Source organism: Mesoplodon densirostris, chromosome 13 (assembly GCF_025265405.1).
Source record: "Mesoplodon densirostris isolate mMesDen1 chromosome 13, mMesDen1 primary haplotype, whole genome shotgun sequence".
In the NCBI taxonomy this organism is placed as follows: domain Eukaryota; kingdom Metazoa; phylum Chordata; class Mammalia; order Artiodactyla; family Ziphiidae; genus Mesoplodon; species Mesoplodon densirostris.
The window spans coordinates 64,984,119-65,560,834 of record NC_082673.1 but is presented as its reverse complement, the minus strand read 5'-3'; the positions used below and the strand labels follow the sequence as shown (position 1 = coordinate 65,560,834).

Below are 576,716 nucleotides of genomic sequence, written 5' to 3'. Positions count from 1 at the left end.
GCATCCCACTTCTACATAACCCTGCTTCTTCTAGGGAGAGCCCCATGCATCAGTTTTAAAAACTGAACTTGCTGAAAATAACAACTAACTTGTATGGTTTGCTGAAATCCCTGTCCCCCTTCTACTACACTATGATGATCTAGTGCTTGGCTGGTGTTTTCCCAACTCAGGCCTTAGCTCACAATTTACATGGCCAGAAGCCACCAGAAATGAATCACAGGTTGGCTAGCCTGTTCTCTGCAATGATTTTGGATCTTCTCATTTTCCTTCTGCCTGTTCTCATTCTCTACTTGGTCCTGGTGTCTACCAGACTCCTGGTATTTTAGATTTTAATTTATGGTGACTAAATTTCATTCTTGGAAGCCTAAAAGTGATAGACTTTAGAATTCTCCAAGGATGTGTTTTTGTTGTTTTGTTTTTGTTTTCTTATTTATCAACTAGTTCCACCCACTCCTGGATATTTCAGAGCAATTACTAACCCAAGGTGCAGCTTTCAGGTACCCAGACCTAGCCCTAATTCATTTGGCCAAAACCCAGGCTGGCTATCCTGGTGCCTCAGAAGACAAGTAGACAGTCAATAGGTTGAATTCACATCTGTTTCTCCCATTTATGAGTTAGAATCTCAGGGAAAACGACCAGGTCCAGTTAATCTTTGGAGTCCCCAGTTTCTAATCCCATGCTTCATACATGGTAGTTTACTCTGTAAATCATTGCTAGATTAAGCTGATTAGACCTCATACATCTCAGGGTTATAACCTCAGAGTTTCAGTTATTAACTGTGCCAGGCCTTCTCCCTCTAACCTGGAATGACTCAAGGTTTCCCTTACATATAAATTTGGGAGGCTGATTGAAACTGTGTATAAAAGGCTGTAACATTTTAATACCTTCAAGTGAATACTGTAAAATGCATTTTATGACTATTATATAGCAGAAAAAAACCAAAAGAAAAAAGCTTTCATTTGTCATGGATTCTGAGCTTAATTTCAAAGTTTATCTTTTATATAACAATGGTTGCAGAAAAAAAATTCTAGAGTGTGGAGAAAATTGGTTTTCATTCAGATTGGTTGTAAGAAAATCCTAGAAAACTGGAGAGCTATATGGTATTACACAATATATAATTTTCCAATGAAGAAGGCAGGATTTCTCTTGCACCTGTTTCTAGTACTTTCCTATTTTGTTGGGTGGTATAATCTTCTTTGTTTTGTTAGCTACATGACAAAAATAGGGAACAAAAATATGTGACAACAAGAATTCTGCTGAATCCATTATTGTGAGATGGATATTATGAACATATCAAAGAGAGATGTATTTTGGTCTCTTTGAGATGATTAAATCATCCTAAGAGTAGTTATGTCTTGCATTAAGAAAATCATAGAAATATTTCTATCTGTATCTACTGCCAGGTAGAACAATATGTCTGTGAAATGATCATTTTCTCTGATGCATGCTATTACAAAGTGGTGAGTAACTCACTATGAAAGTTAATATTGGACTTTGAGGGAACTAGTAAATAACTCCCCTGTTTTCCTCTCCTGAATTCTGAATCAATGAGATGGACAAAAGAATGAGGCAGATGGAGACCAAAATAGGGCTCTTGGAGAACATGTGGCCAGAACGGACTTCCTGATTCTGAATCCTAGAATTAAGCAAATGTTATCACCCACTCACTCTGAATAAAAAGCAAGTTTGAGACCTTTACCACTAAGCTTTCCACATGATCCACCAGGGCAGAGTCTCTGCAGGCAGGCAGATCCTAAAAACTAAAGGGACAGGAAGGAACTACACATGCCAGGTCCTCCTCCAAACTCACCAAGCTTTAAATCACTCTACTCTGCCAAAGAAACAGAAAGTAAAAAAAGCTGAGAGGAAAAAAAGCCTTTCTGAAGGAAAAGAGGAGAGGAGAATAAGAGCAGTCCCTACCCCTACCAGTACCACCAGATGATGTACAATTGGTGCACTCCTGAAAGTATCTGCTCTTCAGAAAAGCGTTTGTGGGAGCAAAGGAGAATGAAAGAGAACTTCTGTGGAGGTTAGTTCTCTAAGAACTGATTAAAAATTTTTTATAGTGAGGTTTTGGCTTTGTAAGGTCACTTTTTAAGTGTTCTTTTTAATTTTACCTCTGTACACCAAAATAATTGTTGTTTAACTTTCTCACAGAAATTTTTCCCACAACTTTGGGTGCTCAAAACCATGTTATTATCTCAATAACGATCTTTTCCCTGGAATGTATTATTTGATATGTTACATTATTCTACAATGTTTAAATTCTTAATAATATTCCCCAATAAATATGACATTAACCCTCCTTACCATCCAATTTCTAATATTTATGTTAACCAGCTGTGGAATGAAAGGTCTGCAAAAGGTCTTCTTACATACTGATGCCTATGAAGAAGACTGAGAGAAGGAATGATCAGAGGTGAGGGGTGAGCTGGGAAGGACTTTTCTGGAATCCAACAGAGAAGATTCCAGAAGTTTTAAGAGGATTCAAAGTTCAAGAAGTGGTCAAGATGTTGATGTTGAAGGGTTAAGCAAAACAAGGACTGAAATAGATAATTGCCCCTGGCAACTAAGAAGTCAGTGCACACCTCAGTGAGAGTAGTTTGAGCAGAGTAGAGGGATTCAAGAAACTTGTAGAGGGTTAAGGAGTAAATGAGCTATGGAAATGGAAACCACACTACTATAAATGCAGGTTTCCATTTCTAAAGGTTTGGTTATAAAAAGAAGAAAGTATGAGGTCTTACAGGAGGAAAGGTTAGGTCAAGGGAAAATCAATGTTCTTTCATAAAAATTGCTACAATAAATAAACATACTCTATAATCCTATAGTAATTAGTAAAATATATTCTGCTTAATGGTATCATATAATAAAGAACTAATATCTGTCCCTATAATTAAGACTATACAGTATAAAATGGGGCTAAATGCAATGAACAACTAACATATGCAAGAGATAAAGAGACTTCTGGGCTTCCCCGGTGGCACAGTGGTTGAGAGTCCGCCTGCCGATGCAGGGGACACGGGGTAGTGCCCTGGTCTGGGAAGATCCCACATGCCATGGAGCGGCTGGGCCCGTGAGCCATGGCCGCTGACCCTGTGCGTCCGGAGCCTGTGTTCCGCAATGGGAGAGGCCACAACAGGGAGAGGCCCTCATACCGCACAAAGAGAGATAAAGAGACTTCTGAGTGGGCCAGGAATTTTACAAAAGTCTCTGTGGAGGGAGTAAGTCTTGTTTTTTCCTTAAAGTTAGTTACGATACCAAGAAATGGATAAAAGGGACAAAAGGAATATTGATCAAGGCATGTTACAAGTTGCATTTTTTAAACATCCAGTCAAATTAAAATTTCCCCCATTCTCTGCTCCTCCTTCGGAAATCCCAAACAATTGCTCAGACTCAACCCTTATTCTTCTCCCTCAACAGACCACCAAACCCAGTTATTAGTATAATGAGACATGGGCCAATTTAGAGTAAATAAAACAGACTGAACTGGATCATGATTTCTTTTTTCTTTTTCCTTTCCCAGGCACATAATTATAATATATCACATATATAAGACACTGGTTCAAGTACTTTATCTACATTAACTAATTTCATACTCACAGCAACCCAATAAGGAAAACACCTCTATTATGTCCTTTTTCCAATAGGAAAACTGAGGCACAGACAAACTAAGTAAATTACCCGAGGTTATCCAGCTAGTAAGTAGCACGTCTGGGATTCAAACTCAGGCAGTCTGGTGCCTGGGCTGATGCTCTCAAGTGCTACTCTACCCTGTCTTTTTCTCTGCTGCCTTTAATCATTTTTCCATCTTTATTTTCTTTAGACCTAAGTCAAAATAATATATACTCATGATCTGAAACATGCCACACTATGTCTTGGCATACTCACTGGCTCTGCAGTGAACAGCTGTGTGTATAACAGTGGGGAGAGGATATGGGTGAACAGATCGATGCAGCTTTCCATAAACACATGTCAAAAAATTTCTTCCTTTTGGCTTCACTTCTCATCCTGCCCTTGCTCTGTCAGTTAGGGTTCCATATTTTCTCTGGGGATCACCAAGATTAGCTGACAGTGCCCCAACCACACACACACACACACACACACACACACACACACACACACACACACACACACGTACTAAACCTCTTTCCTCCATGTTTTCTGGGCTACAGCTGCCCTCAGATTCTATTTCATCTTTCAACTTGCTCCCATTTTCTTTCCTATTTCTAGGTATATGAAATTCACTTTTGACTTCTAGCCCAACCCTCATTTCTTATAATTTGTTTATTCCATTTTGCGTTCCTTGCATTTTTCACAAAATCTCAGCCTGAAATTGAAAACACAGGAAAGGTTTTTTAAAAAATATTAGTGATGTTTAACTGTATTTACTGGCTATAAACATTAATTTAGATGAGAAGGGGAGAGGAAAAATACAGGAAAATTTGAGAATAGCTGAAGAAACAATTTCTAAACATGCAGTAGAGATTGGATTCAGTGTATAAACAAAGAAGTTACTGAGGAAGAAGAAAACATCATTCATTCATTCATTCAACAAACATTTATTGAACTTGAACCGTGTACCAGGGAATGTCATAAGCACTAGCAGATATAGCAGTAAAGAAAACAAACAAAAAAACATCTCTTTTTTTTATGCATCTTACATTCTGGTGGGAGGAGACAGACAATGAAAAAAAGAGGTGAATATACAAAATGTTTGATTGTGGTAGGCACTACAGAGAAAAATAAGACACGAAAGGGAGATAGATAGTGGTCACTAGGATTAGGTGGGTGGAAATTTTAATTAAGGTGATCAGAAGGGACCCACAGAGAAGAAAATGTTAGAACAACCTGGAATAAGTAAACGGAAAGGCAGGCAAATAACCTGGGGAAAACTGTTGCAGGCAGAGAACAACAATGCAGAGGGCTAAGGCCAAAGCAAGTCCATCATATTCAAGGAAGAGCAAGGAGGCAGATGAGTGAGAAGAGCAGTCAACCATAAGGGCAATAGTGAGCCTGTTGGTATAGAGCCTTATAGGCCATTGCAGAGACTTAAGCTTTTCTTTGGGGTGAAATAGGAAGACAATGGAAAGGTTGGGGCAGAGAATGTGATCTGATTTACAATTTTGGCAGAGTAACTCCAGATGTTGTGCTGAGAATAGATTGTAGGGCTACAAGAGCAGAAGAAAAAAGGAAAAATTAGGAGATTATTACAATAATCCAAACAAGAGATGATAATGACTTAGCTGGCAAGGATGACTCCAAAATTTGGGGCCTGAACAACTAGAAGGATGGAGTCATCATTAACTGGCAAGGGGCATAGCCTGGAGCAGCAGAACTTGGCAGGGAAGATCAGGAGTTTTGTTTTCAACATCTTAAGTTTGAGAAGCTTAGCGGAGATGTTCCGCAGGCAATAAGCAATGTGAGTCTGGAGTATAGGAGGGAGGTTTGTCTGGAGATACACAGCACATCGCTGATGAATATCAACTCATTTTCCCTTAATACAAAAAAGAAGGATAGACACTACTATGGACAGTTTTATAATGTAGGGAAGAGGAATTATTAGCATCTGAAGGCCTCTATTTTCCTCTGTCAAGGCTGAGGCAAAGTGATGTACTAAAAGAGAAAGAGCTTATGCCATTAACCAGCATCAAATAAAGGTTTGCCAAGTGGCACTGGGAGACCAGCTGGACTTGAAAATCCTAAATTTGTAGTAGTTTCAGTTTGTGGTCATATAATTTTACTTCCACAATGTTCAGTAAGTAGCCTATTGGTAAAGCACGGAAGATATGTCTTGAATCCATTCAGGGTTAGGGAATGATTGGTGGGTGTGGAGGAAGGAATTAATGATTCTGGTGACGGTGTCATAGAACCGATGACCATAGAACCCAAACTGAGCAAGAGGCATACATAACAGTGGTGGTGAAAAAATATATATACATAATGCAAGAAATTGATATAATACTGGGACTCAAAGGAGCTAGATGCCATGTAACAGAAGTTATGTTTTACTACAACTAGATCCTTATTCACCCTCTAAAAAGTACAACACTCTATATACAATTTATAGGACATTTAAGGAAGGAAAATTTTGCAGTAAAACTGGCACTTTTAATAGTTGTGAAATTTCTTTTACTGCTCAAATTATCTTTGCTTTTTCATTCCAAACTGGTTTCATTTGATTCAAGCCAAAATCCCATGTGATTCTTTCTAACTTTCCCTGGAATTTTTCAACAGACATAGGCATAATAATATAATTGCAGTCAGTCAGTCCCTTAACAAAGGATAGAATGTCTTCTCATGGCATTCCAAAGAGATGACTTAGTTTAAGCTGAGTAAAGAGCAAGACAAGTAATGGTCTTAGGCATGGAGGCTCTCTTTAAGTAGCTTTAGGCTTACGTTGACATGTTTCAATGAAATAATAATCAATATAGAAGCTTTCCTTTAAGAGTCTTCAAAACTCCAAAATTTAAAAGATAAATCTAGAAATGAGTGAATATCTTTCCTATCATGCTTCTAAAATATCAGGGTATCTAACAGATTTATAACAGCTGGGTAATGAGAAGAAATTCTCAAATTACATCACGGAGCTCACAGTCTAACAGTAACAGAAATCAGCTCTGGCTAGTTTAAGTCAAAAGGGGACTGTATTTGAAGGAGGTCCAGGGAAATTAGAAATCCAAAGAAGAGGTGAACAACCAATCTTGGGGAGGTTAAGAACCAGCGTTGGCTGGGGACTAGGAGCCAGGAATTCATGAGTCTTTGCTTTAGAGAGCTGCCATTGACATGGCTCAGTTCCAGTTCCCCTGAGGCTCTACATCTCTTTGTTCAAAATTCCAAATTCTTGGCAGAATGAAACCAAATTGTCAGCCTAAGTTAGATGCTCACCCCTGGATCAAGGGCAGGATGAAGGGGTATAATTAAGTTTAGAAATAGACACATGGTTCTGAGAGACCATTCCTATGTCCTGGGGACAGTTCCCAGAGAAAGGGAACTCTTGGACCAAAGAGCCACCAGAGATTTCTACTACCAAGAAAGACAGGCAATAATTCAAGGAATTTCAAAGATGAAGGACAGGAAAGGAAAGAAGAAAATTTTAAAGAAAAATAGATAAAAAGAGCAATGTAAGTATCAGAGAAGAAGATGGTACCTAAGCTGAGATGAGAAGGATATGGGAGAGCTGAGTCCAAGAGGAAAGAGCGTTCCAGGAAGGACATAAGTGTGTGTGAAGAGTCTGGAAGTAGGAGGGAGCAGGACACTTTTACCTGCTGGTGGATGTCAGTATAACCAGAGCGCAGGGAAGCAATATGAAGTGAGAAAGTTAGATTTGGATCATGTTAAGGATTTTGGACTTGATTCTATAAGCAATGGGGAGCTGTAAGAGTAGCTGACAGGATCAGATACACTTTTTAAAAAGATAACCTTAGCTGCAGCTGATTTAGTTACAACCACCTGTGGGCCACCAGGCACAAAATGATGAAGGGCTTTAGAATCAGATAGTGTGGGGTTACATAATGAATGGACTTGAGGACACGGGGAAGGGGAAGGGGAAGCTGGGATGAAGTGAGAGAGTGGCATGGACATACATACACTACCAAATGTAAATTAGATAGCTAGTGGGAAGCAGCTGCATAACACAGGGAGATCAGCTGGGCCCTTTGTGTTCACACAAAGAGGGGTGAGATAGGGGTGGGATAGGGAGGGTGGGAGGGAGATGCAACAGGGAGGGGATATGGGGATATATGTATATGTATAGCTGATTCACTTTGTTATACAGCAGAAACTAACACACCATTGTAAAGCAATTATACTCCAATAAAAATGTTTTTAAAAAAAAGTGTTGGGTTAGAGGCCTGGTGCTGCTGGCTGCTTATATGATGTTAAACAAGATACTTAACCTTCTGAATCTTAATTTTGTCATATGGAAAATGCAAATACCAACCTCTACCTCACAGGGTTAGGTATAAAGTTTCCAGAACATATAAGCAATAAGTAGTATTCTCATATTGTCTTTCCTTTTTATTGCCACTTAGTTTTCCCCCGTCTTCTGATTTGGCTGACATTTATTGCATACTTACTGTATGTCATGCAAAGCTGAAAGCTTTACAAGCATTTTCTCATCTAATCCTCAAACACCCCTCTAGGCCAAGTATTATTGTTATCCCTTTTTTGAAGATACAGATACTAAAATTTACAGACATGAACAACCTGCTCAAGATCAGACTTCTAGGAAAAGAACTGTATGTTCCTTGAGGGCAGAAACAAGTTTCTAATGTCTACCATACAGTCTAGCCTAGTACTATATAGGCAGTGGATAATCATTTTGTATTGTATTAAAGAGTGGATGAAATTCTCATTTAGAATTGCAGACAATGTAAAGAACCCACATAAAAGTCCATAAGAGAGTTAGAGAAATAACTTTTAAAAAAATTTTTTATTGGAGTATAGTTGATTTACAGTTGATTTATAGTTGATTTATAGTTAGTTTCAGGTATACAGCAAGAAATAACTTTTGAAGTAATTTAATATAAATATATTTTGCTTTATTTTTTTCATTTTGAATATATGGACCAGTGTATCAGTTAGCTGTTCCTGTGTAAGATATCACTCCAAAATTTAGTAACTTAAAACAACAACTGTTTATAATCATTCATGATCCTGTGGTAGTCCTGGTGGTTCTTTTTTTTTTTTTTTTTTTTTTTTTTTTTGCGGTACGCGGGCCTCTCACTGTTGTGGCCTCTCCCATTGCGGAGCACAGGCTCCGGACGCGCAGGCTCAGTGGCCATGGCTCATGGGCCCAGCCGCTCCGCGGCATGTGGGATCCTCCCGGACCGGGGCACGAACCCGCGTCCCCTCCATCGGCAGGCGGACTCTCAACCACTGCGCCACCAGGGAAGCCCCTGGTGGTTCTTCTGGTCAATACCAGCTTGACTGATCTCTGCTGGCCTCTGCCATGCAGTTGTGGTCAGCTGGCAGGTTGGCTGGCAGTTAGATAATCAAGCACAGTGTATTAGTTTCCTTTGCTGCTCTAAATATTGCCACAAACTTAGCAGTTTAAAACAAAACAAATATACTCTCTTGTAGTTCTGAAGTCAGAAGTTTTGACTGGATTAAAATCAAGGTATCAGCAGGACTGTGTTCCTTCTGGAGGCTTTAGAGGGGAATCTGTTTCCTTGCCTTTTCTAGATTCTAGAGGCCACCTGCATTCCTTTTTGCATGGCCAGCAGGAAAGTATCTTCAGTCTCTCTCTGACTTTCACCCTTGTTCTACTTTCGAGTCCCCTCTCTAGCTGTGACCTTCCTGTTTCTCTCCTAGAAGGACCTTTGTGATTACAATGAGCCCACCAGAGATAATTCACGATAATCTCTTCACTTCAAAATCCTTAATTTAATCACATCTTCAAAGTCTCTTTTTCCTTGTAAAGTAACATGTCCCGTAGGTTCTGGGGATTAGGATGTGGATATCTTTGTGGGGAGGGGGCTTATTTTGCTTCCCACAGATGGCTTTCCTCACATTTCTGGCAGTTCTTGGCCTGTCAGTCAGGATGCCTTGGTTCTCTTCCCCACCCCGCAGGGTAGCTCAGGCTCATAATACATGATGGCTCAGGGCTCTAGCTCAGCAAGATGTCAGGCTCTAACATACAAGCACTTGTCAGGTCTCTGCTAGTATCATATTTGCTTATGTCCCTTTGGCCAAAGCAAGTCACACGGCCTACCCAGATTCAAAAGGTAGAGAAATATACTCCAACTCTTTATTGAGGGGATCTGTAATGTCACATTCAAAAGACTTGGATGCAAAAAGGGGAAGAATTTGTGGCAATTGTTACAATCTACCAAAACTAGCATAATATGTGAGAGAGACCTTCTAAGACAAGTCCATCACTAGTTAGAAATATCCAAATCTTTGTACAGTTGTTTCCTCTGCCTAGAATGCTCAAAATGCTTTCCTCTCTTCGTGGACAAATTATTCTCCTCCTTGTTATCATAGCTGAGATATAACCTCCTCCAGGAGCCCTTCTCTTTGTGCTCTCATCATACTCAATACTTACCCCTGATATAGCACTTAACACACTGTACTGAAATTACCCATTTATTTTTCTGCCCTTCAACCTAGACTGTAAGCTCCTTGAGGACAGCAAATGGGTCTCAGTAGCTCTTGCTTTCCCAGTGACTTAGTAATGTACCTGACTTAGTACTAATGTACATGACTTAGTAATGTACTTAGTAATGCATGAAGTAGGTTAATAAGAATTTATTGAAAAAATGTATGAACAAATAATCTATAAACTCCAGCCCTCAAATACTACTAATGTTTCCTTAAAATATATTTATATTTAATGAATCTTTAATCCTTTATTTTTTTTCTACTATGGAATCCAGACTTTCATTGATAAACTAAGTAGGAAAGAAAGGAATTAGTAGTACTAAATATTGTTTGCAGAAAAAGTTTTCCTTGGCATAAAAAGTTAAATTATGATTTTCGAAGCTTGGTATCACAAATTGATTGTGTGACATTTAGGAAATCCACAGATTCTCACCAAGGGTACTGATTTGCCAAATAAGAGATCTCTGAAGCTGTCTTCAGTTGGATGGCCAGTCAAAATTAGGAGCCCAAGGCTAACCTAACTGGAATTCCTTCAAACTAAATACAAAATAAAAACCGAGGTATTTTGGAATATTTCCAGAAAGGTCTTAAGGGGCTGCCTGATTGCTGTTAATACATAAGGCAGAAAGCAAAGATTTCCGAAATTATATGACTCAAGGGCTAAGATTCCAGAGCTGCAGGCGCAACATGAATAAGCAGGCTGCTCCAAATTGCCAGTGGAATTAAGAAATCAAAAAGAAGATGAAGAGTTACAAGAAACAGAGCTTGTTTTGGGGAAAAGGTATTCTGTATGCCTGTAATCAAGAGTGCCAGCTGTAATATAAGTTAAAGTAAAATGTACAGATGTTTAATATGATGAAATAACCAAGAAGAACCCATCCCTACGTTATTCTCCAATGTAATGTTACAATGGACCACACCTGGAATATGTGTGGATGCCCTGTATTTTTTTATCTCAGGTAATGAATATTTTTATAACCTGAGTTATAAAGGACAAAAATGAATAAAAACAACATTGAAGTCCAAAGACAATCAAGTTAATGTTTAAATATCTTGAAAGTGTTTCTATCCCAATGTTAAAACTGTCATTGTTAATCCACTGAATATTTTACAAAAGCTCAGTTAACCATGCCTTAAAATAGATAACGGTTTAACAACAGTAACAATGAACTCTAGGCTTTTTGAGTTTCTTAATACTAAGTCTCCAAAGAGACTATACCCTAAAAGGCACATTCATGTTTATTTGAAACTCATTAGTGAAATACAACCCATGCAAACTGATACAGCCAATAAATTATCATTAATATTGAATTCTTATATCTAAAAACCCAAAGACTTAGTTCATTTAATCCCCATAACAACCATGAGAGGTTTATTATTATACTCATCTTTCAAATGCAAAACTCAGAACAGAACATTTAGCTAACTTGTCCAAGGTCATATAATTATCATACAGTTATACCTAAATCTAAGCAGGTGATTGCTGAACCTATTTTCCTAACCACAGCACTAACCATATAGTAGAGGTGCTATGTCCCGCATCCTAAACTGAATATTTAGCATGGATACACTTGGATGATTTAGAAACATCCTAATAGCCTCATTTCAACCTAACAAATATTTCTTGGGATTATGTTAAGTACGAAGTATTTTATTAGACTTTTCCCTGAAAACTCATGGAAAATGTATATAAAGTGGTGGTTTTCTGGTTTCACAATTTCTCTTAAAATAATTTTACAATTGTCATATTAACCAAAAGAGGCAAGTATAAATCTGAGCCCACAAACTCAGATGTGTAAGGAATATCATTTATTCATTGTCATTATTTTTATTTAAATCCTTGTTCAAGCCTCTCTTGTGTTTAGCTGTCAAGAGATCCATTCTGTTATTATGGTACTTCCCTCCTCCTGGGTTGTTAGAGGACCAAAGTCTTACATAGTACCAGATTATTGGGGGTGGAAGTGATGGGAGTCCTTTAGTCATTACTCAGAATCTCCCTATTCCATTTCCAAAGCTGCATGTAAGTCTGATCGCTCTGCTGCTTCTATGGCACATGTGAGGGTATGAGAATAATGAGCAAGGTTGGGAGGCCCCATACCAGGATGATTCTTGCCTGGTGCTTCAATTTTGTAGATTTTGCCATATCTCCAGGACATGGTTATAAAATGGGCAAGGTTCCTCTCTGATCACACACCTCTAATCATAGCCTTCAGACTTCTCTCCAGCGTAACCAAACTATCTCTTTTCTTCTAGATCTCAAAGGAACATCTTTCCCCCCGCCACCTCTTTCAAGGACACCTGACATGAACTCTTTAAAATTGAGTATAGGTGTTTATAAAAGGCTCCTGAATTTGAAGAACTTTTTCCTTACACTTTGAAAAAAATCCATGTGGCAAGAAATTGCTAAAGGTCAAGCTCCTTCTTCAAAAAGGCAGGAGGGAATAAATGTATCTATGCAAATTAATATTTCAATGAATTATCCTTCCCTCAAGTTATAATTGAAATGATGAGGTCACAGAGTTTCCCCACGCTTGGCAGTGGCTCACTAGGAGCGTTCAAACCATTAAAGAAGAGTAGGTAATGTGTCACTCAGCTAGTTAAACACTTTTATATTTTTTAAAATCTGTTCATTTATTTCCAACTGTATAGTGAACACAGTCACTTGGATGACACATGGATCTTCCAACTTAAAATTTCTACTCCTAATTGTTGTATTTGCTAACATTCATTGAGTTTGAGTTCTCACTGTGCCAGGCACAGTGTCAAGTACAAACTATTCATTATCCTCATAACATATCATATCATAACAGTATTCCCTGAGAGCAGCTGAATTCTCCTTCAAAGACCTAGGAAGCTAAGAGGTCCCATGGAAACTAAAGATGAAGCGAAGTTTATGAAATCCCTTAATGATCAGATCTTCCCCAACTAGAAGTAAAAGAGAAGGCGTGCAAAGAAGACTATTGGCTTGGGCTGCAGATTAATTGGTTTAGTGCTATTTAACATCCTAATTGACCATCCAGACTGGTGGGCCCAAGGAACCACCTGTCACACAAGACTGCTCACTTTGGAGAAATGCTCACTGTAGTCTAAAGATCTCAGGGAGGGATACACAGAGGAGGACAGAAGACAAGTCCCATGCAGGATTATGAACAAAACCAAATTGTGGATGAGTTCACATAATGGATGAGCCCTCACAGTCATCAACCTTGAGTACAGTGGCAGCTGAAATACAGGAGAGCAGGAGAGAGGAAAACACACCAGTTCAGACTGGCAGCAGTATTGACACAGGACTAACAGAACAGTATTTGGACAGTGGCAGTAGCATGTTATCCCTGAAAATGACAATTAAACAAATAGCCTTAAAATAAAAATTAGGAGAGTGGACTCATTCTCTAATTTTTACTATTTTTCTTTGTACTTTGTGTTTTCTCCCAAAGTCTTCTATAATGATTATGCATTGCTATTATAATCAGAAAATGAATTTTGTTCATTTTGAATAGCACTCAGATTTCCAGGCAATCAACTTACCTGCCGACCTCGAAAGGATAAGTAGCTTCATACCTTCCCTATTATTCTGTAAACTGATATTCTAAAATCATCCTGACTTGAAGTACAGAATAAAGAAAAAAGCATCCTAATCTGTAGCATCATGATCCCATGTGATGACTAGGCTTTGATTTTTTCCTAATTTTGGAGGAAAAGGTCATGAAACAGCAACTGGACAGAGAGAAAGTATTTAAGCAAAAGCATTTCTACATCATTCTTGATTGAAAAAGTACTATATAAATGGTTAAAGTGATGATACCATTCTTGAGCAGGTATGGGTGGAATAGAACTACTGTTAATAGCTTCCCTGGAAGCAGTCAAGGCCTATTGTTTGAGAAATAATTATTAGCCTCACTGGTTAACATAATATTTTCCTTGGCCATGATGCTAACTGAAGAAAGCAGTGGGGTCATTATCTCAAGACACAACTGTGCTGAAATGACAATATGTTTCTGAACCATTGCACAGTAGTGACAGACTGAATAAACTGTACAAAGGTTGATTATATAAATGATATTACCATAGTTTTTTCCAAACAAAAAGTGTGTTCATCTCACATATTTACTGCCTCAGGGCTGAAATAATTAAAGATCCAAGGTTCTTCAACAAATAAATTACAAGAAAAAGAAAGTGATGGAGAAGATACGTTTAGAGACTGACAAGGCATATTTAGAAAAAAAGCATGGTCAAAACAAAACAATAGTGACCAGGGACACACATCTGGGTGATGAAACTACAAAAAAAGATAAATTTAAGGAGTGATTATTATAAAATCCAGGAAAATAGTTACTTTGGAGGGGATAGAAGGGGTTGCAGTTGAGACAAGGAACATAGGAGGGATGTCTGCAATGACTAACAAAATACTTCTTCTTTACCTAAGTGGTGATGTCAGGATGTTTGTCTTATAATAACTTATTTATCCTTAATGACTAAATTATTTCTTAAAATTAGTACATCTACACCAAAAACCACATATATTTAGTATTAAATCTAGTGTTTTGTAAATTCCAACAGTGGTTCTCAACTAGAACCACTTTTCCCAGCCCTTTTCCCCATCTAGGGAGGGTTAGAAATTTGGGGTAATGGATATATGCCATAGGCAGAATTACTATGAGGTCATTTTTAGTGGTCATTGTTACTGGAGCAAAGGGGAAGGGGCATTAGTAACATTATAGGGGCAGGGTCCATAAACATGTTGCAGCCCAAAAAAGTCCCATACGATAGGAAACTTATCCTCCCAGAATGTCAAGAGTGTCATCTATGTGAAATTAAAAGATCAACAATGATCACCTACTGCCCCATTATATCACATCTATTTCAGAATGCTTGTTTCTGTCCTTTAAGAATGGAAACACCATGTGTGTGTGTATGTGTGTGTGTAAAAGAATTACTCTAACCATTTTTAGGCTGAAGAATTCACAGTTTTACAAATTGTGGTTTGATTGTATATGGGCTTTATGGGCTTTAGAATCAGTCTTGAGCAAGTTACTCAATCCTTCTAGAATTCAGTTTACCCATATATAAAATGAGAATATTAGTATCTACATGTATCAATAGTTAGTTATTGATAAATAGCCAGCCACCTCAAAACTTATAGCTTAAACCAATCAGCACTTATTATTGCTCAAAATTTGGGCTGGGCTGGGCTGTGCTGACCTTAACTAGGCTCACTCAGGCTTCTACAGTCACCTGGCTGGGGCTGGATAGGTTAGGAAGGCTTTGCTTGGGATATCTTGGCTCTTCTCCAATATATCTCTTTTCCCTCCAGAAAGCTTAGGCCAGCCTGTTCACTGGTGGTGGCAGAAGTCCAAGAGACAAGAGGCGTGCAAGCAGTTTTTCAAGTCTTTGTTTGCAGCAGGTTTGCCTTAGCCTAGTTGGACCAGAGCAAGTCAAATGGTCAAACCCTGAGTCAGTGCTGAAAGAAATCATTAAAGGGTATGGATTCAGGGATGCTCTAGTTAGGAATGTGTCCCCCCAAAAAATTCATACCCAAAGATGATGGTATTAAGGTACGGCCTTTGGAAACCCTCATGAATGGGATTAATGCCTTATAAATGAGGGTCCAGAGATATCCCTAGCCCCTTCCACCACATGAGAAGACAGAGAGAAAGTATCAGCTATGAATCAGGAAGAGAGCCCTCAGCAGACAATGTGACTATGTCTGCCAGAGCCTTGATCTCGGACTTCCAATCTCTAGAACTAGGAGAAATTTCTGTTGTTTATAACCTACTCAGTCTGTGGCATTTTGTTAGCAGCCCAAATGGACTAAGAGAAGGGATATGTGAAAAAAATGTACCTATTAATACAATCAACCCACCACACTATATCACAGAGCTGTTTTGAGAATCACACATGCCAATAAATGTAAAACACTTAGTTTAGAGCCTGACATGACACTTACATTAAGTAAGTGCTTAATAATTGTTAGCAATTATGAGTGGTAAGAGGCTACACATAACATTTCAAACTTCCTACCTGGTATAGTTGAATATAACATGTTATGGAATTATGGCAATGTCTGAATTCAAGACTGCTTATTTCTTGAGAAATTTTTTTAATCGTAGAAACTTTGGAAACTTCACCAAGTTACTGAAAGTTTATTACTTATATTTGGGTTGACTTAGTTTGAACCTCTTAAAAAACTGCAAAACAAACAATGAGGAAAACAGTATGAAGAACATGAGTTTTCCTAGAATCTTATTAACAATGAAATAGGCTCTTAGTAAAAAAAAATTAGAGTGAAGGTTATTTCTCTCCAATGAAGTTCAACAGACAACCCTGAAAACTTTGAACTTGAACCCCTGGAAGTTGAAAAGTATGTAGAAGTTTCTGAGTAGAGTTCTCCATTTGGTCATAAAAGCATATTCTCATTTTTAATTAAAAATTGTGAAATGACATGATATTACTGGACCTTGAAAATAGCTTGAAAAGGCTTTAAGGAAGCACTGACCCTTCAGAACATGCACTGGCCCTACCCACAGTTCGTCTGCAAAGAGAGAAGTTGGTGATACATGGACACTAGGAATACAATGATCCGCTCAGGTTAAATGAACACCAAATAACTCCCTTCCCATTAATTATTTTACAAACTTTGCTTTCCAGCAAGAAATACATAGGCACTAAAATAGATTACATTATCAGTTCTGTTGCTAAACTAATTGTGTCTTAACAAATTATGACAAATGTTTAAAACAACATGAAAGTATTATCTTACAATTCTGATGTCTGAAGTCCTAAAATGAAGGTGTCTGCAGGACTGCCTTCCTTCTGGAGGCTTAGAAGAGAATGTTTCCTTGCCTTCTCTCAGCTTCTAGATACCACCTTCATTCCTTGGCTCATGGCCCCTTCCTCCATTTTCAAAGCCAGTAGCATAGCATTTTCAAATCCCACCCCCCTTCTCTTTTCCTCTCTCTCCATCTGCTTCTGTGATCACATCTCCTCTCTGACTCTGACCTTCCTCTCACAAGGATCTTTGTGATTATATTGTGCTCAACCAGATAATCCAGGATAATCTCCCCATCTCAAGATATTTAATCACATCTGCAAAGTCTCTTTGAAATGTAAAATAACATATTCACAGTTTCCAAGGATTAGGAAGTAGATATTTCCGAGGGCCATTATTCTGCCTACCACTCCTGGTTAAGAAGGAGATTAGATATTTTAGATTATACAATCAATAAGCATTTCTTGACTACCAGATACAAAGGGCTGACATTTCAAATGGGGAAAATAATATTTGGCCTTTCTAATTTACAAGTTTATTGTAAAGATTAAAATAATATGGAACCCTCTTTACACTCTGCACGCATGTAGAATGAAGAATATGCCTCAATCAAATTCCAAAATATAATTATGCTTGAACTTTCACTTGTCAGGAGTAGCAAGAGGTTTGGTCTTTATTTCTTCAAGGCCTTAACCCTCTCCAAATATTCATTCCAAGGAAGCTCTTGTGCTTAATAGTATCCAGAAAAGAAAAGTATTTACTGTGGTGGAGGGCTACTGAGTAGAAGCTGGGTTTGACTTTGGTCATGGACAAAGCACAGAAGCTGAGACAAATTTTCTTTTGCTTTCATTTCCATTCTTTGTGGAAGGGCAGGTCCACTACTCAGTGGAATAGTCATTAAAGAGGGCTGGGGCTCCCAAGATCAAAGCAGTTTCACTTCTCTCACTCAGCCACTTCCATAGGATATACTGTATCAGGCATGAGGCCTGAGTGAAATTCGGGCAGTGTTGGTCCTAGGCAAAGAGGTTTCCAATCATTTTACCCAGAGATGTAATGGGGAATAAAATCCCCCATACAGATGCTGCCCACTGCTGTCTTCAGGGTTTCTTTACAGAAGTATTATGCTGAGCCTCAGTGTAGGCCTGACCCCCAAGTGTTACGGCCTTGGTCTTCAGATCTTTTGGGTCTTTTGTTCCCCCAGACAGGTCATCCTCAAGAAGTGCTCAATTAAAGCTGATTCCAGTGTTTGCTGCCTCAGACACAGAAAACAGTGCTCACTCTTTTCCTCCTTCTAAGTGTCATCTTTCTTTGAACTTGTGTTAACTTTACTTAAAGGCTCTTGTTGCCCTCTCTAAGCAGTGGCGTTGGGTCAGGACCACCCTCAAATAAGCAAGACTCCCCGCTTCTGAATCTCAGGGAGTGAGAGCTGAGGGAAATAAGTTGCTTCTCTCCCATACAACTCTCTGGACTCTTCATGCAGGCGAACCCACTCCCATTAAAAGTTCTTCATGTTGAAAGAAGGTGTGATGAATAAAACAGAAGCTCTCCTTGCAACTTTTTGTCACTGGAGTGCTCTATCTGGCATATATATTTGCTCACTCAAATATGTACCAAGGCCTTTTCCAGGATGACCTTGCAACTCTACAGAGTGTGGTTGGCAGCTATGTTCTCTGATTGAAAATACAAATTAATTAAATTCTGGTAGGCTTTCTGGTTTAATGATAATGTACATGAAAGGACTCCACAGATTTCAAACGGCTATTTAAGTAGGAATGGTAGAAAATTTTATCTTTTATCAAGGAATGAGGGATGGACATCACAAAAATTAGCCTCTAATCCTTGATGAGTTTATACTTTAATTAGGAATAGGAGGCTAATTATTATTAAAGTATTCAAGAAAAATAACAAGACAATATTCAGTCAGAAGAGGGAGACTAACAGAAATTCAGGGAAGTAAAAAAATCAGTCAAGGTGGCAGGCCAGAGTGGCCAGAAAAAGCTTCATGAAGAAGAGATTTGAATTTTAATGAGTAGGACTTGTACAAACAGAAAGTATTTCAAAAAACCTTCTAAGTGAGGAGAGATATGAAAGTTAAAAATAAACCCAGTGCTGGCAAGGTGAATGAGAACTGTCTTTAATATAGAGATGTGCTTAGGGGAGTAGTGGGAAATGAGGTTTTGGTAAATTTGGAGAAGTTTCTACAGCGTCTTAAAAATTAGCAAAGCATTTAGGGCCAATTCGTGGGATCCTGGATCCTGCTTCAGGCTTCTGAAGAGAGGAGACATCCAAGGACAACACTGTCTTGAGAAAAGTGTAACTATATGATAAGCAGAAAAGATTGGAGGGAAAAAAAGACTACAGACTAGAGCTGTATTAACTAGGACATGATTACAGTTTCTTGGGTGTAAAGGCTAGGAGAGCATCAGTGGCAAAACAAACAAACAAAACCCTGATATGAGATATACTATGGAGGGTGAAGCAATAAATTTTGTCTTTTTTTTTTTTTCAATTCAGTTGATATTGAGAAGAGAGAGAGGGCAAGGAATTTGAAGGAGAAATCAAAGATTACTCTTTTGCGGTACGTGGGCCTCTCGCTGTTGTGGCCTCTCCTGTTGCAGAGCACAGGCTCCGGATGCGCAAGCTCAGCGGCCATGGCTCACGGGCCCAGCTGCTCCGCGGTATGTGGGATCTTCCCGGACCGGGGCATGAACCTCATCCCCTGAATCGGCAGGCGGACTCTCAACCACTGCGCCACCAGGGAAGCCCAAATATTACTCTTTTTTAAAAAAACAGACATGGGAGAGATTCAGCAAGAGGCCAGCCAGTTGAGTGGGAAAGGTGAAGGACTTGCTTTGGCCATGATATATTTGCAACTGTGAAGTGACATAACAGGGGTTAGCAATACAGGACTGCAAGCCTATAGAATCAGGGCTGAAGGTAAAGATGAATATGTACAAAAGACCAGCTGCAATGGTGACTGAGAATAAGAAGGAAGGGAATCTTCTGATATATCCTCAGGTCAGACTGAAAAGACATACTTTGGGGCAGGCAGAACTCCCAGATCACCTCTACTGCTCAGACTCTAAGGCTAGTTCATCCTGGGGACCCTTGGTGCTATGAATATACTGTGAATATACTATGCAGACCCACTGACATCACCAAGATTCTAGGGCTTGAGCTAGGTGTCCAGGTCAGCTGCAATGTCAAGTTGAGAGAAATTCTCTCCCTGTATGCTTTAAGAAGAGCAGCAGCCCTGGTTTTCTTAGAATGGAGAATCCCCTGAAAATCAGCCGTATTGTCAAAATAAAGGAGGAAAACAGAATGGCTGACCATAAAAAAGGAACAGGTTTGGTGAAGCTAAATATTATTTCAACTGGTGTGGGTAGCCTTATCCTGCAGAACATCTTCAAAAGTTACAACAAACCCACAAGACAGATGCTTCTTTCCAAAACAGTTAATGGATTTTAGGCTAATGTACAATATTGAGAGAGGGGAGGGACAATTTACAAGTGGAAAATAAGAGGAATATTTGGCTGAACATAGCTAACTGATGCTACAGCATGCTAAGCAACTCATTCTACAAGTGCCAAAACGTGATTTTCTCTTGTTTTTAGGCTTGTTTCATCAGCTGTCATTTGTTAAATACTATTTTGTTTGGAGTGGGGGCAGGGAGGAGAGCTTATTCTTGTGGTCTCTCCAGTTATTTTGTTTCTATTCTGATTCCTCCACCAGAATGTTAAGTCATATGGCCATGAAAATTCTCCTGGCTGACTGCTGTGTTCTGTGCCCACACACTTCCTTTTCTCTCAATGGCCATGTGAAATGTCAATGAGGAGCCTCACCTTATCACTGTTTTTTTGTCATCTTCTACTTGGTAAATTCTTTTTCTCCCTTTGGCTTACAGTCACTTCCCATAAAGAAAGATACTTGTCTTCAAGATTTATGCAAAGTAATCCTCCTATTAAAACCAAATAAAATAAAATACCACTCACTCACTCAATCTAAATAATGTTTAATTGCTTCAAAACTGCACATGTTGGAAGGTTTATGCCTAAGGTTATGGCAGAAAAAAAAAGAGGTTTAGTTCCCCCAAACTAACATGTGACTGTGGTAAACACTGAAGCAGGGTAAGGAGCGTGCCCACCCTCCATGAGAGAGCATGAACTATTGTTTAGAAAGCAGTATTGATACAACTACCAAACTGATACCTACAACAAGCATGCTCATTGAGGACCAGCTAACTATTCCAGAGGGAGGGAGGGAGTGCAGGAGAAAAGGTGGTAGGGGGAAGAGAGAGAGAGAGAATGAAAAAGAATAAGAACCAGTGGGAAACCAGACCTGGGTTCCAATCCTAGCTCTAGCACTTACTAGTTATGTAATCTTGGGAAAGTTGTATCTCAGAGTCTGTTTCCTTACCTGTGAAAAGGGGATAGTGCTATCTTCTTCATGGATGATTATAAGGAATACAAGAGATCATTTTCTTAAGCACATAATTAGTGGCTGATAAGCATCAGTCATTCATTAGTTACTAATCTAAATGAAAAGACAGGTCGAGATGAGGGTAGAGGAATAATGGAGGGGTACTTAGCATGGTCAGGGAGGGAAAGGGATACCAGCACATATTCTACTTGCTTGAGCTATTTCTCCAGGACCAGCCATGTTTCTCTCCTCTCAACACTTAATATTTTCACAATGGAGTCATAATTGCTCATGAACTAAGATGTAAAAATCCCATTGTTTCTTGGAGAAAGAACGAGTATAAAAAAAAGTCTACGATTATTACAGTAACCCTCTGAGTGATAAAAACCAGTTTCCACGGAGACATGACAGATTTTTCACAGAAACAACAAAAGCTCACGGTTTTTATTTCATACAAGTCATAAACGTGTGACTTTTATTACTCTGGGAGAAGGGGATTGCTGCCTAATGGGACTGTTATTTGAACAATCTGCTTCCCAAAATGGAATTACTAAGTCAGTATACTCGGGCTCGAGGATGGTGGGGAAATGAACCAATCCTACCCATGTCAACTAGGAGAACACGTTCTTCTTACTGTTCATGGCAGAATCATTTTGGAACTAAGAACAACCTTGGTCCAGCTCTCTTACTTTGCCAGCAAGGGAATTAAGTACAGAGTCTCTCAATCTAGTTTGGTGACTTGTTCAGAACCCACGCAAAAAGGAAATGACATGGCCAAGAAGCAAACATAGGTCTTTTCCATGAGGTCAAAATGACTATTCCATCCCTTAATCCTAACACATTTAGAACTTTGATAAATACTTAATGAATGGGTGAATGAACTCTAACTTTCAAATTAGGTCATTTTCCACTTCATGTGGCTACTGTGCCTCTTCTTTCTTAAGGATAACCTTTCTTCTATCCTACCCAACCCTCTAGTAACTGCCCATCCTTCCTCCTTCCCTCTGCACCTAACCCCTTCTTGAAAAAAATCATTTGCACTTACGGTAGATATGCCATGTTCTCTCAATCCTCTATGACACGCCTTTGTTATGCCCACTATCTGAATTGTCTCTCTTTTTGCTCCACCTCTATTCATCTAGTGAGGAGGGCCTATTTGGTTTGAGCATCATCTATTCCTGGAAACTTTTCATAGACTCCCTAATCACCTCCAGGCTGAGATAATGCCCTTCCTATGTGCTCTCATAGCATCCCTGAGTTACTCAGTTACAGTCTGCTGCAGCCTTCTGTTTACTGAACTGCATTCCTCTCTAGACTGTAAGTCTAGGACAGGAACCAAGTGTTATCTGCCACTGAAGCCCTAATGTCAGTGGAGCCCAGCATATAGTAAGAGCTCAATAAATGTCTGACAAAAGACTAGATGAGGGCTTCCCTGGTGGCGCAGTGGTTGAGAGTCCGCCTGCTGATGCAGGGGACACGGGTTCGTGCCCGGGTCCGCGAAGATCCCACATGCTGTGGAGCGGCTGGGCCCGTGAGCCATGGCCGCTGAGCCTGCGCTCCGCAACGGGAGAGGCCACAACAGTGAGAGGCCGACGTACCGCAAAAAAAAAAAAAAGACCAGATGAATGCTACTAATTAATTTCATACATCTATCTATAACTCCAGTAGCCTGTATTACTCAAAACAAAAGTAGAAATATTTCTATTTGATGTTTCCTATCATCTGAGTTTGATTTATAAAAGCGGAGGAGTTAAGAAGTAAGGTTCACACCTTCCCTTTCCCAGTGGTCTCAAACCAAATACAAGTCCCTACCTAAATGTGTTGAGTTCTTTGAGCATGCTTTTAACACCAAGTAGAAAGCAAATGGGAGGGTTATTCCCACTGTGGTCTAAAAACCTTTGGAAAACTAAAGGTGGGGAAGGTCCCGGCATCCTATTTTTCCCAACTGATTTAACAGGATTAAACCATATCCAAACTCGCAACTCCCTTAAGATGCCTTTCCTGGTGTGGTATCTGTGACCATGGCTTTGTAACCTAGGAGGCCTAGCTTTTTTCATATGCCACTACCTGTACCTCTAATATCCTCACCAACTCCACTTTGGGACATTTTATTAAGTATCCATGCTAGTTCTCTAGGACTGCCATAAAAAATACCACAAACAGGGAGGCTTAAATAACAGAAAATTTATTGTCTCACATTCCAAAATCCAAGGCATCAGCAGGACTGGTTACTTGTGAGGGCTGTAAGGGAAAGATCTGTTCTAGGCCTCTCTCCTTGGCTTATATATAGCTGTCTTCTCCCTATGACTCTCCACATGGCATTCTCCCTCTATTCATATCTCTATGTCCAAATTTCTCCTTTCTATAAGGATACCAGTCATATTGGAGAAGGGCCCACACTAATGACATCATATTAACTTGATTACTTCTGTAAAGACCCTATCTCCAAATAAAGTCACATTCTGAGGTATTGAGGGGACACAATTCTTCCTGTAACAGTACTCAATGTCATAGACAAAGGGGTTTTGCTGGGCTGACAATGTCTCATCACTGTACTGAGAATTCAAGGTACCTACACATTAAGTTTGATTTGCTGGTTTTCTTAGACACTATAACCTATTGCCACTACTCTTTCAGCCCAAAGTGCTGGCTAGGGTATGCTCTTCCATGTTCTTAGTTCTCTGGTTCCCTAAGGATCCCACTGCTACTATATTTAATTCAAAGAAAATTTTATCTCACTAGATTAGCTTTCTGATATGGACCCAAGAGTGCCCCAAACAAAAACCCTAATTTGTTGAGCACTTAATGTTCCAATAAATGTGCTAAGTTCTTTACTTTCATTATCTGATTCTATCCACAAAAAACCCTATGAGGTAGGTATCATTTTGGAGATAAAGAAATTAGAGTTGAGGCTAAAAGATTTTCCAAGGTCACCAGGCATAAACATGGCTGAGGTAGACTTTAAATCCAGGAAGTCTGACTTCAGATAGAGAATGCTTAACCAACTTACCAGGCTATACTACTTCCCTGATTATTTTCTTTGATGCTGTAGGAACTAACCCCAAAGAGGAATTTCTAAGTCGAAAGTGATAGAATCTGGAAATGCCAAGTTCTTTCCCAGGCATCATTCTCCTCATACATGGAAGGTCCTTCACTGTGATAGTCTCTCCCTTTGCCCAACCTCTCCAATAGGCTTGCTAAGAGTAACTAGTCTAATGGACACTACATGGCAGTCTGCTAGTAGAAGCACACCTGTCTGTACGTTCCTAATCAAATCTGGGAAAGTGGAAAGGATTCTATTACACAAGTTCTCCTAAAGACACCCCACTATTCCCATTATGCCAACCTCCCATGGTGAATGTGGAAGAGGTTTAGACAAACCTCTTCATCATGCCTGTTGCGCTTAAGCATAGTTAGGAGGATAAAAATTCCCAGCTTTTATGGACTGCAATAGATGGTATCTTCAAAAGGTCCTTTTGCTGTGTTTATAACTCTAAATGATGACAAATTGGTTTGAATTAGCTCTACAGTTTTGAAATAGGGGTGTTGCAACTTTGGAGTTTACTGGAGGCAGAAATTTCCACTTTTGACCAGACTGTCTGCTAATGTACCAAGTTATACTGAGCATAACTCAAAAAACAAAACTGCAAAGCACTCTAATGAGCCTTTATTTGCATAGTTGCTTGTGACCCCAATCAACAGCACCATTCCCCACCCTGTGGGCCTTGATGAAAATTCTGATCTCTCATTTTGGGAATTTGTTTTTCACTTTTTTGCTGTATTCCTATAGTGACCGTATCTCACAGGGCTCCTCCCCTTTGAGTGTGAGAAGTATTTTTCAGTGTACTTCCTTGGGCACAGAAGTAAGAATAAGAGTAACGATTAACCTTATAGAGTACTGACTGACTAACAGGAACTGTGCTAGGAGTTTTTACTCATTATCCATTAATTCTTTAACAACCATATAAAGTCAGTATTAGCATCCATCCTACTTTACAGGAGTTTTGCCCAAAGCACACAGCTAGGATATGGTGGAGCCAGGATTTGAACTACATCTGAATTATACTAAATCCCCTGTTTATGGGTAATATTGTATCCCACAAAATTATAGTTCATTCCTCAGATGGCACAGGTGCCCACAGGAGCTGGAAACCATATCTCAACTCAGTATTACTAAGCGTTTTGTCTATAGCTGCTGTTACTCAAGGAACCAACAGAAGTGTGTGTGGAGAGGGGTTGAGGGAGAAAAATCAGAAGGATTCCTGACCTTCTTTGTAAATTATGGAAGTTTTGGAACTTCCTTATTTTAGCATCCAACATATTGTAATAATGGAGAGTGAAAATGGAATTTGCCCATTTATTATACTGGTTTTACTAAGTGGTAAAAATTTTGAATCATTTTTAGATACTGAAAAGGGAAATGATAGTATTAAAAAGAGAATAAGAGAATTCACATATTAAATTTTTTTAAAGTCTCCATACAATAACTTCTAGCCCGTCCAAGGTTGCTTAATACCGATTAGTAATGACAATGAAAAATCATTTATGGATTTTTTTGTGAGTGTTCAGAGATACTAATGGGTTTTAGAGTTACTTGGGAATCTTCCTGAGGTCAAAGGAAGAAAATAAAGTATGAAGTGATAATAAAATGTATAAAGTGACTAATGGACAGGTTGTATACATATAATGGTTCCAGCAAAGAAAAAACATTCAATTTTTACAGCATATATTTAAACAAATGGAAATCTCACTGTCATAGCCTCTTGTCTTCACTCAAGAGCTAGGAAGGATGATAACATTGTGTATCACCACTGTCCATATCAGATTCTCAACAATTTCTCAGCCATCAGGTCACTGGCCTCAACCACCTCCACAGCCACTCCCACCCTCAGCTGCCAAAAATCTTTAAAAAAGTAGTGGGAAAATAATGCCACATTTAATGAGGCACCAATAAAATGACTTGATCTTACACAGCACAAATAACTAACTAACTCAAGTATGGCTTTTACATGGCAAACATTAATGCTGAAAACAGCTCCCCACAGCCCACGGAGGGATCACGTATCTCTCCAAGCTTTTGTTATACGTGTAAGCCAACAAAATGACAATAAATCCAATGAAATAAAAAGGTGTATGATATCATAAAATTTTGAATTGTAGGAGGGAAATTCAGAGTAAAATTTAATTTGAGGATTTCATTTTAAATCACACAATAGCACTCTTGATTTCCCCAATATAGAGACAAACACAAATAATGTTTTATCAAAAATAAAAGTATTAGAGATATGTAATAATGTAAATAATGTAGAAAAATGATGTAAACAGATATACTAGAATAATGGATGCTATCATTTCAAAAGAATTTTGTCTGAAGTCATCAGTGGAGCTAATGAAGGAGGATGGATGAGATGTTTAATTGTTGTCCAATAAAACCATCTTGATTCTGGCTCACAGTAAAGTAGGTCTTAATATCTAAGGTCATCAAGTCAACTGGCTACATTATTGAGTGATTCCATTATATGCTGATTATTCTTCTGGGGTTTAGAGTGTACATAAAGTTTATATTAAGTATGCTTGACCTATTACATAACTCTTACATACTATTCCTGTATTTGAAGAATGCATTTGTTTGAAGTAGGATGTAATTGGTATTTTCCAAATATAAAATCTCTCTTTTAGATGTATCAGACTTCATAACTACAACATCCCTATAGTAAAGTTAAGCTTGTTTCCAGGTTAATATTGAGCAGGGAGTCTTAAAAATGAATAGATTTCCTCATGAGCAAAATAATTCAACAAGAATTATTTTGTATAGTGGGCAACAGACTAAGCACATTGGGAATATTAAGTGATATATAATTGATAAAGTATACCCTACAAACATTCAACTGCTATACCTTATCTTTAAACCTTAAACTGTGATCCTATTTTTAATCTGAAGAATTCACATCTGCAATATATACTTTTATGTTTTGTTTGGAAAAGAAAATTTGAACAGTCCAAAAGAATTTTTAGTACTGAGAAGGGAAGAGTAAAGCTACTTGTGAACTGGAAAGCAACAGAAGAAAACACTTTCAAGGGAATACTGGAAAGAAATATGTTAGTATTTAACCATGATCTCATCGCATAACTATATAGAATATCTACCTCATCATATTTTGATTTGTTCTTTATGGTACGAACATAGTTAGGGAAAATTTTTAAAACACAAATGCAGAATTACAAAACTTGGTTCCCTGCTTTCACATTTCATTGCTACTTTCTCACATATGTGGTTTTTGTTGCAGTTAACAGTTTAAAATCTGTGTGCTCCCTCTTACAAATGATTCACAAGTATGTAAGATAAGCTCTAGGCATCCAAGTCAAAGTCACACCACTTGCCGCCCTGTGAGAAACACACATCTAAATTCTTATCTGTCCTCACCTCTCACCCTCCACCTCTCTGCCTCCAGAGTTTTCACTAACAAGAAAGAACATTCTGTGGGAAATGTTTGTAGAAACTCTAAATGCTTTAAAATATACCAAATTAAACAGGATAATTCATGTTAGTGTGGCTCTCTGTCTTTCCAGCATTAGCTGATAAATTATCTTTTTTCTGGTACTTTAAACATTGTAAAATAAATCTGGATGAGAGTATTTGAGAGATAACCAAAGTAAGGAGGAATAATAAGTAATTTCCTTTAGCATGTTATAGACACACAGTCCCTCCACAATAAGAAATGCTATTTTGGTAATACCTTTATCTTTACTATGGTTTACAACTCCAGGGTTTTCAAATGCAAATATTCACCAATCAATCCAAATCTTTGAATGCCAATTAAGTGCATGTTCAGTAGACAGATATTATGAGAGAAATGAAAGATATAAAATAGAGTGCTTTATCTTTAAAGTATAAAATATTTAAAATTCAGTTGACAATGCTATATATTTTTTAATAAGATACACAGATTTATAAATATATATGTATAAGTTTTTTGACAGAGGACCACAGAAAGAGTGCTGGAATCCATGAAATTCATATAAGAAAGAAGCAATCACTTTTTTGTGGGCTGGTCCAGAAAGGTTTTACAGAGAGTTGGACCTTGAAGTATGGATAGAATTTTAATAGTTAGGAAAGAGTGGAATAGTGTGAGCAAAGGTCTAAAAGTTAGAAAACCCTAAGCAGATTCTGGAAAAAGTGAAAGTATTTCACAATGGTCACCCAAATTCTGGTGCTTTAACAAGAGATGGTTTCATTAATTATTCTTCACCTTTCTTCCTGACTAGAGATTTTAGACACTGAAAAGATTATGGTGGTGTTCCCATTCATACACACACATATATATTTAAAATAAAAGGAAGAGAGCCTTTAAAATGAGTCAAAGGAAGTCAAAATTCTGATTTGTTTCATTTTGGAATAATAAAATCTATTGGGTGTGGTGTTGTTGGTTCCCCTACTTTGCTGATGAATTAAGTTTACAAGGTTGTGTTTATCCTGCCACTGGGAAATCCAAGACTATGGCTGGCAGAATTAACCTTAAAGAATGCAGTTATATCTCCCAAAGTTTTTAGTTTTTATATAAGGAAAAGATTAGACTCAGAATTCTTCAACCTCAGCACTATAGATATTTGGGGTCAGGTGATTCTTTGTTGTAGGGGACTGCCCAGTGCTTTGTAGGGTAGTGAGCAGCATCCCTGAGGTCTCTACCTACTCGATGGCAGCAGCAGTTGTAACAACCAAAAATGTGTCCAGATATTGCCAAAAGTCCTCTGGGGGCAAAATCACTCCTTAAGAACCAGGGGTTAGAGGAAGGCATTAAAACTAGTGAATTAACAGGAAAACCCACCAAGTTTCCCCAGAAAATTCAGAAATACCTTTCCAAGCTCTATTTGTACTTATATATTAATTGACTATTTAGGAGTGAGAAGACACTTATTGTGTGTATTGTCTGTAACCGTCAGTATTGGGCCAAGAGATGAGTAGGTAGATAACTAATTATATACAAGCTGAAAGATTAACACAAATCAGGAAACCATTAATGGCTATTCACAGCCAACATAGAAACACTGTTATCTGCACCTGTGAGATACATTTGATACAAAACAATCAGAAGCCATCAGAAAACTATCAGTTTGGGGGATAAGTTGCTTTTTGAAATTTGTGGCTTCCTTGAACTTCAAAACCAATAAAGGCAATAAAACTAGATCCCACTTGGAAAGGTATTTGTTTATTCTGCTTATCTGCAGCCAAAGCTAACAATCTTAATGGTTTTAAACACCTTAATATTTCACAGCATTGGGAAGGCCTAATTTTCAGATAGACATATCTATCTATAAATGAGCACGTCTTCATGAGAGCCTTGACATACAGTCAAAACTAACTTAAAAGCATTTAGACTTAACTATTTCTAAACAATGAGTCGAGGGCAAACAAAATGGTGAGCTGGTTGTCTTTTTTTTTTTCTCAGTTAAGATATAAAGTAGAATTTAAAAAAGAAGAAAAGAAAAGGAAAGGAAAGGGAAGGGAAGGGAAGGGGAAAAGAAAAGAAAACAAAAGAGAAGAAGAGGGTAAGCAAAACAAAATCTCATCACCATAATCTCCCTGCCACTATTCTGAGAACAAATCTGAAAGATATTTTTTATGCTCCTAGACTTTTAAGCAACCTGAATGTAGGTACCATGTTATTTTCATCTTTATATTCCCAGCTCATAAAACATGGCTTATATAGTAAGTATTTAATACAGATTTGTGATGTGAATTAATAAGATGAAAGAAGGAAAAGAATATCAACTAAAAACTCTGAAATATATGAGTATAAAGTTGACTATAAAATAATTTTTAATATGAACTCCCTTGTTATTATTTTTATTCACAGAGACTCTCAGCCTCTCATTCCAAAATTTGATCCTTTTACATGATCAAATTACACATTACTGAATTATAAAGTACTTATATAATTTCATGGGATTCCCAAAACAATCCTATGAGGTAAATACCATTATTCCTCTCATATAGAAAACACAATATTACAAGCTCAGAAAGGTTAAGTGATGCCCAAGGCAGTAAGTAATAGAGCAGGACTCAACACAAGTTTCAATTCTAAGCCACTCTGAGTATATAGTATCTCAAGTGATGTCAGTGGAGAATAACATTTAGCTTGTTGCGGTGTTTCAATTGCACATAGTGGTTAAAAAAAACATGCACTGGTGTCAGGATCCCAGCCCCACGAATTACTAGTTTCGGATCTTGAGCAACTTACTTCAACTCTGAGTCTGTCTCTTCATCTGAAGAACTGAGTGATAATATCTACCCCATAGATTTGATATAAAGATTAAATGAGATAATGTGTTTAGCACACTTAGCACTTATCCCCTCAGTAGTAACCACTGCCATATTTCATCCCCAATACAAAGGAATCTATGTCATAGTGGGTACTGTTTATGTGGAGTTCTGAAGGTATCCAGTCTGTTTATGGCAACACCAGCACTTTCTGGTTTTCAGAACCTCTTGTCACTATGCCCTTTTATAAACTTTTACCCCTTAAAAGTTGAATTCTCTGATTACTCAAAATTTGAATAGATTACATGTTAAGATATATGTGAAGTCCTGGGTCTGGGTAAGTAGAATTTGATGGTGGAACGTAAAAGAAAGATTTCTAGTTAAAGAATTCACTAGGAAGATTTTTGAAAGTTCAGTTCTACATTTGTAAAATTTAGGAGGCAATATAGGTCTCTTGCATGAATAAAAATAAAGAGTGCTTCTCTGCTTATTTTGGGATTGACACTGTTGTAAATGCTATACATATATTAGCTCATTTCAACCTGACACCAACATACATGAGGTAGGATTTATCATCACCATCCTCATTATATACAGATGAGGGAACAAGTACTGAGAAGTTAAATAACTTGACCAAGTCAACCCAGCTAGTAAGTAACAGAGATGATTTGGATCCAGAGTTGCTGCCAGAGTCCATGCTCATATGCACTGTACTGTACTGCCCCTCTCCAGAGTATCCTATCACTAATCAATCACACATTCACAAGGAGTCTACAGAATGGTGCAATCACCCCTGTACATTTCACATCAAACCTTCTGTCAGTTCATAGAGACGTCTGTAGCAGATGCTGTTGATATCCTGCTCCACACTTTGACTCCCCAGTTCACTTACAGCTACAGTAAAATTCATGACAAATGGACAACTTCTTACCTGGGTTTCTCTTGACCCTGCCTGTCTAAAGGCTTTTTCAGGGACTATGGAAGCAGGACCTACCAAAGACAGGCACAACCTAGAAGTACAGGAGAATTAAAGACCTTAGGGCAAACTTCAATTAATGCAAAATAGGAATTAATAAATGCCCAGCTTCCCCATCCCATTCACTTTGTCAAAGGGCCCCTAGTGGAACTGAGTCCAGTTGGCCCACAGCAGTAAACTGGTCATTAAAACACCTGGTATTGGCTCTCTCCACCTCCTTGTCTCACTTTCCACACACCCTCACTTATGTTTTCTGGGATCATCTTTTAAATAGGCTACCTGCACCCATGGCCTTTTCTCAAGTTCTGCTTTGGAACAACCCAAATCAAAGTAAATCAGCTGGGCATCCAGAAGTTGCCTGCTGTCTACAATCCCACGATCCCCTTGACGCCAGGTCCATCTACATCAGCTTGCCAAGGACCAGGCTTCATGGGAGGAGCATAGTGGAATGACAAGGGGCTTCAGAAGGAGGCTTTGATTCTTTGGATTCTTCAAATTGAAACAAAAACACTTCCTCTTGCTGATGTCAACCATTCTCATAATATTGCTTCAATAGGTTGTGATGCTAACCAAATTTCTTTCTCTCTACTTTTACTAAGGACTTCCTACCAAGAAGAAAGAGTAGGGGTACACAGAAGGGGTAAGAAGGGAAGAAAACACCATACCACCAGACAAGGATTACAAAAATCAAAAAAGTTATTAGTGTATCTAAAAAGATTGCTATGAACGTGCTGTGTGTGTCATTAGGAAGCTGAATGATCCTACGAAGTGATATCCTTCTGAGATATGGGATTCAGTGGAAAGAGTATGCACAAACCTTGAGACATACATACCTGGGTTTGAACTTCAACTTTATCAAAAAGAGCATGAAATTAGCCAAATTAACTTCCTGAAGCCCTATTTTTCATACATATACAATGGTGTGGAAATATTTACCTCTCAAAATTGTTAAAGATTTAAATGAGATAAGGTATGTGGAACTTGCTGGCAAGTGTTTAATAAAATTGGTTTCCTTTCCCTGTCTAGCCATGCCCCATCCCAATCTGCCACCCCACAGAGAAGATACCATGGAAAATTTTCTTAATGATCTTCAATCTTACACATGTAGGGATCTCTGCTGCTCTACTGTATTAAGTTCCTAGAAATTCTTCTAAATTTTTATGGTTAAAAAAACTAATTCAGCGAGCATTTCTTTTGTGGGCATTATGTGCCAGATTCTGCAGGCTAACTAAGGAAAAGTAAAGAATCAGGGAAAGTCAGGAAAGGTGAAAATAAACATCAGATATTGAAACTACAATGTGTCCACACTAACAGAGCCAAAGATATGGGAAGTAAATTTAAGACAAGTGAATAATAGCTTCTATTATGTGCCACTGAAATAGCAAGGAAAATAGATAAGCCTCCCTATCCCTATGACAAATGGACTAGTTTTCAACAAACTACTTTTTTTAAAAGAAGCAGCAGCAGCAGCAGCAACAAAGGGCATAGACTACCCTTTTTTTTTTTTTAACATCTTTATTGGAATATAATTGCTTTACAATGGTGTGTTAGTTTCTGCTTTGTAACAAAGTGAATCAGCTATACATATACATATATCTCCATATCTCCCCCCTCTTGCATCTCCCTCCCACCCTCCCTATCCCACCCCTCTAGGCGGTCACAGAGCACCGAGCTGATCTCCCTGTGCTATGTGGCTGCTTCCCACTAGCTATCTATTTTACATTTGGTAGTGTATATGTGGCCATGTCACTCTCTCACTTCGTCCCAGCTTACCCTTCCCCTCCCCGTGTCCTCAAGTCCATTCTCTACGTCTGTGTCTTTATTCCTGTCCTGCTCCTAGGTTCTTCAGAACCATGTTTTGTTTTCTTTTTTTTACATTTCATATATATGTGTTAGCATATGGTATTTGTTTTTCTCTTTCTGACTTACTTCACTCTGTATGACAGACTCTAGGTCCATCCACGTCACTACAAATAACTAAATTTTGTTTCTTTAGATGGCTAATATTCCATTGTATATATGTGCCACATCTTCTTTATCCATTCATCTGTCGATGGACACTTAGGTTGCTTCAGTGATAGACTACCTTTTATCTCTGATTCCAGCATAGACTCTTCTACCTTTCACATTTCTCCCATGGAGTTATGTGGCCCCTAATTAAGAGGATCAACAAAAGCAAGTTTTGTACATAAGTGTACTTCATAATGTTTTGAATAACTTTGCAAAATAATCTAACTTTAAATCAGAGGAGCATGCATGTATGTGAATAACTGCTCTTCCAGAACCTGAAACCTCCTTTAACTCTTAGAGCTTAAGCCTTCTCAGGGCAGGACCCACATTTAAGATCCGACTAGAAAGCTGGAGAGGATGCCTACCCACAGTTACACCCATTCCATAGAGACAGAGAAAAAGCACAGGGAGCTGTGGCCTGGGGTCACCCAAGATCCAGCTTGCACTAAAATTTATTACATATATTGCGGTGGCCCATTCACTTCTTTGGTGACTGGAAATTGTGGATGGTGGACAGGTCTCAGCCCTCATGCTGAGTCACAGGATCAATACAACATCTGTACATGCATGTGGGATTCAGAGAAGTCCAGAACCTTCAGCAGGCCAATACTCCTATATATCCAAACTTCAATAACTACTTATTTTTTAAATTACTCTGCTTATTTTTGGAAGTTTTTTTTTTATTATTACTCAGAGTTCCTAATTTCTCTTCCTAGTTTCTAATCCTGGGAAGAAGTATTTCATAGAGGTAACAATATTTCTTAACTAGAAATATAACTTCTTGACTTGAATACTTACTCTGCCACTTAATAGCCATATAAGCTCTCTGTGCCTCAATTTCCTCACCAACAGAATTAGGATTGATAATAACACTTATATGATAAAGTTGTTCTTGGGATTAAATAAAGGTTTAAAACTGTGCTGTAAGCTATTATGTCTGGTACAAATATATAATAATTTTCTTTCTTAGAAATGAATACTTACAGAAAGGAGACAATGATTTACCAGGTTCTTTGATATGGCCCTGGGCTGCCCATAGCATTATCATCCTTATAAATACTGGACAATGGTGTCAACAACGATGATCCATTATCATGGCTTATATTTTGCTGCCTGGGTGAAACTGTTCGGGTAGTTACTAAAACTTCTCTATTATGTCTGTTTTGTCACATTAATCCATCTAAAAATCAAACCAGTGCATAAGGTCACTGAACCATTCTTTTCTATTTCAACAAAAAATAGTAAATGTAAGTAACTCCTCTCAGAGCTGAGAAGGTGAGTGGCATTTCAATTACCACACTTCCTAGGCTGTCTGCTTCAGTGAATATGTAGTATTTTCAGTGCATTTTCAGCCTGTAGGGACAGGCTTCATGGTAGTGGAAAAAATTCATTGAGCAACTTCAAACAGAATCAGACCTTTACCAAAGCACTCCAACAAGCACTGATAACCAGTGACAGAACAACCATGGTACAGTATGAAGAGCCATGATACGTTCAAGCTAGAATAGAAGAGACCTCATGATTTTATCCTTTGGTTATTTAGGTCACAGATGATGAAACTTAGGATCAGAGAGACCAAGCTGTAGTGAAATTGACTTCCCATTAACAAAGTTGAGTTTCAAAACCATGATCAAGCAAAGATCTAAAAGGGGAATTATGTCCATAAGAATATATAAAATCTAGCAACTGGTCTAGAACTCCACCATCAAATCCTTTTCACCCGTTACAACTGTTCCAAAGTATTCAAACAATGAAAGGCATCATATGTATTATAAACAATATATGACTTACTTTAAAAATACAGACTCTACAGTTGATGAAAGAATCATGGAACATATGAAGGACAAAAGGCACAAGAGACTTGAGGTTGTTGTGAGTTAGGCAGTGGGGGAGAGTAAAGTGAGTGCCTTGCATCAATTCTGGAAGCTCAAGTACAGAGGACAGAGCTTGCTGTTTGATGCAGGTTCCTCTTTAGCTTTTTTCGAGGCAATAAAGACAGGAATGGAGTGGGCATTCCTTTCACTGCACTATAAATCTTGGCATCACGACACATACAATGATATGCCTGCAGTCTCTCCCAGGAACATGACTGTGAAGTTCCCTCATAAAGACTGCATATTCCTGAGACTCTCTCTCCCGCCCCTCCGTACTAGTGCTCCCAATGCCGTTTGGGAGAACCAGGGCAGGAAAGGCTTTAGGAATCAGCAGTGAAATTTTCCTTGTAATTAAGGGAGTCCTGAGGCTGAATTATCAAGTAAGTAAAATTTTTCTTTTACACCTTTTCATTCTCTCCCTGAGGCTTTGGTTCCCCCCCTCCTCTTCCTCCCTCCCTCCAGGGCTCCTTGTATCTATTTTCATGAGATCCAGGCTCTTTCTGTTAGATCATCTGTAAGAAAATTAAATTCCTGCTAAATTATTATGTCCCTTAGGATACCTGCTTTTTAAGTGATGACTCCCTATAAAACCAAGAGGTCATCAAAAGCCAACCAGCTGAATTTTAGGCAATCTAATAAATGGATAGCAGGTCTCTTTCAGACAGTATCGGGTAGGGGGCTTTACTACACTCCCTAATCAAAATCACATGTGGAAGCAACTGCTTCTATGTTGGCTTCCCCATTTGCAGGACGCATTTTAAAACAAAAAGGACCTCAATAATATCAATATTAGCACTGAATCCATCAAAATTAAAGGACATACTGAAGATAATCCATAGGCCTTGGTGCCATTTATGCTCTGAAGTAGTTAAGCTGCATGAGACCAAAGGGCCAGACTAAAGAAAGAAGAAAATAAACCTCACCTTCATCTGCTCCTTCCTATCTCAGGTCCTTTACATATGCCTGCCTTTGCCTGGAATGCTCTTCTAAAGGCTCCCTATTAGTCGCTACACTTGCCTGATTGATTCCTTCTTTTCTTTCAGTGCTCAGGTGATACTGAATCAGGGAAGAGTTCCCAGACACCCAGAAGAGATCATCTCCTCCTTCTACTCTAAATCACTCGATTCTATCACTCTATATAAATATATATAGTCAGATGAATTTACAATAGTCATTTGAGGGGGATCATTAACTCAGGACCCAAATTCACTCTTATATACCAAGTCCCAGGATTACTGAGGAGCTATCGTTCTCCTTAGGGTCACCTGCAAAATGCTGACAGCCTGGTTGCTACTAAAGCTCTGTTCTGCATTTCTAACAAAAACCTCCATAATTATACAACTCATATATCAGCAGGAGCCATGTGAATTCTACTAAAACTTTGGCACCTAGTTTACTAGCACTCAGGTGTTAGGTAAATTTGATACCTCCTCCCTCTTTCTTACAAGAATTTTTATAATTGGACTTTCTAGCTCATTCTTTTTGGCATCTCTGGACCTATTCTTCCTTCTTTCCTCTTGCCTTCTTATCTTTGCAAACTGCATTCCTATTTACTTTTAATCTCTGGCCATTATTAGTGGACTTTGTCCAGAAAATATTCTTAAAATCAAACTAAGATAATGCCAAATGCACTTGGTATATACTCAGGGGTATGGAGACCAAGGAAAATAAGAGGGCAATATTGATTTGGGTTTAGTGAAAATGAGAAAAGACTTTGTTTTGGGCTTAAGCATTAAAGAGAAAGAGAGGAAAATAATGGTACCAGTATTGCAATATGTTGGACAGAAATTGTTATATAAGTAATACCCATTTAAGATATTTAAAAATTATTTTTTAAAACTAACAGTCTGGGGCTTCCATGGTGGCGCAGTGGTTGAGAGTCCGCCTGCCGATGCAGGGGACACGGGTTCGTGCCCCGATCCCGGAAGATCCCACATGCCGCGGAGCGGCTGGGCCCGCGAGCCATGGCCGCGGAGCCTGTGTGTCCGGAGCCTGTGCTCCGCAACGGGAGAGGCCACAGCAGTGAGAGGCCCACGTACAGCAAAAAAAAAAAAAAAAAAAAAAAAAAAAACTAACAGTCTGTAACATTGTATAATTCATTATTTAGTTTCCTTTATTAATAAGGAATTCATTTTAATTTATTTATTTTTAAATAAATTTATTTATTTATTTTTGGCTGTGTTGGGTCTTTGTTGTTGCGCGTAGGCTTTCTCTAGTTGTGGTGAGCGGGGGCTACTCTTTGTTGTGGTGCATGGGCTTCTCACTGTGGTGGCTTCTCTTGTTGTGGAGCACAGGCTCTAGGCACGCAGGCTTCAGTAGTTGTGGCACTTGGGCTCAGTAGTTGCGTCTCACGGGCTCTAGAGCACAGTCTCGGTAGTTGTGGTGTGTGGGCTCAGTAGTTGTGGTTCGCAGGCTCTAGAGCACAGTCTCAGTAGTTGCGGTGTGTGGCCTCAGGAGCTGTGGCGCACGGGCTTAGTTGCTCCGCAGCATGTGGGATCTTCCCGGACCAGGGCTTGAACCCATGTCCCCTGAGTTGGCAGGCGGATTCTTAACCACTGCGCCACGAGGGAAGCCCTCATTTCAATTTATTTACATGAAAAGGAAATGCCCAAATGTAAATAAGCCTTACCAAAAAGTTAGTTCTCCCCAATCTTCTCATAAATTACTTATTGTGTCTCAGGTTCCCAAATGCTCAGTGTACAGTATTACAAGGAAGTCGGTACTTTTACTACCCCATTGGAAGATGAAGTAAACAGGCTAAGTAAGATGAGGCAATTTCCTTGAAGATACATTCAAGGGACTTGAATTCAGGTAATCTGCTCCACAGTATGCACTCTTCATTATGACATCATCCTGTCCCATTTGATGTAAGGTCTGGAGGATAATCTGGCCAAGTATAGAAGCCAGTGAGTGTGGGTTTGGACTTTCAAAGTGAACTCAGACCTTTTGGCATTTGCATTCTCTATGTGGTAGACAAAATGAAAACTTCTATTTGAGAAGGGAGAAAGAACATGGTCTAAATGACTTCAAAGTCATGAACATCAAATAGTTTTTACCAAAAAACAGTACAATCACTGAAGTGTATCTGAATCAAAAAATACATGGATTTGACAGCAATCTGATTCACAAAACACCAAGAGCCATTTCGCGGTTATCATGGTTCCAAGTTAAACACAAAGCTCTGTCTTGCCTTCTACTCCCCATTAATTAATTCCTGATTGGGCATTCCTGCTCTTCCAAGGGCATGTTGGGGGACACACTTTGGGGAGCTTCATCATTCAGGAAATGATGTTGGCAAGACAGAGAGTTTTGGCAGGGTGGGTGGCTTTGGGGCAGGCCTGGCTGGCGCTGTCTCCTCATACGGCCCAAATCATCAGCAGCAACAACTATAGGCACTTTTAGCCTGGATGTTTCACAATGGGTGTTTTTTCCGTGTCCTTCAAAGTCTGTGGATGGAGGGATGGGCAAGTAATTGTGCCTACAACTTGGTAGTGTGGGCAGCTAAGATCAAAGCAAGGGAAATTGTACAAATTGTCCACTTGAATACTAAAGAAGCAAAGAAAGCCAAGCCAACTCAACCAAGTATTGCTTCTTTTTCTTTGAATTCCTTATTTTTCTGATCCAAAAGTTTATATTCTAAATGGCTGGTTAGCAAAGCAGCAGAAGTGGCACGCAGTCAAGATTTTGAGATTGCTACCAGAAAGCCTGACTTAAAGAAAAAAAAAAAGAAGACCTGGACTTTTAAATTTTGCTGCCAATGAAGATAATAAGCTGGCATAATTCAAATAATCATGTCAGGCAAATCTAAGCTGTAATGATTTACAGAAGAGCACTGAAGTAGAAAATAGTATCAGCTTGAAGAAGAAATGAACTAGAGCCAGGATGCAGCTGGAGCATGCAAATCTCACAGAACACATTTCTTATCTAAAAAATGAGAGAGTTGGACTATCTTCTCCACTGTGCCTTCCCATTCTAACATTCCATGACCCTATTTTATGTTAAATGCATACATAGAGCTGGACAGATCACTTTATCTTGAGTAGCAGCTTTCAGTAATGAATCATAGATAGCATCCACCAATTCTTAGACAATTCTTGTTAGAATTAACTCTAATCTTGTAGAACATTCCAGAGCCTAATGCTGAGAGTGAGATAAAATGGGATTGACCTAGCTCTAACATTGGTTAGCTATGTGAAATTGGGTGAGCCAACTAGCTTCATTTCCTCATCTGGAAAATGAGACTAATCCTTATACTTCTAATATTTGATTCCCAAATATTCACTATTCATTATTCTTGTGACCCTTTGTAAAATTTTGTTAAATATTTTTTAAATTATTTTAATATTTCTTGAGCTAGAATAATGTTAAGTAGGTCCAGTATCTTTAACATCCAGGAAGCTATGAAATATGGACTGTATCCTTAATCCCATTTTCTTTAACACAGAAATAGTATCAACTTAAAGATTCTAAGATTCAGTGCCCAGGAAATAATATCTATCAGTCATGAACAAATATTTGAAGACATGTCTTTCTGGTAATAGATGACAGAAAAATTTGGTCATACTGGTTACTTGGCATTGCTAATTAATTAGAAGGCAGAAGAGATCAAAGACGTTGCCGAGGAAGAATGAAATCAGGCAACTACATACACAAGAACCCTCACATAGCCAAACTCTGTCGCCCGTTCTTATTTGAATATTGAGTCTCACTCCAACAGGAGCACTATCTATTCATTTGAAGCATCAGCATGTTTCCTATGAGCCCAGCTTCGTCTTAGTAACCTGGAAAATAAACACCCCTTGCCTCTATAATCTGAAATATCAACTATAATTTACTAGTGACTGAACAGTCATTATGTTGAAGAGGTCAGGACCAATTTGTTATTCCCAGATATTCTACATGACTTGTTTGCATCTTCATGGGTTCCCTAACTTAGGAAATTTAGTGATTCTGATTTATTTTTCTAATGTTCTCTCTTAGTTATTAAGTTTATTTAAAGCCCTAGGTCCTTGGAAATGGAAATGAAAGATTTCACTAACCACAGATATATACACTCTACTTTAATCCACGGATTTCAAATAACTTTCAAATGTGATCAAATTCTCATTTACTTCATGTTTAAATGAAAATACTCCATATTTTATGTGCTGAAAAGAATCCTAAAAATTGAGGCAAATATTCACTAGTTTGGACAATAATTGTTCAGGGACTAAGTGATTTTATATAATCCCCATGTATACTGTAATATAATTTAAGGACGGGGTCAGGTTTTTCACATTTTACGTAGTCTTTTCCAACCTCCAACAACCATCCATCCAAACATCCCCACAACACAAATACTGCACACTATTACCTCCATAAGTACTACAGAGTGAATAAGTAAATTGGCACTTTATTTCCACTTCATTTAGAGTGGAAACATTTTGTGTTGGTTTTGCCTTTGCTCAAACCCTTTAATGTCATCCCATACTACTCAGAGGAGAAGCCAAAGTCTTCTTTAAACCCTCTTCCCATTTACATCCTCTCACTTCTTTGCTTTCTACTCTCCTGGACCATTCCATTCCAGCTACACCAGCCAGGCTTCCCCTTCAAGGCCTTTGCAATTGCTATTCCCTTAGCATGGAAGCTTTCCTTGTAGGGTATTCCAGAGACTGTTCCCTGTTCCCTTGCCTCCTTTAAGTTTCACTCAAATATCACCTTCTTAACAAGAACTTTTCTCTCCATTCTTCCTAAAATTTCAACCCCCACCCCACTTTTTATTCTCCTTGACACTTATCACTACCTGATATACAAGCTATTTTATTTATTTCATTTTTATAGAATGTGTCCCCCAAATAGAATGTAAAATTCATGAAGGCACGGATTTGTGTTTTTATTTTTTAAAGAACTTATCTGTCCATTTAATAAATATTTATTAAACAAACAGATGCATTTCTGGAAATTCATAATTATAGTCTAAAAATAACATCTACTCAACTGGTACTGATTAAGTGATATAACTGTCCTTGTCTTCATGTGTCTTGAGGTAGAATTTCCTTAGTGCTTCTTCCCAATAGCAACCTCAAGTTTTCTCTTCTTCTAAATGCGTGTTTGTACTACTTGGATAATCTTCATTAGAATCAACTTGGATCCTTGATGAAAATGAAGATTCCTGACCCTTGATTCAGTCAAAACCTCTGGGCCAGGGAGGAGACCTTTGCAACCTGTATTTTTAATAATCTCTCCAGGTGATAATTATTCATACTTAAGTGTGAGGGCCATTGACAGAAATATTTTGTGTACCATTTATTTCTTAATGTCTATCTTCTGCTGTACTAAGGTATACATATCCATGTCTATCTAATCACCAGAGACTATATCCACGTGGTTCTCCTTAAATTGTGCTGGGTACAGGGACATAGATGCTTAACGAATTATTTGATGGCTTTTGATGAAGAGGATGGAAGAATGATAAGGACCATTACAATGAAATTTATTTTGAACCTAACACACTTCTTTTTACTAAGTAGGATTTGGAAACTAAACTAGTTTCAGATTTCTTGTTTGAATGATAATGGCATATTTTCTTTTCACATATGTCATGTCAAAATTTTTGAACAGTTTCAGTTGAACAAGTCAGCTGCTTCTCTTATGAAGTAATCTATTCTAGATAAAATCTTCAGTTGACATGCAGAAATCAAATCTTACAACTGCATCTTAACATCACTCAATCCACTGAAATATATTGAGAAACATCAGCATTGCTTACTTGCTTTCTCAGGAACATTCACCTATATAGCTGTTTGCCTCGAATGATGAGGCAAAGTAGAAAACCAGACTTTTCAAAAACCTTTATAAAACCTGGCTGAAAGCTGACCTGAGATTTTTACAGTGAGTGTGATATTTTACAAGGCAAGGGGGAAATAAAACTTGTTTGTTTGTTTATCTAACCAGCACACACATTTTTCAAACAATGTGGGTTTGGCATCACCCACAATGCATCTGGCCAAACACTTTTTCCCCTTGATTTTTATAATCAAAGAAATTTTCAGGGAAATTTAATCCACATGTTTCTGATTCATTCCATATCCAGTAATTTTTCAGTAAAGGGTATTTAATTTCAAGAATTTTGGAAAAGATTCTATTATCAGCAGTTCCTAAGACTGCAGGTAAGTCAGTATAAATAATAGGGAAGCTCAAGTGGGTAGTTCTCTACGTAGCCTATATCAGCAAACTCACTCAAATCCTAAAACACATAAATATAAACAGACACACAGGACTGTAAACCTAAAAATCAGAAATTAAGATCTTATTCCATTCAATTTAACCAAAATTCATCTTTTATCCTGCATGGTACACAAAGCATTTTAAACATAGTACATGTTTAAAACATATTTTAAAAAAAATAATAAGTTAATAAATAAATACAATTTTTTTCTTGCTTGTTTTATATGTTAATCTGAAGAACCAAAAAGAATACTGTAAGATTGGAATTGATGACACTTGAGACTGGAGAGCTAAGCTGGAAAAGCCATGAATGCCATTTTAATAAGTTGGACTTCAAACTAAATTCCAGCCCATTTACAGAGAAAATACCATGGCCATGCCATTACTACACTTGACACAGCAAGAGCTGCTGTGATAAAAGTAGTGATTACTACATTCAGCCTAATCAAAGAGCAGAGTTTACCACATCACCAACAGCACATGATCTCCTAGTCATGAGTTAGGTCACAGCACCTCAGAGCAGAACCTAATTGTGCACATCCTCTTAATAAAATTTTGGTCTATATGTTTGTTTTTTATTGATTGGTTGACCTAAAATAGCATTCATTTGACATTCTAACTTTTGACTTTTCAATTCATATATTATACATTTTACTCAAATGCATTTCCACAATAAAACCACTGAATTTACTCTGCAGAGTCAGATAACTCCCATCCTGCATACACTCCTGCAATGTTACCTTGTCACATTCCCATCAGGAACTGCAGTCCATTTCTCCAGCCCTCTTGAATCTGGAAGGCCTTGTGACTGCTTTGACCAATAGAAGAATAGGGCTAAAGTGTCACTGTGCCAGTTCTAGGCACATCTCTTAAGTGGCCTGACAGCTTCTGACTTCTTCCTCTTGGAAACCAACCATGATGCAAGAAGTGTGATTACCTCAGAACAACAGTGCCTTGAGAAGCCCAAGCCACATGGAGAGGCCTTGGATGAGACACCATGCAGAGAGAGCCAGGGCAAGGAACACCAAGGTACCTAACAATATGTGAATGAAGAAGTCGTCATGGAAGTAGGTTTCCAGTCCCAGCTTTCCCACCTGACATCAGAGGGATGCGAGACAAACCACTAGCCAAGCCATTCCAACTTCTTTATGCCCCAAACCATGAGTAAAATAAAATGGTTGTTTTAAGCACAGAGTTTTGGAGCTGTTTGTTATGAAGCAATAGACAACTGACACACATACTATAAGGGAGCTTCCTTCTCACCACCCAAACCTGTACTAATATGTGAAAAGAAAGGTCTAAAGGATCTAGAAAACAAATCAGTACCCTCAAGAAGTATGCAATCCAGTGAGTGCTAAAAAGTATATTATTACAGGAGAAGGACTAGAAAAGGAACCATCGAGAACTACAAATAATAAATTATTAATGGTAATAAACAGGATTATCTGGAATCACAGAGGAAATTAGTGTTCTGACTGAAAGATAGCAGCCAAAGAAGGTTTCTCATAGGTAAACTGCATCTTTAATGACGATGAGTTAGAATTGTTAGAAAGAAGGAGAAAGGCCTTTTTTTAAGAAAAATAATCTGAGCCAAAGTGATTAGGAGAAAGTAAGCCGAAAGAGAGAAAGAGGGGGAGAAAGAAAAAGAAAGAAAGAAAGAAAGGGAAAAAGGGAGGGATGGAAGGGGGAAGGAGGAAGGAAGGAAGGAAGGAAGGAAGGAAGGACGGAAGGAAGGAAGGGAGGGAGGAAGACACAAATGAAAAGTCTCAAGAAAAGAAAAAGGGAGATTAAAGATATTGTAGGAAACCTGTCTTGGCTGGAATAAAGGGCTGCCTGGGGTTGGGAAAGTGTATTTTGAGACAAAAACTTGTATTTGAGGTAAAGGAATAAACACAAATACTTGCACAAATATATATATACAGTGAGCTCTAATGCAATGAGCTAGAAAAACCACACAAAGGCTTGTTATAAACTTTAAGGCATCACACCACTAATTTGGATGTGGGTTTGATTTCAAATACATAAAATAAATACATACTGGGTGTCACACTCAGTTTTACCCAAACAATACACATTTGCATACATCACCACTGAGAGTGCCAACTGAGCCAAATGTCACCGATTAGCAACCAGCCCTGGGAAACTGTCCCACTTAACGAGGTTACTAGATCTGGCTGTCCTTGGAAATCTAAGCATCAGATTAGCATATCTGGTAGGTTCTCTTGCCCTGCTGATACCCTCAAGTTGCTTTTTAGTTGAATGGATGTTGAAAAATGGGAAACTTCTGCAGTGTCACTGGACTTATTTGGCTCTAAAATGGACCTTAGGAATTATCTAGTTCAACTGCCTTCTGCAAGCCAAAAAAGTCATACTCAGATTCTGCCTGCTTAGCAGCAGAATCAGGATTTGAACTCAGACTCCTACTAGTACAACACTCTTCCTCAGAAAAACCCTGATATCCACCGTGAGGATTCTATCAACATGTCTAGGAGGAGGGAGAGAATAGTGAAAAGAACATTAGTGCAGAGTTCAAATACCTGGGTTAAATTCCACTACTCTGATATTGAGAAAGTAAGTTACTTTCTCTAAGGATAGTATTCTCTTCTAAGAATGGGTGTTCATGTGTTCAGTCACAAGCACAGAATATATACCAGGCACTGCTCTAGGAGCTTTCAGAAATATAATACGATAATAATAAAGCGTGACATGATTTGACTTCCATGTTAAAGGATTACTCTGGTTGTTGTGTTGTAAAGGGGGCAAGGGTGGCAGCAGGGAGACAAGGGCTATTGCAATTATCCAGTGGGAGATAAGTGTGGCTTGGACCAGGGTAGTGATAGACGAAAGTGGTTAAATTCTGGACATATTTTGAATGTAAAGCCAAAAGGTTTCCTGATGAATTAAATATAATAAGGAGTAAAGAGACTCCTAACTTTGGGATGTGAGTAACTGGAAAGATGCAATTATCAACTAAGATAAGGAAGGTTCTGGATGAAAGAGGTGTGGGAGCAAGATCTAGAGATCATTTTTGACACTTTGAAATTAGAATGTCTAAAAGACAGCCAAGTGTGGAGATGGTGAGTAGAAAATTGGATATACAAATTTAGAGTTTTTATCTGGCTGAAGATGTTAATGTGGGAGTTGTCAGCAGATAGATGGCAGAATCTATTTGTTTGCTGAAATTATGTTGTGTAGCATCTACAGAGGGAGAGAAAAGCCTTGTTAAAATATTTTCTGAGGAGTACAAATGACCTGATTTTATTCCATTTTAGATTCAAGAATCCTGCTTTAAGAGAGGGAAGTATCCTTCAGTTTTTTACTTAATGAATGGTAACAATAACAACAAAAAATAATTTTAAATGACTAAAAGCATGTTATATACTGAATATTACATACATTTTACTACAATGTTGACTCAAACATAGATTTCAAAGCTAATTTTACATTATTTACAGGGGGTTTCTGATGTCAGTTTCTAGTTTCTCCTTACAACGTTTGTGAAAACTTTTATCTAGTTATGTCTAAGAAGGTAGATTACAATGTGTATTTCTCCTTGTTTCAGTTTCTGAAAACCTGCTTCTTTATCTCCTCAATCTTCTTTTCCCTACTAATATGGACTTGGAATTGTCATATCATGGCCCTTGAAATTCAGATACATCTTAGGTTTTGTCTGGGCTCTGGACCCAAGTTCACTCTTACATACCAAGTCCCAGGATTACGAGGAGCTTTCCTTCTCTTTAGGGTCCTCTGCAAAATGCTGACAGCCTGGCTGCTGCTAAACCTCTGTTCTACATTTCTATAATCTTGGCACTCCTCTGGTGTCCTCCACTTCTCTGCTTTTAATCAATTATCTGATGATTTAGTTTTTTATTTCCTGCCTCCTTCCACAAAGATTTTAAGGTTGATTTCAATCATTCATACAATTTGAAAGGATATCATATAACTGTATGCTACAGAACAGAGATTTCTCAATGGCATGCCATGAATGGTTTTCTGGTGTGCAAACATACTGAACTCTGGGCCCTCAGGGAAGCCAGGGGTGGGTGGATGACCCAACCCTAGGCTGGCTACTTCTGGCCATTAGCAGCCTCCTCTCTTTTCCTCAGCATGCCATACAAATTTTAGCATTTGTTGTTTGTGTACGACCTGACAAAGGTTTAGAAAGATAGTACCTTAAAAGTTGCTAGAAACAACGAGATTCCTAGTGACCAAAGCAAATAAGGACCCAGAATAAGATTTTTTTAAAAAGATTTGTTATAATGGAGGAATCATAATTTTCTCTGTGAAACCTGAGAATAATTTTTCTTGTGCTCTCCTTTATGGAGTGTATAATGTCTTTAGCAATGCACCTACAGTAGACATATGATGAATTTAGTGAAACACTTTTCAATAAAATCAGTTTTATAATGACACCAAACAATACAGTGTTAGTGATCTTCTTGGTGTTATTGCTTGATCTAAGAGGAAAATGTGGCATATCTTGAAGACTTCATGTCCTTTGGCTAAATTTTCATAAATATTATCACAAAGGACTTTTTCTGAATAATAGTTGTTCATCAAAAAGTTCAAAGAACACTCCCCAGAGGAAGCGTTCAGTGAAAATATTCTGTTACATATTTAACAACCAACGAGGTAGAAAGTAAGATTAACATTTTCTTATGAAAAATCTAATCAAGACACATATCTGAATGAAGGGCCACTTGACTTAGATGGCCAAGAGTTTACTTACATGCAATGCCAACATTTTCCTCTGATAGCAGGCCTGGTTGCAAGCCACAGATGGATGAATGGCCAATAAAAGCCTCAAACCTCTAGATCTATATGGCATACCATAAGAATTTTAGCTTGGAAATTTTTAGGTAGGAATTGCCAATCATCTCCCAAAACAATAGAGTCAATTCTAATGACTCATTATAAAGATGGTATCTAATTTTGGGAAATACAGTATATGCATGTAGTTTTTGAGATAAGGTTTCTGTACCCTAAAGGTAAATAAATGACTTATCTTGCTGTACTGAACTACTGGATATAAACCAATTAAATATCACTTGACATATCTTAATTTAGATGATTTGGATATAAGAATGCTGAACTTAAACTATCTTTTCTGGCAATAATATACAGCAAGACTAACTGAATATGGGGGTTATTTCTAGGACACGATAATAAAATCCAACCATCAGTAATTAGTCAAAATAACTGGCTTTGCTGAGGGCTTACAATGTGCCAAGCTCTGTTCTGATTGCTTTACATATTTTAACTCATTCCTCACAACTCTTTGAGGTAAATACATTACTATACCCATGTTACACATAAGGAAACTCAAGTATTATGAGATTGTTTCACTTGCTTAAGGTCACATCATTAAAAAGAACAGGAACTGGATTCCAGCCATTGCAGTCAGTCTTTAGAGCTCATATTTTCATTATTCTCTTACACTTCCTCTCAGTATGGAGAATTATCTTTCTATTCTCATTACTAGGAAACACTTGTCCATCTCATCTAAGCAGTATCATATCATTAACCTACAATTTCAAAGGCAGAAAGAGTAAAAACAAACAAAGAAACCCCACTAAAAATTACCATTATTTCTACCACCTCTGTAGTCTACACTTATGTTTTCTGCAAACTACAGTGGTTTTGTCATTTTTTGGATTTTTCTTGTTGTTGTTGTTTTGTTTTGTTTGACAAAGAAGTGCAACTTCCTGAATGAAATCTAACCTATTTAGCCTTTTTCCTAACTGGGCAAAAACCTGAATACCAGGGCATTCCTGCATAGCTCTATTAAATTTTCTCTGAATGAAGAAATTCCAGGTAATTAATGTTTAATCAAATTTCATGCTCAAAATTATGCAAGCTATACTTTAAAAAATAAATTCTGCAGGAAAGCTTTTAGTAAACCTAGGTAATGCTTCGGAAACATTCTTTGGTGGCTTAGGTTTTTGAAGATCCTTCTCACATTTGATAAAAAGCAAAAAACTGTCCTTGAATTTACCACTCCTGCTTCTAAATGAAGTCTTGGTTTTCTAAAAATTACACTTAGAATTAAGCACTTTAAGTAGGAAACTATTACTTAACAAGATATCTTATCACAGGTTGATGTGGAATTCTGTCCCCTGCCCAGTTGTTTCCATTCTTTCTATCAGAAAAGAGATAACGGAGGTGAAAGAGAAATCACTAATAAGTGGCACTGAAAAATGGTTTACTGACATGGCAGGAAAGTTTTGTTGACTGTGCAGAAACATCTAGGAGAGATTCATCTTCTATATGCGGAAACTATTTCCTAATCCATAGTCTTTTAAGTCTTTATTAAATTTGTTACAATATTGCTTCTGTTTTATGTTTTGGTTTTGGGATCTTACTTCCCTGACCAGAGATCAAACCTGTACCCCCTGCATTGGAAGGCAAAGTCTTAACCACTGGACTGCCAGGGAAGTCCCACAAACACGTTTTTATGAGAGCCTTTATTTACAACACTGAATTATTATATTTACTGTACTTTCCTTTTGTCAGAGCCCTTTTTCTAGTATGTGTTTTTTTCTTTTGACTCCTTTTCCAGATCTGCATTTCTCTGTTAAGTTTGTATAAAAAGAGAGAGGGATGAGCCATGGACATGACTCTCACCTGCAAATAATAGACTGGCAAAGATACAGGGTGAAAAAAAAAAAAGAAGTATCAGAGAAATTATCACAGAAGCTCACTTGCTATCATGAAAAGTGAGGCTAGACCCACTCTCAGATGAAAAGGAACTGGAAAGCTGAAAATTTCATTAAGTGGTAGCAATTTTATTTACTAGGATAGAGGACAACAAACCAATTCACAAATTAAGAGTTTTATTTCTTTCATATTAATCTAATACAATACCTGCTTCCTCAATTTTTACCCTGTTTCAGGCAATTTATTAGGTCCGAGGGATAAAATCATCCATTGAAATTGGGTTCTGCCCTCAAATTGTTCTCTGTTTAGTGGGCAAGTATACATGTATAAATGGATTTTAATTTCACAGTCATAGACTCAGTTGTGCAAAACTGGATCCATTTCAGCAGTAGAAAGCTTAATCTTGCCCATTTGAGATATTTCTATTTTAGAACTTAGTATCGTTGTTGTTAACAAGTCGTTTAATTCAGGAATCTTACTCTCTGCTTATCCTTCCCTTTTTCCTGGGTGGTGACTGGTTTTGAAGGAGGCTCAGAACACCTTGGTATCCTAGAAGTTGAGGGGTTCAGGGGGCAGAGGGAGTAGCCCATGTCCAGTCCGTAGTAATCACCTGACCTCTCTGTGGAGATTTAATGTTTCCTGCTTGATCTTGGCCACTGGCCCCTGGACCCACTGTTTCTGAAAGCTGCTGATACTTATGGGCCTGCATGGCATCCAGTATTCAGGGCCACAGAGTCTATGTTCTACAAGGCCTCTTCTGGACCATTTGCCACTCTTCCCTCTCATGACCATGGGAAAATGTTGAATGTTGTCCCATTTCACTAGAGTTCAGGGGCTAAAAACAGGTCTTATTTCTGACATCTCCTGCCTTTTTGCTTTACTATTCCAACCTCTGCTCTATCCTGGATATGGGATCTCTGAAAGGTAGACAGCATTTCCTGTCATCATCCTGTAGAGCAAGACACAAATCTCTGCTTTTGGGTCTCCAAAGCCTACCTATAGTTTCTCTCCTAACCCAGATTTGGATAGAGGGAGTCATGTGATCCCCTCACCTTCTCCCAAACCTCCATTTTTATGTCTCCCTTTCTTATGTAGTTTCTCTCCCTTGCCTCTCTGCATGGTAGGAAAATCATTTTATATCAACAGGCATTTACCCACAATTTGGTAAATGATATAAAAGGCTGAAACCTTCAAAAGGCTTTTGAAACTCAAAGCAGAGCAATGACTCTTTCTTTCTCTCTTCATTTCTATAGTAACATCGAATCCTGAGGACAATGCAGGCAGAAAGTCCTCACTGATGGGGCCATTAGAATTAAAAATACTTGGTAAAGAATCTAACCAGTACTGTTGTATGTATACAATGAGTCTGCCTCTCTGCTAAGTCACCAGCTACATTTGATGCAAGATTTATCTTCTTCCAGCTAATATATGCTATCAGTCATATAAAGATCAAAAGGATTATTTATACATGTAATAGGGGGTTACAAAGGGACTCCTCCTCTCTTGGTTTTGGTTAGGCCACCTACTCACATTCCAGAGTAAGTTGCTACACTATACTAAAGACTTGTATAGTGGTAGAAAACCACTTTGAGACCTTCCCATTAACCTCCACCCCATAAAATAGGCTGAGGAGTCTGGGACAAGTTAGTAGAAAATTATAGTCATTCTTTGGAGGGAATTGTTGATGTGCTATGAGACCCACCAGGTGTGAAGTTAATCCAGAAGGACTCAAGAATATTTGAATAGTTTAGGGAATATGGTAGACTGTGGTGTGACTCACACCCAAGAGATTTAAAGGGCAAGAAGCAGCAGTGTAGAGGGCTATGCTTTGGGAAAGCAAGTGATTTTCCTGTGGACTGTATGTATATGTGAAGAGAGAGAGAGGAAGAGGGTGAGGGAGAATGAGAGAGAGAGAGAGAGTGAGAGAGAGAGAAAATGCCCTGGCCTACAATAATCTTAAATGAATTTTGCCCCCCAAAAGCCACTGGGACATGTGTTGGAAGCCCAACACTGAGAGTTTATGTGGAGGTTTTGTATCATCAGTGTCATGGAACTGTTGGTGAGTATCTGAAAACCCTACAAATGAGAAAGGTCAGTTTAGCTTTAAATATTTGTTAAGTCTAGGGCCAATGTCAACTCACAACAGTGCCAGCCAAGTTGATACTTTTCCTGACCCTTAGCTCTTCTCCACATTTCCAACTCTACCCTTCAGTCCTGTGGAAGTCAAAGGTGTCTAGTTAGTGGAGGAAAAAAAGAAGTGCCAGTAGGTAAAATGGAGAAAATGACAACTCTGTTTCCTTGCTCCTATAGGACCCTGGTCTGGAGCAGCCCCAGGGGAAAAGATTCAACTTTAAAATAAGGCTAAAGTTCTAATTATTATGTGGGGACATATATAATAATTCTTGAATTGAAATGATTTGACATAATAAAATGACTGGAGGACTATTTTTTTAATCTAAGAGGAACCAGATAACAAAGGAGGCCTGCCCAAGGTTTGATTGCAAGACAAGGAAAGAATTAGCCACTCTGAGTGTGTCTGTTTGGCATTAAGTGGTAAGAAGAGAAAGATATTTTACACCTGTATCCTATAATCTCACTTGTCTTAAATATTGAGGTATAAAACATAAAGCCCTACCCTTCAACAAACACACAGAGAAAGGAATACAAAGGGGACAAAAAATTTTCCAAAGTACTCTATTTTACTTTAAAACATTAAAACATTTTCCCCCTAAAATTCCTGTAAAAATTATTCCCAAAACTTGAAGGGAAAAAGCATGTCTAGAAACAGAAAAAGAATCTCTTATTTTTAAAAACATAAAATGGTTCTGGTTCCAGGACAGCACACTCTATCCTGTCTCTTCCACTGAATGCGGCTATAAAACCTGGAGAGCACACTTGGAACTATTTGAGAACTCGGAAAAGAATACAGGAGTTTGGGGAAAAACACCAGAATTCAAAGTATCATGAAACTAGTGGTGAGTTCACAATTTTATTTTCTTCTGCTATCACCTTTCTTGGACACATGGCAGTTACCTTGCCTGGAAGTAGCATTACAGTGGAAAGAGAGAGCTAGAAGAGAAGCCCTCTAGTTCTGTATCAAGGAGCAGGAAAGGGGTTCCCTAACACTCAGAATAGGGAAGACTCCCTCATAAGACTGGAAACAAGACAAGGATGTCAACTCTCACCACTCTTATTCAACATCACACTGGAAGTCCTAGCTAGTACAATAAGGTAAGACTATGTAAAAGCATACAGATTGGAAAGTAAAAAAAAGCATCCCTATTTACTGACAACATGTTTTTCTACATAGAAAATCCCAAGAAGTCTACCAAAAAAAAAAAAAAAACTTCTTGAACTCGTGAGTTTAGCAAGTTCACAGCATAAAAAGTCAACAAATCAATGGTATTCCAATATAGTGTACAAGAAATAAACAACTGGAAACCAAAATTAAAACACAAGATCATTTACAATAGCTCCCCAAATGAAATACTTTGGTATAAATTTCACAAAATATACAAGATGTTTTCCAAAATTACAAACACTGATTAAAGAAATAAAAAATAATTTTAAAACAAATGACTAAAGACCTAATAAATAGAGATTCCATATTAATGGATTATAGGACTCAACAGTAGTAAACGTGTTAATTCTTCCCAAATTGATCTACAGATTTAGTGCAATTCTAATTAAATCCCAGCAATTTTCTGTAGCTATAGACAAATTTATTTTAAAACTTATATTGAAACAAAGAACTGAAATAGGAATAAAATGAAAGTTATCTCACCACTCAATCTTAAAATTTCTGTAAAGCTACCATAATCAAGACAGTGTGGTACTGATAACAAGATAGACACATATGTCAATGTACAGAAAGAAGTCCAGAAATAGACCTTCACAAATACAACCAGTTGATTTTTGCAAAGATGCAAAGATAGTCATTTCAATAAGTGGTGTTAGGAAATTTGGAAATACATATGCAAAAATAAAAATGAACTTTGCCCTAAACTTCACTCCTTATACAAAAATTACCTCTAAATGGATCATTGATATGAATGTAAAACATAAAACTATAAATGTCCTAGACAAAAACAGACAAGAAAGGCTTTTTGATCTTGGGTTAAATGGAGTTCTTAGATTTAACACCAAAAGCCCAGTTCATAAAATAAAAATTAATAAATTGGCCTTTATCAATATTAAAAACTTTTTCTCTGTAAAAGACACTCTTAAGAAAGTGAAAAGAGAAACTACAGACTGGAGAAAACATTTAAAATATTTGTAAATCACATATTTAACAAATGACTTGTATCCAGAATATATAAAGAACTCTCAAGTACCGAAAAATCAAATAGCTCAATTTGAAAAATATGCAAAAGATTTGAACAAAAACTTCACCAAAGAGAATATAAGGAAGGCAAATAAGCATATAAAAATATGTTCAACATCATTAGCCATTAAGGAAATGTGAATTAAAATCAAAATGAGATACCACTACATACCTATTCGAATGACTAAAATTAGAAATATGGATATATATACAAAGTGCTGACCAGATTACAGGACAGATGGACTCACACATAGGAATGTAAATAACACACACTTACTACATGACCCAGCAAACCCACTCCTCACTATTTATCCTAGTGAAATGAAATTTATATTAACACAAAAGGCTATATATTAATGTTTACAGCAAATTAATAACTGCCAAAAACTGGAAGGAAATTAAGTGTCCTTCAATGGATAAACATCCTGTGGCACATCTATACAACGGAATACTACTCAGTAATAAAAAGAAATAAACTACTGCTACATACAACTTGAATGAATCTCAGAGGCATTACACTAAGTGAAAGGAGACAATCTGAAAAGGTAGCATATTATATGATTCCATTTATAAGACATTCTTGAAAAGATAAAACTATAATGATAGAGAACAGATCAGTGGCTGCCAGGAGTTAGGGAGGAGGTGAAAGTGAATATGGGGGGATATAGTACAAAGGAGTTTGGGGGACAATGGAACAATTCTGTATCCTGATTGCAGTGGTGGTTATAGAAATTTATGCATACATTAAAATTCACAGAATTGCTCACCAAAAGGTCAATTTTACTTTGTTAATTCAAAAATTAAAATAAATTAGATGGAGATGCAGTGGGAGGAACTAGTTGGGAAATTTCTTGTTCACTCCCTTTATTTTCTCGTAATAGACAATAGTTTGCCAACAACTTCTAGCCAGGCTGGATTGTCCTACCAGACATGCATTAAATTGTCTAGCCGCGATGTGTCTCTTAATCACACAGGAACATTACTGAAGGTGTTCTCCAAGAATTACAAAAGAACTTCCAAAACATTTGCCAGAATAAGAACTGCCAAAAAAAAAAAAAAAAAAAACCACTCAGGGAAGCCAGATTCTGTTACTCTTGGCAAGCTTAATTGCCAAACCAAACCCCGTCAATTACAAGATAGCATTTACGTGGGATTGGGACGATTTCCCTTCCTACCAAGGGACTGGGACACTTACCTATTGCTGATTTAAATACGTGAAGCTGAACATTTTTTCTGTTGGGAAATAAAGACCTCAATTTATTGCTCAATTCTGATTTCAAAGTTAACTTCACCATTATAAAGACCATAAAACCGAGACTCTTTTAAGATACATCATGATCACATAAAGGGCAAATTTCGGGGGAGGAATGCTCAGAAAACCTATATTTTGGTCATGTATATGGGTTGGTGATACTATATCATTTCTTTGCTAAAATAATACATAAAGTTTCAGCAAAAATATAAATATATATGTTAATTTGTTCTTAAAATGAAAATACTCAACAATCCTAGGAAAATTTGTTGTTTATTAAAGTAAAAATAATTAAAGAACAAGACTATTTCTCCAACGGCAGGTAGAAACGCACACCCTCACAAAAGCTGGGTCTTTAGGAGTGGTTTGGCATTAAGAAAAAATGTCAATGAGTAGGTCAAAGACTGGAGGACCCCATGCAGCCCACATGGTTCTTTCTAATTACAAATGTAGTCTCATTTCAGTAACTATTCAGAGTCAAATTTGTATCCACTAAAGCAATTAAAACACTCCAGATTTGAACCTCCTCTTTTGCTTTGCTAGTAAAGATACAACAAAAGTGAACACACATTCTTATAACAACGGTCACACATGACAGAATATTCAACCCCTCCCCGCACCCCCCACCCCTTATTTTACAACTGATGCGTTTCAGCAGGGTGATGTCTGAGGACATGACACTTATACTGAGCAGGTATTTGGATACCTATTCAAGGCTTAGCAGTCTCAACAAACGCTGTCTTTTAAAAGTGAGGCCTGGGTGGTTTGAAAGAATGAATCAATAGTAAGTATTTGTGAACATAAATATTAATATGCTTAAGAAAAGAATACGGAAAATGAGCTTGAATTTTTAAACGTGAGATAAAATCAACTAAAGAATAAAAATAGCATGTATAATGCTTAAACATTTGTCTATCCAATAACAAAAAATGGAAAAAATTGGAATAAAATTTCAAATTAAAAAAAGTACCTGTGTATGTATATGTGTGCTTATTTATCTATAAATGTAAAGCTTTCTTCCTACTGGTATGAGAGATGGGCAAAGGAGGGGATTGCTACTCTCCTCCTTAACAGGAAGCTCCAGAACCTGCATGGCCATTTATATCCATGCCTTCTAGAGAAAGGGAAGCAATTAATCCCAAATTTTTACAGTTGAGCTCTCCTAACCTGTGAAAATTCACTGTCAGCACCCCACACATGGGGCAATCGTTCTTCCCCCAAACACATCTCTTCTCTCTTGATCCCTGATGTATCCATAGTTTTTTTAGATTAGTATGTTATTAATTAGATTAAAAAACAATATAACCAGCAAAATACTTAATAAGGTTGCTTAACAAAGTCCAAAATTAACAGCAACCAGCATAAGATGCTGGTAAATATCCTTCTCTCTCCCACGTCCCATGTTCCAAGTTTTGTAATGGTGAAGTCATGGAAAGGGGAGATTCCCTTTGGGAGATTTACCTGTATTCTCAGGTCCTTTCCATGCAGGCTTTCTGTATGCCTTATGCACTTAAAATAACAATCCCTATTTTCTGTACACCAGCTTGTACCAAGTACTTTAGATGTATGACTTTGATCCTTAGTACAGCCCTTAGGCATAGCTTTCATTAACCCTCTTTCATGAATAAATAAGTTGAGGCTCAGGGAGGCATAACTGATCACGGTATGTCTAACCACCCACGGGGATTCTGGCTGAGGTGTGTGTGACACCACACTGCTTGAAGTCCATGGGACTCCTATAGACAAGGAGACCATAGATCCTGGTTTGCTCTGGACAGTCCACATGTATGTCTGTTCTCGAAGCATCCCATCTGATACGGGATTTTTCCCCTGTCCTTTTTCACATTCAAAAGCATCCCGCTTTTATCAATAAAAGATAGGATGGCCCTGCCTTTGGAACACTGACTGATATCACAAAGGAGAACTATGTGTGTCTTGGTTTCTTTCTCTCTCTCTGCAACGCTGCCCTTGATTGATTTTCTTTTTGTTCTCAGATGAGACCTATAGCCTTTCTTGGGGCTTCCCTTCCAAGTTGGTCCTCTGACAGCTTCTCTCTGTTAGAAGTTTATAATAAATTTGAGATATGCCCACCAAGGGACCCAGCTATAAGACAGCAATTTATTGGGTATGGAAAAAAAAAAAAAGGATAGTTAATGAGAGCTTCCAAAATCATGTCCCCACTGTTTTTTTTGACAGGAATTAAGAAGCAAAACTGGACCAACATTTACAGAGTGCCCATAATGCAACAAGTGCTATGGCAAGACTTTTACATGAGCAAATTTCTCCTTTTGCCAATGAGAAAACTGAGATTCAAAAAGATTAAATAACCTTTCCAGGGCCTGAATAAGGATCCTAACCTTAATGGGTCTGACTCACATGTCTTACTTTCCTTTCAACATGCTGCCTCCTAAATAAATGTAAATATAACACATTCATACATTAATAGAAAAATGCTGCTGACTGGATTAAGTAAGAACTACATATTCTATATTTAAAGAATCTGTATTTTTCCAAAGCATTTTGACCTATATGCTGATTTCTATATCACAAAGCCATGTGTTGACATAAGATGAACTTGTGCTACCCAGACCTATATTTATTCCTCCTTTTGCTTCCTATAAAGAATTACCAGTGATGTATGTGCCTTTGTGATCAGCTTTGGTTGTCTTGGTTTGGGGTGAGAGCTCTTTCATTGTTAGAGACAATTCTATGAATTGGTATGTTTTTAAAATGAAGTTATATAGAATGAACAAAGTAAAGCTTCCCTTTAAAATATAACAACACCAATATTTACTTACCACCTATTTATAATCAAACATGTAGGTTATTTAAAATCAGTTCTTGAATGGTTTCTTTCACATATACATTCTACCTGAAAAGTCCATGAAAGAAGAACTTTTAGTTTGCTGTATATACTAAAATAACCTACAAAAGGCACTGAGCTGAAGTAGAGAATTACAAGCCAGAAAAGTCATATTTCTGTCAATTGTCCAAATTGCTCAGTGCCAGCTCAAATGTAGCCTGGGCTACTTTTCTTCACAGTTTACTGTCACCAGCCTTGAGGCTGACTGGGGACCCCTGCCAGAAACAAAAGGCATTTTTTTTTCTTCTTATATTGTGTTTGAGAACACAACTCCCATGTGAATTTGGTGGTAGCCCTCAATACAACCCTCTTCATTCTTCCCAACCCTCCATATACACAAAGGTTATTTTTCGTAGTCCCTGTGGCACTTTTGTGAATCTGAGGACACTCCAAGTAGTGACGCAGAATGTTTCAACAGTCAAAATCAGGGCATTGAGCATCTCTGGCCCAGATGCAGTGACAGCCTGCCATTAGACAGGTTACCTCTTTTGCCCCCAGACAAACAAAAAGGAAAAATAAAAATTTCACATCAGAACTTGTGACCAAGGAAAATTGTGAAATAGATCAAGTCTCCCCCTGTAACTCCTTCAACAGAAGAATTCCAATCTCCTTGACCTCAGGATGGAGAAAGAACTTAGGAAAGAGTCTGATATAGTAGGAAGAACACTGGTCAAGAGACAAGGCTCTGTTGCTAGTTCTGCCACCACCTTGCCCTGTGACCTTTGGGAAACCACTGTGACTCTTAGAGGTTCAGCAGTTTCATTTGTCAAAGTAAGAGGGACTCAATGTTTTCTGAGTTTCCTCTAGCTCAAGAATTAGAGACTTTTCTAGTTTTGTGATTAACCAGTGCTTGCTAATGTACCAGTGAGATAGGAATAAGTGTGGTGTGGCTTTTATCACTATTTCCCACTTCTAATGACCTCTTTCCCACCACTGATCACATGTGAACACCAAGCACAGCTATTTGTTGTGTCTGTCTCCCATGAAATGGAAAGCTCCTTGAGGACAATGTGTGCCTTATCCATTTCTACATTCTCTTTAGATAAGGCATGATGTCTGACACATAGCAGGTACTCAGCAAAAGGGGCACACCTATTTCTTGGCTAGCCAATGGTTGTAACTGAAGAGCATTTAAGAAGGTAAGATGGCCCCACGGGATCAAGATGGTGGAGTAGGAAGATCCTGAGCATATCTTCTCCCAGGAACATGCCAAAACTACAACTACATATAGAACAACTCTCTGAGAATGACCTGAAGACTAGCAGAACAGCTCCTCTACAATTAAGTCTGGTTTTTAAAACCACACTGAGATGAGTAGCAGGGGCAGAGAAGTGATCTGGACTGGACCCACACCCCTAGCACAGTGACCCACAAACAGGAAGGGATATCACAAACTTAAAGGTCTTCCCTCAGAAGCAAAGGGTTCTGCCTCATACTGGGCACCCCATCCCTAGGTCTGGTACCAGGAAGATGAGGCCCATAACTGACTTTGAAACCAGCAGGGCTTAAGTCCCAAAGAGCTGTAGGAAACCAAGATTCTGCTCTTAAATGGGTCGAATGCAAACTCACTTGCTCCAAGGTCTAGTACAGGAGCAGCATATTGAATAGCACCTGACACTCTAGCCATCCTGCCAAGACTGCATCAGCAGCCCCCTGGCCCACACCTGGGTCTGGCTCCAGCAAACCCACCAAGGCAGCAGCCCCATCACATCCTAGAAAATCCCCAGCCCATGACAAGCTACAGCTCCAGCCCGCCCACAAAGATGCAGTCCCTGCTGTGCCCTAGCCTGCGCTCACTTCAGCCCTCCCACTAAAGCACATACAGTATGCATACATAGGCACATATGAATGTGCCTATACAAAGCCACACCTTCAAGACCAGTAGAGATAACTGTATTACCCAACTCATTGAAACAAACAGAAAAATCAAACAAAATAAGAAGACAACGAAGTTAGTTTCAAATGAAAGAACAAGATAAAACCTAAGAAAAAATCCTAATGAAAGGGAGATAAGTAATATACCCGATAAAGAGTTCAAAGTTATGGTCCTAAAGATGCACACTAAACTCAGCAAAAGAGAAAGACAGTGAGAACTTCAACAGATTTAGAAAATATAAAAAAAGAACCAATCAGAGTAGAAGAATAGAATAACTGAATGAGAAATACATTAGAGGGAGTCAACAGCAGATTAGATGATACTGCAGAATGTATACGTGACCTGGAAGACAGAAGAGTGGAAATGACCCAATCAGAAAAGCATAAAGAAAAAAATACTTTTAAAAAATGAGGATAGTTTAAGGGACCTCTGGAACAACACCAAGTATACTAACATTTGCATTATAGGGGTCCCAGAAGGAGAAGAGAGAGAGAGAAAGGGCCAGAAAATGCATTTGATGAAATAATGGCTGAAAACCTCCCTAACCTGGGAAAGGAAAGAGATATCCAGGTCCAGGATATCAAGGTCCAAAAGTTAAAAATAAAGAAAGAATTTTTAAAGGCAGCCAGAGAAAAACAAGTCACATGCAAGGGAATCCCCATAAGGCTATCAGCTGATTTTTTGGCAGAAACTTTGCAGGCCAGAAGGAAGTGGCATGATATATTTAAAGTGCTGAAAGGAAAAAGCCTACAACCAAGGATACTCTACCAAGCAGGTTTATCATTCAGAATTGAAGGAGAGATAAAGAGTTTCCCAGACAAGCAAAATCTAAGAGTTCATCACCACTAAACCAGACTTACAAGAAATGTTAAAGGGTCTTCATTAAAAAAAAAGAAAATGACATAACTGGAAATAAGAAATATATGGGTAAAAAATAAAGACCTCAGTGGTAAAGTCAAATGTATATAGAGGCAGTGGATCAACCACTTAAAAAGCCAGTATGGAAAAAAAAAGTTTAAAGGACAAAAAACATAAAACCAACTACAACTACAATAAATAGTTAAGGGATACACAAAATAAAAAGATGTAAAATATGCTGTCAAAAACATAAAATGTTGACCAGGGGAGAAGGGGGGAGGGATAAATTGGGAGATTGGGATTGACATATACACACTACTATATATAAAATAGGTAACTATTCAATAATAAGGACCTACTGTATAGCCCAGAGAACTCTACTCAGTACTCTGTAATGACCTATATGGGAAAAGAATCTAAAAAACAGTGGATATATGTATATGTATAACTGATTCACTTTGCTGTACACCTGAAACTAACACAACATTGTAAATCAACCATACACCAATAAAAATTTATAAAACATTGAAGGGGAGGATTTAAAAAATGTAGAGCTTTTAGAACGTGTTTGAACTTAAGTGACCAACAATTTAAAACAAATCGCTATATATAATTCAACATATATGAACTTCATGAAAACCACAAACCAAAAACCTACATGAGACACACAAAAAATAAAGACAAAGGAAATGAAACACAACACTAAAGGAAATCATCAAATAACAAGGGAATAGACTAAAAGAAGAAGTAAGGAACAGGCAAGAACTGCAAAAAAAAAAAACCCCAGAAAACAAGTAACAAAATGGCAATAAGTACATCCCTATCAATAATCACTTTAAATGGAAATGGATGAAATGCTCCAATCAAAAGACAAAGAGTGGCTGAATGGATAAAAAAACAAGACATATATTAATATATATGCTGCCTACAAGAGACTCACTTCAGAGCTAAAGACACACAATGACTGAAAGTGAAAAGATGGAAAAAGATATTTATGCAAATGGAACAAACAAACAAAAAAGCTTGGGTAGAAATACTTGTATTAGAAAAAATAGACTTGAAACAAAGGCTATTAACAACAACAAAAGAGGGCATTACATAACGATAAAGAGGTCAATCCAGGAAGACAATAAAATATTTGTAAATATATATGCACCCAACATAGAAGCACCTAAATATATAAAGCGAATAAAAATAGACATAAAGAGAGAAGTTGATGGTGATACAATAATAATAAGGGACTTTAATACCCCCCCACTTACATCAATGGACAGATCATCTAGAAAGAAAATCAACAAGGAAACAGTGGCTTTAAATGACACATTAAAGCAGATGAACCTCCTACAGAACAATCCAATCAAAAACAGCAGAATACACATTTTTTTTCAAGTGCACATGGAACATTCTCCAGGATAGACCACATGCTAAATCATAAAACAAGTCTCAATAAATTTAAGAAGATTGAAATCATAGCAAACATCTTTACCAAGCACAATGTATAAAACTAGAAATCAATTCCAGGAAGAAAAATTTTAGGAAAAAACACAAACACATGGAGTGTAAACAACATCCATACCATCCAACAATTCCACTTTTGGATATTTATCCAAAGAAAAGGAAAACACTAATTTGAAAAGACAGCCCTCCAGGAATTCCCTGGAGGCACAGTGGTTAAGACTCTGTGCTTTCACTGCCGAGGGCCTGGGTGCAATCCTTGGTCAGGGAACTAAGATCTCACAAGCCAGGCAGCACAGCCAAAAAAAAAAAAAAAAAAGAAAAGATACATGCACTCCGATATTCACTGCAACATTATTTACAATAGCCAAGATATGGAAGCAACCTAAGTGTCCATAAATAAATGAATGGATAAAGAAAGTAAAGAAGATTGTGTGTGTGTGTATGTACGTGTGTGTGTGCACACGCATGTGTGTGTGGAATGGAATATACTCAGCCAAAAAAAGAATGAAATCTTGCCATTTTCAACAACATGGATGGACCTAGAGGGTACTATGGTTAGTGAAATAAGTCAGACAGAGAAAGACACATGCTGTATATTTTCACTTACATGTGGAATATGAAAAACGAAACAAGTGAATAAACACAACAGGGCTTCCCTGGTGGCGCAGTGGTTGAGAGTCCGCCTGCCGATGCAGGGGACATGGGTTCGTGCCCCGGTCCGGGAAGATCCCACATGCCGCGGAGCGGCTGGGCCTGTGAGCCATGGCCGCTGAGCCTGCGAGTCCGGAGCCTCTGCTCCGCAATGGGAGAGGCCACGACAGTGAGAGGCCCTCGTAATGTAAATAGATAAATAAATGAATGAATAAACAAATGAATAAACAAACAAACAAACGAATGAATAAACGAATGAATAAACAAATGAATAAATGAATGAATGAATGAATAAATAAATAAATAAATAAAACAAAAGAGAAACAGACTCATGGATACAGAGAACAAACTAGTGGCTGCCAAAGGGGAGGGGGATGGAAGGATGAGTGAAATAACTGAAGGTGATTAAGAGGTACAAACTACCAGTTAGAAAATAAGTAAGTCATGGTGATGCAATGTACAGCAGAGAAAATAGCCAATAATATTGTGATAACTTTGTATGGTGTGTAATGTATAAAAATATCAAATCACTATATCGTATACCTGAAACTAAAATTGTAAGTCAACTTATACTTCAATAAAGTATAGGATGGCACAACTGACTGTCAGCAGGAAAGTTACTACAGAATAGGAAGTACCTTGAATTGCCTTTCAAATCTATCCCAGTGCCACCTTCTGTACCGTTTTAAGGACAACTTTTATTCATCACATAACAGTCTAATCAATGTAGTCATAGGCTGTTTGTTTTATTTTTAATTTACCCAACACACTGTGTGTGTGTGTGTGTTTGTGTCCATATGGAGAGAGAGAATGCACTTTCCCTAATCTGTTAACATTTCAACTTGGTAATACTTTTCTTGCTGAGTCATTCATATAGGTTTCACCCCCACAGAATTAAAACTGGTGACAGACCTTATTCTCAATTCCCTAGCTCTTCACTACTACCCATGACTACAGTTATCAAATGAGCTCATTAATTTGTTAATAAACAATGGAAGAATTCAAATTTCAAAGGATAAGACTTCAGAAAGTGAGGGAAAGTATTGAATCAATAACATGGGTGGGTCACTAAATAATATTCTGTTCAAATTTGATTATAACTGCCCAAACTTCTTATGAGTAAACTGTGACAGTCAACATACCAGATTCCCCAAATTAAGCATACTTCTCTATAATTAAATATCACAGCTTCATTGTTCCGATAACAAAATTGAAATATTTTCCACCATCATAATATCCTTAGCAGATAATGTCATTGGAATAGAATGATGTTACCACATGATAATAGGCTCTCAATGCCAAAGTCAAGTTATACTGTTTATTTTCAAAGCAGATCATTACACTGACTTTTTTTCCCATTACCAAGATTGATGCAGCTTTAAAGGTGACCAACAAAAATTTCAAAAAAGAAAAAAATATGACCTAACAGTGAGGTTATGTGCTGAATAATTCAAATACTGAGGGAGATGCCACATATAGCAGCATAGAATCCATTTAAAAATTAACCTTTGCCAAACCTTCAGCAGCAGTTTACTCTGAAAAATGAGAGCAGCTGTCAGAGGCCCCAAAGTGCCTCAAAACACAATAAAACTTTGTGTTAACATAGTCCATTTCTCGATAACTATGGAATTCTGGAATAGAACACTCGCCAACAGAAGAACCTGGTGTGCAGCTAACAGACACGAGCCAGCTCATCTTGAAAAGCAGCCTGAAGAAAGGTTGTGCTACAAATACCAGGCCCTGCAAACAGGCTCTCACCACAAACCAAAGAAAAACCTTCCCACACGCCTCTGAGACCACAGCCATTTCAGTCACTTGGAGATACAACCCTATCGGTGAGGTCATCTTCAAATACTAGAGACGAACAATGACTACCTTTCTCTGAGACTCAAAACACCTACACAAAGGCCTTTCAGCTGGAACATGCTCAGTACAAATGACTGCATTATCACATTTCATCTCTCCCCTCCGGAAGAAGGCAAAGGGACAGGGGTACTATCTCTAAAATAAAAAAAGCTAGGTGATTCAACTTTCAAAATCAGATATGGCATTGGAAAGATATACCAAGTTCCATATACTTTTCATTTTTAAAAATATGACTAAGGCACTCATAAGTAAGGCACCGTGCTAAGGGCTGCTGGAGGTAGAAAAAGAAAAAACAAAAAAGTCTACTCTACTTAGATCAAGCTGCCTGCTCACTGGTATTTATTTTCTCTGCATGAAATCATTTGAACTGGGTGGGTTCCAGTTGAAAGTACTTTGCACAGTCAGTGCTTACTGCTTGCATGAGATGTGTGACATGCACAATATTTTTGATGATGATGTTAATTGGTGTTGAAAATAACTTATTTATAATCCTAGAGAATTATGCATGTGTTAGGGATGCCTGAGGCTGCAAGGGCCTGAGTTAAATATTAAAGATTAAAAAGGACAGATTTCTCGACTGGATAGTCCAATAGGTTGACACTAACTGATTATTTGCAAGGATGGTAGCCACAGTATCTGAGAGGAAGTGTTAGTAAAAGAGAAAAAATTTTAATGATAGCTCGTTCATGAGAGAAAGCACAGTAATCCAGAGCTCCTCAAACATATTCCAAGAAAGCATTTCTCAGTGTCACATACTGTCCTAGGAAAGATCTTGTCCAGGCAGGGCTAACCAAGAGCTCTTCAGACCTGGTTGATGTAGCAGTCCCACAAAATCCATAGCCATGCCCCCAAGCATGCTTGTTCTACATTTGATTTTTCTCTAATGCCCTGTCTCAGTCTCTTGCTCCCAGTCTTTGTGGTAGTTTCTTAGCACCCTGTACATCTTCTTAGTAACACTTATCACATTCGTTTTAGGTTTAATGTCGGTCTCTCTCATTAGACATTAAACACTGTGGTCTAGAAATCAGCATCCAATTGTTTGCTACTGTATTCCCAGTACTTAGCACAGTCCCTGGTGCACAGTATGTACCTACTAAATATATGTTGACTGTCTTGATCCCCACAGGCTCTGGAACCTGTTTTTGATCAAAGGGGAAACTGAATTCTGGCTTAAAACTCACGGGACTCATAAATAAGTAAAATTTGCTACCAAGGCCAGCTTTTATTGTGTGCTAGCTTGTACTAATTCAGCATCTGACTTACTGATCAGAAAAAAGCCCTGATCCTAAACCCCCGTTTTAGTTCTCTAGGGCTACGGCCATGACTTGCTTTTGCCAGTTCTCTCATGGTGTGGGAGGAAAGCTGACTGCTTGTTGACAACCTTCCTTGGAGGCTAATATTGCCTAGTCTCCACCCCTACACTCTACCTATCTTTTAGACCTCTCAGAGGCTTTCTCTTGAACTTCCCTAATGCTGTTTTTTTTTTTTTCCATCTTTATTGGAGTATAATTGCTTTACAATGTTGGGTTAGTCTCTGCTGTACAACAAAGTGAATCAGCTATATGTATACATATATCCCCATATCCCCTCCCTCTTGAGCCTCCCTCCCACCGTCCCTATCCCACCCCTCTAAGTCATCACAAAGCACTAAGCTGATGTCCCTGTGCTATGCAGCTGCTTCCCACTAGCTATCTATTTTACATTTGGTAGTGTATATATGTCAATGCTACTCTCTCACTTTGTCCCAGCTTCCCTTTCCCCCCGTGTGTCCTCAAGTCCATTCTCTACATCTGGATCTTTATTCCTGCCATGCCACTAGGTTCATGAGTACTGTTTTATTAGATTCCATATGTATGCATTAGCATACAGTATTTGTTTTTCTCTTTCTGACTAACTTCACTTTGTATGACAGACTCTAGGTCCATCCATCTCATTAAAATCACTCAATTTTGTTCCTTTTTATGGCTGAGTAATATTCCATTGTACATATATGCCACATCTTCTTTGTCCATTTATCTTTTGGTGGACATTTAGGTTGTTTCCATGTCCTGGCTATTGTAGATAGTGCTGCAATGAACATTATGGTACATGTATTTTTTTTTGAATTATGGTTTTCTCAGGGTAAGCACCCAGTAGTGGGATTGCTGGGTCATATGGTAATTCTATTTTTAGCTTTTTAAGGAACCTCCATACTGTTCTCCATAGTGGCTGGATCAATTTACATTCCCACCAACAGTGCTGGAGGGTTCCCTTTTCTCAACACCCTCTCCAGCATTTATTGTTTCTAGATTGTTTTAATGATGGCCATTCTAACTGGTGTGAGGTGATACCTCATTGTGGTTTTGATTTGCATTTCCCTAATAATTAGTGATGTTGAGCATCTTTTCATGTGTTTGTTGGCAATCTGTATGTCTACTTGGAGAAATGTCTATTTAGGTCTTCTGCCCATTTTTGGATTAGGTTGTTTGTTTTTTTGATATTGAGCTGCATGAGCTGCTTGTATATTTTAGATATTAATCATTTGTCACTTGCCTCGTTTGCAAATATTTTTCTCCCATTCTGCGGGTTGTATTTTCATCTTGTTTATGGTTTCCTCTGCTGTGCAAAAGCTTTTAAGTTTTATTAGGTCCCATTTGTTTATTTTTGTTTTCATTTTCAATACTCTAGGAAGTGGGTCAAGAAGGATCTTGTTGTGATTTGTGTCATAGAGTGTTCTGCCTACGTTTTCCTCTAAGAGTTTTATAGTGTCTGGTCTTACATTTAGGTCTTTAGTACATTTTATTTTTCTGTATGGTGTTAGGAAGTGTTCTAATTTCATTCTTTTACATGTAGCTGTCCAGTTTTCCCAGCACCAATTATTGAAGAGGCTGTCTTTTTCCATTGTATATTCTTGCCTCCTTTGTCAAAGATAAGGTGACCATATGTGTATGGGTTTATCTCTGGGCTCTCTATCCTGTTCCATTGATCTATATTTCTGTTTTTGTGCCACTACCATATTGTCTTGATTACTGTAGCTTTGTAGTAGAGTCTGAAGTCAGGGAGACTGATTCTTTCAGCTCCGTTTTTCTTTCTCAAGATTGTTTGGCTATTCAGCGTCTTTTGTGTTTCCATACAAATTGTAAAATTTCTTGTTCTACTTCTGTGAAAAATGCCATTGGTAATTTGATAGGGATTGTAGATTGATTTGGGTAGTATAGTCATTTTCACAATGTTGATTCTTCCAATCCAAGAACATGGTATATCTCTCCATCTGTTGGTATCACCTTTAATTTCTTTCATCAGTGTCTTATGGTTTTCTGCATACAGGTCTTTTATCTCCCTAGGTAGGTTTATTCTTAGGTATTTTATTTTTTTTGTTGCAATGGTAAATGGGAGTGTTTCCTTAATCTCTCTTTCAGATTTTTCATCTTTAGTGTATAGGAATGCAAGAGATTTCTGTGCATTAATTTTGTATCCTGCTAGTTTACCAAATTCATTGATTAGCTCTAGTAGTTTTCTGGTGGCATCTTTAGGATTTTCTATGTATAATGTCATGTCATCTGCAAACAGTGACAGTTTTACTTCTTCTTTTCCAGTTTGGATTCCTTTTATTTCTTTTTCTTCTCCGATTGCCATGGCTAGAATTTCCAAAACTATGTTGAAAACAGCAGCGAGAGTGGACATCTTTGTCTTGTTCCTGATCTTAGAGGACATGCTTTCAGTTTTTCACCATTGAGAATGATGTTTGCTGTGGGTTTGTCATATATGGCCTTTATTATGTTTAGGTAAGTTCCCTCTATGCCTACTTTCTGGAGAGTTTTTATCATAAATGTGTGTTGAATTTTGTCAAAAGCTTTTTCTGAATCTATTGAGATGATCATATGGTTTTCCTCATTCAATTTGTTAATACAGTGTATCACATTGATCGATTTGCATATATTTTCTTCTCTCGAATCCTTGCATTCCTGGGATAAATCACAGTTGATCATAGAGTATGATCCTTTTAATGTGCTGTTGGGTTCTGTTTGCTAGTATTTTGTTGAGGATTTTTGCATCGATGTTCATCCGTGATATTGGCCTGTAATTTTCTTTCTTCATGACATCTTTGTCTGGTTTTGGTATCAGGGTGATGGTGGCCTCATTCAGGAGTGGTCCTCCCTCTGCTATATTTTGGAAGGGTTTGAGAAGGAAAGGTGTTAGCTCTTCTCTAAATGTTTGATAGAATTCACCTGTGAAGCCATCTGGCCCTGGCTTTTGTTTGTTGGAAGATTCTTAATCATAGTTTCATTTCAGTGCTTGTTATTGGTCTGTTCATATTTTCTATTTCTTCCTGGTTCAGTTTTGGAAGATTTTACTTTTCTAAGAATTTGTCCATTTCTTCGAGGTTGTCCACTTTATTGGCATATAGTTGCTTGTAGTAGTCTCTCATGATTCTTTGTATTTCTGCAGTGTCAGTTGTTACTTCTCTTTCATTTCTAATTCTGTTGATTTGAGTCTTCTCACATTTTTTCCTGATGATTCTGGCTAATGGTTTATCAATTTTATTTATCTTCTCAAAGAACCAGCTTTTAGTTTTATTGACCTTTGCTATTGTTTCCTTCATTTCTTTTTCATTTATTTCTGAACTGATCTTTATGATTTCTTTCCTACTGCTAACTTTGAGGGTTTCTTGTTCCTCTTTCTCTGATTGCTTTAGGTGTAAGTTTAGGTTGTTTATTTGAGATGTTTCTTATTTCTTGAGTTAGTACTGTATTGTTATAAACTTCCCTCTTAGAACTGCTTTTGCTGTATCCCATAGCTTTTGGGTCATAGTGTTTTCCTTGTCATTTGTTTCTAGGTATTTTCTGATTTCCTCTTTGATTTCTTCAGTGATCTCTCGGTTGTTTAGTAGCATATTGTTTAGCCTCCATGTTATTTGTATTTTTTACAGTTTTTTCCCTGTAACGGATATCTAGTCTCGTAGCACTGTGGTGAGAAAAGATGCGTGATAAATTTCAATTTTCTTAAATTTACCGAGGCTTGATTTGTGACTGAAGAAGTGATCTATCCTGGAGAATGTTCCATGTGCACTTGAGAAGAAAGTGTATTCTGTTGTTTTTGCATGGAATGTCCTATAAATATAAATTAAGTCCATCTTGTTTAATGTGTCATTTAAAGCTTGTGTTTCCTTATTTATTTTCATTTTAGATGATCTGTCCATTGGTGTAAGTGTGGTGTTAAAGTCCCTTACTATGACTTGTGTTACTGTCGATTTCCCCTTTTATGCCTGTTAGCATTTTCCTTATCTACTGGGGTGCTCCTATGCTGGGTGCAGAGATATTTACAACTGTTATATCTTCTTCTTGGATTGATCTCTTGATCATTATGTAGTGTCCTTCCTTGTCTCTTGTCTTTACTTTAAAGTTGATTTTATCTGATATGAGTATTGCTATTCCAGCTCATTTGATTTCCATTTGCATGGAATATGTTTTTCTATCCCCTCACGTTCAGTCTGTATGTTTCCCTAGGTCTGAAATGGGTCTCTTGTAGACAGCATACATATGGGTCTTGTTTTTGGATCCATTCAGCTAGTCTGTGTCTTTTGGTTGGGGCATTTAATCCATTTATATTTAAGGCAATTATTGATATGTTTGTTCCTATTACCATTTTCTTAATTGTTTTGGGTTTGTTTGTGTAGGTCTTTTCCTTCTCTTGTGTTTCCTGCCTAGAGAAGTTCCTTTAGCATTTGTTGTAAAGCTGGTTTGGTGGTGATGGATTCTCTTAGCTTTTGCTTGTCTGTAAAGGTTTTAATTTTTCCATCGAATCTGAATGAGATCCTTGCTGGGTAGAGTAATCTTGGCTGTAGGTTTTTCCCTTTCATCACTTTAAATATGTCCTGCCACTCCCTTCGAGCTTGCAGAGTGTCTGCTGAAAGTTCAGCTGTTGACCTTATGGGGATTCCCTTGTATGTTATTTGTTGCTTTTCCCTTGCTGCATTTAATATTTTTTATTTGTGTCTAATTTTTGTTAGTTTGATTAATATATGTATCGGTGTGTTTCTCCTTGATTTTATCCTGTTTCCTGAAGCTGTTTACATGGACATCTTTTCTGTTGCTTATCATCAAATTTTAATTCAAGGTACTTTAGCCTTGGGCAATGATACTACTGTGTCAAATATATTAGAATTCTTCTATGGCCCTTGTTAGATATAATTAATATAACATTTTGCTGTAATATTTTTGAAAGAGCTTTATAATTTTGTTTTAGACATTATGTGGTACACATAAATTCTCTGTAGTCAACTTGAGAATTGTGACAAGGTAAAAAAATTCAATCTCCAAATTCTTTCCAAATAAAATCAACTTTTAATTAAGAAGAAATTTAACAAGTAATAGAATAAATGATGTTATACTTTGTACAGATTGAATTAAAATTTTATTTTAATTTTGCTGTTGTTTTTTCATATTTGAAGCCAACATTCTTTTTTCAGCCCTCAAATATTTTTATGGGCCCCTGAAAATCTCATAGTCCCTAGGCAATATTTACCATGCCAAAGGCACAAGGGTGCCTTATCCTAAGAAAGCTTCTATTCCTCATTTTCATGAACTGGTGCAGAGGCCTGGTCCTTGCCAACCTGCTAAGACCTACACAGTTGAACTCTTTAATGGGCAGCTATGTCATGGGCAATAAACTCCAATAAACTCTTAGGTTAGTGAAATCTCCAATATTTCCCTACTATTGTTAAACACTGTATAGTTTTCATAAAGACTTGGGAACCTAAATGATGATTTTCTCTGAAAACTTGTCTCTGCCTATAAAAGCCCCACTTATACACCATGTTGTCAAACAAGTGATTCCTGAGGCTGTATCACATACGTCTAGAACTCCTCCCCCAGACAGCTGGTTAAAACCCAGAAATAGGTTACTTTTGCCTCACATAGGACACATTCCATTCCCCAAACCAGCTTTAGTGCCAAGTTTGATCAAGTCACTTTCAAAAGTACTCTCAGAAGGGTGTCTAGTTCTTCTTCCCAGAATTGCTGCTCTCTCCCAACCTCCTTAAGAGTGGGGTTGAGTGACTGACTTTTTCATTCATTCAGTAAATAATTATTGGACATTTACTATGCACGAATGAGTTAGTGGATAATAAAGATGTGAGTTAGAGAGTCTGAGAGGTGCTGTGACCTACTAGGGGTCCCGCAGTCACTCAGTAATGCAAGCCTCCAAGAGGCTCAGACAAAGCACTGTCTCCTGCATAACACAGAGCCCAGGGAAGACTTTCTCCTGGTAACCAGGCAGACACACAAGGACAAACATGCCATAACAACTACAGTTGGATTTGGGTCCCAAAATAGACACTTCTGATTATAATCTTAATTTACTTCAAATTACATATGCATCTCTGAAGTATTACTAAATAATATGTTTTACAGATATTGTTGATAGGAAAACCTCATTAAATCATGCAATTCTCTTTTTTCCCCTGGTAAATAAATGAGTTCTCTAGTACCCTATGATTAGTGGGATTTGGTATGACCAAACTGTCAACCATTTGGAAGCACTTACTTAACCATGTTAGCAAGGGACAGGTAAATATGTAAACTTAACTGAGTCTGTAATGTTTGCTGTTCTTTGGGCTTTATTTCTACCCACTGTGTTATACCTGACAAACAGAGGTTACTTCATTCTGTTTCAATATATAATATACTGTTAATGAGTCTTTCTAATCCAGGTAAGTCTTCTAAATATCTGAACAAAACATGGTTGATTAATTTATAGTTTATTTTAACTCTCTGGGAAATTGCTCCTCCATTCTTCCAAGGAGCCATCTGCTCATCTGCAGATTTATCAGTGAAACACAAGTGAACTGAATTGGCCCACCAAAGGCTCACAGTTCCTTTGGACCAGACTGCTGGATTTCCATGTGGCTGGCTGCCATCTTCTTTGGGCAGGTGACTGATCAATAAGAGCAATTTTCTGAGTCTGAGAAACACAGAGGTTGAGAGTCTGGCATCTGCAGACTAGCTTGATTCAAATCCTGGACCTACTATTTACTATTTGTGAGACACTGGAATATTACTTAACCTCTCTCTGCCTCTCATCCTCATCTATAAAATAGGCCTGTAATAGAATGAGCCATAGGGTTGATTATAAGGATTAGATGAATTAGAGCAGAAAGCTGGTACATAACAAATGCTCAATAAGTGAAAACTGAATTTATAAAAAGGTAATGAGAATTTCTCAAGTTTACTTTTTTTGAAAATCCTTACTGAAATCCTAAGAGCAGAAGTTAGTATTTTCAATTTTTAGTGGAGGAAACCAAGCTTCACAATCATTAATCAATCATTTTTTCTAATATAATAACATTAGTAAGAACTAGAACCAGAATTTGACCTAAAGTCTCCTTGAAGGTAAAGTTTGAGTTCTTGACATTATACCAATAATAACAGTACAAACTAGAATATAGAAAACTCAATGTTCTTTTGTATTCCCTATCCATTCAGCATTACTTGGTACATTCCATGTGTCAAAAGTAAAAAGACATGTCTGTCCTTAAGGATGAAACAAAGTTAAAAAAAAATCACTTCTAGCTAAAAATGAGGGAAGACTTCATGAAGAAAATGTCATTAAGCTGAGCTGAGAAAATTAATAAGACTTCTCCAAATCAAACAATCCAGAGTTGGTTTGGATGGAGGCTGAGAGTTCATCTAGTTCAGGTCATAGCTAAGACTTAAATTCTCTCCATTTTTAGTCCTTCTTATTTGACACATGGCTTCTGCTTGGATAGCTCCAGAGAGGAGAAAGATGTTTCACTGGTGACCCCTAAAGAGTCTTTCAATTCTGGGATTCTATGGTTCTATCATTTAATACCTTTGTTGAATTTCTTTCCAAAAGGAGGATTGTATTATAAAGCAATATAAAGCTAGACTTTAGGTAAGAAAAAGTACACATCTAAAGAAGTCAATCATGGGGAATGATCAAAGCAAGATATTAATATGGTCAGATTTGCATTTTCAAAGATCTCTCCAGGGCTTCCCTGGTGGCGCAGTGGTTGAGAGTCCTCCTGCCGATGCAGGGGACACGGGTTCGTGCCCCGGTCCGGGAAGATCCCACATGCCGCGGAGCGGCTGGGCCCGTGAGCCATGGCCGCTGAGCCTGCGCGTCCGGAGCCTGTGCTCCGCAACGGGGAGAGGCCACAGCAGTGAGAGGCCCGCGTACCGCAAAAAAAAAAAAAAAAAAAAAAGATCTCTCCAGAAAAAATGTGGAAGATAGAAGGAGTTGGGGGAGAAATGAAGATGAGATAAGAATTAAGTTAGGGTAGAGCTATAGGAATGGAGAGAAGGAAACCCAAAATATTATTGGGACATAAAACTGGCAATATCAGGGACTGATTAATAATAAAAAGAGATTAGTCAAAGATGACCTGAGTATCTGGCTTGGGAGATGGGATGAATAATGAAATGGGGAATAAAAAGGATGAGCAAATTTTTTTAATAAATTTACTTATTTTATTTCTTTATTTTTGGCTGTGTTGGGTCTTCGTTGTTGCGCGGGCTTTCTCTAGTTGCGGCGAGTGGGGGTTACTCTTCTCTGTGGTGCATGGGCTTCTCATTGTAGTGGCTTCTGTTGTCATGGAGCATGGGCTCTAGGCACACGGGCTTCAGTAGTTGTGGCATGCAGGCTCAGTAGTTGTGGCTCGTGAGCTCTAGAGTGCAGGCTCAGTAGTTGTGGTGCATGGGCTTAGTTGCTCCACAGCATGTGGGATCTTCCCAGACCAGGGCTTGAACCCGTGTCCCCTGTGTTGGCAGGTGGATTCTTAACCACTGTGCCACCAGGGAAGCCCAAGGATGAGCAAATTTGTAGAGCAACAGTAGTTAGCTTATTTCCATAACTAAGGCATTTGAGGTGCCCATATGATGTACAAGTGAAATATTACTAGTCTAAGAGAAATGAAATAAGGTGTGGAAAGAGAGAGAGTGGGATGTCATCACCATTTAGGTGACAACGAAAGCCCTGTTAATGGGCAAGATTATCCAAGGAAGGGAGCTAGAGGAAGGAGAGCAGTAAACAAAGGAAAGAACCCTAAGTAACACCAACATGAAGGGCAGGGAGAGGGGACTTCCCTGGTGGCACAGTGGTTAAGAATCCACCTGCCAACGCAGGGGACGCAGGTTCAAGCTCTGGTCTGGGAAGATCCCACATGCCGCGGAGCAACTAAGACCATGAGCCACAACTACTGAGCCTGTGCTCTAGGGCCCACAAGCCACAACTACTGAGCCCGCGTGCCACAACTACTGAAGCCCGTGCATCTAGAGCCCATGCTCCACAACAAGAGAAGCCACCGCAATGAGAAGCCCACACACCACAATGAAAAGTAGCCCCAGCTTGCCGCAACTAGAGAAAGCCCACATGCAGCAACGAAGACCCAACGAGGCCAAAAATAAAGTATAAATAAATAAATAAATTTATTTTTTTAAAAAGAGCAGGGAGAGGAAGTGAATTGGGAAAGGAAAAAGAACTGTAGGAGAAGCAGGAAGAACACCAGGAAAATTTAACATATCTATTCCTCCCCAACTACAGTATGTATAAATAAACACAAGTTAAGAAAAATAATTGAGACATTATTTCCCTTATTTAATCATCCCCACCTAATTGAAGATTTTTTCCCCAGTTTGAAACAGTGTACCACTCACTGGATTAGGAAAAGCAGAGAAAACTGGTTAGTACTTACTTCTTTGTTTTCTCAGTCACCAGCACCAATTCCCTCTCCAGTTTTCCACAGTAAAGGGGTTTCCAAGCTGTTGTCCTCTCCTGTGAATGTCCAATACATGGATATGTGAGCTGAGGCCCTGGCGGCTAGAGACCCTTTCTGCATCTTACTTTTTCTCCTACACACAGCCTTGATTAAACACTTTTTTTGCCTCCTAGTAAGGAAATCGGTTCTTGAAAATAAAATGTGAACTCTAGATTTAAATGAACTAGTGATTGCCATGTCAATGGGTGAATTGTGCCTTTTTGATAAATGAGATTCTGGAAGAAAAATGAAGGTAATGAGGGTGGCAGCCAGGGCAAACTATCCTTCTTTATATTACCCTCTGCCACAGTTTTACACTGTTCACATCAGGAGGAAGAAAAAAACTTTGGAAGGATTATATTTGGTAATCCTTCTTCATTAACAAAAGTTAAGTCAACAAGGGCATCTGCGTCATTGATTCAGTTCCAGGACATTTAGTTTTCCTCACTTTCAAATCCTTGGTTTCACCACCCCAACACCCACCCCTGTCCCCCTCCCCCCACACACAGAAACTGTAACTGCCTACATTTCCTCTCCTCCCTTCCTGCTTGAATTTTTAGCACCAGCACAAACCATTATATATTTCACTTATGTATAAGTTTAGAATCTAGCTTCCACCACAGGAATGCAAAGTCCATGAAGGTTGGGATTTTTTTCTACTCTATGTACAGCTTAATTCCCAGTATTCAGAATAATTATTGGCACAGAGTATATGCTTAATAAATGTGTTCAATAAATGAATTAACATTGTCATCTCACTATCAGATTTATCTCTTCTGTTATTATATAAAGCCTTAATAATAAAAATAATTTAGGATATAAAGTATCATAAATAATAACAATGATATTAACAAATGTGAGAGGCATATGCAGTACAAGTTCTTCTAGTAATGTCCCTATATAGCTATGTAGCCTTGAACGTATCATTATATATTCTTCATTATATTCACCTATAAAAGAAGAGGGTGAGGTTAGATTCCTTATTGCTCCAGAATCTAATGGTTCTAGATTTAGGTTAAGTCAATGAAATCAAAGAGAAGGGAAAGGTCAATATCTAAGAGAGCTTTTTATAATGGAATTGTGACCTAAAAAGTGGGATGAGTAAGGGCTAATAGTGAGGACAGGGTGAGGGTAAGTAGAGAAAGTTGGCAGTCAACTCTAGTAAGAGTAGGTCCAAGCAGGACAGAAAATGTGAGCTCAAGAAGAGACAGTTCAGGACTTCCCTGGTGGGACAGTGGTTAAGAATCCACCTGCCAATGCAGGGGACACGGTTCAAGCCTTGGTCTGGGAAGATCCCACATGCTGCGGAGCAACTAAGCCCGTGCAGCATACCATGAAGCCTGTGCTCTAGAGCCCTTGTGCCACAACTACTGAAGCCTGTGCGCCTAGAGCCCATGCAACAAGAGAAGCCACCACAATGAGAAGCCCGCACACTGCAACAAAGAGTAGCCCCCGCGCACCACAACTAGTGAAAGCAGTGAAGACCTGATGCAACCAAATAAATAAATAAATAAAATAAGAGACAGTTCATGAGGTATTGCATATAGATTTATATTTATATATATTGATAATATGTATATATATAATTATATATATTATTATATACGTAATTAGAGAGAAAGAACTATGCCGGAACAAAGATTCTGTTGGAATCGGTATGGCCACCAACCACTGAGCACCCTCAGTTTCATGGCTGAGTCCATGCTGCTGATTAGCTTCTTTGGTTCTCAACTATGGAGGTAGATGAGCTGACAGTATGACCCAGATATATTCTTATACTTAACTGAAAAATCCAAAGGGAATTCTAAGTGGGCCCTTATGGAAAATCTTAGGAAATGGTTCATCTATTCCAAAGCCTTTCCCTTCTGTCTTGCCTCTGCTCACCACCACAAATAAAATAATGTTTTTCTGAATACTTACATTGTTTACTTAGAGTTTTGCAAGGCCCTAACCTCAAACTGATATGCAGTCAAAACATAGAAATTGGAGGGGTTTTTCCTAGAGAAATTCAACTTTCTCAATAAGCACACATTTGTGCAACATTAAAAATCCCTTTAAATAAATACTTAGTTTCATTTTTACCATTCTTAAAAAAATCTCTCAACTAACACCATGACATCTTTAAAATTTTATTACAGAAAAAAATCACTAACATCCAGTATAATCAAATAAAACATACCCATTCCCCTAGTTTGTATAGCTATCCACAGTTCCAGTAAGTTTCCTAATTAAAACCAAAAAGGAAATAAACTCACTAAATCCCACTGGAATCCACTAACACAGCTATAAATTTAAAAAATACAAAACAATGTTATGAGGCATCTTTTTTGAATAAGTGTCTGCGTACTTTCCCTTGTTTATTTAAACTATAATTGCTGTGTTGAAATATTACTAAGAAAATAAACATACCCTTAATTGAAAAGAGTAAAAACAATAATTTTAAGTGACCTAATTAGCTCTATCAATACATTCAGCTACTGCTTTTTAGCCAGTACCAGTAGGAAACTATGACCTCCTGGATTTGAAATGATACACAACCTGAATGCACTTATACAATAATGCTGCCTACTGTTTCCTTCCAAATGAAACATTATCTTTATTCATTTTGTCTAAAACAAAATGTTGCATACCATCTCAATTTTTTTCAGTGATTTCTAGTAATATTTGAAAGAGTATTCCAGGCATGTTTTAGGGGGCAGGAGTAGAAGGTAGACCTACTGGTTTTATTTCCATGAGAACTTTATGGACCTTATGGTAAAAAACATGGCTGGGCCTCTTGGCACTGAGGAGTAGCCCCAGAACAGCCTGAGAATAATGGCTCCCGCTTAGCTTCCCAGGCAGTGTACTACATTGGAAAGGAATTTATTTGAAAGGAAAGAGAGTAAAGGCACTTCCTTGGTCCATTAGCTAGGGTGTTTGTGAAGGTGAATGGTTTTGAGTACAGTACAGTACAGTATCACTGAAATTGTAGTTTGTCCAAGTTGTACAATGAATGGGCCATGGAAGGGAGAGGAGGAACTGTAATTAAGATTTATTAAATGAAAACACACTTTACTAGACGTGCTGTAGAGTTCATAGAACACACTGCTACTCTAATAAAGAATTTTATTCAGAGACAAAGAGAGCAATTTTTGCCCCACTACTTCCCCTCACCTACCATCACCACCAGTGGAGGACAAGTCATGGTTTCTAAGCATTTCACAAGTGAGCCAATTCTTCCTTCCATAAAAGTGGCATATTATGCAGATATAAGACAGATCAAAGGAAACTTACTGTATTAGTTTCCTAGGACCACCACAACAAAATACCACAAATTGAGAAGCCTAAAACAGCAATTTATCCTTTCACAGTTCTGGAGACTAGAATTCCAAAATCCAGGTTGGCAGGTCATTCCTTTTGGAGCTCTGAGTGAGAATCTATTACATGCTGCTCTCCTAGCTTCTTGTGGTTGCCATTAGACCTTGGCATCCTTGGGTTGTAGACACATCACTTCAATCTCTGCCTCCACTTCAATCTCTGCTTACCATTTTCACATGGTATTCTCCCCCTGTGTGTCTCCTCTCTGTCTATGTTGAAGTTTTTCTCTTCTTATAAGAATCATAGGATTAGGGCCCACCCTAAATCAACTTGACCTCATTTTAACTTGATCACATCTACACAGATCCTATCTTCAAATAAAGTCACATTCACAGGTACCACGGGTTAGGAATTCAACATATCATTTTTTCGGGGGTGGAGGGCATCACAACTGAACCTACAACAGCTACTGTGGTTAAAAGGTTGTCTCAAGGAGGAGCAGGGTCCCACCCATTAGGTATCTGACATCCCTGAGGTGCATACTGAAGCATTTTCAAGGAATCCTAAAGTTCTGCAGAGAAGTGTGAAAGGAGAGAAGCATTAGAATAATGATAACTATGTATATTAATAGCAGGAATATCTCCAGGCAACCTCCAGAGTAGCTGTGACTATAAAGAATAATAGCATTATATCCAGAAAATGATGATTATAGACTCAGTAATTAAGGAGGGGATTTAGTAGGTCTGGGATGAGGCATGAGATCTTTCATTTCTAACAAGTTCCTTTCATGCTGCTGATACTACCAGAACTTATTAGGGTCAGGCTTTGAATAACATATGTTTAGGGGAAGATGACTATCCAGTATGAAGAAAACCAATAAGAAGGAGGTTGGCAAACACTCTGATATTATCCAAGGCTTGTTGGAGCCATAGGGACATGCGCGTGCACACACATACACACACACACACTTACTTGATATCACAGTTTCTGAACTAAAGAGTTATTGAACTGCTCTCCCATCATTACCAACTTCCTTTCATAGAAAGGTAGGAAAATGCTAAAAATGGATTTTATGTTTGCTATTGTTGTTCTTTTTTTTTCTTCTTTAATGTGAAAGGTGGTTGGGAGGGAAGGATATTAAGTAAACATTGCTAACACTGGGAAAAATCCACTGAATTAAGGGAAAAAGTATCAAAGTTAATTAGCGAACCTCTAGCCTAAGGAACCCAGAAGAGGGCAGAAATGGCCCAGACCTGGAGGCTATGTGTCCACTCACAGGGGAGTATTTGCCACTTTGCTGCATTCCCTAGACTGTCACCTGAAGGAGGCCTTGCAAGGAATGAGGGAGAAAGTCAGATAAGACCTGGTGAAAGAGAAGGCGTGTTCCCCAACTATGAGGACAAAATGACAGTCCCAGACAAGAGAGAGGAGGAGGTGGCTTCAGTGAGAAATTCTCAGAATGCCTTCCCCAAGGCAGATTGAAAGTGAACCCAAAATGTCCCATAATACCAGTAGTCCTTCATGAACTTGACAGCAAAATGACCTCAGGTTGGGTTTCTCCTGCTTACATGCAAGCATTAATGAGTCACACAAAGTTTCAACCTTTAGTATCACTGGTTCCCCAGAAAATTGTAAATCTGAAGAAGTTAAATTCCTGGGAATCCCTTAAACAGTTCATGAAGAATGAATTGCTGGCTCTGGATCCAACCAGTATAAGTAAGACATCCCAGAATCTGATCATCTGTTTGAATTTTGGCAAAAGCATTTCCCACATTTGGTGATTTTATTAGTTACTCTCCATCAAGTTACCCATACTAAAAGTGACTGTGTTTCATCTATGTGGTAATTATTCACAATACAAAATGGTGATAAAGACATGGCAATAATTTGAATATTTGCCCTAACTTTTTCTATAATTGATTCACACTAAATTTTCTGTTTTTGTTTTATATAGGAATAAAAAGATCTGAAGATAGTCCAAAGATGACAAGAAGTAACTTGTATATGGTTTGGATCTACCTAAATATATTTACAAATATAAAATTATACAGTATATAAGATATGTATATACTTATAAATATAAAATATAAAAGTATAAGTAAAATGTGTTATGATTCAAATGCACTGATTTTCTTTCTTTTACAAATTTATTCCTGTGGACCCCAGTCACTGTTGTGAATATATGAACCCATACAAATTTTTCCTCTTAAATATTGTGGATGAAGTTTTTAAAGTCTCTGGCATTTCTTATTTTTACTCTCATTAAATTATCTGACATATTTATTTGACTTTTAAAATTACAGACAAGTATCTGTATTTATCTAACTATTAAGAAAACGAATGCTTAACATTAAGTTTCCTACACTACAAGTAAATAAAGACACTGGTGCCCATAAATAAAGAATAAAAGAAATTTTGGCAAAAATCTCAAAAGAACGTATGTTTTGGTCTTTTAAACTAGCCCTTAATTATTTTAAAAAATAATTCATTTTTAGAAAAGACAGAGAAAATACAATTTCATGTTTGGGCAGAAAAAATCATAATAAACCTGGGACATTTTGTTACCAAAATACAAGATGCATTCAAAGATACCTGACAGTAATATACAAAATGATTAAAAAGTTCAACCTGTAGAGAAGACCACAAGTGAACAAGTAGTGACAACTTGAATATAAAAAAAAAATTACACATCACTATAACTAGATCATTTATTCATTCATGGATTCATGCATTCAACAAATGTTGAGTGTATACTGTGTCCCAGGAACTGCTTTATGTTGAAGATAAAACATAAATAAAGCAGATGAAAATTTGTGGTGGGGGAAGCTTACTTTTTAAAAAAATTTATTTATTTTATTTTTGGCTGTGTTGGGTCTTCATTGCTGCATGCGGGCTTACTCTAGTTGCTGTGAGCAGGGGCTACTCTTCCTTGTGAAGCTTATTTCTAGTCATAGGAGTTGGAAAATAAATACATAAACACATGAATAAATAATATATCAGGTTCTGACACGAAGAGCACAGGACAAAAAAACGAGTGACAGTGAGGGATGCTCTTTTATATTGAACTGTCAGGGAGGGCTTCTCTGAAGAGGTGGCACTGTAGTCACTTAAAGGGTAAAGGATTGCACCATAAATATCTGGAAGGAGCCTGACCCATGCAGAGGAGCCTGAAAGGTAAATCCCCAAGGTGGGAGGATGTTGGACAAGTTGGAGGAACATAGCCACTGTGGCTGCAGAAGAGAGGGAGGGAGAGATATGAGATGAACTCAAAGAGGTAGAGAGGGTCAGAACATGTGATGCCTGATAGGCCAAGGAAGGGATTTTGGAATTTCCTCTGAAAGGGTTAGAGGGTTTAACAAAAGGACTGACAAGTTCTGGCTCATGTTTTAGAAGGATCACTCTAGCTGCTGTGTTGAGAGCAGCAGGGAGACCAGTCAGGAGACTATCAGTACAGTTTAAGGCTAAGGTGGAAGTGGTAAAACTGGTAAGGAGTGACTGGGTTTAATATATATTTTGCAAGTAGAGTTGACATAATTTGCTGAAAAATTTCTATAAGAGAGGACTTCATTAGATGTTCATGTGGTAAAATATATATAACTATATATAGTTCTTTAGGTTGAATCATTGAATCATTTAAAATTACCATCTTTATATATCAAAAAGAGGTTAAGTTTCAGAAATTTTATATGGTTAAACCAAAAAAAATATTCAGGAGTAATTACCATATAGATAGTATTTAAAATGATAGGACTTAATGACATTGTATAGGAAGTAGAGTAAATAGAGAATAATTACAAGAACTGAGCTCTGGGATACTAAAACATTTATAAGTCAGGAAGATGAGGAGGAAGCAACAAATGAAGGAGTATCTAAGAATGTAGGAGGAAAATAGGAAGAAAATTATCTCTTGGAAATCAATTGAAGACAGCATTCCAAGAAGGAGGGGTTATTCAACTTTGTCAAATTCTTTTGGTAGGTTAAGTGACATGAAGACTCAGAAATGACAACACAAGTGAAACCAGTTATGTCTATGAAAGGCTATTTACCAATACTGTTGTAATATATTTCAAACTGAATGACAAGGAAAGAACTAAATGTCAAAATTTGAGACTAAGGTTAAGCTGCACTTAGAAGAATATTTAGAGTTTTGAGTAAATCTATTTAAAATATGAAAGATATAAAAAAACTGAAGTAATCATCCAACCATAAATTAGAAAAATGGCAACATAATAAACCAGAGGGAAATGAAGGAGAAAAACAAGGATAAGGCCAGAAATTAATTATATATAGCTTATTTATAATAAAGATGGTTAATAAAGCCAAAAGACAACTCCTTGAATAGATGAGTAAAACAAAAAAGTCCCTGGAAATACTGCTTTTAAAAATGTAAAAAAAGATAGCCTCATCCACCAAGGGCAGACAGCAGAAGCAAGAAGAACTACAATCCTGCAGCCTGCAGAATGAAAACCACATTCAGATAGACAGACAAAATGAAAAGGCAGAGGGCTATGAACCAGATGAAGGAACAAGATAAAACCCCAGAAAAACAATTAAATGAGGTCGAGATAGGCAGCCTTCCAGAAAAAGAATTCAGAATAATGATAGTGAAGATGATCCAGGACCTCAGAAAAAGAATGGAGACAAAAATCGAGGAGATGCAAGAAATATGTAACAAACACCTAGAAGAATTAAAGAACAAACACCTAGAAGACTTAAAGAACAAACAGAGATGAACAATACAATAACTAAAATGAAAAATACACTAGAAGGAATCAATAGCAGAATATCTGATGCAGAAGAACGGATAAGTGACCTGGAAGAGAGCATGGTGGAATTCACTGCCACAGAACAGAATAAAGAGAAAAGAATGAAAAGAAATAAAGACAGCCTAAGAGACCTCTGGGACAACATTAAATACACGAATATTCTCATTATAGAGGTCCCAGAAGGAGAACAGAGAGAAAGGACCCGAGAAAATATTTGAAGTGATTATAGTCGAAAACTTCCCTAACATGGGAAAGGAAATAGCCAACCAAGAGGAAGGATAAACCAGAGGAGAAACACGCCGAGACACATAGTAATCAAATTGACAAAAATCAAAGACAAAGAAAAATTATTCAAAGCAACAAGGGAGGGCTTCCATGGTGGCGCAGTGGTTGAGAGTCCGCCTGCTGATGCAGGGGACACGGGTTCGTTCCCTGGTCCGGGAAGATCCCACATGCCGCAGAGCGGCTGGGCCCGTGAGCCATGGCCGCTGAGCCTGCATGTCCAGAGCCTGTGCTCCGCAACGGGAGAGGCCACAACAGTGCGAGGCCCGCGTACGGAAAAAAAAAAAAAAGCAACAAGGGAAAAACAACAAATAACATACAGGGGAACTCCAATAAGGTTGACGGCTGACTTCTCAGCAGAAACTCTACAAGCCAGAAGGAGTGGCAAGATATATTTAAAGTGATGAAAGGGAAGAACCTATAACCAAGATTACTCTACCTGCAAGGATCTCATTCAGATTCAACGGAGAAATCAAAAGCTTTAGAGTTAAGCAAAAACTAAGAGAATTCAACACCACCAAACCAGCTCTAAAACAAATGCTAAAGGAACTTCTCTAAGCAGGAAATACAAGAGAAGAAAGGGACCTAAAAAAACAAAACCAAAACAATTAAAAAATGGTCATAGGAACATACATATCAATAATTACCTTAAAGGTGAATGGATTAAATGTTCCAACCAAAAGACACAGACTGGCTGAATGGATACAAAAACAAGACCCATATATATGCTGTCTACAAGAAACCCACTTCAGACCTAGGGACACATACAGACTGAAAGTGAGGGGATGGAAAAACATATTCCATGCAAATGGAAATCAAATGAGCTGGAATAGCAATACTCATTCAGATAAAATCAACTTTAAATAAAGACTATTACAAGAGACAAGGAAGGTCACTACATAATGATTAAGGGATCAACCCAAGAGGAAGATATAACAATTATAAATATATATCCACCCAACATAGGAGCACCTCAATATATAAGGCAAATTCTATCAGCTATAAAAGACAAAATCAACAGTAACACAATAATAGTGGGGGATGTTAACACCTCACTTACCCCAATGGACAGATCATCAAGACAGAAAATTAATAAGGAAACACAAGCTTTAAATGACACAATAGACCTGATAGATTTAATTGATATTTATAGGACATTCCATTCCGAAACAGCAGATTACACATTCTTCTCAAGTGCACATGGAACATTCTCCAGCATAGATTACATCTTGGGTCATAAATGAAGCCTCGGTAAATTTAAGAAAATTGAAATCATATCAAGCATCTTTTCTGATGACACTCTATGAGATTAGAAATAAATTACAGGGGAAAAAACGTAAAACACACAGACACATGGAGGCTAAACAATATGTTACTAGATAACCAAGAGATCACTGAAGAAATCAAAGAGGAAATCAAAAAATACCTAAAGACAAATGACAATGAAAACACGACGATCCAAAACCTATGGGACACAGCAAAAGCAGTTCTAAGACGGAAGTTTATAGCAATACAATCCTATCTCAACAAACAAGAAAAATCTCAAATAAACAATCTAAACTTACACCTAATGGAACTAGAGAATGAAGAACACACAAAACCCAAAGTTAGTAGACGGACAGAAATCATAAGGATCAGAGTAGAAATAAATGAAACAGAAACAAAGAAAACAACAGCAAAGATCAATAAAACTAAAAGCTGGTTCTTTGAGAAGATAAATGAAATTGATAAACCTTTAGTCACACTCATCAAGAAAAAGAGGGAGAGGACTCAAATCAATAAAATTTGAGGGCTTCCATGGTGGCGCAGTGGTTGAGAGTCCACCTGCTGATGCCGGGGACACGGGTTCGTGCCCTGGTCCGGGAAGATCCCACATGGCACAGAGCAGCTGGGCCCATGAGCCATGGCCGCTGAGCCTGCGCGTCTGGAGCCTGTGCTCCGCAACGGGAGAGGCCACAACAGTGAGAGGCCCGCGTACCACAAAAATAAATAAGTAAAATAAAAAAAAAAGAATAAAATTTGAAATGAAAAAGAAGTTACAACGGACACTACAGAAATACAAAGCATCATAAGAGACTACTACAAGCAACTCTATGCCAATAAAATGGACAACTTGGAGGAAATGGACAAATTCTTAGAAAGGTATAACATTCCAAGACTGAACCAGGAAGAAATAGAAAATATGAACAGACCAATCACAAGTAATGAAATTGAAACTGTGATTAAAAATCTTCCAACAAACTAAAGTCTAGGACCAGATGGCTTCACAGGCGAATTCTATCAAACATTCAGAGAAGAGCTAACATGCATCCTTCTCAAACTCTTCCAAAAAATTTCACAGGAAAGAACACTCCCAAACTCATTCTACGAGGCCACCATCACCCTGATAGCAAAACCAGACAAGATACTACAGAAAAAGAAAATTACAGACCAATATCACTGATGAATACAGATGCAAAAATTCTCAACAAAATACAAGCAAACAGAATCCAACAACACATTAAAAGGATCATACACCATGATCAAGTAGGATTTATTCCAAGGACGCAAGGATTCTTCAATATATGCATATCAATCGATGTGATAGACTATATAAACAAACTGAAGAATAAAAACCATATGATGATCTCAGTAGATGCAGAAAATGCTTTTGACAAAATTCAACACCCAATTATGATAAAAACTTTCCAGAAAGTGGGCATAGAGGGAACCTGCGTCAACATAATAAAGGCGATATACAACAAACCCACAGCAAACATCATTCTCAATGGTGAAAATCTGAAAGCATTTCCTCTAAGATCAGGAAAAAGACAAGGATGTCCACTCTCACCACTATTATTCAACATAGCTGTGGAAGTCCTAGCCATGGGAATCAGAGAAGAAAAAGAAATAAAAGGAATACAAATTGGAAAAGAAGAAGTAAAACTTTCACTGTTTGCAGATACATGATACTATACATAGATAATCCTAAAGATCCCATCAGAAAACCTCTAGAGCTAATCAATGAATTTGGTGAAGTTGCAGGATACAAAATTAATGCACAGAAATCTTTTCATTCCTATACACTAACAACAAAAGATCAGAAAGAGAAAATTAAGGAAACAATCCCATTCACCATTGCAACAAGAAGAATAGAATATCTAGGAATAAATGTACCTAAGGAGACAAAAGACCTGTATGCAGAAAACTATAAGACACTGATGAAAGAAATCAAAGATGACACAAACAGATGGAGAGACATACCATGTTATTGGATTGGAAGAATCAATATTGTGAAAATGACTATACTACCCAAAACAATCTACAGATTCAATGCAATCCCTATCAAATTACCAATGCCATTGTTTACAGAACTAGAACAAAAAATCTTAAAATTTGTATGGAGACAAAAAAGACCCTGAATAACCAAAGCTATCCTGAGGGAATAAAAAGGAGCTGGAGGCATCAGATTCCCTGACTTCAGACTGTACTACAAAGCTATGGTAATCAAGACAATATGGTACTGGCACAAAAGCAGAAATATAGGTCAGTGGAACAGGAGAGAAAGCCCAGAGATAAACCCACACACCTATGGTCAACTAATCTATGACAAAGGAGACAAGGATATACAATGGAGAAAAGAAGTCTCTTCAATAAGTGGTGCTGGGACAACTGGACAGCTACATGTAAAAGAATGAAATTAGAACACTCCCAACACCATACACAAAAATATGCTCAAAATGGATTTAAGACCTAAATGTAAGACTGGACACTATAAAACTCTTACAGGAAAACATAGGAAGAACACTCTTTGACATAAATCACAGCAAGATCTTTTTTGATCCACCTCCTAGAGTAATGGAAATAAAAACAAAAATAAACAAATGAGACCTAATTAAACTTAAAAGCTTTTGCACAGCAAAGGAAACTATAAACAACACAAAAAGACAATACTCAGAATGGGATAAAATATTTGCAAATGAATCAATGGACAAAGGATTAATCTCCAAAATATATAAACAGTTCATGCAGCTCAATATTAAAAAAACAAAAAACCCAATCCAAAAATGGGCAGAAGATTTAAATAGACATTTCTCTGAAGAAGACATACCAATTGCCAACAAACAGATGAAAGGATGCTCAACATCACTAATCATTAGAGAAATGCACATCAAAACTACAATGAGGTATCACTTTACACCAGTTAGAATGGACATTATAAGAAAATCTACAGACATCAAATGCTGGAGAGGGTGTGGAGAAAAGGGAACCCTCTTGCACTGTTGGTGGAAATGTAAATTGATACAGCCACTATGAAGAACAGCATGGAGGTTCCATAAAAAACTAAAAATAGAATTACCATATGACCCAGCAATCCCACTACTGGGCATATACCCTGAGAAAACCATAATTCAAAAAGACATATGCACCCCAATGTTTACTGCAGCACTATTTACAATAGCCAGGTCATGGAAGCAACCTAAATGCCCAATGACAGATGAATGGATAAAGATGTGGTACATATATACAATGGAATATTACTCAACCATAAAACGTAACAAAATTGGGTCATTTGTAGAGACGTGGATGGACCTAGAGATTGTCATACAGAGTGAAGTAAGTCAGAAAGAGAAAAACAAATATTGTATTAACACATATGTGGAATCTAGGAAAATGATATAGATGAACCAGTTTGCATGGCAGAAATTTAGACATAGATGTAGAGAAAAAATGTATGGACAGCAAGGGGGGAAAGCAGGGGTGGTGGTGGTGGTGGTGGTGGGATGAACTGGGAGATTGGGATTGATACGTATACAGTAATATGTATAAAATAGATAACTAATAAGCACCTGCTGTATAAAAATAAATAGATAAAAATAAAATTCAAAATAATCCAAAAAAACACTAGTAATAAGCTATAGATGTTACAGAGACTTTTTAAATAATAGACTATTAACAACTATATGCCAAGACATTTGAAAACCTAGCTTAAATTGATACATTTCTAGAAAAATGTAAGATGCCAAGATAAACCCAAGAAGAAATATAATACTTGAACAGATGAATCACCATTGAAGACTGGATATCAGAATCAAGAACTCCACCCCCCAAAAATGAACAAACTTTGGTCCTACATGGTTTTTGCAGTTGAGTGCTACCAAGCATTCAAGAACAGATCATCTCTTTCTCATACAAATTATTTCAGAAAAATAGAAGAAAGGAGAAAGCTGCCCAATTCATTTTATGAATTTAATGTAACCTTGAGTTCAAAAATGGATGAACAGGGAATTCCCTGGGGGTCCAGTGGTTAGGACTCTGCACTTTCACTGCCAAGGGGTCTGGGTTTGATCCTTTGTTGGGGAACTAAAACCCCACAAGCTGTGTTAAAAAAAAAAACAAAAAAACAAAGATGAACAAAGCATGGAAAAAAGTATAGATATGTTTAATTTATGAACATTTTATATATGCTAAAATACCTAAATAATCAGACAACTGAAAATATCAATTTATTTAAAAATTAATATATCATGATTCAATGTTCAATTGTTACTAAAACAATCGAAGATAGATCAATATGAGAAAACTTATTAATGTAATTTACAACATTAACAAACTAAAAGAAAAAAATCACATGGTATTCTCAGTAAATGAAGAAAAACTATATTTGATAAAAGTCAGCACATATTTATGATGAAACTCCCAGAAAACGAAGAGTAAAAGAATTTCCTTGACTTAATAAAGATTATCTATTGAAAACACACAGTTAAGTACATTCCCTTTAAGAACTGGAAGAAAATAAAAACTTGTATTTTCTCTATTACTATTCAGCATAGTAATACTGAACATCCTAACTAATGCAGTAAGAATGATAAGAATGGGTTATGATAATTGCAAGAGAAGGTGCAAGACATTACTTCCTGATGGTATAGTCATTAAAACAAAAGAAAACAAAAAACTGGAATTAATAAAAGAATTCATCAAGTTTGTAAATACACTATCATGTTACAGAAATCAAAAGCTATAAAGCGATGGTAATTTAATGAAGAATGGACAACCCATTTATGAAAGAAATGTTCAATCACTTTTTATTTTTATTGGAGTATAATTGCTTTACAATGTTGTGTTAGTTTCTGTTGTACTCAAAACTTTTAACTAATAAAAGAGGACCTGAATAAACATGTCATGTTTAAATTCAATATAATACAACAGCAACAACAACAAAAGTCTGCAGAATTTTTTAGAGGAACTTCACAAACATTTTAACGTTTACATGGAACAATAAAATCTCCAAATAGCCATGATTCATTCTACTGGGTATTGAGACATACTAGAAAGCCATAGCAATAAGAGTAGTAGAATTGGTCTAAAACAGACAAAAAGAAAAACTAATGAAGCAGAATAAATCGTCCAGAAGCAATCTTATGGATCATCTTTATATAGGATATATAAAGTACAAACCTAAATTTTCCCTTACCATAGAGTGCTAGATTTCTCAAAAACATCTACAAAAAACGCTTGGCCTTTTTCTACAAACTTGTATTGTTGTAAGGGAATTATTGGAATCCCCAATAGGGATTTATTGGAAAAATAAAAGATTTTCATGTTTACACCCAACTCAATACACTGGTTACACTCGTTACAATGAAAACTAGGAAGACCCTGCATCTAGCAGTTTGAGAATAATAAACATGACAGTAAAGCCAAGGACACTCAAAGCTCAAACCAAGATGCCTCAGAAAAGAACAGTTTGGAATTTGCAAGAGAATTCAAATAGGGGCATGATGGGTAAAAAAGGAAATGATTGATTTCATGCTCTCAACATTAGTGAAAAGATCTTCTAAAATATTTTCTCTTAACATTATTTTGAGGCTATATAGTTTCTTCAACTTTACAGGGAGCACTGAAGTTCATGATAGAGGTGTTCTTTCATAACTAAGGAATGTGAGACTTTTGATGAGAAAATGTTCTGTCTTGTTATAATAGAGCCTTTGGAGGGACTTAAAAAGCCTTTGGAGGGACTTCCCCTTCCAAAAAGATGGAGTTGACATAACATTCCCTATTTTTCCATTTAAGTACAAATAAAAACCTTGGGCATTATATATAAAACAAACATAAGAAGACTCTGAAAGATGGAGAGAAGATGGCAGACTAAGAGGAGACCCAAGAATCAATATGATGGTGAGTACCCTGGGTTTGCTTTTTGTCTCATATACCCCAGACTTTGAGCAAAAAGTCTTTGAGCTGATAACCCAGAAATACCAATGGGCACAGACAAACAAAGAACAAAAAGCCTGCTCTCTTTAGCCAAAGGACAAGGAGAGGGAGGTTTAGCACCTCCCACTCAAAGAAACAAAGGCCCAATGGGTAATCCAGACTTCCACCCTTGACAGACTGTAATGAGGTACCTCAACTCTACCACCAAAGTGGAGTCAGAAAAGGCTTAGTAGAGGGCTGGGATATCCATCCCCATAGGTGGTAATAAGGTTCCTAATTTCTCACAGTGTCAGTGGAGACCACATGAGGAGCTAGATTTCCACCTCTACCCAGCGCTAAGGAAGTACCCCTCTCTCTCCCCATTGGAGTAACATCAGAGGAGGCCTAGTAGAGAGTCAAGATTTTAACTGCTACCCAGTAATAAAGAGGTAAATTCCATGCCATGGTGTTAGTAGAGGCTTGGTGTCAAGCTAAAACCCCAACTAGCAGTCACAAAAAGAATACCCCTAAGGTGACGAGAGGCCAAGTGGGGAGTCTGTAGTTTTACTCCCACCTGACAATGATAAAATAGTACTCCTCCTTCCTCTGTCATAGGAAGCCAGCTAAAAGAGAAGGTTTAACCTAAAGGGGAAAAAATTTGAAAAAGAATAGATACATGTATATGTAAAATAAATAAATAAATATAAGATCCAGGTTCTCATAACATAATATTCAAAATGTCCAGAATTCAATCAAAAATGCATACCAAGAACCAGGAAGATTTCAAACTGAATGAAGAAAGACAATCAATAAGTGCCAACACTGAGATGAAAGAGATATCAGAATTATCTAACAAAGATTATAAAGTAACCACCATGAAAATGCTTCAATAAGCAATTACAAACATATTTGAAAAAAATTAAAAAAAAATAGAATCTTGGGCTTCCCTGGTGGTGCAGTGGTTGAGAATCTGCCTGCCAATGCAGGGGACATGGGTTCGTGCCCTGGTCTGGGAAGATCCCACATGCCGCGGAGCAAGTAGGCCTGTGAACCACAACTACTGAGCCTGTGCGTCTGGAGCCTGTGCCCTGCAACAAGAGAGGCCACGACAGTGAAAGGCCCACGCACCATGATGAAGAGTGGCCCCCACTTGCCACAACCAGAGAAAGCCCTCACACAGAAACGAAGACCCAACACAGCCAAAAAGATAAATAAATAAATAAATGTTTTAAAATAAATAAAACAAATAAATAAAAAATAGAATCTTAGCAAAGAAACAGAGGTATAAAGGACTACCAAATGTAAATTTTAGAACTGAAAAATATAAGAATTGTAATTTTTTAAAAAGTCAATAACAGAAGCATGGGAGTGACAGAGGAAAGAATCAGCCAACTGGATGATCAAACAATAAAAATTATCCAATATGAACAACAAAAAGAAAAACACTAAAAAAAAAAAAAGCCTCAGGGACCTGTGGGACTATAACAAATGATCTAATATTCATGTCACTGGAGTTCCAGAAGGGAAGGACAGAGAAGACAGGAATAGAAAAGTACTCAAAGAAATAATGGCTGAAAACTTTTCAAGTTTAGCAGAAGACAAAAACTGACAGATTCAAGAGGCTACATGAACACCAAACAAAGAAATCCACACCAAGATTCATCATAGTCAAACTATGAAAGTGAAACTTAAAAGCAGAGAGAGGGAGAGAGGAATAATGAACAGGGAAAATATTCAAATAGCAGACTTCTCATCAGAAAACATAGAGGCCAGAGGAACTGGAACAATATTTTTCAAGTGCTGAAAGAACTGTCAATCCAGAATCTTACACCCAGTGAAAATATCCTTCAGGAATGAAGGGAAATCAGACATTCTCAGATGAAAGAAATCTAAGAGAATTGGTTACTGGAAGGCTTACCCTAAAAGAATAGCTAAAAATAGTACTCTAAACAGAAAGAAAAAGGGTTTTTTTTTTAATCAAGAAGGAAGAAAGAATATGGTAAGCAAAAATATGGGTAAATACAATAGGTCTTCCTTCTCCTCTTGAGTTTTCTGAATTGTCTTTGAGAGTTGAAGCAAAAGTAACACTGTCTGACGTAGTTCTAAATGTATGTAGAGGGAACATTTAAGATAATGGAGGAGAGTAAAGGGACACAAAGGGAAGGAACGTTTTTATACTTCACTCTCACAGGTCAAATGATGACATCAGTAGACTGTGTTAAGTTAGGTTAATGTAATACCTACAAACCCACTAAGAAATGTTATACAAAGACATATTCAAAAACACAAGAGATGCATCAAAATGGAATCCTAAAAAACACTCAATCATCGAGTACCCACAGAAGGTAGGAAAAGAGAAACACAGAGATAAAAACAGAGACAACAAAAACAAAATGATATTGTTTTCATACCCATGAGAGTAATTGATGGGGGCATCCACCTCTCCCGTAGATTTTGGATCTGACCTCTAAGATCAGTTTCAAATTATGTGACATTACACTCCCAGTGGTTGTGCACTATAACATCAGACTGCTACATAAAGGCAGGGATTTGGGCCAGCTTCTGGGCATTAAACACAACTCACTAAGGCCAGCTTCATTCATCCTGGACTGCCTCCTGCACATTTAGCACGGAAAGACGAAACTGCGCTGAACCAGGGTTCCTCTGCCCTCAAACAATTCATTATCCCTTGGACACACCCTGGAAGGTACTTTGTCCTGGATTCATTTCACAGTCTGGGGAGGGTCTGAAAAGTATCTCTTTTTCTCAAACTGTATAGCCGTGAAGGAGTAGACATACACTGATCACAGATAACATACTAAGTCCACACTGTGAAATACCTACAATAATAAGAAATGATCAACCATGTAGGAAAACCCAGAGTTTTAAGTATGGTGTTTCTAGAATCCGAATTCTCAAAATGGTTCAATATTTTCATTAAAAAAAACTTAAATAATAAATGCTTTTAGAATTTTGATACTGTAAATCTGGTTGACAGAAAACATGAGTGAAATAACCCCTAGTGACATTCATGCCGTTACCTAGGATTTGCAGTGATGACAGGCACAAATGCTTGGTTTTGTTGAGGAAGTTGGTAGATGGGATTTGGCAGGTTTACAGAGCACTTAACTATATAGATAATAGCCCAGGGCCCCTCTAAATCATAAAAACATGTTCAGAATCATAATCTCAGCTTGGGTGGTCTGGTAAGATTATCACATCATTATTTCTTAAGACTCCTTAAAACTAGTGGCTACTTACTCTCTTGGTCACCTATGATTTTGAGTATCTTGATAACTGGTTATTTATATCACTTATAGGTTATTAACATCACTATAATGGAACTTGAATTCTGTTCTTCAAGATGTCATACTGACTTTAAGCAGATATTTGCAATGTCACACTGAAATTCACATACTTTGCCTCTACAGTCCAAAGACATTGACAGGAGATTTGAAGTTAGGTTAAAAACACTTAAAACTGACTTTTTATAATCAGGCACACCAATTGTACAATTTGATCCTAATTTTTTTTAAATCTAAAGTTTTTCTGTTATTTCCTACAGTTCTAGTGAAACTAATTACAACTAAGCAGTATGGAAATATTAAAAATAAAAACGTGAGGTGAGTGGAGCTTGGGAACAGACATTTCCTTCCATCTAGTTGAGTTCCCAGACTCTTAATTCTCAGTATGATTTTTCAGGTAGGACATAGAGATCAGAAGCTAGACCTAAGATCTCAAAATGGGCTGTGATGCAGGACTAAATATTTCTAGTGTTTTACAGAAAGACAACTTTTAAAAAATGAAAGAACCCTGTTTCCCAAATGGCAAGTCAAAAATATTTGGGTTTCTTCTAAGGAATTTTAGGTGTTTCCATGCCCTACTTTTACTCCCTCTTCTTTGCGCCTCCCTTTTCTTTCACTTTTATCTAGGAAGGGGGTGGCAGAAATGTTAATTCTTTGGTAGACTGAGGAGAGTAGAATTCATGGACATCCATATGCCCACATAACCAACATATACAGATCCAGAGCTCCCACCTGCTGCACACCTGCTTTGTCTACTTATTTCCTTCTCTCCCTACTCCTCCAATACCATCCAAGGAAAAAGTGATATGAATGGATTGTTGAGAAAACATTCATTATGGAAGAAATGTTCCACTCCTCACAGCTACTGGTCATGACAGAGAAGACATAATCTGTTAGGAGCAAGACAGTGCATGACTTCACATTGTCCAGGACAGAATGGCATGGATAACAGCTGTTTGTTACAGATGAAGACAAGGCTCCCAGGATTTGAGGGATAACAGATACTAGAGAGGATACAATGTTTTAATATAACTGTGGTAGTTTATCTTCTTAGACTCCCATAAATTTTTGTGAGAGATGCAAGGAAAGATTGAATTTCCTGTTTATACTCTGTTTATTGAAACTCCAACCTTGCCCTTGGGGTGGAGGGAAAGGTTATATATAAGATACTGAGTGAAAGTCAATGGAGGTAACTGTGAAAGAGATGAAGAAATGCCAAAGCTCCAGAGAGTTTTGTTATGTCAGAGAGACATTTTAAATATATAATTTAATATAATGTAAACAAAATTAAACTTTTTAGATGTTTTTATTCACTGAAATTTTATCCATCTCTATGCTGGAATCTTGAATCCTCATGAGTACCTAGTTTATTCCAATTGCTTGAGAGGTAGAGAAGAATTTATGGATTTCTAGGTACTTTTCTTATTCTTAGACTCTGTGTCATTAGAGAGTACCTTATTGCTTCTTTCCAGAATTCATATTCAGGAAGCATCCTGACATTTAGCTAATATGCCTCAAGAGTTTCCATGGAGGTATGGCTCAATACTCTGTGTCAAAATTCTCTTTTTCAGCAGTCTTTCTCATCTGCTTCCAATAGTATACAGTGTTTTCAGATGGCAAGCTCTACTCTGATGTGGCATCAGGCAGTCCATCATTTCTTTCTTTACATTCTTCCTGTAATGTAATAGTTAACAATTCTTGGCAAAGCAAATTTGTTTCTCCTATCAGGCACTGAATACAGGAAATGGGAAAACTCAAATTAAAAATGAACATCCTGAAGTCAGTAAGAGAGTCCAAGAAATTTAGTTTTAGATTCATATTAGGAAGAGAGTCAGCACCCACCTGATACCAGTGACTAGAAATATTAGATTGTACTATAGGTTTTTTTAAAAAAAAAAAAAAAAACTAAAAAAGGAAACAATTCATCCAGAGGTTATTTTTTTACGTATGGTTTAAAGTAAGAACTTAATTTTATTTTTCTGCTTAGAATGAGCCAATGTAGCTCTGAGACAGCTGTGTAGGATAGTGGCTAAGATCATGGACACTGAATCCAAACTGCCTCGGTTGGAATCTCTGTTTGGGAATTGTCAAGTTATCTAATCTCTCTGTGCTTGTGCCTCAATTTTCTCATCTGTAAAGCAAAACTATTGCCAACTTCATATGGTTATGAGATTGAGTGTGTATGCCAACATTTGGAGTAGGGCTGGAACATAGTATGTGTCCAATAAATATTGATTGTTGTTGTTCTTATTATTATCTGTAAATATTACTTTCTAAATAATCCATTATTTCATAACTGATTTAAGTAGCTAATCTATCCTTATCAGTTTCTCTGTGCACATAGGAATGGTTTTGGAATCTCTATTCTATTATAACAGTTTATTTTTCTGTTCCTGGGCCAGTGCTAGAGTAATTTAATTATTACATATTTGTAATAAACCTTTATAACTTACGGGTAAGTCTCTCATCTTCGCTTTACTTTTCCAAAAACATAATGCTGAATGAAAAGAGTAACAATGTGTCAAATAAGACCATTTCTGTAAATTAAAAGCACATACGTAATACTTAATATTGCCTGTGGACACATATTTGCAAATATATATATATGATGGCTTGGAAGGGCTCACATTAAATACATTAATAATAGGGACTTCCCTGATGGTCCAGTGGTTAAGACTCCATGCTCCCAATGCAGAGGAACTGGGTTTGATCCCTTGTCAGGGAACTAGATACCTCATGCGGCAACTAAGAGCCCAAATGCCACAACTAAAGATCCCGCATGTCACAATTAAAGATCCTGCATGCAGCAATGAAGATCCCATGTACCGCAACTAAGACCTGGCACAGCTAAATAAATAAATAAAATAAAATATATATTTTTCTAAAATAAATTTAAAAATACATAAGAATAGGTGTCTACAGGAGGGAAAATGGATTTGGAAATGGGCAATACAGCAAATAATAAAATTAGATGAAGAAATTAAATATAAAAGGGAAGTTGAGCATGGATCAATGATGACACTTGACTATATACTGAGAATCATGACAAACCAATTCTATGAATGTAAGATCAAAAAACCTGAAAGGGAACAAGCGAGAAAGGAAGGAAAGAATAAGTGAAAAAAGAAATGAATAGCTATATTGAAGGCTCTGAATAATGCCAAGAAGCCAAAAAAAAAAAAAAAGAAAGAAAGAAAAGAAAACATGAGCTTCAGCTCTCAACCAGAGAGTGGGTTCTGTTAAGTAAACTTAAAGGATCTAATAGAATTGTCCACAGAAGATCTAAAGAAGAACTGTTGGAAACTTAGGCACATAAATCTCCTATCCCCTACTATAGCTAGCTTGCCAACTCTGAAAATATAGAGGTCTTCTGCCTAAGGAAACCTTTTGAGACTCTTTCAACTGTTTTTTTAAATGGATAAATAATACATGTAGTACTATACTTCAGACAATGATTCAAGTTTGCTGAATCACAGTGATTTTCTAATTTGTCATCAGTAGCATTGTTTAGTGGAATATGCACTAATGTGACTGATGTTTTCCCAGAAGGATGTTGTCCAACCCTATGGAAGCTCCCCTGAATCCTTCCTACTCTTGAAAAGAAAATCTGGTTAACTAAATTATCTTATTTCCCTACAGTCAGCTTTAGGCTCATAACAGGAAAAATATTTATGCAACTGTGGTTAAGCTTTTGGAAAACACACATATGTGCAGAGAAAAAAAAAAAAGGGCTGGGTGAAAGTACCCTTGGCTAGAGGGATAGGAAGAAGTTAAGCTGGCTTTGTTAGGAGTCATGAAAGACAAAATGCAGAGACTGGTAATGGCTTAATTTGATGCAGTCCTGAGAAATTAAAAGTTTTCAAGCCAGTAAGAGTGGCAGTCTCCCAAATGAGAAGCATTCATGTGATCTTGTTTGGCCTTTGTGAGACCTGAAATGATTATCTCTAAATGAGAAAGACTGAATAAAAGCCACAAAATGTTCTTGCCTGTCCTGACCCATGTCATGTCCATATAGTAGGAACTCATAAGGATGAAGAATCTGTATCATCTCTTTTGATACGACACAATGCAAAGGAAACCTTTCATTCACCAACATTTACTTCAAGGTCCAGTTCCAAAGCCAGAGCCTTGACTTATAGACTCTGTAACCTCCTCCCCTTCACTCCGCATGCACACAAACACTCAAATGGAAACAATTAAGGTTATATAAGGCAGTGTGTGCCCTAGACCTCAAGTGTCAGATATCCTATGGCTTTTAAAGGAACTGATAAGGACTGAGAAAGAAAGACCTAAAATTTTTTGAGAGAGCCTCTCAACTTTGCCATTTCCCAAGCTCCACATTATCTCAGTGGATCCTTACAACCACAACAATCCTGTATACTATGTGTCATCATTATTACCCCATGGTAGCATACGAGGAACCAAAGCTCAGAGAGGAAATGCTCACAATCAGAAAGCAAGTAGCCAGGCCCAGCACTTCCACCCTCTTTCTGGTTTCACATGCTGTGCTATTTCTGCTGTAAAACGCAAAAAAGATTCAATGGAGCAGCAGACACAAAAGTAAAATCCCTTCTCCAGAAGAAGTAAATTGAAATTATAGATTTCAAGTTAACAATCTCTGGCTATTCCTTTTTTGATGGGTCACCAAATGACACAAGTGTTCCTTAGGCAGTAGTGATCCTGAATTTGTATTTTGTTCACCAATAAAATGAGAAGGTTTTGCAGAAAATGTTTCAAGTTTTTCCAGATCTAATCCAATTTGTTGTGTTTCCTTCCCAAAGGACACCCTCTTTTCCCATTCTCAATTAAGACTTATGCATTGTGGCTGCTGAATAATGGCCTTTACAGGGTGGCTTATTAAACAACACAGACTTTGCCTTGTTTCAGGACCAAATAAAACAGCTGTCCACTGCCTTTACTCCCCAGGAAATCTTCCCCAAATTGCCTGGTTTAATTTACTTCATAGTTTCTGAAATGTCTCCAACTATTGATTCTTTGGGGGTAATCAGACTCTTCTTAAAATGCCAACATTCTAGAAGTAATAAGAAGTTATTAATTATTCATACTTAAATGTGAATTAGTTCAGCCAGCAGGCTGTTCTCTTAAAATTCACTTGAAATTTCTCCGTGAGGAAAGTAGGGGAGGCATGACTGGGGGGGAAGAGATACTATTTGGGAATAGTAGAAGGCAGAAATCATCAAAACTAGGGTTTTAAGTATCTGGAGAGCAATAAGAGGTATTACCCCACTAGAACTATAGTGGAAAGTATGCCAGTAGGTAGCAAAATAGAATGATAAACAGGTAGATGGAGAGATGCAAAAGACAGAGGGTAGTTTTTACCTCCATGCCAACTCTACCTATTGAAGTGAACCACCCAGATCTTGAGATTTTCCATGAAGGCCATGAAATCCATTCCCTACTTCTCAGGAGCTACTCCTTTGCAGAGGCACAGAATACAAACCAGGACACCATTCTTTGCCTGTTCCTGTCCAGCTGACCAGGGAGGGAATCTTCTCTACTCAAGTTACAAAGTAATTGTTCCAAAGGACTGTGGCTCCTATTCTCCCTATCTAATGATAAAACAAAAGACACTGGAATCAAACTGCAGCACATCTGAAATTGGTTAATGTAGGAATGAATTATCGATGACTAGACATTCACCTTTATAGCTCCATACCTCTAGTTTGAGTGGAGAGGTTTCTGCTTTGTGTCTTACAGGAAGCATATTATGGGAGGGGATCTTTTCCATGATTGTGGATTTAGGGTTGAATTTTTATCACTGTTAATTGCAATAGAGAGGAGAGGAGGAGAGGGGAGGGGAGGGGAGATCAAAATGTTTTTGATATGTCCTCACACGATATTTCTGTTCTAATAAATGAAAATGGGAAAAAGAGGTGAGTGTTCCCCCACCCTATTGAAGTCTTTGCAAATCCTTTCAGAGTCTTAGCAAGTGGGTAACAGCTTAATTCTTTCCTTTTACCCTCCCTTTGGTTACTAAGAATAATAGGCAATGGAAACGTATTACAGTGTTTGTGGAAACACTATGCAGGGTGTGTTCATTAGCATTCTGCTATAATCTTCTAATAAATGTGTGTGGTTACAGAGAGATGATATAATCAGTTTGTGGGGAGTGCTGCTCTGAATGCATCACAGCTGGATCACGCGCAGCAGTGCGTTATGCTACCTCTAAGAAGTATGAGACTCCAAATAGCCTAAGGATTTTTAACGATAGTGAGTTTGTTGGCACAAAGGAAAAATGCAGAATTTTGTCTCAGAATAAGATTTTTTTTTGTAATGCTCATTCCCTAGACAGAGATCAAACAAGTGCCTTGAACATAGATGATACTGGTAAAAATTATACTCTACAGGGTCTTATCACAATTAAATAAATGAGATCATTTTAGAGGGGTAGGAAGTATAGTTGCAATTCTGGGGAAGAAAATCCTACAAAATTCAGACCTTGACTCTTGTCACGGCAAACCCAACTATAATTTTTCTTTCATATTCAAAGTAAGCTGAACAGTCTGCCTCTTACTTGCATAGACCAAACAACAGTGGGGATTTTAAGAGAAGATAAGGTCCCAAACAGCTGTTCACATGTATGTGACAGGAGTTTTGGAAATATTCCTACTCCAGGTCCTCTTTGGAATCCGACGTTTCATGGGTTTGCGGAAATGTAAAACTTTTGTCATTGGTCCTACTTTGCTTTCTACTTCTGCCTACATTTTCAGTCATCCACACAGCAGCAGTGTTTGTTTGCAGGATCTGGAAATGGGAGAACTAGTAGGGAGCACATAAACTGTGGGATGGGTGACAGGAACAACCCATGGGATGATATCCAAACAGAATCTTCCAGCCCATGCTTCCTTCGATGATCCATTTGTGTAGGGACATTAGAGTTTGTGCAGGGCCAAACCCTTAGGAGGGACTCTTCCAGGAAATCTGGGTTTCACGCATAAGAATAAAACGTCAGGACACTCTATCTTCATTGCGAAAGATCTCCTTTTGGGTAAACTTTTCTTTTTTCACCAGGGTGGTCTTCTTGGCCTCATGCGTGCCTCTTCCTTATCCCATCTTTTTTTTTTAATTTAACAAATTTAATCAGTTATACATATACATATGTTCCCATATCCCCTCCCTTTTGCGTCTCCCTCCCGCCCTCCCTATCCCACCCCTCCAGGCAGTCACAAAGCACCGAGCTGATCTCCCTGTGCTATGCGGCTGCTTCCCACTAGCTATCTACCTTACATTTGGTAGTGTATATATGTCCATGCCGCTCTTTCGCTTTGTCACAGCTTACCCTTCCCCCTCCCCATATCCTCAAGTCCATTCTCTAGTAGATCTGTGTCTTTATTCCTATCATACCCCTATGTACTTCATGACATTTTTTTTCTTAAATTCCATATATATGTATCAGCATACAGTATTTGTCTTTCTCTTTCTGACTTACTTCACTCTGTATGACAGACTCTAGGTCCATCAACCTCATTACAAATAGCTCAATTTCGTTTCTTTTTATGGCTGAGTAATATTCCATTGTATATATGTGCCACATCTTCTTTATCCATTCATCCAGTGATGGACACTTAGGTTGTTTCCATCTCTGGGCTATTGTAAATAGGGCTGCTATGAACATTTTGCTACATGACTCTTTTTTAATTATGGTTTGCCCAGTAGTGGGATTGCTGGGTCATATGGTAGTTCTATTTGTAGTTTTTTAAGGAACCTCCATACCGTTCTCCATAGCGGCTGTACCAATTCACATTCCCACCAGCAGTGCAAGAGTGTTCCCTTTTTTCCACACCCTCTCCAGCATTTATTGTTTCTAGATTTTTTGATGATGGCCATTCTGACTGGTGTGAGATGATATCTCATTGTAGTTTTGATTTGCATTTCTCTAATGAGTAAAGATGTTGAGCATCCTTTCATGTGTTTGTTGGCAGTCTGTATATCTTCTGTGGAGAAATGTCTATTTAGGTCTTCTGCCCATTTCTGGATTGGGTTGTTTGTTTTTTTGTTATTGAGCTGCATGAGCTGCTTATAAATTTTGGAGATTAATCCTTTCTCAGTTCTTCATTTGTAAATATTTTCTCCCATTCTGAGGGTTGTCTTTTCGTCTTCTTTATGGTTTCCTTTGTTGTGCAAAAGCTTTTCAGTTTCATTAGGTCCCATGAGTTTATTTTTGTCTTTATTTCCATTACTCTAGGACGTGGCTGAAAAAGGATCTTGCTGTGATTGATGTCATAGAGTGTTCTGCCTATGTTTTCCTCTAAGAGTTTGATAGTGTCTGGCCTTACATTTAGGTCTTTAATTCATTTTGAGCTTATTTTTGTGTATGGTGTTAGGGAGTGATCTAATCTCATACGTTTACATGTCCCTGTCCAGTTTTCCCAGCACCACTTATTGAAGAGACTGTCCTTTCTCCACTGTACATTCCTGCCTCCTTTATCAAAGATAAGGTGACCATAGGTGCGTGGGTTTATCTCTGGGCTTTCTATCCTGTTCCATTGATCTATCTTTCTGTTTTTGTGCCAGTACCACACTGTCTTGATTACTGTAGCTTTGTAGTATAGTCTGAAGTCAGGGAGCCTGATTCCTCCAGCTCCATTTTTCGTTCTCAAGATTGCTTTGGCTATTCGGGGTCTTTTGTGTTTCCATAAAAATTGTGAATTTTTTTGTTCTAGTTCTGTGAAAAATGCCATTGGTAGTTTGATAGGGATTGCATTGAATCTGTAGATTGCTTTGGGTAGTAGAGTCATTTTCACAATGTTGATTCTTCCAATCCAAGAACATGGTACATCTCTCCATCTATTTGTATCATCTTTAATTTCTTTCATCAGTGTCTTATAATTTTCTGCATACAGGTCTTTTGTCTCCTTAGGTAGGCTTATTCCTAGATATTTTATTCTTTTTGTTGCAATGGTAAATGGGAGTGTTTCCTTGATTTCACTTTCAGATTTTTCATCATTAGTATATAGGAATGCCAGAGATTTCTGTGCATTAATTTTGTATCCTGCTACTTTACCAAATTCATTGATTAGCTCTAGTAGCTTTCTGGAAGCATCTTTAGGATTCTCAATGTATAGTATCATGTCATCTGCAAACAGTGACAGCTTTACTTCTTCTTTTCCGATTTGGATTCCTTTTATTTCCTTTTCTTCTCTGATTGCTGTGGCTAAAACTTCCAAAACTATGTTGAATAAGAGTGGTGAGAGTGGGCAACCTTGTCTTGTTCCTGCTCTTAGTGGAAATGCTTTCAGTTTTTCACCATTGAGGATGATGCTGGCTGTGGGTTTGTCATATATGGCCTTTATTATGTTGAGGAAAGTTCCCTCTATGCCTACTTTCTGCAGGGTTTTTATCATAAATGGGTGTTGAATTTTGTCGAAAGCTTTCTCTGCATCTATTGAGATGATCATATGGTTTTTCTCCTTCAATTTCTTGATATGGTGTATCACATTGATTGATTTGCGTATATTGAAGAATCCTTGGATTCCTGGAATAAACCCCACTTGATCATGGTGTATGATCCTTTGAATGTGCTGTTGGATTCTGTTTGCTAGTATTTGTTGAGGATTTTTGCATCTATGTTCATCAGTGATATTGGCCTGTAGTTTTCTTTCTTTGTGACATCCTTGTCTGGTTTTGGTATCAAGGTGATGGTGGCCTCGTAGAATGAGTTTGGGAGTGCTCCTCCCTCTGCTATATTTTGGAAGAGTTTGAGAAAGATAGGTGTTAGCTCTTCTCTAAATGCTTGATAGAATTCGCCTGTGAAGCCATCTGGTCCTGGGCTTTTGTTTGTTGGAAGATTTTTTATCACAGTTTCAATTTCAGTGCTTGTGATTGGTCTGTTCATATTTTCTATTTCTTCCTGATTCAGTCTTGGCAGGTTGTGCATTTCTAAGAATTTGTCCATTTCTTCCACGTTGTCCATTGTATTGGCATAGAGTTTCTTGTAGTAATCTCTCATGATCTTTTGTATTTCTGCAGTGTCAGTTGTTACTTCTCCTTTTTCATTTCTAATTCTATTGATTTGAGTCTTCTCCCTTTTTTTCTTGATGAGTCTGGCTAATGGTTTGTCAATTTTGTTTATCTTCTCCAAGAACCAGCTTTTAGTTTTATAGATCTTTGGTATCATTTCCTTCATTTCTTTTTCATTTATTTCTGATCTGATTTTTATGATTTGTTTCCTTCTGCTAACTTTGGGATGTTTTTGTTCTTCTTTCACTAATTACTTTAGGTGCAAGGTCAGGTTGTTTATTCGAGATGTTTCCTGTTTCTTAAGGTAGGATTGTATTGCTATAAACTTCCCTCTTAGAACTGCTTTTCCTGCATCCCATAGGTTTTGGGTCATCGTGTCTCCATTGTCATTTGTTTCTAGGTATTTTTAAATTTCCTTTTTGATTTCTTCAGTGATCACTTCGTTATTAAGTAGTGTATTGTTTAGCCTCCATGTGTTTGTACTTTTTACAGCTCTTTTCCTGTAATTGATATCTAGTCTCATAGCATTGTGGTCAGAAAACATACTTGATACAATCTCAATTTTCTTAAATTTACCAAGGCTTGATTTGTGACCCAATATATGATCTATCCTGGAGAATGTTCCATGAGCACTTGAAAAAAATGTGTATTCTGTTGTTTTTGGATGGAATGTCCTATAAATATCAATTAAGTCCATCTTGTTTATTGTATCATTTAAAGCTTGTGTTTCCTTATTTATTTTCATTTTGGATGATCTGTCCATTGGTGAAAGTGGGGTGTTAAAGTCCCCTACTATGATTGTGTTACTATTGATTTCTCCTTTTATGGCTGTTTGTATTTGCCTTATGTATTGAGGTGCTCCTATGTTGGGTGCATAAATATTTACGATTGTTATATCTTCTTCTTGGATCAATCCCTTGATCATTCGGTAGTGTCCTTCTTGTCTCTTCTAATAGTCTTTATTTTAAAGTCTATTTTGTCTGATATGAGAATTGCTACTCCAGCTTTCTTTTGGTTTCCATTTGCATGGAATATCTTTTTCCATCCCCTTACTTTCAGTCTGTATGTGTCTCTAGGTCTGAAGTGGGTCTCTTGTAGACAGCATATATATGGGTCTTGTTTTTGTATCCATTCAGCCAATCTGTGTCTTTTGGTGGGAGCATTTAGTCCATATACATTTAAGGTAATTATCGATATGTATGTTCCTATTCCCATTTCCTTAACTGTTTTGGGTTCGTTATTGTAGGTCTTTTCCTTCTGTTGTGTTTCTTGCCTAGAGAAGTTCCTTTAGCATTTGTTGTAAAGCTGGTTTGGTGGTGCTGAACTCTCTCAGCTTTTGCTTGTCTGTAAACGTTTTAATTTCTCCATCAAATCTGAATGAGATCCTTGCTGGGTAGAGTAATCTTAGTTGCAGGTTTTTCTCCTTCATCACTTTAATTATGTCCTGCCACTCCCTTCTGTCTTGTAGAGTTTCTGCTGAGAGATCAGCTGTTATCCTGATGGGGATTCCCTTGTGTGTTATTTGTTGTTTTTGCCTTGCTGCTTTTAATATGATTTCTTTGTGTTTTTGACAGTTTGATTAGTATGTGTCTTGGTGTATTTCTCCTTGGATTTACTCTGTATGGTACTCTCTGTGCCTCCTGGACTTGATTAACTATTTCCTTTCCTATATTAGGGAAGTTTTCAACTATAATCTCTTCAAATATTTTCTCAGTCCCTTTCTTTTTCTCTTCTTCTTCTGGAACCCCTATAATTCGAATGTTGCTGCGTTTAATGTTGTCCCAGAGGTCTCTGAGACTGTCCTCAGTTCTTTTCATTCTTTTTTCTTTATTTTGCTCTGCAGCAGTTATTTCCAATATTTTATCTTCCACCTCACTTATCCGTTCTTCTGCCTCAGTTATTCTGCTATTGATCCCATCTAGAGTATTTTTCATTTCATTTATTGTGTTTTTAATCGATGCTTGATTCATCTTTAGTTCTTCTAGGTCCTTGTTAACTGTTTCTTGCATTTTGTCTATTCTATTTCCAAGATTTTGGATCTGGGAAATAGAATCTTGGATCATCTTTACTATCATTATTCTGAATTCTTTTTCAGGTAGACTGCCTATTACCTCTTCATGTGTTAGGTCTGGTGGGTTTTTATCTTGCTCCTTCTCCTGCTGTGTGTTTTTCTGTCTTCTCATTTTGCTTATGTTATTGTGTTTGGGGTCTCCTTTTTGAAGGCTGCTGGTTCGTAGTTCCCGTTGTTTTTGGTGTCTGTCCCCAGTGGCTAAGGTTGGTTTAGTGGGTTGTGTAGGCTTCCTGGTGGAGGGGACTAGTGCCTGTGTTCTGGTGGATGAGGCTGGATCTTGTCTTTCTGGTGGGCAGGTCCATGTCTGGTGGTGTGTTTGGGGGTGTCTGCGGACTTTTTATGATTTTAGGCAGCCTCTCTGCTAATGGGTGGCGTTGTGTTCCTGTCTTGCTAGTTGTTTGGCATAGGGTGTCCAGCACTGTAGCTTGCTGGTCGTTGAGTGAAGCTGGGTGCTGGTGTTGAGATGGAGATATCTGTAAGATTTTCGCCGTTTGATATTATGTGGAGCTGGGAGGTCTCTTGTGGACCAGTATCCTGAAGTTGGCTCTCCCACCTCAGAGGCACAGCACTGACTCCTGGCTCCTCAATTTGGGATGATTTGTTGTCTATTCATGTATTCCACAGATGCAGGGTACATCTAGTTGATTGTGGAGCTTTAATCCGCTGCTTCTGAGGCTGCTGGGAGAGATTTCCCTTTCTCTTCTTTGTTCTCACAGCTCCAGGGTCTCAGCTTTGGATTTGGCCCCACCTCTGCATGTAGGTCGCCGGAGGGCATCTGATCTTCGCTCAGACAGGACAGGGTTAAAGGAGCAGCCGCTTCGGGGACTCTGGCTCACTCAGGCCGGGCGAGAGGGAGGGGCACGGAGTGCAGGGCGAGCCTGCAGCGGCAGAGGCCGGCGTGAGGTTTCACCAGCCTGAGGCGTGGCTTGCATTCTCCCAGGGAAGCCATCTCTGGATCCCGGGACCCCGGCAGCGACGGGCTTCACAGGCTCCCAGAAGGGCGGCGTGGACAGTGACCTGCGCTCGCACACAGGCTTCTTGGCGGCGGCGGCAGCAGCAGCCCCAGCGTCCCGCGCCCGTCTGTGGAGCTCCTTTAAGCAGCGCTCTTAATCCCCTCTCCTCGTGCACCAGGAAACCAAGAGGGAAGCAAAAGTCTCTTGCCTCTTCGGCAGCTCCAGAGTTTTCCCAGACTCCCTCCGGCTAGCTGTGGCGCATTAGCCTCCTTCAGGCTGAGTTCTCGCTGCCAGCCCCAGTCCTCTCCCTGCGCTCTGACCGAAGCCCGAGCCTCAGCTTTCAGCACCGCCCGCCCCGGCAGGCGAGCAGACAAGCCTCTTGGGCTGGTGAGTGCCGGTCGGCACCGATCCTCTGTGCGGGAATCTCTCCGCTTTGCCCTACCCAGGTACGTGGGGAGTTTCTTGCCTTTTGGGAGGTCTGGGGTCTTCTGCCAGCGTTCAGTAGGTGTTCTGTAGGAGTTGTTCCACGTGTAGCTGTATTTCTGGTGTATCTATGGGGAGGAAGGTGATCTCCGCGTCTTACTCTTCCTCCATCTTCCCCGGAAGTCCCACCCAAGTCTCTTTTATCCCATCTTGAGGAAGCAGTTCTCGTCATCCAATTGTTACATTCACTGAATTGTAGATTGTTATGAGATGAAAACTCTTCCAACTTGTACTGAGTTCCAATGAGTTAAACAATAGTTTGTGATTCTCATAAGAGAATACAGAAGAAGGAGGCAGATAATTAAGTAATTATGATAACAGAGTCCAGGGAACCTCTCAAGGTCCTCCAATTGACACTGAATATCTTTTTAGTAAACAGAAACTAAGCCCTCTATGTTTCCGAGTTAATGAAGTAAAGTAGCATTTTTGCTACTCACTCCAAGATGAAAATAATACCATACTACCAGCTGAAGATACACAAACCCCAGATTTCAAATACCAGCTCTGAGTTACAAAAATAATTAACAACTAACAAAGCATCTGCAGAATCATAGGTTTCACAAATTTCAATCACCCAAATATAATGAATAAACAAATAAATACTGAGATCCTATAACATATTCAGCACTGTGGGGACAGGGGAAAAGAGAGAATTACTTAATACTATGTACGCCTTTGAAGTGACAAGAACTTCTATGAAACCAGTACAAAGGATACCTCCAACACTTTGTGTAGAAGAGGTCATGGATACTTTAAAGAAAATAATCAACACTGTGGCAAAATTTTCCAGAAAGGAGACAGGAACTTAGCTGAACCTTGAAGAATAGACAGAAGAAGGGTCTCTTGTTTTTGATGAGAGGAAAAAAGGCAAGTGCAGGCAAAACCAAATTGAATTCAATTATTCAGAAAGTATGCATTGAGCACATTATTACCAAGAATTGTGGGAGTCTAAGTCATCAACCTATCTTTCCGTTGTCCTAGGGGTTTGTCAGAAGAAGCCAATGCTCAATCCTTTCTTTTTCTTCTTTTTCTTCTTTTTTTAATAGATACACTTTTTGCTTATCTATTTTTATTTATTTATTTATTTATTTATTTTTGGCTGCGTTGGGTCTTTGGTGCTGCACGCGGGCTTTCTCTAGTTGTGGCGAGTGGGGGCTACTCTTTGTAGCAGTGTGCAGGCTTCTCATTGCGATGGCTTCTCTTGCTGTGGAGCATGGGCTCTAGGCATGTGGGCTTCAGCAGTTGTGGCACATGGGCTCAATAGTTGTGGTTCATGGGCTCTAGAGTGCAGGCTCAGTATTTGTAGTGCACGGGCTTACTTGCTTCACGGCATGTGAGATCTTCCCAGAGCACGGCTCAAACCTGTGTCTCCTGCATTGGCAGGCAGATTCTTAACCACTGCACCACGAGGGAAATCCCTCAATCCTTTCTTGATGACTTTCACACTTAAACGTGGAACTCTTGTTTAAACTTCTCTTTCTGCCCCACTACCTTGGTGTACATAACAAAAATATAGCTGAAATGCTGATTGCCAGATTCAACAACACAAGTAGAAGTTAATTCAAAAGATTCAAACTTAATTCAAATATATTTTTATTTTAAGTCTTCCATCTGAGTGTATAATAGTCTCAGTGAAGTGAGATAAATATTCTGATTCTGGAGTAGGCAGTTAAATGGACTGGTACTAAATTTTCTATATGAATCTTTACTAAAGGGACAAAGGGTCAACATAATTCAGTGTTTTCAACCTGAGTTAAGAAACCCGAGAGTCCATGGTCATGTTTCCCAGTTTCTGTAAATGTATGAATAGAACTTAATTTTATAAATATAATTTAAATAACTTTTAAAATTATAGTAAAAATCCATTTATTATACACCAGGTTATGAAACATGAAAGACCAGCAATTCCAAACTTGCTGGACTAAACTGTATATCGAAGAATTCTTTCATAGGACATTTTTCATGGAAAGAGCTTTCACTGAGTTACTTGATTTGTTCTATAGAATTGCAATGTCATTGTAATAGCTAACATTTATGGAGCGCTTACTAAATGCTTATGCTAATATTATGCTAAGCATTTTATATGAGATGCAAAGTATTTTAATGTTCACATAAACCCTATGAAATAGACACTATTAATCTCATTTTGTGATGGGATAAACGAAGCTTAGGAGATAGCAAAAAATGGGCCTAAAGTCACAAACTAGAAAACAGTGAAGCCAGGAATGGCCCCTAGAGAGTCTGACAGCAGAGCCCAAACTCTTGGTAGGTAACACAATACTGCTCCTAAAGATAACTCTATGGCAAAATTTAGCAAATTTGGCACAAACTAAATAAATATCATAAATTATTACAGTCAGTGGTAATAGAACAATGTCTCCCACCAGCCCCCACCACACCAACTATGTATCTGTAACTAGATTGGCTACAAGTAGTTTTGTTATATTTCACATAACAAATTACTTTTTCATCCTCAGAGATGTTCAGAGCACTTTGCCTCTCACATACACTGCTTATCATGCACACTGATTATGAAGAAAGTAGAGGAATTAAGATGTACCTTGCTTATAATTCTCCATTCTTTACCTAAACATTATTAATTTTCATGTTATTTATGATCAAGTCATTTTTTTTCCACACTGCTGAAAAGATGAGCCATTTTGAGTGTGTACCAAACTTCAAGTTCCCCAATAAGGAAAATTCTTGATATAATAGCAATGTGGAAGTTATATTTTAAAAGATAAAATAAAAGAACCCCGTGTCAACAGCTTCTAGGTTGCCTAGACTAATAAAAATGCCTTGGTTTTAGTCCAGCCAGGATGTATCACTGGCAGCTTCCGAATTCGTTGAACTTTTTCCTCAGAATCTTTGACCTATCTTATCACCTTCCAAAATCTAGTCTGGAGAGTCAAGAATGCATACTGCATCTCATATCCCTTACACCTCAAGTTTACCTCCTCTGTTTAGATGATGTGATATTCTGCCAAAATTGTAAGACTAGCTAAATGCATTTGGCAGCCCAGGTTCAAGTAGTTAATCTTCTCTAAGAGTTTTTTTGTTTTTTCTTACATCATACATCAGTAGGACATCATTGCATAAACATAAACTGTTAAAGGAGTTTTCAGATTTCAATGACATCATTTTTATGCTCCACTTGGAAGGTTTTGTTTATTTTTGAAAATCATTTTATTTTTAGTCTGATAACCAGTCACATGGTTTGAAGTATCCAGTTCAGAGTAAAAAATTGGACAATATTTATTAAATGTTTCCCTCTTATAAAACTAGATCTTTAAAGGATTTATATGTCCTTGAATAGGATTCCTTTGTATCCTTACCTTGGGAAGGTGGTAAGAGTATGGCTGAAAGTCCTGGCTTTCATTTATTTTGAGTTTCACAGACCTCCCAGGAACATCAAAATGTAATCTTTGAATTATTAACCCACTGTGGGCAGAAATGTGGTTTTGAATAGACATAGGCCTATAAAAGGGAAGCCATTATAGAACTTGGAATTTATAACCTCAAAAGACCTAAGAGAGCTCAAAGATACATGAATCTACCTTTTTTTCAGGGATGGTGGTACAGGTTCAACTTCAACATTAGACCAGCATTGCAGAGCCAGTACCAAACTATTCACTTCTCTCTTGTATTCTTCTCTTTGCACTTCCTGTTGTCTAACCCTCATCTTATAGTTAATTTCAGATTTCTTATCCTACAAGGGATTCCCCTAGTACATGGTACTTACCTAAGACTATTGTACCCACAATGTGCCTCCTATGCTTGGTACCAGATAGAGTACAGGCTGTGATTCAAATGAGAAAAGTGTAAGCTTTTAACAAAATGACTTCTTTAAAATTCATTCATTCATTCAAAAAAAAACTTAAAACTTTGTTATGCTAGAGGGCAAATGTATTTTAGAGTCAAGGAGTAAGGAAAGTCAGACTTGGAGAGGGTGGGACAAAACCCCAATGTTTTTTTCTCTATAGCTCCTATAACCAGTGGGCCCCAGATGCAAGTACAGTCATGAGAAGTGAGGAGGGCAGCAAAGCAGGTTAAGTAAAGTCCCAGCTTTCTAGCCAGAAAATCAACAATGGGAACATCAGGAAACTGGAAAATTCTGAGGACAGGAAGGAGCTTGGGAAAGTAACACCATAAAAATTTTTTTTAATACCTGGGCTCACACCCTAAGTTGCACATGAATGGATCATATCTTAAACAGCATAACAAAGACTGTGAGAATTTAACTGAGAGATAAGTCTCAGACTGGACATTGAATGGTGTGTACATGGGACATATATGAATAATATGGCAAAGGCTTTGAAAATGGAACTGACATTGAAACCACAACCCACAGAAGACTGGACAGAACTTGTGACATACACTAATTGGGTTAGTTGCCTGCTAACACAAAAATATCAACATTCTCCATAGGATTTAAATGAGACAAAGAGTCTCATAACATTCAAAATATCCAGGACAAAATCTAAAATTATTTGGCATATAAAGAACTAGTAAAATCTCAACTTGCATGGAAAAAGACAAGCAATAGGCATGAACACTGAAATGACACAGATATTGGAATTATGTGACAAGGACTTTATATCAGCTATTATTAAAATGCTCCAACAAGAAAGGGAGGATATGCTAGAAATGAAGAGATTTAAAATAAAGAAAAGATATTCAAAATCTCAGCAAAAAAAAGAAGGTATAAAGAAGAGCTAAATGGAAATTTTAGCACTGCAAAAACCAATAACCAAAATTAAAAACTTACCATGGGGGCTTCCCTGGTGGTGCAGTGGTTGAGAGTCTGCCTGCCAATGCAGGGGACACGGGTTCGTGCCCCGGTCCGGGAAGATCCCACATGCCACGGAGCGGCTGGGCCCGTGTGCCATGGCCGCTGAGCCTGCGTGTCCGGAGCCTGTGCCCCACCACGGGAGAGGCCACAACAGTGAGAGGCCCACATACCACAAAAAAAAAAAAAAAAAAAAAACTTACCATGAAGGCTCAATAGCAGATTGGAGATAACAAAGAAAAGACTAAGTGTACTTGAAGACAGATCCATTGATATTTTCCTAACTCAAAAACAAGTTGGGGAAAAAAAAGTAACAAAGCCTCAAGGATTTATGGTCATATATCAAAAGATCTAACATTTTTGTCATTGGAGTCCCAGAAGAAGAGAAAGAGCCCAGTTACTCAAAAAGCTTTGAAGATGTAATGGCTGAAAATTACCAAAATATAGTAAAAAATATAAACCTACAGATTCAAGTAGCCCAGTGTACTCCAAACAGGAGAAACTCAAAGAAATCCATGCTTAGAAACATCATAATCAAACTGCTGAAAATTAAGACAAAGAAAAATTTTTAAAGTAACCAGAGTAAATAACAAATTATTTATAGGAAAACAACAATTCAAATTCATCAGAAAACATGTAAGCCAGAAGCAAATTGAACATTTTTAAAGAGCTGAAAGAAAAAAATTGTCAACCCAGCACACTGTACACAGTGAAAATACCCTTCAGGAATAAAAAAGTGAAATAAATACTTTCTTAGAAGAAGGGAGACTAAGAGAATACATAATCAGGAGATATGCTCTGAAATAATAAGATAAGGAATTTTTTCACAGAAGGAAAATGATAGCAGAAGGAAATTCAGAACATCAAGAATATAGGAAGAGCAATAGAAATGGTAAATATTTGTGCAAATATAATATTCTTCTCTGTAAATATGCTGCCCTTTCCTTTAAATTATTGATTTAGGCAGCACTCCAACGACTCCAAATGTGATCCCTCCTCCCTGATATTCATAGCCTTGTGGAATTCCCTGCCCTTGAGTGTGAGCTAGACTTAGTAACTTGATTCTAACAAACAGAATACAGCAAAGTGATGAAATGCCATTTCCATGATTAGATTATCAAAGAGTATGACCCTCCCCCCACCTTTTTTCATTCAGCTGTACTATTCTGCATTCCCACCAACGATGTATGAGAGTTCTACTTTCTCCACATCCTTGTCAGCATTTGAAATTGCCAGAATTTAAAATTTTAGTCATTCTAATACTAATGTGTATCTAATTTTGGTTTTAAAACCAAGATACAAAATGGTATGGCTAGAAGGCAATTTTCCAGTGTCTCTTAAAGTTAAATACACATTTATAATATGGCCCAGTAATGCTACTCCTGGCTAACTACGTTAGGGAAAGGAAATTTATGTTCACACAAAAACCTGTACACAAATGTTTATAGCAGCATTAGTCATAATTGCCAACAATTATAAACAACTGTTGTCATTGAACAGGTAAATGGATAAACACATTGTGGTATATTTATATAATGGAATATTACTCAGAAATAAAAAGCACGAATTATTGACATATGGAACAACTTGGATGAATTTCAAAGGCACTATTCTCAGGTAAAATACAGCAGCCTCAAAAAGTTACACACTTCATTTATACAGCACCCTCAAAAAAATAAAACTATAGGGACAGAGAACAGATCAGTAGTTTCCAGGGGCTAGGCAGGAAAAGTGTGCAAGTAGCAAGGAGGAGATTCTTGAGGTGATGAAATCACCTGACAGCAGTGGTAGTTACTGAATCTACACACGTGTTAAAATTCATATAACTGCATAGCAAAAGAAAGTCAATATTACTATATGTTAATTTTTAAAATAATTTTTTAATTAAAAGAATGTATAGTCCTTGTCTCAAAATGCTTATAAGCATACCTATCAATAATTACTTTGAACATCAATAGACTAAATACTCCAATCAAAAAATATACAGTGGCTGATTGGATTAAAAAAACAAGAACCTGCAGTATGCTGCTTACAAGAGACTCACTTCAGGGTGAAAGACACATACAGACTAAAAGTGAGGGGATGGAAAATATATATTTTGTACAAATGGAAATGACAAGAAAGCAGGGGTAGAAATACTGATACCAGAAAAAATAGACTTTAAAACAAAGGCCATAAAGAAAGACAAAGAAGGGCATTATATTATAAATTTCAGATCAATACAAGAAAAGGATATTATACTCATTAACATATACACAACAATACAGGAGCACCTAAATATATAAATACTAATAGACATAAAGGGAGGAAATGACAATCATACAACAGTAGGAGACTTTAACATCCCACTGACATCAACTGACAGATCTGCCGATAGAAAATCAATAAGGCAAGAGAGGTTCTAAATGACACAATAGACCAGTTGCACTTAATTGATATCTACAGGACAGTACATCCAAAGAAAGCAGAATACGCATTGTTTTCAACTGTGCATAGAACGTTCTCTAGGAAAGACCACAAACTAGGTCACAAAATAAGCCTCAACAAATGTAAGAGCCTAGAAATTCTATTAAGCATCTTTTCTGATGACAATGTTATGAAACTAGAAATCAACTACAGAAAGAAAATCAGGAAAAGGAACACGTGGAGAATGACCAACATGCTACTAAAAAACCAATGGGTCAACAATGAAATCAAAGAAGAAATCAGAAAATACCTCATACAAACAGAAATGAAAACACAACTTTACAAAATCTATGAGATGCAGCAAAAACAGTTCTAAGAGGGAAGTTCATAGCCATATAGGTCTTCCCCAAGAAACAAGAAAGATCTCAAATAAATAACTTAACCTACCACCTAAAAGAATTAGAAAAAGAAGAACAAAGTGCAAAGTCAGGAGAGGAAGGAAATAATAGAGATTAGAGAGGAAATAAATAAAAGAGATTAAAAAATAGAAAAAATTTAATAAATCAAAAAGCTGGTTTTTTGAAAAGATAAACAAAATTGACAAACCTTTAGCCAGGCTCACCAAGAGAAAAGAGAGAGGACTCAAACAAAATAAGAAAAGAAAGAGGAGAAATAACAACCAATACCACAGAAATACAAAAAAAATCATAAAAGAATACTATGAACAATTATATGCGAACAAATTGGACAACCTTGCAGAAATGGAAAACTTTCTAGAAACATACAGCCTGACAAGACTGAGGTAAAAAGAAACAGACAATTTGAACAGACTGATCACTAGACATGAAATAGAATTTTCAATTTAAAAAAATAACCAAAAAACTCCCTACTAACAAAAGTCCAGGACTGGATGGCTTCTCTGTGGAATTCTACCAAACATATAAAGAATTTATACCTATGCTTCACAAATTATTCCAAAAAACTGAGGATAAGGGAACACTCCCAAATTCATTCTATGAGGCCACCATTACTCTAATACCAAACCTTACAAAGATACTACAAAAAAAGAAAATTACAGGCCAATATCGTTGATGAATATAGATCCAATAATCCCCAACAAAATATTAGCAAACTGAATCCAACAATACATAAAAAGGATCATACACCATGATCAGGTTGGATTCAGTACAGGGTTGCAAAGATGGTTCAACATACACAAATCAATCAATGTGACACACCACATTAACAAAAGGAAAGATAAAAACCACATGATCATCTCAACAGACACAGAAAAGCATTTGACAAAATTCAACACCCATTCAAAATAAAAACGCTTATCAAAGTGGGTATAGAGGGAACACATCTCAACATAATAAAGTCCATTTACAATAAACCCACAGCCAACATAATACTCAACAGTGAAAAGCTGACAGCCTTGCCACTAAATTCAGGAACAAGACAAGGATGCCCACTCTCACTGCTTTTACTTAACATAGTATTGAAAGTCCCAGCCCCAGCAATCAGATAAGAAAAAGAAATAAAAGATATTCACATCAGAAGGGAACAGGTAAAACTCACTATTTTTTTTCACATCTTTATTGGAGTATAATTGCTTTACAATGGTGTGTTAGTTTCTGCTGTACAACAAAGTAAACTGGCTATATGTATACATATATCGCCATATCCCCTCCCTATAAAACTCACTATTTTTAGATGACTTAATACTTTGTATAGAGAACTCTAAAGTCTCCACACAAAACTATTAGAACTGATCAATGATTTCAGCAAGGTAGTAGGATACAAGATTAATATACAGAAGGCTGCTGTATTTCTATACACTAATAATAAAATATCAGAAAGTAAAAAGAACAATCCCATTTAAAATTGCATCAAAAAGAATAAAATACCTAGGAATAAACTTAACCAAGGAGGTAAAATACCTATACTCTGAAAACTATAAAACATGGATGAAGGAAACTGAAGATGATACAAAGAAGAGGAAAGCTATCCCATGCCCTTGGATTGGAAGAATTAATATTGTTAAAATGGCCATACTACCCAAAGCAATCTTCAGATTTAATGCACCTATCAAAATACCCATGACATTTTTCACAGAACTAGAACAAATAATCCTAAAATGTACATGGAACCACAAATGACCCAGAACTGCCACGGTAATTCTGAGAAAAAAGAACAAAGTAGGAGGTAAAACCCTTTCAGACTTCAGACTATACTACAAATCTACAGTAATCAAAACAGCATGGTATTGGTACAAAAACAGAAACATAGATCAATGGAACAAAACAAGAAACAAATCCATATACCTATGGTCAATTAATCTATGACAAAGGAGGTAAGAATATACAATGGAGAAAAGACAGTCTCTTCAACAAGTGGTGTTGGGAAAGGTGGATAGATACATACAAAACAATGACATCAGAACATTCCTTCACACCATATACAAAAATTAACTCAAAATACTTTAAAGACCTAAATGTAAGCCTTGACACCATAAAACTAGAAGAGAACATAAGTGAAATATCCTTTGACATAAATCATAGCAATATTTTTAGATCAGTCTTCCAAGGCAAAAGAAATAAAAGCAATAATAAACAAACGGGACCTATTCAAACTTAAAACCTTCTGCACAACAAAGGAAACCAGCAAAAAAATGAAAAGACAACCTATGGAAAGGGAGAAAATATTTGCAAACAATGCGAAAAAAAAGGGGTTAATATTCAAAATATATAAACAGCTCATACAACTCACTATCAAAAAAACAACTCAATCAAAACATAGGCAGAAGACCTAAATAGACATTTCTCCAAAGAGGACATACAGACGGCTAACAGGCACTTGAGAAGATGCTCAACATCGCTAATTATTAGAGAAATGTAAATCAAAACTACAATGAGGTATCACCTCAAACCAGTCAAAATGGCTATCACCAAAAAGTCTACAAATAATAAATGCTGAAGAGGAAGTGGAAAAAGGGAACCTTCTGATACTGTTGGTGGGAATGTAAATTGGTGCAGCCACTGTGGAAAAAAGTATGGAGGTTCCTCAGAAAACTAAAACTAGAACTACCATATGATCCAGCAATCCCGCTCCTGGGCATATACTTGGAAAAAACAAAAACTCTAATTTGAAAAGATATATGCACCCTAATGTTCATAGCAGCACTATTTACAATAGCCAAGACATGGAAGCAACCCAAGTGCTCATCAACAGATGACTGGCTTAAGAACATGTGAGATAGAGAGATATATATACATATAATGAAATATTGTCATTTGTAGCAACATGGATGGACCTAGACAGTATAATGCTTAGTGAAATAAGTCAGACAAATACTACATAATATCACATGTGGAATCTAAAAAATAATACAAATAAATATATATACAAAATAGAAACAGACTCACAGATACAGAAAACAAATTTGGGTTACTAAAGGGTAGAGGGAAGGAGGGAGGGATAAGTTAGAAATATGGGGTTAACAGATACAAGCTACTATACATAAAATAGGCAAGCAACAAGGATTTACTGTAAAGTACAGGGAACTATATCTAATATCTTTTAACAACCTATAATGGAATATAATCTGCAAAAAAAACTGAATTACTATGCTCTATATCTGAAACTAATATAATAGTATAAATCAACTATACTTCAATAAAAAAATAAAATACTTAAGAAAAAAACCAAACACTTATAGGCAGGTAGATTTTGAAGAGTACCCTGAACACTGATAGAATGCTTTCTACCAAGTTGGTGCTGAAAAACTAATCAAGTGGAATTACACATGCCTTTAACTTAAAATCACTTACCCTTACTTTGATATGACAGAGAAGTTTTATGCTGTCAGGGATCTTCCTCCCCTTACCCTCACTTCCTCTACATTCCTAAAACTAGACATTGGTCTCTATCGCCCCCAAAGAAAAGTGAAATTTCATCAGAAATACAAAGAAAAACAAAATAATATTGACTTGGGAACATCAAGAACTCAAGCTCATCAATGAGGACATTTCTGGGATAATTTAGCTTAATTGGATTTTTGCTTTACCCAACTAGAGTACCCAACCCCATCATAGCTACACTCCTGCCCCTTCTGATCCTTCCCCAAATAAGAAGATTCCTCTGTATTGGCCTGGAATAGTCTCTATGTTCCACATTCCAGCTCCCCATCTCTAGGTGGAAGAATTAGACTACCTCTAACATACTTATGAAGATTTCCCTTTGGCTTTAATTTGGTTCTCTTTCTTTTCTTTTATCTTCTTTTTTTTCTTTTTGGTTGGGGTATAAGAAAAAAAATGCCATAAAAATGGCAACATTTTGCTTTTCTTAAATAGGCAGAAAAAAGAAAAGAGAAAGCCTAACTGATTTTCACAGCTTCTAAAAACCTAACCAAACTCAGGTTTTATTTTTCCTCTACACTATACCAATTTCACACCTCTGCTCACTCTTCAACATCTGCAATTCGGTCCCTAAAAGAGATCTTAAGGTCACTAATTCATTCCATGTTACAAAATCTATGAATATGTTTCAGTCCTCATCTATGATCATATGTGTTAGTCTCTCCTTTTGAAATTCTTTCTTACAACAGCCACTTCTGTTTTACTCCTCGAGCTCTGGTCATTCCTGTATTTCCTTTTGCAGGCTCATCTTCATCCACCTACCCAACAGATGGTGGACTTCCAAAAGCCTGGGTAGTAGACAGCTTTTCAGTCTCACCCTCTGTATTTTTCTGAGAAAAATCACATCCACAGCTTTAATCATCATATATACTATGATCACCCCTTCCCCCATATTTATATCTCTCATCCAGGACTATTCTCTGAGATTTATTTATTTTCAACTTCTTATCCTATGTTTCCATTTGGAAGTCTCAAACTCAGCATATTCAAGTCCAGCATATACAAAAATCAAGGTTTTGATCTTTCCCCTAAAATATGATTCTACTTCTGTTTCCCTATTTTAGTGACCCTTACAGAACTAAGAGCTCTACTTGAACCTTTCTCACTTAACCACTCACATCCAGTCCATCACAAAGTCCCATTGATTTAAATTCTAACTCAAAGCCATTGACTTTTCACCCTCTAGATTATTACTAATCTACTCTAAGAATCACCATCTTTCACCTGGATTACTGCAGTAGCCTCCTAACTGATCTCCCTACATTCACCTTGCTTTTCTCTAACCTGTTCTCCATACTGCAGTCAGTGTGATATTTGCAAAATGCAAATGTAGTTATTTCCCACCTACCATTCCCAACCACCCTCATAGCATCTGAGTCCAAGATTGTCAACAGACACAAACTGATCCAGGCAAGTGTGAATGCATGTATGTGTGGGTGGAAATAAAAAAGAAAGATCTACAGAAGCAAGTCTGAGAATATGTCTGATTGTGTATGTCTAATTATGTTTCAAAGCCTCCCCAAAAATTTCTAGGCTTGTCCACCATTTGAATTCATTTATGCCTTTTCACAGGAAATGTGAAGTTTTCTGTATGGTAAAAATTTTCATCACTGTCCATTTTTATTTTTCTCTCTTCATGGCACACAGAAGTCATATAACATGGCTGAATTTCAGGGAGCTTTGCTTTTTGATAGGCAGCATGGTGAAGCAGTAAGAGCTTGGATTAGAAAGTTGAACAGATGTGGATTTAAATCACAGCTCTGCAACTTATTATAATTTGAGCTTACTTCCTTATTTTGAAATGAGAACCTCTCATAGGCTTTTTTTTTGTTTTTTGGGGGGTGGGTAAGAATTTGATGAGTTCATCTGTGCAAATATTCTAACATATTATCTGATGTGCAATAGGTGGCCAGTGAATGTTTGTTCCTTCCTACCAGGATGGGTGGTGCCAAAATATTCTCATCCAAAGAAAATCCCCAGATCATTTGCAAATTTCCACAGCGTAAGTTTGCTTCAGAGACACTTGGAAGTGAGTGTTGAGTTGAAATTTTATTTTTGTTGATTCATTTTAGCTAACATATTAAGCATTACCTACATGCTAAGCTTCATGCTATGCAATTTACATTCATTATTTAATATCCACAAATTCTCTGTGATGTATCATACTATCCAATTTTATGGCTAAAAAGTGCCAGAGCTCAAATTTGAACTCAGGTCAACTGACTCCAGAGCTTCTGATTTTATCTGTAGGATTCTGACATCTCTCACAGAGAGAACAAATCCAGAAAACTCAGAGGAGAAATAATGCCTTTATCTAAGTTTCGGCAAGGACCTATAGAACACTTCATTTTGCTAAAACCCAGAGCCAGAAACTCAAACATACGAACTTCTTTACATGAAGCAATTTTACTTCATTACATTACATGGCAATTCTAAGATTAGAGACCTAAAATGTACTTAATTTTTCCATGCTTGATATTACACAAATAATCTTTCTGGAGTTATCACATTTAATACCTCTTTCTGGCTGTATTAAATACAGATACCTTAAAGGATTATTCATGCAGCATTAAAGATAGGAATTTGGCAAGGAGAGAGAATTTTAACTGTGATCTTTATAGAATCAAGAATAGATTAGGAGCATGATTTTGACAGCACTGTGTATGAAAGAATGTAAGCCTCTATCTTTAAAAAGAAACTGGTATGTTTTCAAACAAACTTTCTCTGAAAGGAAAGTTCAAACCCTAGAAAGTATTCCAAATGTACAGGGCTGTGCACCCGAAATACTTATGCAACATGATATGTAATAAGTTCATATATAAGGAAATATTTTTTCCCAAGGCTGACTAAGGGTTGAAATCTATCCTATAAGGGAGTTTTATGGCAGTATCCAAAGAAAAACACATGTCTGTCCGACAGCCCGCAAAGAAATCCATAGGAAAATATGAGAGATGTGTCTGGAATATTAGTTCACAAATCTGACTGCATTCGTAGCATTTGTGGAAGTTTGGATTCAAGAACCAATGTGAAAACCACAGAGTACCTATAGCTAAATAGAGTCATTGCTTTACTTTGCTGGTTCCTGCTAACCCTGAACTGCTGTTCTGTAAAATCTAATAAATATGATGGACTCTACTAATGTTTTGTGTAAGTATATACTACATAGAGGAATCTAAGGGCAAAGACTTTGCTGGCTGACAAGTCTCAGCTTGCCTTTGTCCATGTCATTTTATCATTTGAAATAGTGAAGATGTACTAAGGTATACTTAATAATCTTGAACAATGCTCTGAGTATGTGATAGAATCGCAATGGTATACTGATCAATTGAACAATATCTCTAAGAGCACTAATGATTTTTGTTTGTTTTGTTTTGTTTACTCATTTCGCTATCTCTTAGGAGTCACAAAGGGCCTTTTTTTAAACATCTTTATTGGAGTATAATTGCTTTACAATGGTGTGTTAGTTTCTGCTGTATCACAAAGTGGATTAGCTATACGTATACATATGTCTCCATATCTCCTCCCTCTTTCTTCTCGCTCCCACACTCCCTACTCCACCCCTCTAGGTCGTCACAAAGCACAGAGCTGGTCTCCCTGTGCTATGCGGCGGCTTCCCACTAGCTATCTATTTTAAATTTGGTAGTGTATATATGTCAATGCCTCTCTCTCACTTCGTCCAGCTTACCATTTCCCGTCCCATGCCCTCAAGTCCATTCTCTACATCTGCTTCTTTATTCCTGTCCTGCCCCTAGATTCTTCAGAACCATTTTTTGTCTGTTTGTTTTTAGATTCCATATATATGTTAGCATACGGTATTTGTTTATCTCTTTCTGATTTACTTCACTCTGTATGAAAGTCTCTAGGTCCATCCACCTCACTAAAAGTAACTCAATTTCGTTTCTTTTTATGGTTGAGTAATATTCCATTGTATATATGTGCCACATCTTCTTTATCCATTCATCTGTCAATGGACACTTAGTTGATTCCAAGTCCTGGCTATGTAAATAGTGCCGCAATGAACGTTGTGGTACATGACTCTTTTCGAATTATGATTTTCTCAGGGTATATGCCCAGTAGTGGGATTGCTGGGTCGTATAATAGTTCTGTTTTTAGTTGTTTAAGGAAACTCCATACTGTTCTCCATAGTGGCTGTATCAATTTACATTCCCACCAACAGTGCAAGAGGGTTCCCTTTTTTCCACACCCTCTCCAGCATTTGATGTCTGTAGATTTTCTTATAATGTCCATTCTAACCGGTGTAAAGTGATACCTCATTGTAGTTTTGATGTGCATTTCTCTAATGATTAGTGATGTTGAGCATCCTTTCATCTGTTTGTTGGCAATTGGTATGTCTTCTTCAGAGAAATGTCTATTTAGGTCTTCTGCCATTTTTAGATTGTGTTGTTTGTTGTTTTGATATCGAGCTGCATGAACTGCTTGTATATTTTGGAGTTTAATCCTTTGTCAGGTGCTTCATTTGCAAATATTTTTTCCCATTCTGAGGGTTGGCTTTTCATCTTGTTTATGATTTCCTTTTCTGTGCAAAAGCTTTAAAGTTTCATTAGGTCCCATTTATTTCTTTGTGTTTTTATATCCATTTCTCTAGGAGGTGGGCCAAAAAGGATCTTGCTGTGATTTATGTCATGGAGTATTCTGTCTACATTTTCCTCTAAGTTTTATATTGTCTGACCTTACATTTAGGTCTTTAATCCATTTTGAGTTTATTTTTGTGTAGGGAGTTAGGGAGTGTTCTAATTTCATTCTTTTACATGTAGCTGTCCAGTTTTCCCAGCACCACTTACTGAAGTGGCTATCTTTGCTCCATTGCATACTCTTGCCTCCTTTATCAAAGATAAGGTGACCATATGTGCATGGGTTTATCTCTGGGCTTTCTATTCTGTTCCATTGATCTATATTCTGGTTTTGTGCCAGTACCATACTGTCTTGATTACTGTAACTCTGTAGTATAGTCTGAAGTCAGGGAGCCTGGTTCCTCCAACTCTGTTTTTATCAAGATTGCTTTGCTATTCTGAGTCTTTTGTGTTTCCGTATAATATGTGAAATTTTTTGTTCTACTTCTGTGAAAAATGTCATTGGTAGTTTGATAGGGATTGCATTGAATCTGTAGATTGCTTTCGGTAGTACAGTCATTTTCACAATGTTGATTATTCCAATACATGAATATGGTATATCTCTCCATCTGTTTGTATCCTCTTTGATTTCTTTCATCAGTGTCTTATAGTTTTCTGCATACAGAGGTATTTTGCCTCCTTAGGTAGGTTTATACCTAGGTATTTTATTCTTTTTGCTGAAATGGTAAAGGGGAGTGTTTCCTTAATTTCTCTTTCATATTTTTATTCATTAGTGTATAGGAATGCAAGAGATTTCTGTGCATTAATTTTGTAACCTCCTACTTTATCAAATTCATTTATTAGCTCTAGTAGTTTTCTGGTGGCATCTTTAGGATTTTCTATATATAATAAGAAGTCATCTGCAAACAGTGACAGTTTTACTTCTTTTCCAATTTGGATTCCTTTTATCTCTATTTCTTCTCTGACTGCTGTGGCTAAAACTTCCAAAAGTATGTTGAATAATAGTGGTGAGAGTGGGCAACGTTATCTTACTGGAAGTGGTTTCAGTTTTTCACCACTGAGAATGATGTTGGCCTTGGGTTTCTCATATATGGCCTTTATTATATTGAGATAAGTTCCCTTTATGCCTACTTCCTGGAGGGTGTTTATCATAAATGTGTGTTGAATTTTGTCAAAAGCTTTTTCTGCATCCATTGAGATGATCATATGTTTTTTCTCCTTCAATTTGTCAATATGGTTTATCACATTGATCGATGTGCATATACTGAAGAATCCTTGCATTCCTGGGATGAATCCCACTTGATCACGGTGTATGATCCTTGTAATGTGCTGTTGGATTCTGTTTGCTAGTATTTTGTTGAGGATTTTTGCATCATGTTCATCAGTGATATTGCCTGTAGTTTTCTTTTTTTGTGACATCTTTTTCTGCTTTTGGTATCAGGGTGATGGTGGTCTCGTTCAGGAGTGTTCCTCCGTCTGCTATATTTTAGAAGAGTTTGAGAAGGATAGGTTTTAGCTCTTCTCTAAATGTTTGATAGATTTTGCCTGTGAAGACATCTGGTCCTGGGCTTTTGATTGTTGGAAGATTTTTAATCACAGTTTCAATTTCAGTGCTTGAGATTCGTCTGTTCATATTTTCTATTTCTTCCTGGTTCAGTTTTGGAAGGTTGTACTTTTCTAATTTGTCCATTTCTTCCAGGTTTTTCATTTTATTGGCATATAGTTGCTTGTAGTACTCTCTCAAGATCCTTTGAATTTCTGCAGTGTCAGTTGTTACATCTTCTTTTCCTTTTCTAATTCTGTTGATTTGAGTCTTCTCGCATTTTTTCCTGATGATTCTGGCTAATGGTTTATCAATATTGTTTATCTTCTCAAAGAACGAGCTTTTAGTTTTATTGATCTTTGCTATTCCTCATTTTTTTTCATTTATTTCTGAACTGATCTTTATGATTTCTTTCCTTCTGCTAACTTTGGGGAATTTTTGTTGTTCTTTCTCTAATTGATTTAGGTGTATGGTTAGGATGTTTATTTGAGATGTTTCCTGTTTCTTGCAGTAGGATTGTATTGTTATAAACTTTCCTCTTAGAACTGCTTTTGTGGCACCCCATAGGTTTTGGGTCATCGTGTTTTCATTGTCATTTGTTTCTAGGTATTTTTTGATTTCTTCTTTGATTTCTTCAGTGATCTCTTAGTTATTTAGTAGTGTATTGTTTAGCTTCCATGTGTTTGTATTTTTTACAGACTTTTTTCTGTAATTGTTACCTAGTCTCACAGTGTTGTGGTCAGAAAAGATACTTGATATGATTTCAATTTTCTTAAATTTACCAAGGCTTCATTTGTGACCCAAGATATGATCTATCCTGGAGAATGTTCCATGAACACTTGAAAAGAAAGTGTATTCTGTTGTTTTTGCATGGAATGTCCTATAAATATCAATTAAGTCCATCTTGTTAAAGTACCATTAAAAACTTGTGTTTCCTTACTTATTTTCATTTTGGATGACCTGTCCATTGGTGAAAGTGGGGTGTTAAGGTTCCCCACTCTTATTGTGTTACTGTCAATTTCCCCTTTTATGCCCGTTAGCATTTGCCTTATGTATTGAGGTGTTCCTATGTTGGGTGCATAAATATTTACAATTGTTAAATCTTCTTCTTGGATCGATCCCTTGATCATTATGTAGTGTCCTCCTTTGTCTCTTTTAATAGCCTTTATTCTAAAGTCTATTTTGTCTGACATGAGAATTGCTACTTCACCTTTCTTTTGATTTTCATTTGCATGAAATATCTTTTTCTATCCCCTCACTTTCAGTCTGTATGTGTCCCTAGGTCTGAAGTGGGTCTCTTGTACACAGCATATATAGGGGTCTTGTTTTTGTATCCATTCAGCCAGCCTATGTCTTTTGGTTGGAGCATTTAATCCATTTACATTTAAGGTAATTGCCAATATGTGTGTTCCTATTACCATTTTCTTAATTGTTTTGGGTTTGTTTTTGTAGATCTTTTCCTTGTCTTGTGTTTCCTGCCTAGAGAAGTTCCTTTAGCATTTGTTGTAAAGCTGGTTTAGTAGTGCTGAATTCTCTTAGCTTTTCCTTGTCTGTAAAGATTTTAATTTCTCCATCAAATCTGAATGAGATCCTTGCTGGGTAATCTTGGTTGTAGGTTTTTCCCTTTCATCACTTTAAATATGTACTGCCACACCATTCTGGCTTGCAGAGTTTCTGCTGAGAAATCAGCTGTTAACCTTATAGGGATTCCCTTGTATGTTATTTGCTGCTTTTCCCTTGCTGCTTTTAATATTTTTTCTTTGTATTTAATTTTTGACAGTTTGATTAGTATGTGCCTTGGCATGTTTCTCCTTGGATTTATACTGTATGGGACTCTCTGCACTTCCAAAAGTTGATTGACTACTTCCTTTCCCATATTAGGGAAGTTCAACTGTGATCTATTCAAATATTTTCTCAGTCCCTTTCTTTTTCTCTTCTTCTTCTGGGACCCCTATATTTCAAATGTTGGTGCACTTAATGTTGTCCCAGAGGTGTCTGAGACTGTCCTATTCTTTTCATTCCTTTTTCTTTATTCTGCTCTGTGGTAGTTATTTCCACTATTTTATCTTCCAGGTTACTTATCCGTTCTTCTGCCTCAGTTATTCTGCTATTGACTCCTTCTAGAGAATTTTAAATTTCATTTACTGTTCATCATTGTTTGTTTGTGCTTTAGTTCTTCTAGGTCCTTGTTAAACACTTCTTGTATTTTCTCCATTCTATTCCCAAGATCCTGGAGCATCTTTACTATCATTATTGTGAATGATACTTTAAATCATTACTGTGAATTTTTTTTCAGGTAGGCTGCCTATTTCCTCTTCATTTGTTTGGTCTGGTGGGTTTTTACTTTGCTCCTTCATCTACTGCATATTTCTCTGTCTTCTCTTTTTGCTTAACTTACTGCACTTGGGGTCTCCTTTTTGCAGGCGACAGGTTCATAGTTCCCATTGTTTTTGGTGTCTGCCCCCAGTGGCTAAGTTTGGTTTAGTGGGTTGTGTAGGCTTTCTAGTGGACGGGACTGGTGCCTGTGTTCTGGTGGATGAGGCTGTATCTTGTCTTTCTGGTGTGCAGTACCATGTCTGGTGGTGTTTTGGGGTGTCTGTCAAGTTATTATGATTTTAGGCAGCCTCTCTGCTAATGGGTGTGGTTGTGTTCCTGTCTTGCTAGTTGTTTGGTATGGTGTGTCCAGCACTGTAGCTTGCTGGTCGTTGAGTGGAGCTGGGTCTTAGTGTTGAGATGGAGGTTTCTGGGAGAGCTTTCACTGTTTGATATTACGTGGGGCCGGGAGGTCTCTGGTGGACCAATGTTGTGAACTCAGCTCTTGCACCTAAGAGGCTCAGGCCTGACACCCGGCTGGAGTACCAAGACCCTGTCAGCCACATGGTTCAGAAGAAAAGGGAGGAGAAAAAAAGAAAGAAAGAAACAAAGAAAGAAAATTAAATTAAATTAAAATAAAGTTATTAAAATAAATTTTAAAATTATTAAAAATTAAAAAATAATAAAAAAAGAAGAGAGAAACCAAAGCAATATATAAATCCAACAATGATAACATGCACTAAAAACTATACTAAAAACTAACAAACAAACAAATAAAGAAAAAACCAGACAGACAGATCCCTAGGATAAATGGTTAAAGCAAAGCTCTACAGACAAAAATCACACAAAGAGTACACATACACACAAAAAGAGAAAAAGGAAAAAATATATATACATATTTTAAAAAAAGAAAGAGAGCAACCAAATCAATGATAAGAAGCTCTAAATTCTAAACTAAGATAAACTTAAACCAAAAATAAACTAGATACAGAAAGCAAACCCCAAGTCTACAGTTTCTCCCAAAGTCCACTGCCTCAATTTTGGGATGATTTGTTCTCTCTTCAGGTATTCCAGAGATGCAGGGTACATCAAGTTGATTGTGGAGATTTAATCTGCTGCTCCTGAGGCTGCTGGGAGAAATTTCCCTTTCTCTTCTTTGTTCACACAGCTCCTAGGGTTCACCTTTGGATTTGGCACCGCCTCTGCATGTAGGTCACCTGAGGATGTCTGTTCCACACCCATACAGGACGGGGTTAAAGTAGCAGCTGATTAGGTGGCTCTGGCTCACTCACGCCTGGTGGGGGAAGGAGCCTGCAGCAGGCGGAGGCTGGTGTGACGTTGTAACAGCCTGAGGCACGCCGTGTGTTTTCCCGAGGATGTTGTCCTTGGATCATGGGGCCCTGGCAGTGGCAGGTTGCACAGCCTCCCTGGAGGGGAGGTGTGGATAGTGACCTGTGCTTGCACACAGGTTTCTTGGTGGTTGCAGCAGCAGCCTTAGCGTTTCATGCCTGTCTCTGGTGTCTGCGCTGTTAGCCACAGCTTGACCCCATCTCTGGAGCTTGTTTAGGTGGTGCTCTGAATCCCCTCTCCTCACGCACCCCAAAACAATGGTCTCTTGCCTCTTAGGCAGGTCCAGACTTTTTCCCGGGCTCCCTCCAGGCTAGCTGTGGTGCACTAGCCCACTTCAGGCTGCATTCACACAGCCAACCCCAGTCCTCTCCCTGGGATCTGAACTCCAAAGCCCGAGCCTCAGCTCCCAGCCCCACCCCATCCCAGTGGTTGAGCAGACAAGCCTCTCAGGCTGGTGAGTGCTGGTCGGAACAGATCGTCTGTGCAGGAATCTCTCCACTTTGCCCTCTGCGCCCCTGTTGCTGCACTCTCCTCCGTGGCTCTGAAGCTTCCCCCACCCCCGCGCACCCCCTGTCTCCACCAGTGAAGGGGCTTCCTAGTGTGTGGAAACTTTTCCTCCTTCACAGCTCCCTCCCAGAGGTGCAGGTCCTATCTCTATTCTTTTTTCTTTTTTTTTTTTTTTCTTTTGCCCTACCCAGGTACATGGGGAGTTTCTTGTCTTTTGGGAAGTGTGAGGTCTTCTGCCAGTGTTCAGTAGGTGTTCTGTAGGAGTTGTTCCACGTGTGGATGTATTTTTGATGTATTTCTGGGGAGGAAGGTGATCTCCACATCTTACTCCTCTGCCATCTTGAAGGTCCTCCCCATTAATGATGTTTTTAAGAGGGCAGTGTTTAGCTAATAAATTTCTGTTTCTCTTTTTTATACTTTCAAAGGATTGACAAACTTTCATCTTCAGGGCAACTTGTAGCCAAAGTATCAACAAATCCATTTTAAAAAAACAATTAAGAGCATAGAAAATATTGAGTGGTAGACTTTGAAGAGCCATCATTCAAAAAAATATTAGTCACAATGAATCTTTTTATTAAAATATCTTTTCAGATAATTTTAAAATAATTAGAAATGGTAAAGAAAGTTAGATAGGGCTGCTTAATTCAATTCCTACATAATAGAAGGGTCTACTCTCACAAAATAAGATAAACTTGCATTGATGTGGCAGGTACATCCTAAGGTGATCCCAATGAGTTACCTTGTATAATCCTTTCCCCTTCAGTGTAGGAGGAATTTGTGACTTGCTTCCAACCAACAGAAACAGCAAAGATGATAGAATGTCAGTCACTTCCTTGATTTGGTTATGTTATATAGCAATGGTAATGGGATATTGTTATTCTTGTGATTACATCATATTATTGTATTAGTTTTCTAGGGCTGCCATAATAAAGTCCCACAAAGTTGGTGGCTCAGCAAATAGCAGAAATGTATTTTCTCACAGTTTTGGAGGCTAAAAGTCTGCAATCAAGGTTTCTGTAGGTCCATGACCTCTCTGAAGGCTCTAGGGGAGGACTCTTTCCTTGCCTCTTCTAGCTTCAGTGGTTACCAGAAATCCTTAGGGTTCCTTGGCTTATAGCAGCCAAACCCCAATCTTTGGCTCTGCTGCCATATGGCTGTCTTCCCTCTGTTTGTCTGTATGCCTCTATTTTCTTGCAAGGACAACAGTTATTAGCTTAGGACCTACTCTACTCCAGTATGACCTCATGTTAACTTGACTAATTACATCTGCAAAGACCCATTTCTAAATATGGTCACTTTGTAAGGTTTCAGGTAGGCATGAATTTGAGGGGACACTATTCAACCTAGTATGGTTATATAAGACTTAGTCTTAGCAGACAGGAGGGAGAGACTTCTTCCCATTGGCTTGAAGAAGTAAGCTTCCAGGTTTTGAAAGGGCTTATGAGGGAGCCACAGAGCAAGAAACTGCCAGCAACCTCTAGGGGCTGAGAGCTACCCCTGGCTGACAGCCAAAAAGAAAATGGGGACCTCCATTCTACAACCATAAGAAAAGGAATTCTGCCAACAACCAGAGCTTAGAAAAAGACCAAGCCCCAGAAATGAATTAGCCTTGATGGCAGCCTTGTGAGACCTTAAGCAGAAGATCCTGCTAAACCATGCTGAGACTCCTAACCCATGGAAACTGTGAGATAACAAATACGTATTATTCTAAGCCATAAAATCTGTTGTACTTCATTACACAGCAATAGAAAACTAATACAATTGGCATAGTGCTTTAAAGGTTTCATTCACTGTACCTCACTTATACCTCCCAAAGACAAATCCAAAGGCATTTCTTTCAGAAATCACATGGATCATTGTGAATGACCTATAAAACATGAGGATGCTTAGAATATCAGTACTCAGAAGAACCTCAGAGATTAGACATTTCATTCCTCTCATTATGCAAATGAAAAAACAGAGCCAGGACATAGAAATTGACTCTTGACCACAAAGGTACCAAGTAGAAAAACACACACGAATTCACAGTTCTCTTGGGATCAAGTCCAACATTTTTTCAATACTGTAGATAATCACCAACTCACTGGGATCCCCTGAGATCCCTAATGTCAAACAACAGAAGAGTTAAAAATAATTCAGACTTTTAGAAGATGCAAATAAGTTATACAACTTAATAAATGTCAATAATCACAATTAGCACAATTAACTCCTAGAAAACTACCAGTCATATTGCAGCACTCAATAAATATTTGATAAATTAAAAAATTAATATCATGTTTTCGTATTCTGAATCATAAAAGACACAAGCCCATCCCCACATATCTTGATCTAGAGGCAGCACACCTTTGTGGGCAAAAGCCATGTTGCAATGTTGATGTCAGACCCACCTGAGTTTGAACGTGAGATCTAAGTAATATTCATTTGTAAACTTAGGAGATTTCCTCGAAGTCTCAGCTTCTAGTTTCCTCATCTGCAAAATGAAGGTAATAACAATGACCTCCCACTGTTGTGTTCAGGTTCAAACAAAATAATAAATGAGAATGCCTGGCATTTACAGAGTACTCGATAAATGTCACTCTCTTTCCATTCACTGACGAATTTTGTTTTAAATGAAGAACAATTTTTCCACTTACCTTCAGATAATTATCTGAACTATAATCTGTGTCAGAGGCATTTAATACAAATGTACTTTTAATTCTATATTAGGAAACATTTGCTTTGGAGACAATTTTCTGTTGTATGGATTTACTCTTTTTGGTTCTAACCACCTATCTTTTGTCTCCTCAACAAACTCAGTAGAAAATAAAGGTCTAAAAAGTCTAGGGAAGAAAAAAATTTTATTTGACTAGGCCTGAATTTATTGATACTTAGGAACCACATAAAAAAAGAAAAAAGGCAGCAGCCTGAAGATTCTTAAATTAATCATTGATTAGTAGTTTACATAACTTAGAGGTAGTAATCCAAAACCTGTTTCAAATTAGATGACAGCAAAAAAGTGATGTGGAAGTAGTTACTGTTAAACTGGAATTCTTCTGATTGCACTATTTATCAGGTAGTATTTCAGATAATTAAGTAGAACTATGAGTAACATGAAAGATTATAGTTATGGTTCATTTTTGCACAGGTCTGTTGAGACTTAGAAATTATGTGCAGGCAGAGTTGGAAAAATTCCAAAATGGACCATATTAAATTAGGCAACAGCTGGTGAAGAAGGTTTAGTTTAGGGACTGTCCTGACAGCTGGAAAAAAAGTGATATGTGGTCCATACTGAATGTCATATTAAAAATTAGCAGTAAATAATTACAAGTTAATTAGAAATGTACTGTCTTGATTTCAAAGCTTAAACAATCTTCCTTGGGCTATATTAAGACCATTTTAAAGTTCTTTAATCTCTGCTCAAGAGAATTTATTTTCTAGCAGGTGTGCCTTAAAACTAAAAATGTAGACATGACTTAAAATCTTTCCATGAGCTTCAAGCACTTCCACGTGTTTAAAAAAATAGTCATTTCAATGTTGCTTGAAACTCAGGAAAGGTCATGGGGAGAGGAAGTTGTGAAAACCTTAATTCTGCAAATCCCATGACACATGGCATGATGCAATGGGGTCTGGAGCCAGAAGTCTTGGGTTCAAGCCTCTGCTCTGCTAATTACTAAGTAGGAGGTTTGGGGTAAATTCATGCCCTTTTCAGATCTTAGTTTTCTCATCCAACTTGGCAATAATAACATCTACCTTCCAACCTATTGTGAGGAGTAAGTGATCTCTATATAGTACCCAGGACAATAGGCCCATGTTTCCCAAACTGTGCACTGAGGCACCCCAGGGGACTGCAGCACATTTATAGAGGCAGCATGGGATATTTTAAATTTTCAAAGAAACTACAGCAATATTTGAAATCTGTCAGCCACTGTGTGAACTACTAGCTCCAGGTAGTTCACAGTTTCAACATTAGATCATACTACATTCCTTTTGGTGACATCATATCTTTGTGAAGCTGAGTTTTGTTGGTTGCTGGACAAAAAGCAAATAAGCATGAAAATCAATGTAGAACAGGAAATGAAGGTAGTGGTATCCAATCTGATTTCAATGTCTGAGAGGTACGCAGTGCCCAAGAGGCCCACACATGTTGTCGGTAAGTGACTTGGTTAAGACTAAAAATTTTTTTCCTTCAACTATGTGTATTATTTTTTTCTCAAAAAACTACTAAGTTGTTAGTATATAAATACATTTTAAGTTGTTTGGACCTAACCACTCAAATCGACAGTACAGTTATTTACTTTGGTCTAGGAATTCTGAGGATGTCATAAATAAGAAAAAATTGGGGGACTTCCTTCAGTAGGTACCTAGTTAATATTCATTTCCTCTCAAACTTGATGTACTTTCACATGATTGAACCCCTTCTCTCAAAATTTAGATAAATTTACTTCTGTTCTCATTAGTAATGATTACCAGTATTCTCTGCCTTTGTAGTTTGATGGGGCCCTGTGATTACCTCTGGCCAGTGGGATCTGAAGAAGTTATGAACTCTCCATTCACTCTTCCCCTGTTGAGACATCTACTAAGATGAGGAGAAAAGAGAGCCTCAAGATCTAAGTAGGTTCAAATGTCAAGTTACTGTATGGAAGATAAGTTTTCCTAGAGAGTCACCTGGACCCACTGAGTCAAGCCAGTGATATTTGGTGGTTTGTGTGCTATGAAGCATAGGCTTGTACTATCTTGACTAATACTCAAACTTGTTTCTTTCTATTGCCCTGTCCACCATTCTCCTACATATGGTTTTCTGACTCTTTTTATGGCAAATTCTAAAAGATAATTAGGCAAAAACCAGTACTGTAGAAAATGTTGCCTGAATAATAGAAGACTGGATGACTGTAGAAAAAGTTGCCTGAATAATAGAAGACTGGATGGTGGAAAACTCAGAGAATAGTTACTAACAGTATCAACTAAACAGCCTGATGACAATGTGATGCCCCAGATCAAGAATAAGAGGCAAGAAGACATTAAGTTAATGTCAAGCTGTGGTTTATAACATCTTAAGGGTTAAAAAGAAAAATGCAAACATTTTAACAAGAGAGGATCAATTAGGTACAAGGAAATATACAGTAAGATAAAGCCACTTCTATATAAAATATTGGAACCAAGGATGTTCAATAAGAAGTTATTTTCTGTATTCTTGGGAATTTGGCCTTATATCACAACTGGAGATGCAATTCAAACAAGCACACATTTCTAGAGTGGGGAAATTTCTAATTGGGCTAGAGGGTATACAAGTCATCTTTTCCAGTGGTTACATAATGACAGTAGGAGGATGTTGCTTTGAAAGGAAAATTTAAATAAGTTCCTCAATACCTCAGATATTAGAAAGAAGATGAGAATGACTAGGATGAAATCAGGAAAAGAAAGAAAATTATATCCATTGATTCATCAATATTCACTGAATATATTAATGTGCATTCCAGAGATGCAGGTAACTGGGACTTAGTATCTGATTCTAAAGGGCTATTAATCTAGCAAGGAGACAGACTTGGAAAGCATAGTCACACCATGGTGTGTCAATTACTCTAAAGGGCAACGCTCTGGAAAATCACAGATCTGCAAAAATGTTTTCCTGGAAGAATCAGAACAGTTTTCATCAAATAGGAAATATTTAAGCTGGATCTTGAAAGATGAATAGTGTCAAGAACTGTGAAGTGTTGAGATTTTATCCTATTAGCAAACTAACAAATTATCTTGCAACAGTTTCATAGAAGCTGGCAAAAAACATTAAGTTCTTTAATCAAACAGAAAGATCTTTACTACTCACAGCTATCATAGCCAGACTGTTAGCACATTCTTATACCAGTTCCTGGGTCCCAGTTCCCACGGGTAACCCAACAAGGGCCAGGTAACACTTGCACATACAGTGGGCTGCATTACAGGGGAGAAACCCTGAGCTTAGGGAGCCCAACTTTTTTTTTACAACAGGCAATAAACATGCCGGCCCTTTGCTCCAGAGGAAGACACTATCCAGTCTTCCAAGACTGCTTGCCATACAAACATCCTGGAAAAGATAATCCAGAACAAAGGCAGTGAGTGCCTCTGCTCAGAAGAAATGAAAAAATGTAAGTGATCCATGGAGAATTGTCCCTCAACAAGCAGAAGTCACCAGGATAATATAGCATGATATCTTAGCAGGATGTATAATATATCTGAATAGCTGGAGTACAGAATACCTTTTAAAGAATGAACCAGTGGGAGGTATAGACATGGGGGGAGGGTGTGTTGGGAAGAAAAAAATTAATCCATAGAGTTACATTAAAATTAGATTATTAAGTAGAGGAAAAACATAGAGAATATTATACTTCATTAACCAATATTTATTCAGTGTCAGCCTCATGGTAGGTATTCACTATATTAATTGAATGGCTAAATGAAAAACCTGCTTTGTCTCATAAGCATAGGAAGCCATCATAATTTTATTTTATTTTTTATTTTATTTATTTTATTTATTTTTTTTTGCGGTACGCGGGCCTCTCACTGTTGTGGCCTCTCTCGTTGCGGAGCACGGGCTCCGGATGCGCAGGCTCAGCAGCCATGGCTCACAGGCCCAGGCACTCCGCAGCATGTGGGATCTTCCCAGACCGGGGCACGAACCCGTGTCCCCTGCATCGGCAGGCGGACTCTCAACCACTGCGCCACCAGGGAAGCCCGCCATCATAATTTTAAATGAAGAAGCAAATGATCACATCTGGCAGCAGTGTGACAAAAGCATCATTGCTGAAAGAGAACAACGGAGGCACTCTGCCTATATAAAGTAGGTTTTTGCAATAAGATAGGTTAGGGGAGGTGAAGGTTTAAACTAAAAGATAACGTGTGGAAACAGTGGGGAAAGGGGAGGGTGGAATGAATTGGAGATTAGGTTTGACATAAGTACACTACCATGTGTAAAAGAGATAGCTAGTGGGAACCTGCTGTATAGCACAGGGAACTCAGTGCAGTGCTGTGTTGGTCTAGTTGGGTGGGATGGGGGGAGGTCCAAGAGGGAGGGGATGTGTGTATGCATATGGCTGATTCACTTCAATGTGTGGCAGAAACTAACACAACATTGTAAAGCAATTATACTCCATAATAAATAAATAAATAAATAAATAAATAAATAAATAAATGTGGCCCTTGGGGGAAAAAAAAGAAATGAGGATTGAGAGAAGTTGTTGAATTAATTTTAGGAGAACCAGCAACATCCAGTCAGCTGGATGTGGAAGTGAGAGTTCAAGGATAAATGAGTTATCAGGCAGGTTTAGGAGTGGAAGGTTGTTGAAGAAACGGTGTTGTCACTAAGTGAGATAGAAAATGCAAGAAAAGATTCAAGTAGGAAATAATGAGCTTGATGTTGGGCTTGTTTCATTTACATCTTAAGAAAATCCAAGTGGCAGTGTCCAGAAGGATTTCTGAAACTCTAGAGGATGAAATGGCAGGGAGTGGTAGGCATTGAGATAATAGCTAAAGACAAAAGAGTGGAGGAAATAAAAAGGAGAAACTCCATTAACTAATAGAAAAGAGGCTTGCTTATATATGAGAAGTATCAACATTACTGTGTGAGAAGAAGAGAAAAAGTTCGAGAAAATGGAAAAAAAAAAAAGGATTGGGAGAGGGGGAAAGGGAATCAAGAGAAGAACATGCTGAAACCAAAAGGGAAAGATTAGCAAGGAGGTGTCAAATTGGATGGGTGCTAACAAGTACCCATTGGATTCAGCTTTTGGATCATCACAGATTTTAAGATAATAATAGGCAGAGGCAGATTATACGAAGAAGCCTTAATTCAGAGAGGGGAGAGATTGGTTCAATTAAGTTGGCATCAACTTATCTGATGGATAAGCTGTGAAAAGAAAGTATTTTTTCAAATATACACCTTAAACAGAACTTTCCAAATGGCACCTATAGGTCTTCACCTAAAATGCCCTCCATTATACATTGCTACTTTGAGTTATAAAGATTTATTCCTTTTCAAACATCCCAATATAATGCAATTACTGCAGAAAATATTAATGTCTTAAACTCTTGCTTTGAAGTGTTAGTTGACAAGGCTTTAACAGAGAAAATGTTCTTGGCTAATGAGACATCAGAGTGGTCTTAGTATTCTAGAAGCAGAATGACAGAAGAAGGGGCCTATTAAAAGGGGAACTGTGAGATTAGTTCAGGATGGCGAAGAAGAAGGACGTGCTCTCACTCACTCCTATGAGAACACTGGAATTACAGCTACCTGCTGAACAATCATCAACAGGAAGACACTGGAATTCACCAACAAAGATACCCCACATCCAAAGACAAAAGAGAAGCCACAATTACACAGTAGGAGGGGTGCAGTCACAACAAAATCAAATACGATAACTGTTGGGTGGGTGACTCACAAACTGGAGAACCCTTATAGCACAGAAGTAAACCCACTGGAGTGAAGGTTCTGAGCCCCATGTCAGGCTTCCCAACCTGGGGGTCTGGCAACGGGAGGAGGAATACCAAGAGAATCAGACTTTGAAGGCGAGTGGGATTAGACTGCAGGATTTCAACAGGACTAGGGGAAACAGAAACTCCACTCTTGGAGGGCACACACAGAGTAGTGTGTGCATCGGGACCCAGGGGAAGGAGCAGTGACCGAACAGGAGACTGAACCAGACCTACCTGCTACTGTTGGAGGGTCTCCTGCAGAGGCAGGGGGTGGCTCTGTTTCACTGTGAGGATAAGGACACTGGCAGCAGAAGTTCTGGGAAGTACTCCTTGGTGTGAGCCCTCCCAAGTCAGCCATTAGCCCCAACAGTCAGGGTAGGCTCCAGTGTTGGGTCACCTCAGGCCAAACAACCAAAAGAGAGGGAACCCAGCCCCACCCATCAGCAGTCAAGTGGATTAAAGTTTTACTGAACTCTGCCGACCAGAGAAACAGCCAGCTCTACCCACCACCAGTCCCTCCAATCAGGAAACCTGCACAAGCCTCACGAATAGACTCATCTACAAGAGAGAAGACAGCAGAAGCAAGAAGAACTACTATCCTGCAGCCTGTGGAACAAAAACCACATTCACAGAAAGATAGACAAGATGAAAAGGCAGAGGGCTATGTACCAGACGAAGGAACAAGATAAAACCCCAGAAAAACAACTAAATGAAGTGGAGATAGGCAATCTTCCAGATAAAGAATTCAGAATAATGATAGTGAAGATGATCCAGGACCTCAGAAAAAGAATGGAGGCAAAGATTGAGAAGATGCAAGAAATGTTTAACAAAGACCTAGAAGAATTAAAGAACAAACAAACAGAAATGAACAATACAATAACTGAAATGAAAAATACACTAGAAGGAATCAATAGCAGAATAACTGAGGCAGAAGACCGGATAAATGACCTGTAAGACAGAATGGTGGAATTCACTGCTGCAGAACAGAATAAAGAAAAAAGAATGAAAAGAAATGAAGATATCCTAAGAAACCTCTGGGACAACATTAAAGGCAACAACATTCGCATTATAGGGGTCTCAGAAGGAGAAGAGAGAGAGAAAGGACCAGAGAAAATAATTGAAGAGATTGTAGTCGAAAACTTCCCTACCATGGGAAAGGAAATAGCCACCCAAGTCCAGGAAGCACAGAGTCCTTTACAGGATAAACCCAAGGAGAAATACACCGACACACATAGTAATCAAATTGGCAAAAATTAAAGACAAAGAAAAATTATTGAAAGCAGCAAGGGAAGACGACAAATAACATAAAAGGGAACTCCCATGAGGTTAACAGCTGATTTCTCAGCACAAACTCCACAAGCCAGAAGGGAGTGGCATGATATACTTAAAGTGATGAAAGGGAAGAACCTACAACCAAGATTACTCTATGAGGCAAGGATTTCATTCAGATTTGATGGAGAAGTCAAAAGCTTTACAGACAAGCAAAAGCTAAGAGAATTCAGCACCAACAAACCAGCTCTACAACAAATGCCAAAGGAACTTCTCTAAGTGGAAAACACAAGAGAAGAAAAGGACCTACAAAACGAACCAAAAACAGTTAGGAAAATGGTAATAGGAACATACATATCGATAATTACCTTAAACATGAATGGATTAGATGCTCCAACCAAAAGACACAGTCTTGCTGAATGGATAGAAAAACAAGACCCATATATATGCTGTGTACAAGTGAGCCACTTCAGACCTAGGGACACATACAGACTGAAAGTGAAGGACTGGAAAAAGATAATCCATGCAAATGGAACTCAAAAGAAAGCTGGAGAAGCAATACTCATTTCAGATAATAGACTTTAAAATAAAGAATGTTACAAGAGACAAGGAAGGACACTACATAATGATCAAGGGATCAATCCAAGAAGAAGATGCAACAATTATAAATGTATATGCACCCAACATAGGAGCACCGCAATACATAAGGCAACAGCTAACAGCTATAAAAGAGGAAATCGATAGTAACACAGTAATAGTGGGGGACTTTAACACCTCACGTACACCAATCGACAGATCATCCAAACAGAAAATTAATAAGGAAACACAAGTTTTAAATGACACAACAAACCAGATAGATTTAATTCACATTTATAACACATGCCATCCTAAAACAGTAGATTACACTTTCTTCTCAAATGCGCACGGAACGTTCTCCAGGATAGATCACGTCTTGGGTCACAAATCAAGCCTCAGTAAATTTAAGAAAACTGTAGTCATATCAAGCATCTTTTCTAACAACAATGCTATGAGATTAGAAATGAATTACGGGGAAAATAACATAAAAAACACAAACACATGGAGGCTAAACAACACGTTATTAAATAACCAAGAGATCACTGAAGAAATCAAAGAGGAAATCAAAAAATACATAAGACAAGTGACAATGAAAACATGATGATCCAAAACCTATGGGATGCAGCAAAAGCAGTTCTAAGAGGGAAGTTTATAGCTACACAAGCCTACCTCAAGAAACAAGAAATATCTCAAATAAACAATCTAAACTTACACCTAAAGGAACTAGAGAAAGAAGAACAAACAAAACCCAAAGTTAGCAAAAGGAAAGCAATCATAAAGATCAGAGTAGAAATAAATGAAATAGAAACAGAGAAAATAATAGCAAAGATCAATGAAGCTAAAAGCTGTTTCTTTGAGAAGATAAACAAAATTGATATACCATTAGCCAGACTCATCAACAGAAAGAAGGAGATGACTCAAATCAATAAAATTAGAAATGAAAAAGGAGAAGTCACAACAGACACTGCAGAAATACAAAGCATCTTAAGAGACTACTACAAGCAACTCTATGCCAATAAAATGGACAACCTGGAAGAAATGGACAAATTCTTAGAAAGGTATAACCTTCCAAGACTAAACCAGAAAGAATCAGAAAATATGAACAGACCAATAACAAGTAATGAAATTGAAACTGTGATTAAAAATCTTCCAACAAACAAAAGACCAGGACCAGATGGCTTCACAGTTGAATTCTGTCAAACATTTAGAGAAGAGCTAACACCCATCCTTCTCAAACTCTTCCAAAAATTTGCAAAGGAAGGAACATTCCTAAACTCATTTTAAAAGGCCACGATCACCCTGATAGCAAAACCAGACAAAGATACTACAAAAAAGGAAAATTACAGACCAATATAACTGATGAATACAGATGCAAAAATCCTTAACAAAATACTAGCAAACAGAATCCAACAACATAGTTAAAGGATCATACACCATGATCAAGTGGGATTTACCCCAGCAATGCAAGGATTCTTCAATATATGCAAATCAATCAATGTGATACACCATATTAACAAATTGAAGAAGAAAAACTATATGATCATCTCAGTAGATGCATAAAAAGCTTTTGAAAAAATTCAACACCCATTTATGATAAAAACTGCCCAGAAAGTGGGCACAGAGGGAACCAACCTCAACATAATAAAGGCCATATATGACAAACCCACAGCAAACATCATTCTCAATGGTGAAAAACTGAAAGCATTTCCTCTAAGATCAGGAAAAAGACAAGGATGTCCACTCTCACCACTATTATTCAACATAATTTTGGAAGTCCAAGCCACAGCAATCAGAGAAGAAAAAGAAATAAAAGGAATACAAATTGGAAAAGAAGAAGTAAAACTTTCACTCTCTGCAGATGACATGGTAATATACATAGAAAATCCTGAAGTTGCCACCAGAAAACTACTAGAGCTAATCAATGAATTTGGGAAAGTTGCAGGATACAAAATTAATGCACAGAAATCTTTGCATTCCTATATACTAATGATGAAAAATCTGAAAGAGAAATTAAGGAAACAATCCCATTTACCATTGCAAGAAAAAGAATAAAATGCCTAGGAATAAACCTACCTAGGGAGACAAAAGACCTGTATGTAGAAAATTAAAAGACACTGATGAAAGAAATTAAAGATGATACCAACAGTTGGAGAGATATACCATGTTCTTGGATTAGAAGAATTAATATTGTGAAAATGACTATACTGCCCAAAGCAATCTACAGATTCAATGCAATCGCTATCAAATTACCAATGGCATTTTTTACAGAACTAGAACAAAAAATCTTAAAAATCTGTATGGAGACACAAAAGACCCTGAATAGCCAAAGCAGTCTTGAGGGAAAAAAGAAGATCTGGAGGAATCAGACTCCCTGACTTCAGACTATACTATAAAGCTACAATCATCAAGACAATATGGTACTGGCACAAAAAGAGAAATATAGATCAATGGAAGAAGATAGAAAGCCCAGAGATAAATCCACGCACCTATGGTCAACCAGTCTATGACAAAGTAGGCAAGGATATACAATGGAGAAAAGATAGTCTCTTCAATAAGTGGTGCTGGGAAAACGCAACAGCTGCATGGAAAAGAATAAAACTAGAACACTCCCTAACACCATTCACAAAAATAAACTCAAAATGGATACGAGAGCTAAATGTAAGACCGGACACTATAAAACTCTTAGAGGAAAACATAGGAAGAACACTCTTTGACATAAATCACAGCAAGATCTTATCTGATCCACCTCCTACGGTAATGGAAATAAACACAAAAGTAAACAAGTGGGACCTAATGAAACTTCAAAGCTTTTGCCCAGCAAAGGAAACCATAAACAACATGAAAAGACAACCCTCAGAATGGGAGAAAATATTTGCAAACGAATCAATGGACAAAGGATTAATCTCCAAAATATATAAACAGCTCATGCAGCTCAATATTAAAGAAACAAACAACCCAATCCAAAAATGGGCAGAAGACCTAAATAGACATTTCTCCAAAGAACACATACAGATGGCCAAGACGCACATGAAAAGCTGCTCAACATCACTGATTATTAGAGAAATGCAAATCAAAACTACAATGAGGTATCACCTCACACCGGTTAGAATGGGCATCATCAGAAAATCTACAAACAACAAATGCTGGAGAGGGTGTGGAGAAAAGGGAACCCTCTTGCACTGTTGGTGGGAATGTAAATTGATACAGCCACTATGGAGAACAGTATGGAGTTTCCTTAAAAAACTAAAAATAGAACTACCATATGACCCAGCAATTCCACTACTGGATGGGCATATACTCAGAGAAAACCCTAATCCAAAAAGACACATGCACCCCAGTGTTCACTGCAGAATTATTTACAATAGCCAGGTCATGGTAGCAACCTAAATGCCCCTCGACAGTCGAATGGATAAAGAAGATGTGGTACATATATACAATGGAATATTACTCAGCCATAAAAAGGAACGAAATTGGGAAATTTGTAGAGACCTGGATGCATCTAGAGACTGTCATACAGAGTAAAGTAAGTCAGAAAGTGAAAAACAAATATCATATATTAATGAATATATGTGGAACCTAGAAAAATGGTACAGATGACTGGTTTGCAGGACAGAAATTGAGACACAGATGTAGAGAACAAACATATGGACACCAAGGGGGGAAAGTGGCAGGGAGTGGGGATGGTGGTGTGATGAATTGGGTGATTGGGATTGACATGTATACACTGATGTGTATAAAATGGATGACTAATAAGAACCTGCTGTATACAAAAATAAAATTAAGTTTAAAATTAAACAAAAATGGCGCAGGACCTGTGAGGTCCTAAAAAAACACAGCTTCTATTTGATGATTTGGTTAGAATCTGGCTAGGCTATTCTTTTTGCTGGCATGCTCTGCCAAACATTATTTTTCTTTTTTTTAAAAAACTATTTGAGAACACAGAGCAGTTGAGAAAATGTAAGTACAAGTAGATTACTGAAAGCACATAGTTAACTGGTGAAACATTACTGAGGTGTTAATAGTTGCTGTTGGGACCCAGAATATCAGTTAAGATTTCAAGCTATTGCACTCCCTTTGATTACATTAAATATGCTTTTCTGGTACCAACAAACAGTATTTTGCTACTAATCTTCACAGCAAGGAAGATCCCATAATAAGAATCTTCAACTTAATAACAGCTACTTTCCAGATTAATGAATTAATCAAGCATTTACTAAGCATCTACTATGTACCTAGCATTTATCAAGATAGTGTTTGAAGTAAGTAAAAAAAGAAGTGGAGTTGGGAATTATTTTAATTGAAAGGTAAGTTTGTGGCATGTAAACATGTAACAAGGAATAGTATTAAACAAAAATGAGAGTTCCAAGTAGGCCATAATGTTCATCTCATTAGAAACATAAATGCCACTGTGGGAATAAGAATTCTCTGGTAGCCAGTATGTTCAAGATCTCTTCCACTAAGCAAATTCTCATGAATATTTAATTCTCATGAAAGAAGAGATGGGGAGAAGAGAATAGAGGAGAGGGGAGGGAAGGGGAGGAAAGCTCGAAATAATAGAATAAATACATCACCTTTTCTACTTTGTCGCCTAGTTTCGTTTAAGTTTCAAAAGCAAATGAGAATATGCTTATGTTTTAGGCTATTGTGAAATGATAGATCCTTGATGTAAGCAGTCCCAAATGTTAACCAATTATAATATTACCTTCTAAAAGATTAAAAGGAAAAAAATAATAGCTCTCTTTCACTTCAAAAATATACATCTATTTATGTCCCGATTTTCCTTTTTCTTTTCTTCTTTCAATTTTGTTGTAATTATAAAATGTTTAAAGTTTTCTGTAAACCTAAAACTACCCCAAAAAATGAAGTCTATTAAAAATTTTTTAACTGCTTGACGACCAGGTATTATGTTTTTCATGTCTAATATGGATAAAATTTTGTCTGTTCTTTCACTTTATGAATTGGAAAATCAATAAATTTGGATCTACCAGTGATTTTAAAAATGGATTCTTAACACAAATTTCACAAGACTTTTCCAATTCCAAATTTTAACTCTAGAATAAGAGAGGTAACTGGTACATTGATTATTTACAAGGTACTTTTACACCATAAGGAAGAATCACAACTAACAAATTTGGGAAGAGGAGCACACCCAGTGTGGAGATCTTGCATACAACTCACATGCAGCTTCCTGAGTATCACCTGTACTGCAAAAGGAACTTGAATTGTGGCCATGTACAATTTAGCAATACCCTACAAAATTTAAGGCTTTTGAATACTCTATGTACCAAAGAGTTTCTAGGAAGTTATCCAAATGAAATAGTCATGGATGTGAGCAAAGATGTATTTACACAGATAGTCATAACAGTCATGGCTATTGAAAAACTGAAAACTCAAATATCCATCAATAGGGGATGATTCAGTAAACTACTATACTATTCCCCCATGAAGGAATATTATGTGGCCATTAAATTTTAAGTGAATGGTAAAAAATGTTCACAATAGATTGTGAAGTTAAAAAAAATCGGAGTTTAAACGGTATGTACGGTATAATCAATTTTATAAATATACATATTTATATACAGCTATAGTTATAGAGAGATACAGATATAAATGGAACAAAGACTTGAAGAACCATGCTAGTCAAAGTTATCATTCACCTGGTCTACTACAATAACCTCCTAACTGGTTTTCATCTACTCATGTCTTCTAATAATCCTACTTCTTCTTCTAGACTGCAGCCATATTGTTTCAAAATGCAAATACTATCATATCATTCCCAGTTAGAAATACTTAAAACTGTTCCTTCTACTTTTAGGATAAAGAACAATCTCCTCTTGCAATTTGCAATGATTCTTCCCGCCTGGTTCTCTGTCTCTGTCTCTGTCTTTCACCTCTTGCCACTCTCCTCGAGGTCCCTCTTAACTAAACTGTCTACAAGGACAACTGTACCCCAAATTTCAGTTCAAGCAGACACATGTGCGGTATTCTTACCTCCTGGAACTAAGCATTGTTTTCATCCTCCCTAATTTGTACAGTACAAGAAACTTCAGGTTGTTTGCACTGAGGTGACCCAACACTGGAACCTACCCTGACTCTTTGTTGAGGCTAATGGTGGACTCTGGGAGGGGTCACGCCAAGTAGTACTTCCCAGAACTTCTGCGGCCAGTGTCCTTGTCCTCATGGTGAGACAGAGCGACCCCCTGCCTCTACAGGAGACCTTCCAACACTAGCAGATACATCAGAAATACATCTACACATGGAACAACTCCTACAGAACACCTACTGAATGCTGGCAGACCTCAAACCTCCCAAAAGCCAAGAAATTCCCCACGTACCTGGGTAGGGCAAAAGAAAAAGAATAAACAGAGACAAAAGAATAGGGACGGGACCTGCACCAGTGGGAGGCAGCTGTGAAGGAGGAAAGATTTCCACACACTAGGAAGCCCCTTCGCGGGCGGAGACGGCGGGTGGCAGAAGGGGAAAGCTTCGGAGCCGCGGAGGAGAGCGCAGCAACAGGGGTGCGGAGGGCAAAGCAGAGATTCCAGCAGAGAATCGGTGCCGACCAGCACTCACCAGCCCGAGAGGCTTGTCCGCCCACCAGCCGGGGAGGGCGGAGCTGGGAGCTGAGGCTCGGGCTTCAGTTGGAGCAGAGGGAGAGGATTGGGGTTGGCAGCATGAACACAGCCTGCAGGGAGTTATGGCACCACGGCTAGCCGGGAGGGAGTCTGGGAAAAAGTCTGGACCTGCCAAAGACGCAAGAGATTTTTTCTTCCCTCTTTGTTTCCTGGTGCACGAGGAGAGGGGATTAAGAGCGCTGCTTAGAGAAAGCTTTCGACAAAATTCAACACCCATTTATGATAAAAACCCTGCAGAAAGTAGGCATAGAGGGAACTTTCCTCAACATAATAAAGGCCATATATGACAAACCCACAGCCAGCATCGTCCTCAATGGTGAAAAACTGAAACCATTTCCACTAAGAGCAGGAACAAGACAAGGTTGCCCACTCTCACCACTCTTATTCAACATAGTTTTGGAAGTTTTAGCCACAGCAATCAGAGAAGAAAAGGAAATAAAAGGAATCCAAATCGGAAAAGAAGAAGTAAAGCTGTCACTGTTTGCAGATGACATGATACTATACATAGAGAATCCTAAAGATGCTACCAGAAAACTACTAGAGCTAATCAATGAATTTGGTAAAGTAGCAGGATACAAAATTAATGCACAGAAATCTCTGGCATTCCTATATACTAATGATGAAAAATCTGAAAGTGAAATCAATGAAACACTCCCATTTACCACTGCAACAAAAAGAATAAAATATCTAGGAATAAACCTACCTAAGGAGACAAAAGACCTGTATGCAGAAAATTATAAGACACTGATGAATGAAATTAAAGATGATACAAATAGATGGAGAGATGTACCATGTTCTTGGATTGGAAGAATCAACATTGTGAAAATGACTCTACTACCCAAAGCAATCTACAGATTCAATGCAATCCCTATCAAACTACCACTGGCATTTTTCACAGAACTAGAACAAAAAATTTCACAATTTGTATGGAAACACAAAAGACCCCAGATAGCCAAAGCAATCTTGAGAACAAAAAACGGAGCTGGAGGAATCAGGATCCCTGACTTCAGACTATACTACAAAGCTACAGTAATCAAGACAGTATGGTACTGGCACAAAAACAGAAAGACAGATTAATGGAACAGGATAGAAAGCCGAGAGATAAACCCAAACACATATGGTCACCTTATCTTTGATAAAGGAGGTAGGAATGTACAGTGGAGAAAGGACAGCTTCTTCAATAAGTGGGGCTGGAAAAACTGGACAGGTACATATAAAAGTATGAGATTAGATCACTTCCTAACACCATACTCAAAAATAAGCTCAAAATGGATTAAAGACCTAAATGTAAGGCCAGCAACTATCAAACTCTTAAGAGGAAAACATAGGCAGAACACTCTATGACATAAATCACAGGAAGATCCTTTTGGACCCACCTCCTAGAGAAATGGAAATAAAAACAAAATAAACAAATGGGACCTAATGAAACTTAAAAGCTTTTGCACAGCAAAGGAAACCATAAACAAGACCAAAAGACAACCCTCAGAATGGGAGAAAATATTTGCAAATGAAGCAACTGACAAAGGATTAATCTCCAAAATTTATAAGCAGTTCATGCAGCTCAATAACAAAAAAACAAACAACCCAATCCAAAAATGGGCAGAAGACCTAAATAGACATTTCTCCAAAGAAGATAAACAGATTGCCAACAAACACATGAAAGAATGCTCAACATCATTAATCATTAGAGAAATGTAAATCAAAACTACAATGAGATATCATCTCACACCAGTCAGAATGGCCATCATCAAAAAATCTAGAAACAATAAATGCTGGACAGGGTGTGGAGAAAAGGTAACACTCTTGCACTACTGGTAGGAATGTGAATTGGTACAGCCACTATGGAAAACAGTATGGAAGTTCCTTAAAAAACTACAAATAGAACTACCATATGACCCAGCAACGCCACTACTGGGCATATACCCTGAGAAAACCATAATTCAAAAAGTGTCATGCACCAAAATGTTCATTGCAGCTCTATTTACAATAGCCAGGAGTTGGAAACAACCTAAGTGCCCATCATTGGATGAATGGATAAAGAATATGTGGCATATATATATACAATGGAATATTACTCAGCCATAAAAAGAAACGAAATTGAGCTATTTGTAATTAGGTGGATGGACCTAGAGTCTGTCATACAGAGTGATGTAAGTCAGAAAGAGAAAGATAAATACCGTATGCTAACACATATATATGGAATTTAAGAAAAATAAAATATCATGAAGAACCTAGGGGTAAGACAGGAATAAAGACACAGACCTACTAGAGAATGGCCTTGAGGATATGGGGAGGAGCAAGGGTAAGCTGTGACAAAGCGAGAGAGTGGCATGGATATATACACACTACCAAATGTAAAATAGATAGCTTGTGAGAAGCAGCCGCATAGCACAGGGAGATCAGCTTGGTGGTTTGTGACCACCTAGAGGGGTGGGATAGGGAGGGTGGGAGGGAGGGAGACGCAAGAGGGAAGAGATATGGGAACATATGTATATGTATAACTGATTCACTTTGTTATAAAGCAGAAACTAACACACCATTGTAAAGCAATTATACTCTAATAAAGATGTAAAAAAAAAGATGTGGCACATATATACAATGGAATATTACTCAGCCATAAAAAGAAATGAAATTGAGTTATTTGTAGTAAGGTGGATGGACGTAGAGTCTGTCATACAGAGTGAAGTAAGTCAGAAAGAGAAAGACAAATACTGTATGCTAACACATATATATGGAATCTAAGAAAAAATAAATGTCATGAAGCACCTAGGGGTAAGACAGGAATAAAGACACAGTCCTACTAGAGAATAGACTTGAGGATATGGGGAGGGGGAAGGATAAGCTGTGACAAAGTGAGAGAGTGGCTTGGACATATATACACTACCAAACGTAAAACAGATAGCTAGTGGGAAGCAGCCGCATAGTACAAGGAGATCAACTCGGTGCTTTGTGACCACCTAGAGGGGTGGGATAGGGAGGGTGGGAGATGCAAGAGGGAAGAGATATGGGAACATATGTATATGTATAACTGACTTTGTTATAAAGCAGATACTAACACACCATTGTAAAGTAATTATACTCCAATAAAGATGAAAAAAAGTACATAGACTAAAAGATGGAAGTCTTCCATATACACAAGAGTTTTTAAAAATTAAATAAATATATAAAAATAAATAAATAAATAAATAAATAAATAAATAATAAACTTCAAATACCCATTCCTAAAGAGGAATTCATATTACCTATCATACCGAAAAATAGGCAGAAGGGTTTTCAATCAGCCCTGAAGCAAGGTCTTGGCTAAAGAATAAACAAAAATGCACAAAGGCCGTTGGCCTCTCTCTGATGGGCTTCTCTGGCAAGCCATTCAGTTTACCAGAACAAGAGCAGGGCTGCCATCATTTGGGTATAGAAAGTGGAGGATCTACCTTTTTGTCTTTGTCTCTGAATCATGGTCATAGAAGAATATTGATACATTAGCAACACACACATCCTTCCTCATCACATCTACCTCTCACACCAACTGTGTGTCTTTAGGAAAATCCTTTAACATCTCAGCACCTCAGTTTCCTACACCACAAAATGGGAGCTGAACTCAGTCATAAGTCTATTTCTACAATTTTGTCCTGATAGCTGTAACTGTAAGATTTGCTGGCCTTGGTGTTCACCTTGTATACAAAATTAGACATGAAGAACATATATAGCTTTTCCTGGTCCTTTAAAGCCCTGGGAATCGATTTGGTCAATAGATGCCACAAAGGAAAGATTGCTGGAGATAGCACGTGGCATTGGAAGACAAGCCAAAGCTTTTAGCCGCATACATTCAAATCCATAGATCAAACCTGGGCAGCCCAAATGCTTCATGATTTTCAGCAGCTGGATGAACCTCTGAACTTGTACTGTGTGTGTGTGAGAGAGAGAGAGACTTTCTTGCAAAGGAAACCCCCAAAACTGAAAACAATCCTCCTTGTGTGCCTGAGGTCTAGATTGTTCATGGCTACACTGAGATAAATTCAACAACAGGTTGTGTAGTGGGGCAGGAGGCTGATAGGCTTATAGACCGTAATCATCACAATACTCCACATTAAAATTGCTTTGAAAAAGGCATTCATAAAAGGGAAATAGCACGTCCTGCAAGAAGAAACCAAGGTAGACAGTGAACTCTTTCCCTCATAATTTTTCTTACTAGTCTTTCTGATTTTACAGCATGATATGTTCTGAACCTTTTAGTAAAATGGAGGTTTCTCATTTCAGCCTAACTGCTGTTAATCTGTTCCAAATGTTAAAGTTGCAAGTAAGGTCTGGTAACCATCGCTGCGTTGAATTGATAATAGGAATAGAGCTGATCACCATCTGGTTTGGTTCAGAGTACAACTTGCTGCCTAATACTGCAGAATTTGAGCTGGAAGTCCCTTGTATTTCATGAATGCCACAAAAAAAGAATTTAAACAAACAGCACTCCCCAATAGTCATATGTCCTTATTTATTGCTCTATAGGTTTGCTAAATATGGAATATCACATTACTAATTTTGGCAAATTCCAGGGTATATAAACAGGCCAAAACCTCTTAACATAAATTATGCCAGAGCTGCCTAATGATAATTTGAAAAATTCATGGTGTTGGTTTTCCAGAGTTATGACAGAAAACCATTTCAGAAATAGGAAACAAAATTTGAAATTGGTTTCTTGTTGCATGCCTCCCTTACCAATCCTGCTGTTGCAGATCTATGAAAATATACTTCATTCTACCACTTTATGAATAAATTGGAAAATCTGATTTATATAGAACTACCAGTGATTTCTAAAATGGATTGTTGACTCAAAAGGAAACATTTTACAAGTCCTTTCCAATTTTAAAATTCTCTGTTGTAAATACTGCAATAATTCTGGCAACAATCTGGCTTTATAAAAAGGAAACGTTCTTCTAATTACATAAAATTATTACTGGGTATGATATTCTCTGAAGAGTCTGAGTGTCCAGACAATGAATATTTAATGGCAAGGACTACATCAAGCTACTCCCATTGTATTCCCAGTGTTTTGAATTACACCTGGCACAAAGAAGTCTACTTAATGAATGGAGCCCAAGAGACCAATATGGGAGGGAACAAGTCTTTGAATAACAACTTCCTATTCATTTCAAATTTCTACACTTTAATGAGGAGCTTTTGTAAAATATAATCAGAATGTAAAGTCTCCACAAACAATGCAATAGCATGCAATGCCCCTTTCAGGTATAACATCTATACTGGCAGGAGACCCCGATTTCCTAAAGGCTCATTGCTCATTTATTTAGGAATGCATGCCCAAAAATACAAAAGCAAGGCAGAGACACAGGAAGGGACATAGCCCTCCTTGACAGACTTTTTTCTTTATATGGTTGTTATAAATACAGAATATCTCAAGGCACTCCCTCTACTGCAAGGAAACAAGATTTATTTAGACATGACTTTCTCAATTAACAAAGGCTTTAGGAATTCCTTCTGAAACTTCTGCCCAATTTTTAAACTGTATTAATAATTGTGTCATTTCATTTTGATAAGATAGACCTTCTAATATGTCCCAGTTAAATACTTATAAATATCTAATGGCCAATGGCTAAATGACTTGAATGTAATCAAAGATTTGCAAGGCAGGAGTAGAGGTCATCTAGTCCAGCTGTGTACATCCATCTGTAGGCAGAATCATATGAAAAAGTATCAAAGAAGATATGAATGTGCCGCTCCTATTTTTAGAGACCTTCCAAGTAGATTTTAACATCTATTGAATGACCTTCCAAGAATCTTCCTAGAATCACGCAGTTCTTTAAACTTCACTTTCCTTCTACACCTTCTAGACTACCTGTATGCTAAAAGAATAGCTCTCATCTCCTTGCCAAAAGCTAATGTCTATGAACTATGGACTGTTTTGTTTGTTTTTCTAAAAGTATGATTTCCATAATAAGAGCAAGGTTGAGGTAAAAGAGAAAATATATCTCCCTGTTCCTTTTTTTCTCCTTACTTTCCAATCTCGAAACTCCTTTCTTTTCAGGTTCTGCACATCATACCTCTGAAGCCTACTGTGTATTTGCTTTGTCACCCATCAGACATAACTCTACAGAGAGAAAAAGTGCCTCTGTGGCACATTATAACTTGTGCCAATAAATCCCCACAATATCAAGAAAATTCCTTTGTACCGTGATAAAGGTGCCTTCTAACAGCCAAGAAAGGAAACACCAGTCCACATGTGACCTTAAAAGAAACTTCATGTACTTTGTTTTTCCTTTCCATCTGACAGCCCTGCAATCTGGGAAGCTAAGCAGAATTGGGTCTGCTTAGTACTTGGAAAGGAGACAGTTTGAGAATACCCAGTACTAGAGGCTTTCTCTCTTCCCACCCCCATTACCCATACCCTATCTGCCCGGAGCAGTGTGGTGGTGCAGAAAGCAAACTGAATCCCAGATAAGCAATAAAGTGATTCAATAACTTTCTGTGAATTACAAATCTTCACTGTGCCCAAATTCTCAGGACAAGTTTTTAAAATTTCTTTCAGCTCTAAAAGTCTAAAACTAATTTTCCTAGTAAAAGTCTATTTAGTTAGGAATGGGGTATGCTGATGGGGTACTAAACTTGAAGAAGAAATATAAGGTTAAATGTGTGCAACACTGAAAATATTCTGAACTTACACTCTGCTTTTCTCCCTGCATTAGTTTGCTCTGACTTTTCCTCCATGACTGAATTGCATTTTCCCTCCACTCTGCCTATGCAAGTTCCATTTCATCCTCAAGACCTAGTTCAAGTCTAACATTCTGCTTGAAGCCTAATTGCTAAAATCCTCGTTAAACTCTATCCTCTGAATGTTATACCCATAGTCTTGACCATATGGTTCTGGGTTTAATTATTCTCTATTTTTAAAAATATTTCTGGGCCTCCCTGGTGGCGCAGTGGTTGAGAGTCCGCCTGCCGATGGAGGGGATACGGGTTCGTGCCCCGGTCCGGGAGGATCCCATATGCCGCGGAGCGGCTGGGCCCGTGAGCCATGGCCACTGAGCCTGCGCATCCGGAGCCTGTGCTCCGCAACGGGAGAGGCCACAACAGTGAGAGGCCCGCATACCGCAAAAAAATATATATATATATTTTTTTTTTTTCTATTTTTTCTTATCTGCCCATCCAGATTGCCAACTCCTTGAGGAAAGTTAAACTACTGTGAGCTTTGGCACTACTTCTTCTTTCAACACTTTCTAAGCAAAACCTTGAGCAGGATCTTGAAACTCTGCCTGAGTTTCCTCATCTCTAAGAAAGAGCTAGCCATACTAAACATACTTGGTTGTTGGGACATAGTAATCAATAAATACTTGCTGATAATCAATAAATACTTTCTCATTAAGGAAATGAATGTTTCCTTAATGATTTGGAAAGTGTTTTTTTTTTTAAGTATTTCAGGATCATCATTATAAAAATCAGTTTCCATTGGACAGCATTTTAGACCTCATGATAGGATGGTCAGGTGACCTAGTACTGACATTGCTTTAGATGTTGATGTTTGAAAAAACATCCCTCTTAATAGTTATACTTGCTTTGTCTCTTCCTCTATCAAAAAATAAAAATAAAAATAGTAGGCCCAAGAGAAATCTGAACTTTGGTGAATGTTTCTATTCAAAATAAAGATCCTCAGCTTATTCACTGAATATGTCTGCTGAAAATCCATAAGAGGCAAGAAAAGCATGTTGAGAGAATCTGTTATAGGCAAGGGTTTAGATACTCCAAGTTTTTAATACACCACTCAAAGGAGGGGTGAGTGTAAATATCGCCAAATGAATATGATTCGTCCAGGCCAAATAAATCACTCATCTTAGCTGTCCTTTCCCCTGGTATAGTACAGAATAGCCTCTTGGGGATAACGGATTTAGCTCACTAGAAAATATATTATATTATATATATAAGAAGGAAGCTGATATACTACTGATAATATATTAAATAACATATCATCATAGCTGATATTATAATATCAGCTAATATCAGAAAATGTATTACGATGAAGCTGATAATATATGAAATAATATATTATTAGAAGGCCATCAGCTTCCTTTTTCAAGGAAGTCACCCAGAGTTGCATAAATTGTTCTCATATATCAGTGGCCAAAATTTAGTGACATGGACGCACTTAGTTGTGAGGGAGGCTGGAAAATGTAGTCTATAGCTGGGCAGTTTTGTGACCTCCTAAAAGTCCTGGGGTTCTCTAACCAAAAGAATGAAGAGGTAGATTTGGAGTAATTAGTTGGCTCTGCCACATTTCCTTAAAGACTGAGTACCATATTATGACTTATATCAAGCCTTTGACCATCTAGGAGATTAAGACTGTGTGTATAACCACTGCAACTGGTAAATTGACTACGAAAGATTAATGGTACAACATCAAAAAGGATCTCCCATTGTCTTTTTGTTCAGTTTGGAGTAATACTGCCCTTATCTGGATATAAATTTGGGTATTCCCTTCATTTTTATTTCTTCTGATCTCTTTTTGGAAGAGATCATTTATACTTACTTAGGTCACAAAAATGCCATCTTGATTTAGAAATTAAAAGAGCCAGTCCAAAATATTGACCAACCCGTGCTTTCATTCAAAGGTAAGAATTTCTGCCCATTTCCCCCATGTAGCCTTGACTGCAGATAGGATGTAGAGAGTGGGGTGTGGCTTGTTTCTTCTCCTGTTCTTGCTCATTCTCTACGCAACTCACTAGCTGCTATTCCTGAGTCCACCTCATGAATTCTCTCTCAATGTTTCACTTCATCGATACCCTCCTTGAGTCATAAAACAGATTTCCAAATATTTCATTTGAAATCTTTATATTTGTTTAAAAATTCACTTGGAATTTTAAATCTACTATAGCTATTTTTGAAATACATGTCAGTCTCTTCCACTAGATCAGAATCTCGAGTTTCAAGATTATATCTCTAGTGACTGGCACAGAATTTTTTTGAATGGATTCTCTTAACCTTCCAGTATGGCTTTAGCTGTTCTTTCTGTGTGTCCTTTAATACCTAGATGTAGTTACACCCCTTATAGTCCTTATTTCTGTGTATTTTAATTGCCTGTTTACATGTCTGTCTCTCCCAGACAACTGTAAGCTTTCTGAGAGCAGGCATTATGTTTTTGTATATGCTTAGACTAAGGGTACTCAATAAATAAGTGCTCAATAAATATTTAATAAATGAACATTCCTCATATGAGGAAATAGCAAAGAACTATAAGGCTGGGTAACTCTCCTTAAGGAGTATACAGTTTTATTGAAAAGATACTTACCTCTTCTCCCTTCCTTAATCTTCCACCCTAGCGTTTTCCAGTTCTACTATGGGCCTGGTTAAATACTGTAGTTATAGTCCTAGCACAGTATATGACTGAAGTGATTTATCATTAAAGCATTAATTTCACTTTGGGGAATGTATACCAAGAAATTAATTAAACATACACAAAAGGCTCCTGTCATGCAATTGTCTACTACAGCATAATTTATAAAAGCAAGAAAGGAGAGAAGGATAGACAGAAATATATAATAAAAAATTAAATACTCACTTGAAGAAGTAAGCAGGGTTTTAATGGTTATAGATGTTCTGATTATAATAGTATAAGAAGTACCTAAAATATAATGCTTTAAAAAAACAAACATAAAAATTGAATGTGCATTAGAATTACAACTATGCAAATAATGTTTATTTAAAAAACAAAAAAACCAATTAGAAGCAAAAGCACCAAAAGAATAACAGAAACCACACAACAACAAACTGATTATGTTTGGCTTTTTATTTTATCTTACAAACTGTCTGTAGCACTGTTAAATTAGTAATAAGTGTTTTCAATTTACTATTTTTAAAATTACCTTTGGGAACAATCTTCAGGTGTCTATTTTTTGAGGTAACTAGTTCAAGAGAAATAGAGCTTAAAACCAGGATACAAGTTGAAATGTTTGTGTCTTCTTGCATTCAACACTATGCTAGGCACTATGGATATAAAGATGAATTGGATATGATCTCTACCCTTGAAGATTTTCAAATATATAAGGGAAAAGACCTGTCAAAATATAGCTATGGGGACTTCTTTGGTGGTACAGTGGTTAAGAATCTGCCTGCCAGTGCGGGGGACACAGCTTTGAACCCTGGTCCTGGAGGATCCCACATGCCGCAGAGCAACTGGGCCCATGGGCCACAACTACTGAGGCTGCACTCTAGAACCTGTGAGTCACAACTACTGAGCCCGCATGCCACAACTACTGAAATCCGCATGCCTAGAGCCTGTGCTCCACAACAAGAGAAGCCACCACAATGAGAAGTCCACACGCTGCAACGAAGAGTAGCCCCCACTCACCACAACTAGAGAAAGCCTGTGCACAGCAATGAAGACCCAATGCAGCCAAAAATAAATAAATAAGTAAATTTGTTTTTACAAATATAGCTATGACACAATGTTATGAACCCAGTTATTAGTATGAATATGCAATGTGATTCTCAGAAGAGAGAGTGATTAATGCAGTTCACAAAAGAGGTGGCATTTAAGTAGGGCTTTGAATGGTGATTGCTCATCTAAAAAAATTGAAAGTAGTAAAGAACACGTAGGAGTTCATCAGCCAGAGAAAGGAAAACATAAGCAGATAGATGGACTATGAAAACTCACAGCATGGTAAATAATAGGCATGGTGGCTGAAATGAAGGGAAATAAAAATGAAAACTAACATACTGAATGCTTACCACACACTGAGCATTGAAAATAAGGTATAGCTAACTTAACCCTCACAAAAATTCTAGGAGTTCAAAACTATTATGGTTCTTATCATTACCAACTTATTGATATGGAAACTATTCTTAGTAAAGTTAGGAAACCTGCCTGAGGAAATCACATAGGAAGTGGTAAAGATGGAATTTGCATCCAGGTCTGTGTGACCTTAAAGTTCTACCTTTATTCACCAACAATAACAATCCTGAGGCAAGAAAGGGCGTTAATGGTCCTATCAAGAAAGTTAGACTTAATTCCATAAAAAAATGCAAAATCATCAAAGGTTCCTAAGGTACCTAGGGACGCTAGAGAGACTGGAAGACTAGTTAGGAGCATAATGCAGTAGCTTACTAAAGCTCTGAAACAAGGAAATGAAAAGTGAATGGAGAAGACAGTCAAGAGGCATTTCAGAAGCTAAACCACAGAACTTAATGACCATGAAGAGGAGGAAGGAGTTCAAAGTTTATACTTCAGTGACTAAAAAGACAGTAAATAAATTAACCAAAAAAGTGAATAAGAGGGCCTCCCTGGTGGCGCAAGTGGTTGAGAGTCCGCCTGCCGATGCAGGGGATACGGGTTCGTGCCCCGGTCTGGGAGGATCCCATATGCCGCGGAGCGGCTGGGCCCGTGAGCCATGGCCGCTGAGCCTGCGCGTCCGGAGCCTGCGCGTCCGGAGCCTGTGCTCCGCAACGGGGGAGGCCACAACAGTGAGAGGCCCGCATACCGCAAAAAAAAAAAAAAAAAAAAAGTGAATAAGAAAGGTATAAGAAAATAGTATAATGAATATGATTGGGGCAACTTGAGTTTAAGGTGTCAGTAGTGCATCCCAAGGAGTATATACAATAGGTGGTTATAAGCAGACAGAATTATCTTCTAGAGTTTCTTCTGATATTTTCACTCATCTGTTGAAATTCTACATTTTAGCTGAATTCCTTTTTACCTTGCTGGTTGGTACAATTAATAGTTTAAAAATAAATCATTTTGAAATAATGAAAATTCACTGTTAATGTTATTTTCTTAATAAGTTAAACTAAAAAAAAATTTCCACATTTAAAGCAATTATTTCAAATTTTAAAATACACTCCAATGTTTGATAATTTAAAAATAATCTCCTCATATTTTCCCAGCTATACCTGAAGTTTAAACAAACAAACTTGTGACCGCCTGGAGGGGTGGGATAGGGAGGGTGGGAGGGAGACGCAAAAGGGAGGGGATATGGGAACATATGTATATGTATAACTGATTAAATTTGTTATAAAGCAAAAATGAAAAATAAAAAATAAAGATGACAAACAAACAAACAAAATAGCTCAACTAGGAAAGGGAGAGATTTAGTTTAGCTCTTTGTGCAATGATGGTCATTTTTTTACTTGAGATTTCCAAAAAGTCTAATGTAATAGAGACATCTTTAATTGGACAACTTCAAATGCCTTCTGTGTATGTCAGGGAAATGAAAATGCCAAATGATCCATCAGAAATCCCTATATGTCAGGCACAATTAGGAATAAGAATAGCCTTATTAGGAATAAGAACAGCCTTGTTAGGAATTGTTGACTGGGGACCCCTCTGCTATTGGAGATTGTTCTTTGCTGACTGAAGGGCTCTTTTGTGGCAGCCCTGAGTCAACCTGCTTTAATACATTATTTCAAAAGCTAACATAAAGCAGAATTTCTAAAAAGTCTTCTTGGAGAAAAATCTTGAGGAGGAATGAAGGAATAATTGAAAAATAGTACAATCAGCTATGGAGCATTTAAGAATCAAGTCTATATGCTCCCCAAAATTTTGCACACCACTGGGAGACTTTCTTCCTTCTCTTTCTTACTTGCCTGAAACTTAGACCAATTAATATAATATCATTTAAGCATCTATAATTCATGATGCCAAATATCATTAAAAATGCAGAGAAAAAGTACAAAATATAGAAAGCAATTATCTCACATGGCATTTTAAAAGCCTATGAAATAAAGAGATGAGGATAATAAATATGAAATAGTTAAATAAAGTTAAGTATGTAATAAATTATTAAGTCTGGTAGTTATATGCTTTGATACAGAGTATTACCAAAACTGAGAGAGGACTTAAGTTGTCCCTGAGGCAAAGTATTTAGAGAAGAGGAAAGGCATCCCAAACCCCTCAAATAGTAGGCCAAGAAAAACAGTCAGAGGAATTCTCATGAAAGATTTTGAAATAGTGAAAACTTTTCTCCAACTCTTTCTTTTGATGAGAAATCACTGGAAATCCCTAAGGAAATTTATAACAAGGACCCATGTTTCATCATTAGTAGTAGAATAGTAGTAGTAGTAGTATAAAACCATTATTTTTACTCAGTACCTGCCACCCATTCAGTGCTTCATAAGTGCCAATTACTGTTTATAATTATTATATGATTAATCCTGACAACAACCTTAGAAGTAGAAATTCTTATTCCCACTTTGTAGATTAGGAAATTGAAGCTTCTCCAAATCGTGCAAAATCTGAATTGACCCACACTTTAGTTCTTCTCAGAAGAAATAAACTGTAGAAATATATTTATGTTGCTCAGTTTGTAGCACTTCAGTTAATTCACCAATAAATATTTATTGATAACCTAACATATAAAAGTACAATGCTAGGAATTTATGTTCTATGAAATACTTCTTCAGGATGATGGAACTGATCGAATGTAATGATGTATCGAAATGTCTTGAGATAAGAACTGGGCAACTGGGAAGAGTTTGGATTTGAATTAATAATAATGGCAAGAAAATAAAAGAGCAAGATAGAGAACACAAAATTTTTCCAGGAAAGTAAAATCAATTTAATATTTGGACCAGCTGTAATGGTATTTTCATAGTCAAAATTATGTAAAATACTAAATGTTAATATGATCAAAATTACAATGTTAACTGTAGTAGGAAGAGAGGGATGTGGGAAGGGTGTTCATATGTGGTAGGGATGGAGAAAGAGAGCTAAATCCTCATCTTCCATAAAGGAAAACCAATGCTTAAAATGGAAAAATCAAGAAGAAACAACACAAACCTGTTAAGTAAAGACATCAATATACTGACAAAAGTTAAATGGACGTAAGTTAAAAGGATGAAGAAGTGACCTTATAGAACTACTTGATTCTTTAAGCTATGTGTATGTATAATTTGATAAAAATGAAAATGAACATCCATGATTTATAGAGCATGGCGAATTTTTGAGTGAAAGAATAACAAAACTTTTTCTAAATGTATTAAGCAAACTTTTTGTTGGCATTGCAAAAGAAATGATTAAAGGGAGAGAGGGAAATCAGTTGGAAATCTATTCCCCTAGGTTAAAGGGAATGTAATAAAGACTTGAACCAAGTTATTGTCAGTGAAGCCAGAAGGAAAGGGGACTATTTACAAGACAGTTCAGACAAAATCACAAGGACTTGGGAGATATTGGATATAGATACGCAGGGGGGATGTTTAGGATAATTCAGAGGCATGTTTAAGATAATTTGGAAGTTTATAACCCAAATTACTAGACGGAGCTGCTCTCTGTGTAGTTTTCTGATTAATTCACAATAACATGTATTATTCTCTACTATATATATATAAACATATTATAATTTTTATTTTTATTATACATACTAGTATATACAATATATGTTATATATGTATTCTGGAGAGATACTAATCCCTTGTTGGTTATATGGATTGCAAGTATTGGCTCCCAGTAACTTATCTTTCTATTTCTTTATGGTGATTTTTTTTTTTTTTTCTTTTTCTTTTTGCGGTATGTGGGCCTCTCACTGTTGTGGCCTCTCCCGTTGCGGAGCACAGGCTCCGGATGCGCAGGCCCAGCGGCCATGGCTCACGGGCCCAGCCGCTCCGCGGCATATGGGATCCTCCCAGACCGGGGCACGAACCCGTATCCCCTGCATCGGCAGGCGGACTCTTAACCACTGCGCCACCAGGGAGGCCCTTTATGGTGATTTTTGATGAAGAGAAATTCTTAATTTAATCTTGGTATTCATTTGGTTTTCTTGATTTGAGTGAGGATTACTGCCTTTCAATAATTCTGAGGAATTCTTTTTGAATACTCTTTCCCATTGATTCTATAATCTCCTTCTAGAACTCTGATAAAAAGTATATTCTCCCTTCATTCTCCATAGCTATTAACTTCTCTATCATGTTTTTCACTTCTCTCTGGACTGTATTTTAGATAAGTTCTTCAGAAATTACTTCACCAATCCTCTTTTCTGCTGTGTCTAATCTGATGGTTAACCTTTTCACTGTTTTTAATTATTATGTTAATAATTTCTAGAATTTCTATTTAGTTATTTTTCAAATCTACTTGTTACCTATTTATGTTTTCAAGCTTCTATCTCTTTAATCATATTAACCATGATTGTACATTCTGTCTCATAATTCCAGTGTTTATAGTTTTGGGAGGTCTATTGTTTTGATTGTTTTGGTAGATTCTCATTTATGATGTCTTGTCTTCTTGGGTGCTTTATGATTTTTTTACCATGAAAGTTCATTTTCCTTGGTGGTTGAGGCCTAAACTGAAGTTGGAATTCCTCCAAATAATTTTCATTTGTTTCTGCCAGTCATCTGGGGGCATTACCAGCTGGAAACATTCTAAGCTAAGCTCTCCACTAAACTCCTTGAGGCTTTTCAGACCCATTGAGGGGCCAGTTTGTACTTATATATTCTCAAGGAAATTTTTACTTACTCTTCACTTACCTAGCATTACTGGAGAATTTCCTTGGTGTTTCCATCTTTATTTCACTCCTACACATCTCAGCTTTGTGTACGGGTATCCTATTAGGTAGGTTTCCTTCCATAGGTGGATCTTCAGTTTTAACTAGTATCCCACATGGCCCAAGAAGCTGTCAAATGGAAAACCAGTATTTCAGGATTCAGCAGAAATCCTCAGAACAAAACTAGGTTTGGCACTTATCTTTTATGGTTCCTGGTTTACTCTGTTTTTGGATCTGGCTGCTTGCCAGATCATCAATGCAAAAAAAAGTACATACATAATACACGTAATATATATAAAAATATACATAAGATTTTATTTTATCCAATTTTTAAAAATCTGTTCAAAGGGTGGTTTAGAGTAACTAATCTCCAGAAATATACATCCAGGTCTCCATCTTCCTTTAATGGTAAACTCAACTTCCTTGCTTTCCACGTTGTAGAATACATTCTGTTTTAACCCTGTTCCACTGCTTATAGATCTGTGATGTTGAGTCTGCAGTTCTCTACTGTGTATGACTATGCTCCTTTGCTACAGTGAAAGGCTAAACAGATTTAGACAGTACATGTAGCTAAACCAGGCCTACACTGCTAATCTGGCAGTACATTGGTACAGGTACATTGTCTCAATCTTCTGAAAACCAACAAACGAATAAACAAAACCAGTAAATGGTCCCTAATAAACCAAGGGTTGCTATATCTAGTGTAGAACAAAAGGACTGTCAGGGGATCACTGAAGTATACAATGCTTTTATTTATCTCCTCTGTCAGTGTTTTTTTAGATGTTGTTAGAAGGCTGATTTTTTTAGAGGTAAAGCTGTATTGTACATAAGAAGCAATTTCAATAACTAGGGTTCTGCTTAGTTATCATAACAAGTCTCATCTATTTGAAATCAAATGTATTGATTTAATAATAACTGATTTTATAAGTAAACACACATGTGAATGTCCAAAGGTGACTGTTTCTGATGACTGCTATTTCACTAAAGGAACAAAGTTCTGACAAAAAGCACATTGCTGATTCCTATGATTAAGGAAAGGTTAACGAATAGAAGAGATAAGCAGCTGGGAGAGAATTAAAATCAGAAAAAGGAAAAGTGAGGAGAGACCTGCCACTCGAGAGGAAAAATAGATTGTGGTTTTTCGTGCTACCAAAAGCAACAGTAATTCATCATGAGTGTGATAATAGATCTAGCATCATGGGTATGGAGAAGCTTTATTTTTTGTGCAGAGTAAAGTTGGATGATTTTCCCAGCTATAGGGTATTACAGTAAAGAATTACTTTAAACGTCACTAAGTAAAGGCCCCATATTGAGATATAATCATTGGCAAATTGAGAAAATCAAAATCAAATCAATAATTTGCATGCCAAACGTAAAATTTTATGTCACAAAAATGTGCCACTGAGGTCTACCCTTAGCACAGACTTTGGGTTGAGCCATAGCTTTTTTTCCCCTTAATCTATTTTTCTCCCTTAATCATAAGAAAAAAAGAAACTATAAGAGCTAGCCAGATGCTTCAATCCTGAACGAAATTGTTTTAGTGTAATCCAAAATGATGAAAAAAAGCCAGGAAATTTGGAAAGCTCAGGCCATTTTTTACCACACCCAGTCTGTTGCACGTAGGCTATGTGACTTGTCTGGCAACTTCCAAAACAGCTATATGTACCATAAAGGTTCAGCATTTAAGTCTTAAATACAGTATGTGTGGCCTGAATTGGCTTCCACCAGCTGACTATCTTATTTCATGCAATACAAATCAACCACAATGCTAAATATCCTTTTAACTAAATCATACTGTGCATAAAACTGTCAGGCAAGCAAGTGACAGGAGAACAGAACTCTTAGATTTGAAGATGCAAGAACCAGTTACTGACTCATCAAAGAAGAAGCTGTATTTGTAGTTAAGTCCTCAACTGATTAAAGTGAAACTAAATAATCCTAAAAATTCAGCTAACACCATAGCAAATCAGAGATGTGTTTAGAGATTTAGCAAGAGAAAAATAATTAGTGACACTTAAAACACCTGATAAGCTAAGGAGGCCATCTTCACCATAGGTACAATCAGATTCTACCTCTTACCTCAGGTTCAAAGGATTTTAGGACTGTTGAGTTCCTTTCCTACTAATATCTTTGTTCATTGGGAATTTAAACTATTAAAAAGATAGAGCTTTGTGGGGCAGAATGTTTTCTATAAGCAATATAATTTGTTACAAAACAAAATTTTACTTTTACCATATTAGGAAGTAAGGTTGTCCCTGAATGAGTTTTTTACTTTGTTCACTTTGTAGCCTTAACCTACAAAACTTTCCGCTCTGCTATTTCGAAACAATAATATGAAGTTTTTGGTGTATGTAAAAGTGGAAGATTACTACATTTGAAATATAATATGATAACACAGGTCCTAAATGACATCAGTCTGTTCCAGATTTCCCTTTGATGTAATTTGTTAGTTTAGGCTGGCCTACCCAAACTTTAAACGCAAAATTAAACAATCCTAGATTTTTTTTTTTTTTTTTTCTTTTTGCGGTATGCGGGCCTCTCACTGTTGTGGCCTCTCCCGTTGCGGAGCACAGGCTCCGGATGCGCAGGCCCAGCGGCCATGGCTCACGGGCCCAGCCGCTCCGCGGCATATGGGATCCTCCCAGACCGGGGCACGAACCCGTATCCCCTGCATCGGCAGGCGGACTCTTAACCACTGCGCCACCAGGGAGGCCCAATCCTAGATTATTGAGAGAAGACTTTCCAAACTTAAAATGGAAAGGGAGCAGTAGCTCCTATTCCCACTCTATAAAAATCCAGATCCTATTTTTGTCATTTGTTCTTTAGAAATGAAGGTCTAATAAGTATAACACTTAAATGGTAATATATTTACTTCTTTTATTCATTTTCAAAACCAAGACTCTGATGGAACATTTGTGTTTCTAATTGTTTTCCCTCCCTGGCATATCACCAGCTTGCTATTTTCCAAATGACATTTTGTTTCAGGGCTTCGTTACAATGCTAATAATTTTCTTTATTTCCTTGCTACCCAGATTCAATAACTTACTTTGAGCCATAGCAAAGTTTTAAGTGTACCAAAATCTAAAAGTAAATGAAGCTGTTTGTTAATCTTGTAATATAATGTCATCATTTATATTTGTGCCACAAATTGGTGTTCTTTTTCTTCTTTTATTCAGTCTCCTCTATTTTACAATATTCCATATCAAGTCAAATTTGAATGTGCACAAATAGAATTTCTATGAATTACCTTTCTATCAGACCTGGGTAAGTGGCAATGCCTAAGTAGAAGACACTGATCATAATTCAGTATATATTTTCATGTTAAATGAACTTTTCAAAATTTTTTACAGACTAAAAGCATTTCCATGTACCATAAAAACTGAATTTTAAAATTTCTTACGTAGGAAAATCTATATTAATCTGCAATGAGCTTCTTTATTATCTATGGTTAACATGAACTTCTACACAGAGGAAAGATACTATGCTACAATAAAGAACCTCTAACTCAAAAACTGCATTACCTGATACAAAAGGGAAATATTAAATGACAACTGACCCCTTCTAACCTTTTTATGTGAAATTAATAAAAGTATTTTTTTTATTTTAAACATCAACCAGAACTAAATCTAATGGCCAGAACCTTAACAACAACTGTATTTTCAATCACATTTGAGGGAAATATCTTTCCATATCTATTTCTGATATGACTATAGTATTAATAAACATGCAGTCTTACAAGCAATTTTAAAATTTTTATCCAAGTTTTATCTTATTTGTGATTCCAGTTTGGAGAATGGATGGCATTACATATACAACTAATTGACTAACATAAAAATTCATAAGTCCATGTACATCCAAATTAAAAAAAAAAACATTCTGGAAAAGGAAAAACAATGGAGACAAAAAATCAGTGGTTGCCAGGGGTCAAAGGAAGGGGGTGGTAAATAGGCAGAGCACAGGGGATTTTCAGGGCAGAGAAAATATTCTATATGATATTATAATGATGGATATATGTCATAATATTTTTGTATAAACCCATAGAATCTACAACACCAGGACTGAACCCTAAGGTAAACTATGGACTTTGGGTGATTATGATATGTCAATGTAGGTTCGTTCTTGGTAATGAATGTACCATTCTGGTGAGAGATGAGGGATGGCTATGCACATGTAGGGGCAACGGGCATATGGGAAATCTCTATACCTTCCTCTCAATTTTGCTGTAAACCTAAAAGTGCTCTAAAAACCTTTTTTAAAGTCCTTAATAAAAATACATTTAAAATTATATTTAAAAGAAGCTTTTCAAGTTCAATTTCAAAAATCTGTAATAAACACGTTATACCCTGTTTACTTCCTATCAAGCATTATATCATCAAGCTAGTCACACAAGTTATTGAGAAAAATAGAATTTTTCCTAGATTCCCTGTTATCTCTTACCTTCTACCATATTCATTTCATCAGGTCTTACTATGTTTAAAACAAACAAACATACTCAGAAAAAAGAGATCAAATTTGTGGTTACCAGAAGCAGTAGGAAGGGGGAATTGGATGAAGGTGGTCAAAAGGTACAAACGTCTAGTTGTAAGATAAATAAGTACTAGGGATATAATTTGCAACATGATAAATATAATGAACACAGCTGTATCTTATATATGAAAGTTGCTAAGAGAGTAAATCCTAAGAGCTCTCATCACAAGGAAAAAACATTTTTTCTATTTCTTTAATTTTGTAACTATATGAGATGATGGATATTCACTAAACTTACTGTGGTAACCATTTAATGATGCTTGTTAAGTCAAATCATTATGCAGTACAATTTAAACTTACACAGTGCTATATGTCAATTATAGCTCAATAAAACTGGAAGAAAAAAAGTTTATTTAGAAAACAAGTTTTAATATTTCTTAAATCTGTCCATTTTCTCTCATTCCTTTTATCCTTACCATAGTTTCATTTTTTTCTCACTTGAGCTACTCTGCCTACCTCCTTTCTCCACTAGCTCAAGTCTGTTTTGAGTACATTAACTACAGTGCTACTAAAATAGTTACTTCAATGTGGACACACTTTAGTAGACTCCAACCATCTACAGGATAAATTCCATGCTCCAAAGTATGGCATACAAAGCTCTTGGTAATCAAGCTACTTGTTGTTTCTCCTTCTTATGGTATAAATCTAATTCTACCATAGTCTACTTTTTATTCAATAAATATTTATTGAACTGTTTGCTAAGTATCTCCTTCTTTAAATTACCTGTTTATGTACTTTGCCCAATTTTCATTGATTTTTTAAATTCATAAATGTGTGTGTTATTTTATTTTATTTTTTTCTTTTTGCAGTATGCGGGCCTCTCACTGTTGTGGCCTCTCCCGTTGCGGAGCACAGGCTCCGGATGCGCAGGCCCAGCGGCCATGGCTCACGGGCCCAGCCGCTCCGCGGCATATGGGATCCTCCCAGACCGGGGCACGAACCCGTATCCCCTGCATCGGCAGGCGGACTCTTAACCACTGCGCCACCAGGGAGGCCCTGTGTATGTTATTATACTAAATGTTTTTTCTTCACCTATTGAAAAAACATTTATCATCGTTAGTACATTTTTATATAACAAGTTCTTTAAAAACTTAAGTTGTCATCAATTTAAAATAGACCAAAATTTCTGTGACACCTCCCCCAACTTCATCCAAACTTGTGGGTTTTGGTGGTATTACTGACTCACAGTGGCTAGGAAGAGAGTAAGGGAGAGGCACAACCTTCTTGGTCCCCAGAAGCAGGTCCCAATGATTCATATACCACCCATCTTTGTTTTTCACCATTTAAAATCATATTATGTTCATTTACCACCATCTTCAAATCATCAGTCCTTCTGTGGATCGCCCTTCAGAGTGCCATCACCCTTTGGATCTTCAATATCCACCAGACTGTTTCAAGACCTTTTAGACCTATAATCTACATCAGCCATACATTTGCAAGATCTTAGCCTGGTGCCTACTGTAGGCAAAACGCCATGCTAAGCCTTAGGGATACCAGGAAAAAATGAGCAAGATACCACACTAGTAGCATAAAGCACAAGTCTTGTGTTAACAGAGAAAACAAGTCCCCTTAACTCCACAGAATATGGCTTTGCCTTTTCTGGACGTTAGACCTGGCCCTTCAACGCCTCTGCCAGTTCCAGTGATCTTTTCTGAGATCTCTTTTTGCCTGACACGCCTGCCACATCTAATGCAGAATACTTTCTTGTTAAAATTCTTCCTTTAATTTTTATTATGTAATCCCTCTTCTGATTCTCTTCTGACATCTCTGAACGAGAGAGATGGAATGCTGAGGAGGATAAAGCATGAACTTTATTACAGATCTTGCTTTGAATCCTCATCGCTCTACCATTTATTGGGTGACTATGGGCAAATTATTCATCTTTCTTAGTTGTAACTTTCTCATTTAAACTGAGTATGAAATGAGATAAAGTATGTAATGTCATTCATTCAATGGTTATTCCTCAGTAATTGTATTTCCTTAGTTCTTTATCCTCTACTATTTTTTCTTCTTCCACTCCCCAAATTTTAGTAAGCCTTAAACTTCAATCCCTAACTTTCTACTCTCCTTTCTAAATTCTCTCTTTTCCTTAAGAATTACATGGAAGCCTATGCCTATATCAGTTTCTGTATGGCCATTTCCCAAATAGTAATCATCATGGGTGCACAAAGGTCTTATAAGGAATCATGATGTTGAATTAACAATGTTATCTGTTTCAGTATCTACTTCTTAATATGTTAATAACTTTTTAAAAATATCCATCTAAAATGAAATCTGGATAGCCTAGGAGTGCAAGTGCTGTAAGAATGTACAGTGATTACTGGAAATCAGAGGAAGGGCCTCCATACATAGACACTGTCAGTTTATAACTCAGCAAAGCATTACCAGTCATCATGAAGGTATTAATCATTGCTTAGTTTTAAATCATCTATTTTTAGTCCCTTATTACCTAGTTTATACCCATAATCAGTCATTGGTTGAAGAAAGATAACACAAGAAAATAATAAAATACACATTAATGAGTACAAACATGATAAATGTGCAAATTTGCCTCAAAATGATCTTCAGACCCATTAGTTCAATCTATCTGATCAAAATTCTTTAAAAGTGTACCAGTATTTGTTGTACCTCAAAAAGCACTGCTAATAAAATAAATGACTGTGATAATTATATCCAATTTGGCTTTATTTTAACTGGTAATAAAAACCACTATCATCGGGGCTTCCCTGGTGGCCCAGTGGTTGAGAGTCCGCCTGCCGATGCAGGGGACATGGGTTCGTGCCCCAGTCCGGGAAGATCCTACATGCCACGGAGCGGCTGGGCCCGTGGGCCATGGCCACTGGGCCTGCGCATCCGGAGCCTGTGCTCCACAGTGGGAGAGGCCACAACAGTGAGAGGCCCACATACCACAAAAAAAAAACAAAAAAAACACTATTATCAAATGCTATATTTGTGAAGACATACTCATAGGTAGCAATATTTTCTCTTATGTCATCATGAGAATAAAATAAAATAAAATAATTATGAAAACTTTTTGCTAAATTACTTTGTTACATGCCATAGGAAAATCAGAAAATAATTTTTTAAATTCCTGAGTTGGCAAAATCATATATTATTGTGAAAGAGATCATTCATTCAAAAAGGTTAGGAAATAATTATCTACATCAGTGATTCCCAAAGTATATTCCTCAAAACAGCACTTGTATGGAATTTTTAAATTTTAAGAATAATGCCTTTAATGTTTTAGGAAAAAAATGCATATTTGGTTAAGAAAGTACACTGAAAAGTGCCAGGAAGAAACTAAAAAATCTACTAATATTCCATCATCCCAAAATAATCATTGCCAACTTTTATTGAACATTCTTACGCATATGTACACCTTGCAAAGGAATACTTCAGAAGGGCAAATATAAATAACTTCAGGAAAAAATGGTGGAATCATGATTATTTTTAAATTTAAAAATTTTTTAGGGCTTCCCTGGTGGCGCAGTGGTTGAGAGTCCACCTGCCGAGGCAGGAGACACTGGTTTGTGCCCCGGTCTGCGAGGATCCCACATGCCGCAGAGCGGCTGGGCCCGTGAGCCATGGCCGCTGAGCTTGCGCGTCCGGAGCCTGTGCTCCACGGCGGAGGAGGCCACAGCGGTGAGAGGCCCGCGTACCACAAAAAAAAAAAAAAAAAAAAATTTAAATAAATGGAAGGCAATACTGAAATTCATAAAAATTTAATCTTCACAGAAGATATGGTTACGAAGTAAAAGATCTCTCTAAAGGTAAGAAAAAAATTATAAAAATCTTTGATGTCACTTTTGAAACTATATGTTTTACCTTTAAACCGTCTCCTTACAATGAAAGATTAAACAGATTATCAATTTTTTCCACTCTAACCTAATTTTTGTTATATTTTCTCTTTAGACTATCAAAGCTTACATTTATATTTGTTCATTTTTATTTTGTAACAATAATTCCCAGTTGCCTTAGTTCTAGATTTATTTTTAAAATAGAAGTAATAAAGATACTGCATCACAGGTATTTAAGAGTAAATGAGAATTACATAGAAGTCCCTTATAAATTGTAAAGTGCTAGAGAAATATTTTTTCTAATAATTAATACTTCCCCCCATTCTTTCTCTATACTTACTTTTCTAAACTCTCATCTTAGCAAAAGGCCTAGCCACTGTGCCTCTAGAAGGTGGTTTTCTCCTCTCTAATACTGATGCATAAATTGTTACCCCAACCTAGAATGCCAACACTCGATCTAAAACTATCCATCTTTCAGTATCAAGGCCAAGTCTCTCCCCTTCCCTCAAGTTTTTACAGAACCTTCTGAACTGCAGTGACATCTTCATCTGAAGCTGAACGGCACTAACATATTAAGTCACTAGGCAATAAGAATTACTCACATATTATTCTACTGGACAGTTATTTCCTGTGTACACTAATAGAATTTTCATTCTTATTCACTGTCTTTCAAACTAAATTGTAAGCATCTTGAGGGCAATATCTAAATATTAGATTTTTGTCACCATATTCACTTCCGTTTTACACATAATGGTACCACCAGTGTATCCATTTCATAAGCTTCCAGAGAACAGGGAATATAATTGTGCAACATAGTTGGGATAAACACAAAGTTAAAAGTTAACTTAGTAGATATTTAACTAAACTATGCCTCAGAGACTGCCAGTTTTTAAAAAATAAAATGAATTACATAAATTAAAATGAACACAATCCACAAATCTAGAAATTATAATGAATATAATTTCATATGTCAACATTAAGGAGTTAATTCTCGGTTGTGTATATTAAGAATCAGTGCTAAGAAGGTGTTTCTAGGTTCTTAATATTAAAAAGGTACTTCTTGGGATATCTGAAGATAACCTTTATGAACATCAAATATTACAGGTTAATGTGGTAGATGTATATGGGTTGGGAATATTGGCTTGAGATAAATGTACACTGACTCTAAAATATACTAGTTGTTTTTAAAAAGAAATCCTAGATATTAATAAGTTCACTTTTATTTTCTGTTCTGTTTCTCTCATAAAAGTTGAGGGAAATGTTTTTTAATTAGTTCATTTAGATTTTCACTTATCTTAAGTAAATGAAAGCTTACAAAATGATATTGATGATAATGACAATTTTTCTTTGACCAGGAAAAAATATGCATCATTCTAATAGCTAATTTCCCATATTAAAGTTCTGCTTGAAAAGTGCATGTCAACTGACAAGACATAACATTCTAGTTTTTAACTTTTTGGTTTTAATATTATTATATAAGTTTATTACAATGCAAATATAGTCAATTATAGGTAGAGTAATTATGGCACACAACTGCAGTTACGTTTGGTGTTCTTGGAATATATGGGTCCAAGTAACAAGAAGCTACTACTTCATTGCCAAGAAGTCAAGTTTAATTTACTTTCTTTTTCCCTCCTTCTTCAACTGGCTGAAATACAAGTTCCACTGCAAATGCAACAACCAGCAAACACAGATGCCATCATAAATACATAATGCTGCCAAGTAGGAAACCCTACATTGACGAATAACAGAACTCCCTATAGCAACTGGAAGATATTCTGGGCAGCATATTTAAAGTCTTGAAGCTATATTATAAATAAAATGCATGTGTCCCTTGTAACTAAAAAATAAGTTAGTTTTTTTTTTAAACACTGACATTTACTATTACTCAATGGGTAATTTTTCTGTCTGGTTTATATTTTTAGTGGGTTGAGGAATTTTATAAATCTTTCATTCTGAACTTCTATAATACATAACTGCTATCAAGGAGGCTTTGCTATGCCTTAAATAAAATTTGCCATACTAAATTAAAAAAAAAACCATGAAGAGTTTTCAAACTTTGCTAATTAAATTCATAGTCTGATAACCTAATTCGACTGTTAAAGTTTAGCAACTGAATGACTCCTCACTGACTTCAGTTAGCTTGGAGACAAAATATGATATCAACAAATATTTATAAGCATCCCTGTGGCAAAAGTATGTGTTAGATAATGTAAGGAAATGAAACTGAAGACAAGACCTCTACTCTGCAGGAATGTTTCCTCTGGATAAGTACAGAAATCACCTATACAAGGACACAAATAAATCAAAGCGATATTTCATTAGAAAATCTGATCCCTTGTGGGATGTTACAAGAAGCATCATTTGCCCACAACTGTTTCAAATTCTGAACTCCCAAAGCAAAAATTCCAAGCATTACCTATCAACAGACACAAAAACTAGAAAAGAAAATGATCTTTTAAAGCAGAGATAAGATAGAGTCTCAGAGATAAGATAGACCTCTCCAAATAGCTTTGGTTTCAAATCCAAAATATTTTGTACTCAATGTCATAAAATCTTCCCCCATCACATTCACTATGAAATGTCAATTCTGAGGAGTGACATCACCAAGATGGCAAAGTAGGAGACCTCAGACTCCATCTCCCCACAAGGATCAACAATTAGACCGCTATCCATGAACAAAGCCAGCTCTGGGAGAACTCAGGAGTCCACTTAAGAAACTTTAGCAACACAGTGGAACAAAAACCCTGAGAATAAACACACAAAAAGGATAGGAAGAACAGCTTCATTTTGCCTCCCTCATCTCCCTAGGCCAGGAAGGAACTCCCCAGCTAGAAACAGAGTTCCCCTCACTGGGAAAGAGAAAGCAGCATGAGTCATCAGCTTCCCCAGCCTTTCAGTTCACTGTAAGAAGAATCCACTTCAGTTTCAGCCCACCAAGAGACTGGCGAGGCTGAGACATATAGATACAGCTAGGAATAAGGAAGAAGGGCAAGGGCTACCAGTATCAGCCACACAGTGGAAGTGACTGTGATCCCCAGCAAACTCCTCTATAGAAAACCCGAGCAGATTTTGCTACTGAAGAAACCAGCACAACCACAACAGAACCCCTACAGATTTATCTGGCTTGTGCCCCACAGGTTTTCATGTTTACAGATGCCAAATGCCTGAGTATCTCTCCTCACTCCCCACTTCCCTCCCTATCAGAGCCTGGGATCTGCACTGGCATCCCAGCTCTGTGGCTGCATGAGTGCAAAACACAGCCTTAGACGCCCATGGCTGACCCCCAATGCCATGTGCATGCTTGGGGCTAGCTCCTCCAGCTGTGCACTTGTACACCTCCAGTTTGATTCCTGTCACCAACCTTTGCTACATTGAATGCACCCATGGCAAGACCCTGCAGTCACAGGAGTATATGCTGACAGCCAGGGCCCCACAACTGCCAGTATGCCCAGTTGACCTTGGCACGTGCTGCTTGCCCTGGCCGCTATCACTGCAGGTACACTGTGTGTACCTGCAACCAGCCCCTATCGTTACACAGGAACCTGCAGCTGGCCCCCAGATCCACATACCCCTGACTCCAGCCATCAGCACTGGCTTGGTCCCTAGCCACTGGATCTGGAAGCATGGCTGAAGAACCAATAACCCTTGCAGCCACTGAAGATCCCCCACAGTGCTCACCAAGGACCACATAATTTCTGATATTATGTACTCCAGTTGGCCAAGCCATTGAAACGGTACGCCCCTCCACAGGACCCAGAGCCACCACATGCACGCACACTTGGTGCCCTGAACCATTAGACCCAGGGTCACATAATGCGCCAGCATGCCCCACCACACAAGTGAAGGTCTTTTCTTACTGAAGTCAGTCCATAAAGTCTGGCAGAGGTAACTGCTTCTTCAAAAGTGCAGACACCTATGCAAGACTACGGGTATCATAAAGAATCAGGTAAATATGATACCACCAGAGGAACACAGAAAATTTTCAGTAAATGATGCCAAAGAAATGGAGATCCAGGAATTGCCCAATAAAGAATTCAAAATAATTGTTATAAAGATTCTCAGAGAGTTGTAAGAGAACACAAATAAACAATTATTGAAGTTAGGAAAACAATATAAGAACAAAATAAGAAGTTCAACAAACAGAAAACACGAAAAAGAGCCAAAGAAAAATTTTGGAACTGGAGAACACAATGACTGCACTGAAAAAGTCAATAAGAGCTTTAAGAGCAGATGGCACAAACAAGGCAGAAGAAAGAAATAGTGAATCCAAACACAGATCATTTGAAATTATCCAGTGAGAAGCAAAAATTTAAAAAAAAAAGAGACTGAAAAGGAATGAAGAAAACCTACAGGACTAATGGTAAAAGATTAAGAGAAACAACCTAGGCATAATTGAAGTCCCAGAGGGAGAAAAGAGGGAGAAAGGGGTAGAAAGCTTATTTAAAGAAATAATGTCTGAGAATTTCCTAAACCTGGGGACAGATTTGGACATCCAAATTCATTAGGTTAACAGGTCACCCCCAAATTTCAATCCAAAACAACCTTCTCCAAGACACACTGTAATAAAACTGTCTAAAATCAAAGAGGGAATTGCAAAAGCAGCCAGAAGGAAAAAATATTTTTCTCTCATAAAAGGGAACCCCCATAAGGTTATCAGTGGACTTCTCAAACCTTGCGGGTTGGGAGAGAGTGAGATGATATATTCAAAGTGCTGAAAGAAAAAAACTGCCAACCACAAATACTTTACCTGGCAAAGCTGTCCATCAGAAATGAAGGTGAGATAAACAATTTCCTAACAAACAACAGCTGAGGGAGTTGATCACCACTAGACGTGCCTTATAAGAAATGCTGAAAGGAGTTCTTCAACCTGAAATGAAAGCATGCTAATTAGTAACATGAAAACATATGAAAATATACAACATACTGGTGACGTTTAATATATAGTCAGATTCAAAATACTCTAATACTATGATATGGTTGTGTGCTAACCACTTAACTCTACAATAAAGGTTAAAGGAAAAAGTAGGAAATATAGCTATAGTTACTATAATTTGTTAATAGATACACAATATAAAAAGATATAAATTGTGACATCAAAAACATAAAATGTGGGGAGAGGAGTAAAAGGGTAGAGTTCTGTATACAATCAAACTTAAGTTGTTATCAGCTTAAAATAGACTGCTATATCCATTAAGATGCTCTATGGATAAATGCAAAACAAAAAATTATACTAGATACACACAACATAAAAAGAAAGGAATCAAAGTATACCACTATGGAAAATAATCAACTTACAAAGGAAGACAGTTAGAAAGGAAGAAATGAACAAAAAAACTACAAAAGAGCCAGAAAATAATTAAAAAGATGACAGTAGTAAGTCCCTACTATCAATAATTTCTTTAAATGTAAATGGATTAAATCTCCAATCAAAAGGCATAGAGTGACTAAATGAATTTTTAAAAACCCAGACCCAACTATATGATACCTAAAGGAGACACATTTCAACTTCAAGGACACACAGTCTCAAAGAGAAGGAATGAAAAAATATATATCATGTAATGAAACCCAAGAGAGAGCAGGGTAGCTATATTTATATCAGACAAAATAGACTTTAAGTCAAAAACTGTAACAGGAAACTAAGGTCATTATATAATGATAAAGGGGTCAATTCATCAAGAGGCTATAACAATTATAAATATATATGAACCCAACACAGAGTACCTAAATATATTAAGCAAATGTTAACATATGTGAAAGAAATAATAGCCAGCAATACAATAATAGGAGAAGACTTCAATACCTCACTTTCAACAATGGATATATCATGGAGACAGAATATCTATAAGGAAATGTGGAACTTAAACTGTACTCTAAACCAAAAGAACCTAAAAACATATATGGAACATTCCATTCAACAGCAGCAAAATATACATTCTCAAGTGCACGTGGAACATTTTTCAGAGTAGATCATACGTTAGGTCACAAAAGTTTCAGCAAATTTAAAACATTGAAACCACACTGAGTATCTTTTTTGATCACAATGATATAAAACTAGAAATCAATAACATAAGGAAAGCTGGAAATTTTACAAACACATGGAAATTAAACAATACACTCCTGAAAAACTAATGAGTCAAAGATGAAATCAAAGATAAATTAGAAAATGTATCAAAACATATGATATTGGAAACACCACATGCCAAAATGTATGGGATGCAGTAAAAGCTATGCAAAAGAAAAGTTCATAGCAATAAATGCTTACATTACAAAAAGAAAGATTTTAAATAAATATCCTAACTTTACACCTCAAGGAACTAGAAAAAGAAAAATAATTCAGCCCAAAGTTAGCAGAAGTAAGCAGATAATAAAGATCTGTGCAGAAAACAATGAAATAGAGAATAGGGAAACAATAAAAAAAAAATCAGTGAAACTAAGAGTTGGCTTTGTAAAAAGATAAAATTCACAAACTTTTAGCTAGGTTTTCCAAGAAAAAAGAAGAGTGGACTTAAATAAATAAAATTATAAATGAAAGCGGAGACATTTCTACTGATACCAAAGAAATACAAAGGGTCCTAAGAAACTACTATGAACAATCATACACCAACAATTGGACAACCTAAAATAAATGGACAAATTCCTAGAAACATATAACCTACCAAAACTAAATTGGGAAGAAACAGAAAATCTGAACAGACCAAATACTACTCAGGAGATTAAATCAGTAATCAAAAATCTCCTAACGAAGAAAAGCCCAGGAACTAATGGCTTTACTGGTGAATTCTACCAAACATTTAAAGAATAATTAATGCCAACTTTTCTCAAATTCTTCCCAAAAACGGAAGAAGAGAAAACACTCCCAAACTTATTTTAGAAGCCCAGCATTATCCTGATACCAAGTCAGATAAGAACAAATAAATTCAGTAAAATCTGCATATAAAAATCAGTTGTTTCTATACACTAACAATGAACTATCTTAATAAGAAATAAAGATAACAATCCCATTTACAATGGCATCAAAAATAATAAAATACTTCGGAATAAATTTAACCAAGAAAGTGAAAGATCTGTACACTGAAAATTATAAGACATTGATGAAAAAAATTAACGATACAAAAAAATGGGAGATATTCCTTGTTTATGGATCAGAAGAGTTAATATTGTTAAAATGTCTATATTACCCAAAGTCATCTATAGATTCAGTGTAATCCCTATGAAAATTCCAATGAAAATTTTTACAGAAACAAAAAACAATCCTAAAATTCCTATCGAACCATAAAAGACCCTGATTAATCAAATCAATCTTGAGAAAGAACAAAGCTGGAAGCATAACACGTCCTGATTCCAAACTATATCACAAAGCTGTAGTAATGAAAACAGTATGGCACTGGCATAAAAACAGACCCATAGACCAATAAATCAGAATAGAGAGCTCTCAGAAATAAATCCATGCACAAAAGCTCAACAAATATTTGACAAGGAACCAAGAATACTCAATGGGGAAAGAACAGTTTCTTCAATAAATGATGCGGGGGAAACTGGATATCCACATGCAAAGAATGAAACTGGACGCCTATCTTACACTTCTCACAAAAATTACCTTGAAATGGACTAAGGCCTTAAACACAGAAAATACCTAGAAGAAAACACTGAAAAAGCTCCTTGGCATCAGTCTTGGCAATAATTTTTTGGATATGACACCAAAAACACAAGCAACTAAAGCAAAAATCAACAAGACTATATTAAACTAAAAAACTTCTGCACAGCAAAAGAAACAATCAACAAAATGAAAAGGCAACCTAAGAAATATAAGGAACTCACACACCTCAATAGCAAAAAAAGCAAAAAAAAAAAAAAAAAAAAGGAAATCCAATTTAAAAATGGGCAAAAACTCTTTTTCCAAAGAAGACATACATACAGTGGCCACCAAGTATAAGAGTGCTCAATATCAATAGTCAACAGGGAAATGCAAATCAAAATCACAGTAAGATACCACCTCACACCTATTAGAATGGCTATCATTAAAAATACCAGAGATAACACATGCTGGAGAGGATGTGGAGAAATAGGAACCCTGGTACACTACTGGTGGGAAATGTAAATTGAAACAGTAAATGGAAAACAGTGTGGAGAGTCCTTTAAAAAATTAAAAACAGAACTACCATATGACCCAGCAATCCCACTTATGAATATATATCTAAAGGAAATGAAATTACTACCTTGAAAAGATATTTGCACTCCCATGTTCAGTGCAGCATTATTCATAATAGCCAGGACATGGAAACAATCCAAGTGTCCATCAATGGATGAATAAAGAAAATGTGATATATATATATATATATATATATATATATATATATATATATATATATATATGCAATGGAATTTAATTCAGCCATTAAAAAAGAAGGAAATCCTGCCATTTGTGACGATGGATGGCTTTTGAGGGCATTAAGCTAAGTGAAATAAGTCAGAGAAAGACAAATACCATATGATCTCACTATATGTAGAATCTAAAAACGTCAAACTCATAGAAACAGAGAATAGATTGATGTTTACCAGAGGCTGGAGATCAGAAGAAACGGTGAGATGCTGGAGAAAGGGCACAAACTTTTAATTCTAAAATGAATAATTTCTGGAGATCTAATGTATAGTATGATTAACAATACCATATTGCATGCTTGAAGGTTGCTGTGAGAGTAAGTCTTAAGTGTTCTCACTGTAACAACAACAAAATAGTAATTATATGAGGTTAAGGATGTGTTACTTAACCTTATTGTGGTAAATAATTTGCAATATATACGTGTATCTGATCATTAACTTTGTACACCTTAAACTTACAGAATGTTATATGTCAGTTATATTTCAATAAAGTTGGGGAAACAAAGAAAAAAAGTCAATGATTTTTAACATTGCCTAGTATACTGTGTGTGTACTATGTATATATCCAAAACTCATTATTTATATTATCTCTCAAATATTTCCATAGTTATTTTAGTTGGTAATAGCATGTTAAGATTACCTAATGTCATTGAATCAGGTTTCAAAAATTATAACTCCTGAACTTGATTTGTTAACCATCTCGAGAGGGATGTGTAAATTGCTTAATCTGGAACTATTGAAAAACAGTCTATTTTATATACAGTAATATTAAGAAAGTCACATCAAAACAGAAAATATATGAAAAATTCCACATTATAATATTTAGCTTGATTTTGATTAAAATGTGCCTACTTTTTGTAGTTTAGAGTAATAAAACCAGCCCAGCAGTTTTTATACTTTTAAAATTATAAAATTTACTCTAGGTGGCGTACTTCTATAAGCTTGTAGAAGGAAAAGAATACAATTGAAAATCATTTTTTGTTACTTCTAATCAATGACTGTTAATTCAAAAACTAGTCTAATGATATTTGAGATTTGTTAATAGAAAATTAAGTTTAAAGTTGCTAAGCTAAATTGGGATGTAATTAACAGAAAATACTGTATTATGATTCTCTTTAGACTAGTAAATATTGTCTTGTGGGAAAAACTTTAGAGAAATCACATGAGAGAAAGACGAAATATTTAGCAGTAACCCCCACCCCATGGAAAAAAAATATTGTATTTAACTATTTTTACATCTTTAAAACTTGGTTTTTAGAACTCCCTCCCATTCTAATATTAAGATTGCATTTGTGCAAGCATCAGCGTTCTGATTCTTGGGCGCCATTTGTGATGCAACAATTTGTGATGCAAACATTTGCACCATATCTATTTCCCAAAAGCCATTAGTTTTTTAAAATCAGCATATATATTATGTTACTTGAAGCTCTTTTTAGCAAGACAGTTTTCTTCAATTGTTTTTATCTGGAACCACACAACTTTGATTCCCTTCACAAGAACTGTAGTCATATTTATTTCCATATTTTTAAAAGTCAGACTAGGGGAGACATTGGGGAATTATCAACCAGTGGAGCTGTGTTGTCTCCAGTTCTCTCTGTCATACTGAGCATGACACATAGACCACTATAGTGAAACTGGATCCAAAATCAGCTGTCATTTGAGGCCAACTCTTGAAACCACTCTACAGTTACCACTCTGGAGAGCTTCAAATTGATTTTAAATTGATGTGATATTTTGGTACACATTGTTACCTAGAGTTTTTAAAGAACATGCTTTTTGATAAACTTCAACTTTTGGGGTCATTCATCTGATACAATCACATTTTCACATAATTCGTATCCATGTTTTCATGTAATATTTAAGTTGCCTAAAAAGGAACTGAATTTGCAATTAGGGATTCTTTAGTAGTGTATCTCTCAAGTTTGTTAGGCATAAACTCAGGTTTCCTCGAAGTTACTGTCCATTCACTGTTTGGAAATGTTCATGATTACTTGGACATCTGCAAGTACAGACGTCCTTATTAGTGACTTATTTGCCAAATTAATGTCTCTAAGTTTGTTTTGTTGGCATCAGTTTGTTGAGACAGAGGAATTTTTCCAGGACTTAGACTTGAAAATGAATTGTGCATTCTTATAATGTTTGTGTTTTTATATTAAATAGTAGAGATGCAATTGACCTTATTGGAATTCAGTCATTTGTGGATTAAATGGTCTGTTGCAATGTTTCTAATTTAACTTTGGGCATCAAGATCTAATTATTAATTATATTTTAAGCTAAGAAACAATAAGTATAGAAGACTTGATTTATTCTTGCTTTCTACTATGTCTACTGTAATGCAAAGTTCATACCTTCTATACCTCATTATGACTGTTACAACTGGGTGCAAAAATAAATACAAATATATAAATGGAGATGAGTATATGAACATCTGTGTGTGTGTGTGTGTAGCTTTCATGCTAAAAACTGGAATGACAATAGTGGGCAAAAACAGATATGGTCTCTGACCTCATGTAATTAAAGACTCTACGGCGGGGGGGTGGGGTGGGGGGATCACCTGAAAATGATTAAAATGATAAGTGCTTCAAATGAAAGGTATGTGATAATATAAAAGTATATGAAAAACCGTTTTCCAGAGAAGCTAAACATTTGACATTTCCAAGTTGTTTTGCATAATCATCAGCACAGTTATGTTTTATTTTAGCCATTCTAATAGGTTTTCAGTGGTATCTCATTATAGCTGCAATTTGCACTTCCCTAATAATAGCTAATTACGTTGAACATCTTTTCACGTGCCACCACTACAGCCTCTTTGTTGAAATGTCTGTTCAAGTCTTCTGCCTATTTTCTAGTTGGATTGTTTTCTATTAAATTTTGAAAGTTCTTTATATATTCTGGACACAAGTCCTTTATTGAATATGTTTGCAAGTATTTTCTGTCCATGGCTTGTCTTTCCACTTCTTTAACAGGGTCTTTCTCAGAACAAATTTATTTTTTACAGAGTTCAATTTATTCATATTTTTAAATAAGGATTACATCTTGTCACCTGAAGAATTCTGGCCTAACCCTAGGTCAAAGGGGTTTCTTCGTGTTTTTTTCCTAAAAATTTTAGTTTTACACAATGCATTTAGATCCATGACCATTCTGAATATTTTTTTAAGGTGTGAGGTCTAGGTTTAGGGGTTTTTTTGCTATAAATTCCCAACTGTTCCAACACCATTTGTTGAATATTCAATCGTCCCAGCACAATTCCTCCACTGAATAAATTAGTTTGCCAAACTGGTGTGAGTCTATTCTGGACTCTATATTCTGTTCCATGTTCTATGTGTCTATCACTCTGGCAAAACCACACAATCAGTAACAATACCATACTTTCCTGACTGCTGTAGTAGCTACATAGTAAGTCTTGATATCTTGCAGTCTAATTCCTTCAACTTTAACTTCATTTTCAAAATTGTGTATGCTACTCTTGTTCCTCTACCTTTTCACATAAATTTTAGAAAGTCTATCTACAAAGAATCCTTCAGTATAGAAATTGTATTAAATCCACAGATCATTTGGGGTACAACTGATGTCTTTACTATGTTGCCTCCCAATCCATGAATATGGTATGTCTCTCCATTTATTTAGCTCTTCTTAGCATTTGTAGTTTTCAGCAAACACATCCCACAGATTTTCTTAAATTTATACTTAATATTGTATTTTTTAGCAACTTGTAAATGAAAATGTCTTCATTGCTAGCATATAAAATTTTTGTTGACCTTGTATTATTCTGTGATCTTGCTAAACTCACTTATTTCAAGATGTTCTTGGAGATTTCCTGGGATTTTACAAGTTGACCATCAGGTTATCTGTAAATAGAGACAGTTTTACTTCTTCCTTTCCAATCTGTATGCTTTTTATTCCTTTATCTTACTGCACCAGCTAAGTCATCAAGTACTATAATAAACAGATGTGGTAAGTGCATATCCTTGTCTTCTTCCCAATCTGAATGTATTTAGTCTTTCATCAAGTACCATGCTAGGTGCAAGTTTTGTAGATGCTTTTTATCAAATTGAGGTAGTTTCCTTCTATTGCTGAGTTTTTTTCATCATAAATGGGTACTGAATTTTTTCAAATGCTTTTTTCATATCAGTTGACATGATCATGTACTTTTTCTTATCTTCTTCTTAATATGATAAATTACATTGACCAATTTTCAAATATTAAAGCAAGAGTCTTGCATATCTGGAATAAATCCCACTTCGTTGTGTAAACAACTCAAATGTCTTTCCATGGTGAATGCATTACCAGACTGTGATACCTCTATACAATGGATTATTTAGCAATACAAAGGAACAAATTATTGACACATACAACACTAATAGAGCTAAAGGGCAACATGTTGAGTTAAAGTCAGTCTCAAAAGGTTACAAATTGTATGACTCCACTGATATAACATTTTTACAGTGAGAAAATTATAGCAATAGAGAAAAAAATCAGTGGACAGCAGGCATTAGAGTTAGATGAGGATGTAACATGTAACCTATTAAGCAGCAGCAAGAAGAAGTTCCTTTGTGATATACATTCTATATCCTGATTGTGGTGATGGTAAAATGAATCTACATATGTAACCCTTCATAAACAGAAAAGAAAAAAAAGGCATGTAAAAATTGTGAAATCTGAATACAGTCTGTACCTGAGTTAATAGTATTGCTGAAATGTCAATTTCCTGGTTTAACAATGTACTAAGGTTACATAAGATAATAGGGAGAAGCTTACCAGTACATGGGAGTACAGTACAGCATTGCTTTTGCAACTTCTTGTGAGTCTTAAAATATTTTAAAATAAGACATTATCTTTAAAATACAGTAGGAAAAAAAAAGAGGGGTGTGACCTCTGAAAAATGAGTCAAGGAAGGCTTTGTTTTATAGAGAGGGAACAACAAGTACCAAGTTTGTAGAAGGAAGCATAACAAGGCCATTGAACTTAAGTGTAGCTAAATTCAGAAACAAAGGGGAAGAGTAGAGGACGACAGTTTAAAATTAAGAAAATATGAATCTTCCTTCCTGGTTCTGACAGCATACAGAACCTCAAAGGTCATGTTTAAGGCAACAAATGGGAAACAACTGAAGAGTTCTAAAGAGGGGGAGGGTAAAAAGGCATTATTAGTGATGTTTTATCACATTCTAATTGTAGTGAAGATGCTCTCTAGCCACTGTTGTAGTCTAGGAGTCATGTAATGGTAGCTTGGTCTAGGGTGGTGGTGGCAATAGAAATGGAGAAGAGTGGATAGATTTGAGGTGTATCATAGAGCATAAAATTAATGGAACATGGTCATGACTTGAAAGACTGAACAGGGCTTCCCTGGTGGCGCAGTGGTTGAGAGTCTGCCTGTTGATGCAGGGGAAATGGATTCGTGCCCCTGTCCGGGAAGATCCCACATGCCATGGAGCGGCTGGGCCCGTGAGCCATGGCCGCTGAGCCTGCACATCCGGAGGCTGTGCTCCGCAACGGGAGAGGCCACAACAGTGAGAGGCCCGCGTACAGCAAAAAAAAAAAAAAAAAAAAAAAAAAAAAGACTGAACATGTCCATTAGATTGGTGACATGGAACTAAAGGATTTCAAAGGAACAATGCAGGGGGTGAAGGGAATGCCAGACTGGAGCAATTTAAAGAATGGGAAAACAGACATGAGTTTAGACAAGTAAGGAAATTTGGCTGTAAAAAAAGAGAAAAATGGGTAGTGGCTGGAGTGGGACTGTGGAAATGAAGGAAGGCGTTTTAAAAAGTGGTAGCAAACTGAGCATATTTTAATGTTAATAGGAAGAATCTAGTTGAAATAAAAAAGAGAAGAGATAATGAAGAAAAAAATAGTTTAAGGACAAATGTGAAGAAAAGACGAAATTTTGGGAAGTCAGGAAGGGAGTGTGGCAAATTCATGAAGTTAAAGTATGGCTAAAGCATAAAAAATGAGGAAGACAGTGGTGGGAAATAGCTCAGGAAAGGATAGGGACAATTTCTTTTACTCTAAGAGGAAAAGAGGTGAATTTGGGCACAAGAATGTCATACTGGGTATGTGTTTATCTCATGACTTCTTTTTCTCTGTGAAATAGTAAGAGAGCTATATTAGTTAACTAGGGCTGCCTTAATAAAGTACACAGAGGACTGGGTGTCTTAAAACAACAGAAATTTATTTCATCACTGTTCTAAAGGCCAGAAGTCCAAGATCAAGGTGTCAGCAGGGTTGGTTTCTTCTGAGGAAACGCTCCTTGTCTTGTAGATGGACATCTTCTCTTCGTCTTCTCATGGTCCTTCCGCTGTATGTCTGTGTCCTAATCTCTCCTTATAAAGATATCAATCATATTGGATTAGGGCTCACCAATATGACCTAATTTTACTTAATGACCACTTTAAAGACTAAATCTCCAAATAAAGTCACATTCAGAGGCACCAGGGGTTAGAACTTCAAATATGAAATTGTGGGGAAGACACAATTCAGCCTGTAAAAGAGGTTACTTGCCAAGAATGAGAAGAGAGATAGGATAAATTAGAGGTTCAAAGTGAAAGAGGTTTGAAATAGTTCTAAATAGTTTGAAATACTTCTCACATTAACTATAAATGAAGTAACCTCTTTAATGGGTAATTCTGTTTAAATTCAATTTAATTAAAAATGAAATTCTGACTTCATTATTCCATTAAAAAATTCTTTTACAGGCCAGAAAATCTGAATTCTAGTCCTTGCTCTGCTAACAAGCAATGTCACCTAGATATATCTGGCTCTCATTTTGGTCAAGGAACAACATATCAGAGACTAGACACATGCCTTAGAATATGCTAGAAGGAGCACTGACTTGGGAACGCCTGACATCCTGGTCCAATTACCTGCTCTGTCACACAAGAGCTTAATTTCTCAGAACCTCACTTCCTCATCCTAAAATGCAGAACAACTAAATCTCTCTAAAGTCCCTCCTACACTCCTACTATAGTTCTTTGAATTTAAATAAGTTACTTTGAGAATAAAGGGATTATAGCATTAAAGAAAAAAATTCTTCTAAATATTTGATAATAAAAATTGTATGCTTCCAGCATATTGAAACATTGATTTTCCATTTCAATTTTTTCTACATCCTCCTCTGTTCCCAAGTCAACATTATCCTCATGATGAAAGACATTCTAAATATGCCTTTTTCTCACCTCTGCTGGCTTAAATACTAGATGCTGAGTTGGAACAAGATACTACTACTTTTGTTACATGTAATTATCTACTTAATTTTAAATCATTAATTCTAAAATAGCATCCCTAGCATGTCTAAGAGTTTTGCATCTTAAAAAAAAAAAAGCTGAATAATGGATATATTAGTCAGAAACATATATGGCTAAAGTAACAAAAAATAAAAACAATGGCTTAACAATCAAGAGTTTATTTTTCTCATGTAGTTAGTGCAGAAGCTGGCAATTGCTCTTGTTGGTTCAGGTGTTCAACCAATCAGGGACCCAGGCTCCCAGTAATCTTTCTACGGAACCATCTCTGAAATACAGCTTTAATTCTCATATTTGCTATTTCATGCTTGTAAGATGGCTATTATACCTCCAGGCTTGTTGTTGGCATTCATGGCCAGAAGAGGCAAAAAGCCTCAGCTCACAAAACTTTGACTTTTTAATTTGAAAGAAAGGCCCTTCCCCACAGATTCTGTTCATTTAATTAGCCCTAATTAGGCCACATGCCCAGATTTTGGATATTTGCACTTTCAAATATGGTGGCCATGAGTCACATGCAGCTATTAAAATTAAAATTAAATAAAAAATTCAATTTCTCGGTTGTCCTGGCTACATTTCAAGTACTTAATAGCCACATACAGCTAGTGGCTACAACATTAGGTCGCACAAATATGGAATATTTCCTTCAATGCAAAAAGTTCTGCCTTGGCATATCACGGACCATATGGAATGAAACCACTTCTCTTTCAGATCAATCATGGTACTTCCCTTGGGGCTGAGGGTAAGATCCAAACCTCCTGGAATAACAGGGATCTGTGCTCCTATCTGAACAATATAGGATACTGTTAACAAGGAAGAAGGAGGTAAAAGCAGTTGGGTGGGCAACTGTCTGCCACAATGAGATTACCACTATATACAATTGAAGTTTATAAATTATTACACATTAACAATGTACTTAATAAATAAAAAATTCCTGGCAAGGAGGTATTAAAATTAGAAAAAATAAAGTGAAACTAAAGGCTGACAGTTATAAGGGACAGTAAATTACTTATTATACACATATTGCTAAAGTAAACACTACTCTAGTGACTCATGGGAGGAGATTAAAGGGAAGAAAGGTAGTGGAATAATATGTGGGCACTATTTTCTTTATAGCAAACAAATCTGAAATGTCTGATTATGTTGAAAATGGTCAGTAAATTCATGGGCAAAAACAGTGTATCTTCTGCTAACAATTATTAATTTATAAGAATTATCTTCATATGGGAAGAGTTATTTCACATCTGCCCATTACTCAGGGCAAAATAAAATGAAAAAAACTGCAAAATGAAAGACTAGATGTGGAGAATAATTTACTAACAGAATAACTCAATAGGTTAAAAAGCTGATACTGACAATAGTTTTCTTCCTTAAGATTTCCAGGTTGTCAATTCTTCCATGATCTCCAATTTGTGCAAATAAAGCAGTAACAAGCATGCTGGAGTCTCTGTATTATGTTGGTAATTAATTAATTAATTAAAATTTATATATGTATTAAAATTAATTAAAATTTATATGTGTTAAAATTAATTAATATATATATACATATATATATTTCATATATATATGTATTTCTATATGTAATATATAGGTTATGTATATAAATTACAAACTAATACTAACAATATTTGCCCTGAATGAACAACTGCCTATTTTAAAAACTGTGTCTGAATAAAGTGGTTAACTCTCAAAGTTCCTTCTATTCTATTGTGAAACATGCAAAATACTGCTAAAGGTAGTGTAATGGTTGTTCACTATGAAAAGAGAAAAAAAGAAGAAATTCTAATTATTATTACTGAGGAGTAATGAGATATTAGAATTGTAAAAATTTTGCTTCTAAAGATAGTTTAGATATTCTTATTTTTACCTAAAGTAAAAATAACTAAGCCACTGAAACCCCTTTCATCCCTATTATCTATGCTCTCTAAAAAGTATGCCTTTTACATAGAGTTGAAAGTTGGATAAATATAACTTTCATAAGGGTTAAATTTGAATATCATAACATACATGAACCTTAAACCATTTTATAGGTTAAAAAAATCTCCGTTATGTCCCACAGCGAAACAAAATTTTATAAAAAGATAGTGCTGAACTTTGGAGAATGATATATTTTAATCAAGATTTATCAGAATAACATTACAGCATATAAAATAATAGCCCACTGGAATACACAGCGAAACCCAACCTGATGCTATAAAAAGAATGAAAATAATTTGCCAGCATTTTGCTTCTGTCACCTATTTATGCTATGTATTTCCTATCACAAATAAAAAGGAGTTAACTAGAAATTGAGTTCTAAAACAATATAGTCACTCACTATTTGAGTATAATAAAAAGAATCTAGAATTTTCATATGCAAGTTTAATCATCAGTTTATTTAACAAGGTTATTTCTATATCAGATTGTGATTTAAAAGCAGTTATATATGTATGATATGGAAAGAATGATGTATAATCAGTAAGAATCTTGTCAAATCTCTCTTCCATGGGCTTTCCCCATCTTCCTGCTTAGCAGTAAATGGCATTTTTAGGTTTATATAAACACATTCTTTACAACTGCCTTCTTAGCAGAAAATCAGTATATAAATAGCACTGGGCATCTAGTAAATAAGTCACAAACCAGTGAGCTCAATTTTACAGTTGTGAAATGTAATGTGAAAGAGTTTTTGAAACCTTAAGACTGGGTGATCTGCAGTGTTTCCAGCATGTCTTCGACTGCCTTGAGAGAGTATTTAGTTTCCTTCTTACTTCGACCTGCAAACTAATTTTTAGAAAATGCAATTAGGCTCAATTTCAGTGGCAGGTTCAAAATCACAGTCTTACTTTCAAATTGTTACAGAGTTAACATTATCTATTTTATCACTAGCATGAAATCAGATATGTTCTTTTTCTTCAATAAAAAACAAAATTTGGGTTTTAAGGACATTTTCATTAAGGTTTCATCTTCAACTGACGTATATAAAAATTTCCGTGTGAAATTGGCCAGTTTAAATGTTTAAGTAGTATGATAACCTATAAAAACATTAATATGAGTTTCAAACTGTACTCCCTCTTCAGACCAGAAAAGCTTTATGAAATAAAAAGCATAATTTAGAAATGAAATTTAGCTTATATTTATGTAGGAATGTGGTCTACTTGTGTGGCCTCTAATCAACTTTTTACAATTTCAAACAAAGGTAAAATACAAACGTAAAGAAGTTTTATCAAACATTTTAGAGTTGCAAGAATTCTCTAAAACTACTATAATGGGCTGCAATTTTTTAAAATTTCCCAGATTTATTAGTTGACTAGATAATATCATGTTTCTGCAGCAAAAACCTATCAAATAAAACTCTATGCTATATTAAAGTAAACGTTTTAAAATATGCATTTTTAGTTTATTAAGTCATAATTTATTTTATAATACCAAATTGGGATTGGATTTTACAATAAAAACAAAACATAGTCATTCAATACTATCTTTGTACATTTAAAAGCAAATTCATGCGTATTAAATTCAATATAGTGCATAAGTGGGGAAAACACTGTTGAATACCCCATGCTGATTTCAAAATGAGTTTTCTAACTAGACTGACAATTCCCATCATTTATCAGTTTGACTTAACACAACAGATTTACTAGATAAGTATGTATTCCTTGTAAAGGAAGGGGAAGGTTTATTATAACCTTATTATAAAAACAGGTAATAACCTGTTTTTCCCCTGGTTAAAGTATTAACATTTTCTATTAGCAACATACAGTATTTTCAAGTTAACATCTAAGCACTCAGTATACTTTCAAGTGACTGTTCTTTCCTTCAAATACCAATGCTGTCTTAGGTACTTAGTACTTGATTTATGATGTGTTCCTTCTCTTTTGTAATTAACTTAATTTGGCAAACTTCTTGTGACCTGTTGAGAAAGATTAAGTGATCAAGCACAGGTAACATCCTAGAAGCAATAGGCTTCAGGAATTGGTAACCTGCCTCTGACCTCTCTGGCTGCAGCTTAACATTATGATTCTCCTATTTCCTAAACCATTAGCTTCTGTGGTTGAATCTTGATTTGATAGAGTAACTAAAGGGGATTTCTAGAGGAAATGCCAGGGAAAGAGAAAAAGCTTCTTGTAAGAATCAAGATCACTTTGCCTTTCATAAGACATTATTAACTTAAGGAATTCAAATGCTGAATATACAGGCCATAATTTTAAAATATGGCAATAGCAACACCACATTTAAAACTCTGCCCTTTCATAATTTCCCTTGGTGAGTAAAGGATGTGGAGTGTGCTTATTACTCCTATTACCCAGTTGATAGAGTCACTTTCACAAGGACTTACCAAGAACAGAAAGCCTTTTCTTTTACCACTGCCTACCCAAAGTAAACAGGAATTGTCCTAATCAGATACTTAAAGGTCTAATTCTAAGAAAAAGCTTTTGATGGGTTGGGGGAAGGGGTACAAAATAGGACACCTAATTTTTTAAATGGAAAATAAAAATGAAAAATTTGTGTATCACTGAAGTCATAGTATTTTAAAATATAGCATTTTTCTTGATTTGTATTTAAATGTAATAAAATAATAAATACAAAATTTGTGATTTTTAAAATTAGCTAATTTTAGAAAACCACCTAAGATTGTGTATCAACACTACTGACAACCAGTGCAATTTAGAATAAACCAAACTAACTTGTGTCAGAACAAATAAAAAGAAAGTTGGAAATATAAATCTATCACTTCAAATTTTACCTGACATGCAATTATTTTGTCTATTCTAGAATTATATGGCAATTTAACTGATTAAGCCGGAATCCTATTTTTCCCTCAAATCATGATTTAATTTTCTATTTCCCAAAAGGATAGTAACAGAATCACCTCTGTAATCACAAATAACATATGGATCACTAGCACAGACGAATTTAACAGAGTACCAAAGAAGCATTTATCTGGAAAATTACTGTGAGTAGGTTCACATTAAAGTTTTTCATGAGCATTAATCAAACTTGCCTGCCTCTACTGAACATGCTAAACCAATTACCTAATTGAAGAGCAAGTAGTAGTCATATTTTGTTTCATTAAGTAGAAACAAAGACAGAAAGCAGTTCTTAAAATCTCATTTTCTCTAGTTTTTAAATGCCTAGAAAAACATTACAATAAGGAATACTTATTATATACTTTATACTTGTTTATATGCCTAGACATATCATAAAGTTCTCAATAAGATCCCAGATATTACTAAAATGTCTCTGAAAATTATACTTTTCCACATTAATCACAAATTCTGCATTTTTATTTTTCATACAGATTTTGCTTAAACTTTTTTCATAATTTCCTGATGGATCTTAAAGAAAACTAACCAGAAAATCACTCAAATAATAAAAAATTGCTTATTAAATCCAAAGGTCAATGATTTACCCATTGTGATAACTGGAGTAAGTTATCACATAAGTTATTTTAACTGAGTTAAAATTCACAAATTTACACAGTTTGTGGAAAATAATATGGGGGGACAAAGTAATAAGATAAATAAAATGGAGAAGTGGATTGATGAATCTCAGAAACATGCTGAGTGAAAGAAGCAATGCACAAAAGAGTACATAAGCTACGATCTCATTTATATATAAAGTTTTAGTACAGGCATAACTAATTTATAGTGATGAAAATCAAATCAGTGCTAGTCTGCAGTGTGGAATGGGGCTGACTACAAAGTGGCAGAGGGGACCTTTCTGGGGTGATGGAAACTGTATGTCTTGAATGGGGTAGTGGTGAGAGAAGAGTATACATTTGTCAAAACTCAACTGTACACTTAAAATGTGTGCATGTTATTGTATGTAAACTATACCTCAATAAAGTGGATAAAAAGAAAAAGGCAAAATAAACAAAAACAGAAGGATGGAACTATGGAGTTATACAAAAGTGTAATAAATTGCCAAATGACCACATATTTCTCTTCCAATTGAAAGGTGAAATATTATATCCCCTGTATCTGGGTTCACCATGTGACTTGTTTTGCTCAATGGAATATTAGCCATATGTGACACAACCAGAGGCTCAAAACACCCTTGGGCACTGGAGTTTGCCTGTTTCCTGCTCCTGGAACACTGAAACCATCATGTGAATAAGTCCAAGTTAGCTTGCCAAATGGGAAATACAAGGCCCAGCACCCCCAGCTGACAGACAGCCAACCGTCAGACATTTAAGTGAGGCCATCAACCACTAGCATAGAGTAGAAAAAAAATAAGTCCACTATAGACCTGTAGAATTACTCAACTGAGCTCAAGCCTACATGATACCTACAGATTCATAAGCAAATAAGTCGTTATTTTAAACCACTATGTTAGCAAAAGGCAATAGATACAAATATTTATGAAATTTGATTCACAAGAAGAAAACCACCAACTTCTGTAGAAAAAGCATAGAGATGAAAATTTCAAAAGCACCAAAAGATTTTATTTAAAATCCGTTACTGGGACTTCCCTGGTGGTCCAGTGGTTAAGACTCTGTGCTTCTACTGCAGGCGGCACAGGTTCGATCCCTGGTTAGGGAACTAAGATCCTGCATGCCGCTCAGCGCAGCCAAACAAAAACAAACAAAAAAAATGTTACTAGTGTCTAGAGGCAAAAATAAATTTTGCATGATGGGTGATTCCTAATTGAGAGGTATTTTAAGCTGCTATACAGAAACCTGACATTATCAACTGAGAGATGTTATCTTTTTGGAGTGGTATCCAAGATGACAGAAACTTACCAAAATTCCTTATACTACCCTTTCCGTTAGAGTCAAGAAAAGGCAAAGCATACCTTCAGGAAAGATGTGTAAAACATCACTGGGTACTATGGAGTTTATGGTGCCAAAGTCAAAGACTGAAGAGCACAGATGATATTCTCAGAGCTCTTTCCAAAAACACTGAGACTTTACAAAATAAGTCTATGAAAAGAGAATGGATCTAATAAGACCATTTTAAAAAATCTGTTTAAAGAGAAGGGGAGGGAGGGAAAATATTACTAACAAATAGGGTTTGGATATATGAACAATGACTTAAAATATTGAAATGATGGATTCATGTCTAATGGTAAAGTGCATCTCATATGTCAGGGAAGGGCATGCTTGCCTGGTCTTGCATTACTGAAGAGACAGTGAAAAAGAGGAAAAACAAACAAACAAACAAAATGAAACTCTAAATTTAGTTACTATGGAGAGCTTTGGGTCTGAAATGAAAAGGGAAACAAGTGAGGGTAGGATATCACTTGTTCACATGAGAAAATAACTAAGAAGGGAGTTGGAAACTATAAATACAGTTTTAGAAACATTTATACCTGACATCTCTTTATAAAGGCAGTATATTGTGGCCATTAAGAGCATCAAACTTGGAGTCAGGCTGCCTAGGTTTGAAAACCGCTCCTGTCAATAACCAGTTATATCACCTTGGAGAAAATTATTTAATCTTTCATGCCTTAATTTCCTCATTTGTAAAACAGGAAAAGTACCTACCTTATACTAAATTTTCTGTTTGCTATTATAACTGTTATTGTCGTTAGTGCTATCGTAATTGCAATAAAAATAGCAGACATAATAAAGTGAACTTACAGCATGCAATTAGTAAACACAATATAATGTGTATTACTGTGATATGGTAAAAAATATGTATCAACTCCTTTAATACTCAGAAAACTTTTATTACGTCCATCTTGCAAATGAAAAGCTAGGCCCAGAGATGGTATGTAATTTGTCCATGGCCACATGTCAGAGCCAAACTTGGAAGCCAGACGATACAGCTCGAGCATCTGTGTTCTCTCTCAACCATTATAAGGTAGCAGCTTCCACAGAATGGGACTCATGACAGAATACAGAGATAGAAACACTGGAAAGCTACGCAAGGGGGAAAAATTATTTTCACATAATACATAAAAATCAGTTCCAAATGGATTGTGGATCTAAATATGAAAAGTAGAAGGAAAAAAAACTCCAAAGACACACAAGATTATCTTTATGACCATCAGTAGCAAATGATTTCTTAGGCAGACATAAAAGCACAAACCATAAAGGAAATGAACGATTACGGTGAAGATAATCTTCAAAACTTTCTTCATCAAAATCATTTGAGAGTGATTGCAACTAAGGAGTTAAAAATATCTGCTACACATATAATGAACATAGGGCCCATAATCAAAAAATGAAAAAACAAAATAAAAAGTCATAAACCAATGAAAAACATACAGACTTCATGAAAGAAGATATCCAAACAGCCAATAAACATATGAAAAAGTGTTCAACCTCACTGGTCATCAGGGAGATACAAAATAAAACCATGAAGATACCACTACACATACACCAGAATGACTATAATTACAAAAACTGACAGAAGGACGTGTTGGTGAAAATGTGGAACTATGAGAACTCTCAAACACTGCTGGTGGGACTATAAACAAGTAATCTGGAAAACCAGCTTTATCTACTTCAGTTAGATATATGTACATCCTATGACCCAGTATTTCCACTCAAAGGTATACACCCCTAAGAAGTACATGTACATATACACCAAGAGACTTGTACAGCAATATCAGTGTAGTATTATTCATAATAGCCCCAAACAGGAAATAATCCAAACGCCTATCAACAACTGAATAAAGGGGCTTCCCTGGTCGTACAGTGATTGAGAATCCGCCTGCCAATGCAGGGGACACGGGTTCGAGCCCCGGTCCGGGAAGATCCCACATGCCGCGGAGCAACTAAGCCCATGCGCCACAACTACTGAGCCTGTGCTCTAAAGCCCGCGAGCCACAACTACTGAGTGTGCGTGCTGCAACTACTGAAGCCCGTGTGCCTGGAGCCCGTGCTCCACAACAAGAAAAGCCACCACAATGAGAAGCCCACGCACTGCAAAGAAGAGTAGCCCCCACTCGCCACAATTAGAGAGAGCCCGTGAGCAGCGACAAAGACGCAACACAGCCAAATATAAATAAGTAAATAAAATAAATTTTTAAAAAACTGAATAAATACTATGTTCATATAATAGACTACAGTACAATAAAAATGAATGAACTACAGACTTAAACAAAGGTAAAACTCATAAATCATGAAACAGGCCAGACAAAAATAAATACATACTGTATGATTCTATAAAGTTCAAAAAAAGGCCAAAACTATGGGATTATAAATTTGTACTTTTGAGGGGAATACAAGGAGTAGAATTTGAAAGAAGGTACCAGGAAGGTTTTGGTGTGCTGTAATGTTTCTATTTATTGACCTGGATACATTTACTTGTATAATTCATTGGAATGTATCTTTGTGACTTGGGTTCATTTTTCTATGTATGTTATAATTTAATAAAAATTGATTTTAGAAATACAGTCATGCCATGTCAAAAAAAGCACTCTCTGAGCTGCTAGCTGTTTCTCAAAAATATCTTAAAAACAATGATGTAGTTTGCATACTATTATTTTCATATTATCCAAGTCTTATTTTTAAATCACAAACTACCCCTCCCTCCCTCGCAACCCCCAACCGCCAAGCCTACTCTGTGTGGAACCCCTTGAGCCATCTCAAACTCCATTTGAAAAAGCACAGCCTAGCTAATATTTATAAATATTCTGACTTGCAATATGCCAACAGAACCAACATTCTCTATTATATATAATAAAACTATACAAAAGTGACTAAATGGTGTGATCACAGGGCACTGAATTGATTTAGTCTCCCCAACCAGGAGTACAAAAACAAAGAAACAAATAGCACCAAAACCAAGACCAAAATAAGAGGAAACAAACCCAACAAAGACATCTTTCAAAAAAAACTATATTGCAGGCAATCCTTCAAAACCCTAGAAGGTTGTTATACCACCAACAGTAGCAGGACCTACAAAAGCTCAACAGCTATGTGGTAGGCACTACAGGATGTAAAAGAGGACAACCTACTACTCTATAAGCCACCAAAGTAAAAAAAGTATGAACTGATGCATCTGCAAATGGCTTGCAAAACTAGGACAGTCTCATAGGCTTCAAATCAAAGTATAAAAAACTGCATGCAAACATGACATTAAACAAATCTAATAGTCTAAGACCTCAAAATCTCTGAATTATCCAGCAAACACCCTCTTCCAAAAAGAAGAAAACCTCACACTGAAAGAAAACTACAGAAACTGAAACCAAATTTAACAGGGCAGAAACTCTGGGGTTAAGAGGGAGAGATGGTTCAGATAAGGGGAGAAGGGGAGAGTGGGAGGTAGTGATGCCCAGAGGCAGAAAATCCCAGAAGAAACAACAACAACAACAAAATGTAACATTTAAAACTGAGAACACCACCTCAAAATTCAAGATCTGTAGACCCATAGGGGTAGAACACAGAGAGGCCTGCAGCCAGAAAGATCATTCTGAACCTGACCCAGTTCTAAGAAACACTAGATACATAGAGAGGTCATATTTGAGTTCTCTGTAGCAAAGAAGAGGAAACACATAAAGGTCAAGCTGGGAAAGTTATGCTGTTCTTCTATCTCTGACTCCCCTAAGATGGTAAAAACCATCTCCTAACAGCCCAGAAAAACTATCTTATTTAAATGCAGAGAACAGAAAAAAAAAGAATTAACTCCATAAAAAAAATTATTACCAGAAAAAAAAGAAGAGAATAACAGAAAATGACAGAAGGATTTGAAAAAAAAAAAGAATGATAAAAGGAAGTGCGAAAGGAGATCCAATAAACTTATAGTTGGAGATCTGATAAAGAAAACTTAAGGAATCAAGCAAAAAAAATTCAAAATCATAATTCTAAAAGCAACTTTTCTCAAATTAAAAGAGGACTGAATCCAAATATTAAAAAGGTCTGTAGTGTATTTGGGAAGACCGACCCAAAACATTATCATAGTGAAACTATTGGATTTTAAAGATAAAGAAAAAGTTCCTTTGGGCAACCACACAAAAAGTGCAAGTCACTTATTAGAGAAAGAAAATCAGGATGGCATGAAACTTGTTGACAGCAATATTTTATCCTAAAAAAAAACACAAAAAAACAAAAAAGGAACGATATGCTTAATACTTAGGTAAATGTATTTAATAGCAAAGGATGTATAAAAAGTCAAATTGTCCTTCAAATATAAAGACTATAGACGGATAAGTTACAAACATGAAAGATGTAAGAAGATGAGTTTTTCCATGCATCTTTCCTGAAGAATCTCCTAGGGATGAGCTTCAGTAAACTAAAAAATGAGGGGAGATGTTTCAGATAAGATCTGACTGTAAACAGAGTACATAAACTTTGTATATGGTCTTGTTAGTTTACTTTTAGGATTTTCTTCCTCTTTTTTTTATTATTTGAGATATCTCTGATTAATAATACACTCACATACCCAATCTGCCTCTGAAATACATCATGAAATTTATCCTTTCTGGATTTTTACAATTACTTTTTTTTATTTGCCAAATGTAGAACTACTGAGATGATAAGGCTCATTATGGGATCATAATAGTAACTGACTCCTTTTGAGGAAAAAAAAAAGGATCCTACAAGCTAATTCTACACAGTTAAAACATTTGATAAAGACCCAAAAGCACAAAAGTTCAATAATAGACATCTAGCTTTGCAGTTTGTAAAAACATAAACAACAACTAAGAAATACATTAACTGACCTATGTCATAATATACAATTATCAATACTAACCTGATAAGCTCTGTTTATTTGACTAGCTGCCCAACTAGCATATTTCATGTTGTCCTTTTTTGTTTTTGCACTTGCTTTTGGATTAGAAGCAATATGACTTGCAGACTAAGAACAAAAAAGAAACATCAAAAACAATACTCCTTTGATGTAGCCAAGACAATCAAAAACATGTAAGGGTCATAATTGCAACGGGCTGATAATAAAGAGTTTTTAAAAACTGTACCAACACAATTTTTAAAATAAAATAAAACTGAATGAAATTAGTGTTTACAAATGAAAATATATTTTAAAACGGAGAATAATCCAAGGTAGTAGGAAGAGAAAGGGTATTTTAAATAATATCCAAAATTATTTTATTAGTTATCTACCACAGCCCTTGAAGGTAAAATTCCATCATCACTTAAATACTGTAGGATATTACTGGTGCTATTTCTTATTACTGAATTACTTCAACTTTTCTATGTCAGAATTATAGAATTACTGAATATTAATATAAGGAACCTCAAAAATAATTTAGTCTAACTTCCTACATTAACAGGTGAAAAAAAAATTAACCTGGAATCCCAGCTCAATCATTTAGTAGCTCTGTGTCCATCCTTGGGCAAATCAATTAGAACTCTCTGTGTCTTAGTTTCATTTTCTGCGAAATGGTAGTAGTAATAATACCTTCTCAAATAGTTGATATAAAGATGTAATGATTTAAAATAAAAAAGAGAGCTCATAACAACATCTGACACATAAAGTGCTATGTATTTTTACTATTATTAATAATTTATTTATTTCAAAAAATAGTATTTATTTGGTAAAAGAGACACTGCTACCATATTGTACCTACAAGCTGCTACAACTGGCACTGGAGAATCCAGGAAAAATTTTTTGAAATCCCTTTAATCTGTTTTCTATTTTGCCATTTCTTTGCTGAAAATTATTTCATTTACGTTTCTTCCTGCCTCCATTTCTGCAATCAATTCTTTTCACTGAGCTCCAACAAAATATTCATCCAAAAGTCCATGAAAAGACTAGGATAAATTAAAATTTCAAAGGACTGGCCTATTAAAGAAGTTTATTTTTCTAGTCATTCTGACTGTAGAAAGGAGCTCATTTTATATAAATTTGAAGTTCATTAAATTCTTCCTCTATTTCCCATAGCTCTTGTTAACTGACTTTTTCTAAGCTCATCATTTAGCATACATAAACAAAAGAAATATTTAATTACATGCGTACCACAAACTGTTTTTCTATACCATTAAAAATGTTTTAATTTGGCATTAGAGATTTTATTTCTAATATGTCTTTTATAAACATAGTTTAAAAATATCTCATAAAATTATAATTTAAGGTAAGAAATAAAATGTTGGGCATGAACCCAAGAATAACAAAACAATTAAGAAATACATAATATAGCTTTGTATCTGTTCCTATTTAATTTCATAAAGGCAGATTTAAATTCTGATATATTAAAAGATAATTGACAATAAAATGTCAAATAGCTGGGATATATTAACATTCAAAAATATAACCACCTTACAACCTATTGCTCATAATTAACTAGAGGGAAAAAATCATATGCTTATCAATGAAATACAAAAAAAAAAAAAAAAGAGGGAAGTGATTAACTGGGACGGTTAATGGACTTTAAATGACATTTCATAAAATAACATTAAACATGCACCTCAACTCACCATGTAAAGTCCAAATAAAGCTCTCATATTTCTGTTGTTCAGTTTCAATGCCTGTGAAAAATACTTTCTTGAAAGTTCAAGATTTTCAAGTCCACCTTGGGTATATTTAACCTGTTAAAAATTACGGAGTGCTGAAACCTGTTTATTTTACTACTTTGAAATATAGCATGTTTCATCATACCATAGGCATTAGTAATTGAAACAGATATTCTGTAAACAAATGCAAGATGTTAAAAGAATTCATCTTAAAGTTGTTAAAGCTAATCTAAACTTTAAAGCATAAACTACCCTCCAGAATCATTATATTCTATGAACATTAAGATCACTGAGTTTTTAAAATTAAAAAATGCTGCCAATATAAAAAAGCCCATATAATTTCTATTTCAACTGCCTTCCAAATTCTTCACAACTTTATTTTCTATTACTAGCATTATAAATCTAGACTTCATACTGAATTGTCCTTTCCTAGTTGCACTGACATTCCTTAATAATGAAGTCCTTTTAACCTTATAGGATTCAATTGTATTGCTATTCTTAACAGTTAATCAAATAAGATAAATACATCCTACTTTCCAAAATACTGACCTTAATATGAATTTCCTAGAATATGGATGTAAAAATTGTAATCACTGTAAATGCCTTAAAGGCCATTAAATGGTGATAGCTGTGACATAATTCATAATTAGGAAAAAATACAGTATGCAATTAAAAAAACAGAAAGAATTTCACTATTTTAAATAAGTGCATTTAATTGAAAAGTCAGTATTTCCATTATAGTATTAAAAATTTAAAAATTTTACTCCCACAAATCAATTTTCATCACATCTTACATATTTATATACTTGCCTAACATTAAGGACATATTCTTAGTTCCATAATAATACCCAACATGAACAAAAATAAAATCACATACAATTGTTGTTTTTGAAAACACTTACTTCAGCATACTGCTGACAGTATAAGTGGTTGTGTGGATTAGTCATCATAAGCTCCTCTAAACAAAAGGCTGCTTTAGCATAGCTGAAAAACATCAAGGAGTTAATTTTAAAAATCATAAATTTTATGTCAGTTACACCTTAATTTAAAAACAATTTTAGTGATATTACACATTTTATTCCCAAAATACTTTAAATACCTTTATTAATAAAGTACTTATCTTGAATTCATAAATATGAATATCATTTTTTAATGAAATGAATAAACAGAAGCTTAAATCCTAAAGCAGCCTGTGAACTATCAAGAGATATTACATTTTTCTTTTTTTCTTATTTATTTATTTATTTATTTATGCATGTATGGCTGCGTTGGGTCTTCATTGCAGTGTGCGGGCTTTCTCTATTTGCACCAAGCAGGGGTTACGCAGTGCGCGGGCTTCTCATTGCCGTGGTTTCTCTTGTTGCGGAGCATGGGCTCTAGGCGCGCAGGCTTCAGTAGTTGTGCCACGTGGCCTCAGTAGTTGTGGCTTGCGGGCTCTAGAGCACAGGCTCAGTAGTTGTGACGCACAGGCTTAGTTGCTCCACGGCATGTGGGATCTTCCCAGTCCAGGGCTCGAACCCGTGTCCCCTGCATTGGCAGGCGGATTCTTAACCACTGTGCCACCAGGGAAGTCCCGAGATATTAAATTTTTAAAACTGGGTCACTAGGATGACATCCAAACATAACTAACAAGACAGGCTTCAAGATCTTGGATCAGGTTACATATAAAATAAGTTCTACAAGTCCACTGGTCATTTAATAAAATATTCAAACAGCTAAAGTGTAATGAGGAAATAAACATTAAATATTCTCTATTCACTAAAAGTCCTTTACAGACATATCCCACATATTCTATTACAAAGACTTTTCATTACTTAAGGTTACTGTCAAATACAAAATTATGAAGTTATGAATTTCTAAACCCATGAAAAACAGATCAAGTTAGTGGTTTTGATATGCACTCTACTACTATTTAATCATGTGGTAGAGAAACAAAATCTTTACTGAAAACCTAAGGAGAAAACTGCTGCAAAGGGCTCTGGAAAAATAGTTTTATACCACATGACTATAATTCCCCTTAATGTATTTTATATGTTTAAGCCATGTGTATATCCTTCCTATTTACAGGAAATCCTAAAGAACACAGGTGTTGTAAGATTTAGTCCCAGTGAGGAGGTTATGACATTACAACAGAAAAAGGCTACCTACAGTTATTTTTGACATTTGTCACCAATATACAAAGGTATCTATTTTACACTAATGTCTGATATACTTATAGTTTTCAAAATATATACGTTGCAGTTTCAAACATGTGAAATACTGACTAATAATAGCTAACTTTTATTAGGTACTCATTATGTATCCTGAACTTCTCAAGATGTGTTACAAATATTAATTTATTTAATCCCACCAAAACCCTAGGAAGTAGGCAGACAGCCTACACTCTTAACCACAATGCATACTACCTATATACACTACACATCAGGATGAAAAATCGAGGTGGTGATGGTAGTGATGAATATGTCAACGGTAACATAAAAACTGGTACAGCAATCAAACCCAAAGGGCCAGAGGAACCAAAAACACCCTGCAGATTAGCCCAAAATCACAGCATTTTAAATTTATTAAGGACCTTATATATAATTCTCATCGAAGATCATGCTGCTATTTAGCCCTTTTCATGTTTATGCCCCAAACCTAGTATTGGTTCTTGACATATGATAGCTATATAATGAATGACTGAACAAATGACTGAATAAATGTGTAGAAAATATTGTGACTACCTATCTGCTATTTATTCATCATTGTGTAGAAGGCGAAGTCGTCTCTACCTTAAACACCCAGCTTCATCAGAAAGATAGTTCCCTTCTAAATGTGCTCCTTTATGGTAATGCCAAAAATTCATATTAATGCTAAGAATAAATGTTCTTAGAGATTTAAATGGGTTGAGCAAAATAGTGACTCTGATTCTTATATAGCATAATGTAAGATAAAATGGGCAGAGAGAAGTTTCTAATGAAAAATGAATGCCAAGATATTTTTCTCAAAAATTATTTAGTATCACATACAAGGAGGGGATACCTTCCCCTAATTTTACAAAATATAAAATCAAATTAAGTTTGTGCATAAAGTATAGAATCAAATAAACTTAGAGCTGGAAGGAGTGAGAAATGGTCTAATCCAATTTTTCTCAGCCAGGGGTACACAAGAGTATTAAGCCATACAAAAGTGATTTGAGTGATGACTATTTTCTCATTCTCCCAAGATGGTACATAGCCAATACCACTGCAGATATATAAAGAAATTAATTCATTTATATACAACTCATGAGACTAAGATTTAGAGAAGTAAAAATAATTGGAATCCATTTAAAATAGAATAACCACTATTATTACTACATTAGAGTCAGTAACTAAAGTTTTTGAAGTTCTTCTGTTCCTCACAAAAGCATATGTATAGGTTACAGTATTTGTTCCTTGACTGCTTTATCAACACTGTGATTTTTCCTTACAGGATTCTGATAATTCCCTTTGTTATAGAATTTTATAGTAAGGCTGTACCTACAATAATCACAATCATAATCAATCTTTACTAACTGTTCCTTGCTGATATAACATCTAGTTTTAACTACAAATCAAGTAAAAAAAATTCAGTATCTTTGTTTAAAATACATATTTTTGTTTATAATATGTACTGTGGGGTTAAGGTATAAATCATGACAAATTTTTTATACTTAGAGCAAGTGTCTCAATGTGATCAACTGGTGTGACATATACCACTAGAATAACTGTATCTAGAATTTATAAATCAGAAGCAAATTTAAATAAAAATAACTTAAAGACATAAAAAAAGTATGTGGCAGAATTCTATATCCCCTTTTCTCTCTACAAAATCACTGAATAGACTTATATGAACAGTCTACTGTGGAAATTTATTTGGAGTAAAAAAGTCTACATCTAGATTAGCAATGCTTCCTGTGACTTACTATAACTATTAATATGAAGAAAAGAATGTCAAAACATTAAATATATCAAGCAGTTCCTAAATTGGTACATTTTTGCCACTGGCCACAAAACTGTGGTAAACTGACATTCCACAGTAACTTACTACTTGTACCAACAATACCCTACTGAAGACAATGACTTGCTCAAACAAGTTAAATGAATTAAGTGAACATTCTGATTTTCATACAGTTTCAAAAATTCTGAAGACATTTATTTCCACTCACCATAAATCTGAATATTCATTCTAAGTGTTCAATTAGAAAAATAAACGGACATTGTGTAAGTAACTAGCTTCAAGACCAGAAAGAGTTTTGTAATACAAGATAAAAGGGTAGGCAGAATGTAAGTATCATTTCCCATGAAAAGAAACTATTTTTCAGGTGCTTTTCTGTATTTGCATCTCTTGATTTCTTGGTATTCTTCAGTTCATTTCTCTTAAATGTACATCCAACTCTTATCTCAATAAACTCTTTAGAGACGCAAAACAAAGCAAAACTGAATGTGGCTATTACAAGGTGAGGCAAATAATAATAAATTTAATGATAGGTTAAAAATAAAGTATAACCGGGCCTCCCTGGTGGCGCAAGTGGTTGAGAGTCCGCCTGCCGATGCAGGGGATACGGGTTCGTGCCCCGGTCTGGGAGGATCCCATATGCCGCGGAGCGGCTGGGCCCGTGAGCCATGGCCGCTGAGTCTGCGCGTCCGGAGCCTGCGCGTCCGGAGCCTGTGCTCCGCAACGGGGGAGGCCACAACAGTGAGAGGCCCGCATACCGCAAAAAAAAAAAAATAAAAAAATAAAATAAAATAAATAAAGTATAACCTATTTGAGAACTAAATATAGAAATATTACAAATACATGCAAAAAAGTAAAATTGATAAAGAAGTAGAAGAAAAAAACAGAGGTGATATATTTATATAGTTCTTAGAGGACAGAAAACCTGAAAGCAATATAAATTGATATATCTGACCATCTAAAAATATAAAGTTTCTATAAGTTAAAAAAAATCAATATTAAAAAGACATAATAAACAAGGATATATTCTTGACAGGACAAAGGCTCATATCATTTACATAAAGAGCTCTTAAAAAAAGTGTAACCAATTTTCACTTATCAAAATTTGCAAAGATTAGAAAGAACAGTAGCACCCAGTGTTGTTAAGTGGACATTCTAATAATTGTTGATGTGAGAGTAAATTGACACTACCTTTCTAGTGCACATCTAGGAATGATTTATCAAAACCACTGAAAATGTGCATATCATTTAATCAAGTAATTCTACTTCTAAGAATTTAGCCCAAGGAAAAATTTAAATAAAGATAATCATTATATGTATGTGTAACTGAATCACTTTGCTGTATACCTGAAACTAACACAACATTGTAAATCAACTATACTTCAATAAAAACAAAAACAAAACCCTAAAAAACAAACAAACAAAACAATACTGAGCCTCCAATCTATGAATTTGGTACTATTTAGGTGTTCTTTAATTTCTTTAATTAATGTTTTATAGTTTCCAGCATACAAATAATTTACATTTAAAAAAATACTTTATAAATATTGACTTTAAAACAATAAAAAATAGAAACATTACCATTTAACCAAATACACTACCACTCTTACATACATAAGAGAAAGCTAAGTATATTCACATATATGATCATACAAGCATCCAAACATGATTCAGGAAATAACTTCCTAACAAAAAACAAAGAGAATCTGATAGCCAGCATATATAATAGAGAAATGAAAAATGGTTCCCAGAATATAGTACACATTCATTAAGTGACATTTTATTTTCGCCACTTTTATTAGAATTACACAGATAATACATTAACTCTATTTCACATACATATATACCCCTGAGCAAAGGCAAGAGACAAGTATCTTCATTCGATATTATTTCCTATGTCAGCTATTTGTACTGTGAGAATGAGGTTAAGTATTCTAAGTATTCATGCACAGTAAGAATATGTGCATGAGAATCTGATTCTGTTCTCTGAAAAGGAAGGAAAGAAACAATGTGATATACTTCAGACTCCTCACTAAGAAAAAAGGGGAAAAAAAGCCTGCCTCTAGATAGAGGTTAGCGTTAATGCTGCGATATTAGAAAACTTGCACTAAGACTGGGCTAATCCTCTCACACTGGGATTTCCTCCTGTCACTGCAATAAAAAAAAGCTAACAAAAACATTAAATATCCAATAAGCAAGTTCCTACAGCATTCAACATTCTTGATTATTCTTGGTTTTTTACCCAGGCAACAGAATGCTTCTACTTTGGAAGAGTTGATTCTCTTAGCACTAAGGCTAATAAATGCATACAATTGACAGAATTTTTAAACAGCAGGGAGTATAATACTCTTTGTATGTAAGAACAATTTAAATTCTAAAAATTCACAATTTTGATTCACTAAAAATAACCTTAGCTCAGCACATACATGCCTTTCTAACTCCAAAGAATACCATCTGTATTTGAAAGAAAACTCATTTCCCAAACAAAAATAATTTAGCAAAGCACAAATGACCTACTTAAAGCAATTCACATATTACAACCAACAAACTGTCGATTTGTTTTTCTTCATTTATTTATTTTGCTAATTTAAAATGATGTGATTCATACCTCTCACCAATCCTTTAGAAACTACTATGCCTTCTGAACTTATATAGTGATGAAAATTGCACTCCTTAATGAAATTTTATGTGTTAACGACTTACTCATGTTCATTGATATAAAGTTCTGCAAGTTCATGCCAGGCTTCTTGGTCTCCAACAAATCTGGTGAGAGGAAAGGGAAAAAAAGCAAGTGTGTAGATATTCTATAAATGAACAGCATGGAGGCAAAAAGGAAAATCAAATGCAAATTCCATTTTAATTAAAAAAGATTTATCAGAATAACAAAACACAATCCTCTTGTAAGACACTCACTGTTCCAGATACTCATTCAGTTCCCGAATGGCCTCCACATTTTTCCCCTGGGCTTTTCGAATGGCAATCTTACGCTTTCTTGCAGCCTGTGGGTTGACATTAATAAAGGATTAGACCCTCATGATTCCCTGGGTTTTTGTAAAGAGGTAATTTGACTGTGCAAATTATTATCTCAATGCCAGTGAAATTCCATTGTAGAACTACTGCTTAGTGGGAGTTTATAAACATACCCCATGACATCCCACTGGGGAGTTCAAACATTCCTCTAACAATCACATGTGCTTTACTTTTGATGTACACAATGTATGCATCATTTCATTCAAATAAATAACCATCCAGATTCTGATAATTACAAGCCAGCAGGGAATCCTAATCTTTATCCAGCCTAAAGTCCTTTACTCTGTCTCATTCATAAGATCTGTATCTTAAGAGATAGAGGGATAGTGGAGATTAGAAAATAATCTTACTGTGGCCACTTGAATGTCATTATACAAATATGGCTTCAAATAACTTTTTTCTCAATTTCAAGAGAAAAATCTACCTAAGAGTCTTTCAAAAGAATAATATAGGTCCTGAAAGAAATATTTTATAATAGACAAAACATTTAAAACCTGCAACTTAAAGCTTTTTAAATATAAATATAAAAATCAATGCCATTTATTTATACATTCATCAAATATGTAATAAACATCTGTTGTTTGCCAGGTACTGTGCTGGACACTGAAAATATATGGATTAAAAAAAAGGAACAGATAATTCCTTGCAGGAGCACAGTCTGATAAGAGAAAGAGACATCAAATAAAAAGACAATAATAGAGGTATCTAAGATGTTGTGGAAACACGGAGGTGATCCTAACAAGGCTGTGGCAGATGGGAGGAAGTGGAAGGACAGGAAGCAAAGAGCGTCCCAGATGTGATACCTGGACTGAAAGAGAAAGTGCAAGTAGACATTAAGAAAGCAGAAAAGAAAGTTGTGTGGAGGGACGATACTGCATAGTAGGAGAACACAGGAGCAAAGGCATAGGAGATGGCAGCATTGTGTATAATCAAGACTACATGTTTGGGGCTGAAGTGACTGGAGGGCTCTGTGTGAATTATTAAATTTACATCCCCTCCATCTCTGTTTAATTCAATGCAAAAGACTAAACAATAAAACACTATAATTAGGACTAGGCTAGGCTTATTAATTATGAACATGATTGTCATTGTTTCATGTAAAACACACTCCACAAGATACAGACAAGGGAAGTACTGTAAAATGAATGGGGCCTCTTTAGACCTAAGGAGCTATCTGTCCTGGGGTGGAAAAGGTGGGTTTTTGCTCTGAAAAACTGAAAGTCAAAAAATCAGAGCGAATCGAGAGACTCCCAATAAATATGACCAAAAGCAATATTTATAATTATAGTGATAACAATATTTCGGTAATGGAAGAATGACACATCTGTTAAAAATGTATACCCCTGAGGGCTTCCCTGGTGGCGCGGTGGTTGGGAGTCTGCCTGCCGATGCGGGGGACGCGGGTTTGTGCCCCGGTCTGGGGGGATCCCGCATGCCGCGGAGCGGCTGGGCCCGTGAGCCATGGCCGCTAGACCTGCGCGTCCAGAGACTGTGCTCCGCGGCGGGAGAGGCCACAGCAGTGAGAGGCCTGCGTACCGCAAAAAAAAAAAAAAAAAAAAAAAAAAAGTATACCCCTGATTATATGGCTCATGCTGAATGCCTACCAGAACACCTGCCACACAGCAGGAACTCAAATATTTTTGGAATAATTTCACTATGCACGACAATGAAAGCGCCATAATAAATGTAAAGTTTAAGTCTCAAGAATTCAGAAGGAAAGTAAAAGTAAAGTTCTAAAAGTAACTCAATCCTAAAGCCTTTAGGAAGAATATTAGACTTCAAATGTACACCTTATTCCAAGTCTTTCTGAAAACAGGTGAGGATTAAATTAACATAATTAAGAAACTAATTTCTTTGGGGCATATATTATCTAATTTCTCCAGTTCAACAGAATTTGAAACATTTTTGTTTATTCATTTCATTTTTGATGACACTACTTCTTCCACAGGCAATATGTTAGAGCAGAGAGTCTAGGTTTTGAAATAAAAAAAGACAAAGAACTGAATCCCAACTCTTGTCACTTACGAGCTTTCTAACCAAGAGCAAAACATCTGACCTGCCCAAACTTCAGTAATACCACCAATCTCCAAGCATCAAAGTGAAATATCTAACACAGTACATAGCATATAACAGTACTGAATAAATGTTATCTTCCTTCTTTTTTACCTTTGGTCTATGCTTTATATATATATATATGTGTTAAACCTTGCCAAAAGCTCTACCCATGAGATCTTTGAAGAACTGGCACAGGCTTGCTTAGTTTAATATTGATATATTGCCCCAATCCTTACAGGATTTGTATCAGCTGAAATGAGATATTGTATAGATGCAGTGAAACTTGTTGAAAATACTGCATTCAAATGCCACAAATAAGAGACAAAAAGTCAAAGTATAAACATGAATAGCAACTAATACCTCTACAGTCATAGTAAGAGATGTGGTATGAACACTGTAATGGACACCATTATTCACAAAATTAGTTTTGTTTTTTTAAAAACACCTGTCTAATATTAACTCATTTTCTCATTGATTTGACAAGAGAATCAATCAAGTCTCTACTGTTGAACAAACACCAAAATTTTTAGGTCAGCAGCATTTTGCAGAATACAGTTTATAAAGCACTGCTAGTGTTTCAAAGATAATCTTTAAAAATGCCTTTTTAAAAAACAATCCTTTTGTAAATAATGAAAAACAGAGGTTTAAACAACTTAAATGCATCAAAAGAGGTAGGATGAGAAGTAGGATCTCAAATTTCTGATTCCCATTCTAGATTTATTGATAAGAGTTCCTGAAACTGAAATATTACAAATTAATTTGTTACTATTATTTTGAATTATGTATATTTATAGTAGGTGGAATGCCATCATTTTACAAATTAATTTGTTACTATTATTTTGAATTATGTATATTTATAGTAGGTGGAATGCCATCATTTTATAATAATGTAAAACAGAAATTCAGTATTAACTTTGTAATAGCCTATTTTAAAAACTAAGAGTTTTCCACCTAACAAACACTTCAGTGAAGTATAAGCAAAGATTTTAAACATAAGGTTTTACTAATCAATTTGTGAAACATGCCTCAAAATCTCTACTATAATAAGCAATACATTGCTTAACCATGTAAGATCTAAGATAACAGTAACTTATCTCCTAATATTATAAGGTTTAAAACACACTTTTAAGAGGTAACTATTCAACTATGCAAAGCCAGTCTTCCTAATGAAACTATACATGACAGCTTGAAGAAAAACCTATATGGCAATCACTATCATACAGGCAACAATGTATCATTAAGTCACATACAACAGCCCTCTAAAGAAAAATACTACCACATTCTGGCACAAAAACTATGATCATTTAAAATAAGCATTAAGCAGGGATTTCATTTCCCGCCAAGATGGAGTAACAGGGAGCGGTTGTACCCTCTTGCCTGAGACCACGAAAGAACTGTACTATATATATAAAACAATCACTTTTAAGGCACAGGACAGGCAAAAAAGGAGAGTTGATTCCTGACAGGCAGAAACAAATGAGGTGGGCCCTATCTTTATCGCCCTGACTGACTGCTTTGAGAGTTTCAAGGGTGCTGTGCAAGAAAAGAAAACCAGGTTGAGCTGTGAGTTCATAAGGAGCTCAGAGTCCAAGAAGATCAAAGAGGCTACAGTTCATGGGACAGAGAACAGGAGAAGAGAGAAAAATACAGAATAAAGACTCTAAAGAGATTCCCCTTGAATCTCAAGGGTTTCCCTAGAGTACTCAGGTTCGCACTGATCAGTGCATGTGTATGTGGAAACCACTACAGCCAAGGAAAGATCTACCAGAAACATTTTGGGGAAAATGTGCCCAGAGCTCACACAGGGCTGGGAATAGTGCCCGTTCCTACCAGCCAGACTGGAAAATGCCATGATTCCTGGGGCAGTGAACAGACTACCCAGAAGAACATAATGCGGAATTAATTAGTCCCAGTATAAACACTGTTCTGGTCCTGTCTAACAAAGACCCAAAAGGATGAAATTGTTTGCAAGTAACTTAATTATATCCCACAAGAAAGCTCAAAGAATATATATAAGAATACAAAAATCAAAAGGAGCAAAGAGAACTTTAGAGCATGATGTTTTTGTTCATTATCTTGATTGTGGTGATGGTTTCACAAGTGTATACAAATGTCAAAACTTACCAAATTATACACCTTAAATATGTGCGGTCTATTCTACATCAATTATATGCCAAAACAGTTTTAAAAATAGCACTAATTAGACATTAAGTAGAGTCCTGACCATCAATTTCCATTTATATTTCTTTCTTATACTTTTTATCTTATAAAATATGCCAATATTCTGAATTTTTCTAAATTTCTTGTTTAGACCAACCTTTGTAAAAGTCAGTTTAAGTCAAAAATGAAAACTGTTACACATTTTACAAGCAATTTTAATAATGGAGTCAGAACTTCTATTATAAAATATGAAACTTCAAAACATTCTTATGACCATAAATTTGTTACATGCCTCTGTATATGTACAAGGAGCTAGCTATTTTTCCTGAAAGACATATCACATCTTAAAAAAAATGAGGCCACGTAGGGAGAGAACCTAGAAAATGATTAAAGGATTAAGGTCTACCAGCAAAATACAAACTAGAACGCCCCCTACCCCAGATGTTGGGACACAGAAACAGACCACTGGCCAACAAAGGGAAAGCAGAGTTCCAAGTTCTTCTGCCTCCGAGGCTTATGCCGTGACCCTGGGAAATATGGCATTCTAAAAGCATTTTCAGGGGCTTCCCTGGTGGCGCAGTGGTTGGAAATCCGCCTGCCAATGTGGGGGACACGGGTTCGAGCACGGGAAGATCCCACATGCCGCAGAGCAGCTGGGCCCACACATCACAGCTATTGAGCCTGTGCTCTGGAGCCCGCGGGCCACAACTACTGAGCCCGCGTGCCACGGCTGCTGAAGCTTGCGCACTTAGAGCCTGTGATCTGCACACAACAAGAGAAGCCACTGCAATGAGAGGTCCGTGCATCGCAACGAAGAGTGGTCCCCACTTGCCGCAACTGGAGAAAGCCCGCACACAGCAACGAAGGCCCAACACAGCCAAAAATAAATAAATAAAATAAATTTATTTTAAAAAAATAAAAATAAACCACCTTCACTCTTGCCACAGAGGCAATTACATCTAATTCCAAAATAAGACTTCAAATATTTGATATATTATAACAGGCAGTTCACAATTGGAGGCAAAATCTGATCTTTCTGAAATACGAAATTTAACTAAAAAGACAAGAATTATTGTACTTTCTTTCTGAAAGGCATTCATTCATTCAACAAGTATTTACTGAAGGCATATATGCTAGGCATTGTTGCATGCAATGGACATAATTTTTCCCTCAAAGAGCTTTCAAAGGATGAAAAGCCTACTTTTACTTTAAAAGCAGGCAAACAAAAAACTGACCGGTGTTGGGGTAATCTAAGAGATAAAAAGTTCACAGTGAGCCTAATTCAATACTTGATTTTGATGAGCTGGTGACGAAAATTTTCATACTTCAGAGTTATCCTTCTACAATAACATTCATATCTAAGTTTTCATCATTTGTGCGCTTTTATTGCAAAATATACTTTCATCCAACCCCATCCTCTTCAATTCTACTTATCCTAGGTTTAGATCCCCATAATCTCTAGCCTAAGACAGAACAGCCTCCAAATTACTATTTCATCTCTTTTCACCCCTTTCAAACCATCTCCCGTATTACTGACAAAGTTATCTCTAAAAAAAAATCTGGTGGAATTTCACTAATCAAAATTTGACTTCATTCTCCATTTTCTAAGAATAAAAATTAAAATTCTGTTACACCCAATATCTTGTAATAACTTATAATGGAATCTAATCTGCAAAAAGACTCAAATCATTATGTTGTATACCTGAAACTAACAGAATATTGTAAATCAACTATACTTCAATTAAAAAGAAAACAAAAAAAGAAATAAAACTGTATTGATAATGCAGAAAAAAATTAAAATTCTGAAGTGTAACATACCAGGTTGTTCACAAATGCAGACCCCTTCTGTATCACTAGTCACTCTGAACAATGAACCAACTAAAAGGTATAAAATAATGTTCCTTAGAGCCCTAGTTTTCCTCAGCAGTAATTCAGTCGGGAAGAAGGGGGAGGTTAAAAGTACACAGAGCACCAGAACCATGCCCTCTCTTCAACAAGAATAGACATGAAATTTCATGCGAAAATCGTGTTAAAGGAGGCAGTTCAAAAAGAGAAATACACCTGGCCCTTTAAGCATATTAGAAGATATTAAACATCACTCATAATGCAAATTAAAACCAGGTAACATTTTTAACTAATTAGACTGGCAAAGGTTAAACACAAAAAAAGCTGATAATATACCACGTGGGAGGATACAGGGCAAGAAGCACTCTCATATACCAAATAAATGAGTATAGACAGCTAAAAAGCTTCTGTGGAGGGAAATTTGGTAACAACTATCAAATTTTAAAATACATGGACCTCCTGACTCGGAGACTTCACTTCTAGGAGTCTATCCTACAAATGACATGTACTGCAACACTGCTTCTGGGAGGAATGTATCAGATACCAAGGGGACTTAATTAAAGAAAGTTTTCCATCAAGACAGGGATTATACATCCATGCAGTACAATGCTATGCAGGTACCTAAAAGATGAGGTGAAGGATGTGCTGACAGCGCATGAACTTTAAAAGATATTGCTAGGAGGAGTATGCCACCATTTGCACTTCCAACCGTTCTCCCTGTCGAAAGTGACACACATGCACACACACCTATTTGTGTATGCATGAGAAAAAATTTCTGGAAGAGTTCTTAAGAAATTGTTAACAACGTTTGCCTAAGTGAAGGAGGACTTGAGATCAAGGGTGGGAGGACTTATTTTTCACCATATACTCTGTACGGTTTGTAATTTTTTAACATGGGTACATGTTACTTTTTTCAAAAGAATATTTTACAGCTTTTTAAAAATAGATGAGATGTCCCATTTTAGCAACCTCCCAAAATTTGAAAACCTCCATTTTAATCACTTTATTCTTTTTTTCCCTAGGTAGGCCTTGTACTTTAATAATGCTAAGACTTACTCATGCCATTCATGGGATACAATGTCTTTCCCCAGCCTACCATCTTTGTCTCATTTAAGCCATACTCATCCTTCAAGGTCTACAAGGCTCAAAAGTAATGCAGCAAATCACCAGAGTCAGGATTCAATAAGTCTATTTCAAAGTCCATAATGTGTTCATTATATCATGCTATCTCTCTAAAAACAAAGTCAAGGATGGTGTCTAATTCATCCTGCTAGTCTCAACAACGCATGTTGCAAGTACTCAACAAACATTTTTTGAAAGAATAATGAATGCATGTGAAAGGGAAAGAGAGCTCCTTAAAGCTTTAATGAACAGCCTCATTTCTATACTGGATATATAGGAACACAGAAGCAGATGAAAGAGTCACATGATCAGTTTTAGACAATGCAAAGCTCTACAGTATAAAAGCTTGAATTATAACTATCGTGTCTTCTACATAGTAACTTTACTGTTTAATATAAGAAAAGTCTTCCCCTACTAGACTTTATTAGTTCTAGGTCTTACATGGCTTTGTTTTTCTCCCTTAATGTCTACCACAGTGCTTTCTATGGATACAGTAACAGAAATAGTGTCTTTATTCTTAGTAACACCAACATTTTTGTGGCTCTTGACAGGTACTCAATAAACATTTACAGAAGGACAGGAGGGACTGAGGGGAGACTATATAAAAATAATATTTGGTGAAAGAATAATACATCTAGCAAAGCTGAATTTAGTCACCTTGTTCTAAAATGTTTACCTAACAACTAAATAATTTAGTTATTACCCCCTCATACATAGTCTATGAGGGGAGCCAAACCATAAAACATGGAAAGTACTACAAAGATAGAGTAATAGTTACATACTATCTGAGACCCTGAAGTAGTGAAATAATTTATTTAAAATATGCCCAACTTAAACTGACACAGAAGTAAAATATGACTCCTAATTCAAAAAAATAAATTACAAACTATTAATCTTTTAAACTAGTATGAGAAAACTACATGAAACAAACTTTTTTCAGAAATCTGATGTCATATTTCATATTATACGGAAATATTGCTGTGTAAAAAATGAATACCTTTGAAACTGTGATAAAGTCTTAGAGCTGAAATAAGTACATGAGAAAATCTCCAGGAAAAGAAAAATGGGGCTTTTTATAAGGGACTGTTTTATTAAGACAGATGGCAAGCTATTAGGATAAATAAGATTTAAAGATTATTCAGAACTTCTCAATTTTAACTCTCTTTTTATTTGGGATATCTAAAATAACTGTTTCTTTTTAATAACAGGTAGGCTTGCAGCTCTGTCAAAACTTTTCCCTGAACTTTCTATATTTTGAGAATCCTCACAAAATGATGACTCCTCACCATTCAAATATCTACAAAACAAAACAAAACACCTAGAAACTTTCCAGAGAAAATATCCCTGGGGTGAGACTATATTAAAAGCAATAATCTAAACCATTTCACAATATGTATATACACATATCAAATCACCAAGTTGTGTAACTTACACAATGTTAATTATATCTCAATAAAGCTGGGAAAAAATATTATTTAAGCAAAAAAAAAAATACATATTACTATAGAGTAACAAAAGGGGCAAGGAGAGATCAGGGATTTATGACCAATAAATGCCTGGTATAAATGCTATCTAAAATTGCATACTTCAATATTAACTTCCAAACTTAGCATAAATAATTTAAAATGAACCAAGTTACCAATGTTCAATCAGTATTTCTGCATCTTTTAATCCACAATCATACATTATATGACTTTTTAAAATGTATATTTTTAATAAACTACTTGCCAAATAAGAGAAAACCTTCATGTAGTTGTATTATGTGTTAACATAACCATTTGTTTCTATAAAAGGAAAAAACAAACTCAAACTGATTATTATTTAAAAGCTCTAAAAATATTTACTTTACTTTAGCAGGCATACGTGTGCATGGATAGAATAATATGAAACACTGAAACGCCTGATACGTTATCTAATGTCTCTGACTTTTCATTTGGTAAAAGGTAAGTCTGAGGGAAGCCATTATGCCAATATAGTAAACTAAAATGTTCTCAATATTAAAAAAATTTTTTTCACCAGGGTGTTTTTAAAACAGATAAACTACATAAGTATATTTGAAACAAATCTTCTGCCCAATAAACTGAGATAAATATTTGTTCAAAATCAGAATAAATTGGGCTTCCCTGGTGGCTCAGTGGTTGAGAGTCCGCCTGCTGATGCAGGGGACACGGGTTCGTGCCCCGGTCTGGGAAGATCCCACGTGCCGTGGAGCAGCTAGGCCCCGAGCCATGGTCCTTGAGCCTGCGCGTCCGGAGCCTGTGCTCCGCAACAGGAGAGGCCACAACAGTGAGAGGCCCGCGTACCGCAAAAAAAAAAAAAAAAAAAAAAAATTCAGAATAAATTAAAGATGTTATCTTAAGGAAAACATATACATATATATATATATATATATATATATATATATATATATATTTCCCTATTCAGGTATAAGGATGAAAGCAAAACTGAAAAAAAAAAACCCTTCATTCATCAATTCCATATACTGATTACTGAGGTAACATCTTTCATTTTTCATGAAGACAACTAAAATATAACTACCCAAACCAGAGAAGTTAGTATTCCATAAACTTCAAAATATTACAAAAACAATAAGCTCTGCTAGGTGTTTTTTTTTGCAAGCACATAAAATTCATTCTTTCTAAATTTCAACTAGCTTCTTTCTAATAAGAGATATTGTAAATCAAATTTTACTGAAGAGTTTTAAACCTATTTTTTTTAAATGGCCCATGATGAAATATTTAAAGTAACAAAACAGAATATGGTTCCACGTATTTTTTTCATTATTTCCAAAATAAATTAATTTCACTTCTTAAAACAAACTGATCTTCAGCACAACCAGCTAACTTACAGTGTTAGTTGGATCTTCTTGTAAAATTCGATCATATAGCTGTATAGCATCATCATATCTATTTAAAAAGAAAAACAAATATCAAGAATCATTACCTTAAAATTTAGTGACAAATAGTAAATACAGAAAATGATTAAACTGGCAGGACTTTATATGCATTTACAATTGCTACCAAGCCTCTTCTGATCTTCACATGACAGCAAGTTTGCTACAATGTCATTTTCTAAGCAAAAAAAAAAAAAAAAATGTATAAAGTATTTATAGAAAAACTTACTTCAAAAACATACTGATTCAATTTGGCCTAAATAGAAAGGTAAAAACTAGCAGCTCAAAGAGACACCTTTGTGGTCCTAGTTATACATAGAATTACAGCTAATAAACCATGAAAGAAAGTTTAATTTTAACAAATATATTCACAAGGAAATGATCTAAGTATTAGTTCTCCTTTAATAAATATTTATGACAGCTTTTCTTAGTTGAGCTGGTGAAGTTCAATTCATTAAGTACCTATTAAGTATGCACACATAATACACTTGGCTGGGTTAGTCTCATATGGGAAATAGTTAACAAGTTTATCAAATGAAAAAATAATCAAATATGGCAGCATATAACTAAGAAGCCAAAATTAACATTATATGATAGTGAATCAAAGGGAGGGATACATCAGAAATCACATAAAAAACTTTACCTAACAATATACTCCTATATACTGTGATCTTATTTGGGATACAAGGAAATAGTCGAGTGATTCTGAAATTCCCTCCTAACCATATCCACAACCCCAACTCCCTTCCAATCAATTTCTCCACTTCCGGATATAGATCTTTAGAGAAAGCAAAAAACGATGTTTAAACACTTTTACAGCAGTATTTATAAAACTAGGGATGGCAGATATACTCTTGTGATCTATTCTTAAGTTCCCTATGATAATTTTTTAATTTTAAGTTTTTCTCTTAATGTTATTCAACACATGAATATTTTATATCATCATGGTGACACATCTTTTAATCAAACACCGGCCCACAACTGTAGTGACCAAGCCTGTATCTGTGGTGTGGTCATGCCAGTAGGTAAGAATATTTAACTACTGTAGCACACTACTGAGAAAAATAAAAGCAGACTTAATCTGTAAATATGTCCATACCATGCAAAGGCCAGATAACATCACTGCACACTAAGTTAATCAGAGTTAGCAATAGCTCAAAAAAAGAAAATTAGTTTGGACATCAAACACATGATTATATAGTAGGTGTATGCTAGCCTCATAAGAACCTGCAACTATATGGAGAAAGAGAAAATAATATCATTAAATAATTATAAAATGAAGTATATAAACAAGGGCAAAATTAATGCCATAGAGCACGGGTTCTCACAAGACATAGTACATGAGAATCACTTGGGGATCTTTTCCCAACTATATAACTTCTAGGAAATATACTGGAAATGACAGAGGAAACTATTCATTCACTTCATTAATAGAATGATAATTTGAATTTCAGTACTTTCTAGTTTTTTTGGTATTTTATTAGAAACCATACATTGTTTTCACAGTTATATGAAAATATACATGTAAGGCACTAATACTGGTTTTATATTTGAACATATTTAAGTTATATTATAATAAAAAAGTAATTTATGTAAAAACTGGGTGTGATGATTAATTTTATGTGTCAACCACAGGGTGCCGAGATCAAATATTATTTCCGGGTATGTCTCAGGGTGTTTCAGATGAGATTAGCATTTGAATCCATGGACTCAGTAAAACAGATTACCTTCCCCAATAAGGGTGGACACCATCCAATCCCTCAAGGGCCTGAATAGAACAAAGGTAGAAGGAAGAATTTACCTCTTTTTACTGCCTCACACTGCTGGAGCTGGGACATCTCATTTCACTTTCTCTTGCCTTCAGACTTCAAACTGAGATTTACACCACTGGCTCCCCTGGTCCTCAGGCCTTCAGACCTGGTCTCAGAATGAATTACAGCACCAGCTTTCCTGGGTCTCCAGGTCACAGAGAGCAGATCCTGGGACTTCTGAGCCTCCATAACTGCCTCATAATAAATCTCCATTTTATACATATATATATATATATATGTATATGTGTATATATATATACACACACACACACATACACACATAAATATATATATATCCCACTGGTTCTGTTTCTCTAGAGAGTCCTGACTAATACACTGAAGGTCCATAAATATTTACCTTTAGTCAGCAATGTTCTCAAATCTACCTGTCTATTCTCCTGCATTACACCCCTAACAGACTGATCTCAGTAGTGAGGACTAGGCAACTACATATTTTTTAAATGCCACAGATAATTCTAATTCACACAATCATGTATGAGAATCAATGGTTAAAGGTCCTATGTAACAAAAACATAACAGCCACTCTTTCAGAAAAAAACAGTAAAACCTTACTAGGTAAAATGATGATATGAGTTTCAATTAAAGAATAAAAGCTTAAAGAAATTAAAGTTCACTAGGTTTCTTAGAAACCTGAGTTAATACTTAAAAATAAATTATTGCTACCATATCAATTTTTTGTATGGCTGGAAAGAGGCTAGAGAAATGATAACTATTAAAATGTGTTAAAAAGATAATTTGAAAAATCATTCATCTTGGACTCTGGGATGTGCTTTGCTATTCACTTATTTTAAGTACGGGCTAGGAACTCATACTCCTTGAAGTAAAACAAAAAGTGGTATTAGAGTAGAATACTGATTCAGGAGCAATCCTTTGCAGATTTCTTCCATTCTGTCCTCTGATTCAAAATTATTTTCAGCTAACCTGTAATAATACAATTTTATTTATTTTTATTTATCCATGCCCTTTGCTAACTGAGAAGATCCAAAGATATTAAAATATACATATACATAAACACATAAGCCAAAAGCCAAGAAATAAAAGGGTTAAGAAAAACTATATCAATAGATCCTATGTGAAAAAAGCTACTACAACTGAGGTACAAGTTAACCCTGTCTCACCTAAAACACCAAGTTAAAAAGGTAAGAAACAACAATCTGACTCCAAAATGAATATAAAAATTTAAGAGACTCAGACAAAATAATCTTAAAAAAAAAAAAAAAACAAAGTTGAAGGACTCACACTTCCCAATTTTAGAACTTACTACAAAACTACAATATCAATATTGGGATTGATACAGTGTGGCATATAATAAACATATATATCGATGGAACAGAACTGAAAGCCCAGAAATAAAACATCGCATTTACATTCAACTGATTTAATTGCCCAAGACAATTAAATGGGGAAAGCAGTCTTTTCAACAAATGGTAATGGAACAACAGGATATCCACAAAAGAAAGAATAAAGTTGGACACCTTCTTCATACTATATTAACTCAAAAAGTGTCAATGACCTAAATGCAAAAACTGAAACTATAAAACTATTAGAAGAAAAGAGGTGTAATCATTGTGACCTTGAATTAGGCAATGGTTTCTAGAAATAACACCACAATGACAGGAAACAAAAGAAAAAATGAACTGAACTTCGTAAAAAAATCAAAATCCTTTGTAATCAAAGACACCATTAAGCAAGTGAAAGACAACCCACATAATGTAAGAAAATTTTTGCAAATCATATATATGATAAAAAACTTGTATCTAGACTATAAGGAACTCTTACAACTAAATAATAAAAAGATGTAAATAAATAAAGTAACCCAATTTAAAAACAGACAATGTGAACAAACATTTCTCCAAAAAACATATATAAAAGGCCAATTATTGCATGAAAAGATACTCAAGATTTCTGGTTCCTGGTCTGGCACATAAAGACCTTGGAAGTCATCACTCCCATCCTTGCAAGAAAAAAGCTGACCCAACAACTCTTCTTAGATCCATCAGACAATTAAAGTTACAGGGCAAACCACTGCATCCAAAACTGCGAGACAGGTGAATACAATCACAGCTTACTGGTGCAAAGGACTCCATCAAAAACTGTTACAACTAATAAATTCAGTTAAGTTGCAGATACAAAATTAATATACAAAAATCTGTTGTGTTTCAATACACTAATAAGAATCTATCAGAAAGAGAAATTAAGAAAACAACCCCATTTATAACTGCATCAAAAAGAATAAAATTCCTAGAAATAAATTTAATCAAAGAGCTGAAAGCCCTATATACTATAAGATACTAATAGATCTGTAAGATACTAATGAAAGAAACTGAAGACACAAATAAATGAGATGATTATCTCATGCTCAAGGACTGGAAAAATTAAGATTGGTCAAATGTCCATAGTACCCAAAGCAATCTACAGATACAGTGCAATTCTTAAAATTCCAATGCCATTTCCCACAGAAATAGAATAATCCTAAAATCTGTATGGAATCACAGAAGATCTTGAGTAGCCAAAGCAATCTTAAGCAAGAAAAACAAAGCTGGAGGGATCAGGCTCCCTGATTTCAGACTATATTACAAAACTATAGTAATCAAAACAGTATGGTACTGGCATAAAAACAGACCCATAGATCAATGGGACAGAACAGACAGCCCAGACATAAACCCACACATATATGGTCAATTAATTTAAGACAAAGGAGCTAAGAATATACCATGTAGGAGAAACAGTCTCTTCAATAAACAGTGTTGGGAAAACTAGACAGCCTGAATGAAACTGGACCTCTATCTTTACACCATACAGAAAAACAACTCAAATGGATTAAAGACCTGAACATAAGACCGGAAACCATAAAACCCCTAGAAGAAAACGTAGGTGGTAAGCTCCTTGACATCAATCTTGGTGATGACTTTTTGGATTCAACACAAAAAGCAAAGTCAACCAAAGCAAAAATAAACAAGTGGGACTACATCAAACTAAAAAGCTTCTGCACAGCAAAGAAAAACATCAACAGAATGAAAAAGCAACTTATGGAATTAGAGAAAATATTTGCAAATCATACCTGATAAGGGGCTAATAACCAAAATATTGTAAGAACTTATATAATTCAATAGCAAAAAAACAATCCAAGTAAAAGGGGTCAGAGCAACGGAACATACATTTTTCTAAAGAAGACACACAAATAGCCAACAAGTCCATGAAAAGGTGTTCAAGATCACTAATCATCAGGGAAATGAAAATCAAAACCAAAATGTGATATCACCTCATACTTATTAGAATGGCTATTATCAAACAGACGAAACATACCAAGTGTTGGAAGGATATGGAGAAAAGGGAACCCTTGTGCACTGTCAATGGGAATGTAAATTGGCACAGTCACTATGGAAAACAGTATAAAAGTTCAAAAAAATTAAACACAGAACTACCATTTGATCTAGTCAATTCTACTTCTGGGTATTTAACCAAAGGAAATAAAATCACTAACTTGAAAAGCTATTTGAACCCCCATGTTCATTGCAGCATTATTTATAATAGCCAAGACACGGAAACAACCTAAGTGTCCATCGACAGATAAATGGCTAAAACAGTTTGGTGTAAGTACAGCTGACCCTTGAACAACGTGGGGGTCAGAAGCACCAAACCTACGGCACAGTGGAAAATCCATACATAGGGGACTTCCCTAGTGGTCCAGTGGTTAAGAATCCGCCCTCCAATGCAGGGGACGAAGGTTCAATTCCTAGTTGGGGAACTAAGATCACACATGCCACAGGGGAACTAGGCCCACGCGCCGCAACTACTGAGACCACATGCTCTAGAGCCCACACGCCATAACTAGAGAGCCCACGCATCACAACTACTGAGCCCACATGCTCTAGAGCCCGCATGCCACAACTAGAGAGCCCACGCATCACAACTACTGAGCCCGTGCACCACAACTAGAGAAGCCCGCGTGCTGCAACTAGAGAAGCCTGCATGCTGCAACTAGAGAAGTCTGCATGCTGCAACTAGAGAAGCCCATGTGCCATAATGAAGAGCCTGCGTGCCATGAGGAAGACCCAGCACAGCCAAAAATTAAAATTAAAATTAAAAAAAGGAAAATCCATATATAACTTAAAATCAGCCCTTCCATATCCAAGGTTCTACATCCACAGATTCAACCAACTACAGACTGTGTAGCACTGTAGTATTTACTATTGAAAACAATCCACGTACTAAGTGCACCCACACAATTCAAACCCATGTTACTCAAGGGTCAATTGTATATACAATGTAATATTACTGAGCCATAAAAAAGGAAAGAAATTCTGCCATTTATGACAACCTGGATGGACCTTAAGGGCATTATGCTAAGTGTAATAAGTCAGACAGAGAAAGATAAATACTGTATGATCTCACTTACATGTGGAATCAAAGAGAACCTGAGCTCACAGATACACAGAACAGATTAGTGATTGCCAGATGAGGGGATGGGGAGTGGGAGAAGTGGGTGAAGGTGGTCAACAGGTACAAACACCCAGTTATAAGATAAATTAAGTCCTGGGGATATAATACAGCATGGTTTACTATAGTTAACAATATTGTGTTGTACATTTTAAAGTTGCTAACAGAGTAAACCTTAAACATTCTTATCATAAGAAAAAAGAAATTTGTAACTATGATGATGGATGTTAACTAAACTTATTGTGGTAATCATTTCACAATGTACACATTTAACAAATAATTATGTTATACACCTGAAACTAATACAATGTTATATATCAATTATATCTCAATTAGAAAAATAATAATAGGGCTTCCCTGGTGGCACAGTGGTTGAGAGTCCACCTGCCGATGCAGGGGACACAGGTTCGTGCCCTGGTCCGGGAAGATCCCACATGCCACGCAGCGGCTGGGCCCGTGAGCCATGGCCGCTGAGCCTGCGCGTCCGGAGCCTGTGCTCCACAATGGGAGAGGCCACAACAGTGAGAAGCCCGCATACCGCAAAAAAAATAATGATAGTAATAGCTTCTACACCTTGAGTGCCTGTGAGGGCACTACACATATATCATTATTAATTCCCAAAACAACCCTGACAAGTTGGTAATATTCTTGTTTTACAGAAGAGTAAGGCTGCAAATCTTAAATAATTTGCCAGGTCAATAGCTAATAAATCCTTAGAAACAGGACAGGAAGCCTGTTCTTACTCCAAAGCATAATCCGAATTCCACTAGGCCAAAGATGGTAAATGGATTACACTCTTATGTCAAATCCTATTTAAGGAGAGTAACTTGGCAGGATTTAGGCTGAGAAGCACTCTGACACTATTCTGAAGCTCAGTAGCTAAAGAAAGACCTTGCACAATTAATGATGTTGCCACGGGTATAGAAGGACCTAAATGTAAGACCCCATGTTTGCCATTTTAAAATAGGATCACACTATTTACAAGATTCAGTTACCTCTCCATGGCTTCAAATCTCATGCCAGTTAGTCGCTTGACTCTGTGACTGCCAGGGAACTGTCTTCTCAACTCTTGAAGACAAAACTAAAAAAAAATATGGGTAAAAAAGACTTGAAGAGTAGTAATTACATTACATATACTAAATGGGTTACAAGGAACGGCTTATATAGTCGTCAATGTTTCTTCTTAAATAATTTCATTACTGAAATCTAATGACATAAGTGAAATTAATCAGTAATGAATAATGGGGTGAAAGAAGAACTCTGAACTTACAGTGAGGACAACAATCAGTTCTCAGAAACTGATCAAGCTCTTAACTAAGAAAATGAGCAGAATATGAGATCCACTAATAACTCTTCAAATACTACTACCATATCACTTAAAAATTGCTTCCATTATGTGTCAGGCACCACTTAAATAACTACAACTGCTTCCTGGCCTTTTCTTCCTAACTATTGCACAAACATTCTCTTGATAAAAATTAAGTTTTTTGGTAGTAACCTCAAGTCCCTAGCAAATACTGTTAACACTTTGTTTAATTTTGCCCTGTTGAAGTCATATTCTAATCAATCACCTTGTCAGTACACATGTCGTGATTTGGGGTCATAAAATACAGACACTGTATCAATGGAGTACCAATCTCCTTTTGGCAGATATCCATAATTCACCCATCAACTCAACTACACAAATAATCAAATATTTATTGAGCACCTACTATGTTCTCAGCAACCTATAAGGGATTATGAGTCTTGGAAGTGCTAGAAATATTAAGCATGATAAAAATGGTCCACTCTAGTTCTCCCAAGCATAAGTGATTAAAAATGCCTTTAATTAATGAAGAAACTATTAACCAATAACAAAATAAATTTTAATATGATCTGGAAATATAGCTTCAAAGTCTGAGGCTATAAATTCTTTAATAAGAAAAATATTCAAGTTAGTCAAAACTGAAGATGATGGTCATTTATTTCTCTGACATCATGCAAAACTCATAGTACTTGTTCAATCAAGCTAACTGTGCTGAACTTCTGAACCATTAAAAAAAAATACTGTGTTACAAAAGAAGTTATTATCTATTCACTTAATCTCCTACTTTACCAAATGGCATTTTACTATACAAAAAACAATTTCAAAATTTCCCTCAAGATATAAGCTGCCACCTTTGTTGGTATTCAAAAGACTATGTCTCATAGGTTCTAAATGTAATACAACGGTTTCGTGGAATATTTTTTATCACTGGTAGCTCCACTGGAATTATGTGTATAGTCAACATAACTTAATTACCTTGAAAAGGACAAAGCTAATTAGACGCATATGTTCTCAGGTATTTCTACTTTCTGTTTTTTTTTGTATTTCTTTTGGGCTTAAATGAGGAAGCAGTGTGAAGAAGCACTTAAGAGCTCAGGATTACAGAACAAAAGAACAGAAACCACTGCTTCCTGATTTATATAATGAATAGTGATAGTACCAAACACAAATCAAATTAAGAAATAATTATAAAGATTAAATAAACCATGACGTAAAGCATTTAGCATAGCACCTAGCACATGAGTGTTTAAAAATATAGCTATCATTCTTTTATTTTAAAATTAAATTAAAATTAAAAATTACTTCCATAATATGTCAGGCCCCACTTAAATATCTAATATTAATATTTTAAGTCATGTTCTGTACATGTTAGGATTTTCTACTAATTTAACATATATATTTAAAACATTGTAAACAGTACTTAACATTATATATTACGTAAGTCATTTAACAACCCCCAAAATAAATGTTTTAAACTATATGCTTCTTATTTTTAACTCTATAATATGGCATAATTCACCTATTAAGTGGATAACCTTCACCAACTAATTTAACCTCTTCAGTGAAACTGGGATACTAAACATCTACTTCTAAGGATTGTTACAAAGATATAAAAACATACTGTGTCCCAAAGTACCTAGCTAGTCCCAGCTACTCAAGAGTAGCACTGAAAACCAGCTACAGAAAGCATTCAATACAGCCATATACTAACTGCTTACACATAATTTATGAAGCAAATTAAATATAAAATAAAATATAACAAGTTTAAATACCTACCAATGACAAGTCATCCCGACCATAGTCAAGGGCCGCAATCATCACCTGTTCATATATGATCCAAACTAGGTACACAGAGGAAAAAACTGAATTTAATATAAAAATCTCAGAACAGAAATTAGATAATGAATTCTTCCTGTTTCTGATATTTTAAAGAACATTACTCATAACTGAAAATTGATTTACTGTATTACATCTGGAATTAAGGAAAGAAAGCATCCTTATGTTTTCAGCAATGCAAAATATTTTAATATAAGGTAAAAAAAATCTCTAATTATTTAATACTTTTACTGTTTCAAAAGATCATTATGAAATACATTTTGACCTGACCAGGACTACAGCCTTGTGAGCTTTAAAACAAAAATGCCTATTTGATAGCTTCACTACTACCAACAATTATAAGTCCTTCTCAAAATAAAGTTGTCATTAAGACTTCCTAAGAAGTTTTTAAAAAAGTAACAAATCATAGAGAGACTGATATGAACAGCAGAAAAAAATAATAATATATATATTTTTTAAACTAAGAACTGTAAATGAAACATGTGTTGAGCATGAACACAATAAATTTAAAAACTTACTATCATCTCCAAGCTTAGAAGCATATTCATTAATTAATTCCTCTCCAACTTCCACAATTTGCTCACTGTTTCGTGAGTTTTCTTCTCTCCATTTTCTCATTTTATCTCGCATTTCTGAAAAAAAAAGCTTGCGATTACATATATATATATATATTTGATTAATGTCAAACAGTTGACAAGATGAAATCAACTTTTTAAGAAAATACACTCACACTAATGTAAAAGTCTATGGTATCTCAAATTTCATAAAGCAGAAAATCAATTTAGCAAGAGCAACAGATCCTTTAGAACAGCGCTCCCCAACCTCTTTGGCATCAGGGAGCGGTTTCGTGGAAGACAACTTTTCCACGGACGGGGGAGAGGGATGTTTCAGGCAGTAATGAGAGCAATGGTTCAGGCGGTAATGTGAGTGATGGGGAGCAGCAGATGAAGCTTTGCTCGCTCACCCACCATTCGCCTCCTGCTGTGTGGCCTGGTTCCTAACAGGCCGAGGACAGGGGGTTGGGGACCCCTGCTTTAGAAGACTGAAAATGCATTACAACTGATATTACAACTATCTTTAAAAGTAGTGTATGGCATGGGTCTGCTACAAAGATCCTCTATCCCTTTAAGCAACTATGGATCATAGCTTTTTTGGGTTACAATGTTCAGAATTTGATAAAAAGCTAAGGATTATTTTCTCAGAAAAACAAATAAAATTATACATTGAAATCTCAAATATTCAAGGTGCTCCTGAAGTTTACCCATTGACTCAAGAATATAAAATTTTCATAATCAGGGTATCATATTAGGCTATCAGCACTGAAGAAACATTCATCACAAAATTCTCTTAATAACAACATTAGTACAACAGTCCATATAACATATACAGATACACAATTACACAGGGAAATAAACAGAAGAAAAAATTAGGACAAAGCAAATCTTTTGATTATGTATAAAGAAAAAAATGAATAATGTAAAGTAAGGTCAAAGGCACTAGCAAACAACAAAAGTTGAGAGAATAACTTTGCATATTAATACATTAGGGAACTCTGGAGTTTCAAAGAACAGCATTTTGACAATAGCAGAAATAATAAGTGGGGTGGGGGAGTACCTAAACCAGAAAAAAGATCCCTTTTTTATATGGCTAAGGTAGAATTAACTGTACAGTTCACCAATTACATACATGCTTTCTTACTCTTACCGCTTGGAAATCTTACATATTCATCTGAAGTACTACCTTCTTCCTTCTATTGACATACATGTTGTACAGATTTAAATAGTTGAATTAAGTTGTTGTTGAACTCATGAGTTAAATAAACAATATGCTATGCTTCTATAGAATATATCTAAGAGAAGCATATGGAATTTTCACTACCTTTATATGCATTATCTGAGTCCCTACAGTTCGAAGTCTACAAAAGAAAACAAAAATCATCATAAGATGAAAATAGACCCCAAGTGAATTTACAAAAACAGTCTTAGAAAATCATTACAAATTAACATAGTTAATTCCTTCTACTGAAACCTAGAAATCACCTTGACTCTCACTCTGCACAGGAAGTAACTTGAACTGAATCTTAAAGGTTGAAAAGGAATTGAGCAGGCAAACAAAAAAGTAGGTTAGGGCTTCCCTGGTGGTGCAGTGGTTGAGAGTCCGCCTGCCGATGCAGGGGACAAGGGTTCCTGCCCCGGTCCAGGAGGATCCCACATGCCTCAGGGCCGCTGGGCCCGTGAGCCATGGCTGCTGAGCCTGCGCGTCCGGAGCCTGTGCTCCGCAACGGGAGAGGCCACAACGGTGAGAGGCCCGCGTACCGCAAAAAAAAAAAAAAAAAAAAGTAGGTTATTCATACCCCACAGGTTAAGGGCTCAGTCTCACAAGACTGCCCCCACTTCAGAAACCAACACAAGTCAGGGATACCCATACGTCTGAGCAACTCGTTACAAAATCAGGGGTTCCTTTCTACAACTCCCTCATCCAGTTTGATACTTGCTAGAGTGGCTGAAAGAACTCAGGAAAGTGCTTCACTTACTATTACTGGTTTTTTATAAAGGAAACAACCAAATGGAAGAGATACACAGAGCAAAGAGTTGGGGGTGGGAGGGGGTTTTCGGGGGCATAGGAGTACCCTCTCTGAGTGAGTCACCATCCCAGCATCTTGATGTATCCACCAACCTAGAAGTTCTACAAACCCTGAAGTTTAGGGGCTTTTATGAAGGTTTCAGTCTGTAGGCATGATTAATTAGATCCTTAGACACTGGTTATTAAGTCAATCTCCAGATCCTCTCCCCTCCCAGCAGGTTGAGGGGTAGGATTGAAAGTTCCAACCCTTTACTCAAGTCTTGGTCTTACCAGTGACCAGCCCCCATCCTGAAGCTATCCAGCCACCAGTTATTCAGTGGCATATAAAAAGACATGTATCACTATAAATCTTAGAAGATGTTATATGTGGAACCCAGGACTAAGACCAAATATTATAACAGAAGATATTCCTATCAACCTTATCACTAAGGAAATTACAAGGGTTTAGGAGCTCTGTGCCAGAAATTGGGGATGAAGACCAAATATACATTATACCTTATTACATCACAAAATAACATACATCCACAAGATAACATGCATATAACATATATCCACAAGGTCCACAACTTGGGTTCTCAGAACTCATTCAAACCACATCCCCTATACCATAGTTACACTGTCTGAAGTTGACATTCTCTGTCAACCTGGCAGACTATTTTAAAATAGGAAGAGCCTCGGGAATATAAATTTATTTAGTGTTTTACAGATTTGTTCCACAAAACTGCACCCCTTGCCTGTACCCTGACACCCAAATTAAGAAATGCTAGCCCAGGTGAATTAATAAAATATGCTGTTTGAATTTAATAATTATCTTTTAATCTATTAGATTATTTCTTAACTTGCTTTAGAATGCCCTTTAAGAAACTGTAGAATTCCTTCCTATAAACTAGAGACTAAAAGAGAAAAACTGGTCCCATCTCCTTTTTTGTCAAATTTCTCATTTACCAACAGTACTCGATTTTCCATCAGTCTCCTCCTACTTATTCATAATCAAAGTATATTACAGGAAAATCATTCCCTTTCACCCACTGTCATGTCCCCCATGACTTCTAATTAGTCATTCAAAAATATATTAATACATACTTTCTATAACATGCTATAAACGTAATGATGAAAAAGAATCATCCAGTGTGCCTAAGAAATTGACAAGTTAACAGAAAAACTGTAAACAACAGCAAAATAATGTGATAAAAGGTAAGATAGTGGTTATGTTCAGAGCACTAAGAAAACAAGGTGAGGGAAAGATTAATTTCACCTGGCAGGGAGAAAGGGTTAAAGAAGACATCTGTGATATGTGAATTAAGCCCTAAGGATCAAATGGAGTTCGTTAGATGAATTCTACAACAAAGAGCATAAACCATGGTAGAGGAACAAAAGTATCTCATTTGGTAAGGCAAGGGTCTCCAACCTCCAGGCCATGGACCAGTACCGCAAAAAAAATTTTTTTTTAAATAATAAAAAAATTAAGGAGCAAATGGATGTAGAGAACACAGCAAAGTTCTGAAAAGTAAAAAGAGAGCCTTACTGCTATTAAGAAACCAACGAAAGAATTTTTCATAGAGGGAATGACCTGCAATGACAAACGTAGTAAGATGTACAAAACAGATACATTAGACCCGGCATTAGATCTCCCTAGAAATCTTACTGGACTAATAGAGCATGGAAACCAAATTGTGGTTGTTTAAATGACTGAATAAAAAGAGAAGTAAAGAGAGTGAGCATATACAACTAAAATCCCCTCAAACATTTTTAATAAATATTTTTTCAACAAATATTCATTTAATGCCTATTATAGGCCAGGCACTGTGCGAGGCATCCTATCCATATTCTGCCCAAATACCCTATTCTCAACAAACTTGACTATACCCTCCTTCAACTCCTTCCCACCTCCAAACTCCTCTATATAATAAACATCAATAACTTTCAACTGGCTGATAAATAAACCATATACCTACTTTTTTACAGAGCCCAATAGAGACTAACAGAGTGTTAAACTTAGTATATACGTCTTTTATAAATATGTGATAAGTTTTCCTATCACAAGAATCACACTACTCTTTGAACTAACCATTTCCAGTACTTTAATTCATGATGCTATTCAATGGAATTCTTAAAGGACACAGGTCAACTGACACTCCCGCCCCCCAAAAATCTAAACAAAAAAACTACCCCGAGGGTCCTCCCATTACCCTCTTGTTACCAAAAGTCTCTGAAAGAAAAATCTACAATACTCTTTTCCTAAAAGTCTCCTAAAATAGAATTTTAATTCTACTTATTGATTACATTAAAATGAGCAAACTATATTCTATTTGCTAAGTGAGTTGCCTAAGTCTAAGATACTAAAAAAATCACTCCAACTCTAAGAAAATTACTTATAGTATTTTTTGTGATGATTTTTTAACTTTTTAATCCTACTAACAACTCATTTAGTCAACAGATTACTGAGTTCCTCCAACATGTCATGCACTAGAACAAGATAGGCCTGGTCCCTCTTCATTCGAGGAGAGACAAAATTTTTAAACTTAACACAATTGGGTAAGTACTTCAATACTATGAGGACACATAGTTAAAGGACCAGGGGTAAGTTTTGTTGCTTGTTTTTGTTGTCCTTTCTCTTTTATATTTTAGTGGCGGGATGGAGAATGGGCGGGGGCAGGGTGGTCAAGGAAGGCTCTCTGTAGTATGTGACCTTTGAGGGGAATTCTGAGAAATGATAAAAGTATAGTCGGTAGAGCAGAGTATAAGAGTAGAATAGAACCAGGAGGGAAGAACACTCCTATCAGAAGGAATAGCTTGTATCCAGTCTTAAGACTAGAGGAGCATCTAGAGGAGCTTTCAACAAAAGCCATCGTGGCCAGCTCACAGAGCAAGGGGAAGAGTAGCTTAAGATAAAGCTGGAGACACAGGCAGGAGCCAGATCATCTTTTTATATGTATTTAATAGTTTAAAAGCACTTCAACAAATGTTTTCCCTTTTGTTCCTCAACAAACTTGTGAAGTAGTTATTATTGATTAGTCTAAATCTAATTATGTCACTCATCTTTAGAATGTCCACCGGGTAAGGTCTAAGTTACTTAAATGACCTTGTCTGCTGGTAGTTACACACCTACTCATTCCCTACCATTCTACACAACACTATCATCTAAGAAACTTATATTGAACATACCTTCAAAATAGCACCTTTGAAAAACCATGAAATATTTGAAACATTTCTTAAAAGCATTAAAAATAACAGCCACGTATCTACTGAAGGAATATACCCTGACACAAGCCTTTTAAAACCATTTTACAAGTCTGTCTTTCTCCATTTGACTATGAACTCCCTGAAGGTAGGGACTGTGTTACTTAATTTGCTGTCTCCAAGCACTGAGAACTTAACACTTTTAATATAATTGATTCCCCAGTACAGATATAAACACTGCGGTTCAGTGTGCTAGAAGCCACAAAAACAATAATAAATCACTGAACTCACTTCCAGTATAAAAGAATGTTACCTTTTCCCATTATTGTTTTCAACTTTGTAATACTGGAAAGATTTACTCACCACTGAACAATCAATATAGTTTTCAGTCCACGTGTTATCAGGCCATTGTTTAAATATCCGAATAAATAAGCTACTTAAGTCTACTGTGAAATGCTGGGAATATAAATTTCGATTACACAAATTTCATGCCTTAGAGAAACTCAAGGCTCTTCTCTTAAGCATGCATGCCTCCCACGAAAGGTTTTTTTTTTTTTTGCGGGCCTCTCACTGTTGTGGCCTCTCCCGCTGCGGAGCACAGGCTCCGGACGTGCAGGCTCAGCGGCCATGGCTCACGGGCCCAGCCGCTCCGCGGCATGTGGGATCTTCCCGGACCGGGGCACGAACCTGCGTCCCCTGCATCGGCAGGCGGACTCTCAACCACTGCGCCACCGGGGAAGCCCCACGAAAGTTTTTAAGAAAGGAAAATCTCTTACAGAACCCGTCCAAAGTTTGGCTGCTTCCAAATTTAAAGACAAACTCCACCTCAGATTAAACCAGAGATACTTCCCCTTCAGAAAAGGAATTACCGGTAGGGAATAAGAAGGAAGTTGTGTGTGTAAATGTGTTTTGAGGGGGAGTGGGACAGGGAATAATTAACAAGGGGAGAAATCAGAAACCCAGTTTTGAAGAGAGAATGAAATGCAAACTGGCATGTAAAAGAATCAGGTATGTTCACGGGTTTGCCACACACCTTTACTACAGAGAATTGTAACCCTTACAGAGCACTTCAAAGGCCTGTACAGGCCGTGTATTTCTCGGCTGCAAAGACGCTTCTGCAGGCAACTATCCCGCCTCCTCCGCGCCGCCCAGCAGCCACAGGAAACGTATGACAACCCTAGCCCCAGGTCCCGGCCGCCTTACAATGGAAGCTACCCTGGGCCGTTGGACTGGCGCGGAGGTAGGACGGTCGGTCAGCCTACTGGCGCAATTAGTGGGGAACACCGCAGAGCCCAGTCGGTGGCCGGGCCAAGGAAGGGGTCAGCCTCAACCTCCACCTCAGCCACCACCACAGCTCTGCCGGTCCAATGCCGAAGAGAGACCGGAAAATCCAGCTCTCCGAGAGCAGCAGGTACTCCCGTACGGCTTCCCTCGGCTTCTGGTCCTTCCGCGCCCGCCCCGGCAGCAGTTACCTTCCCATGTGACATCGTAAAGCTCTGAGACCTTCGCCATCTTCTCAGAACCTGAAGGCGACCGGGCGAGAGGGCGGGGAGATGTAGTCACACGACCCGAGACCAGGCGGCGGCGAATTACGACACCATTTCTCATTGGCCAAGAGCGCGGAGGGGGCGGGATCCGCCGCACACGTGCACGCGGCTCTGCCGAGGGGCAGTCGGGAAAGGGGGCGGGACGAGGTGGGCGGTGCGCCTCGCGTAAGGTCTGTGAGGACGCGGGGGCGGAGCCGCTGGAGCCGGAGCCGCTGGAGCCTGAGTCGCTGAAGCCGGTTTGGGGTGAGATGTCTATTTTACCGTGGATTCTTAACAAATTCTGGGTCTTTAATGTGTGCCACTCCCGGCTTTTCACTTTTTTCTACATAGGTGTATTCATTCTCTTCCCACTCCCTAATCGGTGCCTTGTTCTCTTCATGACCTGCTGCAATGCAACGTTCTGCGCGAACCCGTTATCTGTCCCCAACTTTCCTCCTTCCGTGATGGGATTCGCCTTCGATTTCCTTTTTAATGTTCGGCTGAACTGATACACTTCAAAAATTTCTGGTTAAATCTCTTTGAGGAACTAAGCAGAATTCTGCTCTGCAAGTTATGTTCCTGTGGCCGAGGACTTCTTTATGTTCACATGAATGGCTTCGTGCCAATCCAAACCCTTAGTTAACGCTCCCCGTGGATCACTGTCTGCTTGCCACTCTATTTTTTAAACTCCATAAAAGCAGCCGATATGTAAATGATTATAAGTAGATGAATTATCACAGCCCCTAAACTTCGCTCCTCTTTATTCACACGGGGGAGCCTCCAAGCTAATTGCTTTCAGAAACCTTTGGACCTGGTTGGATAGAGCTAGGGAAAAAATGTCTGGAGCGGAAGCAAAAAATTTGAGGGTCATAAGGGAATATTTAGTATTTGAAGCAATGAGAACATAAAAATGTAAAGGGGGAATATGTAAAGTGAAGAAAGAAGGCTAAAAATTCCTGCATAACATGTAAACTTAAGGGTCAGTGAAGAAAAGAAAATCAACATATGAGGAAAAAGGAAAACAGAGAGTCATATCCCACATGCCAAAGGAGTAGAGTTAAAAAGGAAAAAAAAAAAAAAGGAACTATCAGTGGCACCTGCCCAAGGGAAGTTGCATAAGGATAGAAAAGACTACTGAATTTATAAACTTGGATTTGATTCTGAATGAAGTTCATTCTCTCTAGACTAGACAGACCTTTTAAAAAAAAAAAACCTTCATTCAAAAAAATTAAAAATCCTCCACACAGAAATTCACATATTCTAATACTTCAGTAAAACAACCTGGTGTAATGGAAAGAACAAGAACTCTGTCAGACAGATCTGAATCCAGGCTCCACCATTTAGTAGCTGCTTGACAGTTAGCCTATGTATCTCTGAGCATAGGAGTTGATCAGATATAGAAAGAAGCTAATCATATCGATATAAAAAGAAAATAACTCCCTTGAATTGTTATCAAGACTAAAAGAGACACTGCATGACACTCTTATGGAAGTAGCAGTCCTGTGACTATAAATACTGTTTATATGTTTATGATGCCCAAATACATAAAATTCAGCAGTCCTTACTTCTCCCATGAAACCCAGTTCTACTTTCTTGACATGTTCATTTAGATGCCTAAAATGTATCTCAAAGTTAACATCTCCCAAACAGAAGTCTGGATTCCTGCCACCATGCCCCCCAACTTGCTCTTCCCCATCACAACTAAAATTCTAGGAACTATCATTGATTCCCTTCTTTGCCAAGCCCCCTATATCCAGTCTATTAGCAAATTCTGTATTGTATGCTTCCAAAACTTTCCCCAAATCCATCTATTTTTTTTTCATCTCCACTGCTACTACCTTAATAGAAGCCACAACCATCTCTCACCTGAATGACTGTCATAGTCTTTTAACCTTCTTAGTTTCATTCTTGCTGTGTAAAAATCTATTTTCTATACAGCGATCCTACTGGTCTTAAAAAAAAAAAAGGCCACAGAAGTCCTCTGCTTACAGCTTTCAAATGGCTCCCCTGGCAGTAAAAATATACTCTAAACACTTTACCATGATTTACTTCATCTCCTACTATTCTGTCTCTTTTCACTAGATACCTACCATTCTCACCTATTTCTATTTCTCAAACATGGCAAACTCCTATCTGCCTTAGGTCTGGCATTTACCCAGAGTGTGTGAAAGCCCAAGAAGTTGTCTTTTAATGACTTACAATGGGTATAACGAGTACAACTAATTGAGGGAGTAAATATTTTTCACTCACTTTAACCCTTGTATTGGGTTGGCCAAAAGGTTCGCTCGGTTTTTTCCATAAGATGGCTCTAGTAGCACTTAGTTGTCTTTAACTTCATTGAAAGAATTTTATTAAATTGCACATGACAGCTGTCACATCAGCGTGCATTTTAAAAAAGACTTATCAAAATAGGTGAATTTTTTGTAGCCATTATAACATTGAAGATGGAAGGGAAAAAGCAACATTTTTGGCATATTATTTCAAAAAGGCAAAAACGCAACTGAAACTCAAAAAAAAGATTTGTGCAGTGTACAGAGAAGGTACTGTGAGTGATTGAACATGTCAAAAGTGGTTTGCAAAGTTTCATGCTGGAGATTTCTCACTGGATGAGGTTCCACGGGCAGGTAGACCCGTTGAAGTTGATAGCAATCAAACTGAGACATTAATTGAGAATAATCATTGTTATACCACGGCGGAGATAGCCAACATACTTAAAATATCCAAATCAAGCGTTGAAAATCATTTGCACCCACCTAGTTATGTTCATCGCTTTGATGGTTGGGTTCCATGTAAGTTAAGCAAAAAAAAGCTTCTTGACCATATTTCCGCATGTGATTCTCTACTTAAACGTAATGAAAACGTTCCATTTTAAGACAAATTGTGACAGGCAATGAAAAGTGGGTACTGTACAAGAGCGTGGAACAGAAGAGATTGTGAAGCAAGCAAAATGAACCACCACCAACCACACCAAAGGCTGGTCTTCATCCAACGAAGGTGATGTTGTGTATATGGTGGGATTGGAAGGGAGTCCTCTATTGTGAGCTCCTTCCAGAAAACCAAATGATTAATTCCAGAAAGTACTGCTCCCAGTTAGACCAACTGAAATCAGCACTAGAAAAAATCATTCGGAATTAGTCAACAGAAAACACATAACCTTCCATCAGGATAACACAAGACTGCATGTTTCTTTGATCACCAGGCAAAAGCTTAGCTTGGCTGGGAAGTTCTCATTCATCTGCCATATTCACCAGACATAGTACCTTCAGATTTCCATTTATTTTGATCTTTACAAAATTCTCTTAATGGAAAAAATTTCAATTCCCTGGAAGACCATAAAAGGCACCTGGAACTGTTCTTTGCTCAAAAAGATAAAAAGTATTGGGAAGATGAAATTATGAAGTTGCCTGAAAAATGGCAGTGGAACAAAAGGGTGAATACTTTGTTCAATAAAAGTCTTGGTGAAAATGAAAAATGTGTTTTTTATTTTTACTTAAAAATCGAAGGCACTTTTTGGCCAACCCAATAACTGGCTACTGTTGTCTGTCAGGCAATAAACCATATGACATAAGGTTAAAAGAGGTCAATATCACAGTTTTTGAGCTGGAAACTAGAATATAATTTCATTTTAGACTTAGAAGGAGCTTATGATTCTTTAGAACAGTATTTGTCAAACTTTTTTGCCTACATCTTATATTAAGGAATACACTTTATATCACACTGTGCACACAGATATTTAAAACTGAAACAAAATTTGCAAACAAGGCTTTTACTGTGTCTTCTCTATATTTTCTATTCAAATTGAGTCAATTCCATTTTATTTTATAAAAATATTAGTTGTGACCCACAAATGGAGTAATGACCCATATTTTGAAAAACATTAATGAACATTGTACTCATTTCCTAATATGAGGCCCTGAAATGAAATTATTTGCTCAAGTTCTTACTACTAGTAGGTAAAAAAGATGGGAAATTCATAGGGTGGAGATGAGATGTTTAGTTCATAGGTGAAAGATGAAATATTTACAGGAAAAATGCTTGTCACCAATAGTACTCTCTGAAGCGAGGACAGTGACTGTTCATATTTTATAACATTTCAGATGTCCAGTAAAACTTGCTTTCCTCAGACACACTCAGGAAAAAACTGGCATGTCAGTGACAAAACTTCTGTATTCTTCTTTAACATTTTATAATGTAATTATAAAGTAAATTTAAAAATACCTTCTATAGATAAAACCATAACCTTGGCAACATAAGCATCAAGCATACTTTCTGTAAATGCACCTTTACAAATGTTCTCAAAGTTTTACCTCTCACCTTCTCATTCCTTTGAAAAAGAGAGTTTTCATTCGTACACGTTAAAAATATTTAATCCACTTTATCTGATTGAACAACTGCCCAATATTGGTGACAAATATCAGGAAACTATCCCAGCAGCCAAATAGTAGATTATGCCATGTCCAACACCATGGGAATTACTGTTTCATTAATGATCTCAACAGCAGACTGAAAAAGGCACATGAATGTGATCTATTGTATGCTTTTTTTAAATGTGAAGCTATCTTATGATTTCCATTTTTTGTCCTACAAAATCATGTTTGAAAAGTTAGAATAATAATACATCAGAATGAGTTAGAGTCAAAAATGAATAACTTTGAATAATCCCAATTTTCTTTGAGATGGCATAAGCTTTGATTATTTATCAAGCCAGATTGGCCCACAAAGTCCTTTAGAATGCTTCTTTCTTATGCTCATGGTTTACTTAATTAATGTCTTCAGATATTATGAAAGACTAAAGCAATTTCTTAAATTTAATAAGCCTTATGGCTTTTATAAAATGGACATTATTTAACAGGACAAAGCATAATACCATGTTAATTGATTTTTGCAATATTCAACATAGTCATCAAATAATTTATTTAGAATCTACTGGCTGCTTTGTTCTGTCTTAATCATAGTGAATTCAAATATCCTACATTATGTAGCACAGTTTATAATCTCAATTTACTACTCTGACAATTATCCATCAAAATAAATTGGTCTACTACAACTCTCATTTAAAATTCATCATAGCTTTTAAATCATGTTATTGTTTCTAATTAGTGAATCATAACTATAATCCCTTCGTGTTTAAGGGAAAATATTACTTATTTCATCTTCATTACCTCCATGTCAATATATTTTTACTGTGACACGTTCACATTTGGAAGGAAGTTTTCCTTGGAGTTTTATTTACCAAAAGCCAGATTAATATAGAGTTGTTTTAGGAAGCTTATGAACATTGTTTTTTATTACAAGGTTATTTGTAAGAACCTTTTTATTTTTAAAAGTTTCTGTAATTTAATACATTCCCACAAAACCCAAGAGCCTATGCCTCCGTTACTGGCACAACCATAGCATTTAGGCACTTCTAGTTCTTTCAAATCTGCCATCATTTGCAATATATATGTTCTAAAATGTGCCAGCCATTCATTTCACATCCAATTATATTATTTTAAAAAGCAAAGGAAAGTCTCTGGGAAAGATTTCCAGTGAAATCACTTAGGTCCTTTCACAGTAGAATTCACAAACTGATAATTACTCCCCTGTGCCATAGTTGTAAGAATGAAGAGGAAAGTACATCCAGAAAGAGTACACCCAGAATTTCTCCTAGATGGGCAATAAATTAGAGCTATTTCTTTTTGAGATTTATAACCATACTTAAAAGTCCACTTTTTCAAACAATATTTATTTAATTTCCCCAAAGTGCATTTTCTGTTCTGATACACACATACATCTGTGCAAATGTAACAGTCCTTTTGCAAAAATGTGTTTTTGTAAACATCCCTTTTGGGTACCAAACATCTGGGAGTCTCTATGTACTATTACTGTGACTTGATGGTCTCTGGAGCTCATCTAGACTCCATTTTCTGCAATAGAACTATAACTGAATTCTTTACTTGAAAAACGTTCTTAAGAGTATTTATTCACAATAAATAAAACTCACACAAAAATATACTGAATGTTAACTTATGCATTTATTATTACATATTATTCTGTTGCAGATGTAATTTTCATTCTTCAACTATCCCTCTCTTTGGTGGTTTGATTTGCTCAGACCTGTAGTTCTGAGGTATATTACCTTTGCCACCAGTCCACAAGGTCATCTTTTTTTTTTTTTTTTTTTTTTTGTGGTGCTTGGGCCTCTCACTGTTGTGACCTCTCCCATTGCAGAGCACAGGCTCCGGGCGCGCAGGCTCAGCGGCCATGGCTCACAGGCCCAGCCGCTCCGCGGCATATGGGATCCTCCCGGACCGGGGCACGAACCCGTGTCCCCTGCATCGGCAGATGGACTCTCAACTACTGCGCCACCAGGGAAGCCCTGGTCATCTTTTTTTTGTAAGGTCATGCTGACCACTCTTGGCTAAAGTTGGCTTAAAGGCCAATAATATGGCCACACTGGGCATAACTTGGCCATATTATCCTTCAGATAGTAAATCATGTGCTTTTTTACATATAGGAGGGCTTATTTAATCAACCTCATGGATTTATTTGGGAAAGAGACTGGCTTCCTGGCAGAATGTCTCTAAAAAAACTGCCCACCCCCTAAATCCATTCCACCAACCACCTCCAGCACCACCTCATTCCTGAGGAAACAGCATAATATCAACTTTTTGAAAACTTTATGTACCATAATTTTTAAAATTGTACTTGGAATTTTTTATCTTAAAACTATGAAGTAAGGAATAATATAGGTATGCTGCAAAAGCTGCCATTTGGTTCAGATTGCTGCCACCTTACTAGAAATTCTTTCAGCATTATAATGTTTTACCTTCATCTGCTCATGATGTTTCTATTATTATTTCTTTTGCATCTTTTGATAATGGGCTTGAACATTGGTCATGTGGGTGGGGTGGGAGCAGGGACAGGCAGAGGGGGAGTGATTTCAGTTGATGTAATTTTTCTAACAATAGCAAGATTATGGAATATTAAACATAACCTCAATCTAATCATGAGAAAACATCAATAAAACCCAAATTGGGATCCATTCTACAAAAATAACTGATCAGAGTTCAGGCTTCACTAGCTCTCCTGAATTCCTCGCTTGGCTCCCTAAAATAAACACTGCACTTACCTTCACCACAGCTCACTGTCATTAGACTGGCTTTACTGCACGTGGCTGAGCAGACCCAAGTTTGGTTCAGTAACAAGAGGACTTAGTGATGCAATCAGTCAGCTTCCCAGTGTTGGGAGGAAAAGCATTGGCATCAGCAGTTGATAGTGATTCATTCAAGATGGCAGAGTAGAAGGATGTGCGCTCACTCCCTCTTCTGAGAGCACCAGAATCACAACTAACTGCTGAACAATCATCAACAGGAAGACACTGGAACTCACCAAAAAAGGGACCCCCACATCCAAAGACAATGGAGAAGCCGCAATGAGATGACACAAGGGGGCGCACTCACAATAAAACCAAATCCCATAACTGCTCTGTGGGTGACTGACAAACGGGAGAACAATTATACCACAGAAATCCACCCACTGGTGTGAAGGTTCTGAGCCCCATGTCAGGCTTCCCAACCTGTGGGTCCGGCAATGGGAGGAGGAATTCCCAGAGAATCAGACTTTGAAGGATAGCGGGAATTGATTGCAGGACTTCAACAGGACTGGGGGAAACAGAGACTCCACTCTTGGAGGGCACACACAAAGTAATGTGCACAACAGGACCCAGAGGGAAGGAGCAGGGACCCCATAGGAGATTGAACCAGACCTACCTGCTAGTGTTGGAGGGTTTCCTGCAGAGGCCCGGGGGGTGGGGGCGGGGTGCTGTGGCTCACCATGGGGACAAGGACACTGGCAGCAGAAGTTCTGGGAAGTACTCCTTGGCATGAGCCTTCCAAGAGTCTGCCACGAGTCCCACCAAAGAGCCTGTAGCCTGCAATACTGGGTCGCCTCAGGCCAAACAACCAATACAGAGGGAACTCAGCCCCACCCATCAGCAGACAAGTGGATTAAAGTTTTACTGAGCTCTGCCCACCAGAAAAACACCCAGCTTTACCCACCACCAGTCCCTCCCATCAGGAAGCTTGCACAAGCCTCTTAGATAGCCTCATCCACCAGAGGGCAGACAGCAGAAACAAGAAGAACTATAATTCTGCAGCCTGTGGAACGGAAACCACATTCACAGAAAGATAGACACAATGAAAAGGCAAAAGACTATGTACCAGATGAAGGAACAAGAAAAAACCCCAGAAAAAAAAACTAAGTGAAGTGGAGATAGGCAGTTTTCCAGAAAAAGAATTCAGAATAATAATAGTGAAGATGATCCAGGACCTCGGAAAAAGAATGAAGGCAAAGATCAAGAAGAAGTAAGAAATGTTTAACAAAGATCTTCAAAAATTAAAGAACAAACACCTAGAAGAAGTAAAGAACAAACAGATGAACAATACAATAACTGAAATGAAAAATACACTAGAAGGTATCAATAGCAGAGTAACTGAGGCAGAAGAATGGATAAGTGACCTGGAAAACAGAATGGTGGAATTCACTGCAGTGGAACAGAATAAAGAAAAAAGAATGAAAAGAAATGAAGACAGCCTAAGAGATCTCTGGGACAACATCAAATGCACCACAACTCACATTATAGGGGTCCCAGAAGAAGAAGAGAGAGAGGAAGGTCTAGAGAAAATATTTGAAGAGATTATAGTCAAAAACTTCACTAATATGGGAAAGAATATAACCACCCAAGTCCAAGAACCACAGAGAGTCCCAGGCAGGATAAACCCATGGAGAAACACACCAAGACTCATACTAATCAAATTGACAAAAATTAAAGACAAAGAAAAATTATTAAAAGCAACAAGGGAAAAATGACAAATAACATACAAGGAAACTCCCATAAGGTTAACAGCTGATTTCTCAGCAGAGAGTCTACAAGCCAGAAGGGAGTGGCACAATATATTTAAAGTAATGAAAAGGAAGAAGCTACAACCAATATTACTCTTCCCAGCAAGGATCTCACTCAGATTCGATGGAGAAATTAAAACATTTACAGACTAGCAAAAGCTAAGAGAATTCAGCACCACCAAATTAGCTCAGACCTAGGGACACATACAGAGTGAAAGTGAGGGGATGGAAAAAGATATTCCATGCAAATGGAAATCAAACGAAATCTGGAAGAGCAATACTCATAGCAGATAAAATAGACTTTAAAATAAAGAATGTTACAAGAGACAAGGAAGGACACTACATAATGATCAAGGGATCAATCCAAGAAGAAGATATAACAATTATAAATATATATGCACCCAACATAGGAGCACCTCAATACATAAGGGAAATGGTAACAGCTATATAAGAGGAAATCAGGGCTTCCCTGGTGGTGCAGTGGTTGAGAGTCTGCCTGCCGATGCAGGGGACATGGGTTCGTGCCCTGGTCTGGGAAGATCCCACATGTTGTGGAGCGGCTGGGCACATGAGCCATGGCCACTGAGCCTGCTCCTCCGGAGCCTGTGCTCCACAATGGGAGAGGCCACAACAGTGAGAGGCCTGCGTACCGAAAAAAAAAAAAAAAAAAAAGACATAAACAGATGGAGAGATATACCATGTTCTTGAATTAGAAGAAACAATATTGTGAAAATGACTATACTACCCAAAGAAATATACAGATTCAATGCAAACCCTATCAAATTAGCAATGGCATTTAAAAAATTTTTTTAATTTTATTTAATTTTTATACAGCAGGTTCTTATTAGTCATCAATTTTATACACTTCAGTATATACATGACAATCCCAATCACCCAATTCATCACACCACCATCCCCATCCCTCTGTGGTTTCCCCCCTTGGTGTCCATACGTTTGTTCTCTACATCTGTGTCTCAACTTCTGCCCTGCGAACCGGTTCATCTGTACCATTTCTCTAGGTTCCACATATATGTGTTAATATATGATATTTGTTTTTCTCTTTCTGACTTACTTCACTCTGTATGACACTCTCTAGATCCATCCGTGTCTCAACAAATGGACCAATTTCATTCTTTTTTATGGCTGAGTAATATTCCATTGTATATATGTACCACAACTTCTTTATCCATTAATCTGTCGATGGGCATTTAGGTAGCTTTGATGATGTGGTTATTGTAAACACTGCTGCAGTGCACATTGGGGTGCATGTGTCTTTTTGAATTATGATTTTCTCAGAGTATATGCCTAGTAGTGGGATTGCTGGAACATATGGTAATTCTATTTTTAGTTTTTTAAAAAAACTTCCATACTGTTCTCCATAGTGGCTGTATCAATTTACATTCCCACCAACAGTGCAAGAGGGTTCCCTTTTCTCCACAGCCTCTCCAGCATTTGTTGTTTGTAGATTTTCTGATGAATCCCCTTCTAACTGGTGTGAGGTGGTACCTCACTGTTGTTTTGATTTGCATTTCTCTAATAATTAGGGATGTTGAGCCGCTTTTCATGTCCTTCTTGGCCATCTGTGTGTCTTCCTTGGAGAAATGTCTATTTAGGTCTTTGGCCTATTTTTGGATTGGGTTGTTTGTTTATTTAATATTGAGCTGCATGAGCTGTTCGTATATTTTGGAGATAAATACTTTGTCCGTTGATTCATTTCCAAATATTTTATCCCATTCTAAGGGTTGTCTTTTCGCCTTGTTTATGGTTTCCTTTTCTGTGCAAAAGATTTGAAGTTTCATTAGGTCCCACTTGTTTACTTTTGTTTTTATTTCCATTACTCTAGGAGATGGGTCAAAAAAGATCTTGCTGTGATTTATGTCAAAGAGTGTTCTTCCTATGTTTTCCTCTAAGAGTTTTATACTGTCTGGTCTTACATTTAGGTATCAAATCCTTTTTGAGTTTAATTTTGTGTATAGTGTTAGGGAGTGTTATAATTTCATTCTTTTACATGTAGCTGTCCAGTTTTCCCAGCACCACTTTTGAAAAGACTGTCTTTTCTCCATTGTTTATCCTTGCCTCCTTTGTCATAGATTATTTGACCATAGCTGCATGGGTTTATCTTTGGGCTTTCTATGTTGTTCCATTGATCTATGTTTCTGTTTTTGTGCCAATACCATACTGTCTTAATGACTGTAGCTTTGTAGTATAGTCTGAAGTCAGGGTGTCTGATTCCTCCTGCTTCTTTTTTTTCCCTCAAGAATGCTTTGCTTATTCGGGGTCTTCTGTGTCTCCATATAAATTTTAAGATTTTTTGTTCTAGTTCTGTAAAAAATGCCATTGGTAATTTGATAAGGATGGCATTTAATCTGTAGATTGCTTTGGGTAGTATAGTCATTTTCACAATATTGATTCTTCCAATCCAAGAACATTGTATATCTCTCCATCTGTTTGTATCATCTTTAATTTCTTTTATCAGTGTCTTATAGTTTTCTGCATACAGGTCTTTTGTGTCCCTAGGTAGGTTTATTCCTAGGTATTTTATTCTTTTTGTTGCAATGGGAAATGGGAGTGTTTCCTTAATTTCTCTGTCAGATTTTTCATCATTAGTGTATAGGAATGCAAGAGATTTCTGTGCATTAATTTTGTATCCTGCAACTTTACCAAATTCGTTGATTAGCTCTAGTAGCTTTCTGGTGGCATCTTTAGGATTCTCTATGTATAATATTATGTCATCTGCAAACACTGACAGTTTTACTTCTTCTTTTCCAATTTGTACTCCTTTTATTTCTTTTTCATCTCTGATTGCCGTGGCTAGGACTTCCAAAACTATGTTGAATAATAGTGGTGAGAGTGGACATTCATGTCTTGTTCTTGACCTTAGAAGAAATGCTTTCAGTTTTTCACCATTGAGAATGATGTTTGCTGTGGGTTTGTCATATATGGCCTTTATTATGTTGAGATAAGTTCCCTCTATGCCCACTTTCTGGAGAGTTTTTATCATATGTGGGTGTTGAATTTTGTGAAAAGCTTTTTCTGCATCTATTGAGATGATCATATGGTTTTTCTTCTTCAGTTTGTTAAAGTGGTGTATCACATTGATTGATTTGTGTATATTGAAGAATCCTTGCATCCATTGGATAAACCCCACTTGATCATGTTGTATGACCCTTTTAATGTGCTGTTGGATTCTGTTTGCTAGTATTCTGTTGAGGATTTTTGCATCTATATTCATCAGTGATATTGGTCTGTAATTTTCTTTTTTTCTAGTACCTTTGTCTGGTTTGGGTATCAGGGTGATGGTGGCCTCATACAATGAGTTTCTGAGTTTTCCTTCCTCTGCAATTTTTTGGAAGAGTTTAAGAAGGATAGGTGTTATCTGTTCTCTAAATTTTTGATAGAATTCACCTGTGAAGCCAACTAGTCCTGGGCTTTTGTTTGTTGGAAGATTTTTAATCACAGTTTCAATTTCATTACTTGCACTTCATCTGTTCATATTTTCTATTTCTTACCGCTTCAGTCTTGGAAGGTTATACCTTTCTACGAATTTGTCCATTTCTTCCAGGTTGTCCATATTATTGGCATATAGTTGCTTGTAGTAGGCTCTTAGGATTCTTTGTATTTCTGCAGTGTCTGTTGTAACTTCTCCTTTTCCATTTCTAATTTTATTGATTTAAGTCCTCTCCCTCTTTTTCTTGATGAGTCTGTCTATCATCAAATTTTATCAATTTTGTTTATCTTCTCAAAGAAACAGCTTTTAGTTTTATTGATCTTTGCTATTGTTTTCTTTGTTTCTATTTCATTTATTTCTGCTGTGATATTTATGATTTCTTTCCTTCTGATAACTTTGGGTTTTATTTGTTCTTCTTTCCCTAGTTCCTTTAGGTGTAAGTTTAGATTGTTTATTTGAGATTTTTCTTGTTTCTTGAGGTAGGCTTGTATAGCCATAAACTTCCCTTTTAGAACTGCTTTTGCTGCATCCCATAGGTTTTGGATCATCGTGTTTTCATTGTCATTTGTCTCTAAGTATTTTTTGATTTCCTCTTTGATTTCTTCAGTGATCTCTTAGTTATTTAGTAACGTATTGTTTAGCCTCCATGTGTTTGTGTTTTTCCGTTGTTTTCCCTGTAATTGATTTCTAATCTCATAGTATTGTGGTCAGAGAAGATGCTTGATATGATTTCAATTTTCTTAAATTTACTGAGGCTTGATTTGTGACACAAGATGTGATCTATCCTGGAGAATGTTCCGTGCGCACTTGTGAAGAAAGTGTAATCTGCTGTTTTTGGATGGAATGTCCTATAAATATCAATTAAATCTATCTGATCTATTGTGTCATTTAAAGCTTCTGTTTCCTTATTTATTTTCATTTTGGATGATCTGTCCATTGTTGTAAGTGAGGTGTTAAAGTCCCCCACTATTATTGTGTTACTGTCGATTTCCTCTTTTATGGCTGTTAGCAGTTGCCTTATGTACTGAGGTTCTCCTATGTTGGGTGCATATATATTTATAATTGTTATATCTTCTTCTTGGTTTGATCCCTTGATCATTATGTATTGTCCTTCCTTGTCTCTTGTAACATCCTTTATTTTAAAATCTATTTTATGAGTAGCAATATGAGTATTGCTACTCCAACTTTCTTTTTATTTCCATTTGCATGGAATATCTTTTTCCATCCCCTCACTTTCAGTCTGTATGTGTCCCTAGGTCTGAAGTGGGTCTCTTGTAGACAGCATATATGTGGGTCTTTGTATCCATTCAGCAAGCCTGTGTCTTTTGTTTGGAGCATTTAATCCATTCACATTTAAGGTAATTATCAATATGCATGTTCCTATTACCATTTTCTTAACTGTTTTCGGTTTGTTTTTGTAGGTCCTTTTCTCCTCTTGTGTTTCCCACTTAGAGAAGTTCCTTTAGCATTTGTTGTAGAGCTGGTTTGGTGGTGCTGAATTCTGTTAGCTTTTGCTTGTCTGTAAAGCTTTTGATTTATCCATCGAATCTGAATGAGATCCTTTCTGGGTAGAGTAATCTTGGTTGTAGGTTCTTCCCTTTCATCACATTAAGTATATCATGCCACTCCCTCTTGCCTTGTAGAGTTTTTGCTGAGAAATCAGCTGTTAACCTTATGGGAGTTGCCTTGTATGTTATTTGTCATTTTTCCCTTGCTGCTTTCAATATTTTTCTTTGTCTTTAATTTTTGCCAATTTGATTACTGTGTGTCTTGGCATGTTTCTCCTTGGGTTTATCCTGTATGGGACTCACTGCACTTCCTGGACTTGGGTGCCTATTTCCTTTCTCACGTTAGGGAAGTTTTCGACTATAATCTCTTCAAATATTTTCTCTGGTCCTTTCTCTGTCTCTTCTCCTTCTGGGACCCCTATAATGCGAATGTTTTTGCGTTTAATATTGTCCCAGAGGTCTCTTAGGCTGTCTTCATTTCTTTTCATTTTTTTTTCTTTATTCAGTTCCACAGCAGTGAATTCCACAATTCTGTCTTGCAGGTCACTTATCCGTTCTTCTGCCTCAGTTACTCTGCTGTTGATTCCTTCTAGTGTAGTTTTCATTTTAGTTATTGTATTGTTCATCTCTGTTTCTTTGTTCTTTAATTCTTCTAGGTCTTTATTAAACATTTCTTGCATCTGCTCGATCTTTGCCTGCATTCTTTTTCCGAGGTCCTGGATCATCTTCACTATCATTATTCTGAATTCTTTTTCTGGAAGGTTGCCTATCTCCACTTCATTTAGTTGTTTTTCTGGAGTTTTATCTTGTTCCTTGATGTGGTATGTCGCCTCTGCCTTTTCATCTTGTCTATCTTTCTGTGAATGTGGTTGTTGTTCCACAAGCTGCAGGATTGTAGTTCTTCTTGCCTCTGTTGTCTGCCCTATGGTGGATGAGGCTATGTAAGAGGCTTTTGCAAGCTTCCTGATGGGAGGGACTGGTGGTGCATTGAGCTGACTCCCCAATGGCATTTTTTACAGAACTAGAACAAAAAAATGTAAAAACTTGTATAGAGACAGAAAAGACCCCGATTAGCCAAACCAATCTTGAGAGAAAAAAACGGAGCTGGCGGAATCAGACTCCCTGACTTCAGAGTATACTACAAAGCTACAGGCATCAAGACAATATGGTACTGGCACCAAAGCAGAAATATAGATCAGTGGAGCAGGATAGAAAGCCCAGAGATAAACCCATGCACCTATGGTCAACTAATCTGTAACAAAGAAGGCAAGGATATACAATGGAGAAAAGGCAGTCTCTTCAGTAAGTGGTGCTGGGAAGACTGCACAGCTACATGTAAAAGAATGAAAGTAGAACACTCGTTAACACCAGGCACAAAAATAAGTTCAAAATGGATTAAAGACCTAAATGTAAGGCCAGACACTATAAAACTATTAGAGGAAAACCTAGGAAGAGCACTCTTTGACATAAATCACAGGAAGATCTTTTTTGACCCATCTCCTGGAGTAATGGAAATAAAACCAAATGGGACCTAATGAAATTTAATAGCTTTTGCCCAGCAATGGAAGCTATAAACAAGATGAAAACCCAACCCTCAGAATGGGAGAGAGTATTTGCAAATGAATCAACTGACAAAGAATTAATCTCCAAAATATATAAACAGCTCCTGCACCTCAATATTAAAAAATTAAACAAGCCAATGAAAAAATGGGCAGCAGACCTAAATAGATGTTTCTCCAAAGAAGACATACAGATGGCCAAGAGGAACATGCAAAGATGTTCAACATCACTAATTATTAGAGAAATGCAAATTGAAACTGCAATGAGGTATCACCTCACACCGGTTAGAATGGGCATTATCTAGAACATCTGCAAACAACAAATGCTGGAGAGGGTGTGGAGAAAGGGGAACCCTCTTGCACTGTTGGTGGGAATGTAAATTGATACAGCCACTATGGAGAACAGTATGGAGGTTTTTTTAAAAAACTAAAAGTAGAATTACCATATGACCCAGCAGTCCCACGACTGGGCACATACCCTGAGAAAACCATAATTCAAAAAGACGCATACACCCCAATGTTCATTGCAGCACTATTTACAATAGCCAGGTCATGGAAGCAACCTAAATGCCCATCGACAGATTAATGGATAAAGAAGTTGTGGTACATATATACAATGGAATATTACTCGGCCATAAAAAGGAACTTAATTGGGTCATTTGTAGAGCCGTGGATGGACCTAGAGATTGTCATACAGAGTGAAGTAAGTCAGAAGGAGAAAAATAAATATTGTATATTAATGCATATATGTGTAACTTAGAAAAATGGTACATATGAACAGGTTTGCAAGGCAGAAATAGTAGAAGCACAGATGTAGAGAACAAACGTATGGACACCAAGGGGGGAAAGCAGGCACAGGGAGGATGAATTGGGAGATTGGGATTGACATATATACACTAATATGTATTAAATAGATAACTAATAAGAACCTTCTGTATAAAAAATAAAATAAAATTCAAAAAATTAAAACTAAAATTAAATGCAAAAAATAAAATAAAATAACTTATCATTATTCATCAGGCACTGGCAGTGGCATTATATATTGCTGTTTTGAACTTTTTCACAAATTCTTGGTTTAAGCTCCCATTGATAGATTCTAATGTCATATACATGGTGGAATTAAGAGTAGACTTAGGGCTTCCCTGGTGGCGCAGTGGTTGAGAGTCCGCCTGCCGATGCAGGGGACACGGGTTCGTGCCCCGGTCCGGGAAGATCCCACGTGCCGCGGAGCGGCTGAGCCCGTGAGCCATGGCTGCTGAGCCTGCACGTCTGGAGCCTGTGCTCTGCAACGGGAGAGGCCACAACAGTGAGAGGCCCACGTACCACAAAAAAAAAAAAAAAAAAAGAGTAGACTTAAAGTTATGAATGAATCCCCAAAGTAGTTTTTATTAATTACAGATTGTACATACTATGCCGTAGAGGGTGTGGAGCTCCTTTACATTCTAGGTAACAGCAGTGGATTCTTTGCTAGTATACGTATGCATTGCTGTCTTCTACAGAACTTGCTGAGTTTGAATCCCAGGTTGAAATATATAAAGTAATTTGAACAAGTTATTTTAACTTCAGTGAACACTAGTTACCTCATACGTTAAATGAGCACAATAATATTTGATATTTAACAAGAATTACAAGTAATAAAAAATTTCTCACACAGACTCTAGCATATGGCATAATAATACTCTTAGTGTTACATACCAGTTATTGAGTACTTGCTGTATCCCAGGGACTGTACAAATTACTCTGTAGATTATTTCATTTAATTTTTACAACAACCCCACTTTATAGATGAGAGAACAGTTAGGAGAGGTTAAATAGCTTCCCCAAACACACTATGATATACTCCTTCATACAGTAGGTTCTTAGTAAATAGTAGCTGTGTCATTTTGGGCCTCTGAGAAGCAGATGTTGAGATGGGAGTGCAAGAGTTTTACTAGGGGACACTCCATGTGAAATATAAAAGGGGAAGAAAGTGAGATTGGGTAGGGAATGCTTTCAGACCATGATGCATATGTGATACATGTGAAAGGAGAGTAAGAAGCAAGATTGGACAGAACAAGTCTCATGCCATGATTTAGATCTGACCAAGTGTCAGCCAACTCAATAAGAAAAACTCCTGAGCAAAGATTACCAATTAGAACAGTCTTACTACAGTGGGCAGAAGTAGCCAGGCCTTAGGACCCCGACATGTTCAGACATTGACTGAGTTCTGCCTTGAAGGGCATTGCCTCAGCTCAGAAGCTGAGATAAATCCTGAAGCCTTTAGCAGCTAGAGGCTGTCAGCCTCTGCCCCCCTTGCAGCTGAGTAGCCAGTTCTTTCTTGAAGAGAGATTCTAACTGCACCACCGTAACTGCCACAGTAGCCATTATTATTATTCTTTCATTCTGGATGTGAGCTTCCATTTTTGATGAGAGGTAGGGCTGTGTGTTCTCCTGAAGTAATAGCTAGACTCAGAAGCTATTTGACATACATAGCTCAGAAGCTATTAAACATAGCTATAGTTCATACGGAAATTATATTTCAACTCCACAGAATGTCTTTTTCTAGTATATGATTAATTGCTCAGCAATGGTTGACTTGTGTTGAAGAGAAGACGTGGTAAAATATATCCAGCCCACAGAGGCTTGAAATTTTGCTTGTTTTTTATAAGACACAAATCGGGAATTATTCATTCTTTTCTCGGCTTGGGAACTAATGTTGCTACCATTGATAAATTACCTAGAACTTCATATTTCTTTCTCTTTTCACCCAGATTCCAAATATATCCAAGTAACTTAGAATTTTTAAACATCTTTCCAAGAATAACAGTATAACTCTCAGATGGACAGCATTTCTAAAATTCTGCAGCTCAGGATCTCCATGAAGTCCTAGAAAATTCCAAAGACACGGACTCAGACATGCCCCTTGATAATTCACTGGGTAACTGTCATACTATATCATTGATGATTGTTTGTTAAGAAACTTAAGCAATGTCATATTTTATCAATGCTTGTCCCCAAAACAGATAATAAATATGAATGGTGCATAAATCCAATGACACTCACTGTCAACCTGCCCTTCTTCCTTCTGAACACCAAGGCAGCACTAATTAGCATTTGCCTTGCTGCACAGATGCCCTTCTAGGAAGGACATTATACGTGCTCCACATTCTGGGCTTCCAGAAGGAATGAGAATGAAATCACTATTAATGGGAAGAGGCAGAGTGCTTCCCAGATTCACATTCTAAATAGCAAAGTTATTGAAGGACTGTACCTTTTAAAGAAAGAATTAAAGTGATAGAAGAGGAGTGGTGAACAAAGAAAACTTTGGCAGTTATTTTCAGGGAGCAGTTACTTTCAGGGAGCAGTTACTTTCAGGGAGCAGTTACATGGAACACAGTAGCCATGAATCTCAGTACACAAATTCAGGTGTGCAAGAACAAAATTTACATTTTTATAAAGCCCAGCTTCTGTTTGAGGTACCATTCTTGGAGGAAGACAAAAATTTAATCTCAGTCAGGTTGGACTTTGCCCTGCACTTCTGCCTCCTCCTTTTTCAAGGCTACTCTGACTTGTGTGAAAGTGACATTCCAAGTATTTAACAACCCATAGGACAAGGTCACTGACTGTGGTAGGAGCCTTAAAGACAACTCCCAATTATTTTCACCTCCTAGTTAGTAAACCCTGTGTAGTCTCTCTCACAATGAACAGGGATTACCTGTGTCATCAGTAGGATACTTCAGGAATGATGGAGTGTGTCTTTGAAGGCTAAGTCATAAAAGACATTATAGCTCTGCCTTGCTCTCTCTTAGGTCACTCATTCTGGGGAAGGCAGATGCCATGTCATTGAAGACATCCAAGCAGCTTCACAGAGAGGTCCACAAGGTGAGGAACTGAGGCCTCCTACAGCTTGCCAGCTATGTGAGTGACACATCTTAGGATTGGTCCCCCTCTGCCAGTCAGGACTGCAGACCCAGCTGACCTCGTGACTACAAACTCATGATATACCGTGAGCCAGAATAGCCCAGCTAAGCTGCTCCCAAATTCCTGACCCACAGAAACTCTGTGAGACAACAAATGGTTATTACTGCTTTAAGCTGCCAATTTTTAGAGTAAAGTGTCATGCAACATGAGATAACTAATATACCAACCAGTCAGAAAGGATGCAGATGCCAGGTTTAGTGCTTATGTGGCATCCTGGAGGTTCCTCTGCCATCCCAGGCATTAATCCTTTAGTTTGGGGAGGGTAGGTCATTCTGGGTAAATGGCTATCAATGAATATAAAGTACTTTGATAATTTATCAACCAGTACAGCCATACCAGTTATATATGAGTCACACTTATGTAGCCTTAAGGCACTGGGAAGCCTGCCTAGTCTCCCAGTTAGCACTACAGCCCTTGTTTCTCTCCACAAGCACCTCCAGGTCCTGTGGCTCTCCTGACTACCTTTGGATCACATGGGAATTTGAGATTCCCTCCCTAGGCATACCTTCCAACCTTTTTTTTACTGGGTGCTCTCACCTCCTTGAGGTTCTGACTGGATATATGTCTCTGTCCTTGGGAACCACCAAATTCTGCTTTTATCAGCTCCCCTTGAGTATTCTCTTCCTCTCTACCCCTCCTGCCTCTACTCCCCAGCCCTGTAAGAACAATATTTTAGTCTCAGGGCAAGCTCCCCCACATCCCGAGTGCTTTATTCCCTAAGCGCTGTCTCATTTGTGATTTATCCAGAGGCACCTACTTGTATCCTCTTTGGTGGGTTTTGGAAACCAAACCCAGAAAGATGAGGTTCCTGCCCTCCCAGTTTTCTCCCCAGATACTCTCTTCTTCTAAGACAAAGACTCAGGATCTGGAGGAGGATAAGGGAAGTCTCACTCTCAGAAAGACAGACAGAAACAGAGAGAGACAGAGAAAGAGAATATCACTTCTTACCTCAAAAATTTTATCCCACTACCTTGCCTCTAGAGAAATTAATATCTGGCCACTAAGGAACTGTTGTACTGGCTGGGACATGATTATTTCATCAAAGTTCAACAGGCTCTAATTATAGCCAGTTGCTCTAATTCCATGGTGATAAAGCAGCCCCTTGGTTTGCTTTTCTAAGTACCTAGTTACCTCAAGGGAGATACTTTGCTCATAAAGCCAATATGTACTAGTCATGTTTTATATCTCTTTCCTAGAGAAATCCTTGCCTGACTTCCCCAAATCAGGATTAGGTGGCCTGCTCATATGTTCCAGTATTCCCTGCACTTCTGTTTCCCTAAAAGCACTTATTCCACTGCATTACAATCATTACTTATTTGTCTATCATGAGACTCTACGTTCTATTTGACACCTGTGTGTCATGTTCATGATCTGTCCGCAGAGACTCAATAAGTATTTGTGGAAAGACAGAAGCTCTATTAGAAAAGTGCTCACCAATTTGGGGCTTTATGAACCAGTAAAATTTCAAGGGCAAAGGTAAGGGGACCGATATACAGTTGCCAACTTTTTATTTTGCTAAGTGAGTACATTAAAAGTAACAACCACAATTTAGCTTCACATCATTTCATCTTAAAACTGCTATTTTAACACTGAAAGAATATTAAGGATTCACTAAAGAACAGTTCCTGAGAAGTAAATTTAACTTTTTACCAGGGACCAGTGACAACTTCTACCTGAATGACAGATACATTTGAGAACTGCTGCTAACTTCTTAAATCCCTTCCTACTCTCAGATAAGGTAAGGCAGTTCAAAATGGTAATTCACCTATTTGCAAGGTGGAACTTCTATTTTTTTTTTAAAGAGGCACTCCCTAATAGCTAAAAATTATTCCCTATCCTTATTATCTATGTCTTTAAAGAAAAAAAAGTCATTGAGCATCTTGGCACATGATTCTCAGCTGGGACTCATTACCCTCTTCAAGATTTTTTACTCTTTCCCAGTGAATCTCGGAAGGAGTGAACATATTAGAAAGTAAAACTTCTGTAATTTTGTTTATTTTAAAAATATGTTTGTGGAAGCATTGCTCCAGTCTGATGTAAGAAAAAATATAAAATTATAGTTGAATTATCACATGCTGCAAAACATTTCATCCAAATTTATTTTGGATATAGCTCTTGTCTCATAAATTCAACAAAATTCATTATGGTTAAATTTTACAGTAAAGCAGAGTAAATGTACTATTCGTGTCTTATTTCACAAGTCACAAAAATTCTTTATCTCATTGATAAAAACAGTGAATATATAAAGAGCATTTTCATTGGAACTGGAGCAGAAGGTACTGTTATCTCTGCAAGTAGATGTGATATCAAAAAAAGGCAAAGACAAAGACAACACAGAAGCAGTGTTTCTATTTTAAATTTCGCTTATTTTGAGAACTTATGGGATAACTTACAGCAGCCTTTGGGAAAGCAGAGCCATTAAAATTAGGAGATGGAGAAGATGAAATCAATGATGATGTAATCTAGACCCTTGATGACACAGGACAGACTCCCTTAAAGATCTCTCCTGCATGCTGTGAGTGTTGTAATGCTTCAGGCCAGGAGAAGTTTCTGAATCTGATTTGTGCCTTCACAAATCTATGCTTTCTCTCTATTTTTATTTTACTTTGTATAGTGACTTCCTTGCTGTCCTTAGGAAGAAAAAAAAAAGGAGGCCTTAATAATCTCGTTTTAGTCTATTTTTTTCTTACAATAGTAATACTGAAAGCAAAAGCATGTTATTTTCTATTATAAAACAATTTTGCAGGTAAATTTCACAGCTAAAATCCAGCCTCTCAATAAAATAGTAGATCAAACAATATCCCTGTGCAGGAATTAAAATTAGTAATCTCATGAATTACAGATCTCCATACTCTAAATTCTCAGAGGGATTATGCTTTTTGTTTGTGTTTTTTGCCTCATTGGAATTTGTTGAAAATAAAGTCTACGACATTTAACTGTAGTTTGAGATATATAACATGTTAAGTCAAACTTGTGAAAACTAATCTATTTTAGTGTATTGGTTGCCCCAATTATGATACCACCTAACATAAAATTTAAGGAGTAAATTCACTTAGTAGCTAGAAATGGTATTTATGATTATTATCCTTAATCTAGCCTGATTCAATATGAGTAGAGGACATAAGACGTCAGATTTGCACTATATATTTAAAACAATGGAAAATAGTCTTGCAGGTTTTCACTTAGTTCATAAATAGCTAGTAAAACCTTTAACCATTAATTCTGAACAAAAGTTTTCCCATTCTAAAATGCTAGAAAATTAAAAAAAAAATAAAATGATGTTGATATTTTTTGAGAAGTGTTGATGATAACAGATATTTTTGAACTATCAAGAGCTAAATTTAGATTATCACTTATGAATATAGTTATAACTGGCAGCATAACATCAATAAGTAGATACTTTAGTGTCAGCACAGACAAGCTTATCAACCTGAGCTGCATGCTAAGCACAATTAACTGAAAAACAAAAGTTCAACCAGAGTACATTGGTCTGATTTTGAGAGTTCTTTTCCAAAAAATTACAGTCACATAAGAGCAGTTAAATGAAATTAACTTAGATAGGCAATTTTTTTCTAATTAGAAAAGATGAAGAATTTTTTAATTTAAGGAAGAAAAAGTATGTATTACTCAATAAAATATAAAAACTCTTTTTGCTGGAAGACTCAGGTCCCTGAGTTTCTGAAATGTATCTGAGTTACCAGTGGCCAAACCTATGAGGAGACATAGATTTTGTTTGTTTGTTTGTTTTTAAAATATTTATTTATTTATTTATTTTTGACTTCATTGGGTCTTCAGTGCTGCGTGCAGGCTTTCTCTAGTTGTGGTGAGTTGGGGCTACTCTTTGTTTCAGTGCACAGGCTTCTCATTCTGGTAACTTCTCGTGTTGTGGTGCTTGGGCTCTAGGCACACGGACTCAGTAGTTGTGGCTCGCAGTCTCTAGAGCACAGGCTCAGCAGTTGTGGCACATGGACTTAGTTGCTCCGTGGCATGTGGGATCTTCCTGGATCAGGGATCCAACCTGTGTCACCTCCCTGCATTGGCAGGCGGATTCTTAACCACTGCACCACCAGGCAAGTCCCTGTTTGTTTTTTGAGAGTAATGGATATGTTTATTATCTTGATTGCGGTGATGATTTCACAACTGTGAATGTCAAAACTATTCAAATGGTATTTTATATACATTCAGTTTATTGTATTATAAATGAATTATACCTCAGGTGGTCTGAAAATGGAATAAGAACTACATGAAATTCTTTAGATTCTTCTTGAGGAGACATAGGTTTTTGAAGAAATTGTCACTAAAGGAATAGAAAGCCAAGTCAATTGTAACCATGCAAATAAAGATCTGAATAAATATATGACAGAAATATAAGTACATGACATTTCTCACAGTTACTGCCCCCCAAAAAGAACTCTACTAAATACTTGTTTTTTTAAATTGCAGTTAATATACTAAAACACTGATATTCCTTGGAATTCTAAAACTTTGACTTCATTTCTGGCTTTATTAAATTATTAATAATATAACTTTATGTAAGTCCCTGATATCTCATTTGATAGAAAATAATAATACCTACCTCAGAGGTTATTTAGAAAATTAAATGTGATAATTGCTGTGAAAGCATAGCACAATACCTGACACATGAATACAATAAATTTTAAGTGGTTAAAAATAATCACTCTGCTAGTGGGAAGCAGCCGCATAGCACAGGGAGATCAGCTCGGTGGTTTGTGACCACCTAGAGGGGTGGGATAGGGAGGGTGGGAGGGAGGGAGATGCAAGAGGGAAGAGATATGGGGACATATGTATATGTATAACTGATTCACTTTGTTATAAAGCAGAAACTGACACACCATTGTAAAGCAAGTATACTCTAGTAAAGATGTTAAAAAATTTTTTTTAATTAAAAATAAAATAATCACTCTAATGAAGTCATAATTTCATAGACTAGTTCTATTTTCTTTTCCATTCATCATTCAGCTCTAGTACAAGATAATATAGCAAACTGTGTAGTATTTCCTTAGTGACAGTTAAATGGAAGCCTGATATAGATTTGAAAATAATATCTTGGAGGAAGCAAAGGTAATTTCTATTTCTTACATTTTTATCCACACTTTACTAATCCATCTACTTTAAATTTGTAAAATCTGCAGGCAATTGTCTTGAATTTTTAGCAAGATCTCCAAGAAGCCCAAATGGTTTCTTAAATTTATAAAATAAGCAACTACGTACTCGAAACCAACGTATGAAGATGTGGAATGCAATGAGATTATAATCACACCTGTCTCACATCTTTTCCCACGCATAACCTAAAACTGAACCTCTTTAACCCATAAAATCATTACTGATAAACCCTGCTAACATAGAGTATTTCTCCTTTTTCTCTTCTTTTTGGAATTTCTCCTTGATGTCCTTAGGGAAAAAGCCAAGATATGAGTATCATTTAACATAATTTTAATTTTTTATTTTTTTCAGCTTTAAAAGGAAATGAAAGAAATTATCAAGAAATGAACATATGGCATATTTTTATGGGGGCTAATATAATGCTAGTTCAAATAGCTTACATTTTAAAAATCTATTTCTTCCAGCCCATCACTCATCATCCTAACCCTATTCCTCATTACTTACCTACATAGGATATAAAATAGATGGGGATGTAAGAATTGGTTTCCCATAGTTGGAAATAAAAATGTAATTTTTAATCCTTTAATAATAAGTGAAGCAACAATAACTTGAACAATAACTTCTGGAAATTCTGGAAAACTTTACCTGTGACACAGGTCTATTCTCATACCACTAACAGCCATAATGAAAATCTTCAAGTAACAACTTACATCACAAGGTAATCATATTGACCAAAAACACTGGTCAGTTGTGGGAATGTCTCAAAGAGGGAAAATAGGACTAAGAAAGTTTCCTATAACTCCACTGATTTAGAATTCTACCATATACATGTGAAATAAAAATTATTCAAGAATGAGAAGAGACATACATTTCTCTTTACACATTTTTTAAAATAAATTTATTTATTTATTTATATTTTGGCTGTGTGGGTCTTGGTTGCTATGTGTGGGCTTTCTCTAGTTGTGGCGAGCAGGGGCTACTTTTCATTGTGGTGCACGGACTTCTCATTGCAGTGGCTTCTCTTGTTGCGTGGCACCAGCTCTCGGCGCGTGGGCTTCAGTAGTTGTGGCTCATGGGCTCTAGAGTGCAGGCTCAGTATTTGCGGTGCCCGGGCTTAGTTTCTCTGTGGCATGTGGGATCTTCCCAGACCAGGGGTCGAACCTGTGTCTCCTGAATTGGCAGGTGTATTCTTAACCACTGTGCCACCAGGGAAGTTCTCTCTTTACACTTTTCACATTTCACTACGTCATTTGGGATACCTGTCATTCACTCGAATTTACTGAGTAGACACCCCTACTGAGTAGACACTTTTGTTTGGAGGAACTGGGATAGGAATTGAAAGAAACCTTTTGAGGTCTTATCAAGAGAGCTGAAAAGATAAAGCAAACCTGTTAGTCAGTTTGCCTGTTTGTCATCTCTTCTCTTTTCCCACAATCCTTGCTGAGTGAGCGTGGGGTCACATGACAGCTCCCACACACACACCATTCACCCCACCAGATAAACACAGCTGAGGCTGATTGGATCAGTTGTAGGCACCTGATCAAGCTGAGCCAATCAGATTCATCTTCCAGGCATTTGGAATTAGGACTTAGGAATTCTTGTCACAACTTCGGAACATTCAGAGAGATCACCCAAAGCTGACCCTAGTGGCCATGTTTGGGCTAGTATAAGTGAAACAGGGATATGTGCTCCATAGAGAAAGAGTAGTGATTGAGGTGCATACAAGGATGAAGAAATGAGAGCCCCTGTGGCTCTGGAGAGAGAGAATGAAGTCAGCAGCCTTGGATTTTGATGGCATTCTCTTTCCTTGTTCCATTCTCTCATAAAACTTGCCCTTGAGTTTTTAAATAGTGTTTTACCCTCTAAATAAATTCCCCATCATTACTTAGCTAGTTTGAGTGAGTCTCTGTTCCTTACAACCAATGACTAAGGTAGGAAGTGAGCTGTTGCCTAGCCTCACTTTGAAAACAAAGTTTTGCAGAGATATACTGTTACAGAGTTACTCTTATTAACTTGGTAGAATGCTGTGAGTGACAGTTTGGATCTTTTGTTCTTGTTTTCAAAAAATTAGTATATATTTTATGTAAACTAAAAGATGCCAAACAAAAGCATAAATTTCAAAGATCAAGTCACTAACATAATGTGAAAATAAGAGAAGTATCATTTGACTGTATTTTTAAAATACGATTACAAATAGGGTCTGGCTTTACTCTTAAAAGTTCTTTTATAGTATTTAAAATTTGCATATATATGAAATGTCGAAGTCTTGACTGTTCATTTCCAGTCTCTCTTACCTTTTATTATAATCTTGATTTTTCCCTTTTGTATTAATTTTACTTTTCTTTTTTTAATTAACTGATTTATTTTTTTGGCTGGATTGGTCTTCGTTGCTGCATGTGGGCTTTCTCTAGTTGCGGCGAGTGGGGGCTACCCTTCATTGCGGTGGCTTCTCTTGTTGCAGAGCACGGGTTCTAAGCATGTGGGCTTCAGTAGTTGTGGCACGTGGGCTCAGTAGTTGTGGCTTGCAGGGTCTAGAGCACAGGCTCAGTAGTTCTGGCACACAGGCTTAGTCGCTCTGCAGCATGTGGGATCTTCCTGGGCCAGGGCTTGAACCCATGTCCCCTGCATTGGCAGGTAGATTCTTAACCACTGTGCCACCAGGGAAGTCCCTGTATTAATTTCAGTTAGATTTTTATTTTTATCAAATGTATGTACATAGTTTTTATTAAGGCAAATTTTACTGAAAGAATTATAATAATGCCAATCCTCCTCTCCCAAACCAAACACTGAATTTTTCTAAAAATTTGTTTTCTCTAGTATTTTCATATTTTAAATAATATATTTTACTGCTATCTCTGTGTAGCAATGTTATTTTTCCCACTGCCTCCATTCCCCTTCCCCAGTCCTTCCTATACAGGGTTTACTTTATTCTGATTGTCTAAATACGTTTTGTCACTGTAGGTCAAGTAGAACAAAAAAGGATATTTTGCACAAGTAGGGCACTGCAACTACTCCTTCCTTCCTGTACAAGCCTTTATTTTTTCCTGGAATTAGTAACTGCCTAAAGTTTTCATTTGTCAGTTTTTATTTTTCATTTGCCTAAATTTACTGTAGTTTTTCAAGCATTTAATTATCAATTTCTTCTTCCTTTGCTTTTATTTTTCTTATATCCCCCTGTCCCAATCTGGACTGGTATCTACACATTTTAGTTCTGGGGAATTTTCTTGTGTAATTCTATAGATGATTTCATTCTCTCCATTTTCTTGTTTGGAAATTGGATCTTTTGTTGGATCCTCTAAGTTCTTTACTTTTCATCTCTTGTTTCCCATCTGCTTGATCTTTTTGTTCTACCAGCTGGGAAATTCCTTCAATATTATCTTCCAAATCTCCTATTGAATTGTTCATTTTACCTATCTTATTTTTTATTTCCAATAATTTTTCTTATTCTCTGTTCTATTTTTATAGCATGCTTGTTCTTGTTTTATGCTTGTAATAATCATCTGTTATTTCTTTGAGAATATTTTTTAAAGTATGTTTTACCCCTTTTAGTGTGTCTATTTTCTTTATGTAATTTATTTTCTCTTTATCTAGTCTAATGTCTGTCTTTCTTGTTGAGGACTTTCCTCAAATGGTTTTTTTTTTTTTTTTTTTTTTTTTTTTTCGGTACGCAGGCCTCTCATTGTTGTGACCTCTCCCGTTGCCGAGCACAGGCTCCGGACGCGCAGGCTCAGCGGCCATGGCTCACGGGCCCAGCCGCTCCGCGGCATGTGGGATCTTCCCAGACCGGGGCACGAACCTGTGTCCCCTGCATCGGCAGGCGGACTCTCAACCACTGCGCCACCAGGGAAGCCCTCCTCAAATGTTTTATGATGCTTAATTGTCTTTCATATTTAAGCATAAGAGCCTAGAATGCCATAGGGAAGCACAGTATGTTTGTGAATAGGGTGCCTCAACTGTATAATGATTGGTAATGAATCTGCTTTTCTTTTTTCATTGGAATCTCTCAATCATCTGTTTCAATAGGTGTTTTCTTTGGGGTCATTTGCTTTTCCAGAGAAGTATTCTCTTATTCTCCCACATGGGAGGGTACACACCTCAATCCTATGTTCCAGGAACAGGTAGAGAAGGGGAGCTAGAGTCTTACCAATCAGTACAAAAATTTGGACTTAGTCATTTTGGCTTCAGCCCCATTTCCCTTACTGACTAGTGTCCAGAGCCTCTTAGATGTGGTATTTCATCTAGAAGCTAAAATATTGGTACTCTTCACAGTAGAAGGTGGGAAGAAAATAAAGAAAGATTTATTTAGAGGTGTGGGGAGTAGATGAAATCCAAGGGTCTAGCCACTTTCACCCACTCTCCTTGTTCTCAGCATTGAGCTTCACCACCACCTCCCCCAGTGCCTTGTGCTTCCATGTCCTAAACCTTTCCAGGTTTCTGTAGGGCAAATTAGACTAAAAAGAGAACAGGGAGAAGGAGGAAGAGGAGAAGAGGAGAAAGAAAGAGAGAAAGAAGAAGGAGATGAAGGAGAAGAAATGTGTTTCTCATGGATAACCGTCTGTCTAGGCACCCAGGTTATAGCTTCCTTTATTGAACATCGCTATCCATCTGCTTTCCATCTCCCAAAGAATTCTGTTGAAATCCCTTATCATATCTTCCTTCTTTTTTTTTCTTATATGTTTTTTTGTCTCTTTTTACTCCTTTACTTACTTTATTGGGGCTTCAGGAGAATGAGGAAATAGAGGCATGTTCAATCACAAGTTTTCTCCTTACTTCATGTAGAATAAATTCAGATTCCCTTCTAAACGATGCTTCTGCTCATTGCTCTTGCCAGGTCCTGAGTTCATCCCCAGGGCATAATACTTTAGGGATTTCAACCTGAAAAAAATAGCCTGAAGAATTTTCCTGAATTTACATAGAGAAACCTCAACTATAATGTCCTATAGCTTCTCACCCAAAAGCATGGTATTAGCCAACAGGAAAAAAACACACCATAATAGTGGAAGCCACAGTTAGCAGAGTTGTGAATTTTGAGGCAGTGAACACACAGGCTCAATGAGTGGAACAATGATTCAGTTAATTTGATCAATCTGAGTGATGGAACTCTAGGGACATCCCCAGAGGAGGAGAATGCCATGTGTTTGCCACTGAGCTTATGAAATGTGGCTCTGCTCTTTAAACTACAACCTTAAAAATACAGTACAGAATTTTAGTTTACTAAAGTCACTCTCTACCACTGGGAGCTACCTGGACTTTTACACATTGGCCAAAGCTTTCAAAGTGCTTTATCAGAGTCTGAGAAAAGTCTGATTGCAAATTATTTGCTAATGTAAGTATTCAGATTAGTTAGGAAGATAGCTTAGTCTAATTTACCAAAGCCTGTCCTTTCTTCTTAATTTCACCCTGCTTCTGCCACCGTATTGTAGATGCAGGCAAACATTCTTATGGTCCTTGAAAAAGCATTATGCAGCTTTAGGCTTAGGATATTCTTTTATAAAAACTTATACTGACTTTTTAAGTCTCCAAAGTCCTCATACACATGAATTTCCACCTGCTATTTTCTTTTTTAGATGTCACATAGTGTAGTTTAATGGCCATTGAATGAAGAATAAGAAAAGTTTTAGATATAGCCATAGTTCCTAATTTCTATGAGTGTCAATTTCCCAGGAAAAAATATGTGGAAGTGCCTTGTAAATTGTAAAGAAATTTGTATAATCCATTCCACCATTTTTAGTTTTTCAAAGAACACTGAGTGATGATTCTGTTTAAAATGATAAGAAATAAACATTTAATCATTATAATAAAAAGAATTTCAGTGGATTAATTTGATGGACCTGCCTTTTAATTATTATGACTACATAAAAGAAAAATACCCTAAGGCCTTCTCCAAGTTACACATTTTCCCTGTAGCTAACTATAGTGTTTGGTATATGCTGAATTATGCCCCCCACCCCAAATTTATATTCTGAAGCTCAATCCAGTACCTCAGAGTTGACTGTATTTGGAGATAGGACCTTTAAGGAGGTAATTAAGTTAAAATGGGTTTGTTAGGGTGGACCCTAATCCAATAGGACTGGTGTCCTTACAAGAAGAAGAGACTAAGACACAGAGGGAAAACCAGGTGAAGACAGGGAGAAGGTCACAACCGACAAGCCAAGGAGAGAGGCCTCAGAAGAAACAAACCTGCAGACAACTTGATCTTGGACTTCTAGCCTCCAGAATTGTGACAAAATAAATTTCTGTTGTTTAAGCCACTCAGTCTGTGACATTTTGTTATATCAACACTAGAAAACAAATACACTATTTAAGGCAAAAAAAAGAAAAATGTAAGGCCACAGCACATGTTGTCCCAGGATAATATATAGTCCTTCTTAGAAATTTTACTAATATATAGAGGGTAATTTTTCTAGAAACATGAAAAGGGTGGTAATTTTATTAACTTAATGTTGTTTTTCACATTATTCTTAATTGCATTTATTTTAGTTTAAATTCTACTAACAGGGAAGTTGGCAGTGTTTTATATTGCATTGGCCAAAAAGTTTGTTCAGTTTTAAATAAAAATAAAAAACATTTTTCATTTTCACCAAGAATTTTACTGAACAATGTATTCACTAACCGAGCAAACTTTTTGGTTAACCCAATACCTCAAGAATAAAACTGCTATATAGTCACACATTCAGTAGCAGCATCAAAACACATGTGGGATTTGCTTTGGTTTTTTTTTTTTCTGTCGTACCAAATAAATTTACTGGACGAAAAGCTCAAATATAGCTAGTATGCAAGCCATTCTGTTGGCTTGCATATATATTTCATTTTATATATTAAATATTTTTTTTATATTTATATATACATATATAGTCAATAAATTACAAATGTAAATAATAGAGAATAACAAGAATGGTATCTTGGCATATCCCATTAATAGAATGCCCTGATGAAGTATGATGGTTACTTTTTTCTTAGTTAAGAAAAACAGTAAAGAGACTTGGAATGTCTACAAAGGACTAGGCGGGAGATACGAACTTAGAAGTCACTGTTTTTGAAAAACAAGGTAGTTTCTCATTTATATTTAAGACAACTTGAATTTTTGAAACTGTATTGTAGTTCTGATATTTTCATTATTAATAATATTTAGCTTATTTATTGATAAGTCAATGAAAATATTTGTAACATCTAAATAATTTACTAATATCCTCTTACTTGTTCCAAATTATGAATCATAAGAAAGAGGACAAGTGTATTTTATTTAACCTAAATATAACAAATGCTAAATACTGTCTCCCTGAATATTGAAATATAATCTCCCTGCATATTCTTTACCCCAGGGTGTTACCAGAGTAGTACCCTAGGGTAAAGAGTATGAAGGGAGATTATATTTCACGTAAACAGTAGGGAGTAAAAAAAATATTATCTTGGCGTATCCCTGTTAATGGAATGTCCTTATGAGGTATCCTAATTACTTTTTTCTTGGTTAAGGAAAACAGTAAAGAAGGCTTGGAACGTCATATGAATCTGAGTTATTTCTGCCATTTGGATGGTATTGCAGCACACTGGAATTGCTTGAGCTGCAAGCAAGTTTTTTGTATTGAAAGGAGATATTCTCAAATCTAGAAAATACTGTTTAGTATGTATAAAAATAAAATATGTACAAAAATAAAACAAAAAGGAGTTAACTTACTTTTAAAATAATGAACTCATAAGTCAAATATAAAATATGAACCTAAGAAAAGTAATAGTAATAAACGAGCAAAAGCTTTTTTCTGTAAACAGTATATATTCTGATTTCTCTCTTGTTCCTATTTGTGAGTTGTTCATGCTCCTAAAGGCAACCCCTGCACTTGATCACTAGATTCCACGCCCTTTCTTCAAGTCAGCTTGTCATTCCAGCAATTCTTCCTTCTCCATCATTATTTCTCTTTTTTATGGATTGTAAGTGCAAAACTTGTAGTTTCTCCCATCAGACTTTTGTAAACCTCTTTCCCCTGATATCTCTTATCAAGGACGCAAATGACCTTCACCTTTCTAAAGCCAGTGGTTCATTTTCAGTCCTCATTTTACTTGAGCAGCATTTTAAACTGTGGCTTCCAGGGCACTCACTCTCTTGGTTTTCCTCCTACCCTACTGGCTGCTTTTTCTGAAACTCCTTTATTTGATCCTTCATACCTTTTTGACAAAGCAATGTTCGAATGCCCCAAAGCTGCGTCATTGAACATCTTCTCTATAATCTCATCCAGATACATAGCTTTAGATGCCATATGTCTGCTGGTGACTTCTTAGTTTGTATCTCCCCTCCTAGATCTGCCCTCTGACTTCAGACTCATATATCTAACTACCTACTTGACATCCTTAACTGGATGTCTAAAAATCATCTCATACTTGACATGATTAAAACTGAACTCCTGATATTACATTCTTCAATCTCCATCTAAGACAGCATCTCCCATAGTCTCTCCTTTATCAGTAATAGCAACTCCATCCTTTCAGATGTTCAAACCAAAAAACCTTATAGTCTTTCATATCTCACATCCAACCTGTCAGCAAATCCTGTTGACTTTGCCTTTGAAATACATCCAGACTTTAACCACTTCTCACCACATCTGTGTCTCACCTGGATTATTGCAACTGCCTTCTCACTGGTTCCTGCTTAACCCCCTGCTCTCTTATAGTCAATATAAAAGTCCAAATGGGCCTTTTAAAAGATAAGTTAGATCACATCATTTCTTTACTCAAACATCTTGCAACAGCTTCTGTTTCATTATAAAGATAAGACCTTACAGCAAGTTGCTCTTCTAATACCTTCTGATTCTATTGCATGTTAATCCTCCATCCCTCTGCTCTAGCCCCATTGGCCTTCTTGTTCTGGCCTCTTGTTTATGAAACCTGCTAGAAATGGTACCACCTCAAGCTTTTGTACTTGCTTTTCATTCTGCCTAAAAAGATCGCTTCCCTGCATCCCCCTACCTTCCCACCATGTCCCTGTCCCCCACTCCCCAATCATTATGTGGATTATTCTTTCTGTTTCAAATCTTTGCTCCAATGTCACCTTCCTAGTGAGACCTTCCCCAATGACCCTATTTAGGGTAACTCTCCCTCTACCCAACTCTTGGCAATTAGCATACTTCTCTGTTATTCCATACCACTTCTCATCATCTGATGTGATGCATAGTTTTGCTTATTTTGTTTTGTATTCTCTGTCACCCTTCACTAGAATGTGAGCCCAGAAAGGAGGAATTATTGTCAGTTTTGTATCACTTGTATCCCCACAGCCTAGAAGAGTTCCTGGTAGACCATTAATAATTTTTTAAATAAATTAATATACACTGATATACTCTTTATTTTTTGCCTCTTCATAACTAGATTTTAAATAACCATAGTCTGCTTTTATTTTGATAAATTACATTCAATTTATTTTGTATTTTTCTATTACCCATAATCTAATCATAGATTTTCTTTTTAATCATAGGATAATAGATTTTTAGAACTAGAACCTTTTAAGGTGAAGAAAATTATTTGGTCACCGTGGACTGTTACTGAACCTCTTTGGGCCTTAGTTTCTTTATCTGTAATTGAATAAGTCAAAGTCAGGTTGTAAATCCAGCTCAAGTTTTAAATCAATATTCAACTCGTATATCACAACACTAGGAAGGTTCATATTTAGTTTTTTTTGTGCAATATACCTGAAAGTCAGTCACTTTTCACTAGAAATCATTTTCCATGAAGGAAAAATTCCTTCCAGTAGTTTGGGAGGGACAGAGGAGAGTGAGGGAGTTCAGGCTGGATGTCTTTATTTCGTTCGTAAACTAGGAGGTGAGGTCTTCAACTGAAAATAAGAAGGATAAGAATAGGAATGGGCATTTGAACAGAGTGGAAAAGGTTAATGAGCGTGAACAGTAAGGTGGAGAATTTACTGAGTTACTTTTGTTAAATGTATATAAATCATGCAAATGCTTTTTCATGGGAAAATCTGTTGAGAGTGGCATGGACATAAATACACCACCAGATGTAAAATAGATAGCTAGTGGGAAGCAGCCCCACATAGCACAGGGAGATCAGCTCAGTGCTTTGTGACCAGCTAGAGAGGTGGGATAGGGAAGGTGGGAGGGAGACGCAAGAGGGAGGAGATATGGGGATATATGTATACATATAGCTGATTCACTTTGTTATACAGCAGAAACTAACTCAATATTATAAAGGAATTATACTCCAATAAAGATGTTTAAAAAATAGCAATAGGAAATTACAGTAGTTCTTTATAAGAAAAATACAAATTAAAATATTTTTAAAGATTTAAAGAAATTGTACACCTAAGTAACTTTGATATCACTAAAAGAGCTTCATATTTTTTATTATTAACTATCTTCAAATTTTTAACATACTTTAGGTATCAAAAGTAAGATACTGAGCTTTTAATCTTACAAAATCTTTCATATGTTTTGACAATTACAGCTTTGGATGGAATTGTACTTTCTGGGCCTTGGAAACAATTACAGTTTCTTGAAATTCTATTTAAAAAATTCTCTCATCTGCCTATTCCCAAAATCTGAAATTATGAACATTTAATTCTCTACTATTCTAATTCTTTCATTGGTCGAGCAGTTTTTGAGAATCTCCTACCTTTTTCATACTGCAGGGTATTGTAAGAAATAATAATGTATAAATATTGTTTTATGTGTCATGCTAGTAATTTGAGAAGGATTCTTATCTGGAACAACACTTAAATGTTTTCTTAACAAAACCCAGAAAGAATCTCTCCTTCAATATCTCCTCACTCTCAATGTCCACTCAGTCTTCAAATAATATCAAATCTACCTTCTAAATATTTCTATCATATGTCTTCTCTTTTCCATGTCCATTACCACTACCAAGTTTACACCCTATTTATTTCCCACCTCAGAGACCACAAGGGCCTCCTAACTGGTTTCTCTCTTTTAGTCTTACCTCTTCAGTAACCTCCACATTGCATCTAGAATTTCCTTGTAAAACTCAAATCTGACATCATTCCCCTGATTAAAATCTCCACAAACTCTTTGTATCCCAACAATACTGAACCACTTGAATATTCTTTCAAAGATGTCGATAATATAATCTCATGCTTCTCCTTCTGCTGCAGTGCTTCTCCCTCCCCCTGTCCCACATTCTATGCCCAGCTAAATTCAACCCAGGCATCACCAAGGAACCCTTCCTTGAGCTATTCCATGACTGCCCCTCTCTGAATTAGAACTGTATGAGCCTCTTAAGTGCTTCCTTATAACTATGTAAACACCTATAACACTCTGTATCATGCTGAATTTTCAATAACAGTTGACCTGCCTATCTCCCACATTTATTTCTGAGCAACCTATGGGCAAGAATCTCTCTTTGAACTCTGTATTCTCAACATCTATTGCAGTATCTAATAATAGACATTATTTAAATGTGAAACACTTTTCTTCTGGGAACTCTTCTATACTGCTTCTCCGAGGGGTAGTACTCAAACACATGGACGTTTGAGTCTCTATTAGGATTTGAGTCCTAATAGTCTCTCTAATACAATGTTTTGTCTCTATTATGTCTATGGTCCTCAAAATTAACTTTAAGAAAGTTTCCTTCATTTCTATAAATATAAAAGTACATAACTATTTATAAAATATAAATATATTTAAAATACATTATAAGATGTAAATATATCTCTCATATATATAGTGTAGAGCATAATAAAGACTTCTATAGGATGAAAAAAGAAGTTGCAAAATATTTTCAGTAAAAAATAATCTTAGAAAACTTTAAGTTAAAAAATATTTAAACCATAAAGACGCAGACGTAGAGAATGGACTTGAGGACACGGGGAGGGGGAAGGGTAAGCTGGGACAAAGTGAGAGAGTGTCATGGACATATATACACTACCAAATGTAAAATAGATAGCTAGTGGGAAGCAGCCGCATAGCACAGGGAGATCAGCTCAGTGCTTTGTTACCACCTAGAGGGGTGGGAGGGAGACGCAAGAGGGAGGAGATACGGGGATATATGTATATGTATAGCTGATTCACTTTGTTATAAAGCAGAAACTGACACACCATTGTAAAGCAATTATACTCCAATAAAGATGTTTAAAATATATATATTTAAACCAGTTTCTTACTAAAGTAATTCTGAGAGACCTTTTTTTGCTTGAGTTAGATTCATTAAGGTTTAATTTACCTGCAGTAAAATTTACCCTTTTTAAATGTGTAGTTCTACCATTTTTGACAAATGTACGCAGTTGTCTAACCACTCCATGGCCAAGATATAGGACATTTTCCAGAATAGCTATCATCAAAGAGACCACAAATAACAAATGTTGGCGAGAAAAGAGAACCCTAGTACACTGTTTGTGGGAATGTAAATTGGTGCAGCCACTATGGAAAACAGTATGGAGAGTCCTCAAAAAACTAAAAGTAGAACTACATTGTGATCCAGCAATTCCACTCCTAGGTATATATTCGAAGAAAATGAGAACACTAACTCAAAAAGATACATGCGCCCCAGTGTTCATAGCAGCATTATTTACAGTACCCAAGATATAGAAAAACCTAAGTGTCCATTAACAGATGAATGGGAAAAGAAGATATGTGATATGTATACACACACACACACACACACAAACCTTGGAATATTACTCAGCCATAAAAAAGAATGAAATTTTACCATTTGCAACATTGATACCCTAGAGGGTATTATGCTTAGTGAAATAAGTCAGAGAGAGAAACACAAATACTGTATGATATCACTTACATGTGGAATCTAAAAAATAAAACAAACACATAGATAAAACAGACTTACAGATATAGGGAACAAACTAATGATTACCAGTGGAAAGAGGGAAAGGGGATTAAGAGGTACAAACTACCATTTATAAAATAAATACATAAGCTATAAGGACACATGGTACAGCACAGGGAATATAGTCAATATTTTATAACAATTTTAAATGGAGTATAATCTGTAAAAACATTGAATCACTGTGGTTTATACCTGAAACTAATGTAGTATTGTAAAGCAATTATACTTCAATTTAAAAAATTTTTTTAAAGATATAGAACATTTTTATAACTCCAAAAAGTTCTTCCATCTGTATTGCAGTCATTCCCTTCCCCCCAGCCTCAGCCCATGGCAAACACTGATCTGCTTTCTGTCTCTATAATTTTGTCCTTTTCAGGATGGCTTATAATCATACAGTTTGTAGCTTTTTGTGTCTTATTTCTTTTACCTAACATAATGTTTTTAGATTCATCTTGATGTTGCATGTATCATGCATGTAATTAATTCCTTTTTATTGCTGAGTGGTAGTAAATTGCATACGTGTACCGCAACTTGTTTATCCTTTCAGTGATTGGTGGGTTGTTTACAGTTTTTATAGCATTAGGAATAACACTGCTATGAATATTTGTGAACAGGTGTTTGTGTGGACATATATTTTCATTCCTCTTTGAGAGACATTGCTTGGTCATATGGTAATTGTTTGAAAAGACTATATAGCCTTTTCAAGCAGTTGAAAACAACTGAAAATTAAATTTCCCCATTGGATTGCTTTTGTCAAAAATCAACTAGACTATCCTGTTCTATTTATTTATATGTTTATCTGTAGGCCAATGCCACACTGATTACTAAAGCTTTATAGCTTTATGATCTTGAAATCAAGTCGTTGAGTCCCCCAGTTTTGTTCTTTTCCAGAATGATTTTGGCTACTCTGGATCCTTTGCATTCCCATAAAAATTTTAAAATCAGCTTGTTAATTCTAAAGAAAAGTCTGTTGGGATTTAGTTGGGATTTTGTTTAATCTGGAGGTAAATTTGGGGAGAATTGACATCTTAACAATATTGAGCTTCCAATCCATGAATTTGGTATTATTTGGGTGTTCTTTAACTTCTTTAATTAATGTCTTATAGTTTTCAGCATACAAATAATTTACATTTTTAAAAGATATGTCCCAAAGTGTTTTATGTTTTTATGCTATTGTAAATGACTTCTTTTAATTTAAAATTGCAATTGTTTGTTCCTAGTATTTAGAAATATAATTGATATCCTATCTGCAGGTCCACTGTACTCACTTATTAGTTCTAGTGACTTTTTTGTAGACTCTGTAGGATTTTCTAAATTGGCAATCATGTCATCTATGAATAAAGAAAGTTTTACTTCTTACTTTCTGATCTGGATTAATTGTATTTGTTTTCCCTGTTTTGTTTCACTGGCTGGAATCTCCAGGACAGTGCTGAACAGAAGTAGTGAAGGGAACATCCTTACCTTGTGGTGATGTTAGGGAGAGAACATTCATTCTTTCACCATTAAATATGATAGGTAACTCTAGTTTTTTTGTAAATTCCCTTTATCAGGTTGAAGGAGTTCCCTTCTATTCTTAGTTTGCTGAGAGATTTTATCATGACTGGATGTTGAATTTTGTCAAATTATTTTTTCATAGCTATTGAAAAGATCATATTGGTTTTCTTTTTCAGGCCATTAATGTTGTTAACTCTCATATCCTTTATAAGGTATGTGTTAAATCTCCAAGAGGAACAATGATACAGATTTCAACCACAGAGCCCTCTTTTTCACTGAATATTTTTTAGAACTAATGACCTATGGAACATACTGGGAAATGCTAATATAGAAAATAAATGTATAACATGGACATAATCCTTTTTAGACCCATAGGATTATTAATAAGAGGTAACCAAGATAATGTAGAGAAAGCACTTAGCTTAATGCCAAGCACATCATAAATGCTCAAGAAATATTCAAAATTAAAAACTAAATCATATATTAATTTGAACATGAATTCTACATTTATTGTATGCTTACTCTTTCAAAGTCACTGTTAGTGATATTACAAATATTAACATGAAAATTAAGGTGACTTGTATAAAATATGATTAAGTTACTTTGGGTTTTTCTTACCTGATAAGGAAAATGATGTACATTCTGTCAGAATTATAAAGAACAGTTGTTTTCACAGCTCAGATTCACCAGATTTTAACCTTACCCTGCAGAGAAGCCTGACTGAATTAAAAGGTGTTCCTCAACACCCACATGCTTATTATTTTAAATTATTTTGCAGGTTGGAAATAGCTTTTATGAAATTCCTTCCATGTGCCCATTATGCACATAGGAAAGCTTCAACGGTGTGAGAAATCATGGAGATCAATATCTGGGTTTAAGGGTCACTTGTTCCAAAGGGAATACAAACATTTCTGTGGACTCATGGAAAGCAGGTTATAATTGTTGAAAACACATACACCACACAAAAGTCAATGCAGCCTTACCTTATATTTTATTTTGACTTGGAGAGTCCCAAACTTATTGTCTGTGCTAGTGTTATGTAGCCACAGATAATTTATTGATCTATCACAGACTGAGTTTTAATTTGCCTGGTGTGAAGGGCTTGTTCGTTTTAGTATAAGAATTCTCAGGAGAGAAGAAGAACCAGACAATTGGAAGTAACACACCAAATATCTCTTTCCTGTTACAAGTTTTGCTTTACAACTAAGTAATTACAGGGATCTAATGATTTGCTGTCACTGGGACAGTAGTTTCCTGACATTTCAGATAGCAGTTTATAATAATGCTTATATATGGGTTTGATATTGCATGTTATTAAAAGAATCAGCAGGTCTAGACTGGAGTTTATTTTTTAAGTATATGGTAATGATGTGCTATATCCCAAACAGAAGGGCATGGGTGCTACCTCAAAGCAGGAATAATTGGGTACCAGGAAGGAGCCATACTGCCTTTGCTATTCGGAAGGGAGGGAGGGTAGTGATAAGGAGAAAAGATTTGTCAGGGCTTCATCCCCTAGTTCTGGGAATGCATAAAGGAAACGTTATTTGGGTCAATAAACATCTATGTACTTGTTCTGATTCTGCCTCAGAGTGATCATAAAGGCCAGGAGACCAGCCTTAAAATCAGGAAACCTAGGTTCAAGTCCCACTAATGCCACTTGTTTTAGAAAATTTACTAATTTCTCTAAGCTTTCTCATTTGTAAAATTCTCATCTTCATCAATCTTAACTCATAGTTTTATGGTAAAACTACAAAGGTGACCTGCAAAATATTTTATAAGCTACAAAGCACTATAATATTGCTATCTCTTGCTCAAATGCAAGAATTTAGAAATAATTGCTGTGGTCATTTTTAATAACATTCAAAGAAAGAAAAAGGGCCAAATTGTTTTTTTGCTTTGAGGTTTTTTTTTTTAATCCATGGTCTGTAAATGACTATAAATCTATTTCTTTGAAATATGTATCAATATTTTCTGAGTTATGTAGTTGATGTTATGAATCTATAGCTTCTTTTTTTGAATTTTTGAATTTTATTTTTTTTTATACAGCAGGTTCTCATTAGCCACCAATTTTATACACATCAGTGTATACATGTCAATCCCAATCGCCCAATTCAGCACACCCCCACCCCCACCCCCCACGGCTTTCCCCCCTTGGTGTCCATACGTTTGTTCTCTACATCTGTGTCTCAACTTCTGCCCTGCAAACTGATTCATCTGTACCATTTTTCTAGGTTCCACATACATGCATTAATATACGATATTTGTTTTTCTCTTTCTGACTTACTTCACTCTGTATGACAGTCTCTAGATCCATCCGCGTCTCAACAAATGACGTCTCAACAAATGACTCAATAACATTGTTATTTTCCATCCTTGTAGTTATTTGCACTTATAATCTAGCCCATTGGTATTTGGCAAGTCTCCCTGGGTCTTGAAAATAGTTATTATTTAGTGGCTTGTGATCACAACTTCAGTTAATTCCTTAAGAAACATAGGAGAAAGAATTGGAATTTATAATTTAGAAACCTCTCAGTTTAGAAAAATATCTATTTCCTCATATATTTCAATGGCATCTTTGGTCTTTCATCCTTGTAGCTACCTAAATGATCAGGTCACAAATGAGTTTGTCTAAAGCAGAGATTAAAAGTAAGTATTAACACTTCAATCTAATCATTAGTATAGTTGCAATATTCTTTTTATTTCTCATACTTAATATGTTTAATCAACATCTTTCTATGTCTTTTATTTTTCTGTGTAATTTTAGTGTATTTCTTTTGGCATCTCATTTGTTTTTTCGGGTTTCTTTTGCCTGCACCGTGTGGCACGCGGCATGTGGGATCTTAGTTCCCTAACCAGGGATCAAACCCGTGTCCCTGGCATTGGGAGCGTGGAGTCTTATCCACTGGACCACCAGGGAAGTCCCTGGCATCTCATTTGAATCCTACAAGAATATCCTAATATACATTCAGTAGTCTTTAAAAACTTTATTCCCTATGGACATCTTAGGGACAGAACTTTTTGAGTCTCTTTTAATGTTGGCTTCCAAGTGCCATTATACTCCATGCCTGATTTATTTATGAATATAAAATTCATAATTCTGTGTTCATCGGATTTCTAAGTAAATGCTTTTAAAGTGTTGCTATATTTTTAAAAGTACTGTCATCAGAGCATTTCTATTGACCTCACGAAGCATTGACCCTTTTCATTGAATTAAGAACTCTTTAAGTAGGGTTCTCCTGAATTTATAAATACTATGTTAAGAAGATGCTTTACCAATCTCTTAAAACAGAGAACTACTTTTTGACTACCATGTTATTACATACTGGGCATACAAAATTTCATATTTTTATGCATAGTTATGGATTTTAAAATTTAATAGTGAAAATTAAATGACAGTGCATGGTTTCTATTAATGTTTTGGATAACTCATCTAATCAGTGAGATATTCTTAGACAAATGTTTTTATTTTTATTATGCCATATTAAAATGGTTAATGGTTAACTATAAGACGTATGCCAATGGTTTCATCTAATAAATGTCTCACATAATTTCATTTGCTTTTGGTAAATGTGGCCATTCTTTCACTCTGTGTAATCTTTTAGTTTTATTTCCTATTTCATCAACATTATGATCATAGTCAGTTTCAGGATTCTTACATGTTTTTCTCCATTTCATTCTCCACATAGAAATTCCAAGGTAAAGAAAGGATGCTTTACTCTTAAGTTTTTCCATTTAGAAAGATATTGGTCACAAATATTAATCTAATCAAAATCACCATGAAATGGGGACTTCCCTGCTGGCGCAGTGGTTAGGAATCCGCCTGCCAAAGCAGGGGACACGGGTTCGAGCTCTGGTCCGGGAAGATCCCACATGCCGCAGAGCAACAAAGCCCATGAACCACAACTAAGCCCGTGACCACAACTACTGAGCCCGTGTGCCCAGAGCCCATGCTCTGCAGCAAGAGAAACCACTGCAATGAGAAGCCCGCGCACCGCAATGAAGAGTAGCTGCCGCTTGCCGCAACTAGAGAAAGCCCACGCACAGCAACGAAGACCCAAGGCAGCCAAAAATAAATAAATTTATATTTAAAAAAACACCATGAAATGTTAATAACAGAAGAGATGTTACAGGTATTACACAGGCTTAGAAATTTCAAATAATAATTAATGTAGCCAATAAATAGCAGAACTGGTACTCAAATCCGGGTTATTAAACTCCGAGACCTAAGCTTGAATTCTCTCCTTGACTTCTCAAAAAGGAGCCCTTATTCTTTTCTCATCACATATGTAATATATGTTCACTTGAAACCTTAGAAATTAAAAAGGCAAAAGAAAGAAAATAACAGTAAATCATAACCACTGGTAGTATCATGGTATATACCCTTCCTGATCTGTGCTGCCCAGTATGGTAGACACTAGCCACATGTGGTATTTAAAATTAAATAAAGTTAAAAATTCAGTTCCTCGGTTGCACTAGCCACATTTCAAGCGCTCAGCAGCCACAAGCAGCTAGAGACTATTGTACTGGTCAGCAGAGATTCAGAACATTTTCTTCATCATGGGACATTCATACACAGTGCTGTAAATGTAGACATTTTTCATGCATGAGAAAGTGCATACACACACGTACACAGAGGTTCACATATAAATTCATATTTTTAAAATACATATTGGTTATACTATATATAATATTTATAATCTGACTTTTTTCATTGAACACATGTTAATATGTGTAACCTGCATAATAATTTTAAAGTATTAATTGTTCATTGTAGCTATATACCATAATATATTTAATCAAGTTCTTCTTTTTACACTTTTAGATGATTAGCATTATTTTAATACGATATACAGTGCTACAGTGAACATTCCTGTATATGCAACTTTATACTTTTATCTAATTATTTCTTTAGGATAAATCTCTAGAAGGGGGAATTTTTAGATAGAAAAGGTGTGTACAATTTTAAGACATTTGCTATGAAGACCAAATTGACCTCCAGAAAAAAAAAAAAGCAATATACATCTTCCCTAGTAGTGTGAGAAGTCACCTGTTACTTCCTACCTTTACTAACGTAGCTGTTAGTTTATTTGCTTTTTAAGTTCATGAAGACTTCCTTTACCTTATTTTTGGTCCATCAGTCTCCTCAGAAGTTTTGTATTTAAGAAGGAGGACACCAATTAAATAAGTTACATGGAGAAAAATATATGAACTAAATCCGGAAAAAGTTGAGATGAGTTTTAAATTATATATACATATATAATTATATATAAAATCATATGAATTAATAAAGTATATTAAATTATATGTTTTATATATATATATATATATATATAAATCCTCACACATGTTAACATTTGTAATTAGGAAAATTTTCAATGAATACTTTAATAGGCATGTTATTATTTTCTGCAAAACGTCTTAATTATGACAAATTTGCCACTATACAGACCATTTTAAAACCACAATAATACATTCCAGGGTGTGTTATGCTGGGAAATTGCCATTCTAGGAAGAATGAAGTCACTTGGCCTTTAGGTTGGTGCGTCAGAATATGCTCAAGGAAAGTACTATCTAATGAGAAGGCATGTATTACAATAGCCACTTAATTATAATTCGTTAAATTTTAGTTCCAATAACACCTATTTATTCCATGAGATTTTTATTTTTGGCCACGCCACGCAACATGCAGAACTTCCCCAACCAAGGATGGAACCCGTGCCCCCTGCATTGGAAGTGTGGAGTCTTGACCACCAGGGAAGTCCTCCATGAGATTTTTTTAAACATTGTGTTCTCTAACTGAAGGATTTTACTAGTCATTAAATTTATTTTCTTTAAAGTACCAAAGCTTAAAATATATACCATAAGCTATAAAACAAACCAGAAACAGCTTTTTCCTAATCGTGGTAGAATCTGACCAGCTGGTTCCAGTTCCCATGCCTGGTAACTGATGATCTCTGCCTTCTGAGCTCCTATATACTCAGATTCTGTATTTTATATCCTATCATATGACCATAGGCAGTACTACTTCAATACATTACATTAACTGAAATTAGTTTCTCAGATGATTTAATCGTCACTCTAAAGCCCAGAGGGAATGGAATGAAAGACAGGTAAAGGTTGATGAGAAAATAGAGGCTAAAGGCCATTAAAGGACAGACCTCTATAGCAGGAGTGGGCGTTGTCAGGGTGGAGGAGGGGGATGGGTAAAAAAAGACAAATAAACATTTTTACATTAAACTGGCCCACTTTGTGAGAATTAAGTTGAAAAGCATTATAGTTTTGTTGACGTTTAGTTTGGGAAGATTGGGGCATAAGGTTAGATTTAGGGGAGCTTTGTTGCAGAAAGGAAACACCAAGGTGGGAAAGAGAAAGTGTTTCATAAACAAAGACAAAAGATCCTAATTATATTAATAAAACTATTTAGATCACTGATATGTTAACTTCTAGGACTAAAGATGAAATTCATCATTTTACCAAAATAGATTTATTGTTTGGAGATTTAAATTACAGCTGAATCACTCTCATTGATGATTAGAAACTTAATCTCCAGAGTTGTTTTCTGATATATATCAATAGCAATCTGTTAGACAAATTATAAAGGATTCCAGAAATAGTAGTTATTGATTCAACATGTATTTTTAAAAGCCTCTATACAATAAATGATTAGTAGCAATCTTGTAAGGTAGAAGGTATGTAGGGCACAGGTTTATAATTTATCATTTCTTTGACTTATGGTTTATTTTACTGTTCTTGCACCATTTGTGCTAATCTGTTATCTAAGTATAGCCTATGAAGCAACCCTGGAATGCTAACTAATTTTTCCATGTGCACTTAATTAGTGTGATTTCTAGAAGTTCCCACAGTGAATGTGATATACTTTTAAGTCATGCAATCTCTCAGAGGGAAGAAGTCATGGCAACATGCAATTGAGAATAATTGGAATATGATTTCATGTTCTTATAATAATAATGCCATAAGTATATGATGAGGACATAAACATTAGATTCAGAATGTAAGAAGGGTATACTGCCCCTCCCAGTAATAAATCACTTAGAGAAATTTTTAGTTTATAAAAGTTTAATGCTTGAGAATAGCATAAAAATTCTCCTCTGAGCTCTTTTTTTAAAATTTAACAGTGTGCCTGATAAAGTTCCTTTAGGAAAATAAACTTTACCTGTAATTTAAAATTCTACAAATCCACAATTTTATTTAAATATATTTCTAAGAAATTACCACTACAGAAACCTTTGTTCCTTTAAAAGGAATTGGAAGAAATTGAGAAAAATTTAACCTATCTTTATCTAGTTAACCAATTTTGGATAGGCAGTAAATTGCTTCATGAGACTGAGTAATTCAAGTAGTTACAAAAACAGAGGTGCAAATACTTTGAGTACGTTATTAGGGGAGGAGGGGTTAGAAAAAGGATAACCTTAAAGTCTTCAGAGAGAAGATGAGGCCTAAACAATTTTAAACAATGAACGAGAGGTTGTTATATAGATATTAATGAAAACTAGTGAATACTGAGCTCTTATTATGTGTTAGACACTGTTCTAATTGCTCTATATGTATTAACTACTACTTTAATCCTCAAGAGTCTATGAGGTAAGAAATATTATTAACTTAATTTATGGAAAAGATAACTAGGGCATATGGCTCAAAGACTCTCAGCTAGTAGACAGGAAAGCTAAAAGTCAATCCCAGAAAGTCTCTGAGTCTCTATTAGAGGCAGGGGGAGTGGCCTTCAGTCTGTGAGAATGGTCGAATTAATTAAAGCTCCTCACCTCTACCCCACTTAATCCTCATTTATACTTTCCACAATGCTTCATCTTCTACAACAACCAATACTTTTCAATCTACTTTCTTTTAAAACTATCATGTATGGATAAACTGAAACTCCTTCAGAACTTTAGGAAAAGAAATTTTCCTCCTCAAAAACACTTTTCTTTTTTTTATTATTACTATTTTTTTAGTTTTTAAATTTTTATACAATTTTTAAAGGTTACTTTCCATTTACAGTTATTACAAACTATTGGCTACATCCCCGTGTTGTACAATACATCCTTGGGCCTATCTTACACCCAATAGTTTGTACCTCCCACTCTCCCACCACTATGTTGCCCCTCCCCAACACTGGTAACCACTAATTTGTTCTCTGTATCTGTGAGTCTGCTTCCTTTTTGTTATGTTCACTAGTTTGTTGTATTTTTTTAGATTCCACATATAACTGATATCATACAGTATTTGTTTTCCTCTGTCTGACTCATTTCACTTAGCATAATGCCCTCTAACTCCATCCATGTTGCTGCAAATGGCAAATTTTCATTCTTTTTTATGGCTGAGTAGTATTCCATTGTGTGTGTGTGTGTGTGTGTGTGTGTGTGTGTGTGTGTGTGTATACACCACATCTTTATCCATTCATCTTTTGATGGACACTTAGTTTGCTTCCATATCTTGGCTATTGGAAGTAATGCTGCTATGAACACTGGGGTTCATGTATATTTTCGAATTTGTGTTCTTTGTTTTTTTCAGATATATACCCAGGAGTGGAATTGCCAGGTCATATGATAGTTCTATTTTTAGTTTTTTGAGAAAACTTCATACTGTTTTCTACAGTGGCTGTACCAATTTACATTCCCACCAACAGTGTAGGAAGGTTCCCTTTTCTTCACATCCTGGCCAACATTTGTTATTTGTGTTCTTTTTGATGAGAGCCTTTCTGACAGGTGTGAGGTTACATCTCATTGTGGTTTTGATTCGCATTTTCCTGATGGTTAACTATGTTGAGCATCTTTTCATGTGTTGACCATCTGCATTTCCTCTTTGGAAAAATGCCTATTCAGTTCTTCTGCTCATTTTTTAATCAGGTGGTTTATTTTTTCGATGTTGAGTTGCATGAGCTATTATATATCTTGGATATTAATCCTTTATCAATCATATCATTTGCAAATATTTTCTCCCATTCAGTAGGTTGTATTTTTGAAAAACCCATTTCTTTTTAAAAAGCTCTTATAAAATCAAAAGGCTTCGTGTTTCCTAACTGCTGTCACTGAAATAGGCAGAACGCTGATTCCGTCTTTTCCTCACATTCATGCTGTAGCAACCCTAATCCTTCCTGAGACAGTGGAGGCCCCTAGCTGAAGAGGGAGTAGGACACAACTAGGAAGGGTGGGAGAACAAAAGTGCATTTATAGAAGTCAAAATGAAGAGAGTTTCAGATTGTCATTAGTACTAAGATGAAAAATAACTGGGTGAGGAGGAGAGCAAATGGGAAAAGAGACTTTAGGGAGGTGGTCAAAGAAAGCCTCTGAGAGGGTGGTCTTTGGTCCTTGACTTGAGGATAAGCAGCACAGGGGAACAGCTGCAGGAAAAGCAGAGCAGTCCAGGAGCTAGTGTAAAGGCCTGAGAAAAGTAAAGATTTCGTTCCTGCAAGGAAAAGAAAGAAAACCAGAATAGCTATGAGTGGTGAGAGAGGACATGAAGAATTAGAAAGAAATCATCAGGCAGGGCCTTTTAGACCATGGTAAGGAATTTGAATTTTATTCTAAGAGAAATGGAAGTCACTAAAGAAATTTAACCAGAAAATAAGTATGATCTCGTTCACATTTTTGAAATATGACTCTGTCGAGAATAGATTCTAAAATGGACATGTAACATCCAAGTGAAGTTGTGAAAGGCAGTTGGAGATTGGGTGAGTGGTCTGTGCTGTAGAAGTTTTGTAGAGCCCTGTATGGGGGTAAGATTACCTAGGGAGAGAGCCTAGACAGAGAAAAGAAGATGATCCCTGACCAATTTCTGAAGCTATCTAAACTCAAGAGCTTGGGTAGAAAAGGAGAGGCTAGGGAGGTCCAAGCAAAACTTAGAATCTCTCTGGCCAGCTAATTGTCATAGAGCATGGAGTGTTGATGCCTATAACTTTTGAACTTTCATGCTCATCTAATCTATTATTATTAAATGTGACTTTACCAATATGAGATTTTTGAATTTGTCTTTTTGTCTTGTAAAAAAACTGAACAAACATGGATTGGATTGAATTAATGGTATTAGCAATCAGATTTTGGCCAATACAAATTAGTATATATTATGGAATATAATTATTAAAGAAGTAGGGCTACAGTAAATATTCAATGCCTTTTTAAATGTCCAATTCTTGAACATGATGATTCTAACATTAAAGACATCCATTATATCAGGCTGAAGTTAATGAGTTTAATTATTCTTGCTATTATATAATAATTTATATTTTAGGAGAAGATATAAACTATCCACAATATAACCACAGTCTTTCTAGAAAGAGACTGTAATATGTCTGGTTGTCCAATTAGCCCGGTCCACCCAAAGTTTAACTGATAGTTTTTCCCTCAAGCTAAATTTTATTACTTTCAAAAAGTTTATTGTTTTAAAGTTAATCTTTTTATTTTTAGATATGCTTGTTCCTTATCTGTTTTTTTAAATTAATTTATTCACTTACTTATTTTTGGTTGTGTTGGGTCTTTGCTGCTGTGTGTGGGCTCTCTCTAGTTTCAGCAAGCGGTGGCTACTCTTCGTTGTGGTGCACAGGCTTCTCATTGCGGTTGCTTCTCTTGTTGTGGAGCACGGGCTCTAGGCGCACAGGCTTCAGTAGTTGTGGCATGCAGTCTCAGTAGTTGTGGCTCGTGGGCTCTAGAGTGCAGACTCAGTAATTGTGGCGCACGGGCTTAGTTGCTCTGCGGCATGTGGGATCTTCCCAGACCAGGGATCGAACCTGTGTCCCCTGCATTGGCAGGCAGATTCTTAACCACTGCACCACCAGGGAAATCCCTAAAGTTAATCTTAATATGAGATAAATTGTACACAGAAAACACAAGGACACAAACAGCAAAAGTAGTTTCATTTGATGCCTTAATGTCAGCATAGAAAAAGCAATATATTTATCCTGCCTCATTTTTTGAATTTCAATATCAAATTAAGCTGGATAAAAAGTTCCAAATTTTCTTCAGGCAAAATTTTTTTGTTTTCTTAAGCAGCAGTTTTCACTTAACACAAAATAACTTTGTGGCAAATGCCCAGATTTTATATTAGCATGCGTAATTTTCCAGAAGAAATGTCAAATCCTATTGCTGGCCCTTTAATATGGATTGATTGGATGCAGTGTCAGAGTTCTATTAAGAACATCTGAAATGAAGAATGCCTAGAAAAGTGGGTGCATCAGTGGTAACATTAATATTTTGTTTCAAGGAAAGGAGTGATTTTTGCTAAAGCTGCACATTTCTCTGGGCTTGAATGAATTGGATAGAATTTCAGACTGAGTGATGAAGTACAAACACTTGCATTCAGATTCTTTGTTATTTTACACATGTATACATGGCTGTCAAGGGAGTTTCTGGTTGCTTGTAATATTCATTAGCTTTGGGGTCTCTTAAATCATCTGGCTGTAACATAGAGCAATAGATATGTACATCCAATTCCAACACCTCTAGGTCATCCTACATCTCCCATGGGTCACATTTGTCGGAGTTAGTCTGTGAGGCTTTTGGACCTGGAGTCTTGTCTTCTTCAGGGCTGAATTAACAACTGTATTGCTTTTACTGTTCTTGATTACATTTTAATTTTATACTGGAAGATTCTTTCTCCTTTTCATGTAAAATTTTCCAAAACTGGATCCTAAATATAAAACAACCAATGGTATTTACCTTTTTAAGTCACAAACTAAATAAAATGACAACTATTTTCACCATAAATTGACCTTGAATCTGATTTCTAAACACTGGCCACAATTTAAAGTTTAATATATATACTCACCTACAACTTAGAATTTCTTTATCTCTTCTCTTTTTCGTCAGGGTCAGATGGAGAAGTTGGTTTCCCAATTTTTAGACCTGAAGCATTGGGACATTTTTTTAAAATGTGCCTACCTCTGTGCTGCACTGCCTCTCTTCTTTTTTTTCACCTACAAAATTCCTCGTATTTACCTATCATCTTCCATATGGAGATACAGTGTTTTCTATGGTACTAGCTTAATTATTTACTTAATATCAAGTATTTGTTGAGCATCTACTGTGTGCCAAACACTGTGCTAGACCCTGGGGATTGTAACCAGAACTGTAAACAAGTTAGACTGACTTCCTCTTGGAGCTTGTGAATTCATGAGGGAAACAGACAGATGGTCAATTACATTCTAGGATGGTAAGTGCTATGATAGTGGGAGTACAGGTTCTAGATGAACACATGGAGGGAATTCTCTCTTAAACAATCTCTTCTCTTTCCTGTGGGATCACATTCCCTCTGTATAATTCTACTTTATTTTTTAGGAGCTTTCAGTAGCTGTACTACGTCATTTCCTAAATACCCACCATTTCTTTTCTGTAATAACTTTGCTTTTATATATAAGTTTACTTTCATGATACCCAAAAGTAGCGTGTCATTTAAAGTCCTCTTCTCCTGTAAGCATACTGGGTTTTTCCATGTGCAGATTCAGTAACATGGAACAGTTTTGCTCTGAACCAACAGCCAAGTTACCCGATGCTCTGTCATTTTTCAAATGTCTTCATAAGGAGCTGATGCTTATAAGAGTTTTTCCTTGAACTCTGAGCAGGCTTTTCCAAAATGCCATGAGATAGCAGTGTTCCAGAGGTGAATATAAAGATCAGGCTCACCAAGGAATCACTCTACATTCTGAACCATTATGTTTGATGTTCCTTGTTAGTTACCATCAGTATATCCCCATTTGTGGCCCAGTAGGCAGAGGCACGATACTCATTTATCCTTATGACCTCTTTATCTCAGAGCACTTGGGAAATGAATAGGTATTTAAGGTTGTATAAAAGTCCTTCAAGGTAACAATTGATGTAAGTTCCAGACTGTTTTTGCTAATGACATCATTACTTTTTTTTAATCATTACTTTTTGTTTTAAACCTGCCATTTAACAAATCATTTTCTATATCAAGCGCTTTTACATTGTCCTAGCAACCATGCTATTTAGGTATATTTGTATCCACATATTCTAGAAAAAGAAAGTGAGGTTCAGAGAGGTTTATAACTCGTCCTCCAGCTAGTTAGTGGCAGAGAGAACCCAGGCTGTGAGTCTAGGTCCCTGGGCTCTTTTGCATGAGAACACACCACCTCCCTACATTAAGCAGTCTCAGGGGACTTCCCTGGCGGTCCAGTGGTTAAGACTTCATCTTCCAAAGCAGGGGACGCAGGCTCGATCCCTGGTCGGTGAGCTAAGATCCCACATGCCTCGGGGCCAAAAAACCAAAACATAAAAAACAGAAGCAATATTTTAACAAACTCAATAAAGACTTTAAAAATGGTCCACATCAAAAAAATCTTTAAAAAAAAAAAAAAGCAGTCTCAGATTTGCCCAGACCCAGAGACCATTGGAACCAAGGCTTGCAATGTGTTATGTATCCCCTTTCCCCAATGGTTGGGATATTTAATTAGCATTTTACCTACTTGCAGTCAGAATACCCAAAATGCAACCTTGGGTACTTGTATTATGACTGAGTGTGTTAAATTCCTTAACTTCCATCATGGATTTTAATGAATGACCCAGCCTGCCAGTGTTCCTTCTTTCTAGTGCCTCCCCTTCATTCCCACCCACTTAGGACCACATATCTGACTCTAACAGTGCTGACTAATGATTATATCAGAACATACATGACATCAGCCATCATACCCCACCTTCCATATTAGGCTCACTGAATACCACTGAATCATATCCAAGCCCAAGTTGCCATGTTCAGTGTGATTTCGATTCTTGTCACCTTCCCTTGGGTCTCCTCCTACAGCTAACCCTAGTTCCAGCTGCATTTATCCTGGTCTTGCTTTCTATTTCTCCCTGGCCTGATAATCAGAGAATAACACAACCATTGCCAGGTTTATCTAAGTTTTAACTGGAAGTAAAATAGGAAATGCATATTCTACTTCAGACTGTATTTTGTTGCTCAGATTTTTCATATTACTTTTTTTTTTACTTCTTTCTCTACTTTAAAATGGATCCTCTCTTCACATTTCCACCAAATTCGTGTTTCTGAAGATTTATTTCCATTACATCATGCATATGACATTTTTAGAGTCTCCTATTACCTAAATGTTTCTCGTCTGATGTGCACAGTCCATTACAGTTTGATCAGAACTTAATATACCTCAGTCAGGTGGGCATACTCCCTATCTTCTCCCACTCCAGCCCACTCAAAGCCTTTTCTCATTTCATTGCACTTACCATGAATGCCCTTTTCTTATTCTCTCCCCTGCTTATCTAATTTTACCCATCATTTAAAGTCCTCATTTTATCTCCACTCAGAAGTCCCCCTCTCTATGATATCAGCACACACTAATCTCTAATTAATTCTAATAAATATGAAATTTATTATCTGTGCTACTTCTTAAAGCATATAGCTTCTTAAAATATGAACTGGGGTAAATGATTTTCCAAGCTAACACTTTTTGATGGATTTCCACTGTATTAAAATCAAAATTCAGTCTCCAAGTCATTGGCTTCAAGCCCAGGTATATTCAGGCCCCTGTCCACATACTCTTTGTCGAGTCCTAATTGATTGGTTCTTTCATTAAGAAGTGAAATGAGGATTTAAAACTCCAGGTGAAAGAAGTCAGTGAAAATATTTTTACCAAAAGTCCATTTATTGTTTTTATCCAACTTAATACTGAGTAATGAGATTTTACCCATATAGTTCATCAGACCTCAGCTGGTAAGATTTCTTTCTTTATTTCAGAAGTCTGGACAGTTGCAATTGCTCTTCCTGTCCCACTCTACCTCTGTCTTAAGAGGGGAAGATAAAATAAGTTTCATCTGTTATGGTTAAGGTCAGTGGGGTAACTTCTTCCAAAGATGGGGTAGAGTACAGCCTTACTCATTCTTTTATAACCCAGATGAATGATAGCGTCGGTATACGATTACAATATTTCTTATGTGGGACACTAAGAGGTAGGTTTTCACCATTTTCTAACTTAATAAAAACACAAGCCAGCAAAGATACATACTTTTTTTAGAGAGAGAGAATGGAATATAAGAACCTTATAAAACAATACATACTTAATTTTTCTTCTTTTATACTAACTTTTATAAACGATCTCTTGGAATGCAATGGTTGGATCTTGTGCTACTTGTACTACTGTGGTCTAAGAACCAAGGTCAGTTTTCCAATCCCATCACTTCCCAAGTTACAAAGGAAATGTAATACGGCAAATACTCAAAAGTCTCCATCTGCAAGCAGAATATACCAAGGATCTTTTTCCTCATCTCATGTCTCTGGCCCCATACTGTATTTACCCACAGTAGCTTCCCTTCTGTTGCTTAATAAGGCCAAGCTATTTCCTACCTCAGGTCTTTACATGTCTGCCCAGAACGTATTTCCTTTCATCTTTCCTGGCTGATAATTCTCTCCTTTAGATGTGTCACTTTCTCAAATAGACCTTCACTGACTACCCAATCTAAAAGAGGTTTCTTCTTTAATTTCTGTTTTAGCAACCTGGTAGTTTCTTTTAGAGAACTTTTCACAATTTTAAAAAATTTCTTTCATTCATTATTCATTTATTTGCTTCTTAAATGTTTCTTTCCTACTGGACTGTAGGCTTCATGAAGGCTGATCATGTCTGTTTTAATAAATATTGGCTACCCAGTGCCTGGCACAGAGTTCATAATTAATAAACATTTGTTAAATGAATAATTCCCATTTTCAATTTTAATTGCAATAGTTATTTTTACATGCATATATCTTGATTTCTCAATTACATACAATACATTTAAAGAGACAGCATCTTAAACCTCTTGATCAGGGTTTATAAGTACCTGTTGAATTATATGGTTCATTTATCTATTTATTTGTTTGTTTGTTTGTCTGTCCGAATTTCAGTCCTTCACACTCTCTTTTAAACTGGTATTTAATTACAATGTTGTTTGATATCTTTTGGGAGCCCCTTAAAAATTAAATTTAACTGGTAGGGAGAGATGTAGGTATTTTAGAGCTCGGAGCTCATACAATTTGGGGAGACCTTTTGAAAAAGAAAATGAATGTAAATTAAGTACTGGTCCTTAGGAGGGACTTCTATACATGAAGGGAGCCTAAAACTTAAGCTTAATTTAGTTCCACAATAAGTCTGCCTCTGTTAACGGAATTGAAATCTTGATTGCAACATGTTTCTTCTTGCACCATGTCCAACATTTGCAAGACATAAAGGTAATATTTGAGCCACACTTATCTTGCAGATCATTCTATCTGACCCTTGATGCAGCCCCACACTTTCTCCCCACTTTCATTGCTCCTGTTTACTGCAGTCAACTAAATGCCAACTGGATATCAGTTTGAGAAGCCAACTTCACCACGACAGCTTTTAATACACTGATATTAATCCAATGATGTCAGTAGTTATGTTGGCATTGCTCTAGCTTCACATTGGCCTGAAAATCTCATTCTTCCCCTCTTTCTCAAATTTTACCCAAAGATCCAAGTTTTCTATTTTTTTCTCCTTTTAACTGTCACTCTCCATCAGAAATTAGCATCTATTTTATTGACAACAGTAACTATTATTTTGTTTATTTTTTTCTCATAAGACTTGAATTTCTAAAAAGGAAGGGGAAGACAAATACATAGCAACCACTACACTATCCATGTGACTTTCATTTCCTAGCTACTCTCTTTCAATTCTTGAAGGCAGTTTCAGTTTTACTGATGAGGCAGTAAAGTTAAGGGAAAAAATGGGAATATACTAAATATGTCACTAAGAATTAGAGTTTCTCAAATAAAATTTCCTTGCAGCAGCAGAAGGGCAGCCCTCTGCCCTGCTGCCCATATTTTAGGCCAGTGAATTATTGGCTTTCATAGTGAGCTGGAGTTCAGTGGGTCTGGACAGGATCTGCCAGCTGTGAGGCAATGTTTAGGTTAAAAGATCTGTCTTGGAGATTGGGAATGCTGAAATATGGGTAAAGAAAATAAATGTCTTGGGGGGCATTCACTTATAGAGAGCATATTTATCCCATATGAATACCTTGCTAGCCTAGAGAAATTCAGAGATTAAACCTCAGAGGCAGCAGCTGAATCAGAGAGTAATGGAAGTGATGAAAACAAAAGGGAGAAGGGAGAGCCATGACTGGGGTGCACAAAGGATTGTGATATTTTGGTTTTTGAGAGGAGTCCCCAGGTAAGAAACCACATAGTGGACTCTGTCAATGTATTCAACATTTAGTCAGTATGTACTATGTGCCAGGCACCTATGCTCAACAATAGGAATGTAGCAATGACTAGGACAGTGTAGAAGGAAATAAACACACTTAAAGTGTGCTATAGTAGGGGGTTATACAATATAGTGGTCATACAAAGGAATAAGTAACTTTTTATTGGAGACCAGATAAGACATCACAGAAGAGCAGCTCATGAGCTGACAGGAGACATTGTTGACTGCTGACCTGGTTGAGTTCTTACAAAAGCAGAACCAAGACAACGATTTGGGTGTGACCCCAGGGAGCACTGTGAAGAAGTGAGACACTGAAAGGAGGAAAGTCAGTGAGGTACATGAATGAGTGTATTACCACTGTGGGCAAGGGGGGCACCATTCCACTGGTGAGTCTTTGGGAGATCGTGTGGAATATGCTCCGTTAATTGGGGGAGGCTGGGGTATTTACCCATCAACTTCTGTCTTCATTAGTTGAGGATTCCTGCTGGCAGAGCAAACTCTCATCGGCAAAAAACACTTTCAAGCAGAGTGAAACAAGTGTGTGAGAGTCCTTCAGAGTAGACCTATGTGGTATGGTTGGGACACGAACAGTGTCTGCTAAAACTGTCTATTCAACAGCTATTCTTGCTTCTATTCCTTGTTAATAGAATTCTGATTTTGTCCAGGTATTTGAAAGCTTAAAAACCAACGGGCCCCCTGCAACCCCAGAGAGTGAATGTTGACTGGTGTAAACCAGTCATAATTATTTCATTTCTCTCATCAGTGATCTTTTAAAGCATGAAACACTGGCCAATAAGATGTAATGGGTTGTTTGCTGGGAGCCTTCTGGGAAATTTTTTCTCAACTTTAACATGGACAGAAGCAGGGATTCACCTCTCTTCTGCTGCTTGATATGTATTGGTGAGAATGTGATGCTTACAGCCATCTTGCAGCCATGATAAAAAAAAAAGAAAGAAAAAAAAATGACAAGATCTACATATAAAGGATGGCAGCAGAGGGGAAAGAAGAAAAAATCCCAGGCCCTTGACAGCTGCTAAATTTATAACTTGGGAACCACCTGCTTCTGGATGTCTTAAAAACTGAAATAATAAGGCTGAGTTTACTGCCCAAATGAAGGGCATATGACAGAGGAAGGGCTTGAAGCTCACTTGTTGAACTGGTTGGATGTGCATGGTATATGATAGCTTCTCAACTGTTTATTACCTGTTCTCTTGACAACCTTAATTAATGACCTCTACATGAATAGACATAATGGAAACATTTGCCTGACTTCAAGTGTTGATTGTCTCCTGAAGCTGCTCCCTCCCCATTTCTAGAGTTGTAACATAGGACAGAATGGCTTCCTTGTCCACAGTGGACTTAGTATGTTGTTTGGACCTGCCTTCAGACCTCTCTGTTGAGTTAGTTTCTCTGGTTTCAGCCTCCACCCCAAGCCTTACTTCTTCTCCTACCATGCTAGCTTACATATTTGAGGTCATAGCATAATTTGCTCCAACTCTTGCCCGGTAGAGATAAGTATGCATTTGGAGCAGGATATGAAGTCTCCAGAGAGGGAGTGAATGTCACCGTGTTTTTAGGGTCTAGACTTTCTGGGGTCTGAAGGTAGTATACAAGTTTTAGGTTGTAAAGGGCTGGGATTCTAAACTACTATCTTTTTGAGAACCATTATTTTCTAGAAGTGAAATAAACTTGAATATTTGTGGGAGAAAGCCTATAGAAGGTAGAGGAATTTCTTGAGGGAAAACACTGAAAGGGAAGAAGCAATAAAACATGAAACAACTTTCATGTCCTGAAAGTCAGATACTGGGGCCCCATATCCCACAATTATCCATAGTCAAGACCTAGACTTATGGGACAGTGGTAGAACCACTGTGAGAGGCATAGTTCTATTGCCAAGAAGTCATGTTACCCTAGAGAACCTAGGTTAGACTAGAACCTGAGGGCCAACTCACCTGGAAAGTCTGTCCATCCAGTAGAAATGCATTTGCTTAGCTTCCTAAATTTAGGAAAGAATGATACACCTTTTAAAATAGCTGTCTATAAAAGTTTGAACTTTATTCTTATTCTTGATAAATTTTCCAACATCTGATAATTTTCTTCTTTGGAATCAAGGCAGAGCCAGACAATACAGAGCTAATATGTGGAATAATTATGGGGCAGAAGGAAGAATAACTATTTTTCATTTATTCATTCCAAAAGTATTTATTAACACCAACTATGTCTAAGTGCTGGAGATACTAGCATGAACAACACAAAGAAGTGCTCTGCCTTCATGAAACTTATACTCTAGTTGAAGACAATAAAAAACTAAGCAAATAAACAAAATAATTTCAGAATGTGAAATGTGCTAGATAGAAAATAAACAGGATGTGTTTTAAAGAGAAACTGTAGTAGGAGAGCAGGATAGAGTGGAGGGACTATTTTAAATAGTGGTAAGGGAAGTTTCTCAATAGAGGTAAAATCTCCAGCCTTGGTAAGACCCAGGCATAAGAACTGAGAATGGAGATTAAGCATTAGAAGAAGTTCAGATTTTACTGTATAACACAGTGGAATGTCATTGAAGAATTTTAGACAGGGGAGTGTTGCGATCTTACTTACATTTTTAAAAAGTCACTTATGTGGGGACAAAAGCTGAAGTAAGAAGATTTGTTAGGATGCTATTGTAGTCGTCTGAGTAGCAAGTGTCTCTTAAGGTAATTAATTAGTTAAACCGAAGTAATTCAGAGAGGTTGAAAAATACCAGAAAAGTTTATTCCTTCATCTTAATAAATCTTAGCTCAAGTAAAATTTCAAAATTGCATGTATGCTAAAAAGGTAAGAATACCTACTAATGCTAGTTCTATAGAACTAGTTCTGTAGTTCAATAGGACCAAAAGTTTAAGGCTAGAAAAAGGAGAAATAAACTTCTTATCATACAAAGATGATTTGATTATCTTAATAGAAAATCCAAGGACTCTATAAACAAACTATAATGACTGATAATAAAAATCAGGAAGGTTGCTAGATTCAAGATCAATTCCCCAAAATTGGTTGAGAATCCTTTTGTCTACCCCCCAGAAAAGAGTAGAAATAAGTTATAGAGGGCTTTCCTCGTGACACAGCGGTTAAGAATCCGCCTGCCAATGCAGGGGACATAGGTTTGAGCCCTGGTCCGGGAAGATCCCACATGCTGTGGAGCAACTAAGCCTGTGAGCCACAACTACTGAGCCTGCGCTCTAGAGCCCTCATGCCACAACTACTGAACCCATGTGCCACAACTACTGAAGCCCACGCTCCTAGAGCCCGTACTCCACAACAAGAGAAGCCACTGCAATGAGAAGCCCACGCACCGCAACCAAGAGTAGCCCCTGCTTGCCACAACTAGAGAAAGCCCATGCACAGCAATGAAGACCCAATGCAGCCAAAAATAAATAAATAAATTTATTTTAAAAAGAAGTCATAGTAATTTTTTAAATGTATATTTAAAATAGATTACATTTTATAAGGAATCTAGGCATTAAAGTTTTAAAGATGTGCAAAATTTTATGGAGAAAATTGTAAAACTTTATTGACAATTTCCTATATAAATGGAGAATATACAATGTTCATGAATAAGACCCTCTTTTGTAAACATTTCCATTCTCCCCAAATGCATCTTGAATATTCATTGCAATTCTTATCAAGATGCAAACGGGATATTGTTTGTTTGTTTTAGAAAATTGAAAAGGTAATTTATGTAGAAAAGCAAAACTAAAGAATGATCAAGATAATTTTAAAGGAGGAGTGGTAGGAGAAAGGAAAGGAGAGACTTTTTCTACAACGTATTAAAACTTATCTTAAAAGTACAGTAATTAGGACAGTGTGATACTGACACAGAAACAGACAAATAGACCAATGGAACAGAATTGATAGCCCCAAAATCCTATATATTCATCCATGGAGAAAACTTGGAGAAAGCGTGGACTATTCAGTAAATTGTGCTGGGACAAATGGATATTCACTTGGAAAAATAAAATAAGATTAGATTCTTATGTTCAAAGATAAATTCTAAGTTGATTAAAGACCTAAATATGAAAAGCAAAACTTTTAGAAGAAAATACTTAAGAGTATTTCACGACTCAGGCTTACATAAAGATTTCTTATGCAAGACCCCAAAAGCACAGATCTAGAGAATGAATTGACAGTTTTTACATTATAATGGAAATTTGCTGTACAAGTAAAAGGCATCAAAAGTGAAAGATGAGCTAAAGCCTGTAATAAGATATTTTCAATGCATATAATCAACAAAAGATTTGGTATCCAAAATGTGTGAGGAATTCCTCCAAATCAATGAGCAAAAAAAAAAAAAAAAAAGAAAGAAAGAAAGAAAAATGAAAGAAAGCCAAGTAAATCTCAGATAGATTGAAAGGCCAATAAATTTATGAAAAGATGCTCAGTCTCACTAGTAATCAACAAAATACAAATTAAAACAATAACAAAATACCATTTACTTCCATTAAATTGGCAAAAAATAAAAAAGTGACAAGTATTAGTGTGGAAGAGGAGTATCAGGAACTCTCATAGACTGCTGATAGGGTAAATTATATAAAATAATATTGGAGAGAAATTTGGTGATATCTGAGAAAATTGAGGATATGTACACCTCAAGGCTCAGCAATTCCTTGTTAGGTATGTCATAAAGAAACTCTTGTACATGTGCAAAGGAAAGTGTGCACAGGAATGTTCACAGCAAGATTGTCTGAAATAGTGAAAAATTGCAAATGACATAAATTTTAGCAATAGAAAAATGGATAAATAAACTGAGGTGTACATTCAGCCCTTTGTATCCACAGCACTTTGAATATATTTGGGGAAAAATTTTTCAGAAAGTTCCAAAAAAGCAAAACTTGAATTTGCAGTATGCTAGCAGCCATTTATGTAGCATTTACATTGTATTTACAACTATTTATATAGTGCTTACATTGTATCAGGTATTACAAGTAATCTAGACATGATTTAAAGTATGTGGGAGCATGTAGGCAGGTTATATGCAAATACTAAGACATTTTATATAAAGGACTTGAGCATCCTCAAATAGTGGTTTTATATATATAGTTGGAGAAAGAGGGTTGAAATTTGGAGGGATAAACAAGGAGCTTGAACTTATATGTTATGTTTTACTTCTTTAAAAAACAAATCTTAAGCAAAATAGGAAAGTGTTGTTTAAGCAAGCTAAGAGGTGGTTATGTTCTGTGTAATATTTGTGAATGAAAAACGTTGCCTGCCATATCAGTAAACAAAGGATGTTGCAGCCATCAAGCCACTACAGCCACCCCAGTGGTGAGCCCTGAGGGAATTCATGTTGGAAACAAACAGGCTGCCCACTACCAAGCCCTCAGCCACTGCAGCCACCCAAAATGGTACACGCTGAGGGGACTCAGGATGGGAAAGAACAAGATACTGGCCCTAGATAGCTGAGGTGCATATCAAAGGAATGATTTCAATGAGCCGAGACTCTTGCATCTTCCCATACATGGAAAAGTGCTAAATTTATTAACTTAAGATATCTGGTTTCCTTTAATTAACAGTAATTTTTTGATGTTCCGACTACCTGGGCTTTGTTGCAAAAACCCCTGTATACCCTGGCTCCTCCTTTACCTCCTTGGAGCAGTCCCTCAGAGCTATATCTGAGAAGCTGTCTCCCGGGCTTGAAGTCCTCAGAAAGTCTGCCAAATAAAACATAATTCTCACTTTGTTGACATATCATTCCTAATTGTTCTTTATTGTTTGTAATCTGTGTTTTAAAGGCATGTTCTTTTTAGAGTGGTTGCTAATTCTAGTGCCTAGTAGTGTTAGTCAGGGAACATGAATGCAAGAGGCCTTTCAGAGGGGCTCTGGCATTTAAGACCCATATCCCCTCCAAAGAGGGTGGCTGCTACCCAGCCCCAGTTATCTGTTGCCAAATGGGAGCTTAGACCTTGTGTCGCCATATCTGACTTTTCCAGAGAGATCAATAATCTGAAAAAAAATTTTTTAAACGTCCTGATTTTTAAAAGTTGGCAACTAATTCAAATTAACTAAACAAAGTAAAATGAAACACTATGAGGATCCAAACCAAGGGGAAAAAAAAATGCCTGTGCATTGGATTCAGTCCACAGGTTTCTAGTCTGCCACCACCTCTGCTGTGCAGTCTTATATCGTAATCTATTTGTGTGGCAAATGTAGGCAAAATATTGTAAAGTCTTTTATTGTGGAAGATGTTATTCGTGTGAAGAAGGTGAGAATGTTCCAGGGCTCTGCAGAAAAAGTGTACTAACCAGACTCCCTGGAGCCCTGCAGAGAAGAGCTTTGGCTGTGCTAAGGATGATTCTTAGCTTCTTGTATACTTTACAGTCTGCAAATCCTTCACTATGAGGACCTCAAAAGAGAAGCCAGACTTTTCCATTGATTCCAAGGCTGTGTCAGCAAATGCCAGACCCAGCAGGCCCTTTGTATTGTATGTTAAGGCTCCAAACAGCTGTAAATAGTTTGTGCCAAGATCTCTAGGAGTGTGACACACACACAGCATTTTACATACCCCAGGAGGCCAATTAAAGCTAGGAGACTGAAGATCACAGTCTTTGAATACAGTCACCACACCTCTCAGGGCTGATGGCCATGACGCTTTTTTTCTATTCTCTCCTCATCAGAAATGAAGACTTGGATTGAAGGTTATTTATCCATAGGTTTTGGTTTAATTTTTAGCAGAGCATAAGAAACCAATGCCTAGATGTCTAGTCCACATATTTTCTTATCAACATGTTCTCATGTGAGTGAATTATATACCTTCTTCTTATAGGTTACCCATTCTATTGAAGAATTGGGTCAGTATATTCTTTGAACAGAAACTGCTGATCTTAAAACCTCCTCAAAAGTGCTGAAAAATCCTTATGTTGTAGAAATCATTTGTGAAACCTTTTATGGAAATAAATCAGGCATCTTAATTTACCAGAAAATCATTCCCTCCTAAAGGAACTTGATTCTGTTTCAGTACTGACAAATCTCTAATATTTTTCAATTCTTTATCACAGTATTCTTTTGTCTTTGGACCAGGTTCATATAGTAACATATTGTAATATAGTATTAGCTACATGGGGTTGGAACAGCCAGGTGGGGATAAAATGAACTAATGATCATATGATGTTCTCATGAACTTTTGTATCACTGACAGCTGCTATGATACCTTAGAAACAATTGGTGTAAAGGGACATCCACAACAAACTAGGGGTGCATTATGCCAAAAGCAGCAGTGGGTAAAATAAAGAATACCGATGTAGAACTCCTGCCTAATGGAAAATAAATACAAAACCTAAGGGTGAATCTAACAATTTTTACTCTGTGAATAGAAATTTTATTTTGGGCTATTATTCACAATGAAAGGTAATCAAATTCTTTGCATTTTTTAAAGAACTAAGTCCTCAAATTGACTACTTGCATTATTTCCAAATTAGTAAGGTTTTTCATTCTTTTGTTTTACATACAATTTTTACCTACATTTTCATCCATTTAACATTCATTGCTGAGTAAGTCTCTTGGAGATCAGCTGTATGCAGAACTTCAAAAATGAGAGAGTCGGAAGATATCTTACATGGTTAGAAAAAATTTTTTTTTGTCTCAGATATGTACATAATTTATACGAGGTGGGGATTGTTGGCCAACTTATTTTTTTAGAACACAAACATAATAAACAAAAAAAATCTGTCTATACCTATGTTGAGAGACTGTGGATAAACATATAGAATATAGTTAGAAATGGAAACATTAACCTGGATCATTCAGGGAAAATGAACAAACCACCACTGAGGAAAAGGTCCTATCAACACACAGTAAATTTCCTTATACAATTTTATAGACCTGTTCTTTACTCTGTTGTTTAGAAGAAAAAGCAAATAATAAGTCCTGGCCTCCTTTTGCTATTTTTTGAAATGACAAAGAACTTCAGACAGGTAATAATTCAGCTCTACGTTGTTAGTCAAGCTTTATCACAAAAGACCATGGAAGGAAACTCAGTCACCCTGTCCTTTGTCTTGTTAATACCTTTCCACTCTTCTGCCTTGCAAACAAAACTACAATTTTGTTTGAGTAGCAATCCCCCAGCACCAGGCCCAGGGGATAATTTCTTATTAGTCTCTATCAGTCATAGGAATCTCATTTTTTATTGGCCTGCAAGTGAGCATGCAACCCATTTCGGGAAAATGAGACATAAAGAGAATCTCCTTGGGGAAAAACGTTTCTTTTGCTGCCTGTTGCCTTCCTTTCTGCTTTGGATACTCTCATGTAATGGTGTAGCCATGTGATTGTGGACAAGGGTTGGAGGTACAGAAACCAAAAGAATTCCAGAAACATTGACTAACACCCTGACATTGTTGAGCCTCTGAGGAAACTGCCTAATCTCCAGATTTCTTATTAAGTGAGAACACAAATTTCTGTGTGTTTAGACCACTCTAACTTGTCCTAAAACTTACAGCTAAAAACATAATACATTCAGCATGAATAATTATGCTATTAAACAAAAACCCAGAAACAGTAAATAACAAATGTTGACTATGCGCCAAGCCCTATTTTCACCATTCAGTTTCTCATTTATACCTCACAATAATCCTATGAGGTTTACTGTCATTATCTTCATTTATCAGTAGGGATGGTGAGATATAAAAAAGTTAGAGATATGACTGGAAAGTGGTAGAATTAGGTGCTTATACTCCAGCAGTCTTGTTTGATGAGATTGCCATTTTGAGATTTTTATACATCAACTTTTAAAACATTACTTGTATTCGAATTCAGGTAAATAAAATGACTATAGATGAAATTGTCAGAGAAGAATATTCTCAGGTAATGAAATCTAATGGAAGAATCACAATGTGTTCTGTAGTTGTTGCTCACTCCAGTCTGTGTTTGTTCTGCATTGTTGCTAATATGATGCTGTGATTGTACAGGCTTCAGGCTCCATCGTTACATAATTTTTGGCATAATTTTTTTAGCAGAATGGTGCTTTGTATTCAGTAGCACTAAATATTAATAAAGCACAGGTACAAAGAATCTTTCACACCATGTAAGCAGAGAAAGCTATTGTTTTAACATAAAATGGTATCAGATTATCTCAAATACAATTTAATGGGAAGACTGACAGAACAGGCAAAACACTAAGATTACCATCACCATGTTCAATCAATGGATTTTCATTTTGATTATGACTAGAAACCAGGAAGCAAGGAAAAGTTGGCTTTTTCAACACCAAGCATATGAATAGCAACCACCACCAATGGGGGGAAAAACTGCATACTTGGGAAATAGAAATTTAGTACCCAAATTGTCTCAGATATGTATATAATTCATACTAGATAGGGATTCCAGTGGGTCACCATAAGAAAACCAAAATTTAAAGACATGATGCAGAACCACATATTGGGCACTCATTCATGCATAGTCTTTTGAATGCATCAGCCAATATATTTCTATCATGAACATAAAATTTATAAACTGTAGTTGTCTCTTTTCTTTAATGGTTCACTTGCTAAGTTCAATTTATTCTGGCTTTCCCCAGAGTATTTGCTTTTAAAATGCATTAAATTCCTGCCCCATTCTTGTGTTTAGACCCCATAGTTCCATCAGTACTTTGATAATAAGATGGTATATTTCCAGACTAGCTTTTATTTCATTTTGGCTTAAAGATTTCCTCTTTATGGAACTGGACTTATTAAAATAATTTTTCTTTTATTAAAAGATCATGGGGAAAAAGAGAGAAACAAGATGGAAGGGAATGTGTCTCCTTATAAAAATATTGATAAAACAATCAAGCTCAAGGGTAATGTTGACTGGAAAAAAAAAATACACAATGTAAGAGCTGTGAGTTGAGTTTTATTCAATGTCTTACTGAGGACCATATCCCAGGAGACAGCCTCTCAGGTTGCTCTTAGGAACTTTTCCAAAAAGATGCAGGAGAAGCCAGTGTATATGTGATTTTGGCTAAGGAGTACATAAAATCCAACCTACGTCTTGGTAGAAAGTTAGTGCTAGTCATGAGGAACAGATATCTCAGTTAATAATTTTATTGCTAAGTATGGGAAGATGCAAGAATCTGGGTTCATAAAAATTTTTCCTGAATATATATAACTAACTATCTAAGGGCCTGTTTTGTCTGTTTTCCCAAAGCTCAGAGTGCCTCATCCTGTTCTTCATCCTGAATTCAGGGACTGCAGTAGCCAGTGACTTAATCCTTGTAGAACTGGGTGGTGAGTGACATTCTCTGTTTTACAGTAACTTCTTTTAGAATGTGCATTAATTTTTGGAAAAAATTTAAAAACATCCTGGAGTACCAAAACCACGCTCATTAATGTCTTAAAATGGCAGCTGCAATAATACTAAGCATATAATCAATTTTTGAGGTGATTTATCTGTTTAGAAGGGATATTGGGCAAAATTTGAAATAGGTCAAATTTGTCTTCTCTCTTTCCCTCTATGGTTTGGATTTTTTGTAGTGTAATGGAAAGCCTATACTCACTGTGGTCCTTCGGACAAGTTCCTTAACATATCTGAGTCTACTTTTCTCATTAAAAATAAAAAGGGGTTCTACAGTCTCAGAGTTTTTGTGATAATTGATTAAGCTACTGTTGTAAAACAATTTTATAAACATTAAACATTCTAAATTTTTTATCCATTCCCCCTACATCATTAAAACTTACCCATCACGTGTCATTGTTTAGTGAACCACAGTGGCTAGTTATCATCTGTCATAGTTATTTGTGTTTTAAGTTATTTTAGCTAAATGAAAGAAGAGCAGCTGATTTAATTCTAAAAAGCCCAAATTCTCCAGCCTTCTAGGATAATCTTAACAAGTTTTCTCAGCTCCCTACTCTGTAGACACTGGAAATTCAGGCCCCTCCACAATTCCCAGGTGTTTCTTGGGATGGTGTAGGGATGTGAGAGGCTTGCAGGATCCAGACATCTCTCACTCCCATCCCAGGCCCAATCTCCACTCACTGCCTTGCCTCTGTGACGTTTTTTTTTGTCTGTATCCTTATCTGCCTGTTCATTTCCCAAAGCTCCACTAACAAAAGACTGTTGGGTAAATAGCAGTTTTTTTATTAAACAGAACATCTGGGGAGGAGGAATATGCCCAACATAGAAAAGGAAAAAATAAAATTAATCATTAGACAATTGTTTTGAACTGTGTGTCTCCCATCTTTGGATATTTCTCACTGTCTTTCCTCTTCTACTGTGCTCCTTTCCTCCCTGTCCAGAACCCCTGAAACCTCCAGCCTTTATCCCCATGCCCAACTAATTGAAAGTTCCTGTTAGTATATTATGCAGAGCAATTATTCTTCCTTTTTTCTCCCCCTTCAATTTTTTCCTTCCAGACTATGCCTAAGGACCCTGCCATCATTTAAAAATATTAAGGTAATTTTCTAAACAGAAGAACAGTATAGAGAACTAAGCAGAAGCATTGAAATTAGAGTTTACCTTTAAAATGTTTTCAAGGGCTATGCAAATTGCTTCCCTGCACTATTGCATTTAACCTTCACAACAACCTTATGAGATGGGTACTATTATCCTACTTTTACAGAAGAGGAAACCTGAGGCCAAATCCATATTTACTCATTTGTTTCTGTTCTTTTAATATTTTGTTAAGGAAGAAAGATTTCATATACACTAGATTTAAATGATATTTTGATCTAAAAACATGAGCTGAGGTCCCATCCAATCAAAAACAGAAATAATCAGTCCCAGTAATGGAAATAATTGGAATAAAATTTTGGTGTGTGTGTGTGTGTGTGTGTGTGTGTGTTTGTTTAGCTTTCTCTACCCTTTGTTAATTCCACATTCTACTGTAATTAGCCTTGAACCATATTTACCCACATTATAGACTTGATCTTATCACTCATTCTGCTACTTATATTTATTCATTGTGTTACCAAGTCTAAACTCGTACTACTCACTGCAGGCCAATAATCAAGAGATGAGCTGTTGGGGCAGGGAAAAACGACTTTATTCAGAAAGGCTGCAAACTGAGAAGATGGTGCTCATGCCCCAAAGAACCATCTTGCCTGGATTAGAATTCAGGCTTCTTTTATACTAAAAGGGGAGGCCATTATGTATAATTTAAGCTTATAGGCAACATCCCTTTAGCGATTAACTTGTAATAGAATACAAAAGATTCTTCCCTGTTACAATTATATTCTTTATTCAACTGTGGATTGCCACAGCTTTGGAGGAAATTGATTTCTCTACTTTTGAATCTGACAAGGAATTCATGAGTCTTTGTCGAATATGCATAATTAGCTTACAATGGTGCCAGCATTGTTACTTCTTTTTTGCTTTTTGGCATTCTCAAATTATTCGGGTTTTTTGTTTATTATTTTTAAAATATTTGGGAAAATTCAACATGATTTTGTGGCATGATGACAGAGAATTGGGAATATTGTGTTCTGATCTTGTTACTCTCCCAAAATTCCTAAGGGATCTTGGGCAGTTTGAAAATTTTTTCTCAGTCTCTGAAACTTCACTTTAAACTGGGGAAAATTCCTAGCTCCGTAAGTATACAGAATCCATTAAGTAAGAGATGATTTTAAAGGGATTTTAAAGATGGTTTAACAGGATTTTACAATATGCAAAATTAAAAGATATTTTATATATAACAATAGTATGTGTTCTACTTATGAATTGTTGCATGTAAATGCTCTAATTACACAATATAAGAGGACTTTACACTCCAAGTAATCTTAGTCACAAGAAAATTCTAATAATCAAAAGTGAAGGAATTTTTTTTCAGTTATTCATACACATAATAAAAGAGCTAAATTATTCTGCAATTACCATGGAAAATTTATTATGAAAAACAGTACTTTTAGAGAATATATTTGTTATTTACTTCCATATCTCTGAAAATACATCGTTGTGATGCTACTTTTGCTTTTTTCAGTATTAGGCATCATCTACTGACATCCTACTGGGGCTGAGGATGTAGCTCTCTTTTCTCCACCCATCGCATCATACATACACTTGCTTCCAGTCCCTTATCCTTCCAATATAGTTAAAGCACAATGTTAGTTATGTCATTGTTCAATATTCACATTAGTATAACTTTCTAAATGCTATTCAAATCTGTGTCATTGAAAAGACTAGGATTACTTTGACTTTATTTCTAATCTTTACATTTTTCCTTGAGGTTAATGTTGCCTTGTTGTTTAAAATTTTAATTTTTAACATGTTTGTCATAAATTTAAATTCAAACCTTGAACTCCCTGCCAATTGTCTGAATCTCCACTTAAGAGTTCAGATACATCAGATATTCTGTTAATCTTGTCTCCTTGAAAAAAATCACTCCTGGAGCCTCTGGCCTACACTTACATGGACTGTTTACACCCCTGGAATTGATTTCCTTCACTTCACCTCTTTCCAAGTCTCCTCTTTTTTCTTCACTCTCATAAAGCTTTTCTCCAATAGCTTCCTGACTAAGGTACATGAAAGGAAATTTTTTTGAGACCTTGCATATTTTACAATGCCTTTATTTCATTCTCACTGTATTAATAGTTTATATAATAATATAATTCTCCATTTGAAATCATTTTTGCCTCAGAATTTTGCAGGCATTGTTATATTATCTATATCCTGGTGTTTATGTCAAGAATTCCAATGCCTTTCTGATGCCTGCTCTTTGGTTTGTGACCTGTTCTTTTGTCTTTGGAGATTGTTGGATCTTTCCTTTATCTCTAGTTTTGTGAATTTCACTGAGATTTGCCTTGGTAGGTGTGTCTTTTCATTTGTTGAGCTGGATGATTTATAACTGTTTTCTGAGAAGGATGTTTTCTTCACCTGTTTTCCTATTCTTTCTTTCCTGAATTTTGGAAAGGCTAAGTGGTAAAATCCCCAGGATCTGAAGCCAGACTGCCTGGGATTGAACCCTAGACTTTCTACTTATCAACAGTGTGACAATTTTTTTGTCTCAGTTTTCCCAATAGGATAATTTTATTTGATCTCCTGGACTGTTGTTTGTTCTTTTTCTCCCCACCTGGCAATTCTTTGTTTTTTTGCTACACTCTGTAGGAAATTTTCTCAACTGTATCTTCCACCTATTTTTTTTTTACCTACTATCATGTCTTTAACTTCTAGGAGCTCTTGCTTGTCTCATTTTTGCACTATCTTCTTATCCCCAGAGAATATTAATGATTGTTTATCATTTTCTTCTTATTGTATAGCCTCTGTTTCCTCCAAATTGTTGCTTTTCCCCCTCTTTTTTTTTTCTTTTTTATGTTCTATGTTAAAGCCTTTCCTCAAATGGCCAGTAATCATGATTATCTGTTCATATGTAAGGATAGGGGACTGAGACACTGATTTGAAGATATGAGCATGAAGGATAATGATCAAGCATGGACCTCACAGAAAGATCATTTGGCTAGGACATTTTGTTGATTTTCTCCCAATTTCAGAATCTTTAGATATTTAGATGTCTTTGGGAACAATTTCCCCTGAAGAGACTCCTCCAGTTTCTTTCTTGGAGGATAAAGGCCTGGCTTCTGGTACTCCAGGAGTCAAATGGGCAGAAAGGACTAGACATCTCAGAATCCTACTTTCAGTAAAGTACCCCTTAATCAACAGCTGTCCAGCATCTGCATCTACCAGTCCTGTTGTATTATCCCTTCCAAGCAGTAAACCTCTGGTCTTCTATTGGAATGAAGAGGGGCAGTCTAGCACCTGCATAGAGAGAATGCACTATGTGTCACTAATTGCTGACATTTTAGAGGATTTTGTGAAATAAACTAAATTCATTCTTTACTGCTCCCACTGCAGACGAGATATAACTTTCTCAAGTATGCTAAATCAGTACCACTTTTCCATCTGCTTTCCAGCTCTCCCAAAATTTTGTGTATTTTCCCTCTTCTGTTTTCCCCATCCTTTTGGGTTTATTTATTTTTAAAAATCCATTTTCTACACTAATTAGAAAAGATACATGCACCTCAATGTTCATAGCAAATTATTTACAATTGCCAGGGTATGGAAGCAACCTCTGTCCATCAACAGAAGAATGGATGAAAAAGATGTGGTATATATATACAATGGAATACTACTTGGCTATAAAAAAGAATGAAATTTTGCCATTGATGGCAAACATGGATAGACTTGGAGGGCATTATGCTAAGTGAAATAAGTCAGACAGAGAAAGACAAATACTGGATCATATCACTTATATGTGGAATCTGAAAAATACAATAAACTAGTGAATATAACAGAAAAGAAGCAGGCTCATAGATAGTGGTTGCCAGTTTGTGGGGGGTGATATAGGGGTGGGGGAGAGGGAGGTACAAACTATTGGGTGTAAGATAAGCTCAAGGCTATATTGTACAACATGGGAATATAGACAATATTTTGTAATAACTATGAATGGAAAGTAACCTTTAAAAGTTTTATTAAAAAATTAAATGCAAAAAAATTAAAAAGAAACTAAAAATAAAATTTAAATTAAAAACATTAAAAATCCATTTTCTGATTTTTCTTGGTGGGGCTGTGAAGGGAGTAAAATTGGATGTGTGTTCAATCATCCATTTTTACCTGGAAGTTACAAAGCAAAGGTTTCAATGGATCTTTGAGATTGCCAATCTATCTAGAGCCACTAGAGACAGATTTTTCCTCAACTCCTTAGAGAAACCTCATGAAAATTAGGGAATTTGATAGAGATTTGTCCCCCCACCAACATGGTACTGCCATCTACACAAGTAGATTGAATAATTGCTGTGACTCTTCAGACTTAGAAAATTATTTCTTGACACCTAAGCTTTTTGTACTGGAGAAGCTTATACACTTAGTGAATGGGAGGAAAGAAGAGGCAACTTAATCATCATCCCATCTTCTCTACGCCTTATGGACCTTTTGTTTTGCAACAAAACAAATGATAGTGGAGATTCTGGTTGTGGGAAGTGAAAATAAAAATCAATTAAGCACAGACAAGTAGAGAGATGAACAGAATCCTAATGGCAGTGAATCCCATCTCCAATTCAGTTCTTTCTTGATTTGTGACTTATCTTTATATCCTTTCTAGTTACGTGTATCAATGAAATATAATTTGTTTCCTCATAATCATTTGGTGTATGATTCTGTTTCTTACTACTGAAAAAGTCCTGATTAACTCACTAAAGAATCAACAAAGTTTCCCAGTACTAAGAACATGGGAGTGATTTTCATCAATATAACTAGCATAGAATTTCTAAATTGCCTAAGGAATTATGGGGAGGTTTTATTTCTACTTCAATATTTTGCTCCTAGAAAAAAACCAGACCCTAAATACAATAAATAGTTACTGGGCATGTCTAAAAAAAAATACACATGAAGAAAGATACTTTCTATCTCAACTTTTCTTCCCTTATTCAAATCCCAGTGAATTTAATTTAGTGAATGGAGTTTCTCAAGGTTAAGTTTTTCTAGAACACTTTCTTAAAGTTTTTGGTGCCTGCTTCTCCTTATCTTCTGGCAGATATCAATATAATTTGACACAAAATAATTAAATTTAGAATTATTACTCAACCAGTAAAGCTCATCCTTCATATTACATTGGGTGAGTAGATGGATAGATAATATCCATCCTTCTAAACACATAATTTTTAAATAAATTTTATGTACTATTATTTTTAAGATTCAGAAGCTCTTATACATAAAATACAGTCCCAGTTTCTGACAATAAAATTGTTCCTAGTCATATAATGGCATAAACGTGTAACTATTTGGGGATAGAAGGACAGAGTACCAAGGGTTATGGCTGCTTGATTAGCTGAACAAATTGAAAATCACTGTCTTGAAGACTCTGTTTTCAATTTTTTAGAACTTAGCACTCAACTGTAACTTAATAGCCACAGCACACGTAACTGCCTATGCAGTACCATATCAGGCTACATCATTGCTTATCTTCCCTTATCTTTACCTTTTCAACTTTCAAAATATAGACTGTTACTTTGTCATTTCTCACCTTTGTCTCTTTTCTCTCCTTATGCTCCTGGTTCTTATGAAAAACTTTCCTTTTATAACTGGTTTCAAGATCCCCTAAACCTGTGGGATAGGGAGGGTGGGAGGGAGGGAGACGCAAGAGGGAGGAGATATGGGAACATATGTATATGTATAGCTGATTCACTTTGTTATAAAGCAGAAACTAACACACCATTGTAAAGCAATTATACTCCAATAAAGATGTTAAAGAAAAAAAAAGATCCCCTAAACCTGGATAGTGATCATTTACAGTTTCATCAAAATTAGTCATTAAAATTTTTTGTAAGTTATTTAATATAGCACACTCAAAGAGTACTAAATCTTCAATAGAAATCAAATTAAAATATTAAATATAACCAAATCATCAATTTAATTCTTCCCTCACAGTTTCACAGTGAGTGTAAGAGCCACTTGCGTTCACCTGGAAAAATAGAATTAACTAGTTGGAGAACTCCCTAATCTTCAAGCAATCATAATTTGGTTTTATTCAACCTCCAACATGCATCACTTTCACCTTCTTACCTGCCTCTCTGCTGATGTTCCAGGCCCCAGTGTTTCGATATATAGGAAAAGGGCCATGATACACATAAGCACACCAGAAGGGTTACTTTTTATCTCATGCCAAAAAAAAAAAAATGTTCACGGACATTTGGGTATCCTTAGGTATTTTCACTTCCACTCCCCTCACTATTAGAGATGGGAGGGGGATCAATGGTTTAAGTAATTAGTTTCTGTGTGTTACTCCTATTCATGTCCTATAGCTGCCCTACAGCATCTCAGCTGAGAAGCCTGAGTTGGTGTCTTTTAGGTGGAGTGAAGCTCACTTTTAAGTTTCTCAAGTTGATCTTCAAGGGAGTCAGAAGATCCCTTGAAGACCATCGGAAGTCCATCGATGTCTTCAACTTCATGCTTCGAAAAGTTATCAACCTCATAACAAATGGTATTCAATAAGCACCACTATGTCATTGACCCTTCAGCTTCTGGAACAGGAGCAAAGGGAATAGGAGTGTATATATAGCAACCTGTCCAGCAAAGCTGCTGTTGTATAAACATGATTTAACACAGGCAAAAAAAAAAAAAAAAAAAAAGACCTTGGATTGCTAAGGTACATGTTTTTTCACTTTACACTGATTGTAACAACTGGCTTTTCTGTCTCTGAAAAGAAATAAACTAGTAAGAACTTGTCAAATGCTATCATTTATTGTGCATGCCACTTGTAGAATGTGTTTGTACAGGAGAATTTGCTCTTTCCATATGGTTTAAGTTATTGGCAGTGTAAAGCTAAACAAGTGCATTTTGAAAGCATGGTGTAAATGACTTCCATTTTGGTTATTTACAGCTGTCCACAGCTATCAATGTTTTTATATTAAAATTATTAGAGGGACTTCCCTGGTGGCACAGTGGTTAAGAATCTGCCCGCCAATGCAGGGGACACAGGTTCAATCCTGGTCCAGGAAGATCCCACATGCCGCGGAGCAACTAAGCCCATGCACCACAACTACTGAAGCCCCGGTGCCCTAGAGCCTGTGCTCCACAGAAAGAGAAGCAACGGCAATGAGAAGCCCGTGCACCACAATGAAGAGTAGCCCCTGCTCGCTACAACTAGAGAAAGCCCATGTGCAGCAACGAAGACCCACCGCAGTCCAAAAAAATAAATTAAAAAAAATTATTAGAGCCATTATTGGGCTAGAGGTGTGCACTGAGCTTGAAAATATGACCAAGAACGATTCACATAGTGAAGACTGTATACAAAAGTAGCTTCCTTGAACAAGAAGAGTTATCCTTAGCATTTCATTTTATCCAAGGATCTTGATATAGCTTTGTCCCTGGAGAAACTCCTCATCTTTTTCTTATTACTTGGATGTTTTTCCTATTTTAAACAATGAAATTGGATGAGAAAATTAAACAAAAGGTACAAATATTGTAAGAGAGGAGGTAGTATTTGCAAATAGTGTAGTGGCTGTCTAGACAACCCAATAAAAGCAAGTTAAAATAATGAGAAACAATTAAAATTCACTAAGCATACTAGTTAAAAAAAATAAAGAAATCCTTAACTTTCCTAACACACCAAAACATTAGCTTGAGATTATACAGAAAGAAAAGATCCAATTTACAATAGAAATCAATAATCAAAAATCTAGGAATAGGGACTTCCCTGGTGGCGCAGAGGTTAAGAATCTGCCTGTTGATGCAGGGGACATGGGTTCGAGCCCTGCTCTAGGAAGATCCCACATGCTGCAGAGCAACCAAGTCCGTGCACCACAACTACTGAGCCTGCGCTCTGGAGCCCGCGAGCCACAACTACTGAGTGCATGTGCCACAACTACCAAAGCCAACGCCTAGAGCCAGTGCTCTGCAACAAGAGAAGCCACCGCAATGAAAACCCTGTGCACCACAAGGAAGAGTAGCCCCCACTCGCCACAACTAGAGAAAGACTGTGCACAGCAACGAAGATGCAACACAGCCGCCAAATTAATTAATTAGTTTTTAAAAATCTAAGAGTAAACTTTATTAAAAAACAAAGAAAAAATTAAAATTCTACTGAAGATGTCAATATATAAGAAGGCATAACATTTTCTTATATAGAAAGATTCATTATTATATCAATTTTCTAATTTATGAATTCACTCTGATTCCAATTAGAAAATGATTTTGTGAAATGTAAAGAAATAATTCAAAAATTTTTATGGCAGATGATTGGATGCACCAAATTACTTAGAAAAATCTGAAAGAAAAGAGTAACAAAGTGAGACATACCTGCTAAATATTAAAACATAAAGTAATTAAAATAGTATGATACTAGAACAGGAATAAAAAAATCAGTGGAACTGATCAAAAAGTCTAAAAATGGATGCAAGTACATTTGAGAATTTAGTATAATCTGTGGAAGAAGGACTGATTAGTCAATAAATAGTGTTGGGATGACTGGCTAGCCATTTGGAAAATAATTAAGCTAGATTCCTACCTCACTCATTACACTAAAATAAATTCCAGATGGATCAAAAAAATTTAAAGTAAAACCATAAAAGTAGTTTTTAAAAAACTTAGATGACTGTTTTTAATAAAATTGGAATAGGAAAGACTTTTAAAAAGTGACACAAGACCCAGAATTCAGAAGGAAAAGGCTGATAATTTTGACTACATAGAAATGAAAGTTTTCTCTGTATTTAAAAACATCAATAAAGCCAAAAGATACAAACTGGAAAAAAATGAGCATGACAAATATGGTAGAAAAAGGACTAATTTATTTAATATATATTTTTAAAACTCTTAATTTGAAGGTCCATAAAAACAAATAAAAACTCAATAACAGAATGGACAAAGGACTCAAAATGGCAAGCCTCAGAAAATGAAACACTAATCATACAAACCTGTGAGAAGACACTGAGCCTCACTCATAATTTTTAAAACTGCAAAATAAAGGAGAGCAATACAAATTTCTGTAAATAGGTAATAAACAAGGATTAGAATTTGATAATATTAAATATTAAAATTTCTATGTGCATATAGACAAAGGTGAAAAAATTATTAATGAAGTTTTCTTAGAAGAAGAATAAATTACAGTAATTTTTTGAAAGGCAATTTGGCATTATTTATCTGAATATAAATTTCCATTGATCTGGCAATTGCATTCTAGCTATTTAGACAACAGATAGACTCAAATACATGTTAAGGTTTATGTATAAGCAGAATTTACATTCAACTAGCAGGCAAAGTTATAGCTATACTGGTTGTTAAAACAACAGAAACTCTTGCAAATGGTTGATGCACTAAGCTCCTTGAGTTCCTCACCCAATACCTCAGCCATCCTACCCTCTGCAGTAGAGTTCTTTGTGACCCAGCAGCAAATGATTAATACCTAGTCTAGCAGGGGACCACTACAATCTCCATCCAGCACTAAAGTTGGGATCCATTTTTATTGGTCAGTGTCCATGACATAAGGATTATTAAATATTTTCAATATCACCTCTGTGAATAGGATGTTCATTGTAATTTGTTTGAGAATATATAAATACCCATTAATAGAAGACCAATTAAATAATTTGTGGTATTACATTAGCATGAAATATTATGACACAATTTTAAAAAATGAGGTAAATTTATATGTAATGATATGGAGAAATATCCACAATATATTGTTAAATTTAAAAGCCATGTTGTTGAACATTTTGTATATTCTTATTCTGTTTATACATTTTAAAAGACTCTATAATAAGATATTTTTAATATGCATAGAAAATGTCAGGAAGGATACACACCAAGGGTGAACTGGGTGGTAGGAGTCTGAAGGTAACAAGGTACTTCTGCTTTTTACTTATACGCTTCTATACTATTTGCTATTTTTTTCTCTTCTTTTAAAAATTATTTGATAGTTTGAGCCTCCTTAGTCAGGTACCTTGAAATTTCATTCCATGTACCCTCTTTCAGTCTAGTGAAGCCAATGAAACATTTCTCACAATAATGTTTTTAGATGCCTAATGTAAAATACATAGTAGCACAAAGGAAACCAATTACATTGGAGTAAAGTTATCAAAATATTAAAAAGAAAACAGATTTGTGATATAGTAATATAAAATCTTATTTATTGACACAATAACAATATCCAGGAGCAGGTCTAATAACTAATGTAATTTCAAAGATGTAATAAGCATAAATGATAGTTTTAGATATATGCAACAATTATAATGTGATAGAAATATGAGTTCCTGACACTACTGTGGTTTATTGTTTACATTCATAATTAGAGAAAATGCTAAATTTTAGTTGGCTGTTAATAAAAATAAAGATATAATCTTTCCTATCCAAGTTTACAGATCCTCAGAATTCTATCCATGGACCACTTAGGAGACCATGTATTCCAGATTAAGAAACTCTGCCTATATAAGTTTGAAAATATTAGTCCCTTATTTGAAACAAGTTTCACATCCTTTAATGTAGCTATGTAGCCTCATTGGTTAAAGAAAGCCATTTACAATTGTGTGGTAAAGAGAATGGAGTCCTCAAAACTGATTTCTAGATCGCTGTCTTTTAAAATAGAGCCTTAGTACAATAGTTTATTTGAAGTTAGCTCAATTTTCAAAGTACAGTGCATCTACAATATTTCATTTCTCTTTTCTCTCTCTATTTTCCTGTTCCCTTCATCCTTTATCTGGATACTGGCTTTCTTTTCTAACTCTTTTCTTCATACTAGCTTTTCCCTACCAGCTGCTCTGTTCTCTAGTCTTTCCACATTTTTAGGTTGTCTTTTAGCTTGTTTCCATTCCAGTTCTTGATCTTGTTTTCAATGGTGGTTATAATTAACTCTTTATAAATCAAGATGTTAACCATTACCCACTATAGGGCATGCAATTTGAGATAGTATTTCAGTAATAGGAGCAGATTTACATTGATCCATTCACACTACAACAGAGTCCTCACTGTGACTAATGATACAAAGGGTCAAGGTGACTGGGATTAGTGGTTATAGCATCAGTGGTTAAAGAATAGATCAAATTTTTTTTTTTTTGGTTTTCCTAATACTACTCCATCCCTTTCCCTCAATTTTACAGCAATTCTTAAATTTACTTATTTTTTATTTATTTATTTATTTTTGGCTGCATTGGGTCTTCACTGCTGTGCACGGGCTTTCTCTAGTTGCAGACAGTGGGAGCTACTCTTCGTTGTGGAGTGCCAGCCTCTCACTACGGTGGCCTCTCCTGCTGTGGAGCATGGGCTCTAGATGCGTGGGCCTCAGTAGCTGTGGCTCACGGGCTTAGTTGCTCCACGGCATATGGGATCCTCCCACACCAGGGCTCGAACCCGTGTCCCCTGCATTGGCAGGCGGATTCTTAACCACTGCACCACCAGGGAAGCCCAAATAGATCAAATTTAACAATCCTATATAGGAACATTGCATTGACCCTATATTTTGACATAATGCTTTCTAATCTGATATTTTAAAAATATTGCTGTCAAAAATTACTCTTTTTCTGAAATTATACCAAATTTTGTTAGTTCTACTTTTCTTTGCCAGTTGTTTAAATGGTTAGTGTGTGTGCATGAGTGTGTGTGCGGATATATTTGGTGTGAATACAAAGTTGGCTGTGACTGCTCAAGGTAGAGGATATATAGATTTTGTATTTTGATTTCAGAAAATACATGTTCTAAAGTCAAAGAGATTGGGAAACAGAAAAGTAATGGTCATGTGGAGTGTAGCTGAGTCATATTTATAGTAAAATACTGGAATGTAGCCTAAGTGGGTTCCCAAATTAGTGGAGCTCTATATTAATGATTCAGTTTCTTGCTTCTGAGGTCCCCAGTGATCTCATCCATTCAGAGACTTGGTTGTGTAGCTTTTTCTTGTTTGCTATAATATCTGTCATTATAATGTTAGCTCTTTATTTGAGCTAGTTTTTGTTTCTTGCTACAAAATGTGCTCTGGATAAGGTAATTGTTTTGAGAAAAATTCCTAAATACAAGTTTGTTTTGTGATGATTCTGTTTGGGAATCCTTACTAATTTTATTCAGTTTGTCAGGGTACGTATGTAGTCAGTACATACGTACTGTGGTGAGATGTCCCCAAAAGTTGAAAACAAAATTTTCTTTGAATGAAAGAATAATAATCATACATAATCATGGAAGTATAGAAGTAGTCCACTCTAAAAAGATAGTTTGTAAATATGTGACTTCCAAATGAGGACATTTTGGAAGCCCTCCAAAAAAGGTAAATCCTTAGATTTAATCCAGTTATAGAAAGAATGACTTAAGAGAGTGACTATTAAGTGCAGAATAATATATTGAATAAGAATGCTAACATATCTTCCCCACTATCCTGGGTGAGATGGGAGTGCCCCAAAAGGCTTTCCTAATATATTCCTAATATATTATATCCTGACAGTGGACATGGGTGCATTGGCCCTCATAGAATATTTTCCTTCACTTAAACTCATATTTACAAAGCAACACCTTTCTTATTATTATTATGTTTCTTATGTAGATTTTCCTTTGGGGAAAAATAGCAATACAGTGGTCAGATGATAAACAGTGTTCCAGGGCACTTGATCATTATATTTATCATTAAAAATTAATGAAATGGACTTCTGGGTTGTACATCATTCTCTTGTGAGCCTGGTTAGCAGGAGATTTGCTGAGCCTAATCTTTTCCTTCTTAATTTACTCTCTTGTTTTCTGGAAATTACCCCAGAGTGATTTCCTGGAAAGGGTGCATTGAAATTTTTTTATCTTGCATATCTGAACATTCTATTATGTGCTCATGCTTGATTGAAAGATTGGTCAGGTACAAAATTCTTGACTGAAAATAACTTTTACTCATGATTTTGGATGTCTATTATATTGTCTTTTAGCTTTCAGTATTGCTATTGAGAAGTCTGATACCATTCTGATTCCTGATCCTTGGATGAGACCTGTTTTGTTTGATGTTTTTCTCAGTGGAAGCTTTTGGATCTTTCTGGGCACTGCATAGTCATTCGATAGCTTTTCAAGAGAAGTATTTAATTTTTAAGACCCATCTTATTAATTAGAAAACTGAGACTCAAGGAAATTAAATAAGTTGCTCAATTATAGAAGAACTAGAAAGTGCCAGAACCAAGATTCAAACACAATCTAACTCAAGAGTTTGTATGCTTTTTATATGCTTTACATTACACTAAAACAGTTAATACCTTAAGGTTTTAAGGAAACTGAGAGTTCAGTTAGTCCAAACACTTGACTTTTTTTTTTTTTTTTTTTTTTGCTTTTTTTCCCTAATGTAATTGTTTTTCTGAAGAATTACACTGATTCACAGTATGGGTGCCAAAATACTACTTTTTATTGTGGAGGATAAATCCAAATTATTATAGATAAAATAATTTTATTAGTTACTTAAGGAGTCTATTGTCACATTCAAAATATCAAGGACTATGTACATCAAGATAAACAATCCAATTTCAAATTTCTTATGTATTTCAAAATCTCAGTCAATACACATTTAATGCAGCTATCTATTCCAGTTTAATTCTCTTTAACACATGTTCTAATTTCTTCTCACACAAGACAGCCTTCTTATTTTAATGTGCTCCAGGATGATTAACGTCTTAACATCAGTTGTCTGTCTCCTAAAGTATTGCAAATGTGACTTGTCTTTTATGAGGTGTGCTAAATGTATCTTCCATTTCTTTGGGCTGTTTGTGTTAAATCTGTGATTACTTCTTTAAAGGCATCATTCTGAAAAACAACTGGTTCAGTGACTGTTACATTAACACATAAAGAAGTATTATCTTAGCAAGATGTAATACAATACTTTTACAGATGGCAAAGCATTAAGGTTGAATTTTATTTGTAACAAGTGTGCTTAAATAACATGCTGACTACATTTTACTGGAGGCTGATATTATCACCAAATTACATACATTATGCTCTTATGTACTATGCAAAATGAATATGAATTGAATTCCCTTTCCTCTATAATGCTTAGGTCAGAAAAAGCAAAGGTATAGACAAAAGATAATATATGTAATATGTAAAATATGATATTCAAGGTGAATGTAAATCAGTATGCAAATCCAAACTTAGCAAGTGGTATCCATTCATCCTTATCTTTTACCACCATAGTTCCACAACATTCATTTCATCTTTTTATATTTGATTCATTATAGACACTAAGTATACTTTAAAATAAACAAACAAAAGGGGAACTGGGACTTCTATATTACCCATTATAGGTTACCTATGTCTCTATCTAGCTTCCCTCCCCCAGAATCTGTCATGTAGCACACACACACACAAAAAAAAGCAAACATAAAAATTTATTAGTTCTGCTCTGTCTTCCATGGTTGTCAGAAAAAAAATAATTCCAGAATTAGTTTCTTTGGGGAAAAAGTACTTTAATAAATCCTATCCCAAAGGGTGCTTTATGGGATGGTAATAGATATCAGAGGAAACTAATAAGTTGGTGAAGCATTCCATAGCCAAATTGGTTAAAATCTGGGACGTTTTTTCATTGCAGAACTTTTAAGACTTTATTATACTATAATATATTCATTATACTGTCTATAACAGGAATGACCTATCGTATAAAAAGTTCCAAGACTAATCTGACTGGAGAAGCTTTTTTAAGTCATTTTTTCATATAAAGATCAAGTGGTACACTTTGGAAAACACTGTTTTGACTCTTATAACACATCAATTATAGCCTTTTAAAAATGCAGTAGCAAGTTGTAGTGGAGAATAACCCCTCTTCCTATTGTTAATGACATATTCATCTTATAAACAGTTACAACAAGTTTCAAACTTACATATGTGGATTTGAATAACTAATCCCTAGAAACACTGGATGTATGGAGAATGGTTCTATAGAGAAAAAAATTATGAAGCCAAATGGTTTTGCATAAAGTGTCCAGGAAAAAAGTGCTTCTCCAGTGACCTGCTTTATAATGATAACTTCATGTACTCTCTCCCTGGTGGTCTAGTGGTTAGGATTTGGCACGCTGTCTCTCTCACTTACTCTAAATTCTTTATAAAAGTGTTCTATGTGAAAATATATTCTCCTTTTTCCTCAAATGAATTGTTACTATCTCCTCACTACCGGACATCCCAATAGGAGACATAGGTCTCCTGTTGAGATAATTTAAAGCTAATTTAATACTCAAACACTATTCGGTTTTTCAAGACACTCAGTTCATTTTAAGAAAAGGATTTTGGGTCATTCTAAATTACACTGAAGCTGTCCTGTTTAGATATTTAAAAGCTAGTGTTCTCACTCCCTCTTTTGAGAGCACCAGAATCATAACTAACTGCTGAACAATCATTGACAGGAAGACACTGGAACTCACCAAAAAAGATACCCCACATCCAAAGACAAAGGAGAAGCCACAATGACATGGTAGGAGGGGCGCAATCACAATAAAATCAACTCGCATAACTGCTGGGTGAGTGACTCATAAACTGGAGAACACTTATACCACAGAAGTCCACACACTGGATTCAAGGTGCTGAGCCCCACGTCAGGCTTCCCAACCTGGGGGTCTTGCAATGGGAGGAGGAATTCCTAGAGAATCAAACTTTGAAGGCTAGTGGGATTTGATTGCAGGACTTCGACAGGACTGGGGGAAACAGAGACTCCACTCTTGGAGGGCACACACAGAGTAGTGTGTGCATCAGAACCCAGGGGAAGGAGCAGTGACCCCATAGGAGACTGAACCAGACCTACCTGCTAGCGTTGGAGGGTCTCCTGCAGACGCGGGAGGTGGCTGTGCCTCACCATGAGGACAAGAACACTGGCAGCAGAAGTTCTGAGAAGTGCTCCGTGGCGTGAGCCCTCCCAGAATCAGCCATTAGCCCCACTGAAGAGCCTGGGTAGGCTCCAGTGTTGGGTCGCCTCAGCCCAAACAACCAACAGAGAGGGAACCCAGACCCACCCAGCAGCAGTCAAGTGGATTAAAGTTTTACTGAGATCTGCCCACCAGAGCAACAGCCAACTCTACTCACCACCAGTCCCTCCCATCAGGGAACTTGCACAAGCATCATAGATAGCCTCATCTACAAGAAGGCAGACAGCAGAAGCAAGAAGAACTACAATCCTGCAGCACGTGGAACAAAAACCACATTCACAGAAAGATAGACAAGATGAAAAGGTAGAGGGCTATGTACCAGATGAAGGAACAAGATAAAACCCCAGAAAAACAACTAAATGAAGTGGAGATAAGCAATCTTCCAGAAAAAGAATTCAGAATAATGATAGTGAAGATGATCCAGGACCTCAGAAAAAGAATGGAGGCAAAAATCGAGAAGATGCAAGAAATGTTTAACAAAGACCTAGAAGATTTAAAGAACAAATAAACAGAGATGAACAATACAATAACTAAAATGAAAACTACACTAGAAGGAATCAATAGCAGAATAACTGAGGCAGAAGACCAGTGACCTGCAAGACAGAATGGTGGAATTCACTGTTGTGGAACAGAATAAAGAAAAAAGAATGAAAAGAAATGAAGACAGCCTGAGAGACCTCTGGGATGACATTAAACACAACAATATTCGCATTATAGGGGTCCCAGAAGGAGAAGTGAGAGAGAAAGGACCTGAGAAAATATTTGAAGAGATTATAGTCGAAAACTTCCCTAACATGGGAAAGGAAATAGCCACCCAAGTCCAGGAAGTGCAGAGAGTCCCATACAGGATAAACCCAAGGAGAAACACGCCGAGACACATAGTAATCAAATTGGCAAAAAGTAAAGACAAAAAAAATTATTGAAAGCAGCAAGGGAAAAATGACAAATAACGTACAAGGGAACTCCTGTTAGGTTCACAGCTGATTTCTCACCAGAAACTCTACAAGCCAGAAGGGAGTGGCATGATATACTTAAAGTGATGAAAGGGAAGAACCTACAACCAAGATTACTCTACCCAGAAAGGATCTCATTCAGATTCAATGGAGAAATCAAAAGCTTTACAGACAAGCAAAAGCTAAGAGAATTCAGCACCACCAAACCAGCTCTACAACAAATGCTAAAGGAACTTCTCTAAGTGTGAAACACAAGAGAAGAAAAGGACCTACAAAAACATACGCAAAACAGTGAAGAAAATGGTAATAGGAACATACATATTGATAATTACCTTAAACGTGAATGCATTAAATGCTCCAACCAAAAGACACAGGCTTGCTAAATGGATAGAAAAACAAGACACATATATATGCTGTCTACAAGAGACCCACTTCAGACCTAGGGACACATACAGACTGAAAGTGAAGGGAGGGAAAAAGATATTCCATGCAAATGGAAATAAAAAGAAAGCTGGAGTAGCAATACTCATATAAGATAAAATAGATTTTAAAATAAAGAATGTTACAAGAGATAAGGAAGGACACTACATAATGATCAAGGGATTAGTCCAAGAAGAAGGTATAACAATTATAAATGTATATGCACCCAACATAGGAGCACCTCAATACATAAGGCAACTGGTAACAGATATAAAAGAGGAAATTGACAGTAACACGGTAATAGTGGGAGACTTTAACACCTCACTTACACCAATGGATAGATGATCCAAACAGAAAATTGATAAGGAAACACAAGCTTTAAATGACACAGTAGACCAGATAGACTTAATTGATATTTATCGGACATTCCATACAAAAAGAGCAGATTACACTTTCTTCTCAAGTGCGCATGGAACATTCTCCACGATAGATAATATCTTGGGTCACAAATCAAGCCTCAGTAAATTTAAGAAAATTGAAATCATATCAAGCATCTTTTCTGACCACAGCGCTATGAGATTAGAAATCAATTACAGGGAAAACAATGAAAAAACACAAACACATGGAGGCTATACAATACGTTACTAAATAACCAAGAAATACTGAAGAAATCAAAGAGGAAAACAAAAAATACCTAGAGACAAATGACAATGAGAAACACGACAATCCAAAACATATGGGTTGCAGAAAAAGCAGTTCTAAGAAGGAAGTTTGTAGCTATTCAAGCCTACCTCAAGAAATAAGAAAAATCTCAATAAAGTCTAACCTTACACCTAAAGAAACTAGAGAAAGAAGAACAAACAAAACCCAAATTTAGCAGAAGGAAAGAAATCATAAAGATCAGAGCAGAAATAAATGAAATAGAAACAAAGGAAACAATAACAAAGATCAGTAAAACTAAAAGTTGGTTCTTTGAGAAGATAAACAAAATTGATAAACCTTTAGCCAGACTCATCAAGAAAAAGAGGGAGAGGACTCAAATCAATAAAATTAGAAATGGAAAAACAGAAGTTACAACAGACACTGAAGAAATACAAAGCATCCTAAGAGACTACTATAAGCAACTCTATGTGAATAAAATGGACAACCTGGAAGAAATGGACAAATTCCTAAAAAGGTATAATCTTTCAAGACTGAACCAGGAAGCAATTGAAAAGACTAATAATCACAAGTAATGAAACTGAAACTATGATTTAAAATCTTCCAACAAACAAGTCTAGGACCAGATGGCTTCACAGGTGAGTTCTATCAAACATTTAGAGAAGAGCTAACACCCATCCTTCTCAAACTCTTCCAAAACACTGCAGAGGAAGGAAAACTCCCAAACTCATTCTATGAGGCCACCATCACCCAGATACCAAAACCAGAAAAAGATACTACAAAAAAAGAAAATTACATACTAATATCACTGATGAATATAGATGCAAAAATCCTCAACAAAATACTAGCAAACAGAAGTCAACAGCACATTAAAAGTATCATACACCATGATCAAGTGGGTTTTATCCCAGGGATGCAAGGATTCTTCAATATATGCAAATCAATCAGTGTGATACACCATATTAACAAATTGAAGAATAAAAACCATATGATCATCTCAATAGATGCAGAAAAAGCTTTTGACAAAATTCAACACCCATTTTTAATAAAAACTCTCCAGAAAGTGGACATAGAGGGAAACTACCTCAACCGAATAAAGGCCATATATGACAAACCCACAGCAAACATCATTCTCAAAGGTGAAAAACTGAAAGCATTTCTTCTAAGATCAGGAACAAGACAAGGATGTCCACTCTCACCACTATTATTCAACATCATTTTGGAAGTCCTAGCCATGGCAATCAGAGGATAAAAAGAAATAAAAGGAATACAAATTGAAAAAGAAGAAGTAAAACTGTCACTGTTTGCAGATGACATGATACTATACATAGAGAATCCTAAAGATGCCACCAGAAAACTACTAGAGCTAATCAATGAACTTGGTAAAGTTACAGGATACAAAATTAATGCACAGAAATCTCTTGCATTGCTATACACTAATGATCAAAAATCTGAAAGAGAAATTAAGGAAACACTCCCATTTACCTTGCAACAAAAAGAATAAAATATCTAAGAATAAACCTACCTAGGGAGAGAAAAGACCTGTATTCAGAAAACTATAAGACATTGAAGAAAGAAATTAAAGATGATACCAACAGATGGAGAGATGTACCATGTTCTTGGATTGGAAGAATCAATATTGTGCAAATGACTATCCTACCCAAAGCAATCTACAGATTCAATGCAATCCCTATCAATTTACCAATGTCATTTTTTTATAGAACTAGAACAAAAAATCTTAAAATTTGTGTGGAGACACAAAAGACCCCGAATATCCAAAGCAGTCTTGAGGGGAAAAAAAGAAGCAGGAGGAATCAGACTCCCTGACTTCAGACTATGCTACAAATCTACAGTAATCAAGACAATATGGTACTGGCAGAAAAACAGAAACATAGATCAATGGAACAAGATAGAAAGCCCAGAGATAAAACCACACACCTATGGTCAACTAATCTATGACAAAGGAGGCAAGGATATACAATGGAAAAAGACAGTCTCTTCAATAAGTGGTGCTGGGAAAACTGGACAGCTACATGTAAAAGAATGAAATTAGAACACTCCCTAACACCATACAAAAAAACTCAAAATGGGTTAGAGACCTAAATGTAAGACTGGACACTATAAAACCCTTACAGGAAAACATAGGAAGAACACTCTTTGACATAAATCACAGCAAGATCTTTTTTGATCCACCTCCTAGAGTAATGGAAGTAAAAACAAAAATAAACAAATGGGACCTAATGAAACTTAAAAGCTTTCGCACAGCAAAGGAAACCATAAACAAGATGAAAATACAACCCTCAGAATGGGAGAAAATATTTTCAAATGAATCATTGGACAAAGGAGTAATCTCCAAAATATATAAACAGCTCATGCTGCTCAATATTAAAAAAAACAAACAACCCAATCCAAAAATGGGCAGAAGACCTAAATAGACATTTCTCTAAAGAAGATATACAGATGGTCAAGAAGCATATGAAAAACTGCTCAGTATCACTAATTATTAGAGAAATGCATATCAAAACTGCAGTGAGATATCACCTCACACCAGTTAGAATGGGCAACATCACAAAATCTACAAAAATAAATGCTGGAGAGGGTGTGGAGAAAGGGGAACCCTCTTGCACTGTTGGTGGGAATGTAAATTGATTCAGCTACTATGGAGAACAGTATGGAGGTTCCTTAAAAAACTAAAAATAGAATTACCATATGACCTAGCAATCCCACGACTGGGCATATACCCAGAGAAAACCATAATTCAAAAAGTCACATGCACCCCAATGTTCATTGCAGCACTATTTACAATAGTCAGGTCATGGAAGCAACCTAAATGCCCATCGACAGACGAATGGATAAGGAAGACGTGGTACATATATACAATGGAATATTACTCAGCCATAAAAAGGAATGAAATTGGGTCATTTGTAGAGATGTGGATGCATCTAGAGACTGTCATACAGAGTGAAGTAAGTCAGAAAGAGAAAAACAAATATCGTATATTAACGCATATATGTGGAACCTAGGAAATGGTACAGATGAACTGGTTTGCAGGGCAGAAATTGAGACATAGAAGTAGAGAGAAAATGTATGCACACCAAGGGGGGAAAGCGGACGGGTGTGGGGACGGTGGTGTGATGAATTGGTTGATTGGGATTGACATGTATACACTGATGTGTATAAAATGGATGACTAATAAGAACCTTCTGTATATTAAAAAAAAGCTAGTGTTACTAATATTAAAAGTTCAATCTCAAATATAAAAAAAAAGAAAGAAAAAAAAATAAAAGGATTTTTAAAATAGCCATTCATCTGTGATTAGGTTTTCCTATGCTTGGAATAAGCTTTTGGTCAGCAATAGGAATGCCTAAAGGAAAGTGCACCTTAATTTTCTTATTTGTTCATTCAATTGATTCTACTTTGTGCCTCTTACTATTCTAATACTAGGATGAGGGTGAAAAGAGAATGACAAGACAAGCCGCAATCTGGAAGAAAATCTTTGCAAAACTCATATCCAATAGACGACTGGTGTACAAAGTATATGAAGGACACTTAGAACTCAGCAATCAGAAACCAAGCAACCCAGTCTGAAAGTGTGCAAAAGATCTGAACAGGCATCTCACCGAAGAAGATATACTTACAGATAATTATGTGAGGTGATGCTCAAACTCATGTCATTAAGAAACTGCAAATTAAAACAACAATGAGATACCACCATGCAACTGTTAATGGTTAAATCCAAAACACTGATAACACCAAATACTGGCAAGTATATGGAGCAATAGGAATTCTCAGTCATTTCTGTTGGAAATGCAAAATGGTATAGCCACTTTGGAAATCTGACAGGGTCTTAAAAGCTAAATGTAATGTTACCATAAGATCCAGCAATTGCACTCCTTTGTATTTATCTAGATGAGTTGAAAACTTATGTCCATACAAAATCCTGCACAAAAATGTTTATAACAGCTTTATTTATAATTGCCAAAACTTGGAAGCAATCAAGATGTCCTTCAACAGATGAATGGATAAATAAACCATGGTACATACATTGAAGGGAGTATTATTCAGCAATAAGTAGAAAAGAGCTATCAAGTCATGGAAAGAAGTGAAGGGATCTTAACTGCATATTTCTAAATTAAAGAAGCCAATCTGAATAGGTTACTTACTATATGAGCTTAACTGTATGACATTCTGGAAAAGGGAAAACTATAGAGCCTATAAAATGATCTGTGGGGGCTTCCCTGGTGGTGCAGTGGTTGAGAGTCCGCCTGCCGATGCAGGGGACATGGGTTCGTGCCCCGGTCCAGGAGGATCCCACATGCCGCGGAGTGGCTGGGCCCGTGAGCCATGGCCACTGAGCCTGCGCGTCCGGAGCCTGTGCTCCGCAACGGGAGAGGCCACAGCAATGAGAGGCCCGCATAATGCAAAAAAAAAAAAAAAAAAAAAACAGTGGTTGCCAGGGCTTTGGAGGAAGAAAGGGAGGGATGAATAGATGGAAAATAGAAGATTATTAGTATAATGAAACTATTATATGTAATACTGCAATGATGGATACATAACATTATGCATTTTTCAAAACCCATAGAACTATACAATACAAAGAATGAACCTTAATGTAAATTATGGCCTTTAGTTAATAATAATGTATCAGTATTGGTTCATCAGTTATAGCAAATGTATCACTGTTATGCAAGATGTTAATAATAGCGGAAACTGTATACAGAGTAGGGGGTGGGGAGAGGAGGTAGATGCAAACTATACTTTTTGCTCAAGTTTTCTCTAAACCAAAACTGCTCTAGAAAGTAGAATCAATTAAAGTTTGAAGACCGCTAACTTTTAGAATTGCGTTTTGGCAAGGACCAGTCATTCCTGGGCCATTTGTTTTAAAAAAAGGACATAGTTTGAGTTAAGGGCATAAGCCTCTGTAAGAGACAATAATAGTTTATATCACAGGTCTGTCATAGTATAATACACTATTTTCTGTATCATTCATTTTCTATACAGAAGACCCTTCCTGAATGGACCATGAATATGACCTTGATATGGACCCCTCTATGTTAATAGTAACTCTACAACTTCTTTTAAATTATCTTTTCTTCCCACAGTTTCTTTTAAATCACTTCAAATATAAAAATAATGGGAAATGCTTTCACGTTTTTGTCAAAATTAACGCACCCTTTGCCCCCCTTTATGAGGCTTTCGACTGGTACTTTAATTCTAAGAGAATGTACCCACCAGTTCTGGGATGTCTGCCCTGGGAGATTAGCTGGTGGTTGACTCCTTATTATACATACTCAGTCAGTCTATGATTGGCCAGAAAATTTCACATTATTTTTTACCACTTGAAAGCAAAAGGGGAGAAAAAATCCCCCAAACTCCTCAAATTGCTATTTCCAAGTGTCCAAGTGAAATTTCAACTAACAATTGAGTTTGACCAGTTTAGTGCAACCCTGAAGCTCAAGCTGACTCTAAACCTGTCTTTAATCAAGTTAACCACAACATGCAGTCAGGGGTGAAATAGGCATTTGCTGTTATGTCCTTCCTTATCAATACAAAATGCTACTCAATTTCATGACTTTCCACAGCACTCAGCAGCCCCAACTTCCTCTTTTGCACCTCCCAACCCACTGCCAATGTAAATTATTTTGTAGTACCTGTATTTTTCAGGAGGATAAATCATGAAAACAGAATTTTTTAGTGAGAACTTTTTTTCAGAACAACATGGAATTATTTTAAGGTGCGTTTCCAGCCGATAGTAAAAACGACTAACTAGAAACTTAGCTAAGTGGGTGCTATGTTCCAAGAATTCAAGTCCTGAAGAAGGTTATTTTAATATCAAAAGAATGTTGACAGCATCTCTTAGTGACACAGATTCCACTCAAATCTCCCCTTTGCCGTGGGTTTGAAGTTGAGCCTCTGGTGACATTGAGATTTGTAATATCAAACTTCTTTTAAACGACTAGGCAGGTTTTATAATTTTCTTTTTTCCTGAAGGAGATGGTAAAGAGTTCCCCATCAGCTCATTTATAAAAAAGCCTTTAGGAGAAGGAGGAAAGGAAGAATGGGGATAAAGCCCTTTAAAAAGAGGTAATAAATGATCACATTAGAACAGTAAGATGTAAAATAAGGTCTCTGAATTTCTATTTTTAAAATAGCTTTATTTTTAAAAATTAAAAAATAAATAGCTTTATTAAGATATAATTCACATTCAATACAATTCACCCATTTAAAGTATACAAGTCAATGTTTTTTAGCATATTCACAGGATTGTTCAACCATCACCACAATCTAGTTTTAGAATATTTTCATCCTCACTAAAAACAACCCCATACTCTTTAGCAGTATATCCCCATTCTCCTCTCTACTTCCCCGCCACCCCACCCCATTCAATTCTAAGCAACCGTTAGTCTACTTTCTGTCTTTATAAATTTGCCTGTTCTGGACACTTTATATGAATGTAATCATACAATATGTGGCCTTTTGTGACTGTTTTTCATCACTTAGCATATTGTAGCATGTATCAGTACTTAATTTCACTTTATAGATGAATAATATTGCATGTTATGGAATATCAAATTTTATTTATCATTTCATCAGGTGATGGACATTTAGGTTATTTGAACTATTTGGCTATTAAAACTAATGCTGCTTTGAACATTTGTATACAAGTTTTTGTGGGAATGTATGTTAATTTTAGGGGGGTAAATACTTAGGAGTAGAATCACTATATCATATGGTAATTCTGTTTTTATTTAAGGAAATGACAAATTGTTTTCCAAAGAAGCTGCACCATTTTACATTTCCACCAACAATGAATGAGGGTTCCAATGTCTCCACATTCAATCTCTTTTATAAATTAACTTTCTCAAAAACAGAAAGAAATGAAGGAAGGGAGGGAGGGAGGGAGGAAGAGGGAGGGAAGGAGGGAGGGAGGAAATAAGTCAGCTGATGCTTTCCTGCTGATAAGGTCATTCTAATGATGGACTAGACCTTCTGGAGTCAGGTATTATAAAAATAAAGGCAGAATTGCACTGACCATTTTTTTCCTACATTATCAGCCATTTTGCCTATGAAATCATAGGCAAATGATTCTAAATATTTTTTATGATATATGAAGAAACATAAAAATGCAAGAAAAAAATAGTGTTTACATATTCACACATATTTTCACACAGCCATGCACAGTAAAGAATATGGAAGAAAATATACCAGGGTTTTAATAATTACTATATCTAGAAATCAAGATTGCACATGGATTTTTTTCCTCCTCCTTTTGCTTATCTGTAGGTATCTTTGTAAAAACAATAAGCATGTGTAGATTTTTTGTTTTAAGGAAAAAGTATGATCCTTCTACCAGTGGGTCCCATAGCACTGGTTCTCAACCTGGCTGAACATTAGAAACACCAAAGGAGCTTTTAAGAAAAATACCAATGTCTTGACCCCCTTCCTTAGAAATTCATATTCAATTGATCTGGGATGATTCCAGTGTACAAGCAGAGTGAGAACTACACCCTTTACCTTCAGTTCTCTGCTATCTCATTTGTTGAGTTTTGCTAGAAGGAAAAAAGCTTTCCTACAGGCTGATGGTCTCCTGTTGTGAGCTTAGTTGAGGCCATTTTATTTATGGTTTGCAAGGTATTATCTTTACTGGGTTACATCTGGAGAGGCTCCTTTAGTATCAAGAGGCTACTTCAAGAAACATGTGAAGAGGTGTCCCAAACTTTCTTCTGGCAAGTGTCATGGGAAGATCAGTAACTTAAATGTTGAAATGAAACCATCTGGCACTTAAGAAGTTTTATACACATAGTAAGGTACAGTTTTTAAGCCAAAATAAAGCTGTCTTTGGCTTAATGAATAGTAATATTTAGACAATGATTTGTCATGCAATCCTCTGCTGCATGGTAATGAGAGATGCATAGAAGTGGTCTGGGGATGGGAAAGAGAAGATGAAAGTAAACACTGAAGGCCTCAGTAAGGATATGCATCACTGAATATTCTATATCTATTGCCTTTTCCTTTTTATGTACAGTAGGTAGTTGGAGAGAAACTGGGTCCATTAAAATTCTTGATACTGGTATCTAGTGTGAAGTAACATACTTCTTGAATGAAGAACAAAGTAGTTAGCTTTCTGGCTGAATAATGGGGCAGTGTGACTTTATGTGTCTGATACCTTCAAAACTAGGGATATTTGATGTTCTTGTCAGAAGGATCTACTCCTGAAGCATCTGAAGGCTTTTAACTTTAAAAATTGGAAGCATACATCCTTTGACAAATCTCACTCTTAGCTCCTGGCTGGTCTCTGTTTGGTGGGGCAAGAAAATGGGTAAAGAGAATAGTTGTCTTCAATGGATAACCAGCAACGACCTACTGTATAGAACAGGGAGCTTTGCTCATTGTTTTGTGGCAGCCTGGATGGGAGGGCAGTTTCGGGGGAGAATGCATACATGTATATGTATTGATTTTGCTGTGCACCTGAAACTATCACAACATTGTTAATTGGCTATACTCCAATATAAAATTAAAAGTTAAAAGCCCCCCCCCGAAAAAAGAGAATGATTGTCTTTCTCTATGACAAGGGGGAAAAGTAGTACTGAATTAAGCAGTTCTTTTCACAAATGTCAGTTATTTTTAGAAGAATTATTTTCATCTTTTCATCCACAAACCAATTTTAATGAGTTTCAAGGTACCTGGTAGGTATGTGGGGAAAGCCAGTGATAAATGACATTATTCAGGCCTTTAAATTCTTATGATCCAGAAGAAAAAATACAAGTCCTTAAAAAATTAATAAACAAAGTAGAATTCACGAAAATGACATACAGTTCTCTAAAATTTCTAAGAATGAAGAGAGCACCTTTGGATGTTGAAGAGGTTTAATGTTTTTCTACTGTAATGTCAAAGCTGAGTTTTCCCCCACCTTTTAGAAAGTGGTGCCAGCTTTCAAATGAATCTGCAGTCCCTTCAGATTCAATTGCAAGACTTTTGTTTATTCTTTTTTCTCACTGCATTGTTTACCATTATTATTTCTACAAGATAAATGTCAGAAGTGTTTTGTTGTTTTGACCTTCTGGCTTCGGCTAAAAATAGCCAAATTACCAGTAGATTTAGAATGTTAATTAATAATCAAATTGGATATTAATATCAAAGAAGATGCAAGATTCTTATCCTGGATAACTTTGAAAGTTTAAACTTCTTTTTTTTAATGTTTTCCATATTAATGACTGTCAATCATGCTTTAGCCATGGTTTATTTATTTATTTTGTATTGAAGTATATAATTGACTTACTATATTAGTTTCAAGTGTACAACATAGTAATTCAGTATTTTTATACATTACGAAATGTTCACAATAAGTCTAGTTACCATCTGTCACCATACAAAGTTATTACCATATTATTGACTATATTCCCTATGCTGTATGTTACTGAAGTTTAAACTTCTTAATGTTTAAACATAATAGTAATGATGTCTATCATTTATTGAGCTCTTTCACTTTGTTCCTTCCTCTGTGTTTATCTTGCTATAAGTGTATTACTTTATTTAATATTTAAAAACATCCTATGTATAATTCTTCTAGCTTCATCTTCATTATAATTCCTGAAAATGCACATAATACCTTGTTTTTATTGACATATTTTTGTAAGCTACAACAACCGATGAAAAAACCCAGACAGGAAAGTGGTTGTTTTCTCTATTGCACTGGTTGAATTTATTCCCATCCTCACCTCATTCTTTTAAAGGTATCTCTTGGTTAAGTTTGTGCGCTATACATTCTATTTCTATTCTTCTAGTAGTTACTCTTAAGTAGTAATATATACATACCCTAATAAGTTTTGAGGTGAATCAATAATTCTATCCTTCTCTTGAAATAAGGCAAGGACCTTAAATCTGTCTATGTTATTTTTTAGTCTATTTTAGTGTACACATACACACACACACACACACACATTTTTAAACATTTAAACCTAGATTTATCAACAAACTTTTGATTTTGTTTTTGTTTGTCCATCATTGGTTCTTCCACCACACTCTTTCCTTTTATATTCAGTTTCCTTCTTGCTGAAGTATATTTTTTTAGTAATATTTTAGTAATAATCTGTAAATATAACTTGTCTCAGTCTTTGTACAACTTAAGATTTCTTTAATTCTTAAAATTTAATCTTTGATATTCTAAAGTTTCACCATAGTTATCTAAGTGTGTGTGTGAGTGTATGTGTGTGTGTGTGTTTTAAGTTACCTTCCTCAGAACTGTCTGCTCCTTGAGTATGAAGATTTATGGTTTCTTTCATTTTCAGAGTATTGCCTCACTTCCAATCTCTTGTTCTGAAGAGAATTATTAGATTTATTAGACATATGTTAGAAATTCTCATTCTATCCTCCATGTGTCTTTTATATTTGTAATAAAATTTATCCATTTACCAATGAGTTTATAATTAATTGAGGACTAACATGAATACAGACCACGTAACTACACACATATGTTTGTATACACACACACACACACACACACACACACACATATCTTACTGCATTTTAGGTGAATTTCGTAGATCTGTTTTCAGATTTCCTAATTTCCTCTTTATCTGTGTTTAATATACTAGAGTTCACATATTGAGCTTTTCCTTTCAATTATAATATTTTTCATTTCTAGGATTTCTTACTGCATCTTCTTTTTTAGGATATGCTGTCCTTGTAATTTTTATTTCCTCCTTATTTATTTCTTCGAACATTTAAAGCAAACTTGTTTTCATATGGTTCTATTTTCTAATAGTTTTAGCATGTGAATTCTCCTGTTTGTTGAGACTCCTGGCTCTCAGGAAGTCTCCTCCTCTCAGGAAGTCTATTTCCTTGAGTGCTTCAAATTTTAGACTGACTCTATCTTCCGACTGTTTTTGAAGGATGTGTCATGGTTCAGGGTTGTGAAGTCATTATTGTGGGTGGTTTTATTATGTCTACCTCTTTCAATCCCATGGGTCTCACAACCAGTTTTAACAATGATTTCTTGACTTCAGATTCTTTTGCCAAACATAATATGTGAATTCAACCCCTACCCCCATATAGTTATCAGTTTTGATTTTTCCCAGATGATTAATTTTCAACCATGACCTAGGACAGGCAATCCATTTTTCTTGCCAAATTTCCAGTCCAGTGGAAGAAACTTTTCTAGTCCCTTCTAGGCTTTTGGTTTTATGCTGAGAGTGCACCTATAGCTTTCCACAACCCCAGGCCTGAAAATTCCTGTCTTTTTCCCCAATTCTCTACTCTTAGGTTAAAACCTCAGTGACTTAGAATATCCAGGTCCAGTAGCCTCATGGCCCATTTGGCTTTAGCTCCCATTCATTGCTCTGGCTTCAGATTGACTGTTCATTTCACGTGGTTTTTCTTTTTTGTTTTCAAGCATAAATATGGATACGTATGTTTTCGTGGCTGTTATATCCCATTCAGCAGTGCTGTGTTTGGAGCAAAGGGGAGGGAGATGCTGATCAGTCGTAATGATCAAAGACCTCAACTTCATCTGTATGGTACCACATGGCTAATTTGACTTTCTCTGTATTTTCAGTTTGCTTACTTTTTTCGCATTAAAGAAACCAGAAGGTCACATAGTCTGTCTTGAAAATGTAGCCTTATACCTGTTGCTCTTTATATGTCATGGTTGTCAGAGATGGCAAACTCATGGAGGACAGGCACTGCACTACATGCAGACATGTATTAGCATCACTGGAAAATGAAAATAAACTTAGTGTCCACGGTATTTCCAAGGATACTATTTGCAAGGAAAAATATCTTTTTCTAAGTTGGCAACTTTATTTCATAGATTCAGACTCAAAATGCAGCTTTGTTTTTGGTTTGGCAGTGGTCATTGGTATCTTCATATTATTTCTCTGCTTCTTTAGAAAAAACAAGAAGTTTTGCTCCCACTTTTGCTTGCTGTGACCAAATCTCAAGAAACTGGAGGATCCTTGGGCACTAGCCCAGCCATTAGCTGCAGTTGCTTGACTTAATAGTTGGTCAAATGTCACTCTCAAGCCAGAAATATAATAATGAGAATTTTTGTGTGTGTGTGGGGAGGAGGGGTAAAATTATGAACTATAAAACCAGAGTGACAGGAAGGTGCTAGGAGAAATGTTCAAAACACTGATGTGATTTATGAACATGTGGCAAACAGATGTGGTGGAGTAATAGGGACCCCATCTCCTTTTATAAATTTGGATCATATTTGTGTCTCTCCCGAATTCCCCCACCCCTAGGTTCATAATATGCTTTATTAAAATTCTCTCCAGGGCATATGGATGATTAATAATTTTTGATGACAGAAATTTGGTTTTGGTAAGCTGCACAGTGAAAGATAAATACAACAAGGCTATTTTAACCTCTGTATATTAAGCTTATTAGAGTGAGGCTTCTCTGTAAGACGGCCTGTGTTGAGATTGTGTGTGATTTATGGAAATGTCACCAATGACCCTGGTTCTGGAAAAACTCTTAAAATCTCTTTTGTTGTAATCATCACTTGGGTTTCAGTTGTCACTAGGGAAAATCATTTTGGGAAAAAAACATAAGAGTAGTTAAAATATGCTTCAAATAAAATATTGGGTAGCTATCTAGGAATAAAAATACAAAGAACCTCTGAGAAGAATGTTGGAAACAGAAATTTATTTGTAACTAATCCTAAATGTGGTGTGGAAGAGAAGCAAATGGATAGGGAAACACTGGAATATTGGCTTTTGATTCTCTTCCCAAAAGCCAGTGACATGTCTGAAACCTTTACATAAGCCTTTTAATTCTTTCAAACTTTGTTAAGAGAGCAAGTGTTCTGCATTTAGTGTCTGTAATACAGTTTGAAAAAAATGTTTTAATAAAACAAAAAATTTTAAGACATTGCATCTGTGTGGCAAGAAATTCAAGCAGTACAAATGTTTATAGTAAAGAATTAATTTTTCTTTCATCCTTCTCAAGTCCTCAATTTTGCTTGTCTAGAAGCAACTGCTATTAGTTTGAACTTATTTAATAAAAGTCCTAATGTTATAAGTCAATCTTCCAAATAGGAATATTGAAATTTACCACAAATTGCACTTAGCATCCTGTACTATTCACACTGAGTTACTAGTCATTTGTAAAGCTAATATTTATAGCAAGATCATATAATTCTCACTTCACTCAAGTGATATGTTGAGGAAACTTAAAGTGGATAAAGGAAAAAATTTCAAAATAATGAGAATAATGTTAGAGGCCTGATGTTACTGATTTGGTGAATTTTTGCTTTGGGCCGGGACTTTGTCAGGCAGAGCTAAAAGATCATACGGCTGAAACTCTTGATTTGCAATTTCCAAAACCCCTCCATTTCTCCCATCCAAGAGTATGGCTAGTAGTTGTCTGGAAGTTACGAAGACTGATGGCTAGATCAGGGCCTTCTCCAAAGTGTTATAAGAATCAGCCTGGGCAAGTCCGTGCTTAACTTGTTGGGCTAAAGGAGAAAAAGAATCAAGAACCCCCATGCTTTACTTCATCCCCTCATTTTTCTTTCAATTAGGGTAAATTATAAAAACAGTAACAAAAACTAAAACACACATGGTAACAATATCCTAATGTGTTTGAGAAATAATGCAGAAGATGGACTTAACCACCTCAAAAAATTTTGGGAAACTATTCAGGGGTCTAAATGTAAGTCTGGTACTTTGATTACCTAGACAAGTTTCCTTCAGCTCTGTTCACATCATCAGCTTCCTTCTCACCTCTATCAGTAATGACTAGTAACTCAGTTTTATACCTTTTTTTTTTTTTAGAAAATGTATAAGAAAGATTCTGTCACAAAAAAAAAGAAAGAAAGAAAAGAAAAAGAAAAAAATGAGTGCTGTTGCATTCTTTGTGTCTTCAGAGGGTTTTGTCCTCAGTCTGAAACTAGGTTAAGACATTTATACTTGAATAACTGGAAAGTGTCTTGATTCTTTTCTAAATTGAAGTGCCTTGGTGGTTGACAATTGAAGAATGATTTACAATTCCTGGAGTACTTTGTGGGTTTGGTTTTTAAAACCAGTTCTTAACATTCAAGCTACTTGGAAGTTAGAGCTTGAATAATAACTGGTTATTTCTAAAATGTGGAATTTGTACAGTTTTGAGTAAATGCCCAAACTGATATGTTCTCAAAAATGTAAATTACCATATTCAATTGTCCTAGGAACTAATGGAGAAGCAGTAGGGTTTTTTCTCTAAATTATAAAATAGTTCAATATTAGAAAATTAAAACCTAAAGAAAGTAGATTTCCCTATGCAGATGTCATAGTCCTGATACAGTCCCCATTTGCTATAGTGTGGCCCTATGATAACACCATACACCTCCCGGTTTTACCAATGAATATCTTGAGAATAAGGGAAGGAGCCACAGTACCTCATGTATCTTTTCAGAACAAAAGCTAATGTTACATTAATCCAGACTTTCAAAAATAAATTCAAATATCCTGGTATTCCGTCAGTATAACAGTTTTGAATTATCCTAGCAATAAGACCAGTTGAATTCTTGACTAGTCTTAGCTAACATAAACAAAATAATGCCTGCCTCTCTTTATCTTTCCTGAAATCAGTCAATAAGTGTTGTATAAGCTGAAATAGCTTTTTTTTTTTTTTTTTTTTTTTTGCCATACTCAGGCCTCTCACTGTTGTGGCCTCTCCCGTTGCAGAGCACAGGCTCCGGACGCGCAGGCTCAGCAGCCATGGCTCACGGGCCTAGCCGCTCTGAGGCATGTGGGATCTTCCCGGACCAGGGCATGAACCCGTGTCCCCTGCATCAGCAGGCGGACTCTCAACCACTGCGCCACCAGGGAAGCCCTGAAATAGCATTTTAATTAATGAGCATAAGCAACCACATAACTGAGAACTTGAAAACTGAGTTTATGTCTCACCTGATGTTCTCTTCTTATCACCTACAACACTGCTAAATAAAACCTCTACTCATTCTTTCGTTGATTCTACAAATAATTATTTACACCCGCTATCTGTTAAACGTCTTGGTAGGAGCTGGGTGTTCAAAGATTTTAAAACAAACAAACAGATACACAAAATGAAATAAAAAAACACTATCCCTGACTTTTAGTAGTTCCTATTGTGGAAACAAAAATATAACTACCTAATAAAAATATGACGCTATCACAGAGGTATGTACAAAATTGTATAGAAATACATCATAAAGCTACCTCTAGAGAAGCTAGAAAGAAATCACATAGACTGTGTCTCCTGTTGGTGTTTTCCAGGTGTCAGAAAAGGATGCTCATAATGAAGGATGTGAGCAAGAATACAGAACTGTGAACTGAAATATTTGGGAACAGATATTGGTAAGGAGGCTTGGGTTTATATTACAGAGTGTTCTCTATATTATGTTAAGAAATGTACTTATGGAGGCAGTCAAGGTCTGGGCGTGGCCTCCACCAACCTCTTGAGCTTGTTGTTCCTCCTCCCAGGTCCATTTCTGCGACTTTGACCCTAATCTCCTAACACTAGCCCTCTGACCCTGATCTCATGTTGACACTCCTGAGCTTCAGGAGAGGACTTCGTGCTTGAACACGTAGCCCCAGGCAGGTCACGCAGGACCCAGAGACCGGATCTCCAAGAGCAGCTGCGGAGCAGAGGAATGTTCCTGCGAAGGGACCTGCCAGGGTCTCGAGTGTGTGGGAGGAGGTAGAAGCATAGATCTGGGCTTTGCCGACTCTTAACCTGCAAAGTTCCACCAAGCCCCCACTCCGTGCCTCAGTTTCTCATTCCCGAGTTCCAAAATGGCTTATGGGGAGGCTGTCCGCAGGACAGGAGATTGGCGGGGCTACTCTCCTTGCACATCTCCACCCTACCAGGAGTTGGTCCTCGATGGTCTGCTGCTACCCACGCGCGCGCGCGCATGTGGACCCCGGCCCTCCTCCCGCCTCTCCTTCCTGAGTCCCCGGGCTCTCTCTGCCCCAACTCCCTCTTGCCGCCAGCTCTACCCCTAAAGGCTGTGGGTACCCGGGAGCGGGGTTCTGGGCGCTGAGGTGAAGTGGGGCGGGGAGGGCATCGAGGATTAAGACGTCGGGAAGCGCTATCCCCACCTCTGCGGGAGGTAGACACAGTGGAACCGAGGAAGTCAGTTCCCTCTCCTGAGACTTCGGGGCCACTTACGCCACTGAGGAGAGGCAGAGGGATGGACCGGATGACTTCCTACACCTGCCATCCCCCCCACCCCCACCCCCAACTCCCTGTCGTTTTTTGCTCTCCTAGGGCTGCGCCACCCGCGGCTCCCGCCGAGTGGGGTGCGTGTCTCAGCTCCCTCCCGGGCGGGTTGCGGGGAGTGCAGTAGGGAGGGCAGAGCGGCTGCTGCCTCCCAGGTTGCCCTTTCGCCGAATCCTGCGCAGAATTGTGCTAATGAGGCCGGGCTCATTTGCATTTCATGCTAATGAGCAGTTCCCTTAAGTGCCTTTCTCTCCTGGCGGGAGTCTCTGCCCTCATTCCGCGTGTGCCCGCGCCAGTCTTGAACTCTCAGTGGTCTTCTGGGAGAGGGGCCTATTTATGGTTTGCCCCCGTGTCTGACACTTTCCCTCTCGCTGGTCCGCAGTCTGCCTAGTGGCCTGCCCTTCCCAGACAGGATCAAGAGGCCCCATGGCTGGCACCGCGGGTAGTGACTCTAATCATTCCCTCTTAACAGAGGGGAAAATGAGGCCAGAGAGGCTTGCCCAGCGCAATGGTCAGGTTTCCTGATGGTCAGCAGGCCCCCCACCTTCATCCACCATCCAGACCACCCCCTAACCCCCACCTCTGGGCTGAACTCAGTTCTAGAATATACGCAAAAAGGGGGGCAGATAAAAAAGAAAAAAAAAAAGAAAGAAATGTACTTACATTCACTCTAAATACTGAAGAGTCTTTTAAGGCTTATGAGTAGAGGAGCTGAGAAGATGAGATTTGGATGTGTACAAGCCACTCAGAGCTCTAAACGATGAATTCTGGGGAACAAGAGTTTAACAAGGAGAAATAAACAGGAGGCTACTGAAAAGATGAAAACCTGAACCAGGAAAACTGCAGTGGGGATGAAGAGGAAGGGGATGGAGATTAAGTTCCTCGGCCCTGAGACACGACTGTATTTATCCATGCCTGTGTCCATCCATGCCCCTCCCTCAGCAAGCTCTCCTCTAGACTGTTCCCATATTCTACAAGTTTACCATTTACCCCATTTAAAAATTATGATGTATTTCAGGCATATAGAGGCAATAAGGACTAATGTAATAAACACCTGTGAAACCACTACCCTGTTTAGGAAATAAAGCATTAATACTGATGAAGGCTTCTGTGTGGCTGTCCATGTTGCTACATGCAGCTTTTGTTCTTTGATTTTTATTGCTTAGTAGTGTTTATTGTATAAACCTACCAAGATTTATTCATTCATCTCTTGTAAATACCTTTAGAATGTTTCCAGTTTTTTGCTGTTACATGCAATGCTGCTATACAAATTATTGTTTTGTCACCTTCTATACATGTGTGAGGTTTTCTAGGTATGAGCACAGGAACAGAATTCCTGTTCGAGTCTGCATCTTCACTTTCATTAGGTATTAACACATTGTTCTCCAAAGTAATTATACCCATTACACTCTTATCAGCAAATTTTAAAAATTAAATTAAATTTAAAAATAAATAAAATAAAAACTCTTGGTGTTTTGCAACTTCACCAATACTCAGTATTGTCAGACTTTCAAGTTGTTGCCAGATTGTGTCAGGACTTTTAAGCCACTGAGGGTTCTTTGGCTTTTGCTCTAAGTAAGATGGGAAGCCACTGGAGGATTTTGAATAGAAGGATGAAATGATCTGACTAAGCAGGATCATTCTGGCCACCGGGTTGAAAAGAGACTCTAAGGAGGTAAAGGGATAGAACCTGTGAGACTAGTTAAGTGGCTGTTGCACTAATCTATTCAAAATATGATGGAGGATTAAACTAAGGTAGTGGCAGTGGGGGAGTGAGAACTGAAAACATATCCAGACTCTAGATACATTTAGAAAGTGGCAACATTTTGAAAGTAAAGACAATGGATTTGCTGTTAGTGTGTGAGAGACTCCAAGGTTTTAGCATGAGTAACTGAAAGAATCCAGTTGCTGTCTACTAAGATGCGGAGGAATGCAGAAGCAACAGGTTTGGAGGAAAGATCAGGAATCAGCTTTGGGCTTGATATGTTTGAGAAGAATATTAGATCTCCACTTGAAGATAGGGGAGTTTAGAATTAAGATGATAGTTCAGAACTAGAGTGTAAATTTTGGAGACTTTATCATATAGACAGTGTTTAAAGTCCTGAGACTAGTAGAGGTCACCAAAAGAGTATTGTAGTCAGAGAAGGTCTGTGAACTAGCCCCATATTTAATGGGAGATAAGAGAAACCAGCAAAGGAAACAGGAAACAGAGGAGGAAAGCTAAGACAGTGGCTGTGCCAGAAGTCACAGAAAATGTGTCCCCTGTTGCTGATAGATCAAGTAGGTTGAGAACTGAGATATGATCGTTAGATTTAGCAACATGAAAGTTATCGCTGATTTCTCAGCAGAAGTTTTAGAGTTGTGGTGTGGGTGAAAGCTCAACTAGAGCATTTTATGAGAGAACAAGGAGAGGAATTAATTATTCTTTGTATTATTTTTGCTGTAAAGGGGAGTAGGGAAACAGGGCTCCACCTGAATGGTGGATTGAGGACAAAAGAGGTTATTTTTTTTAATATTGGGAATGTATTTAGCATATTTATGTGCTGTGGGATGATCCAAAAAAGAAGTAAAAAATGATGATGCAATAGCGAGATGAGACATTCTGGAGGGATGTCCTTGAGTAGGTGGAAGGAGAGGGGACTAGTGGACAAGTAAAAGGAGTATGGACAGTTATTTCATCAGTTGTGGCCAAAGGGAAGGCAGAATAAACGGGCATGGATGTGGGTTGAGGGATAGAAGTGATGGTGAGAGCGTGTAGAGTTGATGGTTTCTCAGTGAAATAGGAAATAAGCATCAGCTGAGAGTGTGGAAGAGGGAGAGGTGTTAGAAGTTTTAGTAGCGAGGATAAGGTATGGAATAGTGACCTAGGAGAAACACACTGGGAATTATTCTTTCTGATATTTAACATGTCTTTGATTATTTCAGTAAACTGGTCTCCTAGTTTCTGTCCTTGCCCCAAATTGATTATTTTTAAACAAGATCATGTCACTCTACTCAAAACCTTCCAATAGGTACACATCTTGCTCAGAGTCAAAGTTCCTCATATCTCCTACAAGGCTCTACACTATCTGTACCCAAATTGCCTCTCTAAACTCACCTACAACTGCTTTTTCCCTTGCTCAAACCATCAAGGCAGGAAACTGTGTCTATTTTGTTCACTACTATATCCCCAGCAATTAGAATAGCGCCTAGCACATAATATCAATAGGTACTCTAAATATTAGTTTGGTAAATGAAGTGGCAGAATTTTTGTGGTAAACTAAGAAGAATATAAGCAAAGTCATCCAAATTACAGCCTTTTTCTAAACTTGTTGGCTTTGTTGGGACATATGGGTAATGATGTCTTTTTTTGTTATTAACTGGGACAATTTGGGGCCAGACAAGTATTGTGTTATTTAAATGCCACTGAAACTTGCATATATCTTTGACTCAAAAAATTTAAGAGATGGCAGTTCAGGATATTTTTTGTCCTGCATGTTGAGGTACATAAAATTTATACTTCATGTGTGTTTATATTTAGGCATGGGCTAACATAATCTAACGTCATTCAATGCAACAAACAGAGCCAAGGTGGATAAAAGTATGAAATTTGCTGTTAGGGATGTTGTTGAATAGGTTATGGTTGTTGTTGTTTTTACATTTTATTATCCTCCCATTATGAGACTAAAAAGAGAAAATTCTTCATAGTCCTAGACTGAGGAATAGTGCTTCTTTTATCATTATTTTATGAATATTGCAAGTCATGTTAACTGATTCTGTTCCTTTCTTTTCCTTGGCTGTTAGGACATGTAGACACAGGGAGAAGTTAACTAATTAACCAAGTTAGCAAGTTAACCAATGCATTGCAGTTCTCAAGGATTTATACTGCCCACATTCAGACGCTCTCCTTACTTTCTCCCCACCACTCACCCCGCACCAATCTGCTAAGCCAGTTAGCACTCTGGGATCTGCAGAACCCTTCCCTTTCTAATTTCTGTTTGTTTGTTTGTTTTTTTCTCCCAATGCTGGTAGTATGAAATTGATGGTGAACGCTTATCAGACAGATTAAATTTATGTGAAAGAGTGATAGTAGTGAAATAAGGATAATAGAAGAAACAAGAGCCTCAGAAACAGAAAAATGAAAGAGTAATATCTCACCCTGGTCATCTTAACGAAATGAATGTTAAGAATGAGGAAGGGGGGCCTCCCTGGTGGCGCAGTGGTTGAGAGTCCGCCTGCCGATGCAGGGGATACGGGTTCGTGCCCCGGTCTGGGAGGATCCCATATGCCGCGGAGCGGCTGGGCCCGTGAGCCATGGCCGCTGGGCCTGCGCATCCGGAGCCTGTGCTCCGCAACGGGGGAGGCCACAACAGTGAGAGGCCCGCATACCGCAAAAAGAAAAAAAAAAAAAAAAAAAGAATGAGGAAGGGGCAGATATAAGAAGAACAAAGGAAAAGGAAGACTAGAAAAAAGAAACAAGAGAGAATGAGGACCTCAAAGAGGGTAGGATAATTGCACTTTTATCTTCTTTTAGAGTCCAAAAACAGATTGTGTCAGAGGTGGGAAGCACCTGCTCATCTATGTCTCTTGTCACCACACACCTTCCTTTCCCACCCCATTTTGGGCCAAAGCTATCAGGGTCAGCAGAATTAAACTAGCAGGAGAACACCAGTCTCTACTTCCTGTCATTTTTTATTCTGTTCTTTTTTTCTACTTTTACTTAAGAAGTTAAATGTTTTAGCTCAAACTCTGATATAAATTTTTTCTGTGTCATGCCACTAGGCTGCAGAATATGATTGTCCTGGAGAGGATTCTCTCAGTAAGTTGATATTTTAGCAATATTCACCTTCTATTTCACCAAGGTTCTTCTTAGGAACAAGGACTATAGCCAGGTGTATTCTCTATAATTTTAGAGCTAAAACTCATTTTAGGAGAACTTTAAGGTGAATATGTTTTTCAAAAGAATTTGTCTCTCCTTAGAAGAAGACTTAAATTGATTAAGTGTAGAGACTATAATAATCACAAAAACACATATAAAGCATTTATATGTATCAGGTGCTGCTCTCAGCATTTTACATGAATTAATTAATTCAATCCTTACAACAATCCTGTAAGGCAAGTACTATTACTATCCCCAATTTAGCGATGAGGAAACTATGACATGCCCAAGGTCCTGCAACCTGTAACTGAAATACCCAGGACTCACACCAAGGGAGTCTGGCTGTACAGCTTGGGCTCTTAACTACTCCATTAGACTCAGATAAACTTTTGTTGGATGAATAAATGGGTGAATTAACAAATGAAAAGATGGTTAAATTCAGGGTTTTTTAGATACTTTTCTTGATACATATTTTGTTGAACTAGGAGCATTGGTGTATGTGAGTTTTAAATTAATGTCTAGAGATCCAGAAAAACAAAAAAAAACCTCTATACCTGTGTGAGTGAATGTGTATAAGTATGTGTGTGTTGTTGTTTAATATTGGAAGGTTTGCACACTAGATATTTTAAGGTAATTTGAATTTTTTATATTTATTTATTTATTTTTGGCTGCACTGGGTCTTCATTGCTGCGCACAGGCTTTCTCTAGTTGTGGGAATGGGGGGCTACTCTTCACTGTGGTGCACGGGCTTCTCATCGCAGTGGCTTCTCTTGTTGCGGAGCACAGGCTCTAGGCATGCGGGCTTCAGTAGTTGTGGCACGCAGGCTCAGCAGTTGAGACTCACAGGCTCTAGAGCGCAGGCTCAGTAGTTGTGGCACATGGGCTTAGTTGCTCCGTGGCATGTGGGACCTTCCCGGACCAGGGCTCGAACCCGTGTCCCCTGCATTGGCAGGCGGCTTCTTAACCACTGCGCCACCAGGGAAGCCCCGGTAATTTGAATTTGATACAATTAACAGCATCTTTCGAGGACTCTTTTGGGGAATTGGGACTAAAATTGGGCCTAGCAATCATAAGACAACTTAGAAGAAGAATCAGGGCTAACAATTTAAGAACCTCCAGAAAGTAAACAGAGAATGTGGATTGAAAACAAATTATTTTATTTTGGTAACTGATAGAATGTTTTTGGAAATAAGACTTAGTAACCCTTCCTTTCTTATCTTTCTTTGGTCTGGCCAAGGAGAGGGTGATGATACACAAGCCCAGAAAATATTGAGAGAAGGATTATGTATGATTTTGGTGAATTTGTACCTGGTTAGAAGACTTTGTCTGTGTATAAGGCTGCTCTATCAGAGTTCATAGAACCATTTGCAGAAGGAATCTGGTAGTACACGGCACTGGGCTCATACAGTTCTTTGGCTTCTATAAGGCAACACCACCATTGTGATAGGTATGTTTTTGAACAATTAAAGTGATGGTTTTGATATTTTGAAAAGCTGAGAAATCAGTTGGGCTCTTTTGTTTTTAACTAACAGTGCTTTCCAAGTTGAGAGGGAGGTAGATTTTTTTTTCAATATATGATGTATGTGTCTTCTTAAAAGCCATTATCAATGTAGAATGGAACTGTACCCTTGCAGGGCAGCACAAGTTAGATATAATAGTATTCTTTGTTAAGTTTCAGGTTAGTCACCATGAACTGTAAACTTGCTAGGGTGGATATCCTGGGATATTTAACCCACATATTGCTGCTAAACATTATCTTCTTAGGCTTTTGCTGGTGCAGTAATTTTCATAGGACCTAGAAACATGATCCATCCCCATTGATTCCATCGTGTTAGATATGACCCTTGCCCCAACCTTTCTAGATTGTGACATCAGATAGATTGTTTTCTTTTCAGATTTGTGTCATCTATAAATTTGATGAGCTTGCCTTTTCCATGTTATAGAGACATACATCAAATAAGAAAGAGTTATGGGCAGAACATTATAGTTCTTTGGCAATAATAAGCAAAAGCTGCAACTTATTAAGAAATTGTTAAGCTAAACAACTAATTTTTGGACTGATCTACTCATCTTAAATGTGGTGATTATTTTTAATGCCAGCTAGGAGATTAATAAAAGACATATTAGGGCCTCCCTGGTGGCGCAGTGGTTGAGAGTCCGCCTGCCGATGCAGGGGATGCGGGTTCGTGCCCCGATCTGGGAGGATCCCATATGCCGCGGAGCGGCTGGGCCCGTGAGCCATGGCCGCTGGGCCTGCGCATCCGGAGCCTGTGCTCCGCAACGGGAGAGGCCACGACAGTGAGAGGCCCGCATACCGCAAAAAAAAAAAAAAGAAAAAAAAAAAAAAAGACATATTAGAGACAATTGAATGCATTAAGATATGTTACGGTTATGTGAGATGAAAATCTAGTATTTTGAAAGAAGATGAAACTTCAAAATTGAATTTTAATACATCTAAAAGAAATTACATTAAACCATCTTTGCAAATTATTGCATCCTTTACAGTGTATAAATAACAAAGAACAGGTACTCAATAAACTTTAGGTGACTGAATAAAAATTTAAAAATGAAGGCTACCTTCCTTGAAATTAGTTTATTAGTAAAATAGGCATTCTTTAAAATGTACCTAGAGGGTTGCATTTTTTGCATAATGCTTTCACTTTAAAACTGTTCTTGGGCTTCCCTGGTGGCGCAGTGGTTGAGAGTCTGCCTGCTAATGCAGGGGACACGGGTTCGAGCCCTGGTCTGGGAGGATCCCACATGCCACGGAGCAACTAGGCCCGTGAACCACAACTACTGAGCCTGCGCGTCTGGAGCCTGTGCTCCACAACAAGAGAGGCCGCGATAGTGAGAGGCCCGCGCACAGCGATGAAGAGTGGCCCCCGCTTGCCACAACTAGAGAAAGCCCTCGCACAGAAACGAAGACCCAACACACAGCAAAAATAAATAAATTAATTAATAAACTCCTACCCCCAACATCTTAAAAAAAAAAAAAGAGTTCATCAAGAAACAGGCGTATAGGGCTTCCCTGGTGGCGCAGTGGTTGAGAGTCCGCCTGCCGATGCAGGGGATACGGGTTCGTGCCCCGGTCTGGGAAGGTCCCACATGCCGCGGAGAGGCTGGGCCCGTGAGCCGTGGCCGCTGGGCCTGTGCGTCCGGAGCCTGTGCTCCGCGATGGGGGAGGCCACAACAGTGAGAGGCCCGCGTACAGCAAAAAAAAAAAAAAAAAAAAAAAAAAAAAGAAACAGGCGTATAACCAGCACCTTAAAAAAAAATTTTTTTTTTAAAAACTGTTCTTATTGTGTCACTCTCATACACACAACCTTTCAGTGGCTTTCTGTTCCCTACCCAATTATTTGCATGGATTCTAAGCCTTTCTATAATTTGACTTCAACCTGTGTGCCCTGTCTCCATGCCCACTAACTCGCTTCTTCCTTTATAATTAAGACAGTCTCCTCATTGTACGCAAAACATACCACATACCCATTCTTGTTAACTTGGTTCAAGTCCTCCAGGCCTAATGCTTTTTGCTTTCCGGTAAATTTATCCAAATCTTGTCCATTCTTCAAAGCCCAGCTCAATTCCCACCCTCTCCCTAGCAAGTTTTCCACTATAGCTCCAGTCTTCATCTGTCTCCCTCTTCTCTGACATCATTCAATTATTCATTCAATGACTATTTGGATTCTAAGTGCCCAACATTGTGCCAGCATCAGGTATAAAAGACATTGTGCCTGCTTTTGTAGTCAGACTGTCTGGATTTGAATTCTTACTATGAAATGTAGTAGCTCTTTGACCTTAGCAATAGCTTAACCTCCTTACACCTCTATTTCCTCATTTTTAAAACGGGGTAATAGTAATACTTATGTGGTTGTTGTTACTGAAGAAGATAATTATTTAAAGCTTTAAGAGCAGTGCTTTATTCAGCAAAATGTTTAATGAATGCTTGTTGTTTTGTTATCAGAGACAGAATAATAGTAAACAGTCAAATGCAATTGAGAGTAATGAGTGCATTGATAGAATTGAGCACAGGATTCTGTGAAACCTGGGGCATGTAACCTAACCTTAGAGATCAGGACAAGTTTCCTGGAGGAAGTGATTCCTAAGCTGAAGTCTGAAGCATGAGTAAAACACCTACAGCCCTCAACTGTCTGTACCACTCATCAACTGTATGCTCAACTTTATATGTAACAGCTTACTTTCATAAGTTTCCAAGGAATGTTCTTCCTGGAATTGGTCCTAGTGAACCCATTCTTTATTCATAATGCTGCACATACAATTCTTTCCCCCAAACAGAACCCATACCCCCACCCACACCCAGCATTCTTGGGAAAATTTAAATATAATATAGGTGTTTTCACCATGGAATTAGGAATTAGCAATGTGATTTAAAAACAAATAAAATATAATTTCAGGTCAGTAATTTCACATTGAAACTGAAATTTTCCTGATGGCTAAAACCCAATCTCATCGAATGACTAAAGGTCATAGTCTCTTCTTGGCTCATTTTTTATTTTTACCAGGGCCTCAGTTACTAGAGTCACTAACCTCCATGCTTCTCAATGCCCACAGGCAACTCAGTTATACAGAGCATGGCCTCAGCTCTATGCTCGGCTACCCAAGTTATTTTGGAATCTGTCCATTATTACCTAATGAGGGAAAAAGAAACAAACTGCATCCCATGTCTTTGGCATCTGCCATCTTAATTTTTTTTCTCCCTTCTTTCTCATCATATTGTTATACATACTTTCTTGCTACTATTGTTTCATGCATCTCAATATTGTCTCCAACCCTGCCTGCTTCCTCCCCTTACTCAGATAGATTGTAAACTAGTTGAGGACAGGAACCATGAACTGCTGCTACACCCCACCCTGCAGGTTGGATGTGCCCTCTTAATTCCAGGGTACCATCCTCACAAAGCGAATCTGAATGTCCCCCTGGAACTGAGCAACGTGGCAACCCCAGGACTCCGTGCGAGAGTCCTTTTGTATTTTCCCAGGGTATCCAAGGTAGTCAATCAATATATATAGATTGTTTAACTGATTATTGATTGTTTAAAGTTACAAGCTCATGTTTTATGTTTCTATAATCAATAGGCATTTTAAATCTTCCATAAGCTTTTCGTCTCTAATATTTTAAATATTTTTCTAATAATCTATAATCCATTTTAAATAATCAGAATAAATGTTAGCCCAGTATTAAAACATTTAAACAAATCTCTTTTTTAAGGACCTAGATATTTATGTCAGTGTAAAATATCTATTTTTAATTAATAAATATTTGGATCTGTCTCAGTAATAAATCCATTAGATTAGATAAGGTTTGGATATTAATAGCACAAATTTACGAGATTTTTATTTTTACTTGTAATACTTCACAAAATATTCTTTGGGTATTTATAAAACAGTAATGAAGGCAAAACACTTCTTTGAATATATATCTCATTTAAAAATGAAAAATTTAACCAGTATGTCTTGGACTAACACCAAAATGGATAATTCTGGAAATAACCGCAACATGATAAAATATACAACTGCTTGGTGGTTTCTCTCTTTTGTATAATTTCATAATTTACTGCATTTTCTCCACAATTGACCAAATGGAGATTTTTCTCTGAGTTTTAAAGAGGAAGCAGAAATTATACTTCAATAAAGATGTTTAAAAAAAATAAAAAAAAATAAAGAGGAAGCAGAATGCAACAATCACAAAATTCAGAACTTAAACATTTTAATTAAGTGACCTCAGAGTTCACAGATCCACTTATAATGTGTATTTGCTATAAATTATTTTATAAGGAAGCAAATGCTATAATGACCCTACATTTGGAATCAATTGAAATGCACAAGTGCTTTTAGGTTGACTTTGGAACTCCTCTGATTTGTGACACAGATAAGAGTAAATGATGGACTGATGAATTTGTGCAGTTTCTTGGCAAGTTAAGGAATATGGTAAAGTAAATAGTTGATGATTTTAGGCTACTTTAAGTGTATTAAACACTTTAAACTCTTTGTTCAGATATGAAGGCCTGTCCCTGGTGCTTGAGGAATGTTTTCAGCTTCTTAGTTTTCCTTGAACTTGTGTCCCAAGTCAGGGAGTCTTTGATTGTTGATCTTGATATAAACTTTGCCTCATGTTTATGTCCTCTAGCCTTGACTGTTTGCAGGACTGTGGCCTTGTCTTAATTGCTGCTACCTACAAGTGAATTTTAAGTTTGCCATTCTGATCAAGAGATCAATTTACTTGTCCTAGAGCTGCTCCACCCCAGATTGACTGTCAAGTGTGCATGTATGCGCATACATATGTAATTTTGTTTGTGTGTTTGTCGTCATGAATGGTAGAGAAAAAGAATAAAGCTAAAATGAATCATCTGCTCCCTATATGTACTTCCTATAAGGTACTTCCTCTTTATTTTCTTTAATCTTCACAGTTTATGAACAGAAAATATACTTGCCCAGTTAAAGCATATGTAAGGAATATACATAAGGAAACAAATGAGACAGAGGCCACGTATGTTAGTTAAAGTTACACAAATAAAAAGTGTGGAGCCAGAATTTATACACAGGACTCTATACTGTTTTCTGAAGAATGTTTCTCAAAGTCTACTTGCATCAGAATCTCCTCAGGCACTTGTTTAAAATGCACATTTATGGTTCCCGCTCCTCCCTGCCTCATGGAAACCTAGGGATAGATCCCAGAAACCCTGCCCTAGTGTGTCCAGAAAATTCAAGGAACGATAGACTTTTTTTTTTTTTTACAATAGACTTTAAATGACAAAGAAATACTGGAATAAAGGATCTGAAAACTCAAATGACTTTTCCACTTGAGAAGTTTTTTATGAAAGTGCCAGGCACCTGAAAATAAGGGTTTATAGGGACAAATGTCCTTTCGGGGATGATTATGGCTTTATGCAAAGTTGATGCCAATAAATCTTTTCTACAAAACTCAAGTCTCAGTCCAACCTGACAGTAAATCATTTTACCTGGCACTGCAATTCCAAAAGGAAAACCAGTGAGGACAATTTTATGAATGTTGCTTTCCTGGCACTAGCTATCTGAAGATTTGTTGCATTGGCATAACTTTTTTCTCATAACCTGTTTTTAAATTGAGAATAGAAAAATATAGTCACTCATCTATGTAGAAAATTATAAAGACTGGAAATGAGGAAATAAACCAGAGTCTAAGACATCCAAAGGGAAATCATCATTCTATGCATTAAATGAGCAGGGTTGTTGTTGTTGTTTTGATGAATAAAATGAAGGTATATCACATTAATATTCAATGAGACACCAAAAGAAAAGAATGTTAATTTATGAAAAGGACCTTATTAACCTACTAGGTTATCAAGAACTTCTAAAGCATTTTTTTCAAAGAGGGGTGATCTGATCTTCTTTTCTCTCACTATTTCACCTTAAAACTGGTTTTAAATAAGACCTACTATTCTTTAAAAATTCTAATATTGCCAGAATCTCAATATATGTTAAGTTTCTAGACTAAATTCACCATTAAGGAAAGAGTTGGGAATTCCTTGTCAATCCAGTGATTAGGACTCGGCGCTTTCATTGCCGTGGCCTGGGTTCAATCCCTGTTCAGGGAACTAAGGCCCCAGAACTAAAATCACAAACCGTGCAGCACAGCCAAAAAACCAAACCAAACCAAAACAACAACAACAAAAAAGAAAAAAAAAAAAGGAAAGAGTGCTTCTGCAAAGGCATTTAGTTTTCAAAAAAAAAAAAAAAGTCAAGTTTAAAAACAGCTGGTAGCAAAGAAAAGTATCAGAATGCCAAGTAACAGCTGACCAGAACTAATATTAATAATTAGTAACTAATATTAATAAGAAATGGAGGGAGGAAAGAAGCTGGTCCATTGATTATAGAAAGGAAAGAATATGAATTAACAGATGCACACTACTATTTATAAGATAGATAAACAACAAGGACCTCCTGTATAGCACAGGGAACTATATTCAATATCTTGTAATAACCTATAATGGAAAAGAATCTGAAAAAGAACATATATTTACATATATATATATATATATATATATATATATATAACTGAATCACTTTGCTGTACACCTGAGACATCGTAAATCAACTAAACTTTAATTTTTAAAAAAAGACTATGTTTGAATTCAAATGTTACTAATTTGGGGAGGAGGGGAAAGCCTGATATCAAGATTGACTCAGCATACGAAAAAGTCATGAAATAATCAGGTCTTGTGTGAATCAGGCACACAAACCTGAGAGGTAAAGGAGGTTTCCTGATTAGGGCTAATTGGAGCCAGAAAATGAATGATCTAACTTAGAGACTTTTCTAATTTTCTTTTTTTTTTTTTAACATCTTTATTGGAGTATAATTGCTTTACAATGTTGTGTTAGTTTCTACTGTATAACAAAGTGAATCAGCTATATGTATATATATATCCCCATATCCCCTCCCTCTTGCGTCTCCCTCCCACCCTCCCTATCCCGCCCCCCATCCCACCCCTCTAGGTGGTCACAAAGCACTGAGCTGAGAGAGTAGCATTGACATATATACACTACCAAATGTAAAACAGATAGCTAGTGAGAAGCAGCTGCATAGAACAAGGAAATCAGCTTGGTGCTTTGAGACTTTTCTAATTTTTTGATTATGGCTGCATAGGAATGAGTGAAAATATAATCTTTTTTTTCACTTTTCAACAATCTTTCAAAAAGTATAACAAGATAATTTCACCCCATCCTGACAAGTTGGAAGTGTATGAGAGGGAGAGAGGCTGGCATCCTTTCTTTGCTCACCTTGGAGTTTCTCTGGCTGGGTTTATTCAGTCAGAATGGGAAGGGCAGGCAAAAAACTACCAAGAGCTGAATGCAATAGTTTATTTTGATTAAAGGTTTTATTCATGAAGCAGGTGATAAGAAGGATGGAAACACTCAAAGAGCCAGGTTGCCTGCCTGGTCATACCAATTCTGCCACATAGGCATAAAGGCAGTCTATGAGTCAAAGATGAAAACACAGATCAAGCCTGTCAGCCTCCACTCATTCACCTGGCCACCTTGAGTATTGGTTATTATTCTAGCTCCTCTGTATTCTCTCTTTGGGGTAGCTTTCTATATTTCTGTTGATTAGATACTGCCTATCAGAGAAACTCTGGGGAAATAGGAAAAAAGGCAACTTGTCTGTTGCTTGTTTTTTTTTTTTTTTTTTTTTTTTTTGCGGTACGCAGGCCTCTCACTGTTGTGGCCTCTCCCATTGCAGAACACAGGCTCCGGATGCGCAGGCTCAGCGGCCCTGGCTCACGGGCCCAGCCGCTCCACGGCATGTTGAATCTTCCAGGACCGGGGCACAAACCCGTGTCCCCTGCATCGGCAGGCGGACTCTCAACCACTGCACCACCAGGGAAGCCCTGTTGCTTGTATTTTTAAAATATGAAGACTTTCCAAATATTCTATCTTCAGAATCAGTTTATAACCCCCACAATCACCAGGGCAAGGCAGTTAAACTTTCCTTCTCCACAAGTATCAATCTGCCCTTTTGTTACTCCATTTCACCTTTAGTGCTGCTTGTGATGCTCCTTTTCATGTAATTTTCTCTGAAGAAGATGCTAGAGAAGTGGGACATCATGGGAACTTCCATAGGACCTGATGATGTGGTGATGATGGTCTCTGGCCCTGCTGGTGGTAGTCAAAACTCAACACAGGAGTACGACATCCCAAGCAGGAAGCCACACTTGTCAAAGGACCAGCCACTAATGATTAATCCAGATTTGCTCTTGGCACCACAAGATTCCTCTTCTGGTCTTGTTTTGCATGCAGGACAGCCCAGAGGAGCCTGATATTTTCTGTGGAAAATCAAGTGATTGAATTTTCCTCAAGGCTAATTGGTAGTTGGTTAATTTCCTTTCCTTCATTCAGGCAATTGTTCTTCATCACTAAGAAGTTTCCTGCTGAGTTAATGTGCCCACTTTTATATTTTAATATTTAGAATCAGTACATGTTCACTTGCTTTACCATCTTGAAAACTATATTTTATCATCTTAACGTAAATTATGCTTTATGAATCCTAAACAAAACTGACAAAAGTCTGTAATTGATTAAACCCATCTTTTTGGAAGATGGGTTAAATAAATATTGGACTTCCCTGGTGGCGCAGTGGTTGGGAATCCGCTTGCCAATGCAGGGGACATGGGTTTGATCCCTGGTCTGGGAAGATCCCACAGGCTGCAGAGCGACTAAGCCCGTGAACCACAACTACCAAGCCTGCACTCTAGAGCCCGTGAGCCACGGGCTCTAGATGGGTTTCAAAACCCATCTTTTGAAAGTCCCACACTTTCAAGTTTTTAAAAAATGTTACAGATCTAATACCTAATTTTCAAAAATGAAGTTAACTAAGATAATATGATTGACACTTTTTTCAGCTTACTTAATATTTTAAGCATTTATTTGCATGACTGTCCATTCTGATAACAATTCATTATGGTTGTCCTGATGCCACATGAATATTGGAACCAGTCATAATAAATCATATTAAATATTATTTATGATTAATTAATTTGAATATTTGCTTCCATTTAGTATGAAACTGAATTAAAATATGCTAATAAAAGGTAAGAGATAAAGAAAAATTAGAAATGTTTATGAATGTGTGCATGAAAATCAATATTACCATTTTTCAAAGAGAAACAAATACATAAAATATAATGCCTTTAAGCGTGGCCTTTAGCATCAAACTGATCTCACTACCTGTTCTGAGTACTAGCTCTGTGTCCCCAGGCCCTTTTAAATTCTCAGTTTTTCTCATCTGGAAAATAGGAGGAAATAATTGTGTTTGTAGGGATTAGATAACATTTGTAAAGCAGTTAATGCTCAACACGTAATGATAACAATAACTGGTAGTTACTGAACAGTGTGTTGATACTTACATTTTTATTTTTCAAAGTAGTAATCTCAAAAAAATTTTGTGCACTGTTGGAACTTATGAAAAGCCAAATTATTAAGAGCAAAATCTCTCCATTGTGTTTGTTTGAATTGAGGAGTATTATACTCTGGAAACTGAAGGACTTAATCAAAATAAGTCTGTGGGAAAAGACTCAAGCTGCTTAAGATAGTGGAATGAAACTTCAAACTTATCATGTACCCAAGCAAACTCTTCTCCACACTCCTACACTGTACCTGTTCCTTCCGTGGTTTTCCCCATTTCAGTCCATGGTAAATTCATTCTTCTAGGTGCTCAAACTAAAAACATCAAGAATTATCCTTGACTCCTCTTTTTTCTTTTACTTGCCACATCCAATCCATCTACAAATCCTGATGGCTCTCCCTTCAAAAATATTGATACTTGACTACTTATCTCCACATCCTCTGCTATTCTACCCTGCTCTAACCTGAAGCACAAAAAATTAAATCCTATCTTAATTTGCATTTCTGTAAATATACATAAAGTATTAAAATATTCGTTACTACTTTTTCCATTTTATGTATTGAAAATTATCTTCAAAAAATTATCCATAGGTATCTTAAAATAAAAACTTCAAAATAAATAATACTAATTATTTTATGGCATAGCCTTGCTCTTCATAAATAATGCAGTTAAAAATATCATATAACTTTTATTCAAATAAGTCATAGTGTAAAAATGTAGTAATTGCAAACCTCTAAATTACCATTTAATGATCAGTATTTATCAGTACAAAATGTACTGCATCAAACTAGCTTTTTTTTCTGTCATTAACTATGGGATGACTCTTTACTTTGTTAAGATCATTTCTCTATCTTGTTTCATTACTTGCTTTTCTTCTGTTGGGAAATTATTAGGACCATGAAAATGAAGAGCTAAAGAGGAGGAAGAAAACATGTGTTACTTGGCCTTTCACACTGATCTTCACGAACCCATGTTTTCATGAGCACCAGATTCACCAAGTTTTCAAAGAGGAATAGCAAGTGTTTGATGATGAAGGAAGTTTGGATTTAATTTTCACTTTGAGACACATGGATACTATTCCCTGAAAAAATATTGGCATTCTGAAGATGTTCAAGCACTCTTACTCCAGCAGCTACCAATAGCTCCAACTGCATGTGAGGCTCTGGTGGCTCTGAGGGCTGTCAAAGCAGATATGTTAGAAACCAGCTGCCTCCTTCATTCATCCTTTGAGATCAGCAAAGGTGGGGGGGGTACTTTCCTGCCATCAAATCCTTAGAGCAGCAACTTGCACACAGAATTTGCTCTTACAGAAAAATGATTCAAATGATATGAGCAAAATAACAGCAGTAATAAGAAAGATAACTTGTCCTGCATTTTATTGAGCACTTTCCAGGTATCCAGGACTATTTCAATTGCATCTCATATATTATTTCATTTCATCTCTAGAACATAAACAAGCAGACAGTTGTTGGCTATCCCCAGAGGAATGGCTTCAAGTAGAGTTATGAAGAACACCCTAAATCTTCAGAGAAGTTCAAAATCACCTTACAGACAAATATTTTAAAAGGTTGAGGTAGGACTTTTATAAGCGCAATGAATTCTATATGGGAAATCCTTCATTGATATATCATAGCAGTCCTTTGAATAAACATTAAGTTAAAGACACTGTATAGGTATGACCCAGAAGTAGCAATAATCTTGTCCTCATCATTGACAAAATTGTTTCTTAACCATCCTAAAGTATATGTCATGCATCAGAAATTTTAGATGTACGGGATTTTTTTTCAGAATTCTTGTATTATTTAACATTTTTCCTTCTCCATTTCTTACATATATTAAAAATTTTTTTAGTCAAGAAAAAATGTTCTGGGTAACCCTTCCTCCACTATCATGATCAACATTTTACTGTTTTTCTCCCCTAGAACTGGAACAGAGACTGATGTACCAGCAGATGTTTCTAATTCAGAATATCTTACTCTTTCCAGGAAAGGAAAAAGTTTAAACTTAAGTAGCTGCTCTTTATCAGCAGACCAGGTGGAAGAAGAAGACTATCACCTTTTACAAAGTATCTCTTATTCATCTTTCCTTCTTTATTCTGGAAATTTTCTCAGTTCAGTCTTTGAGGTATATCTACTAATAGAGAGTTCAGATCATGGCTGTTGCCCGACCCTTCTTCCTAAGATCAAAGTAGACTAAACCACAAACTTGAACTTAAATAAGAAATCTAAAATGTAAGCATGATATTCTGTGTTGAACATTTGCTGATTCAGGCAGACTTTTATCACCTTATTTTGGTTCTAGCACCCCAATTGTGTTTTAGGTAACCACCATCACCCCTCTAAGCAGCTCATATGCTTCAGAGAAGTATCTCCATGAGCAGCACATGTGGCTTAGGCCTAAACTAATGAGCATTATGTGGGTCCGTGACTGGTTCAGAGATAGTAACATGATCTAATTAATAATTTAGTGCAACTAGAAAAAAGCCTAGGACTTTAAATCAAAGGTTGAGGGAATAGGACAAATGCAGTACATTAATGGGGAATCATATAGCCTGAGAGCTTCTGGAAGAAATTTTGGAACACCAGGGAGAATCTCCTGAGACTGGAGCTGCAATTTTGGGGTATGTTTGTTACACACCATTATCACAATACATTTGGTGTATTTGGCTAATACACCAAAGAAGGTAATAGGTCAGGTTCCAGATATTTGAGGTATATCCTCCTGACTTACCCTCAAATTAGAATATTACCAGCAAAACGTAAGATAGAGTAATCCAAGGCAGGATGATAACATTTTTAAACACTAGAAGAAACATGTTGTCTTTCTGTTAAGGTTGCTAAGCTTGGAAATTTTGAACCTGGCACCAGTGGCCATCTTCCCTGACACAATGAGGAGTCTGTTGCAGAATGAAGCTAATCAGAGACAGTGATGAAAGGCAGGTAGAGAAAGAAAGAGCAAAAAGGCAAAAGCAAATGAGAGCATGAGTGCAAGAGAAAGCAGGAATGAGTGAGCAAATAAAAGAGGAAGAGTAATGATTTACAAGAATGTTTCATATAGATAAAATTTAAGCTTTTGCAGAAACACATTTTAGGTTACATCAACCCTGTGACTGGCATTTTTCAAATATGAAATACAGATACAGAAATTATATGTTTATTTAACCAGTAATCAATCAGTGATTTCCATCTAACACTGTTAGATGTTCTCATTAAAAATCTATAAGTCAAAGTAGACTCTAAAATTTTTTAAGTAAAAAAAGCTTAACATGTAAAAAATTACAATGTGTTGTGTAGGAACTGTCATATGGAGAAAGATAATAAGTGCTTAGGGAACACAAAAGAAAGAGATATTAACCCTGTAAATAAATGAAGATGGGGAAGATATGGAAAAAGAATTCACATAAGGGACTTCCCTGGTGGTACAGTGGTTAGACTCCATGCTTCCACTGCAGGGGGCGTGGGTTTGATCCCTGGTGGGGGAACTAAGATCCCTCATGCTGCACAGTGCTGCCAAAAAAGAAAAAAAAAAAAAAAAAAAGCACATAAGCTGTAGCTAAAAACCAAAGGATAAGTAGAAGTTGGTAAATAAATAAATCATGAATGAGGACAAGCGGAAGGCTTGCATTTGTACTGGAGACTTAAAATTCATGTAAACTGTATCAATTTACTAGCTTCTATTACCAGTATCCTGTGCACTCAAAAAGGGAAATAAAAATCTGCCTTCAAATGTCTATTATTAATACACCTCAGTGATTTTCTTCAATCTTTTCTTCTTTAGTTAAAGCTTTAAATTATACTAAATATTTTCAAGAGAGGAGGTGAGCAAGGCTGACTTGATGTATGAGCCTGTGATATTAGACCTGCTCCAAAAGAAAACATCAGCCAAAAGAGATTGCACTAGCAACTACATGGCACTACTCAAAGGGCACCTGAATGGCTCCTGCTCCTCTTTCCTATTTCCAAATACTTCCTCAACCTGCTAACATGTTTTATTTCCTTTTGTCACCTTGCATTAAATCAATCTAATTAAAGATTCATTTGAATGGTAGTGTTCATTTTACAAAGTGGAAAAAAAAAGATAAAAGGTGTAGGGGTGTGGGTAAGGGGGATGGGTTGTAGTCATTCACACCTTAGTTTAAACAGTTTGCTTTCCTCTTAACCACAACTTACAGTGTATAAGAAACCAATCCAAGTGCACATGGCAGTGTTGTGGTTGGAATTATGAATTTTCTTACAGTCAAAAAGAGCTTGTTTGAATCTTGCCTCTATCACTTTACTAGCTTTATGAGCTTGAGAAAACTGTTTAATGTTTGGAGTGTCTCCGTTTTCTTGTCTCTAAGATGAGAGAAACATGGTTACCACTATTGTTATATAATATACATACTTAACCAGCACAGTGTCCAGAGCTTGGTTAAGCAACCAATAAATGGTAGCTATTGATACTAGAGTGGAGAAAAAGAGGTAATTTTTTAGCAAGAGAAGTGAGATCCTGGGTGAACGGAAGACGACAAAGGCATACTTTGCCGTTTCAGTACTTTTGCCTGTGACAGGATCAAAGGTGCAGATTCAACAACCGTGTGACAATCAAGGTGGAGTTGATACAAATGTATTCAATATTATTATGTGTTCCCGATTTTGGTGATAGAAAGGTCACATGTAGTTCATTAATATTGCATCAACATTTGATCTCAAATTTGTTGGTTCTGGATTTTTGTTTTCACTATAACTTTCCTTCTTATGACTATTCCTTACAGAGTTAGGCAGCAGCACTACACGGGTGCTTAAGGGAAGTGCGAAGAGTGTCTTAAACAAAGGTGAATATTTAAAATGTCTGTTTCCTGGACTGCTTTGCAAAGATGTATTGGGTCGGCCAAAAAGACCAAAAAGATGTTTGGGTTTTTCTGTAACATCTTACTGAACTTTTTGGCCATCCCAGTATTTTACCAGATCCTGTTTTCAAAGCAGCTTATAGCTGATACTTGCAAGATTCCTCCTTTTAAAATACGTGCACATTGAGTACAAACTGAGCCTAAAATGTTATTTTTTTTATGCTTGTCATGCACGTGTTAACATTCCCCAGCTGTCCATTTCAAAAGGACAGTGGGTCTATCCATGTTGTAAGTTTGCTGGACTCTTCCACAGGGCAGTCACTGTGCTAAGAGACAAAGTAGGGATGCTCTTCAGCAACCTTCATGCTGCTTAGACCAAACTCAAAGCCACACCCTTGAAAAGTGATAGAGTAAAACTGCATTTTAATTTCTGTTTTTCCAAAAGCTGCCTAATGTAGTTAATTGACAAAAGCAACTGTATTTTCTGATCAGAGACATAAACTGTAAACCTCAAGGCAATTCTTCTCTTGCCAGTGGTTGCCCTTGATAATAAAATAATTACCACATTGACAGCATTCACTCAATTTCAACACTGAGGATTTCTCCCACAAAGCATGCTGGAGAAAAGTGCCAGGCCACAAGACAGTTAAATCGAATTATTTCTGCATTTCGCCCTGGCTTGGTTTAAGTATAAATGCCCATACTCTCTCGGTTATTCCACCTCTGAAAAGCACAGGGATTTTTTTTTTCTTTTTCAGCTTTCAGTGTATAGCAGTATTGTTTATGGGACTTGGGACTCCACAGTTTTAAACCCAATATTTATCTTTTTAAAATGAAATATTCAACCATTGTTTTGTGTATTTGACAGGGTTGGTCTCTGTCCTGAGACCATACTGAAATGTTTTTGGTTCTCTATGCTTTCTCTTGACCTCAGGCCTTGCTCATTCTGAGCTGCTGAGAACTCTCTCCCTGTCCACTGCTGCTCAGCTCATTTCACCCTCTAACTCCTGTTCACCATCCAGGTATTGGTTTGGTTATTACTTCCTCCAGGAAGCCTTCCCTAATACTTTAATTCTGGGTTAAGTGGCATGAGTTCTGTACACTTTTCGCGTTACATTTCAATTGCCTCTTCACTTAGTTGAATTCTCCACTAGACTGAGTTTTCTGAGATCAGAGACACTACTTTGTTTATAGAATGTATTTAGCAGCTGAAAGGAACACAGTCTGTCATTTAGTAAATATTTTTTAAAGTATATTTGATTTTTTGTTCTTTTATAGCTATTCTTTTCCTTCCTATCCTATGGTCAGTCAGCATTTGCTCCCCTCACCCATTAACTTTGGTTAACTTTGGTGGCTGTGTGGTTTGCTTTAACCAATGGGATGTGAGCAGATATAACATATAACACATTTGGGCCAAAGCTTTAAACGCACTTGCATGATTGACACTCCTCTTCTTCCTGCCTTCCACGGTCAGAAAAGCACCTTTCAGATAGTGGCTACTCCTCAGACTTGATTCAAAGAGAGAAGACACTTGATGCAATCTGAACCCAAAAGAGCCCAGCAGAACCCAGTAACATGAATGATAAATGACTGTTGTTGCAAGTTGCTAAGATTTGGGATTATTTGTCACCACAACAAAAGTTGATTAATAAAGAAATTGATACCTAGAAGCAAGGCATCAGTGTAACAACAATAAACTAAAATATGTAGTATTTGCACTGTGCCTGTTATGGGAGCCCCTGATATTAAAGGAGGCTGGACAAATGACAACCTATTCTATGCAATGGTGAAATTTTTGGTAATACTGTTACCTGAGATAACTTGAAAGGCAGAAAATATACCTATAAACTTTGCAAAGAATTTTCAAAATGGAATGTTGGTAGCCCAAAATTGCTTTTTAGGCTTTATAAGGAAGAATAAACTCAGAAAATAATTGGACTTTTTTCAATGGAGTGGAAGAGAAAAGAAGAATGCAGAAGTCCAGAGACATAGTTGAAAGATGTTACTGTTTCTCATCTCCAGCCAGTAAATTATTTGCAAATTAAAACAAGGCCTCAATGCAAAACCAAGTCAAGGACATGGATAGTTGTTTTCTAGTTGTGTGTACATTTTATTACACTGAATCATTTTAATTATTTTTAGTGAATTTAAAGCACATCAGAAATTTAGCAACTTGAGCAAATTCTGAGTATGAAATTACCATAGTAACAAGTAGGCAATTTTAAAGATAATATCAAAGAGATTTTTAAGTGGATAAATAGGAGGAGCAACTTATATTATCTATTATCTTTTAGAAGCCTACTATACAGATCAGAAGGCAAAAGCAGTCTTCAAAAATTAATATTGTAGGGGCTTCCCTGGTGGTGCAGTGGTTGAGAGTCCGCCTGCCGATGCAGGGGACGCGGGTTCGTGCCCCGGTCCGGGAAGATCCCACATGCTGAGGAGCGGCTAGGCCCGTGAGCCATGGCCGCTGAGCCTGCGCGTCCAGAGCCTGTGCTCCGCAACAGGAGAGGCCACGACAGTGAGAGGCCTGCGTACCGCAAAAAAAAAAAAAAAAAAAAAATTAATATTGTAAAGTGCTTATAAAGAGTTTTTGTCATCATAAATATGAAAAGTTAATATTTTTATCCTACTAAGTAAAAGTATGCCTAATTAATAATAATAAGATGATGATGATGATTCAGGCTTGAGAGTAAAGATCAAATCAAGACTGGTGTCACCACACCATTTGTTAAGACCTCTGATCCCTTTAAAGTGATCCCCAGTAAGTCATTTCACTTGTACAAAATGGTTCTGGGTAAAGAAATCATAGATTGGCCTAATGGAAGCCTAAAGAGTGCAAATTATCTGTAATTAAGCCTAGAAGTATGTCTGCTAATTATGGATCTGGCTATTGGCAGGTGGCACTAACAGGAAACAAAGATATCAAAGAAAGTAACATTTTTTTTTTAAGTTGTAGTGCCAAAATTGCTACCAGCCTGAATTAAAAGAGGTTGTGATTGTTTGAACAGTAAAACTACCCTTGAGCTCTCGACTTTTTTGACAGGATAAGGAAGCTGTTTGGCATCCCAAAACAGAAGTTTCTCCCAAACAGGATATTGGAAAAGGAAGGACTTCCCGGAAGGTGAAGTCAAGAGTCATGAAGAACAATAGACTATGAAGCTACCTCCAGGAAACAAAATTGAAGGTTGGTTAAACACAGTTCCTTACACTCAGGTTAGCAGACTTTATAACAATTTCTCCATGGGATTTCAGAACTTCTGTGAATCAGTGACTGCTAGGTTCTCACCTTCTTCCCCTTCTTAAATGAGAGTGTTTACTGTGGTTACACTATTTTATTGTGGATGTGTAGGTATGTATTTTATCATGGGTGGGTACAAATAACAAATCTTTTAGGTCATAGGACTTTGGCTCAATAGAGCTACATTTGGGCATGATACAAACTCAAGATCCTGGATTTCAAGCTAGAGGTTTTGATTAGATCAGACCTTGGAGTATCTTTAGGATGGGGTGATTACATTTTTTTTTACAGCAAGGAAGTGAACATTCGTGAACTTGTTCACAAGCAGGCTGTGGTAGATTACATTATGTCACAAATATTTATTCCCTCCATACCCTTGCCATGCTTCTCTGTGAGCACAGTCTATTTTCCTTTCCACTGACTTTAACCTGGGTCATATTACTTTCTTTGGCAAATAGATTGTCTTAGAAGTTTTAAATGTGTTTGAAAATGTGCTTATACATTGTACATGGCTTGGTACCCAATCTTGATGTTTCCCTCCAAAATGAGAATAGCATGTCCAAGATACTAGCTTACTCCTTCAGCCTGGGCTATGGAATGAAAAGATAATTGTCATGGAGCCAAGGTCTAGCTCAGCCAAACTCAGTTAAACCCAGAAAAGCCCTCACCCTCATGAACTTAGGCAATCAATACATATTTGTTGTTATAACCCACAGAGATACTGGGATTGCTTGTTACAGCAAAAGCTGGCTAATACAAGTTTTGAATGAATTTGTTGTTGAAAATAAAGAAGGAAGAATTATGTTGTCTATAAAAATGCTTGGCTTATATAGGAAAACCATGTAAGAATCTGAATGTACATAAATAAGTGAACTCAATCAGAATTATTCACAGGTGGAACTAATAGAGATACTATTAGGTTGACCAAAAGTTTCATTCAGGTTTTTCTGTAAGATGTTATGGAAAAACCCGAATGAACTTTTCGGCCAACCTAATAGTTGAGTTGCTTGGTTATTTGCTACTTGGACGGTAGTTTTTTTTTGTTTTTTATTTATTTTTGGCTTCATTGGGTCTTCATTGCTGGACATGGGCTTTATCTAGTTGCAGTGAGCAGGGGCTACTCTTCCTTGTGGTGAGCAGGCTTCTCATTGTGGTGGCTTCTCTTGTTGTGGAGCACAGGCTCTAGGCATGCGGGCTTCAGTAGTTGTGGCATGCAGGCTCAGTAGTTGTGACTCACGGGCTCTAGAGTGTGGGCTCAGTAGCTGTGGTGCGCAGGCTTAGTTGTGCTGCGGCATATGGGATCTTCCCGGACCAGGGCTCGAACCCACGTCCCCTGCATTGGCAGGAGGATTCTTAACCACTGCACCACCAGGGAAGTCCTGGACAGTAGTTTTGAAGTCAAAAGTAGTGACCCTAGATTCAGAGGCCTAGAGGGGATTTTGATAGGCTTTTTAGACATCTTCTTTTTAAAAAACTAATCAAGAGGTATCTATAGACCCAAAAGTCTGAAAGAAATTCCAGTATATATTAGAAGATGGGTCAGTGTTTCCAAGGATGTTGATACTTAAAGAAGAGCCTGCAGATTTAAAAAAGGGAATGCCAATGTTGAATGTTTAAGACATTGATTTTTTTAAACTAATTTATTTATTTTTGGCTGCATTGGGTCTTTTTGCTGAGCACAGGCTTTCTCCAGTTGCAGAGAGTGGGGGCTACTCTTCGTTGCGGTGCAAGAGCTTCTCATTGCAGCAGCTTCTCTTGTTGCAGAGCACGAGCTCTAGGCCGCATGGGCTTCAGTAGTTGTGGCTCGCGGGCTCTAGAGCGCAGGCTCAGTAGTTGTGGTGCACAGGCTTAGTTGCTCCGCATGTGGGATCTTCCCGGACCAGGGATCGAACCCATGTCCCCTGCATTGGCAGGCAGATTTTTAGCCACTGCGCTACCAGGGAAGTCCCAAGACATTGGTTGTTTAATGCTGTATATACATGCCAACTTGAGTAATGAGATTTTGTACCTGGAATGTAAAAATTATGTAGCTTGTTTTTGAATTTTCATCATCCTATAGTAGAGAGTACTTTTTAGATGGAAAAAAAAAAGACAAGGGAGTTTTACTTAGATGTATGTTCTGAATGACATGTATGTGTCACTGAGAAAAGAACCAAATTGATGAATGTTGTGGCAAAACCCCAGGGAATTAGGAGTTCACGACTTAATTAGAAGTTCCACATGTAAAAGGAAGTATCTAAATAGGCTTACTTAAGAAGGTCTATCATCTGACTACAGGACTGAACTAACCCCTTTATTCATCTTTTTAAATGCTCTTGCAGCTGTGAGAGTTAGCATCATCAGTATAATTTTTAAATTCTAGAAAGATATTTTTACAAGAACTTGTCCCATCTCATGGATTGCTAGTTTTCTGAACTTTTAGATACTGTATCATATTCATAAAAATAACAGAAATGAAAAGATGTTTATATATATATATATATATCCACAAGTATCCTTCTTAAAAGAGAATTGGTGTATTGAGTCGTTCATGAATCCATTATTGACTAAGCATTTACTGAGTACCTGCTACATGCCAACCTTTCTTTTTTTTTTAATTGAAGTATAGTTGATTTACAATGTTGCTTTAGTTTCTGGTGTACAGCAAAGTGATTCAGTTTTATATATATACGTTTTTTCCATTATTTATTATAGGATATTTAATGTAGGTCCCTGTGCTATACAGTAGGACCTTGTTGTTTATCTATTTTATATATAGTAGTGTGTATCTCCTAATCCCATACTCCTAATTTATCCCTCCTGCACCCCCTTTCCCCTTTGGTAACCATTAATTTATTTTCTATGTCTGTGAGTCTGTTTCTGTTTCATAAATAAGTTCATTCATGTCATATTTTAGATTCCACATATAAGTCATATCATATGGTATTTGTCTTTCTCTGTATGACTTCCTTCACTTATTATGATAATCTCTAAGTCCATCCATGTTGCTGCAAATGGCGTTATTTCATTCTTTTTTATGGTTGAGTAGTATATACCACACCTTCTTTATCCATTCATCTGTGGATGGACACTTAGGTTGCTTCCATGTCTTGGCTATTGCAATAGCCAATAGTGCTGCAATGAACATTGGGGTGCATGTACATTTTCGAATTATGGTTTTCTCCAGATATATGCCCAGGAGTGGGATTGCTGGATCATATGGCATCTCTATTTTTAGTTTTTAAAGGAACCTCCATATTGTTTTCCATAATGGCTGCACCAATTTACATTCCTACTAACAGTGTAGGAGGGTTCACTTTTCTCCACACCCTCTCCAGCATTTGTTATTTGTAGACTTTTTAATGATGGCCATTCTGACCAGTGTGAGGTGGAGCATGCCCACCTCTTGATCAACTGAGATGGAGTATAAAAGAAATGACCATCTACTCCAGGACCTTATAATTTAACAAGTGTGTCAAGATTTATATGTATGAAATAATTAAGTAATAAACTCATGGTGATAAATGATTTTTGTGTTAAAAACAATGGTTCAGGAGATAAATTCTTTGGACTGTTAGAGACTGGGATAAGTAAAAGGAGGACCAGGGCAGTTTCCTAGAGGAGTGAGACAGATCAAAGAGAAGTCTGATCTTACAGTTGGGTGAGATTTGTTTAGGTGAGTTCTAACAGCAAGAATAAAGATGTAAACATAGGAAGCAGTAAAGAGAGTACAGCAGTATCTTAAGGAAACTAAATTACTGAGAGGCTTAGGGCTAAAGGAAATACGTTGTGTGCCATATTTATACTTGAAAATGTCTGCTTGCTTCACAGACAACAATGTTGCAAATGGAGACTATGACTAGCACAGGTAAGATGAGGGTAAGCATGCCTATCAGGGTCCCGAGGCCTCTAGCTTCTTTGGCATCTTTTGCCAGCTCAGTAGGTGTCCCAATTAGCTAGGAGAGAAGCACTTCTAGGACACAGAACTTTTCCTATTTAGAGTTAGAGTTAGTTCTAGTTGAGAAGTACCGGTTTGTGTGATCCCCATCGTATTAATGAAAATAACAAAACACCGTTCATGAACATACATTGCCCATGTCTTCACTGAGCTGTTGCTGCATGGAATGGGAGAAACTCTTTATTGTACTTGAATGGGGAATAAGTGCATAGGTACTAGTATTATTTCATTCTGTAGAGAGCACAGTCAAGAGATTCCTTTTGCCAAGTGATTTCAGCTTTTTAGACTGTGGTCCTCAGTAAGAAATACATTTTAAATCACAATCCAATACACACGTTCATAACTATGTCTATATTGACATATGTTAAACATACAAATTATTTTAAGACATTATATACTTTATGTTCATCTGGATAAGAGCAGACTGTGTTTACTGTTTACTGTAGTTGTGCTGTGAGAGGCTATAAATTTCCTTTAGTGTCTTGCTTTTGTCTCCCCTTTAGTCTTTGGGTTTTCACAGAAACTTCTTTTTTTTAAGATTTATTTATTTATTTTTGGCTGCGTTGGGTCTTAGTTATGGCACTCGGGATCTTACTTGAGGTATGTGGGCTCTTTCTTTGTGGTGCTCAGTCTTCTCTCTAGTTATGGCGTGCGGGTTTTCTCTTCTCTAGTTGTGGCACGCAGGCTCCAGAGCATGTGGGCTCTGTAGTTTGCAGCATGCGGGCTCCCGTTAAGGCGCTTGCGAGCTGAGTACTTATGGTACGTGGGCTTAGTTGCCCTGCAGCATGTGGGATCTTAGTTCCCTGACCAGGGATGGTACCCACATCCCCTGCATTGTAAGGCAGATTCTTTACCACTGGACCACCAGGAAAGTCCCGCGACTTCTTAAATAGGATTTGAGCCTTGTAGTTCTTTTAGCTGTAATCTCCTGATATTATACAGGAATCCTATGGATGCTGTGGTAAGATGCAGGGGAGGGAAAGTATTCTATAGTCCTATGATTAGGTCTCAGTCTTTTAGTGAGCCTGGATTGGGTGTTGCCCTTCCTCCAGATCAGTTAGGCTTTTGTGAAATCCCAGTTAGGCTCTGGTCAAATAGTTCCCCTTAAGTGTAGACCTTGTTAAGAAGAACAGAAAGTTCTGGGTATATTTCAAAATGGTTACTTTCCCCCTTTTCCTGCTGAAAGCGCTAGGGGATTTGTCTCCTATCTACACAGTGAGAACATAATAGAGCTTCTAGAGGTAAAGCTCAGAAAAGCCTGAGAATCCCTTTAAAATTGGGCCCCATGGAGTTTCTAACTCTCAAGTTTTGGGAGTTATAATTTTCAAACATTGAGGCACTTAGCGATTCATCAATTACAGTTTAAAGAATTCCTACCAATCCTGGCTTCTGCTGCTGGCTTCTGCTCCTGGGCTTCTGTTCCTGGTAAACTGTGATTCTCTGTATCTTCCGGTCTGTCTCTCAAGTTTGGGGAGTAACAATTTATCCTTTGGCCTCAGATCTCTGATATATCTAAGAATTGAAGACTTTCAGTTTGTTCAGCTTTTTTTTTGTGAGGATTGGAGTGACAACTTCTAAGCTCTTTCAATACTTCATTATATACAATGAATACTATTTTTTCTGTTCTATTTAATTGTATCTCATTTTAAAAATTGCTTGTTACAACCCACTAAACTGGGTTACTTTTATGGCTATACAAGTTTTAAAGGGAACACAATTGAATTCTTCTATAACCTGAAAGTGGGAAAACTATGACTCCAGAAGCAATAAAAGCGATGAAGTTGATCAGATAAAAATTTAAAACCTGATCATAAAAACAGCCAGATTAAAAAAAATGATTAACTGGGAAAAAGTATATGTTACAGACAAAAGACTAATGTCTCTAATATATATAAAAGCTTCTAAAACTAAAGGAAGAAGACAACCCTATAGTAAAATGGGCTAGAAATATGAGCAGAGCTCTTAGGAAAAAGAAATGCACATGGATCTTAAACATAAAAAAAGGTTTCAACCACGTTCATAACAATAAAAGTATAATTTAGAACTTCACTGAGTTGCTATTTCTTTCTTATCAGTTTGGGAAAAATCCAAAAGTTTGACAGCATACTCTGTTGATGAGGCTGTGAAGATATATGCACCCTAATACATTGTTATAGAAATACAAGATGTTGTAACTCCTATAGAGAGAGGAATTGGTCAATATATATCAAAATTATACAAATGCTTACCCTTTGACCTAGCAATCCATTTCTAGGAATTGACCACAAAAATACATTGGGAAAAGTACAAAAAGGTAGGTTTACAAGGAATTCATTGAAGTACTATTTGTAATAACAAAAACTGGAAACAACCCAAATGTCTATTAATAGGGGATGGGTTAAATAAAACCACGCTATATCGATACAATGGCATACTTTGCAGCTGTAAGAAGGAATGAGTAATAACTATAAATACAACTATAGCATGATCTCTGTGATATACTCTATGATATGAAGTTTTAAAAGGAGTGTTTATAGTATACTGACATATATCTATAAAAGTGGGAAATAACATTTCCTTATATTAAAAATAAAGGAATAAACAACAAATGCTGGACAGGATATAAAGCAACAGGAACTCATTCATTGCTGGTGGGAATGTAAAATGGTACAGCCATGTTGGAAGACAGTTTGGTAGTTTCTTACAAAACTAAACATAATCTTACTGTATGATCCAACAATCACACTTCTTGGTATTTACTCAAATAAGTTGAAAACTTATCTCCACACAAAAACCTGCACACAAATACTTATAGCAGATTTATTCATGATTGGCAAAACTTGGAAGCAACCAAGATGTCTTTCAGCAGGTGTAATGATTTGAATGTCTTCCTTCAATTAATTTATATGTTGAAACCTAACCACCAAGGTGATGGTATTAGGAGGCAGTGCCTTTGGGGAGTGATTAGGTCATGGGGGCAGAACCATCATGAATGGGATCAGTGCCCTTACAAAAGAGGCCTGAGAAAGCTCCCTTGCTCCTTCTACCATGTGAGGTTACATTGGGAAGTCAGCGGTCTGCAACCCAAAAGAAGGTCTTCACCAGAACCCAACCATGCTGGTACCCAGTCTTGGACTTCCAGCCTCCAGAACGATGAGAAATAAATTTCTCTTATTTATAAGCCACCCAGTCTGTGGTATTTTGTTATAGCATTTCTAATGGACTATGAAATGTAGGTAGATGGATACATAATCTGTGATGCATCCGGACAATGGAATTTTATTCAGTATTAGAAAGAAATGAGCTATCAAGCCATGATAAGTCATGGAAGAAACTTAAATGCATATTACTAAGTGAAAGGAGCTAATCTGAAAAGACTACACACTGTATGATTCCAACTATATGACATCCTGGAAAAAGAAAAACTATGGAGATAATAAAAGGATCAGTGGTTGTCAGCCATTAGAGAGGAGGGAAGGATGAGTAGGTGGAGCACACAGGATTTTTAGGGCAGTGAAACCCTTTGAATAATACTATAATTGGGGATATATGTCATTATATATTTTTCAAAACCCATAGAATATACAAATAGTGAACTCTAATGTAAACTATGGACTTTGGGTGACAATGATATGTCCATGTGCATGTAGGTTCACTGATTGTAATAAATGTACCATCTGGTGCAGGATTTTGATAGTGGGGGAGGCTGTGTGTAGTGGGGGTAGGGGGTATGTAGAGAATCTTGGTACCTTCTGCTCAATTTTGCTGTGAACCTAAAACATCTCTAAAAAATAAAGTCTATTTATTTATTTTTTAATAAAGAAAACAAACCATACAAATGTTTGCCAAAAAGAGAAAAAAGAGGAATAGGCTGCAGGACACAGAAATAGAAGTTGAATTTTTTAAAAAAATTCTTGTTATATAGAGTTGACTTTGGAATTATGTAAGTATTTTACATAATTATAAGAAAAAATAAAGTTGGAGTGGGACTCAATTTCTAAAAGTAAAAAGTGAAGTGAAAGAAACAAATGAACCTAACTTATATCCACTTTAATTCTATAAACATAGAGGAACAATTCTAACTGATTTAAAACACAGTAATTTGACTTTATATCCCTAGTGTAGGATAACCTAAGGATAAAGAAACTGCAAATAAAAAAATCTTGCTTTGTTTTTAGTAATCATTATACTTGTGATAGTGTTTATGTTAATATTCTGAGACTACGTGTAGTACAGAAAAACAAATGAGTAAGTTGAATTCACTGAGAACTGAGATTTTTTTGGCATAGGAGAAGACACAAGTATAAACTACATGAGGTTAAGGAAAATCTCTCTAGTCTAGTACCTAAATTGGAAGTATTAATATAGACTCATCTTGTCTTCTTAAAAATGCACACTTTTTAATTGTGTCTACTAAAAAGTTCTGGAAATAATGAACCTAGTATCAATGAGCACTCTTAAAACACAGATTGTGTTCTCTAAATACTATGTCCCACTAAAAAGAATTAGTGATTCTTAGACAGATGGCCGATCCCAGTGCTGTAACAGGAAATGTACTGAGAACATTTGAACATTTTTTTAACCGGAAAGCAACAAAATTATCAAAAACTACTGGGGTCTTGTCAAAAAGATAGGTGCAATGAATTGATACAAATCCAATATATTTAAATTTATAAGTTCAAAATTATACTTTTAAAAAACTTTATTGATTGTCAATATCTTTTAAATGGACTATACATCAGGGAAAGCAAATAATTGATGTCAAGAAGTTTTACTTTATGGAAGTATACCAGCTAATAAACAATAAAGGAATGGTGGAATTATAATATCACTATTTACAGTCCCTAATAATTTAATAGATCTAGACAGTAATCACAGTGGCTGCTAACATCACTGAAAGTGAGACAAACGGACATTATGTAATTCCCGGGGAAGTGCAGAACATCACCCAAGAAGAATTCTTGCTAAAAAATCAAGCCCAAATCTGTCAACACCTCTAAATCTAACTACCAATTTATAGGAAATACTGGGGATGGATGAACACATTAAATGACACCATGAGAATACAAGCAGAATGCGGGGAGTAGCGACTCCACCAAAAAAACCAACTACTGGCTTTCTTCAATAACCATACCAAAGAGAAAGAGAGAGGGAGAGAGAAGAAGAGAGAAGGAAAGAGGGAGGGAGAGAGATAGGGAAAAAGAAAAGTTGCAAGTAATAAAAGAGATGGAAAAGAAACCTATATATAAAAAGAAAATAAAAAGATATAACAACTAGTTACAATGTATAGACATCATCTGGATCTTAATTCAAATAATAAACCATTAAAAATAACACTCCAGGGCTTCCCTGGTGGCGCAGTGGTTGGGAGTCCGCCTGCCGATGCAGGGGACACGGGTTCGTGCCCCGATCCCGGAAGATCCCACATACCGCGGAGCGGCTGGGCCCGCGAGCCATGGCCGCGGAGCCTGTGTGTCCGGAGCCTGTGCTCCGCAACGGGAGAGGCCACAGCAGTGAGAGGCCCGCGTACAGCAAAAAAAAAAAAAAAAAAAAAAAAAATAACACTCCAAGAGATAACTGGAAATATTTCAACATTGTCTGGATATTTATGATATTAAAAAATCATTTTCTGAGGTAATGATATTGTGATTATAGTTGAAAAAAATAAGTATACGTACATATACAAATACATACACTCAGAAATATTCACAGATTAAATTATATGGTATCTGGAATTTGCCTAAGTATTTTAGAGGTGGGATGGTAAAGAGTATGGGTATAGAGAGGAATCAATACTGGCTGTGAGTTGATAACTGCTGAATTGTTGAACTGGGTGATGCATGCTCTCCCATTTATATTCACAGGATTTTAATTTATGAAGACGAATCATTGTCAAAACAGAACTAATGCCATTGACAGAAGATTTTTATTACTTACATTTTCTTTTTTTTATGAGTTTCTGCTTTATAACAAAGTAAATCAGTTATACACATACATCTGTTCCCATATCCCTTCCCTCTTGCGTCTCCCTCCCTCCCACCCTCCCTAATTATTACTTACATTTTCTAAGAGGGGGGGCACACCGTGCTACACAAGAGAAGCATCAGGTGGTCAGAGACAGAAGACAGGAACAAGGGGAAGAGCCTGTAGCGGGGTTTACATGAGGAAGGCGAGGGAGGGTAGGGTAAACAGCTTGGGATTGGCCAGTTTGAATAATTCTGGCAGGCTTTGGACTATAGGGTTGGTCTCTAGTTACTTGATAGCTGTGTCTGGGATGATTTAGGGCAGGAGAAATACTGGCTTCATATGTGAGAGTTAGATAAGGAGGTGGTTGGCTTGTGTATGAGAAGGGACTCCCAAGTAAATTATTTACTATCTTTAGAAATTAGCTAGCTCTGGAAGGGGCAGTCTCTCCCCAGGTCTGTAAGGCCCTCAAATGCCAGCATATCAATACAGAAAAGAAAATATAGTTAAAGTAATTGGCCCCATGGTGAACAGATGCCAAAAGACAAATACGGAATCTAAGAAAATACATACATGGGGTACATTACATTGCTTTCTCTATAATTATATATGTTTAAAATTTTTCTTTAAAAATTTGACTTAAAAGAAAAAAAAAAAAACTAGAAAGGGGACTTCCCCGATGGTCCAGTGGTTAAGACTCCACACTTCCACTGCAGGGGGAATGGGTTTGATCCCTGGTCGGGGAACTAAGATCCCACATGCCATGCGGTGCAGCCAAAAAAAATAAATTAATTAATTTAAAAAAAGAACTAGAACATTAGATAGTGTAAATAGGTTTTTTTTTCCAAAGAGAGCTACAACAATATCACCCATTCCACATGTTCTTTAGCATTGTGGCCTTGCTACTTTCCTATTGGGAGGTAGAGTCTATTTCCTCTACCATTGAATTTGGACTAGCCTTGGTACCTATTATGACCAATGGGAGATGTAATAATGCTTTGACTTCTGAGCCTGGGCCTCAAAAGTTATACATCTTCTATCTTTGCTTCTTATAATGCACCTTCTGGGAATTCAGCCATTATGCTATGAGGAAGCCCAAGCAGCCACATGGAGAAACCTATGTGGAGAAATACCAAGGTACCTGACTACAACCTCAGCTGAGTCCCCAGTCAGGAGCCAGAAATAACTTGCTAGATATGTGAGTGAGACCATATTAGACCTTTAGTCATTTCAGCACCCGCACTGACAACATGACCCCTGACAAAGAAGAAAAACTATTTAGCCAGTCACTGCTCGAATCCCTGATGCATAGAATCATGAACAAATAAACCACTTTTGTTTTAAGCAATTAATTTAGAGGTACTGTGTTGCATAGTGATGAATAACTGATTTAAAAATATAGGAACATCTTGCAGAGATCATTACTTCCTTATGAGAAGAAAATAAAGAACTATAATATGGATGTGATCTTTAAGGAAATGAATAAAAATAAAGGTGAATTTAATTTAAACACCAAAAAAAATTGATTTCATGATCCATGAAATTTAAAAAAAATACTGCCTGAAGTAATGCAAGGCAGATGGTCAATAAGTGGTTCAGAGCTGGAAATATCTTTACATTTTTAGAACAGTGAGGTCTACTTAGCTGGAATAAATAACAAAGTTAGAAAAGTAGCAAGGAACTAGATGGGGGAAGGTCAATAGAGGCATTAACCTTAAATGTCTCAGTTAATAGTGCAGACTTTATTCAAGAGGCAACAGGAAGTTGGCTGAAGATTCTGAGCAGGACAGTGACATGATTTAATCAGTATTTTAACAAAAGTATTGAATAGTTGCTTTAGAATGGATTGGTTTAAGAAAAAACTCGACACAGTTAGGATGATTTCCAGATATGAGGTTATGAGAATTTAGACTACGGAGATATTAAGTACATACAAATTCAAGAAACAATCTAATAAATAATTAAGAGATGACTGAAAGGAGAAAGGAAATGAAGAAGGAAAATCCAGAGAGGATGCTGAGATTTTGAGTTGGGATGAATGAAAAAACTGTGGTGACACTGATAGAAAAAAATTGAAAAGAGATATTGTGTTGAAAGATGATGAAAATGTGGTTCTAGACCTACTGGGTTAGTAGAATATCCAAGTAGAAATACTCCATGCCCAGTTTCTGGCACAAAACTGAATTAAGGTGAGACATTATCAATCACAATATTAATCAGTATTTCCCAAAATGTGTTTCTCAAATGCCCCATTCAAAGAGTTTGAGACCAAATAAATTGGGAAAATGTTTGCTCCTTCTTGGATATCCATAGTGCACATTAGGGTAATGAACACTCAAAATGATCCTTCTGTAAGGAAACCTATATAATTTTGCTAAAGCAAAGCATTCCAAACTATGGTCAACCTTTGACATACTTTATATCATGACATACTTGGAAAATGCAAGAGGAGACTCATCAAGAATAAACCTATTAGCTAAAGTCAGAACACAGAGTCAGTCAAAAATGGAAAAAGAAGATTGAGAGTGATGGTCAGGGGGTTAAGAACTGAACTATGACAGAGGAGATTCTGGAGAAGGGACTGTCTGACAAATGGAAGATGATCGTGGAAGTTCAGTGCCAGCTATGATCACAGAAGCCAACCTTTAAGTGGGTTTCAGAAGGACAAGGTGGTCATGTGCTGCAGAAATGTTGAGAAGCCCGAAGCCAAAAAAAGAGATTTAGAAAAGGTAATTGGATTTAGTAAGAGGTCAGTTGTCACCCTTGAGTTTTGATGGAATGGTTTGAAGGAAAATGTATAATAGAGGCCAAAGAAGAAGTATGTTGTGAGGGAAATGAATATGAATAATAGATAATGATTGAAAGGAGAAGAGTAACTCCATGAGTTTTCTATGTCAGTTGAAAAATTACCAATAGTAAGAAATCTGTGCCCATGCAAAGACTGATGAGAATATGCCAATGAGGCAGTCCAGGAATGATGCTGGAAAGTGGGAATAATTTATCTGGGGAGTAAGGAACATTTTTAGGGTAATGCCAAAAGAGGGCTAAATAGATTAAATGAAAGAGAAGAACTACTAAGGGTCAGAATTGTTGGGTAAAGGAGGCAGATAACAAGGGAGAAGGCTGTACTCAGAGAAAGAAAACCAAATGCATGCCCCCTTGGAAGAGGAGCAATGCCAAGCTACGTTAAGGACAATAAAATCTGGGAGACTGAGAAAGTCATTTAGGTAAATGTTGAATATAAAATGGAAAGGAATATAAATGTATATTCTTTAATAAAACATATTCTTTAGTACATATAAGAAGAAAAGTTTGGAAAGGATGGTATGATCTGTCCCCTTATTGTTTACTTACTCATTTATTTCAATTGCTTATTAAAGATAAGTCCTTCCCATTAAACTCTAAGTTCTGTAAGGCAGACCTTGGTCTGTCTTATTCATTTTTGTGCCACTTATGTCTATTAGTGCCTGGCACATAATAGGTGATTGGTAGATATTGGTTCAGAATTTATAAGGTGTGCCTTGGTCCAGGAGACAGAGTGGAAGTGTGGGGTACAAATGATAGCAATCAATATTTGATTATAACAGAAGAGGAATTCTAGGTCTGTGAGTGGGGAAACTTGCCTAATTAATAAACATTTTTGAGTTGTGAAGCTGGGCATTGCCTCTCAGATCATCTGATCTTGATTCCTGTTTCTAAGGAAGGTTCATTTAATTTCCTAGCCTTAAGAAGCAAACTCAACCAAGAAAGACTCATAACACCAAAAAAAAAAAAAAAAGCCTATATTTTATTTCATCATCTGGGTTTTTACAGTTACCCAAATACAGAGACTATGAATATATTTTCCCCCTTCACAGGTCATTTCCACTTCCTACTAGTTGCTGCATCTTCAGTCTTTTCAAGTCATCATTCCAATAGTGCATGATCTCTCACCCTCCACTCTCAATGTCAGCTCCAGATACACCCAAAAATACAAGGCCACTGTGAGAATTTTAAGCTTTTTTTTTTTTTGAGAATTTTAAGCTTTAAAACACCTGGTGAACATGAAATGTGGTAGAGAGCAGAGGCATTTATGTAACACTTTTCAATTGTGCCAATAAGTCTTACTGTTTCTGACTTAAGAGGTTGACTCTTTTAAGACCAACAAATCATGTAGGAAAAAGCATCAACTTTGGGTCAATGATCCAGACTTAGTTTTGAATCCCCGAACCACTTACTTGCTTGCTAGTGACTCTAGTTAAGTTATTCAACTATATGCAGTGGGGATGATAATAACTTACAGTTTCGGGTTGTTTTGAAAGTCGCAGATAATATCTATAACGTACCTGGTACAAAGCAGACACTCAGTAAAGAGAAGCTACAAATATTTTTATCCAAATTCTCTGTTTAGATAGCCAAAATACCACAATTAGGGCCACAGTAAAACTCTGTAAGTCTCTGGCCATGGCAAATGAAAAAGTGCAAATGAAGATGAGTCTAAATACAGAAAACTATTTGAAAATCTGTTTGCAAAACAGATCTCACATCCCTTACTCCACTGTAAACTGCATGACAACTGTGGTCTTCATCTTTAGTAGAGAACTGAAGGTATTTCTCTGGAAAGAGTAAAACAGAAGGTCTCTGTTACCAGAGATACTGGTATCCCTAATATCACACTAAAAATATGGAGATTAAATCAATGTTTACACACTGAATGTAGAGCTATCCTTCTTTCTTCCCTCATTCAGATCCCAGAGCTCTGACAGACAGGTCTCTACACTGCAGGCAAGGGATTGGAAGTTTTCTTTGGGCAAAGTGACCTGCCCAAAAGAAGAGACTAAAGACACTGAACATCAGAAATTTAGTGAAAAGGCTAGACCACCAGTAGTGAGGCCCACAATTGACAAGCACCATCCAAACACTCACACTTGGTCTGGTTTTCAATGCCCCCTTTAAAAAAAAACAAAGCAGCTAAGGATTACCAGACAAACAAACAAACAAACAGCATAGAAGAAACGTTCTCTTTAAAAAATCATCATAAGATGATGAATATTATAACCATGAGGCAAGGTTAGTATGCTATTAAAAAAGGGGGGGGACATTCATAATTTTTCTTAAAGAGCTTTTAGAATAAAAAAGATGCTAGCAGAAATTTTAAAAAACTCAATAGAAAGGCTGGAAAATAAAAATACAGAAAATTTTCAGATAATAGAGTAAAAAGACAGAAAATAGGAGAGAAAAGATAAGTAATTTAAGAAGTCCAATACCCAAATAAAAAATTTTCCAAAGAGAGAAAGTGGAAAATACAGTAGAAGAAATCAACAAAGGATAATCCAAAATAATTTCCCAGAACTGAAGGATATGAATTTACAGATGCAGAGGGCCAGCTGGCTGTACAATGCCTTAGCACACTGGAAAAGATAGATCCATACTAATGTCTATTATCATGCATTTTCTGAACACTGGGAGCAGGAGAAAATTCCACTCATTTTCAAAGAGAAGGTACCTAGAAGAGTCAGGTATCAGAATGGCTTTGGACTTCTCAGCAGCAGCCCTGGAATCTAGAAAACACTGAAGCAATGACTTTAAAATACTGAGATTGCTAATCTATGTAATTAGACAAACTAGTAGTTTGACATACTAGTAGTATGACAAACTACTAATCAACTGTGAGGGAAACTAAGGATATTTCAGACATCTAAACTCTCCAAAATTGATCTTCTATGAATCCTTCAGTAAACTGTTAGAGGCTGCATTTCACTAAATGAGAGCATAAACCAAGAAAGAAAAGATATAGGATATTAGGAAAGAAAAGATACAGGCTATAGAAAAGATATAGGATGTTGGAAAAAGTCAAACTAATCTAGGAAAGATTTCTTTAAGAAAGATGAAATTAGTAGAATACTTAATATGTCTGGGTGTATTTAGAGAGATATAAACAACTAAAAGTGATTGAAATTGAATTATATATTTGAGTATACATATATATTAACCAAAGTATTATGTATATAAAATCACTAATCAAAGGAAAAAAAAGACAATGAACTCTAATGAAAGGAAGGTAAAATTAATCCTATATATTATGTGGGTCAGCAGGAAATGTTGTTTACCTAGGTATAAGAATGCAAACCTTGAATGTTAATCTAACTTAACGTGATGTAACTATACTGGAGGAAGAGAGCACAGGGAGCAAATATATAGGTGGGGGAATAGAGATACAGGCAGTAGGGTGAATGGTTTTATTTATTTATTTTTTTCCAGTTACCTTGGAGTTTATTTAGACTAAGAGAAAAAGGTCATACTGTTTTCATGCAATACATATTTCATTCTTTAAATAACAATTGTGACAAATAACAGAAAGAATTAAGGAATGCTGTATTTGTGATCCATACAAAACACCAACATTTTGGGTTATACATAATTTAAAGAAATGTCCCAAACACTTTTTGAAATACTGTAGTAGCCAATACATAGAGGCATGCCTTAGGTGGCCATAGGAATGCAGTTTAGAAAATAAAGGAAAAAATGACACTGTAACTACTCAATTTCTTCAAAATCACTGAGCAAGAAAAGCAACAATGAACTTCTATACCGCCTTTACATAACTTCTTTACAGTACCTTGACTTAAATCCAAGAGCGAAAGTTGACTCTCCTCCTCTATTTTTGGTAAACAACTGCATGGTAAACTTAGATAACTTTTCCCCCGGATTTTACCTGAGAGTGGCCTTTTAAATTTTTTATTTAAAAGAGGGCAGCTTTGTCACTTTTATGCTGATGTTACAAATGTTAATATTTCTTGGGATCTCAGGAAGATTCATATTCTTTACAGCTGATACAGCACCGGCTGGAGCTCTCGCTAAGCCAGCCTCAGATTTCTCCAGTTTATTTTGTGCATCAATTTCTTTAACAGTCTCATTCATGTTGGTCTCCAATACCATTCCACCCCATCACCATTTCTGCAAGAATATAGTGAACCTTGTTTACATGGAAAATTAGATCCAGTTCACAGACGTTTTCAAAACATTTGTCTAATGTTTCCACAAATACTTGAATTAGATCTAAAATGCCAAGTTCACTTTCTGAAGAATCCACACAGAAGACAAAATATAATGTTGCATAATGTCTATAAATCAGTTTGTTGTCAGATCCTGCAATTAATAATCCTTCTTCTAGGAAATGACAGCATTTTCATCTCTTAGATACCAAATGGAATGTCTCCCTGACGATTTGCTGTTGTGTATCTTCACTGTAGGGCTGGTAGAACTTGGAGAGCCATGGCTTCCCTTGGTTGTTAAAGATGAGGATCACCTTGATCATGGCTGAGAAGGGCCGACCGGGTGGGAGCTGGGGGCCGGGGTGGGGGCGGGCGCGGGAGCCTCGCCTCGGGATCTCGCTGGCGGGTGAAAGGTTTTAAACAAAAACATATGCTAAATATTCATCTGCACAGAGATGACACAAGATAAAATCTACACGATGTAGCGATAAAACCATGTTATTTAGAACTATTCAGGTAAATTTTAAATAGTGAAAAGAAATAAAATGATTGCTTCTGGGAATTAGAAAATAGAGGAGCAGAAAGGGAGAGGGAAGTATTGCTTCAAAGAATCACTTAACTCTTTAAGTTAACTATGTGCATGCGTATCTTATATAAAAATTTTAAATATAAAGAAATTAAGAACAGAAAAAGAAACAGCTAGCTAGCTAGCTTAAGATCCTTCATAGTTATAATTTTGATATTGTCTATGGCCATACCACCCTGAATGTGCCCAATCTTGTCTAATAATTTTGATGTTATCCTCTTCTCTGATGAAAAGCAAGAGGAAGGCAGTTGGCTTTTACAAAGAGGTTACCATTTTGAACAAATGATGTAAATGGTACTTTAAAGCAAGGTGAAGAATGAACATATATAGATGCATTGAAATTGTCTGCATGTACATTGTCTGACATGTACATCACAACATATTTAAAAATTAACCTGAGTTGGACTGAAAATCTAAAAATAAAAGCCAAAACTATAAAATCCGTAGAAGGAAGCATAAAGAATATCTTTGCAGTCATGCAGTAGGCAGAGATTTCTTGGTGTGTAAAAAAGCAATAACCATAAAAGAAAAAAAAACGATATACTGAACTTTATCAAAATTAGAAACCTGTTCATCAAAAGGCACCTTTAAGGAAAATGAAAAAGTCACATACTCGCCACTGAGGCCTAGTGAAATTATATTATATAGCTTATATATAATGGAAATATGATTTTAACCCAGATCTCTTGAATTTGAATCCTTGCAGAACAAAATATAAATATGATAAAGCTTGACACTGAAAAAATACAGAAATTGAGGCTTAAAAAATGGGCAGGAGAGGTGGAAGTGTGAATAGTAATGCTAGTGTCATTAACACAAAAAGTGAAAAGAGAGTTGGCAGTTGATGCAATAAACAATAGAAATTTCAGTAATAATAAGAACCTACTATATAGCACAGGGAACTCTACTCAGTACTCTGTAATGGCCTACATGGGAATAGACTGATTCACTTTGCTCTACACCTGAAACTAACACAGCATTGTAAATCAACTATACTCCAATAAAATTTTTTTTTAAAAAAAAGTGGCACATACTTTTTCCCTACCTTGGGAATGATGGTTCTCTTTGCTTGTACTGTCCACAGAATAGGATGATAGCCTCATCTTCCTGCAATAATACCATAGAAATTATAGTTCTTTTAAGATACATTTCACAGAGGAGACCACAGTTAATTTGTACTTTATGACTTTTTTCACCAATTTGAAATAATTAGTGTTTAGCATGAATGTGATGTTTATGCCTTTTTTATTCAACTAGGAGCCAAGTACTTTGTCAACAGCTTTAAGGTGATGGATGTGATAATTAACTAGATGGGGGAAATCTTTTCATAATATATACATATATCAAATCATCACAATGTACACTTTAAATATATTACAAATCTGTCAATTATACCTCAAAGCTGAAAAAAAATAACAAATAAAAAAACCAAAAAAAAAAGTCAGTAAGTAACCATTAGAAATGAAAGTAATAATAGGATTATTAAAACTAGTAGGAAGAAAAGACAAATAGCAAGTAACATGGGTGGACTAAATTCTTACCTTTATAGCTGGGAATCAACAGATAATATGCAAAGTCGATAAATCAAAATATAGCCGTGAAACATAAACAATTTAACCTCTGAAAAACTGATTTAAGGATGGGGAAAAATGGAGGAAGGAATTTGCTTTACATGTTGTGTCCATTCTCTAATATATGATTTTTCCATAATGTGTATTTATTACATTATTTTTAGATAGTTAGAAAGATAAATAGAAAGATAATCAAAAAGGAGGGAGGGAGAGAGGGAAACCAACATACCTAGAGGTTATCACTGCATAGTGAGATTTCAGATGCTTTCTTTCTTCACTACACCAGTCAGTATGGCTAACAATAATTTTATAACTATAAAAAGAAAATAAAGTTGTTTTCCCTTTGAAAAACAGAAAATCTCAAACTAAAAATAAAAATCAACCTTGTTGAGGTACTTTGTTGCCTACTGAAAAATAACATCTGGTAGTGTTGGAACTATCTGGTGGGAAAACACTTTTCAGAATGTCAAAATATTATTAACTTCTTGGTTTGCATCACGATATTACACTGAATACAAACCACTGTTGTTTCAGTTGATAAAGTCTGGAGAGTCCTTAGCCTCAAAGTGCCAGGTAGACTGAAGAATAGTTGCCTACTAGTCAAGCAGAAAGTTCTGACAATAATATTGATAGAATTATTGTCAAATGACATTGAGTTCTTTGCAATTACTGAGGGAGTAAAGAAATCGTAAAAATACTGCTATGGCAGTGTCTTTACAATTTGTACTGACATAAGATCTTTTGGAATTCTTCTCTAAGATTAAGTCTACACCCATAATTATGTCATCCTGTATGCAGAAATGTCATTTTTGCTCGATTCTTATAACTTGTTTACAGGCCTGGAAGAGCAATAGCTAATGGTTATGTCCAGAGCCATCTGTGACTTAGATACCAAAACCTACTGTAGTGCTCCCACTAGAGCTGTGATGCTGGTTCATTGATGTCCTAAATTAGGTGTGTAGAGAAAAAATTACATGCCATAGGAATGTGTTTTTTTTTTTTTTTTTTTTTTTTTTTTTTTTTTGCTGTACGCGGGCCTCTCACTGCTGTGGCCTCTCCCGTTGCGGAGCACAGGCTCCGGACACACAGGCTCCGCGGCCATGGCTCGCGGGCCCAGCCGCTCCGCGGCATGTGGGATCTTCCGGGATCGGGGCACGAACCCTAGTCCCCTGCATCGGCAGGCGGACTCTCAACCACTGCGCCACCAGGGAAGCCCAGGAATGTGTTTTATAGCAAACAGTATTGTTCCAGAAACTAGTCATCAGCTTATCTTGGCCATTGTACATGTAGCACATCTGGGAATTATTCTTGGGAAAACATTGGGTACAAGCTGTCTCTTACTAGTAGCTTGGACTTTATCTGACTACTGCAAAGACTGGAAAAAAATAAAACACATGTCAAGATCCAGTGTATTATTTACCAAAATTAATTCCATGATATATAATGTCAAAGCCTTGATCAAGAATCCTTATTGATTTTTTAAGATTATGTTAATAGGTTATGGTAGACTTTTTCAGAAATGCCAAACAAACTGTTTCCAATTTCCCTACTGCTTTATTCATAACTATGGGTCAGATATTTGCAATAAATCTTCTGCTGTGTGTGTATGCAATTTTTTTAGTTAAATTTAGGATTATCTAGGATCTTGCTTAAATAAATACAGTGAACTAGTTAAAAGCAAGGATTTTGAAGTCAGACAGACCTGGGGTTTGAATCGTTTAAGCTGGATTTGCTACATGACCCTCATCAACATACTCAGTGTGAACCTCAATTTTCTCATGTATAAAAAGGAATGAAAGCACAACTCAGAGAGTTATTGTAAAATTAAATACGAAAATTTATATGTCATCTACTGCAGTTGTCTGCACATTGGACTCTCCTGGGGAGCTTTGAAAAGTCCTCCTGGTCCCTGTGTCCCATTCCAAGAGATTGTGATTTAATTGGTCATGGGTGTGGCATGAACTTTGAAATTGTTTAAAGGTCCCTAGGTGATGCTAATATACAGATAAGTTAGGAAACCACTGACCTAGAGCATAACAATATCTACATAAAGTTCATATGGCCTAAGTGTTTTATAAACATTATGTAACTTAATATTTATAATAATCCTAAGAGGCAGACACCATATTATCCCCAATTTCTAGATGGGGTTTAGAGATATTTGATAACATAAGGCCAGATAACTAGTACAAAGCAGAATCAATATTTAAACCCTGTTTGCCTAAATTCAAGGTCCAAGCACTCAGTTATAACACAACCTAGCCCTAAGCAATTTTCCTATTCATAAATTTCCCAATGCAAGTGAGGTATAGCATATTGACAATCTCAGTTTTGAAAAAGAAGAAGAAGAAGAAGAAAAACAAAACAAAAATCTCTTCAGAGTTGTATTAGTAAGTACCCAATAAATCATAGAAGCAACTGTTTTATCACATCTCCCAATGGTCTCAAGCAAATGGTCAGGCTGAAAGGATGGTAAAGACCACTGAAAATTGTTGCAGGAAATTGGACAATAAGATTAGATGTGTTTCTCATCATTCCACGTTAGACAGTAGTTGTTAGTCCTGTTTAACTTTTTAATAAGAATTTGCATGAAAACTCACTCCAGCTTCCTTCTAAATGCATCAAGATTTCAAAATACAAAGATGTCTTCTGGAAGTTATACTCCGCACTTAATTTTCACTTATCTATACAATAGTTAATACTTGTAAAGAACTGAACTAATGTAGCTTTCAGCCACAATAATTGAAACATGGTCTGTGTTCAACAAAGCTAAGATACAAGCGAAGTGATAAAGCATCAAACGTATTAACTGTGAGCATATCCCTCATGCATTAATTCTGAACTGGAGTTTTTACTCCATCTTCTCAGACCAGAATTAGTGAAAAGCATCTTTAAACACAACTATTCTCTGCCATAACATTACTTGGTTGTCTGAGTAACCAACTGAAAAAGAGGAGCAAAGTTAGAAGACAAATACTATCTGACTTCAAAATTTATTATAAAACTACAGTGATTAAGACAGTGCAGGGCTTCCATGGTGGCGCAGTGGTTGAGAGTCCGCCTGCCGATGCGGGGGACGCGGGTTCGTGCCCCGATCCCGGAAGATCCCACATGCCGCGGAGCGGCTGGGCCCGCGAGCCATGGCCGCGGAGCCTGTGTGTCCGGAGCCTGTGCTCCGCGGCGGGAGAGGCCACAGCAGTGAGAGGCCCGCGTACAGCAAAAAAAAAAAAAAAAAAAAAAAAAAAAAAGACAGTGCAATATTGGCATAGGCAGGCAAATAGATCAATGGAAAAGAGTAAACAGCCCATTTGTGACCACTTAGAGGGGTGGGATAGGGAGCGTGGCGGGGAGACGCAAGAGGGAGGGGATATGGGGATATGAGGATATATATACATGTAGCTGATTCACTTTGTTATACAGCAGAAACTAACACAACATTGTAAAGCAATTATACTCCAATAAAGATGTTAAAAAAAAAGAAGAAAGAGCCCAGAAATAGACCCACACATGTATAGACAACTGATTTTTGACAAAGGTGTAAAGGCAATTCAATGGAGAAAAAAATAAACTTCTCAATAAATGATGCTGAAACATTTGGAAGTACGTATGCAAAAAACAGAGAACTTCTATCCATACCCCTTACAATACACAAAAACTAACTCAAAATGGATCTTAGATATAATGTAAAAATCTACAACTATAGAACTTCTTAAATAAACAACATAGGAGAAAATCTTTGAGACCTTAGGTTTAGACAAATATTTCTTAAATACAACACCAAAAGCAGAATCCATAAGAAAAAAACCAATAAATTGGACTTCATCAAAACTTTAAATTTCTGTTCTTCAAAAGATACTGTTAGGAGAGTGAAAAGGTAATCCACAGACCAGGAGAAAATATTTACAAATCATATATAGAATATGGTGCTTATATCCAGAATATTAATGAACTCTTAAAATTCAACAATAAGAAAACAGCACAATTTTTTTAGAAAGGGAGCAAAGTATTTATACACACTTCATCAAAGAGCTATATGAATAAAAAATGAGCAAATGAAAACATGCTCATTATCATTAGTCATTAGGTAAGTGCAAATTAAAACCACAAGAGGATACCGCTACACACCTAACACAATGGCTAAAATTAAAACAACTGACCATACCAAGTGTTGGTGAGTATGTGAAACAACTGAAATTCTCATTCACTGCTGGTAGAAACTGAAGTGGTTCAGCCACTCTGGAAAAACGTTGGACAGCTTCTTAAAGAGTTAAACACAATCTACTATGTGATCCAACCATTCAACATCTACATATTCATCCAAGAGAAATGAAAACATAGGTCCATACAAAGATTTGCATACAAATATTTGTAGCAGTTTTACTTGTACTAGCCAAAATCTGGAAACAATACAAATGCCCTTCGACAGGTGAATGGATAAACAAATTGTGGTATATCCATACTTCAGGAATAAAAAATAATGAACTATTTTACATGCAGCAACATGAATGAATCTGGGAATAATTATGCTGAGAAAGAAGCCAAACAGAATATATGCTGTATGATTCCATTTATATAAAATTCTCGAAAATGCAAACTAATATATAGTGACAGAAAGCAAATCAGTGGTTGCCTAGGCTGGGGTAGGAGAAGTAGGAAAGGTTATAAAAAAGGCACAAAAAAACGTTTGAGGGTGATAAGTATGTTTATTATCTTGCTTCTGGTGGTGGCTTCACAGGGCTTTGCATGTGTCAAAACTTACATATTTTTTAGTACACTTCAAATATGTGCAGTTTGCTTTAAGTCAGTTATATCTCAACAAAACTGTGGAAAATTTTCTAAAATGTTAAAGCTCTTCTCTTTTTGTTTAAAGACTTTGTTAGCTAAATAGAAAAGCACTGCATATGGTGGGGACATTTTTATTTTATATTTATTTATTTTGATTATATGCTGCAGTGATTTCTAATATGGCTTGACTTTTCATTTTTCAGTGATAAAAGAATACCTCGTTAAAAGCCTGTTTTATTGCTTAAAGACAGCACAAATATTTTAATCAATTTTCTGGGAGAAAACAAAAACTCCTTTTCCCTTAAAAAGAAATTGGTAGTACCATGGATTAGACGGTTGCATTAACTTTTATAATGCTGATTGTTTTGAAATTCAATATTTGGCAAGTTTATTCAATAGTTTGCAGATTTATCTTATGTATTCTGACCCATTTGTTAAAACAGGCAATTATGAGAAAGCACTGCTGGTGAGTATACATTCTCAAGGCTAAAAATATATCTACACACTTAAGTACATTTAATATCTGAGCATCAGTTTGCTTCTGTTTGTCTTTTTCGCCTTTCTCCGAAGGTAAATGGCACAGCAGATTCTTTAAAGACAAAGTTGCATTTTAACAAGCTGGTTTTAGGATTTGTTCATATTCTGTGCTTGCAGTTATTTATTGCTTTATAAAGGTTATATAGTTAGGTAAATATGACTAAAGGTCGATAAAACAGAACAGTTTTACAGAACACCCCATTGGTTTAATGTGGTAAAACTTCTGGCATTTAAAATCATTTTAAATAATGAATATCTTAGAATTATTAGACCTGAAATGTTCATGACATATCAAGATAGATAGGAGTAGATGGTTTTTAAATACCTACAGAGAAGATTCCATAACTTGCTTTTGTAATCTATTTTACTGTAATTTACCTTAAAGTAAGTATTAAAAGCAGAGTAAATTCTTGCTTATTTGGAATTTTGATGAATGAGATATTAATAATTAATATTCTTGTTAATAGGAATGCCATATACAGTATGCCGAGTTTCAAATATTTCAAAGAAAAAGTATTATGAAAGACACTAAAATGAGGCCTTAGAATACCTAAAGCAACCTTGAAATAGAAGAATAAATTGTGAGGAATCACTCTTCCCATATTAGGGCTCATTGTATAACTACAGTGGTCAAAACAGTATGGTATTGATAGAGGAAAAGATGGATAGATCAAGGAAGGGAAGAGAACAGAGGACCCAGAAATAGACCTACACTCTATCAATGTCAATATCCTGGTTGTTAAATATAACTGTGGTTTTGCAAGATGTTACCACAGAGAGGAACTGGGAAAGTGTACAAGGAATTTCTCTGTGTTAATTCTTACACATACATGTGAATCTACAGTTATCTCAAAAAAAATTTTAATTTAAAAAATATGCTAAAATAGTAGCAAATGAAATAGAAGTTTTCTAGTTTGCTTTTTTTTTTTTTTTTTTTTTTTTTTTGCTGTATGCAGGCCTCTCACTGTTGTGGCCTCTCCCATTGCGGAGCACAGGCTCCGGACACGCAGGCTCAGCAGCCATGGCTCACGGGCCTAGCCGCTCCGCGGCATGTGGGATCTTCCCAGACCGGGGCACGAACCCGTGTCCTCTGCATCGGCAGGCGGACTCTCAACCACTGCGCCACCAGGGAAGCCCTTCTGGTTTGCTTTTAAATTAAATACAAGATTTCACTTTTCTTGGTGGCTTTCATTAAAAAGATGAGTTATCACACATAAGGACTATAAAAAAAACAACTCATTATTTGAAATTTCTAGTCAAGTGAATTTTCAATGAATAAGCATTGACTGTACACAAGAATTGCAGTAAAAAGACCTCAGATAGTTCTAGAAATTACCCAGTAACCTTTTCCAGGGGTGAAAAAGCTGAAACTTAGCAATTTGTCAACCTAGAAAGTTGCTGGTGCCTCCATGAATTACCTATGTCTTGGTCATCTGACCATTTCTCATGTAATGCAATAAGAAAAGGATGTTCTTCATTAGCACACCAGAAGACATATTTTTGCCTTTAAGTATCTATTTCACAATCTTGAAATGTATAAGATTGTCAAGAATATACAAAAGTGGAACACAACATTAAAATATTTGATGAGATTATTTTTGCATAATATATTCAAAAGTAATCTAATCTGGGATGTTATAATGGATGTTATATTTGTGAAAGTTTGTTTTGTTTCATTTTTTCCCTGAAGTGTGAGCTTTTCTATGTTTTAGAATAGACTAACATTAAACAGTGAGATGGTAAAATGCAATTCATTTTGAATTAGATAACAAGTTTTCAAACATCATCTCATAAATGTTTAGCGTTTTAGAAGCATATAGATTATTGGAAATGCTTCATAAAATGCTTTATCAAAACAAAGTTGGAAAAGTAAAAAGAAATCATCATTTATGAGATAATAGAAATATATAGCGATCTCTGCCCCGGTTTCTTGCCCAGATCTCCTGAAACCCTTTTGATTTCTTAGTGATAAGAGCATTAGGATCATCTCTTGTTCTAATATTTGTCTTTGACCCCATCTCTGACATAGGGCTCCTAAAACCCTTGTGAATTCCTAAGTGATTAGAGTACTAGAGTATCTTTTGTTCTATTGAGGTGACTCTGGGTGGGCTCTGGGATGGCTTCTGGATGGGGGCTGGTCACCAGAAAGACGAAGCCATGATTAGAAGCTTGGAATTTTCAGCCCCACACCCCCTCCTCCAGAGAGGGGAGAAGGGCTGAAAGTGAGGTTAATAATTGATCATGCCTACATAAGGAAGCCTCCCTAAAACCTCGGTAGTATAGGGTTCGGAGCGCTTCCAGGTTGGCAAACAGGTTCACACTGGGAGAGTGACATACTCCAACTCCACAGGGACAGAAGTTCCCATGCTTGGGGACTCTCCCCGACCTAGCCCTAGGTATCTCTTCATCTGGCTGTTCATCTGTGTTCTTCATCACCTCCTTTAATAAATGGGTAAATGTAAGTAAGTGTTTCCCTGAGGTGTGTGAGCTGCTCTAACAAATTAATTGAACCTGAGGATGGGGGTACTGGGAAACTCCAATTTGTAGCCAAATCAGATAGAAGTTGTGAGTAAACTGGACTCCTATTATTTGGTATTGGCATTTGAAGTGGGATGGGAACAGTCTTATGGGACTGAGCCCTTAACCTGTGGGATCTGACACTATGTCCAGGTAGATAGTGTTAGAATAGAGTTAAATTATAGGACACCCAGCTGGTGTCACAGAGAATTGGTTGGTGTGGAGAAAAACCTCTGCACACTTGGTGACCAGGAGAAGTGAAGTGTTCTCTGTGAGTATTAAAAGAGATACACAGAGAAAAAGTGCACAGTAGAGAAGAACTGGGTTTTTCCCTACATTGGAAGGAAAGAACTGCATTTTCCCAATACATCATTGTTTTTTTCTGCCCCTTCATCCCACTGGAATCATCTGATTCAAGCTCTTGCCTTACATGACTTGTCTAAACAATTCAGGTAGACTACAGGTGTCCCCAACTTACAATGGTTGGACTTAATGATTTTTTGACTTTGTGGTGGTGTGAAAGTGATACACACTCAGTAGAAACCATACTTTGAATTTTGATCTTTTCCCAGGCTAGTGATATGCAATACAATGCACTCTCATGATGCTGGGCAGCAGCAGGGAGCCACAGCTCCCAGTCAGCTAGGCAATCACAAGGGTAAACCACAGATACACTTACAACCATTCTGTACCCATACAACCATTCTGTTTTTCACTTTTAGTACAGTATTGAACAAATTACATAAGCTATTCAGCACTTCATTATACAATAGACTTTGTGATAGATGCTTTTGCCCAAATGCAGGCTAATGGAAGTGTTTTGAGCACGTTTAAGGTAGGCTAGGCTAAACTATGATGTTCAGTAGGTTATGTGTATTAAATGCATTTTCAATTTACAATATTTTCAACTTACAATGGGTTTATTGGAAAGTCAAGGAAGATCTGTAGTGATTTCTTTGCTCTGACCTGTTTCTCACCTCCCACCCATAGTCCATCTTCCATACTGTCCCCAGAGTGATCTTTCTAATGAGGAATCTGCTCACCTAATCTCTATTTGAAATCAAATCATTGCTTTTGATTGCCTAAAATATAAAGTCTAAATTTTTTTGGCCATAAAAAGCTATCAAAAATATAGGCCCAATACGTGCCACTCCTAAATACACATCCCACAGTCTAGATGGGCCACTTCATTTTCTCAGAACACACCACACTTTTTCTCAGATGGCTCCTTTATCCTAGAGTGCCCATCTTGGTCTTTGCCGGTTAATGATCTCCTTCCTCTCTGAAGCTGTCCTCAGTATCTTGAGGCAGCTCATCACTCCTTCTTTTTGCTCTCACAGGATTTTACATGGAAGAATAGTTACTATTTATTGAGCGCTTACTAGGTACCAGGCACTGTGCCTAAGCATTTTACAGACGTGATCTCATTTAATATTCCCAGCAGCCCTATGAGGTAATGTGGCACTTTTCGCACTGTCTTCTTATTCATTGTTTTCACGTCTATATCCTCATTAGAAGAGATTGGTCTTATTCATCTTATCTGAACTACCTCCTCTTATAGTATCTGATCAAATCAGGTGCTCAATAAATGTTTGTTAAGTGAGTGAATGATGGAATGAATAAAGTAAAATAAATAAACAATAGGGTGCTTTAAAGACTAACTTGTTAGAACTGGCTTTACCATATTGTACATGGCCAGAGCACTGGGAATATGCTTCCTAATCCAAATATCTCCCTCTTTGCTCCTGGCATGATGCCTGAAATCCCCAGGATTCACAAGAATGCCCTGTCTTTATTTTTTATTCTTATTGCCATCAACCAAAATTAGACCATGTCTTTCCTTTTATTTGATCTACTCATCTATTTCACATCTTCTCCTCTTTAATTATTACTAGACACCATGGAAGAGATCAATTTCCATAAAATACTAGTCTGATTATATATTTCCCCTGCTCAAAAATCTTACAGTTTTTTAAAAGGAATCCTTTCTCCCTAGCCTGACTTTCAAGAATCTCCACAATTTAGTCTCAACTATTTCCTACTACATTTTAAATGCTCTGGTCCAATCAAGCTGCAATAGTTGCTATTCTCACTTCCATGTCTTTTTTCATTGTAATCCCTCTGCCTGTCTGGGCTGGCCTCTTTCCCTGTACTGTCTAGATGCTTTCCTAGAACACACCAGTCAGAAATGACCTCTTATTTTTCCTATATGCTTATTCATCTGATAGAAGACTTATAAGAGACATTTGAATTTTAGATTTTTCTCTCATATTCAAAAGTTAGCTCTTTGAGGGATCAAGTAGACCTTTTCAGTTAACTGCCCACCTCATAGATAATTCCTTTTCAATTCCCCATATGAGGGTGAATCCTCCACAGCTGTGCTTCTGCCACATTAGTCAGTTTCTCAGAACATGGGTGAATAGATTAGAAAGGGGACCTAACCATGCTGGGCCAGCTAGATTCTCCTCTCAGAGACTATGCACTTGTAACAGAAAAAACCTCTTAGCCTGGATCTGTCTCCTAAATGGAGGAACTGGGAACTAGAGAATTGTGAAGCATTACCAGTGTACTCGTAAGGCGGTGTCCCTCCATGGGGACCATTTTGTTCTCATAAGAAAGGGGCAGCCCTCTAGGTAGATGCAGCTTCAGATGCAGGGCACAAATATATGTAGTGACCTTGGGCAGCCATAACATTTTTCTTCATAGCTGGGGAGGCAGAAAGATTTGGGTTTCAGAAAGAACAAAATGAACCAAAAATGAAAGAGAGAAAGAGAGAGAGAGAGAAAGACAGAGCCACTGCCTGGTTCCTGTCAGCTTTCCAGAGACTGGGTATATTCCCTATTGAGATACCATTGCATATGCCTGAGAAAATCCAGTATTCTTCGCCAAAACTCCTTTTTCACTCAGGGCAAAATGAATTGTGCTTTAGTCATGTAATCCCACAAGGCTGGGAGTAGCTTTTCAGAGTAACTTGCAATGTCAGGCACCTGGTATATATATATATGTTGAATGTGGGTTGGACTGCTTGTTCTTAATGTTGGCTGTACATCAGAAACACCTGAGATGCTTTTAAACCTACCAATGCACGCATCCCACTGCAGACCAGTTAAATTCAAACTGGCTTGGATGGGAGGGCTCGTGCATTTGGTATTTTTTTAAAGCTTCTCTGATGATTCTAAAATGTAGTCAGGAATTATAACTGGGTTACATGTTATGAAAACACAAACACTGAGGAAGAACTGCTAGAACATTAAGGCATTTTTATTTGTTAGCTCATCTATGTTGAATCATTTAACAGATTGTACAGTTTGGGGAAAGTTTTCAACAGTATGGTAGGGCCAGGGTAGCATCAGAAGCAGTAAAGAAAAATGTATAAAAAGACAGAGAGGATTCACAGAAAGATAGACAAGATGAAAAGGCAGAGGGCTGTGCACAGATGAAGGAACAGGATAAACACCCAGAAAAACAACTAAATGAACTGGAGATAGGCAACATTCCAGAAAAAGAATTCAAAATAATGATAGTGAAGATGATCCAGGACCTCAGAAAAAGAATGGAGGCAAAAATCGAGAAGATGCAAGAAATGTTTAACAAAGACCTAGAAGAATTAAAGAACAAACAAACAGAGATGAACAATACAATAACTGAAATGAAAACTACACTAGAAGGAATCAATAGCAGAATAACTGAGGCAGGAGAATGGATAAGTGAACTGGAAGACAGAATGGTGGAATTCACTGCTGTGGAACAGAATAAAGAAAAAAGAATGAAAAGAAATGAAGACAACCAACGAGACCACTGGAACAACATTGAACACAACAACATTTGCATTATAGGAGTCCCAGAAGGAGAAGAGAGAGAGAAAGGATCCGAGAAAATATTTGAAGAGATTATAGTCGAAAACTTCCCTAACATGGGAAAGGAAATAGCCACCCATGTTCAGGAAGCACAGAGACTCCCATACAGGATAAACACAAGTAGAAATAGGCCGAGACACATAGTAATCAAATTGACAAAAATTAAAGACAAAGAAAAATTATTGAAAGCAGCAAGGGAGAAACAACAAATAACATACAAGGGAACTCCCATAAGGTTTACAGCTGTTTTCTCAGAAGAAATCCTACAAGCCAGAAGGAACTGGCATGACATACTTAAAGTGATGAAAGGGAAGAACCTACAACCAAGATTACTCTAACTGGCAAGAATCTCATTCAGATTCGATGGAGAAATCAAAAGCTTTACAGACAAGCAAAAGCTAAGAGAATTCAGCACCACCAAACCAGTTCTACAACAAATGCTAAAGAAACTTCTCTAAGGGGGAAACAGAAGAGAAGAAAAGGACCTACAAAAACAAACCCAAAACAATTAAGAAAATGGTCATAGGAACATACATATCGATAATTACCTTAAACGTGAATGGATTAAATGCTCCAACCAAAAGACAGGGGCTCGCTGAATGGATACAAAAAAAGACCCAGGGCTTCCTTGGTGGCACAGTAGTTAAGAATCTGCCTGCCAATGTAAGGGACACGGGTTCAAGCCCTGACCCGGAAAGATCACACATGCCACGGAGCAACTAAGCCTGTGTGCCACAACTACTGAGGCTGTGCTCAAGGGCCCACAAGCCACAACTACTGAGCCCACGTGGCACAACTACTGAAGCCTGCGTGCCTAGAGCCCTTGCTCCACAATAAGAGAAGCCACCGCAATGAGAAGCCCGCATACCGCAACAAAGAGTAGCCCCCTCTCGCCGCAACTAGAGAAAGCCCGTACGCAGCAATGAAGACCCAACACGGCCAAAAATAAAAACAAACAAATAAATAAAACAAAACCCATATATATGTTGTCTACCAGAGACCCACATCAGACCTAGGGACACATACAGACTGAAAGTGAGAGGATAGAAAAAGATATTCCATGCAAATGGAAGGCAAAAGAAAGCTGGAGTAGCAATACTCATATAAGATAAAATAGGCTTTAAAATAAAGAATGTTAAAAGAGAAAAGGAAGGACACTACATAATGATCAAGGGTTCAACCCAGAAGAAGATATAACAATTATAAATATATATGCACCCAATATAGGACCACCTCAATACATAAGGCGACTGCTAACAGCTATAAAAGATGAAATCAACCGTTAACACAATAATAGTGGGGGACTTTAACACCTCATTTACACCAGTGGACAGATCATCCAAACAGAATATTAATAAGGGAACAGAAGCTTTAAATGACACAATAGACCAGATAGATTTAATTGATATTTATAAGACATGCCATCAAACAACAGCAGATTAGACTTTCTTCTCAAGTGCACACGGAACATTCTTCAGGATAGATCATATCTTAGCTCACAAATCAAGCCTCAGTAAATTTAAAAAAATTGAAATCATATCAAGCATCTTTCTGACCACAACACTATGAGACTAGAAATCAATTACAGGGAAAAAAACATAAAAACACAAACACATGGAGGCTAAACAATATGTTACTAAATAACCAAGAGACCACTGAAGAAATCAAAGAAGAAATCAAAAAATACCTAGAGACAAATGACAATAAAGACACGATGATCCAAAACTTATGGAATGCAGCAAAAGAAGTTCTAAGTGGGAAGTTTATAGCAATACAATCCTACCTCAAGAAACAACAAACATCTCAAATATACAACCTAACCTTACACATAAAGGAACTAGAGAAAGAAGAACAAACAAAACCCAAAGTTAGCAGAAGGAAAGAAATCATAAAGATCAGAGCAGAAATAAATGAAGTAGAAACAAAGAAGACAATAGCAAAAATCAATAAAACTAAAAGCTGGTTCTTTGAGAAGATAAACAAAATTGATAAACCTTTAGCCAGACTCATCAAGAAAAAGAGGGAGAGGACTCAAATCAATAAAATTAGAAATGAAAAAGGAGAACTTACAACAGACACCGCAGAAATACAAAGCATCCTAAGAGACTACTGCAAGCAACTCTATGCCAATAAAATGGACAAACTGGGGCTTCCCTGGTGGCACAGTGGTTGAGAGTCCGCCTGCCGATGCAGGGGACATGGGTTCATGCCCTGGTCTGGGAAGATCCCACATGCCGCGGAGCGGCTAGGCCCGTGAGCCATGGCTGCTGAGCCTGCACGTCCAGAGCGTGTGCTACGCAATGGGAGAGGCCACAACAGTGAGAGGCCCGTGTACCGCAAAAAAAAAAAAAAAAAATTGGACAACCTGGAAGAAATGGACAAATTCTTAGAAAGGTATATAACCTTCCAAGACTGAACCAGGAAGAAATAGAACATATGACCAGACCAATCACAAGTAATGAAATTGAAACTGTGATTAAAAATCTTCCAACAAACAAAAGTCCAGGACCAGATGGCTTCACAGGTGAATTCTATCAAACATTTAGAGAAGAACTAACACCCATCCTTCTCAAACTCTTCCAAAAAATTGCAGAGGAAGGAACACTCCCAAACTCATTCTATGAGGCCACCATCATCCTGATACCAAAACCAGACAAAGATACTTCAAATAAAGAAAATTACAGACCAATATGACTGATGAATATAGATGCAAAAATCCTCAACAAAATACTAGCAAACAGAATTCAACAACACATTAAAAGGGTCATACACCATGATCAAGTGAGATTTATCCCAGGGATGCAAGGATTCTTCAATATACACAAATCAATCAATGTGATACACCATATTCACAAAGTGAAGAATAAAAACCATATGATCATCTCAATAGGTACAGAAAAAGCTTTTGACAAAATTCAACACCCATGTATGATAAAAACTCTCCAGAAAGTGGGCATAGAGGGAACCTACCTCAACATAATAAAGGCCATATATGACAAACCCACAGCAAACATCATTCTCAATGGTGAAAAACTGAAAGCATTTCCTCCAAGATCTGTAACAAGAGAAGGATGTCCACTTTCACCACTATTATTCAACATAGTTTTGGAAGTCCTAGCCATGGCAATCAGAGAAGAAAAAGAAATAAAAGGAATACAAATTAGAAAGATGTAAAACTGTCACTGCAGATGACATGATACTTTACATAGAGAATCCTAAAGATGCCACCAGAAAACTACTAGAGCTTATCAATGAATTTGGTAAAGTTGCCAGATACAAAGTTAATGCACAGAAATCTCTTGCATTCCTATACACTAATGATGAAAAATCTGACAGAGAAATTAAGGAAACACTCCCATTTCCCACTGCAACAAAAAGAATAAAATACCTAGGAATGAACCTACCTAGGGAGACAAAAGAACTGTATTCAGAAAACTATAAGACACTGATGAAAGAAATTAAAGATGATACCAACAGATGGAGAGATATACCATGTTCTTGGATTAGAAGAATCAATATTGTGCAAATGACTATACTATCCAAATCAATCTACAGGTTCAATGCAATCCCTATGAAACTACCAATGGCATTTTTTTAAATAGAACTAGAAAAAAAAAAATCTTAAAATTTGTATGGAGCCACAAAAGACCCCAAACAGCCAAAGCAGTCTTGAGGGAAAAAAACGGAGGTGGAGGAATCAGACACCCTGACTTCAGACTATACTACAGAGCTACAGTAATCAAGACAATATGGTACGGGCACAAAAAGAGAAATATAGATCAATGGAAGAAGATAGAAAGCCCAGAAATAAACCCACGCACCTATGGTCAACTAATCTATGACAAAGGAGGCAAGGATATACAATGGAGAAAAGGCAGTCTCTTCAATAAGTGATGCTGGGAAAACTGGACAGCTACATGTAATAGAATAAAGTTAGAACACTCCCTAGCACCATACACAAAAATAAACTCAAAATGGATTAAATACCTAAATGTAAGACTGGACACTGTAAAACTCTTAAAGAAAACATAGTAAGAACACTCTTTGACATAAATCACAGCAAGATCTTTTTTGATCCACCTCCTAGAGTAATAGAAATAAAAACAAAAATAAACAAATGGGACCTAATGAAACTTAAAAACTTTTGCAAAGCAAAGGAACCTACAGACAAGACAAAAAGACAACCCTCAGAATGGGAGAAAATATTTGCAAATGAATCAATGAACAAAGGATTAATCTCCAAAATATATAAACAGCTCATGCAGCTCAATATTAAAAAAACAAACAACCCAGTCCAAAAATGGGCAGAAGACCTAAATAGACATTTCTCCAAAGAAGACATACAGATGGCCTAGAAGCACATGAAAAGCTGCTCAACATCCCTAATTATTAGAGAAATGCAAATCAAAACTACGAGGCATCACCTCACACTAGTTAGTATGAGCATCATCAGAAAATCTACAAACAACAAATGCTGGAGAGAGTGTGGAGAAAGGGAACCCTCTTGCACTGTTGGTGAGAATGTAAATTGATACAGCCACTATGGAGAACAGTATGGAGGTTCCTTAAAAAACTAAAACTAGAATTACCATATTACCCAGCAATCCCACGACTGGGCATATACCCAGAGAAAACCATAATTCAGAAAGTCGCATGCACCCTAATGTTCATTGCAGCACTATTTACAATAGTCAGGTCATGGAAGCAACCTAAATGCTCATCGACAGACAAATGGATAAGGAAGATGTGGTACATATATACAATGGAATATTACTCAGCCATAAAAAGGAATGAAATTGAGTCATTTGTAGAGACGTGGATGGATCTAGAGACTGTCATACAGAGTGAAGTAAGTCAGAAAGAGAAAAACAAATATCATATATTAATACATTTATGTGGAACCTAGAAAAATGGTACAAATGAACCTGTTTACTGGGCAGAAATTGAGACCCAGATGTAGAGAACAAACTTATGGATACCAAGGGGGGAAAGTGGCGGGGGTGGTACTGGCGGTGAGATGAACTGGGAGACTGGGATTGACATATATACACTAATATGTATAAAATGGATAACTAATAAGACCCTGCTGTAAAAAAAATAAATAAAATAAAATTCAATAAAAAAAAAAGAAAAAAAGAAATCCAGATACAGGCAGACCAAGGTTGGCACAGTTTCTCAAGGAAGGAATACATTCTTTCCATCTCTCTGCTTCTGTGGTCGTTACTATTTAACATGTCACCTCATGGTCATAAGATGGCTGGTATACCTCTAGGCATTGCATTTTTTTGCAGGCAAGAAGGGGACACATTCAGAATGTCCAAAGGAACATTCCAACCCAATCATTCCTTTTAAAAATCTTTCCTGGAATCTTAGCCAGCAACTGCTCATTGGTTAGAATTGGACACATGGTTTCGCCTGGACCAATACTGAAAGGTGATTAGGGAAAAAAGAATTATGCACAGGGGTTGAGCCAGCCAGAAACATTGTACCATAAGGTTTTATTCTAATTAGACTTGAAATGAGTATTACAGATTATTTGGCACCCCCTACCGAGATCTGACAGCCAAGATAATCATGGGCCAGAAATGTCTGAGATCCATAGCCAGGTAATGGCAGAACAGAGACTAGACTAAGATCCAGCTATTACCATTCCTAAGCCATCAAGTGTTACATACATCTGCCCGTGGACATTTAGAAGGTCCTACTTCAGAAGCTATGAATCATTTCCAAAGACAGAATTTAGAATGTTGGAACGTTGCTTTAGCCATCTCCCAAAGAACCTTCCCCTTCCTATAAATCATCAGAGCAACAAATAGGAAAATAGAACTTTCAGCCCTACTTTGATTTAAAAGATGGCAAAATTAACTGTTCAAAATTTCCGTGGGATACGTCCTCCATAAGTTGTCCTCTTGCTTTGAGTAACTGGGAAGGTCGTTTTTAAAAATCTCTAATGCAGAACTAATTCATTATACAGTGAAAATCCAAAAGCGTTTACATGCAATCCCAATCTTTGTTCCTTTCCCTTAGTATACACTACCATTGATTATTTTTGCTAGGAAACTTTTTTATAAATTATTGTTGCTATCAAATGACTTTGACCCTTGACTCCCAAAATAAGGTTTTGCTAAATGTGTACCACCTAAATAATTATCATTCCATAATTTTTGTTTCCCCAAATGACTAATTTTAGCTCCCTAGGTATGATATTCACATTTCAGGAAAAAAACAGTATACCTCCATTTCAACCAACTAATGCTCTACAAGAGTGTTGATTATTACTTCTCCACATCTATGATTTTTATCATTATGAATAAATGCTAAGTGGTAGTTATTATTAAGTTCAGATTGCTATAAGTTCAACAAGACAGTGGATACACATCTTTGAATGTTAAAATGGAAATCAATTGTATTCTTATGTTCAAACACGTTTGGGCCTGAATTTTTAGGACTCGCTTTTCGTAACTATATTATTACCCTTATACATATATGCATAGCATATACATAATTTAACCATTCAGCCATCTGCTGTCATGTTTCCTTTTTTCTTAACCATTTTAAGGATTATTCAACAATAATCTTGCTACCACCACAAACTCTGTTAGGGAGAATAATTCTATGAAAATTCAACTTCATTAGCTAGCATTTTAAATAGGGAAGTACAGTAAAGAAATGTATACAAAATGTTTTACATACATTTAGTAATACCCCTCTGTAGTTTTTATAAATCAATTTTAATCTGTTTGGGATGTGTAGTTTATTGGTTATATTTCAGTTTCTATGGCAACAGATGCAATCATTGCATACACATTCTGCAGCTGGGGAGACAGACAGTCTCCTCTGAGACTTTAACTTGCAAATAAAGCAGCGTGTGAGTAAGAGGCAAGCATTCCTCTCCTCCAGGAGACTGAGTACACTATACTTCCAGGATACCAGGCTGAGGCCATAGCCAAAGAAAGTCTTCCAAATGCAACCCTTTCTCCAGGTTTCTCATGGAATGATTGAGACATCTTTGCACAAGGCATAAAGATACTTCCACTGCTGCTTTTTGAATTTGGGACTTAGGTTAAATAAAACACAATGGAAAAATGTTCACTAAGTACCTGGTTCTCATCCATTTCTTAAGACTTCCTGTGTTTCTGAAGTGGAAATTTATAAAAACACAGTCCTGAAAATAAAACTTAGATGATGATGAAAATAAAGTAATAGAAGTCACTGCAAAAAAAAAAAAAAAAAAAAAAAAGTAGGAACCAAAGAAATCTCTGTAACAAAAATTCCTTAAAAGTCTTTCATGATGCCCTGAAACTGAGATTGTGCATTCATTTGAGCTACTTCTTCTGAGCAAGTGAATGTTTTATACATAGTTGACTCAATTAAAGGAAAGATGCTTTCATTTTTTTTTGTTATAGAAAATTTCAAATATACAGAAAAATGGAAAATACTGTACAATGAACTTTTATGTACTTACCTCCCAGATTCAGTTATTATCAACACTTTGACATGTGTTTTATCTATAAACCCACACAAACTTCTTTTGACAAATTATATTAAAGTAAATCATGTCCTTTCACTCATATATCTACTACATCTCTAATTGGTAAAAATGTAACAATTGTGCTGTTATCTATAACACTTAAAATGAGCAATTATTTAATATCAGAAATATTCTATTTTAAATTAATAATGTGAAAAGAGATTGATGTTAACAAATGAATCACTTTCATTATACTATATATATAATCATTATAATGATTTATTTTTCCCATGGAGAACAAAATACGTTTTAAAAATCACTTTTTATTTTGTCCCTAAATTTTGTTTTTCTTTTCTAGAGGAGGTATGAACATGAAGTTATTTCCTATCCTACAATAGTGTAGGGACTACCCATTGAAGAATTTAATTTTAATTAACTGAAATAATGTTGAGGTATCTCTAGCTTCAATTTCCCTTCAGTTGGCCCAGAGGTAAATACCAAGAGGTTATCATCCCCCATATACCCATCATTGCTTAACACTAATGTTTATGAAATGTTTCAGTAAATGTTATTAAGCTATTTCTCCATGAAAACCTTTCTCTTAGAATGACCCATGTTCCATTTGTTGAGTGTCTGTCTCTTTGCCTTTCCACTTAACTTCTATGAGAGTCTTTCTGATACATTTCCTTGTCTCTTTATTCTTGACTTGTCCACCTATTTATGTCTGTGAGTATCTTTATCTTTTGTTTCTTTTTCTCATTTTTCTTTTTCTCCATTTCCACCTTCTGTTTCCTCTAATCTCTGCCTCTCCTTCATGGTTGTTACATTTATTGAGTATATGGCAATATTCCATGTTCTTAATTTTAAAAATAGATGAAAGAAACATTTGGGGCTTCTCTAAAAGAAAATAAAATGGCTTTTCACTTGATTTGTTTTCTTCCTTCAAATTAGTAACTATCTTAGCCTATTTGTTTAGAATACATATTTAGGCATTCTAAGAGGTATTGAATATTTACTGAAGATGATTTCCAAAGAATTTTTTTTCAAAGAATAATTCAGTTTATTTAAACAGAAACAAAAACAGTTCACCCATTACTCCCACTTCCCCACTGCTCCCATCCCGCCCCCACCACCCCCCAGCCTCTGGCAACCACCAGTCCATTCTCTCTATGAGCTTGGATTCATTGATTGCTATACATTTCTTTCTTTCTTTCTTTCTCTTTCTTTCCTTCCTCCTTCCTTCCTTCTTTTGTTTTTTCCTTTCCTTCTTTCCTCTCTTCCCTCCTTCCCTCCTTCCTATCCATTCATCCATCAATAAGCACTTAGGTTGTTTCCATATCTTGGGTATTACAAATAATGCTGTAATGAACATGGGTGCTCATATATCTTTCTTTGGGGGTTAGTTTTTGTTCTCTTTGGATAAATACCCCAAAGTGGAATTCCTGGATAATATCATAGTCCTATTTTTAATTTTTAAAGGAACCTCCATACTTTTTTCCATAGTGACTGCACCAATTTACATTCCCACCAACAATGCACAAGTGTTCCCTTTTCTCCACATCCTTGCTAATACTTGTTATTTCTTGTATTTTTGATAATAACCATTCTAACAGGTATGAGGTGATATCTCACTGTAGTTTTGATTTTCATTTACCTGATGATTAGTGATGTTGAGCACCTTTTCATGTACCTGTATGCCATCTCTATGTCTTCTATGTCTGAAATGTCTATTCAGATTTTCTGCCTATTTTTTAAATTAAATTGTTTGGTTTTTGCTATTGAGTTGCATTTGTTTTTTATATATTTTGGATATTAACCCCTCAACAGATATATGATTTGCACACATTTTCTCCCATTCGGTAGGTTGTCTTTTCATTCTGTTGATGTGCAGAAGCTTTTTAGTTGATGTAGTCCCACTTGTTTATTTTTGCTTTTGTTGCTTTTGTTTGGTGTCAGATTTAAAAAATCATTGCCAAAACCTATGTCAAGAAGATTACCACCTATGTTTTCTTCTAGGAGTGTTATGGTTTCAGGTCTTACATTCAAGGCCAATGTTTCCTTATTGATTTATTTCTGAATTACCTATCCATTGATGTAAGTACAGTATTAAAGTTCTCTACTATTACTGTATTGCTGTCTATTTCTCCTTTTAGGTCTGTTAATATTTACTTTGTATATTTAGGTGCTCCTATGTTGGGTGCATAAGTACTTACAAATGTTATATCTTGCAGGTTTGACCCCTTTATCATTATGTAATACCTTTCTTTGTCTCTTATTACAGTCTTTGTTTTAAAATCTATTTTGTCTGATACAATTATAGTTATTCCAGCTTTCTTTTGGTGTTCATTTGCATGGAATATCCTTTTCCATACCTTCACTTTTAGTCTGTGTGTGTTCTTATATCTAAATAGACTCTTTTAGGCAGCATATAGATGAATCTAATTTTTTTTTAAAATCCATTTAGGCACTTTATGTCTTTTGACTGGAAAATTTAGTCCATTTACATTTAAAGTAACTATTTATGTGCTTATTGCCATTTTGTTCATTGTTTTCTGGCTGTTTTTGTAGTTTCTCTCTGTTCCTGGTTTCTTCTTTCGCTCTCTTCCTTTGTGGTTTGATTACTTTCTTCAGTGGTAACTATAGATTTTTCCTTTGTGGTTACCATGAGGCTTACTTACATATAACAGCTTATATCTATAACAGTCTATTTTAAGTTGATAACATCTTAAGTTTGATCACATTGTAAAGCTCAACATTATTACTCTACCCCCATCATGGTTTATGATTTTGGTGTCACATTTTACATCTTTTTAGCTTGGGCATCCCTTAACTAATTATTATAATCATAGTTATTTTTACTACTCTTGCCTTTTAACCTTCATACTAGCTGTATAAGTGATTAATCCATTGCCTTTACTATATATTTACTTTCCAATACAATTTAACCTGTCATATGTGTTCTTGTTACTAATTAGCACCTTTTCTTTTCAGCTTAAAGAAGATACTTTAACATTTCTTGTAAGGTCAATCTCCAAAGAATTATAAGCATGTTTGTAACTAGGAATTTCACTCATTCTTGTGGCTTCTATGCTAATAGTATAAAGGGAATTGTGTAATGCTCTGATTTTTAGAAAGGGTCACTCAGTTTAGAGAGTTTCAAAACATCACTCAGCAAATGAGTGCAGACCCCTCATAGTGCTCAGTGTTTTACTTAGTAAATTTATAGTTATTCCAATTGGATTCTGGCACTAAGTACAGATTTTTGTGGGCTTTGTTAAAGTCTTAAACCTGGAGGACATCTTAGAGACAACATACCCTAAAAGTCCTTCATTTTACCAGTTGGCAAACAGAGACCAGGGGAGGCTAGGTGACTTCCAAGTATCTCTTCATAAGTACGAGATAGAGGTAGAACTAGAACCTCAGTTTAATGACTATCAGAGTACTTCCCCTACAATTTTTGGAAATAGGAGATAATTATATGTTACATGGTGTGAGAGGACATAATACTTGCTTACATCAGTATAACATGCACTGTGAGTTGTTTTTTGAGGGTGCCTAACTCTCCTACTCTTTGATCGAGTGGGTCTAGAATGTTGAAACACATTAGAAGGACAGCTGGCCAGATAGATAAAGAGGTATGAAAAGTTTAATCTGCTTTCATTAGCATCATGCTAAGATGCAGCTAATGGTAACTTTACTAAAAATAAGTCAGGATACCCTTGCCTGGGAATTTCAAAATGGGAAACTACCCCAATGAAGAAAAAATATATACATTGGAATGAATTTATAAAACAGTATTCGTTTTCATCTGTGAAAGAGAAAGGATATCGATTCTTTTCTCTACCTTAAATGATCCAATGTATTTGTTGGCTTAATAATATGGTTCCTGTCATTTTTGTTCCATTTCATTACTAAATTCCCCAAAAGCGTGTTACTTGCTTTAATTATATGATAAGCATAAATGGGTACACATGCCACATTCTTGATGTGAATAAAGTGCCTTGATAATAATGATAATGGGGAAGATAATAACACACATGCCCTAAATACTCATTTAAGTGATTTAAACCCAATGTCTTTTGCTCTCTAAAAGCAACTTTAGGAAATTCAACCCCCAATGGATGAGCTATATTTTAAGATGTTATTAACTTTACTTAATATTAGATATTTGTCTCAGGTATCTTAAAAATTATTAGGTTTATTTCTATTATGTTTTAAAAAACTCCCTTTTATGACACACAATTTTATTGAAAGGATACATTATCAACAATTCACTGTTTTTCAGTAGGTTTAGAACTACTGCTGAAAAAACCACTGTCCTTCATTCTGTGTTTCCAATGAGAAAATTAATAACTATTAGAAATGTCACTTCAGGGAGGTTATTAACAACCTTAAATTATAGGGAGGTTCCCCTGAAGGGGAAAAAAGGATGATAAAACACATCTACTTGAAATGGCTTCATAGTTTAAGCAAACAGCATAGCCCAAAAAAACGTTCCACCCAGCAGGAAATGATAAGAACAGCCTTAAAATATTCCAGAGAAATAGACTATTTCAACAAAAAATTAGGGGAAAAAGTCAGCCCACGACATCAATTGAATTTTGACTGAGACTGTCAGAGACTTGGGCTAGAAAAACACAACACTAGGGAATCTACAATTTTTAAACAGCACTGGAAAGTGCAGCCCCTAGGAAAAATAATGGAGGCTAATGCATAAAAATAAGGTATAGATACTGATCATATGTTGTAATTCAGTCTCTTTTTTTTTCACATTAAGCTTTAAGAATAAAATCGAATATTGTCACAGCATAGCTAATTAATCTATTCTAATATTATTTAAATGCACTCACTAAAAACACACAGTTCCAGATCGCTATACTTCACATCTAATTCATGCTGTGAACTATTAAAATTATCTCTATAAAAGTTTCCCCTGATATCCCGAAAAAAGTTCTTAACTTGCAGTAGCTTTCCCCTAACTTTAGTATCAAATAACAACCATGAAACATAAATAGAATCTAGTCATAGGAGTTGACATAATGGGAAAAACTGGGGCCTTCAAAGTTAGTTTAAATGTTTACACTAGTTGCTAGTCAATGACCTTGGATAGGTTACTTAACTTCTCTAAGCCTCCATTTTCTTTATATATACAGTGGAACTAAAGATATTTATCTTATTGGGTCTCCTTTACCACTTAAGCAAGATTGCATATATCTTGGCTTAGACTATGGTAGATGCTCAATTAATGCTTATTTCTTACATTTTTATGATTAAGATAGAGCTTGAATTAAAACCTGGATTTCTTTCAATGCAGGCCAGTGCTCTTTTCCTGTAGATTACACAGACTGTTGCAGTCAGCTGGAGGGCCACCCTGAGAAGAAGGCTGGAGAGTAAATATTTGTCTAAAGAAAACAGAAACCACCAAATGTAAAATAGATAGCTAGTGGGGAGCAGCCTCATAGTACAGGGAGATCAGCTTGGTGCTTTGTGACCACCTAGAGGTGTGGGATAGGGAGAGTGGGAGGGAGAGGTAAGAGGGAGGGGTTATGGGGATATATGTATATGTGTAGCTGATTCACTTTGCTATAAAGCAGAAACTAACACACCATTGTAAAGCAAATATACTCCAATAAAGATGTTAAAAAAGAAAAGAAAATAGAAACCTTAAGTTTAAAGTGTTCAGATAGACAGTATAGCAAGCAAGAAGTAGACAGTGTATGAATCAAGTATGGAAGTGATGCTTCAGGTTTCTGTATCTCCATCATAAGAATCTTTGTGGAAACACAAATACCCTAACACATTGTGTTGTGTTTGCCTTTATTTTAAAGGTGTTTTCTTGTAAATCTCAAATTTTCTCAATGAAGCCTAGTATTTTTGTTTTCTGATTCTTAATAATTTGATTCTTATAATGTATGCATAGAGATATTTTATTTTACAAATTGTACAGGTAATAGTTAAGGGATTGGTGAGCATTTGTATAGAACATTGCCACCTTTGGTTAGATTTTAATGAAAAAGCATATGTTTTAAGCAAGCTGTCTGGAAATACATCTTTACAAAACTCAGAAAAGGCTAGGCAAGAGCTATCTCAAATATATTTACTTTCATTTAACAACTCCATTAGTGGTTGTGTAAGCAGATAGGGTAGGAGTCCCGGGAGAAAGAGAACCAGGCATGGCTTTCTTGACAAAATGGAAGCCATTTTTGGCCTAAGCCATTTTGTGATCTAAACCTGGCCAGGATGCTTGCCTTTGAACAGGTCTCAATAATTAATGATCTTGAACAAAGAATGAAGACTGTTATCAGGCAAGAGAAGTAACAATAGCAAAGATAATATTATCAGTTGTAAAGACTCCCATTTCTGTTTCAATGGAAAGATTAACCTGAAGGGCTTAACCACCAGAACAGTGGAACCTAAGGTATAAAGAGGTTGACCTTTTCTGACCCTCATGACTTCAATCAACTAAAGCTTGGACTCAGTCTACCACCCAAGCCCCTTCATGAATATGCATATACGCTTACCTTAAAATTTCCCCAATTTTGCTATTCAGGGAGACACTGCTTTGGAAAAACCCCTTGTATTCTCCTTACTTGCTTCAAATAATAAATCCTCCCTTCTCCCAACTTTGGCTTGGTTGTGTTCTTTTGGCTGGACACTCACCAAGAGGTGAACCCAGTTTTAGGTAGCAGTGTGATCTGATCAACTCAAAAGGATTTTCCCTCTTATTTCTACTTAGTTCCTGGAGAATGCTCTGAAAAATGCCACTATTTTGGCATCGACTAGGTAAGTTTAAATTCTCAGTCTTTGTCCTATGATATGGAAGGGCATAGTCACTGAAGATGATGACTCCTACTTAGGAGGCCATGTTTAGTAAAGCTGAAATAGCCTTAGCAGCAAACTAAAGTTTCACCATACTTACTGGATGTCATTTCTCATTGATTCCCATGAGATATATATTACAGTTTTCTTTCTAGACACCTTTTTACGAACTTGGCTCTACTTTTATTATCTCCTTTTTACAGATCAAGAAAATTTAACTTAGAGAAGTTAAATACATAAAAATTCACAGCTTGATTGGGACAAAGGTGAACTGGAAACCCCAACAAATGACTCCAGAACCATGCTCATAAGAGCAACACTATATTCCTGAAATAGTTAATAAATATTTTTTCCCCTAATGGCAACTCATCTTCTAGGGTAGAAAACAAGAATTGCCAGGCCAGATCAGGAGGAGGCTGACTCTGTCTTCCATTCTTTCACCTACCCACCCTTAGAAATTCCATGTGCTCCAATGATCTTAATTTGCCCATGTATTCAACATGCACCTCCTACCTCAACCTCTGTCTTGAATTCAAATTCCAAACCCACATTGCTGACTTTTGGCTGGGTGTCTCCTCTTGGATGTTCTACCATTACAGAGACTCAACTTGACCAAACTGTATGCTTCTTTTCCTGAAATAACTTTCCCTTCCAAACTGTCCCCAAATCACTCTTGTTTTTGATTTTTCCTTCTTCCTCTTTCCTTATATCCTATCAGTCACATAATCTTGTTAATTGGTTAATTGATTCAGTCTTTACGTAAGTCCTGGGTATACACTGTGCCCCAAGCACAGGCCTGGGAGCTAAGAATATCAAGATAAGTCTCTTCCCTCTAGGCTCACAGTGAATGGATTTCAGATTCTTATTTAATGTCTTTCACATCCAATACTTTCTTTCCATCTCCACTACCAATATTTTAATCCAATTCATAATCTTGTCAGGATCAGACTTTTGCAAGCGTTTCCTAACTGGTGGTCTGTGGCTTCTATTCTCTCTGCTCATCCCTAGTCTGAGCCTCCATCCCTTGTGCTCCATCTAACCATTCTATTCACTACCAACAGAAGACTCTTCCTGAACCCTGCTTTGCAATATTGCTTCTTTGCCCATATGACTTTAATGCCTGCTAGTGCTGGCAGAATTATGTTCAAACACATTAAGCTATTTTTCAAGGATCTCTACAATCTGCTCCTCTTGTTCAGCTTTATTTCCTACCAAAGGAGTGTTTCGGGAAGTTTGGTACTCAATCAGAACCACATAGGCATTTTTTCAGGAATACAGATTTCTTGTTACCAGTGAATCAGTTTCTCACACTGCATTTGAAAAACTGAAAAGCAGTCACTGACATCCAGGATCTGGTCCGGCCCTCACAGCTGGGCACTGTGTTTTCTTGTTGAACATGAGCAATTTCACAGAACACCAACATCAGACACAAGGCTCCACAGTGGCCGTGACAACCAGCCTGCAATCAAGTATCAGCACAGACAAAAACAGGAACATTGTCCAAACCAATGTCAAAAAAATGGCCAAATATCCCCTATCCAGGATGGTATGATTGACTGCTGCTTCTTTACTGGTTACAGTTATAGCGTTGCTTGGTTCTTTCCATCTTCTCGGTAAAAATTATTAAGATACACAAGAATTACCCCTGCTTCTCAACAGCATCTGATCCAGAGCAAAGCCCTGCTCTTTGGACCTTCCCCCAAATCACTAACACAAACCCAAGTATTATAAGTCCTTTTTAAAACCCTGTTACTGCTCCGTGCTGCAGTCGTCCCCGCCTTCTCCTTTCTTTGAATGGGGACAACTGTTTGCTGAAGTGTGGTGTGTGAAGAGGTAGGAGGAAATGAGCTTGAGCATCTCAGAAGCTTCAATTCAGGTCCAAGTTAAGACATGCAATTTCCTATATTGATCTCTTCTACCTCTTGAATAAAATAAGCAGAAGAGTTGTCATGTGTATCAGCGTAGCAAAACACTTAAGAGATAGAACTCGAGGTCCCGGAGGAAGATGGCGGAAGAGTAAGATGCGGAGATCACCTTCCTCCCCACAGATACATCAGAAATTCATCTACACGTGGAACAACACCTACTGAACGCTGACAGAAGACCTCAGACCCCCCAAAAGGCAAGAAACTCCCCACATACCTGGGTAGGACAAAAGAAAAAAGAATAAACAGAGACAAAAGGATAGGGACGGGACCTGCACCAGTGGGAGGGAGCCGTGAAGGAGGAAAGGTTTCCACACACTAGAAGCCCCTTCGCGGGCGGAGACTGCAGGTGGCGGAGGGGGAAAGCTTCGGAGTAGCGGAGGAGAGCACAGCAACACGGGTGTGGAGGGCAAAGCGAGAGATTCCGGCACAGAGGATTGATGCCCTCAGGCACACACCAGCCCGAGAGGCTTGTCTGCTCGGCCGCCGGGGCGGGCGGGGCTGGGAGCTGAGGCTCGGGTATCGGGTTTCAGTCGGAGCGCAGGGAGAGGACTGGGGCTGGCGGCAGGAAGAGAGCCTGAAGGGGTTAGTGCACCACGGCTAGCCCGGAGGGAGTCCGGGGAAAAAGTCTGGAGCTGCCTAAGAGGCAAGAGACTTTTTCTTCCCTTTTGTTTCCTGGTGCGCGAGGAGAGGGCATTAAGAGAGCTGCTTAAAGAAGCACCAGAGACGGGCGCGAGCCGCGGCTAAAGGCGCGGACCCCGGAGACGGGCGTGGAACGCTGGGGCTGCTGCTGCCGCCGCCACAAGGCCTGTGTGCGAGCGCAGGTCACTGTCCACCCCACCTTCCGGGGAGCCTGTGCACCCCGCCACTGCCGGGATTCCGGGACCCAGGGACGGCTTTCCCGGGAAAGCGCACGGAGCGCCTCGGTCTGATGCAACGTCACGCCGGCCTCTGCCGCCGCAGGCCCGCCCCACACTGCGTGCCCCTCCCTCCCCTCTGCCTGAGTGAGCCAGAGACCCCGAATCAGTGGCTCCTTTAAACCCGTCCTGTCTGAGCGAAGAACGGACGCCCTCCGGCGACCTACGCGCAGAGGCGGGGCCAGGTCCAAGGCTGAGACCCGGGAGCTGTGAGAGCAGAGAAGAGACAGGGAAATCTCTCTGTGCAGCCTCGGAGGCAGCGGATTAAAACTCCACGGTCCACTTGATGTGCCCTGCGTCTGTGGAGTGCATGAATGGACAGCGAATCATCCCAAATTGAGGAGGTGGTCTTTGAGGACAAGATTTAAGACTTTTCCCCCTTTTCCTCTTTTTACAATGAATTATCCCAAATTAAGGAGGTGGACTTTGAGAGCAAGATCTCAGACTATTCCCCCTTTTCCTCTTTTTACAACGACTTATCCCAAATTGAGGAGGTGGACTTTGAGAGCAAGATTTTCGATTTTTCCCCCTGCTCTCTTTTTGTGAATGTGTATGTGTATGCTTCTGTGTGAGATTTTCTCTGTATAGCTTTGCTTCCACCATATATGTCCCAGGGTTCTATCTGTCCGTTTTTTTTTCAATAATTACTTTTTAATTTTAATAACGCTACAATATTTTATACTTTATTCTATTTTACTTTACCTGCTCTTTCTTTTTTTCCTAACTTCCCTTCCTCGCTCCCTCCCTCCGCCCCTCCTTTCCTTCTTTCTCTTTCTTTCCTTCCTCCCTCCCTACCTCCCTTTTCCTTTCACTCTTTCTTTTTCTTTCCTTCCTCCCTCCCTCCCTCCCTCCTGTCTGTCTTTCTTTCCTTCCTCCCTCCCTCCCACCCTTCTTCCTTTCACTCTTTTTTTTCTTTCCTTCCTCCCTCCCTCCTGTCTTTCTTTCTTTCTTTCTTTCTTTCTTTCTTTCTTTCTTTCCTTCCTTCCTCCCTCCCTCCCTCCCTTCTTCCATTCACTCTTTCTTTTTCTTTCCTTCCTCACTCCCTCCCTCCTTTCTTTCTTTCCGTCCTTCCTCCCTCCCTCCCTCCTTTCTTCCTTCCTTCCTTCCTTTCTTTCCTTCTTCCTTTCTTTCTCTCTCTCTTTCTTTCTTCTACTAATTCTTTCTTTCTACGTTTTCTCCCCTTTATTCTGAGCTGGGTAGATGAAAGGATCTTGGTGCTACAGCCAGGAGTCAGTGCTGTGCCTCTGAAGTGGGAGAGCCAACTTCAAGACACGGGTCCACAAGAGACCTCCCAGCTCCACATAATATCAAGCGGCGAAAATCTCCCAGAGATCTCCATCTCAACACCAGCACCCAGCTTCAGTCAACGACCAGCAAGCTACAGTGCTGGTCACCCTATGCCAAGCAACTAGCAAGGCAGGAACACAACCCCACCCATTAGCAGAGAGGCTGCCTAAAAACATAATAAGGCCACAGGCACCCCAAAACACACCACCAGACGTGGACCTGTCCACCAGAAAGACAAGATCGAGCCTCAACCACCAGAACACAGGCACTAGTCCCCCCCACCAGGAAGCCTACACAACTTACTGAAAAAACCTTAGGCACTGGGGACAGACACCAAAAACAACAGGAACTACGAATCTGCAGCCTGCAAAAAGGAGACCCCAAACACAGTAAGATAAGCAAAATGAGAAGACAGAAAAACACACAGCAGGTGAAGGAGCAAGATAAAAACCTACCAGACCTAACAAATGAAGAGGTAATAGGCATTCTACCTGAAAAAGAATTCAGAATAATGATAGTAAAGGTAATCCAAGATTCTATTTCCAAGATCCAAAATCTTGGAAATAGAATAGACAAAATGCAAGAAACAGTTAACAAGGACCTAGAAGAACTAAAGATGAATCAAGCATCGATTCAAAACACAATAAATGAAATGAAAAATACTCTAGATGGGATCAATAGCAGAATAACTGAGGCAGAAGAACGGATAAGTGAGGTGGAAGATAAAATAGTGGAAATAACTGATGCAGAGCAAAATAAAGAAAAAAGAATGAAAAGAACAGAGGACAGTCTCAGAGACCTCTGGGACAACATTAAACAAACCAACATTCGAATTATAGGGGTTCCAGAAGAAGAAGAGAAAAAGAAAGGGATTGAAAAAATATTTGAAGACATTATAGTTGAAAACTTCCCTAATATGGGAAAGGAAATAGTTAATCAAGTCCAGGAGGCACAGAGAGTCCCATACAGAATAAATCCAAAGAGAAATATGCAAAGACACATATTAATCAAACTGTCAAAAATTAAACACAAAGAAATCATATTAAAAGCAGCAAGGGAAAAAAAAAAAAACAAATAACACACAAGGGAATCCCCATCAGGTTAACAGCTGATCTCTCAGCAGAAACTCTACAAGCCAGAAGGGAGTGGCAGGACATAATTAAAGTGATGAAGGAGAGAAACCTGCAACCAAGATTACTCTACTCAGCAAGGATCTCATTCAGATTTGATGGAGAAATTAAAACGTTTACAGACAAGCAAAAGCTGAGAGAGTTCAGCACCACCAAACCAGCTTTACAACAAATGCTAAAGGAACTTCTCTAGGCAAGAAACACAACAGAAGGAATATACCTACAATAACGAACCCAAAGCAATTAAGGAAATGGGAATAGGAACATACATATCAATAATTACCTTAAATGTAAATGGACTAAATGCTCCCACCAAAAGACACAGATTGGCTGAATGGATACAAAAACAAGACCCATATATATGCTGTCTACAAGACACCCACTTCAGACCTAGACACACATACAGATTGAAAGTAAGGGGATGGAAAAAGATATTCCATGCAAATGGAAATCAAAAGAAAGCTGGAGTAGCAATTCTTATATCAGACAAAATAGACTTTAAAATAAAGACTATTAGAAGAGACAAAGAAGGACACTACATAATGATCAAGGGATCGATCCAAGAAGAAGATATAACAATTGTAAATATTTATGCACCCAACATAGGAGCATCTCAATACATAAGGCAAATACTAACAGCCATAAAAGGGGAAATCAACAGTAACACAATCATAATAGGGGACTTTAACACCCCACTTTCACCAATGGACAGATCATCCAAAATGAAAATAAATAAGGAAACACAAGCTTTAAATGATACATTAAACAAGATGGACTTAATTGATATTTATAGGACATTCCATCCAAAAACAACAGAATACACATTTTTCTCAAGTGCTCATGGAACATTCTCCAGGATAGATCATATCTTGGGTCACAAATCAAGCCTTGGTAAATTTAAGAAAATTGAAATTTTATCAAGTATCTTTTCCAACCACAATGCTATGAGACTAGACATCAATTACAGGAAAAGATCTGTAAAAAATACGAACACATGGAGGCTAAACAATACACTACTCAATAACGAAGTGATCACTGAAGAAATCAAAGAGGAAATAAAAAAATACCTAGAAACAAATGACAATGGAGACACGACGACCCAAAACCTATGGGACGCAGCAAAAGCAGTTCTAAGGGGGAAGTTTATAGCAATACAATCCCACCTTAAGAAACAGGAAACATCTCGAGTAAACAACCTGACCCTGTACCTAAAGCAATTAGAGAAAGAAGAACAAAAAACCCCCAAAGCTAGCAGAAGGAAAGAAATCATAAAGATCAGATCAGAAATAAATGAAAAAGAAATGAAGGAAACGATAGCAAAGATCAAAAAAACTAAAAGCTGGTTCTTTGAGAAGATAAACAAAATTGACAAACCATTAGCCAGACTCATCAAGAAAAAAAGGGAGACGACTCAAATCAATAGAATTAGAAATGAAAAAGGAGAAGTAACAACTGACACTGCAGAAATACAAAAGATCATGAGTGATTACTACAAGAAACTCTATGCCAATAAAATGGACAACCTGGAAGAAATGGACAAATTCTTAGAAATGCACAACCTGCCAAGACTGAATCAGGAAGAAATAGAAAATATGAATAGACCAATCACAAGCACTGAAATTGAAACTGTGATTAAAAATCTTCCAACAAACAAAAGCCCACGACCAGATGGCTTCACGGGCGAATTCTATCAAACATTTAGAGAAGAGCTAACACCTATCCTTCTCAAACTCTTCCAAACAATTTCAGAGGAAGGAACACTCCCAAACTCATTCTACGAGGCCACCATCACCTTGATACCAAAACCAGGCAAGGATGTCACAAAGAAAGAAAACTACAGGCCAATATCACTGATGAACATAGATGCAAAAATCCTCAACAAAATACTAGCAAACAGAATCCAACAGCACATTAAAAGGATCATACACCATGATCAAGTGGGGTTTATTCCAGGAATGCAAGGATTCTTCAATATACGCAAATCAATCAATGTGATACACCATATTAACAAGTTGAAGGAGAAAAACCATATGATCATCTCAATAGATGCAGAGAAAGCTTTCGACAAAATTCAACACCCATTTATGATAAAAACCCTGCATAAAGTAGGCATAGAGGGAACTTTCCTCAACATAATAAAGGCCATATATGACAAACCCACAGCCAACATCGTCCTCAATGGTGAAAAACTGAAACCATTTCCACTAAGATCAGGAACAAGACAAGGCTGCCCACTCTCACCACTCTTATTCAACATAGTTTTGGAAGTTTTAGCCACAGCAATCAGAGAAGAAAAGGAAATAAAAGGAATCCAAATTGGAAAAGAAGAAGTAAAGCTGTCACTGTTTGCAGATGACATGATACTATACATAGAGAATCCTAAAGATGCTACCAGAAAACTACTAGAGCTAATCAATGAATTTGGTAAAGTAGCAGGATACAAAATTAATGCACAGAAATCTCTGGCATTCCTGTACACTAATGATGAAAAATCTGAAAATGGAATCAAGAAAACACTCCCATTTACCATTGCAACAAAAAGAATAAAATATCTAGGAATAAACCTACCTAAGGAGACAATAGACCTGTATGCAGAAAATTATAAGACACTGATGAAAGAAATTAAAGATGATACAAATAGATGGAGAGATATACCATGTTCCTGGATTGGAAGAATCAATATTGTGAAAATGACTCTACTACCCAAAGCAATCTACAGATTCAATGCAATCCCTATCAAACTACCACTGGCATTTTTCACAGAACTAGAACAAAAAATTTCAAAATTTGTTTGGGAAAACAAAAGACCCCGAATAGCCAAAGCAATCTTGAGAACGAAAAATGGAGCTGGAGGAATCAGGCTCCCTGATTTCAGACTATACTACAAAGCTACAGTAATCAAGACAGTGTGGTACTGGCACAAAAACAGAAAGATAGATCAATGGAACAGGATAGAAAGCCCAGAGATAAGCCCACGTACATATGGTCAACTTATCTTTGATAAAGGAGGCAGGAATGTACAGTGGAGAAAGGACAGCCTCTTCAATAACTGGTGCTGGGAAAACTGGACAGGGACATGTAAAAGTATGAGATTAGATCATTCCCTAACACCATACACAAACATAAGCTCAAAATGGATTAAAGACCTAAATGTAAGGCCAGAAACTATGAAACTCTTAGAGGAAAACATAGGCAGAACACTCTATGACATAAATCACAGCAAGATCCTTTTGGACCCACCTCCTAGAGAAATGAAAATAAAAACAAAGATAAACAAATGGGACCTAATGAAACTTAAAAGCTTTTGCACAGCAAAGGAAACCATAAACAAGACCAAAAGACAACCCACAGAATGGGAGAAAATATTTGCAAATGAAGCAACTGACAAAGGATTAATCTCCAAAATTTATAAACAGCTCATGCAGCTCAATAGCAAAAAAACAAACAACCCAATCCAAAAATGGGCAGAAGACTTAAATAGGCATTTCTCCAAAGAAGATATACAGACTGCCAACAAACACATGAAAGAATGCTCAACATCATTAATCATTAGAGAAATGCAAATCAAAACTACAATGAGATATCATCTCACACCAGTCAGAATGGCCATCATCAAGAAATGTAGAAACAATAAATGCTGGAGAGGGTGTGGAGAAAAGGGAACACTCTTGCACTGCTGGTGGGAATGTGAATTGGTACAGCCACTATGGAGAACAGTATGGAGGTTACTTAAAAAACTACAAATAGAACTACCATATGACCCAGCAATCCCACTACTAGGCATATACCCTGAGAAAACCATAATTCAAAAAGAGACATGTACCAAAATGTTCATTGCAGCTCTATTCACAATAGCCCGGAGATGGAAACAACCTAAGTGTCCATCATCAGATGAATGGATAAAGAAGATGTGGCACATATATACAATGGAATATTACTCAGCCATAAAAAGAAACGAAACTGAGCTATTTGTAATGAGGTGGATAGACCTAGAGTCTGTCATACAGAGTGAAGTAAGTCAGAAAGAGAAAGACAAATACCGTATGCTAACACATATATATGGAATTTTAAAAAAATATATCATGAAGAACCTAGGGGTAAAACGGGAATAAAGACACAGACCTACTTGAGAATGGACTTGAGGATATGGGGAGGGGGAAGGGTAAGCTGTGAGAAAGCGAAAGAGAGGCATGGACATATATACACTACCAAACGTAAGGTAGATAGCTAGTGGGAAGCAGCCACAGAGCACAGGGAGATCAGCTCGGTGCTGTGTGACTGCCTGTAGGGGTGGGATGGGGAGGGTGGGAGGGAGGGAAATGCATGAGGGAAGGGATGTGGGAACAGATGTATATGTATTACTGATTCACTTTGTTATAAAGCAGAAACTAATAAAAAATAAAAATAAAAAATAAAACCCTCTTACTGAGACACCCCTTGGTTCTCCACAGTTTGTGGTCTCCCTCTTGGCAATAAATCAATAAACCCAACCTCTTTCAACTGCAGGTGTGTTCCTGGTGGTCTTTGAATGGAAGGCATTGACAGGTCATATGAATTCTCATTTTATTGTGTTTCTTAACTGAATTCAAAGTTGAAGTTGAGAACCGTTACTACAGCCAAGCTGCTCTCTATGTTTTCCTGTAAACGAGTCATATGCATTATTACTTATCTAAATCCTTTCTATCCTACAAAGCTAACTTACATTCCCCTTCATCACTGAGGGGCCCCTGACCCTGCCATTGCACATCATTTCCTCCTTCACTGAACTCATACCAGTGTGCCCATTGGAACTAAGTACAAAACATTGTTTTGCTCCCTCATCCCTTAACATTGCATGGACCTCCTCTCCTTAAAAACTGGCTTTTCAACATCAGACTCTCCAGAGGAACAACGATTCTAATTGATATCAACAGAAAAATCTTCCTGAACCCTACTTTGTAATGCTGCTTCTTTGCTGGTACACCTTTAATGTTGCTATTGCTGGCAGAATTAAGTTCAAATATTTCAGCCTGTTAGGAATGAACAAACTGGGCTGTTCAATATCAGACCCTTAAAAGCAGAAGATAGGAAAGAGAGGGCATTCTGGGAGTGTCAGGTCTCTGCCAGGACCAAATCTAGGAAGACGCCCCCAGGAAGGCTCCAGAGGACAAACAGGAGAGGCAAAATCTGGCATTGTTGATTATCAAGGAGGAAGGTAATAAATACATGAAGAATTAAATGAAAAATAATTAATGAATGCTTGTGCTCCTAGCAGATTTATCATCAGACATGCTTGATTAGCCCTACGTGTTGATTTCATGTCTTTCTGATATTTTTCTCTATTTTTTTGAAGAAAGCATGAATATGATAACTGGTCTTTTTTTTTAACCCTCTTTTACTGCCATTTATTTTTTCCTTTTTTCACTACACAAATGTTTTGAGAGCACTTTCCATGTGAAAGACACTGTGTTAGGGACTGGTGGCACAAAATTAATCAAGAAAGACAGGTCCCTGCTCTCATTGAAAGTGCACAATATACTGGATGGAAAGGGAAAATTAAATATCAAATTGCTCTATATTATGCTAAGTATAGAACAAGGGACTATTGGACTACATAGGAAGGATTCTTGGAAGGAACAACTTTAAATGGACACCTAAGGGATTAGAAGGAGTTAGTCATTTTATAGAATTGTAGCGAATCATTTAATATATGTGTTAAGGTCTTTTTAAAATAGCTTTATATCTACTTGCTCAAATAAAAAGTTTTAGATACCAAGGTTTAAGAAGTTATTTTCTAAGGACTTACCTCCTTCAATATGCTCTTGACAATTGCTAGCTACCTGCTTTTTAAATACTTCACTTTTCTGTCTCTCCAACATTCGTGTTCTTTGTATCTTACTATATGAGCATATCTTTCTGTCCTGAAAAGCATTCTGTGTTGCAAGATCTTATAAGGTTTTCTTTGGTAAGAAATATCACTATGGCATAATGTCAGATCAAAAAATGGATCCTTCATTGGGGAATATCATGACATACCACAAGTATTGCCTTCAAACATTCCTGGGAGCTGCTGTAGCTTATGTGTATTATTGATCAATTACTTTTTTCCCCCAATATTGTACAGACTACTTGGGTAGCAAATAACAGGAAGGCAGGGTCCACGTCTATCTTATCTATAGCAGAATGTCCTCCCAACACCTAGTACCATTTCTTACACCACATCATAATGCCCATAATATAAAGAAAATGATAATACACCTTTGCAAAAATTGGAGAGAATGTAACCAATAGTATAGAGAGGCAGAAGAGGGTAGAAACAAATAAACCGAGGGCTTTGAATTTTACTAGAGATAAAATGGTGGCAACTTGAAATCATTCATGCATAGTGATCCAAAATTCTTGTGGTTTCAGAGAAGGTATACAGAAATAAGTCCACATACACTCACATTTCAAATGAGAAGAGCTTGTGGTTAGAAGAGGATTACTGAACGAGACATGATCCTTTACTTCAGCAGCCTACAGTCTAGCTGAGGAGACAAGGCTCAAGAACAAGAAACAACCTGGTAGCAATTAAGTGCTAGGCGTGAGGTGCTGAGAGGCTGAGATATGAAAGAAGCAGAGAGAATGAGGAGAAGGAAGAAGAACGTGCATTTCGAATTTAGTGTCACACCCTTTTATATGCTTGTCTATGTCAATTTGTTCATTTAAAAATATAAGTTCCTAGAGGGTAGCAACCATGTCTATTTGGTTGACTAAACTCTGATAGCTAGGACAACTTACACATCAAATGTCTTCCAGAGTCTCCTAATCTATAAAGTAATTCTAGCTTCTCTGTAACTGCCTCCTTTAGGTCATTCACCTGTGTCCTCTACTGACCTTTGGAGTTAAAGTCTTAGGTGCCAACTTCTCCAAAGTGTGCCAATTTTGCTGGCTCTCCAATCCTCCAGCCTCGACATGGTGATGGGCGAGACCTACGGCATATATTTGCTTCTCTTAACTGACCTACTTAAACATGATATAGTCCTGTTTAGTCCTCCTGCTGAAATGAATTCCTGCCTGTCCTTTCCAGGCTAGACTGTGTGTTATCACTCCTGCCCCTCTGTGCAAGTTATCTATTGCTGTACAACAAATTACCCCAACATTTAGTGGCTTAAAACAATGAACATTTATTATCTTATACAGTTTCTCAGGATCAGGAATCTGGGAGCAGCTTAGCTGAGTGGTTCTGATTCAGTCTCTCATAAGGCTGCAGTCATACTGTCAGCTGGGGCTGCAGTTATCTAAAGACTGGAATGGGGCTGCAGGATTCACTTCCCAGCTCACTCACATGACTGTTGGCAAGAGGCCTCAGGTCCTCACACAAGGGCCTCATTATAGGGTTGTTCATGGTACTGCAGCTGGATTCCTCCAGAGTGAATGATGAGAGAGAGAGAGAGAGGAAGAGAGAGAGAGAAACACTGCTTCTTAGGACATACACTATTAGTTCCACCTTATTCTGTTCATTAAAAGCAAGTGCCTAAGTCTGGCCAATATTCAATGGGAGGGGATTACACAAGGATGTGAATACCAAGAGGCCTAAGGGGTTGGGGTTTTTTTTCTTTTTCTTTTGGCCGTTCCACACGGCATGTGGGATCTTAGTTCCCTGACCAGGGATCGAACCCGTGCCCCCAGCAGTGGAAGCGTGGAGTTTGAACCACTGGACCACCAGGGAAGTCCTATAAGGGTTGTTTTATTTTTATTATTATGTTTTTGTACTTTTATTTTTTATTTTATTTTATTTATTTATTTAACATCTTTATTGGAGTATAATTGCTTTACAATGGTGTGTTAGTTTCTGCTTTATAACAAAGTGAATCAGTTATACATATACATATGTTCCCATATCTCTTCCCTCTTGCGTCTCCCTCCCTCCCACCCTCCCTATCCCACCCCTCTAGGTGGTCACAAAGCACCGAGCTGATCTCCCTTTGCTATGTGGCTGCTTCCCACTAGCTATCTATTTTACGTTTGGTAGTGTATGTATGTCCATGCCACTCTCTCACTTTGTCACTGCTTACCCTTCCCCCTCCCCATATCCTCAAGTCCATTCTCTAGTAGGTCTGTGTCTTTATTCCCATCTTGCCCCTAGGTTCTTCATGACCTTTTTTTTTTTTCTTAGATTCCATATATATGTGTTAGCATACGGTATTTGTTTTTCTCTTTCTGACTTACTTCACTCTGTATGACAGACTCTAGGTCTATCCACCTCACTACAAATAACTCAATTTCATTTCTTTTTATGGCTGAGTAATATTCCATTGTATATATGTGTCACATCTTCTTTAGCCATTCATCTGTTGATGGACACTTAGGTTGCTTCCATGTCCTGGCTGTTGTAAATAGAGCAGCAATGAACATTTTGGTACATGACTCTTTGAATTATGGTTTTCTCAGGATATATGCCCAGTAGCGGGATTGCTAGGTCGTATGGTAGTTCTGTTTTTAGTTTTTTAAGGAACCTCCATACTGTTCTCCATAGCGGCTGTATCAATTTACATTCCCACCAACAGTGCAAGAGGGTTCTAAGGGGTTGTTTTATAAAGTCACCCCTTTATAAGGTGACTTCTCCATTCTTCATTTGAAGTAGTTACCTTAGTTTTCTCATATATTTATTAACTTCCTCATGGAATTAAAGTGAATTCTAATCTGTTTGCCTGTGAAACTATGTGAAGTCAATATTTTATCTGGTAGCCTCAAAATAAGAGTTTCCCTTCCTCCTACTGACAAATTTTACCTTTTTGAGAATGAAAACATACTTGTGTTTCCCCCCAATATTGTCTTCCTCTGAAAGCTGTAGGTTACCTTTTCTTGCTTATTTTGATTTGTAAGTCTGTCAGGATAACAGCACAAAACATTCTATAAACTCACAATGTCAAAAAGCAAACAGAGAATTCCTTCTCCTCCTTGCTGCCAACTGAAAATATTCATATCCAATTCCCTCACCATTCAGTCAGCAGGCCAAACCCAATTCACTGTAAAAGCTAGCATTTGCCAAATGTTTTTTTTTTTTTGGTTTACTTACATCGATTAAATAAAGAACTCTATTAATGTGAGCATTTGTTCATTTCATAAATAATTGAGATAATTCAGGGCTTGAGTCTTCAGTGTTTAGAGGAAGCAAGAATTCAGCAACTCAAACATAACCTACTGTTGCCATAGCTTGACTCAGGGCAAGATTCTTTTAAGCCAGGTATAAATTGGAAATTGGAAGTCAAGGTCATGGCCTCTGTCATTCAGGAATTTACAGCTGGTGAATACATTAGAGCTTGGTTCCTGAAACCATACCTATTGTCATTAAGAAAGCAAAGACTGGTCTGATAACCCCCTTCTTGCTTTTAAGGCAGCAGTAAAGATTTTCCTTTCTTAAATGCACACCTACGTGGACAGCACTGAAAGGATTGTCCTAAGAAGGAATAATACTAAAATACCCACGATGGATGCTTGAGCAGAAGTCATTTGCATTCATAGATTTGGTCCTCGGTCAAGTGCATGAACAGAATGTAGACAGGATTGTATTCCAGTCTCAGTTCCACCAGAGCTCTATTAACCTCAGCAGTATCTCTGAGCTTAGTTTCCTTAAAAGTGAAGTGGGAATAATGAATAAATATACTTGCAGATTTGTTTTGATGACAAAATGTGTCAAAATACTAGTAAAATGGTTGACACATAGTAGGCATTCAGGAAGTGCTGATTCTTCTTCCTTTTGTGTCCCATTAAAATGTGCTGGGAATAACTCTACCAGGAAGCTTTTTCATAGCTGTTGCCTCATTTTCTGACGTGGCTGGTGAATCTGATATGGAGGGGAGGTTTTCTACCTTCTTCATGCAGGACGTTATATTGTTAACTCTACTCCGGAGACTTAAGAGTGAAGTGAGCTGAATATTTAAGTACTCCCTGAAGTCAATGCACGATTTAGGAAATTATGTATATTAGAATGTTATGCTGCAACATGATACATTAAGTCCCAATGAAGCTGTGGTTCCTAGTTCAGACTGTATTAAGTTTCTCTCCTTAAATTTTATTATAATGGAAATCATCGATATCAAGTGAATCAAGCCAACTATGAAAGCATCACTAATAAGAGAAAAACATTTTAATGTATCAAAAAACCACTCTATGAAGTTTTACACAAAATACACCACTTATTTCAGAGACATTTGCTGGAAAGTTGCTAATGTTGTCTTATATTAATTTATGTTTACCAAATGCTTTGCAGTCACCTTTATTTCCCACATCCAAAGACTTCTGATAATGGATCAAATCAAACCACCACCTTGGAGAAATGATTTTGTTGAGATAGAAGGCACCATTACACCACACACCAACTGAAAATTTAGGATAATTTGGTCTACAATATTTTGTAGAGCCCCTTCTACTGTCAAAATAGCCAAGCAATAGTATTGAACTTTTTCTCAAATAATTGAAAACTATATTGTCTCCCAAACTCCCTTCACTTTGCCCGCAGAGCAGGGAAGAAGAATCAGAATCTTTTTCTTACTAGAACTTAATGTACTCAACCCGGTTGTATCATCTTGGTTTCCTTGTCACGTTCATGCTTGATGTATTTTTGAACAATATCCCACCCATGCTCAGTCTTTTCCATCTCACACCATCCAAGTTCACAAAGGACTGCTATATAAACCATGGTTCAATTTTTAAACATATAGTGATAAATATGACTGTGAAGAGAATGCAACTACTCATGTTGAAAATGAGTCCATCCTATCCCTGGAGGCCAGGAATTTATGAGGAAGCCTTGGCAGAATCAGAGGCTGTTTAGTGAACATGGAAGCAGAGTAGATAATGTTAGATGATATTCCAAGTTAATGTCTTTAAGCTATGATTGCCTGATTCTCCTCTTCACTAAAGAAATGCTGCTAAACAGACTAGATATTTGTCCAGTTCACAGGAGACAATATAGACAATAACTATATTGAAGGCATGCAAAACTTCTATAGTACTTTTTGCCTTCCTCTTAATAGGTCCCATGCAAACTTGAAAACATGGGATATATTTGTTAATTATAGCCTATCTTTTCTTTACTTAAACACAATGTAATTGTTTGGACTTAGGCATTCTTACTTATAGTCACCTTGATAAATCTTGGGTATTCCTATATTGCTTTACCTATGCATTTGCAAGTAACCACATCTATTGATAATTATACCATGTTATTTTTCCAAAATTCATCTTGAGAGGTTGTTCAAACCTCTTGTGCCCCACCTCACATTCTCTTAACATACTTCTAGCTGGGTGTTATTATAACAACCAGGCGTACACAAGCATAATGTGACAGCACTTACCTCCACTGCAATTCCTTGCTTTCTGCATCAGGAAAGTTTTGCTATAGCGCCTGTGAGAATCTGTTCAGCTAAATTTTGACTCACACACAAACCTGGAACTGGGAGCTGTGAGGGAATTAACAAAATGTAGGACAAGAGTCGGTAGAGAAATAATGCCCTCTTCCACCCCTTGGGTGGACAACTCTGAGGCATGTTCCACACAGCTCCTCAGACTGTTCCCATATGATAAGATCACATTGGTTGATTTGCTATGTTTCTTAAATGGAATCTTTTTCCCCTCAATTGAAAAATGTAAGATTTAGGAATATTTTAGTCATGCCCATTTTTACGTTGGCAAGTAGATATGCCATCATGACATTAAGAAGTATTTTATCAGCTCCCAAATCAATATGCATATTTTCCAGAATATTTAAACAAATCAAAATATTTGGACTATTAAAAAAGTAAACACAGCATGTGAAAATTTTTAATGAGAAATGTGAGTAAATCAAATGCTAAATTGCATGATTCTCTCTGTGCAATGTTTTAGCACAAAAAGTGAAAAATTGGGAATTTCCTGGTGGTCCAGTGGTGAAGACTCTGCACTTTCACTGCCCAGGGTCTGGGTTCGATCCCTGGTCAGAGGATCCTGCAAGCTGCCCGGCATGGCCCAAAAAAAAGAAAGTGAAAGATTGGATATTTGCCCTTGGAAACATATTATTTTTCTCTTTTCAAATAACGGAAACTAGTAACAAAATAAAATTACTGCAGTATAAATATAAAAAGTGTAAAAGCCCTAGTACATGACATGATCTTTGAATTTGCCTCAAAATGATTTCTCATTTAATACCTTCCCTTAAATATTGATACAGAATCAGAGGTCAGCCAAACATCTTGGCAATGCTTAAGAAATTATACTTTAAATGAAGTATGCAAATGCTTATTTTTGTTTTCTAATCTTAATTCAGAGAAGATGGAAAATACAAGTATTCTCTCCCTAAAGAAATATTAACTCATCAAACTGGGCTGCTTTGGAATAAAAAGTCCTACATGTGTGCCCTGTGAACTTATTTAATATAACTATGAGTACTATAATTTCTGCATTTCCTGATTGGTACTAAAATTGCAAGTATATTAGTTTAATATTTTATAGGGGTTTTGGAAGACTGCTCTTGAAATTTTCAAGGTATAGGGTTGTTTTTCCTCTGGAAGGAAAAACTCAGCATCTGACAATAATTCTCTGTAATCTTTTACTTGGACAAAAGCTCTGATTGGTTATAATCATGGCTTTTCCTCACACACAAATTGAACAATTTCACAAGTAAAGAGGTTTCACTTTTTTTCTCTTTCATTCAAAATAACAAAAACGGTACATCTTACCCTCCCTTTTTCTCTGTCCTAGAGTCACTAAAGTATTAGGTCTAATCCCAGACACCCTGATTAGTTACCCAGTCTCCATAGTTACTTTTTTAATTTAAAAAAAAATTTTTGGCCATGCCCCGCAGCTTGCAGGATATTAGTTCCCCAATCAGGGACCGAACCCAGGCCCTGGCAGTGAAAGTGCCGAGTCCTAACCACTGGACCACCAGGGAATTCCCCATAGCTACTTTTAAAAAGGGAGAGTTTTGATCTGAATACTCAGAGTGTACTTCATGGTTTGCAACAGTTCCATTGACATTATTCATTGTTCTGTGTGATGTTGTTCGTCATTTATATCTCTTCGTTTTTGTGACCCTACACATCCACAGAGCACTCTGTTATTGACTATAGACAAAAATCTTCTCAAATAATAAACCTTATCATAATTGTGAACTATTTTGTGGAAATAACAGGCTTATGTTCACATGCATAGTCTAGCCTACATAAACCTCTCCCTCCCCAAAAATGTACACAATTTTATTTTCACGTGGTCATAAGAAACAGTAAACTTCTTGTTTATTATTTTCACAGCAACATTCATGGAGCTTACATTTTTGGTATATTGGTTACATTACCTAGAAACTTCCTAGAAATCAAAAATTCAATTAAAAATTCAAGAAAGTAGGCAGATGATTTTATAATTATCAAGGGCTGATTTTAAAAGTAGTACAAAACAGGGCTTCCCTGGTGGCGCAGTGGTTGAGAGTCCGCCTGCCAATGCAGGGGACACGGGTTCGTGCCCCGGTCCAGGAAGATCCCACATGCCGTGGAGCGGCTGGTCCCGTGAGCCATGGCCACTGAGCCTGCGTGTCCGGGGCCTGTGCTGCGCAACGGGAGAGGCCACAACAGTGAGAGGCCCACGTACCGCCAAAAAAAAAAAAAAAAAAGTAGTACAAAACAATCAAAGTAGCTAGCGCTTACTAAACACTTCTTTTTAGGCATCTGTGACAAATAATAATTAGGTCTCCTCAATCATTCCCTCTCTCTTGGGTCATTTTCATCAACATGCTGTAATGTCTGCCTCCTTTAAAAAAAATCCTTTGTGCCTTTTCCCTCAAGTTACTTTCTTTTCCTCATCTTTCCTAAAAACATCTTTTTTTAAGAAAATTATTTTTATTGGAGTATAGTTGATTTACAGTGTTGTGTTAGTTTCAGGTGTACAGCAAAGTGAATCAGTTATACATATAAATATATGCACTCTTTTTTAGATTCTTTTCCCAGAAAGGCCATTACGGAGTACTGAGTAGAGTTCCCTGTGCTACACAGTAGCTCCATAGTACTTATCTATTTTACATGTAGTAGTGTGTATATGTCAATCCCAATCTTCCAATTTAACCCTTAAAAGCATCTATACTCACCATCTTCACTTGCTCTCCTCCTATTCCTATTTTTAACCCCCTCTATTCAGGCTTTCATTCCTCCACTCCACTGAAAATACACTCTTCAGGGTCATTATTCTTGCTGAATCCAGTGGTTTATCCTCAATCTTCATCTTATTGTACCTTTCCTAGAGCAGCATTTGACAATAATTGATCAAGCCTACTTTTTAAAAAACATTCTTCTTTTGATTTCAGAGACATCATACACCTGTTTTCCCTTCTACAAAACTGACTTTTTTTTTCTGTTTTTTCTTACTCTTCCTGGCTTCTAAATTTTTAAGAGCCCCAATGTTATCTTCACTGAAATTGTAAGGTTTCTTTGTTACTGTTTGCATAGAGTTGAGGGCTCTGTGGATAGAGATCCTGCTTCCCAGAGGGAGAACATTTCAACCAGGGGACATAACAAGAGTTCAGTTGAACTACAAAGTATGGCTGCTTTTTGGGCACTTCTAGCTCCTAGTGTACAGGGACCAGTCAGCAAGATAAGGAGTCACCATTTTTGTGGGGGAAATTGACCCTGATCATCAAGAGGAGGTAGGGCTGGCTAGAATATGTGTGGAGCCCAGGTGATCCACTTGGGTGACCCTTGGTACTCCTTGACCAATTCTGATGGTAAATTGAATTTACCAACTGTAGTAACTCTGGCCAGAGAAGGGCATGGTAAGCAGTGCTCAGACCTCAGAAGAAAGGGTCTGGGTCATGCCAGGTAAACCACTGAGACCAGAAGAGTTGATAGCTGAGGGTGAGGGGGTCTAGAATGTATAGTAGAGGAGGGAGACAGCCAGTGTTAGTTGTGGCCCCATGACCAGCTGCAGCAGTGAGCACTCCAGCTTGTCCCACTAACCTTCCTTTTCCAAATTTCCCTCAGGAAGAAAGGCGCATGGGGAGCTGCTTCTGGAAACTATGCAGAGATTGAGGGACACATGGGATAGATTGTGGTAGCCATTGTGACATTTCCCCAGCTTCTGGGAAGGCTGCTGGAAGATGATCCTCAGCTGTCAACCTTCTATAGGGATTCCCTCAGCTGAAGAAACTGCCTTGCACAAGGTCATGACTCCTTTCCAGGATAGCTGGTATCCAATGACTTATCAGCATGGGACTATAAAGGTCTGATCCCAGTGTTCCAACTCGAGACAGCTCTGAAGGGCTGTCCCAGTTGCACACCTACACATGGGGTCAGCTGAGGATTCACTTTGACTGCATTGCACCTCAGTTTCTACCTGTGCCTGATCTGACTTCATTCTCTTCTCTTCCACAAATGTTGATCCTGAAAGCACTCCTCAATAAACTTCTCATACACTAATCTCCATCTCAAGGTCTGCTTCTGAGGGAACCCAACTGGAGACAACAGGATATTGTCTCCAATATCCTGAACTCACTATGTGACTGTAACCAGGCGTATAATTAACTATAATTCCTGAACATACCAAAAGGGTCTGTACATGCTTAGTATGTGTTTTCCCTGCCTCGAGTACCCAGGCAGTTTTTGTCAGGCCAACTCACATTCATCTTCCAAGACTCAGTTTCACCACCTCCTTGAAGCCTCCTCTCAACATGTGTTCACCTCCATTCCCAACATGTGTTCCTTCAGAAGCCTGTGCTTCCCTCTATCACATATCTTACTGTACCAATCTGTAATTATATATTTACTTGCCTGTGCAAGACTGAGACTTTCTTAAGGGCATGATTTGCCTGGTCTTTCATCTTTGTATTTTAATGCTAATATGGGGCATCTGACACAATAGGCAATCAATAAATGTTTTTTAAATGAATAAATGGAATAGAGATTTTCCTCTATGTCACAGGCAAATGTTTATGCAATATAGATTTGAAAATATAGATTTTGGAGCCAGACTGGCTTGTAATGGAGATCTACCTCTATATTTAATTAGAGGTTTGTTGAAATAACCTTGGGCAAATTGCTTAACCACTTCATTTCCCTTATTTATAAAATGGAAATTATAATAACACCAATTTTATAAGATTGTTATAAGAATTAAAACAATAATCATAATGGGCATGATATTATTAAATATCATTCTCATTTGTTGCACCCTACCATACAGCAGAGCGCTAAAGCTTTTCACCTGTAATTCTCATTCAGTCTTCCAAACAAATCTACAAAGTTGATGGCAACTCCATAAAGATTAAAAAACAAGAACAGCAGGGAATTCCCTGGCGGTCCAGTGCTCAGGACTCTGCACTCTCACTGCTGCCATGCGGTATGGCCAAAAAAAGAAAAAAAAAATTAACCATTATTTTAATCTGAAATTTTAATTTTTATTTGTTAAATCTGGCAACCTTACCCAAAAGCCATAGGTTTCATACATGACTAAAACCTGTTGCTAATTTCAAATGGCGAATTACTTCCTCACCTAAAGTTATTTAAAAATTTCTAGCCAATACAAACACATCTGCAGGTTGAAATGTGTTAGCCACTTGCCAATTCATAACTTAAGCTGCACCATATTACAGTTAAAAAAATAAAGCCATAAAATCAAATTTTAAATCTTGTATCTACCTAAACTCCATCACCAACAAAGGATGTAGCTAGCCTTCTGCAATTTAAGTTGCCTGAATCTCACCTTTCCTTATTTGTAAAATTAAGAGGTTTGACTAGAGAATCTTGAGGGCCTTCTTCCTCTTAAAATCTAGTGTCCTATAACTCTACTGTGTTTCTTCTGTAGCAAGGTGTCAGGATATTAATGAAAGCATATCACAAATGACACTTCTCTCACAAATAACATGTTTTCTCTCTCTCGCAAAGTGTACTCCTCAGGAGGCCATATACTTATTTTAATGATAGTGCCGTTGCTTAAATCATTTTTGGAGAACATAGCAACATATTGAATACCCTTTCTGATGGCAAATTATTTTTCCATGAAAGTGGATTTGATTTTTGGAACTAGACCAAAAGTTATTCAGAGCCAAATCCAATGGATGGTGCAACTGAAAATATATATAGAAATTTTAAACAAAATACAAGATAGGTTTATAAAATAAATGAAACTGATTTATTTGGGGGAATCTTTTTTATTTTATTTTATTATTAGTTTTTGTTTTTGCTTTAATTTTTGAATTTTATTTTATTTATTTTTTTATACAGCAGGTTCTTATTAGTCATCAATTTTATACACATCAGTGTATACATGTCAATCCCAATCGCCCAATTCATCATACCACCATCCCAACCCCCACGCGGCTTTCCCCCCTTGGTGTCCATACGTTTGTTCTCTACATCTGTGTCTCTATTTCTGCCCTGAAAACCGGTTCATCTGTACCATTTTTCTAGGTTCCACATATATGAGTTAATATACGATATTTGTTTTTCTCTTTCTGACTTACTTCACTCTATATGACAGTCTCTAGATCCATCCACGTCTCTACAAATGACCCAATATCGTCCCTCTTTATGGCTGAGTAATATTCCATTGTATATATGTACCACATCTTCTTTATCCATTCGACTGTCGAGGGGCATTTAGGTTGCTTCCGTGACCTGACTATTGTTAATAGTGCTGCAGTGAACATTGGGGTGCATGCGTCTTTTTGAATTATGGTTTTCTCTGGGTATATGCCCAGTCGTGGGATTGCTGGGTCATATGGTAATTCTAGTTTTAGTTCTTTAAGCAACCTCCATACTGTTCTCCATAGTGGCTGTATCAATTTACATTCCCACCAACAGTGCAAGAGGGTTCCCTTTTCTCCACACCCTCTCCAGCATTTGTTGTTTGTTGATTTTCGGATGATGCCCATTCTAACTGGTGTGAGGTGATGCCTCACTGTAGTTTTGATTTGCATTTCTCTAATAATTAGGGATGTTGAGCAGCTTTTCATGTGCTTCTTGGACATCTGTATGTCTTCTTTGGAGAAATGTCTATTTAGGTCTTCTGCCTATTTTTGGATTGGGTTGTTTGTTTATTTAATATTGAGCTGCATGAGCTGTTTATATATTTTGGAGATTAATCCTTTGTCTGTTGATTTGTTTGCAAATATTTACTCCCATTCTGAGGGTTGTCTTTTCGTCTTGTTTATGGTTTCCTTTGCTGTGCAAAAGCATTGAAGTTTCATTAGGTCCCATTTGTTTATTTTTGTTTTTATTTCCATTACTCTAGGAGGTGGATCAAAAAAGATCTTGCTGTGATTTATGTCAAAGAGTGTTCTTTCTATGTTTTCCTCTATGAGTTTTATAGTGTCCGGTCTTACACTTAGTTCTCAAATCCATTTTGATTTTATTTTTGTGTATGGTGTTAGGGAGTGTTCTAATTTCATTCTTTTACATGTAGCTGTCCAGTTTTCACAGCACCACTTATTGAAGAGACTGTCTTTTCTCCATTGGATATCCTTGCCTCCTTTGTCATACATTAGCTGACCATAAGTGTGTGGGTTTATCTCTGGGCTTTCTATCTTCTTCCATTGATCTATGTTTCTGTTTTTGTGCCCGTACCATATTGTCTTGATTACTGTAGCTTTGTAGTATAGTCTGAAGTCAGGGAGTCTGATTCCTCCCGCTCCATCTTTTTCCCTCAAGACTGCTTTGGCTATTCGGGGTCTTTGTGTCTCCATACAAATTTTGAGATTTTTTGTTCTAGTTCCATGAAAAATGACATTGGTAATTTGATAGGGATTGCATTGTATCTGTAGATTGCTTTGGGTAGGATAGTCATTTTCACAATATTGATTCTTCCAACCCAAGAACATGATATATCTCTCCATCTGTTGGTATCATCTTTAATTTCTTTCATCAGTGTCTTATAGTTCTCTGCATACAGGTCTTTTGTCTCCCTAGGTAGGTTCATTCCTAGGTATTTTATTCTTTTTGTTGCAATGGGAAATGGGAGTGTTTCCTTAATTTCTCTGTCAGATTTTTCATCATTAGTGTATAGGAATGCAAGAGATTTCTGTGCATTAATTTTGTATCCTGCAACTTTATCAGATTCATTGATTAGCTCTAGTAGTTTGCTGGTGGCATTTTTAGGATTCTCTCTGTATAGTACCATGTCATCTGCAAACACTGACAGTTTTACCTCTTCTTTTCCAGTTTGTATTCCTTTTATTTCTTTTTCTTCTCTGATTGCCATGGCTAGGACTTCCAAAACTATGTTGAATAACAGTGGTGAGAGTGGACATCCTTGTCTTGTTCCTGATCTTAGAAGAAATGCTTTCAGTTTTTCACCATTGAGAATGATGTTTGCTGTGGGTTTGTCATATATGGCCTTTATTCGGTTGAGGTAGTTTCCCTCTATGTCCACTTTCTGGAGAGTTTTTATCATACTTGGGTGTTGAATTTTGTCAAAAGCTTCTTCTGCATCTATTGAGATGATCATATGGTTTTTATTTTTCAATTTGTTAATATGGTGTATCACATTGATTGATTTGTATATATTGAAGAATCCTTGCATCCCTGGGATAAATCCCACTTGATCATGGTGTATGATCCTTTTAATGTGTTGTTGGATTCTGTTTGCTAGTATTTTGTTGAGGATTTTTGCATCTGTATTCATCAGTCATACTGGTCTGTAGTTTTCTTTTTTGGTAGTATCTTTGTCTGGTTTTGGTATCAGGATGATGGTGGCCTCATAGAATGAGTTTGGGAGTGTTCCTTCCTCTGCAATTTTTTGGAAGAGTTTGAGAAGGATGGGTGTTAGTTCTTCTCTAAATGTTTGATAGAATTCGCCTGTGAAGCCATCTGGTCCTGGACTTTTGTTTGTTGGAAGATTTTTAATCACAGTTTCAATTTCATTACTTGTGATTGGTCTGGTCATATGTTCTATTTCTTCCTGGTTCAGTCTTGGAAGTTTATACCTTTCTAAGAATTTGTCCATTTCTTCCAGGTTTTCCTTTTTTTTTTTTTTTTTTTGCGGTATGAAGGCCTCTCACTGTTGTGGCCTCTCCTGTTGCAGAGCACAGGCTCTCAAAAACACAATTAATATGATAAGTGTAGTTTAATATATAATAACAAGATGAAGGTGGCATCTTATGAAATAGCATAAGATGTCTATAATAGAGGGATCATTAAAAATTATACTATAGGGCTTCCCTGGTGGTGCAGTGGTTGGGAGTCCACCTGCCAATGCAGGGGACACGGGTTTGAGCCCTGGTCTGGGAAGATCCCACATGCCGCAGATCAACGAACCCGGGCACCACAGCTGCTGAGCCTGCGCTCTAGAGCCCGCCTACCACAACTACTGAAGCCCACGTGACTAGAGCCCATGCTCCACAACAAGAGAAACCACTGCCATGAGAAGCCTGCGCACCACAACAAAGATAGCCCCTGCTCGCCTCAACTGGAGAAAGCCCACACGCAACAATGAAGACCCAACGCAGCCAAAAATAAATAAATTAATAAATAAATAAATTAAAAATTATACTATAAACATATGACAGAATATACATCTTATAGCAAAATAATGTTAAATAATAGATTCAAAGTACATAAAATGAAATGAAAAAGCACTTTGAAAAACAGCCTGTAGTGTATAAGTATTATTTCATGTTTATTTAAAAACATATATTGGGTATTAATACCCAGAATATATAAAGAACTCCTTCAACTCAACAACAGAAAAACCAAAAAACCTGATTTTAAAATGGACACAGGAGGGAATTCCCTGATGGTCCAGTGGTTAGGACTCTGCACTCTCACTGCCAAGGGCCAGGGTTCAACCACTGGTGAGCGAACTAAGATCCTACAAGGCACGTGGCTCAGCCAAAAAAAAAGACGAAGGACTTGACATTTCTCCAAAGGTGATATACAAATGACAAAAAAATACCAAAAGATTCTCAACATTACTAATCATTGGAGAAATACAAATCAAAATCACAAGATATCACCTCATACCTGTTAGAATGTCTGCTATCAAAAAAGAAACAAACAGAAAATAGCAAGTGTTAGCAAGGACATGGAGAAATTGGAATCTTTGTGCACTATTCGTGGGAATATAAAATGGTTCAGCTGCCTGAAGAAATTAAAAGTAGAATTACCGTATGATCCAGCAATCTCACTTCTGGGTTTATATCTAAGAGAACTGAAAGCAGGATCTCAGAGATATTTTCACAGACATGTTCATAGCAGCATTATTGACAATAGTCAAGAGGTGAAAGCAGGGCATATGTCATTGACAGATAAGTGGATAAACAAAATTTGGTGCATACATACAATGGAGTAGTATTTAGCCTTAAAAAGGAAGAGAAGGAAGGAGCACTTGTCATATGCTGTAACATAGATGAATCTTGAGGACATTATGCTAAGTGGAATAAGCTAGTCACAAAAAGGCAAACACTGTATGGCTCCATACATATAAGTTACGTAAAGTGGTCAAATCCATAGAAACAGAAAGTAGAACGGTGATCACCAAAGGCTGGGAGGGAGGGGAAATGGAGACCTGTTGTCTAATGGTTATAGAGTTTTGGTTTTGCAAGGTGAAAAGATCTGGAGATCTGTCACACAACAATGTAAATATACTGAACACTGCTGAACTGTACACTTAGAAATAGTTAAGATGGTTAAAAAAATCAAACTGTGTATTTTAAATATTTGCAGTTTATTGTATATATAAATAAATAAAGCTGTTTAAAGAATATATTGGTGAACAATTTTAGCTAAGAAAATAACTAAGCAAATAAGACTCCAAAGTCGGACTGCCTGGCCTCAAATCCCAGCTCTGCCACCTACTAGTGATGTGATCTTGGGCAAGTCATTTAATAAATCTGTTCCTCAGCTTTCTTTGTAAAATAGAGTTTATAATAGTATACTGCCTTATAGAACTGTTTTTTGAATTAGATGAGTTAATATTCATAAAACAAGGTCTAGTACATTGTGCTAAATAAATATGGTGACCTATCAATCTCACTCCTGATGTATCTCTGCATAGAAATATTAACAGAGATTATTTCTAAGTAGATGTCCTACCAGAGAGTTTAACCATTTTCTTCTCAGCTTATCCGAGTTTTTTTTAATATAAATTTATTTATTTATTTATTTATTTATTTATTATTTTTGACCATGTTGGGTCTTCCTTGCTGCATGCAGGTTTTCTCTAGTTGCAACGAGTGGGGGCTGCTCTTCGTTGTGGTGCGCAGGCTTCTCATTGTGGTGGCTTCTCTTATTGCGGAGTACGGGCTCTAGGCACGTGGGCTTCAGTAGTTGTGGTGCACAGGCTTAGTTGCTCTGCGGCACGTGGGATCTTCCCCAACCAGGGATCGAACCTGTGTCCCCTGCATTGGCAGGTGGATTTTTAAGCACTGCACCACCAGGGAAGTCCCTTATCTGAGTTTTTAAATCTTTTTATTACATATATGTATGATTTTCATAATAAAAGCAATAGAAGGTTTTTTTATGAATACAAAATAAGTCAGATGGTCCATCTAGTTTACAAGTTTGTCTCTCTTGGTAATACTAAGGTAATAATTTATGGGCAAACATGGATTATTTATTATATTTCAAAAACCTTTCTAATATTTTTAGCACTGTTATTGACAAAAAGAAAGATACTGTTATATGCCAATGAGAATAACAAAGTCTACAGTAACAGCCTGTAACTGTTGTTATGAAAATTATGGTGTATAATCCCTTAAATTTTTATAGTTATATTATTAATTATTAGAGTAATTTCCTAACTGTTTGTAGGCTGGGTGACAATAACACAATTTAAATGAGAGACTGCAGAGGTATTCCATATGGATGTCTTCCTGACCCAGTATTTTTGCAACGCTGGGAAAAGCCATGGTAGATTTGGTGTTGATCCTGCTTTTCCCCTGGACAGAGTCAGTTCTGGCCTGCTCTGTCTCTCATTACTGTGATGACGGCCCTATCCAGATGCTAAATACTCAAGAGACACTCCAGTACAGTGTTAAAGACTCTGAACACTTCATCCCCAAAGAATGTAGCATTCCAAGAGAAAACAGGCCTCCTTCTGACACTAGTAAAATTGTGAAGGTGTGTGATAAATCAGGCATCAAAATGAGAGGCCACAAATTCTTAAATGTACTCTGCCTCTTACAGTGAGTCCCTGCTCCTCTCTTTCCAACACAGAAATAGTCATATATTTTAAATAATGATAATAAAGCTTGCAAATACACATCAGTAGAAACAACTATAAAATATGTTCAACTATAAAGTGTTACAATAACCTATTATGCAGTTAAGAAGGCTGGTCTAGATGGGAATCAATAAATAGAGATGTAACTAACAATCAAAACATGTGAAATGTCTTAAGCTCTTTGAGGCGATTTACGTGGAGAGGATCAGCAGGAATATTTTATTTTAAGAGCACTGGTTTCTTCCATTTTCCTTCTCTCTCTCTCCCTTCCCTTCCTTTTCCTTTCTTTTCCTCCCTCCCTCTATTCCTTCTTTTCTTCCTCCCTCTTTCATACAGATGTTTTCACTTTTTCATATTCAAAAAACAAAAACTACAGGGGTTTAAATGTACCATTTACTTGAAACATCAACTTTCTAAAGAAATACAAAATTTTTAAAATCTAAAATAATGACTTATCTATATCAAAGAAAACAAAATGATGGCTTGTTTTTCAAACAAATAGATTTGGCTATAAACTAGAATTATTTTTCCATTGAAAAATAAAACTATTTTAACCAGAAATATGTAAAAGATTGTTTCTAAAATGACCAGTGCTTAGTTTTCTAACAAAAATGCAAAATAATCTGCCTCAGAACAATGGAAATACATAAATTATGACTACTGGTGTTAACTAAAATTTACTAAATATTAGATTTACTTATTTTGCTAAAGCAATATGAAATTCTTAGTATTTTTTGTTCCTTTTTACTTTTTACTGAGATATAACTTAATATGAAGTAGAAAAGTTAAGTGTATACCTTGATGAATTGTTACATGTTACAGCCATGATCCACCAGCCAGATCAAGATAGAGAACACTTAAAAGATCATGTTTCCTTCAATTTTAGGCGTATAAATCTCTCCCTTAGGATGTAGTTTAAAATGTAGATTCCTAGGCTACAGTCCCGGAGATTCAATAATAATACGTCAGGGATAGGGTCCCTGAGACTGAATATTAAATAAACACCTCCGCTTGGAGAAACTTTGCCCTCAGAGGAGGCCTAACTTGACTTGTGACTCTAAAAGTTCCATTACTCTCAGCTTTAAAGATAATTTTATTAGGAAATCTAGGTGGTTTTCTACCAAGGAAGAACATATATAGGACATTTGGTGTCCTTGTGTAATTTTAAGTTTTAATGTTATTTTTTCTTTTTTTGAGGCAGCATCTCCCATACGAAGTTTCTACTAGTCCATGGCAAAATGAAAAATTTTAAGTCCCTAGTGAATATATCCTAGTAATATATTCTTTCTGTAGAAAACTTTCAAAGAATGGGAAAACTTAAATCAAGACCACCAAACCATTGTTAATATATTGATTTATTTATTCCAGTGTTTTTCTATGTACAGTTTTTTTAACAAGAATTTATATATATACGTATTAATGTATATTGATCCTGCCATTACCACCCGATTTTTCTTCAGCATTTTCCAATGTCATTAAAAACCCTTTCAATGTAGTTTTGTCTGTAGAATGTTCTGTCTTATGAAAGCATCATAATTTATTTTACTACTCTGTATTTAAAATTTTAAACATAGCAGTTGTTTCCACTTTAAAAAAATGTAAAGAACACTATGATGAACATTTCTGTACACATTTTAAAACTTCATTTTAAAATATTTCTTTAAGATAGATTCTTAAAGAAATTGATATGGAGGGTATAAGCATTTTTAAGGCTTTTGATATATACTGTGATTCAGTTACCTATTGCCGTATAACAAAATCTCCACAACTTAGTGGCTTAATATAACAACCGTTTATTAACAATCATTTTTCAATACATAGTATTGACTGGGTTCACGCACGCAGCTGCATTCAGCTGAAAGCTTGACTGAGGCTGGAGTGTCTAGGATGGCTTCACTCATGTGTCTGGGACCTTAGCTGGGGGTAGTTGGAATAGGTGGGAGCTGGTTTGACCTCTTTCTACATAGTCTCTCGTTATTCAGTAGTCTAACCTGAGCTTGTTTATATCACAGCTGGATCCCATGAGAATAAAAGTGGAAATGCCAGGCTTCTTAAGACCTAGAGCTAGAAGCCAAAGTAAGTCATGGCATCAGCCCAGATTTGGGGGGAAGAGAAGAAGACTCCACCTTTTACTGGAAGAGCTCCAAAATCATGTTGCAGAAGGGTATGTGGGGTTGGAGGTATTGCTAAGGCCCTATCTGGAAAAAAATGACCACATACTGCCATATTATGATTTTATAAAGCATAGATTTATTATAAAGATTATATGCAAAATGTACTTCCATCAGATTGGCATGAGTTAAAAAGGGTCAGCAAGAATGTGTAGCAACAGGGCTTCCCTGGTGGCGCAGTGGTTGAGAGTCCGCCTGCCGATGCAGGGGACACGGGTTTGTGCCCTGGTCCGGGAAGATCCCACATGCCGCGGAGTGGCTGGGCCCGTGAGCCATGGCTGCTGAGCCTGCACGTCCGGAGCCTGTGCTCCGCAACGGGAGAGGCCACAACAGTGAGAGGCCCGCGTACCACACACACAAAAAATAAAGAATGTGTAGCAACAACTCTCATATACTCCTGGTGTAGGTGTAATCTTGATGCTCATTTTACAAAACAATTTGTCATTAATTGCCAAAGGTCATAGGTATATACCCCCATGAAATGGATGCACAGGTAGACCAGGATATATGTTTAATAAGGTTCATAGCCTCATCATTCATTACAGCCTCAATCTGAAAACAACCTAAAGTTCATTGACTCTAGAACATTATATTGTAGAATAGAATATATGGAAAATATAGAACAATGAAAATAAACAAACTATACACTCAGCATTATAGATGAATCCTTCAAACATAATGCTGAATATAAAATACAAGTCCTGGGAATTCCCTGGCGGTCCAGTTGTTAGGACTCCACTCTCTCACTGCTGAGGGCCTGAGGTTCAATCCCTGATCAGGGAACTAAGATCCCACAAGCTGTGCAGCATGGCCAAAAAAAAAAAAAAAAGTCATAAAATGATTCATAGAATTTGATTTTATTTATGTGAAGTTCAAAAACAAGCAAAAGTAAACTATGTTGTTTAGGGATGCATACATAAGTAATTGAACTATAAAGAACAGCAGAGAAATGTTTACTATATTAAAGCCAAAGTATGAGTTTGGCCTGGTAAGGGGGAAGGAGGATGGAGAGGAGCATCCAGGTAGAGGAAAAAGAATAACTGGGCAATAGGAAGGAGATGACAGAATTCGAGGAGTTTAAAGGAAGCCAGTGAGCAAAAGGAAGAACAGGAACTTAGAGGCCAATGTAAGGATTTTCAGACTTCATGCTAAGAGCAATGAAAAGCCACTGATTGGTTGTAAGCAATATGATTAGATTTTCATTTTCAAAGAGTAATTTTGTCTGTTATATATAAAACAGATTAGGGAAAGTCAAGAGTGGATACAGGAGTATAGTTAGGAATCTATTTTAAATGGCTTCAAGTGAGAGATAATAGGGCTTCAAGTGGTACAGTGAGAGTGGTTAAGAAAAGGATGAATCTGAGATGGGCTTGGAAGATGGAATCAATAAGACATGTTCCTTAGGGAGTTTAGAAAACAGAATGAGTTATCATGATTCCGATTTTCTGGCATGATCAACAAGGTGCCATTAATCAAGAAAGGGAACACTAGTGGGGAACTGGATCTTGATTTGGATTCCTGGAAGACCCACAAGTGCAGGTGTTACCCAAGCAGTTGAATAAATGATCCAGAGCTCAGAAGACGTACTGATCTAGCGAGAGAAATTTGATATTTTTTTCTTTTAATGTACCATGGCAGTAAATGATACAGAGCATACCTGAAGTACCAAGGGCAGATAAAATGACTCAGACAGGACAGATAGAAGCAAAAAACAGTGAAAATGTTAATATTATCTATGTCCAAGGCACTATACATGATGCAGGGTCACACAGGTAAGTAAGATATGGTCCCTAGTTTACTGTGAAGTGGAGGAAACACTTAGATTATATAGATCTTACCTGGTAAATGACAAGAACTAAAAGATGCTTTGAGATCCCAGAGGGGTGCAGTTAATGTTGGAAACTTGAATAAGAATCAGTCATAAGGCAAAAGGTGGAAAAGGCATTCCAGGCATAAGCAATAAGATGCACAAAAGCATTGAGTCTTGAAACAGCGTGGACGTGAGTAATCACAAGCAGTCCAGTAGCATTAACACACAGGGTTTGAAGGTTGTGCAACAGGAGGTCAGACTAAAGAGAGAGAAAGGCCCGGGTTATGGACTGTCTCGCTTACCCTTCTCAGGAGTTTAGGATTTATTGGATAGGAAAGAGGAGTGTATATTTCTATGTTAGAGGGATTACATAGACCAGGCATGGAGGGTGAGGGCCAAGCTGAACACAACAAAGCTGGCTAGAAAAGAAAGAAGTATGGGAAGTGGTGATAGGGGTAAAGAGGGGGCATCACATTGGATAAATATTTAGGATTACCCTTTAATTCAAAGGGCCTGTGTGAAGTCTTATCTGCTTAGTCCCAGGCTTCTCCCAGCTTTAAATGCAGTTGACGGGTACTTGGGAGAGTTGGCAGAAGCCCAGGTTTTAAATCTCTGAATTTCTACAAAACAGAAAGGAAAAGCAAGCAAACCACAACCACTACATAAACAGAGCAAATATGCCTGGGCGACATATACCACAAAGCTAGGGGACCCCAAAATACACGTGGGTGCGGCCAAACCCCCAGCAGTCAGATTCTCAGGGCCTGTGCGGGAGGAAGGAAGCTAGCAGGCGACGGCCGCGAAGCAGGTGCGGGCAGGTGCCCTTGGGCGCCAGGAGCGCTTGGCTCCCGGCTCAGCAGCGGGCAACGCGCAGCCGGCGAGGGAGCGAGCGCTTTGTCGGCTCCCGCCCCGGCGGCGCTCGAGTCCGCAGGACTGCAGGGGTCGGAGCAGCTGGGCCACCCTATGACTAGTCGGTGTTCCGATGTGAGACACGGCCCAACACTGAGGAAGGAGAAGCCGCTGAGAGTAGAATAAATCTCAGCAGCACCTGAACAACCAGGACAAAGTAAAGGAAGTTTCAGGGGACAGGAAACAGGGCCAGGGAACTCCAGAGAGAAAGCCACCGAGGTTTTGACTGCTACACAAAAGCAACAGAAGAGGGAGCATGCTAGAGTCAGAAAAAAATTTTCTCCACCAGCCTCACTGTAAAAGTTCAGAGGGGAAAAAAAAAAGACACCAAAAAACAAAAAAAAAAACCCACAAACACCCCCACACACACACAATTTCCCATAGAAATGAGCATGAGGAGAATATCCAGGGGGAATTCCCATGCAAAAATTTATTATAAGAAAAAATAAGGAGCAAACTAACATCCTTACAGACAAGGAAAGCAGGCCAGGAAGATGCGCCCACAAAAGAGCTCAAAACTGTAACCTACCATTTCAAAACAAACCTAAAACACATTAAGAAAATGATTCAAGATGTGAAAGAACATCAAGAATCAGAATTAGAAAAGCTCAGCATTGAGGTGACAGAACTCAGTGAAGAATTAGATTAATTAATTTATTAATTAAAAAGAATTAGATTAATGAATGCCTTAAAAGAAATAGAAGGTGAAAAGGGAAAGTCTTTCATTTTAAAAGAGACATTTGGGAATTCCTTGATGGTCCAGTGGTTAGGACTTGGCACTTTCACTGCAGTGGCCCAGGTTCAATCCCTGGTCAAGGAACTAAGATCCTGAAAGCCACATGTGGCCAAAAAGGAAAAAAAAAAGAGAGAAATTATTTTTAAAATATAAAAGAAATGAAGAGATGAAAACAGTGAATCTAGTACACAGCTCTTTTCCAGCATCTACAGACTGGGAGCTCTGCTTTTTACCTGTTGCTGCTTTACAGTCTTCCTCCTGGACATCTTTGTATCTTGTGGCCCCCCTCAGCTCTTGTCACATGGCAAGTATAGAATACCTTTGTTAAATAAGTGGTGCTTAACTCCTGTGACAACTCCCTTATTCCCAATCTCCAGGACTCAGAGGAGTCTTCAAAGATAGGAATACCACTAACCCACTTCCCTTCCTCCATGGCACTGAGTTAATTTTCTATTGTCACTTAGGAGAATAAAAAAGGGGAGACCCTTTCAGAGATCAAATACCAGGACTTAAGGCATTTTTCATGATCTTTCCTTTTTCAGTAGTTCTACTTCCCCTTGTGCCCACTGTATCCTGGTATGTAAGCAAGCTTTTCCTATCATGTAAGAAATTTTCAGAATACAAACATATTCATTTGGCCTAAATCAGACATATTAATTCATTCAAAACTTCATTCAGCAAATAGTTGTCAAGTAACAAATAGTTATTGAGCAGTAATGAACAAGACCAAAGATTAGGTTCCTGCCTTCATGGAATTACCATGAGCTGAGAAAGATGTAAACCAGTCAACATGTAAACAAGATCATTATAGGTTGTGATAAGCAATGGGAGGGAAATTAACAAGGTGAGGTAATGTTGGGGGAAGCTATTCTAAATAAGAAAGTCAGGGAAGATCGCTGTAACCACATCCTAGTCTTTTTTTTTTTTTTTTTTTCTTGTACGCGGGCCTCTCACTGCTGTGGCCTTTCCCGCTGCGGAGCACAGGCTCCGGACGCACAGGCTCAGCGGCCGTGGCTCACGGGCCCAGCCGCTCCGCGGCATGTGGGATCCTTCCGGACCGGGGCACGAACCCACGTCCCCTGCATCAGCAGGCGGACTCTCAACCACTGCGCCACCAGGGAAACCCCACATCCTAGTCTTAAATCATCTGGTTAGTTGAATAATATTAAGATATTTAAGTGCTTTCATATGAATCCCAGTTGTTATTATCCTTTGGGACTACCTACAGGCCTTCTTCCCTGTGACTTCATTTCCTCCAAAAGGTACATGGATATAGAGGTACATAAATATGCCTCATTCCTGACCTTGAGAACCTATAGTTTAGTAGAAGGAACAGACATGTAAACAGATAAGAAAATACAACATGGCAAAGGGGATACCACAAGCACAAACAAGGTTACTGTTCTTCCTGGTTAACTCTTCTGTCTTGGGCCTCTGGTGTCCCTGGAAAACCCTGTTTACCTGTTTGGGTTTTTGGCTGAAAATTCTTCCTGGCTCCCTCCATAATCTTAATATTTACTTTTAAGTTTTTGGCTATATCAGAAGTAACTTGACTTGCATGCATTACTAGCTTAATTCCCTCATAGCCGGTAGATCCCAGCATTGGCTTGAGATACATAACAAAGTACTGGGGAAAATATTTTTAAAAATTACTTTCTTAAAGAGCCCATATTGTTCATGTCAAATTTTTCAAATAAATGCTAAATAAGATGTCTGGCCAGATAATTGAAGCTGGCTGTTATCACACAAGAGAATGTATTCAAATGTATACTGCATTTCAGTGTCACCGTTTTCCTGTCAGTAACCATGTTAGTCTGGTAACCAGGCAGTGAACATTTATTTGGACTGCAGGAATTTTTAAAGACAGATAACACAGGCACAGAATATGCTATAAAAGACACACAGAGTTAGAAGTATTTGAACAGATACATAGGTATTTTAATTATGTTCTGAAGTGGCTAGTGGTTTATTTAGCTTGTCAACTCTTAGATTCATCACAACTCTTTCAGATTCCTCTGAGATACTTCCAACTACTGGGAATTGCTACCTTCCCCCAAATAATGGGGTAGCCGCATTCCAGGTGCTAGCATCAGGGACAGATGAGAAAGAGCAGTGATGTTTCCCTTTGCCCGATATCCTTCACTTCACATGTTACAACGTCTCCAAGTGAAGTAGATTTAGCTGTCAATCCTAGCTTTATATGAGGTGGTAAGTGAAGAAAGAAGGGGATTTAAGTCCTCCAAAGGCACCTTCTCTCTGTGTGATTCTTTAATGAGGATGACAGCAGGACTGAGGCTTCTGGAAATTCTCACACAGGAATTAGGTGGAATCAGTACATAAAGAGTTCCAATAAGGTCCCCCAGAGCAAGGGAATAAGGTCAGGAAAAAGTCAGCTTCTGAAGATACACACTCCAAGATATTTTGGAAAAAAAGACAGAGAACACCTTGCTGTATGATGTGTCCATGCTTTCAATCTAATTAAAGCACTACATTAATATCCCATGCACACCCCTATCATTGCACTTACCACACTGAAATATGAATTGTTAGTTTAGGTATCTGTCCCTTCTGCCTAATCATGAGTTCATTCATGTAGGAACAGCATTTTAGTTATTTTCTCACTTTCAGAATCTAGCACTGTGTCTGGCTAGAATAGGGACTGAATAAATGTGTGTTGAATAAATGCATGGGAAATATAATTAAAGTAGGCATACTGCAATAGGCATCTGCATGCAGTATGTAAAAACGGTAATTGGATTAAATATAATATTATTTAGTGTTATTTAGAAATATCTAAGAGAGCTATTGAATCAGAAGGCATGAGCATTCTGAAAGTGTCCACTACAGTAGTGACAGGTATTCATTAGACTATTGCAAGATATGGATGAGGGCCTTCCCTAGCAGTCCAGTGGTTAAGACTCCATGCTTCCACTGCAGGGATCACGGGTTCGAACCCTGGTCAGGGAACTAAGATTCCACATACTGCATGGTGCGGCCAAAAAACAAAAACACAATATGAAAGAATTTCTTTCAAAAACATGTAGGTCTGGATATCCAGGCTCTATGCATATTTATTCATTTCCATAGCATTTGTTGAGTACTTGGTATATGTCAGGTACTAAGACAGGAACTAGGACTACAAAGACAGATATTCATAGTCCTTACACTCAAGATGTTTACAGCCTAATAGGGGGAAACAAACATTAAAAAAAAAAAGGTGGGCTAAAATGTTATAGACTCTGTGATAAAAGTTTGTTACTAGTAGTAAGAGGCTGGAGGGATTACTTCAGATATGCTCTGCTAATGGGAGACACAGAATAGGGAAGATGATGCTTAATCCAAGTCTTAAAAAGTTAAGAAGTTGGGACTTCCCTGGTGGCGCAGTGGTTAAGAATTTGCCTGCCAATGCGGGGGACACGGGTTCGAGCCCTGGCCCGCGAAGATCCCATATGTTGCGGACCAGCTAAGCCTCTGCACCACAACTGCTGAGCAACCCACGCTTGCCATAACTAAGGAAAGCCCACACACAGCAACAAAGACCCAATGCAGCCAAAAATAAATAAATAAAAATAAATTTATTTTTTAAAAAAGTGAAGAGGTGGTGAACAGGGTGGGAGAGGGCAGAAGGGCATTTTAGTCTGAAGGAGCTGCTAGAGAGCAAGCGAGGATACCATAAACTTGTGACTCTATATAAATTTCAGAAGTGTTTTTTTCTACTTCTGTAAAAAGTGGCATTGGAATCTTGACAGGGATTGCACTGAATCTATAGATGCCTTTTGGTAGTATTGTTGTCTTAACAATATTAATTCTTTCAATCCATAAACACAGGATGCTTTTCCATTTATTTGTGTCTTCTTCAATTTCTTTCATCAATGTCTTGTAGTTTTTGGAGTAGGGATCTTTCACATCCTCACTAAATTTATTCCTAAGTATTTTATTATCTTTGATGCTATTGTAAATGGGATCAATTTCTTTATTTCTTTTTCAGAAATTACATTATTAGTGTATAGAAACACTACTAATTTTTGTGTGTTAATTTTGTATCCTGCAACTTTACTGAACTCATTGATAAAATCTAACAGTCTTTTGATTGAGTCTTTAGGATTTTCTGTCTATAAAATCACTGTCATCTGTGTACAGAGACAATTTTACTTCTTCCTTTCCAATTCTTATACCTTTTATTTCTTTTTCTTGCCCAATTGCTCTAGCTAGGACTTCCACTACTATGTTGAATAGGCATGGTAAAAGTGGGCACACTTGTCTTATTCCTGATCTTAGAGGAAAAGCTTTCAACCTTTTGCCATTGAGCTGTGGGCTTACCATACATGGCCTTTATTATGTTAAGATATGTTCTTTATATGCCTAATTTGTTAAAAAGTGTTTATCATGAATGGATGTTGAATTTGCCAATGCTTTTCCTGCATCTATTGAGATGATCATATCATTCTTTTCTTTAATTCTATTAATGTAATGTAACACATTAATTGAGTTGCATATGCTGAACCATCCTTGCATCCCATGGATTAATCCCACTTGCTCATGGTGAATGGCTCTTTTAATGTGTGGCTAAGTTCGGTTTGTTAGTATTTTATTGAGAATTTTTGCATCTACATTCATCAGGGATATTGGCCTGTGGTTTTCTTTTCTAGTGGTGTCCCTTGCAGTTTTGATATCAGGATAATGCTGATCTCATAAAATGAGTTTGAGGGTGCCCTCCCCTTCATTTTTTGTTAGAGTTTGAGAAGGTTTGATGTTAATTCCTTATTAAATTTTTGTTAAAATTCACCAGTGAAGCCATCTGGTCCTAGGATTTTCTTCGTGGGAGATTTTTTTTTTAATTAATTAATTTATTTATTTATTTTTGGCTGCGTTGGGTCTTCATTGCTGCACACGGGCTTTCTCTAGTTGTGGTGAACGGGGGCTACTCTTTGTTGCGATGTACAGGCTTCTCATTGTGGTGGCTTCTCTTGTTGTGGAGCACGGGCTCTAGGCACATGGGCTTCAGTAGTTGTAGCTCACGGGCTCTAGAGCGCAGGCTCAGTAGTTGTGGAGCATGGGCTTAGTTGCTCCGCAGCATGTGGGATCTTTCCGCACCAGGGTTCAAACCTGTGTCCCCTGCATTGGCAGGTGGATTCTTAACCCCTGCGCCACCAGGAAAGCCCCCGTGGGAGTTTTTTGATTATTGTTTTAATCTCTTTACTAGTAATTGGTCTATCAGATTTTCTATTTCTCCCTTGGTAAGTTGTATATTTATGAGAATTTTTCCATCTATTCTAGGTTGTCCAATTTGTTGGCATATAGTCATTCATAGTAGCCTTTTATGATCCTTTGTATTTCTGTGGTATCAGTTGTAATGTCTCTTTTTTCTATTATAATTTTGTTGTTATGGGGCTTCTCTTTTTCCCTTGGTTATTCTAGTTAAATGTTTGTCAATTTTGTTTATCTTTTCAGAGAACCAACTCTCAGTTTGGTTAACCTTTTCTATTGTTTTTCTATTCTCTATTTATTTCTGCTCTAATCTTTATTATTTCCTTTCTTCTGCAAATTTTCTAAGGTGTAGAATTAGGTTGCCTTTTGGGGCTATTTCTCACTTCTTAATGTAGAGAAGCAAAAAACTTGATGGCTTATTTGAGCAGAAGTTAGCATGGAAGGGGTGTACAGCTCTGGAGAGATAAAGTTCTAAAGAACATCCTACAGTGTGCTAAGATGTTTTTATGTTATACTGTATGAAATTAGAAGTGCAGAGTGTATTCGTTTGCTAGGGCTGCCAAAATAAAGTACCACAGATTAGGTGGCTTAAACAACAGAAATTTTTTGCCTCACAATTCTGGAGGATAGAAGTTCAAGATCAATATGTTGGCAGGGTTGTTTCTTCTAAGGCTTCTCTCCTTGGCTTGTAGATGGCCATCTTTTCCCTGTGTCTTCACAAGGTCTTTCCTCTGCACATGTTTCTATCCTAATCTCTTCTTCTTATTAGGACACAGTCATATTGGATTAGGGCTCACCACAATGACCTCATTTTAAATTAATTACCTCTTTAAAGACCCTATCGACAAATACAGTTTCATTCTAAGGTACTGGAGGCTAGGACTTCAACATATGAATTTCAGGAGAGGGGGGCACGATTCAGTTCGTAACAAGGTTAGATGTATATTTAGGTCACCAGGACAGCAGGGCAGAGGACAGGCTAGATGGGTGCAGGGCTAGGGACAGGGAGACCCTTTGGATGACTATTGCAATAGTCTGTGTGAGGGATGATCAGAGCCTGAACTAGAAAGACAGAGGAGGGTGTGTCAAAGACAGATGATAAAAGAGTTATCAGGAAAAAGGGCCTGCAGGATAGAATCTAAACTCCTCAGCATAGTTCACAGAGCCCTTGACAATTCAGCCCTGACCCCTCAACTCAGACTCATGTCCTGCCACTTGCCATCACACATGCTACCCTCTAGGCATAAAGACCTTCTCAATGTCTCCGATCACACTATGCTTTTTCTCAAGGTCAAGTCTGTGTGCCTGCTCTTCCCTCTGCCTAAAACATTCTTTTCCCTTTTCTTAGTCAGTTAAACATCTATTCAGGTAGAGGTAGTCCAGTGTTACCTTCCCCATGAAACTCCAGCTTTCTCTGGCAGCGAATCACTTCCTCCTCCAGACACTCTGTGCATAGACTGTCTCACACGGTGCTATGATTATTTTATATTTTACATGCTTGTCAACTCCACTAAACTGTAAATTCCTTTTGGGCTGGGATTGGTTTCCTTTCTTTGTTTCCCCAGAGCCTGACATGGTGAACAGCAAATGGAAAGTGTTGCATCAATATCTGATGAATGTATGAGAAAGTCTTCACCTGATACCACCTAGATCCTACCAGGTGAGGCCTTGCCTGTCTTTCTTCTGTAATATCTCTTTTTAACTAAAACACTAGGAAGAGACTAAAGCAAGAAAGTCAGATTTTCCATATTTGGGGCTAACTCTCTCTTATAAAAAGAAATAAGATCTTTTCACAAACCAGCAAGGAAAATTCCAGGGGAAAAGCCAGGCAAATCAGCAGAGTTTCCAATCTGTCACCACTTTAATCCTTCTTGTAAATCACTTCCAGTTTAATTTTAAAGGACAAAACACCACTGTCTTCGTGTCTTTTTCTATTTAAGAACTTAATGAGTGGCTCCCATTGCCTATCTGATCAAATCCAAGTTTCCCAGTCTGGTTTTGAAGATCTTCCACAGCCTGGCTGCATTTCACCTATCCAATTCACTGTCCACACAACAGTCAGAATTACCTTCCTGAAACACTCTCACACTCAAAAATATTTTAAGGCTCCTCATGACTTCAGATGAATTTCATATTCCTCACATAAGCTTTCTACTGTTTGGCCCTGGTCTTGTGTTTTCTGGCATATCCTCTTCTGTAGTCTTCAATCTTCAGTTAATTTCCCAAGTTGTCTTTCCCAGATATTTCTTATATTCTTCTGTTTTTGTGTCTCTATATTGTTCAAATTGTTCCTGAACCACCTGTAATGCTCTCTCCCACATCTGTTTTAAAAGTCAGCAGTTCCAATACAAAAGACATCCAATCCACCAAGCTTTCTTCATTTTCTCTACCCTCATGGAGAATCAATCTCCGTTTGGAGCCAGTTGGCTGGGACCACATGCTCTTCTCATATTCCCTACAGCGTGTCATAATACTGTATCCTTCCATGACAGTTATTTATGTAAGTACTGTAGCATGTCTATCAGCATACACACATCTTTTAAAACACGCTCCCTAGACCCCACATCTATCGTTCCATTTTACTGCTTCCCTTTCTAGTAAAATTCCTCAAAAGATCTGTTTATATATGCTGTTTCACTTTCTCTCCTCCCATCTTTTGAGCTCACACCAAACAGACTTTCATCCATCACTCACTGAAACTGCTTTTATCAAAGTCATCAATAACCTGCATATCTTAGAAAGTCAAAGAGCAACACAGTAAGTCCCCTACATATAAACCTTCAAGTTGCGAGCTTTCAAAGATGTGAATGTGCATTCAAATGTCCAATCACATAAGTTAGTTCACATGTCTGGTATACATTGTCACATGCATCCTCTACACGTGCTTGTGCTTTTGTGTACTTTACTGTACAGTACTATATAGAGTACAGTAGTACAGTATCTTTATTTCAAGCCCAGGATGTCTGGAAGCAAGCGTAAAAGTGGCAGTTATGGAGCTGGTACTGCTAAGAAGTGCCAGGAATTGGAGGCCCAGAGAAAGGACAAAGAGAGACAAGAGGAAGAAGAAGTAACTGAAGAACTGAAGAAATTCATGATGCAGGAAGTGGCAAGGGTATTTTCTTTATTTGAGGAGGCACTATTAGTTTTTGAGGCACAGGACCGTGTAGAATGGTACACGAAGGAAGGTTGCAGAAGCCGCTGAGAATGCAATCCAGTGCTACCGTGTCATCTATGATGAGAAAAAAAGAGCTATTACTCAGACGTCACTGGATCGCTTTTTTTAAGAGGGTAGATAGAATTGAATCCAGCAAGAAACCAGAACCTGTGCCATCAACGTCAGGCATGAATGAAATTGCAGCTGGCCCTCCATCTCCTACTGCTGACCATCCTTCAGCTCTAGCATCTCCCACCTCCTCTCCCTCCTCCAGTCAATAACTCTTCTTGCTTGTTCACTCAATGCCAGCCCCTGTATGCCAGCTGTTGTACTGTACTACTGTACTTTTCAAGGTACCGTACTATAAGATTAAAAATGTTTTCTTTATTTTTTGTGTCTGTTTGCTTTTTATGTATTATTTGTGTGAAAGCTATTACAGTACAGTGCTATGTAGCTGATTCTGTTAGGTGGGTACCTAGGCTAACTTTGTTGGACTTACAAACAAATTGGACTTATGAACGCGCTCTTAGAATGGAACTCATTCCTATGGAGGGGACTTACTGTATTCAGTTGTCATCTTGAACAAACCATACCATTTGACACAGTTAATTGCTCCTTGGTGCTTGGACCAATCTCCTTCTTTGGTGCCTGGAACACCACTTTCTCTTGTTCCTCCTCATCCCTCCTCCACTTCCTGGCCAGTCTTTCTCTGGTGTCTTTACTTGATTTGAATTATCCCAACCTCTACAAGTTGAAGTGCCTAAGATTTAGCCCTCCTCATCTCTTTTCCCAACATACTCACAGTCTGATCTCAGCCAGTGCCATGGTTCTAAATTTCATCAAGAGGTTGACAAGATCTAGTCTTCTGTCTCCAGCTCTTACCTTTCTCCTGAATTCCAGATTCATATGTACCACTGCTTAATCAGTATTTCAACTTAGGTGTCTAATAGGCATCCCAAACATAATATGTCCAAAACTTAACTCTTGATTTCTCTCCTCTAAACATGCATCTATCACACCTTTCCTCATCTTAGCAAATGGCCTCTCATTTCTTCTAGACCTTAGAGTCATCTTGGACCCTTCTCCTTCTCATCTAATGCACTGGCAAATTTTGCTAGCTCTGCATTTGGAAAAATATTCAGAATTTCACTACTGTCCATAACTCTTTCAATGCTACCACTCTGATCTAAGCCACCATCATCTCTTGCTTGAGTTATTTCAATAGTCCCTTAACTGGTCTCTCTGTGAATGAGCTTCTTCCCCCACCCCTTTCCAAACCCTCAAAGTGGCCTTTTTTAAAAGCATAAACACTGATTATATGCCTTCGCTGCTCAAGACCCTCCAATACATTCCCACTTCCTTCAGAATGCAACCCAAAGCCTTTACTGTGGCCTACAAAGCATTATGTCATCTGTCCCACCACTCCCTCTCTGAACTCGTCTTCTTCCACACTTCCCCTTGCTCAATCAGTTCCATACCTTGATACTTAATGTTCCTTCACCTGGCTTTTTCTCCTCTAGGCAGCCACAGGCACCCTCACTTCCTTCATATCTCTTTTCAAATTCTATTTTATTAAAGAGGCCTTCTCTGACCACTTTATATAAATTAGCAACTTTTTCCCATTATTCTCATCCTGCCTATTGTTCTTCGTAGCACTTATCACCACTGGACAAATTATGTATTTGTTAATATGTTTTTACCTGTCTCCCCCAACTTGAATATAAGCTTCTTTAGAGAAGGCAATTTGTTTTATTTACTGCTGTATTCCCAGGACTTAGACCAGTGCTTAGCATATTGTAAGTGTTCAACTTATATTAAATGAATGAACAAATAATTGCTACCTATTAGATTGAAAGCTCCTGTGGCCAGAGACTAGCTCTTATGGATTATATAGTCCCATTAACACCTAGCTTAGTACCTTGCATATTAAAAGTTCAAAATGTTAATCAAAGTGAATTGCATCTTATTTCTCACTGCTTCTCAAAGATGCTCTCTGTTCCTTTTTGGCAAGTTTCCGTACTTCCACCTGCTTCCTTCCTTCCTCTGCTGCAGCTCACTTCTGCTGGAAGCCTCAGTTCCTGCTATTTCTCTCTTTAACTTCCTCTTTTCCTGTCTATATTCTATTACAGCTTTGGTCTCTGGGCTTACAGGAAACTTCATATTACAGCTATCACCTCTTAGAGTCTACAAAGACTATCCCCTACAATACAGCAGCCTATACCACCACTTATTCTTTGCTTCATGGAAATTCAGCCTTGCTTTCCCAACAATACTGTAATGACACTATGGCAGAGATCATATCATACTCCCAAATCCTTGAGAACAGCTAGTACAAGGTTACATGTATGGTAAGTGATTAACAACTATATCAACTGATCCAGAATAGTACCTCCATTTTTTTTTTTTTTTTTCGGTACTTGGGCCTCTCACTGTTGTGGCCTCTCCCGTTGCAGAGCACAGGCTCCGGACACACAGGCTCAGCCGCCATGGCTCACGGGCCCAGCCGCTCCGTGGCATGTGGGATCTTCCCGGACCAGGGCATGAACCCGTGTCCCCTGCATCGGCAGGCAGACTCTCAACCATTGCACCACCAGGGAAGCCCAGTATCTCCATTTGCATACTAGACAGCATCACTTGGGTAGCTAACAGGAATATTATTCTGTCTGAAACAGAATTCCTGATTTTAGCACTCATACATATTCCTTTGCCATTCCCCCACCGACCTTTTACTGTCACCAGTAGGTATCCAGTTTTTTAAGCCCAAAGTCTAAGAGTCACTTTTTTGTGTGTGTGTGGTACGCGGGCCTCTCACTGTTGTGGCCTCTCCCGTTGCGGAGCACAGGCTCCGGATGCGCAGGCTCAGCGGCCATGGCTCACGGGCCCAGCCGCTCCGCGGCATGTGGGATCCTCCCGGACCGGGGCACGAACCCACGTCCCCTGCATTGGCAGGCGGACTCCCAACCACTGCGCCACCAGGGAAGCCCAAGTCACTTTTTTTAAAATTAGACTTTTATTCTGATTGTGGATTCACATGCAGTTTTAAGAAATGATACATGAAGATCCCGTGTACCCTTTACTCAGTTTCTTCCAGTGGTAACATCGTACAAAATTATAGTATACTCTGATGGTTCCTCAAATAATTAAACATAGAGTTACCGTATAACACAGCAATTCCACCTCTGAATATATATGTAAGAGAACTGAAAACATATGTCCACATAAACATGTGTACACGAATGTTTACAGCAGCATTATTCATAGTAGCCAAAAAGTAGAAAAAACCCAAATGCCCATCAGTGAGTGGATGGGTAAATAATATGTGTTATATCCATATAATGGAATATTAATCAGACCTAAAAAGGAATGAAGTACTGATACATGCTACAACTTGGATGAACCTTGAAAACAGTAAGTAAAGTGAAAAAAGACAGACCCAAAAGGCCATATATCATGTTATTCCATTCATTTGAAAGTCCTGAATGGGAAAATCTACAGAGTGGTTCCTTAGGGCTGTGGTAGAATGAGCAAGAGGAGGAGATGGAGAAGATGAGGTAAGAGAGGTAACGGGTCCAGATGATGCAGGGCTTTCTAGGCTACTTTGAGACATGTTTTTCTCTGAGTGAGATTACAAGGCCTGGAGGGTTTTGAGCATAATCTGACTTTTAAAAGTCACTCTGGCTTATATATGGAGAATAAACCACAGGAGGAAAAGAGGGGAAGCAAGGTGGTTTGTGAAGAGACTATTTCAAAAATCAAAGCAAGTGATTATGGTGTTTTGGAGTAGGGATTAACTTTGTAGGTGGTATGAACTGATTGATCAGGACATGCTTTAAAGGTAGAACCAGAGGATTTGTTGGTGAAGTCAATGTAGAGTATAAGAGAAAGAGAAAAGCCAAGGACGACTCGAAGGTTTTGGGGCTGAACAACTGGACAGATGGAGTGGGCATTCACTGAGGTGGAGAAGAGTGTAAAAGGAGCAGGTTTTGACGAGCTACATGGTGAATTTGCTTTTGGACGCGTTCATGTTGAGATGTTGGATATATGGAGTATAATAGTCTGTGCTGGGGCTCTAATTTGCAAGTTGTCAATGTGTGGATTGCATTTAAAGCCCTTAGGTTGAATGACATCACTTAGGGCATTGGCCTAGAGAGTGAAAAGGTCCAAGACACTCCAAAGGCACTCCAAAATGAAGAGGTTTGAAAGACGACAAGGAGACAAGAGTACTTAGAATAAAAAACTCACATTCCCTACCTTAATGGAGACCTGGCCCTTCTCCATGTCTGTAACCTCACTCTCCAGTCTGGTAGGATACTCAGTTTTTGAAGGACACCAAGCCCTTTCCTGTCTCATGGTCTTTGTCTTTGCTGTGCTTCCACCAGGCATGTTTCCACCCAGGCTCTAATTTTGGTCACCTGCTTCTCTTACAGCAACCTCGGCTAAATTGTAACCCTGAGTTTTATGTAAACAACCAAATTGAAAAGCCCCAAACTGGCACCGCATCCCTCACCTCCCTGCCCCCCGACATCAAGTTATGGCTTTTACTACAATCTGAAATTAGTTCACTTGTTTTTTGACAAAACTATTACTATACACCAAATAAAAGATCAGCTATTCCTCCTTGTACTTAATTTTCTGGAGAGCAGGGGCCTCATTATCTTGTCCTTTGCCGCATCTCCAATACAAATGACATTGCCTCAGCAATCAATTCTGAGTTTTCAGTATTTGTTAACGGAACGGATTGCGGGAAACCAACAAACTTGCAAACAAAAGGAATTTTGCCCGCCCATCCACCCCGTCCCAGAGTTGCCGGGAAGGAGGGAGGGAGGGAGGACCTCGCGCATGCTCCATTGTTTCCGGAGCGCTCGAGGCTGAACCCCGCCCCTTTCCTCTGGCTGGTTTAACCACTGCACATGCGCGATAAGGGTCTTGTCCGTTCGTTTGTCGGCGCTATCAATAAAGTTTTAGAGAGCGCTCACTTCTCTTTTCCTTGGCAAGATGGCGGAGTACGACTTGACTACTCGCATCGCGCACTTTTTGGATCGGCATCTAGTCTTTCCGCTGCTTGAGTTTCTCTCCGTAAAGGAGGTGAGTGGGTTTTTGAGCGCGAGGAAGGCGTGGGAGCGCGTGAGATGTGGGGCAAGGCCGAAAGGCGGTGGCGGTAGCCTTAGGCCTTACCCACGTGTGAGGCGGCCCTGAGTTTGGTCCCGAGTCGGGCAATAAGGATCTGCTGGTAGTTAAACGTTGTCCCTGTTGAATAGCACCGCGGAATTCGGCCGTGAGTAGGGGTGAGGTGACAGTATGAAACTCGGGGGGAGAAAGGGAGGGGGTCTCTGCTTCACTTCTTGAGGTGCCTGTTCCGAAGGGACTTCCGCGTCGTTCCTCTTGGAAGTTGACGATTGGCTGGCTTCTCTGTATAAATGCTTGAGCTTAACTTCAAGCTGGCTTCTAAAAGCAACTTGTACTGTTAGAGATTTAAATTTTTCTTTTGGGCACAGTAGGAAGGATGACCTTGGCTTTGTGCTTTTGCTTGCTGGATCGTTTGGAATGATTTTCTTACACTTAAGTATCTAGCCCCTTGGTTTCTGTAAAGTTGTGAGTTCTTTGCGAGGAGTTTAACTGGTGTTTCGGTAAATAGCCACTTCCTGGAAGCGTAGCATATTTTGTCCAGTGGGGAGGGGAACCCAAAAAATAATCCGACAGTAATTTTATCTTAAGAGTTGTTTTTCAATGTATAGATGTACAGACATCGAGTGATTTGAATTGGTTGTTAATGTTCATCGAGCTATTCCGGATATCTTGAAAAAGTATTTGGTCCTAGTACCTCATTTAAAAATATGTCTCAGTCCTAAAAGTTTGGAGATATTAGGCTTAGTTATACCGTAGTTTATTGGGAAATTGATATATTTTAATAGTTACAATAAAGTAATATTACTGTGATGAAGGAATTAGAATATTGGTCAGAAAAAATGCGTTCTATTTCTAGAAGCAGATTAAACCGCAAGTGTATTTAGGGCAAGTCTACTCTAGATTTGGGGAATAGATTTTGTGTGTTCCAACAGCAATAAAACAAAAAAGCCCTGCAAATAAACATTAAATTGTTCTGATAAGTTTTCAAATGTTCCCATGGTTCATTGGATAGGGATAACCCTCAAATTCATATGAGCCTTTTCTAAACACCTACACACAACTCTAAAGTTAATGATATTAGGGAACAGCAAAGTTTATTTTCAATAAATATTCAAGAATGCTTGCCATATAAAGCTTTATCTTGAAATGTTTTTGTCTTGATTTTTCTTTTATAGGATGTACTTAACCTGTATTGTAGAACTTGAATAAAACAGCCCAGTCTGCCTTCTGTTTCTTTTTTGGATAATTTAGGATAATTTACCGAAGATCAAGGAATAGAAAAATATCCTCTGTGCTTCTAAACTAGCCAAACTTCATATTTTTGTAATGTGTCTTTACACTTTTGTTTTTCAAGGCAGACAGATGAAAGGAAGGAATACATAAGTGTAAATTAGTTTTTCATAGGGCAAGACGAAAACTGTGAACGGCAGCTGAGAATCAGTGGAAAATAACTGCTCAAAACCTGTTTCCTTGGAGAGAATGTTGGTAAGATGGCTGTGATACACCAAGGGGAAGACAGATGCTGGAGTATTTATTTATCAATTACTAAGTATAGGACTACCATGGAATTGTGAGAAATCTAAGATAAAATCCAGACATCTCATCACTAAAAAAACGTATCCTTTGGTGGAGATAGAGGTCTGTAATTATAAGGCTAAGAGTAATAAATGTCGGAAGTAGTGGCAGAGTGCTATCAAAATTGAAGAGGTACAGAAAGGATTCTGAGGAAGGGAGGCTTGAAGTTGAGTTCTGAAGGCTAGATGGTTAGGATAGTCAATGATTATGACACATAAGGGTATCAATTGAATATATTTATAGTATCAATATGTTGGAAAATATAAACTCCATTGGGGCAGGAGCTTTGTTTTATTTCCTTGCTGTGTTCTCAGCAGATAGAGTCTGGCATAAGGGCTTCTCATGATTATTTAATAAATGAGTGAATATATATTTGAACCTTAGTGTTCTTTATTCTCAAGTGAAGTGGAAGGCCAGATGGTGTTTGGCAGCCTGGGTACTGAATTGGGACCTGGATTAGGATCCTGGCTCTGTCACTTAATATCTTTGTGCACTTGAGAACAGTTTCTTTCCCATCTTAACTAAGCCTTTTCTCATGCATAAAATGTTGGTACTACCACCAGCCTCATAGGGTTGTTAGAAAAATTACATGAAATAGTACATATAAAGTATTTAGCCTTCTGGGACAGAGTAGGTACTCCTAAGTGTTTTCTATTAGGAGGCTAGGCCATCCTATATGAAAGGGAAGTGAGGCATTCAATTGGGTTTGTTTGTTTGTTTTTTTAAGTTTTGTTTGTTTTTGGCTGCATTGGGTCTTCGATGCTGTGTGCAGGCTTTTTCTCTAGTTGCGGTGAGCAAGGGCTACTCTTCTTTGCGGTGCACTGGCTTCTCACTGCGGTGATTTCTCTTGTTGCGGAGCACGGGCTCTAAGTGCACAGGCTTCAGTAGTTTGCAGCACGCGGGCTCAGTAGTTGTGGCTCGTGGGCTCTAGAGCGTAGGCTCAGTAGTTGTGGTGCACGGCAGTTGCTCCACGGCATGTGCGATCATCCCGGACCAGGGATCGAACCCATGTCCCCTGCATTGGCAGGCGGATGCTCAACCACTGCGCCACCAGGGAAGTCCTCAGTTGGGGTTTTGAGGAGGGAGATAAAGACTGGAAATGGTGACTGAGGAAACTGACCAAAGACAAATGCAAGGATTGGTAAGTTTGGAGGGCCCAACTGAGATTGGAAATCACACATTTATAAGTGGTCATTCTTGGAGTGAGAGAAACGGTTGTTTATTTGAGTAGTATAGAAATGTGTGGAGGTAGGCTGGTGATAAATAAATGCCATCTAGAGATTGATGAAAAGGATTGCTGATTAGAGAAAAGCACAGATGTGATTGAATAACATTATTGCCTAGTTCTGAAACATTTTATAGGTGACCTTAGCCATAACATAGAAAAGAGATAACATTTTTCCAGTGCTAGAGATAGACATTGAATTGTAGTTGGTTGGAGAAAATGAATGGAATAAATGTTAACCACTAAAGAGAAGAGCTTTGAAATAACCAAAAACAATATCCAAACTAATGTAGAAAGTGACAATCAAATAGGGTGATGTAAAAATTAGAAAGAACAGAGGGTATGTTGAGGGTGATGAACCATTTTAGAGGTAATAATGGAAGAGGTGATGAATGTAAGTTAAAAGTCTTAGAGATGAGCTGATGAAAGTTGTTATGATTTGCGGGATAAAGGAATTTTAAGGCTTGAGTTTTTAAAGAATCATCAATATGGATGTTGGATTTGTGGAGGATGATAGCAGGAGGAGGTGTCAAAAGAAGATTTTTAATCTATTAAAAAGTAGGAGTTGTTTTCAAGAGGTTGATAGACTGTGTTGGCAGACTATAACTTGTGAGCCAAATACAACCCTCTCTGCCTGTTTTGCATGATCTGAGCTAAAAAAAATTTTTAACAGGTGAACATTTGCAACCTTTCTCAATTATAGAACAATAACTGTACACAGGTTAAGTGAAACGTTTCCTGCCCAAAAGAAATTCCATACTGTATTACAGAAAATTTTATAACATATTATATTTTTTATTTCAAAAAGAAAATTGTTGAAGCTTTTCTCTCTTATGGTACTTATATATAGTGTCCTTGATTTTTGCTTTTTGGCTCACAAAATCTTACTATCTCTTCTTTACAGAATAAAGGTGCCTATGAGATAAAATTTAGAGAGGATGATATAAGCAGATATAAATTTAAGAAGAGGTTAGTGAGGTCTGATGGCAGAGGAGAAATGCTTTGGATCTGCAGTTGGGAGAAACATTACAAATTAAAAGCTATTGATGAAGTGGTGAGGAGAGGTGGCATGCCAGAAGAGGATGTTTTCACCTAAGATTAGGGTTTCTATGGGGCAAGGAAACTACTTTTTTTTTTTAAAGTAAACTTTTTATCAAGTATAATATGTGAACAGAAAAGTGAGCTGGGCTTCCCTGGTGGCGCAGTGGTTGAGAGTCCGCCTGCCGATGCAGGGGATACGGGTTCGTGCCCCCGTCCGGGAGGATCCCACATGCCGCGGAGCGGCTGGGCCTGTGAGCCATGGCGGCTGAGCCTGCGCGTCCGGAGCCTGTGCTCCGCAACGGGAGAGGCCACAACAGTGAGAGGCCCGCGTACCGCAAAAAAAAAAAAAAAAAAAAAAAAGGAAAAGTAAGCAAATATAAATGCTTTTTTTTCAACAAAGGAAACACATTTATGTGTGACCACCATCCAGATCAATAAATAAAACGTTGCAAATGTCCTAAATAACTGCAATTTATTTATCCAGTCTAACATTGATAGGACTTGGCTGTTACAAATAGTTCTGCTGGTAACATTCTTCGTAATGTCCTTTGAATATACGTACCCATTTCTCTTGGGTACTTAGGACTAGAACTGCTGGGTTAAAGAATATTTTAACTTTAGAAGATAAAAACAGTTTTCCAAAGTGGTTGTAGTTCTGCCAGCAGAGAAAGTGTTCAGTTACTCTGCAACTATACCAACACTGGTATTGTCCAGTTTTTTTAGTTTTTAGTGTGATTTTAATTTACATTTCCTTTATGACTGATGCGGTTGAGGACTTTTTCCGGTATTTGTTGGCCATTTGGTTGTGCTCTTGTGGAGTGCCTATTAAAATCTTTTAGCCATGTTCAATTGGATGGTCTGTTTTTTCCTACTGTTTTGTAGGCGTTCTTTATGTAGTTTGGAAGATTCAGGTTTGATCTCATGGCTGTACCGTTTGACCTCCTTTATCTTTTCTTTTCACGGGTAGTAAAATGTTGCATAATCTTCCTTCCTTCATTTTTCTTTGCTTGACAAAATTAGATTTAGTACAAAAATCTTTTCTTTTGCTGAAACCTTATCTTGACTATTTGATTAACAATTGTTTTGAATTACGTTACTGTCTCTCTCCCTGAATGCTACTGTGTAGAATCCTTAACATATTGCTGAGTACACTTCATGTTTATGTGAGTTTGCTTATGTATCTATTTGGTTCCTGAACTGTGGGTTAAATTGCGTTTCTTGAACTCTTTGCAAAAGCTAAAACCTGATATGACAAGGTTGACTGAAAGAATGGGTGCCAGTTTGTTTCAGGGGTGTGGATGGGAAGCATTATAAAGGATTTTAACTATTTAGTGGAAAAGTATGTGGGGGAAAAAGGAGAGGCCACCTCAACGAGAACTGGGTAGGCATCATGTGGTTGTGAGAGAGACTAAGAAGGTAAAACATTTAAGAGTTGATTCTTAATTACCTGAATGTGGAGAGGAGTCAACAATACTATGTGCTTATCAGTGGAGTTGGTGTGGTTTATTTACTCACAGCCTTGTTATAGAGAGGCTAAAAGATGACTTGTAGGGACACATTAAAAAATCAGTATAAATCAGAAGTTGGTAGGAATGGCTTTGTGGTATGTAATTGCCTTTATTTTAAAGTTACTAGGTAAACAAAATACTTCATGTCTCTGTAGGCTGATTGCTTGCCTTTCTTATAGGAGGGTGTATTAATAGTATATATTTTATTAAAGAAATAGTTCAGGACATATGTTTCCAGGTACACTATCTTAATATTAACCACCTTACTTGAGGGAACTTCAATTTATTCATTAGAAAGTAATTTTCTCTTGCAGATATATAATGAAAAAGAATTGTTACAAGGGAAGTTGGATCTTCTTAGTGATACCAACATGGTAGACTTTGCTATGGATGTATACAAAAACCTTTATTCTGATGATATTCCTCATGGTAAGTTTTGTCATTACATCTGAAGCTTGACTTGTGAACTGAGGGCATGTGTATTAAAAGTTTTGTGATTTATAAAAGTGCTTTAGCCAGAAGTCTTAATAATTATTTGAATGATTTAAAAGTTCTTTGGATGAAAGGTAATATGAAGGTTACAGGTCTTCTAAAGCAGTGGTCCCCACCCTTTTTGGTACCAGGGACCGGTTTTGTGGAGTACAGTTTTTCCATGGTCTGGGGGTGGCATGGGGATGGTTCAGGGGGCAGTGCGAGTGACGGGGAGCTGCAGATGAAGCTTTGCTCCCTTGCCCACTGTTTCCCTCCTGCTGTGCGGATGGATTCCTAACCAACTGGTCTGCAGCCTGCGGGTTGGGGACCCTATAAAAAGTGTGAAACTACTTTAAAATATGGTCATCAAATGTCTTCAGTTCATAGTATGCAGCATCAAAGTTGTGCTTATTAATCAGATTGTTTCCTTAGAATTATCTGGGAATTTTGCAGTTTTTTGACTTTTTCAGTTGGCATCTTGTGTGCCTTAGAGATTTCTTTTTTGTCTTGAAGCATCTGCGTTCTCAAAAGCATGGTCCCCAGAACCAGCATCCTCAGCTCACCTGGGAGAACTTGTTAGAAATGCGAATTCTTGTGCCATACCTCAGATCTACTTAACCAGAAAATGTTGGCTGAAGACCAGCACTCAAATTAGGGAACTACTGTGGTATATTTCGAAATCCTTGTTTTCTGTAGTAATAGATGTTTTTAAAACAAACAAAAAACCCCACTATGCACATAGTATTTTAAAAGATTATAAGAACTCAGTAGAGAAATACAGTTTACTTTGTTTAAATTGACATTTCTCAAAATTTGATCACAGATCCCGTCTGTGTTTGAGAAACTCTCCTAGTATTAGTACTTTCTAATATATAATGTAGAAATTATTACATAAAACATAATCACTATTTTGACTTCTATTATAGTTCCCTGCAAGAACAGTAGCTCTTTAAATTTTAGTTTGTGGTAAAAAAGTAAACTATTTCTTAGTGAAACTTTAAAACATGCTAACGGGATAAATTATGTGCAAGTTTTCTCTGACTTCATGATGCGGTAAAAAGAAACTATAGAATTGGTTTTGAGAGATTACAGAACTAGATTTAAAGTGAAAAGAGAAATTATTGACTGGATTTAAATTCCATTCAACCTAGTTGAAAACCTGTAGTAATATGTAAACCCCTCTGAGCCTCTTCAGAAACTGGGGGATAATCTCCTGAAAGAATTCAATGAAAACCAAATACAAAAACACTGAGAATGAAGTCTCTGAAATGTAGAGTTAAATAATTGTTTCCTCAACAGCTCCTTCTCCCAGGCTGTATCTGTATATTCCTCAGTTTCTTCTATGAGTAAGAAGAGAATTCACTCTTCCTTTATGTGCCTTTGCAGTGCTAGAAAGAAGAAATTGGATCTGGGGGAGTTACTGAGTTGGTGGCTCCTGGCACATGAATATATTGGGGATAAATATATGCACAATTTAGATAGATTGAAAAATTTCCAGAGACATCCTCATAGTGAGCAATATAGTTTAACATTATAGTACTCCTTTGCATTTTTAATTAGCTTTGAGAGAAAAAAGAACCACCGTTGTTGCACAACTGAAACAGCTTCAGGCAGAAACTGAACCTATTGTGAAGATGTTTGAAGATCCAGAAACTACAAGGCAAATGCAGTCAACCAGGTAACCTCCTTTTTTTAAAAATTATTTTATTGAAGTATAGTTGATTTACAGTGTTGTATTAATTTCTGCTGTACAGCAAAGTGATTCAGTTATACATATACATTCATATTGTTTTTCGTATTCTTTTCCATATGGTTTATCACAGGATATTGAAAATAGTTCCTTGTGCTATACACTAGGTCCTTGTTGGTTATCCATTCTGTATATAATCGTTTGCATCTGCTAATCCCAAACTCCCAATCCATCCCTCCACCACCCCCTCCCCCTTGGCAGCCTCAAGTCTGTTGTTCTCTATGTCTGTTGTTCTCTGTGTCTGTGAGTCTGTTTCTGTTTTGTAGTTCATTTGTGTCATATTTTAGATTCCACATATAAGTGATATCATATGGTATTTGTCTTTCTCTTTCTGACTTACTTCACTTAGTATGATAATCTTTAGGTCTGTCTATGTTGCTGCAAATGGCATTATTTCTTTCTTTTTTATGGCTCAGCAGTATTCCATTGTTTATATGTACCACATCTTCTTTATCCATTCATCTGTTGTTGGACATTTAGGTTGTTTCCATGTCTCGGCTATTGTGAATAGTGCTGCTGTGAACATAGGGGTTCATGTATCTTTTTGAATTATAGTTTTGTCCAGTTATATGCCCAGGAGTGGGATTGCTGGATCATATGGTAACTCTATTTTTAGTTTTTTAAGGAACCTCCATACTGTTTTCTGCAGTGGCTGTATCAATTTACATTCCCACCAACAGTGTAGGGGGGTTTCCTTTTCTCCACACCCTCTCCAGCATTTGTTTGTAGACATTTAATGATGGCCATTCTGACTGGTGTGAGGTGGTACCTCACTGTAGTTTTGATTTGCATTTCCCTAATGATTAGCAATGTTGAGCATCTTTTCATGTGCCTGTTGGCTATCTGTATGCCTTCTTTGGAGAAATGTTTATTTAGGTCTTCTGCCCATTTTTCGATTGGGTTGTTTTTTTGTTATTGAGTTGTATGAGCTGTTTGTTGTGTTTTTGTTTGTTTGTTTTTGCCACAGCATGCGGGATCTTAGTTCCCTGACCAGGGATTAAGCCCTTGCCCTTGCAGTGGAAGCGTGGAGTCCTAACCACTGGACTGCCAGGGAATTCCCTGTATGAGCTGTTTGTGTATTTTGGAAATTAAGCCCTTGTTGGTTGCATCATTTGCAAATACTTTCTCCCAGTCAGTAGGTTGTCTTTTCGTTTTGTTTATGGTTTCTTTTGCTGTACAAAAACTTGTAAGTTTGACTAGGTCCCATTTGTTTATTTTTGCTTTTATTTCTGTTGCCTTCAGGTAACCTCTCCTTAATTTGAATTCTAAAAATTCTGTTTTCTGGATTAATACAAATGTTAATTCATACTTTAGTAACCCAGTCTAAAAGTTCACAGTTTAAGAGATCGCTTTATCTGGTTTTTTTCACTTATCTTTATTGTGTAGGGACGAGGAAGTCCTTAATTATAAATGTTAATAACTAAATTTTTTTAGAACTTCTTCGCTAGTTAATCCAAATCTGATTATGCTGAGCAGCTCCACCCTCCTCCCCCCTTCCCAGGGGACATTTAGAATGTCTGGAGACATTTTTGGTTGTCACAGCTGGAGAGGTACTACCAGCATCTAAAGAGGAGAGGCCAGGGATGCTGCTATACATCCTACAGTGCATCAGGCATTACCCTCACTTCCCCCAAAAGAATTACCCAACTCAAAATGTCATTAGTGCTGAGGCTGAGAAACTGTGCCTGGGCAATACCTAGGGTACATGGGTTGCTCAATGTATGGGAAAACTGAGCTCACTTTATCACTTTACTACGTTGTCTCATATCCTTCCATGCTCAGCACAAGGAGGGTAGTATAGAGCTGATATGGTTATATTTTATTTCTGATTTCCTCTTAGCTAGAAATAGACTTATTGTTTAGTTTACAAAGAAAGCATGTTACCCTACTCTGACTTCACTAATTGAAGCCCTTTGGGTCATTAAAAATGTTTAAAAATAGTCTTCTACTAAAATTGAATATTGCCATTGTGGTAAATCTTTTCTATCAATATATTCGCCTGAGGAATTGTTTAGGATTTTACCATGTTGCACCTTGAGTTCTTAGGATATGTCATCAAACCAAATTTTTAGAGCGATTGGCTCTAAGTTTTCATTTGTGATTTGAGAAAGTGTTACCAGGTATGTTTTAGAAAAGCAGCAAATACTATACAATTACTATACCTTACTATAATGTGCCGTGTTACATAGTATGTATATATATACAGAGATAACTATATCTTACAAAGCTATTATATATATGTATTTTCATATATATGTATATGGCTTGTGTATAGCTATCTCTGTGTGTCTGTGTATACTAGTATACACTTAGAATATCATGAGTAATTGTAGCCCTTCAAGTCACATGTAAGAGCCCACAAAGGGATGGCTGAAATAATCCAGATGTTAGGGTACAGCAGAAAATTTAGGATTTTAATTCTAAGTTTAGTCCAGTCACTTAAATACTGGGAAGTAATTGGATTAAGGTATGAATAAGATGAATATAGATTTGTTCACTAAATATTAGAAAAAGATAACTCCTTTTAGCTTAATAGGCAGTAAATTGGAGATAAATGAAAGGATGGAATTGGGGTTAAAAACTTGTAATCTAATTAAATTTATAAGCTATTCATTTTCAAAGTAATAACCTTTCCCTGCCGATTCCCCATTTTAAAATTTCATTGAATATGTAGTTTTGTACTTCTCATATTTTCCCAGAAATACCGTATCAGCCAGAGGACAGTGATTATATACCTGCGGTATAAGGCATATAACACAAAGTTATTCACTATGATCTACAGCAAGTGTTAAGTGGCTTTTTTTGAGATCTCTTTATGTTAAAATTTCATGCATGTTTTTATTTAGTATTATAATATGTTCATGTTAATTTTAGTGGTAACATATCCCCTCCCCATTAAACCTTCAAGTAAAATTATGCTCCCAAAAGACATGCCACGGTATTCATTGTTACAATGAGCATAAGAAAATGGTTTCATTTTTGCAAATGCCCAGAAGGCAGGCAACTCTGCCACCTGTCACTTGTTCCTTGGTGTCTTTGTCATCAATTTGTCTTTTACAAGGCTGCCAACATCTCAAGTTATGCAAAGCTAATTTTAAAAATGTTACATTGGGTTATTTGACACTTTGGTATGAATAATAATCATATAGAGTATGTAACATAGATAGCATGTGAGTTAGGTATGATTTATTAGTCTTGTAAATTTGCCAGATCACTATCCTTATGAGAAATACTAACATTGTGGAGGGGGACAAAATTTATATACAGGATTAATTCCTGCTTGTACATTATTTCCATCTCTGTCCTATTTTAAGAATATATTACCGGGCTTCCCTGGTGGCGCAGTGGTTGAGAGTCCGCCTGCCGATGCAGGGGATGCGGGTTTGTGCCCCGGTCTGGGAAGATCCCACGTGCCGCGGAGCGGCTGGGCCCGTGAGCCATGGCCGCTGAGCCTGCGCGTCTGGAGCACAGGCTCCGCAACGGGAGAGGCCACAACAGTGAGAGGCCCGCGTATCACAAAAAACAAACAAACAAAAAAAAGAATATATTACCTATTAGAAAAGTATCCTCAAGAGAACAAATTCCATTCTCAGTAGGTTAACACCTAAGTAGACCTCACTGACCTCACTATAAGAATAGTCAGAATGTTCTGGTTTTATTACCTAAAAAACTTACATCATGTGGTGAATCAGAACACATGATTTTCAGTTAGGGCTAAAGAAATCTGAAAGTGAAATTTTAAGTTTGCAGTTCTCCTTGAGTTCCTATTCCTTATGTTCAAAACATGTAATGTTCTGTTTATTCTGGAAGTCTTGTTTTATTTTTAGTGTTTAAGTATTAAGATAATTAAATTGGCTTTATGTGAGTAATAAGATAGAAGTTGGATAGGCTTCTTTTGTTTTCTGTGGCCTATAAATTACAATAATTTTTGTTTTTTTATTATTAAGGGATGGTCGGATGCTGTTTGACTACCTCGCAGACAAGCATGGTGTAAGTGGTCTTTTAAAAAATTGTTTAGTTGTCATGTTTTAATAAGGCTAATTAAAGAATAGTGCTGTATAGATAGATTCATGGCTTGACAAGAGAATAATTTCCAGATTAAGTTATTAGACATAATACCTGGTATGTTTTTGAAACTTCAGTTTTTAAAAATTGGTCTTGATTGGAAAATAATATCCTTATACTTACCTTTTTAGATAACAGAAATTCTCAAACTGTTTGTTCCAGAATGATCATGTAATAGTTAGCATTTTATATTTCTGATGGATAAACAAGTGGGTAAAAACAGAACTAAATTTGAATTAGAATACCTTGAGCAATAGCATTAAGCTGCCTTGTGGAATACAGTAGCCCTTGACATTACCAAGACCTTCATAAACCCCCATATAAAGGAATGTTGTTATAGGCTTTCCTTGTCATCTCCCAGTCTTCTTCCCCTTGCGTTAACTCAAAGTGTGAGGCTATGTATATAATCAGTTTTTTAACTTGCATTCAAGTTTTATCATTCATTTAACAATTATTGTAACAAGAGACATGCTGACCACTGCAAAATTACTCTTTTTGGTTTCCATATAGAATGTTTGGTGTATTTGTTAATGTTCTGGTTCAGAGTCCTTCTCTTGATTTTTTGTCTTTCACTTTGCATCATTAACTGTAAAAGTTGGTGTAATTTGGGGACCTGTTTTTTCAGAGAACTGAAGTTTACTATATACATTATTTGTACAGAATCACAAAATCCTTACAGGTATGCATATGCTTGGTAGTTGTCTAAGCTCATTCACCAGCTAAGGGACTCACACATCCAACCTTCAGCTGTAATTCAAGTTTGTATCACAACAAAGTAGGTATTGTTACAGTTCAGAACTATGAATGTTAAATCCAACAATTCCTAGTATGTATTTTAACGGTCATGTGCTTTTCTGATTTTGGTGGGCAGGGGGAGGGTAGTAACTTTTGAAAGAATTGATATCTGGGGATATTTGAAAGAGTAAATGGTTTGAATTTTAAAACTCAAAATTAAAAAATAGAATTTAAGCTTTTTTCCTTTTTTTAGTTTAGGCAGGAATATTTAGATACACTCTACAGGTATGCAAAATTCCAATATGAATGTGGAAATTACTCTGGAGCAGCAGAATATCTTTACTTCTTTAGAGTATTGGTAAGTAATTTTTTTTTCTTTTTCTTCTCTTTTGTAGGTTGCCTTGGTTCCTTAAAACATGTCTGTAGATTTGATCTGTCCATTAAGTTTTCAACAGTTATTGGCAAAAGGAGAAAAAAAATAAACTTTCAACAAAACCAAATAGAAATAGGAAACCTTATTTCAGGGCCTCAAAATTTGGAGGGAGATTTAACTTGTCCTTGAAATCCAAAAGTAGGAACCACTAATTTTTCATTTTATATATAATTGTATGATTTTAGCATTAGTAGAATTCTATCATGTAGTGAATTTGTTATAGTATTACTGTACAGCACAGTGAGTGGCACATTGTGGGTGCTTAATATTTACTGAATAAATCTATTATTCCTAATTTTAATTCAATATTTTATGCTGCATATATTCCTTGAATTTGTTCTAAACAGCTGTGGAATTCTAATGATATCTGAAAAGATTTTATGCTTTAATAGTAACTTTTTTCTGTTTACTTCTGCCCTCAGGTATTAGACTACAAAGCTCAATTTCTTTTCATTATGTAGGGAGTAGATGGGTTTAAATAGTGCTGCTAGAAAAAATCCCTAACGTCTTTTTCTTCATTTGTCTACTTGACAAGTTTCCTAGATTCATTGTGTTTGTTAGGGAAGGAGAGTTGCATGAAGCCAAAGGAAAAATCAGGATTTCACATTGACAGATTTCTTTCTTATTCTGCCTTCTGTTTAGGTAATTATATTAATAAATGCCTTCTAAAGTTACCAAAATTCTCTTGTTTTAACTAGCGTCTCATTTGAGAAATTATAATTTGTTACTTTGGATTAGTAAGCAAGTACCTACATCTCTGATATCTCTAGTTAACCCTAGAAGTTGGGAAATGACCTCTTTAAGACAAGGACTTTTTGTCTTCCAACCTTGGAAGAGTCCGTTCTTTCTGTCTCTATTCTCTGGTGCCTTTTTTCTTTTAGCCCCGCAAGTCACAAAGAAAAGACTCAATGGCTGCTATCTTTGGTTGTTTTCTAGAAAATGAAATTTTCCTTTTTTGCAAGTGAGGAAAGAGTTCAGTATTATTAAATCGAATAAATCCTACAGTTTAAAAAAGTGCTTAGACAACTTCATCTTTTAAAGTACCATCCTTCCTTCAAAGAAATAAAGATTTCAGTTTATTTCCAAGTTTGATTTGAAAAAAAAATTATCCCATTTGTAAATGAATTCTTAACTTACAGTTTAGCTGTGGTTAGCTTGCAAGTGCATTGAAGGTAATGGGTGATGCTAAATTTGTAGCAGCTTATCAGAAAATTCCATCAGTTTTACTTTGAATATTATGAAGGATTTAGGAGAGCAAAAGTTGATTACTTTGGAAATGTAAACAGCTTAGACGAGGATTGTAAAATCAGAAGCCTGATATGATTACAGGTACATGAAAAGAGTTGGTTATTCATATCATTTGTTAACGCTGGGAGTGAATTTTGAGAATGAAGATTTAGTGTCATGTTAGAGTTCTAGCACAGTAAATTTATTGTTGCTGGTCAGTGAGTGAATGTGCCATTTTGCTAAGACATGGAAACTTAAGGTAACTGCTGGAAATCCAGATATTGAAACTCTTCTAGCATATCCACCCTTGAAAGCAGATTGGTATGAAGAGCCAACTGTAATGACATGGACTTGAGCCAGAGTAGTATGCATGAATCTTTTGGGGATTAAAAAACTTGCTACACTGCTGCAAAAAGCTTTTATCCTAACACATGTAACATATTTTAGTTTTAATAGTATTATTATGTTTATGTAGTATGGTTTCATAATTAGTCTGAAAATTTCTGCATATGATACGTATATACTAAAAAGTTTGCAGTTTTTATATTTACTTTTGTAAAATACGAAGATCTAATTAGTTTCCTGTCTTAAAAAATTCTGGGTTGATCTTAAGCTTTTACATTGCCTAGCAGATCTTATGATGGAACTCAAATGATGTTTAAGTGATTGAATACCATGGTCTGGATACAGAATTAATGTTTTACGTTAAGAGCAGTCAAAATATAGTGATTGGATAGTGTTCAGAAATTAGGTGCAGTTCATTTTAGTTTTTGTCCCATCTTGTGCCACAGGACAATTGAGTTATATGGGAGTTGGTTACTTCATGTTGGCATATTGATAAAGGCTAACTAAGCTAAGTTTAAAAATGGATTATTTACTTTTTCTTTTGATTAAGATAGACACCACTAAAAAATCTATGTATTTGAAATCTTGTTAATAGCAAAGATAAAAATCCTGTTTTGGATTTGGGATAAATAATGTCAATGTTTTTGCTTATTAGTTATTTAATTTTACTTTTTTGCAAATGGCCTGTTTTCATTTCTTTTCTGGTGGTTGACTATTCTTTTAAATCTATAGTTAGGGAAACATAAGCTATGAAAGAACCATTGTAACTATGATCTGAGATTAGAATTTGACTCTCTGAGTGACCTGTTGTAGGTTAGTGTTGTATAAATTAAAGCTGTATGACCCTAGAATCTACTTTTATTTTTAAAAGACTTCATGGCTTTTAGAATACACCGAGTGCTTAAATGCACCCTATTTGATTGTGAAGCTTCTTTGAATCATGCTCTAAGAAATGCGTTAATTTGAATTGAAATGGTGGAGCAGATTTGTTAGGAATTTTTGAACATTTTTGTTTTAAAAGTTATTAATTTATAACTATTTTAATTAATAACTGTATTGTAATTATTTTGTTAAAATTTGCCCTCACTGTGGCCTTTGGTCTGGCTCCAAAATATAACCCCTCTCCTCATCCAGCAGCTATTTGAAATAAAAGTGATTTTAAGATGCGAGGACTGTTGGTGATCATATTTGTGTGTGTGTGTTTCACTCAGAATTTAAAATTTATCTACTGTAAGTACTTGCCATTCAATTTAAAGGTACTTTTCCTTGACTCAAGAAAGCTTGAGTAATGATGATTTGGTGAAGTTTTAGGCTCTTGACTGAAGATTTGGATCTGATGTACTCTGATAATGTCACTGTAAAAGACATCTATTTCATATCGATTCTCAGATACATTTTTATCCCACTTTAACATCTAAAATTAGGATGTGTCCTGAATTAACCTAAAATAATATACCATAAAATTGATGACATCTTAGATTCAATGAAATATCAGTACTTAGATTTCTTTGTAAGGATCAAACATTTTATCCTTTGTAATTTGAACAATAATTTTATAGATTTTTATATAAGGTTTTTTTGATTTCAATGAGTTTTGACAAATGCACATACCTATGCAACTACCACCAAATCAAGATAAAGAATATTTCTGTTACCCCAGAAAGACCCCTTGTTCCCCTTTGCAGTCATACCTCATCTCTGGTTCATCCATTGGTCTGCTTTCCATCCCTGTAGATTAGTTTTGTCTGTTGTAGAATTTCATGTAAGTGGAATGATATATGTAAGCTTGTGCCTGGCTTATTTTGACTAGAAGTTTTTTGCGATTCATTTATATTATTGTATGTATCAGAAGTTTGATTCTTTCCATTGCTGACTAGTATTCCATTCTATGAATATACTGCAGTTTATTCATCTGTTGATAAACATTTGGATTACTTCTGGGTTTTGTCTATTTCAAATAAAGATATGAATATTCATATACAAGTTTCTTGTGGACATACATTGTAATAATAAGAACCAGTGATTTCATGGTTATGTTACAAATTTTAATTTGCAAATTTAGTCTCTACTATTTACCTGTTCTTAGAGTTTGCTAAAGTGTTTTCCTGTACGTTTGAATTAGTTACATCAAAGGAAGAATTTCAGTATAGGCAGAGTCTGACTTAGGTATGGTTTTGATCCTCATAGTTTAGGCAACCTATAATACTCTGATATAATCATTTCTATTCTCATTATCATTGAGGTAATGACTCACATTTCCCAAGTTTTTATTATGTGTCAGATGATGTTGTAATCTTTTTACATGTATTATGTGATTTAAGTCATACAACAACTGAGGTGGCTTCTGTTACTATCCCCATTTTATAGATGAGGAAGCTAAAGCACAGATGGTTCAGCTACTTATAGTAAGTGGTAGAGCCAGAATTATTCCAGTCCTGCCCATATGATTTTATTTTATTTTTTATTATTATTTTTTTTTTCGGTATGTGGGCCTCTCACTGTTGTGGCCTCTCCCGTTGCGGAGCACAGGCTCCGGACGCGCAGGCCCAGCGGCCATGGCTCACGGGCCCAGCTGCTCCGCGGCATATGGGATCCTCCCAGACCGGGGCACGAACCCGTATCCCCTGCATCGGCAGGCGGACTCTCAACCACTGCGCCACCAGGGAGGCCCCATATGATTTTATTTAACTTGTAATTATAATATATACCAGTAGTACTTTACAATTATTAGTACCATGTAAGTGCTTCAGTGAAAAATTCAAAATTTCAGCTTGGAGTATAGAAATGTTTTCTCCCTCCAGTACCCTCACTTGCTTTTGCTGCTTTAGCACAGTTCAGAGTCATTATATCCACTTTCTTTGCCTTGTTTTGAGAGTCCTGCTTTACTTGTTTTTGTTATTAGCCTAGTCTTTATAGGTGTTTGGGTTTATGACCCACTTGCATCAATGGCAAGAAGAGACAGAGTGACCCTCATTCCTCCTTTTTTGTAGGGTTAAGACTGCAGTATGGAATTTTATAGCTTTTAATGATTAGAAGTATAATTTTCAACAAATTATGCTCTCCGTGCGTCAGCTCCCCTCTTTAAAATAGGGATAAAAATTACTATTTACCTTCCAGGGTTTTAGGGTTATATAAGAAAATGAACTTCTGTTTCTCAGTACATATTCCTTTGATAATTATTAATGTTATTAACCAGTAGACCTGCTTTTTTTCCTCTCTATGACCTCTTCCATTTATATCATAATTTGGAAGTTTTTTTGTTCTGGAAATAACTTTTCTAAATTGTAGATGAGACTCAAGTCTTGATTTTCACATCTTCACTCCAGGAATTTTTAGCAACAAATTGTCTCTGAATCTAACTTTGTTTGCAAAGTTTTGAGTCCCTAAAGTTTGATTAATTGTGTATAAATGATCTGAAATGGGTTACACTAAAACACTGGTGCTGTATCCTAGTTTTAAGTTATTTATCTTCTGATCTAGACTGACTATCAAAGACCTGAGTATTTTTAGTAAATTAAGTTAAATGAAATCTATTTGAATCAGCTTAACCAGTGTGATCCAAATAAGGGCTTATATAACTGGAGTTTGGGGAAGAGTGCTATAGATCTTTTAGTAGGCCCGAGGGATGTGTAGGGTATAAAATATACATTATCTTTTTTTCCTCCAGAGTATTCAGAATATAATTATGATTGCTTAAACAGGTTCCAGCAACAGATAGAAATGCTTTGAGTTCACTCTGGGGAAAACTGGCCTCTGAAATCTTAATGCAGAATTGGGATGCAGCCATGGAAGACCTTACACGGCTAAAAGAGACCATAGATAATAATGTGAGTTACACTTTTTCAGGGTGATTTTCTGAAATTTCTATGTATCCTTCATACTTTCTGATAAGGAAAACACTGTACTTTAGAAAGGAAGGAGGAAAGGGAGGGAGACGAAACTAAAATGTTGACCTGATACAAAAATCACAGTGGGTTTTAGTGGGTTGATTAGTTTTACTGAATCTCCTTGAAGGAAGCTGTCAAACTTTTTTTGGCTCTTAGAGAAAATAACTCAGTTTTCATTTTTGTTAGAGCTGTGGTGCCTCTTTGATCTGTTCCAGTGGAAATGACATAATACTCTTAGTGCCACCCGTTATTGAAAGTCTAATGCAGAAGATGACAGTTTTCATCTACTGTTAATGTCTAATAAAACTTATTATGAAGTGTTTAATTTAGTCCTTGCTTATAAAATGTTTTCTGAAATAAGTATAACTTAGAGCCTCTGTAAAAATGGCTTAGTGGACGTTGTTGAATCTGTCTCTGAGAACAGGGAAATTTTGAATGTCAAGGGTCATGCAGAGAGTAGAGTGGTCTGGGGGATTGGACTTTGATCATAATGATCACCGTGCATGCTTTAGAAGGTTCTCATTTAAAATAAAATTCTGAGATCAGCCATGTTTATTCCCTTTCATCTTTCTCATATATTAATATTTCCTATGTTTTTTAATCCTTTAGTCTGTGAGTTCTCCACTTCAGTCTCTTCAGCAGCGAACATGGCTCATTCATTGGTCTCTGTTTGTTTTCTTCAATCACCCTAAAGGGCGCGATAACATTATTGATCTCTTCCTTTACCAGCCACAGTAAGTTATTTCACTGTATAGTTTTGACTTTAATTATATGAAATCAAATAGAATTTTTAAAATTTAAAATGTACTTCTCTCTAACATTTGAATTTGTTGTCACATTTTTTCCCCTCTTCATGTGGTAGATTTGCTTGTTAGTTGAAAAAAGCTTACATGTAACTCTTAAGTAAATTATTTGATAAAAGTATACTCTTAAGACCTTTAAAGTGCTATTTAAATTTGGTCCCTGGGCCAGCAGCATCAGTATCATGCAGAGTCTCAGGCCTTATCCTAGAAGAACTAAATCAGAATCTTCAACGTAAGAAGAACCCAGGTAATTCATGTATACGTTAAAGCTTTAGAATTAAGGCTCTAGGCCATATTATTTGGAAGGAAGATATACATTCCAAGAGAATCCCTTTTATATCATCTTTGTTCCATCATCCAGCTTTTGGTGATAAGAAATTCACTGCTTTATGAACTAGACTATTCTACTGTTAGCTAGAAATCATTTTTAAAAATTTATTCTTCCATTTGAGGTCAATGCCTCTGAATATTCTATTATTTCTTATTTGGTTGGAGCAACAGAAAACTAGACTGCTTTATGAAAATACTTCAGATACTTGAAGATAATTTTCCTTATTTTTCTTTCCTTCAGGCTAAATATCTCTAGTTTTATTAAGTAATATAGTTTGTCACATTCTTTAGTATTTTGGCTGCTGTTCTTAGGTAACCACCAGTTTATCCACAGCTTTTTAAAAATCTGGATCTTTAAAATTGAAAGCTTATTCTAAGATTGTTATCTAAGCTTTATAGATTACAGTGGCAATATTAGCTCCTATGACCAGTACATATACTTACATTAATTTAGCCCAAGATTGCATTCTTGGTATGACTTATTGACTGCATTGTTGATTAAGTCTCACATAACACTTTGAGCCAATTTTTGTTATTTTTAACTCTATTTAAGATGGAGATCCTAATACATTTCAGTTGATTTCTGCTTATTGTCTGTCAAATTAAGATTTTAACATTTTTTTCTAAAATTCATATTTAATTTACAGAAGTATAGTTTCGGAATAGATGGTGTAATACCCATCTAATAGAAAATGAATGAACATTGAACAGTGGTTTTTTTTTTTTTTTGCTACATGGGCCTCTCACTGTTGTGGCCTCTCCCGTTGCGGAGCACAGGCTCCAGACGTTCAGGCTCAATGGCCATGGCTCACGGGCCTAGCCGCTCCGTGGCATGCAGGATCCTCCCTGACCGGGACACGAACCCGTGTCCCCTGCATCTGTAGGCGGACTCTCAACCACTGTGCCACCAGGGAAGCCCTGAACAGTGTATTTTAAAATTTTTTTGTAATTTTTTAAGTCTTGAAAATAAGGTAATAATACCTTAGCGATATTTTTGTATAAGTTGATGAAATATAATCATCTAAACTGAGTCATGTGAATAAACATGTTCTTTAAATACTCAGTTTAGTAAGATTTTTGAGACTATAAAATATTTGACCTCTTCAGTTAAGTTGTTAACATAATCACCTGGACTTTAAATTTAAGAGAAATGAAGTTATTGGCGGCGATACAGATGAAAAATATTTGCCAACCAAGAATTGCCAGTAATTTTTAAATGTAGAAATGGAGTTTTGTGGGTTTTTTGGATGTGGACCATTTTTTAAAGTCTTTATTGAATTTGTTACAATACTGCTTTTGTTTTTTTGGTTTTTTGGCCACGAGGCATGTGGGATCTTAGCTCCCCAACCAGGGATTGAACCCACACCCCTGCATTGGAAGTCTTAGCCACTGGATCACCAGGGGAGTCCCAGGGAGCCATTTTTAAAATAGTTTAAATTGTGTTTTCTGCATTAAATGCTAAATGTTCCCCTGAATCTGTCAAATAGCAGCACTTTTATCAGAAATACGCTTGGCTTATTTTTTGTATTAACATCACAACTTAAGTTCAGTATTAATGTATTCAGTCAGTATTTGCATGACACGCTGGTCCAATTTGTTAAAACTGAACACAGGCAAAGAAGTTTTCATAATAGGAAATTATTTCGGTCTTCCCTTGAAAAAACAAAAACTACATGGCATTAAGTGAGGTAGGAGATGGTGATTCCAGCATTAAATTTTAAATGTAAATTATAAGAGATAAGATTTTGTAATTTACATGGTATTATAGGTATTTCTTCTTTTATTAGAGATGTCCAAGTATGCCTTCTAGAGTCACATTATTCACTAATGTGAACATAAAAGCTTCATTCTGTCTGAGCTGTTGTTCCTCCTTTATTACAGAAACCCTATTTTGTGGGAAATCTAAACATTTTAAAGTTATATGCTTTACTCTTTGCTGGATGCTATGATTGATAGTAATCTGGGAAGTTATATATAAGTTGTAGTCCATATGTTGCATTAAGTAAAAAGCTCTTGGGAAAGGTTAAAAAAGAAAAGCCACTGTGTACTAAAGTAAGATCCTACAAGGGTGGTATTATTTTGTTCTGGCTTTTGGTATAGGAAGCATGCAACTTTATTTTACAGGATCCTAGGGGTTGATTTGTGAAGAACAAAGCTGAACCAACCTCAAAAAGACTGATGTATAAAACCAGAATGCCATCATTATTTGCAATGAGAAGTGCTAAGAGGACTAAGTACATGAAACACGACCAGGTTGTTCTGACCCTATAGGTTTAATACATAGGAAGCTGTAGAATACAGAAGATTCCTTTATGAATATTTGGAATCAGAATAGAAAATTAATTTATGTGACTGGAATGTTTCATGGCACCATCAGATTAAGCATTGGGTTAACATATCCATTTCCACAATAGGAATATCCTTGTCATAAGGACCAGATCATGAACATTTTTTGACATGTTATGTCACCCTAAACATTTGGATGGGCATTTCCAAGATTTGCTTTTTACTTCTCTTTTTATGATTCCATTTCATATCAGTATCTCTCACTTTGCTCCTATCTTCCTTCCCTGTCCCCCTATGTTGATTTAAATATGTTAATATTTTTTATCAAGTTCTTCTCAAGACTTCCTGATCTGGTAGTTTTCTCTTACTAAACTGATGAATCTCTCTCTGCTCTGGTGCATTGTTTATTTAATCCTCTGAGGGCCGTCTTATTTCTGTTATACTCTGATTCTTGAGAAGTACCTTTTTCATGCACCCTTTGGGCAACCATTATATTTTAGAAGAGGCTTTTTTATTTGTGATACTGACAGTTGCAATCTTATGCAGTAGTTGAGACATACCAATAATGGATGAATCTGGAGTACCCAGAAAAATGATTGGTAAAACATTGCAAGAAATTTGGGGATGTTGGTGAATATAAAATATGTTACATACCTATCTTTAATGTTAAACTATCTGTGCATCTTATAAAAAGAGATGTTTGATGAGAATTTCAAACTCAAGAATTAAGGGTGTATTTCTCAATATTTATGGAGATTAATCGAGCATGCATTCAAAAGAGATTAAAAGTAACATTATCATGTAGTATTTTGCCTCCCTCCTGAATAATAAAACCTGTAAGATTGTCAGTAGTTGTGGCTCGCGGACTCTAGAGCACAGGCTCAGCAGTTGTGACTCATGGGCTTAGTTGCTCCACAGCATGTGGGATCTTCCCACACCAGGGCTCTAATCCGTGTCCTCTGCATTGGCAGGCAGATTCTTAACCACTGCGCCACCAGGGAAGCCCTCTGCTGTAGTTTTTGCAGTTACAGATGTATCCAGAAAGGAACATTAAATTCAACTGATTTTTAAAAAATATTTTTAAGTAATGAAAGGAAGTATACAAACAAAGTAAAAATATTCAAACCCACTGTAAAAATTCTATAATACAAATAAGGGGGAAACAGTATGGATTAATCCCTGACAACCTTATGGCTTGTATGAAATCAAAACAATATATTTAATTCGTTAGTAGAATCATTTATTATAGATATTAGAAATAAAAAGGTAGTTCAGTTGAGATTGCAGAAAATTTTGTTAAAGATAAAAAATTAAACTTTTATAAAGGAAAACTGCAAAAAAGTAGATTTGTTTTTTAAATTTTAAAGTAAGGTAAAGGTTCATGGTCATAGAAATATAATTAAAATAACAACTTAGAATTAAGACAGTTAATTATCAAGCTGTATTCTACAAGTAGGCTTAATGCCTTCATTTGCATTTCCATGGTTCATATACAAAAAAGACAATACCTTATGCCATTAAAAATCTCTGAATAAATTTTTAAAACTAGAAATTTTATAACATGTACTTTCCGGACACAAAACAGTAAAACTAGGAGTTATTAAAAATTTTATAAGTAACTGAATCAAAGAAGAGATTAACTGTTGATAATTATGAAATACCTGCCAAAGCAGCACTCAGAAATTAATTCATAGCTTTGAGTACTTGTTCAACTTTTAAAACCTTGAGTAAAAGTACAGAAAAACGGAACAAAGGCACTGAAAATAAAATTAGCAATATATTAGTAAATGTTGAAGTTACTAATTTTGGAACATTAAAAGAACTAGGTGTACATGGGGAGATACTCTGCATCCAATTTTGTGAGGCAAATAGGACCAGACCTATTAGAACATTCAGTAAGATCCTCTTACCCCCTCCAAGACCCAAATCAGATATACACACTGAGGAGAAAAAAACATTGGATGTTGAGAAGAAAAAAATACTGACATCAGAATTATCTTTGGCAATATTATTGTTACTGGTGAATGGTTCTTAAACTTTTTGGTCTTGAAACTCTTTTACACTATTAAGAGTTTTTGAGTGTAGTTTCGTACATGTTGGCTAAATTTATTGATATATACTGTATTAGAAATTAAAACTAAGAAATTCTGAAATATATTTATTAATTGACAAATAGTAAATTGATTATAGTTGTATATATTTTTATGAAAAATAAAAAACCAAATTTAGTGATGAGTGGCATTGTTTTACATTTTTGCAGACCTTTACATTTCTGGCTTAATTGACAGCTAGATTTTCATGTTTGCTTTCATATCTGATTTTCATTCAGCCTGTTGTGATATATCATTTTGTTTGAAGGATAAGAAGAAAACCAAGCCTCACACATACATGTAGTTGGGAAAGAGAGGTGTTTTAATAGCCTTTTCAGATAATTGTGACTATCCTTTTTTGATCATACACCAGAACTCAACAAGTAGTAATTTCTTAAAAGGTACTGAAATTTGGGATTTGAAACCATATCATTCAGTTTTTTTGGATTCTAAACTATACTAGAATTCTAAACTATATTGGTTGATTTTGCAATTTAAATGGATCTTTTACCATGCATGATTTTATGACCGTATGCATTGATTGTTTGGGAAATACTGGTTCAGGGAGTTATGCAGGTATTCCAACATATACAGCACCATTATACAGCACCAAAAAAAATCACATTCATTAATTTCACTACTAAACCCATTAGAAAAGACTTTTCAAGTATTGGAAAATAGTCAAACTCTTGATGACAGATACAAACTTTCCAAAATTTTACCTTTTTTTGAAAGCTCTGATTTTTTCATTTGTTTTTATTGAAGGATAGGCTCAACTTTATTATCTGGAAAATGTCTGCCAAATACTCAAGTCTGAATGGCTTTGGTTTGACTGTTATTCTTTCAGGTAAAAATAGTGTTCTATGAGAAAAGCACCTTGCAACTCAAATCATTGAACGTGTACTTTTCCTTAAGACAACCATGACACTGTAGTGTACAGCAGAAGATCTTTCACACACTTCCCATTTTAGTCATACAGAATATTAAAAAAATAAGTTTACACGGGTTGAAATTTTTGAAAATTAATAATTTGTACTGCCTAATCAAAGATATAGTTGAAATTGGCATTTTTTTAACTGTAAGAGTGTGGTTATTAATAACAGTGACTAGTATAGTATGATGCCACTACCGTGATTTGTGCTAAGGTACCAGATGATTTCATTTTTTGTCTACAATTCAGTGATTTTTAGTTACTTTACCAAGTGGTGCAGCCATCACCATAAATCAACTTTTGAACATTTTCATCCTCCCAATAAGAACCCTGATGCCATTTGGAGTATTTTTATTTATTTATTTATTTATTTATTTATTTATTTATTTTTTCTTTTTGCGGTATGCGGGCCTCTCACTGTCGTGGCCTCTCCCGTTGCGGAGCACAGGCTCCGGATGCGCAGGCTCAGCAGCCATGGCTCACGGGCCCAGCCGCTCCGCGGCATGTGGGATCTTCCCAGATCGGGGCACGAACCCGTATCCCCTGCATCGGCAGGCGGACTCTCAACCACCGCGCCACCAGGGAGGCCCTGGAGTATTTTTTTTTAAACAGAAGTAGCCTGTTCACAAAATGTGAAAAAGAAAGCTCAGTAGTATTACAGTTTTAAAATTTCACCAAAATACAGTGCTTACCATTTTCACTTGCCATAGGGTCAGGTTGCCATCATATTTTCTTCCTCATTAGTAATGTCTTAATGACTTATTCTGGTTTTTGCTTGATTCTAACTTTTTTCACGTGAGAATACACCCAGTTGGCTTGACAGATCGTTGTTTCAGCCATTTTCCTAGGTTGCATATTCTTTAAGTAGAATAGCTTCTAGTAAGTAGTGTGTAATTTGCATTTGTATGTCTACAGTCAGTATGCATTTTTCAATTGTCTCTGATAGGTAGTAGGTATTAATGGAGAAAGTATCATATTTTTCTGTTTTTAATTTCCACTAGCACAGGAATACAATTTAATGTGGTTAATTGAGTGTATGTTAAATTGATAGTTCATATAGATTGTGATTTCAGGCTTTTTTTAAAATACGAAAGTACTGTGGAGATAATTTATACTTTTGTCCTTGAAGTGAAAGTTTAGATGCCAGTGCAGGTTAAGTCTCTTACATCATATATATTATCATTTCTGCCATAATTTATTCTGAATCTAACATGGAGATGATTTACACATTTGAAAAATGTTGAACTTTTAAATGTAATACAATACGTAAGATAAAGTATCAGGTGTAAGCTAGAACAGTGTTCGGTAGGCTATTAGAGATGAGGCTTTGCCACCAAATGTAGATGCTATTAGGGAGAAGAATGCATTTGTAATACAATGCCCTAGTTACTCTCCAGTTGTATAAAGAAAAATTCAAAGTTCAGTTAGCAAAAGAATGTTTAATTTGTTTTCTAAATAAAGATATCATAAATATCCTAAGAAATTTCAAGTTTTACTGTTAACAGTCAAGTAGATCGTGTCTAGAATTTGTCCTGATTTACCCTCTGCCTTTATTTTTCCTAAACTTTCTAATTGTTCCTGATAAGAAAACTTTTTCATGCAGGTGTTTTACCTGCTTTAGCTCAGGATGATCTCTAAAAATCCATCCTCTGCAGTTCTACTAAGTCTTGCCTTGCTGATTTTTTTTAGCCTTTCTGGAAGTACCTTTCCCTTTTTTGTACCAATTCAAAGCCTGCCTGTTTTTCAAGCTCCAGCTCAGGTTTACTTCTACATGAGGTCCTGTATATTGTGCCTACCTTATATTGATAATTTGGAATTTAATTATTTACTGTCTTTTTAAAAAATCTTATAATTGCCTTATCTCCCCAACTAGATTATAAGCATATTTGAGAGCAGAATTTTTATTCTTTATGTCCTTATAGTATCCCCCATATAATACTTAAATATTTTTTATTTGGTGGCATATTTTGTCTTATCCTTTGATTTCTAAATGTTCTGACTTACAATTAGAAAATACTGTAGAAAAAACTTCCATAAAATTGTACAATTAGAGCAGGGCTGTGCTAGAGGAAAAATAAACATTTTTACTTAACCATCATGAAATTACACTTCCAAACACAATAAATACTGAAGCTCTTATTTAAAGGAAAAATTAATTTTAAGTTAGATTTCAAAAATAGGGGAGGTATAGCCTCCTTTCTTACCTAATTTATAATCCAAACAAATAACAAGTAGTTTAAGAACCTACGTAGCTAAATACAGATGTATTAGGCATGCTAAACACACTGTAAATATATAACACTTATCAGTGAGACCTGGAGAAATTAGAGTCCAGTGAAGATGAAAATTGATTTGACTTTTAAATTTTGATTGATAGAGAGGAAAGGAGATGGATGATAAGAAAGAGAAGTAGAACAAAAGAGCACAATGGTTATGTACAGGCTGTTAAATAACCATATCTATGGTTTTGCTTTTGTTCGAACTAAATATATAATTACTGATCCTACAAGAGTGTGAACTAAGGTAACGTCCCCAGAATCACCCTTAATCCCCACTCCCTTCCTTTATATATTGATCTATATACATAACATACATACATACATACATACATACATAGGAAGGATCACTTCTGCCCTAGCATGTTTCGAAGTCAGCCATGGTAATGCTCTATACCAGGAGTCTGCAAACTATGGACCATGGGCTAAAACGTCTTGTGGCCCACTGCCTTTTTTCTTATGGCCTGCAATCTAAGAATGGCTTTTACATTTTAAATGGTTGGGGAAAAAATGAAAAGAATAATGTTTTGCAGTGTGAAAATTATATGACATTACAGTTTCAGTGTCCATAAATTTTTATTGGAACACACATTTATATATGTATATATCTACACACACGCGCACACACACCTTTGGCTGCTTTTGGATTGTAATGGCAGAGTTGAATTGTTGTGACAGAGATCATATATTATTGCACTCTCCCTGCCTCACTCTGTTACTCAGTGCTCTTTGAATCCCAGTGATGCTGCCCTTGTACCTGGACAAAGTTCAAGTGCCATGTGTATCACTGTACTGCAGCGTTTTACTTCTTTTAGAAAAGTGGACTCAAATGTGCTTAAATTTTTTTTTATAAATGTATTTATTTATTTTTGGCTGCGTTGGGTCTTTGTTGCTGTGCGCAGGCTTTCTCTAGTTGCGGCAAGCGGGGGCTACCGTTGCAGTGCACGGGCTTCTCATTGCGGTGACTTCTCTTGTTGAATGGTACGGGCTCTAGGTACAGGGGCTTCAGTAGTTGTAGCTCATGGGCTCTAGAGCATAGGCTCAGTAGTTGTGGTGCACGGGCTTAGTTGCTCCGCAGCGTGTGGGATCTTCCCTGACCAGGGCTCGAACTTGTGTCCCCTGCATTGGCAGGTGGATTCTTAACCACTGTGCTACCAGGGAAGTACCAAATGTGCTTAAATTTTAAGGCACAGTGCAGTGGGAATTATTTTGTTTCAAATTAGAAAGCAGAGCATTGAACTGACAATGTAGATATGCTAAGAGAATACAGTATACATCTACATAACCAGACTGTAAGCACTCATTACAATATTCCCAACTGATTACAAAGCAACTGTCAGAAAAATTAGGAAATTTAAAACAGAATATCTCATCACAGCAGAATTTCCTCACAAAAATTAATGAAAATGAGGCTTCAACCAAAGTAAGTTTCTGAGCGGCTCTTTTGTTAAGCAGGTAAGGAAAGCCATTTACCAGTGGTGATTTTGTTCAGTTGCAGTGGCCAAAGATATATGTCCAGAAAAAATAAACTTGTTTAAAACTTGTAGCCTTTTGGTGAGAACAGCTTCTCAGAATTGAAGATATTGGGAGCAACATCAGTAGTCAATTAAAAAATAAAGTATATGGTTTTTAATGGTTTTCCTGGGCTCTTGATGAGTTGAGAGTTGTTTACCAATATGGCTAGTTGTTGGCTTGAGGAGTCAGTGATGGATTTGAAGTGACTGAAGAACATGCCTCTGTGAATAGTCTGTGGAACAACTACAGGTGAAAATGTTTTCAAAGTTGAGGAAACACTAATTTAGTACAGCCTGAAGTGGAATCTGCTAAGATGTGTTAAAACTTTGGGTGGCAAGTATGTGTGGAGGAGAAAAATGCTTATTAGTTGAACAGATTTACAAAGCTTGTGAAAATGTGAGGTGTTCAAAGCCTATAGTTATCCATTGCATTGTTCATTTCCAGGTACTTTGTGGGGAAAATTCTTGAATCCATGGTGTATTACTGAACCATTAGTGTCAACAGTGAACTTCATTTGCTATCGTGGACTTAACTGTTCTCAGTCCATGAATTTTTGTCAGATCAATAGAATAGCTTGATTTTTCCTGCTACCACAGTGATAGGATGGCTTTGCAGTGGCAAAGTTTTGTTGTGACTTTTTTGAGGTTGGGGCAAGATTGAAATTTTCCTGAACAAAAAATTGCCCTCAACCACTATTATCAAGCCATGAATGGCTCTGGAAGTTAAGCTATAGACTTGATAATGTTTCTAAATTCAACCTAAAATTACAAATCAGAACAGTACTTATATGCAAAACTTATACTCTGGTAGTCACTTTGATAATGCCTAACATAGCATGAATCCTATGTCCAGCTGCTTTATACATTTTCCATTCTTTCAGAAGTTAAGAGAAGAAATGAGACTCTCATTCCCACACAAGTTTGTAGTGGACACGTTTTTTGGGCTCAATTTACAATTCCAGAAAGTTTTAGACCTCATTGTAAGTATTGGGTTGGCCAAGAAGTTCATTCGAGTTTTTCTGCAAGATCTTACAGAAAAACTGAACCTTTTTGCCAACCCAATACAAAGGAAATTTCTGTATTTGAAAATTCATTTAACTGTGCAGTTGAAACAGAAGCAGTTTATCTGCAGTGTAATGATATGCTAAAAGGCAGTATTAAAAGAAGAACTTAACAGAATTCTGTAAAAGCCTTCCAAGTGATAAATATGCTCAATTAAAATCTTATCAATTGATATCAGAGGTAAAATATGTAAAATCTCATTACAGATCAGCATTAACAGATAAGCATTTGCAATAAATTTTAGTGATAGGGATCTCTAACTTTGAACACAGTTAAGCAAAGTTACCCTATTAAAGGAATTTTATTCTTCTCATTAGTAGACCTGAATTATAAAAAATTATAGTCAACTATTATATTTTGTGTTTTGTCAGTAAAATGTTTTGGAAATTTGTTTTCTTGTTATTTAGATTATTTAGGTACCTGATTAATATTCTCAATCTTGCCTCTCGACCTGCAAACCTAAAATATTCATTATCTGGCCCTTTACAAAAATTTTGCTAACCTCTACCATATACTCACATAAGAGAGATGATTTTTTTAAGGAAGTCATTCTCCAATAAAAACAGTGAAGTTACACATGGTGCAATGATACAGAGAAAGGATAAGTAAAAATAAATGTTTAACATCATATAAAATAAACTTACAGTTTTTTATTTTGTATGGATAAATCTATGAATGAGTTTCATAAATGCCTACTAAAATTACCTACTTCAAAACTGATTAAGAACACCAGTCATGCTCTGCTGTACATGATGTCTCTGATAAGAGTATTGAGGCAATCACTTGTACTGAGTGAACATTGCATTTAAAATTTTCTGCCTAAAACTCAGGCTTAATTTTTCACATAATGAAACTTTTAGCTGATTTGTGTAGTTATCTTTTCTTAGAAATTGTTTTATTCTTAAGTGAGTGTTGATTATTTTTATACCTTGCCTTTTTTAGAGGAAATTTAGGGAGGGCTAAGTGGGACTAGATTTTATTTAAGTGTTAGGTTTCTATCAGATTCTAGGGTCCTCTAAAGAGTTCAGACAGCATTTTATGGGGAATCTGCAATATGACAAAGTATAAAGATTTATTAACATTACAGTCTGGGAGAACTTGGAAGATAAGGTATCTGAGCTGGACCTTGAAGGATGGCTAGAATTTAGGCCTTCAGAAGGATGTGTTTGGGAGAGCAGTCCTTATAGAGTGAGTTTTAAGAAGTGAGGGAGGGCCTCCCTGGTGGCGCAAGTGGTTGAGAGTCCGCCTGCCGATGCAGGGGATACGGGTTCGTGCCCCGGTCTGGGAGGATCCCATATGCCGCGGAGCGGCTGGGCCCGTGAGCCATGGCCGCTGAGCCTGCGCGTCCGGAGCCTGTGCACCGCAACGGGGGAGGCCACAACAGTGAGAGGCCCGCATATCGCAAAAAAAAAAAAAAAAAAAAAAGAAGTGAGGGAAGCAAGAGGCAGTCAATGGTGGTGTGGTGGGAGATGAATCTGGATGGGTACTTCGGTACTTGAAGATTTAACTAAGAGAAATGGACTTTATTGACAAATGTTTCCAAGCTTGGCATAGTACCTGGTGCTCAGAGGTTCTTACTGGATAAAAATTGGGTAGCTATGTAAGGAAATTGAGCAGGAGAAATACAGGATAAACACTGAATGATAGGGTACCCAGCTGGGGATCATCAAAATAGTTTCTAGTCTTCTATCCCCTGAATTTATTTTTTTAATTCTTTAATTTTTGTTGAGTGCCTGATTCTCTAATTGAGTAGTGTTGTTTTTTGTTTTGTTTTGTTTTTGCGGTGCATGGGCCTCTCACTGTTGCAGCCTCTCCTGTCGCGGAGCACAGGCTCCGGACGTGCAGGCTCAGCGGCCATGGCTCACGGGCCTAGCCGCTCCACGGCATGTGGGATCTTCCGGACTGGGGCACGAACCCGTGTCCCCTGCATCGGCAGGCGGACTCTCAACCACTGCGCCACCAGGGAAGCCCTGAGTAGTGTTTTTTTTGCACATAGGTTTTCACACCTTTGTTGTTCTAGGGAAATGATATCTTTTGAAACAGACTGACAGCATGTATAAGGGCCTTGCAAAATCCTCTTATTCAACAATGGTAATAGGATTATTTATCTCTTACGTGAGTCAGTCATCTCACTCCAAATTGGGAAATACCAGCTGGCATTCTCATCATTTAGACTTTTTCTTGGAGGAGATGGCCCTTACAGCAGGGGTCCCCAACTCCCAGGCTGCAGACTGGTACCCGTCCTCAACCTGTTAGGAACCGGGCTGCACAGCAGGCGGTGAGCGGCAGGCAAGCAAGCAAAGCATCATCCGCCGCTCCCCATCACTCCCGGTCGCTTGCATGCTCGCATTACCGCCTGAACCCTCCCCACCATGGAGCACATTACTACCTGAACCACACCAACTCCCCCCCGCCCCCCTCCCTTGGAAAAATTGTCTTCCACAAAACTGGTCCCTGGTGCCAAAAAGGTTGTGAACCACTGCTTTATAGTATTCATTCTTAAGTTTTTGCAATCCTAGTTTTCTGAAACAGTGCAACCTAATGGGCTGCTCAAGTGTTTTATTTTTATTTTTTTATAACTTTATTTTTTTAATATTTGGCTGCGTTGAGTCTTCTTTCTTGCGCACGGGCTTTCTCTAGTTGTGGCGAGTGGGGGCTACTCTGCGTTGCAGTGCGCGGGCTTCTCATTGTGGTGGCTTCTCTAGTTGTGGAGCACGGGCTCTGGGCACACAGGCTTCAGTAGTTGTGGCACATGGGCTCACTAGTTGTGGCTCACAGGCTCTAGAGCGCAGGCTCAGTAGTTGTGGTACACGGGCTTAGTTGCTCCACGGCATGTGGGATCTTCCCTGACCAGGGCTCGAACCTGTGCCCCCTGCATTGGCAGGCAGATTCTTAACCACTGCACCAGCAGGGAAGCCCCAAGTGTTTTTTTTTTTAATCACAGGTGATTATAGATCTAAAAAAACTGGGTATGTTATTAATATTAAGTAACTTTTATATTTTTGCCTTAGGTACCTTAATGCAATTCAGACAATGTGTCCACATATTCTCCGCTATTTGACCACAGCAGTCATAACAAACAAAGATGTCCGAAAACGCCGGCAAGTGCTAAAAGATCTGGTCAAAGTTATTCAACAGGTAAAAACTAAAATCTTTATTGATTTTTAAAATGTGCCTAAACTTTAAGTCTAACCTTTTTTTCTGAAAAAGTAGGACTCTTAGTTCTTAAGGTAAAAATGTTTAAAAATAGGAGGGAAGTATACATGAAGAGAAAAGAGCCCAAGAACCCCAAATGGGCATATACTACTTTAAGTTCATGATATACTTATGGTAGATGTGGTATGAATGAATACTGCTCTTTGCTAGTTAGATACTTAATACGCATTGTGTATTATTAGTGTTGCTCTTATTGCAAAGGGTGAAGATCTGGAGCTTGGAACTTTTTGTTGGAAGGTCACTACCTACATAGTTTCAGAGTAGTGATCTTTACATAGAATATAATTTTTATAGTCCCCAAGTTGTACAAAAGCTATAGCCCTCCTGATTTTTAGTGAATTTCTTAGCAATAACTATGGGTTAAAAAAGAACTTAAACGTTTATCTGATCTAAGAATAATTTAAGTACAAAAAGACAGTTTTATCCTGAAAGATATGAATACCCTTTTACTTGGAGAAGTTCATCACTGTTTACTAACTAAGGGAAACTTTTGGCAGTAGAGGAATTTGAAAGCTTTTGGAATGGTTCTAGGATGAGAATTTAGAGAACTTGGTCTGGAAGGCATTATAAGGTTAAGGTGTGGCCTGCAATCAGGATATGAGCAATTGCTTTGAGAAGATAATACTAGGTAATTTGTTAGAAATTAATGGTAAGGGAGGAGAAAATAGGAAGATTGGGCTATTCTGGGGACAGTCTACTAAACAATGTTGAATCAGATCCAACTTAACCTTTGACTTAATTTTACAGGAGTCTTACACATATAAAGACCCAATTACAGAGTTTGTTGAATGCTTATATGTTAACTTTGACTTTGATGGGGCTCAGAAAAAACTAAGGGAATGTGAATCAGTAAGTACAAATTTTTACTTACAAATTAATAATATTCTTAAAATTTTGAATATTATAAAGTTAACCTTGCTGGGTTTTATTAAAGTGATTATATCAGAAATGTTTATTAATCTTAATATGCAGATTATTTAGAAATGTGCTGGGTTGAAGACATTTTCAGTCTTATTGCCTGAGTCTATCCCTTTTGTTAGGACAGTTTGTTAAAACATTGGGGCATTATAAATTCACACGTCTTATCCTGAATGAGTAAATATGTGAAATATTTTATATGTATGGGCAAGATTATATGGAATTTTCCATCACAACTGTGTTACATAAGCAGGCCTATCTTCAGAATTTTTTTCATGATTGTATTTATCATTTGCTATAAATCAGTCAAGCTAAAGGTGAATTTTTTTAGCTACAATGTCTTCTGTTAGTTGGTAGAAACTAAAGTTCTGTGAGAGCAACTGAAAGAGTTAGATTTATGGGTTTTTTTAAATAACTTAGTTTGCAAGTTTTGAGAAACTAAGAATTTACCTGTTAAAGGCATTTACCAAATCTACAGGTTACTAGCTGTCAGTTTCATTTTTGAACCCAGATATTAGCACAAAAATTGGAAGAGTTTGTTGAAGGACTTAAGATCTTATTTGTCTAAGGAAAAGGAAATTATGTAAGTATACCTTTAGAGGTGATTTTCAAACATTGGACAAAATTAGAATCCAGTTTAATTGTGTACTTGCAGTCAAATGTGACATTATTAAATATTGGTGTATATTGTAATACTAAGTATCTAGGCCTTGCCAAGGCAGTGGGGCACTTGGTTGCTATTCTTGAAGTTAGAACATTCTCTTCTAAGCATGATACCATCTGTGGAATAGGTGCCACCCTTTGAATTTTTTTCTTCTGTGGATTTTCAAGTCTACTTACTATCACAAAGATATGCATATCTTTAGTCCATTCGTAACTATCTTAAATAGCTGGAAATATGTTATCTACAGAGCATTTATGTAGGATAGAGACAGGACAAAGCTGCTTTGTCACAAGATTGCTCAAGTCATCAATGGAACAAGGAAACAGTGCAGTTCTTAGCTTTTTTTCCTGTAACATTCGTTTACTTCTTGGTTAAATTGTTAGAGACTTGAATATAGTGTTCTAGAAAGTGCTGTGGTGTACAACTTGTGATAGATGAGAGAATTATAGTGAATGGAATAATGAGTAAAGCACAAAGAAAGTATCTGTGACAAATTTTTCAAAATTGCTTGTCGGCACCATTAATTTTTTCTTTTATATTTTATATGCATAGGTGCTAGTGAATGATTTCTTCTTGGTGGCTTGTCTTGAGGATTTCATTGAAAACGCCCGTCTCTTCATATTTGAGACTTTTTGTCGCATCCATCAATGTATCAGCATTAAGTAAGAGCACTCTGACTTGATTTGTATTTTCTACTTCTAAATTCCTGTAAATTTTCATTTATTGTAAAGTTATACTTAATAGGATTCCAGTTAATTGGATTTTTATTTTATTTCTCTTTACTTTAGAAGAAAAAGGAAACATTGTCCTAGTAATTTATTAAAAATCCTAGCTTTTGTTTGAATTCCGGGGTGCTACAGTCCTTCTTTATCTTCTTTAGTTTCCATGTGTGGGGGAAAGCATGAATTTTGAAAATGATAACTTCAAGGCAGTATTATGATTGTCAGTTACCTTTTTAAAGAGTTACCTTTTAAAATAATACTATTATACCATTACATAGGGAGAAAAGAGCAGTGACCAGTTTTAGAATGTTTTTTAACAGGGGTTCAAATAAGGAGTTAGTCCTTAGTAAATTGGAAATGCTGTTGAAAAGACCACATTTGGTAATCATTTCAGTTAATTGAGTTTGTTTTATTTAATTATATATTTGAATTCTCATACAGTAAACTCTTGTGACATCCTAAAATGTTGAAACATGGAAAAATTATGGTGAATTCAGTTGGAATTTTCTCTTGTGTGAGGAAATTATTAGGAAAAAATTGTGAAACTTACATAACCTATTAGAAACTAATTTTACATATTAGAATTTAAAAATAACAGTGCCCTTTGGCCACAGATGAAGTCGAATGGTAAATGCTCCTTAATGTTTAAAAACTTACTACTTTAATGTTTGCCTCTTAGGAATTGTATGTAGACCAGAGTTTTTCTTTAGTGCCATTTGTTTTTGCTAAGGCATCCATACTTGCTTGCCTAATTTTAGTGGACTGTCATTGAAGTGGTTACTCAGTTAGAATTACAGTGTGAGCGTGAGGCTTTTTCTATGGGAGTTGAAGCCTTGACCTGTTTCAGTAGTACTTTAGCTAGCAGACATATAATTTTAAAAATCTGATTCTCTTAAAGAATACATGGAAATTCCTAAAATGTCATTCGTTGTGAAATGCAATATTATGTATATGAGTATACATATTTATGTATACATATATGCAGATAAAATAAGAGCCCCTTCACCTTGTTTAGCCTGTACCTCTATTCAGCTTTCCTCCTGACTGTGGAACCATAGGACTCTGACTCTGGAAACCCAATTTTACAAAACACTGATTCAGTACAACTCCTTTGTTTTGTAACTCCCTGTTTATAGCTGAGGAACTGAAGGCTCAGAGACATTAAGCAGCTTAGGGCTTATTTAATGAAAGAGCCTGAGCTAATAGCTCTCTGACATTCATTGTCTTCACCCTCATTATAAATTCTTTCTTTTTCATTGTGAGCAATTGATATTTTTAGAAACAGCAGATTTAGACTAATTTGTCATTAGTGTATCACTTGAGCCAGAGGATAAAGATGGAAACCATAAGACAGTGTTTAATTTTTTTATGCAAAATCTGTAGAATTTTGATTTTTATTTTACAAAGAGATTCCCTGAAGCAACTGTGAATTTTCTGAATCAGATTTTCTGTGTATGCTATGCTATGCTGTGTAATAAATAGGGCTACTATGCTGTTCCATTTAGGGTGATAATTCCAAAGCACATCAGGATTGAGAACCATTGCATCAGGTCACCCGTTTTTTTTAGGCACATAATTACAGCCTGCTAGGGTAATGAAGTGAAAAACCAGTGATTTAATATTTTTAGTATATAATGAATTAAAAAGGTAGAGGCAGAGCATAAAGTATAGTTTCATGTGAACAAAGAAATAATTCTTTTTAGAGTAACAGTGAGATCTCAGGTTGTAAGGTTTACGGGGTGATAGTGAAGAGTATGTGGCCAATAGGCTCAGTCCAGGGGCCTACGCTTCTTCATGTTTTTAGAGCTGCTTTAATGGGTTAGGAATATGGCTGAAAATTACGTTAAGCATCTAAGTTGGGCTTTTATAAGTACAACAAATGTCTTAATTCAGACCCCAAGGACTTGGAATCCATGATAATGACCAAAATAGCTAATGTTTACCTTCAAACAATCCATAGAAAAAATTACTGTTCTCTAGTCCAGAGGTTTTTAAACCTAGCTGTACATCAGAATCATCTGGAGAACTTAAAAAACCACCAACAACTTAAACTTAAGAAGAATAAATTTTCTGGCTTTACCCCAGACCTTCTGAATCAGAATCTCTGGAATCAAGGCTCGAGAATCTGGTTTAAAACTTCCCAGGTCCAACCCCTAAAAAACGGAACCATTCTTAGGGTGGGGAGGGGGAGATCTCAGCATCTGTATTTTTCAAAGCTCCTCTAAGTAACCCTGATGCAAAACTTCTTTTTTAAAATTACGCTTCTTATTTTGAGATGATAATAGATTCACCTTCAGTTGTAAGAAATAATGAAGAGATCTCCTATGCCCTTTACACAGTTTCCTTCAATGGTAACATTTTGTAAGCCATAGTAAAATATCACAGCCATCATTATTGTTGTTGATATATTCAGATACAGAACATTTCTGTCACCACAAGGATTCCTCAAATTGCTCTTTTATAGCCATATCCACTTCCCTCCCACCTCTCTTTAACCCCTGGCAACCACTCATCTGTTCTCCATTTCTGAAATTTTGTCATTTCAAGAATGTGCAAAATTTTTTAAAAGATAGTGTTCAGCTTTCTTTTTTTAGATATGATTTGCTTTTATTTATTTTTATTTATCTTTGGCTGCGTTGGGTCTTCGTTGCTGCGCGGGGGCTTTCTCTAGTTGTGGTGAGCGAGGGCTACTCTTCGTTGCGATGCGCGGGCTTCTCATTGCGGCGGCTTCTCTTGTTGCAGTGCACGGGCTTCAGTAGTTGTGGCACATGGGCTCAGTAGTTGTGGCTCGCGGAGCTCTAGAGCGCAGGCTCAGTAGTTGCAGCGCATGGGCTTTGTTGCTCCGTGGCATGTGGGATCTTCCCAGACCAGGGCTCGAACCCGTGTCCCCTGCATTGGCAGGCAGCTTCTTAACCACTGCGCCACCAGGGAAGCCCAGTGTTCAGCTTTCTAAAGAGGGTAAATATGTATGATATACATTAAGATATAATTAGTTAAGAGCAGTGTAACTAGTACAGTTGTTGAAGAAGAAAATATTACAGATGTGAATGAGTGCCTCTTGGACATAGCCTTAGAGCTTAAAATCCAGAGGAAGAAACAGATATTAAATAAAGATAAGATTACAAATTATGATAGGCATTTTGAAGAAAAATACAGAGTAATTAGAATGACATGGACATTATTTGTATATTGAAAAATCAGGGAAGTAATTTGGATTGAAGTTTCAGTGAACTCTGATAATTCTCTAAATGGGATATATTTAAGTAGGCTCTTCCACCATATATTAATTATGACAAATTACTCCATTCACTAGTTTATGCTGGCCTCTCTCTGCTGCTAATTAATTTAAAGTTATTTGATATTCGATCTTTTCTAGGGTTGGGCAGGGAAGATTTGTCTCTGTCTTCCTTTCTGTCCCCCAGCAGACGCATATCAAATGCTATTCAGTATTATAAAACGCATGGTTGTTGATTAAATAACTCTTTCCATTTGTGATTTGGAACATTCTCTGTTGATAGGATTCTTCACTAAGTGGCTGTAAGCACATGTGATAGTGTTATCTTTGTAAAAATGCATATTAAGAATGTTTTTATCGGTTTATATACAACCCTATAGATTTGTAAGATAAGTTTCAAATCTGTTTACCATAAAGTATGCAACGTCTGTCAAAAAAGATTACTGTGGTGGGATTTCATTTAGTATAGCCGAATAGTTTATCAGATATGGTGTATGTCTGAAATTTAAAAGCTGTTCTAGAATAATTCTTGGACCAGTTTTCAATTGTAGATAAAAGCAAAGTATGGAAGTAATATTTTGAATGTGTATGATAAACATTTTGGAGCATACATTAATATAATTTCCCTATGGGGGTTAGTTTTGGCTTTTCACAAAAGTATGTATTTGCCAACTGCTCTTGCATTTAAGTTATGATGTCATTCTACTTTGCTTATTTTATTAAGTAACATTTTAGATCTTAATATTTTCCTTAAAGTTTTTATTACCATTTAGCAATTTGTATTCTTAATTATACTTCCTGATGTTAGAAATAAAAAGGTGCGTTTCCAGATGGAGATTAAATCGTTTTAACAGCCATTATCACTGCCATTTCTGTGTTAACTATAAAGTAATATACTGTCTTTTTTTTTATCAGAAGTTTCTTTTTTTTAATTTATTCATTTTTATTTTGGGCTGCATTGGGTCTTCATTGCTGAACACGGGCTTTTTTCTGGTTGCGGTGAGCAGGGGTTACTCTTCGTTGTGGTGCGCAGGCTTCTCATTGTGGTGACTTCTCTTGTTGGGAACACGGGCTCTAGGCTCGCGGGCTTCAGTAGTTCTGGTGCACAGGCTTAGTTGCTCTGCAGCATGTGGGATCTTCCCGGACCAGGGCTCAAACCTGTGTCTCCTGCATTGGCAGGCGCATTCTTAACCACTGCGCCCCCAGGGAAGCTCTATACCGTCATTTTTGACTAATGGCGATGTTGCAAAATTCAGTGAGAATTTTCATTTGTCATACACAGAATTTAGCATTTTCTCAGTTTTCTCCTGGTTTCTTTCTCCTATTTCCTCCTAATCTTACAGTTAAACACAGTTTACACTTAACATTTATTCTTTAATTAGTTGTCATAGCATACAGTTATAAAAGACTGGTGCTCTTTGGATATGCTAAATAGTTAGCCACAGTCTTCAGTGAAAAGCAGGCTAGAGGTTTCCATAGCTTAATGCTAAAGTCAATACTATTTGAAATAAATTGTGCTTATCAAATAAAATTTGGAAAGCCAGGTTATTTAAACAGGTAATACATATGCCTGTGAAATGCTGGACCCCAAATCCTTATTTGTTAAGATACTAATATAGGGCAGGGGCTATAGGAGGGTTCAGAAAAGGGAGACTGTCTAAAAGATTAGTCATTGAAAACCTGATAAACAATTAGCCTAGAGTTGATGAAAGCCTAATTGGTTCTCTAGATTTAGATTTATTTATTTTATGTGCTTGAGTGGGACCACTGGTCTTAATTACTTCCCAGAACGAAGAAAAGTATCTGGTTTTGTGCTAAGAGTCTTGAATATGTTTTATTAATGAAACTGAATAGAGAATGAAATACTTATTTTTTCTATGCCTTGATATAGCACTTAGGATTCTATTTTTCCCCCCCAAAGGAATGATTTATATTTTTATTTAGTCAAAGTTACTAAGCTTTTCCTTTATGGTACTGGATTTTGTATTTTATTTAAAAGTTCTTTCTCATAATAGGTTTATATGCTATTTATATGTTTTCTTCTGGGACCTTTATGGCTTTATTTCTTCTATTTGAATCCATCAATGATTTATTTGGGAATAGAGAGTAGCTCCCCCACCCCAATAGCTAGCCAACATGATTTATTGAAAAACTATCCTTCCCCCCACTTATTTGAAATGCCACCCATATCACACTTTAAATTCTCATTTATATATGGGACTTTTTCTGAACTTTTTAATCTTTTATAAATTGTGTGTTGATTTCTGAACTTAGCACCAAATACATGCTAAGTTAACTTAGTACCTTTTTTCAAATAAGGTAGATCTATAGTATGTTTTAGTATTCAGTATTTATTTTCCATGTAATTGATAATTGCCACTTTCCCCTCATTTGCTTCATTGTTCTTCTTAATGTCTTTTTCATTAATTCTACTTCAGATTCTTTGCCAGTTTATAAATCTCTTCTGAAAAATGATTATTTTATTAGTTTTATCTTCCTCAAAAAAATCTGGACTCGTTCTTGTTTCTGTCAGGTGCATATTTATCTCTCTTTGTCATTTGTTCTGGGGATTCCCTTAGCTTGTCTACTATGATAGTGCTCCAGTTTCTTGGGCATTATGCCTTCCTTTTTCTTTTTTTATTATCATATTTGATCATTATCATATTCTTCAGCGGCTTTATAAGGAAGGGTACTTTGGAGGTAAATTTTTTCACATCTAAAATTGTGTATTTGACTCTCATACTTGAGTAGTGGTATTGCTAGGCATGGTATTCTCATTTGAAAACTCCAGAATTTTGAAGACGTGATTCTCTTGCTTTCTAGCTTTTGTTGTAGAAGTCAGAAGCCATTTTTATTCCTCATCTTTTATACAGGTGTTTTGTTTTCCTGTCTAGAAATGTGTGGGGAAGAAGCTTTTTTTTTTGTCCCCATTGCTCTGAAATTTTACAATGATATGCCTTAGCTTAGGTCTGTTTTAATTCTTCATATAGGACCTTTTTAGTTTGGAAGCTCATGCTCTCCAGTTCTGGGAAATTTTCTTGAATTATTTCTTTCTTTATGTTCACTGTTTATTCTTTCTGGAACTTCTATTGTTCAGGTATTAGACCTGCTGGACCAGGCTTCCAATTTTCTTATCATTTCTCTATTTTCCATCACTTTGTCTTTGTGTTCTACACTCTGGGATATTTTCTCAACATCTTTCAAATCTTAGGTAGATTAAAAACAACAAATCTCTAATGTTACTCTTTAATTTCCAAGAGCCCTCTGTCACTCTTTTCTCTGAATATTTTTCCTTTATAGCGTTCTGTTCTTATTTTATGAATGCAATACTACAGTGGTTTTTAATTTTGCTAAGGATATTAATGATAGTTTTTGTTGTTTGTTTTTTCTTTTTTTAAAATTGAGATATAATTAATATATAACAAAACATTACATTAGTTTCAGGTGTACAACATAATGATTTGATATTTGTATATATTGTGAAATGATCTGTAGTCAGCATTCATTGCCACACATAGTTGCAAATTTTTTTTTCTTGTGATGAGATTTACTCTAAACTATAGTCACCATGCTGTACATTATATCCCATGACTTACTTATTTTGTAACTGTAAGTTTGTACCTTTTGACCCTTCACCCAGTCCCCGCCCCCCTCCCCAATCTCTTCTCTGTAACTACGAGCAATTTTTGTTTGTTTTAGATTCCACGTATAAATGAGATCATATGGTATTTGTCTTTTTCTGTCTGACTTAATTCACTTGGCATAATGCCCTCAAGTTCTTTCCATGTTGTCACAAATGGCAAGGTTTCATTCTTTCAGTGGTTGAATAATATTCCTGTGTGTGTGTGTGTGTGTGTGTATCACATTTTGTTCATCCATTCATCCATTGATGGTCACTTAGGTTGCTTTTGTGTCTTGGCTGTTGTAAATAATACTGCAGTGAATATGGGTTTAAGTATATCTTCTCAAGTTAGTGTTTCAATTCCTTCAGATAAATGTTCATAAGTGGAATTGCTGGATCATATGATAGTTCTATTTTTAATTGTTTGAGGAACTAGCATACTGTCTTCCATAGTGGCTATACCAATTTACTTTACCACCAGCAGTGCACAAGTGTTCCCCTTTCTACACATTCATGCTAACACTTATTTCTTATCTTTTTGGTAATAGCCATTCTAACAGGTGTGAGAGATCTCATTATAGTTTTGATTTGCATTTCTCTGATGATTGGTGATGCTGAGCACCTTTTCACATACCTCTTGGCTATCTGTATGTATTCCTTGGAAAAATATTCAGATCCCCTGCCCATTTTTAAATCAAATTACTTGTTTTGATATTGAGTTATATATGTTCCTTCTGTATTTTGGGCATTAACCCCTTAAATACATGGTTTGCAATATTTTGCAATATTTCTCCCATTTGGTAGGTTGCCTTTTCTTCTCATTGATGGTTTCCTTTACTGTGCAGGGGTTTTTTAGTTTGATGTTTATTTTTGCTTTTGTTGCCTTTGTTTTGGGGTTTGTTTTTGGTATCAGGTCCAAAAAATCATCACCAAGACTTATGTCAAGGAACTTACTGTGTTTAGCATACTGTTTTGATTACTGTATTTTTGTGATATAGTTTGAAGTCAAGGTGTGTGATGCCTCCAGCTTTGTTCTTCTTTCTCAAGATTGCTTGGGCTACTTGGGGTCTTATGTATTACTGACTTAACATATTCAGTATCATGTTGTTGTGTCACTTGAGGAGGAGAGCTCTTCAACTAAAAGATGGGAATAAGGGATTTACACAATTATTTTAAATGTCTTTTTAATTTATCTTATTGAAGTATAGTTGACTTACAGTGTTGTGTTAATTTCTGCTGTATAGCAAAGTGATTCAGTTATATGTATATATATTCTTTTTTATATTTCTTTCCATTATGGTTTATTATAGGATATTGGATATAGTTCCCTGTGCTCTACAGTAGGACCCTGTTGTCTATCCATTCTATATATAATAGTTTGCATCTGCTAATCCCAAACTCCCAAACCACCCCTCCCCCAGCCCTCCTCTACCTCAGCAACCACAGGTCTGTTCCCTGTCCTTGAGTCTGTTTCTGTTTCATAGATAAGTTCATTTGTGTCATATTTTAGATTTCACATATAAGTGGTATCATGTGGTATTTGTCTTCTCTGTCTGACTTCACTTAGTATGATATCTCCAGGTCCATCCATGTTGCTGCAGATGGCATTATTTCATTCCTTTTTATGGCTGAGTAGTATTCCTTTGTGTATATATACCACATCTTCTTTATCCATTCATCTGTCATTGGACATTTGGGTTGTTTCCATGTTTTGGCTATTGTGAATAGTATCGCTGCTGTGAACATAGGGGTGCATGTATCTTTTTGAATTACGGTTTTGTCTGGATATATACCCAAGAGTGGGATTGCTGGATCATATGGCAACTCTTTTTCATTTTTTGAGGAACCTCCATACTGTTTTCTCCAGTGGCTGCACCAATTTACATTCCCACCAACAGTGTAGGCGGGTTCCCTTTTCTCCACACCCTCTCCAGCATTTGTTATTTGTAGACTTTTTAGTGATGGCCATTCTGACTGATGTGAGGTGGTACCTCATTGCAGTTTTGATTTGCATTTCTCTAATAATTAGCAATGTTGAGCATCTTTTCATAGGCCTATTGGCCATCTCTGTATGTCTTCTTTGGAGAAATTTCTGTTTAGGTCTTCTGCCCATTTTTTTGACTAGGTTGTTTTTTGTTGTTTTTGTTATTGAGTTGTATGAGCTGTTTGTTTACTTTGGAAATTAATCCCTTTTTGGTCGCATCATTTGCAAATATTTTCTCCCAGTCAGTAGGTTGTCTTTTTGTTTTGTTTATGGTTTCCTTTGCTGTGCAAAAGCTTATGTTTGATTAGGTTCCATTTGGTTTTTGTTTGTTTGTTTTTTGCTTTTATTTCTATTGCCTTGGGAGACTGACCTAAGAAAACATTGGTATGATTTATGTCAGAGAATGTTTTGCCTATGTTCTCTTCTGGGAGTTTTATGGTGTCATGTCTTAAATGTAAGTCTTTAAGCCTAAAATATCTTCTTTAAGCTGCATACTGACAGGGTTGAGATTTTTAGTGTAATCTAAATAATCTGGAAGTCATTTTTGAGTTTGAAACCTAAATTGAATAAGGTATTTTTCTCAGAAATTCTGCCTTTTGATACATTTTGTCTTAATTTATTGATAAACTGAATTATTTTAAAAACACAAAATTAACATGGTGTAGGATAACTTAAGGCAAGTTTTTGTTTTTTTAAGCTTTAATAGGATATTAAATTTTTATTTTTAAACCTTTACTAATTTTTTCATAAAATCAGTAGAATGTAAGAGAATTGTAGACTTTGAGGATTTCTCTCTATTATTTAATTACTTTTACTGTGTATATTTTCCTGTTACTTGAAAGAAACTGGATTATTGCCACGTTCTCTTACTTATTCTCAGAGTGATTGGTAGCCTAGATAACCTGAGTTACCATCAATAATTTACTAATACTTCTCGGACCTTATTTCAGGTTTTTCTTTGACTTGATTTTTAAAAGTAAAGGATCAACAAGCACATTGCAAAACAGTAAATCCCCAAAGTGGGATTATGGGTCAGAGTATGCAGACATTTGTGGGTCTTGATGCATGTTGCCAGATTGCTCTAACCATGATGGAATATGAGATTTAGAATATGTATGTAAAGAAAAAAGAGGGATGGAAAATTCTAGGTAGAGCTACACAGCATAGAATTTTCTTTCTTTTATCTTAAAATTTGACCTTAAATATTTCTTTACTTAAACTGTCCTCAAACTTCCAGACTGGAACTGGTTAAACCCTTTTGCAGTCACATAGCTCCTTCCACTTTTTCATCCTTACACTTAAAATAGTTTATATATTTGGGGCATTAGGTGATTGTCCCCAATTTCCCAGTCTCCAGCTTTAAACTTTATGAAAGTGGGGAGCAGAATGTATGTTGTCACAGACATCTAACATAGTTCATATTTTGTTGAATGAATGATTTGGTTGGTGTGTGGTATTCATGAGGAAGAATAAGAGAAGGCTGGAAAATTAGATTGTAGCTAAATTGTAGAGAACCGTGAAAGAGAAACTTGGAAGTTTGAATTTTATTGTTTTGGTAGAAGGGCTCTATTAAAGTTTTGAAAGGAATTTAGGAATGAAGTGGTAGTTGGGTTTTAGGACTAAGCTGACAACTATGTAAAATAGATTAAGGAGAGACTCAAGGTAGATTAGTTAGAAAATTAGGAAATAGTAATGGAGCCCTAGGGTAGTGACTAGGGTAGGAATCAGACAATAAGTATTTATTTAATTGCCTCCTGTATACTGGGCATTGTGCTAATTGCTAGATATATAGCAGTGAACAAAGAAGCTATGATGCATGCTCTTGGGGTACATATACAGTCTATCATGAAAGCAGATACTCAATAAAACAACTACAGCTCTATGAATGCTCTGAAAAAAATAGGGGGCCATGAAAGCATCAAACAGATCTGTCATGATTGGCAGAGGTGTCTTGGAAGGCTGATGAGGGTGCTGTTTTAGCTGATACCCATGTAACACATAGCTTAGTGAAGAAAAAGGTGGATTAGCCTTTTAAGCAAAAGGCACAGCATGTGCAAAGGTCCTGAAGTGGTTAAAAACATGCTATGTTTAATGAACAGAGAGGTTTAGTCTGGTTGGTGAAGAGGAGAGTCTTTCAAGATGAGAGTAGTTTGGTAGGGAACTTAGATTAGAGGCAGTGGTTAAAGAGATAATTGATAGGACTTCTCAGTTTGATATAGGCAGCAAGAAGAGGAATCTGATCAATAACTTAGGCTTGAGACTGAATGTTTCATTATAATTTTAATTATGTAAACAGCCTGCATAATCAGGTTCTATATTATAATTTTTAAAAATCTGTACAAAACCAACTGTACATAATTAGTAGCTACTAGGAATAACATGTCTATTTTGAAAAGCAGTATATAGAGATCTTGAAGATTGGAGTTTTAATATATTCAGTATAAACTGTTTTCATTTGTGCTTTTCAGAGTAAAATGGTCTTGGCCTCACTTTAAAGAGTTGTATTTTGGGGGAATGCAGGAGACATACAAAAGAGAAATTGTTATAGGAGTTGATAAAATAATATCTTTTGGAAAATATGTTCTTTACCTTTAGAGTAGCAGCTTCAGATAAAAGTATTAGGCAGTTGCTTACTTTAGCAGCACAGAAGAGAATGGAATGTATTTATTTAATTAATTTATTTTTGGCTGCGTTGGGTCTTCCTTGCTGCGTGCATGCTTTCTCTAGTTGTGGAGAGCAGGGGCTACTCTTCGTTGTGGTGTGTGGGCTTCTCATTGCGTTGGCTTCTCTTGTTGCGGAGCACAGGCTCTAGGCACGCGGGCGTCCGTAGTTGTGGCTTGCAGGCTCTAGAGCACAGGCTCAGTAGTTGTGGCGCACGGGCTTCGTTGCTCTGCAGCATGTAGGAACTTCCGGGACCAGGGCTTGAACCCTTGTCCCCTGCATTGGCAGCCGGATTCTTAACCACTGTGCCACCAGGAAAGCCCAGGAGAATGAAATTTACACATCTCTAAAATAAGTCAAGTACCTGCAGGAAACACAAGGAGTTTATTGAGAAGCCACAGGAAACACCAGCTGCAGGAATTTTTCCTAGTCAAAAAAATGCCTGGTTCTTTCAGTAAAATGACACACTTCCCTACTTCTAGTAGCTTAAATAAAATAAGGTTTGGTTAGAGAGCAGTAACAAAGAGACTAAGATGAAACCTGATCATGAAATTGAAGTAGTAGTCATGGACTAATTGTTCTTTGTGTTTGCTGAGAATGTGTACTTAAAGCAAAATTGACCATAAAAAGACAGAGAACAGAATTTGACATGTAAATCCAGGGAGTTCTATGGTTGAGTTGGCTCATACTCATCATGATGTTTTTAACATCAAGCATATTTTAGGGATAAATTTTAAATGATTGTCTTCATAGCTTTAGTTTGTAATTTAGTGTGTAATGATTTTATTGATAGCCTAACTTAATTTTTACATTTTGAATGAAATTCTTCTCTTTGACAATAAGCATATAAAATAGGGATAGCACAGATTATATTATTCCCATAAAGGTGTTTTTATTAACTTGATTGGTTACTTTTAGGTTGGGAGCTCCAGAATTACATAATTATATGATTGGCAATATCTTGAATATTTATATTATAAAATTGGGAATGCAGTCAGATCAGGAATTTTAGTTTATAATATTCTAAGGAATTATTTTGTTACTGATATTCTAGGGTTTTTTTTTTTCATTAAACCAGTGATAACATTAGAAGGCCTAGCAAGTGTGCAATATCTTCAGTGAAGACAAGTAAAAGGAGACAGTTAATGTTTGTGTCTAACACCTGTGTATATGCATATATGTATACCATCCTTCTAAATACTATACATGCATATGTAGATACTCTTTCATCAGGTGACTGACTGGCTTACCTACTAGCAAGGCTTGTTTGTGTTAGTCCTGATAAATTAAGCTCTGCAGTGGCCTCTTTTTCAACCTGACCATAAATTAGAAAATGCAGATTGGTTGATGACATCAAAGGCTTCAGATCAGGGTCTTGGTGTCTGTCATCTTTTTCCCTCCCCCTCTCCTTTCGTGTTTTCTGTGTATGTGTGTCTGTCTCTTTTCCCTTAAATTCAGTGGCCATTTAGGTTATATAGTGTTCTAGTTCTAGGGAGTGTCCTTAGAATTTATAACAAACATGTAGTGGCCCTGAGTTTTAGTTATGTGTTACATTTTATTATTCTTACTACTGATGTTCCTTGTAATAGAATTTCTGTAATACAGAATATGGGGCCCTACCTTCAAGGATCTTACAGTCTGGTTGGTGAAATGAGATAGATTGTGAACGGTACAAGATAATAGCACAAATATCAATAGTGCACTTTTAAGACTCATAATATTTAAGAGAAGGTGACCCATAAGTACCTAAAAATTTCTATACAGAGTGTAGGTCAAAGACTATGTATATGAAACTAAGTTTTTAGACCCAGATAATGTCATTTTTTTCTTTTTTCATTAGCATGTTGGCAGATAAACTGAACATGACTCCAGAAGAAGCTGAAAGGTGGATTGTAAATTTGATTAGAAATGCAAGACTGGATGCCAAGATTGATTCTAAATTAGTGAGTATTATGTTATCTGTGCAAAATACTAGATATCAGTTGCTGATTATTTGATACTTTGGGGAGAAGTTTTTATTAGGACGTTTATTCTATTAAGAATTTTTGTTTTAATGTATAATAGTTTTTTAAAGGCAACAGCAACCTTCTATTTTGTGTTGTTGGATGAATATTGTCATCTCTGTGCATAAAAATATTTGCAACAGGCATGTAGGTTGTGATGTCATCCTCATGACTTACCTGAGAAACTTGGTTGTTAACATTACAGGATCAGTTTCCCTCTGTCTCATTGTAGGGTCATGTGGTTATGGGTAACAATGCAGTCTCACCCTATCAGCAAGTGATTGAAAAGACCAAAAGCCTTTCATTTAGAAGCCAGATGTTGGCGATGAATATTGAGAAGAAACTTAATCAGAATAGTAGATCAGAGGTAAGAACCACACATCTTCTCTTCTGTCTGGGATTTAGCAATAATGTAATATAATTGTTACATGGACTTCATTTGAGAACAAATTAATTTTGGTTGTATCTGATTCTGTATTTGTTGGGGGTATAAACATTTTATTTAAGAAATTACTAAACGGAAAAGGTTTCTCTCTTAGATGTATTATGCGTTAGTTAAGGCAGCAAAAAAAATTAAGTGTTCCTAGTTTTACCATAATTGGGTTTTTTTCTTTTACCCTTCCTGTGTGCCTTCATTATCTCATTTCCTCGGTGTTTTCAACACATCATTTTGATACTGGCAGATGATAACTTACATGTGTTATCTCTCAAGTGTTTGAAATCATTTTCCTTTTATTCAGTAAATCTAAAGAACTACTTCTGTAAAAATGTTGATCTTCTTATATATATTAGTATTGATTTTATAAAATTTGATTTTATCTGAAAGTCATATTTAATTGTCAGAAAAATATATCCCCCTTTTTGGTAGAAATCCTGCATATTAGATACTAAAGGAATTTGAATGGCCTTGTAATTTTGGGATTCCAAACTACCTCTAATGCTCTTTAGTCATTATGATTATGTATAACTGGAGGGTAGGACATTTTTAGGAAACTGTTGAGGTACATTCAAAGATCTCATTTGATTGAAGTTTTAGCATCAGATTTTGTCCTTAGCATAGTCCTTCAATTTTAAAAGAGAAGGAAGAATTAGGAAATTATTGTCCTTGCCTTTCATCCAAGTCCAGAATAACTGAGCCTGAAAAATAACTTTTATGTAATGGTTGTTTCTGTATGCTTAAGGATCAATTTGTATTGACTTTGGTAATAATATTGGTGATATTGTCATTGTCATACTTTATAATTGGTGAGAAACTGTATCAGATGGTATTTTGGTGTGTTTTGTTGTTGTTCTGAGACGCCTCACATTTAGTAATTGAAGAGGTTGTTAAAATCTTAGAGAATGGTTTGGGAGTAGTATTGCTAAAAAACTTTGCTAGTATCACTTTTTTTTGAAACTGGCTTTTCAGAAAGTATTTCTTTTCACCCTGTTGATTTCTCTTTGTGTATTTTAGGCTCCTAACTGGGCAACTCAGGACTCTGGCTTCTACTGAAGAACTGTACAGAAAAAATGAAAAAACTATAAAAGAAAGGTGAAATAATAAAACCATTATACAAAGGTGAAACATTTTATAAACAATTAACATATTTAGCATAAATTTTGGAGAATTTGAATAAAATTGGCTGTGTTTCATTTATGTCATTATATTTCCTTGTGTATGTAAGTGTGTGATTTTTTTTAAACTTTTTATTTTGGAATAATTATAGATTCACAGGAAGTTGCAAAAATAGTACAGAGAGGTCCTATGCAGCCTAAATCTAGTTTCCCCCAATATTTTCCTCATGTGTTACTATAATACAGTATCAAAACCAGGGTATTGACATTGGTACAATGGTGTGAATAGCTCTGTACCATTTTATCACTTTTTTGGTAACCATCGCTGCAGTCAAGATACAGAGCTATCATCATCATGAAGATCTCCCTCATGCTACCCCTTTGGAGTCACACCTACTTCAACCAGCTCTAACCCCTGGCAACCATTCGTCTGTTCTCTGTCTCTGTAATTTTGTCATGAGAATGTTACAGCAATGGAATTATACAATAAGTGACTTTTTTGAGATTAGCTTTTTCTACTCATAATGCCCTTGAGATCTCTTTATCCAAGTTACCATATATATCAGTAGTTTGTTTTTTTTTATTGCTAAGTTGTATTCCATGGCATTGATGTACCAGATTGTTCACCATGTACCTATTTTAGGATATTTTGGTGGTTTCCAGTTTGGGGCTATTAACAAATAAGGCTGCTATTTCTTAATTCCTTAAAGTGGCTCTTTAGTCACTCACTAGGCAGCTACAGAGACTTAAATAGGAATATAAGTCGAATTTTATAAATACCTCCTTGAATATTTTGTGCATGTGCGTGCACGCACACAGATAAACACACAGAGTTAAATAGACACCTAAGATATTAAAGAAGTATATAAAGCCCTGGTTGGGTCTCCTTTACCTAGAAGTGGTTTGATTTTTCATTTTGATTGTTGAACTAAAACCCAGTCACAACAGAAGTTTCTGTTTCTGCTCTCAACAAATGGTACAAAGATAAAAGATACATGCATACTGTTCTTTTATTTGACACCTGGTCAGGCCACCCTCAACATACAGTTAAATTTGGAGAATACAGGCCAGATTTGGCCCTTGTGATGTGGTTTGTGGTATTGGTTCTTCTAAACTGTAATCCAAAGGTGTTGAAGCTAGGAGGAGGATTCCTGGTCAAGGTAAGCCAAATGCTAAGTTTTGATTCATCTATAACCAGTGTTGTGAAAATGCCAAGTTTAGAGGATCACTTGTAGTACAAAATGATCAAGGTTCATAGAGAAAGTACCATAAGGTGGCATATCAGTAACTAGATAGAAACAGACCCTCATTACCTCATGTGTAGGAGCTAATTCCATGGCTCAAAAGTACAGAGCTATAAGAAATGGAGCAGTAATATAAAGTTGCATGTATTATTCAGGCTATGTTGAAATGGGAAGAATGTTTAAGATGCCTATGTTTCCATCCTCACCAGTGACCCAAGGGCAAAACATTCTTAAAGCCATCATTAATTTTCACTTTTTAATCTTAAGATAGCTCAACCAAGCCATGTTAATAGCAAAGATCTCTAGGTGATTATATCACTAGCAATTAAAAGCAAGTCTGACAGTTATTTAATACATCTTAGTGGACCTGTAAAAACTGCAGGGAGGAAAGATAGTATGTGACTATTAAGCATTTACTATGTGTCAGGCATTTTTACACCTATATATCTAAATAACCCTAAGGAAAAGAAAAGGAATCTAACATTTGAGTGCCTCACTTATGCCTGGAAACACTGAAATTTTTGTGCAAATATTTATATATTGTTGATGAGGAAATATACACAGATGGTCATGGTCATACCTAGTAAATGTTAAAGCAAGGAATTGAAAACAGGCTTTTTCAGTTATGTCACACTGTCTCTCCTTACATCATTATTGCTTTATAAATCCTTCCAGACTAAGTTTACATAGGGTTATGGGATGTATGTTTAGTAGGTTGTAAATGAGAATCTTGATCCACAAAACCATTTAAGTCTCTTGGCACCATTATCTTCAAATGAGAGCAAAAGGGTGTTTTGTTAAGTTTTTTTTTTTTTTTTTTTTGCGGTATGCGGGCCTCTCACTGTTGTGGCCTCCCCCGTTGCGGAGCACAGGCTCCGGACGCGCAGGCTCCGGACGCGCAGGCTCAGCGGCCATGGCTCACGGGCCCAGCCGCTCCGCGGCATATGGGATCCTCCCAGACCGGGGCACGAACCCGTATCCCCTGCATCGGCAGGCGGACTCTCAACCACTTGCGCCACCAGGGAGGCCCAAGTTTTGTTTTTTAAGCCAGTATAATCATCTGATGCTATTGGCCTCACAAAAGAACCTATTGGAACATACAAAACTTTAATGAATATCTCTGATTTTTTTTTCTATTTATGTACCACTCCTTCAAGATTATACATTATATGAATAGTTAATGTTCACATTTTCTACCACTTTTTGCTTTCAATATTGCTGCCCTTTGAAGAAAGATGATGCCACTATGGATTACCAGTATCAATCAGAAAAATAATCAAACTGTATATAACTAATGGCCATTTTTACACATTACCAAAATTTGTTCATTGTTGAAGTGCACATTTGAGGTTTGCATAAAAGCAAGTTAATTGGTTCTGGATTTAACCTTAAGTTTTGATAACAGGTAAACTGTCCCAGTAAGATGTTGAGCACAAATTATGTACTGATTAATTTTTTTTTATGCTCTTTATTTTTTTCCATTCAATAATAGACCCTTCTATGTGTCAGCAGTTTTTACAGGCACTGGGAACACGTCAGAGAACAAGAGTTCATGAAGCTTAAATAGTTGCTTGTGTATCTTTTTTAAAAGTTACTATATATTCACAAGCAGTGTGTTTATGCTTTTTAACATCTGAAACATACAAAAGAATATATATAAATAATATCTCCAGTTTAAAGAAAAATAAAATACCCATTTACCAGTATCTCCTACCTACTACTCAGCTTAAGAAATTGAATGGTTCTAGTAACTTTGAAGAGCTTGTGAGCCCCTCACTAATTGTATTTTCCTCTTTGCCCCTGAGAAGTAACCATTACCATGACCTTTATGTTAATTTCTTTATATGTACATCCCTAGCAAAAATGCCTGGTTTTGCATGTTTTTGACACATATTTAATTGAAATCATACTTTGTATTCTGTGGCTTGCTTTGTAAACACTGAAACTTATCCATATTGATTTATTCATGTTGCTGTATTCAGCTGTAGTCTATTCTTTTTCACTGCTTTGTAATATTCCATTGTCTGAATATACCATAATTAATTCATTCAAGGGTTGATGAACACAGGATGTTTCCAGCTTCTTATCTGGAGTTTTTGGAACCAGCCTGACAGTCATGTGTCTGTTAACTGGAATGTTAAATCCATTCCTTTTATTATGATTACTAACATATATGGGTTTATTTCTACCATCTTATTATAAGCTTTCTATATGTTCCACTTTGTCTTTTTTCCACTCTACTTCTTGCCTTCTTATGGTTCCATTTTTCTTTCATCTTCTACTAGTTGGGTAGCTAAACATTCTATTTTTATAGTGGTCACCCTAGAAATTTTAACATATTTTTGAACTTAGTGTCTTAAAATTAATATCTTTGCCCCCTGCCAACAATATGAAGAAAGCTTCTACTGCAGTCATCTTTCTCTCAGCTTGTTGTTTGTGTCCATAGTCTGTCCTTTTCATTGTAACCTCATAAATAAGACATTATTTTGTACAGTAGTACCCTTTTTCTTATTCATTCTTTTTGTAATTAGGTTTTTCTTTCCTCAGGTTGCTTATAGCATTTCCTTTTCATTGGTGTTCTACAGTTTTACAATGATGTGTCTAAGTGAATTTTCTTCTATTTATACTGAAAAGTTTTCATTGGGCCTCCTGATTCTGAAAATGGCTTTTGTGTTGCATTAGTTCTGGAAAATTATCTCTTTGGGTATTTCCTTTTCTTGGGTCCTCAAGTTTTTGAGTTCTCACTCCAGAAGAACCTCCCTCCCTTTCATATTTTTTTACCTCTGTCATCTGTGCTGCATTGCTTTTTGGGTAATTTCTTCAGATCTGTTTTCTAATTCATTAACAACCTCTTCAACTGTGTCTAATTTGCTGTTAAACATCCATTCAGTTTCTTATTTCAGTGATTTTCTTCATCTTTGGTAGTCTCTTATCGTACTTTCAATGCCCACTTGTATTCTTTAAATTTATTTTATATTTTATGTTTTGAATCTATTTCTCTGCCACTACTCTTGCCCAAGCTAGCATCCATCACTTAATGAACACAATAACTTCTGAGTTACTCTCCCTGTAACTATTCTTGACACCCCCCCCATTCCCACCTGTTTTCCATATTATAGAGTCATTATATAGTCATTTTTTCAAATTTAAATCTGATTGTTTTTCTTCCCTGGTTAAAATTCTTCAGTGGCTCCCCATTGTTAGCCTAAAGACTGAATCCTTAACCTGGCTCTCATTATCTGGCATCCGCTTGCTACATCAGCCTCATTATATGCCAGCCTCAAGCCCTACTGACCTTCTCAGTCCTTAAAGCAGTAGCTTCAAGCCATTTTGACTGCTGCAGAGTAAGGAAAACATTTTACATCATGACCCAATACTATAAAAAAAAAAACATATTTGGTGTAAAAGTTTTATAAAACAATACCCACCTTTTTGATATGTGGTGATCTCTTTATTCTGTTCTGTTCTATTGGTTTCATAATCTATTTGGTATTCACATTTGAAAAATACTGCTCTAAAGAACAACAGTCCTTCCTATGCTTTAATGTTTGTAATGCTCTTCCCTCTACTTGAGAATAAATTTTCTCTGCTTCCACTTCCCACTTCCCAGAAGCACACATGTACTTTTTTTTTTTTAATATTCATTCATTTATTGATTTGGCTGCATCGGGTCTTAGTTGCAGCACGCAGGCTCTTCATTATGGTGCGTGGGCTTCTCTAGTTGTGGCACGCAGGCTCAGTTGCTCCGTGGCATGTGGCACGTGGGATCTTAGTTCCCTGACCAGGGATTGAACCCGAGTCCCCTGCATTGGAAGGCAGACTCTTAACAATTGGACCACCAGGGAAGTCCCCGCACATGTGTACTTTTAGTTTATATTTTATTTTTCCTGCAGGACTCAACTCACATCAAAGAAAACTTGACATTTCCTTTCTCAAGGAAGATTTTCCTTACCCGCAGACTAGGCTAGATTCTTCTGTCACAATCTCGGTGTCATTTGTATTATTTACCCCACTATAATTATATTTAATATTTTATAATTAATTGGTTCATTTCTGTCTTAGGCTGTCATTTTCATTTGTTTATGGATAATGCGTGTCTTTTTCATTGCTGAATCCCTAATGCCTGGCTTATAGTGGGCCCTTGATAAATTATTGAATGAATGAATGAGTCTTGTTCAGAATGGTGCAGTGGAAAAAATGTGGACTTGGAGGGGGAAAGGTTGATAAATGTACCTGTTCAAAAACGTGTAAAGACTTCCACAGCCCTTCTTTCCATGAGTTTAGAGTTGATGTCTGAGACAGACACAAACATAATACAATTTGGTAAGTACTATTGTACGTGGAAACACTTAGACTGCTGAATTGTTGCTATAGAATACGTTTTTATTTTATGGTTAAGGTTAGTTGAAAAGTTGTTAAAATCAACATGATAACTGCAATTTATGAAAAGTTTCCAAACTTGTCTTTCTCTGGGTCTTGGCTCTTTCTTGGTAATGGTAGAAGGAAAATAGAGGCAGATATTCTAATGATCTCAGATGTTTTCCTTCCTCTCTACTTCCCAGTGGTCAGGAAAACAGCTGAACAACATATAAAACTATTGACTTCTAAAATCACAGTATTCTGAACTCAGAATTCTGTTTGTCAGCCTACTGTTGATCCCCACATCTAACCACTGTTTTGTTTTCCAGCTGGTAGATGTGTGAACAAAGGAAGAGGTACAGGTATCCTCAAAAATCCTCAAGCATCTTGAAGAGGTCACTTGGGAAGAAACCTTTTTGGTTCTAGTATCACTGCTAACACTGGAGCAGTTGAAGCCCTAAATCAGATTTACCTCAGCAGTAGACGTCAGTAGTAAAATACTGAGTAGTAACGACCATCAGTAAGAGAAGTAACCAAGGTCAGGTCCAGACTGTCTGCTAGAGTGAAATGTTTAAAACTTCCACTGAGTCTTTAATTAGACTCTTAGAAAATGGCCTGCTGTTAAATTGTTTTATGTGTTTTCCATGCATAATTCACTCCCACGCATTTTAATTCAGAGAACAAGCCATCCTGTGGAAAAGTGTTAACTTGCTGGAGAGGTAGCACAAACACTGTTAAGTTTTGTTAGTTTTTCATCTCATGTATTTAATAAACTGTTGAATTGTTAGAATCTGCAAGAAATAACATTAATCTAAGGCATCTCCGATTTTGGTTCTAAAACTGATTCTTATGCTGACTTCCATTTAGTCTACTGAGATTGGGAGAACAATGCCAGATTGATTCATTTAGTTTTTAAGTATTATAAGGACAATTGAGGAGAAGTTGACATTTTGAACTGGGAAACAGCATGGGTACTTAGGCACAATTCCAGGTAAATAAACGGAGTATGCTTATGTGTATGTGTAAATCTAATGGCTTAAACGTATACATCTAAGATTCCATGTGGATCTAGACAGCAGCTGTTTTGAGGACCCAGAGGTATGGCTTATGTGCACAATGGCATGGAAAAGCAATTGGATTGCAGAAACACTTTTATTTAATCAGGACTTGAAATCTGGTGCTCTTAGGGAATAATATAGTATTGGATTGCTTTTATTTGTGGACCTTTTTTTTTTCTTGCCTTCTGCATTGCCCTTTAAGCATAATAACCATAATTTCTTCATCTTTGTACTCCCTAAACAGTAGGCATAATAGTAGATGCTTAGATATTTACTCCACTATCTGTTTATTCAGGTACACAGGTGATGTTTGGTAAATATTAAAGCAGCAGTCTAGCAGAGAGGGCACTGCTGTGATTCCCTCTGGTTTCCTCAACTTAGGGAGTATGCAGCTTTTCATTTTATTTTAAAGACAAATGGTTTGCATAGAGAGGAAGCACTGATTAGTTGTGTCTTTGTTCAGTTGGCTAATTAGGACAGAGCTGTTGGACCTTCTGTGCATAAGCCAGTTAGTGTTTCTCCACTCCTAGCCACAGATTTGCACCTTGAAACTTTGCCAGCTGTTTCCTAAGTGCATGCCATGAGATGCCAGGAGACGAGAAAACAGTGCACGTAGATCGGCTTAAACTCATCACAACTTTTAAAAACAACGCATAAAGCATGAATCCCATAATGGCAAATCAGAAGCTTTATCTTTGTATATTGAAAGGTCAGTAAATTGGTGTCATATGTGCTGCTGTCATTGTAAACTACGTTGAGAGGGACAAAACTTAAGCTATGACAGGTATTGGAACTTTTGTTATCATTCTTACTTAAAATTTTAAATTTCTGCTGGTGAGTTAGAATAACCAGGCCTAGAAAATACTGGGCAGAATGTGGATGGTTTCCTTGATTCAGAAATCATCCAGAGTTCTACATGATCAGTATGTTTTAACAGACGACATAATTAGAGAACATTCTTGGTTGTCTAGCCATAACTAGACACAGTTATGGGACTTTGGGCCTTGTTCTTTGAGGATTTGTAGGACTCAAATGCGGTTTCACTGAACAGTCAGTAATAATGCCTCACATTTGCTTCATTTTCACTTTTTGTTAACATTCATCTGTAATGATTTACATTGTCTCAAATGAGTCTCAAAACAGTCTTGTAACTTGGACATTATTGTTCAGGTTTATCATTTGATCACCTGGCAGCCTTTTCTTATCTGACTATTAATGACTTAAGGAACTCTGGGAAGAACAGTTGACTATATAGTTTAAAAAAAAAGTCCCATACTGACAAAATTATTTCTCTTATAAGGTGCTATTACATTCTCTTATTAGAAAACAGAATGAAATTTAAGTTCATCATTCATCAAAGTTAAAAAACAATACTAAAACAGTTTGCTCCCTTCTAGAGCATCTAAAGAAAAAATGAGAGAATTCCCTTTGGCATCTCTGGATATTTGAATAGACAACAAGGAAGAACTGTAGCTTTTTTTTTCCCTTTTTCTTTTTCTTTTTTTCAGCTAAATTATCCTAAGAACACTCTGCTCCGACATAGGAGTGCCAGTGGAATAGGAGATGGTAACACAAGATGCACCAGGAGACTCGAGGTTTTGTGTGTTTGAAACTTATATTCTACTATAATGACTAAATTGTAGAGAAGCAAAACTAATGTGTGTGTTTTTTTTTAATTTACCCAATGTTTTGGGTTTTGTCTTCTAGGAGCAGACAAACTTCTTCTGTTTTTTGTTTGTTTGTTTTTAAAAATTCACTCTTAAATTTTATAAAACAATGTAAGACAAGGAAAATTAAAAAGTTGTACTACATTAGAACAATGTATTTGCTCAAAATAGAAATGCCAAAGACATATAAAGGTATAAAGTGGTATGCAGTGTTTCTTCACATAATTTATTTACATTGGTAAGACTTCTTTTGTCTTTCAACTTTTAATTTCACTATAAACAAAAGTGAAGTAAATACACTTCACTGAATTTATCAACTGAATACTAGATGGGGCCTCAGTATTTAAAAGAGCATAACTCTCTTTTTAACTCAGGAATAATTATGCTGGGTTCTTATGTATGACTGGACAAAAAAACATGCGGTTGTATGTTTTGGCATATGTTCTTCCAGATTTTTCAGTGATAGTCATGATATCCAACAAAGGAAATTTAGATTGGAAGGCCTTTTTCTGTACAAGATTCTAATAATCACCCTAAAAATAATTCCAGCACCTATTAGTTACTTTTACTTGAAGTCCTTCAGTATATATATACATGACATAGAATCAGTGACATTAAGTGGTGGAGAATAGGGATGTGGAATTAAGAAGAATTAACTTTTGGAACAGATACCTGCACAATACCATGCTCCTTTCCAGCTCCACTGTTGTTACCAGAAAAAGATTTGGGTAAGTAAGAATGAAATTAGTAAAAATATAATGTTTTTATAGCAGACTTTTTTTTCTATCAAGCTTTTTTCCTCTGTCATTCATGTTTAAAGCTTTCCCAAGCAAGCAGAATGAAAATTGTAAATCTTAGCTTTAACGTATATTATTACCATAAAGGAAAGGAATCTACACACACACACACACACACACACACACGTGTAGAACAGTGATGTGGGTGTTGTGCAATCAACAAAACACTTGTGCAATAATTAAAGAATTTTTAAACTGAAGATTAAATTGGAATGTTGTTATAAACATAAGGGAAATGGCCAACATTTTTCGTTGTATCAAAAGAAAACTCATTTCTAAAAATAAGCACCCTCTTTGTGATGACCCTTTAAAATAGTTTTAAGTGATTCCATTCACAGATGAGCTTTTGGGTCTGCAGCCCTTTGCTGTAAGTGGTTTGCTCTTTGATCCTGTAGCCTTTAATCAGGTGTGTATCGAGAAGAAGAAAGCACTGGCATGGCGATATCACCCTCCAGACTCTGCATCTCTCTGAAAGTGAACATGCCATGACTAAAACAGCCTGCTGGGTCCTGAAAGGTTTCCTTTGGTGTATGAATTTAAGAAAACATTGCTAAGCTTTATTTTACCAAATTGAGGCAAACGTGGACCTTTCTAAAGTTACCAAATTTAAAAATCACCTTTACCGAAAAGGGAAAGAAAAGTGTTTTTATCTTCCATGTTTCATTTTAAGTTCCCAGAAATTAGAATGAAAGGATTGAGAATGTTGCCTAGTCTTTTAACTCTTGACCTTCAGTGTTCAATCCCTTTGTAATTCAAGATTGATTTAGTGTAATCTTTTTTTTTTTAGAGTGTCTTGGATAGTGCCGTCAGAAATGCAAAAACCAAAAAATTATTCTTTTTATTCCATCTCCCACCCCACTCAAATCCACACTTCTTATCACTACTGATCCTGTTGTTTAGATACCAGACCTTTCTTCCAGGTCCTTTTTCTCTTCTATCGAAAAAGTTTTTTCCCTAATAACTTAGTGACTACGATCTAGGTTTGAGTTCTTCTTTACCAGACATAAATTGTTATAACTTGGCCTTGGGCAAGTTACTTAACCTCTCTAAAGACTTTTTCCAATACCAGTTTCATAGGGTTATGGGGTTAAATGAAACAATTCATGCACAGCAATTAACACAGTGCCTGCCCTCAGTAGCTGTTAGCAAGCACTCACTATTTCCCTGCTTGCCCTTCCCCTCCTTGCTTCCCTCACCTGCTCTCCTCACCCTCCTTTATCCTTCTTCCCCCCCTGCCCTTCGTCCTCTTCCTCCTCCAATTTGAGTGAATGCTTGGCACAGGGTAACTACTCAATGAAGTGGTAGTTTTCACTGTTACGAAACTACCTTCTCCTCTCCAAGAATCAAGCCCTCATTATTTCTCTTCTGGAACACTGAATTTAGTTAATTGGTCCACATGCCCTATTTATTTATGTCCTTCACAATAAAGTTCTGTATCCATTGATTTCAACTTCTAAAATTCAGTTTATAAATAAAATCATGTGAAATAAATTCAGGACCATGAAATAAATTATTGCAAAAACCACTGTTAATAACTTAACGCTTTTGCTTTCTGATCATATCCTATCTTCATGTAGATGCTCCATACAATTGCTATCTTCATATAGACTTATTCTGAGGATTTTTAAGTTATTTTGAGAACATGTATAAAGTTTTACTTAAAAACACTTTGCCATGTGCCAGGCACTGTGATTTAAATGCTTTACATAACATCCTATTTAATTCTCAGTAACCCATGAGACGTTTAGTATTATTGCCGTCCATTTTACAGGGAAGGAAATAAACACAGAGGGTCATTCTCAGGGTCATACAGCTATAAATGGTATAGAAGGATTTGAACCCAGATGCTCTGATTCCAGAGCCTATGCCCCTAAACACTAGTCTATACTGCCGCCCTGCTTCCAGAAATAAATAATTTAATAAAGTGCATGCTTAGCCTCGTATTTTCTGAGTACTTGAGTTATAATGAAGAACACTTCCTGGAAATTAACTTTTAAAAGGAAAAAAATTATTTTCTAATAAAGATAAATCTGAAAATAAACCTTATGTTGACTTTTCATATTTTTCATGGCTAGTCAATAAGGTTTTCTCATTCACTAATTGTCTGAAAAAAGGGAATATGTCTGAAGGATGGCATCTGTGTTGAAGAGACAAAATCATGACCTATGAGAAATAGTTGAAGAATCTGGAGATATTTAGCCTTGGGAAGACCCAGGGGGGATGAAAACTTTTCAAATATTTGAAAGGCTTGCATGTGAAGGAAAGATTAGACATACTCTGTGTGTCCCAAGAGGATAGAATTAGAACCGTTTGTTGGAAGCAATTAGATGAGAGCTTTCTAACAATTAGAGCTATTGCACCATTGAAAACCCCATTCTGAAATATAGTGATAAGACCTTTACCAATCACAGTTGACTTCTACTCATTTTCTAGCTCACACTTTCAGGAAAAGGAAAGGCAGCTCATTTCTTGCAAGAACCCTCAGAGACCTTAAAGTGTGCTCACTTGGCACATTAAAAAAATGGAATTTCGTAAAACCAGAAACCTAATCCCACAATCTAGGGACAATAATTTGGTATATTAATAGCATCTTTTTTGTGATTGTAAAATGAATATCATAGAAAATTTAAATACAGAAAAGCATAAAGATACAAATATAGGGAAAAGACAAGTAAAAACAATTCCATAATTACATAATCACCACTTTGATTTATTTTTCTTCTAGTCCTTTATTTTGCTATTTTTATATTAAATTTAAATTATAATTTTTAATGAGACTTACACTTTACAAAGTTTTGTAGGCCATTCTTTTCACATAGCCTTATATTGTGGACATTGCCTCTTTTTTTAAATATTTCAAGTACGTAATTGTTAATGGAGACTTATGGCTCTATCTTATGAATGTACTGTGATATATTTGACCAGTTTCCTGTCACAAATAATTACGTATGCAGTGGTTTGTTAGCATAGTGATGTTGCAGTGAACATCTTTGTGTATTATTAATTATCCAAATGCTAGTTGTGCTCTTAAGTTAGATTTCTAGGAGAGGAATTAATAGTTCCTCCAAGGTTCTTGATATTTCTGACCAAACTGACCTCTGAAACCATGTATCAGTTTACTTTCTCACTATCAGTAAGTTATATTAGACTTTTTAAAATAAATTTTTATTAAGTTATAGTTGTAGATTATGAAGGCAATTTTAATTTGTATTTCTTTAAATTAATCATTGATTTCATATGACTAACGGCGAATTACAATTTTTCTTTAACATAATTATTCATATTTTCCCCCATTTCAGCTGTATTTTAAGAATTTATTCATAGGAACACTTTATATATCAAAGACATTAAAACTTTATCATGTTTTTTGTTTTGTCTTGAATGTATTTATGTATTTTTAACACTCAGAAGTTTTAATTTGTATGTGATCATACTTCTCAGTATTTGTGATTTCTTCCATTGCTATTACGCTTTTTAAAGTCCTTTACATCAGTCCTTCCAAGTTAGACACCTTGTATCAGTAACAGTTCAGAGAAGCAGAACCACTAGGAGATAGACACACACACACACACACACAGTTCTTATGCAATTATAGGAACTGGTTAAACAGTGTCTGCAAGGTTGCTTGTCTTTGTGCTGTAGCTTGAAGTTCAAAGGGCAAGCAATTCGGAAGGAAAGATAGAGGTAAAGTGGGAAGAGCAAGGACAAGGTGGAACCAGAGGGATGGAGTGACACCAGTGCCTGTTCTTGTTGCCTCTGCCCTTGGTGTTATGGCATGGGTGTCTGCCTTTGGTCATGGGTCCAAATACATACCTAGTCCAGGAGTTAGAGCAACTGAAAGAGGATCTAGGGGAAGGCAGAGGATTGTATGTAGGCCTGGCTGCTACATCACACCAAGAGATGAAACTGCAGATCAGTGACAATGTGTACAAGGTACAAAATGCCTGCTGTCTTGCTCCCACTCCAAATCTCCCATAAAAATCTCTCGTTCACTCTTAACAAAAGAGAGTTGACGCATGACAAAGCACCCCACACCTACATTTTTTCTAGTTTTATTAAATTAACTTGGAAAGAAATATCTGCAAAATTAGCCTGTCCATTCAGGACCATGGTATGATTCTATTTAAGGAAAGTGCCATAATTTGGTCATGAACCCTACATAATTTCTATTACAGATATTTCTTGTTTTAAGAGCAAATGAAATTCGTTCCAATTACTTTTAGCTAATTGAAAAGAAAGCTATTACTTTTAGCTATTACTTTTCTATTCTGCTACTTTGCTGAAAACCTGTTAATTTTAGAGCTTTGTTAAGTTGATTTTCACTAGTTTTCTAAGCATGTAATTGTATTATCTACACACCATAGCATTAATCCTTTCTATCATCTCATTGTTCTGGAATTACTAATAGGTGCACTGTTAACCAATAGTGATGATAGTGGATATCCATTCAGTTTACTGATTTTACCAGATATTTTTAAAACCTTGAACAGTTACTTCTATTTTTGCTTGTTTGTTCATTTCTAAAATCAGGAATCTCTGTGGAATGCCATTTGACATCTACTGGCATATGGGGTAGAATACATTAATAAATTTCTCAAAAGTGGACTATCTGCATTCCTGGAATAAATCCTGCATTGTGCTGGTGAAAGATTTACTTTTTAATGTACTTTTGAAATGTGTTGCTAATAATTTATTTTTTAAAATCAGTATTTCTAAGTGAAATTGATTCAGTTCTTTATCTGGTCTCAGTTTCCGAGTTACGCTAATTTCATAAAATTAACTCAGTAGCTTTACTTCCAAACTGTGTGGCAGTTTGGTTTTTGAAAATATGAAAGACCTTGCCAGTAAAACTGGTACCAGGCATTTTTGTGGTCGTTTTTAAAAATTAACTTTTTATTTGAGGTAAAACATACATATGGTAGAGTGCACAAGCCTAATGAAATTTTAGATACAGATAGACACACACACACACACACACCCCCCTCTGGAAACACCACCTAAATCCAGATATAAATCATTTCCAACACCCTAGTCAAAATTCCTACAAAGCTAATTCCTATTCTGACTTGAAAACACTTTTTATTCCCATTTTTTTCTCATGTGAGTAGTTTCAGTGAACACATGCCCTCCTCCTTCACCACTGTATTAGTTTGCTAAAGCTGCTCTAACAAAATAAGACTAGGTTGCTTAACCAACAGAAATTAATTTTCTTACAGTTCGGGAGGCTAGACATCCAAAATCAAGGCATCAGTATGTTTGGTTTCTGCTGAGACTTGTCTCCTTGATTTGCAGATGTTCTCCTTCTTACTGTGTCTTCACATGGTCTTTCCTCTGAGTGCACATCCCTGGTGTCTCTTGGTATGTCCAAATTTCCTCTTATGAGGACATAAATCAGATTGGATTGGGGCCCATCCTAAGGTCCTTATTTTAACTTAATCACATTTAAAGGCCTTATCTCTAAATACAGTCTGCTGGAGGCTAAGCCTTCAACATAAGAATTTTGGGGGAAGCACAATTCAGTCCATAAGAGCCACCTAACAATTTCTAAGACCTTCACTGTATTTGGGGAGTTTCCCACTTCAGTAGTCTACACTTTAGAAGCTAGAATCCAGAAACTCATTTTTCAAGCAGGTGCCAGGGCTTCTGCAAACTCCTATGATTATACTGCACAGCTTAAGATGGTATTCACATAAACTCCGTTGAGAACGATTCTTCACAGTTTTGCTGTGTTCAGCTTCTTTATCATATGACTTAGGCCCATTATTTTCCAACATTTTGAAACTACTGTCACAAAGAAGCCGGTATCTCAGAAATCAGTTCCAGTGCTGATGAGGGCCATGAAACTTCCAGAGACAGAGAATCTAGTGGCAATGCCCACTGCCCAGTGTGTGCAGCTGCAGTATGTACCTTGAAACTACTGAAGTGGCAGTTCCACAGGGACCATCCAGCAGAGTAACTTGGGCATCATTTCTGTCTGTATGGTTTCCATGTTGGAATAGCTGATTTTAATGGAAATTTAGTAACCACATAATATACTTTACAAAATTGATTTTTTGCTTGAGCTCTTTTCAAGTGGATTCTTTTGCTTGCAACTAAGAGCCCTACTGGATACATTAGTTTATTCAGGGTTTTTGCTTTTTAGAAAAAAGAAGGGTTTCTTGGTGTGTGTTTGTAAAATATAGCACATATCCAAGCAAGAAGAAGAATATAAAAGTGTATATGTGCAGTTTAAAAATAATAACAGATTTCTATGTACTCATTACTCAGGTCAAGAAATAGACCATTGTCTTTCCATGTTCCTGCCGTTTGTACCTCTCCCCATTCTGACATTGTGTCAACCATCCCCTTGCTTTTCTTTAAAGTTTTTACCACCAACATATGCACCACTAAAGAATACATTATGAGGTTATGCCTGTTTGTGAAATTTATATAAATGAATCAATATTGTATGTATTTTCCTATGGCATTTCCTTTTGCTCAACACAATATTTTTGAGATTTGTCCACATGGATGCACATAGCTATAGCTTACTCATATCACTGTGTGTCATGATCTGTTGTGTGATCCCATAACTTATGTATTCATTCCATCAGTGATGGACTTTTATTTTCAGGTTTTTACTATTATGTAAAATGGCACTATAAATAATTTTATACATGTCTTCTGGTGCACATGTGCAAGAGACACCCTTAGGGTATACCTAGTAGGGCATCTGGTGGGTTATATCTTTGTGTGTATTCTCATTTACTGGATAACACCAAAATTTTTCCTAAGTGCTTGTGTCAGTTTTTAATTCTAATAGCGGTGGATGAAAGTTCTTTTTGTTCTGCATTCTCATTAGCACTTGATATTGTCAGACATTTAAATTTGTGGATACAATCTAGTATAAATGTCATCTCACTGTGATTTTCATTTGCATTTCCCTGATTTATCAATTAGATCAAATATCTTTTATTATATGTATATTTTTGTTTCTGCTGTGAAATTTATTTTTTCCCCTTTTCCTATTATCTTTCTAAAACGGAAGCATAATATTCTTTATATTTTATTTGTATGTGATCCTTCATTGGTTATATATTTTACAGATATTTGCCTTTCACTTTCTGTATAGAGTCATTTGATAAACACACGTTCTTAATTTTAGCAGTCATTTACTAACATGTTCCTTTGATTTGTCGTTTTTGTGCTTTAAGAAATCCTTTTGTACCGTGCGGTCTTCAAAATATTCTCCTACATTGTTTTCTAAAAGTTTTATAGTTTTGCCTTACACATGTGTCTGAAATCCTTCTGGAATGAGCTTTGTGTATGGTATGAGGTATGCGTGCTCTGCAACACTATCTCTGTCATACAGCTAATGACCAATAGAAAGGTGTTTGTTTTTAAGGTCTTTATTCTCTTACCATGCTAGTATTGATTTTTGACTTAATCACACTGTAGTTGGAGAATAAGGTCTGTGATCCCAGTTCTTTCAAGTTGGTTGTAAATTGTTTTATGTATGTGGTCACTTGTGGTAAATATTTCATTTGTGCTTGATAAAAAATAATGCATTCTACAGTTGGGTGCATTCTGTAGACTAACATTGAATAATATTATTCAAATTGTCTCTGTCCTTAATTTTTTTCTACTAATTCGGCCAATTACTGAGAGAGTTGTGTTAAAATCTTCCATTATTATGGTAGATTTGTTTGTATCTCACTGAAGTCTGTTAATTGTTGTTATATATAATTTGAAGCCATAGTATTAGGAATATAATACAAGTCTAGAACTCTTAACTTCCTGTTTATCAGCATGTAGTGAACCTCTTTATTTTAATAATGTTTTTTGTCACAAAATCTATTGTATCTGATATTAGTATACAGACCCTAATTTTCTTTTGGTTCAATATTCCATGCTATTTTTTCCAACTTTTTCCTTTTAAGCTTTTTATAGTTATGTTTTAGATGTACATTTTTCTTTTCTTAAATGTATTCTGCTGATCTTTGCCTTTTAATGGGCTTATTTAATCCATTAAAACTTATTTTAATTACTATCTGTAAATATAATTACTATGTATGTATGTGTAAATATATATGATATATAAATATATGTTATAATGTTAATATATAAATTCTGTTTATATAAATATGTATATTTTAAATTACACATACTTGGATTTTTTTCTAACATTTATTTTGCACTTCCTTTTTGTTCTATCTTTTCTAGTTTCTCTCTCCTCTTATTTTTCCAAGTGTTACCTTTCTCTACTATTTTGGATCAGTCTTATTAATAGCTACCATATCTATCAAATAATAAAAGAGGTATTATTTCAAGAATTTTCCTAGAAATTTTAACATGCATTAGTTAATTAATTAATTTTACATTATTAACCTGTAGATTTAATAAAAAATATTTATTCCCACCTGAACAATATACAAGCCTTAGCACAGTTGATTTCAGTCACCTATCCCCCATTTGCATCCTATTGTCATGTATTTTAATTCTAACTTATCTTGTTTTAATTTTAATCCAGAAAGATATTAGTATTGTTGTTTTATATCATCAATATTTGTTTGAATTTATCCATATAAACCCTTTCCTTCTTGAACTTTAAACTTTTCATCACATCCTAATCCATGTGTCTGAAACACATACTTTGGGATTTCCTTTAGTAATACTTTATTGATAGCAAACTCACTGTTTATCCTTCTCTGAATACATTTTTTATTTCACCTTTAGTTGTAATGACTTTTTGGTTATATTCCTCTGGGTATAGAATTCTGATAGTTTCTTTCTCTTAGCAAAATTGAGTGCATTTCATAGACTTCTGGGTTCCATTGCTGCTATTGAAAATTCTGCTGTCAGTCTAAATTTTGCTCTTTTGAATATTGTTTATCTTTTTCTCTTAGGCTTTCCTGAAGATCTCTCTATCTTTGAAGTTCTGTAGTTTCATTATGATGTCTAGGTGTTATTTTTTTTCTTTTAATTTTACTTAGAATTCATGGAACTGTTTAAGTGAGTAGAAGATGATAGAAGATGACTTTCATCAGTTCTGGAAAAATTTTCAGTCAATATCTCTATTTTTCTCTATACTTATTTTTTTCGACATGTTCCTACGTCTCTTTCACATGTCTATCAAAACAGTGCATTAGTAACCTAATAAATAAATCAGTCTAAAACAACAATAATAATTTATTATCTCCCATAGTCTCTGTTGGTCACATTCAGGATATACTCAGTCAATTAGTTATTGTTTGGAGTCATGAGATTACAGTCCTATGTTGGCTGGGGCTGCAGTTACCTGAAGGCTTAAAGGGTCCTGGAGTACCCAATACCAAGGTGGCAAATAGGGGCCTTATTTCTTTTCTACGCCGATTACTCCACAGGCCTAATGGAGTGTCTTCATGGCATGGCACTCATATTCAGCTTTTTTCTCATTATAAAGATGGGAGAGATGACTTCCAAGCTCTTTTCATGTCAGAGCAGGAACTGGAAGTGCTGATATTGTCTTTTGAACTTTTGTTTGAAATTTTTATTCTATCCTGTTTTGGATTTTTAAATCTTCATCATCTTTAGTAACATTAGTATAGTTTCATAACTGTAGTAACTTATCTTTCTCTTTTCCATCTGAACAAGTTTTTTATAAGTTTTTTTTTTAATTTCTTCTGCTCTTTGATTTTTCTCTCTTTTGGGGGAGATGATTTCCATTCTTCTGAGTTTTAAAAAAAATTCATTTCACTTGCCATATAAATGTCAAATGGAACTGTGGGAATGGGTGAAATTGCCTCACAACAGAATGGGAAGAGAATCTAGCCCTGGGAAACTCCAACATGTAAAAGGTAGAGAATGAAGCATATTATTTTTATAGCTTCTTGAATATTAGTTTTTAAATTTTCATTTGCTATTTTTTAAAACAGTAATAAGGATTGTGAATTTTTGCCTTTGGACAACTATGACTATATTCCATAACATGTGATCCAGTAGGAGAAACACTTTAACACTTTTAATTTTGAGGGAGTAGGTTTTTCGGTTTAAATTTCCATTATTAATTTATAATTTTATTGCTTTGCAATCTATAAAATAGACTGCTATAATTTAGTTTTGCAGAGTTTATTTATATATATTTTTTGGTCTAATGGATGTTACCATGTTAATTTTACTTAGATGCTTTAAAAATTATGTGAAAGTGTTTTCAGAGTGAATCATTAATTGATTATTAATTACTTTTTCAAATCTCTTTTTTTTTCTATCTGATATGACAGAATTTATAGTGGCATGTTGAAATTTTCTATCTAAAGTGTATTTCTAAATATTTCACAGATATTTTAATGATTCTTTTTACAGTTTAGTGCTATGTAATTTGATACAGACTTTTATGCAGTTGTTATTAATTTTTATAATGTATTATTATACACATGTGTGTATCTTTTTTCCCACTTAATGTTTTCTTCCTTGAATTCTCCTTTTTATGAAATCAGTCTTTTGACACCTGTTTTATTTGTATTTGCCTAATATGTTTTAAGGTATCTGTTAATTTTAAACTGATCTGTTCTTTTGTTAGTTTCTTCTCTTGTCTGAACATTTGCCTTTTATTTTTACCTACTCTGATGTCTTTATCTTTAAATTGAGGCAGTTCCGGTGCTAGTTCTATGTATATTTTTATATAGTTGAATGCATACTGAATACATAATTTTTATTATACGTTTCTGATTTTGCAGTGTGACAAAGCAGTTTTCCTTATCAAAAATCTTCTCACAGTTATAGTGAATAATGTTGGTGTACTATAGTTTTACTATAAATTTTCTATTATTAGGTATTAGGTTGTTCCTTTTATTTTTGTAATTGTTTCAAGTAATATTTCAATAAACTTCTCTGTATTTTGATTTAGGATAGATTCTCAGAAGTGGAATTAATGAGTCAAAGTGCACAAATATTTATAATAAGGCTTTTGATATATAGTTCCATTTTTAAAATAAATTTATTCTTTTCCTATCAGTGACTGACACTGAATCCAAACAAATATGCTAGAACTTATATATCCCAAAGTCTCGTCCTCCTTAAAGTGCACATTCTGCACAGGTAAGTGCTTATGTAACATGCTGCAAATACTGAAACTCCTCTTTATGAGTTGCCCTCAAAGCTTAACACACAACTTTTTAGTGATTTTTCACGTGATAATCTTAATTTTTTAGAATAAATTTGGTTTTTAGAAATGGATGTCTTTCAAATTCATGTCTTATGACTCAGAAGGAAGAACAAACCCTTTGATGAAAGTCTTGTATGTAGATACCTGGATAAGGCAGGATTTTGACCCAAGTCTGTCTGACTTCCAAGCCTAAGTATGAAATAAGACTTACAGTCAGCAGAAAAATATTTATTGAGCACCCATTTTATTCTAGGCATTATGCTAGGTGCCAAGAATACAATAGGGACCATAACAGACATGTTTTTGGTTCTTCTGCTGCTAAGAGTTTACTTTATACTCAACTTTCTTCTTTCAGTTATACTCTTTTAAACATATAAGTAACGGTACTTTTAAAAACTCTATCTTGTTAAATGGTAAGTAGTGCTTGTACTCACCACCTTATTATAATGTCATTTCTTTAAAAGCAGAAGGCATTCTTTTTATCTCTCAACTGCTATGCATTTAGTGTTGGTCAGTTAGTACTTGCTCTAATGAATGTCTGATTGTATATTGATAGCTTTGACTCAAACTCATTTTAGGTAGGGTGACCTTATAATTTATCATCTAAGCTGGAGTATATGATTGCCCTAACTTTATGTAGTGTATTAGAGAAAGGATTTTACAGGGCAGCAGACAGGTGCTTTGAGGATTTTTTTAATGTGCTAAGAGGATAGAAAAATGAATCTGATTTTAGAGGACTTCAAGGTAAATTTCTGTTGTGAAAAAAACACTTCATTGAAATAAAAAGTGGAAGTTTAATAAATATTTCTTAGGACCTCTTTTATTCCAATACCTTTATTTTATTAAGTCAGATTGTGAAAATTACAACCATAGCTTAAAATATAGATCACTCCTTTTAAAATCCAGTGCAGTGGCATAATTGCTTTAAGCATTATGGCAACAGCAACGATTGGTCCTAGACTTATAGAAAGTAACTTAGTCATAAATTTTGGAACCTCCAGAAAGAAGATGGGCACGGGGCATTTTCCAACTCATTTCTCTTGGCATTTAGCTTGTAGGGTCAAAAAGCATCTGAATTTTAATAACTTATATGCTTGAATCATTTCTTGAGCCCTGTTTTGTTTTCCTCAAGTCAGCAAGAGTATATGAAGCAATAATCAATTTTAAAGGACATCTGGAAAACATTTGATATCATCTCCTGCAATTTCCATAATTTTATTTTTAATTCAGGGTTACATGAACCATAGTAACTTCTTTTGACTAAGAAAAATTAGTAATTAAGATATTTAATATATTACTCTGAAAAATGTCCATATTTATTTGAAACATAGAGATTTAGGAATGTGTGTTTGGGGAAGATGAAAACCCACCATTTACTCATTTGAAGTGTCTGGTGAGTTTCCTAGATAAAGTTGGTTCTAATAATTAAGTGACTTTTAAATTAACATAGCAAAATTATGCCATAGGTGATGAGACAGGTCAGAGTTAGGTAAATCATAAGAGCTCTATTTAAACATAAACCTTATTTTGGATTTGCTTCTTCTTACTAATAGTGAGTACCTTGTATGCCATAGATTGGGATCTCGTAAAGACCCATCTAGAGCCATTAGTATCAGAATCTTTGGGGATTCTTGTTTAAAATGCAACCAGTTTGAAAACATCATTTTAACTGATCAATCTTTAGCAAACCTGTCCAAGAAAAAGAGAGGAAACCCAATTTACCAATATCAAGAATGAAAAAGGAGATATTTCTACAGACCCTAAAGAAATTAAAAGGATAAAAGTACTGTGATCACCTACCTCTATGCTTATAAATCCTGTAACAGATTAAATTGACAAATTCCTCAGAAGACGCAAATTACCAAAACTCACTCAGAAATAGATAACCTGAATTGTTCTATACATATTAAAGAAATTGAATTTATATGTTAAATACCTTCCCACAAAGAAAACTGGTTCCAATGGCAAATTATACAAAACATTTAAGGAAGAAGTAATATGAATTCTGTACAAACTGTTTCAGAAGATAGAAGAGGAAGAAACACTTCCCACCTCTTTTTAAGAGGTCAGCATTATTCTGATACCAAAACTAGACAAAGACTTTACAAGAAAAGAACACAACAGACCAATATACATCATGAACACAACGACAAAAATATTATCAAATGCAGCAACATATAAAAGAGTAATACATCATGACAAAGTGGAGTTTATCTCAGAAATGGAAAGCCAGGTCAACATAGAATAATCAATCAATATAATTTACAATATTAACAGATGAAAGAAAGCCACCTGACCCTTTAAGTAGATGCAGAAAAAGTACTTGAAAAAATTCAACAACCATTCATGACAAAAATTCACAGCAAACTAGGAATGAAAGGAAATTTCCTTCATATGACAAAGGGCATATATGAAAAACTACAGGTAACATCACAATTGAACATCTATATGTAAAAATAAGGCACCTTGACCTATACCCCATACCTTATACCAAATTTACCTTTAAGTGTACCATAGGTATAAATGTAAATGGTAAAACTATAAAAATTTTGGACGAAAACAGGAAAAAATCCTTGTGATCTTAAGTTAGAGCAAGAATTCTTAGATACAACATCAAAACCATAATCTATAGAAGAAAAATATTGACTAATTGAACTTCATAAAAACATTTTTACTCTGAAAATGACACTGTTAAGAAAATGAAAATGCAAACCATAGACTTGGAGAAAATGAAGACCCCATATTTGTAAAGGACTTGGATCCAGATATATAATGAAAACTCAGAAATAAGAAAACAACCTAATTTTAAAATGGACAAAAGATTTGAAGAGACAGTTCACCAAAGAAGGTATACAAATGGCAAATATGCACGTGAAAATATACTCAACATCATTGGTCTTAGGGATATGCAAATTAGAACTACCATGTGACACCACTACTCATAGATTAGAATGGTTGAAAACAAAGACTGACATGCAACACAGGAAGGTGTGCAGCAACTGGAACTCTTCTTCTTTGCTGGTGAGAATACAAAGTGGCATTTTGGAAGACAGTTTTACAGTTATTTATAAAGTTAAACATACAATTAAAATACAGCCCTACAATTCCATTCATAGTCATTTACTAAGTGAAATAAAACCTGTGTTACATAAAAACTTGTATGTGCATGTTATGACAACTTTATTCCTAATTACCAAAACCTACAAATAATCTAAATGTCTTTCAACTGGGGAATGGACAAACATACATATAATGGAATATTACTCCTCAATAAAAAGTAATGCACTATTGACACATGCAACAACATGAATTAATCTCAAGTGCATTATGCTAAGTGAAAGAAGCCAGAGTCAAAAGGCTATATACCAGAAGGTGCGGCCAAGATGGTACAGTAGGAAGACCTGGAGTTTACCTCCTGCCATGGGCACACCAAAAGTACAACTATTTACAGAGAAACAATGAGATAGTATAAAGAATGAATTTTTTTTTTAGAAAAACATTCATTTTATTACCACATGGTACACTGGATATTAATACAATAACACCAATACCAATCTCTATTTTTCAGCATTGTGTATTAATATAAATGCTGATAATTTATACTAATAAAACTCACCCTATAATTTTTATTAATTTACTCACACTGAATGAGTGTTGTGAATAGTCAAAATTTAGAATTAAGTGTACCCCAGTAATTTAGCAATGACATGGTAGAGAGCTCAGAAGTTTCTTTTGTTCTTCTTTAAGCTATTTTGGACTTCAAAAGATACTTTGTGAAGAGAGCACAAAGCCTCTATAAAATTACATTACGTTGTAGTAACATCTGTAAACAATGGTTAAGCTTAACTGCTAAATCTTCACTATTTAATCAAAGAAGACTATAGGCATTTTCTATAGTTTATACCTTTCCACACTAAAGGTATAAAGACAGAACTACATATAGAGACATGTAGTCAAGACCCACACTCCCAGGTAGGTGATCTACAAATAGGAGGATAATCACAATTGCAGAAGTTCTCCCCAAGGAGCAAATGTTCTTAGCTCCACATCTGGCTCCCTAGCCCAGGGGTCCTGTACTGGAAAGATGAGCCCCCAGAATGACTGGCTTTGAAGGCCAGAAAGGCCTCCACATGGGAGAACTGGAAGGCTGTAGGAAATAAAGATTTTGCCCTTAAAGAGTGTGTGCAAAATCTCATGCTCCAAGTCCCAGCACAGAGACAACAAATTGAAAAGAGCCTGGATCATGCCCACTTACTGAATTTGTAGAGCCTCATGGAAAGAAAGGAGAAAACTGGGACTCCCCCTGGGGCCATAGATGCTGGCAGCAGTCATTTTTAGGAGCTCTTTCTACCACAAGGACACTGGTGCTGGCAAGTGCCATTTTGGAGTCCTCTCTCTAGCCTATTAGTCATGGGCATCCCTAGCCCTGTAGCCAGCCAGCCAGAATCTGACTCCTTTTACCAATGGACCATCACTAGCCTAAGTGGACCCTCCAGAGAGCCATGCTGAGACCCTGCCCCTCCCTCCAGTGGATGGCACAAGTCTCAGGATGGCACCAACCACAGGCTTCCCTGGGACCTGGCCCCACCCACCTGCAAGCTGACACTAGCCCTAGGACACCCAAGGCCTTGTAGCTAGCTGAGCTGAGACTCAGTGCCCCCACCAGTGAGCCAGCAGCTACTACACAAGACAGGGCCTGGCAGCCAGCTAAGCCAGAGAACATGCCCACAGTAGTTGGTCCCACCAGAAGAGAATGACCCATGCAGCCCACACAGGGGGCACTTGTAGAGCATATAGCTCAGGTGACCAGAGGGGAGTGTGCTGCTGGGCTCCACAGGACATCTCCTATATAAAGCCACTTCTCCAAGATTGGGAAATGTAACTGATGTACCAAATACATGGAAATAAACACACAATTAGGCAAAATGAGGAGACACAGGAATATGTTCCTAACAAAGGAACAAGACAAAACCCTAGGAGAAGAACAAAGTGAAGTGGAGATAAGCAATCTAACTGATAAAGAGTTCAAGGTAATGATCATAAAGATGCTCAATGAACTTGGGAGAAGAATCGATGAACACAGTGAGAAGTTTAACAAAGAGAAGATATAAAGGAGAACCAAATAGAGCTGAAGAATACAATAACTGAAGTAAAAAATACACTAAAAGGAATCAGCAGTAGATTAGATGATACAGAGGACTGGATCCGTGAACTGAAAGACAATAGTGGAAATTACCAAGCTGAACAGAAAAAAGAAAAAAAAGTTTTTTTAACTGAGGATGGTTTAAGAGACCTCTGGGACAATATCAAGCATACTAACGTTCTCATTATAGGGGTCCCAGAAGGAGAAGAGACAGAGAGAAAGGGACAGAGAAATTACTTGAAGAAATAAGAGCTAAAAATTCCCCTAACCTGGGAAAAGAAACAGACAGCCAGGTCCAGGAATCACAGAGAGTCCCAAAGAAAGATCCACACCAAGGCACATCATAATTAAATGGCAAAAGTCAGAAACATGAATTTCAAAGGCAACAAGAGAAAAAAGTCACATGCAAATGAATCCCCATAAGGCTATCAGCTGATTTTTTCAGCAGAAAATTTGCAGGCCAGAAGAGAGTGACATGATATTGATATATTCAAAGGGATGAAAGGCAAAAACCTACAATCAAGAATTCTACCTGGCAAGGTTATCATTCAGATTTAAAGGAGAGATAAATGGTTTTACAGACAGCAAAAGCTAAAAGAGTTCAGCACCACTAAACTGGCTTTATAAGAAATGTTAGAGGGACCTCTCCAAGTGAAAAAGAAAAGACCACAACTAGAAATATGAAAATTATGAAAGAAAAAAATCTCATTAGTAGAGGCAAACATACAGTCAAGGAAGTAGATCAATCACCTATAAAGCTAGTAGGAAGGTTAAAAGACAAAAGTAGTAAAATAATCTATAACCACAATAAGTAGTTAAAGGATACACAAACAAAAGGTAGTAAAATATGATGTTAAAAATAGTAATCATGGGAGGAGGGGAATAAAAGTGTAGGGTTGTTCAAATGCATTTGTCATTAAGAGATCAGCAACTTAAAATAATCAGAGATGATACATAGATGATGATAGATGATGATGATGATAGATAGATCACTATATATAAACTTCATGGTAGCCACAAGCCAAAAACTTATAATAGATACACAAAAGAGAAAGGAATCCATAAATAATACTAAAGATAGTCATCAAATCACATGGGAAGAGAGCAAAAGAAGAAGAAATGAACAAAAAAGAACTATGAAAGCAACCTGAAAACAATGAACAAACTGTCAATGAGTACATACCTATCAATAATTACTTTAAATGTCAATGTACTAAGTGCTCCAATCAAGACTGAGAGTGGCTGAGTGGATAAAAAAATAAGGCACATGTACACTTGCCTATGAGAGACTCAGTTCAGATTTAAAGACACACACAGACTGAAAGCGAGGGGATGGAAAAAAGGTATTCCATGCAAACGGAAATCAAAAGAAAGCTGGAGGGCTTCCCTGGTGGCGCAGTGGTTGAGAGTCCGCCTGCCGATGCAGGGGATACGGGTTCGTGCCCTGGTCTGGGAGGATCCCACATGCCGCGGAGAGGCTGGGCCCGTGAGCCATGGACGCTGGGCCTGTGCGTCCGGAGCCTGTGCTCCGCAATGGGGGAGGCCACAACAGTGAGAGGCCCGCGTACAGCAAAAAAAAAAAAAAAAAAGAAAGCTGGAGTCGCAATACTTGTATCAGACAAAATAGACTTTAAAACAAAGACTGTAACAAGAGACAAAGAAGGACATTACATAAATGCTAAAGGGATAGATCCAACAAGAAGGTATAACAATTTTAAATAAATATGACCCAACATTGGAAAACCTAAATACATAAAACAAATATTAACAGACATAAAGGGAGAACTTGACAGTAACACAGTAGTGGTAGGAAACTTTAACACTCCACTTACATCAATGGACAGATCATCCAGACAGAAAATCAGTAAGGAAACACTGGCCTTAAATGACACATTAGACCAGATGGACTTAATAGCTGTATATAGAGCATTCCACCTAAAAGCAGCAGAATACACATTATTTTCAAGAGCACATAGAACATTCTTCAGGATAGAGCACATGCTAGGCCACAAAAAAGTCTCAGTAAACTTAAGAAGATTGAAATCATATCAAGCATCTTTTTTGACCACAATACTATGAGACTAGAAATCAACTACAAGAAAAAAACTGCCAAAAACACAAACATATGGAGACTAAACAATATGCTGCTAAACAATGATTGGGTCACTGAAGAAATCAAAGAGGAAATCAAAAAATATCTGGAGACAAATGAAAATGTCTCCATTTTGGACCAAAATCTATGGGACTTAGGAAAAGCAGTTCAAAGAGAGAAGTTTATAGTAATACAAGCCTTCCTCAGAAAATAAGAAAAATCTCAAATACCACATTAGCAAACTGAAGAATAAAAATTATATTATCATCTCAATAGGTGCAGAAAAAGTTTTTGACAAAATTCAACATCCATTTATATAAAACTCTCAAAAAAAGAGGTATAGAGGAAACATACCTCACATAATAAAGGCTATATATCAGAGACTTAGAGCCAACATCATATTCAGTGGTGAAAAGCTGAAAACATTTCATCTAAGATCAGGGACAAGACAAGGATGCCCACTCTCACCATTTTTATTCAACATAGTATTGAAAGTTGTAACCATAACAATCAAAGAAGAAAATGAAATTTAAAAATTCCAAGTTGGAAAGAAAGAGTAAAACTGTCACTGTTTGTCGATGACATGATGCTATATATAAGAAATCCTAAAGATGACACCAAAAAACTATTAGACTAATAGACAAATTTAGTAAAGCTGCAGGATAAAAATTAATATACAGAAATCTGTTGCATTTCTATACACTAAAAATGAACTATAAGGGAAGGAAATTAATAATACAATTTTATTTTACAATTATATATTTACAATTGCATCAAAAAGAATAAAATACCTAGAAATAAATCTAACCAAGGAGGTAAAAGACTTGTACTAAAAAACCTATAAGGCACTGATTAAAGAAATTGCGGGTGACACAAACAAGTGAAGAGATATGCTGTGCTAATTGATTGCAAGAATTAATATTGTTAAAATGACCATACTACCCAAGGCAATCTACAGATTCAATGCAATTATTATCAAAATACCCATGACATTTTTCAGAGCAATATAATAAATATTTCTAAATTTTTTAAGGAAAAACAAAAGACCCTGAATAGCCAAAGCAAACTTTAGAAAGGAGAAGAGAGCTGGAGTTATCACAGGCCTTGACTTAAAACTACACTACAAAGTTACAGTAATTAAAATAGTATGATACTGGCACAAAAACAGACACACATAGATCAATACAACAGAGTGGATTGCTCAGAAGTAAACCCACACTTACATGGTCAATTAATCTATGACAAATGAGACAAGAATATACAATGGGGAAAACTGGACAGCTGCATGCAAAAGAATCAGACTGGACTAGTTTCTCACAATGTATACAAAAATAAACTCAGAATGGATTAAACACTTAAATGTTAAGACTCAAAGTCATAAAACTCCTAGAAAAAAAATAGGCAGTGCAATATTTAACATTAGTCTTAGCAGTACTTTTTTGGATATGTCTCCTCAGGTGACAGGGACAAAAGCAAAAATAAACAAATTTGACTACATCAAGCTACACAGCTTTTACACATTGAAGGAAACTATCAACAAAATGAAAAGGCACCAAGTGAGAGAAGATATTTGCAAACATATATCAAATAAGGGGTTAATATCCAAAATATACAAAAAATTCATAGAACTCAACATCAAAACAAACAAACAAACAACTGAATTAAAAATTAGGCAGAGGAGCTGAATAGACATTTTCCTAAAGAAGACATGCAGATGGCCAATGGACACATGAAAAGATGCTCCACATCATTACCCATCAGGGAAATGCAAATCAAAACCACAGTAAGATACCACCTCACACCTCTCAGAATGGCTATCACCAAAAGGACAAGAAATAACAAATGTTAGCAAGGATATGGAGGAAAGGGAACCATTGTGTACTATTGATGGGAATGTAAATTGGTACAACCACTATGGAAAACAGTATGGAGGTTCCTCAAAAAATTAGAAATAGAACTGCCATATGATCCAACAATTTCACTTCTGGGTATCTACTCAAAGAAAACAATAACACTGATCCAATAAGATATATGCATTCCAATGCTCATGCAGCATTATTTACAATAGGCAGGATGTGGAAGCAACCTAAATGTCTATTGATAGACAAATGGATAAAGAATATGTGGCAGAGGGGCTTTCCTGGTGGTGCAGTGGTTAAGAATCTGCCTGCCAATACAGGGGACATGGGTTCGAGCCCTGGTCTGGGAAGATCTCACATGCCGTGGAGCAACTAAGCCTGTGTGCCACAACTACTGAGCCTACACTCTAGAGCCTGCAAGCCACAACTACTGAGCCCATGCACCACAACTACTGAAGCCTGCGTGCCTAGAGCCCATGCTCTGCAACAAGAGAAAACAACGCAATAAGAAGCCCAGGCACTGCAATGAAGAGTAGCCCCCTGCTCACCACAACTAGAGAAAGCCCACATGCAGCAACAAAGACTCAACGCAGCCAAAAATAAATTAATAAAAAAAAATTTTTAATTAAAAAGAATATGTGGCATATATATATGTATATATATACATATACACACACAGTGGAATGTTACTCAGACATTTTTAAAAAATGAAATTTTTCCATTTGCAATAATATGGATGGATCTAGAGGGTATGATACTAAGTAAAATGAATCAGACAGAGAAAGACAAATATCACATGATCTCACTTATATGTGGAATGTAGAAAAAAAAAACAAGCAACAAAAACGGACTCATAGATATAGAGAAAAAACTGGTGGTTGCCAGAGTGGAGGGAGGTTCAGTGGGGGGAAATAGGTGAAGGGGATTAAGAGGTACAAACCTGATGTTATATAATAAATAAGTCACAGGGATATAATATACAGAATAAGGAATATGGTCAATAATATTGTAATAACTTTGTATGGGGACAGATGTTTACTAGGCTTATCATGGTGATAATTTCCTAATTATGCAAATGTCAAACCATTATGTAATACATCTGAAACTAACAATATTGTACAACTATATTTCAATTAATAAAAACTTTTGAAATTTTAAATTATGTTTTAAAAATTGTTCTCTTTAATTACTGACTGCTAATTACCGAGTGCTAAAATATAAGGTGCTATTTGACATAGTCCAAGTACTCAATCTGTGTTCTTTTTCTATTATAAAACTATTGAGTTATCTTAAAATTAAAAAAATTTTAAGTTACAATTTGTATATCAAAAAGTGCTGAAATTTCAGAGTTGAGCCATATTCAACTGAAAATTCAGGATGGTAACTTATGTAGAAAAAAGAAAAAAAAAGACTATATTCCATGTGATTTCATTTATATGATGTAAAACTATAGAGATAGAATACATATCTAAAACTATAGAGATAGAATACATATCAGTGGTAGCCAGGAACTAAGGGTAGGGGGAAAGTCTGACTCCCAGAGGGTAACCAAAGAGATCTGGGGGAGGTTGTTGGAACTGTGGTGTGTCTTGTTTGTGGTAATGATTATATAACTATGTGCATTTGTCAGAACTCATAGAACTGTACACTGAAAAGGGTGAATTTTACTGTTTGTAAATTAATATAAAAATCCATCTACATCTCTGATTTTTTTCACTTGTACCATCTCTCAGTCATTTCTGCGCATACTACCTTTTAAAATTCCTCCCTGGTTAATATAAAAATCCATTTACATTGTTGATTTTTTTCACTTGTACCATCTCTCAGTCATTTGTGTGCATACTAGTTTTTATTTTTTAATTTTTAATTTTTTGATTTTTTGGCTGTGTTGGGTCTTCATCACTGCATGTAGGCTTTTTCTAGTTGTAGTGAGAGGAGGGCTACTCTTCGTTGAGGTGTACAGGCTTCTCATTGTGGTGGCTTCTCTTGTTGCAGAGCACGGGCTCTAGGCATGCAGGCTTCAGTAGTCGCAGCATGTGGGCTCACTAGTTGTGGCACATGGGCCCTAGAGCACGCGGGCTTCAATAATTGTGGCACGTGTGGGCTCAGTAGTTGTGGCGCACAGACTTAGTTGCTCCGCGGCATGTGGGATCTTCCCAGTCCAGGGATTGAACACATGTCCCCTGCATTGGCAGGTGGATTCTTAACCACTGCACTACCAGGGAGGTCTCCCATAATAGTTTTTTTAATTTCACCCTGGTGATTCAGAAAGTAGCTTTGCAAGGGACATCTCTACACTTTTCAGTTTACAAATTGCTTTGCAGTTATATAAGCAAAAAGTTAAGTAAATGCCATTTGGGTGCCCAAGATTTAGCTACATATGGTAACTCATACTAAAAGTATAAAGTTTTAACTATTATTTAATTAAATGACATTATAAACTGTAAAATAATACTTATTTATGGTCATAATTGTACTTTCCCCACAATGGTTCTGAAAGCATTATGTGGTGCTTACTTTTCACTAGTTAGAGCAATAGATGCAGCAGAGAATACAGAGAGGGATCCAGCTGGTAACTTCTACTCTCAGGAAACAAGGAAGAAGTGAATAATCTGAAGGATTGGTGGGAGAAGAGACTGTCTTGATATTCACCAGAGTCCTACTAGCAGGGTCAATGGTCACACTCACTTTTTCTTCCTGTACTACACCCAATCACTTATGGTGACATACACAGAGAGCAGAATAGTATGGATAAAAAATTTCTATGGAGCATACAATACTGTCACTCCAACCAGTGATGACCTCTCTTTCCTTGATGTCATTGCACATTGGAAGGTTGAACTTGATAGGTTTTATTTCCCATCACATCCTGTAATGAAAGGCAGTAAAAAGAAAAAGGAGGAGGAGGGGGAAGAGGAAGGGAGGGAGGGGAGTGGGAGAAAAATTAGGATTTAACAAGGAAAAACATCAATGCCAAAGGGCTGGTGAAATCTATAGGGAAGTAACAGGGTGTTATGGCAGAGCATAGATGTTGAGGTCGGACATATTTAGGTTCATACCTCAGCCTGCCACTTATAATCTATTTAAGCAAGTTGCTTAACTTCTATGAGCCTCAGTTTCCTTGCTTTTAAGTTGGAAATATAGTACCCAGCATAACAAATTCTTGTGAGAATTAATGAGATCATGTAAGGGGGCTGAATTTAGCTTTTGGTACAGTGAGGATACTCAACAAGTAATAATTGTTACTATTAATGTTATGATTATACCTTTATAAATCAGCATGGAATAACTAAAGTGATCGTATTTAAGTTGCTATTATTCCTTCTCTTCTAACACTCACTAGCTCTATGACTTTGGGCACATGACATACTTTCTCTGATCTTAGTTTTCTCATCTATAAAATGAGGATAAGCATATTTCATAGTGTTGTTGTGAGGATCAACTAAGTTAATGCTTGTAATGCTCTTAGAACAGTGGCTTGCACATAGTAAGTACACAATAAATGTCAGCTATTACTACTACTACTAATATAACTATTGTTATTGCTATTATTCTCAACCAAGGATTAACACGTACTAACTGAGCACTATTATGAGTCCAACAGTGTTGGTAAAAGATTTGTGAGCTATATTGAATATTAAACTGTGTAGTATTGAGGCTAAATTTCTAGCACTAAGTACTCAAAGTATTTGATTAATTAATGAAGGCATGCATTAGTAACCCAGAGAACAGACAGTGAATTGGTGAGGAAGAATCAGGAAAAACAATACTCATATTTTTGAGAGAATTGAATACATGAGAAGGAAAAAAGGAGACCCTTTTAGACTGGGACAAAGGCATGAAGGCATAAGTGGAACAAAGTGCGTATGGAGAAGTGAATGTCCACCAGCAGTGGCATGGATACAAGAAACTGCAATATAGTAAAGTAATACAATGGATTACTATACAGCAGAGAATATTAACTAATTATACCTATATATCAGTGTGGATGAAGCTCACAAACAAAATATGGAGTAACATAAGCAAGTCACAAAATAAAAGCTATTATTATTCTATTTATATAAAATTCTAAGCTAAGCAAAACTAAATTACATTGTTACAGGATAACATATGTAAATTATAAAGCTATTAACAATTATCGCAAAAGTTAAAATAGTGGTTACATCTGGGGAAAGGAAGGGAAGGTCTCATGAAGTATTAATGTTCTATCATTTCATAATGGGGGTGTGTATGAGAACTTGGGTGTTTGCTTTACAATTTTTTTATTAATAAATTTTATTTATTTATTTTTGGCTGCATTGTGTCTTTGTTGCTGCACGCGGGCGTCAGTAGTTGTGGTGTGTGGGCTCAGCTGCTCTGTGGCACGTGGGATCCCCCAGACCAGGGATCAAACCGGCGTCCCCCTCACCAGCAGGTGGATTCCCAGCCACTGCCACCAGGGAAGTCCCCAGGTTTTTTTTTTTTTTTTTTTTTTTGGTGTACACGTATGCTTTATATATTCTTTTTTATGGATGACATATTTCATAATAAAAAGTAAAATCACTTAAAAGTAAGAGTGAATGGGGTCCAGGAAGTTAGCAAGCTCAACCAGAGGATATTGTATGTTGTGGAGTAGCAGGAATTAAAACAAATAAGGTGATATTCAATCCATTTCTTTTTGAGTGCTAAACGGCATCCAATTGGTTACTTTTTCCTCCTATAAGCTTAAAAATCTCACCTTCCTCAATATATAAAAACAAATAATAATGATAAACTAAAACAAAAACAAAACAAATAATGGAAGTCATGAAGCAGAGTCAAGGGGTCATGATGGAGGGTACTGAAACCTGGGAGAGGAATGTTACCTCTGACACCTAGCTAGCTGGGCTAGGGTATCAGGCACAAGGCAAGAGTGAGGCACTGATAGTCGGCAGTTGTCTATCAATATTCAGGGCTTCCTCATCACAATTGAGGCCCTTATTCCAGTTGACAAATGACACCCCACCAAAAGAGACGATGGAATTCATTCTGCTATCGAGGATATGGTTAAAGCAGAGTCTGGTCAGTCCTCAGTGGGAAAATGGAAGAGATCAAGTGAGGATAAACCAAAGGAATGTACTCCTACTAGGAAGATCAGAAAGAGATATAGGCTGATATATATGCAAGTTTAGACACCTGGAGTTTATCTCTTGTGCCCGAAATCTGCCCCAGACATTCCATTACTCATTGCTCTTTCTCTTTTAATCCTGCTGTCGAGGAAATAAGATGCAAACCAAGCAGGTGGGGACTAAAATCAATAACTTTAACATTCTATTTGAATGCTTCTATCAATAGAATTTAGCCAGCAACGAAAAGGTTTATTCTGAGCTGCTTATTATTTTTTTAAGTGGCTAGCCAGCTGAGAGCTAGATAGCTGGATATTTGGAAGTATTTCTGTGTTATTTGGGTTCAATTAAAATGTCTCTGTCTCTCAGAAATTATTCTGGGAACAGGTAAATGTCCAAGGCTAAATAAGAATACTAGAATACCATAGCAGATAAATCTTGACTTGTTATAATAATTATTTTACTGTTGTTTTTGTATATAAAGTGGTAGACACTTTACATAATCCCTCAACAACCTTGCAAAATTGCTTTTTTTCCAGATAAGAAAACTGAGGCTCTGCAAGTTTAAATAATCTGACGAAAAACGTATAGTGAAGGTAGGATGCCAACTCAGTACTGTCTGAACACAAAACAAAAGCAGTAGTTAGGTAATCACTAGTTTCTTAAAAAGCAGGAGAATACTTTAAAGGAATCTTATCAGAGCTAGTCATAGAGGTGGGAAGATTGTTCTCAGAAAGACTGGTATATCTAGCGGAAGTCTTTCTAAACTAATGAAAGACTGGGTGGTGAGGGGACCATGTGAAGTAGAAAAGGTGTAAGTCACCTAAGATGGGCAGTGGCTCCTCACTTCCCACTGATTGTTGTAATGCGGGATTTAGGCCTAGTATTGCTAAATTTCTTATTTTTCAAAAGAGGCCAGAAATCAAGCATTTAAATAAAAAATCTCCTGATTAAAAAAAAGACTGTACTGTGTCTGAGTTTTTACAAAACACTATAATGGCCTAACAAAGTCTGCCATCAGCCTGAATTCGCCCTGTAGGCAACTAATTTGCAACCCTGAACTTATTCCAATACTGCAAACCTAGGCTTGCAGATGGTTTTCTTTTTAGCCTCCAGAGAATTAACTAGCTGTCTCTTCCTCAGGAAAGCCTTCCCTAGCCAGATTGGCTCTTCCAGTTGGACTTTCTCTAATTCTCTATAGATCCCCTATCTCCTTCCTCTCTACATACTTTTTTTGGAATTACATGTTTGATGTTTTTCTTTCCTCCTAGACTGTAAGTTCATGAAGCAAGGAGCCATTTCTGTGCTGGTCATTGTCATTGGCTTCCCCAGAATCAGACTTTGGCTGACAGGAAGTTATGTGAAGAAGGTTTACTGAAGAGTGCTCTTGGGAGCATCAGGTGGGTAAGGGAGCAGGATTGGTCTGGGAGAGAATTAAGGTGAACAACTTCGTAGAGCTCCCACCGTGGAGATAGCTATCTATAGTATATGATAAATAATTTATATGTTATTACTTTAAAATAAAGATATGAAAAATGGGTGCTTATTTGAAATTATATTAAATTCTGTATTATTTACTGTTCTGTTATATAAATGCTATTGTTTTAACCAAAGCAATAGAACTAGTTAATAGTGACAATTAGTAGTAATTAATAGTAAGACCAATTAATTGTATGTGTGAGGAAGATTTAACAATATTTTGATAATATTTCTTTCCTCTGATGCAATGATTTAACTCTCTTAATTGGATATTAAATAATTTCAAGATATAGTAATGTGTATTTTTAAGATCCATACTAATTAAACAGATATTACCTATATCTAATAAAAAAGTAATAATGAGGGCTTCCCTGGTGGTGCAGTGGTTGAGAGTCTGCCTGCCAATGCAGGGGACACGGGTTCGTGCCCCGGTCCGGGAAGATTCCACATGCCGCGGAGTGGCTGGGCCCGTGAGCCATGGCCGCTGAGCCTGTGCGTCCGGAGCCTGTGCTCCGCAACGGGAGAGGCCACAACAGTGAGAGGCCCGCATACCGCAAAAAAAAAAAAAAAAAAAAAAGTAACAATGAGATCGTTTCTTTCTATCTTATGATATGGTAGAATATTTTTACTCTTTCAGTTTCCTTTTCCAATAATACTTCTCTGAATGCCTGAAGGCTTTGCCTTAGGACATCCTTTTTTTCTTTTATGTAGTAGTGGTAAAAGTAAATATAGTTGAATGTAAAATTCATTTTGATTTGCAGCTCTGCTCTTTCTTTTAATTCTTTTCCTTCTAATTTTATTGAGATACAATTAACATACAGCACTGTATAAGTTTAAGGTGTACAGAATAATGGTCTGACTTACATATGTCGTGAAATGATTAGCATGGTAAGTTTAGTGAGCATCTATCTAGTCATATAGATATAAAACTAAGGTAATAGAAAAAAAACTTTTTTCTTGTGATGAGAACTCAGGATTTACTCTTAACAACTTTCACTTATAACATTAGCAGTGGTGATTATACTTATCATGTTGTACATTATGTCCTTAGTACTTACTTATAACTGGAAGTTTGTACGTTTGCCTTCATCCAATTCCCCCTTCCACAACCTCCATAACCACAAATCTGATCTCTTTTTCTAAGAGTTTGTTTGTTTGTTTGTTTCTGAAGTATAATTGATCTACAGCTAGGCTCTACTATTAGAGCATGTTACACACCATAGTGATTCAATATTTCTATACATTTCAAAATGATCACCATGATAAGTCTAATTACCATTCAAAGGTAGTAAATATTATAGCTATAAGCCCATGGATTTCTGATGTCAATCCAATGTGATGACATTGATCCCAATATCTTCTCAACAAGTTGGGCATTGAATACTTGGGATTTTACTCTGTAGTAACAGCAGGGTTTTAGACTTATAAGAATTAGTTTCTGGCTCTCCCAAAATGTCCATTCATGTTGTATCTACACTCTTGTTTTGGTAGACCAGCTGCTTATCAATCAGATCCTTTGCATGTATAAGTCAATCAGGTAGGTTATCCATAACTAAATTGTTCACTATTTTTTTTTCTTTTTTTTTTTTTTTTTTTTTTTGCGGTACATGGGCCTCTCACTGTTGTGGCCTCTCCCGTTGCGGAGCACAAGCTCCAGATGCGCGTGCTCAGCGGCCATGGCTCACGGGTCCAGCCGCTCCGCGGCATGCGGGATCTTCCTGGACCAGGACACGAACCCGTGTCCCCTGCATCGGCAGGCAGACTCTCAACCACTGCACCACCAGGGAAGCCCCTTTTTTTCATTTCTTTAAACTTTTTTGGGGGTTTGTTTTGTTTTGTTTTTTTAATTGTTCATCATTTTTAAACAATCAAACACATAGGATGTCATCATAAGTTAAATGCTCTTTCTCAGCATTTAAGGCATAGAGGTAATTTGAACTTGTGAAATTAAAGTTGGATTCCAAATAAGGTAGTTTTAGTAAAGAAATGAGAAAGTCCTGTTTAACTTGGCTACCATTTTCTGAGTTCTAAAGCAGTCTTATTTCTCCAAAAACAAGAGTCATTTTTTTTTCACTGTATGAGTTTTGTTGAAACCTACACATAACATTGAATGATTCATGTGCACCCAGTCCATCCTTTTCCAGGTTCCTTATGGCCTTTTCAAAGATCATTGAACAGTTTCAGAGAAACAGCATATACAATTCTGTTTTACTGTAATCTTTTTTCCATTCTCCCTCTGGATGGATTTTCATGTTAGAGAAGGACATTCTTCTTGTCTCACATGTTGAAAATATGATTTTACAGTAAGCTAACGTTTTAGCATCTTTTCTATGGCTAGCAACAATGATACCCATCTTGTGGGCACATGTCTAAGGACACAATCTCCTTCCATTTCTATAAAGTCAATCTTATTAAGTGCTTCTGTGCATTTTAAGGAAATTGAAAAGTAACCAATGTTTTCACTATGAAAGCCTCAATATTATGGGCAAGAAAAGCACACTCCTTTTTTTCCCCCAATACTGTTGTGTACAGGTGTGTAGAACATAGCAGGTAAGACCTTTCTATTTTCTTTGATAAGAAGTTTCTAGACTGGATTTTTCCAAAATTTATATTTCTATAGTACATCTGCTGAATATACAGATAGATGAGCAAAGTCCACTTCTGTTTGAACAAAATATCAATAATCTTTTGTATTTTCTGTAGTTTGATTAAAATCTTCATAGAAATCAGGAAGATGATTTGATTTTCAAATCAAAGTACCTATGAGCCAGGGGGAAACTTTTTTTTCTTGCCATGATTCAATTTATCACTTGTACTATAGAAAGTATGGTCATTGGTAATACCTGACATAATTGGCTCCAAGGGACCAACACATCTGTTATCAAAATTCTCCTGTTTGTTTGGACCACAGGACATTTTAGTTGGGACTCTAAATCAGAAGAAATAGCTTTACTCAGCATCACAGAGCAATTAAGGGACTGATAGATAATGTATTTTATGTGGTGTGTCTAAATTAATTCAATGGCCACTATTTTCAACTGAGAATTGGTGTCTTTTGGGGAATATGAAAAGACTGTTGATTGACTTAAAGTACTTGCCTGCTTCATTCCTAACTTGTGAGATTTAATCTTCTTATGTGCTTTTACCTCCCCTTCTCCACCATGCCCAACCCCAAGTTCTTTTTTGCATATTACACCAATATTGTACCGATGGTATTTTTTGTTTTAGTTTGGCCCTGTATCCATTATCTAATAAAGTGCTTCTAACAGTATGAAAGACCAAGCCTTGAGCTATATCTTATATGCGGGAGCTCTGACTCAACACTTCATCTTCAACTCTTTAATGGAGTTCATCCTAAATTTTAGGAAACTTCAATTTTCCTACATGCTACAGGGATAGGAGGCTGTACTTAAAGGGAGAGGCCCTGATAGGAAATTGCAGTAAGCCCTGGAGTTTCTTAGTACAGCACAATGGAAATAAAAGCCACCTCCCTTCTGCTGGTCCATTTTCCCTTTTGGATGAGCAAATGGGAATCATCTTTAGGGCATTACGTATTCATTGAGGGGCTGTGACCTTAATCCATAAAGCCCTATGGAGTTTATGCTTTGATTACCTTAAAGCTCGCCTCCCCTTATACAGTGTCCCAGACAGTCAAAATCTCCCCACAATGTGCCTGCTAACAGTTCACAGTTTCAGTGGACCCAAGACTGAGCCCCATCTGGTAAACAGGGCTTGGTACAGAGATTCCCCTTAAAGTGATGTGGCCATGCCACACAGTTTGCCTAGAAATCTTCTCCTGAATTTCCATAAAGCTAGGCCAGTTTTTAGAACTCTCCTTGGATTATTGGAGAATACAGTAATTAAAATAAGCTATAATTGTGGATTCACTACAACAAAGTTTCCATAAAGAAACTTTGTTTCTAAATAATGGTATTTAGAGTTTTGTTGTTATTAAAAGGGGATGAATAAAGGTTAAATTCAATGGGGCGGGTATAAAGGGAAAAACATTTTTTGGAGGACCTACATGTGTCAGGAAATTGATATGTTTTCTCATTTGACTCTCACAACTCTATGATGTAGATGTTATTATTCTTATTTTACAAATGAGAAAACTGGCTTAGAGATGTTAAATAACATTTCCAAAAGCATATGGGTAGTGAGTGGTGGACTTGGTGTTCAAATTCAAGTGTGTGGGCTCCAGATTCTAGGTCTTTACATTCTGTTACCCAAATAATAACTCTTTCTGAACTCCCTATTTCTCACCCAAGCTCTAATTCATTTCTTCTTTATTCTCTTTACTTTTCCTATATTGTCCACCAGCCTGTTATATTTTTCATCATTTCTCCTTTTGATAGTCTCTTTAATGTCTTCTTTTAATGACTATATTTTTAGTTTCATTTCTCATCTCCTAGAGCTTAAGCCATTGTCATCTTTCCTAGACCACTGTATTAATATACTAACTGATCTCATATTTATTCTCTCCTTTCAGAGTCTGTTCTCCATACAGGATTATCTTCGAGGAAATAAGTAAATTATGCCACTCCTTTGCTCAAAATCCTGTAATGGGCTCACATCACAATTTAGAGTGAAATTCTCCCTTTTGATGGCTGAGACATTCTGTGGGGTCTGGCTTCCACTTTAACCTCTTACTGAGCCTCCTGCTGCTGCACCTCACTCCAGCCACACTGCTTTTCCTGCAGGATCTTGCACTCCAAGCTCATTCCTGCTTTTGTACTTGCTGCTCCTTTGCCTTCCCTCTGACCTTTCCTTGGCTCTCTTCCTTCATTTAGGTCTCTGATCAAACATTCCCTCGAGAGAGAGGTATTCCTTGACTCTCTACTTCTAAAATAACCACCAACTAGTCCTACTCTAATGCCTTACCCTAGAATTTATCACTCACTGCCTGGAATTACATTAGTTGTGAACATAAATTTATTCTCTTTGTCTTTCTCCTGCCATTAAAATACAGGCTCCATGGTAACAGGAATCTTTTCTGTCTTGTTTATCACTGTTTCCCAGAGCCTAGTATAGTGCCTGCTTGTAGTAGACAATCAGGAAATATTTTTTGAGTGAATATACTTTCACAAGTGCCTCAGGAATTTTCAAGGTGATCTTAGCAAATTGCTTTTCTGGCCACTAAATTATTTCTTCACTTCTTTTATTTGTTGCATTTTAAAAATTAAACACTTACTCTAGCACTTGATCACATACTGCCTAATGATGTATTTTGTATTATTACTTAAATAACATCTATACAGTATCATTATAGTTTGTGTGTTTCAATTTTTATCTTGTCTGTAAACACCATAGTAGCTTAAGGATAACTGTACTTCTCTTAGTATTTTCCAGAGCAACACAGTTATTATACCACATAGTAGGAAATCATAGATGTTTCATTATTTGATGATTGAATTAATGACATGTTATTAAATCCCAAGACAATATTCTAATACTTTTTCAATATTATTCCTTTTATCCTTATGACAACAACCTGAAAGTAGGAATTCGTATTCTCCTCTTGCAAATAAAACAGTGGTTCAGAAAGGAGAAGTGAAATGGTTCATTAAGTTTGTACACCTAAGAAAAGATGAAGTGGGTCTTAAACATAGATCCTGACTTGAAAACAAATGCTCTTTCCACTAGAGACTATAATTTTGCAGTAAATCTCTGTTAATATATAGATTCATTTATAAGGCACAGTGACTCCCAAATCATACTGAGCTGACTTGTCTATTGTGGGTAAAGAGGAAGAGTAGAGTGTGTGGCTCTTGATTATTACCTTTATGCCATGTGCTTACAGTGTTGTGAAAAGAAGAACTGCAAAGGCAACTGGCTCTACTCAAAAGACAGGCATTTAAAAACGCAAAGTGAACCAGCATGAAGGGTAAAGTACAATTTTGATCCAATCCTCCATATTACTTGACCCCCCCAAGACAAACTATGTTGCTTTCTTTTCCTTCCCATGACCATTATTCCTAATGAGGCTTGTGGCACACAGGAAAGTGTAGCTGTAATTAGAACTGGGAAACTCAATGTACAGCCTAAGGGAAAGTGAATCAATCACTAGCTAGCCACATTTCAGTTCTCCACAGTTGTCCAAAGCTTGCAATATCCTTGGCATCTTTGCAAGCATGACATTGTGCAAGGTGCCTAGCAAAACCAAAAAATCACTGCCTAAAGAGCACAAAAGAGGGCAGCAGCACGCAGTAGGGATTTGGTGATTTGGTGAAGCTTGACATTTCATGAGATCTTCACATTTGCTGTACTTTCTTATTCAAGCTGAATTTCCTGAATGTTATCATAAATCAGTGGCTCTCATGTTTTCATATACAAGAACCACCAGTGCATCCTGTATGAAAAAGCAGTTTCCAGGGTCCTCATTGCTAGGGATTCTCATTTAGTAAGCCTTGGGTGAGCTTGAGAACCTGAGTCTTAAGTACCTCCAGGTGATTCTGATAATACATTATCCACGGATATATAACAGTCTAGAAAAACCTTTCCCTCCACTCAGATATTTTAACTCTGGACTTGTGTTTTATGTCTCTGAATAATATATTATTTTCCACATGAGCATGGAGGACAGAGAATATTATTAAATGTGTTCATTTTAGAGACTCAAATCCAAAATGATAATCAGAGAAGAGATTGATCTTGGAATGATTTATTCAAGCCTTTTTATTTTGTTTTGGTCTTGTAGGGCTTTTAATGCACAGTCAATCTTTTAAATTAGACATCAGCCAAGTGTTAGCTCACAATCTATATTGCTAAGTACAAAAAGCTGGCCCAGCGTTCTGGCAAGAAGGATGAGCTGTGAACAGTGAGGCCTGACAACCAAAACGGTGTGAAGTGCTTAGATCACCTTGGGGGGAATCTTGGCACTAATGCTAATCCTTATTTCCCAGAAGGTTCCTCTAGTGTCACACAGTGGGGAAACCATTAGCTGACACACTGCAAGAGGATTTTGATTGCTGTGATACATACATGCTGCATCTTCTGGGGACTTTTGTACTGCTTTCATTACACGATTTCTCTAAACAATTATTGAAAACTTATATTAGACTCTATAAAGTTATATATATCACAGTCACAGTCCTTGCTCTATTTACCCCATAATATGGATATGGACAGATATGGATAAGAGCAGACCTGTATGTTATTAATTACGATAGACTATGAAAAGCACTACACAAATGGTATGAACAAAGTGCTCAGAGTTTGGAGGCTATGAAGAATGTGGAGAGGACGACATTTGAGCTAGACTGTAGAGTATAAGTAACCTTTCACCAGGCATAGAATGGAACAAAAGCCTTTCTAAAGAGAAGAACTGCTTTAGGATAAAATAATAGCAACTAACATTTATGGAAAACTTATTATTTGCTAGACACTGTTATGAGCACTTGTGTTTTATCTCATTTAATTCTCAAAAACCTCTATGTAATGGGCACTGCTATTATCTTCCATATGAAAATGAGAAGACCCAGCTGTGTTCATATGTTTGCAATACTCTTGGGTAGCAGGAGCGGGTCAGGCAGTGGCAAATGGTGTGGCGTGACCTGAGTCAACGGAGGAGGACTCAAAGGTAGGCTGGGGCCGGGCGATGAAGTGCCTTTGTTAGATGCTGATGAAGTGCTTTCATTACATGGAGGGTTTTGTTTTTGCTTTTTAAATTAGTGTTTCTAATTACAAATGTGATATCTACATGTGATTTTAAAATCTACAAAGAGCGCATAATAAAAAGAATCTTTGGCACTCTAGATCTTCATTTCCACAGCCTCCCTCCTGGGAAGCAACCATGATCCTTAACTTCTTGTGTATCTTTGTGGAAATCATTTATGTATAAACATCTCCTTTCGTCACCCTTTTTTGCACACACAGGAGCATACCATACAGACCTTGCTTTGTATCTTGAGATTGTTCCGTATTTGGCACATTTAGATCTATCTCATTCTTTTCCACAGCTCCGTGTTTTACAATTATGTGGTTGAACCATGGTTTATTTAACCCGTCTACTAATGATAGATATTAAATATGTTGCCAGTCAATACACAATGCTGATTTGAATATTCTTGTCTTTTTTTTTGCGGTACGCGGGCCTCTCACTGCTGTGGCCTCTTCCGTTGCGGAGCACAGGCTCCGGACGCGCAGGCTCAGCGGCCATGGCTCACGGGCCCAGACGCTCCGTGGCATGTGGGGTCCTCCCGGACCGGGGCACGAACCCATGTCCCCTGCATCGGCAGGCGGACTCTCAACCACTGTGCCACCAGGGAAGCCCCTCTTCTTGTCTTTGAAAACATGCAAGTATTACTTACAGGAGATGCTCCTCAAGGTGGAATTTCTGTGCCCCAGAAAAAAATTTAAACGGGGGAGTGGCGTGAACAAGCTGACCTTTTAGAGCCATCAATCTGGCTGTTGTGTGGAGGATGGATTGGAGGGAGGAGCAGTTAGAAGCAAAGAGATCAGGAGTCTCTTGCATTTCTTCAGAAGCAAGACAGTGAGAGTTGTGCACAGCACTGCCAAGGAGTGCTGGGAGTGAAGGACAGGTTGGAGAAACAGTTAATGGATAGAGTCGACTGAGAGAAAGAGTCTGCACCCCCTTTCTGACTGCTTCTCTTTCTCCCTTTATGCCTTTCAAAGACTGAGCTCTTTGACCACATATCCAGAACCTGTGATCAGAAATTATTTGTGCCAACATCACCACCTTTATCTTTGAAAGTATTTTGAAATTAGTAAACACAGATAATTGAAGAAGCCAACAAGTAGTGGGAGAAGTGGGGGAGGAAACTGTTCTTAAAAATGAATTCCAAAAGGGACAGTCCAGTTACCTTAGTGGTCAGATCTGCTCCCAGTTCTACTAGAGGATTGCGGATGGAGCTGTGTATCTGTGCATCTTTTATTGCCGTCTTTCCTTTTTTAAATTTATTTATTTATTTATATTATTTTTGGCTGTGTTGGGTCTTCATTGCTGCATGTGAGCTTTCTCTAGTTGCAGTGAGCAGGGGCTACACTTCGTTGCGGTGCGTGGGCTTCTCATTGCGGTGGCTTCTCCTGTTGTGGAGCACAGGCTCTAGGCACGCGGGCTTCAGTAGTTGTGGCATGCAGGCTCTAGAGCACAGGCTCAGTAGTTGTGGCACACGAGCTTAGTTGCTCCAAAGCATGTGGGATCTTCCCAGACCAGGGCTCGAACCCATGTCCCCTGCATTGGCAGGCGGATTCTTAACCATGGCACCACCAGGGAAGCCCTCCTTTTTAAAAAAAAAAAAAAAAATCTTTTCTCCTACCAATAAAAGCAAGCTTGTTATTCTTTTCATTTGAGGGTAACTACTATACCCTCATTAAGCCCTGTGATTTCTTCATTCGTTGTCTAGTCATAATCTTAATTACCCCTGCTTAAAAAAGCTTAACCTACTTAAAAGAGAAATAACAAACTAATCCTAGTTTGACAACACATGTACATTGCATCTGGCATTGGAAGCAAAAGGGTTTACCCAGCATCTATCACTGTGTGGCTTCCAAGGGGAAAATGCAAAGAAGCAAAGGCTCAGAGTTATCTTCCTCTCTTCTCTCTGTCTCATGCATGGAGTCAGCTTTGGGAATGGACTCACTCACTCCAAGCCTGAGCTCCAGAGAACTCCACAGCCCATGTGCCCTAGGGCCATCCAGCTTTATGTAACAGAGAAATGAAGTAGAACTCCTCTTGGTGAGGTTGCAAATCAATTAGAATTTGAGAAACATAAAACTGAAAGCCAGAGAGGACTGGCTGCCAGTCACACAGTGTGTCCTTCTGCCAGGGCATTCCTGCCCCAATGATATGGGTACCAATGTTTATTCTGTTCTGGCAGAAAAAAAAAAAAAAAAAAAAAAAAGCCCCGACTGGTGCAGCTCACACCACTTTGGCTCAGAAGGGACCCAGCACACTCACACACCTGTGCTGCTCATCCAGCAGTCAGGTTTTGATGATGGGAATTGCAAGACAGTAAAGACAGTGCCTGCTGTTCATTCAGGGGAAAAAGTGAAATCTGCAGCTCAGCAGTCTTCTAGGTAAATGGTGTTCACAGTTTGCTCTGGGCTTCCTAATGCTTCCATTTTAACTACTATTGTTCTGTTTTCCTGGAGGAAGAAGAAAGAAAAAGGAAAGTTTTAACTGGGATTTTTCAGGTAGTGGGGCCTATTTATTTGTTTTTAGTGGTGAAATTGACTTTATTCAGCACATTTCTTTTTATTCCTGGAGGAACAAGTTCGGAGCATGTGCAGAACCAGAGAAACGGAAGAGGTGAGATGGAGTAGGTTCTCAGTTCGCTTCCTGCTTTCATGTCTGGAACATTTCTCTAAAGCAGAACTTCCTAAATAGGGGGGATTTCAGTGTTCCAAAATACTGATCCTTTCAGCTCACAGGTTGCAGGACAAGGTCTAAAAGGGCCTCCAGTGGCCTTCTCCATGTATCTCAAGTCACTTTCAAATATAGTCCTTTTGTGTATATAGCAAGATGTGACATTTTTAGAGGCACTAAGAAACACTGTTTTAGAAACTAACAGTCCCAAATTCTTGGAGAGAAACACAAGATGGCTATTTTACCCCATCAAGCCTCTGGTTTGCTAGGTTATGTGGATGTGTATGTGTTTTATGTATATATGCATGTGTGTATATATGTGTGTCTGTACATATATATCTATAGAGAGAATTAGAGAGTTAATCAAGTGTGGTGGCTAATAGCATATGCTTTGGAGTCTAGAAGATTTGGTTTGAAACTCAGCTTCACCATTATCTCACTGTATGTGACCTTGAGCAGGTTACTAAACCCCTCTGAACCTTGGTTTCCTGGGGAATAAATACCTACCTTTCAGGGTCATGACCTTGAGCAAGTCACACTCTGTTCTTCAGTTTCCTCATCTGTAAAATGGGATAATAACAGTATCTATTTCAAACTTTTGCTGTAAGAATTAATATGTTAACTCATCTCTTAGTATATGAGTTAATATGTATATAAATCAGTTAGAACATTGCCTGTTATGTGATTAACTATGAAGTTGTGGGTCTTCATTATCATTAATCATCATCATCGTCTCATAAAAGGTTTAGCACAATGTTTATCCTGTTTAGCACAGGATAGCTATCATCATCATCATTATTATCATAGTTAGCTTTGGGGAAGAAAATGTTTTTGTTCCCACCACAGAAAACCAAAATGTGTGGAACTCTGACAATTGCTGAGAACATAGGAGATAAGACTCTTTTCTGAGTCAGTGTAAAGTATACGTCATCTTCGCAGTCTAGAAGATGAGCTCCAATGTGGGCCTCTTATCTAGTCAAAAGTCTCTTCTCTTTACCCCTTTCTTTCCAGCCTCCCTCCATCATATTTCCGTCTTTGTTAAAGCACTTATCCATTAATTCTGCCAAAAAGAAAAATGGGAATATTTGTGTTCTTTGGAACCCTGGCCTGTCCTTGGCATATCAAAAAGCTGGCTGCCAAGGAAGATTTGCCCTGGGGCTCCCTGGCTTCCCCTTGGCATTCCCATTCCGCTGCTCTCCATGTTGGCAGCTGAGGAAAGCAATGTTCATGGCAAGGAGTGTGAAGAGTCAGCAAAAGCTGAGCTGAGCTAAAGTGTTATTAGAAACAGAAGAATAACCGACAAATTGAGCATTCAGACAGGAAAATAGAGGCAACCAAGACCAAGTCCAGGTGGGCACCCCACGGACCCAAGAGTCTTGGGGCAGATATAGTGTGCAGGGGTGTGGCATGGCAAAAAGACCTCCTGTGGACTTCTTGTTACTCCCTGTCATTCCTTCTCGGGGTCAATCTACCCCATCTCTAGGAATCCGAGCAGAGAGCAGCCCCTAGGAGAGGAATAAAGCAGGAATTGCTTCCCTGGTTCACCCTCCTTTTCCGCATGCATGCTGGATTGTCAGGGAGCTGGAAGAAGAGGGCATGAGTCAGAACTTGAATACTCCAACTAGAGTTCATTCCAAAGCTCCCAGGACAGCAGCCCTGCTAAGGGGATAGGAGAGCTGCATGGAAGTCAGATGGACCTGCGCTGAAATCCTAGCTTTTCTCCGCAACTGAATGATCATACTCAAGTTACTAATTTCTCTAAGCCTTGGGACCCGCATCTGAGAGATGGAATTAAAGACAGTTGCACATATTACATTGTGCCTGAACCAGTTAATGTATGGAAAGAACTTGCCACAGTGGGGCATCACAGGTGCTTAATAAATGGTAGCTTTTCTTATTCTATCATTATTATCATTAACATTAAAGTCATGTATAAACTGCTCTTCAATGGGTCTGTCCACTGTTACCCCTGAGACAAAATCTTTTTCCTTTTTTCACTCACATCTGCTGGCAGCTTCCTGCTGGCCTTTCTTGACTCCATTTCCTCTTTGAATACTGCAACTGATGTTGCTTTAATCTGGGTTTTACTTGTATATATGTGTTCACTCTTTGAGATAGTCCTGGGACTCTGAGCTCTCCTTGAGCCACCCTGGTAAGGAGTGAGGTTGGGAGAGAACCCAAGTCTCAGATCTCATCTCCTGCTCTGATCCCTCCAAAGTCTTTTCTTGCCATATCCAATCTGACTGAGGAGCCTTATAAACTGCAGATACATTCATGGGGCACTTGCTAGGGGCAGGAGAAGGGAAATGATCCCTCCCCATGGAATAATCTCTGGGAGGGAAGGTGGAAGGGAGACTGGGTTACACAACAGGGAAAAAGCTTGCTGTCAGTAGCTTCTTATTGGCAGTTATTTTGGTTTCTGGTTTTCAAACTGCTGTGCAAAGTCAGCTACTGACAGTTTGGGTTGCTGTTTGTTGATGCAAGAGATTCATAAGCCCAACTGAAGTTCTCCTAAGCCTCCTCCATGGGATTGTTTCAAAGTAAAATAAAGAGAAAAAATGCCATTGGTATCTTCTCTCTCCGAAGCTTTGATAGTCTCTCCAGTTATCATTCTGGAAAGGACTCTGATCTAGTATTTCATGAGAAAACCTAAATGAAGCATGTAAAAATAGCCTTCTGTGGGGTCATAGGAGGGATGGCATTAGATGCTACAAATGGAAATGTTGGCTCAAAGGAACTGAGCTTCAGAATGAACAGGACCCCTTGGACGGTTGTAGACACAGGGTCTCCCCACAGGTCAGAATAGGGAAAAGGTGGTTCATCCTCTTAAGTGGCATGAAAAGAGGGCCTCAGGATACTTAAAGAGAGACTCTGCAATGCCAGGATTCTAAGCCTTATGAATCTAGCAGATGTCTTTGGTAGAGAATTTGGTTGGCTTTGAAAAAGAGTACAGGAAGACTTTTAACTCAGCGTGAGGACTCAGTCTTTGAAGGCTGATTAAATGAATACGTGGGTAATACTGTGTGTTTCAGACATCTCCCTTTCTTTGCTTCTGAACCCATTTTCAAGTGATGTTATCCGAGAGTTTATTGAAATGGCTCAGAATATAATTATATCTGTCTTCTTGGCCCTACCTGAGGAATTTGCTCTTTTCCATCTCTTATGTCTAACGAATTCTTGTCACTAAGTTCAATTTCTGAAATTATCTAGCTGATAAAAGTCTATAAAGTTTAGTGTGTCCTGGACATATCTAGTTAAAGAATCATAACTAAATTAATATTTACTGTGTTGCAGAGTGGAACTGAGGTCTGCATCCCCTCACTAGAGGGGGTAAAACAATGAAATGCAATGAGATGAAGTGATTCTATCCTTCCAAGGACAATTTCCTGTTCAACTTAAGCACCTTAACTTTGGTGACTAAGCTAAGGACAATCTACTTTCTTCTTGTCCCTCCCTTAACAAGGAACTTATTAATTCATTCATTCACTCAACAAATATTTATTGAATATCTGCTGTGTGATAGGAACTCTTCCAGAAGCTGGGAATATAGTAGTGAATAAAACCAAGTTTATGCTCTCATGAAATTATATTTTACTAGCAGGCGATAGACCAGTAACCTAATGACTATATTATATAATGCTGGTGGAGATAAGTGCTATGAAGAAAAACAAAGCAGGCTATCTAGCAGAAGACTTGTTTGGAAAGCAAACTATTTGGCTAAAGAGAAAGTAAAGCATTAACACTTCAGGCATCCTTCAACCTGTACAATTTTCCCACTTGAAGGGCTCAGGACTCTCAAATGATGTTAGTGGTGCTCAGCAAAGATAAACACCTTTGTGCGGACATAGAGACGTGTACTTGTCACAAAGAGGGAACCGTGTCTCAGGGTCAGGTTTGACTGCCCCGTGAACACCAGCACTTACCTCAGAGATGCGCTGGGCAGAAATAGGCTTGTGGTGCTGAACCTGACACATCCAATTTATTTCTTCTTCTTTTTTTGGCATTAAATCTGCATTTTTTAAATCGTGGTAAAAAACACAGAACATAAAAAAATTACCCTCTAATTTTTAAGTGTACAGTACAGTATTGTTAACTATATACACAGTGTTGTACAGCAGCTCTCTAGAATTTTTTCACCTTGCATCACTGAATCTTTAGACCCATTGAACAGCAACTCCCCATTTCCCCCTCCCCCACATTCTACTTTCTGTTTCTATGAGTTTGATTATGTTAGATACCTCATATAAATGGAATCATACAATATTTGTCCTTTTGTGACTGGCTTATTTCACTTAGCATAATGATTTCAAGTTTCATCCATGTCGTAGCATTGGACAGGATTTCCTTCTTTTTTAAGGTTGAATAATATCATATATATATATATATATATATATATATATATATATATACATACATACACACATACCACATTTTCTTTATTCATTCATTCATCGATGGACATTTCATTTTGGATGGTGGATCTAAATTTGGATTTGTGGATTGTGCTACAGTGAACATGAGTAAGCAGATATCTCTTCAAGATCCTGTTTCCAATTCTTTTGGGTACCAATTTAGGCATTCTTGAACCACTGTATGATGTGTTGACCTTGAATGAAATGCATGGATCACTCTCTTTGTAATTTGCAGTGGTTCCTCCAACCCCCATACATCAAGTACCAGCTGTCTCCCAGGCTCTGGAGACACAGAGGAGAATAGTAATAAAAGCTAACACTTCTATGATGCTGGGCACTCTTTTAAGAAGCTTGGGAGGTAGGTACTATTATTGTCACTCAGGGAGAATGCTGAGGCATACAGTTAACTGGCAAAAAGAAAAAGGGGCTTAGTCTCAGGCAGTTTGACCCCAGAGGCTGTGCTTGTAGCCCTTACACTGAACAATCTCCTCTTTGCCTTCCAAGTGTTCAGGGTATGGCAGGACAGGGCTGACAGACAAGGAAATGACCACATTCAACAGTGCAGGAATTGCTGCTGTGTATATGCTCAAACAATTTGCTTTGGAAACATGGAGCAAAAAGCACTGAACTCTATGAAGTCGGGCAGGATTTTTCTAGAGGCAGAGAGGTTTAGGTTAAATCCTGACAGGTGAGTGGGAGAAACAAATGAACAAAGGGGCATTTAAGGTTCCTTCCAGGTAAAATAAAATCCATGTTTTTTCACACCTGTTTTGTGCATACCTGCATTCAATACCTGTTGTTCAATTTGTGTGTGCTAGACCGGACTGCAAGTATTTTGTGTATTATTAATCCCAAACCCTTGTCACTGGAGGGCAAGTATAATAATCCTCATTTTACAGGTGAGGAGACTGAAATTCAGAGAGGTGAAGTATGGTGCCCAAGAACATCCAGCCGAAGTCCAAGTCCAGTTTGTTGGACTCTCAAGCTGGTGCTCCTGACACTCTGCGAAGTATAAAGGGAAGACCGATGAGGTAGAAGTCAAGCTCTTTACCCTTGGAGACCCCTGAGGGTGCAGTTGCCCAGGCAAAGGTGTGGTGTGAGCTGGTCCAGCTCGGTCCACTGACTGATAAGCCTGCCTGGAGTACACAGCAGAAAAGGAAAGGTTAAGAACAAGGGCAAGGTAGCAAGCCCTTTCTTTAAAGAAAAGAAAGCGGGGCCTCCCCCCCGCCCCCCCACCCCCGAGCTTAGCACTTCGGCACCGCGGTGGAGCTAGGTGTTTGGTTGCCTTGCAGCCACTGTTCTCCTCGGTCTAAGGTTGCAGTGCAAGGCTCCGTTCACCTGACACTACTGAAAAGCGGAGCGAGTGAAACAGTGGCTTATCACAAGGCACCGGAGGTCTCTGTTTCTGGCTGCGTTCTACCGTGCACTTGGCATTCTGAAAGCACTTGTAGATGGACTGCCAAAATGCCAGCTTTTTTTTTTTTTTTTTATAAATCCAAGGTAGGGTCAGATTTTCTCTCCATCCACCCTCCTCCCCCTCCCCCAAGGTAGTAATCGCATCATAGGGAAACCTGAGCTGCTTGTTTTTTGCCGCTTGTTCCTATTTGCCTGGAAAATACATTTGCTGGAGAAGAATCCGGGAGGAGCTCGGTCTTGATTTATTGCTCTTTCCCTGCGAAGTTTTTGCTTCTGAGAATTCTATTGTGTCGGAACTGGGTTGGGATTTAGGTCTTGCTCTCAAGGACCTGAGTCTTGGTAATAAGATTAATAAAGGGCATATTCTGGTCTTTCAAGCACTGTGATGTGGGAACTTATTAAGGAGAACGGAGAAGGGATGGTTTGTTAAATTGCTTTGCTGTTCCTGTGGACCTTTATGTACTACCCTAATGCACATGATGGGCAGACTGGGAGGTTCGAGGCTGTCTCACAGGTCCTCCCAAGAACTCTGCAGCACATCTCTATCTCCTCATTCTCTCCCACACATAATGGCAAGATGCCCTTGACAAGGGGCTCAGAAGAGGAATAAGTGTGTTTTGCCTTCAATTCAAACATCCTTAGTGATATAGGTGCTCCACGAATGTGTGTTAAACGGGTGAGCTGGGATTTAGGAAAGAGTGGGCGATGGTGGAAATGGGGCAACAGGCTGGTAGAGAGTGAGGAAGAGAATGGTAGTCCACAGTAGGAAGGAAGACAAAGCTGGTGTCCTAACCTCCTTTGGTTTCTCCATCACCAAAATCCTTTACAGTCCTGGCTTGGGAAATCCAAATATGCTCAATATGTTCACACAGAGGAGGACTTTTCTCTTTGCAAACATGCTTGGGGAGTATTTTTAGTAGAACTTAAATCTGTTTTTACTTTGGGTTCGAAGAGCAACTCACATCCAATGACATTTTCTCTTTTGTGAGACAATCATGTAGTTAAGCACTTGTCAGCAATGGCCACAGGATAGGTTTCTTTTTGTAACTGCCCCCAAGTTTGAAGGGAAAGTTTTTTGTTTTTTAAAAAATCATTTCTCAAGTTCAGAAACTGTATTTTGGTAGACATGGAGGAAAGGACACTTTTGATAAATATACAGGAAGATGAAACAAGGATTACCTTGATTTTAATTATGACAATAATCCAATTGCTCTTTTTCATGTGTGTGATTTTTAAAAACCACTTTATTGGTATATAATTTACAGTCCATAAAATTTACTGTTTAAGTATACAATTCAGTGCATTTAATTTACTTATACAGTTGCTACTATCACCATAATCTAAGTTTGTAGCATTTTCATCCCCCTAAATAGAAACTATGTACCTAGTAGCAGTTACTCTTCATTCCCTCCAGCCCCCAGCCCTAGGCAACCACTATTCTATGGATTTGTCTGTATGGATTTGCCTCTTCTGGACATTTCATATAAGTGGAATCATCTAATATGTGGTCTTTCATGTGACTTCTTTCACTTCGCATAAGGTTTTCAAGGTTCATCTGAACAATGTCGTAGCCAGTATCACTACTTCATTCCTTTTTATGGCTGAATAATATTCTGTTGTGTGGATATATCACATTAATTAATTTTTTTTACTTTTAAAAATGATTTATTTAAAATTTTTTATTTTATATTGGAGTATGGTTGATTTAAAATGTTGTGTTAGTTTCAGGTGTACAGCAAAGTTATTTAGTTATATGTATACATGTATCTATTCTTTTTCAGATTCTTTTCCATATAGGTTATTAGAGTCCCCTGTGCTATATAGTAGGTCCTTGTTGATTATCTGAAAATAATCCAATTGCTTTTAAATGACAAAATAAGTTAAAAGCAGTTGGGATCATAATTTCTGAATGTGTGAAGTAATTATGTATATTCTTAGTGGAGTTAGACTTAACTCCTGAATTATAATTTATTTGTGGTAGAGTGTCATTTTTCAACCTTTTACTAAGTTGGGGATCAGAATAATTTGATACACAGTTGTACCTAAATACTTCCATATAGAGGAAAAAAAGAGATTAAAATGCTTCCAGTTTACTGTGTGATATCACTTATATGTGGAATCTACAAAATACAGCAAACTAATGAATATAACAAAAAAGAAACAGACTCACAGATGTAGGGGACAACCTAGTGGTTACCAGTGCAGAGAGGGCAGGGGAGGGACGATATAAGGATAGGGGATTAAGAGGTACAAACTATTACGTATAAATAAGCTACAAGGATATATTGACCACACAGGGAATATAACCAATATTTTATAATAACTATAAGAGGAGTATAACCTTTAAAAATTGTGAATCACTATATTGTACACTTGTAACTTATATAGTGTTGTACATCAACTATACGTCAACTAAAAAAGAAGAGAGAGAAGAATCTGGAAAAGACAAAATCTATGAGACCTTGCTCCACATTGCTTGTTGTGATGCTTGAGGCTAAAGAAGATGGCTTCTGCTTTAATGCATTGAGGACTAGAGGAACGTAAAGTGGACTCAGATTCCTGGTGGTCTTCGCTAGACAACAAAGCATGTTTGGAAGATTTCCTGGTAAGAAGCTGAGACCCTGTAAGAGCTCTGAGGTCAAGGACAATGTCTCTCCTGTTCATAGCTCTATTCAGGACACCTAATAATGACTTCTAACCCAGTAAGTACTCAATAGATAATTGCTGAGTAGGCTGAATGAAATAAAATGGAAATGGAAATCTGAGGCCTTATTGGGTTAAGTGCTGATGATTCAGCAGTGAATAAAACAAAGCCCCTACCCCTATGGTGCTTCCATTCTCACACAATGGTGTTGGTGTAGAGAATCTCGTCAGAATCATTCCACAGGCAATATATATTTTTGTTGAGAAACTATTTTTCCAGAGTGAATTGCACCAAATCAGTTTGATTCCTTGATCAATTTTCTATAGAGTACAGTTAAACATTTCTAATATTTCCATTTTCATTCTTATTTTATTAACTTATTTTACTATTTTTACTGAGAGCTTTTTTCTTGTGAAAACTTTGCAGTGAAATTTGATTCCTTGGTTAGTTTTTTGTCCATTTAGAGTCTACCAATTATAGCTTATTCTATTTGTAATTTTTGAACTTCCTTTTTTTTTTTTTTTTTTTTTTTTTTTTTTTTTTTGCTGTACGCGGGCCTCTCACTGCCGTGGCCTCTCCCGTTGCAGAGCACAGGCTCCGGACACACAGGCCCCGCGGCCATGGCTCGCGGGCCCAGCCGCTCCGCGGCACGTGGGATCCTCCGGGATCGGGGCACGAACCCGCGTCCCCTGCATCGGCAGGCGGACTCCCAACCACTGCGCCACCAGGGAGGCCCTGAACTTCCTTTTGATTCCTGTTTTTAATAAGTCTAACTTTCCCAGGTCAGATTGAAGACCTCATAATTTAGCTGTTGCCAATCTTATTTTATGTTGATTGGTTCTACCATTTGTTATAAATGAGATAAGAGATCACTAGATTGTGTTTATATCCCCACTAATTCTTGACATAGTGCAGGATGGCTCTACTGTCTGGAATTATTCTCCCACGTTTAATACAGATCTTCTGATCACTTTGTATATTCTGTTCTCTGTGTCAGCAGAACAGAGTGTCACCATATCTGGTTTCATCTCTAACTTTATCTCCTCCCCTGACACTTTAGGCATTGTTAGTTTCAGCCAAATGGACTTCCTACTGAATGTTGCTTTACCTTTTTTGTTCTTTCTAGCTTGAGAGGCTTTGCTTATACAAATTTTACTAATCTCTTTAGGTCTATGAAGGATGTTTCTGAATCTTCCAATCAGAGGTAAATTTTTTTACATCTTTGATGGCACAGATATTATGTTATATTATGTTGTTATGTTATATTATATATTATGATACATTATATATATATATATATATATATATATATATATATATATATATATACCCCAAGATATATGTACATATATAATGACCTTGTCTTATCTTCCATGTTTATCTTGAAATTCCTTGAAGGTACTGTTTGTGCCTTATTTATAGTTATGCTATCTAGGGTTACTTAAAAACCAAGTTGAATCCCTTTCTGAACCTATATCACAGTAGGCTGGAGGGATGATCAGTCTCATTCTTGTTGCTTCCCCTCCCATCACAAGTCCACACTGCTACTATTGAGACACCTTAATCCAAGCTGGAATGGTCCTCTCATTTTCTGCAGCTGTGCCCCATCTGTACCATATGTGGGAGGTGGGAAACTTAGGCACTGGGGGTTCCTGGGCCTAGGTTTCTTGGTAACTCATACAGACAAACCTCTGAGGCCTTGCCAACTCTCAGGAGTACTCCCCTGAGATGGGCCTGGGTCCTCATTCCTCTTATTTCCATAGAATACACATTTCTCAGTTCTACCCATTTAGGTTATTTAAAATAAGCTCTTCAGTAAGTTTTTGCAAAAGACAAAAAAAGTCATCTTCTTCAAGTGGCTTCTGCTTTCTTAGGAAAATACTCTGCATCAAGGAGATACTAAGGGTCTGGCTACTTGCTTGGAATGGTTGGGGAAGGGAAAAACATAAAGAAGAAAAAAGTATTAATATTTTAGGGAAAAATCCTTCCACAGAAAAAAAGCTGAAAGACTGGCTCTGAGATGTGAACCTTTACACAAATAAAGGACTCATCTGAATCAGGGTTGTAGTCAGCTGTTCAACTGACTTGACGCAGGAGACCAGTCAACTCTAAACCATACGAAATATGAGGACATAAGGACTGGCACGTGAGCTGCTGGGGATTTGGTAACTAACAATAGCTAGAAATATCAACAAGAAGAGAAGAAGCATCAGGAAGGTTGGGCAAAGATGGGGGAGGGCATTGGGACTCAGGGTTAGGACACTGGTCTTCAGGAGGATCAATGGGACCCAGGCAGGACCTTAGCTCTAGAAGAATGGGCATCAGGTCAGGCAATCACAACAGGGTGTTCAATAAGGAAAAACACAATGAGGGCCAAACCACCAGAAAGGGATTCAAAGGTTAACCATATCCAGAAGCAAGGCTGACTTCATGCTAGGTTGCTGAGTCATTGAGCTGCTTGATTATAGTTCCAGAATTTGCCTTCTAAAAGGAGGAAGGAAGATTGGTCCTCAAGCTGGGGGTGGGGCTAATTTCCAGCCTGCTGTAGAAATATGAGTTGCCCAAGGGATGGAGAATGAAGGGATGGGGGAGGAATGGAGAGTGAGTCAGGCAGGCCATTAAACTTAGGTTTCGATGCACAGTGTTTGAAAGGACACTGGCATAAAAATTAGTCTTCACACACTTCTCCACACATGGATGCTATCAACACTTAACTTTAAACATGTTGACCAAAATAAAAATGGCCTGCTTTTAAAAAAATCACGACTTATATTTCCTTCTCAAAAGCTCCGTTGCCACAATTCCAAGGTAGAGAATGTCTTATATGTTGAAAAATATAGTGACAATATTGTTCTGATAATGACTGTTAGTGAAGTCTCCAGAATGAATAGAACATTTTCTGGGAGGATTAGAGAGCATGTCATGGATGATTGCCAGTTTGTGAACCATTAGTCAGGAAACACTTGTGTTAAGGTAACTCTAAGACCTTCAGTTGGGCAACAACCATAACTGATGCAGTGAAAGCACTTGAATGTTTTTCAGTGACTTCATAAGCAAATAGATCCAATCTCTTTCCACTTTAATCTGTACCACATTCTACAAAGAAAAAAAGTTTTCTTAAACTATTAAACACATTCTTCCTCTTGCTTCAAAACTTTGGGAGGTCCTTAATATGCTCCACATCAAGTCCAAAATCTTCCTGTCAAAGATATCCACAACTTGGGCTTCCCTGGTGGTGCAGTGGTTGAGAGTCCGCCTGCCGATGCAGGGGACACGGATTCATGCCCCGGTCTGGGAAGATCCCACATGCCGCGGAGCGTCTGGGCCCGTGAGCCATGGTCGCTGAGGCTGCGTGTCCGGAGCCTGTGCTCCGCAACGGGAGAGGCCACAACAGTGAGAGGCCCGCATATGGCAAAAAAAAAAAAAAAAAAAAAAAAAAGATATCCACCACTTGAACTCACTCCACCTATTACTCATTGTTCTCTCATTGTTCCCAGCCATAGTCTTCCCTTAATCTGTTCTCTGAATATGTCAGGCTAATCATTCAAATCTGACTTCCACTTCTGGTCATGCTGTTGATGCCACTGGAGCAAACTCCTTCTGTCTTCTTTGGGATATCCAGATCCTGCCACCTTTCCAGATGAAGCTCTTGTTTCACTTCCTCCATGAAACCATTTCCAAGAAGTTTCTCCCTTCTTTCGACTCTCAGTATTGCAGAAACAAATGGTCATCTACTTACAACAACTCTCCTTTTCTTTTTCTTTTATATAATCCCAATTTTGTTCTGGGCAGCTCTTTTGAAGCAAGGAGTGATAATACTCTGGCTAGTGAGACAGAAATGAATTTTTAGGAATTGTTTTCCCAATATAGACATGGCATCCTCTTTTCCTCTTGATGCTTCTTTTATTTTTTTCTAGCTTTATTGAGATAAAATGGACATGTAACATTTTGTGAGTAATGTGTACATATACATATAAATGATTACCACCATAAGGTTACTTAACATGTCCTTCACCTCACATAGTTACCATGTTTTTTGTTTTTGTGGTGAGAACAATTAAGTTCTACTCTCTTAGCAGCTTTAAAGTATACAACATAGTCAACTGTAATCATCACGCTGTACATTAAATCTCCATAACTGATCCATTTTATAAATAGAAGTTTGTTTCTTTGACTAACATCTCTTTACCTCAACCCTCCAGCCCCTGGCAACCAGCAATTGACTCTCTGTTTCTATGAGTTCGGCTTTTTTAGATTCCATATATGTGATACTGGTATGTCTTTCTCTGACTTGGTTTACTTAGCATAATGCCCTCAAGTTTCATCTATATTGTTGCAAATGGTAAGATTTCCTTCTTTCTCATGGCTGAATAATATTCCATTGTTTATATACACCACATTTTCTTTATGCATTCATCTGTTGATGGCCACTTAGGTTGTTTTCATGCCTTGGGATATTGTGAATAATGCCGCAATGTGTATGGAGTGCAGTATCTCTTCCAGATACTGATTTCATTTCCTTCAGTTTATACTTAGGAGTGAGATTGCTGTATCATATGGTAGTTCTATTTTTAATTGTTTGAGGAGCCTTTATACTGTTTTCCATAGTGGCTGTACCAATTTACATTTCTATCAGTAGTGTTCCAGTGTTTCCTTGTCTCCACATCCTTGCCAGCACTCGTTATCTCTTGTCTTTTGATACTAACCATTCTGACGTGTGTGAGGTGATATCTCATTGTGGTTTTGATTTGCATTTTCCTGATGATTAGTGATGTTAAGCACCTTTCTATTGCCATCTTTATGTCTTCCTTGGAAAAATGTCTATTCAGGTCCTTTGCACACTTTTTAATCAAATTATTTGGTGTTTTTGTTATTGAGTTGTATAAGTTCCTTCTATATTTTGAATAATAACCCCTTAGCTATATCATTTGTGATATTTTCTTTCATTCCATAGGTTGCCTTTTCATTTTGTTGATTGTTTTTTTTTGCTATGCAGAAACTTTTTAGTTTAGTGTAGTCCCACTTGTTTATTTTTGCTTTTGTTGCTTCTACTTTTGGTGTCATATCAAACAAATCATTACCAAGATTGATGTCAAGGAGGTTTTCCCTATGTTTTCTTCTAGGAGTTTTATGGTTTCAGGCTTACATTTAGGTCTTTAGTCTATTTTGAGTTAATTTCTATGAGTGATATAAGATAGGATTCCAATTTCATTACTTTGCATGTGAATATCCAGTTTTCCTAGCATCATTTATTGAAGAAACTATTTTCCCCCATTGAATATTCATGTCTCCTTTTTCAAATATTAGTTGACTGTATATGAATGGGTTTATTTCTGAGGTCTTCATTCTGTTTCGTTGTGCTATGTGTCTGTTTTTATGCCAGGACCATACTGCTTTGGTTACTATAGCTTTATAGTATAGTTTGAAATCAGGAAATGTAATGCCTGCAGCTTTGTTCTTTTTTCCTCAAGATTGCTTTGGCTATTTAGGGTCTTTTCCACACAAATTTTAGGAAAATGCTATTGGAATTTTGAGAGAGATTGCATTGAATCTATAGATGGATCGGGGCAGCATGGACTTTTTAACAACATTAATGGCTTTTTTGTGCCATAAACACGAAAAAATCTTTCCATTTATTTGTTGCTTCTTCAATTTCTTTCATCAGTGTTTTATAGTTTTTGGTATACAGATCTTTCACCTCCTTGGTTAAGTTTATTCCTAAGTATTTTATTGTTTTTGATGCTACTATAAATGGAATTAAAAAAAATTCTTTTCAGATAGTTCAATGTCAGTGTATAGAAACCTGTGTGATTTTGGTATGTTGATTTTGTATCCTGCAACTTTACTGAAATTATTTATTAGTTTTAACAGTGTTTTTCAGCTTTACTGAGGTATAATTGAAAAATAAAATTATAAGATATTTAAAGTGTACATTGTGGTGATTCAATATATGTATGCTTTGTGAAAGGATTCTTCCAATCTAGTTAAACACACAATCACCTCACATATTTATCTCATTCTTCCTCTTCTCCTTCTTCTTCCTCTTCTTCTTTTTTTTTAACATCTTTATTAGAGTATAATTGCTTTACAATGGTGTGTTAGTTTCTGCTGTATAACAAAGTGAATCAGCTATACATATACATATATCCCCATATCTCCTCATTCTTGTGTCTCCCTCCAACCCTCCCTATCCCATCCCTCTAGGTGGACAGAAAGCACAGAGCTGATCTCCCTGTGAGATGCAGCTGCTTCCCAATAGCTATCTATTTTACATTTGGTAGTGTATATACGTCCATGCCACTCTCTCACTTTGTCCCAGCTTACCCTTCGCCCTCCCTGTGTCCTCAAGTCCATTCTTTATGTCTGCGTCTTTATTCCTGTCCTGCCCCTAGGTTCTTCAGAACCTTTTTTTTTTAATTCCATATATATGTGTTAGCATACAGTATTTGTTTTTCTCTTCCTGACTTATTTCACTCTGTATGACAGACTCTAGGTCCATCCACCTCACTACAAATACCTCAATTTTGTTTCTTTTTATGGCTAAATAATGTTCCATTTTATATATGTGCCACATCTTCTTTATCCATTCATCTGTCAATGGACACTTAGGTTGCTTCCATGTCCTGACTATTGTAAATAGAGCTGCAATGAACATTGTGGTACATGATTCTTTCTGAATTATGGTTTTCTCAGGGTATATGCCCAGTAGTGGGATTGCTGGGTCATATGGTACTTCTATTTTTAGTTTTTTAAGGAATCTCTATACTGTTTTCCATAGTGGCTGTATCAATTTACATTCCCAACAACAATGCAAGAGTGTTCCCTTTCCTTCACACCCTCTCCAGCATTTATTGTTTGTAGATTTTTGGATGATGGCCACTCTGACCGGTGTGAGGTGGTACCTCATTGTAGTTTTGATTTGCATTTCTCTAATGATTAGTGATGTTGAGCATCCTTTCATGTGTTTGTTGGCAATCTGTATATCTTCTTTGGAGAAATGTCCATTTCGGTCTTCTGCCTATTTTTGGATTGGTTTTTTGATATTGAGCTGCATGAGCTGCTTGTATATTTTGGAGATTACTCCTTTGTCAGTTGCTTCATTTGCAAATAGTTTCTCCCATTCTGAGGGTTGTCTTTCTGTCTTGTTTAGGTTTTCCTTTGCTGTGCAAAAGCTTTTAAGTTTCATTAGGTCCCATATGTTTATTTTTGTTCTTATTTCCATTTCTCTAGGAGGTGGGTCAAAAAGGATCTTGCTGTGATTTATTTCATAGAGTGTTCTGCCTATGTTTTCCTCTAAGAGTTGTATAGTGTCTGGCCTTACATTTAGGTCTTTAATCCATTTTGAGTTTATTTTTGTGTATGGTGTTAGGGAGTGTTCTAATTTCATTCTTTTACATGTAGCTGTCCAGTTTTCCCAGCACCACTTATTGCAGAGTCTGTCTTTTCTCCATTGTATATTCTTGCCTCCTCTATCAAAAATAAGGTGACCATATGTGTGTACGTTTATCTCTGGGCTTTCTATCCTGTTCCATTGATCTATATTTCTGTTTTTGTGCCAGTACCATATTGTCTTGATTACTGTAGCTTTGTAGTATAGTCTGAAGTCCAGGAGCCTGATTCCTGCAGCTCTGTTTTTCTTTCTCAAGATTGCTTTGGCTATGCGGGGTCTTTTGTGTTTCCATACAAATTGTAAAATTTTTTGTTCTAGTTCTGTGAAAAATGCCATTGGTAGTTTGATAGGGATTGCATTGAATCTGTACATTGCTTTGGTAGTATAGTCATTTTCACAATGTGATTCTTCCAATCCAAGAACATGGTATATCTCTCCATCTGTTGGTATCATCTTTAATTTCTTTCATCAGTGTCTTATAGTTTTCTGCATACAGATCTTTTGTCTCCTTAGGTAGGTTTATTCCTAAGTATTTCATTCTTTTTGTTGCAGTGGTAAATGAGAGTGTTTCCTTAATTTCTCTTTCATATTTTTTTATCATTAGTGTATAGGAATGCCAGAGATTTCTGTGCATTAATTTTGTATCCTGCTACTCGACCAAATTCATTGATTAGCTCTGGTAGTTTTCTGGTAGCATCTTTAGGATTCTCTATGTATAGTATCATGTCATCTGCAAACAGTGACAGTTTTACTTCTTCTTTTCTAATTTGGATTCCTTTTATTTCTTTTTCTTTTCTGATTGCTGTGGCTAAAACTTCCAAAACTATGTTGAATAATAGTGGTGAGAGTGAACAGCCTTGTCTTGTTACAGATCTTAGAGGAAATAGTTTCAGTTTTTCACCATTGAGAACGATGTTGGCTGTGGGTATGTCATTTATGGCCTTTATTATGTGGAGGTAACTTCCCTCTATACCTACTTTCTGGAGGGTTTTTACCATAAATGGGTGTTGAATTTTGTCGAGAACTTTTTCTGCATCTATTGAGGTGATCATATGGTTTTTCTCCTTCAATTTGTTAATATGGTTTATCACATTGATTGTTTTGCATACATTGAAGAATCCTTGCATTCTGGGATAAACCCCACTTGATCATGGTGTATGATCCTTTTAATGTGCTGTTGGATTCTGTTTGCTAGTATTTTGTTGAGGATATTTGCATCTATGTTCATCAGTGATATTGGCCTGTAATTTACTTTCTCTGTGACATCTTTGTCTGGTTTTGGTATCAGGGTGATGTTGGCCTCATAGAATGAGTTTGGGAGTGCTCTTCCCTCTGCTATATTTTTGAAGAGTTTGAGAAGGGTAGGTGTTAGCTCTTCTCTCAATATTTGGTAGAATTTGCCTGTGAAGCTATCTGCTCCTGAGCTTTTGTTTGTTGGAAGAATTTTAATCACAGTCTCAATTTCAGTGCTTGTGATTGGTCTGTGTATATTTTCTATTTCTTCCTTGTTCAGTGTTGGAAGGTTGTGCTTTTCTACAAATTTGTCCATTTCTTCCAGGCTGTCCATTTTATTGGCATAGAGTTGCTTGTAGTAATCTCTCAATATCCTTTGTATTTCTGCAGTGTCAGTTGTTACTTCTCCTTTTTCATTTCTAATTCTGTTGATTTGAGTCTTCTCCCTTTATTTCTTGATGAGTCTGGCTAATGGTATATCAATTTTGTTTATCTTCTCAGAGGACCAACTTATAGTTTTATTGTCTTTGCTATTGTTTCCTTCATTTATTTCTGATCTGATCTTTATGATTTCTTTCCTTCTGCTAAGTTTGGGGGGTTTTTGTTTTCTTTCTCTAGTTGTTTTTGGTGTAAGGGTAGGTTGTTTATTTGAGATGTTTCTTGAGGTAGGATGGTATTGCTATAAACTTCCTGCTTAAACCTGCTTTTGCTGCATCCCATAGGTTTTGGGTTGTCGTGTTTTCATTGTCATTTGTTTCTAGGTATTTTTTAATTTCCTCTTTGATTTCTTCAGTGATCTCTTGGTTATTTAGTAGTGTATTGTTTAGCCTCCATGTGTTTGTATTTTTTCCAGATTTTTTTCCTGTAATTGATATCTAGTCTCATAGCATTGTGGTCAGTAAAGATACTTGATACGATTTCAATTTTCTTAAATTTACCAAGGCTAGATTTGTGACCTAAGATATGATCTATCCTGGAGAATGTTCCATGAGCAGTTGAGAAGAAAGTGTATTCTGTTGTTTTTGGATGGAATGTCCTATAAATATCAATTAAGGCAATCTGGTCTACTGTGTCATTTAAAGCTTGTGTTTCCTTATATATTTTCTGTTTGGATGAGCTGTTCATTGGTGAAAGTGGGGTGCTAAAGTCCCCTATTATTATTGTGTTACTGTTAATTTCCCCTTTCATGGCTCTTAGCATTTGCCTTATGTATTGAGGTGCTTCTCTCTTGGGTGCATAAATATTTCTAACTGTTATATCTTCTTCTTGGATTGATCCCTTCATCATTATGTAGTCTCCTTCTTTGTCTCTTGTAATAGTCTTTATTTTAAAGTCTATTTTGTCTGATATGAGAATTGCTACTCCAGCTTTCTTTTGATTTCCATTTGCATGGAATATATTTTTCCATCCCCTCACTTTCAGTCTGTATGTGTCCCTAAGTCTGAAGTAGGTCTCTTGTAGACAGCATATATACGGTATCCATTCAGCCAGTCTATACCTTTTGGTTGGAGCATTTAATCCAATTACATTTAAGGTAGTTATTGCTATGTATGTTCCTATTACCATTTTCTTTACTGTTTTGGGTTTGTTATTGTAGGTCTTTTCCTTCTCTTGTGTTTCCTGCCTAGAGAAGTTCCTTTAGCATTTGTTGTAAAGCTGGTTTGGTGGTGCTGAATTCTCTTAGCTTTTGCTTGTCTGTAAAGGTTTTAATTTCTCCATCAAAACTGAATGAGAAGCTTGTTGGGTAGAGTAATCTTGGTTGTAGGTTTTTCCCTTTCATCACTTTAAATATGTCCTGACACTCCCTTCTGGCTTGCAGAGTTTCTGCTGAAAGATCAGCTGTTAACCTTACGGGGATTCCCTTGTATGTTTTTTGTTGAATTTCCCTTGCTGCTTTTAATAGTTTTTCTTTGTATTTAATTTTTGATAGTTTGATTAATATGTGTCTGGGCATGTTTTTCCTTTTCCTGTATGGGACTCTCTGCCCTTCCTGGACTTGATTGACTATTTCCTTTTCCATGTTAGGGAAGTTTTCAACTATAATCTCTTCAAATGTTTTCTCAGTCCCTTTGTATTTCTCTTCTTCTTCTGGGACCCCTATAATTTGAATGTTGGTGTATTTCATGTTGTCCCAGAGATCTCTGAGTCTGTCCTCAATTCTTTTCATTCTTTTTTCTTTATTCTGCTCTGTGGTAGTTATTTCCACTATTTTATCTTCCAGGTCACTTACCCATTTTTCTGACTCAGTTATTCTGCTATTGATTCCTTCTAGAGAATTTTAAATTTCATTTATTGTGTTGTTCATCATTGTTTGTTTGCTCTTTAGTTCTTCTAGTCCTTGTTAAAGTTTCTTGTATTTTCTCCATTCTATTTCCAAGATTTTGGATCATCTTTAGTATTATTACTCTGAATTCTTTTTCAGGTAGACTGCTTATTTCCTCTTCATTTGTTTGGTCTGGTGGGTTTTTGCCTTGCTCCTTCATCTGCTGTGTGTTTCTCTGTCATCTCATTTTGCTTAACTTGCTTTGTTTGGGGTCTCCTTTTCACCGGCTGCGTGTTCGTCTTTCCTGTTGTTTTTGGTGTCTGCCCCCACTGGCTAAGGTTGGTTTAGTGAGTTGTGTGGGCTTCCTGGTGGAGGGGACTGGTGCCTGTGTTCTGGTGGATGAGGCTGGATCTTGTCTTGTTGGTGTGCAGCACCATATCTGGTGGTGTGTTTTGGGGTGTCTGTGACCTTATTCTGATTTTAGGCAGCCTCTCTGCTAATGGGTGGAGTTGTGTTCGTGTCTTGCTAGTTGTTTGGCATAGGGTGTCTAGCACTGTAGCTTGCTCATCATTGAGTGGAGCTGGGTGTTAGCGTTGAGATGGAGATCTCTGGGGGAATTTTCGCCGTTTGATATTACATGGAGCCAGCAGGTTTCTGTTGGACCAATATCCTGAACTGGGCTCTCCCACCTCCGAGGCACAGGTCTGACACCCGGCTGGAGCACCAAGACCCTGTCAGCCGCACACCATGTGTTCTTTTAAGAGCACTCTTAAGTAACATCCTGATTGTGTGCAGTACAACTTTAGTTTTGAATTGAGAGTTGCGGTGGATGTTATTTTTGCCTTCCCCACATGGTTGAAGGTTACGATTTTTTTTTTTTGGAAACCCCACCACCTCCTTATTTCTATTATTATTTTTGCAAGAAAAGTGTAAAGAGAGTTGGAATGGAGGTGAGATTTGTGATCAGGAAAGCCCTGGATGCCCCCCTTCTCCATCTTCTGCCTGTCTCTCTCTGAGTAGTTCCTATCCAGCAGCAGATTGAAGCAGGAGATGGTCCTTCTCAATGTTTATTCAACAGCTTCACTTCTAGGTGAAGGCTTCATGAGCCAAGTCCTTTCCTCCTCTTCTTCTTCTTCTTCATGTTCTTCTTCTCCTTCTCCTTCTCCTCCTTCTCCTTCTCCTCCTTCTCCTTCTCCTTCTCCTTCTCCTTCTCCTTCTCCTTCTCCTTCTCCTTCTCCTTCTTCTTCTTCTTCTTCTTCTTCTTCTTCTTCTTCTTCTTCTTCTTCTTCTTCTTCTTCCCATTATTGGTGTGAACATTTAAGTTCTACTCTTTTAGCAAATTTCAATTATACAATAGTGTTATCAACCTTAGTCATCATGTTATACATTAGATCCTCAGTTCTTATTCCTCTTATAGCTGAAAGTTAATAGCCTTTTGCCAACCCTTCCCTATTTTCTTTATGTCCCAGCCCCTGGCCACCACCTTTCTACTCTCTCTAATAATTCTTTTGTGGGGGGAAGGTAAAGTCTTTAGGATTTTCTGCATATAAGATCATGTCATATGCAAACAGGGAAATTTTTACCTCTTTCTCTCTGATTTGGATGCCACTTTGTTTTTCTTGCCTACTTGCTCTGTCTGAAACTTCCAGTACCATGTTGAATAGCAACAATGAGAGGGGGTACCCTGGTGTTGTTTCTGATCTTAGAGAAAAAGCTTTCAGCCTTTCACTCTTGAGTCTGATGTTAGCTGTGCTTGTTACAGATGGTCTTTATTACATTATTTTTATACCCAATATTGAGAATTTTTATCATGAAAGTATGTTGAATTTTGTCAAGTGCTTTTTCTGCATCTATTGATAAAATTGTATGATTTTTATCTCTTTCATCTTCTTCCTAGAACCTGGACTCTAAGTTGCAGGTGGAGCACTCATCTTGTGTTTATAAAATGACCAAAGGAATAAAAAAGAAATGCTAAAGATGACAGAACATAAAGAGAGTAGACTGGGATTTTAGTAATATCATGGGTTTCCTGCACCAGCCCTGCACTGCCTATCTATAGCCATCTTTTTTTTTTTTTGTATGACAAAATAATCCCCCTTTTGGATAATTCACAATAGGTTAGTGGGTGAAATGTACAGCTATTGGAACACCTATATAGTACCCCCATGTCATACCATAAATCAGTTATTTATTTTCTTACCTCTTTATCTTTGCTAATTTTTTCTCTCCAATTAGATGATTATCTCCTTGTGGGTGGGTATGATCTTATATGTCTTTATCAATATTTTATCATTTTTCTTAGACACTGTTAGAGGCATCTAAGTAACTGAGTGCAACTAACATGCAATTACATCAATCAGCCAGTAACTATGTAATAATATAAACTATGCATCCAGAATAATAGAGATCATGCAAGCTGGGGGAGTTTGCATTCTGGAGTAGTTTTATTGTGATACTAGAAGTCAGATCGTTGCATATGGGTTTTTAATGTACTTGTTTAAAAATGGTAGTTAAGAGCCTTTTCATACATTAGCTTGTTATATTTCAGTATTTAATTTCATTATATTTCACATTAAAGGAGTGCTTGTAATTTCAGCAGTCAGTGTTAAAAACAGAATAATTAGATGATAGAGTCAGGCAACCTTATAAAACCTATTTAAATTATATCTTAATGTAGTTCTTATTATGGGATAAATGATATAGTACTATGAAGATATTCTTGCATTTCCAATGCAAATTTGAAAGAAATATTCTTTCATTAGCTGTGTAAGGAGCCATTCCTGCAATTCAGGAAGTCATGAAACTGAAAGGCCTGGGCGTTGGATGAATTATCTATATAGAGTTAAGTTCACCAAGATGATAAGAGTAAATGATGGAGAGGGAAAGAGTGAGCCAGGTACTAAAGTGACTGATGAATGAAGAAGATTGATCAAGAGGTAAAAAACAGCAAAATGAAAGTCAGCAAGGGATATTGTCAAATGATTATGTATTGGTATCAAGTATTATTATTAAAAGCATTATTTTATTAAAGTTTTGATTTTTCTTTCCCAATAATTATTTATGAAGGTAATTTTAAGTTTCTAAATTAATGGTTTTCTTTTATTTGTTCTTTATTTTTTATTTTGAATTTTATTATATTTTGACTATATAACATGGCCTGTTTAATTCCATTTAGTAGAACTTATTGAGGATTTCTTTGTGGCTTAATACATGGTCAATTTTTATCAGTGTTTCACTGCTGTTTTAAAAGAACAGGGGTCTGGAGTTTGATATATAGCTCTTGAGTTCATCTTACTAGTTATATTATTCAGAGAGTGAGGAAATCAAACCCACAGTTTAACTCATTTTGTGTTAAACTCAGAATAATATGTATATGCTATTATATAGTTTGTTGAGTAGAAGAAAACTTGAAATTTTAAAGAATTTGAAAGATTAACCCTGTGATTCTGACTTTAAAATATTAATTGATGCTGTTTGTTATTTTAAGCTGAAAGTTGTTAAGAGAATTTGCTTGAATTTTAAAAGACTATTGAAATATTTTAAAATAATTTGTAATTAACTCTAAATAGTTGTGTAAAAGCTAAGGAGGATTTGCCTAGTAGTGTTGTGTATTTGCCCGATCAAGCATTTGAAGTTCTTCAAAAGAAAATAAAATATACTAATCTAAATGCAGTTCAAAATGCTGAAGGAAATCAATTAAGTCCATGAATTAAATGGCTTAAGTGTAACTTAGTCCATTCTACATCAGTTGGCCATACATTAATTAAAGATTTTCCTGAAAATTATTGTTCTTGTTTTACATAAAATTTACTAGATTTATAGATAACATGAAAGAATCTTTAAGTGAATTTGAATTTAAAAGCTTAAGGGAAATTTCAGCACTTTTTGGTGTATGCCCTATTTTTTTTCTTTTTTTTTAATTGAAGCATAGTTAATTTACAATATTACATTAGTTTCAGGTGTACAATGTTTTTCTAGATTAAACTACATTTAAAGTTATTATAAAATAATAGATATATTTCCCTGTGCTGTACAATATATCCTTGATGCATATTTATTTTATACATAGTAGTTTGTCTCTTAATCCCCTGCTCCTATCTCATTCCTCCCCCCTTCCTTCTCCCCACTGGTAACAACTAGTTTGTTTTCTATATCTGTGACTCTGTTCCTGTTTTGTTATACACACTCATTTGTTTTATTTTTTAGATTCCACATATAAGTGATAACACAGAGTATTCATCTTTCTCTGACTTATTTCACTAAACATAGTGCTCTCTAGGTCCATCCACGTTGTTGTAAATGGCAGAATTTCATTCATTTTTATGGCTGAGAAATATTCCATTGTATAGATACATACCCCATCTTCTTTATCCATTCATCTTTTGATGGGCACAGGTTGCTTCTATCTTGGCTACTGTAAATAATGGTGCTATGAACGTTGGGGTGTATGTATCTTTTCAAATTAGAGTTTTCATTTTCTTTGGATGTATATACCAAGCAGTGAAATTGCTGGATCAGTTCTATTTTTAGTTTTCTGAAGAGCCTCCAAACTGTTTTCCACAGTGGCTGCACCAATTTACAGTCTCACCAAGAGTGTACTAAGGTTCTCTACTCTCCATATCCTTGCCAACATTTGTTATTTGTAGACTTTTTGATGATAGCCATTTTGACTGGTGTGAGGTGATATCTCTTTCTGGTTTCAATTTGCAGCAAATTTCAGTTTTAAACTGGGAAATTTATTATACTGAATACTTAAATTCCATGTAATTCTAAATAGCCTTTTCTGGGCACAAAATCCCTCATTGAGCATCAGAAAACTCCCATTAATGAAAGCTAATATTTTTAATATGAAGTCCAGAAATGGGGATGGGTGGACATGGCTTTATAAACAAGGAACCATAGAAGAAATCTCAGTGAAAGACTTCAGGGAAAATGATAGCATGAACACAGGTGTCATAGAATCCTCCCATCCTCAACTGAATTGAACAAAGGAATGCAAACATAGAGAAGCTGTACACAACACCTGAAAGAAGACTATCTGTATCTTACAAAATTTCATGAAATTTTACTAGATCCATTGTAAATGGGACCAAAATTAAAGGAAGCTATCAAGGGGTCAACAACACTTCCATTTAAGAAAGTAGAATGGTTTCACGAAGCAAATGGACAGATATCCTGGGAAAATACCATCCTCTAATTTTGAGGGGCCAGTGCTGGAAGCAAAAGGCAGGGGGCCCTGGAATGGGTCAGGGGAATCTTTGATTTAAAGTCTCTTTTACCACCACAGATCAACAGAGTTTGAAAGCAGAATGGGCACCTTTGGCAGGAAGCTGATTCTCCCATCCCTGTGGGCTCCTTCAGGAAGGAGACTAGACAAGGGCTCATCATGTGGCTGAACTTGTTCCAAATAGTGCAAATCATTGGGCAAATATTAGAGGGGAGGAGTAATGTAAAATGTTGAATGGAAGGGTTTTTAGATCTGGGAAAAAATGCTTGAGTTGGGGATTGGCTCAGAATCATAAGGAAAGGGTGAAGCTCTTCTCTTGCCCTGATTTTTTTTCATGTTGATCCTAACTATCCGCACTAAAAATTAAGGCCTAAAATTTACTATCCTACTTCCTCCTGTGCTTGCATTATGGATGTCCAGGTCCTATCTAGTTAGAGTTCTAGAGTATGGAATTATGGAATTGGGAAGTGAGTGGGAGGGAACTTGGTCCACACCAGACCCTCTTCAATCTTCTGTTGACTGTAGAATCTCTGCTTTTTAATGTAGACCTGAGAACCTGAGAAGGTGGTGTGTGATTGGCTTCTTTGTGTGCACAATAGAGTAATGAAGCTTACTGGGTGTAAAGCACACAGCAGACACATAAACACTTCAGTATATGCACTAATTAATGCATGTGAATCTGTGGTGGGTGGGAGTAGGTAGGCAGCCGGGCCAAGGGAGATTGTGGAGAGGCCAAACAGCGCTATCACCTTGATGGTTGATGTTAATAAAAACCAATGACAATTTGTCTCTTTGTACTATAAAATGGATATATGTCAATTCATCCATCCTCAGCCTTACTGATGCCAGTTTACTCCTGCAGTAAATTACAAGAGAATAACCAATATTATCTTATGAATGTAATTATTACCAAATCCTACTTATTACCGGGGAAAGCAATTCATAGGCTATTTACCCCATGTCTTTGCCACGACCATGGCTGAAATCAGAGTGTAGTCTTATTATGAAGAATTGGTCATATACAACTGTGTTTGACATTTTAAATTGTTTTCTGGTTCTTTACTTCTTTGGCTTAAAGATCAAGTGGCAGCTAAGTGATTTATACGATGAGTAAAATCGTGACTGAGAAAAGATCTACTCAGTGTCTGCTTTAAAGTAAGAGTGTGGTTTAGTGGGAGGGGCAAAAGCCCAGGGGCAGAAGGACCTGCATTTACACTCTGGCTTTGCCACTAACTAGTGTGTGATTTTACATAGGTCGTTCGGTTTTCCCAAGTCTGTTTCCTCACCTGGAAATGTGGTAACTCTAACGAGTAATTATAAGAATTAAAAATTTAAATTAGACAGCAAAAATCCTTTAACATAGTACCTGAAACATAAAAAACATTCAGTAAACACCAACTATCCCTTAAAATAGCTTATAATTTATTCCAGAGGATGTCAATAGCTTCTGTCTTTACTTGTTGATTTTCAACTGTGTAGAGACCCCAAAACCCAGCTGTAAATTATGCAGAGAAAGAATAATTCCAAAACATCTGAAAACCTTTCTATTCTAATGCCATTCCTCAGTCCTGGGTATTTGGATATCTGTTTACTTTTTAGGGTTTAATGTTGGATGTCTCAAAGGACAAATGATGCACTTTTTAAAGAGAGAGATTAAGTTTTATTGCATTATTTTCTAGTGGCTAAAACTCTTGCCAGACATTTTGCTATATTCTGTCTTTATATGAGAAATGAATATTAAAGTAAGGGGATTGGGGGTATAGAGAATAAGGGAAAAATCAGGAGGAGAAAAGTGAGAGCAACAAGAAACACTCTTTCTTTCTGTCTTAAGTTATTTTTGCCCATTCAAGTTATTTTTGCCCATTCACATAGGCAGAATGTCTAAGAGCGTGGTCTGTATAACTGGCTTCTTGATATGCACAGTTTAGTAGAGTTATGGAGTTTAATGAGTGTGAAGCAGCCAGCAAACACACCCAACTTCTTCAGCATATGCACTAATTAGCATATGTGAGAGAAGAGTGGATGTGGGTGGAAAGAGCTCTCCAAGGGAGATTGGTGCAAGACAGAGCAGCACTGTGATTTTGAGAGCTGATTTTTTTAAAAACAGTGATAGTTTGTCTCTTTGCATTCAACAAATTCCTATAAAAGGCTGGTAATACCCATAATAATTTAGTTTATATGTCAGTCTCCGTAGGTAGTTTGTAAGCTCCTTTAAGGCAGGCTCTATGTCTTATTTCTCTCTGTACAACCATCCCCTAGTGTAGGCACTCCATAAATGTTTGATGGATAAATGAATAAATAAATGAATGAACACGAAGTTAAATAGACTGAAGTTACTGAGCTGAATGTGTTCTGCAATCCTGAAAAGCTGAGACTGTAACTTTAGTAAAATATCTTAAGAGGCTACCTCTGTCTATTTACTTGTCTAGAGAAATATTGTCCCTCACTATCACAAACTGGAGAACCACAGACTTAATTTGGTAAATAATGTATGTATGCCTGTATGTGTTTTAAAAATTTAAGTTTGTTAGCTACAGGTGGAAGTTGGGATATAATATATCATAAAAAATTGGATTTGTGTGGTTTTCTTGATTAGCTCTTGACTGATGCACCATTTCTCTTGAAAAAAGAAAGACTTGGCTTTGGTAGGTCAAATGCTCATGTGAAAAAATTTGGCCAGACCTAAGTGGTGACTACCCTCTCTGGATGGGACATGTAATTTGTAATTCACCATCATCCCTATCTACTCACTTTACTCATTTACGTTCCCTACTTGATCCAGAATAGCTGGTTGAGTTTGTGATCTCTGCACCAGATGATGGCCTGGTTAAAAAAGGGGCATCCAAGGAAGAAGGGGATACCTTACTCTCTTCCAAAAATACTGTGAGAAGTTTGATTGGACCTGATGAGGAGCTGTCTGGTTGGGGTTACAGGGAACGAACACCTGCAGAGCAGCTGCATTTGGGGACAAAGCTGATACAACTGTTTTTACACTGAGAAATGGAGGGAAAAGAAATGAAAGATTCCAAATTCCATTTCATTAGGCTGCATAGTGGTCCTTTGTGGTCAAGAAGACCAGTCTTTCAGCAGACAGGGGGTTGCAATGAAAGAACTTGGTTTCTGAAGGGGGAAGAGCAGAATGGAGTTGGGCTGAGATTGTGCTCAGTCTACACTATTGCATACAACCCTCTGGTTCTTAGAAGTGAGCCAATTCAATTTGCTTACAGTTGGCTTCCACTTTCAAAAACGCATACATTGGATGACACAATCGTGTTATATTAGATTCATTAATATTTTACAGTGATGCAGCAAAGAGCAGGCCAAGTACCTTAGACATGAGAATTATGACCAGTGATTAATCTTGTAAAAATAATGAATTGTCACCAAAAAGGGGGAAAGAACAGATTCTTTCCCAAAGAATCTAACCCTCTCATTTGATGGATGGGTATTTCTTTTGAGAAAAATAAATAGAAAACATTTGGAATCTAAAAAATCTCTTTCCGAACACCAACAGTTAACATCTTCCAAAACCCACTTGGTGGGTACAGTTGGCAAAACTGAATTTGTCCTCTCACCTTAAGAATATTAGCAAATTGCAATGGGTTCCCTCCAGAAGAAATGTAATATTCTCGTGCTAGGACTTACCAGCAGGAATACAGCTTCTACAGTTGGCAGGCTCTAACTGACACTCACAAATAGGTCCAGTTTGAAAGATGAGGATTCAGGATGCAGTGAACAGCATATTTTTCTTATTATTTTTTATGTGTATCTAGCTTTTTGGAAAAAAATTTTAAAATGTCCCTGAAACTCAAATGGCTTATAAAAACCATTCCTTTATTTTTTCTCTAATTGTTACTTTTTTCCCCTGTGACTTGAAAAGAAAGGGGAAAATGAAATTAATTATGTTTTAGATTAAAAGGAAAAGTAATTTTGATTTTTTGAGGAGGAGAGCTGTGTAGCAGGTTGGCTAAATCTATACATACTCACATACATGCTGTATTCCTGGTAGTACTCTTGCTCATTATTATCATGTTTTTAAATGAAAAATTCACCTTTTCTGAAGTGGTATTACCTATGGTTCATTGCCTTTTTTTTGAGCTTTATATAAAAATTCAGGGGAGTCTTGCTTCACTGGTTTTTCATGAAAGAAAACATTTCCTTTGCAGCTTGGAATTAAAAATTGCAACTATTGGAGTTGTTTTCCTTTTCCTTCCTCTAAAACCAAGAAACATATTTTTCTTTCTGCACTGAGACTATTACTGAACTATCAGATGACCAGTGAGTCCTGAAACCAAGATATTTATAGTCTGTAAATATTTTTATGGTGGTAGTGGTGAAGAAAGGGGTGGTCTTCCCTATACACACAGACTGCCTTATAATTTTTTTTTCTAACATTTAAAAGTAGCCTATTTTTCCTGCAATGAGAGCAAAGCAATCTAAGTTTCTGCTGGGATAATATGTGGTTATTTTCTTTTGTTGCAATCTCAGACATTGTGGATCTGTGCATTTTACAGATTATAGATTGATTTTTATGGTTCTTTTTCATAGGTACAACATAGGTATTGAGAAATAAAAAAGGTTTATAAACATAGACAAATTTATATTTCAAATATTACATTTTTTTTTTCGGTACACGGGCCTCTCACTGTTGTGGCCTCTCCCGTTGCGGAGCACAGGCTCCGGACGCGCAGGCTCAGCAGCCATGGCTCACGGGCCCAGCCACTCCACGGCATGTGGGATCTTCCCGGACCGGGGCACAAACCCGTGTCCCCTGCATCGGCAGGCGGACTCTCAACCACTGCGGCACCAGGGAAGCCCCAAATATTACATTTTTTTCTGCATCAGTTTTATCTCAGAGCATGTAGTACTGGAAACAAAGTAACTCAGGAGTTTACTTTAAAAAGCTTTGGTTTGCACATCAAAGACAATTTAATGATGTATAAGTCAGCTCTGCTTTGGTAACAAATAATCCCTCAGTCTCAGTAACGTAGAATAGCAAAGGTGTCTGAGAGTCAGCTGTGGCTCTGCTGCCAGTGTCGTCTTATTCTAGGGTTCAGGATAAAGGAGCAGCTCTTATTTGAAACATGTCATTTTCATATCTAAAGAAAAAGGGCAAGCATCGTGGCTCTTAAAGCTTCTGCTTTGGTGTGACATGGGTCACACATGTTGTTGACCAAAGCAAATTGCATGGCCAAGATGGATATCAGTGGGGCAAGGAGGTGTGTTTCTCCTACAAGAAGTCACTGCATACTCCATGGCAATGGATAAGATAATTACACTAAAGGAAAGGGGAAGCAAATCATTGAAAACCACAGTACAATCTAACAGGATAAGCAAGAGGAACTTCCATAAACCCATCATCAGTCAGTCCAGGGTGCCTCCAGTTTCCACCCTACTTCCATGATTTAAATTAGGATCCCCCCTGACGTGAAGAATACACCTAGAGTTCCTTCCTCCTGTCATTTAATGTGCACTCAGGATATTAAGAAATAAATTTTATTATTTGCATAAGCAGAGAAGACTCAGAAGGGTCAAAATTCTAAAAGAAAGTATTATAATGTAGCTCATAACTGGAGATGCCCAAAAGTATTGCTTAATGTTTCTAATTTCTTCTATCTTCTCTTATTCTTTTTCTCTTTCCTTCTGTCTTCCAACCTCTCTTCTTCTCCCTTTCCCAAAGTACATAAATTTTACTT

General features: G+C 36.8%; 2 protein-coding genes, 1 long non-coding RNA gene, 2 other non-coding genes and 1 pseudogene across 6 annotated transcripts; 4 read left to right on the top strand and 2 right to left on the bottom strand.

Moving 5' to 3' along the window:
* Positions 1–184,113: 184,113 nt before the first annotated feature.
* EMC2 (ER membrane protein complex subunit 2) lies at positions 184,114–232,322 on the bottom strand. 2 transcript variants are annotated; one of them, XM_060115917.1, is made up of 12 exons: positions 232,254–232,322; positions 225,537–225,650; positions 224,959–225,023; positions 222,872–222,957; positions 215,560–215,617; positions 205,413–205,498; positions 205,203–205,262; positions 199,445–199,526; positions 198,507–198,617; positions 196,825–196,929; positions 187,873–187,960; positions 184,114–184,285 (listed from the first exon to the last, which is right to left on the bottom strand). In XM_060115917.1, the coding sequence occupies exons 1-11, from the start codon at positions 232,291–232,293 to the stop codon at positions 187,874–187,876; spliced, it is 894 nt and encodes a 297-aa protein (XP_059971900.1). In that variant the 5' UTR covers positions 232,294–232,322; the 3' UTR covers positions 184,114–184,285; position 187,873. The 2 variants fall into 2 exon arrangements, with proteins under 2 accessions (XP_059971900.1, XP_059971901.1); XM_060115918.1 differs by having other exon boundaries at positions 198,507–198,557.
* TRNAR-UCU (transfer RNA arginine (anticodon UCU)) lies at positions 191,649–191,721 on the top strand. The gene has a single exon. It is a non-coding gene; the product is annotated as a tRNA-Arg (tRNA).
* Positions 232,323–232,498: 176 nt separating the features above from the next.
* On the top strand, positions 232,499–445,184 carry LOC132500946 (uncharacterized). Its single transcript, XR_009534100.1, has 7 exons — positions 232,499–232,571; positions 251,494–251,602; positions 253,319–253,403; positions 332,793–332,873; positions 357,367–357,507; positions 443,356–443,450; positions 444,744–445,184. It is a non-coding gene; the product is annotated as an uncharacterized LOC132500946 (long non-coding RNA).
* Positions 374,075–374,738, bottom strand: LOC132500862 (AP-3 complex subunit sigma-1-like; annotated as a pseudogene).
* Positions 436,595–436,666, top strand: TRNAE-UUC (transfer RNA glutamic acid (anticodon UUC)). The gene has a single exon. It is a non-coding gene; the product is annotated as a tRNA-Glu (tRNA).
* A 4,708-nt stretch (positions 445,185–449,892) lies between the features above and the next one.
* On the top strand, positions 449,893–500,273 carry EIF3E (eukaryotic translation initiation factor 3 subunit E). Its single transcript, XM_060116325.1, has 13 exons — positions 449,893–450,029; positions 455,735–455,849; positions 457,452–457,569; positions 461,589–461,631; positions 462,695–462,799; positions 468,148–468,273; positions 468,943–469,067; positions 482,637–482,763; positions 483,589–483,690; positions 484,976–485,085; positions 498,488–498,590; positions 498,883–499,017; positions 500,104–500,273. The coding sequence occupies exons 1-13, from the start codon at positions 449,940–449,942 to the stop codon at positions 500,140–500,142; spliced, it is 1,338 nt and encodes a 445-aa protein (XP_059972308.1). The 5' UTR covers positions 449,893–449,939; the 3' UTR covers positions 500,143–500,273.
* Positions 500,274–576,716: the final 76,443 nt, after the last annotated feature.

What these genes read in the sequence shown, in the direction of transcription:
- EMC2 (XM_060115917.1), bottom strand. Translation starts at nt 232,293, where the DNA reads ATGGCGAAGGTCTCAGAGCTTTACGATGTCACATGGGAAG. An exon ending in ACTGTCAGCAGTATGCTGAA is followed by an intron (nt 198,618 to 199,444) that starts GTAAGTGTTTTC and finishes AATTTTTAACAG; the next exon opens with GTTAAATATACCCAAGGTGG. An exon ending in CTTTATTTGGACTTTACATG is followed by an intron (nt 196,930 to 198,506) that starts GTGAGTTGAGGT and finishes TTTTGTTCTTAG; the next exon opens with TCTGCAAGTCATATTGCTTC.
- EIF3E (XM_060116325.1), top strand. Translation starts at nt 449,940, where the DNA reads ATGGCGGAGTACGACTTGACTACTCGCATCGCGCACTTTTTGGATCGG. An exon ending in TTCTGATGATATTCCTCATG is followed by an intron (nt 455,850 to 457,451) that starts GTAAGTTTTGTC and finishes ATTTTTAATTAG; the next exon opens with CTTTGAGAGAAAAAAGAACC. An exon ending in ACCTCGCAGACAAGCATGGT is followed by an intron (nt 461,632 to 462,694) that starts GTAAGTGGTCTT and finishes TCCTTTTTTTAG; the next exon opens with TTTAGGCAGGAATATTTAGA.